This window comes from Chlorocebus sabaeus, chromosome 2 (assembly GCF_047675955.1).
Source record: "Chlorocebus sabaeus isolate Y175 chromosome 2, mChlSab1.0.hap1, whole genome shotgun sequence".
Classification (NCBI taxonomy): Eukaryota; Metazoa; Chordata; class Mammalia; order Primates; family Cercopithecidae; genus Chlorocebus; species Chlorocebus sabaeus.
Genome location: NC_132905.1, coordinates 92,214,480 through 92,756,319, shown reverse-complemented (window position 1 = coordinate 92,756,319; position 541,840 = coordinate 92,214,480). Strand labels below are relative to the sequence as shown.

General features: G+C 42.0%; 2 protein-coding genes, 3 long non-coding RNA genes, 1 other non-coding gene and 1 pseudogene across 17 annotated transcripts; 5 read left to right on the top strand and 2 right to left on the bottom strand.

Moving 5' to 3' along the window:
- The first annotated feature begins 62,948 nt into the window (after positions 1-62,948).
- On the top strand, positions 62,949-348,610 carry ERG (ETS transcription factor ERG). 6 transcript variants are annotated; one of them, XM_007968079.3, is made up of 12 exons: positions 62,949-63,443; positions 139,138-139,239; positions 147,946-148,031; positions 281,748-281,965; positions 304,564-304,715; positions 324,950-325,153; positions 326,030-326,110; positions 328,043-328,114; positions 336,214-336,282; positions 336,949-337,005; positions 337,625-337,672; positions 344,710-348,610. In XM_007968079.3, exons 3-12 carry the CDS (start codon positions 147,993-147,995, stop codon positions 345,228-345,230), a joined length of 1,461 nt encoding a protein of 486 aa, XP_007966270.1. In that variant the 5' UTR covers positions 62,949-63,443; positions 139,138-139,239; positions 147,946-147,992; the 3' UTR covers positions 345,231-348,610. The 6 variants fall into 6 exon arrangements, with proteins under 6 accessions (XP_007966270.1, XP_007966296.1, XP_007966289.1 ...); XM_007968105.3 differs by lacking the exon at positions 328,043-328,114 and having other exon boundaries at positions 62,951-63,443; XM_007968098.3 differs by lacking the exons at positions 62,949-63,443; positions 139,138-139,239; positions 147,946-148,031 and adding an exon at positions 225,830-226,011.
- LOC119619305 (small nuclear ribonucleoprotein G pseudogene) lies at positions 221,378-221,701 on the bottom strand (annotated as a pseudogene).
- Positions 348,611-373,825: 25,215 nt separating the features above from the next.
- LOC140710489 (uncharacterized) lies at positions 373,826-392,873 on the top strand. Its single transcript, XR_012091545.1, has 6 exons — positions 373,826-374,089; positions 386,188-386,244; positions 386,528-386,598; positions 387,102-387,153; positions 387,790-387,857; positions 392,688-392,873. It is a non-coding gene; the product is annotated as an uncharacterized lncRNA (long non-coding RNA).
- Positions 392,874-412,515: 19,642 nt separating this feature from the next.
- Positions 412,516-422,717, bottom strand: KCNJ15 (potassium inwardly rectifying channel subfamily J member 15). 2 transcript variants are annotated; one of them, XM_007968034.3, is made up of 2 exons: positions 422,623-422,717; positions 412,516-420,436 (listed from the first exon to the last, which is right to left on the bottom strand). In XM_007968034.3, the coding sequence occupies exon 2, from the start codon at positions 420,416-420,418 to the stop codon at positions 419,291-419,293; it is 1,128 nt and encodes a 375-aa protein (XP_007966225.1). In that variant the 5' UTR covers positions 420,419-420,436; positions 422,623-422,717; the 3' UTR covers positions 412,516-419,290. The 2 variants fall into 2 exon arrangements, with proteins under 2 accessions (XP_007966225.1, XP_072866699.1); XM_073010598.1 differs by lacking the exon at positions 422,623-422,717 and having other exon boundaries at positions 412,516-420,643.
- A 70,057-nt stretch (positions 422,718-492,774) lies between these two features.
- Positions 492,775-517,897, top strand: LOC103218782 (uncharacterized). Of its 6 annotated transcripts, none has more exons than XR_012090823.1 (7): positions 492,775-492,951; positions 493,089-504,592; positions 510,096-510,365; positions 510,846-511,038; positions 514,508-514,689; positions 515,758-515,984; positions 516,699-517,722. It is a non-coding gene; the product is annotated as an uncharacterized lncRNA (long non-coding RNA). The 6 variants fall into 6 exon arrangements; XR_012090825.1 differs by having other exon boundaries at positions 492,775-493,344; positions 496,759-504,592; XR_012090824.1 differs by having other exon boundaries at positions 492,775-493,344; positions 496,728-504,592.
- A 69-nt stretch (positions 517,898-517,966) lies between these two features.
- Positions 517,967-520,876, top strand: LOC140709964 (uncharacterized). Its single transcript, XR_012090826.1, has 2 exons — positions 517,967-518,054; positions 519,495-520,876. It is a non-coding gene; the product is annotated as an uncharacterized lncRNA (long non-coding RNA).
- Positions 520,877-529,076: 8,200 nt separating this feature from the next.
- Positions 529,077-529,179, top strand: LOC119619528 (small nucleolar RNA U13). Its single transcript, XR_005235993.1, has one exon. It is a non-coding gene; the product is annotated as a small nucleolar RNA U13 (small nucleolar RNA).
- Positions 529,180-541,840: the final 12,661 nt, after the last annotated feature.

The following is a 541,840-nucleotide window of genomic DNA, read 5'->3' as shown; positions in this document are numbered from 1 at the left end:
CTCAAATACAGGGGCCCAGGGATCCTTTTATATTTGGAACAGTTTCTGGCTCTCTTAGAAAAATTTGTGTGTTTTATATATATTTGGTTTCAGTCTAGTCTTTGTACCAAAAACTATACTCATAATTCACTTAAAAATATTCCTTTCTCATTGTGCTCACTGGTATTATAGGTGGTATATCCGACTGCTCTCATACCCCACCTTTAAGTTTCCTAAAAATCTTTTTGAACAATTGAAAGGATTACTAGACTCCACCTTAATTCTTATGAAGTTCTTAACAATGTATCTTACAACTGTGTGTTTGATTTGGTCTTTACTCTGAGGTCAGGTCTTGCTGGAAGCACCCTGGGGTTGATTATTGCTCCCAGGCTGTATCCTAATTTGAAAATATTTTGCTGACTGGAAAGGCTGGAAATGAGAAACAGTTTTATTTTCTAACTCAGCACGTTCCAAATTCTTCATAGTCCCTCCAAATTCTGCTTACAAACTGGCCAGTTCTTTTCTAAGCTCATCTCTTTTTTGAAGTCAGAAGCAACCAACCCACACTTTCAGTATTCTGCCTGGAGATGTCCATGCCTAGATTCATAAGTTAATTAGGTACATTTTCTATTTCAGACTCCATAACATGAATCGTTACTGTCCAGCATCCTCAAGTTATTTTTTTCTCATCATCTTCTCAGCCTCCTTAGGTTTCTCTACTTCCTTCCACTGGTCCCCAAACCATTTCAACATATCTTGGGTTTTTGTTAGAGTAGCACTCCACTTCTGGTACTGATTTCTGTTCTGGTTTCTTATGGCCATAGTAAGGCTGTGTAAGACACAACCACACAAACTCTGTGGCATACGACAGTAGGCATTTATATAATTCATGTATCTGGGAGTCAGCAAGGGGTCAGCTAATCTAGGTTGGGTTGATTAGTCAGGGTCTGCTGATTTTAGTAGGTTTGCTCACACATCTGGGGGTCAGCCAGCACTTGGCTGATGTATAGTGGGTTCAGCTGGAGTGGTTCAGCTCTGCCTATGTCTCTCATCCTCCTCTTAGGAGCAAGAGTCCAGCCTGGCAGTCTAGTCTCATGTCCATGGCAGAGCAAAATAATTTGAGTGGAAACCCATGGAGCCTCTTAATCCTAGGCTTAGAATTGGCACATCCTCAATCGCCTCATTCCACTGGCCGAAGCAAGGCACATGGACAAACTTCAAGTCAAGGAATAGGAAAATACACTCTATTCTTCATGAGAGGATGGGAGGGTGAAGAAAGACTATTTCCAATCAATAATCTAACCTATCCATTCCCAGACTATTCTAATGAGGCCGTGTTTCCATAACAAACTTCTTCAGAATCTACAGGTGAATGGTCCCCGTATGGTTTTGAGTTAAAGCTAACCCAAAGAGAAATTTGAGGGAGATTTTAAAAGCAGACGTGAAGCCGTGGCCATTGCTGTCTGGAGGACTTACAATCAGCCAGATGTGGTGGTGGGGAGATGTAGCGGTTGCTTGGGGTTTTCAGGTGGGGTTCTCTGTCCTCTGTTCTGCTGAGCCCATGATCCTGACTGCTGGCCTTCCCAGGCTGCAGACCCTAAGAGGTGACACAGTGTCAGCAGCAACTCCCTTCTTGAACTCTACCTTTGTGGCCTCATTTGGCAGCAAGGTGTGTTTGGCTGGTGTCACCACCAAGGATCCTCTCCTCGCACGCCCTGCCCCTGAGACTTTGGCTTATTCAGCTCCCTCCACAACTATATAAGGTCTAATTTCTACAATAAAACTTTTTTCTCATAACACTCACAGCGACTCTGCTCCCCTGCTCAAGCGCCACCTGGTTGACACAGGCCCTGAGGCTGCCACAGTCCCATGCTCCCACCACCTCCAGGGCTCAGCCAGGAGCCCTGTGTCTGCAGCTGCCTCCTGAGTTCAGCAGCTCAATGCCAAACTCTTGAATGCTTCTGGTGTTTCTACAGCCAACTCATGCATCAAAGCTTGTCTACCCAAGCCCCTTTCCCCAGGCTACTGCTCTCTGCTTCCCACAGTTTATCTAATCAAGATGATAAAAGATGGTGGACTAATTTTGTATTTTTAGTAGACGCGGTTTCTCCATATTGGTCAGGCTGGTCTTGAACTCAAGACCTCAGGTGATCCACCCGCTTCGGCCTCCCAAAGTGCGGGGTTCACAGGCGTGAGGCAAAATTAGCCAGGTGTGGTGGTGCATGCCTGTAATCCTAGCCACTCAGAAGGCTGAGGCAGGAGAATCACTTGAACCTGGGAGGCAGAGATTGTGGTGAGCCGAGATCACACCATTGCACTCCAGCCTGGGCAACAAGAGCGAAACTCTGTCTAAACAAAACAAAACAAAACAAAACAAACACCAGATGGTGGACTCCATCGTGTGATGGGTCATTCCCTGATCTCATGACATGTCCATATATTGGGGCAGGGCCTCTGATAACACCAAACCTAAGCGGTGGGTCTAATGGTGTGTGATTCGGCTCTGTGACAGTTAGTAGGAAGCCATTCGGGGATCAGTTAGGACCTTGTAGAATCCTCTGTGGTCTAAGTGGCTTTGGTTCCTCTGAAGCTGGGCTGGAACAGAACTTCATTCATTTTCACACTTCTTTGCTTGAATGAATTTTGTGTTTCCTATGAAACACACAGAGGTTTTGTCATAAATAGGTGGAATTATAAAATCAAGGTACTTTAAAAATAAATGAATGTATCAGAACTTAAATTTCTAAATAAAAATTGGCCTCTTCTGAGTAGCTGGCTTGAGAGCTTACACTCTTGCTCCTATGATAGCTTAAAGCATGTGGCAAACACCTTTTTTCAGGCCTTGTTTAGCACATTAAAGAGTGGTGACAATGCATTCCATCTAAGGGAGAGCTCAGCGTTTTGTAACAACGAGGAGTCAGTTTGTGATTAATCTGACGAATAAAGTGAGTTGTCAATGTCAGTGAAATTATCCTAGGACTAAAAAAGTGGGTCTGAAAAGCTGTGTCAGGGAGGTTCTTGAGAGATGTTTTGATGTTAATCCTGGAAAAAGGTCACAGCGTTTCCAACAGACAACTTGAAAGAAGGATGCATTAACTTAGATGTTAGATCGTGGTTTTAAAATAAAATAATGGTAGTTTAGGGTCCCACAAGCCTAAGACCTCCACTGCATTTTTATTAGTAGGTATTATGGAGACAGCCGAGTTAAAAGGGCTCCCTGGAGAATCTGCAACCGGCCTGCTCACTGAGGGATGGGGCGGGGCCTTGGGAAGTGCCAGTTGTTTGCAGTTGGGGAGATCCTGGCCTCTCCTGTTCCTAGGGGGTAACCTGGGATTTAGTCTGTGAGATGCAGGCCTGTTAACAGGACCCCCTCTCACTTTGCTGCTTTTTGTTTTTTTCCTTTTCAAACAATAAAATTCCATTTTTTTCACCCTTCTATGTGTCCGCGAGCCTTATCTTTCCTGGTCATGTGACAAGAACCTGGTTTTAGTTGAACTAAGGAGAAAATCCTACAACATTATGGATTTAAAACCATTAATGCAAATTATTATAAATCAGACCAATATTTCCTTCACTTCTTAAATACCATGCTGCTCCTGACAATGTCTGCTTCGTTTCCTAGCAGTTTTAACAAGGCCGATTTGTCCTGGAGGGGATTAAAGAGTATGATCAATAAATTAGCCCATGCTGAACTAAAAATGGGTGGTTTTTCCTTCTTACTGGGGAGTGACTTTCAGCTTTGCTAGCCAATGTTTCTAGCAAGGCCAATCTTTACAGCTAAGCTCAATTCTTTATCAATTGAAGTCCAACCAGCAAAACAAAAACTACTTAAAATTATATGAAATTGCCTTTTCAGGTTAAAAAAAGGTCAAATATTGGTGATTGAATATGACTAACCTAATATTTCAACCAGTTCCCTGCCGGTGCCTCCCACTAGCCAAACTCAGCCAGAAGGCAGCTGACAAGAGAGCTCAGGCACCCGGCTTATAGCACTGAACTGGGAAGGGAAGAAAAGGCTCTCGGGACCCAGGGAACGAGGCTCCACTCAGAGGCAGGGAACTTAGAAGAAATGCCCAGGGTATCACAGCTGGACGAAGACTGGCTGAGCACTGACAAAGAGCTTCTCTTTTTGGAAATAGGGTCATTACAGACGTAATTACATCATGATGAGGTTGTACTGGGTTAGAGTAGGCCCTAAATCCAATGACCAGTGTTCTTATGAGAAGACAGAAATTTAGACATGGCAAGACGTGCACACACAAGGAGAAGACCTTGTGGCAACACAGGCAGAGACTGGCGCAATATGGCTACACAGCAAGGGATGTTCAAGGGTTGCTGGCAGCCATCAGAAGCTAAGGGTGAGGGAAAGATCTTATCAGAGGCTTCAGGGAGAGCAGGGTCCTGACAATACCTTGATTTCAGACTTCAGGATTCCAGAACTGGGAGACAATACATTTTGTGGTTACTGTTGTTGTTTTTTGTGTGAGATGGAGTCTCGCTCTGTCAACCAGGCTGGAGTGCAGTGGCGCAATCTTAGCTCCTGGGTTCAAGCAATTCGCCTGCCTCAGCCTCCCAAGTAGCTGGGACTACAGGCACACACCACCACACCTAGCTAATTTTTGTATTTTTAGTAGAGGTGAGATTTCACCATGCTGACCAGGCTGGTCTTGAATTCCTGACCTCAAGTGATCCGCCTGCCTCAGCCTCCCTAAGTGCTAGGATTACAGGCATGAGCCACCACACCCAGCCACATTTTTTTTTCTTTTTTTCTTTTTTTCCTTTTTCTGAGATGGAGTCTCATTCTGTTGCCCAGGGTGGAGTGCAGTGGCGCGATCTTGGCTCACTGCAACCTCTGCCTCCCGGGTTCAAGCGATTCTCCTGCCTCAGCCTCCTGAGTAGCTGGGATTACAGGCATGCACCACTATGCTCAGCTAATTTTTGTATTTTTAGTAGAAACTGGGTTTCACCATGTTGGCCAGGCTGGTCTCGAACTCCTGACCTCGTGATGTGTCCACCTCGGCCTCCCAAAGTGCTTGGATTACAGGCATAACCCACTGCGCCCAGCCACATTTTAGTGTTTTAAGCCACCCAGCTTGTGGTCATTTGTCATGGCAGCCCCAGGAGGCTAACATAGGAAATATCTTAAGAAATTCGCTAAGGTGGGCGCCTGAGAGAAGTGATGTATGGATCACCCTGGGCCTGTCCCATCAGCTTCCCAGATTCTACCCTCTGCATCTCTCTTTCAGGGTCCCCTGCTTCGGAAACGCGTGTTGATAATACGGCTTCTTCCACCCCAGAGTTCAAGCAGAAGGCTGATTAAAGGTTACAGGTGCTGAAAAATTCCACGGAGTATTTTAAAGCAAGAAAATAAAATATTTTCTTCCCCTCATCCTTTCCATTTAAAAACTTCAATGTCTTTCTTCCTCACATGTCCTTCATTTGCTGACATGGGCATTAGCAGGACAGGCTTTAGGCAGCAAGTTGCTTGGCTCTTGTTTCGATCTTTGAACATTTACTGGCTTATGGTGTATGTGCCTTTGGGGAGTAGAAAAGCACGTTGCAATCCCCTTTTCCTTCCTTTTGGAACGTGTCTCTGTTACTTCATGACAGAATGTTCTGACTGGGCTGAGCTGATTTTACGTTGCTTTCAACACTGTGCAAGATGTGTGAAGAATGGATGGGAATCTAGTCCAAGCTGTTGTGGATTTTGTGAAGAATGGACGGGAATCTAGTCCAAGCTGCTGTGGATTGTTGGCTTTTTCTTTTCTTCTGAAAGCAATTGTTGGACATTTTTACAGAAAGGAATACCTAGATCTCCATATATCTCTGTCTCTCTGTCATCTACAAGTAGCACTTGAAGTTCTTTGGGCTAAGTGAAGAGGAATTCATTCCAAACCAGCTCACGGAGGAAGGAAATACATTGGTTAGTCTGATGCAATGGCCTAGGAGGAGAGCGGCTTGGTCTCGGCCAGTGTTTCTTAAGGAGGTGCTTCTGGTATGTGGGGTGAGATAAGTCTTGGTACAGAATTATCCCAAACATTGTGGGTTGTTCAACATACCCAGCTCCAGCCGATAAATACTAGTAGAAGCCCCTAATTATCATGATAATTAAAATCCATGTCCCACACTCCACCACCCCTGGCCCAGCTATTTATCTAAGAGGTGCTTGTGGCAGGTGCTGTTGTCCTTGGACTTTCCTTCTACACACCAAAGGCTTCTGTTGTTTTGAGACGGAGACTTGCTCTGTTGCCCAGGCTGGAGTGCAGTGGCGAGATCTCAGCTCACTGCAAGCTCCACCTCCCAGGTTCACACCATTCTCCTGCCTCAGCCTCCCGAGTAGCTGGGACTACAGGCGCCCACCACCACACCTAGCTAATTTTTTTTTTTTTTTTTGTATTTTTAGTAGAGACGGGGTTTCACTAGGTTAGCCAGAATGGTCTCGATCTCCTGACCTTGTGATCCAAACTGCTGGGATTACAGGCCTGAGCCACCGCGTCTGGCCACCAAAGGCTGCTTATTGCAAACACCTGAGACTTTCTGCCTGTGGGCTTGCTGTCTGTCTACGAATCCCACTCTGACAATATGGAAGTGCTAGATAGTGTGCCTGGACATAGCCCTCAACCACAGATGACTGTGGGCTGGGAGACGAATGCCCCAGCTTTCTCACCTGGGATTGAAGCCACTTTGAAGCATGCCCTGCACTGTCTCTCAGAGCTTCTCAGTGGGATGGAGCTCCAGCTGCCCACACAGTCACTGACCTGATAACACACCCATGTTATTTTCCTTTGGCTGCTGTGAAAGATTACCACAACCTAAGTGGATTAAAATATTATTACCTTATGGTTATGAAGGTCAGAGGTCAGAAATGGGCTAAGATCAAGGTTTCAGCGAGGTGCATTCCTTTCTGGAGGCTCCAGGGAAGAATTTGTTTCCTTGTCTTTTCCATCTTTTGCTGGCCGCCTGCATTCCTTGGCTTGTGACTCCGTCTTCCATCCTCAAAGCCAGCATTACAGCATCTTCAAGTCTCTCTCTGACTCTGACCTCCCTCTTCCACCTTTAAGGACCTTGTGATTGCATTAGGCCCACCTCGATATGCCAGGAAATTCTCCCTATCAGAAGGTCAGATGATTAGCAAACTGAATTCCATCTGCAACATTAATTCACCTTTGACTTGTAACCTAACAAGTCACAGATTCCAGGGGTTGGGATGGAGACATCTTTAGGGGCCAAAATTCTGCCTACCACATCATCCCTTATTGGCTTCATTCCCTTCTCTGTCTCACTACCCCACTTCCCTGCGAGTTTTCTTGGGTTCATCTCCCAAATCAATTACTTGCACTAGAAATCTTGTCTCATTATCCGCTTGTGCAGAAGCCCAAACCGAAACACTGCCTGAGAGAGAATTCCTGCTTAGGATCATTGGTGTCAGGATGCCAGTGAGTCATCAGGATTTAGTTTCTCTCTGTCTCTTGGCTCTTCTTTCACTGGCTTTACCACTGGTGGCAAAATGACTATGGCAACTCCAACTAAGCCAACAACCTTCCAGATTCAATCTCACTGGGAAAGAGGAGCTCCTGCCGATGTCCTGAGATTTATTTTAATGGGACTCCTTTAGGTCATGCATCCATCCCTGACCTAATCATCAAGGTGGAGGATGGCAGGGCTTTCATTGGCCAAGGCTGAGTTACATTCTCCACTCCTAGAACTGAGTTGAGACTCAGCCAGGGTCATGGACTAAGAGTAGAAGAGGAAGAGGGGCGGCTTTACAATAAAAACAAATCAGGCTTTATGACTCAAAGAGGCAGCAATGAATTCCGAGCAGGCAAATAACAAACAGCTACATTATCTTTTCTTTCTTTTTCTCCCTCCCTCTCCAAGCCCCTGCCTTGTGTTGGCGTCTGTGCCTGTGCATGTATAACATAGGATGCCTGAGTGGATCTTAAGGAACATCTAGTGAGTACATTGCTATCATTTCACATATGGCAAAAGTGAGGCCAAAACAAATGCAGGAAATTGCTGTTGGTCACACACTGCCATTGCCAAAATCTGCCTAGCAATACCCTTCTTCTGATTCTAGGCTCTGAGACCTGCCTACCACAGTCTCATATCTTCCAGACTGGGTAGACTTTGTATCTCAGATCTACGTTGTATTAACTGGTACATCTAAGATGGTGGTGGGAGCAATGTCTTCACTATTAGTAATTTTTCTTTTGCCTTATTCTTGCCAAATGCACTTTTGTTTCAGAGCCCACAGGAAGACATGGTGCAGAAACAAATGGAAATGTGCATTTATCAAACCACATTGAGGCTCAAGTGCCTTGTGTTGTGGATACGATGACCCATTTTGTATGGCATAAAACACTGTTTCTGATGAGAGACATGTAAACCTTTTCTGGAATGAACAGAGTGATAAATGATGAGTATTTCAGATTTCATTGATCTTGGGAGAAACTTTTATCTTTATACAGGGATAGAACACAGGAATTTGAAAGCGGACAGATTTGTGTTTGAGCTTTGCCATTTACTACTTCTGTGGATTCTTGGACTATTACTTAGCTGTTCTAAACCCAATTTCCTTATCTAGTTTTTGTGTTTGTCAGAAGTAGACTAGACCAAACAAGGGCATAAGTGAAGTTCACATGAAACCTCAATTCCGTTTTTCCCCTAGGCCTGTTTTGTCTTTTTGTGTAATGGAACTCAAATTTTCTGCCTCTGTAATGTTGTTTTTAACTACGACATTAGTTACTATTGCTCATGAGTTACAGGGTAGTGGTTACCTATTGATGCATTTTAAAATCTCAAATTCCAACAGTAAACATTTACTGTATGAAAGTTTTTGTGGGTCAGGAATTCAGAAGTGGCTTAGCTGAGTAGTTCTGGCTCAGGGCATCTTCTGGGATTTCAGTCACAATGGCCAGGGCTGCAGTCTTCTGAAAGTTTGACTGAGGTTGGAAGATTAGCTTCTAAGATGACTCATTCATATTGCCCTCAAGTCTGGTGGCAGGAGACCACTAGTCCTGTCTTTGTGAACCTCTCTAAAGGGCTGTCGTTGCTTGAGTGTCCTGACAACATGGTGGCTTCCTTTCCCCAGAGTTAGTAATCCAGGGGAGAACAAAATGGAACCTGCAACATATTTTGTGAGCTAGACTTGGAAGTCATACACAGTTATTTCTACAGTATCCTCTTGGCAATACCAGTCAGCCCTATTCATTTTGCATGTGAATACCAGGAGATAGAGATCACTAGGGTAGCTACTAAACACAGATAAATCATCTCTTCAATTGACCTGTGGTGTATAAAGTACGATGTCAATTACTATAGCTACTGTAACTTACAAGTTAGGATCCGTGATGAAATCAATAACTCTGGTGTGTGACTGGTGCCATCAGTGTATTCCTGAGTTCATCTTGAATGAGCTTGCTTATTTCTAGGTTGTGCAAATGCCAAACCACGTGATATACACTGACAGGAGGGCCTGGGGAATGACTGTTCTTGTACTCAATGAATCTACAGTGGCCAGTTCAACAGATATTGAAGAAAATATGTCCCCAAACACACCCTAAGAGGCAAAAATCCTACACAATTTAGGCTCTTGTTTAATGAAGGTAGAGCATTTGTAGCAGCTGAGTGATCTGCTTAGGAGCTCAGCCAGGAGATTGTTTGCAGCATCAAGCCCAACAATCCTGACTCAGAGAGACTTCGCTCCAGTAAGATCTAACTTGCCTTTAAGTAGAGCAGGCAATCAAGAAATGCTACTTTTATTATGACAGTGATGATGATGAATAAGAAATGGCTTTAACAAGATAAATGCCTTCCAACCTCAGAAACGCCAGTAACTTAGATATTAATATACAGATAAAGAATCTCCTTTGCAACCCGTAGATTATCACATTCTTTTCCAAGAGTTAACACCAGGAAATATGGATCCTGTCTCTCATTGCATCATTTATAATATGCATTGCAAACTCATGAGGTATAGTCATGGGAGGAAAGTCATTCCTCCCTCTGAAATATATTAGTTAGATCAGCTGTAAATCAACTCACTATTTCTTTGGCTTAATTTCTGTGTAGACTTTCCACCCCCTTTGAGATTAAGGTTATGCTTGGTTATTCAGCATTTTCTCATTTCCCTATGACTTGATTGGCCCCTTTAGGTCACCTATTGTGTTTTTCAATCTTAATTTTCGGTGACAAGTTTAGCCAATTGCTTCCAAGAACTGCCTTCTTTAAAATAAAGAATAAAAATAGAAACAAAAACAAAAACCAGAAACAGCTTTCTGTTCTAGTCTCTTCTACATAACCCTGAGGATGCCGGGGAGGGGAGTGGGAGAGTGTGAACTTGTCGGAACATATGCTTTTGGTTGACTGTGTGCATGTGCATGGAACATTTACAAGTGATGACTGGAAGTCAAAGTTTCTATAAACTTTTCCCCACTGCCCCTGCCTGCATATGGCAAACACCACCATGGGTGGAAAGAATTTTGCATTGACAGCTGGCAGACAGAGATCTTGGGTACTGGGTTATACCTCAGGCAGCAGTGGGAGGGGAGTGCAGTTGGCAAAGGGGGAGGATATTTTAGTTCAATCTTATTTTCTTTCTGTTTTATTATCTTTATGTTAGTAGAATATAGAACACGTGAATGCACCACAGTATTGTTTTGTATTCAGTCATTTCAAGGCCAATTCTAGCCCAGTGCAGGAAGGCAGAGCACAACCAAATTACATTGTTGAATGTAACACACCAATTAAAACTGGGGGAAGAGGCTTGGGGATCTCAGCCTCTTTGGATTCGGGGATTTTAGTCTAAAATTAGAAGGTTGCTCAGAGAATCACAAGGGTCATTTTCAACTTTAGCCCGTTAGAATTCTGGAATGGGTCCCTGTCTGTATGATTCTCGGTATCTTCGGCCTTGGGTGACGGCAGTGAGCAAATCAGTGAGCGCATGCCTAACAAATCCTCTCCAGGTGGCTCCTGGAGAGACAATGGAAACAGAACAACACAGTGTATAACTAGCACAGTGACAGAGGGTGGACATTCCCACCTGTCTTCAATTGTTGCACATCAATCTGCATCTTTTTTATCTTGCAAGTTTGGTCACCACTGAGAAATACATCACTGGTGGGTTTGAAATATAAATACTTTATCCTGATAAATCCTCTTCCACATCTATAATTCATAAATATTGAAGAAGTGGGTGAAGGAATAAAGAATTTGGAAAGTGTAATGCTTTTATGAAGCAGACTTTGTTGAGTTTATTGGAAGATTATGCATATTTTGTTGGGTTTTTGTGCTGTTAAACTGTTCAGGGAGGAAAGAAAGTTTGAACTGTTAATTAAGAAATACCGGCCGGGCGCGGTGGCTCAAGCCTGTAATCCCAGCACTTTGGGAGACCGAACGGGTGGATCACGAGGTCAGGAGATCGAGACCGTCCTGGTTAACATGGTGAAACCCCGTCTCTACTAAAAAATACAAAAAACTAGCTGGGCGAGGTGGCGGGTGCCTGTAGTCCCAGCTACACGGGAGGCTGAGGGAGGAGAATGGCGTAAACCTGGGAGGCGGAGCTTGCAGTGAGCTGAGACCCGGCCACTGCACTCCAGCCCTGGCAACAGAGCAAGACTCTGTCTCAAAAAAAAAAAAAAAAAAAAAAAAAAAAAAGAAATACCTGGCAGAATTCTATGGTACAATGGAAGAGCCATTCAGAAATCAAGAGTGGTTCTTCTAGACGAGTTAAAATTGCAGAGACAAGAGAGTTGGCCATGTGTCTGGATTTTGGAACTTCTTTAAGGAGCCATGAGATATGCATGCACCACCCGCCCCCCCAACACACCCCAAATAACTCAGAGTGTGGATACCAAAGACATAGGGCAGTCTCCGCTGATACAAATTGTTTCTCCTTGTAGGAGATGGGGGAAAGTAAACTGACCCAGTAAAATTAGGGGCTTCTATAGCAAGAAGAGGGTATTTCACATCCCTGAACAGATGTGCTGCTGAGGGTGGGTGGGTGAGCCCTCCCAGCCCTAGAGGCTTTGTCTCTGCCTTTAGCACTTTTGTGTGGGAGAGATATGAAGGGAGTCCAAAGGACCCTAGAAAGGACAGCCTCATATTAGAAACGGGGCTGACAACTAGGCAGGGCAGAGGACAAGCTTAGTCAGTACCTAGGGGTTACATTCATTTCACTGCTTGCAGTAAAACAGTTTGAAAGCAGACGACACATTCAATGTGTCAATACATAGGCTTCTTGGTGGTGATGCTGTATATGTTTGCAGCAGACACCATCAGCTGCCCATCCAATGGACATGTCGTCCCCTTTCTATCTAACAAAACCCTCCTACGGTTTGTGGCCTCAACATGCCCAGTTAAAGAAAAATAACTCAGCCAGGCAACACTGCTGTTTCCAAAAACTATACGACATAACTTGGGGCATTCAAAAGAAGCTGTAAATCGCAGGAAAGGGAGGCCCTCCAGAATAAAAGGAATTGCTTTTCTGCCTTTGTTCTAGTTATCTTTTTCTTTCTCTTTCCTGCTGGATGGTGAGCACGAGGCCTGTGGTACAGCAGCCACCTTGTGACCTTAAGGCAAAAGCAAAGAGAAGCACATCTTGCTAAGGATGAAAAGTTGGAAACAGCCAGATGGCACCAGAGAGTCTGTCCTGCCTGAGCTGAGTTCACCCTGTGTCTACAAGCCACTGTTGGCTTTCCTGTTCCTTGCAGCCAGAGGCAGTCCAAATTGATTCAATGTGCTTCTGTAAAGAAAGCTTAAGGTTGAAGTTTTAAAAGCAGTATTATTGAAAGAAACATATCTAGCTTCTCTAAGACACACTTTGCAAACTCAAATGTTTTTAATGTCATGACATGTAACGCCAGGGTTTAGTAAACCTTTTCTGCAAAGGGCCAGATAATAAATGTTTTTGGCTTTGTGGGCCACACACAGTCTGTAGCAACTGCACAACTCTGGTGTTGTCGTGTGAAATGGCCACTGGCAATACATAAATTAACATATTCTTCTTTGTGCCTTGGGACATATGCCACACCTTTTCTCACTCTCCAAAGTATTGCAGTTCTGTTGGATACTAGCTGAAAGCTGAAACACTTTTGAAATTTTATTTGAGAAAAAATAGAAATATTTCTTCTTTTGATCCTTACTTTTAAAGTCCCTTCAATTATTTTCTAAGAATATTATTTTTAAAATGTGGTCCCATCTTTCTTATTAGAGTAACATACAGGCATTGCAGGAAAAAAGTGGAAAAATCTATTTATTCTACTATAGAGAAAATCACTTACTAACAGACAAGACACACACATTAAAACAACAGAAGCTCAAACCCGTTGAAATGAATCTCTCACTAGACTCCACCAGCTTTGGGGCTGGTTTGTTGGTTGTTATAGGAGTGTTGCAGGAGCAGCTGATATAAAAGCAGACAGAGATACAGGGGTACTGGAGGACACTTTTGTGATGCCCTCCTTCACCTGCCTGTGAGATTGGACTGCTTATCAGAGCTGTTCTCTGGAGGAAATACTCAGAATACAATGCAGGTTGATTACTTCTGCCACAGTGCAATGGCTAGTAGGCATAGCAAAGTCAACCCATTTTCTTACCAAAGAAGGGCTCTCTTCATATAATTATTACTAAATCTTTTAATTTACTTTTATTCTGTGATCTTTTCAAAGAAATGCATGCTCATTATACAGAATTTAGAAACATACAAATACCAAGTAGTAAAAAAATAATAATGATATTTTCTCTCTATTCCTGAGTCAACTCATTATATATCAGCATATTTCCTTCCATTTTTATTTCTGGGCATTTCCCCCCCTATACATTGTTGATATATTATATGTACAATTTTGATTTTTTTTTTCTGAAAAATAGTATTTCAAACATTTTCCTGCCATTTAGATCTCTCAATAATCATGTTTGAAGAAGGATATAGAACTCCATCAGAGTGACCCTTTCCTCATGTTAGACATTTAGACCTTTGATGTTTTATTTCTATAAATAACTCAGCTGGGCAGGCACGGTGTCTCATGCCTGTAATCCCAGCACTTTAGGAGGCTAAGGCGGGTGGATCACCTGAGGTCAGTTCAAGACCAGCCTGGCCAACATGGTGAAACCCCGTCTCTACTAGAAATACAAAAATTAGCTGGGCATGGTGGCAGGTGCCTGTAATCCCAGCTACTTGGGAGGCTGAAGCAGGAGACTCACCTGAACCCAGGAGGCAGATGTTCTAGTGAGCCGAGATCACGCCATTGCACTCCAGCCTGGGCGACAAGAGTGAAACTCCGTCTCAAATGAAACAAACAAAACAAAACTAAACTCAGCTTTGCCCACAGATTATTTTCTCAGGACAGCTTACTAGAATGAAATTACCAAGTCAGAATATACGAAAAGTGGTAAAGTCAATTTTTTTCCCATGAAAGTTGCTTATTTAAAAAGTTATGGTACTACATCCCCACACAGGATATCTTGCTGCACTTTCCTCTACACTAAATCCCACGGTTGTCACTGTGGCTCTGTTGTTTTCTGACTCCAGGTGTAATTAAATTTTTTTTTTTTTTTTAACATCTCTTGATTTCTTTTTCTCCTTCTATTTTTCCTCCTCTCCTTTTCTCTTCTTCCTCTGCCTTCTCCTTTCTTTTTCTTTAAAAATACTTAGACGTTCTGCTGTGGTCTGAATGTTTCTGTCTCTCCCCAAAATGTATATGTAGAAATCGTAAACTCCAAGTGGTGTGCGTGGAAGTGGGGCCTTGGGAGGGTGATTAGGTCATGAGGGTGGAGCCCTCATGGATGAGATTAATGCCCCTACGGAAGAGGCCCCAGAGAGCTTCCTCACCTTCCTCTATGTGAGGATGTTACTGAAACACCAGGGGTGTGGCCTAGGCCCTGCTGCTTCAGGCACAGAAGGCCAATCACTGAGACAATGAGTTTTGCCAAGGAAGAAGCCTTTAATTGGGTTCTGCAGCCAAGGAGATGGGAGCTTAGTCTCAAATCCATCTCCCTGACCCGCTAAAACTAGGGGTTTCTGTAGCAGGGAAGCAATGTAACAATATGTAAGAAAATAGGAACTAGGGAGGGGCAAGGAAAACAATCATGATAAATGAGGGGTCCAGCATTTCATAGCCAGGATGTGGTGATATGGTGAGCTTCAGATCTATGATACTTTTTTTTGAGAGGCCTGAAGGTCATTCCCTGAGGAAGGAACTCAGATAAAACAAATGCAAGTTTCAAGATTTAAGATTAGAAGGGTGAATTTCTATGTTTATCCAAAAAAAAAAAAACAAAACAAAACCCCCAAAAAACCTGTCTATGGGACAATTGGGTCAGTTTCAAGGACAGACACAGAAGACATCTGTCTATAACCAGGAAGCGGGTCCTCATCAGACACTGAATCTATAGGCACCTTAATCTTGGACTTCCCAGCCTCCACAACTATGAGAAATAAATTTCTGCTATTTATAAGCCATCTTATCCATAGTATTTTGTCATAGCAGACTGAGCAGACAAAGACACCTTCCTTATTTCTCAAAAAATGTTAAAGTGCTTTTTCTCTTGAAAATGGTTTAATTAGCATTACTTTAAATCATATCCACTCTAAATTTAGACCAGTCATTACTCATGCCCTGGGCTGATTCAGGCTGTGTGGATAATATTGCGTTTTAGTTAGCAAGAAAGAGGAAGTAATGCTTTACGTTTCGCAACTAACAGTATTTGCCCTGAAACTGAATCCCATTTTCTTATGGAAAACTTAGAATAAACTTAGAAAATAAGTAAATTAGTAACTTTTCTATATATACAAAATTACATGTATATAGTACATTTTATGTTACAAATAGGATCATACTATATAATTTTGTATCTGTTGCTTACTATATTCAGATATAAATTGTGAACATCTGACCACAGTTTCCACAATGCCATTTTTAATCAGTGCATTATTTTCTATTATGTGACTGTATTGATGATTCCCACACTGTCAGGTATTTCTTCATATCACTAAATATTCTTCTAAAGCATCAGTTTCCCCTCTGTATAAATATCATATTTTATTTACTTCATTGCAATCCTATATTGTTGAACATTAGAATGGTTTTAATATTTAATGATTATAAATAAAGCAAAGAGTAATCACTATGCATACCCATAGTTTTTTCCTTTAACTTTAAACTTTTTCCTTAAATGTCCTATTATAGCTGGGAAAATTGTATGCAAATTCTTGTGGTCATTGACACACATGACCAATTTGCCCTCTGAAAAGGTGATAGCAGTTTATATTCTTGTAAGGAACGTCTACATGAGAATGTCTCATTCTCTACTTTTTCGTCAGCACTAGGAGTTATGTGTTTATTGTCTTTGCCAAATTGATAAATCAAAACAACTTCCATTATTTTCATTGTTTGCATTTCTTTGATTATAAGTGAGTGAAGCGGAACATTTTTTTTTGGTATGTCAATTGTCAATTTGTATTTCTTTTCCTGTGAAAAAATTTTACACAGTTCTGTTCATATTCACATTGAATTGCTTGTCTTTTGATTTAACAAAATTTAATAAGAATTATTTAAAAAGGATATTAAGTGTGCGTTATCTTTGTTAGAATACATTTTAATCAGGTTAGCTACCTGTTTTTTTTTTTTTTTTTTTTGAAACAGAGTCTCACTCTGTTATGCAGGCTGGAGTGCAATGGCATAATCTCTGCTCACTGCAACCTCCACCTCCTGGATTCAAGTCTTCTGCCTCAGCCTCCCAAGTAACTGGGATTACAGGCATGTGCTGCCACACCTGGCAAATTTTGTAATTTTAGGAGAGATGGGGTTTCACCATGTTGGTCAGGCTGGTCTTGAACTCCTGACCTCAGGTGAGCCACCCGTCTTGGCCTTCCAAAGTGCTGGAATTGCAAGTGTGAGCCACTGCACCCAGCCAGGTTACTTAACTTTTGCTAACAATTTTGTGTATGGTATTTCTTTTCTTTTTTTTGAGACAGAGTCTCACTCTGTCACCCAGGCTGGAGTGCAGTGACCGGATCTCAGCTCACTGCAAGCTCCGCCTCCCGGGTTCACACCATTCTCCTGCCTCAGCCTCCCAAGTAGCTGGGATTACAGGTGCCCGCCACCTTGCCCGGCTAGTTTTTTTTTGTATTTTTTAGTAGAGACGGGGTTTCACCGTGTTAGCCAGGATGGTCTCGATCTCCTGACCTCGTGATCCACCCGTCTCGGCCTCCCAAAGTGCTGGGATTACAGGCTTGAGCCACCGCGCCCGGCGTGTATGGTATTTCTTGATAAGAAAAAGCTTAAATGACCATCAAGCCAAATCTGTTAATCATTTCTTTTATGGTTTCTGCCCTTGACGTCATTAGTGTTTTTTCATCAGTTTCCAAGAAAATTTTCTAAGTTTTTTTCTTATTGTTACAGATATTTCCCTACATTGTCATTTGCTTTCACACCTGCTTGTAGCCAAAAGGCCAAGAAGCAATGTTATTTGCTTCTAAGACATACATACATATATATTTCAACAATGCCAATGACAGTTTTTCTGCCAATCTCATAGCCTCTCACGCATGTGGGCAAAATGGCCCACATATATACATATATAAAACAAATATATATATTTGTTATTTAGTCCAATCTGTTGACATATTTCTCTGTTATTCTTTTCCATGTTGTTTATGCTTAGAGACTGTTTGTATACACAGAGATTAGTGAAGGGATCGCCTAGCAGAGCCCTTCAGAGTCTGGCTGCTAGGACTGAGTCATGGCTCTGCCGTGACTGTGTGATGAGCTTCTCTTACCTCAGTCTCCTTGACTGTACAATGGGCATAATCTCACATGGGTAATGGGTGGACTATTAGTTCTGTGCCTAGTGCATACTAAGCTCTCAATACTTTCCCTCCTAGATGAAAAACAAATAATTCACTTATTTTTTTTTTTTTTTTTTTTTTTTTTTGAGACGGAGTCTGGCTCTGTCGCCCAGGCTGGAGTGCAGTGGCGCAATCTCGGCTCACTGCAAGCTCCGCCTCCCGGGTTCACGCCATTCTCCTACCTCAGCCTCCCGAGTAGCTGGGACTACAGGCGCCCGCCACTGCGCCCGGCTAATTTTTTTCTATTTTTTAGTAGAGACGGGGTTTCACCATGGTCTCGATCTCCTGACCTTGTGATCCGCCCGCCTCGGCCTCCCAAAGTGCTGGGATTACAGGCGTGAGCCACCGCGCCCGGCCATAATTCACTTATTATGTTTGACTTCCCAATTTCTCTGGATTGTTTTTTGTTATAATTTGAAGGAACAATCCAAATTGATTTGGTTCTACAAATTTTTAACCAGTCTTCGACATACTATGAATGATTCCACCAGCAACTAAAATGACAGGTTACTGCTGTAACATTCTGTAGTATCAGGTAAGATGTGTTCAAATAGATCCCAGTGTAGGCCGGTTCCGGGGGCTCATGCCTGTAATCCCAGCACTTTGGGAGGCCAAGGCGGGCGGATCATGAGGTCAGGAGATCGAGACCATCCTGCCTAACACGGTGAAACCCCGTCTCTACTAAAAATATAAAAATATTAGCTGGGCATGGCGGCGAGTGCCTGTAGTCCCAGCTACTCGGGAGGCTGAGGCAGGAGAATGGCGTAAACTCAGGAGGCGGAGCTTGCAGTGAGCCAAGATCATGCTACTGCACTCCAGCCTAGACAACAGAGCCAGACTCTGTTTCAAAAAAAAAAAAAAAAAAAACAGATCCTAGTGTATATAAAACAGAACTATACACAAGAAAGAAAATGCCATAAACCGATGGGGAAGGAATGAATTACTCAACAAGTAGTGATAAAAAATTAACTGTATTTGGAAAAAAGATTTAATTAGATTCTACAATATGTGTTGAAATAAATCCAGAAGAATTAATGAGCTACATAAAAATATTAATGTATGTCATCCACATATTACACACATATTACATACATATCACACACATAGCAATAATCTAATAATGCTAATAAAAAGTCATCATTAAGTATTGATCAGGTACCAGGCACTGAGCCAAGGCTTTATGCAAGTTATCTTATTTAATCTTCTCATAAATTATATGTTTTTGGTATTATTAATATTACTATATTTAACAAATGAGGATACTAAGACATAACTGAGGTTGTATAACTGCCGTGGTTCCCCCATGGGAAACAGCAAATCCAGGATTGCAACCCAGATAGTAGTTCTTCCCCAAAGGCTGTGCTGCCTCACCATGAAAATGATGGACTTTACCTTAATTTTTTTAAAAATAAAAAGATGCCTGTATTTCAAAGAATAGCCTTAATAAAATTAAGTAATATATAATCACGAAAATATGAAAGTATTTCTATCCATTTATACACTTGAAATTGAGTTTCGGCCGGGCGCGGTGGCTCACGCCTGTAATCCCAGCACTTTGGGAGGCCGAGGCGGGCGGATCACAAGGTCAGGAGATCGAGACCATCCGGGCTAACACGGTGAAACCCCGTCTCTACTAAAAATAGAAAAAATTAGCCGGGCGCAGTGGCGGGCGCCTGTAGTCCCAGCTACTCGGGAGGCTGAGGCAGGAGAATGGCATGAACCCGGGAGGCGGAGCTTGCAGTGAGCCGAGATTGCGCCACTGCACTCCAGCCTGGGCGACAGAGCCAGACTCCGTCTCAAAAAAAAAGAAAAAAAAAAAAAAAAAAAAAGAAATTGAGTTTCCACTTCTTCAACAGTTGTACCATCACGTGTAATTGTGGACGAATTCTGATAAAATTTGGGGAGTGAGCTTGGGAGGGTCTGATATATAGGCTGTGTGGTATGTATGGAGTTCACTCTTCAGGGCCCCAGAGGACAGAGTGCACCTGAAATAAGTATATGATTTTCCCCCAGAGTATGACATGCAGAAATATCAAAATTTTTTCATGATGGCTTTAGTGAAGAAACATGCCAAATGCATTTAGGTGTCATGAACTGGAAAAGAAACTGATTTCCAATCAGCATATGAGTCCCATGGAGACCGCTGCTTTGAAAACACAGACATAGGCAAGTGATCCAGCTGCCTCTCACTTGGTCAACCAATGCAGTATGGACTAAGATTATCACCAGCAGTTTTATTTATTCAATAATAGCTAATGCTTCTTCCAGGGACTGCCAGGGAGGCTGGGATTTTAAATATCATTACAAAAAAAGCTTATGGCGAAGATGTGCAAATGACAAGACGATGACTGCTGAGTAACCCGACATCCATTTTCAAGCCCCCTTCACTCTTGCCCGTCTCCATTATAGAGGCTGGAAAAACGAATAATGTTTTCCAGGCTCTTTTGTGGCTAGGGTGGCCACGTTGCATAATTCTAGCCAATGGAACATAAGCAAAAATCTTCATTAGACGTATTTGGGGACAGACATGGCTGCCTTGTTCTTCTTCCCTTCTTTCTGACTTGAACAAGGATGTGTTGCTGGGTCTTCAGCAGCCCTTTTGCCCACATGCATGAGAGGCTACGAGATTGGCAGAAAAACTGTCATTGGCATTGTCGAGCTGCTGGACCAACCCTTAAAGCCAAATTCTTCAGACTTCTTAAAACATTCTTTGTTTCTATCATTGGAAGTCATATTTTCTCCTATTTGCGGCTCAAAGTTTTCGTGACAAATGCAATGTGCAAAATAAGAAACACAAATGGCTAATCAGATATTTAAAACATAATTCTGCATCAATAATCATCAAATAAATGAAATTTGGCAAAGATTTTGAAAAGATAATGACATTTAGTGCTTGGGAGGCTGCTGCAGGATAAGTATTCTCATTCCCTACTTACGGCATTTTAAATTGGTACAGATTTTCTGAAAAGATGCAGACGAATTTATGAAGAGCCTTCAAAGAGTTACTACTCTTTGATGGAGTAATTTCACTTTTGGGAACCATCCAAAGGAAATAGTTAATAACGGGAACAAAGATTCACATGTGTTGTGATCCAAATTTTATAAGAAAGAAAAGCATGTATCTTCATAGATGTAGACTGGTAGAAAGCAAAATAAAAATGTTACGAATTGTTACCTCTTGTTTTGAGTGATATTTTTCTTTTCCTTTTTCAATTTTGTTTTTAGGAAGAACATGTATTTATTTGTAAATTAGAAAAAAACAACAAATGTAATTTAAAAGAGTAATAATACTGAAGGCTCAAGTCTCTCTTCTTGGAATCTACTGCTTTTCTGGAAGTAACAGTGAGGCACCTGTACAGGTCTTTGATTATAAGCCCTTCTTTTTATTTATTTTTAAGTATGTTACTGTGAGACCGAACTTACTGAACAGAGTCATCATGTAAAAGCCTGGGAAGATTGCATGCACACATACGTTCACCTGAACTTCACAATGGTCCTGGGAGTTATGTGAGGTTATTATTATGCCCATTTGTACTTCTAGGAAAGAGAAAGAAAGGAAAATTTAGGAAAAGAAAGGAACATTATCTTCCTGAAGGTCACTCACCAGTGTCAGGCAGAGTGAGAGCTGGACCCAGGTCAGCGAATTCTAAGCCCTGAATTCTTGTTTCAACCCTGGGATTTCTACCACGCATGGGTGAAACACACATTCAATTAGAGCCCCAGTTAAAGTTCCCTGTAATTGCAAAGGAGACCAAAGAGAGAAGCTTGTGTTATGTCCGGACCGGAAAAGGGTGAGGAACAACTGCAAGCTGTAGAAATTATACACATTCCAAATGCTTATTTATACAAATCCCTCCACCCACATCTGTAACGTAAGCAATGTGCAAAAAAGAAAATCTATTTTTGAGCTAAGCGCCAAAGCAATTATTGTTAATAAAGAATAAACTACTAGTACAAAGTTGCATAGATCTTCATCAGGGGAATGAGAAGAGGGTGGGGGATGAAATTGTGTGTGATACAGAAGAGACACAGAATTGCACTTGTGTAAACTGATAGAACTGATTCAAGCTTCTGTGTTCCCCTGAATTTCCATCTTTCCTTTTACATATGATGCCCCGGCCCCACTTTTAATTCTAGAAATTAACTTTTCTTCTTGAGACGGGTGTGAGGAATATTGTGAGTTAGAATATTCTTAAATAACAGCATGTATATGAAAGAGATGGTTCAGCTAAATGGGCAACACGTTTTCTAATTTTTTTTTTTTTTTTTTTTTTTCTGAGACAGAGTCTCAGTCTGTAACCCAGACTGGAGAGCAGTGGTGCTGTCTCAGCTTACTGCAGCCTCCACTTCCTGGGTTCAAGCAATTCTCCTGCCTCAGCCTCCCAAGTAGCTGGCACCATGCCCAGCTAATTTTTGTATTTTTAGTAGAGACGGGGTTTCACCGTGTTGGCTATGCTGGTCTCAAACTCCTGACTTCAACTGATCCACCTACCTCAGCCTCCCAAAGTGCTTGGATTACAGATGTGAGCCACCACACCCAGCTTCTAATTTTTAATAGAGATGAAAACAAATGCCAAGATGTAAAGCTGCAAAGATACAGTCAATGCTAATTATGACCAATCATTAAGAGAGAAGGTTCTTTAAAAATGAAATATACATGCCAGAAAATCGACAAACCCTTTTAAAAAGTGACAGAACCAGTAAAAGAATCTTCTGTGTGTACAGTTTTCAATGTCCCCAGGCCACTCCCCGAAAAGTTCAGCCTGGCCGAGTCAGACATGGTGGAGGAGATTGGCTTCAGTATCTTGCTCCTCTCCTGCTGGCTGCAGGACCGTCTCCTCCCTGAAAGTCCATGTAAAACAAACTCAGACCCATTACAAGCAAGAGGGCAAAGATATTCCATTTCTTTATGGACTACTGCCTGATTTTCATTAAGCTTATTCAGATTTATTTTATACCCTGGACACTTGAGTTAGTGCTTACTTTTAAGTTGTCAAGGGATCATTTCAGAAACGAAAATATATGGCTTCTCTATTTATATAGACCTTTCAGTTCTCTGCTCACTTTCTCTATTTAAGTTCCATTCCCCCTGTTTTTAATTTATTACTTTTTAAGTATCTTTTAAGTAGCAGATGTTTAAACACTTTTTAATCGGGGAAACTGCAAAGTGTAACTGCTGGGTTTGGCAGGCGGCAGGTCCCGGAGCCCCTGGCCAGCTGATAAACGTGTTCTGCTCACGATGTCCTTGTGCTGCAAAAGCACAGAGGTGAGGTGACCATAATATCACAGCTGCCAGACATCTTTCTGTGAGGATCAAGAAGAGTTCTTCAATTAATCAGTCAAATTGGCTAAAGTGGAAGGGCTGCCTAAGGAAAATGTCAGTCCTCACTGTCAGACAGGTAAAATGTCTGGGGGCTGAGGCATGCTCCTCAAATTAAAATAAGGTCAATTTGCAATCTGGGTGGAAGGAATTAAAGTGAAAAAGCATGTTTATCTTTTGGCTTGATTGCAAAAGCAAAGTTGGAAACAGTTAAGCTGCGCCCAGTGATGCCTCTTGGCTGTGACGCGCCCTGGACGTATGTGAGCCTGCTCAGACAGTGAAGGGAGAGTGTAGAGAATATAAATAAATACCAACTCTCTCCTCTTCTGCCATTTGTCTATTCCCTCCAGAGTCTTAGTGAAGAGTGAATATTTCAAAACCAACACAGAAACCTATAGGCTTTCTTCTTTCAAAACAATTATCCAAGGGGCAAAATGTCATGAGCCTGCAACACAGGATGCTCACTCATTTCTGATGTTTTCTCTTACCCGCCTGTGTCCCAGATGGATACACAGCGACATGCCTGAATGTGGTCCTGCCAGAAAGCACTCACTCATTTATTCATTCATTTATACTATTGCCAGGTTACAGGTGACTGTGATATGGTTCCCACCAGGAAGAGGAGTGTGAGAGGGAGAAAAGGCTTGGGCCAGGGCAGGAGGACCTCTCTGTGCAGCTCTATGGCTGTGGAGCCTGGGATAAAATATTTAAGCCAGCGGAGTCCCCTTTCCTTGTCCATACAATGGGAATAATGATGCTTCCCCTGGAATGATGCTTTCCACCTAAGAGTCTCCTAAGGGTGTTTTGCTAAAAGTGCAAAGTCTAAAGCCAACCCTGACCTGCTGGATCAGGTGCTCCAAGCATCTGCATTTTAAGTTCTCTCAGTAAGTGAATGTGGTGGGAACCTCAGATGTCACATTGGGATCCCTTCTGTATTTAGGGCCTCCAGTTCTCGGCATGATTTATCTACGAGATTAGGGTGGAATTAGATGAAGCCATCTCTCACCTTTTGTGCTGGCCTTGCTCTACTGATTTCAGTCTGCGACGCTGCTATGGTTTGAATGTTTGCGTCCCCTCCAAAATTCTTGCTGAAACTTAATCCCCAGTGCAATAAGAAGAAGAGGTTCAGCCTTTAGGAGGTGATCGGGCCTTGAGAGCTTCACTCTCATGAATGAATTCGTACCTTATGAAAGGGCTAGAGGGGGTGATTTGTCCTTCCCACCACATGAGGACACAATGTTTGTCCCCTCTGGAGGGTGCAGCAACAGGAGTCATCTTGGAAGCAGAGAGCAGCCCTCACCAGACACCGAGCCTGCCAGCACCTTGATCTTGGACTTGTAGCCTCCAGAGTTGTGAGGAATACATTTCTATGATTTATAAATTACCTGGTATCAGGTATTTTGTTATAGCAGCAGGAATGGCCTGAGATGCAGGCTGAAATTCTGATACTAGTTGGTGAAATCCTCTGGCTCCTTACAACCTGAAGTTCATCGACCCATCCTGCTGGTGGCACAGAGGCTGGGGAGTGTGTGGCGTGAGGTTGGATTCAGAGAGAGGGGTTCAGGGGTGTCAGGGATGCCTTATGGAAGAGAAAGCACCTCACTGAGGCCTGTCTTATTTATTGTCTGATGAGCAGGGGAGTTTGGAGTGGAGTGGCTGAAGTTGTCCCTGGCACCCACCAGCCTGCTTTTTGCCTCTTGCCTTCTTGGGAGTCAGAACACAGAGGCCCATTCAAGTAGCACATGCCTCTGTTTCTTTATCTATAAACGGGATAAGAAGGCCTGGCCGTTTTGCCCAACGGGGTGATTTGAGGCTCCAGGGAAACACGACAGGCACATGAAAGGCTTTTGACAACCAACAGGTTTATCAGAAGCTCTTTCTCCACTTCCTAACCTGAATTCTCTTTGCCCTCAACTCATTCCTCTTGACCCTACTTAGTGATGGATGATGAGTTTTTTTTAATAATGGATTATTGGTTTGGAAATGATGGATGAGAATGTAAATGCTTTTTCCAATCAACCTTCATTTCCAGGAAGAATTTTGGGGCCAGTGGCTTTCTGGGGGATCTACAGAAACCACCTCAGGCACCCCCAGCATGGAGCTCTCTTTGCCTATTCCTGCAAGCAACTTAGCCAATGGCATCACTATTTTTCTTTCTAGTTTTGTATGGGGACGATTTAGGCTATCAGTTTTAGCTCTCCCAATCTGACTGCCTCCCCTGCAGACTTCAAGCACAAGCATTAGACACAAAGAAAACCTTCATGGAGACTCTCTAACCAGCTCCCACAGTGGCATAAAGTTAAGTCCCTATAATAAATCTCTCATACGGTCTATCACTTCCTAGTGCTTCTGTTTCTCTGAACTAACCCCAGCTGGTACAAGCAGGATTCTATTTGCAACACTGGACTGGGACTGGCTGAGCCTTTTAAAAAATGGGGAGCCTCAGGTCCCACGCTTCAGTTACCCCTTGGGTTTAATAGTTTGTACCATTACCTGACTACTCCATCTGATTTGTGTAGCCCGAAGGCATCCTATTAACGTTGCAGCAAGTTTCCTTCTCTCAATGATTTTCTGCCTGATGGAACTCTGGGTTCTTTCCTTACTTTCCTGTCTTTAGAGAGATCTAAGTGTCACTGGAGTGGTGGCTACTGTGTGTCTCAGGCATTGCCCTTGGCTTACAGCTGTGCTGCCCCATGTGTGACCAAGCCCTCAGAAGAGCAGCACTCAGTCAAGTGACAGCCATGGCCTTGTGTTTGCAGCTGAGACCCCCATGGGATCGCTGTAGATCCTGCTGCATTGGCTCACGGGCCCTTCCCGAGGTGGGGATACAGGATTCCCTGCTGCTGCTCAGCTCCAGCCCATGGTTGTGCAAAATCTACTCTCCCAGACTTTCCTGCTGGTGGTCCCAGCACCTTTCCAGGAGGTCCCCTGAGCAGGCTTTAAGATCCACTGTCTCTCCTACCTGCCCACACCTGGTCCCTGCATAGCACCACCTCTTGGTGGAAGTGGACATCACACCCACCGTGTCTAGTGCTCCTCTCTTTGCTCTGCTGCTGCAAGCCCACAGCCCACAGCTCCTCACCAGTGGGTTCTTTGCTCAGGTGGCAAACATAGTCTACCAGGCCTCCCAAAATCCAGGGCACATGGAGCAAGGTCACAATCAACCCTATAGACGCCAGTCTCTCGGCTTGAGATGAAGGAGGCCACACGCTTCCACCCACCCACCTCCCTCACCCACCCCCATGAAAGTGTCTCATAGTTTCCTCTAAAGAAATCCTTTTCACTAACCCTCTGCTTCTCAAGCCTGACCTCTTTATGCCCTTGATGTGGCGAATTATTTAACCAGTTCTTGATCACCTATTGTAAATGTCTGCATTATAGGCTATTTTACAATTCACTTGTAGTCTAAAATCTATCACATTCTTGATGCCCCAGGGAAAGCTTCTTTTGTAATATCTTGTTCCATAGGATGGCAAAACTTTGACAATGCACCCCAAGGAGACGGCGTCACGTGCAGAGTCGGGCACAGGAAAGTGTCAGGGATATCATGGTCCTAGGTTGACGACCACAGCCATAAGATTCCCTCAACTTACTCCAGTCGCTCTGGTTTCAAGATGGCTAACCTGCCTTTTCATGATCATTTGTCTTCCTGTGTATTTGTGCCTTCAGAGAGGGGGCAGTGGTAATCACCTACCACATGATTCTATTTCTTGTGAGTTAATTCATCAATATCATGCTAGGTTTGTAGGCTGACAAACCACTGGAAAGAGCCGGAAATGGAAGTGCCATGCCTTCAGAGGGGCTGCATCCCAGTAGGAGCCTCCCTTCCTCCCCTCCTGCAGCCTTCCAGCCTCTAGTTTTGCAACCTTGCCTCATCCTCTTCTGCTCAGTTCTTGGGGTGTATTTCCTTCTCCTTTTCCTCAAAGCAGTCCTTGTTCACTAACAGTTTTCTCATGTCTATGACTAAATTATAAGTGACTCAGTGACATACTGGGAGTTTTGTCAGACTCCATGAAGTTCTAGAACTGCCCAGAGCTTGTACTGTGACTTTATCAACACCTGGTGAAAGAATCAAATTGAATGTTTCCTACAGCTCTGAGGACAGGGATTGCAGTGCTCCAAGATATTCTTGGATGATCAGGAAAACTAGAATGCAGTAGAGAACTTGGTTTTAACAGATCTTTACAGCTGATATCTTCTCAACATCCTCTTTACCACAGAGGATCCACCATCTTGGAGCCTATCTGAAGACTAGTCAGTGAGGTGCCAAAGAGTGGGGTGTCTTCACAGTGAGGCTCTGAAGTAGTTGGAGGTGCAGAGTGGAGCGCTGAAGAGAAAACAACCACTGCAAACATGTATTGAGCACCTGTATTGCATCTGGCATGGTATAAGTACCAGCCATGAACTCTCTCACTCAAATGCTCATAAAGAACCTACCACAGATGGTGGGCTGGCGACCATCTTTCCCTGAGTCACACAGCTCTTAGTGGTGGGGCTGAATAGGAACCAGGCGGTCCTATTCCTGAATGCACATTCAGAATCACTCTGTGGATCCCCAGGGGTTTTTCAGCCTGGGAGGTAGCACCAGTTGTCCTGGTCCTGCTACCTGCTGTTTCTGGGGGTTTGGGGCAAGTTCCTTGATACAGCTGAATCTCAGTGATATGGTTTGGCTGTGTCCCCACCCAAATCTCATCTCGAACTGTAGCTCCCATAATCCTCATGTGTTGTGGGAGGGACACAGTGGGAGATAATTGAATCGTGGGGGTGGGGCTTTCCCGTGCTATTCTCCTGATAGTGAATAAGTCTCACAAGATCTGATGGTTTTATAAAGGGGAATTTCCCTGCACAATCTCTGTTCTCTTGTCTGCTGCCATGTGAGATGTACCTTTTACCTTCTACCATGATGGTGAGGCCTCCCCAGCCATGTGAAACTGTGAGTCCATTAAACCTCTTTCTTTTGTAAATTGCCCAGTCTTGGGTATGTCTTTATCAACAGCATAAAAATGGACTAATACATTCAGTTTCTAAACTGAAATGAGCATCTTAACACTTAATGGGCTGTGAAGGTGAAGAGAGAGGATAGGATGTGGAGGACTGGCTTGTGCAGGGTGCCACTCTCCTTCCTCTCTGGAACACCTCCTCTCCCCTCTGCCCCACCACAGGCACAGATACTGTCTGGTATATTTTGGTAAAAGATGAAAGCCATACATGAACGAAAGTGGTGGTGGTAGGGTATGTTTCCAGGAGGTGAGCATGATGTGGGGCTGAACCTTCCAGAAAAGGAGCAGCCATCTGAAGAAGCCCTTTGTTGTGATGCCGGGGAAGGCTGGAGTGGGAGCTGTGTGTCCTTGGCTGGAGGGCCCAGGCCTTGCTGCAGGGCTCACTGCACTCCCCCCTGCGCCCTTCACACCTACTGCATCACGTTCATCTTTCATTTGCTTTCTCCCTTTTCACTGATGACTACTTGTTTTCCCCTTAAAAATAGCTTTCTAGCCAGGCACAGTGGCTCAGGCCTGTAATCCCAGCACTTTGGGAAGCCGAGGCAGGCAGATCATGAGGTCAGGACATTGAGACCATCCTGGCTAACATGGTGAAACCCCGTCTCTACTAGAAATACAAAAAATTAGCCGGGCATGGTGGCAGGTGCCTGTAGTCCCAGCTGCCCAGGAGGCTGAGGCAGGAGAATGGCGTCAACCCGGGAGGCAGAGCTTGCAGTGAGCCAAGATTGCTCCACTGCACTTCAGCCTGGGCAACAGAGCGAGACTCCATCTCAAAAACAAAACAACAACAAAAAGAATAGCTTTCTATTGATTGTTCTTTTCTAAAAAATAATTTATGTTCTTTGGGGAAATTTTAGAAAGCGTAGGCAAGCAAAAGCAAAAAGCTTAGAAGTCACCTACACATTAACCTTTTGTTTACTCTTTATTTCTCATTCCTCAGATTGGAAGATGATTTTTTGTTCTTTTATTGGTTACTATTTTGCTAAACATAGATCTAATTTCCTAGCCCCTTTCATGCTGGCAATGCAGGTGATTCATACTGGTCTTCACCCAGATCCTCCCAGCAAGGGCACAGCTGGATGCCCAGATACCTTCAACTGCACCTTGGGTGAAATGAAATCGATTGCTTTGTTTATCCCTGAAGCCATCCCCTGGCGTCCCCATGTAGCTCTATGACAATCAGACTGGGGAGACCGCTGCTCTGGACTCTTTACACTTCTGTAATGATCAGTGCATAGTCCCATCGATGCCACCTCCCGTGCATCTCTTCCCTCCTTCTCAGCTCTGCCATGTCCTAAGCAGGCACCGTCATATCTATCAGGATGGTGGCAGAAGTTCCCCCAACTGCTCCCCTTGCTTCCCTCTCTTTCTATCTCTACACTTGCGCCTCTGATCCTTCCAGAATGCAAATCTGATCAGGTCATACCTCATGTCAAAAAAAAAAAAAAAAAAAGAAAAAAAAAAAGCCATCCACAGTGCCCCTTTATCAACACCCCAGGAAGAAGCCTATTAAGTCAGAGCTTTGCCAAGAGGTTCTGAGCATTGACTGACAGCAGCTCCAGCTTCAGAGGTGGACGGAGCTTTCCAACTGACACTTTCCATGTGATCGAGACAGGTGGGCTAGACTGACAGTGGTGGCAGAGGTAGCCCAGGGGAGGGTAAACAGCTGTGCTCTCATTAGGGTGATGGCATTGGGGAATACAGCACTCTCTACCTGTGGTTACCAGTGAACAAAAATCTCTCCTGTCATACTCAATTCTCATAACCAAGTGGCTTGCCAGAGGCGCACTGTAGTTAAACCAAAAGCCATTCTTTATAAAGATGCTACCTGGCATTTTGCAAGGCACCAGGGTTCTCTGATGCTCATCTGTGATCCTCCGTGGGGTACTCCAGGCTATTTTAATTGCATTTGCCAAGAGGTCCAGCGTCTATGATGGTCTACCTTGTAAACCACATGCACAAGTGCACGCACACACACGCACACACACACACACACGAAAGGAGAACAATGTTGTAAATGCATTTCTGTGAAATTTTTACAAAACTACAGTGTTGGTGTTTTGTCTAATTTGGATTGTTCACTGTACTTCCTGGTTTGAAATTATGGGGAGTACATGGAAACGCAGTCTGTCTGTTTTTCCCAAAACTTGACTTTCCAAATGTTTAACGCTTAACTTTGCCAAATCCCTTGCACACCCAGAATTTATTTCCAGAACTGTGGAAGGATTTCTCTATTTTTCCCCTATTTGTCTGGGCATGGAAACCTAGCAAGTGGACCAGTGGATCTTGTTCATCCCAAGGAGAAAACTTTCTGTGTGAGCCACCACTGAGTGCCTGTCCAGAGAAGCATTTGAATAGATCAGGCCACTAACTTGTTGTTCATTTTCATTGACTCCCAAAAAACACCCATGATGGACATTGTGTGCTCCAAACAGAAGCAGGCAATAGCATGTTTCATCAAGAGATGTCAAAACTTTTTTTTTTTAGATGCTCTGTACCAGCAGAATATTGAATTAGATACATATTTTTTAAATTTTTGCTGAGCACAGAAAGAGGCATCTTTCCATGCCCATTTGTGATGGATTAGTTTGAGCAAATTCTGAGCTACCTGTGATTCTAGAAACTTCCCTTTTCTCCAAAGAAGTTTGTGAAATGCCTGAAGTTGTGCAGTCCACTCCACAGTGCCCATTCTAGATCATTAACACTTTCATTCACTTAACATTTATTTGACACAATCTGTACATAGGGCCTGGGCTTGTTGCTAAGGAAAAGAAGATGAACAGGGCAAAATCAAATAGAAACCCAGAGGAAATAGGATGGGTGCTTTTGAAGGCTGGAAGGTTTCATAAAGAAGGTGACTTTTAAGCTGGATATTGAAGGAGAAATAGAGGGACAGCAGTGCCTGGAGTAGGGGCAGCTTTGTTTGTTGCAGAGATATTTCACCCAGTTCTTTAAAGAGAAGAACCATAATGGAGAACATTTCTCTAGTGGATAAAAGACAATGACACAAGAGAAACACTTTGTACACTTCCCATACCTTTTTTTAGAGAGTCAGTAAATACTGAAAACACATATTGAGTTTAACACTATTGTGAGTCTTCACTTCTTAATTCACATCCATTGTCCATTGTTACTGTTTTTCTTTAAAGATAACGTATATTGCATTTGTTAATTAGTATTATTTAGACAGGATATGTTCTATTTTATTTTTATTTTTCTCTCCAAACATTTTTTAACTATGAATTTTTAAAGGAATGGATATTTAACAGTGATGAATGAAAAAGCAAAAATGTGTCTTTATAGCACCCATGAAACCCATATGTATAGTTAGTTGTACTTTAGGTAGGGATTGCAAAACATTCTGGGGATGTCATTTGCCCCCGTGTTGGAGTAGCCCTAAGACAGTTGGAGCAAGCTGCTGAGACTTGGGGAATGCTTGTTACGTGCCATGTCTTAGCTTTACCTGATTAATACAATGAGGTGGAAGACTTAGCTGAGGAAATCACAAGAGGCCAAGTGATTCTATTCTAGGCATTATAGGTAGCCACTATGGGATTCTGAACAGAGGAGGCACTTGTTTCTACTTACATTTTGAGAGGCTCACTCTGGCAGCCCTGTGGAGAACTGATTACAGAGGAACAAGAACAGGGAATCAGACACCAGTAAGAAGGCCCTTTCAGTGGTCCAGGTGGGAGGTGAGGTGCTGAACAGAAGTCAGATTCAGGGTGTGACAGGCAAAGGTAGCAGGATTTGCTGACAGATTGCATCTGCAGCATGAGAGAAAGATAAGAACCAAGGGCAATTCCTAGGTTTTGGCACTGAGCAGCAGAGCAAGTGGTGTCATTTATGGAGATGAAGAGGACGGATGGATCATAGGCCAGTTTAGGGGATGAGTCCATCAAGAGCACTGTTTTGACTGTTAAGTGAGAAATGCCTCTCTTACATTGGGTTTCCTAGAAGCAGAGCCTGATATGGGGATTCTTGTGCAAGTAATTTATTGAGGGCGTCTCTGAGAAGTGATGAGAGATGTGAAATATGGCTGAGAATAAGCAGGGCAAAGACATGGTTCCAACTTAGGTCTCGCTTCAGCCTACTCACACGTGGACACTCAGGGGCACCATGGAGTTGTCCCTCCTTAGTGGGTGGAAGCTGGCCTTTTGTGTTCCTGTATCAGTCAGTCATTTAGGTAGGACACCTGCTCACCCCTTTGAGGGAGTAATCTCCTAAACATTTCTGGCGAGTGGTCTTTTATCAGTAAAGGCATCTCATCAGCCAAGGCAATGCTCCAGAGAAGGGCACAGCTGTGAGCTATCGGCAGTCATCATCATTGCTCCTGGGGGAAGTGTGCACTATTTCAGTGAAGGTCCATTATAACACCTACGAGACAGCTAAGTACAAATGTGGAGTGGGCAGGTAGAGTTCAGAAAAGAAGTCAGGGTTGGGGATATACATTTAGGAAATCAGTGGTCTATATTGTGCTATTTAAAGCCATGAAAATGAGATCAAATCCAGATGTAATATGGATAAAGAAGGGAAGAGCTTCAAGAACTGAGGCTGTGGGCACCTTGACATGTAGGGGTTTGGAAGAGGAAGAAGAACCAACAAAGGGAGCCAATGAGGAGAGGCCAGAGAGGTAGGAGGAAAACCTGGATAATAAGGTGCTCCAGGACACTGTGGAGAATGTGTTTCTGGAGGAGGGTGACCCCAGTAAGATGAGGACTGAAAATGGAAGGAACACCTGATTGGGCAAAAGAGGTCACTGGTGACCTTGATGAAAAAAATTAGAGTGGAGCAATGGGAACCAAAGCCAGATTACAGTGGGTTCTACAGACAAGGCATTCTGCAATAGTAAAGCAGATTGAATAAACTAAAGTGATGTGGTTTGGCTCTGTGTCCCCACACAAATCTCATGTCGAATTGTAATCCCCATGTGTTGTGGGAGGGGCCAGGTGGGAGGTGACTGGATCATGGGGGCAGATTTCCTCCATACTGTTCTCATGACAGTGAATGCATTCTCATGAGATCTGATGGCTTAAAAGCGTGTGCCATTTCCCTCCTTGCTCTCTCTCTGTCTCTCTCCTGCCAAGTAATGATGTGCCTGCTTCCCCTTCGCCTTCTGCCACGATTGTACATTTCCTGAGGCCTCCCAGCCATGCTTCCTGTACAGCCTGAAGAACTGTGAGTCAATTAAACCTTTTTTCTTCATAAATTACCCAATCTCAGATGGTTCTTTATAGCAGTGTGAGAATGAACTAATACATAGGGATAGTTAGATATTGCTGGAAAAACCATGCAAGAGGGAAGAGGTGAAAGGCAGTTAGTTGTGGGATAGAGTCAGAGAGAGAGGGAAAGGCTAGCTCGTAAACGGCTTTGAATGCAGTGCCAAAAAGCTGGGATTTTAGGCAGTGGGACCAAATAACTGAAGAGTTTTAAGGAGAAAATAAATGTGGTAAGATCTGTATCTCTTTCTGGAAATATTTTATACCCTTGTACGTAGGTTTGTGTGCCTATACTGTATGCTTTTTTTTTTTTTTTTTTTTTTTTAAATAAAGACAGAGTTTCACCATGTTGACCAGGCTGGTCTTGAACTCCTGACCTCAGGTGATCCACCCACCTTGGCCTCCCAAAGTGCTGGGATTACAGGCATGAGCCATTGCACCTGGTCTGCTCTTTTTGAATCTGTGGGAAATCATTACAAGGATGTGTCTTCATCACTGCAGTTCCATTGCATTTTCCTGCAGCTTAGAAAACATTTCACCTTTCCAAGTCTCCAGCCCGTTTGGGTGTTCACTTTCAATTTCTTTCAACATTTCTGAAGTTAATGATGCTAGAAAATAATGCAGAAAATTATTAAATTATTAAATTAAAAAATTATTAAAAATGTATCCCCTGAGTTTAAAAAATCTTACCAGCATTTTCTTCCTGATGTATGTCAGGAAATTTTTCTTTGCAAAGTGGGATAAGCATTGTTGTCAGGTAGCCCTGTGAGTTTAACATGTACAATTTTACCCAGCTTTTGGCCAGCTGAGTTCAAAACAAGGACCATAATTTCCTGGAAACATCTGGTTCTCTAACCACCCTCTGGCATGATCTTGGTAATTCTTAACCATTATTGTGTGCCATTTCATCAGCCTTTATTTAGTTTACATTATTCATTCATCTTGGAAAGGAGTCCTTAATGCTTATCAGAACCCACTTCTTCCTAGCCTCCTTCCTTTTAAAAACAGTGTAGCTAACTCTTATTTTTTTCCTAAGAAAGCAACAAAAATGTTTAGTACTTAAGCTCTCAGGCCATGCTGACTTGGCATAGAAGGGGTTTCTTCAATATATGTTTATTGTCTGAGGAAGCATTAAGGTTTCAATCATATTGGTTTTCTGATTGAAAATAAAAAATTATTTTATTTTATTTTTACCTTTACTTTAGATTCAGTGGGTACATGTACTTGCTTCCCCATTTTGAACTTCTCAGTGTCTATTATCCCCATCTTTACATCTGTGTATACTCATTGTTTAGCTCCCATTATAAGTGAGAAGTCATGTTTCATTTTTTGATCTGGGCAGTGGTTCCTCAGGTGCATCAACTCTGTAAAAATTTTTCAAGTTATACAGTTTTGATTTGTTTATTTTTCTATGTATATGTTATACTTCAATTTAAAGGTTAAAAAACCCAGAAAGCATAAAAGAAATAAAACATCAGAAATAATTCTAAACATATCAATAAAAGTAAATGAGATAAATTTATCCATAAAAGGAAAACACTCTTTAGAAAAACACAACGGGTAATCATGTCTGTAGTCAGATAAAGCTGTACTTTCCTAGTGTCTTCATATCAGCCCAAAGGGTAGGAGATTTCATGGCCCCAATTAAATTTATCTCACTAATTTAAGGAAGGGAGAGAGAAGGATAAACAGAGAGAATGAGAGAGAGAGAAAGAGACAGAGAGAGAGAGAGAAAGAGAGAGAGAAAGAAAGAAAGAAAGAGAAAGAAAAAGAAAGAGAGAGAGAAGGAAAGAAAGAAAAAGGAAGGAAGGGAGAGAATGGGAGGGAGTTACGAAGGAAGGAAAAAAGAAAGAAAGAAAGAAAGAGGGAGACAAATAATTATTTCTTGAAGGACTTGAATTTCAGAGTTTGCTATAGTTTGGTTTAGGAACAGAGCATAAACCATCTCATTCCCTTTTCCTCTTTGAGGTTGCTTTTTAAAAGCATAACAGAGAAATGGTTCCATAACCTTTGAACATTGATCAGCTTTTGTCTCTTACATGATGTCTTACAGACCTTCCCAGTTGCCGTCAGTTGCCATCCTTTCCTTGACTCGCAGCATGCTGGGTTCACTCCTTACACCTGGCAGTTAACCAAGAATGTCCCCTCATATCCTTGCTTTGTGCCTGTACATCCCATTTGGCATCAGGAACTTCTGTCAGCTCAGCTCCCACGCAAGAGGCAAAATCCCGGAGGCCAGAGTTACAACTTCTTCATCTGTGTATCTCTGGACCCCAGAGCTAAGTTCTTGATGAATGCATGATAAACGGCTATTGTGGATTGTCCTGGTTTATTTTTGAATGATATTCCCTGGGCATCTTCTGTGTTGTGGATAATACTCTGTTGAATAGATCTCACCTCTTGGAAGCGTCTTTCTAAAACAGAATCTGTGCAGCTCGAATGCACAACACTTAAGAGTTCCATATACTGCACAAACATGGCAGTCACAGTTTTGGAGTTGGTTTTCTATTTGCATTTTCCAGATTTGTTCATTTTATTAACTTGAGACCTTCACACCAGGGAGAACTGTAATTGTTGCTTAGACACTCTCAGCCCTCCTTATGCAAGATAGCTTTTTCTCAATCCCAGTTAGAGGCGTTGGATTCGATAAGGATTTATGTCCTTGATGGCCTTCCTTGCAGGGGAGGAGAAGAGTATCAGGTCCGTTTTTTTTTAACCATCAAACTCTCAATTACTCATGGGAAGAATGACATGTTCTCAACTTCCACCCAAATTAGACCACCTCACTTTTTCTCGTTTCTTGTTTTGGGCTTCATTTTCCTCCTAGAATCTAGTTTTTTCTGAATAACAGTACTTATAAGCCTGCAGTGTGATAATACAATTTGGTATTTTAATGTCATGGTTATTTAGTTCTCTGAAAGCAGAATAAAATGGAATTATTTTCTGATTTAGAAAAGTTTTTTCTTTTTTTATCCGTAGTGATGCCTGATTTGACAGGCTTCCTTGTGACTGTCAGAGGGTGCAGAGTTCACATTTGGCATGAGCATGCTTCATCCAGAAGAAAGAATTTTCCAGATGGTTTGGAAGGCTGAGGGGCAATATTTGGGAGACCAGGAAAAATTCTCAGCATATAATTGATTGGAAATGCCTGTTCAGACCTTTTTACAAAATCCTCTTTTCCTTCCACCTTTGTCCTCTCCTGTGTTATATGAAGCTTCTCTTCATGGGGCCTAGACCCCTACATCTTTTGGAGGTGACTTTAAGCAGTCTTTTGTGCTGGGGCACAGTATTCCTAAGACAGTTCATTAGATAGAATCATAAAGCTGCCATGTTTGTAGGTAAAAAATGGTTAAATAGCAGCCATTTCATATGGCTCAACCTAAACATTGGTTCCTGTAATTGTATTCATCCATTCATCAAGTATTTGTTCAACACTTATCATATGCTCAATACTGTTCGGGGCTGTGAGGACACAACAGGGAACACAACATAGCTGTCGCCCTCCAGGAGTCTAACAGGGAGCAGCTGTACAAACGCAATTACAGTGGAGTGTGCAAAAATAGTGCTGCGATATAGCATGACAGCTCATGGTGGGGCCACTTAAGCCAACACTGGGGGAATGGTTAGGGAAAACCCTGGCGGAGTGAGTGGGAGCTAGCCAACTGAAATGGGGGACAAGAGTTGTAAGAATAACACTCCAGCCTGGAATGTTCCAAGGCCTGGGATGGTAGAAAGAAACAGAACCTACTTGGCTATGGTAGAAATAGAGAGCAAAATGGGGGCATTGGGGAATCTAGAACCGGGAAGATGTGCGGGGCTTACACACATGCTATGTTTTTGGAAATTACTCTCGGGGAAACAGGGAGGAGGGTTTTAAACCTAAGAGTGGTTAATACCACTCCATGTATAGTTTGAGGGATGAAAAAAGGGGCCAGAGGGAGGACCACCATGATGAAGCCTTGGGTTTACTCTTCCTTTGTTCTACAGGTAGTTTGTTTGTCCTCCAGGAGGCAGGTTGCTGATATGGTATGGCTGTGTCCCCACCCAAATCTCATCTTGAATTGTAGCTCCCCATAATCCTCATGTGTTGTGGGAGGGACCCAGTGGCAGATAATTGAATCATGGAGGCAGGTTTTCCCGTGCTGTTCTCATGATAGTGAAGAAGTCTCATGAGATCTGATGGTTTTATAAAGAGCAGTTCCCCAGCACACACTCTTTTGCCTGCTGCCATGTAAGATGTGACTTTGCTCCTCCTTCACCTTCCACCATGATTGTGAGGCCTCCCTAGCCATGTGAAATTGTGAGTCCATTAAACCTCTTTGCTTTATAAATTACCCAGTCCTGGATATGTCGTTATAGTAGTGTGAGAACGGACTAACACAGTTGCTTTCTTCATTTTTGGTGTAAAAACAGAAACAAAGTTGGAGAAAAATCTGATTATGTTCACCAGACAATTCAAGAAGAGAGTCGTTTTAGGGTAGTTGCAGGTGAAAAAGGCAGAAGGAAGGAATGGCCCCAGCACTTCAAGTGTCCTAGCCCATTGCCTGTGCAGAGGCTGAAACTCTAAACCAGCCAGGGTGGCAAGAGGAAGGACCTCAGATGAGCAGTGCTGCCTCTCAGAGAAGCCATTGTCTTGGGCTTGGAAGGCACACAAAAATACTGAGACACAGGCCAGCACCCACAGGGCAGAGTCCTTCTTAACTTCTTAAAGGAGCCATAGGAGCACATACTTTTGTGAGAAATGCAAATGGGAAACAACTATATATAGATGCAGCAGCACACCTTATTTTGGAAAATTATTCCAATCTTTTGGAGGCGAAAGAGACCAGAACATAGGCAGAGAGCCCTGTTTAAACACTTAGCCTCAGCATTGCTTTCGTTTATAATTTAATATTTAAATCCAAATCTCTAAAGCACATAAATTTATCTAATCCTGCACAGTGTTTTGGCTACGACCCCAGCCCCCGGTTATTTTTCCAAGCTGGTCTAAATTTTCCAGGTTGTTGGAAATGCTGGTAATTCTGTGGCCTTCAAGAACATCTTACATGAAAGCCAGTCACACTGAGTTATGTTTTTTCCATCAACTAAACCTTTTACCAAATTGCCCATGGCTGAAACTATTTTCTGATAGATAAATATTTTCAAAGTTCCACTGTCAAGCCCAGTTTAGAAATGTCAAATTTGTCATGACTGTACCCACCAGTGTCTTTTCCTCTACTTATGCCACTTTTTATTTTCAGAGCAAGAAATCTGGGGAGGAAAAGTGGAGATCCACCAATTAAAATGATATTAGAGAAGAAAGAAACAATGACCTCTTTGATAATTTACAATTATCCAAAAAACAAATACTTTTGTTTTTTTCCAAGGGACAGAGTCTCTCCCCCTGTTGCCCAGGCTGGACTGCAGTGGTGCAATCATAGCTCACTGCAGCCTCAAACTCCTGGGCTCAAATGATTCTCCTGCCTCAGCTTCTCAAGTAGTTAGGACTACAGACACACACCACCATGCCTGGCTAATTTTAAAATATTCTGTAGAGATGAGGTCTTGCTATGTTGGTTTCAAACTTCTAGCCTCAAGCAATCCTCCTGCCTCAGTCTCCCAAAGTTCTGGGATTACAGGTGTGAGCCACAACACTTGGCCTCAGAGAATAAATATCTTGATACTTTTTCATATTAAAATCATCCTCACTTTTCTGTTCAAATCCAGCTCAGGTACTTGTGGCTGTTATGACATGCCATGAACAACACACAGAAGCAAGAGGTATTGTTTAAATTCTGCAGATAAGGGAGGAGTAGTTTGAAGAGTTTGAGGATATTACCTTGCTGAAAATGGGAAGATATTCATCTGTTTGGAAAAACTTAAAGAAGGAATAGGAAAAGGCAGCTGCTACAGGGTAGATTATGTCAAAACCAATGTAGCTGAAGACAGTGGCAAATGTGTGTAATCCCAGCTACTTGGGAGGCTGAGGTGGGAAGATCACTTGAAGCCAGGTATTTGAGACCAGCCTGGGCAATATAGTGAGACCCCATCTCTAAAAAGAATGTGAAGTTGTGCACAAATGAAAACCAACGTGTTCTTATGGTGGGATGTACCACATTCTATTTCCTTCTATCTTTCCATTTTATTTGTCTGACTCCTCCCTGAGCATGGCACTTCCTTGCTCACAGCTGTTATCCCTGCCACTGGGAGCATACCTGGCCTTCAGTCACTGCAGTGAGTAGGTATTAAGTAAATGAACAATCACATGAATGAATAAATAGTGAAAGTGATCCAGGAGGGTGCTTTTTTCACATATCTGTTATGTACTTGGGGAGCCGCACCCCAAGTTCTCATCCTGGGCAGTTTAGTACTCCGGTAGCAATAATGTTGAATACTATTAATTTTTTTGGTCAGTCTAAGAAAGTCAGGAGTGAGCATGGGGGCTGCATTCAACAGTCAAAGTTCATGGCTCTCCAAAATTATTATGCTGAAGCCCTAACCCTCAGCGTGGTGGTACATGGAGACAGGGCCTCTAAAGAAGTCATTCAGATTATTTCTTTATTTATTTATTTTGAGATGGAGTCTCACTCTGTCCCCCAGGCTGGAGTGCAGTGGCGCAATCTCAGGCTCGTTGCAACTTCCACCTCTTGGGTTCAAGCGATTCTCGTTCCTTAACATCCTGAGTCGCTGAGATTAGAGGCACGCACCTCCATGCCCAGCTAATTTTTCTATTTTTAGTAGAGATGGGGTTTCAGCATGTTGGCTAGGCTGGTCTCAAACTCCTGACCTCAAGTGATTCTCCCGCCTCACCCTCCCAAAGTGCTGGGATTACAAGCATGAGCCACTGTGCCCAGCCAAAAGTCATTAAGGTTAGATGAGGTGATAAGGGTAGAGTTCTGATCCGATACAGGATATGTGGCCTTTAAAAAAGAGATACTAGGGCTTACTGTACCCCCTCCCCTCCACCTTTCTGCCAAGTGAGAGCACAGCAAGAAGGCGCCGTCTGCAAGCCAGCCAGAGAGCCCTGGCTAGGAACCCAACCCTGCCGGAAACTTGATCTTGGGCTTCCAGCCTCCAGAACTGTGAGAAGATAAATGTCTGTTGTTTAAGCTGCCCAGAGCGTGGTGCTTTCAATGGCCACCCATGTGGACTAAGACATACCTTGGTGTTCAGCTGTAACGTGGGATCCAGAGTCCATTACTGTGGCCCCCGTCAACTGCCTGGGAAGCCATGGTGAGAACTCTTCAGTTCATCTTATCCCGAAACCGTGAGAAACTCCTCTTCACGGCAGCACTGCTGTTCTAGATGGGAGGGTGGTGCTGCCAGGGACGTAGCTCCAACCTCTACCCCTAATGAGGTCAAATTGAGGACCAGGGCACTCAGGATGGTCTCTTGGCAAAACAACAACAACAACAGCAAAAACAAAAAAAAACCCTATGATATAATTCATGAAAACCAATATTCCCTTCTCATCCTTTGAATTAGAGCAATACCATTCTACACAGCCCTTTTGGGGTGGCCACACCCCAAGTTCACATCCTGGTAGCAACAACAAGGAACATTACTTAATCTTTTAAAATTCGTCTGCAGAAGTCAGGGATGAGGGTGTGGGCTTTATTCCAGAGCCAAGGTGACTGGAACAATGACTACAGTCTTGGGATAAGAAGACTTACCCCATGGCCAGCTTTGATTTATTTTGCCAGTCCATATGTTCCCTTTATACAAAAGTTCCCTTTATACAAAAGTCTCATTCTCTTTCTTTGGTAGAGAGGCTCTGTGACCCATGGTGACCTGTCTCATTCTCATTTGAGGAGTGATGCTGGCTGAGATGCCCCACACCTCCTGGAAGACTGGGGCATTGTTGGATTCCCACATGTCAATCAGCTTCCTGCCATCCCTTGGTTTTGCTCCTGTCTCTGCAGCCTGGATTTTTGTAGTCCAGGCTTTTTGTGGTCCTTGCATCATGGAGGTCAGGGCTTTAAAGCCAGCTGTGCTTCAGCTCAGCTCCCAGCTTGGTTAAGGGGCAGAAGAGAGGACAGGCAGGCCCCAGGAGTAGCTTAATGCTGTGCAGACAGGGAGAGGGAGGACAAAGCAGCATCTTATGATCATATCTGAAGGGTCTGGGCTGCTCTTGAATCTGTGACCTAGTGAAGAAAGTTACTATCCAATTACAGCATCATCTAGAGGAGCTGACTTGAGCATACAGCTAAGCTGCGAGGCTGCCCACAAGCAATGCCAAGGTTTGCTGAGGACTCTGCTGTGCGGGGTCCCTCTTCAGCTGGAAGGGCTTGCTCCCTTCGAAGCATACATGCCCAGGAGAGTCACCAAACTTCTTTCAGGTGCAAGGACAGCTGCCACCCTGCCTCACTACACACCTCCATCCGCAATCTGCACCAAGGGCTGCAGATCCTGGTACCACGGAGCAAGTTATTCAGCCAACACCCTGGTCCTGAAAGATTTTGCAATCCAAGGTGGAGATGAAGCAATGGTCTTGTGACTGCCATGTCTAAACTCAATCAGGCAGGTGCATCTTTGGTTGACCTTGGTACTTGATCCTTGGGGAAAACATCCCATGTAGACATCTTCATTTTCAAATATGGGTAGCATAGGAGAATGATGCAAACAGTAATTAGTACCTTGATTTGCAGTGATTGGGACAATGCCAATTTCGGCATCCACATTACATTTTTTAATGCTATTAAAATTACAATTCTCTGAAAAATGAGTTTCACAAAACTTCATACCTCCTCTGAAAGGCGATCACCCTCTGATATACACTCACTCAAGGTGCATATACCCCATTGTATTAGTCTGTGTCACACTGCTATAAAGAAATACCACAGACTGGATAATTTATGAAAGAAAGAGGTTTAATTGACTCAGAGTTCTGCATGGCTGGGGAGGTCTCAGAAAAGTTACAATCATGGCGGAAGGCAAAGGGGAAGCAGGCACTTTCTTCATAAGCTGGCAGGGAAGAGAAGTGCAAGCACAGGAAAAACTGCTGCTTTTAAAACTATCAGAGCTCAGGAGACCCTCTCAGTCTCATGAGAACAGCATGGGGGAAATCAGCCCCATAGTCCCATCACCTCCCACTGGGTCCCTCCCTTGACACATGGGGATTACGATTCGAGATGAGATTTGGGTGGGGACACAGAGCCGAACCATATCACCACTTGTTGATTAATTAATTACTTGGATGAAAAATACGTCACCCGTCACAGAGTTCCTGGCATCCAAACCTGTACCATGATTTCATACCTAAAATATTTTCGTAATTGTTTTCCTTCCTTTGGAGGATTGGATTTACCTGAAGAACATAGTAGAGGGGAGCCTCATGTTCAAGAAATGTTTTTGCAGTAGAGAAATCCCATCATCACAGGGGTTTTCAGCACTCGGCCAATGTTTAGTGAGAATTTACTGAGTACTGCCCAGTGCTCTACTAAGCTGGCAAATAAGCAAGGTGATATTGAGCATGAAATGGCCAAAGAGGAAGGCGAGGGTTGCTGCTCAAGGGAGGGAGGAGGAGGGAGAGAGGGGATGGAGAATGTTTAGTAGGAAGCATCATGGTGTTGATGTTTTTGCTCAATAGGAAAGCTGTTCTCAGCTCCTCTCAACACAAAAAATTACCCTCACCACCACCAGAGGTTTTGGTTCTCACCACCACCCCTCTGGCTAGAGGAAGCAAAGTCATCTTGATCCTAAAAGGGGCACCAATAAAGGGAAGCAAAGACTTAGAAAGTTCCTGTTGGAAAGATGGTGGTGGTGCCTCCCTATCTGGCATACAGTTATTATCTGGTACCATGGATTAAGATCAGGGCCTCTTGTGGAAATCAGTGGAGAAAGATTCAAGGCTGTGTTGGGAGAGCTGAGTAGTATGGATGGAGAGGGATAAATTAGGGCCTTCAAGGAGGAAACAGGCGTAGTGTGTAGACAATGGCTCACCAGGAACAAAAAGGGACAAAGCTCAGCAAACCTAAGGCATTAACCAAATCCAACCACCATGTTTTTCAGTGGACTGTGAACTAAGAATGGTTTTACACATTTAAATGGTTGGAAAAGAATCATGTAAGGAATATTTCAGTTTTACACTTTTAAACGGTTGGAAAATAATCAGATGCAAAATATTTTGTGACATATGAAAAATATATAGAAGTAAAATTTCAGGGTCCATAAATAAAGTTTACTGGAACACAGCTACGCTCATTAATGCACATGTTGCCTATGGCTTCTTTCATGCTACAACAGCAGAGTTCAGAAGTTTCGAAGAAGCTGAATGTACTGCAAACCCTCAAATATCTACTCTCTGGCCCTTTATGAGAGGTGTATTAGTCTGTTCTGGCACTGCTATAAAGAAATACCTGAGACATGAGAATTTATAAAGAAAAGAGGTTTAATTGGCTCATGGTTCTGTAGGCTGTAAAGGAAGCATGGTTCCAGAATCTGCTTGGCTTCTGGGGAGGCCTCAGGAAACTTACAATCCTGACAGAAGGTGAAGGGGAAACAGGCTTGCCTTACACGGCAGGAGCAGGACTGAGAGAGAGCGGGGAGGTGCTACACACTTTTAAGTACCAGATCCTATGAGAACTCGATCATGAGGATAGCACCAAAGGTGAAAATCTGCCCCCATGATCCAATGACCTCTCACCAGTTCTCACCGCCAACATTGAGAATTGCAATTCAATGAGATTTCGACAGAGACACAGATTCAAACCATATCAAGAGGTTTGCAGACTCCTGCTTTAGACCATTGATAAAGAGAGCTGCAGACATCTCAACATATTATAAAATGGTGGAACAATTCATTTTATCATATGTTGTGTATATGAAATTATAAATAGCCCTCTGAGTGTTGTCTGTGATCTATCTGAAGTCTAGTGTTAGAAGCACCTGAGAAGTTGTTAGGAAGAGCACCTAGACCAGAAATTCTCTGAAAAATGGTGCCTCCAGTGGGCAGGTCCAGGGAGCAGCACCCTGTTCAGAATTTATATTGGGTTTTCTCTCTCTGGGTGGGCTACATCTACAAGGGGGATATGAGTGGAAGGCAGACTAGAGGTGTTAGGTAGATATTTAATACTATGAAAGTCTGATATGTGATAAAGTCATGATGCAATGAAATAAACTCTTTTGTTGTTATGGGCCAATTGTGTCTCCCCCGACATGCCCCACTTCAAATTCGTATGTTGAAGTTCTAATTTCCATTGCCTCAGAATGCGACCCAATTTGGAGATAGCGTCTTTACAGAGGCAACTGAGCTAAAATGAGGTCATCAGAGTGGACACTAGTCCAGTATGACAAGTGTCCTTATAGGAAGAGAAAATTTGGACTCAGAGACAGTCATAGGAGGAAGATGTCATGTGGAGACACAGGGAGGAAATGAACATCTACAGCCAAGGAGAGAAGTCTGGAGCAGACTCTATCTTCACAATTCTTAGAAGAAATCAAACCTGCCCACACCTTGATCTTGAACTTTCAGCCTCTGGAACGGTGACAACATAAATTTCTATTGTTTTAAGTTGCCCAGTCTGTGGTCCTTTGAAATGGATGCCCAAGCTATTACTCTCCCTCATTCAATGCTGGAGTGAGATTGTGCTTAATATCCAAGCATTTCTTACTAAATCATTTCACATTCCTTATATAATTATTCACAGATTTTGTATAAATGATACCACCACATTTGAACGGAAAGAAATAGCACTGATAAAAAAGAGAAAGATTTTTCAAAAGTCACCCTGGCTGGTTGCTGGAATATTTTGAGTAATTTCCTACAGACACTGTGAAAGTTGGGCAGCTCTTTTGCTTTACACGTTAGTTTCTTCCATAGGGAATGGGAAATTACCATAGGAGTGACCCTAAAAAAAATTATTCTTGTTCTTTGTGACAAGTTTTCCAAAAGAAGCTACAGAGATTATCATTATCTGGGGGAATTTATTTAACGTCTTCCTCCTCACTGGCTCAATTCTTCCCATTTTTGTCTCCACCTCCACCTAATTTATTGGACGCTTGTTAAGTAAAACACACACCCAGGGCTGGATTTATGATTTTTATATGGACTGTTAAAAATAGCTCAACTGTGGGCAGAACAATGACCACAGGAAGTGATTCACTTCCTCTGGTTAGCTTCTCTTACACCTAGTGACCGCCGAGAAATAGCAATAATAGACAAAGTTATACTTAGGAGTCCTGGTAGGTCATCACTAGACCAGACCTTGTCAATCAGGTCATCTAACAACCATACTGGGCAAGCAAAGACTTTGCAAAGTCACGGCTCAAGGTCATCCACTGAGGGTCTGACCCATCTCTTCGTTCCTATTTCTGCCAGTGTTTAACCCAAATTAAGATGTGTCTCTGCTGGTCACAAAGGGTATGCATTTTTGAATTCTGGGATCATACCTAAGGGTCATTTTATAAGCACAATTCTTTACTCTGACATTATATGGCACAGTTGATAAAAATGGACTCTAACTACAAGAGAGACACTTCTTCAATTCTTCTTTTGGGGGGATATTAGGGGTTGTTGTTGGTGGCATAGATTCCCACTGGTGGTTCTTTGTATGCTCAGTCCAATTTCAGTAGCCCCTTCACAGTTGTTTAACTGTTTTACCTGGTCTTGGTCATAGACTATACTTCCTTCTGTTAGATGATAGTACACCCAGATGAGAACAACTGTGATGATCTTGAGCTTTGCCTCATGTTTTCTCCAATGTGATCTCATTAATGTGTACCAGCTCTGGAAGGTCTTTGATGCCCTTCACTCAATATGATATCTGGGAGACGGAACAGGGTTCAAAGTCCCACAGGCTGGCTGTGACCCTTCCCTGGGTACATCCACACCCTATCCTGGGAAATGGGGAAATACAATTTCACCCAGAATTTTAAAAGTAGAAATTCCTGCATGGTTGATGTGGGCCCTTGGAGGCCCTCCAGTTCTCCCTTCCCTTCCCTTCCCTTCCCTTCCCTTCCCTTCCCTTCCCTTCCCTTCCCTTCCCTTCCCTTCCCTTTGTAACGATTCTAGTGAATCTTCAAACCTTGAGTAAGAACCTGCTCGTGAGAAAGGCTTGGAATGTCAACCCAAGGACTGGTTGACATAATTGGGTGTCAAATTTTCCCCATTGTCACAAAGGCTACTCCACGCCAGGCATTTTTTCCTGCTATCACCTCTGATCTTCAGAAACCCTATGAGGAAGATATTGCTAGCTCCATTTTACAGATGAGGAGAGAAAAGTCCAGAGAGCTTAGGGAATTTGTGTAAAGTTGCACAGCTTCATGGTGGAAGCAAGGTTTTCTTTGGGGTCTTCCTGTGCCTGACTGGGGGGGCAATGGACCTCTGAAATGACACTGTATAGTCCTAAGACGGTCACCTCCCCAGAACAGAACCTGTCAGGTTACTTCAAAAGAGGGCTCTGGGCTGAGATACGGGACTGGGATACGAGGCTGGGAGAACTTGAGCACTCCCAGAGACTTCAAGTCAACAAGCTCTGATAATCACTGTGGGCTGTAACCTCAATGTCACTGCCACAGACCCACCTCCCCACACCACCAGACCTCCAGCCTGGTAATAAAAGCAGTTCCTCATTGGTGACGTAAACACCTGGGATCTATGTTGGGACAGAAGCCAGGGTTTTAGTAACTCATGTGTAACTCCCAGATATCAAAATCTTCTCATAACCTGACCCGTCTATTGCAAGGTTTTCCTGCAAACGTCTTTTTTTGTCAACAATTTCAAACTTTCTTTGCAGGTCAATAGTGTCCACAAATTTTAAGAGAGATGTAAGAAAATTGGATAGAATTCAGAAAAGAGCAAAAGTAATGATTATGAGGATGGAAAACAGGGCTCTGGAAAGGGTAATTAAAGTAATTATTTGTTTCCTGGAGGGAAACTGGGGGGTGGTGTGGTCACTAGAATCTTCCCCGGATTCCTACCACAGACAAGCTATTCCTTATCACTGTGGAAAAATAGGAAGCATTGTGGTCAGATGTGGATCCTTGCACCCTTTTTTTTTTTTTTTTTTTTTTTTAAGATAGAGTCTCCCTCTGTTGCCCATGCTGGAGTGCAGTTGTGCAACCTCAGCTCACTGCAAGCTCCGCTTCCCAGGTTCAAGCGATTCTTCTGCCTCAGCCTCCCAAGTAGCTGGGATACAGGCGCCTGCCACCAGGCCTGGCTAATTTTTTGTATTTTTTTTAGTAGAGATGGGGTTTCACTGTGTTAGCCAGGATGGTCTCGATCTCCTGACCTTGTGATCTGCCTGCCTCGGCCTCCCAGAGTGCTGGGATTACGGCCGTAAGCCACCGTGCCTGGCCGATCCTTGCACTTGTCAGAGCCCTTTGGTGCCTGCCTCTGCTTGGTTCTTAGAGTTGCCCTGTGAGGGAAGGAGGCTGCAAATAATCTCAGGCTCCCACTGATGAGACATTTTGGCCAAAGCTCGTGAACTTTCTGTGACTTCATTTCTTCCCCACCGAAATGGAGATAATAATAGTATCTATCTGATAGCATTGCTGGAACTGTTAACTGAATTAATCTATGCAAAATGCTTAGAAGAATTCTGGTCACATTGGCAGCATGAGGAAAATATTAGCTATTGCTATTGTGGTTTCAATCAGAAGTACAGCCCCAGGGACATTCAGAGGCACGTACAAGGCTTATCCTAGCCTTACATTGGTTAAATAATTAATTTGCTATTTATTATTAAAGCATGTTCTTATAGAATAAAGTGGCCAGAAATTAAGTGTATGCACAATTTGATGTATTTTGACTGAGGTATACACCTGCTGCAGTTACCACCCCAAGATATCATTTTTAGTGGCTGCTTAGTGGTCTTTGGTGTGGTTCTTTGGTGGTCTTTGGTGTGGATTGCTCTGCTATGCTTAATAATCCTCACTGAAGGGCACATAGATGTTTCATGTTAGAAGGAGGCCCTTGTCTTTGATGTTTGCTGAACCCTGGGACACTGGCAGGATGACAGATTTAGCCTTCAATCAGCCTTAGGGAAGTGTTTCTAGATTCTTCCTCTTTTGGTCCAAACCATCACCATCTCTTGCTAGCAGAACAACAGTTTCTCCCTAAGTCTCCCCTTAGAGCCCCCACAGTCTCTGCTCTCCTGGCCAGGGAGCCTCCCCCACGTTGAACCACTCCGTGTCACCCACTCTGCCCACAGCTCCGGACTCTTCTCCCAGTGTTTACCCAGAGCCCATAGGAGCTGGTCCCATTGACTTCACCACTCATGGCATCCAGCCTTCCTGGTATCCTGATGTTCCCAAATCTTCCATAGATGACTCCTTCTCGGGGCCCCAAATAGCTCGCTGGCATCCTCTTTTACTTGCTTTGAGCTTCTGTTGGACAGTTTCTCTATCCCAGGCTTTCCCTGACCTCTACCCACATCTCCAAGTCTGTCTGTCAGTCTCTCTCTCACCCACACAGCTAGCTCTGCTCTCTAACATTCGTTAAGGTTGGGTTCTAAATTTCTCTCCTACCATTTCTCCTTCAGGAGAATCTCTCCAGCATCAAAGCCTGCGCACACACCTCCTCTGCAGTCAGCTCCTGGCTACGGCCTCATCCCCCCTTAGATCCCAGGAATGTTATGTGACCGAATGCTAATATCTGTGAAAAATGCTTTGAACTCCTGGAAAAAGACACTATATTAAAGGATTCTTAAAAAATCATTATCCTGCATAAAATGTAGACCTATGTTTGGCACGAAGTCTGTGATTGCATGAGCAGGCCACTCTAATGATTTAGAAGTTGCCCTTGTGGCTGCAAATCACCTCAAGCCATCAATGAGATCCTAAAGTAGGTTTGAGGACTCCACAGTCTTCATCTTACTCTTAGGCGAGCTCTCTACTATAGAAATGTGTCTAACTTGATCTCATACAGAGCCTACTTTAGTATCTAAATATTCTTCACAGAATGTGACCATTTGCCACATTGAGAATACATTTAAAACATCTTGGGGGGAGGATGAATGGAATACCTATGTCCCTGAAAAAAGAAATCACTTTGCAAAATGCGTGGAGTAAGAGATCCCACATCCAGAATACACAAGTGGTTCAGTTGCCACCGTCCAAAAGCGCCATCCTACCATCTATTTTTCCAAGCAGTTGAGACGCGGTGTGTACATTTTTCATGTGTAATTAGGCAGCGTAAGGCGATCCCTGCTGCCGACGGGCTGCCGCTGCCCTTGCCGGGGTGAATGGCTTCCAGATTTCACCCCCATCTTTTCTGTCTAGACTCTACGTTGCTATTTTTTTCCTCCTTGCTTAAAACAGACTCCAACATAAAATGCCAAAAACAGAAGTTTTGTCCCTCTTTCTCATAAAGATGTGGGACAGAGCTTGCTCTGCCAGACGAGCAGGGCCCCAGACTTTCATAAGACACGTGTCGTCTGAAGCTGACATTAAAGATTGTCCAGGCGTTTCAGCGGGTCATGCAAACCTTTTTTTTTTTTTTTTTTTTAAATATGGTTTTCATTAAGAAAGCGAGTATTTCTAGAGAGGTGCGGTTCAGTTCAGAGGAGGGGGAGGGCTGGGTAGGAAAAAGGCGGAGAAAGAGTAAAGCTGCCTCCTGAGTTTTCAAACAAGGCTGTTATTTATGCTGATGTTGAAATGTGCATTGTCTTATAAAATGGCTTTTGAGGAGTGAAAACACACAAAAAATGTCATTCTACTACTGAGGGCATATCTTGTTGACCTGTTAAGATATTCAAGTTAAAATAGTCACCTTTACAATAGAAAATGGAGAAATTCTTACAGCACAAATGGCCTTTATCAATTTTAAGAATTACATATATGATCCCATTATTAGGGGGTAAAGTGTCCATTGCTTCTCTAATTTAGAGTTAATAAAACATCATTTACAACTGAATTTATTTAACTTTCATCATAAGATGAGAGTCTAGAAAGACGAGACAGCTGAAGGCTCATGTGATTTGACCAACAACGGCTGGGGTGGATTCATGTTTTGGTCTTTTGAAGCTGTCTTGTTTAATCTTATCCAAAACGTCTGTAGTTTCTACAGAGCTGATGCTTGTTTTCTTCTGTTTAAAAGCTGATTCCATATGTGATTAACAAATACACATTGTAATATAGGAAAGTAATTTTTAAAGAAAAGGATGAATAAGAAATCTGCTTATTGAATATCAAAAATAGTATTTTGTCAGAGAAGATGGATTTTAGTTTCCATCAAAACAAAGCAAACAAAAGTAGTTAACATGAAATACAAAAATAAGTTTTAAGTAAGTACATGATGATAGAATTCAAATAATTCTTCTGTACATTCCCCCCGACCCCATTCTATTTTAAAATATGTCCTGCAAAGTAGTGCCCATGAGCCTGTTAACCAGAGATTTAAAACCTGAGAACCTAGTTGTCGTTTGCATTATAAGCTCTTTAGGGGCAATTACAAGCTTTTAACTAAAAATATACATAATCATTCTTATACAACTCAGGGACAATTCTCAGTTCTTCAGAATCAGTTAATTCACCCACACCTTTTCCTGAGTATCTACTTTGTACACTGGTACTATATAAACTGTAGAAAAATTGATGGTGTCTTAATTGTTTCAAAGGTGGCTTAGCAACAGTGGAGCTGAAACAATTGATTCAACAGCCATTTTTAAATTCCTGTATTTAATAGAGTTCCAGAAAATTTGAGGAACAAAAAGAGAAGAGGGAGAACTGATTCATGATTTTGAAAAGTCCTCAGTCTAAGCAAAAAGCAAGGCTGGGTGTAGTGGCTCACGCCTGTAACCAGCACTTTGGGAGGCCGAGGTAGGAGGATCACAAGGTCAGGAGATTGAGACCATACTGAGTAAGTGAAACCCCATCTCTACTAAAAATACAAAAAATTAGCCAGGTATGGTGACACGTGCCTGTAGTCCCAGTTACTCAGGAGGCTGAGGCAGGAGAATCACTTGAACCCAGGAGGCGGAGGTTCCAGTGAGCCGAGATCATGCCACTGCACTCCAGCCTGGGCTACAGAGAGAGACTCTGTCTCAGAAAAAAAAAAAAAAAAAAAGGGCAAGAGATTCTTTACAGGCGAGAAATGATTCATGCAAAGAGAGAAAGAACTGTTGGCGTATGGGGCAGGGTAGGTAACATGAGAAGGAGATTTCTGATGCCTTGAAACAATCTCAAGGAAATAAGAGACTTCTATGGGCTAAGATGGTCTGGGAGGGACCCACACACAATTTCTTTCAAATTTATACCCAATTTTCTTAATAGTGTTAGTCAACCCCTAGCACTTTATTCCTAAAACCATTATGAACGCTTTGGGAGGTATTGCTGGCCTTTTACTAAAGATATGTGGAGTCAGTTTTATCTTTTAAAACGTGGGTTGAAATCTTAGTTCTTGAATTGATATACACAACAACAAAAATCCAAATCTGTGCTACATGAAGTGAGTCAAATACATTTTATTCTTTTGTTCCAATTTAAATTTGTATGTTTTGATTTTGTCTGATAAGAATCATAGTATTTCTAGACGGTAGGGTTCAACTTTAATCTGGGAGAGTCAATCCTGTACATTCCCACAGAGACCTTGTTTATGTTTGAATCCATGGGCGTCATCTGCTTCATTCAGTTTTTGCTTGGACAGATATATACTGCCTAACTTCCTAGACAGATGCAGTTTGGGCCTACTTAAAATTCAGTGGCTCTGCAGAAAGTCCTAAATCTTACCTCCATCTGTATTGCATCCAGGTATGAAGGAGTGAGTCTTGTGAATGGACAGTTTGTCTCTCTCATTGCACTTCTCACAGTGCTCTTAAAGGATACATTTGCATACCTGTCTCCCCCAGCTGATCATGAGTATCTGGAGGGCAGAAGTCCTCATCATCTTCTCTTCCTCAGTTCCTGGCATGATGCATACACTGGGTGCACCATACGTGTGTGCTGAATGCATAAATGAACATGTGCTTCTCTCGGTGGTGCCTGATTCACTTATGGTAGAATGATGAGAACACAATGACAATAAATCCAAGTTTGAACCACTTAGAAGAAACTCACCTCGGTGCCCAATGTCAGAAAAAATTGTACTTGCAGCTAAACTCGTTAATAGTAATTCCCTCTATTTCTATCCCTACTTTCCCTTAGATTACAAAATCTTTTTGTAGCTTCTTGTATGCTTATAAGAATAGAAGACAAATAGAAGCTCCTGGAAATCACAGTTTATCCCAGGCACAGCACATCATACATCATGGGTGCTTAGTAAAGATCTCTGGACTCTCTCCTTTCTGTCTGTCTAGAGTGTCCCAAATGGACAGGAAAGCAGGCTGTCTATTTATGTGATTCTCTATACAGTGCTGTTGGTCATGGCCCCAGAAGAAAGGAGATTTCTCTGCAGTGGCTTCATTAAGCTTTATTTTTCTTTAGGAACTCTCTAAATGCTTTACTCTTTCTTTTCATGTCAAACAACATTAACGGATTCTTCTGAAAGTGAGGGAACATTTTGGTCAAACAGGAGGCTGGCTGCTTGCTAGCCTAAGCTCCTCCCTTCATCTCTAATGTATCTGTTTAAAATGAAGAGAAATAAAATCCCAGGAAAATATGATGATAGATTCAACTATAAAGTAACTTAGAGATCAATCCACAAGCAAAACTCAACACCCCATAGGAACGTGTCGGCCAAAACAGTAACAGCAGTCTATGGTGCAAAACATGCCATCTGCATAGGCTCAAATTCTGCACATTGGTGCATAATTTTTTTTTTCCTGTTCACATCAGAGAACACAGGGTTGGGGTTGTTTTCAAAAGACTTAGTAGCTCTCATTTAAATTATTCAAAAGTTGTATTTGGCTGACTGTTGAGAGTTTCGTTCTTTTTAAAGCTGGGATCATTTCCAAGGATTGTTTAAAAAAAAAAAAAAGGCCCAGTAACTTTGGTAGTGAAAGAATGTAACTTACTTTGGTGATAGACTCACATAGAAACAGACAGCTAGCTCAACAGACGTGGTCTGGTCTGGGACGATGTGGCCTGTGGTGGGATTTGGGGGTTGATGGGGACCTGCTGGAACTCATGAAAAGGGGCTCGGTCCCAGGAATAGCCACAGAGCGGGTGAGAAATGAAGGGGATATTTCAGGGGGAAAGGTGTGGCTGCCATGGCTTATTCTGGGGGCTGGGGAGGATATCATAAAAAGTATGTAACTTTAATCTTAATTGCCAAGGGAAAATGGACAACGTGGTCTACCTATTCATTAGCAATTTGGCACTCAATTGTGGGCCTAGAAGTAACACGCAAGGAAAACCACTCCTTACAATTTAACACTTTGGAGAAAAAGTTCACATTTTCTTTTCTTTGGAACTGGGCTGCAAGGCCCTGAGTTCTGGGGTCATCTTTCTATGATGATGATTTGGAATCCTTTATTGAATATAGTCATAAATGAACAGAACACTGGACCTGACTGATTCATGGAATGAACACACATTGGTTTGCCTCAACTCAGACCAATTTAGAAGAAAGTGTGTATGTGTGTACATATAAATTTATATTTTTTAAAACTAAATATAAATACATATACATATAGAGAGAGACAGAACAACTCAATCAAACTGCACTACGCTTTGTTTTTATCTCCAGTGTATTTTCATCCAAGCCAAAGCAGACCCAATTTAATTTATTGCAACCTAATTTGAAAAACATTTATTCAATATCTCCCATGTGCCAGGCTCTGAGAGTACTAAGATAAATAAGACAAACCCGCCGTCAAGAAACACACAGGCTGGCAGGAGACAGAGACCAACATCATCAGGATCGTGTGCTGAGTTCCATAATGGAAGAGCGTGTGAAATAGCACAGGAACAGAGTGCACCCTGCCTATGCGAGAGGCTGCATGAGAAATACTAAACACTCCTAATTGCAATGCTTTCTTTCCCTTTCTCTGCGACCTTCACAGACTGATGGATGTGCACCTGCAGGCCCAGTACTCGGTGGGGCCATGTGCTTTGGAGTTGTGCTCAGTCCTGGGTGGGGACTTGCTTTCTCCAACACCTTCAGTCTTCTAGCAGTTATAGTCACCCATGGGGAGGCAGAGCTATATCATCTGTATTGTATCCTGACCTTTCTGTATTTCTTTGTACCATCTTTTCCTCTGCCTCCTTGGTTAAAGTGATTACTAAGGAGCTACAAAGCAGCGAAAAAAATCAAGTGGTATGTAAGGGGTTAGGGTTGTCTTCTGTTTGTGCTGGTAGTGACAGCTGGAAAGATGAAGGCCTCTTGGATCACAGGGAGCTTTGGGTATTTTTAGGCAAAAGTGACAGAGTTGCCATCTTCTTTGACACTAGCTGCTTCATCAGTTAGGTTGCAAGAGGATGAGGCCTTTGAATCACTCAAAGCTCAATTCTCCACAGAGATGTGCTTGTAGCTCTTCTTGGCTGTATCACTTGGCCCTTGGTCCCATCCTGGATCAGGTCCATGGGCACCTTCCACCTGGAAGCCAGGTTGGTTCTGCACCAGTGCTGGAAGAATAAGGGTCTGGGCAAATATAGATAACAAAGAGCCCATTGGGATGGTGCCTTTATTTGGTTTCCATTTAAAGAAGACTTGAAACAAGACCTTGGGTTCGGGTAGTTTAGCTAGAAAGTGATCCCAGGAAGCAAAAGTGAGGGAGTGGAGAAGAGGAACAAGGGAGGCTGGCCAATTAAGAAAACGTCTGGAAGCTCATTACTGCCTCAGTGGACAGTCGAGGCCTGATTGCATGGGAAGCCTCCAAGGAACCCTGTGGAATGAACTTCAGAGTTGTGCCTCTGGGGAGTGAGGAGCTGGGGCACTGATCCACCAACTGCTCTCCCTTATGGGTCGAGAATTGGGTAGCCCATCCTCAGCCCTTCTGGGCTGCTTTGCACAAAGGCTGAACAAGCTTCAGTGGCCCCAGAGAAAGCCTGTTTCAGAGAAACCAGAGATGCTCATGCCAAGAACCTGTCAGTATGTGAGCGAATGGTCCACTGCAACTGTGGGTGAACTCAGAGAGGTGGACCAGTGGGATCTAGGGTGAGAGTCAATTATGTTGGTCATAGGCAGGCACTAGGAGGTGAGTTGGGTTACAAACACTGTGCCCGAGGCTTAGAATGTGATACCAAAGGCCAAGAAATCAATAGAGATTTGTTAAGATGGAGTTTCTTTCTGATGCTGTGCCAAATGGGGCAAACATAAGAATGGTAGGTTGTGCACCATCAGAAAGGATTTGGGAGAGAATCCTGGGCCTATGGAGATTCATGTAAGAAAGTGATGGGCGTTTAATTAGAAAGAAAACCTGGACCCAGATTGTGGGAGACCCAGATACCCACATATAGGAGTTACAAATCTTAATTCACACCACAACTTATGTGTGCAGAGAAAGGGTCATTGTTTCAGTCAATCTGAGCTTCCTCCTGTGCCCCACCTGCTGGTTAGCAGGAAAAATGTTAGCTTTATCACCAGACCTGGTCAGTGCTTTAAGTCTGATCCAATAAACGGTCTCTAGGCAGGGCCAGGTCTCGCTTGGATAAAATGAGCTGTAACTCTTTGCTTGAGTCTCAAGATGGTGTTGGGGCCTGTGGGCTTGCTGTGGTTTACCGCAGTGCTTCTCAAATGTTCCACGATAAAAAACCAATTTGTTTGTTCGTTTTAAAATGTTCAATATGGTGCTAATGGACATTTTGTAAAGTATGAGAAAAATAAGTTACTAGAAAAAAGGAAATGAAAAAGACATACAAAATCCAAGCTCAAGTTTTATTAGGTTGAACAGACATGAACATACTTGGTCAAATAGCTGTACACGTTTGTACACTCTTAGCCTCAGTTTCTGGACTTATCTTGTTGAGACTGGTAACACATATCATAGACCATTCCTGATCCACACTTGGAGTAGCACAGATCTTCTGGAAGAACGGAAGTCCTCAGACACAATGTCTTTGGGTTTCTGGGGAAAGTCTGTTCTCCTCTGGGTTCCTCTTGCTGGGCTGGCCTACATGGCTGAAACCTGTGGCTGGGGGAGCTCATTGTCCAGGGCCTGCCTTGGCACCTCTTGGCCACTTGGCCTTCCCTCAGGGCCTGCCGGCTGTTTAACACCAGGCTCAGCCACACCCTTTACCCAGCCCGCAAGACCAGAGGTTGATTTCCAAGGTTCACTGTGACCTTACCTCACAGAAGCAGATGCCTCGAATCTCCACTCAGAATCTGTACCACAGAGGAACACCCAGGCCGCCGTCCACCACCATAGGTTCTGAAGAGCAAGAGCTTCCACGGTCCTCATTAGGGACTGGGTGCAAAAACTCCCTCTGCCCTGAGCATTGACCTCACCTGGCCCCTGGCTCTGGGCAGAAGCCAGAGAAGACAGTAGGGACCTAGACATTTTTATAACTCCTTCCTTGATCTCTCCCCACAATTCATGGACTTCAGAAAGAGCAGGCTTTCCCCTATATTATTCTCTCCCCTTCCTGAATTCAAACTCTCCAGCTACATCTTAATGGCACATAGGATTCTTTTTGTCTACACTGTCAGCACACTCCCTGAGTGCATGTGCTCCAGGCCGGTGCAGTGCTGAGTGCACAGCCTCAAAGGAATGCAGCTCCTGTTCTGCTCCATAATCCTACTTTGCACCTTACACTTCTTCTGTAACAAATCCTAATCTCCCCTTCTCCTCCAGACAGCTAGGCGGACATCAAACGTTGTCCCTGGTGAAGAGCTTGCCCTCTGCAAGGCAAAAGCAAAGAAGTATGCTCACAGTTTTCTAATGCTCATTCTGTGACACCTAGCAAATACATCTGCAATCTATTCAGCAGGCAGGAGGCGTTCCTGAAGGTTTCTAAGACTGCATGATGGTGCTTGCTGTAGTACAGGGCGACTTGGTGCAGGCAGACACCAGTGACTGGGTGGGCAGTGAGGAGACAGCCTCAGTGGCTAGATGTGAGGTTATAAAACCTTGAACGAGGCAAATTGGTCCTGGAAATAGACAAAGGGGGTGTTCATGGGAGCTGTGGGGAGTCAACATGGCCTATGGTGACTATTTAGCAATGGGGCAAGTGAGGGGCAGGGTTCAAAGATCTGATTCTTTTTGAGTCACTGTTGTAAACAAAGTCAAGGGCAACTAAAGTTGCCTCAAGGAGCTGATGTGTAAAAGGGAAGCAAAAGATGCAGACAGTTCCAATTCGTGGATGATGAAGTTAGGGGAAGTAAGTGCTGTCCTAGAGGTGGGAAGGGGTGCCAGAGGGCAGGAATTAAATTAGGCATAGGGCTGGCAGGGAGGTACCCAGAAAGAGACCTTGAATAAGGGAGGGTGGTGAGCTGGCCATGCAGGGAAAGCCCCAAGGCCTGGGTTTGAGTCTTGACTTACTTTCTAGTTGTGCAAACTTGGAGATTCCACCTTGTCACCCCTGCGCAAGGTGACTGATGGGCGTTTACAAAGCACTTACATGCATGTTTATCCCCAGGGCAAATATGCATGTAAGTGCTTTGTAAATGGTAGATCCAAATGAACATCTGCTACGGTAAGAATGGGAAGGACATTCCAGGACAAGGGGACAAAATGAGGAAGGGATTCCAAGTATCCAGGACCTTGTAACTGTGTGAAGAATGACACTAGCAATGGAAGGAGTGGACTCCAGCTGTTTTGGGAGTAGGAAGTTTTTTTTTTAAAAACGAGACAGGGTCTTGCTGTATTGCCTAGGCTGAGTGTAATAGCACGATCACAGTTGCTCACTACATCCTTGAGCTCATGGGCTCAAGCTACCCTCCTGCCTCAGCCTTCCAAGTAGCCAGTGCCACAGCTGTGCATCACCATGCCTAGTTAATTTTTAAATTTTTTTGTATAGATGGGGTTTTACCATGTTTCTCAGGTTGCTCTCAAACCCCTTCCACCTTGGCCTCCCAAAGTACTGGGATTACATGTTTGAGCCACTGAGCCTGGCCAGAGGTTCATTTTAAAAATGTGCTTTCCCAGAGATATCTAATAAGATGAAGCTTTCGGAATTCCTTCATCATTGATTTAATGGCTATAATGTCAAACGCTGTGACCCACTATCCTGGAAGTCCATTTCAACTACCTGGAGAGTTTCAAATGTATCTGTCAGTGCCACGATGGTCTCTCTGTCCCATGAGATTCTGATTCACTGGGTCTGAGATGGTGCCCAGATGATGGCAATAGTTTTGAAGCTCCATCATCAAAGTGGTTTTGATGTGGAGGCAGGGTCCAGACTGCTGCTCTGTGGACTGTAGTTCTCCACCCATACCAGGTGGATATAGCATGCAAAGGTAACAGAACATATCCCAGAAAGGCACACTTCTTGCTGCAGTGCTGCTGAAGAGAAGCAAGAAGTGTGTGCATAAGGGTTTAATCAAAGAGAAGTAAATTACCAAGAGGTTTCCCCTTAATCAATCAATTAGTCACTACCCCAAAGAGTAGAGAGGAAGATGAATAACCCAAGTTCTTCCCTGGAAGGTCCTGTGTTTAGTATATTTGAGGTCATCCACCTCAACAACCTCAGTTATTAAATAAGAAAACTGAGGCTTTAATCAAGTGGTTATGACTTGCCCAAGGTCATGTGGCTGCTAAGTGCTGGATCCCTGGTCACATGCATTCCTAATAATTGCTGGTGCATGATACCTGCAATGGACGTTTTACCCATTTAAATTGTATCAGATCATCCATAATCCTAACATAATGATTTACTATTTTAGGATACAAAAGAGAACTTAAGATATTGCTTTTGGCTGGGCACGGTGGCTCAAGCCTGTAATCCTAGCACTTTGGGAGGCTGAGGCAGGTGGATCACGAGGTCTGGAGATCGAGACCATCCTGGCTAACAAGGTGAAACCCTGTCTCTACTAAAAATACAAAAAAATTAGCCGGGTGTGGTGGCGGGTGCCTGTAGTCCCAGCTAGCCAGGAGGCTGAGGCAGGAAAATGGTGTGAACCTGGGAGGTGGAGCTTGCAGTGAGCTGAGATCACGCCACTGCACTCGAGCCTGGGTGACAGAGCGAGACTCTGCCGTCTCAAAAAAAAAAAAAAAAAAAAGATACTGCTTTTGTTTGCATTGACGTACTGTTATGCTAGTGTATTAGTCTGTTTTCATGCTGCTAATAAAGGCATACCCGAGACTGGGAAGAAAAAGAGGTTGGATTGGACTTACAGTTCCGCATGGCTGGAGAGGCCTCAGAATCATGGCGAGAGGCAAAAGGTACTTCTTACACGGCAGCACCAAGAGAAAAAAGAGGAAAAAGCAAAAGCGGAAACCCCTGATAAACCCATCAGATCTTGTGAGACTTATTCACTATCATGAGAATAGCAGGGGAAAGACCAGCTCCCATGATTCAATTACCTGCCCTTCGGCCCCTCCCACAACATGTGGGAATTCTGGGAGATTTGGGTGCGGACACAGCCAAACCATATCAGCTAGTGACTTTATCAATACAAAAAAATCGCTGAGAAGAAATTGTCTCAATTTTCTAAAATTGCAACTAGTTTTACACTCATGAGTAATCATGCTATGAAAATGTACAGGACAAAATTGTTCGTGATAGATTTAGTGTCATAGTATACGAAGTTCAAAACTGAACCGCCTAAGTATAATTGTCAGAAAAGCTGGAGTAAATCTCCTGTTGTACTCTATGTAATTCCACTTTCAAAATACAAATAGAGTCTCCTGATTTGTTTTGTATAATCTTTGTCACCAAAGCTCATTGACAGATGGACAATGTGTTTCATATCAACTTATTGTGTGTGTTATGCAAGTTGATAGGAATTATACATTATGCAATTTTACGGAGCAGTTTGTGGTCACCACGTGTTATTGAGAACTGCTGTGTGTACTAAAGACTTAAACTGCATCTGACGTAGATTTAAAAAGCGCTTCAGAGGGTGAGAGTGTTGCATGAAATTAGTTTGTCTGGAAGGATAAAGAACACCTAAAACTGACTTCTTAACAGCAAGCAATAAAAGATAATAGTGATGCTTGTGTACTAGGTTAGAGACTCCCTAAGAGAAGTTACACATCTGTCCTCCTGTTCACTAACAGTCAGTGACGGAAATCAGGGAATGAGTGAGGGTGGTGGGGGAGAGAGGGACCCAGGGATGCTCCACTTGGAACCCCCAACTGTCGTGTTCTGACACATATTCCCATTGCTTCCATGTCTTGGTTGCTTGAGTGAGTGTGTTCTAATCATTTGCCATGAGGGGAAGTGGAACTAGGAATGGGACAGGACAGGGGCCTCTAATGACTCCTAAGCTTCCGTGCTGCCCGACCTATTTGCATGATGAAAAGAAGGTCCCAGGTGATTGGGTGGAGATTGGGGGCGTAAGGCTCAGACGCCTGGCAGTGGCTGAAGCGTGACAGCTATCTCCTTTCTCAAACCATGGCCATCCTCAGAATGGCTTCAAGCCAGATTTGAGCTCACCAAAGATGTGAGTGGGTCAGTGTGAGGAATCGCACTCCAGTACCTCATTTAAAACAGAATCTGAGACTTCCTCCCTTGTGAGCATTTACTGTAGAGGGATATGCTACCCTTTCCATATTTAACACATGCACACACAGAACTGCTAAGCCATAAAGTAAGCTCAAAGACGCTCCGTGCAAGGACAACAAAAACCAGACCTTCCAAAATGATAACCAGGATTTTATAACTCATAACACCATGCATGTTATATTAAAAGTGGAAGACTTTTTGAACTGCAACCTTTACATCCCAATCCAATAGTTCTTTCAGCTTTGAAATATCCACAATCTGAATTTTATAGGGATTATTTTTATTATAGGTAAAGCAATTAAATCTCCATATTGAGGGATGAAAACCTTTTAAAGCCCTTCTCAGAATATCAAAAGAAAAGGAGGCTTATATTTAACAGGTGTGACAACCCAACACAGGACATTTCATTGAAAAGGAGCTTGACATTATCCAGCAACAAATACTTAAATTAATCCAAAACATCTTTTGGATAAAAGGGATTTTAAAATGAATTAGGTCAACCACAAAACTTTATATAAAAAGACCATCTCATGTATGAAATACTTTTAAAATACTAATTCTTATGGAATGTGTCAAGTGGTGTTTTTACAAAAACTTTCCTTTTAAATGACATTTTAATTAGAATTATGATGTTTGTCCTGCAATACATTAAGTGACATTGTCTCTTAGTTTTCTTTTGACCTCTCAAGTTAACTTAATTGATTTAATTCACTGAAACTGATTTCCTCCTATTTGACCTAAATCATGGGCCAGACTGAAGGGAATGCTGTGGCCGTAGGTAGGGATTAGACTGGACAGCAGAAGGAACTTCCTAACTATAACTACAAGATGCAATCAGTTGGAGGAGATGATGTCATATGCAAAATTCTCAGATTCTGGATACTGAGATTCTTCAAAGTTAATGACCCACAATTTATGAATGGGCTCGGTATCGTCTTTCATCTTTTAAGAAATCATCTTTCTCTTTTCTCTCTTCTCTCTCTCTCACTCTGCAGTGTCTTGGGGGAACTGGAGATGGTAGTGAGGGAGAGTCACAAACAACATTATTTCAAATATCGGGGTTTTTCTGAGCTCATTTTGAAATCACGTTCCTTCTACTACTAAAATGCAGTTCATTATTCTTAAAATGTTAAACGTTATTTTGCTCATCAGCACACATATTGTTTTTAGCACTGTTCTGTATTGTGATAATATTCAGTGCTAATGATGATGATTGAGAAACGCTGGCAGTGTATTAAAAAGCTTTTAAAGTATTAAAAAAGAGTCACTGGCCTGTGGCCTACTGATCTCATTGAATAGGTTCAGAACCTGTTTACTTTAAAGCATTTCCCTAAATGTTAAGGGTTCACTATGGTGAAATTTGAAAATTAGTGGCTAATTGGAAGATTTAAAAATCCAGTAAAATATCTTGGATCTGGAATATCTGGAGAATAATTAGAGAGAAAAGCAACCAAAATATGCATTTGGTAGTTAAGAAGAGTCAGATCAAATATTTTTTAAGACCATGTGAACTGGAGTATGGGGACTTCTGTGTGACTAGTGAGCATGTTCAATACTAACGGAAATGCAATCGACTTTGCAAATGACGATTCGAGCAGAGTGTATAAACTGACAAGACCCTATTACTAAATACCCACTTTTAAATATACATTGTGCTCTTTGTACCTCAGGGGGAAGAAAAGGATGCATGCTTGTCAGAAATTTAATCTGTTTTCAATATCTATTTTTATTGGTATCTTCTCTTGGCCACCTATGGAGAAGTGGGCTTGTATCCCAACTACCATGGTGTGCCTGTTTGTTCAAGAAATTTCCTAGGAATGCATTTGTAGTTTCACGAAGGCTGTCCATCTTAAGGGAAAACCTTCCTTGACTGGAGTCTCACATTTTAATGAGCCCATTTTGGCATCTCTAGGGTTAAAGATCCTCTCAGAACCTATAGGTACTGGAAAAGGCGGTTTCTAAACTCAGCTGCTCAAGTCCATTTTATTTTTTTCCCCCAGCAAACAGGAAATGGAGCCCTGAAACTTTTTTTTTTCCCTAACTGGAAAGTGCGCGGGGAGGGGGCACACTCACCCTGCCCACATCCAACCCTGAGCCTGACCCAGACTTGGGGGTCTCCGTGTGTTTTTTCTTGCCTCTCTTTTTTTTCTATTATTTTGGCAGACTTTTTGGAATGTCTGGGAGCTAAGGGCTTTGCTTCATGGAGCAGAATTCTGAAGCAAGAAAAAGAGAAAGTTATAGACTAAACCACAGAAATGTAAACACGTCTGCAGCTAAAATAACTCCACTTTCATTGAAAACACTCCTCCCTCACAATCAGACTTCTGTGTGCTATGGTCAATAAAACTGCATGTTAATAGCGACCAATTAATAGATTATGTTGCTCGGCCTTAAAAGTTGAGGGAGTTTTAATTATTATTTTTCAAATTAAAGGAGTGCTTATTCCCTCCCTTCCCTTGGGGTGGGGGGCGGGGGGAGACTTAGCTTTCTTTCTGGCTGTTTGCTGAAATTCTTGGCTGTTAAAGTTTGGAGAGGGAGGGACATGGGTAGTTTTCACTTGGTCGGAATGGGGAGAGTGTGCAAGAGATCGCTCCAGGACAGGTTCCTAGAGATCGCTCCGGGACGGTCGTGACGGCCCCCGAGGGACATGAGAGAAGAAGAGCAGCGCTCAGGTAAGCTCGATTTTGACGTCGGAATTCGCGTAGAAACGAAAACATCTGGAAGGGGCTTAGCCCCGTGCCTCGGGCGCAGACGAGCCGAGCCTCCCGGCTGCACCCTTTGGAGGCTGCTTCTTGCAGACGCCGTCGTCTCCCAAGGGCGGCTGTCACCGCGTGCGTCGGTCAGACCAGGCCGCGGTCCCCTCGGCATCCCCGCGTCCCGGCGGCTGCATCCGGCTCCTCCCCACGACCGAGGTCCCGGCCACAGCGCCTCTCCCTCCGGACGCTCCGCGCGACGTCTTCCTAATTCTCATCAGCATCGAGGGCAGTCCGCGGTCATTTTATAAACGTCTAGTGTCGCAACCATTTTCACTTTTACCATTTTCAATGTTTGTAACGGTTTTCACTGAGGCTGGAAAAACATCACTTCTCGCTAAAAGCGACCCCGAGTTAGGAGCAGCGCGCACCCCCGCGGCTCACCCTCCCACACTTTCCCTCCTCTGACCCCCTCTCCTCCCCTCTGGTCCTTCCCTTGCTCCTCGCCCCTCCAGTAGTCGCGTCCTGGGTTCCTTTCCTGCTGGGGCCGGACTCTCTCCTCCAGCCGTCCCAGTCTCGGGTCCTCCGCCTCCTCCTCTTCCTCCTCCTCTTCCTCCCGGAGCCGCCTGCCGCGTCCTAAACCGGAGCAGGGCGCGTAGTGTCCAAACCTGCCCGCGCCGCACGCGCTCCCGGCCCCGAGGGCGCGCGCACGGACACGCGAGCCCACCCACACCCACGCGCACACGGACACGCGCGCTCTCGAACACTCCCGCGCGCTCGCACCCACGCGCACCTGGCCACGCGCGTGCACTCCCGCCCACGCGTCCCCGCCCCGCCCCCAGCGCGCACTCCGGCTTCGCAAGTCGAGCGTCGGGGCGGCCGCCCTGCTCGGCGATTGGCGGGAGCCAGAGCCTCCCTGAGCCCGGCGCCCAAACCATGGGCTGAGCCCGTCGGCGCCGAGGGAGTTAGTGCGACCCGGCTCGGCGCCCACGGCCAAGGCACGCGCGGGCACACACGGGCGCGGACACACACGTGCGGGACACGCCCTCCTCCGACGGCGGCGCTAACCTCTCAGTAAGTCCCGCGCCCCACGCGACCTGCCTGGCTCCCGCGCTGGCGACGGCGGCTGCGGGGACGGGGACGAAGGCAGCCGGGTGGCCTTAGGGGCGCACTCTGCAGGGCCCTTCCGACGGCGCCGGGACAGGTGGGGCGTGCAGCGCCGGGAGGGACGGTTCGTCAGTGCGGGGTCCCCGGTAGACGCGTGCAGTCAGGTGCGGATGGAGACGAGGGGGCACCCCGAAATTAACAAGGGCCAGGAGAGCACACCGCAGGGACTTCATCTGGGGCCCCGACCAAGAGGTTGTTTGTCCTTGTCTGGAATGGAAATCAGGGTTGAACTAAAGCTCACGCTTGGCCTGAAGTAGGGACCAGGTGTGAGGCTGGGCTGTCACTGTCCGCTGGGTCCTGATGGTGGAGACTCCCGACGGCGCCCTCCCGCACACGCCGCAACACCGGCTCTGGCACCAGCTCTCAGCGCCAGGAGCCGTGCCTCTCCTCTCCCACTCTCAGTCTCCGTCTTTTCACCTTCCTATTCCTCAGCCTGCAGCTGTTACGTTGATTTGCCTCCAATTTACCACTCTAATTGCAAAACTTGGCACGTTAAAAAAATAGGGTCTTTATTTTATCAGCTAGCCTTACCTGGTTTCTGTCTGAAATATATCATCCGTTTATTGCTATGGTATATTGCATAGATGCATAGAGGCATTAATTATCTTTTAAGTACAAGACACATGCTGTTATTAATTAGCAGACTACACTGCCCAATAAAATGGATAAACAATTTCAGTGAGAATGTGGATTTAATACAACTCTTCGTTGATCTGAAGATAATTTCCTTTATCCTTCAAAATAACATATTCCTCTGTGCTACAGGTTTCACACTCACATACCTCTATAGCTTTTGTAGTTCAGAAAACTTTCAATGTGAATACAAATACATTTTATTTTTCCCTGGGTGACATACATAGGACACAGAGTTTATTTACCTTTGGGACTATTTTTGACTGTTTTCCATTCTCTCCGAGTAGTTTAGAGCCCCTGAAGGGAGAACTGTCACAGTCCCGAAGTTAACCCTTGCTCCGCCGGCATTGGCTGGTGCCCTCTCCCGGGGCAGACCAGAGCTCAAAGCCTTCATCCATAGGAGGATCAGGCAACAGACGTTGTGAAAAACCCAATCATGTAAATTAATTCACCATGTGTCAAGTTATTAATAAGCAAATTACACCTTCGAAATTATAATTCTAGCAGAAAAAGGGTGACCTCTGCAAACTTGTGGCTAACATGTCAAGTTTAACAATTCTCAAGAAAGGCTTTAGAAGAGCTACACACATCACAAATGCTATTTGCCATTTGGTAATCCTAGCTTCGGTTTGGGTCAATGGCTTTTGGAAAGTACACTAAATTGGTAAATGGGTAATCTATCTCGAGATATTTGTTAAGGAATATATAATTCCAGTGGCACTTATAATTTCAGTTTCTTCTCTTTTGTAACATTTTATAATTACTTCATTCTATTTAAAAAAATTAGAGTAGAATTGTGTATTATTTCACATTTATCTGTTATTTCATGAGGAATTATTGGTAATTTAATCTGATGCGAATTCTTTAGCTAAAATTTAGAAAATTAGCATTTACCATTGAAGGGATTGTGTGACGGGGCTGCATGCACACCTGTATATGAACTTCCCCCTCCACGTTCCGCAGTTTGCTTTGTTATTAAAGAAAAACCTTGTTGAATTTTTAATCTTATAAAATCAGATATTTTATTTGTTGTAAGACCTAAGATCCCAATGGAATCCCAGATACACAAGTAAGAAGGAAAGCATCTCTGAAAGACGTCAAAAGGAATTTGTAACTTACATAGTATTCAACAATGTTATATGTTATGTATATTTTAAACGTATATTGTAAGTAGGGTAATAGGAAACTTTCAACACTTTTTTTTCTAAAAGTAATATTGGCTTTGATTTTTTTTCTTGCTATCTTTAAATAAAAGATAAATAAAAGGGGGGTTTTATTTTTCTTCTCAAAACAGAAGAGCTAATGTTTCTGGAATTGTTTCCTATTCCCAGGCAAAAACCGATAGCAAGTCAGCCCCAGTCATAGGATCTGGAGTGGTGGGAAGACATTGTCATAGTGAATAAACGTCTGTGTTGCCTGTTATTTCATATAACTCCATTGAGAAAGTGTTGACACAGAGCCACCTACATTTCAAATGCGACTTAGGGAGTCTAGGAAGCGGTTTGGTCAAGGTGGCAAAATCCCAGCTCTGTGATGCATCAAGTCACTTCTCAGTTTAAATTGACAGCTGATCTCTCTGAATGCAGGTCTCTTTTTGTCACCTCTTTACTTCTTTACCCTTTGCGTCCGAGGCAGTTTTCCAGAGAGGAGGAGGATGGTAAAGGAGTTCTTTTTTCCTTCCCCAGTGTGTAAGGATACTCGGGCTTTCCCAGGGAGCATGGTCCTTCACAATACAGCTATTGTTTAATGTTCTACACCTTGAATTTGAACCTTAGGAGCAACATTTGTAAGAAAAATAGGCTGATGTGACAGAGACGTTCAGATCTTTGGGGCACAGTTTCAGATGATTATGATACTTGGTGGCAGTGGTGCGAGTAGGGACTTTTGGAAAACTCTGAAAATCACTGCGGTATTTGAGGATGCTCATGCTTGGCAGTGACCAGCCACCCCTCCATATGGTTGCTGTTCCTTGCATGATAGCATTCTCCCTGGTGTTTCCCTCACCCTTATTAGGGGTCAGTTAATTAGTTGTCCATTATGCATTGTCAGCGTAGGGACCTCTCACAATGATTGATTGAAAACAGTTATTTTGTAAACAAACAACAGCGGGAGTTTTCCAATGGCTGGGCTGTCACCTGAACCAGTTCAACATAGCTGAAAAAGTTAAAAGTTAAAAGAGAGATCTTCCCCTTTTAACCTAATCTTTTATTTAAAACATTTTCATATTAAAAAGGGAGAGGCTTGAATGCTTCGTGTTTGTAACGTTGCAAAGTGTAGTGAAGGTAGTGAAGGAGGGTGAGCTAAAATTACTTTGCTAAATTTAAGTGCAAGTAAAATGTAGACAACACCAAGAAATTAAAGGGTACGTCTAAAAATGGAGCGCCGGGTCTAAGTTTTAGATTTAAACTAACTTTTAAGTTCTCCTATTTTTAGGGTCGCATGTCATAATCTGGGAGACCCTGATTGTGTATGAGAAACAGTAATTTTACAATGAAAGTAAGGGGTTTGGTTATGTTGACTCAGTGCGTGTTCAGAAGAATGTGCAAAGGAAGTCTCATTATGTGACTCTGTCCTATTCTGAATGACTATATGAGACAATGGAAATATCCTTCAAGTGTGTAAAATAGGCCATTTGAATTAATTTATCACTTTTTTTTGTTACGATCCCAGAGAAATAGACATCAGATGTGATCTGGGACAAATCTTTAGTGTGTCTAAAGGTTTTTCAAACCTAGATTTGTAGCTGCCTCCTTTTAAAGCCTAACCTATGATTTTTGAATTGTTTTAGTGGGAATGAGATTTTTATACCTGCTTTTGTCTTACATGTGATCCCTTTTAAGGATAACATTATTGCAGTAATTATTCCCTCTGCAAAACATACTCCAGGGGGAAAAGCCATCTCTCTAAGAAATAGGAAAGAAAACAGGTACATATAGAATGACTTTTAAAAATTAGGAAACTTATTTTCACTAGATGTAAGCATTCAGCAAAAGTTCCCAAATGTTCATCTGAAAGTGTAGAAATGCATTCGCACCTCAGTTTTGAGAGCAGGGGAGCAAAGGAGTGAAGCCTTATTTAGTGAAGTACTATCGTCCTGTTTCCATTAAGTGATTCTCTGTTACTGGCAGAAAGATTAATTTTCTTTATAACTGTGTGGAAAGAGTGGGCTATGCATTCTTGGGGCTCACTAGAGTACTTAGAGTTGTAAAGTAAAAGAAAGACTTAATTGGAGCATGCACGCTTTTCTGCACGCCTGGCAGGGAGGTTTGTGTGACTATCTTGAGGAAATATTAGCTTGTGCAAAGTCAGAAGCTGCATCCTGGAATCAGATTAGCTGGAGTTGTGAATCTTTCTATCTGAACTAAGATGGACAGTAAGAGAATCCCAAGATCTTAGTAAATCTGTTAGTTACCTATTGCCTTAATTCAATAAATTGATTGAAATTGGTCATGGAAACCTGCTGTTCCTTCTTGGTTTGCAGATGTGAGTTCCTGAAATCCATTGATGTCTCAATGGCCCAATGACATGGGACATGCTCTGCTGTGTCCCTTCATGGGTCCTGTCACTGGAGCTTTCCATCTGTAGGGGCTGCTGCCAGCTTTGGAGCCTGAACCTCTCTGCCCTCCCTGGAACCCCTCTCCAGCCAGAAACCCCTTTGTAATATTCCTGTCTTTCATCCACAGACCCTTGCCTGCTGCTGGGGCCTCTGCAGGGGCAGTGGTTTCTCATCACGTGTGGGCTGGCGGGGGGCGCAGTGAAGAGTAGGGGAGGGAGAGAGCCCTGGCCTCTGGGGACCTTAAAGCAATATTTCATGGAAAGCCTGTTCTCCAAGGCAGGTAGATTCTGCAGTACTACCTGCAGTTCCTCCAATTTGCCCTGTTCACCAAATAATTTGAGTGGGCAGAGCTGGGTACCAGCCTTAGAGCTGTGTTTCTGTTGAAAAGTGGGGCCCAAGTGTGTATTAACTAATTTAAGAATTGGGTGCTGAAATAGAGTCTGTTGGTCATGTTGATGTCCCCCAAAAATTCACTTCTTAAAACCATGACTGTTTCATGGTTACAGTGACAGCGCTGCTTACATTCTGAAAATCCACAGTCAAGCCTCAATAAGCCTGAAGGGAATTTGGCCTGATTAAATGGTTCTTTTTAGTTGTTCATAGTCAGATGTCACCCCTCACACACAATTAATTTGTACGGAGTCAAGTGCGTTCCACACACGTTGCTAAAGGGTGAGAAGAGGGGATAGCAAGGTGAATTTCCTGGCAATCAAGCTGATTATCCATTTACCATGTATGGTGGGAGATGCTGAATGCTAGCGCAATGCTGTGTTCTTCAAATGAGGACTCTTGGGAGAATTGGGAAGGTTAGGCACAGGCAAAGCAGGAATTTCAGAAACACGAGAGACCTCCCTGGACCCACCTTTGTGTGCAAAGGAGGCTTGGAATTCTGCTTGACGTGAGAGTGAACAGAGGTCTCAGGGTTCAGAGGAAGGAGTGAAAGAGGCTATTATGAGGGCCCTGTGGGAGGAAGAGGGGATGACTGTGGCACAACTTAGGAGGGGAAAACTTTAGACCTCAGCGCTGAAGGAGGTGCATTTCAGGATTTTTGCATGGGAAATGCAGAGATCTAAGCAGAGTATAAATAATACGTGAAGCATGTGCTAGTAAAGTGAAATGTTTTGAAACAGAAACCACTCACATTTACAATCTCAACATAAAACTTTTTAATTAAATGTATCAGAAAGCTGAGATTTCTTTTATTAGGAAATGAGGTAAAAACATTTTGAAAAGAAACCAAGGGCTAATTGAGAAACGTTCTAAGAAGATTTCATATGTTGAATGGATTCTCATTAAAATTATCCCCAACCTCACAAAGCTGATGTGAGCCTGCTGCCAGATTTACAAATCTGGGTCTATAATTGCACAAAGTTTAAACTTGCCTTGTGCAAGGCTTGCTTTTTCTGCAGTTCAAGATACAGCAGCAAGAGGACAGAATAAGCAAAAGCGGAGGAAAATTTTCTTCTTCAGTATTGAAAAGTACTTTCTGGTCTGTTTGACAGTGGCAGTAAAACTTACTTCATGACAGTGTTTTAAAATAGAAATAATTACAGTAAAAATCAAATCTAGGGAGTCTTCTGGAGAAGAGATGTTAGATCAGCATATTGTTAGTATTTATCCCCAATTCTGGAAACCTTACCTAAAGGCCCTGCCATTAGAATGGAGAGGAATAGTATTGATTACTACTTGAGGTATCAAAGTAAAAGTATTTTATTTATTTATTTATTTTGAGATAGAGCCTTGCTCTGTTGCTCTGTTGTCCAGGCTGGAGCAATGGCACATTCTTGGCTCACTGCAGCCTCTGCCTCCTGGGTGCAAATGATTCTCCTGCCTCAGCCTCCCAAATAGCTGGGATTACAGGCACCTGCCAACAGACCTGGGTAATTTTTGTAGTAGAGACAGGGTTTTGCCCTGTTGGCCAGGCTGGTCTCCAACTCCTTACCTCAGGTGATCTGCCTTTCTCGTCCTCCCAAAGTGCTGGGATTACAGGTGTGAGCCACTGCACCTGGCCAATAAAAGGATTTTATAGATGAAATAGTATCAGTTCTGAAGATCGAATATCTCTTAATGAAACTGAATATATTTTTGCAGTTTTCTAAGACTTGTAAATAAAAGTGATTAAACACAATGTCCCACAAGGGCAGTTCCTTCTAAGTACCCCATAGCCAAATTGTAAAACGAAAGGTAAGTCAATAAAATCATTTCGTAAGTATGTGTAACCCACAGTAAGGGCTGTATTTGCTTGTACGTTGAGAACACATTTGTAAATGCATTTAGCATCAATATAAACTTTTTCTTTGCAAAAGTAAGCATTAAATTGTATTAATTTTTCTTTATTGATCTTAAACAACCTGGAAATGCATTTCCGAATTAAAATATGTTGAGCATCTATTAAATGAGAGCACTGTCCCAAAAAAGAAATGGGAGCATAAGTCATACACGGACTGTTAAGACATGGGACACATCTAGAGATTAGACAAACAACTGCAAATTTAGTGGGAGAAGCCAGAACATTCTCTGCTGTCTGACTGCAGCAATTAGTGGCATGCTTGAATTTCTCTCTTTTCCACAAGTTGTGTTGACAGGTGAACAAAACTACCACCCCTTTTACTTCAGATAGCTAAGTTTAATTGAAGAGAGGAGAATCCCCCCTTGCAAGGATGTTCTAAATGCAGTGTCCTTAGGATAAATACCTACAGGTGGAAATTAATGCAGGACAAGTGGAATCCCTCAGAATTCAGGAAATGCTGAGTAGGCAGAGATCAGTGGGCAGTCAGATTTGACTCAAGGTGTGAAGGTATAGGACTCCAGCGGCAGAGGGGGTGCTCTGGATCATAGGAAAGGCATATGCAAAGGAAGAGAGGCTAGAAGCTACAAACTGTGTGGTGGAATGGCAAACTGTCTATTTAGTCCATTTTTTTGCCTTATGTTCTATGCAAGACTTCATGCAAGACACTGCGGAAGCCTTGGGTAATGCCTTCAGGGAGGCAAAATCCAGAAAGAGGATGAATTTGTATGCTATGGAATCTAGAGAGGGAGGTGAGCAAGAATGCCATGGAATTGGGGCAGACATTGACACCACAGTGTCTAGAAAGGAGGGGAACATTCACGTTGTGGAATCTAGAAAGTGGGCGAATGTGCATGCCATGGAATCTAGAATCTAGTTGGTGGATGCAAATGCCATGTAATCTGGAAAGGAGTTGAACATACTTGCCATAGAATCTAGAAAAGGGATGAATGCTTGTGTCATGAAATCTAGAAAGGGGGTGAACGTGCATGTCATGAAATCTCGAAGGAGATGAGTTCACACACCAACAAGAGTGGCATCCTCAGTGGGACAACCTGGTTGAACTGGGCCAGCGTGGCAGTGAACAGGGCTCTAGACTGTGTGGCAATGGAGGAGATGTTCCTGAGCAGGGAGATAGCCTCATGCAGTGCACTGGGTTTGCTGTAGGGCCATTCATGGGCATTCAGGTCTTTCTTTCTTATGAAATCATTGAAGGATTTCATTTTTAGCCTTAGCATCAGGAGTCATTGTCTGAGCATTTGGTTGTATTTCATTATTTGGAGACATGTGAATGACCCAACTCCAGCAGATATATAAGACCCTGAGGCCTGCCTGGCAGGCCATTGCATTCCTAGCTCAAGTTTATGTTCTTACCTTTGTTTCCCTTTAGCTTCATCTTTATTTTTTATTTTGCTTCTGAATTTTAAACAACCTTGTCATATTGCATATACCCTTGTAGACCACTTTGAGTCCCTTTTTGGGAACAAGGTAGAGTATACATAACATAAAATAGAATCATGCAATCAAAAAGCAATCGACGCCATTCCATAGGAAGATCAGAGGATCACAGCATGCTACCCGGAGGCTGAGACCCTTGAGCTGTGCCATGGCATGTTGGATCTGGATTGGCAGGGATGGTAGAGATAGCAGTGGGCAGGAGGGTGGGGGAGTCAGGCCCGCTGGTGTGTTTGGAGGGTGGAAGTGTTATGTTACCTGGGAGTGGGTCACACAGTGTGGAAACTGACCAAACCCTCTGGGGTGTTGGAGGGATCGGACCAGACACCTACTTCAATATCTCAGGTGTCAAGTTAAGAGGTAAGGAAGAAAGTAATCTTACAGAAGGGAAGGGAGAAGTGTGATGTTGTGGAAAGTGGCAGGTGACATTCACTCATCAGATGGTATAGCCACAGGAGTCATGTTGCCAGGACCATCTTCACCGTGGCTCTTTGTAGGAGGTGCTCTAATTGTCTTCATTTTCCAGAATAGCAAAGTGAGGCTCAGGAGTGCTGAGCACCTTGCCTGGAGTCACACAATAGTGGGAGCCAGTGCAGCATCAGAACCAGGCAGGCTGACACTGAGATCCACCCATGCGACTCTGCTGTATGTGGTTATCTTGGTCAGAGCAGTGGGTCTGTTACGGAAGTGACCAGAAGGGAGCGAGGGACGTGGAGGCAGAGTCCGTGTAAGGTCCTAGCAGTGTTGGGCAAAGGAAATAGAACGTGAACCTCAGGGGTAGTTTTAAATCTTCCAGTAGCCAAATTAAAAAAGACAGGGACAGGTGAAATTAATTTTAATAATGTAATTTATGTAACACATGCTGAAAATATTATCATTTCAAATGTAATCAGTGTAAAATATTGATGAGATATTTGAGTTTATTTTTTTCTATATGAAATCTTCAAAATCCATTGTGTAGTTTATACTTACAGCACCTCTCCCTCTGGACTGATCACATTTCAAGGGCTCCATAGCCACATGTGGCTAGTAGCCCCCATGCTGAACAGTGCAGGTCTGTTTAGCTCAGGAATTCAAATTTAATATAATGAGCGACCACAACGTCTATTATGTAACTTGGCCACAGTAGTAGACGTTTTGTGATCTTATGTCACTAAGGAACCAGATATGATAGCAATAGAAAATTGAATGCCAACGTGACGTGTTCGGTACTAAATCTGCAGTTTTTACACTGGAGGGAAAAATGTATGTATGATTTCCTGTTGAGTCACTTCATACTTTTAAAGGGCAAAATAAAATATCGATTTTCAGGCCAAAACTTTGTATGCCTGGTAACAAATAGTACAGCTTTTGTTGGAATCATGCTGCAACAACTCCATGCATAAAAATGCTATTTGAATATCTTCTATTTAAAGATAATTCCAGCCTGATGACAAATTTCTTATTTTGCATGTTTCTTGAGAATAATACAATTGATTATTTTGAAGAACGGCATTCTTAAAGTGCCAGCATCCCAGAGGAAGAAAGCATATCAACTAAATGTATTGCTACAGAATTAACCTTTACAAGGACATATTCACACTATTTGATCATGACAAGTTGTGCATAACGCAGGCCTTTCCCTTCATTTGTGATACTGAAGCTTATGGCAAAGTCTTCTGAAGTCAGTCCATAGTGCTCACATGCCATTTGTTATTATCAATGTGCTATATGTGATGCATCAGTGAGTAACCATTAGCCTTTTAACTATGCTACTCTTTTTTTTTTTTTTTTTTTTTTTTTTAAATTTTTATTTCTTGAGACAGAGTCTCGCTCTGTTGCCCAGGCTGGAGGGCAGTGGTGCGATCTTGGCTCACTGCAACCTCCGCCTCTTGGGTTCAAGTGATTCTCATGCTTCAGCCTCATGAGTAGCAGGGACTACAGGTGCATGCCAACATGCCCGCCTAGTTTTTTGTATTGTTAGTAGAGACAGGGTTTTGCCATGTTGCCCAGGCTGGTCTGGAACTCCTGAGTTCAGGCAATCCTCCTGCCTCAGCCTCCCAAAGTGTTGGGATTATAGGCTTGAGCCACCGTGCCCAGCCTGTGCTACTCTTAAAGTTAAGATTTCATTTAATTTTTTGTGCAAAGTAAGAAACTTCACTAGCAGATTCTTACTCATTCACATTTTCCTGATAAGAGATTTGTTTTTAGTTCCAGTAGCTGGTCTCTAGCAAATTTCTCATCTGTGGTTCCTTGTAGATAAGTTTGCTTTCATTATCGCTAGTGCCTATTAAGAGAATTTCACTCTTATTGTTTTGGTTTATTTTTCCCGGTGGGCAGTGCTTACTGTAAAAATAAAATAAAACAAAAACTGCTAAATAAAATAAATGTGGCTTCTCTAGACTCTAATCACTATATTGAATTTTATGCCTAATGCAGCACTATTATTGGTAACCAAACAGTAAAGGAGAAGGAAAACTGTGGTTTATTGAAACACCCCACCAAACCCGAAAGCTCAAACCAAGGAGCATGGCTGTGTGCTCTTGCGTCTAGCATTATATGTCTCTGGTGTGTTGCGATGCTTCATTGTAGGATCATCTAAGGACAAATGGAACAGCAAGACTTTATCTTGTGTACTGCAGACTCCCCAGCTTTCAAATGCAGGCAGTGAGTTGGATTTTGTAGTAGACTCTTGTTTCGTCCTATAAGGAATGTGGGCCAACAGGTGTGAGCTGTTTAGAGGTAACTGAAATTCTATTCCAAGACCTCCTGCACGACCATTTGATGCCGTAAGCTGCATTCAAGCATTGTAGTTTCCTATCAGAGTACAAATTTAATCTAAAGTCTAAATTATATTCGAGGAGTCTGAAGCCCATGAAGACTTCTTAAACAATTCACTTGAGGTTACGTTCAGTGAACATGTGTAAATATGAGAATGTGCGAGGCAAGTGGTCTAAACACAGAATGAATACGAGACCACATTGATGTAAGCCACATGTGCTTAAAGTCTTGTCAGAAAAAGCATCTCATCCCTGGTAACCAGAACGTTCGACTGGCCGTGTGGCTTGCAGGCAAGGGTGTCCAGGTGCCTCTGTGCTTGTGCCTTGCAGCTTTGCCACATCATCAAGGAAGACCTTTGAGACCAACGCTACGTCATCAGCTCATGGGTGTGGCTCTCAGCTGCAGAGCAACAGGGGAGACAGAAACCCCCAGGGTGCTGCCTGCCTCAGCCCTCAGTGGTGCCAAAACATCCGTTCCCCATCAGCGTCTCAGGTTGGGTGTCCGCGGGTGTGAAATGGCTGAAATGTACTCTTGGAAACTGTTGTGTTTGGTTAAACTTGGATTAATGACAACCGTCGAGTTTATTTTTTCCTTTGGGCTGAACAGTTTTCATATGTTATAGGGATGTGTGGGTGGATTCAGAGAAATGGCAAGTGACTCCCAGTACAGTGAGCTCATAAAGGCATCTAAGCATCTCTGAGCAGGGCCCTGTCCTCACTGTTTCTGAGCTTCTAGACCTTCCTCCTGGGCACGTCCTTCCTTACGTGTTCGGACTCACAGTTCTGAAGTGTCATCTTTAGTGAGGTTTCTCCTGCAGTCAACACAGCCAGGGACTAAAAGAAACAAGCCAGCGAGTCTAATGAAATCAGGCTGCAGATCTGAAGTGCTTTTGGAATATCCTGCCCCGGCTTTCTGTCTTCTGTCTGGTTTTCATGGAAATTTGTGTCTGGGAATGAGGAGGAATCGGAGTGGATTTGCTGGAGGCAGGTGCCTGTGTTCTTTGGCCCTTGCCATTAGGAGTCAGGACCAAGGAACTTCGGAAGAGGTGGAGGAGTCAGAGGCCGTGGGAGATGCGATGAGCACGGTGCAATCTCTATAAGATAGCGGGGATTTCCACAGACTTCCTGATTTTTGAAAATTATTCATAAGCCTGCCCTCGTCTGGGATTTTCAGGATAGAAAACATACCCCATTTACTGTCCACACTCCATAAATTACCCTTTCAGATTGTTGCAAAGTTATTTTTTGCGTTCTGTGATGCTTACATACATAAGCTCTGTGATTGTGAGTAAAATGCCTCCATTTCTTTCTCCAGCAAGCACCCGGACAGTGCTGGTCAGGACAACGTGCAGTAGTGTCACGGCCCTGTTTGAAATACAGGCTACTTCTCCAAAAGGTTGCGAATAAATGCTGGCCCAACCCTGATTTAAAAAGATTAAGGAAGAATTGGAAATGAGGATCAGAATTAGTTACGTTTGCACTGGCAAAGGAAGCAAGATTAAATACTTGCTTTCAGTCTTTGCTCCAAGCAAGTTTAAAAAAAAAAAAAAAGAATTGCCTATTACATATTTGAGAAAGTTAAATGCACGCTTCCTTTCTGGAATGCATGAGCCTATTTGTAATGGACTTTGCAAGGCAAAGATTGCTGCATTGGATGCTTAACATGAAGTAAGAAATTATGAACTGAGAAATCTTTAGTTCATAAACTTTAAAAAATAAGTCGCTGTTTTAAATAAATATAATCATCTGCTTCATCTGTGTCAGAGTACAGAGTCTTTATTTCTTTCCTTTTTATTTTTCGTTTTTTCAGTGGTTTGATTTCTTGTGCTTTACACCCATTGGCTTCTAAAATAGGAGGTGACATGTATGTGACTTGTTGAAGAGTGAATGAGTGCAACATAACCCTTTCAATTCCCAACTTAGATCAATCATTTTGGGGATACCTTAAGCATATCAGAATAAAAGAAAACTTAGTATTTCTGTGTCACCTGAGGCACTGGTGCCAAAACCAGCAAGAAGTAGTGACATTTTGTAATGCAATTACATTTAGTCTTAAATTAGTGTTTTTCAACCATGTTTTTCATGATCAACCTCCTAAAAAGCCTTTTCTTATTTTTTTTTCCTAATTGTCCCTCCTCACATGGAAATTTAGTACCACAGATATACTGTTTTAGTACTTTGCATTATACATATACGTATGTCTACATTTAGGTATGTCTGTGCTTTATACAGAAAAAGAATAAGACTCTTTTCATCCTTCAAGAACTAATTTTAGCCTCCTTGAGGATGCATGGCTTAAATACGCAATGCTGATACTTAACTTTGCAAAATAGTCTGTTTAGGAAAAAAGACGGTGGATGCCCATACGTGATCTTAGAAAGGACTGAAGGTGGTGAGGAGATTCGAAGTAAGCAAGGATTAGGATGCCAGGGAATGACGTTCTGACGGTTGTCGTCCTTGTTTAGAACGTGGCCTGAAAACTGATAATGAGAAAACAAAAGGTGAATGACAGCTCTCCTTCTTGTCGTTCAGGCACCATTGAACATGCAGAATCGCTGACCATACGTTTTCCACATGTGAGAAGGTGACACAGTACTTATCAAAGTTATGAGTGGACAAAAGCAGAAGGTTGCAAAAACTAGTAGCCTAGAGAGAGCAAGGTGGCATGGAGGCTGGCATCCACCGGCCGGCGAGCTGATGGGAGAGGCTGCCCTTAGACACTTCCTGGACCTGAGCACGCACCCTTTTAACTGCACGCCTTGGATGTAACAGTGCAGGTTGTGTGGCGGGGCTGACGTGCAGCAGCTGGATCACATTGACTCTGATATTTCCCCTCCAGTAAGAGTGGAAATAGAATAAAACAAACAAACAACAACAAAGACATGCTGAGCTTAACCCAAAGCTCAATCAGAAGAGAAAAACACCTGGGCCATTGTCAAGAGAAACAAAACTGGGCCGGCCCATGTTTTTATGAACACGATCAGCGAATAGTATTCCCATTAAAAGGCAACTGACTCAGAGATGGAGGGTGAGTGTTCTGTGAGGCAGAGCTGAATAACCCACCCACGCCCTGTAGCTGACAGGATCGCTTAAGCAGAGTTACTAGAAATGACCCAATGATACTGAAAACAGGAAAAAGTACATGAGGGGAAAAGCAGATTCTTAGGAAGGGAAAGAAATGTGTGAAACCAGTGCAGACTGTTCAGAATCTAACATTCTGTTTGCGTCTCTCCTCATCACCTGCAGTCCTAACAAATCCTCCACTTCTCATCTTCAAGTGAGTAATTGTACGTCAATGCCCTGTCTTCTAGGGGAAATTAAATGGTAAAGAATGTCACCATGAGTGCAGAAGGCACAAAGACTGTTTTTTTTGTTTGTTTGTTTTTGCTTTTTTTTTTTTTTTTTGGACAGACTCACTCTGTCATCTAGGCTGGAGTGCAGTGGTGCCATTTCTGCTCACTGCAGCCTCCACCTTCCGGGTTCAAGCAATTCTTGTGCCGCAGTCTCCCAAGTAGGTGGGATTACAGGTGCATTCCACCACGCCCAGCTGATTTTTCATATTTTTAGTAGAGACAGCGTTTCATCATGTTGGCCAAGCTGGTCTCGAACTCCTGACCTCAAGTGATCCGCCCTCCTTGGCTTCCCAAAGTGCTGGGATTACAGGCGTGAGCCACCACACCCAGTCAAGAGTAGGTTTCTAAGAGAATGGTTGCATCCAGCTCAGAATACAGGAAGCGCGGTGATATTTTCTGCTGGTAGACGTCTTCCTGGGGCATCACTAGGGCATTTGCTTCTATCTGAGGGGTGAGATCAGAGCGGTACCGCATTAAACATCAACAAGTCGGCTGTACAGAGCCCAGCTGTGCCTTTTGCTTAGTGCTTTCTGGGCCTGTATTTGGAATGTAAAAGGGACATATGTTTCCATTGATGCTTTTTGTCTTTCTTGTCTATGTTTTAAGAGATGTTTAAATTCAAGCAAATACTGTTTAATTGTAAAAGCTCACTCTTCCTCAAGTCTTTCCTCCCTTCTGTTTTTCCAAATTGTCTCTTTTGAATCATCTTACAGATAGAGTTAGTTTGAGTCAGTGGTGATCCACAGATTGAATTTGGAGGCCAAGCAGCAGAACTGACCAGGTGCTTGTCATGGTCACGTGGAACCCAGATCTGAAGTCTGTGAATGCTTGCCCTTAAAAACCACTAAAAATACCTCTTTGAAATATGACTCGTTTCACGGCGGATTCCATAGTAGCAAAATCACATTGTGGTTTATTTAGTAGCAGGGTCAGATGAGATGATATATTCCAATGTATGCCTACACACTTGTTTATATGACACCTCTTTATCTTACAAGCCATATATTTGTTCCTCTACAGCCATAGTTCACCCTTACGTTGTTTTTGCCTTTTCTAGGGAATTCCCTTTGAGCTTAGTAACTAGGGCCGTTAACTGTACAACAGTGTAGGAATTTATTATTTATTTATTTATTTTTAAAACTTTTAAATTTTTAAAATCATTTTTTTTTTTTTCTGAGACAGAGTTTCACTCTGTCCCTGAGGCTGGAGTGTAGTGTTGTGACCACAGCTCACTGCAGCCTCCATCTCCCATCTCAAATAGTCCTCCCACATCAGCCTCCCAAACAGCTGGGAGTGCAGGTGCACGCCGCCATGCCCGGCTAAGTTTTAAAATATTTTTGCAGAGACGAGGTCTCGCTGTGTTGCCCAGGCTGCTCTCTAACTCCTGGGCTCAAGCGATGCTCCCGCCTTCGCCCCTCAAAATACTGGGATTACAGGCACGAGCCGCCCAGTGTAGGAATTTAGAAACATTGGTGATCCTCACCACCTGGGATCAATGATGACATGAAGATCACATCTGTATTCAGAAAAAGTGAATATCAAATACATGTTAGTTTTCTAGGCCATTTTGGCGTTGTTTCACTGCTTGGCTCAATTTTAATATGGTTTTTGTATGGCAGTGTTTTTTTCTCCCAAATTTTTAATTGATATAATCATGATGAATAATCTTGTAAATGTTGTAATAGCCTTGTCTTAAAGCTTCGAATTCAGCCTAAGTTAGTTCTTCCTTGGACTGCATTGGAAGACCCCTGTCATACCACATTTCGCCGTATGCTAATTCTCTAGGTAGAAAAAGACTGTGTTATACGTTGATCATCTTGTAAGGGGTTTCTACAGACCAAGATGTCTGCAGGCAATGTTTGGGAAGATTCCTGTTTGCTAAGAAATCACACCCACATGGAAACCTTCAGAAAACAAGTGGAAGCCAGGAAAGTGCTTCCATCACTGGAAAGTTGAAATCTCCTTTACAAAAATCAGTTCATTGAAGGAAAAATGTCTTCCCATCTTGTTACAGTATGTTACAATATATTGAAAGTTCTTCTAAAAGGGATACTTCAACTTAGTAACAATATCATCAGGGTGGTTTGCAGACAGAATGTCATGCTACTGAATGGTGCCGCCTCTTCCAGTGGATTTCAGGAGCCAGTGGCTGCCCTGCTCTGCACTTCTTCCTCTTCCTGGCTTGACCTCAATTCAGGCCTGCGTGTCCTTCTGCACAGTGGGTCCCAGGCTACCACCTGGAGAGGGGAAAAAGTGGCTATGAAGGCCTCTAGGAAAAAAGCCAGCTCCACTAACATTTGTTGAGAGGGCGAGAGAGAAAGGAGGGGAGAGGGTGAGCAGAGGGGACTGTCCCTTGGGACCCCAGCTTCCCAAGTTCTGGCAGTGGATGGTGTCTGTGGGCACTTGGTTTTCAGTTACTCACTGCCTGGAGAGAATGTTCTTTCTGCCCCACGTGGCCAGCCAACATAAGGCTCAAGCCCATGGTTCTTATTTTCCCGTATTTACTTGAAATCTCTGGCCAGCCCACATATGGCTCAAGCCCACCGTTCTTATTTTCCCATATTTACTTGAAATCTCTCTGAACACGTGGGGTTTACAGAAATATGCACTTCAATTATTCTTTACATTGACCCAAAATGGTACTGAGGAAACTTTCCAGTGGCCCTGCTAACCCTGAAAATGGCAACAGACAGGTGCAGACTGATGCATTCCCAGTGGGGTGGAATCCTCTTTGCAGCTTGTGAATGTTGCCACTGTGGTTTGGAAATATCGGGGGAGGACTGAATTGAGTGATTTCTCTTGTTTTGCAGAACAGCTGAGTTTGTGCTTGTAGCTTGAAGACCTACCATAAGAAACAAATTTGCCTCTTAAATAAAAGGAACAGGGCATAGTTATGTTCTTGGCTTTGGTGTGCATCAAGGTTGGGAGAAGGAGGAGTCGTGGTCTTACTCTGTCCCCTGCAGCCTTGGGCCTGTGTGCCCTGTGAGCCAGTGTCATGGGGTGCACGTGGGCTCAGTGGCTGTGTCCAGAAAGATGTTTTTGTCCCCTACTTCAGGTTTTAGTCCTGAGACTACCAATTAAACCATCCCATAAATCTTCCATTATAGGTAGTAAAACCTAATTTTGGATTTCCTGCGTGCTCTGGTATCCTGCCTGATTGCTACCAGGCTGAATCTGTGAAGCAGACAGTACGTGTATTGTGCCACGTGGGAAAGCCTTTTTCTTTTATATTCAGGATTTAGTCTTAATTCCCTGACTGCTTTCATCTTAAGTTTCAAAACTCCTGAGGATAGCTATCTGGAACTCTGCAGTTGACTTGATTCTTTTCAGTGGATAACTTGGATGCAATGAGTAAGGGAAGGGGGCGCTAAGAAAGGGGTAGCATAAAAGTGAGTGAAGTAAAACACCAAAGCCGTTGTAACTCTGCCATCCTTGCTTCGAAGGCACAGGGCGTGCACTCTCTCAGTGTTTCATACTCCATCATCTGTAACTCAGCACTTTCCTCAAGCTGGGGAGTGACAGCTGCTTGGGAAAACACATACATATTTTGGAAGTATTTGAATCAGTGCCTTGTTTCTACCCCTCTCCTCTTTCAGCGACCCAGTACCTTTGACCAGTGTTGCTGAATGGTTTGCCTGGGCTGGAATCTGGGGGAACAGGAGTTGTCCTGATGACTTGGCCCTTGTCCCCCTCGTCCCTTGCACATTTGTGAAGGTGAACTTGGGAGATCAGTGGGTGTAACGGTGTTGCAAGGGTGTTCTGAGTTTGAGGCAGCCAGACTTTGTTACCTGTTCGTACAAAGGAAAGACAAAACCTATGCAAAAGTTGTTCTTCGCGCTGGAGACTTGGCAGGATGTAGTGTGCTGTGAAAATCTGCGGGTGAAAGTTTGAGTGGGTCTGTGTATATGGATTTATTAGCAGGGGCAGAGTGGGGTGTGAGGTGAAATCTGTATGAACAGTACTAAAACGTTTAAAACTTACAAGGGACATATATCAGCATTTTTGAACTTTAGAAGGTGGTGTCAATAATACTTTGTTTACCGTGAGCATACAGATGAATAAAAGTATTTAAATTAAATCTTTCTGCACTCTGACATAATAGCTATTGAAAAGTAATGCATTTAATTCCAGATAGTGGAATTTCTCTCTTATACATATGTTTTTCCCCAAAGGGGATCATATTATATATACACTTTTATATATATGTGCTGGCACCTGTTTTGTTCACTTACCAGCACATTAGAAGTCTCTGCCCTTGTTCATAGGTATGCTTAATGATATTTTTTTAATGCCACATTACTTTTGAACTGTCTGGTATTCCATCGTATGTCTCTGTCATTATAAATTTATCTACCTAGTCCTCTTCTGTTGAGTATTCAGGCTGTTTCTAGCTTTCTATATTATAAAACAGGAATTCCCAATCTTGAGTGCAGAATACAGATGCCCAGGTCCTATCCCAGGCCAATTGAGTCAGGCTGTCTTGGGGCAGGGCCCAGGAATCAGTATTCTCACGTGCCTCCAAGATGAAAATTACTGTTTCAAACCACGCTGCAGTTTATCCGACTGAGATGTGCTCTTGAAAGTGGAATTGTGTGATGAAAGATATGTATCTTTAATCTTTCGATACAGACTGACAAATTACCATTCAGAAATTTGGTTTTTTTCCACACTAATTTTCACTTTAAGCTTTAAGTCTTTTAAAAGGTAAAGAATGAAAAAATTTGCATGTGCATTTGGAAGAGGTTTATGTCATACTAAATAATTTTGTTGATCTGCTTGACATTGCTTAGTTTATTTTGTGTTGTAGCATGACCATGTTACTAACATAACAAAGGGGGATGTATTTGGTGCCACTTTCTGGTTGCTTTAGTGAGACTGTGGTGGGAAGGGGCAGATGCAGCAGCTCTGATGATGAGTGTCTTGGTTCATTCAGGCTGCTGTAACAAAATACTGTACACTAGATGGTTATAAGCAAGACTTTATTTCACGTAGTTCTGGAGGCTGGGAAGTTCAATGTCAAGGCACTGGCAGGTTTGTTGTCTGTTGAAGGCCCATTTTCTGGTTCATAGATGGCATCTTCTTGCTGTGTCCTCACATGGTAGAAGGGGTGAAGGGAGCTTTCTCTGGTCCCTTTTATAAGGAAATTAATTCCATTCATGAAGGCTCCATCCTCAAGACCTAATCACCTCCCAAAGGCCCCCAGCTCCTAATGCCATCACCTTGAGGGTTAGGATTTCAACATGTGAATTTTGAGAGAAAACAAACTTGTGGTACACGCAATGAGCATGGGATGACTGCAGAACTGGGCTTTATGCCTTTTCTGGGTTCACAACTGACTCTCAGGAAATGGTTGCCTATCTATGTATGCGTTAGTTTATTCACTGTGAAATTTTCTACATGTTTTATCACTGTTCTATTGTAGTTGTTATATTTCTCATGCTAATACATAGTTGTAAAAGTCAAATAGTATTTCTGGGCTTATAATGAAAAATAGCAGTTCTCTGCCCTCCAGAGAGCCCCGTTTCCTAGAGGTAACTGCTGTCCTCTTAGCTGTTTCTTCTGTCATTTACCTTCTTGTTGATGCATTACTGCGTTTTCATAAGCTTTTCATTTGGACTTTGTATTAGTCCATTTTCACGCTGCTGATAAAGACATACTTGAGATTGGGTAGTTTATAAAGAAAAAGAGGCCTAATGGACTCACAGTTCCACGTGGCTGGGGAGGCCCCACAATCATGGCAGAAGGGGAAAGGCACATCTTACATGGCAGCAGGCAAGACAGATCAGAGCCAAGTGAAAGGGGTTTCCCCTTTTGAAACCATCAGATCTTGTGAGACTTATTCACTGCCACAAGAACAGTGTGGGAGAGACCCCCCCATGATTCAGTCATCTCCCACCGGCCCCTCCCACAACACTGGAATTACAGGAGCTACAATTCAAGATGAGATTTGGGTGGAGACACAGGCAAACCATATCAGACATTATCAATTTTCTCCTAAGGCAGGTGAGAATTTAGTTCATGTTCCCTTCTCCCATCTCCTGTTTCTCCATCCTTCCAATGTAGGTAAACCATAATGTTGGTTAAGTTGGTCTGCATTTGTGACATTATTATAACTATGTAAATGTTACTTAGAACTGAGTCATACAGTGTGCTGTGATGTTTGATTTTTTTCAAAACTTAATAACTTTCCATTGATTTTCAATGGTTTTCAATTGATTTTTCATTGATTTTCAATGATTTTTCATTGATTTTCAATGGATTTTTCATTGATTTTCAATGATTTTTTTATTGCCTTGATTTTTCTAAGTACTTACGATAAGACTCCCTTAAACTCCTTGCCAGAACCAGTTCCTGTTTTCAGTGTGGTAGAATGAATTTGGTCATCTCTCAGGGATTTTATTGTTTGGTTGTGGGGGAGGCTGCTTTAAGGAGCCCTGTGCTCACGAATGGAACTGGCTGCTTCCGGGTGTGGCTGTCCTGGCATCTCTGCCCTCTGGCACCCTAGGATTCTCTTGTTTTCATGCTGGACTCCCTGTCTCCAGGTTATCCTATCAGCCTCATGGTTGCTGTAGTTCCTCACATGGATGGCTTGGCTGGGCATTTGATTGTCTTTAAGAAACATTTCCCTCACGATTTGGAAAGTGATGCATCATAGACTACCAGCTCTTATTGTTGTTATCAAGAAGCTTGGGATGCCATCCTCGTTCCCATTTCTCTTCTCTGAATGTTTTAGGTTTTTCTCTTGCGTCTCAGTGTCCTGAATGTCACAGAGATGTGCCTTGGTAAAAGCGTCGTCTTCCTTTTGTTGTGTGGGGTACTCAGCGGGCCCCTTCGGTTGGGGGGAGTTTTTGATTTCTTTGAGAACTTTCTCTTCCAATTTTAAATGTTTTCTCTTCTTGGAACTCTTGTTATTTAGATGTTGAACCTCTTCTCTGATCCCTTTTTTTTTTTTTTTCGAGGCATCTGTAACATTTTTTTAAATGGCTGTATTATTTGTTCTTACCTTTAGGATCTTCATGTTTTTTTGTTTTTTTTAAGTTAAAACATCTCTTTTTGCTTCACATTTTTTCTTCGTGATTGTTGGATTTTGGTCATCATTTCTCAGGCTTGGAAGTTTTTCGCAAGTGTCTGGTGGACGTTGGATACTCTTCATGTTAAGAATAATTCACTAGGAAGCTGTGTGCCCAGGTGGGGCTTGTTGGCTTGGGGTGTGTGCCGTGATGGGCATCAGCGCCTGACTGTGTCATTGGGGGCACATAAGTGACTGTCTCAGTAGCTGTTTCTCTGGCGTTGGTCAGCATCTCCTGGAGAAAATCCTGCCGTTGTCAGCTGTGGAAAGGGTGGTGGAATGAGGGTGGGGTTGTTGGAGCCTGGACTCAGGGTTCTGAGGGTGAAGTAGAGGGAAGATCCTGGGGGAGGTACCTTGCCATTCACTTGGTTCCCCTTTTCAGTATGTTGCCTCATTCCCTCACTCTGCAGAGCCTGGAGTCCCTGATTTCTCTCTGGAGAGGAACCCTAAATTACTTGCTAGGCACAGGATGGTTACCTAGCTGCAGGGGATCAGAAAGGGGATGTGAGAAGAGAAGAGAGCACTTGAATTTCCCCTTTCTCCAACACTCATACACTCTCATGTTTTCAGCTCCATTCCTTGCCCTACTCCCACCCTCTGAGGTGCTGGGTCCTCAAATTTCCGAACCTCTCAGGATCCCATGGTGCAAACTGCCTTTCCCTTTACTGACTCCCCCCATCCTCTGGCAGGAATGTCCCCTCACTCATCAGCTGCCGTTCTCTTATTTGCTTTCCATCTTTCAAATTTTGCAAACATCTTCCACAGGCTGTTGTCTCTTCTTTCTTCCCTTTGTCCATTTGAATTTCTGCTTTTAGTGATATTATTCTAGAGGTGAGCCCACAAGTTCAATCTGCCCTTTTTTACCTGGACCTGTTACATTTTAGAGATGAAGTGAGTTGCAAGTCTTCTTGGATAAGTGTGGCATTCTGCCACAGGGTGCAGTAGCTGTAAATGAGGAGGGCCAGATGCACGCAAAGTGATAAGATGATCACGATGAAGCTCAGGCTTATAGAATGCTGACTGTGCTGGGCTTTACCTGGATTAACTCCGCATATCCTCACAGCAACCCACTGGGAGGGAATCTGTTATTCCCGACTCACAGAGCAGAGCAGGAACCTGAAGCATGGAATCATGGAGTGACTTGCTCAGGGTCCCATGGGGAGAAGTGGCTGAGCTGGATATTGCACCCGGACTGGTGCACCCAGATCTGAAGAGTTTCACAATCCAGGCCCCCCTACCAGATCCTCCCCTGGGCATTTCCAGAGTTGCAGGTGCTGTGTTTCACCCCTTACCTTAGATCTTCGTTTTCTCTGATATGCCCAAACCATTGTGCTCATGGGTTTGGCTGTGATGAGAACTCTTTTGCTCTTCAATCCACTCAGCTAACACTTTTGTAGTCCTGGATTTCCTGCTTTTATTATCTAGACCCCAGAATAAACTTCTAATGGGCAAGTGGGAACCCTTGTTGGAACACACACATTTGCGTACATACACGTGTGTACACACACACACACAGAAAGAACTTGTGAAGAGACACAGCAGAAAACTGACAGATAAGAAATAGATGTGGGTCACAAGACTGAGGACAAAGCAAGTGAACAGGCTACCACAGACTGTTGATTTACAGTAAGTTAAAAACAAAGAAATTATTTTAAAGTCTTTTATTATTAATAGTATTGATGATTAAAATTATAATTAATAACATCAACATAATTTTAGTTGCTCTTCCTTGGGATCCTGGAGACAGTAGCACAGCTGTCAGGACAATCTTGCATGACGGACATTTTTATCCTCATTTTATGTTGAGGAAACGGAAGTTCAGACATGTTCGGCAACTTTCCAAGGACACACAATTAGTAGTACAGTATCTAATTCCAACGTGCTCACTCATTTTACCACAGTAGCTTTCAAAAATATTGAGCCCAAATAAGTAGAAAGGCTATTTTGAACACCCAGGTTAGTAAGAAATCCACTAGATTGTTTCTTAAGCTCTGAATCAAGGATTTTTTATTCAGTTAGGTTCTGTTTGCCAATTTGCAGGTGGGTCATTTTCTCTGGCAAGTTTCAACAGAAAGGCTGGCAGAAGCACACAATGACACACCTACAGACTGCACACACAGACACACATTTCAGGAGACTGAAGTCTGGGAAAGCAATGATTTTGAGATGCTTTTTACACTGACTAGAAAGCAAAGAGAGGCTAGTGGCTGAGCAGAAGGATGCTGTCCAGATCTTCATCTAGACTAGATTATGACCAACCAGCCCAGCGTGGGGTTCCAAACCTGCCTCCCACTGGGCAGAATTTCCACAACATCTTTTCCCTCCTTGGGGCTTTATTCTCATCCGCAGTTAAAGTCTCTCATACGTTAAGAATCCATGGTTCATATTTGTAATCAATAACAGTGTTTGCCTCTTCCTTTTTGACAGTTTGTCATATTACCTAATAAATATTTTTGAATAAACATTTGCTTCCTTCTAAGCAGGGGGACAGACAGGCAGTGTCCAGCCCTCTCTCAGAGTACAGGGCCCTGGAATCCAGGTTGAGAGAGTTCTTTTTCCCATCAGGATGTGGGCCTCAGGGATGGGAAGGGAGCTCTTTGGGTGACATCCTGCAGAGCTGCTGCAGCCAGCCCAGGTGGGAGAGGAGAGGTTGGATGGGTTTCCAGGAGCCAGAGTACATTCTTCCTGATAATCTCCTTAGAAATGAGAAAAAGCCTCCCTCCGGTTTTTATAGTTCCAGCTTTCATCTGCTCTTCACCCACAGGTGCTTCATTCCTTGGCTTGAGTAAATACCTTCAGGGAAAAAGAACCAGATGCCACTATTTTTAAAGCTGAGGAATTCTTTGTTCAAATAAAATTTTGCATAAAAGCCCAATAAGTAGCCCTTCCCCCAGAGGGTGAACTCTTTTGGTGGGAGCCGGACCTTCCTTGCCCTCCTGCTCCTCCCAGCTTCTCTTCTCCTGGAGACGGGTGTGAAAACTGCTAGCTGACCTCTTCTGTGCATTTATTGTGTATTAGTTCATTCTCATGCTCCTATAAGTACATAACTGAGAATGGGTAATTTATGAAGGAAAGAAGTTTAATTGACTCACAGTTCCAGCATGGCTGGAGAGGCCTCAGGAAACTTTCAATCATGGCAGAAGGGGAAGCAAACATGACCTTCTTCACATGGCGGCAGGAACGAGAAATGCTGATCAATGAGGGAAAGCCCCTGATAAAATCATTAGATCTCATGAGAACTCACTCACTATCTTGAGAACAGCATGAAGATACCACTCCCATGATGCAATTACTTGCCCTGGTCCTTCCCACGACACATGGAGATTATGGGAACTACAATTCAATATGAGATTTGGGTGGGGACATAGCCAAACCGTGTCATTTTCTATGGGAAAACAGAGACCCAGAAGAGTCAGCTCCCCCAAATTGTGGAACCTAGTGATTGCCAGAGCTGGGACCCTAGCCCAAGGCCTCATTTCCCGAATATTATTCAACCTGAGTCATGCTAGGGTCAACTATGTTTGACATAGGTGGTAATAGTGGTGGATTGCTGCCACCATGACCTAAAATGTTGATGGCCCAGCTTTCAACTCTGCAGTCAACCTTACCTAAACACAGAAAAGGTTATTGCAAAGTTGTATGCCTTCCAGATTATATTTTATGCTCAATAATCGTGCTTTAAAAATATAACGTTGAATCCTTTTGTAATAGTTTTTGGGTTTTAGAAATGAGAAGGTTATTACTATTATTCTTATTTATTTGTTTCCTTAAAGGAATCATGCCTGTGAAGTTTCCGCTTGATTACTTTTTCATTTATTGAATTACTCACTATTTCTTTGTTTATGCATGTATCTAGTTTTTCTGGTATCTCAGTGTAGTTTTATTGTTTTTGGTTTTTCGTGTGTTATATTTGTTACAATTGATACATCTAGGTTGTCAAAGCATTATCACCTAAAGTCTATAGTTTCCATTAGGGCCTGCTCTTGGTGTTGTATGTTTTATGGATTTTGACAAATGTGAGCCTACTATTACAGTAGGCTATACTATTACAGTAGGCTATACTATTATAGTAGGCTCACATTTTTCAGAAAGGATTCAGTATGGGTTTGTGTTAAAAACATTTAGTGAGCCTACTATGATAGTATCATATGGAAAAGTTTCACTGCCCTAAAAATGCCCGGGGCTCTCCCTATTCATCCCTCTGTTCCTCCCCAGTAACCCCTACAAACCCACTGATCTTTTTACTGTCTCCTTTTCTAGAATATCATGTAGTTGGAGTCACATAGTAGGTAGGCTTTTCATATTTACTTTTCCTTAGCAATATGCACTCAAGATTCCTCCATGTTTTCTCGTGGTTTGGCGGCTCATTTCCTTTCATTGCTAAATAATATTCCATTGTCTTGATGTGCCACACTTTGTTTATCCATTCACCTATATAAGGAACCTTGGTTGCTTCCAAGGTTTAGCAGTTATCTTCATGTTCTTTTCAAAGCTTCAGTGAAACCCTGTAGGCAAGGATTCTACAGGATACCTTCCAGTTGACATGCTGTGCAATTGTAATCATTACTGAGATTCTAAAAATGGATCATTAATCTGCATCCATGCAAAGGGAGCTGACTATTTTTAATAGAATAAGTTGTACAGATTCATTATGGGTCTATGTTAAAAACAATGGAATATTGGGTCTTTGTTCAGGCGACATGGAAGTCAGTAATGAAGATTTTCTTAGCATTCTGTCCTGAAGTCACCCTAATACAGATGTTCTCTCCACTTGATGTGCCTTAAAACTGGACTCGAAGAGTTTTTAATGGGGGAGAGGTTGGTTGTTATCTACACCAGATATTTGGGGTCTAGTTAGAAGTTTCTTCTCGGCATTCTTAATGCTCACATTTTCTCCTCCTGCATATTCCCAGGGACAGGGAACTTACTCCCTTGTAAAATAGCCATTCCCATTATGCACAGCTGTTTGTGAGCATGAACTTTATCATATCAACCTCAAATATGTCTCCATCATCGTATCTACTTTTCGCTCCTCGAACAACACAGTGAAGTGGCTACTTTTGCTCATAATGGGGACTAGGAACACCTAGAATGGTACCTAGAAATCTTACAGTGAATAGTGGCTGAATAATTTCAAAACTGAATAAATGAATGAATATTTGATTATCTTCGTTTATTTCAAGGCAGTATTTCCTTAAACTTCTCTTTTGCAGATAAAATACAACTACTTATTTTAACCTGATTTTCTACAATATGTATTTTAGAGCTATCATATATTGGTTTTATTTTGCTGGACATATTATTTTTTATCAATGTTCTTCTTAGAGAATTATATACAGAACAGGCCCTAGGAAATCTGAGACCATTATATTTTGTGATCTGGACTTTATGGTTCTTTTGAGGCGGCAGCTTTAGGGCAGCCCATCACGCTGCCTTTGGAATCTGATCTTTTTTTTTTTTTTTCCATATCAGCTGCTGCCAATCTACATCCCTCTCATTCAGTAAAAAGAAGGACCTTTAAAACCCAAAACAAAATAATTCGAAACTTCACATTGTATCTTATGAAATTGAAGGAGATGGAGATAATGGTTTTCTCAGACATTTATTTTCTACTTTTTATTTTTATCCTGATAAGGAATAATTAAAAAATAGATGTGTAAAGCTTCTAAAACAGGCCTCAGAAAACACAGAAAATTGACACAGAAAATTGAGAAGGCAAAAACAAATAAGAAAACAAAACTCCATACAAATAAAAAGGCACCCAAACAAACATAAAATAATTCATGCGTGCTGATATAGCATGGAGCAACGTATGTGAATTCGTTGATAATGATGACATTTGAGAAATGCTCACTCGTGCCATCCAGTGTTGTATGCTTTACACACATGAACTGATATAATCCATACAAAAACTCTATGATAAAGAGTCACTTTTTAAATGATTTTTTTCTATTGTGGTAAAAAGAAACACATAACACGAAAGTTACTGTCTTAATCATATTTAAATATAGAGTTCAGTAGTGTTAAGTATTTTCACATTGTTCTGAAACAAAACTCCAGAACTTTTCCGTCTTGCAAATCTGAAACTCTATACTTAGTAAACAGTAACTCCCCTCTCTCTACTTTCTCCAGCTTGTGGTAACCCGTTCTATTTTCTGTTTCCATGAATTTCACTCCCTTAGATACATTGTATAACTAGATCATACCACATTTGTCTTTTTTTGTGGCTGGCTTATTTCTTAGCTTAATGTCCTCAAGGTTCATTCATGTCGTAACATGGGATAGGATTGCCTTACTTTTTAAGGCTGAATAATATTCCATGGTATGTATATTCTAAATTTCATTTATTCATCCATCCATGGACATTTGGGTTGCTTCTACTTTTTGGCTATTGTGATTAGTGCTTCCAAGAATGTGGGTATGCAAATATCTATCTCTGTTAGTTTAGATATATGGACACAGAAGTGGGATTTCTGGACCACATAGCATTTCTGGTTTTAATTTTTGAGGACCCTCCATACTGTTTTCCAGAGTGGCTGCACCATTTTATAATCCCACTGTATTAGTCTGTTTTTGTGCTACCAATGAAGACATACTCAAGACTGGGTAATTTATAAAGGAAAGAGGTTTAGTTGACTCATGGTTCCACATGGCTGGGGAGGTCTCACAATCATGGTAGAAGGCAAAGGAGGAGGAAAGTCATGTCTTACATGGTGGCAGGCAAGAGAGAGAGCATACACAGGGGAACTCCCCTTTATAAAACTATCAAATCTCGTGAGACTTATTCACTATCACGAGAACACCACAGGAAAGACCTGCCCTCATGATTCAATTACCTCCCACCGGGTCCCTCCACAACACGTGGGGATTATTACAATTCGAGGTGAGACTTGGCTGGGGACACAGAGTCAAACCATATCACCCACTAACAGTGCATAAGGGTTCTACCTCCTCTACATCTTAACCAACACTTGTTTTTAATTTTTAAAAAAATTATAGTATTCATCCTAATGGGTGTGAGGTAGTATCTCTTTGTGTTTTTGATCTGCATTTTTCTGATGATTAGTGATATTGAGCATCTTTTTGTATGCTGGTAGACCATTTTTTTATGAGGATGCACTTTTACTGTTCCCATTTTATAGATAAGGATGTGGAGACAAAGAAAGGTTAGTCAGCTTATCCAAAGTTATATTCAGGCCAAGTGATGGAATCAGAATTTGCATCTGGATGGTTGGCTGCAGAGTCCTGCTTTGCAATCACTGTGTTATACCCTTCCTAGGGGAGCCATGTTACAAGGTGGGAGGATGTCCTTGGATGCTGTTCCTTCAAGATGGACAATAAATACTAAATATAAGGGAAGGTTTCAAGTGCTTTAGACCTTGAGCAATGACTTTCTGTAATGGTGATGCTAATGGAGTGATGATTCAAGCAGAAGGCAGCTAAACTGGGTTTCCAAAGTCAAGCGCACCCTCTAGAACTGTCTGTGGGATTTGGTTTGCAGGTCTCAGGGCTGACGTGCTTCCTGACTTGAGCCACGAACCTGGCAGGAGAGAGGAGATGCCAGGAGGGTTGAGCTGGGGTGAGGGTCACAGCTACCAAGAGGTCAGGATAGGGGTGTGGGAACTTTTTGCCTTTATGCATAGATTGCTGCCAAAATGAGGGGTGGAAACGGCATGGAAATCAGGTGTGCACACAGTAACGCAGAGACGTTCTAGTGTTACAGAGGATTACATGGATTTTATCCAAAGGAAAGGAAAGTAGTAAAAGGGAGGTCAAAATTGGGACCATGCCATCCCTTAAAGGACGGGAAGGCTATAAAAATCTTCCCAGGCTGTTAGTTATTTCATCTCTGCTGAAAATGACATATATAGCAGCAACAGAATGTTCAGTTTCCACTAAAAGCAAAATTTCCCCCAATGTGCTTTAAAGAGACGAGACATGTGGGCGTTTAGTGTTACTGATTCTTCCTGATTCCTTTTTTTTTTTGCAACCAAATTTTCTGTGACTCACAGAACTCCTATTCTGTTTCTCAACCACGTGAATATGTGAAACCATGTACTTGGTCCATAACATTTTTAACCAAGACAACCTTAATGGGAAATGAAGTGTGGGGAATGGTGTGTTCTGAAGGTGCCAAATCTTTTTTCTCAAGGGCAAGATGCACTCCGAGTTGAAGAAAGTGGAAGAAGGTGTGTAGTCAACTCCCAGGAGAAGGAAAATGTTTGTTACCCACCTGACACATTAGGAATGAGCCAGTGGGCACACCCTGGTTTCTGCCAAGACTGAATGTAGCCCAGATTGTCAGAACTTTATGCATTCCATTCCAGAGGTTTCAAATTCTACAAAATGCATAGGATGAGGCATTAAGAAAGTGACCCTTTGTCTTCATTTTTGTTCTTCTTCATTTATTTTTTCTTTGTAGTGCTTCTCAGTTTAGCTCCACTTCTTCCTGAGGGTATATGGTGAATAACTATGTAGCTCACATCCCTATGAGGTCTGAATTCCTCTTATGTTGCAAAGTGAGCTTGTCAAAGAAGAAAGTCCTCAGAACCATTTCTTAAAGTTCCTTCTTTTTTACTGTGATCCTAGGAAAACATAAAGGTGTGCAGTCCTGTGCTAAAAAACATTTGCACTCAAGGTGATTTTCATCTTATGCAGGATGGGTGGTTGTTTTCAGTACTTTTTTGTCTCTTCTTCCTCAATGTTAGCTGAAAACATGGGTCCTCAGAACAAAGTCAACATTGCCGAGCTTCCCTTGAAGCCACGTGGAACTATGTGACCAAGTTCTGACCAAAAGAATGGAAGGGCTGTGTGCAACTTCCAGAAAGTATCCCTCAAGGGAAGGTTGAACTTCCAGGTAGAGGAATGCCCTTGTCTTTCCTCCTCCCACCTCCCTGTTGCATGACTGAGATGATGACTGGAGTTGGGGCAGCCATGTTTGATCCTAAAGAGGAAACCCTGTGTTGAGGTGGCAGAATGGATGGGGTCTGGGTCCCTGATAATCATACCAGGCCTATCTGTTTGTTTTCCTATGGTTTAAGCCACCATTATTAACAAAATTCTGTTGTGGCAAAACATACATAATATAAATTTTATCGTTTATCTATTTTTAAGAATATAATTCAGGGGTATCGAGCACATTTGTAATATTGTACAAGCATCACCATATCATTTCCAGAACTTTAAAAATCATCACCCCCCCCCCCAAAAAACTGTACCTGTTGAACACTAATTCCCCCTTCCCCCTTTCCACAGCCCCTGGTAACTTGGATTCTCCTGTCTGTCTCTGTGAACTTACCTATTCTCGGTAGCTCATGTAAGTGGAGTCATACAATATTTGTTCTTTTGTGACTGACTGACTTCACTTTGCATCACGTTTTCAAGGATAATCCATTTTGTAGCATGGATTATAATTTCATTTCTTTTTTAAGGCTGATTAATATGCCATTGTATGTACAGACCACATTTTGTTTACCTGTTCATCTGTTGATCATGAATGGGTGGTTTCCATGTTTTGTTTATTGTGATTAATGCTGTTATGAACATTGATATACAAGTATCTGTGTGAGTTCCTGCTTTTGATTCTTTTGTGTATATACCCAGAAGTATAATTGCTGGATCACATAATACTTCTATATTTAATCTGTTAAGAACTGTCATACTGTTTTCCACAGCAGCTGTACCATTTCGTGCTCCCACTAGCAGTGAACAAGGGTTCCAGTTTTTCCATATCCTCAACAGCACTTGCTATTTTTGTTTCTACTGGCCATCCTTATGAGTGTGAAGTGGTATCTCATTGATGTTGAGTATTTTTCTGTGTGCTCATTGGCCATTTATATATTGTCTTTGGAGAAATGTCTGTTCATGTCCTTTGCCCATTTTTGAGTTGGGTTGTTTGTTTTTAAGCCACCATTATTTTAAAAAAATCAGTGTTATCTTCCGTCACTTGCAACTGAAATGGATTTTAGCTAATACACTGCCCTGCTGCTTTGGTTGTGATGAGAATCCATTGAGTGTGAAAAGGTTTGCACTTTTCATAGAGACCTAGTGTATCAATGCTGGAAGCCACTTAAAATTGCCTCTGGTTTAGGAGCATAGAGAATGGGTGATCTGCCTCAGTTTACTTCCCTGGAGGCAGAACCAGGGATGGAGGAGGTTAGGTCTCCTGGCCTCTCATCCAGGTGTTTCCATCTTACTGCCTCCCACAGGGGGATTCTGCAAACAGGCAGCTAGGAGCCTTGTGTTCCCTTGTCCAGGGGTGGCAGGACTCTGTGAATAGCGCCATCAGTGCAGGAAACTCTACTGCTGAATTGTGAATGTTATTGCCTAAAACAGGTCATCTCTTGGCATTAATAGTACTAATGATAGTGATAAGAGCACTAATGATAATGATAATTTGTTTAGAAGGGTTTGGAGGAAACGGTTACTGGGGATGGCCCTAGTCCTCTAAAGCTGTGCACTGCTGCTTTCTTTATGTCTTGATAAAAGAGAAAAAGGTTTTAATGCAGATCTCATGAACAGGGATTGTTTAATGAGAAATGGTGTGAACGTTTAGTCTGTTTGTTGCTCACCACAAACTCAGCCTGGTTGACTCTGGAGCATGAAAGGTGTGATTCGGAGAGCTTGTAGCTCGTGGAGGGAAGGGGAAGGGAAGCTCCATGAGAGGTGGGGGCAAGAGAGTGCAGGTGTGGTGTGCTCACTGTGGGGAGGGAGCCACCAGGTTCCAGACGGCAGGTCTCTGCTGTGCTTCACAGTTTCCCCCAGGAGGGGAACTGCAGCCAGCTCTCTCTTTTCTCCACACAGTAGCTGTGGGTGTGCAGGTGGCTATTGAGCAGGGACATTTTGTGTGTGAGATTGACCCCTCCCTCGGTCCTTAGATCATCATGTTTTTCATTGATGTGTGAGTCATTCTGGGTAGTGCATGGAGCCCATCAGTCATTGATGCTCGTGTGGTGCCTTAGATGGGCAAAGCTCTTGACAATGTTTTTTTTGTTGTTTTGTTTTGTTTTTTGTTTTTGGTTTTTTTTTTTTATTATACTTTAAGTTCTAGGGTACATGTGCACAACGTGCAGGTTTGTTACATATGTATACATGTGCCATGATGGTGTGCTGCTCCCATTAACTCATCATTTACATTAGGTATATCTCCTAATGCTATTCCTCCCCTCTCCCCCCTCCCCACAATAGGCCCCGGTGTGTGATGCTTCCCTTCCTGTGTCCAAGTGATCTCGTTGTTCAGTTCCCACCTATGAGTGAGAACATGCGGTATTTGGTTTTCTGTTCTTGCAATAGTTTGCTGAGAATGATGGTTTCCAGCTGCATCCATGTCCCTACAAAGGACACAAACTCATCCTTTTTTATGGCTGCATAGTATTCCATGGTGTATATGTGCCACATTTTCTTAATCCAGTCCGACAATGTTTTTTAAAGGATTGAACATGTGTGACCCTTTTATGACTCTGTGGTCTTTGTTTCTTATGACATAGGCAGCATCCAGGGTGGAAAAACAACTAAAAATACAGAGAAGCAAAAGAAGGAAAAAGCGAGCTGTGTGTGGTGGTTCATACCTCTGATTCTAGCACTCTAAGAGGCTGAGGCGGGTGTATTCCATAAGCTCAGGAATTAGAGACTAGCCTAGGCAACATCGCGAAACCCTGTCTCTACAAAAATATACAAAAATTAGCCAGCTGTGGTGACATCACCTGTAGCCCCAGCTACTCAGGAGGCTGAGGTGGGAGGAGTGCATGAGCCTAGGAGATTGGGGCTGCAGAGAGCCAAGATCACACCACTGCACTCCAGACTCCAGCCTGGATGACAGAGTGAGACTCTGTCTCAAAAAAAAAAAAAAAAAAAAAAAAAAAGAGAGAGAGCTTCAAGTGTTATTTTTATTATAATGGGCTTTTTAAAGTTGCTTCAATGAGTTTTATCTCAGATTATTCTAAATAATCACCATATCACCAATCATGTTAATTAGTAAGTATCTAAGTAATTGAGAATGCTTTGCCTTCAATAAAAAAGCTGGTGTTTTATCCTGCAACCTGTTCAAAAATAAAGTGTTGACGTGAATATGAACATAGGTTGAGATCCTGAGATCAGCTGTCAGAGGTCAGGCTGACTTGGGACTTTTTGGAAGCAGCACCAGGCTCTGTGTTCAAGTTTGAGGAGCATTCTGCCTTCTGCTGTTGACTTCCTGCAATTTAAGGCTCGCTGCTTCACTCTCCTGATCTAGCACCTTGACAGAAAATGTTCCCTAAGAGATGCTTCAGCCTCTTTCCTGGAAAACAAGGCTATGAATAAAAGAGGAGGCCTAGTGGGTAGCATTTTAAAAATTAAGGATTCTTAAAAACTAATGGTACAATGAATACCTATTTAACAAACCTGCATGTTCTGCACAGGTATCCCAGAATTTAACATAAAATTAAAACAAACAAACTGTTCTTCAAAAAACAGACAAACTGTTCTTCGAACCTTTACCTCTAAGAGGTGAATTTATATATTTTTAAAATTTTGTATTCTTCCATCACAAGCTTGTAATGCTGAAGATGAGTATTCTGTGTATACTGATGACATGAGTATTCTGATGAAATGAGTCAGCGCTTTTTTGGAGAGTGCCTTTATCTTTAAAAACTACGGCTTTATGCCATATGGTTTGGATAGAGTCTATTTCTGCTCTAAAAAAAATTCTCAAAGATGAAGGTGGGTTGATGTGTGAAATAATGTACTTCTTCCTCAAGCAGTGATGACAGCACATTGTCTTTTGGGACAGGGTAACAGGAATTTAATATTAACATATATTTTTAATTTCATACATTTATTCATTCATTCATTCAACATTCTGAAAAAATATTTTCTATATGCCAGGTTATTTGCTAAATACTGGGGATATTAAAATAATAAAGCATATTCTTTTTAAAATGCTTCTAGTCTAGTGCGGGAGATAGCCACATAAACAGAAAACTTTAATACATTGTGATAAGGGCTATGATGTTCCAAGTGTTATTCTAGGTGCTTTACATTTATTAAAATATCTATTCCCTACCACATTTTCATCAAGTGAGTACTTACATTATCCCAGTTTTACAGACGAGAACATTGAGACACAGGAAAGTTAAGTGTCCAAGGTCATATATAGCCAGTGAGCGGTGCTGAGATTCAGACCCAGGTGGTCCCACCACAGAGCCTTGTTCCCAGCCCCACACAGTGAACGGAGGTGGACAGGAGCTCTATGGAGGTCACAGAAGGGGTGTCTCACAGCAGAGCTGGTGCGTGGACTGTGTCTAAGGACCAGGTAGGAGTTCACCGGGATGAGTAGGGAGGAGAGCTTTTTTATTTTTTATTTTACTTTAAGTTCTGGGATACATGCGCAGAACGTGCAGGTTTGTTACCTAGGTATACATGTGCCGTGGTGGTTTGCTGCACCCATCAACCCGTCATCTAGGTTTTAAGCCCTGCATGCATTAGGTATTTGTCCTAATGCTCTCCCTCCCCTTGCCCCCCACCCACCCTGACAGGCCCCAGTATGTGATGTTCCCAGGGAGGAGAGTTTCAGCGGTGTATGCCAGCGCATGCAGCCAGGTGCTTGGTGCATTGTGGAGACGGCCAGGGCTTAGCTGAGGCTGGACCATGGGATGTGTGGCGGGGCATGGCCGGGGATGCTCTAGAAAGTAGGAGTGGGGGCTGCCAAGTCACGTGGTTGAGCTCACGAGGAGCTTCGCTTGAAGACTTCACATATAGCCTGAAGGGTGAAGGCCAAGATGCTTTCATAAATAATTTCACTATTTCAAATGAAAAACATCTCAAGAATGTTCTTATTTGATATGTGATTACTGTGACTCTGGGATCTTTACAAAAATTATTGTAAAACATTGGCTTGGGAGGAAATTATGAACTTCGATTTTGTTTCATCAAAGTAATTGCAGAGATGGCCTTGAGGAAATCTAATGGCTGACTGTTAGGCATTGCCTTGTTTATTTATGGAATGATGCTCCCCCTGGGTCAAAGGCAAGGGGTCCACAGGCACAGATTCATTTCGAGTTCAACCCCTGCTGCGTTGGTGGAAACCTTTGCTTTACTTACGTGTTTGCCGTTAGTGCTGAGCAACTTAGGTGCTTCCTTTCTGGAGGGAGGAACTCACTGTGAGTCTGGGATCTCAGGCTCTGCCACCAGGACGCCTGCAACAAACTAACACACACATGAGCTCTGTTGTACGGTGTGACTGCAAACTGTGCTCTGTTATTCCAGTGGCAAAACCCCCAGCACTGCCGGATGGGGCAGAAAGTGAAATTGTGTTTTGAATCTGATGAAGATTTCAGAGGTAAATTACACAAATCTTAAATTTGGCCAGTCTGCTCCATGTTTCAATCCAATATGCAGGGCAAGAGAAATCAATCTTGGCGTTCATTTCCTTTATGTTTATTTCATGCAAATTTTATGTGTATGTGTATGGTGTGTGTGGTGTGTGGTTGTGTGTGTGTGTGTAGTGCGTATGTGGAGTGTGATGTGTGGGTAGAGTGTTGAGTATGTGATATGTGTGTGGGGTATGTGTGTGCTCTGTGGTGTGTATGTGTGTGATCTGTGTGTGGTATTTATGAGCATATGGTGTGTATTTTTTGTGTGTGTGACCTGTGTGTGTGGCATGTATATGTGGTGTGTGTGATGTGTGTGCATGATGTGCGTGTGAGTGTATGGTGTGTATGTGATGTGTGTGGTGTGTATGTGAGGTTTATGTCTGATATATGTGTGTGTGGTCTTGTGTGTATGTGGTGTGTGTAGTGTGTGTGGTATGTGCATGCTTTGTGTGTGTATGTGGTGTGTGTGTGTGTGGTGTGTATGTGATGTGTGTGTGTGGTGTGTATGTGATGTGTGTGTGTGGTGTGTGTGTGATGTGTGTGGTGTGTGTGTGTGGTGTGTGTGTTGTGTGTGTGTTGTGTGTGTGGTGTGTGTGTGTGTGATGTGTGTGTGGTGTGTGTGTGTGGTGTGTGTGTGTGGTGTGTGTGTGGTGTGTGTGTGATGTGTGTGTGTGGTGTGTGTGTGTGGTGTGTGTGTGATGTGTGTGTGTGATGTGTGTGTGTGGTGTGTGTGTGTGTGTGTGGTGTGTATGTGATGTGTGTGTGTGGTGTGGTATGGCTGAGCATGTGGTGTGTGTATGGTGTGTGGTATGTATGATCATGTGGTATGTGTGGTGTGTGTGTGTGTGGTGTGTATGTGATGTGTGTGTGGTGTGTATGTGACGTGTGTGTGTGGTGTGTATGTGGTGTGTGTGTGGTGTGTGTGTGATGTGTGTGTGTGGTGTGTATGTGACGTGTGTGTGTGGTGTGTATGTGGTGTGTGTGTGGTATGTGTGTGATGTGTGTGTGTGGTGTGTATGTGATGTGTGTGTGTGATGTGTTTGTGATGTGTGTGTGTGTGTGGTGTGTATGTGATGTGTGTGTGTGGTGTGGTATGGCTGAGCATGTGGTGTGTGTATGGTGTGTGGTATGTATGATCATGTGGTATGTGTGGTGTGGGTGTGTGGGCTGTATGAACATGTGGTGTGTATGTGTGGTGTATTTGTGATTGTGTGTGTAGTATGGTGTGTATGTGATGTGTGTGTGTGGTGTGTGTGGTATTTATGAACATGTGGTGTGTGTGGTGTGTATGTGTGTGGTATGGTGTGTATGTGATGTGTGTATGTGACGTGTGGTGTGTATGTGTGTGATATGGTGTGTATGTGATGTGTGGTGTGTGTGATTGTGTGTGGTGTGTGGTACAGACGAGCGTGTGGTGTGTATGTGTGTGGTATGGTGTGTATGTGATGTATGGTATGTGTGTATGGTGTATGTATGAGCATGTGGTATGTGTGGTGTGTGTTGTGTGTGTGGTATGTATGAGCATGTGGTGTGTATGTGTATGGTGTGGTGTGTATGTGATGTGGGGGGGGGTGTGTGTGCGTGTGGTGTGGTATGCATGATCATGTGGTGTGTGTGGTGTGTGCTGTGAGTGTATTTGTTACCTACTGATGTTGAAAGAGACCTGGGACCCATTCCCTTGGCGTGGCAGAGCCCTGCTTTCCTAGCTGTGAGCCAGCCTTCAGTCCCCTCCACTGACTTGGCCCAGAAAGCAAGAGGGGCTTTGTTTGATGAGTTGTGTTTACACGTGGAGCATCAGAAGGCCCACATTTGGCTAACAGGAGGGCAATCCAGTCCCCTATGAATGAAAGCCTGTGACAGGTGTGTGGTTGTGCACTGCACAGTGGTGCCTGAGCTGGTATCTGACGGCATGTGGTCACCTTTCCTCCGATGTCTTGGGAGAGCTGGGGCTGCACCTGGCCGTCTGGGTATGACCCAGGCTCCCAAAGGCTCCTGGATCAGGCTGCCTTCCTGAGCAGCTGTGTGTGTTTACCTGGAGATCCGAGAGAGCCTCTGTCTCCTGTAAGTTCCCAGCCTTGCGTACTCAGAGTTGCCTTGATGTCAGCCATTTTTTCTTCGGAGCAGGGTTTCATTTCTGGAAAGGCACGAGTGGGGACTCCGGGGATCATCTAAGTGGAGTCTGGAAATTTCAGTGGTAAACTCAGAGCATGTTCGTGTATTGCCTTGGGCCGAACTTGCACAGCCCTCTGGAGCTCTCTTAGGCTTGGTGGCGTGATGTCTATGAGGGAGACTAACCCTCCTTTCTGGAGGGTTCTGCCAGAAGAGATGCGTTTTATTTTTGTATTAGTCAGCTTTTGCTACAGTAGCAAATGGCCTCCAAAACTCTCAGTGGCTTATAACAGCAACCACTTGTTTCTCACTCAGAGGACTTCAGGTCCCTGGAGCTCTGTCAGGCTCAGCTGGGCCTAATGGAGGTCCATGTGTCTTTCATTTGGGGTCCCAGGTTGAAGGGACAGCAGCTCTCTGAGGCATGCTCTTCTCATGGCAGTGGGGAGATGGCAAGGGGCAAGCAGAAGTGCATGGTTCCTCTTCAAGTTGCCACCTGGAATGAACATATTTTCACTTTTGCTCACACTTACCAGTCAAAGCAAGACACGTGGCCAAGCCCAGGGTTCCTGGAGAGGAAGATGTGCTCTCTACTGCCAGACAAGCACAAGTCACAAGATGACGTGTGGAGCTGCGTGAAAGGAGGAAGGACGCAAGAGTTGGGGACAATAATCCACACTAATCTGCTGGAATTTATTTATCACAGAAGGGGGTTAGTCTGTTGCTTCCTAAGTGATCTCATCCCATCCCATGACTTCCAATCCCACCCATACCGATGACTCCCAAATAGCTTCATTCCTAGGCTCCCCTTCACACTCAAATTCCTGTACCCAAAATTTTACTTGACATCTTACTTGGATACCCAGTAAGCATCTTTGAAATCCTCCAGTAGTTTGAGTTCTCTCAATAAATGCTGAAAACTGATGGCATCATCCTTAACTTATTTTTCTGGGAAGCCATAGGTAAAGTATGTCTAAGGTCCTTCTTACTGAGCAAGGCAGTGGTTAAGAGAATGTCTAGAAGGAGCTTCCAAACAGATTCTGCTTTCCAAGGTTTTTAGACCTGTCTTGTTTTAGGACTAAATTTACCAGCCTGCTGCTGCAGAACCACTCCGCTCCCCGCCACACCCGTGTACTGGGAAACTTGACTTAGCCTGGTGGAGAGAAAGCCTGTCCTTGGGTAATAGTGAATGATAGAGTCCACATTTAGGCCTACATCTTTCTCTCTCCAAAATCCATGCTTTTCCCACTACACAAATGTCATTGATAATACCAGCTACTCATGGCATCCTTAAAATCTTGGTGATGGGGATATTTTATTGGTTAGGAATCTCTATTTTTAAATGTATTAAAAAATACCATTCCTTACCTGTGAGACAATGTAACCTGTAAAAGCGAATAAGATGAGCGTTCTTTTTTATTGGTCATGTTCAAATCACACTCTTGCTCCTTCCTGAGCAGACGAGCTGGCTGCGGGCCTGCAGAGTGCGTTGGGGATTTTGTAGTTAGAAGCCAGGAGTCAGGTTTGGCCGTCATACGTGAGTAGGAGGGTTGAACTGGCATTGTTTTTAGCCCTTGGAGTTGTGAGCAAGAGCAAAAGAGTAAGTCATCGCTTTTCTGTTGCATAACCTCTTTATCCCCCAAACCGAACCAAACCAAACCCACACCAGCCATATCAAACCAGATCAGAACAAACAGCCAAATAGCAGAAAACACTTGCTGAAGGCACTAGCTTATGCTGAAGAAAGGCGATACTGATTTATGGACTGTCTGTATCTAACACTTTAAATGCTGATTTACAGAGGAGACGGAGCCCAGATATTCTGACCAAGTACAGCACTTTAGCTTGGCTGGTGTTCTGTGGAGTTTCAACGGGATTTTCACTGCATACTTTCCCATTCAAGTGTGCAAAGCATTTCAAGTCTGAATAACACTAAGCACATTCAAGATTCATTCAAAGACTGCAGATTTCGTCCAGTATCTTCTTTTCTTCTGGGATTGATTCAGGCAATTAAACCATAACCTACATGTTTTCTTCCTCTGTTGTTTATGTTGGTATTCTCATAATAACCATGATGAATTATCTTCCAGGGTAAAATGAATGCTCCAGGAACTGGAAAGTGATGACATGATGCTACATTAAGCCATAACGCCATAAATTCACAGATATGACAATACACTGAGGTGTGGCAATAGCTGACTAGTTAATTTATGAAACCATAAGGCTGGTAATAAATTCTGGCCCTATAAACAGTGTCAGGCAAGGTAGGCTGAACTATAATAGATTCACCAATACGTTGTGCAGGGCTTCCTGCGCTATCTCTGTTAGACAGAATCTCAGAAAAGTGATGCTCTTATGATTGCTACATCTCCTGTGCCTTTTTTTGGGGGGAGGGTCTTTAAATAAACAACTAAGGGCCACAGTTTTAATTAGCTGCAAGGCCAGAGAGTGAAGTAGCCTAGGATCACAGTGAGATTAAGAAGGGGAGCAGGAGGGAAGAATCAGGGGAGGGAGCAAGGGGAATAGAGAGGAGGAGGATGAGGAAATGTCTCAGAGAAACACATCCCATGTCTTGGAGAAATATATGCCCAAGGCTCTTTTCTGGCTCTCTGGATACCAAGTGTGTGGGCTATAATTCTAGACTCCATCGACTTACGAAGCTGAAGCTCTGAAGTACATTCGGCTTAGTATCTGGACTGGCTGGAGCATGGGGAAGGAACTCAGTCTACAGGTAGAGTGTGTCATTGACACCATCTTGGAGAAGTCAGGGAAGAGGATGGTGGTAGGCCGCAGTGACTGAATTGGGCTTAATGTGAGGTGGCTGACAGACCCAGTGGTCTTCCCATTGAATCTGGCTTTGCATGACCCTGGTCGAATTGCATCTACTTAATGTTTTGGGTCCTTCTCCAGGGACTAACTTTGATTTATTGAGCACTTGCTAAATTTTCAGAACTGGATTCTGCCCTTTAATACTTAGTTTTCCCAGCAACCCTGGGGGGTAAGTATAATTTTATTCTCATTTGATAGTTGATGAAACAGAGGCACAAAGTTGTGACTTGAGCAATGTCACGCTGCTAGTAAGTGGTAGAAGGGAACTGTAACCCACCTGGATGTGACTAACCTCTGCTCACTCTGTCTCCTACCCCACAGAGGGTGATCTGAGAGGTCCTGAATATCACCACGTTGTCAAGGAGGCAGTGCTGTTGCTGATGCTATCGACAGAATGGCTACATTACCTACAAACCATTGCCTTTCTCTAGAAGAATCCTATTCTCTAGGAGTTAGTATTAGCCATTTTGTTAAGTTCTGTTTTAAAAGTTGTTCCCCACCCCCCCAAATGAGAGAGCTTGCCTGCTTTTGTCCACTTAGGGACCTTATAGTTATGGTGTCTTAAAATGTCACCAACCAAACCTCTTGCTTTTGGGGCCAGAAAAGGTCTGTTGGAGTCAATCCGCTCTGTGACTTTGTGATTCTCACTCTGTGCCACTTTATCCTTGTCAGTTGTTATTTTAGGGGCATGCATTGTTTTACCAATTAATAATTCCTGATCTTCCTGTTTTCATTTTTATCTTTCCTGAATGCACCTGTTCGTTCTGAGATGATCATCTGCCCTCTTTCATTGCAAGGCTGTTTTCACCACTCAGGGACTCTTAACAAGATGGTCTTGCTCCTTGTTTGGCTGTCAACTTCTCACTGGGGCTGAGTTCTTCCAGATTATTCTGGTGTAGTCTTGCTTTTCTGGACTCTTCTACTTTCTGATCCTACTGCTGATGGTTTGGAAGGCTCTACTCTCCCCACTTCCATTGAGAAGTGGGCAAAGTTGTAAATGGTACCCCATGACACATGTGGGCTTGGACCTATCCCTCGTTCATTCTTTTAAGCCTCGTCCTGCCAGGTGCTGCTCCAGGCTGGCCTTGTCCTGCCTGAGGTCTCTTCCCTCTGTCCTCTGTTGTCTGGGTTGGTGCCACTGTGGGGTAAAACAAGGGCCTTCCCTACCTTTCTGCCTGGAGACAGATTCCATTTAGTTCTTTTTCAGCAGTGGACTCTAAACAAACCCTCTGGTAAACAAAGACAACAGATCTGAACATGACATATCGAATATCAACAATCGGATGGGGATGGTACAGAAACAGCTGAACATCTCTGTACCATCTAAATGAAATAGAAACTTTTCCAGGGACTCGAGTTAGTATTTGGCATAGAAATGAGTTCAGGACATGTTCTGTCTCATGTTCAATGAATGTTATGTGAAGAGATGAAGGGGTGAGGAAGAAAGGTTAAGCAAGCAGAATGCCTACTGTATTTGTTTATACTTTAGACATATCCATTAAGACCCTTGACAATGAAAGCGTGGATAGAATTTTAAAGGACATTTCGAATTTATTAAACAAAATGTTCTCCCAAATGTCAGTCATGGACTTCAGTGGGTGGAGAATTCCCAACCTTGGGCAGGTCATCCGCCTGCCCTTTCTGTGTGGTTAAGGGAGAGGCTGAACACATGGGCTCGTTTCAGGATCCTCCTGAAAGTCCATTTTGGATCTGTTATGGTTGGAGGAAGGGCTGGAAAAGAAAATGTGCCTCATGCCTGAGGTGTGTTTCCCCATGAGCGGCTCTTTCCAGAAAGATTTTTTCATTAAATTGTTAAAAATTGAAGTCATATTTATGGTGCCATCAAATCTTAGAATTGGAAGAAACTTGATGTCATCTCTGTCAAAATTCATGAGGGAATAAATGACATTTACCAAGACACAGCCGCATTATTATGTTATCCCTTCATGGAGGTCGTTCAGAGGTTGGGTTTGGAGATGCAGCATATGATGTAACTCCCTAGGTCTCTCTGCTAGAAATTCAGGCAAGTAATTTTAGAAGATGCCGTATCCCTCAATATCTTTTCTTGCATAGATTAATTGTAGGTAAGAGTTACATCGCATTATTTACTTTGGGAATCTCCAGGGAATTTTTTGACGTTCTGAGTAGTAGCGTTGTTGGAATCCCTTGGCTCCAAGAAAATTTTAGCAATCAAAACTGAACTGTGTTTAAAATAAAGAGCAAGCGCCATGGACGAATGGGCATCTTAGATGGTTTCCACCATGGAACTTGGAAGGCATTTCCTCCAGGCAATGCTTAGGATAAAAATGAGGTGGGGGAGGGTAGACTTCCCTGCCTCTTACAGGTTGAGTGTTTTCTGAGCAGACTTATGGTCAGTTTCTTTCTGCACCCTTGTCCAATCCAGTCCAGTCCAGTCCAATCCAACCCAACCCAACCCAACCCAACCCAACCCAATTGAATCCAGTCCAAACCAATCCAATCCAACCCAGAAGTCATTTACAGACCATATACCGTATACCTGGAATAGTACTAGGTGTTGGGAAGGTACTATCTCGGTGTTCACGGTCAAGTATAGGCAACAGTCCACGCTCTAATGTCCCCCTTATCTATGCTAATATTCATGAAAACATTTTTTTTTGTGAGTCTCAGTTCAAAGGTATGCAAAACTATTGAGACGAAAATAGCTTTATGTGTAAATACTAACCCATCATTAATACATCATTCATTCACTAGGTGCTTTGCCATACACACAGGAATCCCAATGAGCAAGATGGGTAGATTAGTACATTCTCATGCTCCTATAAAGAAATACCCAAGACTACATAATTTATAAAGGAAAGAGATTTAATTGACTCACAGTTCTGCATTACTGGGGAGGCCTCAGGAAACTTACAATCATGGTGGAAGGGGAAGTAGGCACCTTCTTCACAAGGCAGCAGGAGAGAGGAGAGTGTGTGAAGGAGGAACTGTCAAACACATAAAATCATCTGATCTCATGAGAACTCACTCACTATCACGAGAACAGCATGGGGGAACTGCCCGCATGATCTAATCACCTCCCTTTCTTGACACGTGGGGTTTACAGGTCCCTCCCTCAACACGTGGGGATTACAATTTGAGATGAGATTTGGGTGGGGACATAAAACCAAACCATGTCAATAGGTGTGACTGCAGTGCCTGAACCAGAGAGGAGCTGTTGCTGACTCTTGGCAGCTCCTGAGAGCTGACTGTATGCATCTCTTCTCAACTCTGCATTCAGTGACATCCCATTGGCAGCTTGAAGTTGGCCATAATGGGAGTATTCATACCATGGAAATTGGCAGTCAGTACAAACCAGGGCTTCCTCCACAAACAAATGATTTTTCAAAAACCCTTTTGTCAGCACAGCACTGCTAGACACTCTAAATAATAATCACTCGAATAATCGTCAGCTATCATTTATGCTATGCTTCTACATACTAGATGCTTTACAGACTTCATCTCAAAATCTTTGTAGCTACCTCTGAGATGGTATCTACTGATTAGAAAAAGGTCACAAAACTAGTACATGTCAGAGCCAGAACCAGAACCAACTCTGAACTGAAAGCTCATGATTCTACCCTTTGTGCTTTACTGCTTCATTTTCTCGAAGACTTTTTCAAAGCCCCACACTTGCATTTTTTTGTGATGCCTTCCTGCCTTCACCTAAGGGAATGGGACTAAGAAATTTTAGGCTCCATGACAAGTCAGTTCACATAACATTTTGTTCAGATAGCCATTTTATTCAGTGAGGTAATTCAGCATCTCTCAGTTTATTTTATATCATCTCATCTGACATTTTATCCATTGGTGAGGCAGCAGTGAGTTTTGAGGGCAGCACTGGTATTGCCAGTTTAATTCTAAAGGCAGTTTGTTTGCTTTAATGAGGTGAGGAATTCTCCATGGTTTTATGACTTTCTGATTCTTGTTGTACTGAACAGTAGTGTCTCTAATAATCCAGTTTGCACTGGCCTTTTAATAAAAAGAGGGTTGTTAGGAAACTGCTTGGGATGAGAATTGGGTATCTCTGGCAGTGATGTAATCTTTGCCTTAATAATAATGAAATACATAAGACTGCTGATACTTCACCTCTGATACACGCTTATGCATTCATGCTGAATAGAGCCTGACAATTTTGGGCCTCCCCCAGAGGGAGAGCCTGTCCCAGGATTCTCATCCAATGGCAGACCAGAATAATACCTTGGCCTTGGGACAGGATATTTCCCCAAAGGAGGGACCCCCTGCTGAGGCCACACTGACCATGCTCTGTGCTTTCTTCCCAACTCACCAATCAGGTAAATCGGCCTTCCTCCCCATGCATGTGTTTGTCTTGCCTAAGGAGAGGTCTGGACCTGAGCAGTCATGGACCAGTCCAGTGCTCAAGGAAGCCGTTCATCCCCAACCCAGTCCCCTTCTAGCCACTGCCTGCCACCTTTGCAGGTGGTTTCGTCTGCATGGTCCCAAGGATGGTAGACATAGGAAGGTGTCCCTAAGAGGAAGGGCAGGGCAGGGGCAGGATTTCCCAGAAAACCAGCGTAGATGTCTGCATACATCTCCTAGCCCAGAACTGCCACATCTTATAAGGAAGCCTGGGAATGTAATTTGTACCTGAAGGTATTGTGGCCCTGAGCAACATTGGGGTTCATTGTAAGAACAAGGAGAGAATGTGTATTGACTAGACATTAATGCTATCCAATGTTCTTCCATACTTTGACATCACATTGCTTCTATGTGTTTTTCCTACATATAAGTTATGGAGAGGGAGGAAGGTGCTAGAAAGGTCCCTGGCCTTTGGCCCTGAGCCAAAGCACTTAGCTTTTAGCTGGTGCCCTTCCATTGCTTACAAAGCCTGAGGGAAGAATCCCCTCTGTTTGCTGAGCCTTGGCTTCCCCAGCTGTTCAACAAGTGGAGTAGGATGATCTCTAGGGTTCCAGGCAGCTCTAGAAGCTCATGGTGCTGTGTTTCTGAAAGACCATAACTCAGAGGGTGGGATGCGAGGGATGAGGCCACTGATGTCCTGAACTGACCTTGTGTCCTGAAGAGGCTTGGTCAGCAGGACTTGGGCAGGGGCCGGCTGAGGAGGGGGGCCCCAGCCTGTGGTTGGTGTGGTTGGAGTCCCCTTCTAGGTGGGAGATTTCCTTGTCTTTTGGAAGCTAACTGCACATGGACATGAAGTCCCTTCTTTACCCTTCGTGATGAGGACGAATGGAGCAACTTCAGGCCCTCCGTCCCCCTCACTCTCACCCGGACAGCAGTCTGTCCACTGTCATTGGTGTTGGTTGGAATGAATCGGAGGAGAAAGGGGGTAAACAACTGAGGCAGAAGCCTGCTTGCCTTCACAGCGAATGGTGAGCACCAGTCTGCAGATGTTACCTGCTGTCGTTTGCTGATGTCTGCGTTTTGGGGTCTGAGCTATTTGGGAGAGGGCCCTTATGTTCTCATGAATACGATGAACAACCTACTGCAAACAGGGAAGGAAAAGAACGTCATGATTTCTATAAGGACTGCTTTTCACACTAGTTACAATGTGGTCGGGGGTGTGCTTTAGTGACTAGCTCTGGATTAACTCTCTAATGAGAGTGTTAGAGGTTTCATAGTCCAGTCACTTAGAAGACACATGTCAACTGTAGACTGGAAAGGGGCTGCTTGTGCTGACTTTCATTCAGAAAACTATGTCTGACTAAGGATCAGTGATTTCTTTTTTAAACTCACGGCTGTGAAACTGCTTGGTGTATCTGTGACTTTACTAAACAGTCTTGACTAAGTTTATGATGTCCGTTCACTGCTTCCTCAGATGAACACATTCCTCCTATACTGATCCAAGTGTGTGCTTAAAACATAGTTTAAGAGTGAACATTTTATTTAAACTGATAAGAAACAGCAAACAAATGGAGAAGAGTTAGGATTTCAATGGACCCTGCCTGTTAGATATATACATCTACAAACTGTTAACATGGCTTGCAAATATCTGCTGCTTAGAAATGTCAAAGAAAGGGCTGGGCGTGGTGGCTCATGCCTATAATCCAGCACTTTGGGAGGCCAAAGTGGGTGGATCATGAGGTCAGGAGATCGAGACCATTCTGGCTAACACAGTGAAACCCCGTCTTTACTAAAAATACAAAATTAGCCGGGCGTGGTGGCAGGCGCCTGTAGTCCCGGCTACTCAGGAGGCTGGGGCAGGAGAATCACTTGAACCCAGGAGGTGGAGGTTGCAGTGAGCTGAGATTGCACCACTGCACTCCACCCTGGGTGACACAGCAAGACTCTGTCTCAAAAAAAAAAAAAAAAAAGAAAGGAAATGTCAAAGAAAATAATTCTAATGGTTCCTAGTTAGTTACTGTGTTTCATTTTTTCCTCTGTTTTTCATGAAGACTTATAATACTTCAGATAAAATGCAAGATAGAGAAAGGTGAGGGGGTATTTTTCAAGACGTATTTAGGATTTAATATGTACAAATGCTCTTGATATAAAAGAAGTTTGTTCGTCACACATCATTTTAGCCTTTCAAAAAATAAATATGGCATACAGGTCCCAGTATAATGATGGAAACTGGAACGTGTTTTAAAATCAAATAAAATGTCAAAATTTTATTAATATGCTTTAATCAAAAAGCTAATCCTGTTACTTTATTTCTAAAATAAGAAAGAAAAAGGGGAAAGAAAGAAGAAAGGGAAAATTAATGTAAACCAGTAACAATTTTAGAAAGCTATTTTTGAGGAAAATGTTAAGGTCCATTTAAATGGAATGGTAAAGGTTTGTAAACATTTTGGGACCCCTCTTTGGTGAACTGGAACATGTCTCATTCAGGATGTTGCTGGATCTTCAGGACATTCTATGTGTTTTTCACTTGGCCGACATTTGCTGCAGTCTTGGGAATGTCACCCACATTCTTCCTCCTATTTATGAGCTAGAGCACATATAACTGACTTGAGAAAAATGATTTAAAAGGTCTCCAACTAAATTTAGTCTATTTTAGATCACCATGTTGACTCAGGAAAGGAGCGTCACATGAACCCCCCGCTTTTTTCTCTCCTGCCCAGCACCAAGTTTATAAACCGGAAAACAAAGATCTGCCTTCACCTCCCTTCTCTTTTGTTGTTCACTTTTAGAATTCCATTAACAGACACCTATTGCCTGCCCACTCTGTGCCCACCCCGTCCTGGGTGCTGAGGATGCAGCGGGAGCCAAACAGATGAATGTCCCCATCCTCGGACAGGAGACAGACTGAAAATAAGACAAATGGGCAAAGGCCGGCTGTGATGGAAATAAATGCTAAGGAGAGAAAAATCAGGCAGAGGCAGCAAATGGAGAATGTTGGGGGTTAGGATTTTATAGAGTGACAGTCATGGAAAGACTGACATTGGAGTGAGGGCCTGTGGGAGGTGAAGGGGGAGCCAGGAGCTATCTGGGGAAGAACATTCCAGACACATGGAATAGCCAGTGCCTTGCCAGTGCCTTCTGAGCTTGAGGAACGGCAGGGAGGCCAGGGCGGCCGGATGGAGAGAGGGGAGGAGTGGAGATGAGGTCAGAGAAAGAGGGGCCACGTGATGAAGGGGTGCTGCCAGGTCCCCTAAGGGCTGTGGGTCTGTGTGATGGGAAGCCCAGCATTGGCGGGTTCTGAGCAGCGGGAGTGATGTGATCTGATGGATGTTTTCACGCGATCTTGCTGGTTCCCTTGAAACAGTAGTTTCAAGGATTGGAGCAGGGAACATGGGAAGATAATATAATAATTCAGGTGAGGGGTGATGGTGGCCTGGACGAGGGATGTTGCAGTGGAGGTGGGGAGGTGGGTGGTGATGGGGGCATGCATGTTTTTCTGCATAGGGTTTGGATGTGTGGCGCAAGGAGATGAAATGAGTCAAGGGCGAAGTCCTTGTGTTGGGTCTGAGCCCCTGGAAGGGATTTCACCTCTGTGTTCCACCTTCTGCCGGTCCTGCTGGTTTGTGGGTAGCAGGGATTGCTTCCCTCCAAGGCAGTTATGGTGGGAGCACATGGGAAGTGATGAGGGCTCCTTTAATCTAAAACTTCTCTTCTCCTATGTGTGAAACACTTTCTTCCTCTTTTTCAATCTCCCCTCAAGCCTATTCTTGTTGTCCTTGGCGGGTGCGGTGAAGCAGTTCCTTGCATTGTGTGTAGGACCTCGCCAAGGACAGGGAGAGACACAGCGTGGGTTGGTGTTGCATTGCATTAGAGGTGGCCAAGATGCACAGTCCAGCCCGTGTGGTCACAGGAAGGAGGGGTATTATTCCTTAGGTTTCCTTTCTCACACCACAGCCCAGAATGATTGCTCAGATCAAACATTCGTTGTGCTTAAGCACTGGTACAATTGCAATTCAATCCCCCCTGCTTCAGTCTACCCTGAGTTTTCATTGAGACTTCGAGGAATCCAAGCCCCTCTTGCTAAACACACACACACACACACACACACACACGGACTACTAGTATCAGGTTTACTAATGAAAGAGCTGCATGCAGAGAAGTGGATGGATGTGGGCCCCGTTGGTCTGTGGAAGAGGGAGACCGAGGCTGGGCTCTGTACTTTCCTGGGTGGTGAATCTTGCCATTTGCATAGAAGCCCGCATGGCAGTGAACTAACGGTAACCTTGAAGATGTGTTTCATCCACTGCCCTTGAACCCCTTATGGCTGGAGCCTGGCTATTGCTTTTAGGAATCTAACATCGTTTCAGGAAAACATTTTAGTTCTTATTACTTTCTGGGAAGCTTTACTTTGCATGAGGGCAGTGGGAGAAACCCAAGTGCATATTAAGTGCCATCCATTACTTGCTATATGTTTGAATAGTGATCGCAAAGTTGCTATGTTAAATTGCAAAGAACCTGTGACCCTGAATCTCCCTCCATCCTTCCCTCGTGGCCTCTCATCTCTCGCCACTCTAAAGGCACCAGCCGGAGCTGGTGCTCAGAGGAGCAGAAGCCGTGTTAGAAATGGCTTGGAGCATTTGAGTAACTTTTCTCCTTTAATTCTATTTATTTGAAATATACAAAAGTCCAGTCATAATAAAACGAAAAAAGCCTTTGACCAAATTCAACATATACTAATGCTTGGTTGTAATGTCTTCTGAGTCTTTTTAAAGAAACACAACTTACAAACAGAGTGCATGATTCATTTGCATCCTTTCCTCGCCCAGTCGCTTCCTCTTCCATTCGGTATCCAGAAGTGGGTGTGTTTTCTTCCTGTTGACGTGACTCTGCTTTCTCTTTGCCTGTATACATCACAAATTTCACACATATGCCTGTGCACCTGCACACTTGTATTCTATAAATGTGTTTATAATTTTGCACATATGGTGTTATTCTATACATATCCTTCTGCAAGTGGCTTTTTCATTTAAGGTTATGTTGTTCAGATTTATCCATATGAATACAAGTAGATTGAGTTCACATACTGATTTTTGGGGTGGTTTGGTTCCAATTATTTCATAATTTTCTTTGGTTGTCTCATAATTATTTTTATTTTTTTGAGTTTAAGTCTTTTTTTTTTTTTTGAGACACCTTTGTTTTTTCCAATGTCGTTTTACTGTGGTGAGGGATTGTGTTGTGTGGATCTTCATTCTTTGAGATTTGTGGATACTTTCTTTGGGATTTACTATGTCGTTTTTAGAAATCTTCCACATGAGCATGAAAAAAGTATATATTTTCAGGTTGGTTCAGGTTCTCTTAATGCCTGCTAGATCTAGCTGGATCATTGTGTTTTCAGATCTTTGCATAAGTGGTGCATTCAACAAATTTTCCTCCCCTTTGCCGTCATCCACGTTTGGACAAGTCTCTCTTTTACATCCCTTGTTACTATCTGGAGTAGATTCAAGAGCTTTCCAATCTTCTTTACTCACTTAAAAGTCTGATCTGGTCTAATAAAATCTCTGAGGTGGATTGTAGGTTCTTTTGCTATCCCCTGTCCCCAGAAAGGACACTGACAATGTGAGATGACGGGTATGTTAATCTTTTTGACTGTAGTATCAGTGTGTAGTAATCATTGTGCTGTGTCTAGGTATATCAAAAAAATCCTGTTGTATACAAATATATACAGTTTAAAAACCCATGAAAGATCTCACATGATTCTATCCTTCTTCCTCCCTAAGCTGCCTCCCAAGGTATGGGGGATGGTCCATGGGAATCTGGAGGGTGAGGTCTGTTCCATTATTTGTACCCACTCCTTTGCTCCCACCCCACTGGTTCTGGCACCCCTGTATGTGGAGTGCATAGAAGGTGAAAGAAATTGTCTGATTGCTTCTATGGTAGAAGCTTGGCTGATTCTGCTTGTGTCTGACACTGTCCCTCCAAGGCCCATTGGGTGGTGGTTCATATGTGGGTGGATCGGGGGTCCTGTGGGTTTCCCTGGAGTGGGAGACTCATTTGGCCTGATTACCTCTGGACCCTTCAGCTTGCCCTGGGGGCCCCCGCTTGGCTGGAAGCCTTTGCTGATTCCCAAGCCCATCTCATATCAGAAAGACACTTGGTTCAAGCCTCATTGCTTCTCACATCCTATCTATAGGAAACACACACTTGACTGTCCCTGCTGTTTGAATGTATGTGTCCTTCCGAAATTCATATGCTGCAACTTAACCCTGAAGGTGACGCCATTAGGAAGGTGGGGGTCTTTGGGAGGCGATTAGGCCATGAGGGCTCCACCTTCATAAATATGATTAATGCCCTTAATAAAGAGATTAAGGGAGCAAATTCAAGTTTGGCTTTTTTTTTTTTTTCCCTTCTGCCCTGTGAGGAGACCCAGAATGGTCCATCTATAAGGAATGGGTCCTCACCAGACACTCAATCTGCTGGGCCCTCACCAGACGCTCAATCTGCTGGCACCTTGATATTGGACTTGCTAGCCTCTGAAACTGTGGGAAATAATTTTTTGTTGTTTATAAATTATCGAGTCTAAGATATTTGTTACAGCAGCAGGAATGGACTAAGACAGTCCTTGGCCTTTTATAAAAACTGGCTAGGGCCACTTCAGCCACCTCTTTATAAGCCTGAGTCCCCTAGTGATTCATACATATCTGTCTTCAGAATGTGGCGTCCCAGACTCCTCCAAACCCTCAGCTTTAGGTCCTGGCCACTAAATGTCAGGCAACAGGTGAAGTCTCACAAAGCATCCTCTGAGAATCATTGTACTAATTGCTTGTCTACTTAATCCAGCTGTTTTGGCGAGAGCGGCAGTCTCTCTCTATAATGAAGGATTTTCTATTTCTGTTTATAGTTCTGTTGATTTTTGCATATGTATTTTGAGGCTCTGTTGTTTGGTGCACGCAGCTTCTGGAGTTTTATATATTCTTGATGAATGATTGCTCCTTATTACTAAGCATTACTCATCTTTATTCCTAATAAATAATTTTGTTCTAAACTCTACCTTGTCCTGATAGTAAAGTTGCTATTCCAGCTTTCTTTTTGTTGATAGCTGAACTTCTTTTTTGGTATGTTATGTCAGGTATATCTTTTTCAGTAAATATATGTTAAACTTTTCTGTTTGTTTATGGTTTAGATACATCTCTCATAAACGGAGTATAATTGTATTTTTAAAAATCAGCCAGGCTGAGAATATTTATGTTTTGACAAATGAGATTAATTTATATATTGTGTAAATTACAATATATACAAAATAGATTTGTAGTTGTTACTCTCAACTTATTTTGTGACTTTCATTTTTCCTGACTTTATCAAATGTATTCATGCCACCTATCCCCATCTACTGTTTTGGGAATGTTACACACTCTAATTTTAGTCTGGTTAGACTCTTCTCACGATTGTCTAATTATCCCTGTCCTAACAAAGTCTGACATCAAGCATTGTTTCTACCCACTTTCTGAGGGATCCAAGGCCCTCTGACTCTGCTCCCCTCCTTCCAGCTCTCAGGTTACCGTTACCTAGTTCTTTAGTTCTGCTTTGTTTTAAAATCATTCTAAAGTTAATCATTACTATTATCTCTTTAATTGTATTAATACTTATCTTGATTTATCAACTTATAATTTTCTTTTTAAAATTGAATTTAAGATGCGCATATATCAACTCATCATTGTCTTTATTTACCTTTGTATTTTGAATTTCTTTTTTTTTCTTTCTGGGTTTAATTTTCTTATTGAAGATGTACTCTGATAGCTCTTTAATTAAATGTCTGTAAGTAGTAAAATCTTTCAGTCTTTCCCTCGACATTTCATCAATTTACACTCACTCTTGAATGTTAATTTTGCCTGGCATAGAATTTTAGGTTGCCAGTTATTTTCCAGCAGTGCTTTGAAGGCATTATTTTATTCCCTTCTGGCATCTATTGTTGCTGATGAGAAATCTTGTATCCATCAGGTTGTTTCCTTTGTAGATAATCTTTATTCTATTCTCTGGTCACTTTTAATACTTTTTCTTTGTCTTTGATGTTTTATCATGATATGACTAGATGTGGATTTAATTATGTTTATTTTGCTCAGGACTCTTTTTTTAAAAAAAATATTCTGACATTTCTTTCTCTGAAATCTGGTTATTGTTTATCTCCAAATATATCTTCTGAATTTTCACTGTTCACTTGGACATCTCATGCTAGCCTCCACACTCCTTAACATCTCTTTCTCTTTTTCCCTCTTTCTAGGTAGTTCAGTAATATCTCTTACCAGTTTTGAATAACTAATTTTAAGATAGTCTATTAAATTTTTATTTCTGGAATTTGTCTTATTTCAGCTCTGCCTGTTATTGATTTATACTCTGCTGCTTTTTATTATGGTTTAAATTTCTGTTTTTAAAAAGACATTTTAAATTAACTTTATAGATGCTTTTGATTTGATCTTTTGTCTGTGCTGTTTGGGGTGCTAATCCTCAATCTTTTTGTACTAAAAAATCTAATTATTTTGTTTTTTTCTTCATGTACTTTATAATATTTTCTTGTGAGCTTATCTTCAGTGGGGATTATTTTTTCTTTGTGAATTCTCTATAATGTAAGGTATGAAAGTGTCTCTACAGAGTAGTTTTATTTTTGCTTCTGCCAGAACCCTGGGGGTGTTGATGGTCATGAATCAGTTTATCTATCTATCTATCTATCTATCTATCTATCTATCTATCTATCTATCTATCTATCATCTATCTATCTGTTATCTATCAACCATCTGTCTATATATCTAATAATCTATCAGTCATCTATCTACCTATCTACCTATCTTCTATCAATTATCTATCTACCTATCTTCTATGTATCATCCATCTATCTTCTATCTGTCAGTCATCTATCTACTTACCTACCTACTTTCCTGTCTTCTATCAATCATTTATCTATCTGTCTACCTATCTTCTATCAATCATCTGTCTTCCTAGCTATCATCTATCTCTCTATCATTTATCAATCATCTATCATTTATCATCTATCAATCATCTATCTAACGACCTACCTATCAATCATTTTAATCATCTGTGTATCTAGTACCTACCTACCTACCTACTTCTATCAATCTACCTGTCTGTCTGTCTGTCTATCTATCTATCTATCTATCTATCTATCTATCTATCTATCATCGTCATCCATCTATTTATCTGGGCTGCGACACACTATACAAGTAATGGAAATGTGGCTTTTATTTCTCACAGATGACTGTTTTTGCTGCACATAGCCTTAGGCACACAGCGACTTTTGCTAGGAAAGGTTCCAATCTTTGCTCTCCTGCTTCTCTTGGGTCATAAGCTGTGTCCTTTGTCCCTGCTTGGGCCTTGGAACCCCACCCACAGTCCTTAGGACTTACACTTGTGACCCAAATCCCTATGGGTTCCTGTGAATTCATCTAACACTTGCTAACTGTGTTTCTTTCTTTGACTCTGGACCTTGGGGATTTCTGTTTTCTTTCTTTTGCTCTTGGCTGTGTATATAATGTATGTAAATTCTTTTTGAGGGGAGTAGGGTGGATGTTGGTGGTGGTTAGATTTTCTGTAGCATTTCAATGTACTTCTAATTGGAATAAGGCCTGATTGTCTCAGGCAAGTCTACCATGTGGTGATTTCAGGCTGTTCTTTATGAAGATTATTTATTGTACTTCTCGTGAAGTCCAGGGACAGCAGGGGCATTCAGTGAGGGAAATCATTTTTTAAAAACAGTGGTTTTTGTGACCCCCATGACAGTGGTTACTGTGCCACTCCAAGATCACATTTTGAATATAATTTTGTATTATTGGTGTTGAAAGCATTTGGGATAGTATAGATAGCTTTATGATGGTTTAAAAAGTGGACAGAAGTAGGGAAGGAGAAAACAAAACTAGCTGGTATTTTGGTAGGAAAAACTGAAAATTCAGCAAGAGAGTAAGCCTACAACTGTGTGGGAGCTGGAACGGAGGACAGATGGAGAAAAACATTTCGTCTAGGAAACACTGAAGGTTGTTTTAAGGGGAACCAGAGCAGAATCTTCAGTTAGAAAGAAGCAAATAAGAAAAGAAATAATACGGCCTATAATAATTACACTTTCTGGTTAATATTTCACACTCCCATCGAGAGCAAATGGCTTGTAGATCTTGCAGCGGTATGAGGCTAATAGAAATTGCTTGGAGATTTTTAAGTTGCTTCTATTCAAGCTGACATTATCAGAGAAGGGTCCTTGAGTAAGGCAGAGACCATTCTTCAGGACCTAATGTGGATATGCCAATTGCATTCGTACTTAGGACACAATCAGTAATACTAACAATGTACACATTATACTAGTAATAAAAGAGCTAACATTTATTTGAATATTTTTGGAAAGGCATACTCTATTAGTCTGTAGAGATAGATGTTTATGCTTTGGTAGGTAATTTAAAAAATCTATTATAGCATTTACATGAAATTTCTTTTAATTAAAAAATAATGCTTTAAGAACATTAAACAATTATTTAAAAACTCAAAATTGCCCCAATTATACCACTCTTGTGTAACTATCTTCATTTTACATTTGTGTATTTTTTTTCTTACTGTAATCATACTGTATATATTTTACATTTTCTCCTATTTATTCCATAATAAATATTTTCATGTATATAATAAAATTCTGAATTTTGTAGACGTTTTAGAATGGAGACTTGCTATGAAGACATAAAACTAGTAGTTTTTTAAAAGGAGGAAATCAAGATGCCAATACATGAAGGCATTAACAAAGGAGGAAAATCCCTATTCTCTCATTTCATCAGCATTTCAGCAAATAAAGGACACTTTAATCTCCACCCCCAAAAATCTGGACTCAGATTTCAAGACATGGTTTCAAAAGAATGTGACTTCAGTTATGTTAATTTAGCATAAGAGTACTGTTCTCCCACTTTCCTCTTATTTTTCTAAGGATGATTGAAAACCCTATCGGGGCCTTTCTCCATCCAAGAACAAAGTTGGGAATTCCCTGGCCTGGGCGATATCTTGAGAGACTTACTTGAGGGGAATGCTGTTCATGATTCTTCTTGCAAAATAGCTGATTAATTCAGTGAGAAGGCTGACATTTCCAGTGATGAGCCCCAAATTCACCACTTCTTTTCACAGGTGGAAGTCCTTCATGCAGCCCCAGAGCAAGGAGCTGCAAAGAATGACTACAGACGCCCGCCACCACGCCCAGCTAATTTTTGTATTTTTAGTAGAGACAAGTTTTCACCATGTTGGCCAGGATGGTCTCGATCTCTTGACTTTGTGATCCAACCACCTCGGCCTCCCAAAGTGCTGGGATTATAGGCGTGAGCCACTGTGCCTGTCCCCAATCTATTTGTTTTAATAGGATTTTATCTGAAAGTCCTAAAACATGTTCAAATATGTCCACTGCTAGAGACCTTGATGTCTTTGCCATTCACATTTTCATTGACAAAGGACTTGCTCTGGATGTGAGCTGTGTTTCAGGTCTCTTCACATGGCAGAGGTGTCTTTAGGGGTTCTAAAGACAAGCTCTTTAGGAGACCCTACTATGAGTTACAAGTTTAGCAATTTGGAACTGGCTTCATTTGATGTCATTGAGTATTCATAGTACCTGGGGGCTGGACAGGATTTTGAACATTACCTTGGCTATGCTCCTGCTTGAAATCTGTCTGAGCTCACCCTGCCTTTCTGGCAGATTTTGTTCTTGCCTGGACCCTGGTTAGGTTAACTTTCTGAGTTGAGGCAGGAAGCTCAACTTTTTCGATGTGGTTTGCCCTTCACTTCTCAGGAGGAAATTCATACCCACTGGAATAGTCATCTTTTTTTTTTTTTTTTTTTTTTTTTTTTTTTTTTTTTTTTTTTGAGGACTCCACCAGCTCTTGGAGTTCTAGGAGTGAAAGGCTCGTGTGTTTTCTTCAGGAAACTTCTAGCTACTTAAAGGAGTTTAATGTGAAGCATCAAGCCACCGAGAGGTGTTCAAAGATTTTCTTCCAAATGGCTTGAGAGGGAAAAAAATCACAAAGTCCGCAAATGAATGTATTATTAACCATGACTTCTGCAGTGTGGTTGCTCTGTGCTGCTATTTACAAAATGGAGCAGTGTTTTTAATGATGAGGGGGGATTAATTGCTGTAAATACATCAGTTGCTGCATTTCCCTTCCTTATCCCCTGCCCCGTTAAAGTCCACATTTATCAAGCCATTTGGTATTTGAATATCTAGTGTTTGTACAACTGTTTTGGTTTATTTATTTGTGTATTTATTTATTTTTGAGACGGAGTCCTGCTCTGTCACCCATGCTGGAGTGCAGTGGCGCAATCTTGGCTCACTGCAACTTCCGCCTCCCAGGTTCAAGTGATTCTCCTGCCTCAGCCTCCTGAGTAGCTGGGACTACAGGTGCAGGCCACCACGCCTAGCTAATTTTTTGTATTTTTAGTAGAGACCGGGTTTCACCATGTTAGCCAGGATGATCTTTATCTCCTGACCTCGTAATCCACCCACCTCAGCCTCCCAAAGTGCTGGGATTATAGGCATGAGCCACCGCGCCCGGCCATGGTTTCTTTATTTTAAAAATTCCTATGTTTGCAGTGAAAGAGCCAAAAGTTAAAAACTGAGATGCATTAGAGAAGTAGGAGTTTATGCCACATGCAAAGAGCAGGTAAAAAGCACTCAGGAAGACAACAGAAGTGACTCAGAAGTATTCTTTATGAAATATGCTTCTTTAAGAATTGCTTGAATCTGGGAGGCGGAGGTTACAGTGAGCTGAGATCACACCACTGCACTCCAGCCTGGGCAACAGAGGGAGACACCATCTCAAAATAAAAATAAAAATAACTTAAAGTAAAATATGCTCCTTTAAAAAAGTGCTGGTTAAGCTTTGACTACACCTCATTTAAATTTTTTTAATGTCAATAAATTTATTTTAAGTTGCTTCTAGAAGAAAACTGTTACTATTTTAAAGTTACTATCTAGGAGGAAACTGTTATCTTCTCTCCTTAAATCAAGGTAGTGACTGGAAATGCTGGCATATGGAAATAGGAGAGTGAGTGCTTAGAGTGCTCATAGGTGCCTGTCAAAGGAATGAGAAACTCAGGGAGTCAAGTAATCTAAGAATTCAAAAGAGGAAAATTCTCCTTATACAGGAACAATATTTAGTTGTGATTCCAATCTTCACCTTGTATTTCCCCTGATTTCTCTGGCTGGCCTCTGGCAGTGAAACCTCAAAATAAATTTTATTCATTTATCTCTCTATTTTTCTATTGCTCTGTGTGATTTTTTTTTTCTTAGTGAGCATGTCTGTGACAATAATATGGTATTGGATTGCTTCAAAAGTAACTCACCACATTGCCTTTGCCACCAGAGATCTGCCTTTTCTTTAGGTTTTGCAAAACTTTGTAGGTATTTTGTGCCCACAGTGTTCAATTGCGCCTTCAGTTGGGATTCAGTGGGGATTCCCGTCACTGGTGTGATTGAAACATTAGCTTGGATTCCTGCCTGATCTGGCTGCTGTGTTGTGGGCTCTGTCATCTGAGTTGCTGGGGGAAGGCGTCCTACTGACCATTTCATCCTGTCAATCCTGGAATCCAGCGATCCCTTTGACATCTGTCAGTCCCAGCAATAAAAGCTGGTGAACTCTGTGTCCACTGGTAGAGGTGATAACCCTGGTTGGTGTTTCTTCCTTGTAAACCTGACTGTAACACCCAGAGAGAAAGGAAATCTAATAGTGGCAACCATCACCATTAGACTCTTGGAACCAGAGATTTCCAGGTGGGGTTAGATGCATGGATAGGCTGGAATCCCAGGCCTGCCTTTTTCAAGGAGCGATAGCAGAGTTTTGAAATCATCTGAAGTGTCAAGTGATGTCTCTGTGGCTCTTAGAGAAGATGCTATGAACATGTGTTTATTGGTTGTCCAAAAAAAATTAAATCATAAAGAATATAAACAAAAACCTCTTGGCATATTTAAGTCAGAAATGTGCCTTAATTATTTAATTCTACATTCATCTGTTTCTGTGATTCCATGCTTATTAAGATTTCTTACTTTTGCAGCTATTGGTCAAATACAATGGAGCCCCTTGTCCCTGCCCCTTATCCATCTTAAAAGCAAGGAGGCGTGGTCAGTGTTATCGATGAGGTCCATGTGGTGTTGGATTCTACAGTTCTGCCATGAGGGGAGTCGCCATGTGGTTCCCTTCACCGTCTCCTCTGGGCTCCTTCATTGCACTCTGGAGGGTCTTTCTCCTGTGGAGCCAACAGGGATCCTGAGACACTAGGCTGGAGCTGGAGCTGTCCTGAGTCTTGTCCTTCAGGGGATATTTTCTGTCTTACCCATCCCACCTTGAAGGAAAATGGGACCCCAGCTATGGAAATCTACGGAGAGCTGGACATTTCTCCCAGCCACTGGCTGGCAGGCAAATACTTCTGATTCTGACGTTGTCAAGACTGCCTTGATGCCCAGCCATTCTCAAACCTGGGTGCTTTCACTTATTATCTTCACCAGCCCCAGGGGAGCCAAAGCCGGGGTGGACTTGGGTGGGGGTTGTGGGTAGGTTTGGACCTCCTTGTATCTGTAGACTCTTCTGCCTCTTGGTGTTTGTCTATCTGATGTGCTCACTCTTGTAAACTCCTTGTCCCTGTCACCGACCCCGGGTCCCATAGCTCACTTCTTTTGCCTCCTCTTGTTTCCCCAACTCTTTCAGAGACCCAGCGGGCTGTTGCTCACTCTTGGCCTGATTGGTTTTGACACTGTCCTATTTCTGTGTGGCTTTGCTACAGTAGGTTTACCTGGCAGGGCCATCCAACAGACATATGAGAAACTGGGCTTCTTTGTTTTCTGAATGAGCTGTTCTCAGTAGGGTATGATGTAGGTACAACTTTACTTCCTCCAAATTCATGGCTCAAGTCTGATAGCTCCTTCCCATCCCTGTTCCGAGTCTTCTCAGGCACCAGACTTTCCCCGTCACTTCGAGATACAATGAACGGTCTAATTTCCAAGCATTGAGAGGTCCAGAGAGGTTGAGTTTTTAAAAGTCCATTTTTCGTCCTGTTTCAAGATTCTTTGCATCTGGAGCCAGTGTCGGCATCAGAAACGCCTCTGGGGCCCTGGCTGGCTCCCAGCCTCAGAGGCTTGCACACCCACTCCTCTCTTTACCACTGACCTCTGCCTCTGGTTCTCCAGGGTTGGAGCAGGAAGACGGAGGACAACAAGGGCTATTAATAGGGTTACTTGACCATGCATCATGATTTGGCGTCAGATTCCCCTCTGTGAAGCTGAGGTCTAAAAGCTGCCCCTTGTTCGTGGAATGCATGGGAGGGTGCCAAAGGCTCCTGCATTGACATTGCCCCACAGCTCTCCATGGCAGGGTTACATTCCTGTGTGTGTCTAATTATGGAACCCTTCCCCTAGCTTCACCCTCAGTACACCTCCAGCCTCTTTCTGTCAGGGCTGGCTCACCTCTGCAAGTCCAGTCACCTGCCGTGGGTCCCTGGGTACAAGGATATACCCGGGCCCTCTCACCTCACCTTGGATGGAAGCTCAGTGTACTCCCCCACGGCCTCTCCTTCTTACCTGTCCCCAGGCAGCCTCTCTGCAAACTTCTCTGCCTGGAAGGCAGTCACTAGCCCCTGTGCCCTGGGAGCTGAGAACGCTAGGGAACCCCTTGGAGGCAGCCTAAATGGTTTTGTTGAAGCTTTCCTCAATGGCCTTGAGGTTGGTGCATCTGCACGTGGATGTGAAATTTCCCTGCCTACATTCCTCTTTCCTTTCTTTCCCTGGGGTGGAGAGAGGTGCTGCACAGCCTCTCAAACTTTCTCTGAAGGAATGCCAGGTCTCTGGTCTCTTCTATCAGTGTCGGTGCATAAGAGCTAATTGTGCAGATGTCTTCCAACTCCTTCGGTTGATTGAAATTGTGGGAGGATTTATACTGTGCAGAAACCAGCAAACTCTACACATCCACCCTGCTCCCCTGTGCGACAGTGGGAGCTGGATACTCAGCACTGACGAGTTTGTGACATGTGTACACTTGAGGCTGGGAAGGCAGAGGGGCAGCGGCTTGCTGTTGTTGCTGAGGTCACCCCTTAGAGAGTTGTGTGCGGGCTTCCTGTTTTAGAGAGTGCACCCCTGCCGTGCTCTGTGCACTATTCTGAGCCTCAGCCGATGGCAGGAAACGTACCATTTTGCACTCGGTTGCTTATGTGGCATTTGTGATATATTACTGCTGTGTCTGGTGTTTCTTTCATGATGTTATTCCGTGTTTTCCAGGTTAGGAAACTAAACCTCTGGGAAGGTGGACTTGTTCAGGGCCAGGTGGATGATCACTGCTAGCCTCTGTGCCTGCACTGTGCTGCCTGCACTTCCTTGCCTGTGACCCTGTCTGTGGGGTTCACTGAGCCAGTCTTATAGTCCGGCTGCTGACTCCAGGAGTGGGGCATGGGGCCCAGGAATTCCTCAGCGATTCCGATGCAGGTGGCTCATGGATCATATGGTTGGAAATCACCTCTGCAGTCTGACAGGGACTGGAGTCTTGGGGTTCTAGGAGAAATGGGTGGTTTTCAGAGGGAGGCCCTCCTCCTTCTGGTGCTAGAGCAAAGTCAGGCTTACAGTCCTTGCTATGTGTAAAGCACGTGACTGGTCCAAGATCAGGGCTGTCCTTCACTCCATCTGGGGAGCCCAGTGACTCTGGTCTGCTGAGATCGACCTCCACACAACCTGAGCACCTAATGTTGTCAATTTCTGCTGGATTGTTTTGTGCTTATTAACAGTCTCTCGGTTATTTCCCGCATAATCGACTTTGAGTCAACAGACTGTAAATGTTAATTATATCACATAATTTCTAAATTATATGACTTTATAATTCTGAGTTTTATTGGCAGTTTCGGTAATTTACTCTGTGCACATTCAATTTGCCCAGTTGGCGTGGGCTCTATGATGTGCTGTCTGGGTTCCCGTCAGGAAGGAAGGACTTATTCCTTCAGATGCTGGGAGTATGATTGGAAGACGCCTCGGCTGTCAGCCCTCTTTGGGAAGTGCCTGCTGATGAGGACAGCCCTGTCCAAGCTCATGCCTCCTTCCCAGGACATTCTACAACCAATGACTCATCAATGCAGGAGTGTCAGCCAGGGTGCTCCAGAAAGATCCAATAGGATGGATGTAGACAGATCTTTCTCCCTCTCTCTCTCCGTGTGTGTGTGCGTGTGTGTGTGTGTGTGTGTGTGTGTAGATATAGAGAGAGATATCTCTTTATATTTCCAGTTCCTTAAAATAAATATTACTACACCCATCTCAGTGTCCATACATAAATGTACACACATGTGTGTTTATATGTCTATAGATTCAGAGATAAAATGAGATATCTATGTATGGATGTATACATATGTAAATATAGACAGATAAACCAGTTTCTTAAAAATACATCTCATTACATTGATCCATATTTATAACTATGTACATATGTGTATATACGTATATGCATATAGATTCAGATGGATGATAGATATGAGATGTATTTTAAGGAATTCGTTTACACAATTGTAGACTGGAAAGTCTGAAATTGGGAAGGCAGGCCAGCAATGATCTTTCCTTCTGAGGAAAGTTTTCCAGAGTGGGCCACAGCCCGGTGCTGCGGGAAGAAGGAGATATTACCATTAACAAGAGCAGCTAAGCTCTCCTTGATAAAAGGAAGCCCTGGGAAGCTGGTGTCTGCTCAGATTCCCTACCCAAGGGTCTCAGTGCTTTTGGGGGAGGCTGCCTTTTGTTTTCAGAAAATGTAGATGGATGCGACTGGGTTGAAGGTGGGTGGTATGATAGCTGAGTCTTCCTGGGGTTGGGCCACCGCATGCCTTAAACACCAGTGTGGGGAACCTATACACATATATATGTATATACACATAGGTACATAGTTGTAAATATGGACCAATATAATGATATGTATTTTTAAGAAATTGGTTTATCTGTCTATACATATTTCTATACATAAACATCCATACATAGATATCTCATTTTATCTTATATAAACACGTGTGTACATTTATGTATGGACATAGAGATGGGTATAATAAGATTTATTGGCCGGGCACGGTTGCTCATGCCTGTAATTCCAGCACTTTGGGAGGCCGAGGCGGGCAGATCACGAGTTCAGGAGATCGAGACCATCCTGGCTAACATGGTGAAACCCTGTCTCTACTAAATATACAAAAAATTGGCCGGATGAGGTGACAGGTGCCTGTGGTCCCAGCTACTGGGGAGGCTGAGGCAGGAGAATGGCGTGAACCCGGGAGGCGGAGCTTGCAGTGAGCCGAGATGGCGCCACTGCACTCCAGCCTGGGCAACAGAGCGAGACTCTGTCTCAAAAATAAATAAATAAATAAACAAACAAATAAATAAAAATAAAAGATTTATTATACCTCTGGTTACCGAAACTTAGCATTTCAGAGATGTCCAGGAAGCTAAGAAATTTTCCAGAGAAACTGGGAGGCATTACAACAGATATTAGCTTGCATGTATCTATGTAGGTGAATTTTTGTCATCAGGACAGAAGGATTAGTTCTGTCAAGTAATCAAGTGTCACACCGTTTGGCTCACAAAGGTCAATCTTTCCACGCTTCCTGGGTTTTGACTGTGAATGAGTATTGCTGGATCATGACAGAGAGGGCCCTGTGGTGGAGATGACGCACAGAAAGTGCGTCCTGTTGGCTTTCTCTGCTGTTGAACCCGCATGTGTCTTTCTCTATACTTAGCAGACAGTATGGTCCTCAGGAATACATAGAGGCTGGCTTTGAATTCTGAGTTTGAATTTGTGTTCGTTTGCTTACCCTACCTATTATCTTCACATGCCTCAGTTTTCTGAGAAATGAGAACAGCTCTCTCAATAAACGGACCTAGTGATTAATACTATGAAAGGCTCTGCCTGCACCTTGCACTGCTGAACAAAGCTGTTACCACCACACGGAAGAGCAGTAGCCTTGCTGGGTTAACTGGGTTCGTGATGAGCTTATTTTTTTTACAAAATATTTAGATGTTCTAGCTATTATAAAAAGAGATCCCCCCCCCGCCCCCGCCACCAGTCCTCCACCAATTTTTATGTAGAGAGGATCTGGTCCTGGGATTGCAGATTCCAGAAGGCTAGGCCAGCAAAGAAAATTCTGGTACTTAATTGTGCCTTTCTCAGCAAAAGAAAAAAAATTGAAAACTCAATGACATTTCAAGCAAGAAAAGAAACCCCTAGTGGTGTGTTGGTTCATCAGGCAGGTGTGTGGAAAACCAGACGGCCAGCGACGTTCTGCCCTCCAGGAAGGCTCTGTCCTCCAGGTGCAGACCCTCTCCCCATGTCACTGAGAAGCTCTTTCATCTCTCTCCATTCGTTATCACAGTCTCCATCTTAAACCCTACACACTGCCTCTGGAAAGTCTTGTTGTTCTTTAAGGCAGAACACTCCAGAACCAGCCCCCACCTCCCCCGCCCTGCTTCTGCTCTGAGGTGGCCCCAGCAGGAGTACTAATCCTAGACCCTGACTAAGCAGAGCTCTCGGGCTTCCATTGGCCAACCTCACAGGCCCAGGGTCCAAGGATGCACATGCTCATTCTTGGGGCTGAAACAGAACTCCCCATCTTCACTGAGACCCACCTTTCCTGCCTTTCCATCCTGCTCTCCTTTCTTCCCTGCACCTTCTGTGCTTCATTGGCCACCAGGCTCTGACACGTCTTCTCATCTCCACCCTGTCTCCTGCATTCCGAGGCTTCCCCATCTTCATTACCTTGGGCTGGACCGTGGCAGCCATCCTGGAACTGACCTGTCTGCCTCTGGCCTTCCCTCCCTGTAGTCTCCTGCCTCATGAATCATCCCAGCAGCCTCTTTGGGAAACTGCTCAGCAGGTACTCCAAAAACCTCAGCTATTTTCACAACAAGATTTGGACTTCCTAGCCTGAAAGTCTGGACTCTCCCCACGGCCTGGCCCTTTGAGATCCACCAATGTACCCGCCATCTCCCTCTTGCCTCGCGCTGTCCTGCTTCTTCATTTTTCTGGAACTTCTGCCTGAGAGACTTGTCTGGTTTCTCTCCGCCCTCTCTGTTCCAGGCCATTGTGAAAAACCCCTCAGCTCTTTTTTTTTCTTTCTTTTTCTTTTTCTTTTTTTTTTTTTTGCTTTGCAAATCCCTTCTCAACCATCTCAGGAGATGACCAAGATGGCAAAATCGTTTTTACAGTTCCGACAGGGGGTTCTATTAAAAGGTCTCATTGACTCCTCACGTGAAGTAGCTGTGTTGGCTCCCTGTACAGAGTCTTCTGCAAGCTGCACTTGATTTCTGTTTTGCCTAAGTTATTGTTTTTGTCTGGATTGCCTTCCTCTCTGATGTCCATAGAAGTTCTTCCTATTTTTCATGATCTGGGTTCTGCTATTCAAGGCTGAAACGCCCTCTTTTCCTCTCTTTCAAATGATTCCAGTTCTTCTTACTGAAGCAGCTATGTGTCCTCCTCGTCTGCATCACAAAACCTGGGTCCCCAGGCTTCCTCTCCTGCAAGGCATGTAGGCTCTTTGGGAGTGAGAGACACACCTTGGGACTTTTCTGTCCCGTATGGCCCTGTCCACAGCTCTGTGCATGGGGTGAGTGCTTAGTTCACACTTGTTAAAGGACGCATTGATGATGGAGTCCATGGGAAATTCTATACGGATGCAGTGCATACCTGTGAGGCTTCACAGGTTAACGGGGAGGCGTGTTGTCAACCTCATGTCCTGAGTGTAGGGGAAGCATGCTTGTGGCAGGGCTCATGATTTCTGTTTTAAATATCAAGGATGATTTTTAAATTTTTATTTCCCAATTGTGTCCAGTACAAATGAGGTGATCCTTGTGCAATCCTCATAAACCAGCCAAAACTCAGTGGAAATGGAAAACCTGATTTCAGTGCTCCTGGTGGCTCAGTGCCCATCACTGAAATCCCAAAGTGTTTTTAGCAAAGCCGATGGGTATAGAACTATTTTCATGAGTTCACGGTTCTTTGAAATTCCCCACCCTTAAGGAGTACAAGGAAACCTTTTCCTGTTGGTATTCTCTAAGTATTTGGCAAGTTTTTTTTTTTTTTTTCCAACAATGTAATATACAGAATTGAGAATCTGAAATATTTTTCTTTTTTCTTTCTGCTTTTAATGCTGCTTGATTTTTCCTAGGAAAGGTTCTCACCTCTATTTGCCTCTCTATACTATATCTACCTCCTACAAGTATCAAAGGGATGCTGAAAGAATAAATTTTATCTAAAAAATGATAACTTGTGATAAAGTCTCTTACATGTAATCTCTCTATTAATATAACTTGTCATTTTCATTCTATTATAGATTATTTTATACTTAGGAATTTTGCTTTATCTAAAATATTGAGATGCTAATATGATATTGATTAATTGCCAATTGGGTATTTTATATACAACCTCAGAAGTAATTATGTATTTTTTTTCTGTCCAGTATTGTTCATTTGAAAATATAAAACAGATCTCATTGCAAAGATGGTTATCTATACATTTGCTTCTTTGAGATTTGACCTTGTAATTATATCAAGACAAAATTCATTTTGAAGGTCAAATTTGCCTCTAAAACAGACTTCAAGATTGTATTCTCAAAGATATATTGTGTTTGATGAACTTTCTTAGAAATACATAATGCTTGTTTAATCTGTGGCTTGCTTTTCAGTTGTCTACTCTTGTAAAATGACTAAATATTTGTTTTTCCAGTTGAGCTTAAGGAAAAAATCCCCGGTAAATGTGTTTTCTTGAATAGAAGGCTCAGTGTAAAGCAGAAGAGAAGTCATATTTGCAGTTATTTTTACTTTCTTGATGTCATCTGCCTTTCAAATGCAGTCTGTTTTCCTTCAAATCTCTCATTTTTATGGGGGGCCCCAGGTAGACCCTGGTTCCCACACTGAAGGACATTGTGCTGTTTTGCTGCTGTGTGTTTTGTTCTGGTAGAAGCTGGCAGCCACATTCTCAACTCTGAGATCAGCTCGAATGCCTTCACGTGCAGAATGGCATGGCTGAGAAAGAACTGAAAGTTTACTTGGGTCCAAGAACATCTTGGGCTTTACAGACTGGTACCCACAGACACATTAATACCTGTGTTTATTTTGCTATCTCCTGACAAAAAAAAATATGGGGACATGCATTGGGGAGAAAGGTTGATTGAACGTCATGAATGGAAGAAAGGCTGACCCTCCAAAGCAAAATGAAATGAAACCAAACCACAATAACAACCAAATGGAACAAGACTGACAAGAAGTGTATGGTCATGGCCAATACATGGCTCAGGCATGATTCATGGAGACCCTTGAGATTTTCTTCCAGCAAAACTGCACTTTAATGGTTTAAATGTTCAACATTTCTCTATGACTTAGAGTAAGTAAAAGGGGACCCTTTAGGGATTGTGTAAGGTTCTAAGGATTGCCTCACTGAGTTCTAAAGTATAGCAGAGTTAGTGGTGCAGCAATTTACATAGGAAAAGCACACACACACACACACACACACACACAGAGTGAAGGGAGATAACAATAAGTAGCCCACATTTTGGGCTATTAAGTGGGTTTAGGAAGCAAAATTGCTCAAGTGGAAGTAACTGAAGAGCACCCAAGCCTGCCACTTTTCCAGATTTGGAACTCCACCTCCCTGGTTTCTCCTCTCATCACAGGGTCTCGGCGTCTAGGAGAGCAGCTGGTTATGCTGGTTTCACAGCTTTCCTCTGAACACCCTTTTCTTATCAACAGTTCCAGGCTCCTTGGTTTCTCTTTGGCTTCTGGAGCCCATGTGTGCTAGAGCTGGCTCCTCCCAACTCACTAGAGCCAGCAGTGACGCGTTAGAGCCCATCTTTTCCCAACTCTGCATTCAGGGACTCCCCTGGGTTCCTTGCTATTGCCCATGATGGAAATATTGACTCCATAGAAATGACCGAGTGCTTCAAATCAGGAGTTTTCCTGTGAGAGCTGGTTGTTAGCCATCTGGCAGCACACCCCTTCTGAGACAGTGGGGTCCCACCTTCCTGCCAGAACTGACCCCACCATTGTGCTGTGAACCATGGTGTTTCCTCTACCTCTTCCCCGGACAGTAACATCTTTAGGTCCCCTGGCTGTAGAATCTCTATCTCCTCTACTCCACTGGCTCCCTTTATCCTGTCTATAAACATACCTCCTTTTCTCATCCTTCAAACCGACTGAGCAAGTAAGATAAACCTTCTTTCCATTGGTTTGTAAATGCCTTGAGGGCAATACTGAGTCTTGTGCACTGGTGCGTCCCTAGCTACTAGTAATTTCTGAAGTACAGTAAATGCCCAGCAAATGTTGGGTGGGTGAAGCCAATTAGTGCTTTTCGTTTTTGTTTTCGTTGTTTTTTGGTTTTGTTTGTTTGTTGGTTGGTTGGTTTTCAGGAGTCTCACTCTGTCTCCCAGGCTGGAGTGCAGTGGTGTGATCTTAGCTCACTGCAACCTCGGCCTCCTGGGCTCAAGTAATTCTCCTGCCTCAGCCTCCTGAGTAGCTGGGATTACAGGTGCCCACAATCATGCCCGGCTAATTTTTGTATTTTTAGTTAGAGATGAGGTTTCACCATGTTGGCCAGGCTGGTCTTGAACTCCTGACTTAAAGTGCTGGGATTACAGCCATGAGCCACTGAGCCCTGTGGCATTAGTGCTTTTCTTTGAACTGCCACTCCCTCCCTAATTTTGTTGCTCAACTCCTTCCATGAGTAGCCTACATTGCCCTTTGCCTATCCTCCCTGTCTTTAACTACTGAGCTTACTGCTGAGCTACTCAGCTTGCTGCTGTCAGGCTCTTACAACATTTTTAGAGGACCGCAAGAGGTTTTAAGTTGCCAAATCCAGGACCTGTTCTCAATGCATATGGTTGGTTGAATGACTTTCTCCTGGACATTAATCTCTCTGCAGATGTGGCACTGAACTTTCCATCTTACCAAATGTCCTTCCTTGGCTTCCATGACAGCTCTTTCCTGGTTTCCTCCTTATGCTCTGACTGCTTGCTCCTCTTGTGTTCTTGGCTGTTTTCCTTTTCCTTCTCAGTCTGAAAATATTTCAGACACTGCCTTTAATCCTCTGCTGCCTCCCTAACTCCCACTTAGACTCTTTTGCCCCCTTCACCCCTGGACCTTCCAATAAACAAAAAAGAGGAAGGATTGTAGAGTTTCTGTTTTTAAAAAGCTCTCCAGCTGATTGTGATGCTCAACCAAGCTACACTCTGGCATCGGGGATCAAGCAAGGCAATACGGGAGTTGGCATTTGTGATTTTTTCTTTACAACTCTGTCTGTCTCACTAGACTCTGAACTCATTGGCAAAACCCATCCCTAATTAGTGTTTAACTCAGCACTTGGCACATGAAGGGAACTCAGTGTGGGATGGATGGATGGATGGATAGATGGATGGATGAATACATGGATGGATGGATGGAAGACTACATGGGTGGATGGATGGATGTATGAACAATTGTATGAATGAATGGATTTGAAGGGCAGGTTGAATTTAGATCATGGAAGAAGACAATATTATCAGTGAAATCATCCCTTAATTATAGAGACAAATCATTCAACATTTCTGAGCTCAAACTCTGTGCCTTGTGGGAACATAAAGGTGAAAGACTCTTTCCCTGCAGTGTGCTTCTTTGGAGAACACTTCTCTTCTTCCCTCTCCTCATCTATTTCCTCCACCTTTCGTGCTCTCCTCCCTATTCCCACTTATTGAAATGCTAAGTGCCCATCAACTGCTCTGTTGCTGCATCTTCGGTACCTCTCTTGTGGCCCTCACCACAGTCTGCCTCCACTCAGTAATTTAATTAAAAGCATAGCCTCCACATCATACCCTTTGTTTATTGAGGGGAGGTTCCATGCCTTCTCCAGTACCTGGACACTCAACATGTGCATAGACTGAGATAGGCCACTCATCATTGGTAATAGTTATTTATTTCCTAATTCTTAGATACAGTGTTGTAAGTATGGAGATCTATGAGCTGAGCTAATTTCCAGCAGATCATTTTATTTTAAAATTAGAACTGAAGAGCATATTCAGCATGTCTGTGTGAGTATGGATACAGATGGTAAAAGAGCTGAAAGTGACTTTTTTGAACGTGGATGCTAGAGTGTATGGGATACTTTTGCTGCCAGTAATAACAATAACAACAAAAATAAGCCCAATTCAAAATGGTTTAGTTAACAAGGAAAATGCCTTTGATGTGCCTAGATGCCCTGTCATGAGATGCCTTCAGAGTTGGTTAATGCTCTTCCCTACTGTAAATAGAAACACAGGGACTTCCCTCCTTTCCCCTAGACATCCACAGCGTATCGGTTTTATCCTCAGGTGACCTCTTCTCATGGTCCTGGGATGGCTCTCACAGTTCCAAGTGCCACACAGACAGGACGACTACTCTATGGCCTTTCTTCATCAGCCAGTACTTTTCCTAGAAGTCCTCTAGCTCGCTTCCCTGAGTGTTAGATTGACCAGAATTATATCATGTGCCCTTCCCTAAACCAATCAGTGGTGAGAAGAGATGGTGCCCCGTGATAGGATTTATACTGGTGTTGGGGCTGGTCATCCTCCGTGGGTCATGTGGGGGCAGACAGAACACCCAAGCAAAAGTACATTTCCTTCTATAAGGGAGGAAGGGCAGCCAGTTGTGTCTGCTGCCATTGCCACCTGTGTGTGGCTATAAATGGAGAAAGCAGGCTGCTCCATGGCTGTGTTCACCATAACTATGGGGATGGATGACTGCTGCCGCTGTGTCCTTGGCATTGCTGGTGGCAGTGGAGCCTTCTCCCCAGGCTGCTGTCACCCACGTGAGGTCCAGGCTACTTCCTGGAGTGAGGGCACCTTTTCTGGAGTTTTCTTTCTTCACAGTAGCCAGTTCCACCTATGGAATATTCACTGCTGCTTACACGTGGTGGCCAGGGAGATCTGTGCATAGAGAGTGGTTCTCTTGCCTAGTGTTTTTGGGGAACAAGGCGGTCATTCGTTCCTGAATTTAACAATGCCTTTGCTGGGCATGGTGGCTCACCTCTAATCCAAGCACTTTGGGAGGCTGAGGGAGGAGGATTGTTTGAGGCTAGGAGTTTGAGATCAGCCTGGACAATATAGTGAGTTCTCACGTCTCCAAAAAATTTTTTTAAAAATTAGCCAGGCACAGTGGTACATGGTTCTTTTTCCTGTAGTCTGAGCTACTCGGGTGGCTGAGGCGGGAGGATCACTTGAGCCAGGGAGGTCCAGGCTGCAGTGAGCTGTTGGCACCCCTGCATACCAGCCTGGATGACAGAGAGAATTCTGTATCAAAACAAAAACAAAAACAGAAAACGATGCTTTGCCTCTGTCCATCTGGACCTTCAGCAACCCCGTCTCATTGGACTTGCACCACCTCTCTGGAGTCAGAGCCTCTTCCTCCCAGTTTTCAGATGAGCAAACTGAGGCTGAGGGAGGTTTCGTTGGCTGCTAGTGGGTCCGCACAAATGTGGGGCTCCAAGCTCAAGGTTCTTTCTGCCTCACCACGGCTGCATTGACACATTAAGCTTACCCTTCAGGTACTCAGATGTGCTTAGCTTTGGCCATTTCCAGTCCATATTTCCTGATGATCCGGTGCCTTCTTCTCCCTCCCCACACGGAACACAGAGCCTGATTGAATACTGAATCCCAGGGGTGATGTGGGTTGTCCCACAGGCCAGGGGCAGGGCTGGGGGTTGGGGGGGAGGGGTCTCTTGTAGGTCATGTGACTCCTTGACCTTGACTTTCTGCCGTTGCCGGACCAGGGGCGATTGAGCTGGGTTGAGCAGTTTTTACTCTTACCAAAGTTCTCAAATGGCTGTATTTCTTGAGTTCTTGAGTCTGGTTTACATAATTTTCTGACTTTGTTGCTTTGATGAGGCCAGCTGTTACCTCACGCGGCTGGTAGTGTGCCTTTCTCTGGCAGAGCTTCTCTTCCTGGACTTTGTGACATCTTTTTGGATCCTTTGTGGCTTCTCAACTGTGTTACGGATAATTTACGTTGTCAGGTAAATGCTCTCAGGATAAATGAAATATTAATAATGCCATAGTGCTAATTTAAAAATACCCATTGCACATATTTAAGAGAATCCTCTCTGGGCTTGACTCTGGGCTTTAAATCAGGCCCGACAATGTCTCAACCATAAATCAAATTATTCTTTCAGCCTAGTAGAGGTTTTGGCACGAAAACCTACTATAGAATAGCATAGTATATGAAATCTTAGTTCATGCCTTTAAAACTCTTATTCCCTTTGCAGAAATTGGAAACCAAATACTCCTTTAGCCACTTATCCATGCAAAACAGTTAACCAAGCAATAGTCAATATTGGCTTTTGGATTTTGGGAACAGGTTTATTAACTCAAGATTTGCACAGCTTTGCAAAGCATGATCTACTTCACCGTCCCCCCTCCTGTCCCCCTCCTCCCATCCCCTTGAACATCAGGCCACCGAGCAGGGAAGGCCAGCTCCTTGGGCCCATGTACGGCTGGATGGGAAAAGAACACATTACAGTGAAATGAATGCTTTAAAACATGTTTAGGATTATAAAATTATTATTCCTTAGTTTTCTCCCCTGATTATAAAGATGAATATTTTTGGTTTAGAAAATTTGGAAAATACACAAAACTATAAAGAAAGAAATAGGAGTTCAACTTTTCAGATGCTATGTGTAAGTGAGAGGGTGCACTCTGTGTCTTTCTGTGCCTGGCTTATTTCGCTTAGCATAAAGTTCTCCAGGTTCGTTCGTGTTGTCACAAATGACAGGATTTCTCCTCTAAACGCTGAATAGCATTCCATTGTATATGTGTACTGCTTTTCTTTATGGGTATTTATGTTGATGGACACTTAGGTTGATGCCATACCTTGTCTGCTGTGAATAATGCCGTAGTGAATGTGGGAGTGCTGGTACCTCTTTGACTTACTGATTTCATTTTCCATTTTTTTTGGATCTATCCCCAGAGTGGGATTGTCAGCAGTCATGTAGTATTTTGATTTGTAATACATACAAAATTGATTTGTAATACATTTGTAAAACATATAGTATTTTGATTTGTAATTGATCTTTGTGTTTTTGAGGAACCTTCATACGGTTTTCCATAATGACTGTACTGATCTACATTCCCACCAATGGTGGGCAAGAGTTCCCTTTTTCCACATCCCCACCAACACTTGTCTTTTTGATAATGGCCATTCTCACAAGTGTGAGAAGACACTCATCATGCTTTGATTTGCATTTCCTTGATGATTAGTGATGTCGAGTGTAGGGGAACTGGGGAGATACTGGTCAAAGGACACAAAATTACAGTTAGACAGGAGGAGTAATTTCAAAAGATCTATGACTTGAACTTGAATAGACCTATGATCTATTGACTGTAGTTAATAATGATGCATTACATTCTTGAAAATCAGTAAGAGTAGATTTCAAGTGTTCTCACCACAAAAAATAAATATGTGAGGTAATGCAGATGTTAATTAGCTTACTTTAGCCATTCCAACAGGTGTATATATTTCAAAATGTAATGTTGTACACAGTAAATATGTATGTGTATATATATAATTTCTATTAGTTGGTTTAAAAAATAAATAATTTTAGAAAGATTTTAAAAAGAAGAAAATAAGAACTCCTATTTCATACTGGAAAGCCAAAGACCATGGCTATTAACCATTTTGATAACTTCTCTCAGGTCATCCTCTTTCCTTTCCTGCCTTCCCTCCTTTCTTTCATCCATTTATTTTTTCTTTGTGCATTATTTTTTCTTTGTGCAATATTGGGATGATATTATGTACGTGGTTTTGTATACTGATTTTTCCCCCCAATAATGTTATGTTGTATTTTCTGTATCACAAGAAATGCTTTTCTGTGACATTTGGGTAATTTGTCTCTATGCATAGGTTTGGAAGACTTTAGGGGGAGTAGGCTGGCGGCTTCCTAAGTAGAGCGGGAGTGTCAACTGGCCTGTGAAACCATTTAGAAATAATTCTGCCCATTACAAATATTGATTTGATGCAGTACTTAAGATGTTTTCTAATTTAAAAATATTTTCAACGGAAACAGATGCCATTTACAATTTCTCGTGTTGTGGGGATTCTACTAAATATAGTATTTTGGGATTGAATATTTTACTTGGAAAGTTGTTTAAGAAATTCCCGTATCTAAAAAAAAAAAAAAAAGAGAGAGAGACTGGATTTTGGAGCTGTGCTAGCAGGCATATTGTAAGAAAGATTTTTTCTTTCTATCTTTTTAGCTTGTTAGTGTTCTAAGATTTAAAAAAAATACGGATCGTCCTAGCATTTACAAAGTAAAAGGGTTGTTTCTTTTCTGGGACTAAGACAATTGCTTAATTACAGTTCTCAGGATGTTTTCTAAACTCTAAATCCCACTACCCTGTTCTGAGCAGCAGAAAGTGCTCACAGAATGATCTGGGGAAGCCATTATTACCAAAGCTGGGGGCTGTAAGGAAAAGAAAACATTTTCAAAATATTTTCTGTGTAAAAGTGTATGTGTGCTTCAGCATGCCAGTTAGCTTGGCCTTGATTTCACTCCCAAGTTTTGCTTCATAATGCTGGGCTTCCCTCAGAGGAGAGGAATGTTACCCCCTCTTTTTTTTTTAAAGGGAAGGATTTAAGTTCTTTCCCCTTTTAGGATATTTTAAAATAATGTTTAAGAAATAGGTTTTGTCGGTACATGTACAGTTGATCCCTGGCATTAATATTTGAAAACAAAATAAGGTTTAATATTCTTGAACTTATATTCAGGTTATTCCAGGATCTTTGGAGACCCGAGGAAAGCCGTGCTGACCAAAAGCAAGACAAATGACTCACAGAGAAAAAAGATGGCAGAACCAAGGGCAATTAAAGGTAAAACGAACAGAACCCGAATAATCCTATGCTGCCTAGTCAGGATCTTTTTTAAAAAATGTGGATATGTAAATATTTTGTATCTCTACTATTTGATGTTTATGGTTCCAAACCTCCACAGACCATTTCTGGATTCTTTGCTGTACTTGGATGAATTATGTTGGTTCTACATGACACCCTTGACTTCCCCCCAGATAAGATGCCCCATTGCCTAGCAATGTTCCTGTTCCTGGCCCTACAGTGTGGAGGTTTTAGAATTACTGCCTTCTTAGTTCTGTAGTCTTCACTAGCCCCTCTTTTCTCCATCACTGTCTACTCTCTTCTCCCTTTTCCAGAGGAACCAGAGGCATGGTGTCTACGGACTGGTGCTTTTACGATCTTTCTATTTTCTATCATACTACTACATTTGGCTTATAGTAATTTTGTGGTTATTTCACCTGAATGCAATTGAAACCTCCTTTCAAGGGGCACACCCGGGCAGTGAATCTTTGTATTCACAAAGCATGCCACAAAATAAAAATAAAATCCAGTTGGAGAAGCACTGGGTCAGCACCCTGTCTCTAAGGCGCGCCCCTGAGGCCGGCAGGAATGCTAGGACTCCCTTGGAGAAGCCCTGCAGGGATCAAGGTTATGGGGGTGCTCACATGATACTCATGCAACCCACAGAATGTAAGAGTCCCTCCCTTGCCAGAATGAAGCCAGGGTCGTTTAGTAGAAGGAATAGCAGTCCATGCAGCCTGAGACATGCCTTGACCAGGGTCAGCGTTGAGTGAGAAATGGTGCGACTAAAATGGATGTGGTTCCCGAGGCCATGTCCCCACCGTGAGGCCTCTAGTCTGCATCAGTTAAGTGACTTTAGTAAGTCCCTCAATAGAGGTGTTTTCCTTTCCCAGCGCTGTTGTAACAAAGTGCCACGAACTGGGTAGCTTAAAACAACAGAAATTCACCGTCTCGCCGTTCTGGAGGCTGGATGTCCAAGATCAAGGTGTCAGCCCAAGTGGTTCCCTCTGAGGGCTTTGAGGGAAATCTGTTCCAGGCCTCTTTTGTCTTTTCCCTGTGTCTTCACACCATCATCCTTCTATACAGGTCTGTGTTTAAATCTTGTCGTTTTTTTTTTGTAAGTGGATCAGTCATGTGGATTAGGTCACTAATGACCTCTGGAAAGGCCCTACCTCTCTATCATCACATCCCGAGGGACCAGGGATTAGTACTCCAATGCATGACTTGGGGGAGAGAATTGATATAATTCAACCCATAGCTGTAAGTATTTTTATTCATTTGGAAAGATGAGCCATTTCCTACTGAAGAAGTCCAGTTTCTTATTTTTAGATAAATGTAGAGGTGCATTCAGATTCTCATGCTGTCTTCTGCCTCCGGCTGGTATTCCCTGCTTAGCTTTGAAGTGCAGGAGCCAGGACTGGACTGGGTTAAGGTGACTGGGGCACAGGATTTTGGGCGGTGCTCCCCTTTAGGTACTGATCCTGCACTTGCATGAGCCTGAGGGGGAGAGCCTCCTTAAATCATGGGCCCTGCATTTCTCCCTGCCTCCTGCTTCCTGCTCCATAAGGGAGGCCTCTGGCCCATTCAGGGGCCTGGTGTGCCTGGCAGGAATCAGGCCTGTGCAGTTCTTATGGCAGGGTTTGCTGGTGAAAGACTGATTTGCCTAAGTCTGCTCATCCAGGACAAGTGCACCCAGCGACCAATGCTTTCAAGGAATGGATTCATTTCTATGAATACTAAATTGCTTAGAGCCATTTCCCTAAAGTGTTTTCACTTAATGACTAGTTATCTTAAAACTAAAAAATACATTTCTAAATTAAGGGTGTTTTTAGTCAGTTGACAAAGGGCTCTTATGAAAATTAGCAATTTATTTATTGAGAATTATTTTTCTTAAAAAGTTGCAACATTTTAATTAGCCGGACATGGTAGCACATGCCTGTAATCCCAGCTACTCGGGAGGCTGAGGCAGGAGAATCACTGGAACCCGGGAGGTGGAGGTTGCAGTGAGCCAAGATTGTGCCACTGTACACCAGCCTGGGTGACAGAGCAAGACTTTGTCTCAAAAAAAAAAAAAAAAAGTTGCAACATTTTATACAGTATCGAAATCATCCATTTGAAATACTTTTACTTTCTTTCTTTTTTTTGAAATGGAGTCTCGCTCTGTCGCCCAGGCTGAAGTGCAGTGGCACAATCTCGTCTCACTGCAAGCTCCACCTCCCGGCTTCACACCATTCGCCTGCCTCAGCCTCCCGAGTAACTGGGACTACAGGCGCCCAACACCATGCCTGGCTAATTTTTTGTATTTTTTAGTAGAGATGGGGTTTCACCGTGTTAGCCAGGATGGTCTTGATCTCCTGACCTTGTGATCCACCCCCCCTCGGCCTCCCAAAGTGCTGGGATTTCAGGCGTGAGCCACCGTGCCCGGCCTTTACTTTCTTAATAATAATGATTACCACTTGTTTAGTGTTGATTATGTGCCTAGCATTGAGAGAGCTTGCTTTCTTAAGCATAATTCAATTTAATCCTCACTCGATTCAATTCAATCCTACGCCTGATGGTGTAGACAGAGGAGATAATCAAACAATGGTTTAACTTGCATACTAACCAGTTAGAATAGATACAGGCCAACTCTTGCACTGACACCTTTGTGAACTGCTGAGCATCATTTGGAGGTTTTAAAAATTTTTTATTTGTGTTTCCCAACACCAAATACATGGTGTTTTTGCCAGTACCAACCAGTTATTCAACACTGATACCAACTAGGTGTCCAACAGTTCAGTTCAATTCTGATGCTGACTGCCTGAAGTTTGCGCACAGGTTTAAGGGCTGAGTCCCCAACACTGTCCTCACTTCAGATGCTGGTTGCAAGTATTGGGTCCTCAGGTTACCTACACTCTGTCCGACATCGCTACAACACTGGGGATTCCCACAACCCCCCTTTTAGGTTCAATAACTTGCTAGAACTCAGGAAAATGCTGTGCTCTTATCATTACAGTTTATTGTTAAGCATGTGAATGAACAGCCAGATGAAGAGGTGCACAGGGCAAGGTCTGGGAGGATTCCAAGTACAGGAGCCTTCATCTCTTTTTGTTTGTTTGTTTGTTTTTTGAGACGGAGTCTCATGCTGTCACCCAGTCTGGAGTGCAGTGGCACCATCTCAGCTCACTGCAAGCTCTGCCTTCCGGATTCACACCACTCTTCTGCCTCAGCCTCCCAAGTAGTTGGGACTATAGGCACCTGCCACCATACTGGGTTAATTTCTTTTTGTATTTTTAGTAGAGACAGGGTTTCACCTTGTTAGCCAGGATGGTCTCAATCTCCTAACCTCGTGATCTACCCGCCTCAGCCTCCCAAAGTGCTGGGATTACAGACATGAGCCACCGCGCCTGGCTGCCTCTGTCCCTTTAGCATTGGGGTGCACCACACTCCTCATGCCAATATGCCCACCAGCCCAGAAACTGTCCTAACCCTGTTAGGGTATTTTATGGAGGATTTGTTACATAGGCAGGATTGATTAAGTAACTGGCCATTGGGGTCAACTCAATTTCTAGCTCCTCTCCTCTCCTGAGAGGTTGGGAAACGGGGCTGAAAGTTCTGAGTGTCTAATCAAGGCTCATTCTTTCTTGCAATTAGCCCCCATCCTGAAGCTATCTAGGAACTCACCAACCCGTTGCCTTCTTAGAACAAGGGATGCTTCCATCACTTGGGTAATTCCAAGAGTTTTAGGAGCTCCATGCCAGAAATGAGAGACAAGGGCAAATGGATTTCTTACTATACTACAGTAATATTATCCCCATTTTGCAAATGTGTAACTAAGGCTCTTGGAGGATAAAGTGATCATTTCTAGGTTTCCAAGGAGTAAGTGGCAGATCTGATTTCCATCCCTCACCTGGCTCTGCACCTGTGCTCATATTGAGCACTGCCCCCAGCCTGGGGCCCTGCCTGTGCCTTCTAGGCCCCACTCCTGCCCTCCCCAGCTGCACCCATTCCCATTCCAGACCACACCCCAGGTGTCGGGGCACCCAGAGCTCCTTTCCAAACTGGACTGAGCATCTTTTGGGCTGCGCCAGCCTCTTTCCTGGAGTTCATCTTCTTGGGAAGATCTTATATGTGTTTCCCTGGGTCTAAAGGATGAACAGGGAGCACTGCTGAATGAAGTGTGGCCATGTGGATCGGGATGTCCATGTGACTATATGTGTCCCCTAGCCTACAGGACAGAATTGGGTTTGAGAAGAGAGGAGGGGTCGGGGCAAGGGGTCTCAAACTTCCTTCTATTTTCTTGCATCAGCCCTGCAAATATTTAGCCGCCTTCTCTTAACCATTTTGCAATACCGCCTCCATAATTACAAAATGCTTACTTTGCCTTCTACCTTGGGTACCAGTCTGTCTTTTATGTGGTTAGAGCTTAGGTAATCCAAATCAAGTTTGTTTCTATTTAGTAACACATTGGCATTTTAAAAACAAAGAAGTGACACAAGTAGAATTCTGTTAATGTTAAGGCCTTTTTTATTTCTTTAGGATACCCAATAATAAAATATAGCTGGATCATGAAACACAAAATCATATACAAGTATGTTCCTTAGGCAAATTAGTTTATTGCAAGAAACAAGTATTAAAGAAATGATTTTCAATCAACATAGAGTAAAGTTCTGCCAGAGTTCAAAGGCAGGTAACATAGAAAATAAAAGGACTCCTACAGTGACATGAAACTGTCACCAACTACTAAAAATTTTTAGTATGGTTTTAGTTTGTTTTGCTACCAACTACTACATATTTGAGAAATGACCATTAGGAACACAAAAGTAAATAAGAGGTGCTCTTTAAAAAATCCATAAAATACTTCTGAAATGGTAAAAAAGAACAGGCACCCAAATGGCTGCAAAAAGAATCAGAGATCCGTGCGGGTTGAGGAAGCAGGGGAGGGTGGTTGAGGAGGCAGGGGAGGGTGGTTGAGCTTTTATTCTCCTGGTCTTTAGGTCCGTTGGGTTTTCGCTGACCTGGTGTGGAGGATGGCAGTGCCATCGTGCTGCATGTTGAGCGAATCCCTTTGGTGTGTGATCACTCTCGTGGTGGTGGTCTGAGGAGCTCATACGTCATCGGTCTCTTAATGTGGGGCAGCTGGGAGAAACTTAGGTTCCCTGCTTCGTGCCTTTCACCCTCTTTCCTCCAGTCCTCATGCTTCTTGTTCATCAAGGCTCCTTGGTGGCACCCTCTTGTCTGCATGAATCAGCTCTCTCTTTCCTCTAGGTATATCCACACGCCTCACTGGGCACCTCCACTAACTGCCTGCTCTCAGGACTGACCGGTTCATATCTGTGTGAAACAGATCTGTTTCCCATCTCAATCCCTCGAGGATTGGGACTGTGTTGCCTCTGGAATCTCTATCTATTCCCTTCCCTGTCATTTTATCCTTAATGCATCCTGAGTACTCAAAACATCCCCATAGGAAACAAGAGACTCAAACAGTTGCTCGTTAACTTTCTGTCTTGGTTGGTTACAGACCGAGTGTCTGCTGTAACTTCTATGGTGTTGGCTGCGGTCTTGGATATCCAAGGGTGTTGACTCGATTTTTGGAATCCCGGGGAGGCTGCCAGGGCATGATATGAAGTGAGAATTCAGTTGCTCCTGGGAAGGGCTCTGGGAATCCCATGGAGGCGTCTGGTGGAGGTTTCTTGGTTATCCTTCAGTTTCCAAACCCATTTTGAGGGTAGGATTCGGGTTTGAGATCATGTCTCATAGGTGAATGGAAATAAGACGTCTCTGTGTTGGGATGAAGTTGGCTTCCTTTGAAATGCCCTGTTTGAGTCTCCTTTTGTCACTGGCTAGAAAAGTTTTAACGACGATCTCAGTAATCCGATTATACAGGGCAAAGTGTATGTCAGTAATCTATTGTCACAAAAATGCTGTGTAACAAACTCCCCAAATTTCAGTGACTTCAAGCAGTAAGCACTTATTCAGCCGTGAGCCTGTGGGTTGGCCATTCTGGTTGGCCCTGGCTAGCGGCTGGTCTGGTTGCTTCCCTCGCATGTCTGGAGTTTTGGTTGTCTTTATGGGATGATCAAAGGTAGTCTTGGCGGGGTGATTGGGGTGGGTGACTCTGCCCCAGGTACCTCTCATCCTCCCACATGCATCTGGCCATGCTCCCATGCTGGTGGAAAGTTACAGAAAAGCAAAGGGGAACACGTCCTGCCTCCTGAGCATTCAGCTAGGACCTGACATGCTTGTCTTTCTGCTACATCCTGTTGACTGAAGCAGATCATATGGGCAGCCCAAAAATAAGGGTTGGGAAGTAATTCTACCTCTTTAGTGGGAAGAATCACAAAGTTATGTGGCAAAAAGCATGGATACAGGAAGAGTTGAGTGTCGGAACCATCTTGGTACTCATCCATAGTGACAGTGAAACGAGCTATTTACCCTCTGTCTTCTCCGTGCCTCTAGAACACTTACAGGGTGTTTCGATGACCTGTATGTGTAATAAACCACCCCAAATCCTAGCAGCTTAGTACAACAACCCATTTATTATTGGTCACAATTCTGTGGACTGACTGGACTCAGCTGGAAACTGCCTCCCTGATGTTGGCAGGGGCCGTAGTCATCTGAGAGATGGTTCTCTGGACCGTCCAGGACAGCCCCCTCCCAGGCCTGGCATTGGTGCTGGCTGCCCCGCTGGGCACCCGGTCCTCTGCCATGTGCTGTGCTGCTGAGGGTATGGGGACTTGGTTTCAGGAGGCAGGAAGGGGAAGCTCCCACTTCCATAAAGGCCTGGGCCTGGGACTCCTGAAGCCTTTCCTCTGCTGTGTTCTCCAGGTCAGAGGTAGTCACAGGTCAGCCTGGGTTTGAGGGGAGGGAGACGAGCTTCAGCCCCTGCTGTGAGCGGCAGCATGTGCGTGCACGCAGGGAGGAACTGTGCGGAGTGAACTCACCCAGAGAGCATGCCCAGACATACGGAAATAGCCATGTGCTCCCGAGAGCAGGGTTATGCAGTGGGTGGCCCTCCCTTTCTCAGGACAGCTTGCAGATGCTCCCCTTCCTGACTGCATGACCCCAGGAGCAGAGTGGTGTTTTCCTGGGGCACCTGCTGCTCTTAGGATAAGGGGAGTTGAGGATTTCTGTGCTCCCAGAAACCTTCAACCAGACCCCATCCTCTCCCAGCCTCTTCTCCCACGAGAGCACCAGGAGCCTGGGTCACCTTCATCTGCTTCCTGGTTCAATTTCAGGACTACACGTCACTCCCTCCGCACTTTCAGTAACTCTCATCCCCCAGAGGGACTTTACTTTAGGCCTGGGGGGGAAAGTACCTATTTTCCAAGACCTAGAAGTTTGGTTATAGTTGTCTCTAGTTCTGTAATCATAGTATTTTTATTTTGCATTTGTTATGGCAAAGAGCCATTGTAAAGAAGAAAACAAACAAAAAATACAGGTGATAAAAAGCAAGTGATGGCTTCTACAAATGTAAACTAAAAAAGGCCTTTTTAGTATCAAAAAGACAACTGATGGCTTGGCTGAGGTCTGCAGAGCACCAGAGACTGGCTGGGGACCAGTTACTGGAGGCTGGAGCCTGGAAGGAGGGGCCCCATGATGGAAGAGGTCTCCCTAGAATCCAGCCGCAGTCAGAACCGTAACCAAGCACCCAGGGAGGCTGGGCAGCAGGTGTTGGTGGTGAGAAGGTGAGGGGAAGAGATACCCCCTCTCCTGTCACCCCTGCTCTCCAGATGGGGCCATGTCAACCAACCCTGACAGGTGGCCAGGAGGCAAGGCGCCTGCTGAGCCCATCTGTAGAGGTCAGCCCTAGGGCCTGGGACAGCAAAGGAGGCTGGAGACTGGCTTGGTGGAAGCGGAGGGGCACAGACAGTGGTCAGAACAAGCTGCTTTATAATTCGAATGAGGGAATATATTGGATTAAGTATTTATTTCTGGAAAATTCCTGGATTATAGGCATCTTTAAATTTAATTTATTTAAGGCATGTTTTAAAATGTCCCTTCAAAATATGGGTTGATACCTGCTAATTAAGTCAAACCAAAATGGTTTTGGGCTCTGAAGTCAGATAGGCTAATCTGATAGGCTTGGTTCTGTCGCTTATTAACCAGGTGATCCTGGACAAATCAGTAACCTTTATGAGTCTTGACGTCCGCAGCTGGACAGTGGGAATGACAACTCTCAGAGTCGTGGTCAGAATGAAATGAGAAAATGTGTGTGGAGCCCTTAGCACTCAAGGAACTGGCACTGAAGTACCCAATGAACGGGAGCTGTGCTGTTGACTAAGAACTTAATAACAAAGCTGAAAAGGATGTGCAGATCGCCTGAGTTTTGGTGGGATTTCAAAGTCCTGTTTTCTCGGTATGATAGAGAAGTATGTCCTGTTTTAATCCCATGTCTTCCTTTAATGGATCCCTCATTAGGTCCTGCCCATGTGGAAGGATGTGTGAATATTGCATGTGATGTGGGTCAGGTTGGGCTAGATTCTTCTGACCTGTCGGACTAGGGTTCTTTTGGGCTCATTTTAAGTGATTTTCCCAAGGGAAGGGAGGTGCGTTATCTAGTTACCTCATGGACCACACATACCTAGAGGATGCCTTTAGGCAAACATGCTTAACGCAAAGCTATGATTCTTCTGCCATTGGTGAATTGTGTCCAGTCCTGCTAGAACATAAAACACAGAAATGCAGTTGTTTATTATTGTTTATGTTGTTCCTTTTGTCTTCTAGCCATCAGGTTCTGAACAGCTGGTAGATGGGCTGGCTTATTGAAGGACATGATTCAGACTGTCCCAGACCCAGCAGCTCATATCAAGGTAAGTCCTGTCTTGGCCGGGAAGCCAGCTCTGCCTTCCTCTGCGCCTAGATTTTCATGGATAGCAGCCCACATATCAGTTAATTAGGGGTCAGCCAACACAGCCCAGGAGCTAAGAAAATGGTTTTTACTTTTTTAAATGGTTGAAAAATCAAAAGAAGCATATTTCATAACATGTGTAAATTACATGAAATTTACATTTCAGTGTCCATAAAGAAAGCTTTATTGGAACACAGCCCCATGCATTCATTTCCATATCATCTGTGGCTGCCTTCACTCCATAATGGCACAGTTGAGTAGATTCGACAGAGACCATATGGCCTGCCAGCTGAAAATATTTACTGTCTGGACCTTTTCAGAAAAAAATTTGCTGAGTTAATATATGAAATCACATCCAAATTCTTCTAACTCCTGTGTTAATTCCGTCTCCTTTATACTTGCCTGGGGTTAGTGAGGAGGAGACAAGAGGGTGAATGGTTGGATTTCCGATACTGGAACGTTGTTTTATCTGGGCTCGCTGACACTTCAGCACTCCATCACCTCACAGCTGCCCTGGCTGCTTTCTGACCTGCACTTCCTGAGGCTCTGGAGGTGAGAAGGTGAGGAAGTGAGACTTGTGCCAAGGGAGGTCCCTGAGAGGACTCTGACCATTTATTTTGACACTACACATACCTGTGGGTAATAGCTACAGGGAGGAAATGAGATGGTAGTTTTCATATACTTGACACAAATAAAGACTGCAGAAAAAATTAGGGCTTAAGCTACCTTATCCAAACAGGCTGTCTACACCTGTGCTGGTTAGTTCAACTCTATCTATGCTGGCCAAAGTAATTGACTGCACGGCCAGTTCTTCACTTTCCCCGTGCTAATTCATTTTCCCTAAGCGGTGTGGTTGGTTTTACTACTTTATATTCCTTGCCTAAAACGTTAATTGAAAATGGGAAGGGCTTATAATTGAAAGGAAAGTTTGTGGTATTGAAAAATGTATCTTTTTGAATAAAATATAAAAAGCCTTTCAAAATCCCACACATACAATTACACGTGGACATACACACATTTTAAAACAATACATTTGACGAGGCATTCTGGACCATGTGCAGCTCACATGCATACACATTTACTTTCTTTGAGAATGGAATTGGAAGTAATACGAGTTTCCGTGCATTCCTTGAGCTTTGTGGGTGCTCCTGCAGTTTCAGAGATTGCGGTAACTCTCGGGATGTCGAGGATTCTAAATTTTGCCCAAGGCCATAGAGGAGCAGATGCTCATGGGGACAGTATAATTTGATTTCTGTGTGATGTTTTGTTGGGCTATGACGGTTGTGTTTATCAAAAAAAAAATGCAGGTGGCAAATCTCTCGTGGATGTGATAAGGTTTCTTCAGAAGTGCTGGGAACATATTTGATCAGTGTGTCTATGCTACACACGTAAAGTGGGAGAAAGACTTTCTCGAATTTTTAGGGTCTGCTGACCATGAAGCTGCATAATGCAAAGAAAAGCTCACGGGGAAGTTGAGACAATAAATATCTTCTATAGTTCAGAATGTGAGGGACGGCGACTAAAATTCATTTCATTGGCATTCCACACCACCCCTCCAGGCAACCAGAAGGAAATGATGAAGTCAGCAAGAAAGTATTGCAGATTTTAAAAAGCTAATTCATAAAGCTGAAACAATCCCATACAAACCTGAAAACACCATCTTTGAAAATGTCTGTTGGTAGAAACGTTCTATATTTGATTTCAGGAATGAACTGTGATTTCAGCTCTGCTTTATCTTATTATCATCATATTGGTTGATCATATTGGTTGATGTCAGTGTATAATATCATCATATTGGTTGATGTCAATATATAAAATATAATTTTGAGAAACCATAAGTCTGAGAGTTTTTAAAAAATAAATTTCAGGCCAGGCGTGGTGGCTCACACCTGTAATCCCAGCACTTTAGGGGGCCGAGGCAGGCGGATCACTAGGTCAGGAGATCGAGACCATCCTGGCTAATACGGTGAAACCCCGTCTCTACTGAAAATATTAAAAATTAGCAGGGTGCGGTGGCGGGCGCCTGTAGTCCCAGCTACTCGGGAGGCTGAGGCAGGAGAATGGCGTGAACCCGGGAGGCAGAGCTTGCAGTGAGCCGAGATTGTGCCACTGCGGTCCGGCCTCGGCGAAAGAGCTAGACTTCCATCTCAAAAAAAATAAATAAATAAATTTCAACTCACATGGCTTCTGTGTGTTTGGAGAGATGAACTGGCAATAAGAAGTGTGGTTACTAATAGCTGATACTGGCTGCGAGGTAGAATTATGTTAAAGATGTTTATTTCCTTTATATACCTATCAAAATTTCACTTATTAGAATTTGAATAATTATTTTTGTAATTCTTTTTTTGCATATGAATTTGGGATTCTTGACCACAAAGTTGGTAGGATGATTTTCTTCCACCGATTCATTAAAATGCCTAATGTGGGAGTTTTTGAAGTAAAATTTCATATGCGAGAAGTTTCTGGCTTTGGGCTGAGAAATGCTGCTGTGATTTCTGGGAAGGAAGTTCTTATAAATGGCACATGAATGGTTCCTCTTGATGTATTAACGTATATAGTGGAAGATTTTGTTTTTGGTTCATTGCTACTAAAATGTTTTTGTTATCTGAGAAGGACTTGAGTTTTCCACAGAAGTGGCTTAACACTGCAGATGCGGTTCTTGTACAGGCTCTGAGTGTCATCACAGTCCTGTCCGTAGGCTGTCCTGGAGGAGAGGGACATTCCTTTCATCTTAGAGAAATTCACTCTGCACAATTTATGACGACTCTTTTCTGCCAGAACAAATAGCTTTTACCCTTTTATATGTTTAAGGAGCTGGAAACAATAAAAAAGGAAAGATGGTTGAAAACTATGGAATATTAAATATTCTTGATTTAAATAGTGCAAGAATTGTGGCAATTCGTTTACAAACAAAATGAGCAGAATGTTTATTTTAGCGGCTTCTCTGTCGGTGATAATAGTAATTGTCACTAAACATAATTTGATTTCCCTTTCTTTGCAGGCTGTTCCAGGTACCTTTATTTTTTAATTTTTATTTATTTTTTTAAGACATGGTCTCGCTCTGTTGCCTAGGCTGGAGTGCAGTGGTACGATTATGGCTCACTGCAGCCTCTGCCTCCCAGGCTCAAGCGATCTTCCTGCCTCAGTCTCCTGAGTAGCTGGGACTACAGGTGTGCGCTGCTACACCCAGCTAATTTGTAATTTTTTTGTAGAGACAAGGTCTCACTATCTTGCCCAGGCTGGTCTCAAACTCCTTGCCTCAAGCAGTGCTCCCACCTCAGCCTCCCAAAATGCTGGGATTACAGGCATGACCAAGTACTTTTTTTAATTACAGAAATTACACTAACTAGTGTATCATGCAGATCTACTCTTAGCATGTTAGGTGTGTGTGAAGATACAACTCTGTGAAGGGGTAGAGTTGTTACAACCAAAGATCCACTGGGTGATTATCCTCAGATCCTCAGCAGACAAAAAAAAAAAAAAAAAAAAAAAAAAAGCAAATCCATTTTCTTAGGATCTATAAATATTTTTGTCATTAATTCTATTTCTGATAAAGCTTTTTTAAATTCACATGATTGCATTTCCTAAAAAGGGTTCTGTCTCTGTAATATTTTCATTTACAAACATTTGCTGAAGAGGACTAACTAATTCCCTTTGTTGTTCACCAGCTACTCATGTAAAATAATACACATTCTGGAGCTGATGGAATGAGGACTGGACTGAGAGGGGAACCATCTGTATGTTAGTTCTGCTCCGTGGGGCACCAGCTGTGAATCCTAGAGATGCTGGTCACGAAAATTCTCTGAGCTTTGCGTTCTTATCCAGTTGCATGTCATGGATAAGAACACATTCTGGCTCAATTCAAATTCTGCTCTGATGTTTACTAACTTGGTGATTTTGTACAAGTTCCTTAGTTTCTTTGTGCCTTGGTCTTGTTTTACATGAAACAGAAGCATCTGTTTTGCAGGGTTAGTGCGAGATTAAATGAGTTAGTACATTTAGACCCCACCGAGTACTAAACAATTGTGAACTATCACTTTGATCTATAAAATGAAGGTGGCATATCCATCTTAAAGATAAAATATCATCTGGTCTCTAATACCTATGGAGCAACATGGGTATGTTTTATAAAACACTGAGTGGAGTGAAAAATACAGAAAACAGAACACTCTCTATAGCACGTGCTACTTACATACATAAAAAAGTTACACACTCCTCAAGCAACATCATAGGCTTTTTCCAGGGTACATACATACCTAACACATGTAGATCACGTTGGAGTGGGCGCTTGCCTATGTGGCACATGCTGGCTTGTTGCTTTGAGAAGTGGTTAGGGGATAAGGGAAAAAATAATCATATGCAAATAAAACAAGTTAATAACAGTGATGTTTTTATGTGGCACAGTGGGTCCTCCATGCTGGTAGGAGCATAAGTTTGTACAAGCACTTTTGTGTTGGCTTGGTATTACCTAGTAAAGCTGAAGATGTGCCCAGCCTGTGATCCAGCAGTCTTACCCTGGATCTGTATTCTGTTGTATCTGAGCACTAGGAGGTGTATATGAGCAAAAAAACAGAACAACCCAAATGTCCATCTACAGAAAAGTGGATAATAAACCTATTGTACTCCACCAATGGAGTATTATACAGCAGTGAAAAATAAACTCCAAAGGTCTCTCTGTAGCCATGTATCAATGTGGATGGTTCTCATATATGAGTAGAAAAAGTTGCAGATTATATACAATATGATTCCACAAATTAAGACTAAAAAGAGGGAAAATTAAAAAGCATATTATTCAGAGAAAAGTAATATGTGTTGAAAAGAAAAACAAGGACAAAATAAACACATAACTCAGCATTGGAATTACCTTGTCGGGGAGGGGAGAGGTTTAGGGGGAGGTCATAAGGGGCATCTGAGGTCCCGGTGCTGACTGTCAGGGACTAGAGAGTGCTTGCAAAGGTGTTGCTTCTTATTCTTTAAATTGCACAAATAGATTACATATCTTGTTTTGTGTGTGCTATTTGCAATAAAAATACTAAAAGAAGAGAGGAAAAATTAGATGGTTCATAGTGAAGTCATTCTTGAGAGGAAGGTACTTTCTAATTGTAAAACTTGTTGTGCTTTAGCAAATCATCACATTAGAGATCACTTGAACTGATGCTGTTCTAGCTGCAAGGAAAGGTGGGAGCTACTGCTGGTCAAGTGACTTCCTTGAAGCTCAGGCTGTGGCTGTACCAAAGCTGGGCACGGGCCATTTCCAAGTTGAGTGTGCCCTCCTGCCTTGGCTTTGTGAGTTTTTCCACCACACCCTTTGGCAATGAGGAATGATTTGGAGACTGTTTCTGACTTGGGCTTGTTTATTCGTTCAACAAACATTTAGCAAACCCTCCACGTACCCACACCAGGGGAGAGAAGGAATCAAAAAGACACACCATCTGCCACCCCAGGCATGGGTCACCTGTTCTCAAGCACTTCGGGCACTGTGAAGCTGCTAGCGAGGCCCAGGGGAGCTGCTGCTGGATTCTGGGCAGGATCTCATGGGGGCTTCCTGTAGTCTGCACCTTCACCTGCTCCGCTGACTCACCCATCACCCCGTGTCCCGCTGACAGCACCTGTGTTCAGCAGCCACTGCTTCTGCCTGTAGATTTCCTGGCAGAGGATCTTCCTGGGGTCATACCTTACTGTCTCTTCCGGGTGAAGCAGGCAGGTGACCTTTGAGGGTACTTGGTGAGGCTGGGGATTCATAGGTCCACTCACCTGTGGCAGGCGAGTACAGATGCCTGAAGCTAGACCCTCCATTGACACATCCTCTGTCCTCCAGCTCATGAAGGGTGTCCAGGCTCAATTCAGCTGAGCTAATCGCTAGATACTGCTCCCTAAGGGTTTTATGTGAGGATCAGGCACCAACAATGGATCACAGGGTAAACAAAGTCACTGTTCAGGTTTCTAGTTGCTGTTCACATGTGGGAAAGGACTAAAAAACCAGCTTACCCAGGATTTGTTTCTAATTAGGATTTTCACCCCTTGGGTTCCTTTTCCCTTTAGCTTTTATACTTTTGCTCATTTTTATAAGTGTGCTGGGGCCAGAGGATCTCAGTTTGAAGCTCGGTTCCACCTGTTACTAGCTGCCTCAGTTTCCTCAGCTGTAAAATGGGAATGAAATAGTGCATCTACCCCATGGAATCGTGAGGAATAAATTAGCTAATGCATTTAGAGCATTCAGAGTGGTGCTTATTATCACATCACATTACATATTGTCAATATAATGTGTACACCACATTAATTATATAACATATTAATATTTTTAAACAATATAGCATATTGTTAACCTATAATGTTGTATACTAGCATACTGTTACATATAGCAGTGGAAGGAGAAAAGTAAGAAGGGGAAATCTTACAGAAAAAATTAAATTGACCCAGGTTCAGTACTTCCCAAGAAGTGAACTGAAGCACTTCTTTCCCACATTGTTCCACGGCTGCCGCTCTGGAAGTAACGCTAAGTATTTCTGACCATAAAAGATGCTAAACTTAAACTCTGTCTGTTTTATTGACGGAAGAGTCTGAAACAGTTTCAGAAGTAGCAGCGTACTGTGCGAGGTCACTGCGAAGCCTGAGAGCCCAGCAGATGAGCCGAGCTCTTTTCGATAACACGAAGCAGATGCAGAAAGCGCCCAAATCTGCCTTGTGAGGAAGGGATTAGGCGATGTCTCAGGGCTGGTGGTGATTTATCCCATCGCTATGACGAAGGGTGGATTTCACTACAGAGCCCCCACCTGGCTGACAAAAGACTCATTGAGTTGTAAGCATTTCTCACAGTGTGCAAATCTGATTTATAGTCACTGTGCTTCACAGGAAGGTGGAAAGTTTATCCTTTTGAGAATATACTCAAAAGAGACAGAGTTTCCCCCCCCACCCCAAAGTCTGTCTTCTATGAAGCTGATGTAAGTCTTTCATATGCTGCCTATTTTTTCTCAATAAATCAGCTTTGATCAGTTTCCAACCAGGTTAGCACATCCCGATGAGCCCTGTGACTTTGTGGCCGTGTATAGCTGCTTTTTCTTTTCTTGTACTTTCATTTTTCTACAGGATGATGGCATATTAAAATTTCTATAATGAGTATGACTTTTATAATCAGAAAAATAATATTGCTTTAAAATATCAAGGTATTTAATATGGCATAATGATAGAGACCCTGCCTACAGATTTCTTCACGTGAGTGGTCTTGAGCTGGATTGTACCTTCTGTTTCTCCTTCTTGCTGGGTTCTTGCACCCCTTAGGGTCGCCATGCTGGGCACCCTCCAGGGCCAGATTCCGATGCAAGCTCAGTCCCTGTAGCCTTTGGAGCGGTGTTCAGCGTGTGTGCAGCGGGGTTTAGTGAAGTGTTCCCCAGACATGCTTCACCATCCCCCCAATCTGGCGATTCCTCGTTAAGATTCAGTGAGGCTGACATTCAATGGGAGACACCAGCTTAATCAGGAAGTGTAGGTGGGGGTCGGAGGAGTTTCACAATCACTTCCCGGGAGAATGGGTAGAAGTTGTGCATGGTTAGTCGAGACCCCCTGTGGGGCAGTTTCCCTGAGGAGTTTGTTAAAATGCAGATTCCTGGTATCTAACCTAAAGCTTCTTCTCCAGTAAGTTTGGGTTGGAGCCCAGGGTGCTGCAGTTTAAACACCTGAAGTGTTTCTGCATACCTCGCTCAGATAATTGATAATTATCAACAATTAACCTAGCCTTAGGTAATCGATAAATATTTATAAAAGGAACCATTTTGTTTGTTGTTTGTTTCTTCCTTGAAGGCTGCCGTCTTTTGCATGGCTGCTGTGAATATCCTAGTCACACCTCTAAGGTTTAGAGAACATTATTTGGACTTGGGTTTCAAAACATCAGCAAATCTGTTTGGCTCCACTACTTGGTGTCATAGAGCCCAGAAGAGAGGTGACACTTGTCACTTCTTCCACCTTATAGGAAATTAACTTAGGAATCTGAGTCAATAATTTTTCTTAGGGTTAGCCCCCAGCAGTTGAGTATTTTAGAGACGTCAGCAAAGTTGACATCACTGTCTCTGACTTAGCCCTGTCTCTGCAATTGGGGTTGAGGATCATTATCCTCATTGTAGGACTCAATGTGGGGCCACTGTTGTGGGGGAAGCAGGAAGTGGAGGGTAAGTGGTTCAGGACACTAAATGGGCATTTTCCCATGGGGACACCCAACTTTCTCTTACTAATGAATAGGAACAAGTCCTACTTACGGTTTTTTGCTGGTTTAATCTTCACCTTCTTTTCCTTCTGTGTCTTTACCTTCTGATCGCAAAATTCCATGGTGTATTGGTATGAAAGAGTGATCATTGTTACCAGATCACCCAATTGTGCCCATCTGTCCTTCTCCAGGAAGCATCTGAGAGCACTGTTTTATCACATTCTGTTGTGGTTTTTAATCTTTGCTGATTTGATGGGTGACAATGGAGTTTTATAGATGTTAGCATTTGGAAACTTGTGAGTTTGATCGTCTCTTAATACTCTTCGTACACATATCAACAAGTTATATTACCTCATTTGTGATATTTTTGGACCCAATTTCAATCTAATCATTCAAAATTGCTAGGGCTACAGCATGAACTGAACAGATGATGTCCCTGCCTGCATGGAGCTTCCATTCCTGTGGCTGAGATAGAATATGCTCAAGGGAATAGCTGCAAATCAGGTGGTGCTGGTTAGTATTCTCCAGAACAAAGCAGGGGAAGCAAGAGACTGAGGAAGGAAGAGGTGGAATTTTACATGAAAGTTTAGGGAAGGTCATCGGGAGGAGGTGACATTCAAGCTGAGACTTGAAGGAAGTGGGAGCATGAGCCATGTGATCACACGGGAAAGAGTATTGCAGAGAGAGGGAATAGCGTGTGCAAAGGCCCTTCGGCAGGAACTTGCCTGGCACGTTCAAGTAACAGCAAGGAGAGGGGGCTGGTGTGGAGTGAGGTTAAAGCTGCAGGCTGTGAGTTGGAGGCCTGCTGCCGAGGCTGTGTTGTAGAGTTCTGTTAAGCGAGGATAAGGGCATTTTGATTTTATTTTGCACACAGCGGGAGGAGAACCACTGGAAGGTTTATAGCAGATGAGATCTGATTGAATATTTTTTAAAGCTTTCTTGAAGTATAATTTACGTTGGTTGAAGTTTTAAAAGAACCGTGTTGGCTGTCATGCGGGGAACAGACTAGAGGGGGGCCAAGAGTTGAAACAGGGAAGGCTGATTAGGAGGCCACTGCCAGGCACCAGACGGTGAAAGAGGGGATGTAGTGAGAAATGATCAGATTGGGGATCTGCTTTGAAGGTAGGAAAGACAGCATTTGCTGGTGGATTAGATATGCAGTGTAGGACAGTCAAGGATGACCTCAAAGATTTTGTTTGTAACTGGGTATATGATGGTGCCGCCTACTCCAAGAGGGACGTCTGCAGGAAGGGACAGTTGCAATGAGCTGGAAATCAAAAGTGGGGTTTGGCTGTGTTGAGTTGGAGATGCCTGTTGGATATCCAAGTTGTGATGTAGAGAGGTTGATGTGAGTCGAGAGGTCATGTGAGAGATACATTTGTGATTCCTGAGCCTAAGGCTGTATCTGAGGCTGGGTGACTAGATGAGATCACCTAGGGACCAAGATGCAGAAGAGCCTTAGGGTGGAGCTTTGGGCCCCTCCAATGCGTACGGGTTGGAAAGAGGAGGGGGAACTTACAGAGAAGCTGAGAAGAGGTCGGAGTGGAGGTAGGATAAGGGCTAAGAAACTGCTGTCTCGGTGAGATGAGGACTGAGGATTAGCCACAGGCTTTGGCCACCTGGACATCATTGTGACCTTCATATGAGTGATTTGCACGCAGTGGACAAAAACCAACTTGCAGTGAATTCAAACAAAAAAAAAAAAAAGAGAGAGAGAGAGAAGAAGTGCAGACAGCTTATATGCAAACAACTCTTTTGACATGATTTAGAAGGTTTAGTGAGTTTCTCAGCAATTTGTATACATTATGTTTTAATGATAATGCCCCCCAAGTATGTCATATTTATTGTGCAGATTGTTTTTGATGATGATTCTAGCTATTCGTTTTTACGATGTTCTTTTTCAACACACCAGGAGATACATTTTTCTTTGATCACACTGATTGATAATTCTGTTTACCTTTCACTTAACTTTTAACTTAGAAAATTTTATCTATTTTATTCTTCTTTTTACTTTAGTGTATTTACCAGTATTCTGTGTAACTTGTTTAATAGATATCAAATAAAATACATGTTATCCTAAAAACCACCAACAAAATCATTCAGCATTCACAGAAGATAAGGCTTGTAGCATCCAATTCAGGTTCCTTCATCAGGATTTCTGGGTTCTGTGCAAAATGAACACAGCGTCACTTTGCAGCAGTTTTTTTTTTTTTTCTCTTAGTCCCCTCTGCAGGGTTGATAATAAAAATATTTGAAAATTAGCATGGACACACTAATTGGAATGGGGCATAAACCACTCAGAAAAGACTACAGTTGGGAGCAGCAGGTGTCCCTGTCACATTGTACACCACTCTCTCCCGATACCTTACACACGGGTGAACTGGATTTCTGGCTCCATGCCTTTCTGGCCTCTAACTTTTGCCTCTGTCCTCTGATCCTTGCTATTTGTCTCCTTGCCATTTGGGGAAAAAAAGGAGGTATTTACTATATAAGGATTATCCGTGTGCCTGTTTTTATGTTCGCTAGATTATAAATTACTTAAAGTGATCACACAATCATTTTTGTATCCTGCGTTATACATTGTGTATGTAGCACATGCTTCACATATATGGGTTGAGTTGACTCAATTGAATAAGCAATAGCAACAGTGAAACAAGAGTAATCCCTTTGTTGTTTTCTGGGGCAGAATTGAACATGTCAGTATTCACTTACTCTTTATTTTCTCTGCTTTCTAGGTATGATGGTAACCATACATCCAGTTTATAGCGGAGAGGACATGCTCTCAAGGACCATGTGTCTTCGCTTTTATAGATACCTATAGACTTCATTTGTTAGAGCAGTTTTAGGTTCACAACGGAATTGAGCATATGCCACAAGTGCTCTCATAGAATTCCTGTCCCTACACATACATAGCTTCTCCCACTATCAACATTTTACCATGTGGGTGGCTCGTGTGTAACAAGCACTGAACCTACATCAACACATCATTATCACCCGAAGTCCGGAGTTTTCATTAGGGTCATACTCTAATATAACACCGTATACTCTTGGTGTTATATGTTCTGTGGGTTTGGACAAACATGTGATGACATGGATCCACCATTATGATATCGTACAGATTAGTTTCATGGCCCCCTAAATTCGCTGAGCTCTGTCTGTTCATCCCTCCCTCCTTCCTAGGCCCTGACAACCACTGATCTTTTTACATCTCCATAGTTTTGCCCTTTCCGGAATGTCATATGGTTAGAATCATACACTATGTGGCCTTTTCAGATTTTCTTATCTCATTTAGTAACGTGCATTTAAGCTTCCTCCTTGTCTTTTCATGGCTTAATAGCTCATCTTAACTTTTTAAACCATAAAACTCTTTTAAAATTAGTGAATACTATATATTTTCTCCCAGGAATAAGAACAAACACACACACTTTTATATGCTCATGAATCTATTGCAGTCAATTCAGTACCTCCCCTCCACCACCAACCCGACTCTTCGTCCCGCAGGAGCTGGGATACCAGGTTAGCCAGTCCCTGAAACTCACTGAAGCAGTTGATGAAATTGAAAGTAAATTTGTCTTTGCACCTATCTTGCTAGAAACTGTGTTGCTCCTTGAGCTCAGTAGAAGGATAGAAGTTCTTTGAACAAAGACAGTTTAAGAGGTGCATTATCAACTTAAATGTAGTTCAGATCACAGATACTCATTCTGTAGTTTTGCATGCAGGAGCACGGCTTCTCAAACTTTAATATATCCGTAAGTCACCTGGGGACCTTGCTAAAAGCAGATCCCGATTCAGTAGGTCTAGGGCAGGCCTTGCGATTATGCGCCACAAACTAGGCCCCAGGTGCTGCTGGTTCTGCTGGCCTGAGGACCAGCCTCTTTAAAGCCAGGCTCCAAAGCCCTGTTTTCCAAACGACAGGTCATGACCCATTTGTCTAAGTGAGTCAAGGCCAGGATTAACAAAAGGAAATGGGATGGAGTAAAGTGGAAACTATCCGGGCACATCACATATAGAAATACAAAGTATTGTTTTTGAAAACTTTTGTTTTAGTTATATAAGTGAGTGTATGTGTGTGTATATATATATAAAATATATACACACACTGAGTTTTATAATAATCTACATTAGTTTGTACTCTGGATACATTCTGTGTAGCAAGAAACAAGGGTAGAAGCACTACACTGGTTTCATTCTAAATAATAGTGAGTTTGCAGGCATAAAATTGCACATGTGTCTCTGTGGATTTTGCTGCTCAGATTCTGGTATCCAGATGTTGGGATTTTAACCAAGGCAGGACTGTAAATAGCAGAGAAAGTTTTTTTTAATTTTTTTTTATTTTAAAGATCAAATCCCAAAATTCTGGTTGTGTTTTGCTTAACTGAGAGTATATGTTACTTCTGAGAATGTACTTTAAAAAGTAAACACATTTAACTGAAACATGGCTATTAATTTGTTAGTGATTCTTTGTCGATCTTCTGGAAAGTCCTGTTTGTTTGTATTAAACGTTAACTCTGCTGTACACTATTAATACACTGCTCTGATCAATATCCAGAAATGAACAGTAATACCAATTCATATGGATCTTCAAATTAGTCTCGTAAAATTTTACGATGATGGTATTATTGAGCCAACTGAGTTTGAGACTGACAAAAATATCTAACTTTAACCAGGCGATTCTTGTATCCTTTGTTTTAAAACCTCAAGTTTAAAATATCTTTATATTTACATTAATTGTCATTAATCAAAAATGTATACCTAAAGTAACTAAAAACAAGGCAAATTTTTATGACTTGTGTTGTTTGAAAAAGCCTCCAATTCAAATATTTACTTTATGTTATTGTTTGAAAAAGAAAAGGATTGCGTGGAATTTACCCATTTCCTTGCATATTACAAAAGTGACCTAGAGCCTGCAGGTGTGACAAAGGGTGCTGGATCATCCCCTTACCTGTCCTACTTCACCTTCAGGGCACGACGTCCTGCAAGAATTATACATAAAATAGACAATGTTGGCAATGAGCAAAGACATCAGGAAAGAAAACAGACCAAGAGGGAGAAGATATTTTTACCTATGAATAATTTAAACAATAAGCTCCTGTTCCTGTTCCTCAGTCTTTTATGATAATGGAAAATTAACATATATCCAATAAAAGGATTTTAAAAGAACTGTTACTTGTTTCCTCAAACCTGAAATTAAAAACAAACAACAAAACCCTTAGGTTATGTAAAACATACCATGTGAAGAAATGTGGCTCTGAATAAGAAGAAAAAGACATTTAAAAAACCCTACGTTTTATAGTATTAAAAAGTATGTGTTAGAAAACGTTTTGCTTGATATTAATGCATGACATACATCAACTGAAGGACTTACTATTCTTGCATCAATTAAAAGCATTTAGACTTACCTGAAAATCTGAAAGTAGCGTGTTACATACAACCCTAATTATTATGTGCCCTCATGTAAACAGCAACATTTGATGATCAGTTCACTCCACGAGGATTACAATTTGCGAAGCTTTCTCATTTCCTTTGAAATGGCTAAATAGCACCATGGGTAATTTGAATTATATTAAATTTTATTTTCCAGAAAATGAGTCTTCATGTAGGGGCTTGGAAAGTCACTTTTTGCTGGTATTGCTTTTAGGAGTATTGTATTAGCTGGGTTCCCTGGGAAGCAGATGTCGAGACGGAATTAGGAATGTTAGTGTTTTATTGGAGGGGGAAGGGGGCTGTGCCTGTGAAGGATAAAACGAGGAGGAAGCAAGACTGGGTAGGGAGAGCCTCAGACCAGGTACAGATTTGATAGTTTGACCAACCCAACGGGGAGCTCTGGAGCAGAGCTTGCCTTTGGAGGGCCCCGGGTTGGGCAGAAAGGACCAGGCTCTAGTACCCTGCTGTGCCAGTGATTGACTCAGGGCTGTCTGGGGTGAGGCAGGGCCTGAGGTGTGAACAGCTGGAGACTGTTCAGATGCATGCTAGATTCTTTCTTGAAGGGAGATCCTAGAGGCACACCTCTGGGGCTGCCATAGCATCTGTAGAAGCAGGAAAAGGATGTCGCTGGTTCCTTCTGAAAGTCCAGCAGGGTTATCATTTGCTTGACATTGTCACCTTCCTTGTCTTTTGTTGTTGTTGTTGCAAATTTACCTTTTGCAAGACTACTTTCTGCTCAGAATTAAATGCCCTTTGTTCACAAAATCTATATAATTTTCATGACCTAAAATGGCTTCTGTCCTGAGTGCTTAGAGGGGGTCATTTGCTGTTGGACAATCCCACCACTGTCAAGTGCCACCATGATGGGAAATTGTAATATTAAAGAAAAGATGAGGATGGGTGTGGTGGCTCATGCCTGTAATCCCAGCACTTTGGGAGGCCAAGGTGGGTGGATCACCTGAGGTCAGGAGTTCAAGGCCAGGTTGACCAACATGGCGAAACACCATCTCTACTAAAAATACAAAAAAATCAGCCGGGCGTGGTGGCGCATGCCTATAATCCCAGCTACTTGGGAGACTGAGGCAGGAAATCACTTGAACCCGGGAGGCGGAGGTTGCAGTGAGCCCAGACCACGCCATTGCACTCCAGCCTGGGCAACAAGAATGAAACTCTGTCTCAAAAAAAAAAAAAAAAAAAAAAAATGATTATTAAAAAATTCCTTTTAGATTAATTTTATTGTTTGCATGTTTCTTGGGCTTAGACCTTCAGATAAGTGATTTTGACTCTATTTGTTATATTACTTGCCTCTACTGTTATTTAAGGTTAACATTAAATTTCTTTCAGTGATTTTGGTAAAGCCTGTCATGAGTTAGTTAGACCTGAAATCTAAATGACAAAATCGTGCTGGTCATTATATCTTTGTCCTCTAAAAATTTGGGTCCCAGAGTTGGTCTTTTTTTTTAAGATGGAGTCTTGCACCATCGCCCAGGCTGGAGTAGAGTGGTGTGATCTCTGCTCACTGCAACCTCCACCTCCTGGGTTCACGCCATTGTCCTGCCTCAGCCTCCCAAGTAGCTGGGACTACAGGTGCCTGCCACCACGCCTAGCTAATTTTTTGTATTTTTTAATAGAGACGGAATTTCACCATGTTAGCCAGGATGGTCTCGATCTCCTGACCTCGTGATCCGCCCGACTCGGTCTCCCAAAGTGCTAGGATTACAAACGTGAGCCACTGTGCCCGGCCCAGAGTTGGTCTTTAATCCTGCCTGGGGCTCCATCTCAAAAAAAAAAAAAAAAAAAAAAAAAAAGGAAAATGGGATCCATGGAGAAGGATCTATTATTATTATTATTTTTTTAGCAAGTCCATTGCTGACAAGTAGAAACGTCGCCTTCAGAGTGGGTCCCCAGCACTCAGGTGTGTTCCAGACTCTGCAGTTCTCCCACTCCAACCTCCTGTGTCTAACAGGTTTAAGGATTTTTGGATCAGGAAAAAAAGTACTTTGGGAGGATCCTCCTATGGGTTTCCTTGTTCTGCTCCTGATGTCTCTGTGCCAGGCCATCAGCTAGGATTCATGGAGCAAGGTCTGTGGCTTCAGTGCTGGGTGATCTTTTGCCTCCATTGTGAGGCACTCATAGGCACCCTCCAGCCTGAGGCACCAGTCTGCCCTGTGCACACAAAAGAGACTCCATCTCCATATCACTATCCCCTCCCCTCTCCTTTCTTGCTATTATTTTCTTTACATTCGAATTATGTCGTTGGTACTTTTAATGTTATTTTACATTTCCTTGCACCTTGATGAAAGACATTGTGTATTTCTCTCGTTTTTCTGTGCTGATTTTTTAATCTGTTCACAAATATTGCCCTTATGACTCCATTTCTCTTAAAGGTGGCTTTTAAGTATTTCTGGTTTATTCACTGAAATCATTTACTTCTTCCTTCATTTCGCCTTGTAACTGTCACCTCCGTGTGTTAAGTAAATCTGGGAGGTTTATCGTTTCTTACATTTGGCTCATTTAAATCTGCTTTCCTTACTGATATATGATAGGAAAGAAAGTAATTGCCAAGGAAGACTATCCCAGTCTTGTAGGAATGTCGTGGCAACATTAAGCCTCACTCCATCTTGCATTTCCACACTTTTGCCATTTACTATTCAAGGATTTGGAGACTGAGGGAAAAGTATTTCTTGTTTGAGGTGCACACACTAATGTTTCACTTTGGACAAGAACTTCTCAATGTCCTTGGAAAAATAGAATGCTGACAAGGACCTTGAGAGAAGGGATGGTGATTCACCCTGTCTTAAAGAATGAAACTTAAAACTATTACCAATATAATTTTTACAAATAATAGTACTCATCTTCTTATTACCTAAATCTCCTGTTCAGTTTAAAGTTTCTTGCTTCCCCCAGTGTTGACCTGTTTCAGGCTGGGAAAGCTTGATTTGGACAGAGGGTGTGGTTTGTCCTCTTTCTCCATGGTACATGTCCACTTCTCCTGCTGTCACCTCCTTGCCGCCTCTGTGCCCTTGAAATCAGTGATGTGTTGAGTGAGGTTCACCAGACCAGGTTTGGGGCCGCCCTCAGCAGGTTCTGCCTTAATAGACTGGTACCTCTTTTTTAGAATGAGATCTCTGCCAAAACTGTGGGACCCCCCCCCCAAAACTTAGCATCCTGATTTAGATCAAAGAAAAAAAGAAAAAGATGATAAAATTAAATATAAAATGCCAGTTGCCATAGGATATATAAAATGATAAAATAGTTCAAAATTAGAAGTAATTTTTATTTTATTTTATTTTATTTTTATTTTTTTGAGACAGAGTCTCGTTCTGTCGCCCAGGCTGGAGTGCAGTGGCGCGATCTTGGCTTACTGCAAGCTCCACCTCCCAGGTTCATCCCATTCTCCTGCCTCAGCCTCCCGAGTAGCTGGGACTACAGGCGCCCACCATCACCCTTGGGTAATTTTTTGTATTTTTAGTGGAGACAGGGTTTCACCGTGTTAGCCAAGATGGTCTCGATCTCCTGACCTTGTGATCCGCCTGCCTCGGCCTCCCAAAGTGCTGGGATTACAGGCATGAGCCACCGCACCCAGCCAATCATAAGTAATTTTTTTAAAGTTTTGTTCTTTGGTTGAAATGCAGGGAGAACACTTTGTCCATCTTCCTAATCTCAGCTAATTCTGCATCTTTAGGAGCAAGAAGAACGGTTAATATGCAGTTAATATGATGCTGGGGTGCCCATCCTTATAGAACAGATGCCCCCAAAGTCATACCCAGAACATTCTAAGAGTCTTCTGAGAAATCCAGGGAAATCGTCCACAAAACACATGGTTTTCCCCATGTGGCTAGGATTTTATTTGCACCCTTAAGACATTTTACATCTAAATTGTCATTCTTACTCTCACTGGTTAACATTCTCAGAGTATAATGCCAAGACTTTTAAATTGTTAAAACTTCAACCTTTAAAACAATACACATATATTAGTTTTTTCAAGCTAATATACGTTTGGTCATTGATCCTCAGAGATTCCTACACACCCTGGTTTGGCCCCAGAAGTCCGGGGGATGTCTTCTAATGACAGGTGACACAAAGACTTATCTCTTGCAGCCTAGAGAAGCCCAGGGGCCGACTGTGCAGCTTCTCAGCTGCTTTATGTCCTGGATCTTTTCGTTTTATTCTAAAATAGTATATTGCAATATTGAAATTCATTATGGAAATATTTCCTTGTGGCTTTAAATAAACTTTTCAGGAATGCGTATTAGCAACTAAAAATAGAGAAAGTCTCAAATTTCTCCACTTTTCCAAAGCTATTCTGGAGATTTAACACTTTTCTTAGCACTCTGAAGCATAGAATCCATGATATCGGTGGCACAAGGTCACAGAAACACTTAGAACTTTCTCTTCCTGAGTACACATAGCTTTGGAGTAGCTGAATCCATGTGCTTTGTGAGTGTTCAGTGGAGAGTCCCACAAAACACGGTGGAGGCGGCAGAACCTGGAAGACCCAGTAACTCTATGTGGCGGCTACTCTAGTGGAAGGCTGAGCTCTCTATTGGGTGACCTTGGATGATTGGGTTAGGCTCTGCTGAGCGTGCTGGGCAGATGTGAGGGGCTACCCCAGCGTTAATCAGGGTAGGCTAATAGCTCTAACCCTCAAATTTCAGTGGTCCAAACAAAGTTTATTTCTCACTCCTGTCACAGTCCAGTATGGTCCAGTATGGGGGTTTTGGGGTGTGGTGGGTCTCCTGGGTAGCTCTCTTGTGAGGGGAACAGGAGAACCCAGACTTATTCCCACCCAGCCTCTGCCTAGCCTTCCCCCGTCTCTGTGTCTTCAGAAGCCTTTCTTTCTAGCCAGTGGGTGGGAGAAGAATGGAAGATTGCATGTGGACGTGTGTCTCCTCGTCTGGGCTTCCGTCTGCCTTTCACTGGCCAGAAATGAGTCACGTGACCACACGTGGCTGCAAAGGAGGCAGGTCAATATCGTCTGTCTGGGTGCCAAGGAGGAAAAGGAATATTGGCAAAGGCTTGGCCAGCCTCTTTTGTATCCACAAAAGGCCGCAGAAATGTGGTTGGCTCATATGCCCAATCTCCTCCTATCTCCAGAGATGTGACTTCTTCTCTTCTTGGGTGACTACAAAATAATAATCTTCTTCATTCTTTCTCTCATGACAAATCTTGATGTCACTGTGAACAAACTAAAAAAGTAAAGAATTACATATAATAATTATATATAATCTCATCAACCCAGATACAATTAACATTTTAATGATTATATTTTCAGTCTATTTTTCCATGAACAATGTTACATATAATTATTTTTGCCAAAAGAGGTCATAGTAACTGCTCTTTTTTCAATTTTTTGAAACTACTCTTTAGTCATTCCAAATATTCCAAATATTGCATTTCTGCAATATTGCATTTTTCTTTTTCTATGTCCATAGAAACTGTTTAGTGACCTATACAATTTCATCCTATGTATATTCCATACATTTTAAGCTAAATATTTATTGATTAATTTTTTTGTTGGCTTCAGATTTTTGGCTGTTATATACAGGGTTGTGTTGAATATCCTGTAACTATCTCTGATTATGATAATTTCCTTAGGTTCTAATCATATAAGTAGAATTTCTAGAACAAAGAATATGCAACTGTCCAAAATTTTTACATGTATTTCCAATTTCCTTTCTGAAGACTTTTACCAGTTTAAACACATACAGTATATGCCATTACTTGTTTCCCTGATATCTGCCAATATTTGGTATTATGTTTTTATAATTTGACAGTACAAATAGCAAGATCTTGATAGGCCACATTTATTTGTATTTCTTTGATTATTAACTTGTGTACTGATGACTTAGACTTCTTCATGTCCTTAGTCCATTTTTCCATGTGGACTTGAATTTTTCTTCTTCATTTCCTCAAATGTGTTGAGTCAGACATAGTGCATAATATAATATACTCAATAAAAACTTAATTGAACAAAGAAAATTATGTTAAGGATGTAACATATATGTTATGTTATGTTACATATATGTTACATCCTTAATATATATGTTACATCCTTATGTTATAAGTTACATCCTTTATGTTAGGGATGTTAAAACTCTGTCAAATGTGTTTCATATATTTTCTCCAGAAATTGTTGAAAATTGTCTATTAAATAATAATATTGAAAATAGAAAATTTTTGACACTGAATGTGTTCTTTTTTTATGGAGAAAAAACCAAAACTATTTTTTATAGTCTTTCAATATATAGTTTCTTAATTTTTGTGTTTTTTTTGAGACAGTCTCACTCTGTCAGCCAGGCTGGAGTGCAGTGGCACGATCTCAGCTCACTGCAACCTCCGTCTCCCGGGCTCAAGCAATTCTCCTGCCTCAGCCTCCTGAGTAGCTGGGATTACAGGCATGTGCCACCATGCCCAGATAATTTTTGTGTTTTTAATAGAGTTGAGGTTTCACCTTATTGGCCAGGCTGGTCTCGAACTCCTGACTTCAGGTAATCCGCCTGCCTTGGCATCCCAAAGTGCTGGGATTATAAGCGTGAGCCACTGTGCCAGGTGAAATTTTTAACCTGTCATTTAATTTGTTAACATTTTTCTTTATGAATTCTTTAGTTCATCCTGACAGAGGCTGTTCTCATCCTAAATTATGTAACTATTCATCTGTATTTTCTTTCTGTGTTTTGTGGTTTAATTTTTAATTAAATCTCTAATCTATTTGGATTTTTTAGATGTATAATATGAGATATGGATTTAGTTGGTTTTTTTTCTTTCTAACTTTTAGGTTCAGGGGTACACGTGTACATTTGTTACATGGATAAATTGCATGCTATGAGAGTTTGGTGTGTAGATTATATCATAAACCATGTAATAAGCATAGTGCCCAATTGGTAGTTTTTCAATCTTCCCCCTTTTTCTACCCTCTACCATCAAGCAGTCCTTGGTGTCTATCATTCCATTCTTTGTGTCCGTGTGTACTCAGTGTTTAGCTCCCCCTTATAAGTGAAAACATGTGGTATTTGGTTTTCCGTTCCTGTGTTAATTCCCTTAGGATAATGGCCTCCAACTCCATTCATGTTACTGCAAAGGACATGATTTCATTCTCTTGTGGCTGTGTAGTAGTGTATAATGTTTATGTACCACATTTTCTTTATCCAGTCCACCATTGATGGACTTCTAGATTAGTTCTATGTCTTTGCTATTGTGAATAATGCTGTGATGAACATATGCCTGCAGGTGTCTTTATGGTAAAACAATTTATATTCCTTTATATACCCAGTAATGGGATTATTGGGTTGAATGGTAGTTCTATTTTAAGTTCTTTGGGAAATCTCCAAACCGTTTTCCACAGTGGCTGAACTAATTTACACTCACGCAGCATATACATGTTCCTTTTTCTCTGCAACCTCACCAACATGTGTTATTTTTTGACTTTTAAAACTGCTGTTCTGACTGGTGTGTCATAATATCTCATTGTGGTTTTGGTTTGCTTTTCTCTAGTGATTAGGGATGTTGGGCATTTTTTCATATGCTTGTTGGCCACACATGTCTTCTTTAGAGAAGTGTCTTTTAATGTTTTTTGCCCATTTTTAAATGGAGTTGTTTTTGGCTTGCTAATTTGCTTAAGTTTCTTAAATAGATTCTATATACTAGATGTTTGCTGGATGCTTAATTTGCAAATATTTTCTCCTATTCTGTATGTTGTCTATATACTCTGTGGATAGTTTCTTTTGTTGTGCAGAAGCTCTTTAGTTTAATTAGGTCCCATATGTCAATTTTTGTTTTTGTTGCAATTGCTTTTGGAGTCTGTCATGAAATCTTTGCCAGGACCTATGTCCAGAATGGCATTTTCTAGGTTTTCTCCTAGGTTTTTGTAGTTGTATGTTTTACATTTAAGTCTGTAATCCATTTTGAGTTGATTTTTGTATATGGTAAAAGGAAGGAGTCTAGTTTCAATCTTCTGCAGATGGCTAGCTAGTTATCCAAGCACTATTTATTGAATAGGGAATCCTTTCCACATTGCTTGTTTTGTCTGCTTTGTTGAAGATTAGATAGCTATAGATGTGTGACATTATTTCTGGGTTCTCTAACTTAGTCCATTGGTTTATGTGTGTGTTTTTGTACTAGTTCCATGCTGTTTTGGTTACTGTAGCCTTACGGTATAGTTTGAAGCTATGTAGTGTGATACTTCCAGCTTTGTTTTTTGTTTTTTTTTTCTCATAATTGCTTTGGCTATTTAGGCTCTTTTGTGGTTCCACATGAATTTCCAAATAGTTTTTTCTAATTCTGTGAAAATATCATTAGTAGTATGATAGAGCATTGAATCTATAAATTGCTTTGGGAAGTATGGCCATTTTAACAATATTGATTCTTCCTGTCCATGAGCATGGAATGTTTTTCCATTTCTTTGTGTCATCTTTGATTTCTTTCATCTTTGTTTTGTAATATTTGTCATAGAGATTTTTCACCTCCACAGTTAGCTGTATCCTTCAGTATTGTATTTTTCTTGTTGCTATTTTGAATGGAATTGCATTCTTGATGTGGCTCTCAGCTTGGACATTGTTGGTGTTTAGAAATGCTACTGATTTTTGTACATTGATTTTGTATCCTAAAACATTGGTGAAATTATTTCTCAGACCTAGAAGCTTTTAGACAGCTACAATGAGGTTTTCCAGGTATAAATCACATCCTCTGTGAAGAGAGATAGTTTGACTTCCTCTCTTCCCATTTGGATGTATTTTCTTTCTTTTTTTTCTCTTGCCTGATTGCTCTGGCTAGGACTTCTAGTACTATATTGACTAAGAGTGGTGAGAATGGGCATCCTTAGCTTGTTTCAGTTCTCACAGCGAATGCTTCCAGCTTTTCCTGTTCAGTACAATGTTGGCTGTGGGTTTGTCATAGATGGCTCTTAGTATTTTGAGGTATGTTCTTTCAATGCCTAGTTTGTTAGTGTTTGAAACATGAAGGGATGTTGAATTTCATTGGAAGTCTTTTCTGCAGCTATTGAGATGATCATGTGGTTTTTGTGTTCAGTTCTGTTTATGGGATGAATCACATTTATTGATCTGCATATGTTGAACCAACCTTGCATCCCAGGAATAATCATATGTAGCTAATCATGGTGGATTTGCTTTTTGATGTGGGTACTGGATTTGGTTTACTCATATTTTGTTGAGGATTTCCAAATCCCTGTTCATCATGAATATTGGCCTGAAGTTTCTTTTTTTATTGTGTTTCTGCCAGGTTTCTGTATCAAAATGATACTGACTTCATAAAATGAAGTTAGAGAGGAGCCTTTCCTCCTAAATCTTTTGTAATAGTTTCAGCAGGATTGGTAGTAGCTATTTGTTATACATTTGGTAGAATTTGGTTGTGAATCTGTCTGGTCTAGGTTTTTTTCTGGTTGGTGGTCTTTTTATTACTGATTTAATTTTGGAACTCATTACTGGTCTGTTCAGGGTTTCAGTTTCAGACTTTAAACCAACAATGATCAAAAAAGGCAAAGAAGGGCATTATATAATGATAAAGGGTCCAATTCAACAAGAAGACCTAACTGTTCTAGATATGTATGCACCCAATGCTGGAGCACTCAGATTCATAAATCAAGTTTTAGAGACCTAGTAAGAGACTTTGATAACCATGCAATAATAGTGGGAGATTTCAACATCTCACTGACGGTATTAGATAGATCATCGAGGCAGAAAACTTACTTAACATATTCGAGACCTAAACTTGACACAACCAAATGGACCTAACAGACATCTCCAGAACACTGCACCCAACAACACAATATGCATTATTTTAATCTGCACATGCCACATACTTCAAAATTGACCGTGCACTTGGCTGTAAAACAATTTGCAACAAATTAAAAAAAAAAACTGAAATCATGCTAGCCATACTTTCAGATCACAGCACGGTAAAAATAAAATCAATGCTGAGAATATCTCTCAAAATCATGGAAATTGAACAACCTACTCCTAAATGACTTTTGGGTAAACAATGAAAGTAAGACAGAAACCAAGAAATTATTTGAAATGAATGAAAACATAGATACACCATACAAGAATCTCTGGGATACAGTTAAAGCAATGTTAACAGGAAAGTTTATAGTGCTAAACACCCATATCAAAAAGTTGGAAAGACCTTGAATTAACAGCCTAATGTCACACCTGGAGGAACTAGAAAAAACAAGAGCAAACCAAACTTATAGCTAGCAGAAGAAAAGAGATAACCACAATCGGGACTGAACTGAATGAAATTGAGATACAAAAAAACATACAAAAGACCAACAAAAATAAAAGTTGGTTTTTTGAAAGAATAAATAAGATTGATAGACAACTAGCTAGATTAAAAGAAAAAAGAGAGGAGAGAAGATCTAAATAAGCATAATCAGAAATGACAAAGAGGACGTTAGCACTGAACCCACAGAAATTAAAAAAAAAAAAACTCAGAGACTATTAAAAAACATTTCTATGCACAAAAACTAGAAAACCCAGAAAAAAATGGATAAATTTATGGAAACATACACACCCAAGATTGAACCAGTGAGAAATAGGTTTTTTTCCTCAATAAATGATTGTTCTGTTGCTGTTGAATAACTTACTTTCCAACTGATATGAAAATGTTACTTTTATCATCTCCTGAATTCTTTTGTGTATAAAAGTTTGCTTTTAAATTTTCTGTTCTGTTTCCTCAGTCTGTTAATTGTCTGTCAATTCCTGACTGCTACCCTTGCTGATTTATCTGCCTTATGTTTTTCTTTTGTGTGTCACAAACCTTGTGTGAACCTGAGTCCCATTTGCAATGATCCCATCTCTGGCTGGTTGTAGTTACAGTCTCTGTTTTCTCAATTATCTCAAAGCCACCTGCTCATACCTAATAGGCTGTCTTAGCTTGGGCTGCTATAACAAAGTGCTGTAGATTGAGTGGCATATAAACAACAGAAATGTATTTCTCACAGTTCTAAAGGGTGGAAGTCTGAGATCAGAGTGTAGCAGGGTTGGGTTCTGGTGAGGGCTCTCTTCCTGATTCATAGATGTCCATCTTCTTGCTGGGTCTTCACACTGTGGCAAAAGGGTGAGGGAATCTCCCTGGGGTCCCTTTTATAAAGGTACTAATGCAATTCATGAGGGCTCCACCCTTATGACCTAGTCACCTTCCAAAGGCCCCTCCTCCTCATACTGCTGCCTTGGGGGTAAGGATTTAAACCCATGAATTTTGGGGACACAGACACATTGCAGTTGACAAACATACTATGTGTCTGAACACATCTCATAGGCCTCCATCTGTTACTCCAGGACCCTCAGCCCCTGCTCGGTCTCAGTGGCCACTCCAGCAGATTGACTCCTTCTCCGTGTGAGGGTTTCCGCAGCTCAGGGCCAGCCTGTTACCTGTCCCAGGAGGGCTGGCCCTTCTTTCCTGTGGCTCAGAAACCAGGTCAAAAGGTTTCTGGATGCTCTTGGCATTTCTGTACTTGGATGAAGCACCCCATCACCGGGCATAGAACCTGACTTTGGGAGTGGTCACCTTGGGACCAGGTGACAACCCAGACATGCAGGGTGACTCTGACCAGTGACGAAGGGGATGCAGGAAGAATGTAAGCAACCAAGTTCCTATTTTTCTTCCACCCCATGGGCTGCTGTGAGGTAGAATTTTTCTGTGTAACCTGCCGGAGGCATCTGCATGGCCAAGGGAAGGCATCGGCTCAGGGACTGGCTGTCTCCATGTCTCCAGAAGCCGGTGTAGTGACAATCTCATTCCATTCCCCTCACTCTCACTGCCCTGGTTTGCACCTCCCCAGTAGAGCAACAGTATTTAATTTTTGTGTCAGTCTGTGTTCAAAGAAATCTAGGTTAAAAAAACACTGTGTTCTAGACAAGGAATATAGAAATGAATGCTTTTTGTTTTGCTATTTACTTTGTAGAAAGGATTTGCTTTTCATAGGCAAAATAACTAGGCATTTATAACCACATATAGGTATGAAAGAAAGAGAAAATGATGCCTTTAGCCCAGTCAGATATACTCTTAACCATCGGCCCTGAATCTAACAGGCCAACAATATTCCAACACCAGAACCTTTGCTACCATAGCCAGAATTTGTAAGACTGCACACCACTGCTAAGTAGAGTGGTGTAGCATTCATTTCTATATTACTGCTGTTTTTTCTTTTCTTTGTACTTTCTCTTTTTTTCATAGAAAATTAATATTTGCACCCAAACAAGCCTCTGTTTCAAAAGACTCAGCTCCCATGACATTGGCATGTTACATACCTAAGAAGTGGTAAATACAAAACAAATAATCCCCAACAATCAGGACGTTGTGCATTACTGTATGTGTGTGTTTTACTTTGCCAAATTGCAGAAAAGTAGATTGAACATCTAGATTAAGGAAGCCAAAGCTATAACAGATGGATAGACATCTTTAGTTGTAGATTTTGGTGAAGTAAGTTAACTAGCTGCTTAGATCTGTCCCTGTCCAGGGTGCACAGCTACAGCTAGTTAGTGTCAGGGTGTGCAATAGGTTGGGGTCCTTATTCTGAACTTCTCTACACTCTAGGGAGCCTTCAGATGATGCCTTTAGTATGCTGATTTATCACCCTGGATGCAGAAAACATCTAGGAAGCATCAAAAAACACTTATACCTGTGCCTGAACCCCAGAGATTTCACTGGTCAGGAGTGGGCTTGGGCATGGCTATTTTTTTTTAAAATAGAATTGGAATTAGATTAAGCATATTAAATTACAGTTGTCTCTGGGGTTTGTATGCACCATTATCCTAAATAATAATTTTTAAAAAAACGACTCCAAAGTCATGCTTTACAGAGTTTCTACAAATAACTGTTCAGTTTTTCTTTAAAAACCATATGATTGGCCAGGCACGGTGGTTCATGCCTGTAATCTCAGCACTTTGGGAGGCTGAGGTGGGCGGATCATGACATCAGGAGGTCGAGACCATCCTGGGTAACACAGTGAAGCCCCATCTCTACTAAAAATGCAAAAATTAAAAAAAAAAAATTAGCCGGGCGTGCTGGTGGGTGCTTGAAGTCCCAGTTACTCGGGAGACTGAGGCAGGAACACCCGGGAGGCAGAGCTTGCAGTGAGTGGAAATCGCACCACTGCACTCCAGCCTGGGCGACAGAGCGAGACTCCATCTCAAAATAAATAAATAAATAAATAAATAAATAAATAAATAAATAATATGATAATGGTCTCTGTTTGAGAGAGGAAAACTATAAGGATCTTAGAATCAGTGGCTACATTGACTTGAAAGCTTTATTTTTAGAACATAATTTTTAATTTTGAATTAATTTTGAACTATTAACTTATATATGATGGCACAATAAAATAAAAACTTTTTTGATTTCTTGGTGGTACTTGGTGGAGAGCCAGTTCACTGGGGATATATACTGTTCTCACCCTCAAGTGATCACAGATTACTCAGGGGACACAAGAGGGAGGGTTGGGGAGCTGCAATTTTTGCTGTTGTTGAACTGCACAGGGTACAATTTGCATCTTTTTAGGTATTCCTCTTTGCTAGCTCTGAAGGGCTAGAAGAAAGCGAAGAGAATGAAATGGTAGAGAATTTTTTTTTTGGAGAAAAATATCATCACACATATTACCAATATAGAACAATTATGATTATACAGTTTTAAGGATCTCAGATGTTTTCCTGCTTAGAGTCTATGTGTTTTCATTTAATTATTAAAAAGTACAGGATTTTGTAACTTTTTTGCATTTTATGCCTTCCGGTTAGACCCTAAGTGTTAAAAATTGCCTCTACTTAACAGGGGTGCAGTCTTACAAATTCTGGCTATGGTAGCAAAGGTTCTAGTTTTGGCATATTGTTGGCCTGTTAGATTCAGGGAACTATTTCGATGGTTAAGAGTATATCTGACTGGGCTAAAGGCATCATTTTCTCTTTCTTTCATACCTATGTGTGGTTATAAATGCCTAGTTATTTTATCTATGAAAAGCAAATCAGTTTCTACAAAGTAAACAGCAAAACAAAAAGCATCCATCAGTGCAAACTTTGAAGTGGAATTTTAGCACTAATGAAAGCCCTTTCCCATGAACCAGTCGCCCTGTTTAATGATTTGCAGGTCACTGTTCATCTTTTCCTTTCCTTTCTTTACCATTAAATGAATCTCTCCCAGGTGTCCCAGAGAGTCTCCTTGGAGGCAGTGTTCCTTCTTGTCTTGTGAGAATAAGTCTAAGACACTCTTTATTTGGGTGAATTGATGGTGGGGTTTGTAAATATCCATATGGCCAAACACGCATTGATTGAGGCCATGCAGATCTTGTTGAGCAACACAGAATGCATCTTCATACCTTCTTCCCTCTCCAATCCAATCCCCAATATTTTGGCAAGAACAAATCCGTAGCTGCAAACCTGGGAAGCTGGATATTCATGCCTAATAAGGACATTTGAGATCAACAAGTTGACCAAAAAAAAAAAAAAAAAAAAAGGTCTGTGACTTTTCATGTAGCACTTTAGGGTGACCTGGCTCAGAAGTTATCTAGGGCAGACCAGGCCAATGGCCATGGGACATTCCCTGAGGCGTTCTTTGGACTCTTCCTTCTTCCAACAGCCCGGCTCATAGTCCCACTTAAAGGAAATGACAGGAAGTGACTCTACAGACAGGCCGACTGTCTACAGAGAGGAAAAATCTCCTTTGAGGACCACCTCATACACCCACCCACAAACATGAAATAAGTCATAACTGATTCATCCTGCCAGCCACCAGGGATACTTGGATTAATTGAACACTGTTCTTAAGAAATGTTCATCTGAGGTAGGTCAACGAGGAGATCAACAACCAGGTACAACGGGAAGCTCTGCTTTGGTATTCTGCACTGCACACTCCACGTTTACCTAGAAGATGTATAATTGTTTCTGAGAAGCTGAGGCCAGGAGCAGATACCTCTAACAAGCTTGTTCTGAGTGTTCTCTGTGAGACCTGGGAGCTGGACCAGGTTGTTTCTTAGCGCTACCTCCAGCTCTCCCTCATTGTTCTTCTTTTGATATAGACGTCGTGATTTGGAGGAGGAATGCCTTGGCAGCCAGAGTGGAGCCGTCGAAAACTGTATATCGTAAAAATGAAAATGCGTTCTCTTAGGTTTGTGGACACTTGTGTCAAGGCCTGAAGAATGAGCTCATATCACAATATTGTGATTGTGGAAAACGTATTGCATAGTAAGTGTTGCCTGTGATAGTATCACATGAGCATACACCCGCACAAGAAGGGTGTGCTGGAGTGGGCGTGCTAGAGTGGCACTGAAGGAAGCACAGCACTGCCTTTTCACATGGCATGTATGGCTTTGTGTTTGACAGTAAAGGGAATAAAATAAGGTCCTTGTAACTGGAGTATTTCTGTGTGAGTAGAGGAAGATAAAAATAATTTTAAAAAGAAGATAAAAAGAAAAAAGTAAAAACTTCAGTGGCATTTTAGGGGGAGTCTGCACTCATATCCAGAGTATAGGAAAGGCTTTGCAGACAATGGGACAAGATGTGGGCTCTGGGAGATGGACCAGGGCAATGACAGTAGGTGCTGCATACAAGGAGACACCTAAACAGCTGACTGGGTCTTGGGAGTCTGAGTATGGAAAGAGTTAAAGATGACTCTAGGCTCGAGCCTGGAAGCCTAAAAGGTGCGGACACCATTTCTAGGAATAAGAAGTTCATGGAGAAGGATGGAGTTGGACCCAAAGGAGAGGAGAGGAGAAGTCTGTAGATTTGGTTCCCAATCTTTGAAGAACTGAGAAGAGATGTTTAGTAGGAAATGAGTTGGAGTTAATGAGACACTGTGGAGTCAGAGGGTTTTGAAGACCACTGGGCAAGGGGACAGTTTCACCTTTGGGATTGGATGCGGTCAGGCCATGAAAGCTTTTTCAGTGAAGCTCAGTAGAAGCCAACTTGCAAGTAATTGAAGAGAAAGCAGGCAAAATGCCAAGGCATGTTGATGGCTCCATTGGGAAATACGGTGGTGAAAGCCAGGTCTCTATCATGTTTATCGTTGTGTCTGAGAATTGTAGCACTGCACTGACTCAATTAACTTTTGTTAATACAAGGGAAAGTGAGATATTGAACGTTAGCTTAAGTGGAGTCAAGAGATGTTTTGGATTATTTATTTTAGGGTAGAAGAAATTTCTCTTGCACAGGGAAAATATCCATCACAGAGAGAAAGGGAGGAGATGCAGGAGGGAGAAGACGGCAAGCTGGGAAATCATGGCAGTGTCTGTCTCAGGGGTGCAGATGCAGGGGTTAAATCTGGAAAGGAGCAATGATCAACCCTGCATTGCTAAAGGATTTTGGAGCAAGGGAGCTTTTACCTCTGAGTCAAGAGTGAAGGGGGAGAATACAGGTGAAGCTATTGAGAAAACCCAAGAGTGGGAGGTCCAGGTTGAAAGAACTTACGTTTTATGGCTTCATTACTCTAAAAAAAAGTAAATAGAAAACAAGGTCAGCCTTTGTGAGTAAAGTGAGAGTAGTTTTGGGGTAAGAGGCAGCAGAAAGGAAGGTTTTCAGCAGCTGTGTAGAGAATTACGTAGGAAGTGAATTAGGGATGACTGAAAAGAAGTTAAGGAGTGAATGTAAATTCCAAATGGGTTTTAAAAATTATGAGATTTGTGGTAGAGACAGCCAGTCTTAGCTGCATGCTTTTTCTCCATCAATGCTTAGTTCTCTGGCACTAGGGTGGAGACAGAAGACCAAGAGCCAATAGAAGCTTCCTGGTTAGTAAGAGGATGAGCAATTTCAGGGAACTAGTCAGAGCACAGTGAGCTGACTGTGGGGAGGGGAGCAGAGCCCTGAGTTGATAAAGGTCCTGCAAAAATAGGATGAGTCAAAGAAGGAGGGAGCTTCATGGGCATCCAGGAAGCCTTCAGAAAGAGCAAGGGCGAGACAGAGATGGAAGGAGAGAAGGCTGTGGTTAGAGAGAGGAATTTTCGCTAGAGATTTTTTTTGCCCTCATCAGTTCAAATCCAGCCTGGGCTGTGTACCTTATATAATCATTTTCATCATGTTGGTTGGCTTGTTTTTAGGGTTTCTGTGTTTGTTAGAATAAGATACCCTGGGAAAGGAAATATAAAATCGTCTCTCTTCTGCCACAGTAGGATCATGTTTGAAGAGTCATGTTTAGTTCCAGACATTTCCTTTAACTATGTATTCTCTGCAGATCCCACTGGTACAATCTGAGAAATACTGAAAAGAGTCACTCCCCAGCTCCACTGCTGTCTCTGTTCCAAGTCACCGTGATCCTGTGCGTGGATCATGACTCTGCTTTCCTAATTGTCCTCGCTTCTCTCTAAGCTTCTGTGGGTCTGTTCTTCACAGGGAGTCAGGATGACTGCTGAACATTGTCAGTCCGTGTGGCTCCAGTGCTGCCGGCCTTCCTCCAGGGCCGAGGACCCTAACCACCTGATCTCGGTTACTTCTTCGGCCTCATCTCCTAATGCTTTACCCTTGGTTCTTTCTGCTCTGCCCACACAAGCGTTCTTGGTATTCCTCACCCCAGGGCCTTTGCACTTGCTGGTCCTGCAATCTGGAATGTTCTACCCATCATTTATGACTTAGGAACTCACTTTCTTTGGGTCTTCATCACTTTCACAGTAACGCCTTCCCTGACCACACTATTCAATAGTGTTCCCCAGGCCAGGCTTGGCAGTTCATTCCTGTAGTCCCAGCACTTTGGGAGGTCGAGGTGGGCAGATCACTTGAGGCCAGAAGTTTGAGACCAGCCTAGCCAACGTGGTGAAATCCTGTCTCTACTAAAAATATAAAAATTAGCCAGGCATGGTGGTGTGTGCCTGCAGTCCCAGCTACTTGGGAGGCTGAGGCAGGAGAATCGCTTGAAACCAGGACGTGGAGGTTGCAGTGAGCCGAGGTCGAGCCACTACCCTCCAGCCTGGGCAACAGAGTGACACTTCATCTGAAAAAAAAAAAAAAAAAAAAAAATGGTGTTCCTCACACAACATCCTGTCTTCCTTCCCAGTTTTTTATCCCCTTCTCACAGGCTATTAACTTTACTGTTCTATTTTTTTTCTTTACTGTACGTCTCCTCCAATGAGAAGGTAACTCCACAACGGCAGGGTTTTTATTTTGCTTGTTTGTGGCTCCATCCTCACTTCCCAGCACATAGTGTATGCTAGATGATGTGCATTGAATGAATGAATATTGAATTACCTGGCTATAAAAGTCATATATGCCCATTATAGATAGCTGGGAAAGCACAGAAAATTTATATATAATATAAAGATATGTATATATGCATATATACATAGTTCTATGTGGAAATAACCTCTGCTAAAATTAAAGTGGAATTGCTTTTTTTTTAAAAAAAAAAAACAAAACACATATACATATATGGTTGATGCATCAGTCGGGATACTGGTAAATAGAATGAGATTGTGGGTATATGACCAAGGGGATAAAGATTTAAAATCACATTATCTGATGGGCTGTTTCTGAGAGATAATTTACCTGGAGATGACCAGGCTTTGGAGAGCATAATATACATTTTAGATATTTGAAGAATTATGGTATGTAAGACAAAGTGTACTTATTCTGCATAATTCTGAACTAGAGCAGAACCCACACTACTGGGGAAAGATCCAGAAAGGGCAATGTTGGCTGCATAGTGAGATTGATTCTCGCCGGTGGGCTACCCATCCGTAGGGCTAAATTTTGAAGAACAGAGCTTGACATCCATAGAAGTTCAAATAGAAACGCAATGGCCTCCTGCTGGGTATTTGCTGCTTGATGGTTTTCCTCCAAAGAATCTAAGGTAGAAAAGACACATTTAAAACACCTGTAAGGCAGTTTTAAGCAGGTAACAGTAAATTTGATAACAACAATAGGACATTTCTTATATGCCTGTGGGTATTTTCCTTTTTCTATAAAATATCTTTTTCTATTTATTACAGAGTAGTATCTTACATGGAGTATCTATTTACTGTTTATTTTCTCTCTTATCATCCCACTGGTCCTCACAGTTTAAGTGTCATATTATCATGGAAGACTGTGAAAATGCATTTCATTAGCCACGCATAAGACAGATTAGACCAATAGTTCATTTTCTTTTAACCAATCTATTTGTCTATTTTTAGAAATACATTACTCCAGAAACATCAGGAACACATTAAGCTACATAATAACTGAGATTTTAAAGCCATGTTTTGAAGACCCTCTAAACCCAACTGATATAAACACATTTAAGCTTGTCATGGTCATGATGTCATTTGTCCTGTAAACATCTTTTAGCCTTTGGAGAAATTGCAGCAGACATATCAGCAGGATTCATAAACAAGCCAGTGGAAAATACACACAGAGAAGTTCATAATTTGAGTAATTTGTGTTGAAAAATCACAGGACATCTTGATGGATTTATAACTGTCGTGATAAAATTAACAGTGCATAGGCCGGGCGCTGTGACTCACGCCTATAATTCCAGCACTTTGGGAGGCCGAGGCGGGCGGATCACGAGGTCAGGAGTTCGAGACCAGCCTGGCCAACACAGTGAAACCCCATCATCTCTACTAAAAATGCAAAGAAATTAGCTGGGCATGGTGGCGTGGCCGAGTCAGGAGAATCGCTTGAACTCGGAAGGCGGAGGTTGTGGTAAGCCGAGAACGTGCCACTGCACTCCAGCCTGGGCAAAAGAGCAAGACTCCATCTCAAAAAAGAAAAAAAAAAATAAAAATTAAAAACAAACAAAAAAACAGTGCATAGAGTATTTTTACTTTGAAACTATTGATATTTTCCAAATATCTGCTTTTTAAAAATTTAATTTAATTTTACATTCCAGGATACATGTGCAGGATGTGCAGGTTTGTTACACAGGTAAATGTGTGCCATGGTGGTTTGCTGCACCTATCAACCCATCACCTAGATATTTGGCCACACGTGCATTAGCTATTTATCCTAATGGATATTTTCAGAAGAATAACACGCATTCATTTGAATCGCTGAAGTTTTGTTAAATTCACTACAAATTATTTATCCTACATATATTTTAAGTCAGTTTTAAGTAAGGCTGTTTTTGAAATAAATTTGAGGTATTTTAGTATAAATTATTCACACAATAATTTTTAAATTCTGTAAGATTCTATTTGTTTGACCTTATTGCCTTAAGATTCCTGTTACGATTGCTTTTTAACATAAATTTAGCAGCATGTCAGTCATTTAAGGTTTATTTTACACTTGAGCAAGTGGCAATATATGGCATAAAACAAGTCCTCCCTATTGTTATAAATGAAGAGTAGTCAAGTAGATTATAATAATGCAGGGTGAAGTGGGAGGCGAAACAGTTTTTAGCCAGTGCTATCCAGGCAGCCCACCTTTGTACTCCAAATTAATTTGGATTACCAAGATAATTGAGGGGATTTTTGCTCAGGTAATTGTGGTTGGGTAATCTGGACTTTTCTTCAAATTTGATTTGAATGAAGCTTCTTAAGCAGAAACATATGGGCATGGAAGAGTGAGCATCAGAACTCTTAAAGGGCAATAACAAGCGTCCTAAGGATTTATAATTGGATGGCTTCTTTCATCCAGATGGATTCCACATCATTTTAAGGCCTTGTAAAGAAAAGCCAGATAGATGCACAACAGTGCCCTTTCCACTCAAAGTTGTGGTCAAGTGCAGTGAAATTTGCAGTGTATGAATTCCTGCTTCTCTCCCTTCCACCCCAGTGCCTCCCCAGCCACCCAAGTGCTCAAAGGCAGAGCTAAAGCAAGGAGCTTCACCCAGAGCCAAAGTTTTCCTGATGAATTCTGCTGCATTGCTGGGTTGTGCTGGTCCTCTTCTGGTACCTTCTTAATCTTCGCTAAAGATATATGTCCACCATTGTCACCCCCAAAATGTCCATGTACTTTGAGCTCGGGGTTGACCAGTCAGCTGACAGCTGGCACATACTTTATGGAGGCAGATGGAAAAATTTTACATTCAGCAGAAGAGCCTGATTCCTAGCAAGGATTGGACTGAGATAACAAGGAGCATTAGAAAGCTCCAGAAGGCAGGGTCTCAGGCCTGCACGTCTGTCAATGTAGGACGAATGATTGGGCCTAACTAATGGTTGGGAGGCCTGATGCCTGAGTGTAACCCTCCTTGAGGAGGGGGTTTCATCCACTGGAGCAAGAGACGGGGGCAGATGTTCTTATCATCTCATGGCCTTACAGGGGAATCATTTGATGTCAGGATTTTAAGAGATATTAAGTAATTCACTTGCCAGGGGTTTGTAGTTTACTAACAATTTGATTTAACTTTTAGGTTATAACTATCAGGGTGAGTCAGTTGTGTGCGAAGCACAGGACTAGGAAGAGGGGTGATGTGGAGGGATTGCCTAATGAGCACAGGGTTTCCTTTTGGGGTGACAAAAATGTTTAGAACTAGAAAGAGGTGTTGGTTGCACAACAGTGTTAACTAAACGCTACTGAATTGTTCACTCTAAAACTGTTAGTTTCATGTTGTGTGAACTTCACCTCAATAAGAAACCAAGTATGTTTGAATTTTTTTTTTCTTTTAAATCATGTGTCTGGCACAGTGGCTCAGCCTGTAATCCCAGCACTTTGGGAGGCCAAGATGGGTGGATCACTTGAGGTCGGGAGTTTGAGACCAGCCTGGCCAACATTGTGAAACCCCGTATCTACTAAAAAATTAGCCAGGCGCGGTGGCGTGTCTGTAATTTCAGCTACTTGGGAGGCTGAGGCAGGAGAATTGCTTGAACCTGGGAGTTGGAGGTTACAGTGCACCAAGATCGCGCCACTGCACTCCAGTCTGGGCGACCAGAGCAAGACTCTGTCTCAAAAAAAAAAAAAAAAAAAATCGTGTGATGGAGACGCTGTTTTATACATCTGTGGTGAGTCACAGAAGGACTGGAAAAATGCTTCTCCCTCCAAGACGCCAACCAGCGTGAGAACATGGGTATACAGGCTGTGCTGAGTATGCTTACGGTTGGTCCCTGAGAGCCACTCCTCGTCTGTGCACATATAGGAATATGACCCATTAGCAAAACAAGGTGGGCAGAGGAGCCAGGCAGGCAGGGGCTTCAATGGTGAGGAATATGCTCAAAATGACTTCTTCAAAAATACAGCAGTGATTTGTAAGTATCTTTAATCTTTAGCTTTTTCACTTTATTCATTGATTTCTTTCTATCTTCTCATGCTTAAAAGTAACCCAAAAGTCACATTTATATGTCTAGAACAGTAAAGATAGGATGTGAATCATGTAATTTTACATTTTCTAGTAGCTACCTACACTAATTTCCATCATGTATTTTCTTTTAATACAGTCTCCCAGGGTGTATCTGAAGAGTCCAGCATAGCCAAAATGGAATCTTTTCAATATGTAATCAATATAAAAATGACTAATGAGATACCTTTTTCATAAAAAGTCTTCAAAATCCAGCAGATATTTTGCCCCCACAGCACATCTTAATTTGGACTACTCACTTTTCATGTGATCAGTTGTCACACGGGCTAGTGGTTGCCATTTAGACCTTGCAGTTCTAGGAGTTATGATTTTTGTTGAGTCCTCTGTGGTCTCAGGAGATGGTCAGTAACTCAAACGTAGGTGAAGAATGATAAACATCACATTATGCATTAGTTTACGGCCTCAGCATCATTAACGTGCCTTTAGTTCACAATACTGTGAATGACATAAAAGAAGTAGTATTCTTTTCCATTTTATGGGTGAGAAAACTGAGATTCTGAGAGCTGACATATGCTCATTTATTCCTGCCTAGGAACGACTTAACTGCTGCTCTGGTTTCCTAGTTGTCTTGGACAGGCCCTGGGCAGTCTCTGTTCCTGGAGGAAAAGATTTATGCACTGTGAAAGGAACTCAGTCTTTTTTTTACAGAAGAGAAAATGAGTCTTGGAGAAGTACAGTAGCTCTCTTGGTGGTCATGTTCTAGTCAACCATGGAGCTTGAACAAGAACCACGCCAAGAGCTCCTTTCAATTCCAGGTAACAAGTACAAGCCCACATGTTTTCTGTGTGCTAGGCTCCTGGCTGGTCATGCCTGGCCATATAGTTGAAAGCAAAGGGTATGTAATGGAATTGCATGACTCCATTTAACAGACTAGTTCACTGTCTTAGCCACTTTGCCCTGGGACAAATTCTGGCTAGATACCAATTCTAGAAACCTGGAATTTCCCCTGACGATGCCTCTCCCAGTGCAGCTCAGTCATAAAGCAGGGAGTGGCTGGATAGAAGCCCATTACTCCTTAGGTCACTTGGTCACTTTGGACACAATTCTATCTCCTTGATCCAAGATCAAAGAAGGAAGGAGAACGAACTAGACCCAGGAACTTTCTCTGTTTTTAATGAGAAGAACCATGTTTGATTTTTATGACTTTTTGTTATAGTAAAATATACATAAAATTTATCATCTTAACCATTTTTTAGTGTACGGTTGAGTGATATTAAATACATTCACCTTGTGGTGCAAAAATCACCATCATCCATCTCCAGGATTTTTTCATTTTCTCACATTGACACTCCAACCCATTAAACAATAGCTTTCCATTCTATCCTTCTCTCAGCCCTTGGAAACCATCATTTTACTTTCTGTTTCTGTGAATTTGACTGCTCTAGGTAACTCACATAAGTGGAATCATACAGCGTTTGTCCTTTTGTGGATGGCTTATTTCTCTTGGCATAAGATAAATAAGATAATCTCTTATGTTCTGAAGGTCCATCTGTGTTATAGTATGTGTCAGAATTTCCCTCCTTTTCTAAGGCTGAAGAATATCCCATGATACGTGTATATCACAATTTGTTTATCCACTCGTCTGTGGATGGACACTTGGGTTGCCTCCACAACCCAAGTGGAGTTGTGGTTATTGAACTTTTGGTTATTGAAAATAATGCTGCCATGAACATGGATGTGCAAATGTCAGTTCAATTTCCTGCTATCTTCAAGTGGAATTGGTGAATCATATGGTATTTCTATTTTTAATTTTTGAATCACTATACTGTTTTTTATAGTAACTTTCCCATTTTACTCTCCCACCAACTGTGCATAAGATTTGCAATTTTTCCGTATCTACACCAGCACTTGTAATTTTCTGATTTTTTGGTAATAGTCATACTAGTGGCTATGAAGTATTTCATTGTGGTTTTGAGTTGCATTTTCCCAATGATTAGTGATGTTGAGCATAATTTCATGTACTTATTGGCCATTAGTGTTATCTTGGGAAAAAATTCTGTTCAAGTCCTTTGCCCATTTTTAAATTGGGTTGTTTATGTTGTTGTTGTTGTTGAGTTGTAGGTGATATATATATATATATTTTTCTAGATATTAATCTCTTATTAGATAAATTATTTTCAAATATGTGTGTGTGTGTGTGTGTGTGTGTATACATATATATATATATTTTTTTTTTTTTTTTTTTGAGAGGGAGTCTCACTCTGTATCGAGTTCAGTGGCGCAATCTCGGCTCACTGCAAGCTCTGCCTCCCGGGTTCATGCCATTCTCCAGCCTCAGCCTCCCAAGTAGCTGGGACTACAGGCATCCGCCACCACGCCCGGTTAATTTTTTTGTATTTTTAGTAGAGATGGGGTTTCACCGTGTTAGCCAGGATGGTCTCGATCTCCTGACCTCATGATCTGCCCGTCTCGGCCTCTCAAAGTGCTGGGATTACAGGCCTGAGCCACTGCGCCCGGCCCAAATATTTTCTTTTATTTTATAGGTTGTCTTTTGACTTTGTTGATAGCTTGTTTGATTCACAAAACTGTTTAGTTTTAATGCAGGCAAAGTTGTCTATTTTATTTATGTTGCCTGTGCTTTTGGTGTCATATTCAAGACGGGCTTGTGAAATCCAGTGCCGTGAAGTTATTCCCTAGGCATTTTAGAGTTTTCTCATAAGAATTTTAGAGTTTTAGCTTTTATTTTTTGGTCTTTGTTCTATTTTGAGTTCATTTTTGTATATAGTATAAGGTAAAAGCCCAACTTTTTTCTTTTGCATATATATACCCAGTTTTCCCAACACCATTTGTTGAAAAGACTGCTCTTTTTCTGATTAAATGATCTTTGAACCACTTTCAAAAATCATCAGACCATATATGCAATAGTTTATTTCTGAAGTCTTTATTCTATTCCATTGACCTATGTATCTGAGACCCCGGAACTTTCAGGGACACATTTAATTTTACTTTCCTCTCACACACTAAATCTTGCAGCCATAAATTTATCTATTTAGTTCATTGATATGTTCTTTTCTGTTTTGGTTATGCAAAGACTTAACTTGCAAAAAGAAATTTCAGTGTTGAAATTTTTTAGCCAAATCAATTTAGCATTTTGAAGTACAGCTTGATTAGAGATTTGCACAATTTTCACTTAGCATTTTGAAATGTAAATACTGATGACAGACTTCCATTGTCTTGTTTGCTCATGCATTCATTCTTCCCTCCAACATGCACTGAAAACCCACTAAGTCTCAGGCTTTGTGTTGGGTTCTACACATTCAAAACCATGGTCTATTGCCTCTAAATTTGGTGGTGGATACAGCTGTGCAAGCAGGTGCTTTAACAGAGGAGGCATAAAATGCTAGGGGATGCAGAGGAGAGGCTGACATCCCAGAGGAAGGCTTCATTTAGAAGATGAGGCTGGATCTGCTATGGAAGGATGGATAGGAATCCTCAAGGTAGATAAAGAGGAGAAGAGTATTTTAAACCTGGAATAGAATGACTGTTCTTGAAACGACAGTCCTTTTCATGTGGGCTGCTTTCCCAAATGGCTTGTCCTTTGTGTTAATGACCAGCTTTCCAGTGTAGAGTCTAGGTGGAGATATGGCTTTATGGCTCTGGTGGGCTCCCAAAGCCCCTAAGTATAAGTTAGGTTTGGTTGGAGATTACCTCAGTGTCTACCTGGAGAGTCCATTTGTCAATTTTTAGGGGTAACTTACCAACAAGATATGTAATCTCAGTTTGATGGAAGCCATCCCATGTACTCCATCCCTAGGAGCAGAGAGGGAGCTAATGGCTCATGGCCCATGGCCCACATAACACTTGCCATCAGGTGCAATAACCCAAGACTGGGTCCAGAAATGGTTGCTGAGGCAGGGTAAGGAAGCAAAGAGGATGAGATGTGAAAAAAAGCACCAAGGAGATAGTGTTGATTTTAAAAAAATTGTGTTTTCTTATTGATTGAAAATGTGCATTTAATAAAAAGTTCTTTCTCCCCCCAAAATCCCATAGCATTTTGTCTGTATTCCTCTTATGAAAGAAGCAGCTGTATGATAATCAAGCACATTAACTTTTAAACACAAGTGAATTTGTGGGATCAACATGACAGAATATTAGAAACTGCAATTGAATTGAAGAATCTAGGAAGTAGAGCAGTTTTCATCAGTGAACACATTTTACTTTATATTATTGTCCTCGCAAGGTCTTTAAATATAGGGCACTCCCCTAATTCGTCTTTGGGTCTTCCAGGTTGCCCAGCACATAGCCTAACACATTGTGGGTTATACATGAAGGAATGAATGAATAAGGGAAAACATAAAGGTGTTTTGAAAACATAAAATATTCATGAGTGTAAGATATACAGTAGGTTTGGTATGTTATAGGTGCTATAAAATCTTTTATTTTTAATTTAATTTTTATTTTTGGTTGTGGTAAATACGTGAAACATAAAATTTATAGTCACAACCACTTTACAGTTCAGTAGTGTTAAGTATATTCACGTTGTTGGTGCAGCCAATCTCTGGAACTTATTTACCTTGCAAAACTGAAACTTGATGTCAATCAACACTCCCCATATTCCCCATGCCCCCACCTTTTGGCAACTGTTATTACTACTTTCTGAATTTGGGCTACTCTTGGTACCTCAAATAAGTAGAATCATACACTGTTTGTCTTTTTGTGACTGGTTTATTTCACTCAGCATAATACCCTTAAGATTCATATATGTTGGGGGATGGTGGGGGTGGGAGAGCATTAGGGAAAATAGCTAATGCATACTGGGCTTAATACCTAGGTGATGGGTTGACAGGTGCAGCAAACCACCATGGCACACGTTTACCTATGTAACACACCTGCACATCCCTGCACATGTCCCTCGGAATTTCCAAATAAAGCAATTTTTATAAACCAATTTAATTTTAAAAAAAGATTCATCTATATTGTAGAAGGTGTCCAAATTTTCTTCTTTTTAAAGACTGAATGATATTTTATTGTTTACCGCATTTTGTTCATTCATTCAGCTGTTGATGGATAATTGGGTTACTTTGACCTTTTGGCTATTGTGAGTAATGCTGCTATGAACATGGGTGTACAAATATCTCTTTGAGATCCTGCTTTAAATTTTGTGAATATATACCCAGAAGTGGAATTGCTGGATCATATGGTAATTCTATTCTTAGCTTTTTGAGGAACCACCATACTGTTTTCCATAGAGGCTGTACCATTTTATATTCCCACCAGCAGTGCACAAGAGTTCCGATTTCTTCGCATTTTTGCCACCATTGTTATTTTCAATTTTTTTATATTTCATAGTAGCCATCCTAATAGGTGTGAGGTGTAAAAATTATTTTTTAAGACTAAAGAGTGAAGCTTTTGAGTGTCACTTGCTTATCTTCAAGCAGTCAATGCCTTTTAAAAATAATTCTTCAAAGCAGACTATATGTTGAAGTCAGAAGCTTCTTATGTGTGACTTTCAGGGACTCTTTGAATCAGGTGTTCATTTGGCAACAGAAATTGATGAAACATTCAAAACAACTTTCCCAAACCTTACAAAGAAAAATTGTGACATTAAAAAAAAAAATCACAAATTGTTTTTTTCTTGTCAGTGATGACTTACTGGTTCATGCAGAGGTGAATACTGGTAAGTAAATAATCCCAGGACTGTGTGCTGAGAATGAAGCTCAGAGCAGACCCTTATCAGAGTGTCTGTCTTCACAAATACTTGAGTCAAGGAGCTGTCCAGCAGGAGAGAGGCGAGTTATAAAGGCTTTATTTGCACATATTTGCAACTCTTTGTTGCAGTGTAAGTATAAGTGAAGTGTTTAGTGTGTGCTTCTGTGTATGGAGAGGGGGAGAAGGGAGGAGAGTGAGGAGCAGTTGTTCCTTGTATAACAAAAAAATGACTCTGTTTGCACCATAACTCCCCATGCTTAGTGCATGAAGAAAACTATATATTTTCTGAAGGCAGGCAATTTTAAGAGCATGAAAACTGTGACATCATCCAGGAGAGCTAAATATCAGTTGAGCAGCTAGTATAAGAGCTGCTTGCAATGAGTTATGAGGCTCTGAAACTTTCCACGTTAGTTTACTCCCTTTGCGGCATGATATGAAGACTTTTGTGTAGCCTAAGCGTTGGTTTTAATGAGGTATTGCAATGTACACTCAAATGAAAAACACATGATATACCCCAGGCAAGAGAGAAGCAATAACTGTACATATTTTTGAAGAAGACTAGTCATACCACAGGCTACCATTATAACAGAAAAAACAACAAGAATTTTAATACAGTTGTCTGGCCAAATATATTAATTTAAACTGAATGCCTTTTAAAAAATATTATAGCTGTAAGGCACAACGTTCCATTGGCAAGCGTCTTCAAAACCTTCATTTTAGAGAAAAAAGTGCAAGCAGACCTTCCCGGCATGTGCGTTTGGAAGATCCACCAAAAAGTCTTTGATCATTTTATGTGAGGCTTCTTTGAGTTTGACACAAAGAAGCTAAAATAAAAATAAATGAATTTTTAAACCAGTTGACGTCTTTGTATTTACGTAAGAGAATGACTAGATGCCTTCTGGAATTCTATGGCAAGAACATTGGGTTGTGTATCTGAGGTCACCTGGTGCTTTGCTCTGGCTGTGTGTTGACCTGAGTTCAAATAACTGAGACAGATTTTCATTTACCTGTGACCTCACTTGGGTGTTAGCCCTGGGTTCTAATAATTCTTGTCTGAATAAAGTACCATATATTGTGTGTTCCTTAATTTAGAAATCCAAAATCTCAAAATGCTTTACTTCATTTTAATTCAATAGTGATTTTATTGACTTTCTGCTTCAAGGAACACAGAAGTGAAAAAGAGCTAGTGCCCTCAGATGGCTTTATTACAAGTAGATCATTTTTGACCAAATGTCTCTAAAATCGGTTGAGGACTGATATAGCACTGGGAAGCTTGTTCTGTCAATGGACATAATTTTTATTAAGGGATTTCTTTGTATTTCTTTTGAGTCCACTTCACCTATAAATCACCAATGAGAACATCAGGGTGGCAGTTACTTCTACTATCCATAGAGATCATTGAATTGTAAGTATGTGGAGTTGGAAGGCAACTAAAAGTCCATATCAGACTTTGATCAATGTCACCAAAGCCCTATTCTCTTGAAAATACTGCAGATGATAGGGATGATCTCTTCTTACCTTGAACACAGCCACACCTGTGATTACAATCAGAAATCTGAGCTTTTGGTTGTTCTCATTCCAGTTCCTTAAAGCTCCTTCTGACACACCAGCCTTTCACAAACGGCACCTTCTTTAGAATCCCTGCCAAGAATCAAGTGTTTCCAAGCTAGAATTGCTTTAGATGATGGGATAACACAAGGTGTCGAGGCTTCTTTTAGTTTTGTGAAGTAACTTTTGTGGTGACTTCCGAAATGATTTTCCATCATTTGAGATGGAAGCCTACCATCACATTTACCCCTAACCACACTCTTCCAGCTGTTAACTATTGTGTCTTGTTATGTGGGTGGGTGGGGGTGGGGAGTCGGTGTATATTTTTCTTGCAACTCAAAAGAATCCAGAAATTAGCACCCTGGACTCACATAACAGTTTATCTTGTCAAAACCCCCATGTGCTCAATTATTATTGGTTGTCTCCTGTGAGTAATGGAATGAGGGTCTTACCCTTTGTTACCTTAGATCGTCCGGCTGAGAACTGAACTTTCTCTCTTGTTCTTACTCTCTTAGTGATCTACTATTATTCTGGAAGCAACCAAGGAAATACTAAATCTTGATTTATACACCAACACAATTTGACTTTGTTTTGGGAGGCAAAAGAGAGACATCATATAATAATATTTTTCTGTCTTACGTCAGTTTTATTTGTTTCTTGAAATGAACCAAATTGTCTACGCAATTGCCTCAGTTGAAAGAAAGACTTTGTGAAGCTTTTCCTGGCCTGGGTTCTGTGTAACGCACTGCACGTTGGTTCTGTCTGAATTTGACTCCTGGAGCTCACCGAGCCCTGGTGTGTAATTGGAAACATGCACACTCGCAGCAGTGCTTGACTCTGCAGAAGGCTGCGGACATTTTTCCCATCTTTGTTCATTCTTATTTTGTCCCTGTGCCATGATTTTTTAAATTGAATTCAAATTTGCAGCTTTTAAAAGAAAACCACAAGAACATGATTTTTAATCTCTTGAGATTTGTTTGCCGCTGTTCTACATATAAAATAGCAATTTCCTTAATATATCTAAGCCAGATTTATGAAACAATTAAAAATAGCATCTTATTATTTTTTTAAAAATCTTTTACCAGTTAAGGAAGAGCGTGTACTACCAAAGCAAAACAGATTTTGCCTCTGGCGAGTCTGAGAAGTAGGAATGGCTGTTTACACAGACCCTTCTTCAAAGTGTCAAAGAGGGCTCAAATGTTGGAAATGGCAATTTTAGTCTTCAGCGAGATTCCAAACTTGGAAGGGAAAAAAAAAGTCCTCACAAAACCATGTCGCCTCATATGAAGTGATGTCATCATGTTGGGGGGAGGTTACCTAGAGAAGATGAAGCGTCTTACAGATTACTTTATTTGTGAGCGGTTTCTGATTATTCCCATGGAGGGAAGGTCACTTTGAATAATGACGCCTTGACATCCATTCCGTGAGGAATCTACACTACTAGTCACCAGATGTGCTGGATCAGGCACTTCAGGCTTCCTGACCATAAGCTCCATGTGTTCAGGTCCCCTTGGCGTGTGTGCCCTTGCGGGAGGATGGCCAACCTGAAGCTTGCTCTCCCTGCTTACCACCCCAGTTAAGGAAAGCTGTGGTTTGTGATGATTTATGATCAATATCTGTGTCTACAGGCCCAGTCATTTCTCCGGGCATGAAGGTTTGGCCTGATTGTAGTTCAGCAGCTTCCCGCTTAGAACTTGAATGGCCCTTTTGAGCTAACTATTAAACACTATTGAGCCTTTTCTGAAATGGGAATTTTCCTGTTTAGACATCATTACAAAACCCTGTGACTCGATAGGACTTTGAAGATCAGTTGCTCTTGAAGATCTTTACATTTTCAACTTTTTTTTTTTTTTTTTGAGACGGAATCTGGCTCTGTCGCCCAGGCTGGAGTGCAGTGGCACAATCTCGGCTCACTGCAAGCTCCGCCTCCCGGGTTCATGCCATTCTCCTGCCTCAGCCTCCTGAGTAGCTGGGACCACAGGTGCCCACCACCATGCCCGGCTAATTTTTTGCATTTTTAGTACAGACGGGGTTTCACAGTGTTAGCCAGGATGGTCTTGATCTCCTGACCTCGTGATCCGCCCCCCTCGGCCTCCCAAAGTGCTGGGATTACAGGCGTGAGCCACCGCGCCCGGCTACATTTTCAACTTTTTAAAGACTCTTAAAAGTTATAAAATGAGTCCTATAGAAGTCAGATTCACTGGGTAGCACAAACTTGCTCGTCCTGAGAGTATGTAAGCCTTCAGGTGTTGGAATCTTCAGGAAATGAAGATGTCGCCTAACGGTGTAGACGGTAGATTGAGAGGGATTTACGGTTATTATACTTGCCAGTTCTGCACCTAATTGAGGACTCTCCTGTGCAGAATTCTGCCAGACAGTTTTGAGACCTTTTCTTGACTCTTTCTTCCCCTGGAGAAGGCTTTCTGGCCTCTCTGTAAAGTTCACCCGATGGTCTTAGATCCACCCTCTGCAACTACTAGAACCACAGGAATAAGTAAATCCCTTTTCCAAATGGAACCTTTCAACTGTTTGAAGAGAACACAATCATGCCTCCCTTCAGACCTCATTCTTGCCGGGCGCAGTGGCTCACTTCTGCAATCCCAGCACTTTGGGAGGCCGAGGCAGGGGGATCACTTGAGGTCAGGAGTTTGAGGCCAGCCTGGCCAACATGGTGAAACCCTTACTCTACTAAAAATACAAAAAATAGCTGGGCGTGGTGGTGTGTGCCTATAGTCTCAGCTACTCAGGAGGCAGAGGTGGGAGAATCGCTTGAACCCAGGAGACGGAGGTTGCAGTGAGCTGAGTTCGCACCATTGTACTCCAGCTCAGGTGACAGAGCAAGATTCTGACTCAAAAACAAAAACTAAAGTAAAAATCCAAAAATCCTCATTATTTTCTGTTCCAGGACAAGTCCCCCAGTTTCCTCAGTTGTTCTTTCCCATGGTTTTTATTTATTTTTATTTTTGAGACGGAGTTTCGCTCTTGTCACCCAGGCTGGAGTGCAATGGCATGATCTTGGTTCACTGCAACCTCTGCCTCTCGGGTTCAAGTGATACTCCTGCCTCAGCCTCCTGAGTAGCTGGAATTACAGGTGCCCACCATAACGCCTGGATAATATTTTGTATTTTTAATACAGACAGGGTAACACCATGTTGGCCAGGCTAGTCTTGAACTCCTGACCTCGGGTGATCGGCCTGTCTCAGCCTCCCAAAGTGCTGGGATTACAGGTGTGAGCCACCACGCTCGGCCAGCCATGTGTGTCTTAATGGAAAAAATAAAGACACAAATCAGGACATTAGATATTTGATTCTAATGTGATACTCTGTTGAGCCTCCTATAGGTAACACGGCTTCTGTCTAAGAAAATAACTGATCACTGCCCCCCAAGGCTACTCCTTCCCTAGCATTACCCGTCTTAGTATTAATAATAGGATAACCATTTACCCAGGGATTTGTTTAGGCCCAAATCCCTAGCATCATTGTTCAATCCTCGTTCCCTCATAGCCCATCCACTAACCAGTTCTGTAGGCTCCCTCTTCAAAATAGATCTCAGTGTCCAGTTCTCCACCTACCTCCTCCACCACCAGCACCTTAATTCACGTCACTAGCTCATTCTCCTGGAGACTGAAGTCACCCCTCCCTCACCCCCCTGCCTCTCCTCTTGGGTTCCTATAGATTGTTCTCCACACAGAAGTCAGAGTTTTTTCCTCAAAGTACAGAGCAGATGAGATTTATCCCCTGCTAAACACCACCTCATACTTCCCTTGGCAATGTGGATAAAATCCAAGCTCCTGTTCATGTTCCTAAGGCCCTTCAAGATCTCACCTGCCTCCAGCACCACGGGTTCACTCTGCTGTGGCCACACTGGCTTCTTGCACGTTCTAGAATATTCCATATTCGTTTCTCCCTTAGGGCCCATGTGCTCCCTGCTCCTGTAATATAATTGAAAAGGTTGACAATGACATTCTCATTTAATCTACCTGAATCATCGCTGTGAATTTTATTGGAAATGCAGACATAGTCTCTTTTAAAAAAATTAATAGACTGTTCATTCTATTATTAAGGCTAATATCGTGGTACTCTCAACGAAGCTTAAAAAACTGGCTAAATCTTGCCAGAAAGGATATTTAAGATTAATTATACCAAATTTTAACCAACAGTTATTTTTGCAACGGTTTGCTAGGGCTTCCTAATGTATAATACTAAACAACCTAATATGGGTTGAATTGTGTCAGTAATTGTGAAGTTCTAATCCGGATTCAAGTGATTCTCCTGAGTAGCTGGAACTACAGGTACCCACCACCATGCCCGGCTAATATTTTGTATTTAGCCGGTCCCTCAGAATGTGACCTTATTTGGAAATAGGGTTATTGCAGATGTAGTAGGGTCGACCCCTAATCCAATGATTGGTGTCCTTATGAGAAGAGGAAATTTGGAGACAGACAGGTATACAAGGAGAAGGCCATGTGAATGCAAAAGCAGAGATTGGGATGATGCTTCTCTAAACCAAGGAACACCAGAGATTTTAGCAGACCCCAGAAGCTGGGAGAGAGAGAACGTAGAACAGATCCTCCCTCACAGCTTCAAAAGGAAGCAGCCGTGCTGACACCTTGATCTTGGACTTTCGGCCTCAGAACTGTGAGAAAATACATTTCGGTTGCGGTAGCCGCCCAGGGTGTGGCACTTTGTTATGGCACCCCTGGGAAATGCGTACAGTCTTATCAGACCAAACTCACGGAACAATCTGAGATCCACGTTGTGCCTCAATCATTGCCGTTTTGAAGACAGTCACATCCAATCACACGTTATCATTGTCATGTTAGGGTTTTACCAGGGTAGTTGTTCAGTAACCTCTGGCCTCAAAGCTTCTCAGGGCAAGGCCGCTCATACAATTTTGGGTTGCCCTTTGCTCTTTAATAGGTCCTGCTCTCCTGGAGAATTCCAGCTTTTTCTTTGGCCTCAATGTAAGAGAGTTGGGGGTGGGGCTCCATCCGTGAGGACCAAAGGCAGAAAACTGCAACCAACGCTTCCTCTTCAGACCCTTCCTGGTGGTCACAGCCCTGTTCATTATCAGCTGCGGTCAAAACTCTGGCTGCGAAATTGATCCGCTCAGGAATCATTCAGGGATTATTTAACCTGTCATTCTTCAGCGTTCACTAAGCATTGTCTCTGCCCTCAGCCAGCAGGAAGTTACCAACCACAGGGTTTTAAAACCACAGATTCCTGGTCCACCTCAGAGATTCTGATTCCACAGGTCCCGGAGGTAGCACATACATTTCCACTTCCAAGCCCCCAGCTGCAGCTGAGGCTGCTGGTCTGAGACCACACTTGGGATAGCGCTGGCCTTCAAGGACTAGAACACATTCTTGCCGCACTCCATGTCGAATCTTCTTCTCACTGTTTCAGTCTGATATTATGCCCTTGGATTTCACCAGGGGCCAGTGTGGGATAGGCCATGTTTGCAGTGCCTGTGATTGTTTTAGAGAGGTCGTAGAGGTCATCTCAGAGACATCACTCACTATGGTGCTCAGTATTCATCATGGAAAATTACTCTCAGATCTGAGGATGCAGACATATTCAGTCCCTTCTTAGAAATTGGTGGACATCTTAGTAGATGGTGAAAGTTCTGGAAATCATCATCTTTCTCCCATTACTTCCAGAACTGGGATTTTTCTTAATTGCTATGGTTTTTCTCAGACAGCATTCTCAACATACTTTTTTCAATTCTTAATATATATTTCCTCCTTTTGCTGCTTGATTTTGTACTTTCATGTGTTCTAATAATACCTTCATACCTGTGTATTTTATTCATTTTATTTTAAACAGTAACGTTTGTATTATAAAGTTTATCCAGGTAGACATTTTAGTAAATAGAATTAGTAAAAAGAAAATGAAAACCCTCCTGACCCTCCTTACTCAGAAATAACATCTATTGACATTTTGGGGGATTAGCCTTCTGGTTAATAGATACATGTATTTTAATTAAATTATGTGCATTTATATATAAATCTATAAATTTACTTGAAAATTGGAATGAAGATAATTTGGCTAAAATTGAAGATGTCTTACTCACAGTCATATTCATTGCCATTTGTGTTTATCAGTTAAATCACGAGTGTCATTCTCTATCATGATGCAGTCTGCTGTGACATAGTGTCGACTACATTATAGTCTTACAGTCCCACTCTGACTCTTTTAGGTAGTTTCCAGTTGTTACTATTACAGACAAAAATATGATTAATGTTATAGCAGATACATTTAATTGATTTAGTATACAATTATAGAAATGGACTTAATAGGAGAGAGAGGGAGAGGTGCAAAGTGGAGTTTACATTTTTATGTGAATCCCCACTGGATTTGAGTTCCTGTTTCTAAAGAATTTGGTCCACTCATGGATTATTTACTCCTTGATGGTCAATCCTTGTCCTTCAACCATACCTCAGAAGGACAGAGCGTCCCTCATCCTCCAGTGGCCATCAGTGCTTCCCTCACACACAGCACCTGCACATGTAGCAGACCACGTCGTCACATTTCTTAGTCCCTCTGTTCTTCAAGGCCCCCTTTACAATTTCGTGTCTTTGAATTCACACTGCCCATATTGGAGTTATTCTTCCCCTACAATAGTCAGAAAGACTATTATTATTATAAGTGGATTCTTAATGGACCACTGTCAACCTTACTGCCTTAAAGAAAAACAAAGTAATCTCAGCACTTTGGGAGGCCGAGGCAGGCAGATCACAAGGTCAGGAGATCGAGACCATCCTGGCTAACACAGTGAAACCCCATCTCTACTAAAAATACAAAAAATTAGCTGGGTGTGGTGAGGGGCACCTGTAGTCCCAGCTACTTGGGAGGCTGAGGCAGGAGAATGGTGTGAACCCAGGAGGCAGAGCTTGCAGTGAGCCGGGATGACACTGCACTCCAGCCTGGGCGACAGAACAAGACTCTGTCTAAAAAAAAAAAAAAAAAGGACTTAATGTTTTGTTCAGATCCCTGATTGGCCCATTTGGCTTTCGGTCCATCTGTGCTCCATAGACCTACATCTCCACTGAAGGTGTGCTTGGTGGAAGGACTGGCAAAGACTTAGCGACTTGGGCTTGCTTTCTTCCTCTTTTCTGCCCATCGCAGTAACTTGGCAGAAGATGTCTAGAGGTCGGTGTGCCCACTGATGTGCAGGTGCCTGTCCTCCCCCATAAAAAGCAGACGTGGTTGAAGTCACGTAACAGCATTTAGGAGGTAATGTGAGCAGGATCTCGCGGGAAGGTTGGGTGGTGGGGATGAGGTAGAGAAATGACTCCCAAGCGGCTCTGTGTCTTAGCTCGGATAACTGAGAGGGTGGAAGGAATGTTGGAGGGAAAGCACTGAGGCTCGGCAGAGCTTTGCATGTGCTTCTGGTCCTGTGCCCTTGAGAGCATCCGGAAGAGATGTCTGGCAGGCTTTTGGATGCACAAGTCCGAATCCAGAAGCGGGTTAAAGCTTGAGTCACTGTGGAAGGTATCAGTCTGTTAGAGGCAGGAAAGACCATGGGCATTAATGTGGCCTTTCATGGAGAACATGGGCAGGGATACGGAACCTGAGAGAGGGTGAAGGCCAAAAAGAGGTGGCAGGAGGGGCCCGGGAAAGATGTGTGGGGTGTCAGCTGCACCGCCCGTGATCTTCACACCACACCAGCAGGGACAGGGCTTGAGAATCCTGTTAAGTTGTCTCTACTCATTTCCTTGGATTATCTGAAATAAATTTCTCTCTTAGTTATAAAAATTAATGTTCTGGTCTCTTTCTGTAATCACAAGTGATCTTAATTCTGCATCTACCCCTACTCTTTCCAATAGTTGCTTGATGTGGAAGCAGCACCCCTTTCTAAGATGGACTCTTAATTTGTGAATGTTGGTCTTCGTTTGGAATTAACATGCGCTCTTGTGTTTTGCCCACTTTTGTGTTTGCTTTAGGAAGCATTTCAAACAGAGGAGGCTGGAGAATTCTCTTTCAGGAGCGTTTCAGAAGTTATTTGCTCACCAATGCTCAGGATGAACTGGGTGATTTCTGCTTACAGGCTTTTAAACATTTCCAGAATAAAGGACACTTACTGTTTCTGGCTCTGAAAATCCTTGCTTTTTTTTCTTTCTTTCCTTTTTTAAACAGCTAAGTGCTTTCTGTCTTTTTCACCCCAGCAAAGAAAATCTCATGTCTTATCACTGCTCCTGTCTTTTGGAGTTTTAAATTACAGAATGTTTAATTACCAAAGGTCCTTTTGCTTATTATATTTTAAACGTGCAGTGATGTTTCCAAAAATACTCTAAATTGAAGCAGGGAAAGTCAGCGACAGCTTTATTCAGGCTTTATTGGTGAACAGCTACTGGTTTGGATGTCTGAGGCTGAGTAATTTGAGTGCAGATTATTTAGCTTTATGATGATTCTGTTGACTAATAGTCCAAAAAGATCAGCAAAGAGTCACATACAGGAAGATGTTGACTTTTTCTGCAGTAAGCCACGGTTGCATAACGATTCCTAGTCCAGTGGTCAACGAGTTGCTGCCACTTTGTGACATATTTGAATTTATTCTTTGTTTATAGAAATTCAAGCCAGAAAGGCTCATAGTGTTGGCAGCTGATTAAAGCAATTTAAGTTCGATTTTTGACACTGTAATTAAATGTGAGCTCCAGTCAAATAGTGCATTCCATACCCCTTCCAGGTGGGCAGGGCTCTGGAGCTGGCAGTGTGTCACTGTCTAGGTTGAGTTTGGTCTCAGGGATTCCAAAGAAAGCTTTGATTTGTAAATGGGTGGGTTGAAGGGTGCCTTCCAAAATATATCTTTTAGAGGTATGAACTAACAAAATAAATGCAAGAAAATTGGATTAATTTTAATAATTCTGCTGCTTTGATTCCAAATCCTTGAACACCTACAAAAACAAAGTGTCTCTTAAATCGCAGCCTTGCCTTTGGATCCCGGAACTCTCTGTTTCTGTTTACGAGCAGGAAGAGCCAGACATGTATTTTGAGATGGATGGAGGCATACAGAGGAGAGTGGAGGTACCTGAGAAGCCCTTTCAGGGTGCCGATGGGCCATCACTGGGCTTTTGCAGCCTTCAGAATGAATTCCTTTCAAATTATGTTTTCGAAACCAGATCCAGGTTCTTTCTGTTAGTGATTGTTTTCATATGAAATAACATTGAAATCCAGTAGCAAATTGGGCTAGATGTAGATGAGAATTCCATGTGGGTAACTAGAGTTTTACGGAGAATTACAATAATGAGTGAGGTGAGACTCAGATATTGAACATTCATCAGGGCTGGAAGCTTAAAGTAGATCAGGACCATCGCCGGCTTCCTGGCCAAAGAGGTTTTTGTCCAACCCTGGCCCCACCTCTTACTCACTGACTTTGGATAAAGGATTTAGTCTTTTTTTCTAAATATTTTTCGGGGAGATGCTGGTGATGAATACTTACTGGAATGCTCATTTAAAAAATGGACTTGGTGTTATATAAGATATGTCAACAAGAATGTTGCTTTCTGGATTCTATGAAAAGGTACAGGAATAACAAAATAGCTGGCTTATTTGTGATAGACAACCAACTATTTGATGGTTCATTTAAAAAGGTCGAAAGCTCAGGCAGGGCTACTTACAAAACATGGGTAGGATAGAAACATTAACCCACATTATTTTTAGTGTGCCCTTTTTGCTACCTTAGTGTGTTTTTTAAGAATCATAGGGCATATTTCAGGGAGCAAACCTGGAAGCATTCAATCCAATGGCATTTAATAAAATGATTTTGAGTGGAAAACTAGCCTCACCCAGACACAGTGCCTCCTTTGAGAAGCCATTTTTCTGAGTCTAAGTTGCTCCCACTTTGAGAAATAACTACCCTAGTCCATATGAAACAATGCATTTCTTCCCCAAACATATTTTATGTCCAAGAGAAATAATTTTCATAGAGCTTATACCTTCTTTATTTTTGTTATTCTGTCTCCATCATATAGTATTTAAAAAGGTTGTCAGAGCAACGTTGTTCAACTATCTACTGTAACAACTCTGTCTTTGGAACTGGCTTGAAACATTCTGAAGAAGACAAGAATTTGCTTTTTCCTTTTGTGTAATCTGAAATTGATTTGTGACACACGACCTCTATTGAACTGTGTTAAATACCTTGGAAATATTTTGGACCAAACTTTCATACTGTAATAGGAAACAACAAAAATATATTTGCTTGATTAAAATAAAATATTTAGATATGCTTAATCTACTACACTGTAAGTTGGTGATTAAAAATAGTTAAAGTGTTTTAACCTTGCTAAGAAAGCAGTTATGGCAATATCCACATCATGACTTTCAAATAGCTTTTATTGATTATAACTTTACACAATCATTTGTCATATTGCAAATAAAAGCATATGGTTAATATATGGATTTTTAATTTATGGTATCCTCTTCTTGCAATACCAATATAATCAATCTTTTCAAATGTTAGTAAATCACGATGAGAACCTTTTATTAGTAAATTTATAGGTATGATAAGAAAAAGGAACAAAAATGCATATTTTATAAAGACCATTATTTCAGAAGTAAATCTTTTTTTTCTTACATTTGAGAAAAAGTACAAATCTCATTTTATATCTTGTAATTTAATTAGCCAAATCTTGTCAAAACTTATATATGAAATAGCTTACTTATAACATTTCTTAAAAGCAATTTACTTTTCATGGGGGCTTATTCATAGGAAGGGAACCACTTATGAAAAATTATTGATGCTACTTTAGGTTTAGATTAAAACAATTCTTTCTATAATAGAAAACTCTCAATTTTTGTGTGATACAGCTTGTAGTTATTGTACATAACATCAGTTATAACCCTTCATACTGAAAACTTTAGCTGATGGGAGGAATAATTATAAAATTTACCAAGAGATATCCGAATTTCATTCATATCATGTTTTTAATATGCAAGCCATAAGTTGCAAATTTTTGGTGAAGAATTTCATAACTAAGAGTGTCTGAATCTGCAAATGTACCCAAGACACCCTTTAATACATATCTGATCAAACTTATGGTGATCTTAATTGGCAAGTTAAGTCCATTCAGTTAGCGTTACAAGTAGTATAGTTCCTGTTTCCTCAGGGGAGCTTTGTCACCATTGTGTGTAGGTTGGCCTGAAAATTTCTTAAGCTGATTACTATTTTAGCTTCTAAACTTCCACACTCGAATTGGTTTTTTTGCAAACAAATTCAGTGAGCTTCACTTGTGCCAGGTTCCTCTCTCATTTTATTCATTCACATAGTGATGAACTGTATTATATTTGTATGGAGGCTAACTTTCCCAATGGCCCGGAATATTGTTCTAAATTTAAGCTCTGTGCTTGTCTCTTTGTTTGTTTCTTTTCATGAGCTTCTTTGTCCTAGAGTAACCCCCACATTTTTTGGAGGTTGCGTCACATAGTGTTTTAGATGTGAAATAAGGAGTTAGAAAGACTTTGGTCTAAGGTCTTTCTGTTTGCTTGCTGTGACTGTGGGCAAGAGACTTAACTTCTCTGTGCCTCTCACCTTTAGCTATAAAATGTAGTTAATAATAGACATACCTAGTAAGATTTTGTGACAACTGGACCAGGGCTTGGCTCCATATGTAGTAGCTGCACTTTGAGCTGCTGAATGTTGCTTGAGAAAATGAAGGGAACTGTGTGGCTGGTCTCACTTTAAATTGTGTCCATGAATCTCCTGTGCACACTCACCAAAGCCTGGAAATCCTCCTCGTCGACCTGTGCTGTCGTCTGGCTCTTCTGTCCCTGCTGGGCTTCTAAGTGACGGGCGGGCTGAAGGCTCAGCTTTAATCTTGCCTTTTATTTGTTGTCTCACTTCTCCCCACTAAGAAATGAGATCCAATCACATGGCTTAAAAACCATCTATAAACTGGTGATTCCCAATCTCGAATCCTGATATATCCAGCTCCCAACTGATATCTCAACATGTATATCTATGAGCACCTCTGACACAAAGTCCAAATCCCGATCTGCCCTCCCCAATTTTGTATTCTTCAAGTCTTCTTCTCTGTAAAGTAGAAACACTGTTTTCGCAGTTGTTAATCCCTAACATTACACAACAACCACAAACCACAAGTCATCTCTGATTCTTCTTTTTTTATCCTCTCTACCTCCAGTCAATCACTAGTCCTAACAGCTCTTCCTGCAGAAACTCCTGGTCCATCACCCCTCCCCTAGAATGATGCAGTAGCATCTTAGCTTGGCTATCCTAGCTTTCCTTTGTGCATGCTGACAAACCTTTTCTGTACACAAAACCTTCAGAACGTGTCAAGGAGATCAGACAATCCCTAATTCATCTTTGGACCCAGTGGCTTCCTGCCATATTGGGGATTAAGTTCAAACTCCTCAATTGGACCTGGCTCTTGCCCACCTCATGGACACAGATGAGATCGTTCAGCCCTGGCTTGTGTCTGTTCCTCAGATGCCCCTGACCTTGTGAGTGGCTCAAGGATATTTGAGGAGCCAGTCCTTCAGTCTAGAGGGCTGCTTCTCTGGATCTTTAAGTAGCTGGTTCCTATTTGTTGTGCAGGTTCTAATTTGATGCCACTTCTCAGTGAGGGCCACCCCCTCCAGCTCCTGGCTCTTCCCAAGGGACAATAAGAGTCTTGGGAAGAACTCCTGATACTTCATATCCAAACTCTCTGTTCCTTCCTTGCAGTGAATTGATAAATGACTGCAAGGCGAGGTTATCCCATCTCCCCCGTTTCATCTGCCTCCTTGCAAAAGTATTTCACACATGAAAAGTTTTGACCTGCTAACTGAGGAGAAAAGTAACCCTGGAAGTTTTTGTTTTTGTTGTGTGTGTTTGTGTGTGTTTGTGTATGTGTCTGTATGTGTGTGTGTGGTGGGGTGGGGGGGTATCATGCAAAGAGTATTTTATACGAAATGCTTTCAATGTCCAAGCTGAGTTTCTCTTATTTGGAAGCTAATCAGATGACAAAGGCTTTCTCCCCGCTTCTCCATGTGCGGTTAGGGTCTCAGTCCTAATTTGGTTGTGTAGCCAGATACAGCATTTAACTGAGAGAACAATACTGCAGTGGACATTCTTGTAGGTGACTTCTGGTGCACATATACACACATCTCTATTGTACATGTATTAAATAGTGGAATTACACAGTCTTTGATGACAGTAGATGTGCCGACTTCCTTTGTTTACTTCTCTAATTCATTCTCCATCCTTCTCTGCTCTTCTTGTCCTGGAAGTTTGACTTCTGTCGACTCCATCAAATGGGCTCCTTTGTCCGCTGCCTTCTGTTGGGTTCAGCAAATGAGAGTCACCACAAGGAAGCCTGAGAGTAGGAGGAGAGAACTTGGGCAGTTTTTTCTCCAGCTTTCTCTCTTTGGTCATGGGTTGGCAGTGACTTTTTCTCTCCCCGGAAGGCCACAGCTCCTACAGTTTATCCTCGCCTGTGTTCACAGTTACTGCTGCTGTGTGACTGCTACCTCCCTTGCCTTTGTAGGCCTGAAAGTAGTAATGGCTTCCTGTTCTTGCTAGCCCGGGGGACTTCCCCACCCTTTGGTTTTTACTAAATTCTACCTTTACCGTTGTAAATTCTTTCATTAAATTTTGTTCACTTACCTATTTGAATATGCTGTATGCCTCTTATTACAGCCCTGATGGATAAATAAGGGTGTTTTCTAAACTCTAGCTGTGTGTGAGAGTTCTTATTGCTCCACATCTTCACCAAATCTGTTAGTCTTTGTTTTAGACATTCTAATGTATCTGTGGTGTTATTTCAATCAGGGTTTAATTTGTGCTTCCTGCTTTACTAATGAAGTAGAAGACCTTTTAATATATTTAACGAGCAGTTGGAGATCCTCTTTTATGACTGCCTGTGCAGTTTCTTCCCTGTTTTTCCATTGACTTGTGTGTCTTATTTATTTAAGGTTGTTCTTTACATATTCTGGATATGAATAGTAGATTAGATGTGTTAAAGATATCATCTTCCACTCCATGCACTGCCTTTTGATTCTCTTAGTAGTGTCTTTTAATGAAAATAAGTTTCTAATATTTTTCTTATTTTAATGCAGTTCAGTTTATTAGTCTTTCCTTTACACTTAGTGTTTCTGTGCCTTGTTTATAGAATCTTTCCTTTCCGAAGTCAGCAATAGTCTTCTATATTATGTTCCAGAAACTTCATAGTTTTTGCCTGTCATATTTAGATTTATAGTTTGTCTGACATCAACTTTTGTGATGTTATGAGTTACTTTTCAAGTTTCTGTTTCTCATGTGGATTTCTCATTTTCCAGCATCATTTACCAACAGTTTATCCCTTTCTTAACTGCTCTGCACATTTGTAAAAGATCAACTGCCACCCTTGTCAAAAATCAAGTGTGTCCATATATGTATGAATCTGTTTCTGGACTTTCCTTTCTTTTCCATGGTCTGATTTGTTTCTACCTGCATGAACACCATTCTGACCTAATTGCTGTGCCTTGATAAAAATGTTTAGTAGAGCAGGTTGCCCTACCTCACTCTTTTTTTTTTTTTAAGATTTGCCTTTTAAAAATTGATTCAATTAAAAATTGAAAAACTGTGTGTCTGTGTGTGTGTGTATATATATATATACACACACATGCACATATATACACACACACACAGAGTTATGGGGTACACATGATAGTTTGTTACATGCATAGAATGTGTAATGATCAAGTCAGGGTTTTGGGGTGCCTGTCACCTTGGGTATTTCCCATTTCTGTGTGTTGGGAACATTGCAAGTCCTCTTTACTAGGTGATTTGAACTATACAATACATTATTGTTAAGTATAGTCAGCCTACTCTGCTATACAATATCGGAACTTATTCCTTCTATCTAACTGTATGTTTGTACCCATTGTCCAAACTCTCTTGATCCCCACTCCCTCTCTCTGCTCAGCCTCTGGTAAACATCATTCCACTTTCTATCTCCATGAGATTAACTCTTTTAGCTCCCACGTAGGTGTGAGAACATGTGTTATTTGTCTCTTTGTGCTTGGCTTATTTTACTTAACATAATGACCTCTGGTTCCATCCATGTTGCTGCAAGTGACATGATTTCCTCATTTGTACGGCCAAATAGTATTCCATTGTGTATATGCACCACATTTTGTTGACCTTTTCATCCGTTGATGGACATTTAGGTTGATTTCATGTCTTTGCTATTGTGGATAGTGCTGCAATAAACATGGGGATGCAAGTAACTAATGAAAAAGAAAAGATTTCTTTTTCATTAGTTAAATACTCAGTAGTGAGATCTCTGGATTATATTGAAGTCCTATTTTTAGTTTTTTGAGAAATCTCTCTACTGTTTTCTATAGTGGCTGTACTAATTTACATTCCCACCCACAGCGTAGAAGAGTTCCCTTTCCTCTGCATTCTGGCCAGCTTCTGTTATTTTTTGTCTTTTTAATAATTGCCTTTCTAACTAGGGTATGATGATATCTCATTGTAGCTTTGATTTTGCATTTCCCTGATGATTAGTGATGTTGAGTGTTGTTTTTTTTTTCATATGCTTGAGGGCCGTTTCCATGTCTTCTTTTGAGAAACGTCTATTGATGTTCTTTACCCACCTTATAAAAGTTTTTTGTTTTTTTAATTGTTGAGTTGTTTGAGTTTTGTGTATATTCTGGATTTTCTCTTACTAGATGAACAATTTGCAAATATTTTATCCCATTCAACAGCTCGTCTCTTCACTCTGCTGATTGTTTTGTTTCCTTTGCTGTGCAGAAGTGTTTTAGTTTAATATAGTCTCATTTGTCTGTTTTTTGTTGCATGTGCTTTTGAGGTCTTAGCCATTAAATCTTTGCTTAGATCACTGTCCTGAAATGTTTTCTCTGTTTTCTTTTAATAGTTTTATAATTTTGGGTCTTAGGTTTAAGTCTTTCATCTACCTTGAGTTGATTTTTTATATATGGCAAGAGATAGAGGTCCAGTTTTATTCTTTTGCCTATGGATATCCAATTAATCCAGCACCATTCATTGGGAAGAGGGTGTCCTTTTTCCAATGTATGTTGTTGATACCTTTGTTGAAAATCAGTTGGCTGTGAATATGTGGATTTATTTCTGGGTTATCAATTCTGTTACATTGGTCTATGTGTCTGTTTTTTATACCAGTATCATGCTCTTTTAGTTACTAGAGCCTTGTAATATATTTTGAAGCCAGGTTATGTGATGCTGCCAGTTTTGTTGTTTTTGTTCAGGGTTCCTTTAGCTATTCAGCCTCCTTTTTGCTTTCATACAAATTGTAAGGTTTTTTTTCTATTCCTATGAAAAATGACTTTAATATTTTAACAGGGATTGCATTGAATCTCTAGATTTATTTGGGTGGTATGGTCATTTTAATGATATTAATTCTTCTGATTCATGACCATGCAATGTCTTTTCATTTGTTTGTGTCCTTTTCTATTCCTTTCATTAATGTTTTGTAGTTTTTTTGTAGAGATTTTTCGCTTCCTTGGTTAATTTTTTTCCTAGATTTTTTTTTCCTTACAGCTATTATAAATGGGATTTTCTTCTTGATTTTTTTCTTAGCCAGTGCATTATTGGGTATATAAATGCTACTGTTTTTTTTTTAATGTTGATTTTGTATCCTACAACTTTACTGAATTTGTTTAGTAAACCTAAGAGTTTTTTGGTGGAGTCTGTAGGTTTTTCTAGATGTAAGATCATGTCATCTACAACGAGGGACAGTTTGACTTCTTTTCCAGTTTGGATGACTTTTATTTCTTTCTGTTGCCTGATTGCTCTGGCTAAGACTTCCAGTCCTATATTGAATAGAAATGATAAAAATAAGGATCCTTGTCTTGTTCCAGTTCTTAGAGGAAAGACTCTCAGCCTTTTCCCATTCAGTATAATGCTAGCTGTGGGTTCATCATGTATGCACTTTATTATATTGAGGTATGTTTCTTCTGTGCCTAGTTTGTTGAGAGTTTTTATTATGAAGCAATGTTAAATTTTATCAAATGGTTTTTCTGCATTTATTGATATGATCATATGGTTTTTGTTTTTTTCTATTATTATTTCTATTATTATTTTATTATTATTTTTCTATTATTATTTTCTATAATTATTGATTTTTGTATGTTAAGCCATCCTTGCATCCCTGGGATACATCCCACTTGACCATGGTGCATTATCTTTTTGATGTGCTGTTGGTTTCAACCTGCTAATATTTTGTTAATAACTTTTGCTGAACAAAATACTAGAAAACTGATATTCACCAGAAATATTGGCTCATATCCCTGCTGAACTGAAGTGATGTTCATCAGGAATACTGGCCCATAGTTTTCTTTTGGGTTGTGTCCTTGTCTTATTTTGGTATGAGGGTAATGTTGGCCTCATAGAATGAATTAGGAAGAATTCCCTCCTCTTTAACTTTTTGGAATAGCTTGGTGAGGATTGGTATTAGTTCTTCTTTCTAAGTTTGGTAGAATTCAGCAGTGAAACCATCTGGTCCTTGACTTTTCTTTGTTGGGAGATTTTTTTTCCTATACAATCTTACTATTTGTTATTGGTCTGTTTAGATTTTCATTTTCTTTCTGATTCAATCTTCACAGGTTGTATGAGTTCTGAAATGTATCCATTTCCTCTAGGTTTTCTAGTTTGTAATAGTCTCTGATAATACTTTATATGTCTCACTCTTCTTTAAGAGCATGTTGTCTGTTTTTGAGTCTGCATTTCCATACATATTTTAGAATCACTCAAGTTTCACAAAAATTTTGTTGAAATGTTGATTGCATCTACATTGAATCTATTGATCAATTTGAAGAAAATTATATCTTTAATTATTAAGTTTTTCAATCCATAAATATATCTGTCCATTTATTTAGGTCTTCTTTTAACAATATTTTGTAGTTTTTGGTGTAAAGGTTCTGCACATATTATGTTAGATTTATTTCCATATTGTAAGGTATTTTTAATGCTAATGAAAATAGTATCACTTAGAGATTTTTATTTCTATTGATGTTTATGCTGATATATAGAACCAAAATTCTATATTGACCTTGTATCTAGCAAAGTTTTCAAACTCAGTTATTAATTCTAATGATTTATTTCCAAATTATCTTAGAAATTCTCTGTAAAAAAAATGGTGTCATCTGTAAATAAAGTTTTATTTACTTTTTCCCAATCCTTTAACATTTCATTTCATTTCCTTACCTTATTTACTAACCAGGACCTCCAATTCAATTTCAGACAAATGTGGTAACATGTGAGGTTTCTTTGTCTTTTCCCCCAACTTCAAAGGATTAAATTTTTAAGTTTTGACGTGAATATGCATGGTTTACTGTAGATTTTGGTAGATTCCCTTTATCAATTCATAGGATTTATAAGCTTCCTCTTTATTTCTAATTTACTAATAATTTTTAATATGAATAGATATTGAATTTTATTAAATGCTTTTCTTCTGTTTAAAATTATATAAATTTTCTTTACAATGTAAATTTGATTATTTATATTGATTGAAACAAGTTTTCATTCTTAAAATAAATCCAGTTTGTTCACAATATATATGTTATTGTTTTATATACTTTTGGGTTTATTTTCTAGAATTTTATTTAGGATTTTGCATCTATGTTTATGTATGAAATTGGTCTATAATTTTCCCTTTTAAATTACTTTCTAGTTACAGTTTGGTATTAAGCTTTCTTTTGTTTTATCTGAAAAGCTTATGTAAGACTGGCATCATTTTTTTTAATGCATATTAGAATTTGCTGATAAAGCAGTCTGGCCTGGAACTTTCTTTCTTTTTCTTTTTTATTTTTGTAGTTGTCCTTTAAGAGGTCTGAGATTTTTTAGTCAATGTCTTTAATAATTATAGGAGTTCAGGTTTTGTGTTTTTTCTTTTGACAGTTTTGGTAAATTATATTTCCCAAGGATATTATCTATTTTAACTAATTTTTCACATTTATTGATAGGAAATTGATCATAATATTCTATTATTCTTCAAATATCTATAGCATCTGTACTAATAGTCCCCTTTTTATTGTTGACTTTGGTTATTTTAACCTTCCCTCAATTCTCTCTATAATAACCAGTGACTTATACATAGCTAATCTTTTCAGAGAACCAGATTTGGCTTTGTTTATCTTCTCTACCATATGCTTATTTACAATTTTCTTAATTTTGTTCTCATCTTTGTTGTTTTTCTTCTTCTTTCTTTGGGTTTTTCTAACTTTTTTGCAATTGATGCCTTTGCCTCTTTCCTATGGAAGCTCACCAACAGAAACAGTAACATTATTATTTGCTCCACTTCATATTTACTCTTCTGTTTTATTTGCAGAACCAAGCCTTGTTCAAGTTAGTGTTAAAATATAAATGACTCCTATAGCCATCTCTTTATGCAGTGCCATAAAATGTGCTCTAATCAGAAGGATTTTATATTGTGTGTTTTTAATTATTCTTGTGAATCCTCAGTGCCCAAATGAATTAGCAACGAATATTTGTCTGTAGATGTCAGGATATTTCCTCATACTGATATATTTCTCAGCATAACCTCCCCTTTAATTTATTTGCTCCTTTCATGATAAAACAAATCCTTTACCCAATTTCGCCTATGATCTGAATATTCCCTATTTTTTGGGGACTCAACTCAAATTTCTTTTTTCCTAATTTTTTTAACAAGTTTCACTTGTTATCTTACTAACAGTGTATTTAATAAAGTCGATGCTCAATAAATACTCTTGTCTCAATGAATAAGTTTCAGCCTCTTTGTAGCCATATTAATATATTTATGTATCCTATAAAGTCTAATTGGCAACCTATCATAAGTTTTTTTTTTTAGGTTTTTTGTTTGTTTAGTTTTTTTTTTTTTTTTTTTTTGAGACAGAGTCTTACTCTGTCGCCAGGCTCGAGTGCAGTGGCGTGATCTTGGCTCACTGCACCCTCCGACTCCCTGGTTCAAGCGATTCTCCTTCCTCAGCCTCCCAAGTAGCTGGGATTACAGGCACACGCCACCATGCCCAACCACTTTTTATATTTTTAGTAGAGATGGGGTTTCACCATAGTCTCTATCTCCTAACCTTGTGATCTGCCTGCCTCGGCCTCCCAAAGTGCTGGGATTACAGGTGTGAGGCACTGCACCCGGCCCGTAAGTTTTAATTAATATATTTAAATTTTCTTGGCATTTCAGTATTTCTATGTTGAAATATGAATTAGTTTAAAATACTTCATCTGATTACAAAGGTAGCACACACTTGTTTTATCCCAAATTTTCTCAACTGTTTGACTTGAAAAGGGGACAGTTACTCCATGATCCTAACCTCAAAACTGAAATTTGTATTTTAAGATGTTTTCTCTGTTTATACTAATATACATATGTGATAATTTTCTAAAACTTATTATACTTTGAATATTTTCTATGCAGTACATTAATATCTATCTCATTCTTCTTACTACTGTGTAGTATAATTATCCAATATCTGATTGAAAGACATAGTTTATTTTCATATTTTACTGTTACTGAGTGTGTAATAGCGGACATTCTTTGTACTTATAACTGTCTATTGTAAGTATTTCTTAAAAAATGGATTTCTAGAATATCAATCACGGAGTCAAAGGATAAATTATTTTATTCCCATTGTACATGAATGTCAATGCTCTTTCCTTCACATTCTTGCCAATGCTGCAAAATATTACATTTTTTCATTGTTGTTATCTGGCTAGGCCCAAATATCGTGTGGTGGTTTATTTATTTTTATTTTCTTTAATCTGTTTTCACTTTTCTTGGATGGTTTACACTTATGGATAGTAAACTCCTGTGATGGTGACTCGTGGTCATCCAGGATCTTTTGCATTGGGTGGGTTAGGATGGGCAGGACACACTCTTGTATATGTACCAGTTGTTGGTTTATGTGATGTTTTTCAGGTCAATATATTCCATGTGACAATATACCTTCCATTTGGCTGACAGCGTGTCATGCACACACTGCCCACACACAATTATATTACAAGGCTGGTAAAACTGAATTGCTCTATTCCAGTGGTTCTCAACTGGGACAGTGTTTGGTTGCACCTTCAGGGACAGTTGGTCGTGTCTAAAGACAATTTTGGTTGTCATAATTGGAGTCAGTGAGCTGTTACTGGCATCTAGTGGGTAGAGGCCAGGAATGCTAGCAAACATCCTGCCATGCACAGGACAGCCCCCACAACAGATAATTAACCCGAAATGTCGATGCTGCCAAGGTTGAGAAACCTTGTGGTCTATTGCAGTGACATTTTAGTGCTTTTATGATTTGTTGCATCACAAGTGTACCAATTTGTGTTAATTTTAACATGTTTATTCTTGCTCAAACATTGGGATGTGTCTTACAATTGATTGATTAGAAAGTATTATGGTGAATTTTGATTGGCAGAATTGTTTTTTCTTTCCTAGTGATACTTTAAATCATGATGTGCTTTACATCTTACCATCCAAAGTATTAGATTTCAGGGAATATGATATGATTGTGTCTTATCTTTTATCTCTACATATGTATAGTCTAATTTCAGTGTAGGAAGTCTCATGTGTAGCATGACAGTGTAACTGCTGTATTTGTAGGTATTAAAAATCAATCAATACCTAGCTTTGGACCCATAGCATTCCACTTTGAGCCTGCTGTAAGGTAAAGCACAATATCTAGTGTTGGAAATAATTTCATATTTAGTTTTATGTTAAAGTAGTTCCTCTTAGATTTAGTAAATAGACAAAATATTGATTGAATGTTCAAATTTAGGGTAGAATGATTGATTTATTCATTTGGAAGGTTATGAATCATTCCTGTATCTATTGATTTTTTTCTTCATTTATATTCATTACCTTTAAATTCAGGAAAATTATTGAAAATTCAGGGGGTTTCAATGTTAGGGGAACATTTGTTCGGTTTCTAACTTCTTCACAGTAAACCTTCTGTGTTTTCTTACATTTATAAGCAATCTAATGATCCAATGAATCCCTTACATACTGAATGTTGGGGAAAGGTCATGACAGGAATATCTAGTTTTCAAATCTTGGTTTGTTAAAGATCAGAAACCTTCCTTCCAGATCTTGGTTTGTTCAAGGTGATGATCACCTAAAGTAAAGCGTATTCAGATGACGGCTGCTTGATTTAGTGGAGTGAGCTTTTATTCCTGGCTCTTATTGGAGAAAATCTGTAAGTGGTCAGGGGAAAATGGATTTCAATGTGTACTGTCAATTCCTTTCTTTGCATTTGTAAGTGAGAAAAAAATTAGGTGGTTAAAAGGTGGCAGTTTTGAGTTATTAAGAATGATCTGGATTAGCCTCAGCTTCCATGGGTCACTATGAGGTAGCCGCTGATACTTCACATCTGGTTTTGGTTTGCAGTAACTGACAAAGAAGCACAGTGTATGTATAGCCCTATTGTTAGTGTCGTTCCACTCTTTTAAAGACAAAAAGCTCCCCACTCCAAAAGTACAGAAATATTTTCAACTCCAATTTACAGATTAGGCAAAACCTCTTGAGTTAAGGGTCACTGAAGGCAGCTGAAAAATGTCTTTGCGAACTTCTCAGTGTTCTGGCCGTTAAAGAAAAATAGTAAAATAAAAAGAGCTCCCCAGTGTAAGAATTCCATAAAACAGAGAGTGACGTGCGAGATGCATTAATGCTTTCCATTCCTGATGAAAAGCTTGAACAGCTTTAAGTAATGTGGAATCCAGTATCTCAAATCCTAGCTCCATCTGGGAGGTGAGCTTTGGGTGCCCTAACTCCCTGGGATTGGAACAGCAACGCGTTGTCTGCAGGCATTCCATATGTGAGTTTAATTATGATAACTTGACTTCTTTAAAGAAGCTTTATAGATGTTTGTGGAGAATCCCACTCAGGACTGTGGGTTTTCTTTCTCCTGCTTTCCTTGGGAAAGGAGCACACACGACCATGGTTCTCAGAAAGGGAGACACATTCTGTGAACCTGTGCACGTCCCTGTGCCCACAGCGAAGGCCCTGTCCAGTGGTCAGCGAGACCCACCATTGCAGCCTTCCAGATGGCTCTTATTAGAGTCAAAATTGACTGAGGGAAGCCCCCGGGGCGTCCTGGAAGCCTTAGAGACCATGCTAGGGACAGAGCCCCTGATTTCTAGGAGCTAATGTTTCAGAGAAAATAATAACAGCGCCTTCTAAACACTAGGGCTTTTCTTTTTAGTAACTCAAGGTAATGAATCCCCACCCTCTCCCTCTGCTTCTCATTTACCACCCCCATTTCTCTGCAAGCCGCAGGGGGGAAAATTGAAGTTTTCCCACATCTCCTTGGGAAAGTAATCTGAGGTTGATAGGCAGAGATGTTTCCAGAGAATGGGAGTGGGGTGCCAGCAGCATGGAGGAGCTTGGGGAGCTGCTGGCATTGGGTGTAGAGTGAAGATCAAAGTTAGGATTGGGGGAGGAGGGTACCTACTCTCATGGGATAAAGTGACCCTGAGGCACCTCTACATTTAATGGGTCCAGAAAGAAAAAGGGTGGAAAAGAATAGGAAGGAACTGTTGATGTTCCCTTCTTAGGTCCTTTCCATTGGGTCAAAATACTGTTGTATTTTGGCATATTTTTCTCTCTATCCAATATGCAAGTTGTTTGTTTGGCTGAATACTGCTTTGCTTCTTTTCTGCACCTCCAGTGACCGACAATGCTTAGCACATAGCCAATGTCAATCAAGATTTGATGAATGGATGAATGATCGTACAGAAGGAATATTTTCCACTGTAGCAATGTTGTAAAAGTTTCTTCTTAAGCAAGGAATCTTCCAATGGTATGCCAATGCCCGGTCATTGTATAACAAATCACTCCAGGACTCAGTGGCTTAAAATCACAATGATCACTTTATTATTTAGAATCTCTCATGGTTCCAGAGCTTGACTGGGCTGAGATAGATATTATTTGCTTGGAGTCTCTTATAGGTTTGCAGTCAAGTGCCAGCTGGGGCTGGATTGATCTTGGTTTCTTCGTTTATACCTCTGGGAGTTGATGCTGGCTGTGGGCTGGGACTGATACCCGGAACAACTACAAATGGCCTCGTCACATGGCTTGAGCTTTCTCCCCATGTGGTGGCTGAGGTTTAAGAGTGGCTGTTCCCAAGAAAATGAAGCAGAAGCTCTATTCAGGTGGAAGTTCTTATCACCTTTCCGAGGTAGCCTTGGAAGCCACATAGCTGAACTTCTGCTGTAGTCACAGCCCCACTCAGATTCCAAGAGTGAGAACATGGACCTCACTTTCTGATGGAAGCAAAGCCAGTGTCATTTTATAGAAGGTTATGCATGAGGGGAAATCCTACTGGGCCATCTTGGGAAATACAGTTGCCATGGTGACATGGCAAATGTCTAGAAATGCAATCAATATACCATTCTAATGCTTTCTAATAAGTACGTGTGAAACCAACCCAGTTGCCTAAATAGTTTGGCTGGAAATAATTTTAATCAGAGTTACTTTGGAAAATTACAAGGACTAAGCTGTATACAAATGCGAGCTATTCTTTTATATTGAAATCCAGATAAATCTGCTGCAAACTTATCACGATGCCAGCAAAATAGAGGATGTATACTCATCCACTCATCCACTCATTCATTCATTCGTTCTTACAGCTGGTATTTTTTTTTTATTGACTATCCACTTGCTTACAGGTAATATTAGCTCAATTATTGAGACAAAAATCTCATAAGATACAGATTTGGGAGGTCTCTTAGAGAAAATTTACCTTCCTCACTTCCCAATGACCCAATCTGAGAAGACAGCCCAAAAAAGCCACTTCCACAGCTCAAAGGGCCTGCAGCGAGACTTGGGAGAGAGGTGGTGACAGTGGGGAGAAGAGGGGTGGGGAGCAGATGACCTCCTGCTCTGTCTCTCTTTCTCATATATTCATAGATATCAATACCATCCACTGTGTGTCTGTGTGTGTGTATATGTGTGTATTTGCCTGTGTGTCTGTATGTATATACGTGTGTGCGTGTGTGTGTGTGTTTATATGTGTCTGTCTGTGTGTGTATGTGTGTGTCTGCATGTGTGTGTGTCTGTGTTTGTGTGCTTCTGTGTGTCTGTGTGCATATGTCTGTGTGTATGTGTGTCTGTGTGTGCATGTGTGTGTCAGTTTAGATGTGTGTCTGTGTATATGTATGTGTGTTTATGTCTGTCTGTCTTTGTGCCTGTATGTGTGTCTTTGTGTATGTGTTTTCACATGTGTGTGTCTGTGTCTGTGTGTGTCTGTGTGTATGTGTATGTGGGTCTGTGTGCATGCATGTGTCTGTATATTTGTGTGTGTGCTTCTGTGTATATGTCTGTGTGTGTATGTGTATATGTGCATGTCTCTGTGTGTGTATGTGTACATGCATGTGTGTGTGTGTCTGTGTGTGTGTGCATGTGCATGTGCATATGTGTGTGTGAGAGAGTGATGGGGGAGCCATTGGTTCCTCACAACTTAAGTCCCAGCTATCATCAACTTTGTGGATGGTCAGCAGGCAGTTTAAAAGCAAATGAAGGCACTCATGCTGGGTACATTCTCTTCAGAACTGAGGGACTGGCTGGTGCTTTGGCCATAGCTGGGCCTGGCCACATCCCTTCAGGGGAGCCACAGCTGGCTGGACTGAAACTGGCTGGGCCCGTCCCAGTGCCCTCCTGTCAACTGCTGTTGAGAGAACCTTACCTATCCCAGGGGAGTCCCAAGTTCAAGTCAAACTCTGGGTTCTTGAAGGGCTCTCCTGGACTAGCCACTGACACAGCCAGTATTGCTCTTCCCTGATACTCCTGACTCTGTGACCGGCTTCATTCGTTCATTCATTCATTCACCCATTCAGCAAGTGCTTGTTGAGGGCCATCACTGACACAGTCATGAGGGAATCCCTGGGGCTCCCCTCCCAGTGTCAGCACTGGGGCTCCAGGAAGATGGGTGCCTTCCATCTCCAGTGCATTTTAGTTTCTTCTTTGAACAAACCTGCAAAGTTACTGGTTGATTGAAAAAGGAAAATTGGCACAAATGAATTAAATGACGCATTGGGGTCACCGAGCAGTTGGGGATGAAGCCAAGGTCCCTGTTATCAGGATGCTGCACGGACTCTTCCATTCGGAGACATATCACGAAGGCTCCCCACCTCCAGTGCGTGCCAGTGAACCCCTCCTGTGAACTAGAGGTTAGCCCTGCACTCACAGTCCTCAGTTCCTACCTAAGCCAGCTCATCATTAGCAATTCGTATTGTGCTTGCTGGCGGTACAGAGCCCAGGGTCGCTTTTTCTCAAGCCAGCGTCTTTTATCTGCAGTTGCACCCCAGCAAAGCTGGAACTGGAATGTACGACTGTTACAGGGTCCAGGCCTGCTCCCATCTAGTTTGTGATGCCTCTCACATGAAAAGGTTATGTTTGTTTCCCTTTAAAAATAGCAGATGAGCAGATGAAACACTGCCTTAATTATCCTTCTGTAGAACACATTGAAAACGAGCCTCCCTGTTCTACTGGCAGAGCGAGAGGAAAATGTATCCTAAACTGCAGTGGGTGAAGCCTCTTCAGATGTCAGTCAGAACCTTACCCACACCCAGCCCTACGCGACAGCCCTGAACACAAACAAACAACTGTCACCCATTGACCTCACGATTCCTTGGTATATGAACCAAAGTGGGAGGGGAGAGAAAAGGAAATACTGCAGATATTTTCAAGTACAAGCAAAGACAGAAAGAGGAAAGTTGCAAAATTGATTATATTTCTTTTTGCTTAAGTGTATAATGTTTTGATGACCAAAGAGTCAGTGTAAATGTATAATAAGTGTAAAAATATAATATTTTCAAGAAAATCTGCATATGAAGTTTTAAGGCTTATTTTACTTCATATATACATAAAGTACCATTTTTAGAAGCGATATACTCCATGCATATTCCAAAATACTACGCGGTCTTTTTGAGAAAGGAAGGGACCATGAGGGATTTTTCACATCTGCTGTATTATAGTATAATCCATATTCCTCCAATAACACTTATTTCTGGAAAGGATCTACTCGTTTCTGAGTTTAGGCGGGCACTAGCCCTGACATCAGTATTGTGTACAGAGAAAACAAACAGCCTGTAATTTTACCGAATTTGATGCAACTCACATTTGGCAACATATCGAACAATCTAAAATTATTGTAAAGTGGAAAATTGTTCAGGCTTTAAAATCATTAACAGTGGCATAAAGCAATTATACAATTTGCATGGTCAAGTCTCACCCCCCAGATTTATGCCTTGAATCTTATATTCAGATCTGTGTCATTCATCTTTACTCCTAAAACATGTATATTTCTTTATGTTCTATAATAATGAAGAATTCAGATTTTTCCAAAAGAAAACCCATTTCTGCATTATAAATGTTAGATCTTAATTTTAACAAGTAAAAAATGAGACCACTTGGTGAAATAACGTCAATTCAAAGAATTTAAATCAAGAATGAGGCATACTAGTATGCGCTCTAAAGGCCTTTTTGAGGGACGTTTAGCACCCTCTAGTGACAACAATCCAAGCCATTCAAAGGGAACTTCCGTGCACAGCTCACGTCTGGTTTCTAGCTGGCAAGTCAACAATGCAGTGTAGTTCTTTGGGCAGGAGGTGGTTGCTTCCTAAAATCCTTGAGGCAGGATTATTTTTATAGCTGTAAATAAAAGCTGGAATAATCTCCACCAGGCAACTGCGCAGTGGGAACACCATGATTTATCCCTAATCGGCTATAATATTTTTTGACTTATCACGGCCAGTCCACTCAGAAAGAGCATTTCTAGTACCCCTTGAACACTGCAGCCTTTCCCAAAACATGTGCTGAGATCTGTGTGGGCATCAGATGACAACAACCAATTTACTGACATCATCGTTTCAGTTCAAGTCGGTGCATTTAACAGGATTTAACAGATTTTCATATGAGTGAGTTGGAAAAGAACTGGCCTGCCTTCACGTCAGCTGCACCTCTGTGTCCTCTGCGTTGCTTGCAGTAGGAGATGATACAGTGTGGAGAGGGTGAGGTGTGGAGAGGGGGTGAGGGATGAGGAGGGCTCTGGCGGAGAGGATACCGTGTGGAGCGTTCCGTGTAGCAGTTACTGCGCTGAGACAGCCTCCCAGTGTCCTGTGCTCCTGACTTCAAGCACAGGTACAGGGCTTCATTGCATCCGCAGGTAGCCTGGTGATACTCATGCAAATATAAATGAATTTGTGGCAAAGATTTTTTGCCTTTGCTTCATTTCTGATTCCATTTGTGATAGAAATAAATTAGCAAATAAATCATCAGATGAGGTAATGTTGAATTAAAGTCCACCTCAACCGAAAACTAAAAGCCGATTTTAGGAAGCAGCAGGAAAAATTATTAATGCAGGCTTCTCCATGAATTTCTCTAGTTGAATACTATTGTAGTGCCACTTATGATCTGTCTTTAAGAAGTAATCTGTATTTTCTTTGAAAATAATTCATAAAATAGTGATAGATTAAGACAAAAACAAGTGATGCTGTTTAGTATCTTATAGGTGAGATTGACACAGTTCTTAAAAAATCATTTAAAATTCTGGCTAGAAATCAAACAAAATTAATTTCAACAACCTGGGATAAATTGTCAGTTCGGCCAAGGATGGTGACAGGGGACAGTACCTGGGAAAGCATACTTTGGATCTGAGTCGGGGGTAGAGGGGGATGCTAGTCAGATACTTTCGTGAATCTTAATGATATGCCCTGTGGGTATACCAAGCCTTATGGGCACCAGTGGCACCGTGATGTCTGTAACATCTATGCTCAGCTATACCCAGTTACATGGATAAAGAAGTTGAAACTCATTTAATGGTTTCCAAATTATATAGAGAAGCCTAATAATTGGAACAATACATTTAAATTTTCTTTTAAACTAAATAATGGTGACAAAATAATTACTCTCCTCTTAGATTTCTTTCTTAAAACCACAGATCGTACATTGGCATATTTGGAGTCCTTGATAATGGTTTTAATATTCCTGCATTTTTAAAGTCATATGGAGTTGAGTAAGAGCAAAATTGGCATAAACTTGAGAATGTGTGGGATGCTTATGAAATTGTGTTTATTGAAATCATTGCTCCATGTGAGCTGATAGAACTGAACTGACGTGTGCTTCAATATTAAGGAAATTGCAACTTGCTGTTGAGAAGTTGAGGATTTGGTATGTGATAACAGCTTCCTTGGTTTCTGTTAGTTCAGATCAACCAAGAGACTGAAGAATACATTCACCACTTAGAGAAAGTGTTGAAACAATGGTTATTTAAATTGTAATTGGATTATTTCTTAATGTGCTGCTGGGGGATATGGCACTTCCCCCAAACCCCCCCTCCCCACACACACATGCTCATACACACACTCACACACTCATACACACGTACTCACGTAGTTGTATCCAATGGAGTGAAGCTATAATCACGAAGTATGATGTGAACCAAAAAGCCGTCCTTAAACAGCACTGACTGGGTGCCCTCGAGGGCTGAGAGTGTCTTAATGCCGCGTATGTTCTCAAGCAAATCCACCAACTGCTGCAGATGGAAAAGTTCCACAGAGTGCTGGAGTTTTCCATTGTGCGGCAGCCCCAGATGCTTGATTCTTATCTACAATCTCAGGCATGTTCCTGGCAAAAATCCTTGGGACGTCGTTCTTGCAGGGCTCTCATGAATAATCCAAACACTATGCATTTTAAATTCATGTGTCATCTTAAGGACAATGTACAGCACTTTTATCCTATTGTTTTGTCATTAAAAACCTGCATTTCATGGGTTGCTCCCAGGCTCGAAGTTTTACGTGTGCAGAATTTGAGGAGACTGAGATAGGCTTCCCGAATGCCAAGACACGTGGTAACTGGATAGAGCCCTGTAATCCTGGCTTCCTGAGTGCCTACCGGAGTTCCTGGCAGGAAAAGGCATGCCATTAATATCACCTGAATGGATTAATGCTGCATAGATGGCCTCCACAAAACTCATGAGCGTTTCTGGGTTTTCTTAATAAAATGAGAAAATAATAATAATAAGAGCTCAATGCTTGCTGTAGACATTTAAAAAAGAACATGTATTTGGGTATGCATGCATAAAAGATTTGACTCCTACAAGTATTGTGGGCTGCACTTTTTCCAGAACATGCCTGTATTTTTCAGACATTTACAAAAATGTACAATATTGCATGTTATGTATTTTTATATGAGGATATAATTTATGTTTATTACAAATTTATGTTTTGAAAATATAAGTGAAGCAAAGAAGAGGGGGAAAAAAACAAGAAGCTTCTCTGCCAGTAGTATTGTAATATATATAGCTGTCAATATTTTTACTTTGCCTTTTTATTTATTTTTTATTTTTTGACTGTTACAAAAGGTTATTTAACAAAAAGTCTAATACAAAAACATACATGACCTAATTTTTACATATAGTAAAACAGGCCCTTTGGAGAGGGGACGTGGGTTTCTCTGTTGAACAGCCATTATTTATACTCATTCCAAAGTTTTTAACATGATAATACTATTTCCTTATATTACCACCATTCCAATATTGTTCTGCGGCCAACTAGTTGACATCTCCACACATTCATCTATCACAAGATTCGGAAAGGGATCAAGTCCCCATAATATTCCTTGGACATGTCTGCCACCATTGAATTTCATTTTTCAACTCAGGAAGGTGAGCTTCGCTCATGGTGTCTGTTCCTCAGGTTCACAGATGCCTTGGAACGGAATGCATGGCCACCCCCATCTGCCTTTTTAACAAAATGGGTCTATGATATAATTCTCCTATATACTGTGATTTTTAACTAGCCAGGTAGGATATCAGAGCAGTTTTCCGTATTGCTAAGTGCTCATCTACTACATCATTTTCCTGCAATGTTTTTGAGGAGGGTGGGCGTTCCACTGTATGGATGTATAAGGGAGGGATAAAGACATGAATGAGTCATGAGTGAATCTTCTGTTGTGTCCTCGCAGATATGGAGGTTCAGATGAGTCTCCTGTCTTTGCTCTGCACGTGTATCACATTGAGAACCATGTGGCTGTCATTCAGAGTGTTCTCAGCTCCTGACCTTCCTCTCCATATTCCATACAGAGAAGTTAGTAAGGGAAAAAGAATGAGAACTTGTTCAATCTTTAGAAAATGGGAAGAAAAGGTTTTAGGATAAATAAAAATAGTGCTTCTTTTATTGTGACAGTGAATTTATGGTATATTTATTTTATATTATTTTGTTTCTTTCTTTGGAGTAAAACGTGAGCAGACTAGTGAAAGGTCTTGGCAGATTCACAGGAGATGGGTTTGTGCAGGAGAAGCACACAATGGAAATGTACACTTTATTCATAGGTTCTCTGCCTACAGTCACTGGGTGGGCTGTGCTGGTCTAGTGTGGTATTTGCCGTATCTCAGGGAGAGTGGAAAAGGACCCTGTCCTGACAGGCTGGGCCTGGATGGGCCTCAGATAGGGGCCGGGTGCCGTACTGCCCCCTAACTTGGTCTATGTGGTGACCTGGAGGATATCTTTCCCTAGGGAGAGGAGGTATCAGGTGGGAAAGGCATCCTGGTTCTTAGGCTGCTGGGTGGTGTAGGGATGAGGACATTTAATAGCATAGACTTGGGGTATGGGTGAGGAAAGCTAAAGTGGTATCTGCATCTTAAGATAATTTCCCCGTAGGATAATGTTTGGGAAACGGTTTCTGCACTACTATATTCTAGTTAATAGGTGTGCCTTGGCCAGAGGCGGTGGCTCATGCCTGTAATCCCAGCACTTTGGGAGGCCAAGGCGAGTGGACCACGAAGTCAGGAGATCATGGACCATCCTGGCTAACACGGTGAAACCCTGTCTCTACTAAAAATACAAAGAAATTAGCTGGGCGTGGTGGCGGGCACCTGTAGTCCCAGCTACTCGGGAGGCTGAGGGAGGAGAATGGTGTGAACCCGGGAGGCGGAGCTTGCAGTGAGCCGAGATTGCACCACTACTGCACTCCAGCCTGGGCAACAGACCGAGATTCCGTCTCAAAAAAAAAAAAAAAAAAAATTGTGCCTTGTGCTATCAAGAGTCAAAGTGGTTTTTTTTTGTTCTTTTTTTAAAACACTTTACATTAAATACTCAGAGATTACCAGGCTTGGATGCTATGATGCCATTTGAAACATCAAGAATTATTCTCTTTGAAGACGACAGGAATCAATCAATCATTTTGTCATTAGAAATGAGGAAGAGTGGCCGGGCGTGGTGGCTCACGCCTGTAATCCCAGCACTTTGGGAGGCCGAGACGGGCAGATCACGAGGTCAGGAGATCGATACCATTCTGGCTAACACGGTGAAACCCCGTCTCTACTAAAAAAATACAAAAACCTAGCCGGGCGAGGTGGCGGGCGCCTGTAGTCCCAGCTGCTCGGGAGGCTGAGGCAGGAGAATGGCGTAAACCCGGGAAGCAGAGCTTGCAGTGAGCTGAGATCCGGCCTACTGCACTCCAGCCTGGGGGACAGAGTGAGACTCTGTCTCAAAAAAAAAAAAAAAAAAAAAAAAAGAAAAAAAAGAAATGAGGAAGAGTTTCCTTTGTAAAATTTTGGAACAGAATTTACCACTCAGTATCCCCAAATTAACTTTTTATTAGATCACTTTCGAATATTGATCAAATAATAGCACCTGTTTTTCTCTTTTTTAGTATCCAATAAATAAATTTGTCTCTTAGAAAATAATATTTTTATTAATTAGAAAATGAAGGATATATGCCTGCATGTGTGTTATACGTAAATAAATATGGGAGGGAGAGACAGAGATTGAGAGAGAGCGAGCGTGTGTGAGAGAAAGTGGAGCAAATGATGTACAGTGGCACCAGCAGACAGAGTTAACCAGGAGAAGGGTATTAGGAGTTTTGTGTATTATCTTGTGGCTTTTCTGTAAGTTGGAAATTATTTCAAAATAGAGGGGTAAGAAATCCCACTCTTCACAGTTTGATTTGCATTAGGCAAGAACCAGGGAGTTCGGGTCAAATCATCACTGAAGTATTAGGTCCTGGTAGAAATGCTAATCTTTCCTGCTGCAGGAAACAACTGAGGGCTGGATTAGCAACCAGGAGGCGTGGGTGAGGCGGGACCACGCAGGGTTTTCTCCCGTGGCTATTTTGTTAGCAAAGCGTTCATCTTATTTAAAACTGGTGTTTGGTAAATGCATAATGGGGCGTCACATGATGCGGGGGCCACAGTTAACATTTCACATTGATGCTTCTTAGGAGAGAACAAAAAGCAAGGACTCTCGGGGAAGCTGAGAGAGCTTTTCTCCTCAGCACTCCAGAATTCTAGTGGAAGCTGCCCAGATAAAACAGCTCAGGACTTTGAAATTTTCGGGGAAACAAAATTTTAATCAGCCTGCCATCTTATTCATTGTTCAGAGATGAAAAGAGCGGAAATCAACACCCCCTCATAATGTAGGTGCTGAGAACTTAAGTTCTGATTTTCACAGAATGATTTTCTTACAATATACTCTCTTTCTTTCCTTTTCATTCTTTCTTTCCCTCCCTCCCTCCTTCTTCCCATCCTTCTTTCTCTCTTCCTTCCTTCCTTTCCCCTTCCTTTTTTTCTCGCCCTCTTCCCTGTCTCCTCCTCCTCTCCTTCCTCCCCCTTTCCCTCCTTATGTTTCTCCTTCTCCTCCTTCTTCTCTCCTAACATGAGGTGATAAATCAGAGGTATATGATAAAAGCCAGAACGGCTTGGGCTGGTGGGCAGAACTCTGAAACATGCTGGCCTAAAGTCTGAGTGAAATCCATTTACTGAATGTCTAACTCTGCGACCAGGAATTGCCAGATGACTCAGATGACTCAGGATTTGGTCTATTGTGTTCTTCGGGTCCCTATTGAGACCACACCTCTTTATGGGTCCTGCGTTCCTGTAGCTAGATTCAAAGCAAAATGTTTCTTCCAAGCAATTTCCTGAAAATGAGTAATTAGAGTCCTGAAACCCTCTAAGGAATGTTCAGGCCTGCATTTGCTGTACTTCCTTCGAGGAGAAAACAGACCTGTGACCCTGAACTTATAGCTTGGTTTTTAAACATGTCATGGGGCCCTCACATGGCATCTCTGGGTAGCCAAAAGTTCTATGAGGTTCTGTTGTCTGCAACATGGATGTCTGTCAGAGTGAGACCAGCTCACTGACATTCCAGGACATTTGTAGTCCTTTCAGTTATTTGGATTTTAAGTAAATACTTGAAAACAAGACTTGGGTAGGTTTATTTTTCCTCTTTATTTTTCTTGTTTACTATAAGCCTAGAGTCCTTGCGTTTTCAACAGCTTTGTTGTAGAGCAAATAAAAAGTGCAAGGATTTGGAAGGAGAAAATGAAACTGTTCTGGAACACTCATATGAAATGTTGAATAAATATAGGTTGTTAAAAATCAGCCAAGCAATGGCTGTTACTGAACATGGCCATCTATTAACATGAAATAAACACCACCTGCAAAGTTTCCTTTTAGGAGAAAGGAGCTCAAGTCCTCTGTCCTAGTAATTCTGCGAAGAATTGGCCTGTGAAAGACTGGCACCCGGGGCAGTGGGGTGCCCTCAAGGCCTTGGCTCCAAGGTGCTCGCAGCCCATGTGAAGCCATGCGGAGTCCCATCACATCTGCATCCTGCCTTGTTCTCAGTGCAGTGTGTCACACGGCGGCACACCGGTCACACCTGCTGTGGCAGTCCCCATCCCAATTGATGCCTTTTCTTTTTTTAATTAAAAAAAAAAAAATCTCCTGGCTGCATATCATCAAGAAAAACAACATTGTTTTCAGGGTCTCTTATCTCTCCACTCCCAAATATCCTGTTTCTTTGGGCTGGACAGCCAGGACCAATAGAAACCTCTTCCTGCCATTGGCTGACTTCATTTCCCAGACTTAGCACAATCTCATCCGCTCTAAACAACCTCATCAAAACTACTTTCTGGTCAGAGAGAAGCAATAATTATTATTAACATTTATTAACGATCAATAAACTTGATTGCATTATGGCCAGCACTATTAAGGTAAGGAAAGGGTTCCTTTTAATTTGACAAAATCTTGTTCTTGTTACTCTTTTCTTTGGTTTCCTTTATCAAGGCAGATAAGTTAGGGTTGGGCAACACCCCCACTGCCACAATAGAGGACAACAAGATTTCCTTTGCACTGCCTAGTAAATTTCCTTTTTCCTACTCCAACCATCCGCAAGGCTTAAAAACTTCAAACTCAGAAAAAAATTGGGGTTTCTAAATTCACTGTTGAGTGCTGTGGATTACTTTTGGAAAGGCTTTTCGGAGCGCTTCTGAATCTTCTAATTCTCTAACTATCCCTAACGGTGCCTGGATGTGTGTCTGAGAAAAGGCAGCAGACTCGGAGAGGTTGAAGGGTCAGGTCAAAGCAAAAGATGGGTTTGTGAATGTCGGACATTTGGAGGTTCTTCGGTGGCTCCTTAGCATCAGGGATGCCAGGCAGTCCCCATGGAAGCGAAGAGATACTCGGCAAGTGGCTGCTGGTAATGGGACGCAAATGTTGACTTGATTTGGGGGACATCCATGCTGAGAACTGAGTGTTCTCGTAACTCAAATGGGGGTAATTTGGTTTGTTCTATGTTTATCTTCAATAAAATACCTGCTCTCTGTGCACCGTGAGTAAGATTTCTTCCTAGCGATGGTTAGGTTTGCGGGGATTGGAAAGCAATGGCCGGTCAGTTCTCTGTGCTCTGGGGTGTTTGGTCTGATGCGTTTCCTTGCCTAAGTTTTTAGTAGATAGCATATAGAGATTAATGTGGAGGTCTATCTGCACAGGTACAATCCTAAATATGGCCTGATTCCTGGAAATGAGGCCAATTTAATGGTGACTGCAAGTCTAGGAGCATGCAGTCTTGAGTGGGGGTTTGTTCTGTTGTTTTAAAGGCCACCATATCTTCATGACATTTGTAGAAATGTAAAAAATCAGCAGCAAAAGCAGATACTGAGTGGAGGAAAAAGAAAATTGTGTTTGTTGCATGTCTTTAGTTTTGCTGCATGAAGGTGAAAAGCATTTGGTGGTGTTTTCATGAGGCTTCATGAGGCTTTCAGTTCGTTAGAAAGTGCATAAGAAAATGGAAGTTTGCCCAGAATTGGGCCAAGGCATTTTCAAAAATATTCTTTGGTTTGGTATTTTCATAATTTGAAATGTTTGTATTAGATTTGACTCATATGTACCATAGAAACTGTGTTTCAGAAGTTCAGCTTTTATTTCTCAAGGTGTGTTCAATAATATATTAAAAACCTGTGTACCAAGAACTTTCACCTTATAGAGACTTTTCTTTCTTTGGTTTCAAGGATTAGAATCTGCTGAAATATGGCTCCTGTAGAAAGGAATTATAAAATTGAGGGTTAATGTGCCCTACTTTTAGCTGCATGAATAGAAATTACTTGATTTTGTGACAAAAATTGCTATCTTTTTTTGTTCTTGTTTTCATCCTTATTTATATTCGTGTTTGTTAAATCAAATATTCTGTGTCAATCTTGAATAGCTTGGGTACAATCTTATATGTTTTTTCCCCCAAAAATCAGTGCATTAAAAAGGACATTGAAATAACAGACCATCCTTTAGAAGGTAGGTACATTTTGCAAAACATCCAAATATGTTATACTGTTTAATTTAAAATATATATTTATGAATACATGAAGCTATTTTGAAAGTTGAATATTTTTTGATTTTCTGAATGATTTTTTGGAAATAATAGTTTACACTTGTCTAAGATACTATGCTTGATTTAACATTTTATTCCATTGCATTATGTGTTTATTGTACGTACCCAAGTGAACCTTTAGAATGCCGCAGGTGAATTTTTTTTTAATCTTCTGTTAAAATAGTCCCGCTTTATAGGTGACTTCCTTTAAGACATGTTTCTGTTAGATTTCCTGGGTAAAGTAATGAGATGATTTTACAGCCTTGTTTATAGAGTGGAAAAAGGAGGTCCTGAGTCTGTTGACTACAGTTTTAATTACATTAGCGCAAAGCCCAAATTAGCGTAGGGAAAATTATGGCTGTCCACTGGAATTAGGAAACAGTCCCCCATGGAGGCAATTTCCAGTCTCCAATGCACTCTGTTTTTTTGTTGTTGTTTCAGTAAATAAATCAGTTAGTCGATTAGGTATCACATGCTCTGAATTTGTTGTTGGTTTTCTGTATTTGAGTGGAGTTTTAATTTTTTTGCATTAACATTTGTAAGACCCTATGAGACACTATGAAAAGCTAAATATTCTTATCCAGTCTTTGTGATTCTTACCATCATTTTTCCTTGGCAACTTGAAATTGGGAACAAAATATTTCAACTGGAAGAAGTAAAGGAATTTTGGGAACTTATGTGATAGTGCTCATTTACATCTAAGTGTCTGTGAATTTTAAGATCAGCTGAAGAGTTCTAGTAAAGACTTGGAAGCAACAAAGCTGATGGTTTGCAGACAATTCACGGATCGGTTTTGGTGCTTCCCTTGGGCGTTGGTGACATCTGACAATATTGACAGGTGCTGAACCTCACCGGCTCCACTGTCCGCACAAACAGCTCAGTGTTTGCTACAGACTCCAGGAATCCTGCTGTTGCCCTGAAAACCTGACTGTGCTTCAGTTAGGAGTTTTAGCCTAATTTCCCAAAGACTTTCCTGATTCCTTTTTTTTTTTTTTTTTTTTTTTTTTTAATGCCATCTGCAATTTGGGAAGTCTAATGAAGCCTACAGTCCTTTCTCAGAGTAATACTTTCAGGTGCACAAAAAGAAATACATAGAATTACAACAGAAATACAGTTCTCTCCCCAGACCTTTTAAGGAGAACATGAACCCCAGGTTGCAAGTTCTGATCCTAGAAAGATCCTTACTGTGTCAAAAGGGAATGTGGGGGATTTTCCGTCATCACAGAGACCTGACATTGAAGGATGTGGAGAGAGCCAGCAGCCGGCAGCAGCGTTAGGGGAAAGCATCTTAAAAATCAGGACGTGGAAAGTTACTAACAAGGCTTGGTGGAGATCTGAGGGCACCCTAGTACTACTTCCATGACTTGCCTGAAGAAGTTACTTTCTTTGAATTAACAGAGGTTGGAAGGTTTGATGGTAATTGAAATACGACCTGATAGGACTCGATTTTATTCATTTAAAGACATAAAGTTTGCATTATATACGCCATGTTTGCACATTTGCACTCCTTGAACATTTGCTATCACATGTGAAGGAAACTTAAGACTAAGAGTTATATGAAGAAAGTTAACTCCTCATAGAATTTTGATGGATGTGATTAATGAGTTTAATAGCTACAGATATATGATTTTTCATCAACCCATTGGCTAAGTGAAATATGAATTGCGTCAGTCCTTGTTACTTTGGGGGGATTCCAGGAGTATGGAAGGAAGGCCAGGGGCAAAATGCCGCTGGCTTGCTATGCATAAGTCATTTCAGAGTATGCTCTGAGTATCTGTCCTTGCTGAAAAGTGGCTTTATAGGCCACTACTTTAAAACAACTTGCTGCTCCTGGTCGTGGGCAGCTCTGTGATCCAGGCTGCCCTCTGTGCACACCGCACGCTTCTCCCTAGCCTTCCACCTGTGTGTGCATGCACCCACGCACGCCAGGCACCCTGACTCAGTGACCCCGGAAAGCAGGAGTGACAATGGCTCAATCTGTGGCCTTTTTTTTCCACATGAAATACAGTGCAGGACTGCAATGCTCTCAGACAATGTACTGAGCCTGAACCATTTCTTAATTATCTACTTTTATAAGTGATTATCTCATAACATTTCTGTTTTGCAAAACAGATCTTTATTTAAACACAAACACAGGTTAACAACTCTTGAAGAAAAGCATACATAAAAATAAGGAAATGAAGCAACCATTTCTGTTGTCTTCAGGAAAATATGACTGATACAGTTAGAACTTTAGAATAAGATTCCCTCCGTGGGGGTGGAGACCCAAAGCTGTTATTGGCATCCCAACCACTTGGCGGACTGTTTGGTTTAACAGCTGATACATAAGAGAATCACAGAGTAAAGGCCACGGGGAAGCCAGATGGATGAGAGTTTCTCTGAAATGCGAAACCTCAGAGAAGAGACAGGGACAGTCTCCAGGCTGTTCCAGTGTTTGGTAGCACACTGTGCTCTGGCGGGGTCTTTTCTTTGGAGCTACCTCAAATGCTCCAGGAGAGCCTCCTTGTCCCCTCCTTCAATCCCACAGGATAGAGGACCGCTGCGCCCTGGCCTGGGGATTCTGTCAGACCACCCCTGACCGCACTTCTCTCACCTTACGTGGCCACAGACACACTTGCATTTGCTTCCTTCCTGTTGTGACCCTGGGCAAGGGAGCTAGCCTGTTTGACCTCAGTTTCCTCACCTGTAAAATGGGATCATAATGGCTACCCTGTCTTGCACCAATCCTCAATGAATGACAGATGCCATCAGACGCCCCCCAGTGGAGGTAACCTTTTCTACCGTATTGTCTTTCAGGCTCTGCACTCAATCCTCTTAACATTTCCCACCGCCCCGCTTCAGCTGTGAAGCCCACAGCCATAGACTGCTCTGATGTGTGGCCTCCCACACCCAGACAGGGTACATCTGGGCCTGGGTGGCCACAGGACAGGGAAGGAAGGAGGAGGGAGCTTGCAGGGGTGCTTGTTAAAGGTGTAGCAGGGAAGTTACCACACAAAGGGGCAGGTGGAGCATCCAGGGGTCGCCCGAGGTGGTGCTAAGTCAGAGAGGGTTGGCTTCGTCCTGCTTTGAGCCGAGGCTGCTGAAGGAGGGCAGAGGCCTACGGCTGCATCGCGTTCCTGGTTAGGACAGGAACAGCACCCTGGAATACCCCACTGGCCGCTTTATTCCCGAATTGCAAAAAATACTTCTTGTTCTTTAGCATAAATTATAAACAAAAAATTCTCATGGTAGACAAAATGTTTAAAAGTCATGACAAAACAGATCCTAACCAACCACAGCAAATTCCTAACAGTTGGGATGTGTCTCTCCACCGTGTGCATCTGTTTGGCCTTATAGCTACCTAGCTGTCCTGCTCTTCTCAGTTAGCATTGTTTTACAAGCATTTCCCCATGTGACTAAAATGTTTTGATAAGCAGAATTTTTATGCCTCATTATATTCTATCTAAAATATGTATTATAATTTTTGTAACCAATATCCTCGTGTATAAAGTGGTGCTGCTTGCGATGTTTCACTAATTATATTGCAGTACACCATCTATTTAATTTTTTGAATACTTTTTATTAGTATCGGTGCCTAGAAAGGAATTATTGAGCCAATGGGTATACATAGTTTTTAAGTCTTTGCCAAATTTAAATATTTGCCAATTTAACAAATAATTACCAGATTATTCTCTGGAAGGATTATACTAGTTCCCCCTTTTTCTAGCCACATGTGAGACCATTTCCACACGACACCTATAACAACTCCGAATATTTTACTCTTTGAATCTTTGCCATTCTGACAGGTAAGAACAGAATCTCATTTTTATTTGTACTTCTTTAATTTTAGTATTTCATTACATTTTTTTTGTTTGTTTGCTGTGAACCCATTTTGGCTAGTGGCCCAGTGTGACCTCTGGATTTTTTTTCTTATTTATACTTTTATTCCCTGTTTGGTCTAGCTTACTTTCCACATATTTCCCCTATTGAGCTTGGCCAAGACATGTTTTATAAAGTTTAACATCGATTCCCGTCTGTCCGCTCTCCCACTCTTCATTTTCTTTCTTGTCAGCACATTCTCCCAGCTTCGCTGGTGTTTGTTTTTGAGTGTGAATAATTTATGTGTACCCACTGACATCGCAGAAGCTGTTTTTAGTGATATCTTATCCATTTCTTCTGTGTCCTCAACAGTGACTGGCAAAGGGTAGAGGTTCAATAAGCACTTGTTGAAAACATAAATTTTAATTTTAATTATTTGAAATTAAGATATCAGAGTAATGTAATCATCATTGTAGACTTCAAATGGGATTCTTATGTTTTTAGCGGCATTTCTCCTAGTAAAATAACATTAATTAAAATGGACTTAAATTGATGTTTAAGAAAGTATAAAAAGTAGCTTGAATTCACAATCCAAACTAACATCATCCTAATAACTGCTTGCTGTGTGCCAAGCCCTGTGCTGAACTCTCACAGTGTCTCATGTGATCCTCACAGCAGCCTGGGTACTGCTGCTTTCTCACAGATAAGGAAAAGGATTAGAGAGGCCAAGTGACTTACACAAGTCACACAAATCTGTCTCCCTTCTCTTTATCACCACCTGATCTCTTTTTTCCTGCTGTTCACCGTAGCTGTAAATAGCGAATTACTGTGCAGAGAAACATGATGTATTAAGTCTTATGGAGACACATTAAATAATTGGGGAATGAAAATTATTATTGCTGGGTACTTTATGTTATCTCCTCTTCTGTGAAAAATCCCGTAGGCAGCAGTTCTTATACTCTAGGTGGCTAATCAAAACAAAGTTCTAGAAAATTCAAGAGGTAAAAACCCTAGCACTGAATTCTATATTTGCTCAGTGACAAGAATTCTTTCCATATTTGGTGAGATCCAAGAGGCAGTGCTTCCAGATTCCAGATCAGCTGCTGATTTAAATTTCCTCATCCCAAGTATCAACTTCCTTACACTCGTCTTGGGCGTCAATAATGAACACGCAGGTCAGAGTTTTCCATAAGGCCTTAACAAGTCTTTCAGCAGGGTGTTCATGGAATTAAACTCTGGGAAGAATGGCAATCTGCTGTTGTAAACAGATAAGTACGGAGACATTTTGAAAAGAAATGCCAAGGCCAAGCAAAATGATTTATTTTTAAAGTGCCACATCAGAATCCAATCATAACATTAACATCAGGGCTGTTACTTTAAACACATTTGTTAAAAACAATGCTTGTTGAATTTTTGAAAATATAATAACATTATGCAAAGATCCCGCACTCTTGCATGTAACACATTCCACTTTTAAATCCTTCTGCCTTGATGATTTAAAATCTCCCTTGCTGTCATGAAATTACAGTATAGCAAATCATGTGTTGATTTCTTTTTTTTTTTTTTATATAAATTTACCAAGTATTGACAGTGAAGACAGGACCCTTCTCCTCCCTCCACAGTCACGTTGCCCCCAAGGCCATTCATTCAAATCACCAGCCAGCAGTGAGTTTCTCATGTCCATGCTCTTTGGGTTTCTTTGGGTTTTATTGCATCTTTTTTATTTTTTTAATTTTGACAGTGAGCACATGATGCTCACCTTTGAGGAAGAAGAAACTGTTGAAACAACCCTTCAGAATCTGTCAACACAATTAGTTTGTGTCACAATTTGAGGTAGATGTCCCAAGACATTGCTCCAAGTTAAAAAAAAAAAAAAAAAAAAAAAAGTATGTGGTTTTGCATTGCATAGTCCTCTTTGGATCCATACGACATGTGTGCCTTCCCTGACCTTCCAGAGAGCGTCGAAAACATGAAGGCTGAATACGGAGAGCACAGCCCACTTTTATCTTTGGCCCAAGGAGGCACTTGGTACTCTGTATTTCTTCGTGGCATCCTTAAAATAGCCTCTGTGGAAAAGGGATTGGCCTTATCTTCTGTGATACAGCCGCTGGTAAGGGGAAGTGGAAAGAGGCCTGTCTGGGAGAGGGTGGCCTGGAGCTTTAGTTTGATGCTGCAGGACTTCCCCAGGTGAATGCACCTCTTCTGGTCCTAGCTCCCTTATAGGAAAATGGAGGTGGTCCGCTCTGCCTTCTCCACGGTGACCATCTGATGACTGTGCTGCCGTCAGGACGTGGGGAGCTAACAGCAGTGCCCCTATCGGATCCTGAAACTGGGGAGGGTCCCTTGCCATGGGCAGGGGAAATGGACTCCCACCTGGCTTTGGGGGTTCACACCCTGGCTGTTCTACTTCCCAGCCGTTTCACCTCTGACAAGCCACAGCCTCACAGGAGGTAGGCTTTTCCATCTGTGCAATGAGTAGAGTGATAGTTCCTACTTCACAGGGTTATGGTGAGATTCACCAAGTTGAAAGAATCCAGAACTGTACATGGCACACATAAACTCCTCAATCAAAGTTAGTTAACTTTCCTGTTCATTCAAGCCAAATACATTTTTCTTCTAAGACTAAAATCAGGGAATCTATGAAAAGCATTTCCCCCCACCTTTTTATTTTTCAATTTCTGCAACAGTTTGTGAATTGAATTTTGTTTTCAAGTAGCCAGTTTGTCCATTTTCCTGTGATGAACATGTTTTTATCTCTTCATTATAAAGTGAGATCTCTGACAGAAACAATGCGCTCCCAGTTATTCACAAGCACCTGATCTGCATTGGAGATTGCTTAAAACAGGGCTGGGAAATGCTTTCTGGTGAGTTCACCCGACACTATGCACAGCAGGTCCTGGAAGGAGACAATCAGGGCGTTGTTACCTTCTGCATCTCCCTATACTTCTTATTCTCCTTCCATACTCTTTCTCTCTCATTGCAATCGCTATCCACCTGGAAGGAGGCTTGAAAAACACAAAGGACAACAATGATGATTAGGGGGACCCCTCCTGGACCTCCTAAATGCTGAGGGATCCTTCCTAGACCTCTTTTCATTCATTCCAAACTGCCTCTCATAGACAATCACTTCTCTTACCCCAGGAAATCTGGGACAGTGCAGATTTGCAAGCTTGATCTGGAATAAAGAAAACAAAGGAGCGCTTTGAGAGGCCAAGGCGGGCAGATCACGAGGTCAGGAGATCGAGACCATCCTGGCTAACACAGTGAAACCCCGTCTCTACTAAAAATATGAAAAAATAGCCAGGCATGGTGGTGGGTGCCTGTAGTCCCAGCTACTCGGGAAGCTGAGGCAGGAGAATGGTGTGAACGCAGGAGGCAGAGCTTGCAGTGAGCCGAGATCGCGCCACTGCACTCCAGCCTGGGCAACAGAGCGAGACTCTGTCTCAAAAAAAAAAAAAAAAAAAAAAAAAAAAAAAAATGGAAAAGAAAACAAAGGAAAAGATGGACCAGGAGGCTTGGCCTGTGCCAGGCAAAAGTCAGCAAAAGCAGTCACTACACATCTCCTTTTGAGTTCTAACTTTTCACTTCATCTTGTGTGAACTCCTAAACTGGAAGCATATTTATATTCACATAAAAGTAAGATATTGTCCAAGGTCAAATGTAAGTGACTTTTATGAGTTACTGGACTTTCTGAATTACTCATTCTACCAACTTGAATTAACATAGTTTTGTTGACTTTTATTCTTTGTAAGCCAAACAGTATGAACTCGGTTGAGCTGGTCTTAGGAGAAAAGATGTAAAATATGTGTTGCTAGGGTAGCATTCTAGTGAAGGAATCCCCTTCCTTTGTTTCTTGTGCATCCCTGTGGGGGTACCTCTGTCCATCCCAAGAGTTGTTTTCATTGACTCACTGTTGAAAGCCCATGCCTATTGTAACCAATTTTGATAAGAAGCTAGTTACAAAATAAGCACATGTATACATTTTTTAAAGCCTTGTTCTTCTGGAGATGGAAAACATCTTTTTTTAGATCACATGTTTATTGCTTTGGTAAACAGTAAAATGCTGCTACAGCAATTACCTTGAGGATAAAGGGTTTGTAGACAGATACTTCCTGCGTTCACTTCCTACACAGATAGCCAGCCCAACCAGAGACGCACTGATGCAGGAAGGGCCCCCAGTGGAAACTTCCTCTCTGCGAATGCGCCGTCCATTATTCGTTATCTCCTCTCCAAGGGGAATAAGCTTGTTGCTCCAGCTTTTCTAGGAGAATTCTGTCTGGAAACAGGTAAAAATATAAAGTTTCTAAAGTAATGGTTTCAGTCCCTTGTTCTCATCCTTGGTGTCATCTACTTGCTGATTTTTAAGGGGACGTGATTAGACTAGAATAGACTTGTCTATGAATAACGTATCCTGTAGGCACCTCTGTCTCCTTTGAATCATGGAAAATGATGCATGATTAGAATGTTTTATATTTGGTAGAAAAGTAAGTATCTTTGAGATTCAATGCAAGGCCTTTTCTGTGGTTAGTTGAAAGGTCATTTTAGATTTTGCTTTCTTTAGTCAAGCAGAGATTACCAGATTTGGGTACAAAAAAAAATCAGCTCACAGATTGTTCTCTGGGCTGATTTTACAGCAGCTACTAAGTTCCAACGAATGCATTGTTTAGGTCCTTTGAACCGAAGCAAATAAAACCACAGTGCACACACACTGAACAATAGGGCATCATCAATTAGCCGTCTACAGGATGTGTCCTTGCCGACTGGTCCCTTTGTAGGAGAAAAAAAATAGATCAAATCAACAAACAATAACACTGAACAATAAACTAAACAAAATAAATAGCACCTGGAAGCTCCTCAAGCACTGGCGAAGCACCAAAGGGTGATGTGATGTTTACACACTCTACACATGGAAACCCACGGCTCCACCCAGATCTCCTGCAGGTCCCTAAAATACTCAGAGAACTCAGCAGCCATTCGTTGCTGGGTCACCTCATGGTAAAGTACCCTCTTTGGTGATCAGAAAATGCTGAGCCTCTTAAATGCTGAGGGATCCTTCCTGGACCTGTTTTTCATTCACTCCAAGGTGCCTCTCATAGACAATCACTTCTCTCACCCCAGGAAATCTGGGACAGTGCATTGCAAAGGGAAGGAGGCAGTATCAGAGCATTCTGCCTGGCCTATTCCATAAGTGCCGATGACTGCCCGGTGCGGGCCAGAGATTGCATTTGACCCCGAGAGACTGCCAGACATGGTGAGATGCTGTTATGTCTCATGTAGATGTTAATGCACGAATATATTCTTTTTTTAAAATACTTTATGTTCTAGGGTACATGTGCACAACGTGCAGGGTTGTTACATATGTATATATGTGCCATGTTGGTGTGCTGCACCCATTAACTCGTCATTTACATTAGGTATATCTCCTAATGCTATCCCTCCCCCTTTTCCCCACCCCACAACAGGCCCTGGTGTGTGATGTTCCCCTTCCTGTGTCCAGGTGATCTCATTGTTCATTTCCCACCTATCAGTGAGAACATGCAGTGTTTGGTTTTCTGTTCTTGCGATAGTTTGCTGAGAATGATGGTTTCCAGCCACATCCATGTCCCTACAAAGGACACGAACTCATCCTTTTTTATGGCTGCATAGTATTCCATGGTGTATATGTGCCACATTTTCTTAATCCAGTCTGTCATTGATGGATATTTGGGTTGGTTCCAAGTCTTTGCTATTGTGAATAGTGCCACAATAAACCTACGTAATGCATGAATATATTCTAATGATTTTATCCACATATTCAATATATGTATTTTGTATTTAACATGAAATTAAATTGAAATGAAATTGCCCAAAGAGATATTTTCCTTTAGGGACTCGTTTCTTCACATACTTTTGCTTGTCTTGTCGGAAGACACACTGTCAATCTCAGTACCCTGTTTGAATGAAGACTGCGTTCCTCCTATGCATCTGTTGCCCCTAGACAGTCATTGTGCAGCTTGTCACCTTTCTGTGAAACTCCACGAGACAGCTCCAGCATTCATCCTTACAGGTGCTACCTCCTGACCCTTCTGCTTCTTTGCAAAATGACTTCCCTGATCTCCTGAGTCTGTATTGTTTGCAGTGCTGCCTGAACCACATTTGGGTGGTGCTACAGGACCAGACAGCAGACAGATTTGTCATGGATGCCTCATGGGATAGGACCCTGTTGGCATCCTCTCTGAAAATCACCCTTGCCTGGCTGGGGATTGTTTTATTTTATTTTCTTTAACCTGTAGCAAATACAGGTTCAGTATCTCCATTGAATAATGTATTGTAGAAAGAAAGGCAGTAATAAAAACTTTGTTCATTTTCCCCATTTGAAAAACAATTATAGGAGTTTAGAAAATAAAACTTTAAAAACAAAATTAAAATAATTGATGTTATACCATCAAGGGTCTTTTAATACTCGATTCTTTTTTGATTTTTTGTCTTTATTCCTATACCAATGTATTCTTTATAAAGAATAATAAAATTTGAGAAATTAAACTCATTTTTATTAGTACCTTTCTATTCACTTTTTTTTCCCAGAATAGTGGGGGAAAAAAAAAAGAGAGAGAAGTGAGGGCTGAACTTGTTACGATTTAGAAATTGGGGCCCATGTTTCTTCTTAAGGATCCAGTTTCTCTATATGAAGCAGATCCAGACTGCCTGGGGGCAGGCCTCTGTCCCACCACACTTTTCACTTCCCTGTGCCTCGTTTCCTCATCTGTAGAAGAGAGTCAGTCATGATAACAACTCGTACTTTTTGGTAGTGTTGCAAGGATTAAACAGCTGAATACGTGTATGTGCTTTGAACAGTAACGTGCTGTAGTGTACAAAAGATGTCAGTTGCAGGCCAGGCATGCTGGCAGCTGCCTGTAGTTTAACTTCAGTTACTCGGGAAACCAAAGCAAAGGATCTCTTGAGCCTCGGTATCTGAGGTCAGCCTGGGCAACCTGGCAAAAGACCTCATCTCATAATAACAACAACAACGATAATAATCATGTTAGCTGTTCTGGGCTCTTACTGGTTATTTGTCCTAGTCACGGTCTTCTTATTTAATTTACTCTCATGTCTTCTTTGTTTGTTCTGAAGTAATCAATTATCTTCCTTGATTGTGTTTGTTTCCAGTATTTGTCTTTGGAAAGGAATCCTGCATTGATACCTGGTTATTTATAGCTTCTTCTAAAGGGATAAAAGGATTTCCCTACACAGTCATATGCATCACCACGCCGGGTCGGTTCCGAGAAACGAGTTGTTAGATGATTTCATCGTGCAAACATCACAAAGAGCACTGACAGAAACGTAGATGGCATAGCCTGCTCCACACGTAGGCTATAGGCTCTCTGGTGTAGCCTGTGCTCCTAGGCACAAACCTGTGCAGCATGTGACCAGGCTGCATACTGTAGGCAATTGTGACACTTAACACAATGGTTTTTATGTATCAGAATGTAGAAAAGGTATAGTAATAATGCAGTATAGGCCAGGTGCGGTGGCTCAACGCCTGTAATCCCAGCACTTTGGGAGGCTGAGGTGGGCAGATCACGAAGTCAGGAGATCCAGACCATCCTGGATAACACGGTGAAATCTCATCTCTACTAAAAATACAAAAAATTAGCTGGGCATGGTGGCACGTGCCTGTAGTCCCAGCTACTCAGGAGGCTGAGGCAGAATTGCTGGGACCTGGGAGGCGGAGGTTGCCGTGAGCCGAGATCATGCCACTGCACTCCAGCCTGGGCGGCAGAGCAAGACTCCATCTCAAAATAATAATAATGATTATTACTAATAAATATTATTACTAATCATTATTATTAAGAAGGAAAAAATGGTACGCCTATACACCTGTATAAGGCACTTACCATGAATGGAACTTGCAGGACAAAAAGTGGCTGTGGGTCTGGGTGAATCAGTGAGTGGTGAGTGAATGTGAAAGCCCTAGGACATCACTATCTACTACTGTAGACTTATAAACACTGTATATTTAGACTACACTAAATTTATTAAAATATTTCTTGCTTCAATAGTAAATTAATCTTAGCTTACTATAACTTTTTTTACTTATTAAACTTAATTTTTTTAACCTTTTGACTCTTTTGTACTCACTTAGCTTGAAACACAAATACATGGTTCAGTTGTTCAGAAATATTTTCATTCTTTATATCCTTACTCAATAAGTTTTTTCCTATTTTTTTAACTTTCTAAACTTTTTATTAAAACCTAAGACACAAACACACACATTAGCATAGGTCTACACAGCATCAGGATCATCAATATCACTGTTTTTCATCTCTACATCTTGTCCCTGTGCCACTGGAACGTCTTCAGGGACAGTAACCTGCATGGAGCTGTCATCTCCTATGATAACAATGCCTTATTCTGAAATCCCTCCTGAAGGACCTGCCTGAGGCTGTTTTACATTTAAATTTTTTTTTTTTTGAAATGGAAAAAGTACACTCTAAAACAATAATAAAAAGTATGGCATAGTAAATATGTAAACCAATACCATAGTCAACTATTATCATTATCAACTATTATGTACTGTACATAATTATATGTGCTATACTTTTATACAGCTGGCAACACAGTAGGTTTGTACACCAGCACCACCAAAAACGTGAGAAATGCATTGTTCTACAGTGTTACTACAGCTATATGTCACTAGGCCATAGGGATTTTTTCAGCTCCATTATAATCTTATGGTACCGTCTTCCTATATGCAGTCTGTCATTGTCCAGAACATCATTATGCAACTCCTGAATGTATGCTAATTGCTTTGTTCTCATGCTATTGCTTTGAGGACAGTAGAGAAAACATAAGAGAGTAACAACTGTTATTCCATTTGGTGGCTCAACTGACATGTTAACCAGACTTTCAACAGCCGAACTCAGCTGCATTTTGGTGAGCCCAGAAAATCAATAGTTTTGGTAATTCAAAGTTGGAGAAATGAAAGACATTCATTGTTTCCTCTCATTCTTTTTTTTTTTTTTTTTTTGAGATGGAGTCTCGCTCTGTCGCCCAGGCTGGAGTGCAGTGGCCGAATCTCAGCTCACTGCAAGCTCCGCTTCCGGGGTTTAGGCCATTCTCCTGCCTCAGCCTCCCAAGTAGCTGGGACCACAGGTGCCCGCCACCTCGCCTGGCCATTTTTTTGTATTTTTTAGTAGAGACAGAGTTTCACCAGGTTAGCCAGGATGGTCTCGATCTCCTGACCTCGTGATCCGCCCATCTCAGCCTCCCAAAGTGCTGGGATTATAGGCTTGAGCCACCGCGCCCGGCCCTACTCCCATTCTTATGCTTTGGTTGATGCCATTAAATAAACGAATGTGTTTGTGCAATGGGGAGAGACAGTTGTTCTCTGGAGCGGATCTAGAGGTTAAAGAAGTCAAGCTATTTTGAACCAGCTACTTAGAGTGGCGCATTCTTTAGGGGAGGTGAGCAGGCATCTACTGAATTATCATATTGCTGGTTAATCATGATTAAGGTTCTATAGAACCTCGGCCTGGCGTGGTGACTCACGCATGGAATCCCAGCACTTTGGGAGGCTGAGGCGGGCGGATTGTCTGAGCTCAGGAGTTCACCACCAGCCTGGGCAACACAGTGAAACCCCATCTCTGCTAAAATACAAAAAATTAGCCGGGCATCAAGACCAGAAGCTCAAAACATGCGTTGTTAAAGTTCTATGCCTTAAGTTCTGTGGCTGTCGTCATGTAATCTTTCATTCATGCTCATGGTGCCTATTAAGAAGCAGGCTATCAGTACATGTCCATTTCATAAATGAATGAATAATTTCCTGGATGACAAATGCATGAATGAGTGCATGAATCGGTGATGTGGCTGGCACCCTATATTAAATCACAGAAAATTGCTTATTTATTTTTATTTTTATTTTTTTGAGACAGAGTCTTGCTCTGTTGCCCAGGCTGAAATGCAGTGGCACGATCTTGGCTCACTACAACATCCACCCCCTCCCGGGGTTCAAGAGATTCCCCTGCTTCAGCCTCCCGAGTAGCTGGGACTACAGACGTGTGCCACCATGCCTGGCTAATTTTTTTTTTTCTATATTTTTAGTAGAGACGGGGTTTCACCGTGTTAGCCAGGATGGTCTCAATCTCCTGACCTTGTGATCCACCCGCCTCAGCCTCCCAAAGTGCTGGGATTATAGGCGTGAGCCACCACGCCTGGCCGAGAATTGCTTTTTATATAATGAAAGATGGAGTCCATTTTCCCCAGATGCATACACTATTGTAATATACCACTTATATTAACAAATCCATACTTTTCCAAAAGAGTGGTTTGAACTATGACTTTGTGATTTATTTTTTAAAAGTTTTATTTTATATATTTAAGGTGTACAACATAATGTTTCGATATACATGAAGATGGTGATAAGGTTCCTATAGTGAAGCAAATTAACATATCCATCATCTTTTTTTTTTTTTTTTTTTTTATTTTTTTATTTTTTGAGACGGAGTCTCGCTCTGTCGCCCAGGCTGGAGTGCAGTGGCCGGATCTCTGCTCACTGCAAGCTCCGCCTCCTGGGTTCACGCCATTCTCCTGCATCAGCCTCCCGAGTAGCTGGGACTACAGGCGCCCACCACCTCGCCCGGCTAGTTTTTTGTATTTTTTTAGTAGAGACGGGGTTTCACCGGGTTAGCCAGGATGGTCTCGATCTCCTGACCTAGTGATCCGCCCGTCTCGGCCTCCCAAAGTGCTGGGATTACAGGCTTGAGCCACCACGCCCGGCCTCCATCATCTTTTATAATTATACATTCTTTTTTTGTGGGGCAAGAGCACCTAAAATCTACTCTTCAAGCAAAAATCCCAAGTACAGCACAGCACAGTATTATTAAGCACATCCCTTATGGTATACGTTAGATTTCTAGATTTGTTCACCCTGCATATTCGCTACTTTATATTCTTTGACCTACATCTCCCCATTTCCCCATTCAGCCTTTGTTTGTTTGTTTGTTTGTTATAGATTTTACATATAAGTGAGATCATGCAGTATTTGTCTTTCTGTGTCTGGCTTATTTCACTTAGCATAATGTCCTCCAGATTCATCCATAATGTAGCAATTGGCAGAATCTCTTTTTGAAAGCTAAATGGGCCAGGCATGGTGGCTCACGCCTGTAATCCCAACACTTTGCGTGGCCGAGGTAGGTGGATCACTTGAGGTCAGGAGTTCGAGACCAGCCTGGCCAACATGGTGAAACCCCGTCTTTACTAAAAATATAATAATTAGTGGGGTGTGGTGGTGGGTGCCTGTAATCCCAGCTATGTGGGAGGCTGAGGCAGGAGAATCACTTGAACCTAGGAGACAGAGGTTGCAGTGAGCCAAGATTGTGCCACTGCATTCCAGCCTGGGCAGCAGAGTGAGATTCCATCTCAAAAAAAAGGGGGGGGCTAAATGATATTCCATTATATATATCTACCACTATTTTATGTATTCATCCACTGATGGACAGACACTTTGGTTGTTTTCATATCTTGGCTATTGCAAGTAATGCTGCAATGAACATAGCATTGCAGGTGTCTTTATGAGATAGTGATTGCATTTCTCTGAGAAAATACCCAGAAAAGGGATTGCTGGGTCATGTGGTAGTTCTATTTTTAATTTCTTTAGGAACCTCCGTACTTTTTTCCACAGTATCTGTAACATTCCATGTTCCCACCAACCGTGTGCGAGGATTCCCTTTTCTCACATTCTCACCAACACTTACTATTTCTTGTCTTTTTGACTGTAGCCATCGGAACAGGTGTGAGGTGATACCTCCTTGCGGCTTTGATTTGCATTTTCCTGATGATCAGTGATATTGGGCACCTTGTCGTGTACCCATTGGTCATTTTTATGTCTTTTTGGGAAAATGTCTATCCACATCCTTTCCCTATGTTTGGGAAGGTCAGATGACAAGGGAACTGCCCAAAATCTAATGAGTGCTGCTGAGTACATGATGGTCCCTTCCAGGCTATGGATGGAAATGTTTCACTTGCAAATTAAAAGCAGAAATACAGTTTCCAGGCAACTCATAGCCTGCATTTTGCTACATGACACTTGCCTTGATAAGCAAATCCAAATACCACTTTCATTTTCATTGAGCAGCAACATCTACCAGCATTTATACAGGATTTGCATTGGATCATCGAAATGTTCGACTTTGGCAATCTATTATATAATAAGTCTTTCTGGGCATGAACTGGTGACAAATTGTATTAATGTTGCTATGATAGGGACTATTCATCTTTCTTCTTTTTTTCCTGCAGCCACCCCTTTGAAATTTCAGTGAAACTGTAGCAATCTTTTAAATATGTCTGCTGGTATCTAGTGTATTGATTCACACTGAAGGTTTCTTTATTCATTGGAATCAGGCAGATTACAACACAGTACAACACATACAATCTGTATGTTGTACAGATGACAAGATAGTACTTATAAATAACATCTGTAATGGCTATGAGGTAGCATAACATTTTCAATAATAGCCACGTTTGTTTTTGTTTCAATTTCAAGATGATCTGCTTTATAATAAAGATTAATTTTAGCAAGTAACTACCAGCTTATCTAAGCCAAATAGTAAAACTGAATACCCTTCTGTAAATTTAAAATTATCTACCATATTACATAACTTAGTGAGCTTTACTGTTTAAAACTTTATATATAGGCCAATGAAAATGTGATCTTTCGTAAAATCTAAAGTAGTCTATTATCTTGATAAGATTTTTAATGGACTGTTTCTTTAATTATTTAAGAATTCATATCACCATTGTTTTCACAGTATCGGCATGTAAAGTGTTACTCTGTGTTTCCAGAATGAATGAATGAATGAGTGAATGCACGAATAAATTATGCATATTGAAATCTTTCCCTGAGTGAAGCATGCATTTGGCAATGTATGTGATTAAAATAAATCTGACTTGGTTCCTCTCCTAGAAGAACTATAATCTAGTTTTTAACGAGTCAAATAAAAGGAAATGACCTTTATTTGAGAATTAAAATGTTGGAAAAAAACTTGATTGGTCATTTAGGAGTTCATTGTTTCTCAACCTAATTATATTTTGGATCAGTATACTCTTAACTGTTTTTAGGATAATTAAAAGGAACTCCTAAGAGAGCTAGGATTCTGTTGGAGGAGTAAGTATGCATGAAACAATCATAATTTAACTAATTTGCCCACAAATGTTAGCAACAAAATATACTAAAAATTAGATTTTATTTTCCATTATTTTTCTTAATTTCTAACATAATTTTTAAACAAAACTGAGAGATGTTTGTCAAAACACCTCCCAAGTGATGATTTCCATTAGAATATGAACTAGACACTTTTCCTCCAGTGGGATAAGAGCCAGATTTTCCTAATCAGAAAAATTAGGGCATGGTCAGGCAAAGGAGTTTACATGAAAAGTTTTGCAAAATTAGTATTACTTTGAAAATTTCAGGCTATTTGGCCACTGCAACCAGGGAGTCACTTAATTCTTGGCATAAGTTCCAGCACTTTTGGAAATTGACCTAACTCTATAAGGCAAAAAAAAAAAAAAAAGGCCATATAGTGCCCTAAAGTGGCAAAAATTTTGTTAAAAACAGCATCCACAAGTACTATACTAGTTTTTCAGGACAGCTGTGACAAATTATTACAACCTAGTGACTTAAAGCAACAGAAATTTATTCTGTTACAGCTTAGGAGTCCAGAAATTCAAAATCAAGGTGTTGACTGGGTTGGTCCCATCTGGAGGCTGTGAGGAAGGATGCATCTGGTGCCTCCTCCAGCTCCTGGGGTTACCTGCAAGCCCTGTGTTCCTTGGCTTGGACAGTAGTCCTCTCTTATCCGCGATTCCACTTTCCATGGTTTCTGGCAGTTTCATCTGCTGTCTGAAAATATTAGATGGCCATTTCTAGAAATAAATGAATCATACGTTTTAAATTGCTCACCATGCTAAGTAGCATGATGAAATCTTGTGCCATCCTGCCCTGCTCCACCCAAGACGTGAATTCCCCGTTTGTCCACTGTATCCATGCTACAGATGGTACCTGCCTGTTAGTCGCCACCAAGTAGCCCTCTCGGTTATCACATCGACTGTCGTGGTACCACAGTGCTTGTGTGTAGGTATCCCTTCTTTTATTCAGTAATAGCCCCAAGGCACAAGAGAACTGATCCTGGCAATTCCAGGCACATTAAAGAGAAACCGTGAAGTGCTTTCTTTCAGTGAAAAGGTGAAAGTTCTCTACTTACAAGGAAAAAGATGATAAGCTGTGGTTGCTAAGATGTACAGTAAGAATGAATCTTCCATCTTTGAAGTTTGAAGAAAGAAAAAGAAATCTGTGCTTGTTTTGCCGTTGCACCTCAAACCGCAAAACTGATGACCACAGTGGATAGTAAGTGCTTAGTTAAGATGTAAAAGGCATTACATTTGTGGGTGGAACAGAAAGTGTTCCAGTGAATGGCAGTTGGGTTCAGTACTATCTGAGGTTTCAGACATCCCCTGGGGGTCTTATAGTGTGTCCTCCGTGGATAAGGGGAGACTGTGGTAGATGCATCACTTCAGTCTCTGCTTTTGTCATCCCACAACGTTCTTCTGTATGTTTCTGTGTGTCCTGCTCACCCTCTTATGAGGATGCTGTCACTGGATTTAGAACCTACCCTAATCTGTGATCTCATTTTAATCATTAATTCCATCTGCAAAGATCCTACTTCTAAATAAGGCAATATTCTGAGGTTCCAGGTGGAATGAATTGTGGGGAGACACTACTTAGCCAACTACAGGTGGGAGGGAGACCAGGCAGGTCTCAAGGGTGGTAGTTTCGCCAACGCATGTCGGTTGCTCATTGGAAGAGCTGGGCTCCATTCACCAATATCTCCTGACAGACGAAGTCCTGATGGCAAGATTGTTATGCTCAGACTTATGTATAAATCATGTATATGCAAACAACATTTTGAAAGTACCAATGCAATTAGGTTTGTTGAAGAAAAAACAAGACTTCATAGCGTGGGTGTCAACCATTATATGGTTAAATCCAGCATAATAGTCCAAATAAAATCACTGTAAGGCAAAGTGTTTACTCTGCAACCGTTTCAGTTTCACAAGATACTGAGTATGATGTTGTGGTTTTCCTTATCTCATCATTTTACTTGGTAAGTGTCGAGACGTGCAAAAGCTTAGGGCAGCCCACACAGTTTGTCAGAAGCACACGTGAGGAGTTTGCCACTTAGGCAGCCAATCACCCCCATTCTATGTGCCAAGCCTGGACTAATGGATGACAGTGCTGATTACATCCTATGAAAAATGATTCATGTGGCCGTCTTCAGGAAAGTCTTCATGTTGCACCTACACAGTCCTAAGACTGGACTCATAAAACGGCATCATATACTAATATTATTGTCAAGCACTGTGATTTCTTTTCTGTCTTCTGTTCTTCTGTCTTTGATATCTGCACCTAAATATTCAGGTGTTACTCATTCTTAGGAAATGGGTCAGATTCCAAATGAAAATTGAAGTTCCTCTTATCACTGACCATGAGGGCTCCGCAAGATTGTCTTGGGAAAGAAGATTTACCTTAGGGGCTAGGTCAGGGGTTCTTGTCATGTCTGTGTGTGCCCTTGTCTACGTCCAATGCACACAGGATGAAAAATTGCTCATCTCAGGTGCCCATAACCCATCTTCACCTCACCTCAAGCTAAGACACCAAGAAGCTCCCAGTGTTCATGGGAGAGCCAGACCCATGCACACGGGATGAAAAAGGGCTCAGCTCACGTGCCCATAGCCCATCTTCACCTCACCTCAAGCTAAGACACCAAGAAGCTCCCAGTGTTCCTGGGAGAGCCAGACCAATGGAATCCTGGGCTTGCATCTAATTTGGCTGCGAAAATGGAGATGGTGCATATTCCTGCAATGTGAGAGTCAGTCCCACTTGCTCTATTTTCACTGTAATTCCTTCTCTACAGTAAGGATTTTCTTAGTCTTACAAAGGCAGGAAAAGGAACAGTTAAGCTTGTAAATGCAAACCATGAAAACAAAACCTGTTGCCAGGATATCTTGTCCCAGGGTACAGTAGTACTTCCCATGTAACACACATCCTCTACCATGTCACTCTCCAAAACTGTTACTGGGGTCGGTCTGGAGTCCAGCATGAGTGAGATATGTCATCCTTATAAGTGAGATAGACTCAGCCTCGTTGTGTGCAGACACATCTCTGAGGCCTTGAATATTATGATTTACCTACTGGAAAAAGAGAAACTGAGTTCAAGGGAGAGAGAAGATCGAATGTTAGGATGGACTATTTTGAGAGCTATCTCAGGTCATCAAGAAGATTACACTAAAACCTTGGGGAGATAAATTTGTTTAGGACATGCTAAATATATGTTTTCCTTTTTTCTTTCTATTTTAAAAAAATCCGAGTTGCAGTCACATTATCAGGTCAGTAACATTAGAGGTTTGGTTCCCTCATATGACTTTCTGCATGTACTTAACATTTTTTTCTTGTTTAAATGCTAGGCATAGTATGCACCCCCACATTGGTTTGTAGCCACCTCTAAGTAATAGGGAACTTACCCTTTACCTATTTATTGTTAGTGTCATGTCCATAAACAAGCCAATGGCTCAGCATAAACTGATGCTAAAGAAAGCCCATGCCTGAGTGATAAATGACCTCAGCTATTTCTCTTCAGTGTTGTGAAAGTTATTTTTAACAGTAGGTTTCGTAGTAGATTCTCTAACCACTCAGTATTTCACATGGTCCAATTTGGTTAACTCGACTGGTTACGGCATATGCTGATAAAGACAACATCACAGGTTTGCTCCTCATGAAGACCAATAACTTCTCAGAGATTTAAAAAAAAATCTCCCTTCTGTGACCACAAGCAGCATCACTCATGCAAATGTCAGAAGAGAGGAATTGGGAGTGAGTGAGAGTCTAGCCCAGTGCAAATATTTCTGTTGAAAAAAGAAGTTGAGGTGCAGTGGCTCACACCTGCCATCCCAACACTTTGGGAGGCCAGGGTGGGTGGATTGCTTGAGCGAGACAAACCTGGGCAACATGGTGAAACCTTGTCTCTACAAAAAGTAGAAAAATTAGTGGGGCATGGTGGCCTGCACCTATGGTCCCAGCTACTTGGGAGGCGGAGGTAGGAGGATCACCTGAGCCTGGGGAGGTTAAGGTTGCAGTGAGCCATGATTGTACCACTGCAATCCAGTCTAGGTGACAGAGTGAGTCTGTCTCAAAAGAAAAAAAAAAGAAAGAAAAAGAAAAGAAAAAAGAATAACTCAAGTATCAAGTTGCGATCCTATAGGAGACATGGGTTTCTGCATAAAAGCAACTATGTCCACTCCCCTAAACCTGGTGATTTTATTGGAAATACCTCAAGTTAATTTTTACGCTAATAACCTCAGCCCACTCACACCAAGGCCAAAAGTTACCAGAGTTATGAACAGAGCCATTGCCCACCTTTTCCCCCTAAATGTTTTTGTTGGTGCACATCTGCAGAAAGAGGCCGTTTACGTGGAATTCAAATCTGGTTGTTTAGTCTACAAGGAGGCGGGGAAGGATTCTGTCTCTTTAATGTTTATAACGGTTGGACAGAGCTTGTCGGGTGAAGGTTAATTGCTCTCCAGTTTAAGCAGTTCTGTGCCCAGATGGGTTATCAGGGCTGAACACTCGTTACAAGATTAATCTCATTTCCGACAAGACTTCCCTTTCCTTCAACTGATTTTTGCATGGCCATTGGAGCCGTCATCAGCCGTTAAAAGGAGGGTGGATTACTCTGGGATATTAATGCTGGTATGTGGTGAAACAATGCACAGTGGTGTCATATCTCAGGGAACATATTTAGGAGAACATGTTTCGTTGCTGTTACGAAGAGCAAAGAGCGAGGCTCCTAAATATAAATGTGGAGACAATAGGACCTCTGAAGCAAGGGACTTGGTGAAAGGTGTAGGAGCGATTGCAGCCCGCCTCTCTCTGAGGAGGACCCTGCCCTGATAATACACAACGACACTTAGGGCTTTGCTTGCTTTTGAAGATTTTTTTTAATGTACTAGGTTCAGATTTTCATTCCTAAGGACTACACCTAAGCAGCGAGGAGTTCTGTTTGCTGCTGCCACACTGAGCTCTGTGGCAGTGAGCACCTGTGGTGCAGCAATTTCATTTAATTCCTGTGAAACATCAGGCTTCTCTTTCATTTCAGAGATTTCATAGATGCCATCATGACATATTTGCCTGAAAATGGTGGGCAGATTTTTAAAAATTGAATAACAAGTAGCTTCCTTTCTTTACTTTGTCTCAAAAAATTCTTCCAAGAAATGGCAGAAAGGCGATGTCCTTTTATCCCTTTGGGACTTGGTGCGTTGAAATTGACTCATTCATTTACTCACCAAGGATTTATTGGGTACCCACTAGGGTCATGGGTGCTGAGGGGCATGAGCAGCAGGACAGCTGGGCTCACTCAGTGCTGTCAATCAGGGGGATGCAGATGGTGGAGACTGACAAATAGATCACAGCTCAACCAAGACAGCATGGCAGGAAGTCAAGAGCCTTAGGAGGGAACATAGGGAACGTGATAGAGCCAGGTGGCCCGGGGGACGGGACCTCTAGTTTAGACAAAGTGATCAGACAAGACCTGTCAGGCAGAGACCTAAAGAAGAGGTGAGAACAAAGTTTGCAAATGCCACGGAGGAGTGATGCAGGCCAGGGGAATGGCAAAGGCAAGGACCCCAAGGCAGGGACAGGCAGGGGGTGTCTGAGCACAGCACATCCTCTTGTAATCTATTTTCACAGAGGAGGCTGTCAGAAGAACAGCCCTACCCTAAGGAAGGGTCCATCTGCTTTGGTTGTAATCGGGTACAGTCCTGGACACCGGGTCCCTTTCTGTCAGATGCGAAAAGCTTGGGGAATGCATCTTGGCCATCAGTTACTGCTAAAATGAGCATGTCGTTTTCAGGAGACAGGAGTTAAAGGCACAGAGAAAACCTTAAATTATTTAGCTTCCCTTCCCTTCTCCCTTCTTCCCATCTCCTATCCCTTGCCACTGATTATGGTGGAGGTGGCTTTAGATATTCTCTAGTTTCCTATATTTTGAGTTGTTTTTGCAGTCATTTCAGTCCTAGGTCATTTGGTGCAATATGTTCAGATTTTACGGGCATGTGCTTTGCAACCAGGCAGCTGGCTTAGAATTCTGGTGCATTAACTGGCAAGATGCTGTAGGCAACTTATTTAATTTTTGGATTCTTAGTTTTCCTCATCTTTAAAATGGGCATAATGGTAGCTCCCACTTCAAAAGGCTAGTGTGCAGGTTAGATGCATTAATTCACATATGCATATCTTTTATAGCCTGCCACGCTGTGATCATGTCATTAAATGTCAGATGTCATCAGGAAGGTCCTAGATTGTCTACAGGGCTTCACTGTCTTCGATTCATCTGTTTCACTGAGAAAAGTGAGAGAAATTATCATTAATCTAGAGACATTTTTGTAGGCTAGAGGCTTCTTATCACAATGTTTTCTCCAAAAAACAACAAGCAGACAAAAAAAAATGGAGCCAAGCCTTTCACTGTGTGTGTTTGTTTATACAAGGGCTATATAGTCACCACCTTCCATACAGGTAGGAATCTCATTACTTTTTGGTAACCCTTTCAGAGCAAGGGTTATTTCTGCCCCATAGGCATCATGTGGCTTAGTGAGATTTTTATCATCCCCTCAAAGCACTTGGTTTCCAGGGCAAAGAGCTGAGGAGAAGAGAGGCAGGGTGGAAGTCTGAGCCTTTGGTGCAGCACCCCGCTGGCTTCTGAGACTCTGTGTTACCCAGGGGTGGGAGGACAAGTCTCTCCTGGGTGCCCATCAGAACCCTGCTGCCTGTGGTCACAAGACAAGGAGATCCTGTGTCACAAAGACACTCAACGTGCAGAGGTGGTGTCGCCTGTCACCTGGAGGGGCTGCACGCAATGAACTTCCAGTCTCCACGTGACCTCCACTTCTTGGCCTTCCTACTGAGGAATCTGCCATTTCCTGTCGAGAAGTCCAGGGTATACAGGAGCAGTAAATACCGTGGAGAGGGTGGGGGCGGGAGAACCACAGGAAGTCCTCAGATATGACCATTTGGGTTGGTGGAGTCGGGACCAACAATGGGTCTTGCCTCTCACAGTTAAACTCCATTGATGACGCACAGTTGGCAAGAATTGCCCCTCCAAGATCTCATTGCTGTTTCTGGGAAGTAAACACTCCTTAAAAGATAGATATACTTATGAGTAAACTTTTAACCACTCTTCTTTAGCTGTCAAAGGAAAAAAAATCAGTTGGCTCATGTTTTCCAACTTCCTCTCTGTTATACACACACATACATATATACACACACATGCACACACACACATACAACATACACATGCTCACACATACACAGACACGTACATACATACATATGCAGACACGTACACACACAGACACACACATATATATATTTATGCCTGTTTAGATCCAAAATCACATACTTTATATAGGTAGAACTTAAGTGAACTTTAATATCTGTACCATACATTTAAGTATAACTTCATTTCACAAAATAATAATATCCCCAAACCATGTCTTTCAAAAAAAATCTTCCCTCTCTCAATTATTTTCTCTGGGATTACAAAGGGTATCTTCTCCTAGGATTTGTAAATGCATCTTAATTTTTGATGCTCCCAGATTTGAGTCAATTTCCCCTACGTGAAGTGAGGATTAAGTTTGAATCATTATTGTTTCACCACTCTCTGGTATCTAAAATAATTATTTTTTTCTTATTTAAAGTTGTCTTTAAAAAAACAGTTGCATATGTGTGTGTGTGTGTGTATGTGTGTGTGTGTGTGTGTGTGTGTATATATATATATATAATTGCATGCAAGGTCATATTAAGATTTAAAACCATGGGCTCAGTTACCCAAATAGCCATGAAAAGTTGAACAAGATAAAGGAAAGAGTTCACTAAAGACAGAGGATCCCAGGGAAGCTTCGCCTGCCTAGGCAGAGTGTGGGTAATGTCCAGATGAGGCTGAAGTGATACGAGTCAAATTTGGGAATTTATTTGACGTGGCTTCACTCCTGTGTCCTTTTGACATGTCTCTAAGCCTTTTTTTTTTTTTTTTAAGCGCATCTTCCATTTCATTTTGAAGTATGTATTTGTAGACAGTTTTATGCTCCGAAAATGAAAACTTGCTCCACTTCAGAACCACGTCTCAGAAGGCAGCGGACTGGTCTGCAGGTCCGGGAAGGAAGTTCTGCCCCGCAGTGCCTGCTGCCTGCCTTACGCCGGGTCTGCAGGCGGGGAGCTGGGGTCAGCCGAGGAGCCAAGTTCAAGGGCCGGGATGGGCTGCAAAACTCATTTCCTCCAGGCCCTGCTCGGGCTCCTCGAAATGGAAAACCAAAAAAGTCAGGGCCAGCATCCACCAAGACAGGGCAGGCAAACTGCAAGACTCTGCAGGTCTGAGCTCCGAGCGCACGAATTGCCCACGTGCAGCCATTTTCTGCTTTGAGGGTCATGGAAAAGAGAAACTTAGTAGCTGAGACACGTTTCTTCCCCTCCTCCTGTGATTTGAGAATGCCCTTTTCAAAACGTTCATTTTCTTTTTTCTGCCTGCTGACTCAGGGATTCATCTTTCTTATCGTCGAGTGTGAGCGGCTCTGGGAAGGCCTGCGCAATGTAATGAGCTCAGCGGGGGTAACCAATATTGACACCTCACGTGGGAGCCTCTCCGCTCTTAGGATGTGTTTTCAGGGGAGAGTTAGAGTTTTAGAAGTTACAAATACCAGACTCGCAAGCAAACTTTGGGGACACAGCCTCTGTCTTTATCTCTAAACTGGTGATCCTAAAATATGTCATGTATACTATGTGGAGCGGCATGGAGCAGCAAATGAGACCGTGATTGAAGGGTGTTTATTAAATTTTAAAGTGCCCAGCGTATACTTCCATCAATGACTTTACATAATGGCTAGTGTAACACCTGTTGCATACAGTGCTAGCATGCAGTATTTTCTATGAGTAACTTAGGGTGGCATGCAACAGTGCATCATTTCATTCCTTCCTTCCTTTCTTCATTCTTTCTTTCATTCTACGATTTTACATCTGGTATGTGCCAGGAGTTGTTCTAGGTTCTGGGAGAACAGTCTCTGCCCTCATGGGTTTTACATTCTGGTGTATCTGTTGTTTCAGGTAATACTCAAAACAACCAATGCCCACATTCAGGCTCATGGTACATGCTATACGATCCAATGAAGCAGCATATGGAATAGAAGTCAACAGGGGAGTGGAGAGCTTTTGGAGGGAGGATCCAGTGATCTCATAAAGACTTCGTCTGAGCCTGTTAGTTCTGAGGTGCATTTTGGACATTGAAAAATCTGGAAGTAATTCACCTTCCCAACCTAAAGCCTATTTTCCACAAATAGGTTTGTTGGATACTAGTATTTTCACGTGTACTTAGAAAAGGAATTACTTTCGGTTATTAACAAATAGATGTGACTTTGAATCATGCTCACCTTTTTTGGCCACAAATTCTCAGACTTTTGATCTTAATGGTCAAGTGCAGGTGAGAGGAGATTAAACAAAATTAAGCAATGATTTGAATACATTTTCTCCCTTGTAGAAAACTAATTAGAGTTTGATCATTGAGTAATTTTCTCAGCGGCTTAGGATCTTTCATTGGGTTTAATACTCACTATGAATGTGTGGCAGGGTTTCTTGGGAAAGTAGAGATGGAACAAACATAAGTGATTCATGTAACTGGATATGTCCCAGAATGAATGAGACTTTGGTCTCAAGAACTATTCCAGTGATTTGTCGTTCTTTGATGAACTCCGTAAGTGTTGCCCTTCTCAACAGGAGGTACTATGGGAGTTTTAGGTAAATAGCCTTTTCTGATTATGTGGATCTAGACCACATTTTGAAGGTACCCCTCCCTCTCCCTCTGATTGAACCCCTGCGTTATCACAGCAACCCAAGTCACCCCACATACTCCCAAACACCCGTCTACTTGGGACAGAAGAGGCATTGCCTCTAGTTGAGAACCAAGAAGTGGTCATTTCCTTGAAAACTTTGTCTTTTCTTATTTTAATATTTAAATCAAATAACAGAACTATTTATCCATTTTTATCACCAAACTCCATAGTCTAACTTTCATCTTCATACAAATTAACATATTTTTACAAAATCTCTAATCTTATGCACTGCTCACTGGCAACCTCTCTGGTGAACTAAACCATAATTAATAAGAAGCCAGAGAGCCAATGCAGCCTGGGTTACCTAGAGGACAGAGAAACCCAGTGTCAATTTCTGCAGCTTTGCCAACAGCCCGGAGTCACCTCGACCCTCCCCTGGCTCCTGATCCAGTCTGATGAAACAGTTTACAAGATGTCTTCCAGGTTAGCTTTTCTTGTTAGTATCTGCTTTCAACTCAAAATGCACACACTCAATTAAATCTTCTACTTCTGTATGGCAACGTCAACAGAATCTTGGAAAAAACAAATGAAAGAATTTAATGGTGCCAAAGTTGATTATACTTTTAGTTTTCCATAATCGGAAAGCTGGGTCACTTTTATTTGGTTCCTGGCCCAGGACTTTGCATATGAAGCAGTTTGACAAATGTATTTATAAAATGTAAATATGGAAGAAAAGAGATACCACTGCACAGTGAGTTAGACTTTACTCATTTCTGTGGCCCGTCTGCTATCCACTGTGTAGATGGTCAATATGCATTTGGTAAGGTAAATGCAATTATGACAGAAAAGGAAGCACACGGAATCTTTACAAGTAAGTAATTTTTACTAGCTTAACAGAAGTAATTTTGAAAAGAGAAAAATCTTACAACTTAGCTTGGCAGATTAGACAAAGCTAGGATCAGCATATAAGATCCCTGATACTCCATTCTTTCTGCCAATTATTCATCACCTTCCCCCAAATGAGTTAGCTCATCTTTGTGAACTTCAATTAACTCTAGATAATTATAACAACAATCATAAAGAAACACTTATAGAGTGCTTATTATATGCTAGACATTGTATTAAGTGTTTTGCTTAATACAATTGGGACAGAGAAGACAGGTTCCTGCAATCATTATAGCCATTTCACAGATGAAGAAACTGAAGGACACGGAGGTTAAGTAACTAGATGTGTATCCACATCTGTGTAGTGGGTTCCAGAGATACAGAAATGAATCAGATACATCCCTGCCTTCCAGGAGCTTACAGTTTAATGGCCTGAGATAGATGCATAAACCATAGGAGTACATAGCCTCATATACAAACTGCAGACATCTGTGTGCAATATAGATGATACAATTAAGGAGACAAATTGCTGGGGAAATCGTTGTAATAAATATGGCAAGTGTTAATACCCATAATTTATGCAGATCATGTTACAACGGAATGAGATCACATGTATAAACATATTCTGTGAGCTGTAAGCAGGAGGGAATGTAGAAGGTTATAATGATTACTCCAACACAGCTTTATTAACATAGACAATAAACCTGTGGACTTGTTACTTTTCCAGGTAACAGTAAGACTTGTTTAAGAGCTGCCTAGAAGTTCTGGGTTTTTTGTTTTTTTACTTCTCCATTTATTTGATAGTAAAAAATGAAAGATAATTTATTATACCATAAAATGTGTTTGTTACAAATTAATATTGCCTGAAAGGAAAGAAGGAGAATAACCCAAAGCAGTTAATACAGTGATTCTGCAGGAAGCACGGTGCAACTAATGATATTCATATGTACTCATTGATTTTTCTAAGAAAGTAGTATATTCCAAAGCACTAGAGCCCAGCCCATGTGATGGTGTTCATGAGCATTTGTGGCAGAGTTTCTGTGACGTTTGCATCCAAAGAAATGGGGGGCCGGGCGCGGTGGCTCAAGTCTGTAATCCCAGCACTTTGGGAGGCCGAGGCAGGCGGATCACAAGGTCAGGAGATCAAGACCATCCTGCCTAACACGGTGAAACCCCGTCTCTACTAAAAAACATAAAAAAAAACTAGCCGGGCGAGGTGGCGGGTGCCTGTAGTCCCAGGTCCTTGGGAGGCTGAGGCAGGAGAATGGCGTAAACCCAGGAGGTGGAGCTTGCAGTGAGCTGAGATCCGGCCACTGCACTCCAGCCTGGGCGACAGAGCGAGACTCCGTCTCAAAAAAAAAAAAAAAAAAAAAAAAAAAAAAAGAAATGGGAATTCTTCAGAAAATGGCATACAAGTAACAGGTAGCTAGACTGCTCAGGTCTTGTAAGAGGCATTTAAATTGTATCAGAGGGAGAGATACAATAGTCAGTCACTTGGTGTTTGCTACGTGCATTAATGAGTCGCAGATGGATAGACATGGCACTAAAAACAAGCATGCCCAGAGTTCTGAGGATAGGGCTGGACTTCAGCACAAGTTGCTTGGATTCTCAGACTGAAACCATTCTTCTTAGAAGCGCTTCTATAATGTAAACAGACCAGGGGAGCCCCAGTGGCATATCAAGGCCTTCAGTGGTCTTGGGGGCTATGGTTTCTTTGGACAGAGGGCTAGAGGCCTGGTCTTGAAGCCACATTTTCATAGTGAGCACACTTCTTTCACTGACATGGCAGGTTTGTTGGGATGGTTTGATGAGGTACATGTTGAAGGCTCCTCTGGCGTTCCAGTTGCCAGAGGGAACTTTAGAATGTTCAATTCTTGCCTCTGATGTGACATGGGTTTTAGCATCATCACCTGGGATGAGTGGAGCATCCAGAGCTTCCAATTTATCCCATGATTCTTGTCAAGGAAAAATATCTTTAGGATTTGAGGCCGGCACTATGGGAAATTTGAAAAACTTTGCTCTTTTCAAGTTTAATTTTTGCTTTCAGAAAACAAGAAAGTTCACGGTGTCCATTCCATGTGAACCCCAATTTCCCTCTCCATATTCAGAGAAGTACACATCTATTTTCTATTGCACAGAGCTACGGAATAGTTTACCAGGCCTGGTAGCAGCCCAACAGGAGAGAGAAAGGAGTGAGCCAGGCTGTGGCAGCTGGGAGATAAGTGCAATTGATGAGCTGACCTGCTGGGTGAGGAGGAAGGTGCCGACCTATAGGAACCACAGTCTCATTCCACCCAAGGTCTCTCTCTGGCTCTCCACCGCAGCCGTTTCAACTGAAGCACTAACAAGTCACCTTGTGGACTAAGAGGAATTTTGCCTTCTCCCCTTTTCTGCACCCAGCTTCAGTCATTGGTTGACAATCAGTGACATGGTTTAAGAAGGCCGGAAGCTGGAGGGAGAAAGACAAAGGCTTACATATCTCCCAGAGTGGGTAACAGGCTACAGCATGTGTGGCCATGAGTTGAATGTGCACATGACCTGTGTACATGGATGACACCCTCATGCGCACATGCCGTAAGTGTGCATGTACATTTTGTTAGTTAGGTAATTTCTACATCATATTCCAGAAAGTCACATAATCAGTTTTCTTTTTTGGTATTCAGACTTCACTTGGAATTCACCGATTTATTATGTGACTTGAATATGTATAGCCCTTCTGCTGAGTGGATCCTGAAATACAAATACTTTACTGTTACTGGAAGCCCCAAAGTCAAGATGCAAATTAATAGATTTCTGTCTGGCCTCAGATCTGAGTCCTCTGAAACTGGCGATTTAACAAGAGCACATGTACAGTTACAGAACCTCCGCGGGTGTGTCTTTCGGGGTTCCTGTTTCTTATTTTCATGTCTCTGTACCCAACACACTTCCTCCTGACCCTTCTTTCTCTCCTCCTCCTCCACACCCACAGAAGCACCTAGCCCCACCACACATAACTTGCTAGTATAATGCATTTGTTCTTGGAAAATGTGTGTTTTGCACACTTTACTTTCCACCTGCTTTTTTTGGAAGATGTACTGTATGATACGTAAAAGATCTGGAGCTAGCTAGGAGGAGAGAGGTTTGTTTGAGGCAACAGTGCAAGAATATCAGGCCATTCTTTCAATTGCACACTTCAGAGTATGGATACTTCCCTTGAAACATTTGTAGCACAAGAATTTTGCATTGACAAGCATCTTGCTTTTGAACTGGAGCTGTCAAATGTTGTTCTGCTTTCGTTTGTTGGATCTTTCTGCTTGAACTACAAGGTGGGACCTCATCTAGATAAAAAACCAAGTCTTTAACCCATGACTTGAGGGCCAAGATTGGATTCTAATTCTCAGCACATCCAAACATTTCTTGAATTTGTAGCCATTCGTGGCCAAATTAACCTGCCTCTGTGACTTTAAGAGTAGCTAATAAAAGTATCAAGCTGCAGTCCCTCTTTGCAGGATGTAAGGGTTTCTAGGGACCAGAACGTGTTGGACTTCTTAGGCCAGGTAAAAGATGTTGGATTTCATTTTGGGGGAAAGTGTAACATGGTAGGATTATCATTCCAGTAGAGAAAGCCTGTTTTTCAGTTTGCACATGACCTCACATGACTTCACAGTTTGGGGCTCCCACCCTGTTGTAAGTTGTCCACATTTGGAAGAAACTGTAGTTCCAACCAATTAAATCAATTATCTGTAAAGTTGGTTCATGCAAATCAGTGCATGCATGAGACTGCGCCTGTTTGGTTTGTCATCACCATTTTACCATATGGAGAACTGACCATCCATAAGAGTAATTTCCCAGACCTGTCATTCTTTAAATTCCTTTTATTTTTGCTTCCAACATAGACCCCCCTCACTTTGGGAGTACGTCTTCCAGGATCATGAGCACACGAGAGGCCATCTTAGTACACTGTGTAGGAATTAAACCACTCCTTCAAATGTAAAACAAACTGTACTTTTCAATTAATTAAAATCATATTCCAGTGTGCCTACCTAAATAAGGGTGATATTGTTTTGAGTAAGATGAGATGATTTATATATATAAATCATATATATATATATATCATACATATATATCATACATATCTATATATATCACACACACCAGACCATCAGACAGCCTAAACTATTTTAATGTATGGACCATTATTGTAGTGATGGATTTTCTTCAGGGTTCTAGTTTCACTCGTACAAGAATGTTAATATATGGACACCAACAAGACAAGAATGTAACTATTTACATCCTGTTATGTATTATTTCAAGATAGCATTAAAGTCTCTAGTATTGGGGACAAATTTAAACGTAGCTTTAAAATTATATAAATAATAATGAGCATGTATCACTAGTCCCTAGACATACAAAGTCTAGCACTCACCTCTCCAACACCATTCTAGTTGCAGACGGTTTCATATCCAGTGTCAGAACCCCACAGGAGTCCTCAGCTTTTTCCCATTCCAGCCCAGGCACCTCCTCTGAAAGACACAAGGCCGTCAGGGAGGGCCATCTCATCTCCTTATTTCACTCTCTAGTTTTGATGGGGATAGGATCAAGGAGGATGAGATATTCACAGTGACATATTCAGTATTGGACAACCAAAGTAAAGTGGTTAGGACTGTCATTGCATGTGTGGTAAAACTTATAAATTCATTGGATTACTTCATTTTTTAAAAAATAGACTTTCTCAGAGCAATTTTAGTACACAGCAAACCCGAGAGGAAGATACAGTGATTTCCGTATACCTGCTGCCCCTACAGTTGCATAGCCTTGCCCACATTATCAGCATCCCCCATCAGAGAGCATTTGCTACTGTTGATGAACCTACATTGACAGGTCATTATCACCCAGTGCCTGTAGTTTACATTAGAGTTCATTTGTGGTGCTGGACATTCTGTGGGTTTGGACAAATGTTTATTTACTTGTATCCAACATTATAGGATCAAACGGAATAGTTTCACTGCCCTAAAAACCCTCAGTGCTCCACCTGTTTACCCCTCCCTCCCTCTAATCTTTGGCAAACACGGATCTTTCAGTATCTCTGTAGTCTTGCCTCTTCCAGAATGTCATATAATTGGAATCATATAATATGTAGTCTTTTCAGATCAGCTTTTCTCTTGGGATGCTTAATTTTTCAAAAAATCTCTGTGCCCATCTCTTTTCATGGGGAACTTGACAAGTACATTTAAAGTACAATTCAACTAACAAAAACCTGCGTACATAGAACACTTCAGAAACACACTTGCAGACAGCAGGGTACACTTGTAACATCCCACAAGCAAAAACAGAACAAATTATTTGGAGTCTAGCCTCTTATAGCTGAAGATTCCACGTTGCACTGGGGCTTGCATTCCTTGGAGGTGGAGAAGATCATTCTTAGGACTAGGGAGCAAATTGAGGTTTTAAAACATGAACCCAGAACCAACCCAAATGCTCATCAACAATAGACTGGATAAAGAAAATGTGGCACATATACACCATAGAATACTATGCAGCCATAAAAAAGGATGAGTTCATGTCCTTTGCAAGGACATGGATGATGCTGGAAACTATCATTCTCAGCAAACCAACACAAGAACAGAAAACCAAACACCACATGTTCTCACTCATAAGTGGGAGGTGATCAGTGAGAACACATGGACACAGGGAGGGGAACATCACACACCAGGGCCTGTCAGCAGGTGGGGGACTAGGGGAGGGATAGCATTAGGAGAAATACCTAATGTAGATGATGGGTTGATGGGTGCAGCAAACTACCATGGCATGTGTATAACTATGTAACAAACCTGCATGTTCTGCACATGTGTCCCAGAACTTAAAGTATATTAAAAAAAAAAAAGTATTATCAAAAAATGAACATATCCTGTGGAATAAAGGCAACTTCAAAGAGTTTGTCGATATGATAGATTAGCATTTGGAATTTAGACAGTAAAATAAATGCAGACAATTATGAATTGTATTAATGAAATGAAATTGCTTTCCACAGTGTCTCTGATGTTTTAGGACTTCTTGTCCACAAATAGTTTGAAGCACTGCTATTGCTCTCTGGGTACTAGGCAGAAAAGCCTTTGGGACTATGGATAGATGTGTGAGGCTATTATTTCTGGGCTTTGGCAGTAAGAAATACGATCTATTCCACAGGAAAAAAACACGGAAACCAGAAGACATGGTAATTCAGGGTTCAACCACAAGAAAACAAAAAGTTCAGTTACACATAATTGCACTTTTCTAAGAATCAATAGTAGCATATTAACAAATAGTTGTTTAATTAATATTTAATTTGGTTTGCCAAGGGAATTCTTAATAAATTCTGAATTATTTCATAGAAAAAAACATGAACCCACCCCCAGTTCTCATCCTAGTGTTCCGAGTTTTTACCATTTCTGAATCACTACCTTGGCATCAGTGAAGAAAATCCTGATTTGATGCACTCTTGCTGCTTGGGGGACAGGACTTATTAACCCATGACCCCAGTAGCATCATAGATAAAAAGAGTGTGTGAAAAAGAAGTGAGAGGATATGGGAAATGGGAATACGAAGCCTGGATTATGTGCAGAATGAAAGTCAAACTCTGGACAGGGCATCCCAGGCCTGCGAAAACCAAAACCAGGCTATGGATCCAATCTGAATTTCCTCAGCTTCATCTTCCCCGCAACCAGCACACACACCCTGGGCCCTCCCCAGCTCACAAGGGGTGGCTCCACTTCTGTGCTTTTCCTCACAGGTTCTCCATCTGGAAATGCTGCCCACCGTTTTGATTTACCCAGTAGACCCCATTCTTCAAGGCTCAGGCCATTGCACACCAATTCCTTCAATCCCTCCTTCCTTCTTCTGTCATCCAGTCAACACCCTTAGCATGACCCTTGGCACCTCCGTACTGGGAACTCACACAACAAATACACACTGCATGTGCGTGATACGTGGACACTTACAGGCTCTGAGAAAGAAAAAAGGAAAGAAGTCGCTGCCCTCATGGAGCCCGTATTCCCCCAGCCCTGACGAATCTCCTGTTCCTTTCTCCCAGTGTATTTCTTCCCTTCTGTTAGAGTTATTCCTAGAGTCATCCACATGGAGAATGAGCCTGCACCACCACCAGGGTCCTGATCTGCACGTGGTGGATGCCCAGCCACTTGCTCTTTGTATTAAATGCCTTTGAGAATCTGTTTTATAATAAAATGAGATACCCCAGCACAGCCCCCAGCAAGCAAGTAAACAGGGAGGAACTATCAGTGTCCAAGTATAGGATACACATTTAAAAATTAAAATAATCTGGTTATGTTTAAAACGAGTGGCCCTTAACTTTAACTGGGGAGTGTCACTTGTCAATCCGGAGATGTACCAGGTGTACCAAGACGGACACACTGGGAGATAGGCAGGGAGTCTGTGCCCAGGCTCTGTAGCCCCTCAGCCCCAGGCAGCAGTGTCTCCAGCTGCCTGTGGTCCAGAAAAGCACAGTTAGCTTGGCAACAGGTTGGTGGTTTGTGGTTGCTGCTCATTCCCTGGTCCCCTTTACAGGCCTGCTGCCCCCCGATTTGCCATAAGACAGGCTACTTGCAAGAAGGTTCATCTAGAAGCAGATGTGTGCTGTACAGCTGATGGGTGGGGGTGAGGATGGGCAACCCGCTTCTTTAGTAGACTGCGTGCAGTGTTAGAGAGCGCTGGGGCAGCACTCATCAGTTAGGATGCATAAAAATGCCAACCCCCAACTCTCAGTTTTTAAAGTTGCATAAATTCCAAATGTAACGTATCACCATGTGCAGTCTTGGAAGGCTCAATATTGGCTTTAAAAAATTATTTTACTAAGGACTCTGTGTTGTCAACTTGAGGGAATGGCTAACAAGCTTTCTTTTCTATGACAGCTACTAAAAATATGTTCTTCATAAAGTGTCTTATTACTATCAGACCGTGGGTTACTTCAGTAAGTACAGACTGTGTCCTAGCCACGCTTAAATCCTCAGCAGCAGTGATTCTCAATCTTTTTGTTTCAGGACCCTTTTACACTCTTAAAATTGATTGAGGATTCTAAAAAAAAAAAAAAAAAGTTTATATGCATTATATCTATTGGTAGAAATAAAAACAGAAATTTTCAAACATTTACTTATAAATTCATTTAAAAATAACAATAATAAGGCCAGGTGCGGTGGCTCATGCCTGTAATCCCAGCACTTTGGGAGGCCAAAGTAGGCAGATCACCTGAGGTCAGGAGTTTGAGACCAGCCTGGCCAATATGGTGAAACCCTGTCTCTACTAAAAATACAAAAAATTAGCCAGGTATAGTGGTGGGCACCTGTAGTCCCAGCTACTTGGGAGGTTGAGGCAGAAGAATAGTGTGAACCCAGGAGGCAGAGCTTGCAGTGAGCTGAGATCATGCCGCTGTACTCCAGCCTGGGTGACAGAGCAAGACTCCGTCTCCAAAAAAAAAAAAAAAAAAAAAAAAGAAAGAAAAAAGAAAAAATTAGCCAGGCATCAGGCATGGTTAATAATTAGCTGTAATCCCAGCTATCCAGGAGGCTGAGGCAGGAGAATCATTTGAACCCAGGAGGCGGAGGTTGCAGTGAGCCGAGATAACGCCATTGCATTCCAGCCTGGGCGACAAGAGTGAAACTTCATCTCAAAAAATAAAAATAAATAAATAAACTCATTGCATGTTAACACAAATGAGATATTTTTATGAAAAGTAACTCTATTTTCCAAAAAAAATGTTAATGAGAAGTGGCATTGTTTTGCATTTTTTGCGGTCTCTTTAATGTCCGGGCTAACCAGAGGCAGCTGGATTCTCAGATCTGCTTGTGCCTGCCCCTGGAGGGGTCTGGGAACCCCAGGGCGTTCCTGGACCACACTTTGGGAATGACTGACCTGCAAAGCTTAGGAGAATCACTGACCTACAGAGCATAGTGTGGTACCTGGCACTGTGCTAGGCAGGGAGATATAGCAGTGAAGAAAAAGGACACATTCTCTGCCTTCCTGAGGGATGGTATGGGCTGAATAATGCTCCCCTAGTTATGTTGAAGTCCTAACCCCCAGCACCTCAGAATGGGACCTTATTTGGAGGTAGGGCCTTTACAGAGGTAATCCAATTCAAATGAGGTCCTTAGGGTGGTCCTTAATTCAGTGGGACTGATGTCCTTATAAGAAGAGGTAATTTGGACTCAGAAACAGGCATGCGTAGAGAAAGGATGATATGAAGAGAGAGGGGGAAGATGACCATCCACAAGCTAAGGAGGGAGTCCTCAGGAGGAGTCAACCCTGCTACTACCTTGCTGTCTGACTTCCAGCCTCCAGAACCACGAGAGGATAAATGTGTGTTGCTTAAGCCCGTCAGTCTGTGGTACATTGTCTTGGCAACCCTAGCAAATGAACACACAGACTATGTATTGCATATTGAAATTGGGTTTTAAGGCAGTAATAAGGCTCACGCTGCTGCCTTGAGGAAAATTCAGCTGCAAAAGAGGATCCTCTGTTTATTAATACGGAGACATGTTCTACCAGATAGAGCTCTGGAAATCCAGGTTCTCCATAGACAAACACAGCAGTGAACAGTTTTTCCAAATGCCTCCTTCCTAAGCAGAAAGGAAGTGACACCACTGTCTTCCATTTGCCATCCAGAGCTCATTAAAATCTACAACCATCACCGGTCCACAGGTAAACAGAGATTTCAGGGCAGGGGAATACTTTGGTGCCGTTACTCCTTTCAGTTGCCACAAGTCAGTTTCCCTAAAGGCTGCCCTATTAGAGGATGGATGGGTGGGAGCCTCAGTGAGGTACTTCCTGTGTGAGTGAAAGCCTTTTACAATGGCCATGACCCCTTACAGACTCTCTGAATGAAAAGCACCGATTCTCAGTTCCCAGAGTTTCTGCATGTGATGGTGAATGGAAGTTCCCGTTGCATGTGGGACAAAGGATGGCTGTAACATTTTATTAGGTGTGGCTTTTGGTGTACACATGGCATGTGCAATATATGCATTCTGATCGCATTTAGTTTTAAAAATAATAAAACTTTAAAGATAGAAAGAATTTTCTTTGCAGAACCCTTATGAGATGGAAAATATTAGTGCAACACAGAAGAAGACAATTCCCGGGCTGCTAGCCAAGACGGCTAGAGAGACTCCACTTCTCTCTGAGTCAACACCCAGGTTCCTGCAATGGCCTGCAAGGCTCTACCACCCCCAGCCTTTCCTGGTTCACCTCCTGGTTCTTTCTCTCTCTCCTTTCCAGTAACCCCTCCTCCCTGGCTGTTCTTGTTCCCATCGTTCCACGTGCAGCCCCCACCAGTCCACTTTGGCCTTGTTCTAGCTGTTGCCAAGGCTGGAAGGCCTATTCTTCATGGATGCATGGGGGCTCACACCCTCCTCTCCTTCACGTTTTCTCAGGACCACCCTGACCACTCTAAATTAAAAGCAGCAGCTTTTTTCCTGAGTCTCTAGTTCTGCCTTCCATTTCTTCACACTTTTATCACTTGCCACCTTCTAATCCTGATATCAGGCTTGAAAAACAAGGTTATAAATTTACCCTATCAATTATTGGTTGATTAAGTGATTTTCAGAAATTTTCTATGGCTTGTAGTGCTAGAATATAAGCCTTGTGCAGATAGGTGTCTTTGTGGTTTTGGGTCATGGATGTAACCTAGAAGCAGCTAGACAAGTTTCTAGGGTAGAAAAGGTGTTCAGTACATATTTGTTGAACTTATGAGTAAGAGAATATTCTTAGTCCTGGAAGATATGTGTGATCCTAGTGGAGACTAGAAATGGCCTTTCTCTGAGGCAAACTGCTAAATCCTCTGAATAAAGGTATCTCTAGCCCATCTGACTCAGTCCCACACCCCTGGACTATGGAATAACCAGTTCAGGGGGTGATTAAAATGACTACATAGGCACAGAAATTTTAACTTCAGGTTGTCAGTGTAGCAGAAGCAAAGATGTTTGCCGTGTTGTCTGTGAAGACGTGCTATAAAATCATCCCCCAAAGTAAACTATAATGGCAGCCATGCCCTCAGATTGTTCTGGAGGATATAGGCAGGGAATCAGGCACTGCCTTCAAAACTCTTGCATAATAAATCTTATGTTGGAAAACTGTCTTAGACCTGTTTAGAAATCTTGCATTTTCTGTCTTAGAACCTTCCCTCTTGAGCTGATTATTATCATCCAGTAATTACACTTATGTGGCCTTGGGAAATAAATTGGATAAAACCTAACAAGTTATTAAACATGCACCTGCCATCCCTCCAACAGAGTTTCACCCTTGAAATTAAATGTGCTGTGCTTCCTGGCAGCGCTGAGGCCACTGGAGTGGCTCCTAAGTGATGTCTTGGAAGAAGTGAAACGCTGGTAGAGAAGTGGCCCGGGAGAGTGCACAGAGGAAAACTGACATTTAGAGAACGAGGAGAGAAAAAGGAGGGCATAAAGATATGGGGGATGGAATTGTCAACCAAATAGGAGGAACAGCAGCAATATGGAAGCCAAAGAAAAGAGGGTTAGAAAAGGGGAGAGTGGCCAACACTATGAACTGCTCTTGAGTAGGTGACAAAGAGACCACCTGGGAGTGTACGTTTGAGGGAACCCCCAAAAGCTCACTCCTAATCATGGCAGGACAGTGTCAGAACCAGACGACAAGGCTGGAGAAGAGAGCAGGAGATGAGAATCTGTTAAAGAGCTGTAAAATACTTAAGTAAGTAAGTATGGCCAATTTTTGGTTCCCTACATCACCAGCTTCCACCCCCACCTTCGGACTCCCAGACCAACACTACTCTTGCCTGAAAGCAAAGTATGAAGGTTAGAGACACTGACGTGAGTGAAACTAAACTGAATGTTTGAGAGATCCTGGATAAATAAATATTGGATATTTTTGTTGGATAAATATTGCTTGAATAAATATTGTGAAAGTGCATTGTGATTGCAGAAATACTGAATAAGCATCAGATTCATTAATAAAAATTCTGCCTCACATCTCACATGTCAGGGCCCATGGGAACCTGTCTGGCCACTACTTGGTGCATTTTCTTTTTTTTTGTTTTGAACCAGAGTCTCACTCTGTCACCCAGGGTGGAGGGCAGTGGCTCAGTCTCAGCTCACTGCAACTTCCACCTCCTGGATTCAAGCAATTCTCCAGCCTCAGCCTCCCGAGTAGCTGGGATTACAGGCATGCGCCACCACACCTGGCTAATGTTTGTGTTTTTAGTAGAGACAGAGTTTCACCATGTTGGCCAGGCTGGTCTCGAACTCCTGACCTCATGATCCGCCCATCTCGGCCTCCAAAAGTGCTGGGATTACAGGCATGAGCCGCCACACTTGGCCGGTGTGTTCTTCTACAGGGCCCAGGGAGCTCAGTGCTCCAGTCGGCTGGTTTTCCAGTTCAGGAGCTTAAGGCTTCAGATTCAGCAGTGGCAGAAGTGGTTTCTTGACTTTCAGCTGCCCTGTTCTTTGCACCTTTTTTTATTTGTTAAGTCAATCTAAAATGCATCAGTGTTCACAAATAAATAGCGACAAGTGCAAGTCTGCTGGAGTGGAAGAGAGCAAGTGCAAATTCTCTTTCCCTTTAGCTAAGTTGCTCTTTGAAGTAGGCATAGCCCCATGACACTCCCGTACAGCTTACTGTGCAGGTTGGATGAGCGGGCAACTTGGAAGGCCCCACCTGCTCTGCAAGGAGGTAGTCCTGCACAGCACCGGGTGGTCAGATGTCCACTACTCACCTACCTGCCCCCCCACAGGTGACTCTGTGCTGCTTGGAACCTGCACAATGGTGCATAGCATTTCCCAGATCTTGAAGCTTCCTTTTATTCCCGGGAAAGATAGATGTGGACACCCATGACCTCACTTCTTCCACAACGAAGAATCTGAATAAGTAAAGAGGTCCAGTAAGGAGGCAATGCAAAGACCGAGGTTTAGACTCTGTGTACACACCAAGATTTCAAGTCACCAGGCTGTTCTGCAGGCCTTGATGATTTGGGTATGAATCTACAGACTTTTTTAAAGAGTATTTGTGACTTTCTTTTTTTTTGTTTTTGAAACAGAGTCTCGTTCTGTCGCCCAGGCTGGAGTGCAGTGGCATGATCTTGACTCACTGCAACCTCTGCCTCCCAGGTTCAAGCGATACTCCTGCCTCAGCCTCCTGAGTAGCTGGGACTACAGGCACGTGCCACCACACCCAGCTAATTTTTTATATTTTTAGTAGAGATGGGGTTTCACCATGTTAGCCAGGATGGTCTCTATCTCCTGACCTCGTTGTCCGCTTGCCTCGGCCTCCCAAAGTGCTGGGATTACAGGTGTGAGCCACCTTGCTCAGCCTTGTGACTTTCAGAGTAGACATATTTATAGAGGGGCTCAAGCCAGATGGCAAAAGAGCCCTAGTGGGTGTGATGTATGTATGTGTAGTTTGAAATTGTTAGAGGGATTGCTCTCCTGGTTCAAAAGTGTTAGGTTTTGAGGTCAGCACTCCCAGAGCCATAAAAATCAAGTCTCACTGGCAACTAACTTGTTGGTGCATGAAAAGTGTTACCAGGACGGGGTCTACCCAGTGCCCATCTATGTCACAGGAAAAGCATGAGCTCAGCATATAGCATTAGCAAAGGGCTCTGATGCCCTGGCTACTTAGTCCCCTTTCCATGTAGCAACCACTATATATTTATGTACTGGAAAATCTTCTGCAAAGCACAGGCTTAGCCTCCCAGCCCCAGGGAGTCAGACATCATCACTTATCAAGCTGAAGAAAGACCTTGGCAGGGATTGGACCCTCACAGCGGGTAAAGACTAACTCTTCCTACATAAGTCAGTGTCTAAGAAAAAGAAAACGTCTGTGTTCATGTCTGCCTTATACAGTGTGTGGCCCATGCCAACAATTATCTGGGGACGGGGATAGAAAGCAAAGGAAGGAGGCCCCTGGACCATCACGTGAATAGTGGAGACTTATTCACGTGCTCCTGTCTCTGCCAGAGCCCCAGTTTCTGCAAGAGTTTTGGTTGGTATTACCATGTTGCCATGTTTATCATTATTATTATTGAAGTGCTTTATGTGTAGAACAGATACCATATTCTCGTGCAAGAGAATAGATCCTTTCCATACTTAAAAACATGACACTAGCTCTCAGGGTGCCGACTAGCTTCTTATTACCATTAGCACAGGAGGAGATACCCACAAGATCGAGGAAAATTAAAGTCTAGGGGCAGCAGGGAAAGACCCTGCAGTTAGCATCTAACTGGGATGCATAGACACTTTTTAGCAACTCTATACGTGGTAGATTTCTACCTTATCTGCGTGTCTGCTCAGAGATGGAGGAGGTAGAGACTGCAGGCTGGCTATGGCTGAAAGAGGATGTTACTAGTTAAACAAAATCGATTTCACTTTGGTGCACAATGGAGCCTTAGAAAACGTCAGTAGACCAGACCCTCGTTTTAGATGAGGAGCTTGGAGACTTGGGACACGAGGGGAACTGAGTGGTGGAGCTCCAGGGGTAGCTGGATCTTGAGCCAGTGGCCCTGTGCTCTTGCGGCTCCTTCTTAAAGTGCCCATGCTGCATCCTGGCACTTGCATGTTGAACCTGGTATGGCACACCTGTCTGGGGACGGGGGGACCGCACCAATTATTTAAAAACTTAAGGTTGTCTTGACACCCCCACCCCCCACCCCCGTCTCACAGGAAATTTTGGATTGAGTGTTTGAAGGCATGAGAGAGACACCTGATGAAAATTAGCTGAAAGCACAGACAGAGTTGTGGGCGGAGGCCAGGACATCTGCTGCCCCTATCTGTGCTTGCCAGGGTTTTCCATTGTGCCAGAATTTTCTCATGAATAAAATTCCTGGAATTTTATGGAAAACAATGAATCCATGTGTCAGAGATTCACAGATGAGACACATTCCAGAGGCGTAGCACACTGTATTTTTAGCCTTTGTGTGTTTTGAAAGGGCCAAGCATAAAACTGCCGAGTGTTCACGGAGCTCCTTCTGAAGAGGAGTGAGATGAGGCACCGTCCCTCCCCTGCTGTTCGGAGAAGGACCGCAACAATAGCAAAAAAAAGTACAAGCAACTTTGCTACTCCTTAGCTTGGCCTTCGTGTTTCTCAAGCCCTGAATCACCTGAGTTTCAACCTGGACTTGTACGTTTCAAAAATCAGGAGGGCAGAATGATGGTGTGAACTTCTTAGCCCGACTGCCATAAAAGCACTTCCTCATAGAAGTTTATGAAAACTTCAACAAGTTTTAGGGAAAGTTACCATAACGAGCATTATGAATTCCACATCCCAGAAGAAAACCCTTTTCTTCAGAAGTTTGAGGGCTATCAACTATGTGCCTTGTGCTATTCTAGGTTAAAAAAAAAAAAAAAAGGACATTATGTTACAAGACCCTGGTATATTCATTCATTTATTGTCCTGTTATGTAGAGAATACCAGCAGCACGCTGGGGAGCATACCAAAATTCATTCCTTCCTGCACAAAGCTTTGGGTTAATTGATATTAAACAAACTAATGTAGAATTTGAATGGAAACCCCACAAAAAAATTGGACCAGGGACCAAAAAGACTAAATGAAAGTGGCAGTTGTGCTCTTGAAATAAAAGACGCTAGATCTCCCTTCATCTCTGTTAGGTAGATACATGGTTTGAACATCCAGTACTTACAAAAAATAAGTGATAATTTGCACACAAGAGGCTGTGATTTTCCTTGCATCTGGCTTGTTAGAATAGTATGACTAGAGATGGGTGATTCTGATGGTTCACATGTGGAGGTCTGGAGTCAGTCACATCACCTTTCTATCATGTGATGATAATTTAAATACAGTATTAAGATTTATGAAACCCGTTACACACACAAGCTTATTTGGCCCATTTAACTGTCCTGGGAGAGAGCTGCTTGGCAGCTGGTTGCCATCAGTACCACCTTTATAGTTGCAGAAATTGAGAGTCCAAAAAGGATATTGCAGCAGTTGAAGTGAACAGGCACCCAGCTCACCTGGGGAAGTTGTTTCAAAGCAGATTCTGATTCAGCAGAGCTGGAGACTCGGAATCTGCGTTTCTGGCAAGCTCTCAGCTCACACTTGGGGCAGGAAAGGGTTAAAGGATTTACCCAGGTGATTCCCAGAGCAAGGGCAGAGCCCAGCTTGAAACTCACATCTTCCATCTTCAGATACCCATCCCTGGCTCCCGTGCTCTACCAGACGGTCTCCTACCCATTGGTATAGCTTCATGTTCATCCTCCACTGAGTGATTAAAAAAAAGGAAAGAAGAAGTTTTTATCTCAAATGAATTATTTAAAACTAGATTAAAAAGAAGGAAAAGGGTTTTGATGAATATTCGTGAGTAATATATGATGACAGTGATTAGAGAAATAAAAACAAGTTTTGAGTGTCAAGAATAGAACCAGCCCTAACGAATAGTGAGTGCATTTTTTGCACCCATGTAAAACATACAAACAGGAGGTTTCCACAGATGTTTTTATACTTTTTGCTCATCTCCAAAGAAGGAAAGGAGCCTCCTGGGAAGAAAAAGTGATTCTTCTTCTTTTTTTTTTTTTTTTTTTGAGATGGAGTTTTGTTGCCCAGGCTGGAGTGCCATGGCGCGATGTCAGCTCACTGCAACCTCCCTGTCCCGGGTTCAAGCAATTCTCTTGCCTCAGCCTCCTGAGTAGCTGAGATTGCAGGTGTGCACCACTACACCCAGCTAGCTTTTTGTATTTTTAGTAGAGACAGGGTTTCATTATGTTAGCCAGGCTGCTCTCAACTTCTGACCTCAGGTGATCCACCTGTCTTGGCCTGCCAAAATGCTGGGATTACTGGAGTGAGTGAGCCACTGCGCCCAGCCAAAAAAGCGATTCTTTAAAGAAGAAAATAAGAAGCTATTAACATCACAGGCACATTGTTTGTTGAACAGTTAAATGACATTTGCCAGGGCAAAGAGTCCTAGTTCATTGTCCTTTCAAATGCATTCAGGGTTTATTCTGCATGGCACTGAGAAAACAAAGAGTTGTTTTAAAATTACGTTGGTTGAAATTCTTAATCTCCCAAGGCTCATTTAAATCTAGTTTTCATTATGTGGGCATAACTATTCTTTCTTTAACATTTTTCTACAATACTCCAATCTTTCACAATATTTCTAGAGTTTCTGATTTCCAGATTGAATGCTCCCTCCTTCTTTTGCCAATGTTCATTTTCCAGTAAGTCTTATTCTGTTCATAGGTTGCTTAGCTCTAAGAAGTCTCTATTTAAGCCTATGCGGATTTAAGGTGAAACTCTGCAATAATGTCCTCTTTGGTAGTATGACTGCAGACATATTGCCAATGGCAATTATTTTCCAAATTCCCTGGAACTCCTGGCCATTGGCTACACAACCCATTCATCTCACAAAAACATGTCTCTTCATTTGGATGTAATAGAATTTTGTGGACCCCATTTATAACATTATGATGGAACTCTAAGATATCAGTAATATCACCTGATAACTTAGTCCTAGGGCTATTATGAACACCAACAAACATCTGAGGTTAAGAAATTATCTTATTTCTTTTTTTTTTTTTTTAATTTATTTATTATTATTAAACTTCAAGTTGTAGGGTACATGTGCACAACGTGCAGGTTTGCTACATATGTATACTTGTGCCATGTTGGTGTGCTGCACCCATCAACTCGTCATTTACGTCAGGTATAACTCCCAATGCAATCCCTCCCCCCTCCCCCCCTCCCCATGATAGGCCCCGGTGTGTGATGTTCCCCTTCCCGAGTCCAAGTGATCTCATTGTTCAGTTCCCACCTACGAGTGAGAACATGCGGTGTTTGGTTTTCTGTTCTTGTGATAGTTTGCTAAGATGATGGTTTCCAGCTGCATCCATGTCCCTACAAAGGACACAAACTCATCCTTTTTTATGGCTGCATAGTATTCCATGGTGTATACGTGCCACATTTTCTTAATCCAATCTGTCACTGATGGACATTTGGGTTGATTCCAAGTCTTTGCTATTGTGAATAGTGCTGCAATAAACATACGTGTGCATGTGTCCTTATAGCAGCATAATTTATAATCCTTTGGGTATATACCCAGTAATGGGATGGCTGGGTCATATGGTACATCTAGTTCTAGATCCTTGAGGAATCGCCATACTGTTTTCCATAATGGTTGAACTAGTTTACACTCCCACCAACAGTGTAAAAGTGTTCCTATTTCTCCACATCCTCTCCAGCACCTGTTGTTTCCTGACTTTTTAATGATCGCCATTCTAACTGGTGTGAGATGGTATCTCATTGTGGTTTTGATTTGCATTTCTCTGATGGCCAGTGATGATGAGCATTTTTTCATGTGTCTGTTGGCTGTATGAATGTCTTCTTTTGAGAAATGTCTGTTCATATCCTTTGCCCACTTTTGGATGGGGTTGTTTGTTTTTTTCTTGTAAATTTGTTGGAGTTCTTTGTAGGTTCTGGATATTAGCCCTTTGTCAGATGAGTATATTGCAAAAATTTTCTCCCATTCTGTAGGTTGCCTGCTCACTCTGATGGTAGTTTCTTTTACTGTGCAGAAGCTCTTTAGTTTGATGAGATCCCATTTGTCAATTTTGGCTTTTGCTGCCGTTGCTTTTGGTGTTTTAGACATGAAGTCTTTGCCCATGCCTATGTCCTGAATGGTACTACCTAGGTTTTCCTCTAGGATTTTTATGGTATTAGGTCTAACATTTAAGTCTCTAATCCATCTTGAATTAATTTTCGTATAAGGAGTAAGGAAAGGATCCAGTTTCAGCTTTCTACTTATGGCTAGCCAGTTTTCCCAGCACCATTTATTAAATAGGGAATCCTTTCCCCATTTCTTGTTTCTCTCAGGTTTGTCAAAGATCAGATGGCTGTAGATGTGTGGTATTATTTCTGAGGACTCTGTTCTGTTCCATTGGTCTATATCTCTATTATCTTATTTCTAGGAGCAGCATACAGAGGAGCCAGCCTTGAAAATGCTTATATTTTAATAAAGGCAAGGCGAGGGGAGAAGTCTGTGGGCAAAAAGAATTGCTGGTACCAGCCAGGCCTTCTCAGAGCCCTGAAAAACCCAGTGAGTCCAGAGCAGGGAAAATCGGCTGAAGGGCATGGAGGGGATGGATCCCTAGCTAAGTCTGTTCTGAAGGGATGTGCTGAGCGTAGCATAGGGGAAGGCACCGTGTAGGATAAGAGAGGAAGGAGCAGAGGTGAAACGGGAAGAAGCCAGATTCTCTGTATCTTTTAGGCAACATTTGCCCTAGTGGATATGATTAAAGATAAAAAATGTCTGAAAGTCCTCTTAAAGCATTCTATTAGTAAAGATAATAAGGATAAAGATTTTCATCTCTCCTTATTATCTTAATATGTATTTAGTAATATGTATACATATGTATGATGTATTTGTATATACATATGTATTGTATATATGCATGTATTTGTATAGGCATCTATTAGCATATACGCATACACTTATATATGCATTTGTATATATGCATATACGTATCTGTATATGTGTGTGTATGTATATATGTATTTGTGTATGTATGTATTTGCATGCACGCACACATGTATATGTGTACATATGTATGCATGTGTGTGTGTTTGTATATATGTATGTGCAAATGTATCTGGACACTAGTTCTGGGTCTCATTTTCTTAGCACTGAACTAGTGTTGTGAGTGTTGAAATTGTTTGACACTGAAGTGATACCATATTGGAGAAATACTCTCTTTAGAAGGACTTCATTTGCCTACATACATTTTTCCTTTGAGGTTAATCCAAGAATTTTTTATATTTTTGAAGGACTAAAATAGCAATGTGTTAAATTAGAAAAACGTGAACACAAAGCTAGATACTGCATTTAATATAAGATGTTAATGCTTCCTTCTCTGAAGAATTAAGAAAAAAAGAAAATCATATCAAGAAGGGGCAAAACTGTTCACCCCCAGTTTGGCAAAGCTTCTTTCGCTTCCTACGTTTGGCTTTTTTCTGTGTTGTAAATAAAAGACACACTGGTCAGATGAAGATTCTTTCTTAATGAGATACTGGTGGCATCAGAATGGCAAAAGTGCACACATTTAGAATAAAGCCTCCTGAAGCACTGGCGTATCTTCGTCAGGCTTATGGTGGGAGAGCAGAGCTTTTTCTAAGCGCATTGCCTATTTTGTTTGTGGTGCTTTTTCCTCCTGCAAATACAATTAGATACTAGACCTTTTAGAAGCATCTACTGTATGTGTGCTGCCTTAAAGAGAAACTGTAAACAATAGAGCCTGCGACAGCCTAATAAATAGTTTTCCAATATCCTTAGGTCTACAGACATCCATTAAAGGCCACCCAAACTGGCACAGGCTCCAGCATATTTTTAAATGGTTCTCCTACCTGTCCTAGTTTTCCTGCATAGTACTCATTAAGAGAAGGCAGGCATCCACCTGCAATGAACACATCCCAACACCTGGTCATGTCTTTGTGTCTGAATAATCTGATTCATCAAAGAAAAGAACAGGGTTGTTAATTTAAGCCATTGCAAAAGAAATGATTAACTGTATGCGGGGTCCATTGCTACACATCTCTAGGCTCGCAGAAGAGAGCGGTATACCTAGAGAAGTCCTTACTGATTTCCAACACTCTCCATTTACTGTCCAGATCCTTTGTTCCATCCTAGATCCAGGGATTCTGGACATTTATCCCTTCATCTTTCTTCTGTCTCTTCCCTCTACCAGCCTTTCTCTCTCTGTCTCTATCTAGATGTTTCCATCTCTCATGGCAAGAGCAGGCACCAAAACACTCCACCACGTGACTTTTCTTAATCCAACTTCTTCCTTCCAGTAACACCCAGGTAGTGGCCAGTGTACAGCCTTGGGGAATGATTCCATTCAGAGACACAAACCCTGTTTCTACCTCGTCCTCCCTGTTGATGTTACTTCTCTAATCCCACTTTCTGATGGGTGGGCAAGAATCACAACTGACCTTATAGGACAGTTGTAAGGATTAAATGATCATTTTTCATAAAATGTAAGACATCATTGGTTATAAAATGTCCCATTATTTTATCTGCCATCAGAGAAGAAGAAATGCTGCCTAATACCTAGGGTAGGCCTTTCATTTTCGTATTTCAGAGTTGATAAAATGTGAAAAGTGGTGTATCTTATAATCAACAAAATTGAATTTAAGAGGATATTGCATGCAAAGTGCTTAACGAGGTAACCTGGTTTATTTGGTGGGTAAGCTATTTTTGAAAGTGGTTAAAAGATATCTTATACATGGCAGTATAGGGAGTTAAGTGATATACCAAATTCTGCTTGTTTATATGCAAGAGAAATTTAAGGAAGGGTTTTGTATTGGATTGAAATGAGATTAAAACTGACAGAAAAAGCAGGCTATTGATTTCAGATGATATTGGCTTCCTAAATGAATGATCTCCACACTGTATTGTGATAGCAGCAAGGACTTCTTTCAGATTGTTTTATTTTTTATTTTATTTATTTATTTATTTTTGAGACGGAGTCTCACCCTGTCACCCTGCCTGGAGTGCAGTGGCGTGATCCCGGCTCACTGCAGCCTCCACTTCTACGGTTCAAGCAATTCTCCTGCCTCACCCTCCCGAGTAGCTGGGACTACAGGCACCCGCCACCACGCCCAGCTAATTTTTTTTTTTTTTTTTTTTTTTTTTTGTATTTTTAGTAGAGACAGGGTTTCACCATGTTAGCCAGGATGGTCTCAGTCTCCTCACCTCGTGATCCACCCACCTTGGCCTCTCAAAGTGCTTGGATTATAGCAGTGAGCCACCATGCCCCACCCAAGATTTTTTTTTTTTAAGCATGATCATGATCATAAAATTCTTATTCCACTTAGTTGTTGCATTTGTTTTTCAAGCTGAGTCCCAGCTACTCAGGTCTAATTCTGGCCATCTTCCTAATTTTTGAAAACCATGAAAGGACCATTTCCCTGAATGCCTTTGTTTACTCCAGATGTGAACTTCAGTTGACCATTCTTTTTTTTTTTTTTTTTTTTGAGACGGAGTCTGGCTCTGTCGCCCAGGCTGGGGTGCAGTGGCCGGATCTCAGCTCACTGCAAGCTCCGCCTCCTGGGTTTACGCCATTCTCCTGCCTCAGCCTCCGGAGTAGCTGGGACTACAGGCGCCCGCCACCTCGCCCGGCTAGTTTTTTGTATTTTTTAGTAGAGACGGGGTTTCACCGTGTTAGCCAGGATGGTCTCGATCTCCTGACCTAGTGATCCGCCCGTCTCGGCCTCCCAAAGTGCTGGGATTACAGGCTTGAGCTACCGCGCCCAGCCCAGTTGACCATTCTTTAAGATTTTCTCAGTTTCAACACTTTCCCACTTCCAGATTTTCAAGAGTTTAAGTATGATGGATTCTGTGTATTAACAATGTAATATTTTTATGAGCTATTGGGATCACAAATTAGAATCAATTTGGACCCTTATTTTCTAATACTTTGGTTGAGAAATATACATCTTGCAAAATATTCATCTGTTATAGAAAGGCCTCAGGATTCCTGAAATATTTTGCTGAAAATGTCAGTGTGCTTTCAACTTTGTTAGCTTTCTTTTTTAGTGTTTTAATCTAAGTATTTTGAATCCTTTATTGTACTCTAGTTACTTGAAAATAAATGCATATTTTAGAGTTATAATATGAAATGCAACCTGGTGGGACCTCCCCTCATTTCTGGAACTTATCCCATGACCAAAATCCAAAGGAATGGTCCTCATATGTTATTGGTATATTCTGTATTGAAATGAAATAATAAACACTGTAGTACTAACACAGCAGTACCTTTTGTTTGGGGGTAATTTGCTTAGAGTTATGTGTTTCTCATAAGTTCTTTAAAAATGGCCTTGGTAGCCTGCCATTTGCCTGATGGGAATATCCCAGCTTTCCTGGAGCTACAGAAAAAAAAACACCCCACACATTGGCAAACACCAATCTAAAGTTCAGGTCTTTTTATGGTAACATAGAAGTAGGCATATGAAATTATTATTATGCCATATATCTGCCAGATTTTGATGTTTAAAATATTCTCTGTTACAAAGCCACCAAAGCAGATCCCAAGCGCTGTGGCTGGCCAGTTTCTGCAATAACAATCTATACATGCTAACTAAGGCAGCGGCTTACCCCCGCCGGCAGGTAGGCAGGCAGGTAAGTAGGTAGGTGAGATCTCCTAGCTATAAAGAGGAGGAGCCAGGCTGCAGGGAAGGAGGGACATGTCAGTCAAGGCCAGGAAGTCTCTCCTAGAGCTGGAGTTAAAGAACTCATGTGGTCCTGGTTAGCAGCCTGTGTTCAGCACTCTTTTTCTGGTTTTAATCCTACTGGGCTAGATCCTGTCTCCCCTTTGAAGTCACAGGGCTGCCAGGCAGGGAGGGTCCTATGCAGCAGCCTGTGTCCATTCAAGCTTTAACCAAAGGGATGATGAAACCTGCCAACAGCCAAGTCAAATGGGAGGACAAAGATGTGGCGGGGCTGTGGCTTGGTTTGCTTTCGAAGAACAGCACTTAACGTTTGTGACCTCTCTTGTGGAAGGGGGTCTGTGAAAACTCCCCTCAGCTGCTTTTTACTCCCCGAATGTGGGTGTGAGAGAGGTTTTCTTTGTTCATTTGATCCCTTTTCCTGAGCTGTACTTCATTCTAGGTGTTCAGTAGCCTTTGTTGAGTGAGAGTCATTTGGGGGCATAGTTTGGGTTGCTGTGTCTTTTCAAAATGTGGACAGTATTTCACCCCTTTTGAAATGTTTATCCTGAAGCTTCCTTATTTTCAAAGTTTTTCCCTTCTAATGAGCAAAAGCAACTGAGGGTTTGCTTGCAATATTCTGAATTATATCCCCTTTCTCATTTCTGTGCAATATTAACTGTGAGAAGAATTTTAAGATGCAAAGAAAGAAGGCGTGCCTCCCATATCTCTAGCATTTCTAAGGGTTTTTTCCTTCCTAAATCGATCTCAATTAACTTTGATTTCTTTCTTTAGAAAACCATGTGCTGAAATAATGCTTTGCCAGATGTGAGAATGGATTCCTTCCCCTACAAACACACACTTAAACTTCATTTGAGTTCTAATATTTTGGTTTTTTTTTTTTTTTCTTATTCTATCTTATGCTACATTATGTGGCTGTTGACTTTATTTGCAAGAGTATCTTACTTTATCTTGGAGAGATACTAATACTTTAAAGTTATTGCTTGTTTGTTGTTGTTGCAGCTGTTTTCTTTTTAGTTTGTAATTTTAAATGTAGCCTGTTTCTTATATATATAACCTGTTTTTGCCAATTTCTGATATAAATCACACATTCGTTCATGTTTCTCATCATGGGTGAGCCAAAGCTAACATTACATAGTGTGTTATTCCCCTGCGAGCCTTGGTTGAGGCTCAGGCCCAGGAAGGAGAGAGGCAGCAGCCATCAGCTCTGTTTCCTGTTCTGAGCCTGTAAAACACACTACCCAGTGCCACCATGGGAAGGGAGTATCTGTTTTGCAAAAATTTTTTAAGAAGGTCTAATTTTTGTCTGAATTAGCATGACTACGCTAAGTCTATGGTGCTGATTTTACTTTGAAACCCACATCTGTGTGTTTAGACTCCTTGAGTTGGCCACTCAATTGTGACTGGAAGAGAAAGCCATGCATTTCAGGCTCCCTAACATCTAGGATGCCGTTTCTGTGCTGTCAACCTCTGTGTCACTGTCTCGTATTATTTTTGATTGTTGCTAAGTTTGATTTTGCTGTCTATTCAAGATGATTTTTTTTCCCCTCGTGCCTGATTCTGGTCCTCTGTCTGGCATAGCTGACTTTTTGGTACATTTTGTGTTACTCTTTGAACACCAGGCTTCGTCTTTCCCAGGGTGTCACAGGGCTGTAATTCTACAGGTTCTAATGGAGTCCAGGACAGGCACTTTTGCATATGCACAGACAGCTGACCACCACTTTCAGAGACAGAGGGTCAAGTTTCTTCTGATTCTTTCTCCTTGCTGATTCTCAGTGCAGTGTGTCTGGCAAAGAAGTGTGTGCACTTGGGAAGCTAAGGAAAAAACTTGGTCCTGGGGCAGGTGGAGGATCGAGCGACAGAGTAGATGTGGGGTTGGGGTGATTGTTTCCTAAACATGCTGATCTTTCTGGATGGGGAGGGAGCTCTCCATCTCAGAAGGGCTGCTTCTAGGATGAGATCACTGATGGGAAGCACCTTATTTATTTAAAGGCCAATTCAAAGAAGGGGAGGAGGGTGCTAATTTAAACACATGTCCCAAATGAAAAAAAAAATGTCACAAAGGGCATCATAGGGCTGTGGGGGCAAGGAGAAGGCAGGTGGTAATTCACACGTCATTTCCGTCACTAACCCCCTAGTTGATCATGGCCAGCTCATTCAAGATTAGCTCTGGACCTTTCTAGGTCTCAGAGTTCTCATTTGGAGATGAGAAGTTTGGACTGGAAGGGTCTGCAAAGCCCACACTCCCCTGCTTCCCCTGCTCTGGCCCCAAAGTTATTTTTTTCTTTTTTTTTTAAATAAAAATGTATGGCCCAACTAGCCTTTGCTTCTCACTAGTTGATGTCAACACTGAGGATGCCAAAGGACTGATATAAAAATGAGCATTCATATGGGTTTTTTTGGCCTAAGAACCAAAATGGGATTGTATCACAACAGCGCTGTGTGGTTGCAGCAGAAGGCGCATTTAAGTGGTTGAAATTTCCCAAACTTGCCATTGCTCATTGGCTGTAGAATATAAACATAGCCATTGGCTAACCACTTGTTTGACTTAAAACCATGAAAAATGGTTGATCCAGCAATGACAAATGGCTATTTATTCTCACCAAATCATGCAAAAGAGCAAAGATATTAATCGAAAGTAAGGGGAAAAAAGAGCTTGTGAGTGATCCAGATATTTTAAACATCGTGGTGTTTGGAAGCATCTGGATACTTCACAGCTTTTTTTTTTTTTTTTCTTTTTTTGTTCATTTATCATCCAGATGTTCACCATCATGGAATCACCACTTGAAACTCTACTTCGGCTAATAACTTAGAGTGGAAACGTTTGTATCTTTGGTTGGTTGCCCTTTGGTGCTCCATTGATCCCTCTGTCTTCCTCTAAGTCCCTCTTCCTCAGAATCCCCGGGAATGTGGCAATTTTGCCAGATGCTTAGGTGTTGGCCTTCACATTTCTTTTTTTAATCTTCATGACCGCTCTGTACCCTGTCTGCTTGAATTATAGATTGCATTTGTCAAATAATGACACATGCAATTGGGTGTCTTCTAAGACCTTTGAAATTCAACTTCCTTAAGTTGAGATTAAAGTGGATATTCTGCTGCCCCGCCGCAGTCAAGCCTGGGATGCTTGGAGACCTGCATAAAAGTTTTTCTAGGCTGGCATTTCTAACTCTTACTGTCTGGAGGAAAGAAAAACAGGCTACTTTTTTCTTCTGAAAGGTAGAAATGGAGACGGTAAAAACTATCTAAAATGTGGTCCCAGTTAGAAAGGACTCTGAAATCAACAACTTTTTGAAACATGACTGTCTGTTGGAGTGTCTTGAATTATGTGTTTCTTTGGGCATTCAGGAAGCCTTATCAGTTGTGAGTGAGGACCAGTCGTTGTTTGAGTGTGCCTACGGAACGCCACACCTGGCTAAGACGGAGATGACCGCGTCCTCCTCCAGCGACTATGGACAGACTTCCAAGATGAGCCCACGCGTCCCTCAGCAGGACTGGCTGTCTCAACCCCCAGCCAGGGTCACCATCAAAATGGAATGTAACCCTAGCCAGGTGAATGGCTCAAGGTAAGGAGACTTCCGCCCCTTTCTCTCCCCGACTTCCCATTTTCCTATCCTTTAGAAAGACAAAGTGGAAGTGAGTCATGCTTCTCCAAAGATTGACTTAGAAAACAAGGCCACTGTGTCTGTAGTCTCAGCTACTCGGGAGCCTGAGGCAGGAGGATCGCTTGAATCCAAGAGGCAGAGGTTGCAGTGAGCCGGGATCATGCCACTGCATTCCAGCCTGGGCGACAGAGCAAGACTCTGGCTAACAAAAAAAAAAAAAAAAAAGAAAAAGAAAAAAAAGAAGGAAGAAAGAAAGGCCATCGAACGGTGACGTTGGGCAGCGCTGGGAAAATGTGTTCTCCAGTGGTTTGTGTAGAGGATGGAGTTTGTAAAATCAGTAGTATATTTACCAAGAACTCCCTTTGAAGATGTGTTCAATTCTATTTCCCAGGCATGAGGGCTTGTGGGAGGGGAGCCTTGCCCACATATGGTGGAATTCATCTGAGGTTTGATTGCCTGTAAAATAATGCTGTCTTATGTTTTCACAAAGGGAGAGTGTCAGCTAGTGGCCAGGCGGTGCAGCGTACGTCCAAGCCGTTTGAATTTGCTAGTGGATCTCCATTATCTGCCCTCCACCCTCACCCCACCCTCCGATCCCTGCGGTCCTCTTCTCTTAATGCCTGCTGTTTTATTTTCTCCTCTTAGCTTACACGTAAAGCCCGCTCCGGTGTCTCCCGTAGTTTATTAGCTTCCCGAGTTTGTCATGAACATGCGACTGTCATGTAAAATGTATTGCCAAATGCAGAACTGTCCCTGGCCCTCAAAAAGCATTGAATTATGTGTAGTTTTGAAAAATAAAATTAATTTTAATTATTATCTAATACCCCATATGTATTCAGGAAAAAGAATATCAAATCTTAGGATAAAGAACAGATTATTTCTTTTAAATGTTGCATAATCTACCATCCGGTCATAAGAACAGCTCACATTTTCAGACACTTTACTGTGTACAAAGCTCTTTTATATCCAATAGCCCCTCAGTCCTCCCAGCAGCCCCTGATGAAGCATACTTGACCCTATCTGATGGATGAAGAAACCTGTGACCAGGCATTTCCAATCTGACCCCAAATCACCACTTAAATGGAATCAGAATTTGGATTTAAACCAGGAGCGTTTGACTCCACACCCTGAGCATTTTCCACTCAGTTGAAGCTGTAATGGGGCCTTTTTGTTACATACATGTTTGAACGCTAAAAAGGTTTATTATAAATGTCATAGTTTATAAGTCTGGAAACGGTTGCGTCAATTCCTAGTGTGGTGTTAATGAAGGTGCCAAGTCACAGTGTCCTAGAGGGAATGTCAACAGCAAGGCTGGGCGTGCCAGATGGGGAGATGGGAGATGCCAGAACGTTCCTCCACTCCGAGAAGTCAGTTCGCGTCTGTGCATCTAGCTTCCTGAAAGGGCACTGGCTCTGATGCTAAATATTGCCACCACACTGGTCCTTTAAGTGAAGCTCAAGGCGGGCTCATCTTGGATCTCATCAAGAGATTCCTTCCAGGAGTTATGGAAGGACATGGGTAGAAAATGCAGTGATGGGTCCAGGGCACCAAAGCTGTGAGAAGTTAATGATTACATCTAAATATTTGTTACCCATAAGTCCTGTACATTTGATACAGTGTTTCTGCTGGTCATTAACTGTATATATTTCTGAAACACAGAAGAATGCAGGGCAATTGTGTTCTAAAGAATGCAGCAGTGTTCATGCAGGAGATCAGTTGGTGGAACGTAACCTGGGAGCACTGAATGAATTCTGTTTCGGGTGGAGTCATATGATCCCATATACGCCAGCGTGATCACGGCAGACACGCTAAGACTGGGACATATTTCTAAAGCTTTCCTTATGCAGAGGCTAATTTCTACCTATGGGCAATTCACCTGCAGGGAGGTGGGGGATGTTGGAAAGGGGAGAGAGAGGAAGGAAACACCTCAGACAAAGGGGCACTGAGATGATTTCCGATGGACAACAGGCAGAGTGAGCCATGTCCTGGCCCTTGTTTGAGAGTCTGGCCTGGGGCCAGTCTGGATTCAGCAAGTCTCCAAAGGGAGACTGAGTGAGGAGGCGAGAACAGTGCTCCAGAAATGAAAGTTTCTGCTGTTCTCACTGTGTTATTCCCGAATTTAAAATAAAATAAGCATTCTGTTTGTGGGAGAAGTGCAAACACTGTTTTCCTTAGCGTGGGCCTGTGATTCCGCTTGGTAGCTGCTGTCTCCTCTCCCTCCTGGCCAGGCATGGGGCTGCTTTTCCAGCCTATGTTGTGACCCCAGGGTGCAGGCTGGGAGTTTGGGGCAACCCTGAGCCACAGGCAAGGGGCTTCAATCCATAAGAAAGACACCAGGGGCTTCAGTCCGTAAGAAAGAAAGACACCAGGGGCTTCAGTCAATAAGAAAGACACCAGGGGCTTCAGCCCATAAGAAAGAAAGAAACACCAGGGGCTTCAGCCCTTATGAAAGAAAGACACCAGGGGCTTCAGTCCGTAAGAAAGAAAGACACCAGGGGCTTCAGTCCGTAAGAAAGAAAGACACCAGGGGCTTCAGCCCGTAAGAAAGAAAGACACCAGGGGCTTCAGTCCGTAAGAAAGAAAGACACCAGGGGCTTCAGTCCGTAAGAAAGAAAGACACCAGGGGCTTCAGCCCGTAAGAAAGAAAGACACCAGGGGCTTCAGCCCATAAGACAGACACCAGGGGCTTCAGCCCATAAGAAAGAAAGACACCAGGGGCTTCAGCCCATAAAAAAGAAAGACACCAGGGGCTTCAGTCCGTAAGAAAGAAAGACACCAGGGTCTTCAGTCCATAAGAAAGAAAGACACCAGGGGCTTCAGCCCATAAGAAAGACACCAGGGGCTTCAGTCCGTAAGAAAGAGAGACACCAGGGGCTTCAGCCCATAAGAAAGAAAGACACCAGGGCATTTCCCCCAGGGCCCTCAGCGCAGCAGACTGGGGAAAGCTCCTGGGTGTTTTATTCTGTCAGGCAAGTGAAAGGCTGGTGCTGCACTGAGGGTCTCTTTCTGGGAAATCTTTTTCAGGGGAACTGGACATTTTCTTTTTCTTTTTTCTTTTAGATGGAGTTTTGCTCTTTTTTAGCCAGGTTGGAGGGAAGTGGCACGATCTCGGCTCACTGCAACCTCCACCCGCCGGGTTCAAGCGACTCCCCTGCCTCAGCTTCCTGAGTAGCTGGGATTACAGGCATGCACCACCATGCCGGGCTGAATTTTGTATTTTTAGTACAGACGGGGTTTCACCATGTTGGCCAGGCTGGTCTCGAACTCGATCCACCCACCTCGGCCTCTCAGATTGCTGGGATTACAGGTGTGAGCCACTGCGCCCGGCCTGGACATTTTCTTTCAAGGAAACAATGGGAACTTTAAGAGCTTCCTATCTCAGGGCTCACAGAATTCTCATTGCTCCCGTCATAAACTTTCAATGCTGTTCCAGCTCTTGAAGCATCGGTGATGTGTTTTGGTGGGTGAATACTGAGTGAAGACCATCATGTCATCCTCTTCATCCTCCGGGTCCTCTGGTGGATTTGCAGCGATGTGGGTTTGGCGGGTGCTGTTCATGAAGAGAACAAGGTGGACCCCATCTGCCTTCAGTCCAGGCCTACGTGCCTCCTTTGAGGAAAAGGGCAGCTGGGTTGAAATAGGCAGGGGAGGAACACTGACTGCAGAGGCCGCCTCAGCTTTGAGGCATCTAGCAGTGTACAGATGTCAACCAGTCACCAAGTGTCATCGTCTCCCACCCCCAAGGATGTTCCAGGGGGAGGGAGAGGAGTGGCTGACACTAATCCCCTTTGTAGAAGAGAAAGATACAGAGCTCATGCCCGTCTGCCCCAGAGCTCAGTGTGTCTCCTGGCATTGTGTCTGGGTGCTGGCCTGGTGTATCAGTTGGGATTCTCTAGAGAAAGAGAACCTATAGGATATTTTAATATTTTAAGGTATTTATTGGAAGGCATTGACTAATGCAGTTGTGGGAGTGGGCAGGTCTGAGATCTGCAGGGGAGGCTGGCAGGCTGGAAACTAGGCAGGATTTCTGTGTTACGGTCTTGAGGCAGAATTTCTTCTTCTCTGGAAACCACAGGCTTTGTTCTTAAGACCTTCAACTGATAGATGAGGCCCACTGACATCATCCAACATAATCTCCTTTAGTCAAGTTCAGCTGACTGAGTTACCTGCGCAAAATGCTTTCCCAGTACCACCTCAGTTAGCGTTTGATGAAGTCACTGGGTGCTACAGCCTGGCCAAGTTGACCCAGGAAACCAACCCCCACACCTGGCTTCCAGGGATGCTGCACTGATCAGGGACTGGTGGCCCGTTGTACTTTTTAGATCTCCAAACCAGTGTGCTCTGGGGGGTCAGTTCACTGCTACTGCTGGAACTCAGCCTGACTAGTGGCGTGTCAGGTTAGAGGTTCTCTAGGGGACTGCTCAAGCTCAGTGACCTGAAAGAGCTGAAACGTAAGTGGTGAGTCAGTGTCCTGCTATTAAGAATCCAACGGGCTTCCTGAAGGGGACTGGGGGAAAAGAAAGCTGAAAAGTTATCAGTGGAGCTAAGACTCATCTCAGCCAGAGGTTGGAGGCAGCCTTGGGGCAGACAAGGGCTGCCTGGGATCCAATCCGCAGGCTTTGCTGACTCACTGTGGTTTTGTTTTTTGTTTGTTTGTTTTTGGTTTTTTTTTTTTGAGACAGAGTTTTGCTCTTGTCACCCAGGCTGGAATGCAATGGCACGATCTCGGCTCACTGCAACCTCTGCCTCCCAAGTTCAAGTGATTCTCCTGCCTCAGCCTCCTGAGTGGCTAGTTTTCATATTTTAGCAGAGATAGGGTGACCATGTTGTCCAGCCTGGTCTCGAACTCCTTACCTCAGGTGATCCATCCGCCTCAGCCTCCCAAAATGCTGGGATTACAAGCGTGAGCCGCCATGCCTGGCCTCACTATGGGCTCTTTACGAATGTCAGGTGCAGCTCCATAAAAAGGAACATGGGCGTGATTCACTCTGCTTTATTTTGGACACTGTGAACCAGCACTGGGCTGTGTTAGCCCAGCTTGAGGGGCGGGGGCAGAGGTCAGGTTCATGGAGACGCAGATTCTGCCGTGGAGGGGCTCACAGCAGAGATGCTGCAGATCTGTGTGTGGCTCCCTGACTCCGGAGGAGCCCCGCTGGGAATGCAGCTCCTGAACGCTCCACTGCCTGCACCTGCATCCTTCCAGATGCCAAAGCCCCAGGCCAGCTGTGCCAGGGAGTTAGCCCATCTCCTGGCCCCTGGCCCAGTAGCTTCTTCTAATTGTCCCTCCTCTTAGCTTATGCATAATGGGCTTTCCTGTAGTGCACGTGCCTCTTGAAGTCAAGTCCAAGGGGAAGTTACGTAAGTCAGATATTACTCTTTGGCTAGAACTTGTGGGCTGTTACCTTTGTGGCCCCTGACTATCTTGCAAACACCTCCATGGGAGAAGTGCTCTCTCTGCAGCGTAGGTCTTGCAAGAACATGGCCCACCTCCTTCTGCATAGAATGTCCAGCTTGGGAATGGTGCCCTCTGTCCATCCCTATCCATCCAGTACCCATGGAGAAAAAGGCCATGTGCTTTGAGAGGAAGGAAGGACTTAGTTCCCAACCGATTAGTGGAATTCTACAAAACCTCAGCCCTAACGTGCTTACAAGCTCCTGAAATGAAATACAAGTGGTGAAATGAGATCTGTTGCCGTTATAATAGAGCTTCTGTAAAACATAATAAAAGAAAAACAGGAGAGAAGGGAACCACTGCTTTGCGAGCCAACTGGGACGTCCTTGTGGGTTTGGCTCGGCCACTGCCAGATCAAACGGCGGAATTCTCACAGACACTAATCTCATTGCGCGTTGTGTAGACACAGGACATCATTTCTCAGCTTCGGTGGTCCACAGCCACCCTCTCCCTTTCTTCACTCTAGCCTCACGCACCAGAAAGCCACAATGGAGAACTGTCAGTGTGCGGCCAAACTAAAACCAGCTGTTTTCCTGTGCCATCCACACCAAGGGCCCGGCTGGGAGTGTCGCTGCCTGCTCAGCCTCTCGTGAGCTCCCTGCCAATGCCCTGAATTCGCTGTGAGATCCCTAAAGCTCAAGTCATGATAGACTGGCAGGGTAAGCCAAGAGGTAACACCTGCTCACTCATGGTCCACAAGCAAACTGTCTTCCCGAGAGCAGGCTGGCAAGTCTGTGCAAGCAGGCTGCTTTTCCTCTATCTCAGCATCCCCAGCTCAGGCCAGCCAGATCACAGGCAGCTTACGCTAAGCGGCACCTTCCCCTTTCCACGGGCGATGGCGATTTTGTGAAGCCCACCTGGAGGCTCACTGCAGGTGGAACTCAGTGAACTTATGTGCCATGCCGTGAGTCCTTCCTCAGCCCGGTCTGCAGGCCACCTGGAGCCATTGCCATGTTCGCTTCTGTTGAGTGAAGGTTCCTCTGGTGTGGTGGTTCTCAACGTGGGCTACGGGACCAGCAGCATCACCTCCCCCTGGGAGCTTGTTTGAGACGCAGCTTCTCAGGTCCTGCTCTAGAATCCAAGAGCCTTGGGTGGCAGTCCAGCACTCTGTGTTTGAAGGAGCCCTCTGCGGGATTCAGATGCCTGGTAGTCTGAGGACTACGGCTCTGTCGCACGATTCAAGGAGATGAAAAATGAGAACGCCTAGCATCTGGGTGAAGGTGGCCCACCCAGCGAATGATCTGGGAGAATCCACACGGAGGCGGGGTTGTTCCCCCGAAGTCCTTGCCTGAGTTGAGAAATACCTCCTTCCCTCCCACTACATTGGTGCTTTGCCCAGCTGGGCCTGTGCAGTGAGAGACGATGCTATCTGGGCCTTGCCTCTCTCTGGGACGGAGATTCACTGTGTGCCATGAATAATTCCAGCCTCGGGTCAGATAGCAAGATGCTTTATAGATGTTATTTAAAAAACATGCCACTTGTAGTGTGATGGAGATGAGAAAAAGTAGGGATTACCTGCTGGGTCTGTCTGGGCCTTAGACATACTGTTTATGCATGCAGTCATTCATTCATTCATTCAATGAATATTTATTGAGCACCTACTATGTGCAGTCACTTTTCTAGGCACTTGGGATAGAGTAATAAAATATACAAAAACGTTTTGCCTCACTAAGTTCACTTTCTGGCAGTGAAGCTGGTCATGACATCAGATCACTTATGAAAACACATAGCAGGTTAGATCGTGGTCAATGCTAAGGAGAAAAATGAAGCCATGAGGCGATGGCAGTAATAATGAAGGTGGCTGGGGAAGATCACAAAAAAGCGATGTTTGAGTAAAGCCGCAAAGGCAGTGAGGGAGAAGGTCCGTGATTAAACAGCAGAAAAGATTCCAAGAGGAGGGAATACTAAATGCAGAGGCCCTGAGGTCAGCTTGAGGTGTTCAAGGACAACAAGGAGGCCATCGTGGCTGCTGTTTAGTGTCCAAGAAGAAGAGTAATAGATGATGAGTTTGGAGAGGCTGTGGGGCCATTGCCGGACTTTGACTTTCACTTTCAGGTGAGCTCAGAAACCATTAGGGGACTTTAGGCAAAGGAGGGATATAGTGTTACTTAGATTTTGCAGGGCCTCTCTGATTCCTGTGTTGAAGCCTTCCTGTGAAAATCTGGGTGTAGGATGGGAGAAGTCTGCATGAGAGTGGGAGAGGCAGTCGCATCCTGGGTATAGTTGGAAGGTGGAATTAACATGCTTTGCTGATGGGTTGGACATATGGCATGAGGAAAAGAGGAAGCGAGGATGAGCCAAGGCTTGGAGAATGTACCCCAAATGAGGTATGGACAAACCATAACTAGGAATACTCATGAGCATAGAGACCCCTTTAAGGGCCCCTTTTAAGCATCACCCCAGACACTGGGGACAGGAACTTCCCTGTAATAAACACCAGGTAAAACAAGAGGCTCTTGCCTCCTTGCCTGAGCTCAGCGGATCTTAATTCATTAGCCCAGTGGTTCTCAACCAGCGTGATGTTGCCCCCAGAGGCATTTGCCAATGCTCATATTTTTGCTGGTCACAGCTGGGAGGTGTAACTGGTATCTGGTGGGTAGGGGCCGGGGACATCCTGCAGTACTCAGGGCAGCACCCCTGCCAGCCCCTACCCCAACCTGTCCAAAGAGTGATCTGGCTCCAAGTGGCAATAGTGTTGAAGTTGACAAATACTGCACGAAACCAACATTTATTTGGTGTTTAATCTGCATCATGTACTGTGTTAGCTTCAATGGGGATAGATTAAGAGTTAAGTGAAGCTGGCTGGGTGCAGGTGGCTCACACTTGTAATCCCAGCACTTTGGGAGGCTGAGGTGGGCAGAACACTTGAGGTCAGGAGTTCGAGACCAGCCTGGCCAAGATGGTGAAACCCCATCTCTACAAAAAATACAAAAATTAGCTGGGCATAGTGGCAGGCGCCTGTAGTCCCAGCTACTCAGGAGGCTGAGACAGGAGGATCACTTGAACTTGGGAGGCAGAGGTTGCAATGAGCTGAGATCATGGCACTGCACTCTAGCCTGGGTGACAGAGCAAGACTCTGTTTAAAAAAAAAGAAAAGAGAGAGAGAGAGAGAAAGAAAAAAAGGAACTAAGAGAAGCTCATGGTCTACCAAAGGTGAAAAAGATTCTGTGAGATCATGAGACATACTCAGTACAGAGCAATGTTCAGGGCCCAGCAATAACAGGGATGAGGGTGCAATCAACTCTACCTGGGCAGGAGAGAAAGAGCCTGAAAGGGATAATATTAACCCATATTTTTACAACACACATGATTTATTAATAGATTTTGGTATACAACATGTTGTCCAGTTTTCTCAAACATCTAGGAGATGACATTACTATGATTATTCCCATTTACAGATGACCATTGAGTTTCCAAAAGTTTTCGTCACTTGGTCAAGTGAAAGTTGAAAGTGAAAGTAAAAGTTGGCCATTTGGCCACAGGCCTGGACTCTTCTTCACTCCCTCAGGACTTCGTAGAAGAAGCTGAACTTCTTTCCTGCATTGACAGGGATAGCAAGCTTCACTCCACATGTCAGACGAGCAGTGACAAGATGCATCAAATCCAAGGGCCAACTGCATTTTGATTTTTTGTATATATTACACATTTTAAAAATATTTACTACCATCTTATTTTATCATATCAGGTCAGTTCACCTGCACTCACCTTTACATTAACCTCACCAGGTGTCTCCAAACAAAATCACATTTTAAAAATAGTAGGTGGGTCAAGAATTCGAGACCAGCCTGGCCAACATGGTGAAACCCCATCTCTACTAAAAATATATATATTAAAAATATTAGCCAGATGCTTATAGTCCCAGCTACCTGTGAGGCTGAGGCACGAGGATCACTTGAACCCAGTGGGGGCGGAGGTTGCAGTGAGCTGAGATCATGCCATTGCACTCCAGCCTGGGCAACAAGAGCGAAACTCCATCTCAAAAAAAAAAAAAAAAACCATCCTGGCTAACACAGTAAAACCCCATCTCTACTAAATATACAAAAAAACTAGCCGGGTGTAGTGGCGGGCACCTGTAGTCCCAGCTACTTGGGAGGCTGAGGCAGGAGAATGGTGTGAACCCAGGAGGCGGAGCTTGCAGTGAGCCGAGATCGCGCCACCACACTCCAGCCTGGGCGACTGAGCAAGACTCCGTCTCAAAAAAGAAAAAAAAGAAAAATTGTTTTGGTTAACCAGGATTCACCTGGCCTGTTATAAAACTAAACCTGAAGCACCATACTGGCTATTGGGCTCAATCCTTTCTTCTCTGAGAAAGGAGTCTTTCAGACAAATTAAAAGACATGCACAAGATAGAAAAGACGTCACATCTGATCTTTGTCGTGTAACTACTTGTAGAGATCTTATGCTTCAGAACATTTTATGTTCAAATGATGAATCCCAAAATGGTGCATTCCCCTCCAGTTTTCAAGATCTAAAAGCAACACGGTCTTGCTGACATTCGTTTTTGGCTGTAAAGAGAAATATAAACTTAAATAATGAAACTGTCTCAGGGAAACATCGAGCCCCTTTAAGGGGACAAAGAACTAACTGTTGGTGAGCTGGTGGTGACTTTTTAATTAATTTTGTCTTCAGCTGCTTCAGAGAAGAGGGAAGGCACAGGACTGTTGGGAAGAGGCTGAAATTCCAGGTGTAAGGGAGAATATTTAGTAAGGGTAAAAATAACACACAGCTGTGAAGACAAACATCTACGGTTTCAGTTTGAGCCCGGAGTTCTACATGAATCACTGCTGAGCTCCACCCGCTGCTCCAGCCATGGGGTCTGAAACAGCTTTTCCACTGCCTCTGATTCAGAAATAAAACAGACCCACAAATTACCCTGCAGCGCTCCAGACAATCCCCTCCTTGTCTGGGGTCCTAAAAATACCTTTTGTGGTGACTGACCTCGATTCACACTATGAAACTTGATTAGGAGCTTGTTCAGTCGATTAGGACTAAGTATGTGCTTTTAGGATCCTTATGAAGAAAACCACCTGAGGAGGGATTTATTTGTGTTCAGACTTGAGACAGGCCTGGAATGCTTGTCCCGGGCCAGCCTTTTTGTGGGGGTTCTCTCGCAGAACTGACCTCTTTGCCCTCTTAGGGTAGAGCTGCCAAAGAAAGCCTTTCCAGTTCTTCCATGTGGCTTCCTCACCAAGTTCTTCTTAATGTGAACTAACCTAATAAACCAAAAGGAACATTCAGAAACACAGTGACATTCCAGAAAACAGTTGCATGCTGAACACTGCACAATAGTAAACCTTAGCTTGCTGACCTACATAAGAGTTTACCGAGGTACAATTATGAACAGATGCCAAGAACAAAAAGCCTCACATTTACACCCACATACACACACGCACAGGCGTGCGCATGCTGTGTTAATTTGTATAGTGCTTCACAGCTTGCAGACTTTCTTCATAGGCATCCTCTCAGGGATGTCCTCACAGCAACCTCAAGAAAGCGTTCATTCATTTTTATGAATGAAGGAGTTGAGCCTCGAAAGGTTAGGTGACTCATCTCAGGTCAACCAAGGTCAACATTGGTTTTCTGGTTCCACCATGAGGGGTTTTCTCTTGCACTGCAGGTATAAGATAAGGAACTCAATATTTAAATGGAAGATTCATTCATAAATGTACTCACTCATCCTGCAGACACTTACTGAGAAAATACAGAGAACGGTGGAAGTGGAAAGGAGACATTCCTCTCTGGAGGCCCAGGAAAGGCTTGTAGAGACCCCTGAAGTGAGCATGGACAGGTGAATAGAGCAGGTACCCGGTGGTGAACAGGTGAATAGGGCAGGTATCAGGTAGTCACAGGCAGGGCCTTGAAGGCAGAGGGAGTAGCAAAAGTGAAGGCCCAAAGGGAAGAGACTAGGGGTGATGTGGAATATGGTCTTCGAGCACAGAGCACATGGAGTTGAGGAGAGGGGCTTTGGCCACTCAAATGCCAGGCGCATTATAATAGAGACACTGATATAACCCCAGCACCTGGAACAGTGCTTGGCCTAGAAAGATGCTCCACAAATATTTGCTAAACAAATGACTGACTTGAGGGGCCCCAGAGCCAGATCACTGAGGAGAATCTAGGGAGGGGCTCTGGACCGTGACGGGGGTTAAGTTGGACATGGACAGCTTGCATTTCTGTTTGGGGGAGAGCACTCTGGTAACAGGAGGGAGAAAGCTTTCAAAGTGAAGTTCAGGGACACTTCACCAGCATGTGACGGAGAACAAGGGGCTGAAAAGTCGTGTCCAGGTGCAAGAGGAATTCAGAGGATTAGGAAGGAGGATGGCTCTAGCAGAACAGGTAGATTTTCGACAGGATTAGCGGGTTTGCCTCCGCCGACTCAAAGAAGACATATTGATTTCCGCAGTTACATTCTGACTTGCCTTGGACTTTCTCCAAGGAGTGGGCCCCTGCTAAGTGCTCTGAAGTGAGGGTGAATCAGATTTAATGTGGCCAGCAAGCTTGGGGCTGTCCCCCTGGGATGTATTCAGTGCCGTTCTTGGATAAATGAGGTCCATTCACACCCACAAGGGCTGAGGCTCCATGCTTGTCAAGCTAATGGCCACGGCTGTGCCATTTCATTGCGGGTTCTTTCCATGACGGAAACTGCCTCGCTGTAAGTAGACTCTGATGTGAGAAAACCAAAGTCAGATGCCAAGTTTATTTTGTTTTTCAAAGACTAAAGACCAAATTTTACATTTCTCAGTATGCTTTTTCAGGAATATTAGTCCCCACCCCCAACCCTGCTTTTTTTTTTTTTTTTTTTTTTTTAAAGGGGTGTTATGTATGGCGATAGCTCAAGGAGGCTTTCATCTTGGACTTATTTTATTTAATCTTAAAAAATTAGATTGACTACTTCCACAGTGGTCCAGCTCCTGTCCTGGTCCTCACCTCCATCTTTTTGGGCCCGCAGTCAGAGTCAGATGCGCTCCCACTCGGCTCTCTCATCATGGGGACTTTTTGTCTGGTTTCCTTTTGCACTTACGAATGTTTGCCCATCATCTGTGTAAAACATGCACCCTGCTGGGCACATCAATGAAGTTTTGGGGAGAAGCATAGAATGCTTAGCTGCAAATTGAGGTGACTATTTCTTTTAGACCAAACTTATCAAAACCTATTTATATCTCCACATAAACATTGCCACCTTCCAAGCCTCCCATGGGGCCCCGCCTTGCTCCTTCGTGGCTGCCCTGCTCAGCTCACATCTGTAACCCTCGCCCATGACTGTCTTCAGGGCCACTCAGAAGATGTTCTTTTAGAATACTTAAGAGTGATGAAATTAAGTTTTCTGAGGTTCCATTCAATGGTGCTTTAGGTCTGTGAAAGATTTCTCACATGGAGTTGAGACCTTGACTATCTAGGGTCAAATCCCAATTCTTCCCCTACTGGCTGTGTGATCTTGGGCAAGCTATCCAACTTCTCTGTGCTTCATCTGTAATAAGGCTCCTGCTTTCAAGTATTTCTGTCATGGAGATGTGCAGATGAAATGAACTGACAGCAACAGCTGACACCTGGCGTGGTCACGTGCCAGGCACCATGTTAAATGCTTTATCCATACGTTTATTAAAACATAAACACATGAAGAGTCTGGAGCCATGCTCATCATCATCAACAGTGAAATACTGGTTGGAAGATTAACCAACCGAGGCCTGGAAAGAGATTTTTACCCACAGTGCCTTTGGTGCTCTTGGAGACATAAGCATGAGCCTATTTAATGTTGGTAAATTTGAATTTAAAATCTAGAAAGTAGGGGTTTCAGTGCAGCAGCTCATGCCTGCAATCCCAGTGCTTGGGGAGGCTGAGGTGGGAGGATTGCTTGAGGACAGGAGTTAGAGGCCAGCCTGGGCAACATAGTGAGACCCCATCTATACAATTAAAAAACAGCCGGGTATGGCAGCATGTGTGCCTAGTCCCGGCTGCTTGGTAGGCTGAGACAAGAGGATCGCTTGAGCCCAGGAGTTTGAGACCGCAGTGAGCTACAGTCATACCACTGTACTCCAGCCTGGGTGACAGAGCAAGACCGTGTCTCTTAAGAAACAGTAAAATAAGTAAAATCTAGAAATTTGGGAGTTATGAAACTAGAGACATATATAACACTGCATCTCTCAAGGTTTTTTCATTTTTTAATTACTGATTTTTTTCATGTTTTTGCACTGACTTCTCTGACAGGTCTGATCTTTCCAATAGCAGCCAGTATGGAGGATAGGCTGGGGACATGCCGTCTCCAGACCTCTGTGGATGGCAGCATGGGACCACTGTGTACAGGGAGTGTCCTGCTCTGCCACCAGCTCCTCCTGGCACTGTGCGGGATGGTCTTAGATGTATTATGAGATGTTGGGAACGATATTGTTTACTGCACAGCCCAGTTTTCTGCATGAGAAGCCCTGAGGAAAACTCTCAAAGCTTAGCCCAGGGAGAGCTTTATTTCTGCTGAATAACTGGTTTGTAGGTAGTTTACTAATACCTCAAACCTTGTCATCAGAGGCACTTCCATCTTTGCTTTGGCGAGTAGAAGGTTCAGAGCTGAATTGGTATCCTACCTCAGCAGGATAAATAGTAAGCTTACTCAGTGGGCTGCTTTTATCTCTTAATTCCTTTTTGGCCCTTGTTTTCCACTCATTTTTATTCTGTTAATTATTTATGTTATCATTTTGTCTTATATGCATTTTTATAACCCACCTCAAACTTCACATAGCTTACACACAGGTAGAGAATAACGTATACTTAAAACCACTCTACATATTTATAAATAGAACTCTGGAGTTGCAGAGGAAAATTATGAAGCGCCTCCCTAAAAAACTGTTAACGAAACTATACTCTTGTTAATCCAAGTGGTTTCCAGACAGTCATACCCAGGGGCTTGGAAACGGGGCTTCTTCCAGCCCTCTGATTCAGTAACCCTATGAGAACCCAACTGGGCTTAGCAACGTGTCTGCCTTCTCTCCTTAATTCAAATTTAACAAAATTTCCAATGTATTTGATATTCTTTGCGATGTCCTTTTATCATTAATTCAGAATGCTAGTATGTTTTAAGAAGTCAGTGCTCATGATTTTAAATGATTAGAACTTAATTCTCCAACTGCTATTTAAGAGAGATTATCATTTGAAGCTCAACAGGCCAGTTTCATTGGGCACATCTCCAGTATTTTTATTTCCATCACGAAGGTTCGGTGTCTTCCTACACTATTTCTGTGTTCCTGTGAGTGACCACAGTTATGACCAAATGCCATGGAAAAGTGTGAGATTGCTGCAAAGGAGTGTGGCCTGTAGTCCCAGCTATTTATAGGGAGGCTGAACCAGGAGAATTGCTTGAGCTCAGGAGTTTGAGACTGTGTGGCCCCAAGGGTGTTTCCAGGGAGTTGTGAAGTGTTATGACTCACTTTTTAATACCCCAGCCATTGGGCCATTGTCCAATTCTTTCTCAGAATCCTGAACCAGCCCTCCCATCTTGGGGAGCCCTGGCTAACATGGAATTTCTCCTGCTGTGAGCAGAGGGAAGTATCTGTCTTCCCAGCTCCTGTTTACTCTTGTTGATGCCACATATTGCATAGGACCGTCAAGACTAATGTTTTGTGGGTGACAAATAGAACCCAGAACTGAAAATGTGAATTTGAGAGTAACAGTTCATGACCAATAATCCAAAAGCAAATGCAACAAAAACAAAGATAAATAGATGGGACTTAGTTAAACCAAAGTTTCTTCACAGCAAAAGAAATAATCAGCAAACATACAACGCACAGAGTGGGAGAAAATATTTGCAAACTATGCGTTTGACAAAGGACTAATATCCAGAATCGTCAAGGAACTCAAACAAATCAGCAAGAAAAAAAATAAATAATTCCATCAAAAAATGGGTTAAGGATGTGAATAGACAGTTCTCAAAAGAAGATATACAAATGGCCAGCAAACGTGAAAAAAACACTCAACATCACTTGTTATCAGGGTAATGCAAATCAAGACCACAGTGTGATACCATTTTACTCCTGCAAGAATGGCCATAATTAAAAATTTAAAAAAACAGATATTGGCATGGATATAGTGAAAAGGGAACACTTTTACACTGCCAATGGGAATGTAAACTAGTACAACCACTATGGAAAACAGTATGGAAACTAGTACAACCACTATGGAAAATAGTATGGAAAACTAGAAGTAAAACTACCATTTGATCCAGCAGTCCCACCACTGGTTATCTACCCAGAGAAAGTGAAAAAGGCACTTGCACATGCATGTTTATAGCAGCACAATTCACAATTGCAAAAACGTGGAACCAGCCTAAATGCCCATCAACCAATGAGTGGATAAAGAATATGTGGTGTGTGTGTGTATGTGTGTGTATATATAAGCATATATGTGTTTGTATATATGTGTATGTGTGTGTATATAGATATATATACACATATATACACACTACGGAATACTATGCACCCATGAAAAGGAACAAAATAATGGTGTTTGCAGCAACTTGGATGGAGTTGGAGACCATTGCTCTAACTGAAGTAACTCAGGAATGGAAAACCAAATATCGTATGTTCTCACTTACAAGTAGGAGCTAAGCTATGAGGACACAAAGGCATAAGAATGATACAATGGCCTTTGGGGACTCTGGCGGAAGGGTGGGAGTGGGTGAGGGAGAAAAGACTATACATTGGGTACAGTGTTTACTGCTTGGGTGATGGGTGCACAAAAATCTCAGAAATCACCACTAAAGAACTTATTCGTGTAACCAGACACCAGCTGTTCCCCCCCAAACTATTGAAATTTTTTAAAAAGACAAAATGGTTTTCATTTGTCCTCAAAGGAGTCTCTGAGAGCAATATCTTGAACAATGCTTATTTGCAATAAAGAAATTTCTACCCCAAACAGTAAGACAGATACATTTAATATTTACTAAATGATTATCTGTTTGACAGGCACCTGCTGAATAGCCTGAGAATATTCTCAGGAACTGCTGCAACACACATATGCAAGTATATGTATGTTTAAAAGGTTTGTATGTGTATGTTTGAAAGTATGGATATGTTTAAAAAGTAACTAGATCTTCATTTCAGGAAGGCATCAGGGACTCCCTGACCTGTACACTCCTCTGGTTTAAAGTGTACGTTGCAGCACTCATCCCCCACACTGTCCTACTTCAGGACTCTTCATTCCCCGCACAGCATGCTCTTTGCCATGTGCAATAAAACAATGCACTGAACCTCCAAATCTGAGAATGGAGAACACATGGTCCTCTATGCTGGGCAGCACTTGGTGCAGGTGACATACCAAGCGGTTTGTGGGAACTTTTTCCCTGGTGATGTGTGAGCCTCGGAATGCCCGGTGAAGGTGGGGCTGCAGTGGAGTAATCAAGACACACATTTGTGCAGTGTGGGTCTTTTCTTATCACACCTGGGCACAGAGCCAAAACTGTATTTATAGTGAGACTTTCAAATGAACACTTTGCAGTTCTCTGAAATGTGGTAAAATTTCCTTTTCTTTTGTTCTCTTTTTTTTTTTTTTTTTTTCGAGACAGGGTCTTGCTCTGTTGTCCAGGCTGCAGTGCGGTAGCGTGATCTCGGCTCACTGTAGTCTTAACCTCCACAGGCTCAGGTGATCCTCCCACCTCAGCCTCCTGAGTAACTGGGACTATAGGTGCGCCTCCATGCCCAGCTAATTGTTGTATTTTTTGTAAATACAGATTTCATGTTGCCCAGGCTGGTCTTGAACTCCTAAGCTAAAACAATTCACCTGTCTTGACCTTCCAAAATGCTGGAATTACAGGTGTGAGTCTCTGTGCCTGGCGTCCTTTTCTTAAGTAAAGCAAATATCTTTGAAAATTCTTTTCTTCTCCAGGAATCACCCCTCTTATTTGCATCTCATATATGTGCCCTGCTTGTGTCATATGCATGCTCTTCAGGGAATGAACAGTCCCAGGGTAGGACCGTGCGTCAGGATGAGTGCTTCCGTGTCCACCTTAAACCAGAGTAGTGTATGAGTCAGGGAGTCCCTGATGCCTTCCTGAAATGAAGATCTAGTTACCTTTTAGAGGACATTGTCTTGCCTTTACTTTGTGGAGTCACTCTGTTCAGGGTCAAGAAGCAGGGATGGAGAGTTGGGGCCACCCGCACTGAAGTCTCATTCTCCCTCCTCCTGGCTGTGAGTCCTGGAGCCAGCCCCTTGTGTTTTGAGTACTCAGTTCACACCTCTGGAAAGTGGAGATGATGCCAGCAACGCAGTTTGCTGTGGTGAAGATTGATAACTACTGAGCTCCCAGAACAGATCCCAAACATGTTAAGGCTACTCTTTTGCTGTTAAACTTTGCAAGAGAAGGCTGGACTCAGTGGCTCATGCCTGTAATCCCAGCACTTTGAGAAGCTGAGGCAGGAGGATCACCGTAGGTCAGGAGTTCGAGACCAACCTGGCCAACATGATGAAACCCCATCTTTACTAAAAATACAAAACTTCACCAGGCGTTATGGCAGGCACCTGTAATCCCAGCTACTCGGGAGGCTGAGGCAGGAGAATCGCTTGAACTCAGGAGGCGGAGGTTGTGGTGAGCCGAGATTGCGCCCCTGCACTCGAGCCCGGGCGACAGAGCAAGACCCCGTCTCAAAAAATAATAATAAGAAGAAGATAAAAATGAAAAAAAGTTGTAAGAGAACTAACAAGGGAAAAAGACTAAAAAGTGAGAGTACAACAACTGGGGCCAGCTTCACCGATATTTGTTGAATACCCAATTGGAGTCTAGCACTTCAGTGACCCTGTGGTGTTACCATTTCCTCTCTTTGGGGTTGGAGGTCCCTCAGAGTTATTACAAAAAAAAACACTTGAAATAATAAAAAAAAAATGTGACTCGACTCCATCTTTCTCTAAGCTAAAACAAAATGCAGTGGAAAAAGAGTTTAAAAACATTACCCTAAAGGTGCAAGTTTTGAAAATGGGGTCTGATGGCCTCGTTCTGCCATTTTCCACAATGAAAGCCGGGATGGGAAAATCTAATGAGATGAATTGGATGTTGTTGTTGCAAAATGAAAACAGAGTAGCTTTACTGACCATTGACCCCATTTTAAATATTTACTCATATTTTTAGAAAGCTCTCACAAAATGCATTTTAATAGTTCATCATATCCAGATTTGATGAAGGATTTTTTTTTTTTTTTTTGGACAGAATCTTGCTCTGTTGCCCAGGCTGGAGTGCAGTGGCACAATCTTGGCTCACTGCAACCTCCACCTCCTGAGCTCAGGTGATCCTCCCACCTCAGCCTCCTGAGTAGGTGGGGTTGCAGGCATGCGCCACCATGCCTGGTGACATTTTTGTATTTTTAGTAGAGACAGGGTTTCACCATGTTGGCCAGGCTGGTCTCAAACACCTAGCTTCAAGTGATCTGCCTGCCTCAGCCTCCCAAAGTGCTGAGATTACAGGCATGAGCTGCCGCAACTGGCCTGAAGGATCTACTTTACTGTCATAGGGAAACTCTTGTGATCTATGCCTAGAGTTTTTGTCCTCAGATATGAAAATTAAACTATAAAGAACTAAAAGAAAAAAAGGGGTTGGTCTGAAGGGTTCAAAATCCACAATGTCCCCTGTTTCTATAATTATTATTGTTGTTATTATTATTATTATTTTTTACATGGAGTCTTGCTCTTGTTGCCCAGGCTGGAGTGCAATGGCACGGTCTCGGCTCACAGCAACCTCCACCTCCCTGGTTCAAGTGATTCTCCTGCCTCAGCCTCCCGAGTAGCTGGGATTACAGGCATGCACCACCAAGCCCCAAGCTAATTTTTTTTTTTAAAGTAGAGACAGGGTTTCTCCGTGTTGGTCAGGCTGGTCTCAAACTCCCAACCTCAGGTGATCCGCCCACCTCAGCCCCCCAAAATGCTGGGATTACAGGCGTGAGCCACTGCACCTGGCCTGTTTCTATAATTTTATTCATCACTTTGATCTTTTACTTTTCAAATGGTTAACTGCATTGTTGGAAAAGAAAGAATTAATGGGGCCTGGTATACAGCAGGCACTTAATAACAGTTGTCTAAATGGATGAGTGAATGATTGAATCTGAACAAAGGTTGTCTAGATTTTATAGTTGTTACTTGAGTTACTCACATCATCTGGGTAAAGTCTTTATCCTAAAGAACCTAATGCCTCTAACTTCTCTTCCCTAGTAACTTCTCTTCTTGAGACAAATACACCAAAACATATACCGTCTACTCAACTGATGGAATTTTCCAGAGGAATAGGAAACTCAGTGTCAAGTGAAGACACTGTGTTTTGATATTAGGATGGGTCTTTTAGAGATAAATGTGTGAAGCCAGGAAAAATAGCATCAAGAGGAAATAATGCATGTGTAGGCAGCGGTGGAAATATTCAGGATCTACTTCATGGGAACTCAGACCATTATTATTTTAAAATTTCCTTCATGTTAGCACAGCTGTGAGGATGCCATCAGGCAGGGCTGTGCATTCCAGGCCTGTGGTAGGGCCTGAGTCCTGCATGACCCTGACTCTAACCTCCATCCGCAGATGGCAGTCTCGGCTCACCCTCTTCACTGCCAACACCTAAGAACCCTCCATAGGCTTCAGACACATTTGTAAGTGATGCTGAGAACAAACCTATATTTTCAAGTTCCCAGATGCTGAACAGACACTGTCCCTTCCTGTCCACATTCCAGCTGTGACTTTCAGGTGTGGAATGACCCGCTCCATCTCACCCCACTCAGAAAGTGCTCCCCTGCCTCAGGTGGTTTTGACCTCCTGAGACTTGAAGTTCACATCCATGCCAAGCCCATAGATTTTTGATTCTCCAAGTTCCCTGCAGAACTCCAACTAACAAGATGTGGAGGAGATAAATGAGGGTTCGTTGGAGGGGATCCCACAACCGGAAACACTGGGATATAAATCTGAAATCCAGAGAGAGTGAAGGTTCCCAGATTCCAAGGAATTTGAAAAAAAAAATACGTGCATTGGACAGAGCCTGAGAGGCATTTCTGGAAATCCACCTTAGACAACAGACCCTAAATATTAATACTCCTCAGCTACAGTGACCCTGGGTTAGCCATCTATGTGTTAGCCATCTAAGAAGGCACTGACATGTACATTCTGTTTCTACTTAAGCTGGATTTTCTTTCCTTCTTTCCTTCCTTCCTTCCTTCCTTCCTTCCTTCCTTCCTTCCTTCCTTCCTTCCTTCCTTCCTTCCTTCCTCTCTCCCCCCTTTTCTTTCTCTCTCTCTCTCCCCCCTTTCTTTCCTTTCTTTTCTTTCTCTCTCTCTCTGTCTTTCTTTCTTTTGAGTTTCACTCCTGTTGCACAGGCTGAAATGCAATGGCGTGATCTCAGCTCACCATGACCTCCACCTCCCACGTTCAAGGAATTCTCCTGCCTCAGCCTCCCGAGTAGCTGGAACTGAAGGCATGCGCCACCACGTCTGGCTAATTTTGTATTTTTAGTGGAGACGAGGTTTCTCCATGTTGATCAGGCTGGTCTTGAACTCCTGACCTCAGGTGATCCACCTGCCTCGGCCTCCCAAAATGCTGGGATTACAGGCGTGGGCCACCGCTCCCGGCCCTAAACTGGATTTTCTTTTTGGCATTTCCCTATCAGATGCGATTTCACCCATGTCCTGTAGCTTGCACATCTCACTGTTTAAAATGGTTTCCTTTTCTTTTTCCAGAAAGGTAGGTTTGACTTTATCCAAATGACAGTGACTGCCTTACTAACAGCAGCCCTGTGACCTGTTGCCCAAGGTCAGTAGTCAGTAGCTGACCCCTCTCTGGATCCACACAGTTCCTTCCAAATCCCTTTCCCAGGGGTCCTCTAGGACTGCTGGAGTCCACTCCCATGAGGCCTCCCCTAGCGTCGTCCCCACCCTTCTCTGCCCTTCCTGTCTGCACCTAAGCCTGGAACACTGTGAGTCTTCAAAGCTCTGTATGTAAAGATTGGCTGCAGGGATTTGACATTCAGCAGCAGGATTTCATTCTGAGGTTTTGAAAAGGAACATCGTTCCAGGATAAACCTCGCTGAGCAGCGAGTGTCCCTGGTGCCGCCTCTCAGCATCTGTCTACTCTGCCTGTTTACTGTCACACCGCGAGAACAAAGAGCAGTTCACTGTTCCCTGCAAGTGTTCCCAGTCAGTCGTCACAGATGGAGTTCTGACATGACAGTTTCTGAAGGAGCTGCTTAAGAAACAGAAGCCAGGTGGTCGTTCCGCCTCCCTTGTGCATGTTCTCTGAGTCTAGCCAGTATGGGTACTGTCCTAGCCTGTGCAGGCTGCCTTCACAGAGCCCCACAGATGGGCTGGCTGAAGCAACGGGACTTGAGCTTGCATGCCTCTGGAGGTTGGAAGTCTAAAATCAGGCACCAGCAGGGCCAGTCTCTGGTGAGGTCTCTGTCCTTGGGTTGCAGATGGCTTGGCCACCTTCTTGGTCTGCCCTCACATGGCAGAGAGAGAGAGAGAGATAGAGAGAGAGAGAGAGAGAGAGCTCTGGTCTCTTCCTCTTCTAAGGGCACTAACCCCATCATGGGACTCTACCCTCATGACCTCACCAAACTGAATTACCTCCCAAAGACTCTCTCTCCTAATACCATCAAATTGGGAGTTAAGTCTTCAAAATATGCATTTTGGGAGGACAGAAGGCAAGGCACTGTATTTGGCTTTTCTTTTGTTCTTTTTTTTTGAGATGGAATCTTGCTCTGTCGCCAGTCTGGAGTGCAGTGGCGCGATCTCAGCTCACTGCAACCTCCACCTTCCGGTTTCAAGAGATTATCCTGCCTCAGCCTCCCAAGTAGCTGGGACTACAGGCACGCCACCACGCCCAGCTAATTTTTGTATTTTTAGTAGAGACGGAGTTTTGCCATGTTGGCCAGGATGGTCTCAATCTCTTGACCTCGTGATCCGCCCGCCTCGGCATCCCAAAGTGTTGGGATGACAGGCGTGAGTCACGGCACCCCACCTGTGTTTGGTTTTTCACACTTGTCCTTTCTCCCCCAGTCTCTTCCATCTCGCCCTTCTTTGGTTCTCTCTGTGTATTGTGAGAAGTCGCTGGAGACGTGCTCTTTGGTTGCTGTTGTAATGGAAGGACATTTCTTCTTCTCCTCCAGGAACTCTCCTGATGAATGCAGTGTGGCCAAAGGCGGGAAGATGGTGGGCAGCCCAGACACCGTCGGGATGAACTATGGCAGCTACATGGAGGAGAAGCACATGCCACCCCCAAACATGACCACGAACGAACGCAGAGTTATCGTGCCAGCAGGTCAGGTGCCCACAGCTTCACTGCCCTCGGCAGATCACAACTTCCCCGAGGCTAGGCTGAGCCTCGGGGAGCTCTTCTCCCCCACCTGTGGCATTGATCACATCTCCTTTGTCCAGAGCAGGGCTTGTAAATGGGAGCTGGCAGAGGTCTGTGTATGGGGACATGTTCACGGATCGACAGCAAAGCAGGAAAAATACATTTGTTTATGTACTTCAGAATTTAAAAACATGTGAGACAGTAATATGTAGCCCCAGCTCTTTATTTTTCCACGTAGAGAAAAATACACACACACACTACATGTGGAGAAAAACAGAAAAAGAGGATGTCTAGGCAAGCATGCAGGCTTGCTTGTGCACACACACATATGCACACGTGTGTATATCTATGAAAGGTGACCTTTCTAGGGAGAAATTGCCGCTTCTTGGAGATTATTGTGCCAAATATCCTGTCCTTCATGAGGTGCTATTTATGATAGATGATAGACTTGTTTGTTTTTAAAATTCTCTTATCTGGCAAAATAAACATTTGGGAGTCATATATTGCTGTCTTACATGTTCTTAAACATCTAAAATTCCAGCTACCACTGGCCTGTTATACAGATTCTAATAACCAGAGTAACTCTTTATCACAAACAGTTCAAAACCAACCCGAAGGAATAGTTCTCAAACTTGAAAGACATGCCAAGAACTTATTTATTTAGCAAACTAAAGGTAATAGAAAGAATGACTTAAAGCTCCTCAGAGGATGCATGCTACATAAAACCAGAAACATAAGAACAACAGCAACAGTCAGCAGTCAGTGAATCTTACCCTACAGGAGGCATTTGGATAAACGCTTTAGAAAATGGGCATCTTTCTCGTGATTTCCCTGATGAGGAAGATGAAGTTCAGAGAGGTCCACCAACTTTTCTAAGGGCATTTGGCTAATAAGAGGCCAAATTAGGACTCAGGCAGATCTGCCTTACTCCTTTAGTCTCTACCTGTTGGCATTGGATTAAATCTCAGCTGCTTACAGCAATTTCTGTGGGTTCCCTCCAGTTACTAGTTTCAGACATCCGGTCACCCTGCAGTCCTGCCTCAGGGATTTGAATGTGGCGTTAGTTCAGGCTGAAACCCTTGATTCCAGGTAGTTCCATATCATTTTCCTTCACCAGGTATCCAGGCCAATGTCATGGCCTCAGGGAGGCGGGTCCTGAGCACTTCCATCTAGGATTGCTCTCCACTTGTGACTGCCAGTCTCCTGTTGGCCTGAATTTTCTTGATTTCATTCATTCCCATCTGCCAATATATTACATGTTTATGTAAAAGTTTTCTTATTGTCCAGCCATGATGGCTCACACCTGTAATCCCAGCACTTTGGGAGGCCGAGGTGGGCGGATCATGAGGTCAGGAGTTCAAGACCAGCCTGGCCAACATGGCGAAACCCCATCTCTACTAAAACTACAAAAATATTAGCCAGATGTGGTGGCGGGCGCCTGTAATCCCAGCTACTTGGGAGGCTGAGGCAGGAGAATCGCATGAACCAGGGAGGCAGAGATTGCAGTGAGCCAAGATTGTGCCATTGCACTCCAGTCTGGGCAACAAGAGCAAGACTCCATCTCAAAAAAAAAAAAAAAAAAATTCTTATTATCCTCCTCCCTGAATAGAACATAAGCCCCACAAAGGCCCTGTCTCCAGGGCCAGTTGCAATGCCCAGTATGTAAGAGGTGCTCAGTGAATCTTAAGGGAGTGGAGAATGGATGAACGGATGCCTCACCACTGAGCTGCACTGCACAAGTTACTCCTCGTTGACAAAGTAGCCAAGGGCATGCGTGGGTGAAATCTGCACAAACTCAATTCTCCCTTGCTCCTGGGGTCACCTAAATTCTTACCTGTGAAGTGTGATGGCAAACAGGTTAGATTCCCTCCATGGTGTGATTTTCCCTTTACCTGAGTCCGATCATGCCCAGTGAGCTTCTGTCATCTTCTAGACAGAAGAGTTGAGGAGTGCAGGGTATTTCACAAAACATCTGGCCTGGATTTATATCCTGGGTTTCACCTTCGATTTGTCACCATGTGGCTTTCAGCAAACACGTGAAGCTGGTTCGATGCAGTGGGGTGTGAAAGGGACCATCCTTTGGGGTTGTGCCTGATTTCAAAGCATTTTTTAAGACTTATAGGAGACACTGATGGTAGATTCCGTGTGTGCTTTAAGAAAGGGAGAAAACTGTCCTTAGTATTTACTGAAAGGCAGTTGACAGGTACAGAGGCCATGCATTTGGTTTGATCTTCACAATGCAGCTGTATGCCTGAGGACTGCCTCACTTGCTGCTGTGCCTCGGAACAGGGGGCTGTTCCTGTTGGATGGGAAAAATAGAAACACAAATGTCCCAGGTGCTCATTCCAGATGTGTGGCACGTAAGAAAAGCTCGAGGGCTGGGATGTGCCTGGAGGAGAGGCGGGAGGGCAGGGGCGTGTTGTCCAGACACTGGCTGGGCATGAACAAAGTGAAGTAGACACCCAAAGGAAGCCCCCTAACCCATCTTACCCTTTGCCCTCCCCTTTAAGAATATAATTTCTTCAAAGGAGACAAAACTAAGTGTTTAAATGTCAAAGATGAGAGAATCCATCTGAGGGGGCCTGCACTGAAGATTCTTTGCTCGATTGCTCATTGAATCACAGACGTAACAGGTAATGCATGGTACCATATTTTAACTGGTGAGGTTGTATTTCCGTGAGGCCATCAATATGATTTGATATCATAAATATTCTTTTCAGTAGGGCCAGACTTGAGTCTTTCTACACTAAGGAAAGTATTTAGAAAATAAGAGAGATGTTTGTGTGGGGAAGAGAACAGAGAATCAACTGAAGTCAGAGCACTCAGGACTTTTTTATACATAGTAGGTGCTCATCAAATGTTAGCTGGATGGATGCAAGGATAGCTCTGCAAATTAGCTTATATTAAGCTTTGATGTAAAGGCTGTTTCCCTTCTTCTGAGCGAAGTACTCTTCTCTTCAGCTCTTTCTTCCTTCAGTTGCTTCATGCCAGTGTAGGCAGTTATTCTGTTAATAGTGTTTGTAAGAGAGCTAGTTGTGGCTGATTTTGCAAGTTGTGAGTCTTTCAGTTATTGGTCAAGCTTCATGTATGTGTGCTCATACACAGAGATGAACACACACGCGCACACACACACACATACACAGAGCTTCATTGCACAATCTGGACAATTTTCCAATGTGGCCATGAGGTTGCAGGACCTCAGGCAGCTGTATCAGCTGCTGCATCCATCTCCATGGTATCCAGGCACCTCACTAAGGCAGAGCTGGGGCACAGAGTGCCCCATGTACACAAAAATAATTATCCAGACCTGGTTCTGAGTGGTTCGCATAGTCCTTACTACTTAGAGACATTGCTTGGCACTAATGCAAACCATGTGGATAGCTGAATGAAAAAACAAATTAAACCATTAGTTATTCCTAAACATTTGTACCATCGTCAATACATGCCAGTGTTTACACACTAGAAATAACAGTGGTCCTAATAAACACTGATGAGAAAATTTGTACCGTGTGGAGACTGAGAGATAAAGTCACAGAGGAGCTGGGAGGCTTTGTCTGTGTTCAGATTGGGTTCTGGTACCTGGAATCCAGTTTTGAGAAGTGATTCCCTCATCCCTGCTTTTGAGACTCATGATCTTGAGTTATTAAAGAAGCCCATAAAAAAGTGTCAAAAAAAGCCCATAAGAAAGTGTCAACTAGAAAATGTCCCTAATGAATAAATGTAGATTGTCATTCGATATATTTACACTGCCTCCTATTTCAGAACAGATTTAAGAAAGCTTACATAGATACATATGAAAGAGGACGGTAGAATCCACTTTTTAAAAATAAAGGAATGTGGAATATGAACTAAAATAAGAGTTTAACAGAGAGAATAAAACCAGGAGTGAGGTTTACGTGCATGCATGTGTGTGTGTGTGTGTGTGTGTGTGTGTATTTTTAATTGCAATTTTTAAATATTGCAGAATTGCAAAAGGTAGGTGTTGTTTGGCTTCGAGGGATCATCAGGCAGTGTGAAAGGGGTAATTCAGTGTCCACAGGATAAAAAGAAAGCAAATGTGAAAAGATGGTCCAGCTCTTAATTCCGGGTCTGGAGGAAGATGTGTTCCTCTGTTTGTCCTAAGGAAGATAGGGGGAGTCATGAGCAAAGCGATCAACCAGTAGCGCCACCAGGCGTTCTGGGCAACCCTGGTTTGTGCCTGTTGTTCTGGCAAGACTGTTGATTGTGCCTTCCCAAAGGGTACTGGTTAGGCCGTGATTCACATCTCTGGTTTTTATCTATGTATTTGGTGCACGTATCTATAAATCTAGGTGGATCTCTCATAGGGCCGGGCAGTTTCTTGTGTTGTTGTAGATTCAAGTGTCATTCAGTGAAACCAGTTGTGATAAGAGTGGCCTGCCAAGTGTGACACCCCCCATGCTGGTTACTTGGCTCTTTTATGGCCCAGCGTAATTTGGAGGTTGACTAGAAAGTGTTTTTCTTTTTCTTTTCTTTTCTTTTTTTTTTTTTGAGACAAAGTCTCACTCTTGTCCCCCAGACTAGAGTGCAATGGCACAATCTCAGCTCACTGCAACCTCTGCCTCCCAGGTTCAAGTGATTCTCCTGCCTCAGCCTCCTGAGTAGCTGGGATTACAGGCGCCCGCCACCACGCCAGGCTAATTTTTGTATTTTTAGTAGAGATGGGGTTTTACCATGTTTGCCAGGCTGGTCTCAAACTCCTGACCTCAGGTGATCTGCCCACCTTGGCCTCCCAAAGTGCTGGGATTACAGACGTGAGCCACCGCGCCCAGCCTAGAAAGTGTTTTTCAAAGTATGGTCAGAACCACGTGCATCAAGATTACCTGGAAAATTTATGATTAAAAATGCACATTTCCTGCCAGTCATAGTGGCTTACACCTGTAATCCCAGCACTTTGGGAGACCAAGGAGTTCAAGACCAGCCTGGACAACATAGTTAGACCCCATCTCTACAAAAAATTTCAACATTAGCCAGGTGTAGTGGCGGGTTCCTGTAGTCCCAGCTACTTGGGAGGCTGCGGCAGGAGGATTCTTTGAGCCCAGAAGTTTGAGGCTACAGTGAACCATGATTACACCACTTCGCTCCCACCAGGAAGCCAGAGTGAGACCCTTTCCCAGACACACACACGTGCGCACACACATGCACGAACACACACGCACGCGCACATGCACACATGCACACACACATGCACACACATGCACACGCACGCACACACTTCCAAATGTTCCAAACCTGGGTGTGGGGTTGGAAATTTTACATTATTGACATGCTTATTGTATCTGCAATTTTCATGTATAATAAGGTTGAAATGTTCTAATCTAGATAAGACAGAAGATATAAATTTTACTTTAATAGGCTTGAATTATCTTTAACAAAGATATAGTTTATCACTTTTAGAAGAGGCTAGTAGGCAAAAAGGAAGGATAGAAATGACTAATAGTATCACATTAACATTCCAAAAAAATTTAAATGAAGAGTCACTCCTTGTGGTAGTTACTGTTACTCTTTAAGTGTTGGCCGTGAACATGGAGATGTGCTAACCAAGTGGCTAACAAAGAGGAAGGCACAGTCTCCATTAACCTTTCTTAAAAGTTGCAAAATGCTGACCAAAATGCAATAGGCCTCTGGCTTTAGCAGCTTATAGCATTTTGAAAGATTTCTCTTTTTCTGTTATTTATTTATTTATTTATTTATTTATTTATTTATTTATTTAGAGATGGAGTCTCGCTCTGTTGCCCAGGCTAGAGTGCAGCAGCGTGGTCTCGGCTCACTGCAACCTCTGCCTCGTGGGTTCAAGCGATTCTCCTGCCTCAGACTCCCGAGTAGCTGGGACCTCAGGTCAGCTAATTTTTGTAGTTTTAGTAGAGACAAGGTTTCACCATGTTGGGAAGGCTGGTCTCAAACTCCTGACCTCAGGTGATCCACCCGCCTCAGTCTCCCAAAGTGCTGGGATTATAGGCGTGAGCCACCATACCCGGCCTCTTTTTCTGTTTTAATTCCCTAAAATAGGTGCTAAAGTGTTGAGCTTTTCAAATGCCCCTGCTTCTATTTTTTTAAATAACTCACTTTCAGCATAGATCCTTGCAATAATCAGCAATCTTAGAGATAAGGAGTAGCCACATTCATCTCTTCACTGTATCTCTTCACTTTCTTCATTATTTATTAATTCATTAAACTCTTACTGTGTTCCATTCACTATGAATAAAAGCTCTAATGAGATTTAAAATCACCTTTTCTTGCCTACCAAACACGTGTGGCTGGAGCTACATGATTTGTGTCTGACTCAGACCCCCATGCTAGGACCCTTCTATTCCATTAGAAAGCATTCATTGAGTTCCCATTACTCTTCATCACCAAGATGACCGAAGGCTGTCAGAAGTAGCTAAGACCCACCCATGTGGGGTAAGTAGTTTTTGATAGATAGAAGAGTGTGTGATTGAGAGCCCAAATGAGTGACTCAGACCAGTGTTTCAGAACGTGTGAGGAATGAAGATTGGTATAACAGGACGAATCAAGAAAATCTTCATTTATACCCATGATGATGTGATTCTGAAAGCCCTTTGCAGCCTCTGCCGTTTTCCTCTGCCACATCCCCAACTCACACGCTGCATTTTCACCACCTGGTGTTCCTGTCCCGGTGGTTCCCTCTCTGGAATGCTCTTCCTCTTTCTTCCAGACAGCTTCAAAATCTGCCCTGTCAAGGGAGCCGTGCTTGATCCTCTGGCAAATTAATCACTCCTCTTATGACATCTTACCAATTCTTTTGTTACCACACTTCATTTTGTTTCATGTTGTATTCTCAAATGCACATATATACTTACTTAAATATGGATATTCTGCAAAGGATTTGAGATGCCTTGTGAGCTAAACTACTGATGGACTTGTGCCCAAACAACGTATCGAATAGAAAGTAGGAATCAGTGCTGAGGCAGTTAAAAATACAAATGAGAAACCAAGAGCATGTGAGGGAAAAATGCAGCCATTTTGACCACAAGCTTGCCTAAGATGCTATACTGAAGTTTCCAGTATGGCTTTGAGCTTCCTGGCAGCCAAAATAAAAAGAGTTATTTGTGGAAATAATTTTTCCTTTCAAAAAAGAAGTTTCACAGGGAAGGCAATGTTTATCTCAGTATAGAATCCTGAAAGAAGGACCCCTTGGGGCTACTGTGGCCATAGACACCCGACCATCGGCCATCTTCCTGCCACAGTTGCAGCACTGCATTTCAACAGCCTATTTCTTGTGACATCTTCTCTGAGCGCTGAGTTACATTAGAGAATAGCTCAGCAGAGGTAGAGGACAGCCGCCCAGCATGAGTCTTCGGCAGTCTGGTTTCATGTAAAGAAGGGATCTTGAGTTCTCAGAGTGGTAGAGGGCTGCATAGTTTTCACATGATCCTCTTTAAATATTGACATTCCCAAGCTGGGCTTTGAAAGCCAGTGACTAACAAGTAATAGCACATACCCTCCGACCAAGCCCTGATGGCTGATATATTATGTTTTCAATCCTCTTTGCGTGAATCATTAATAAGCCTGTCTGTTCTATTAGATTGTAAGTTCAGCGAGGTGGTGATCATGCCCTTCGTGTTCTCAGTCACCAGACAACACGGCCAGCACTTGGATTCTGTGTGGAGGAGAGTAAATGTGATTTATTGAGTTAACGGTAATCTAGATCTAAGTAGCGGGAATCGCAGACTCGCAGGGTTGCAGGATTCTTGGTGGTCTAAGTTCAGTCTTCCTTTAAACATGAGAAAATCAAGACTGAGAGAGGTGACATGGCTGTCCCAGGGACACTTGCACAACTGGGTGAGACCAGAGCCTAATCTCAGGCCTAGTAAGAACCTGTTGGTGAAATGACTTCTGTCTTCATCTTTCTTTGTTACATCCCTGAACACACCCGAGGATCTCTTCCACTCTGTCGATATGATGGGACATGCTTCTTTAATCTTCTGTTTAAATTCCTGCTATGCTCGAACAACTAAATAACAAAACCCACTAAAATAGAAATGCTAACATCAAAGTTTATTATATGTATTTTAAAGTTATCAGCTGAATCGTGGTTGAGGAAACCACCATTGGGTTAAATGTGAGGCTGAAATCAAATCATTTTTTAAAAAAGCAATGGCAGCTACTATCTATTGCTATGCACTCTTGTCAGGCACTTGGACATGCACTTTGTAGAAAAGGTATTATCTCATTTAAATCATGCAACCACCCTATGATGTAGGTACTCATTATCATTCTCACTTTACAGTAAAGAAATTAGAACTCGGAACGCTAAGAGAGTTGCCAAAGATGTCACAACCAATCATTTGAAGAGCCAGGATTCGAACCCAGTTCTTTCTAGTTCCAGAGTCTGGGTTCTTCTTCCTAATAAGCTGTGCTGACAAAAATACCCAAGGGAGAACACAGGAATGGGATGAGAGAATATGTTTGTTAAATTGTTGTAGACATTCTGCAACAGCCTTTTCAAATAAGACTTAAGTAAATAAAGGAGGTGGAGAGGGAATTTTGCAAAATAATCTACTGTGTTGCCCAGGGCTGATTTTTACATTTCTACAGTGCTAATGGTGTTATCTGTTTTTCTTGAAAGTCAAAGAGAAGAATGGAATTGAAGACAGCTTAGATTTAGCATGAGCAGCTGGGTAGGTGTTAATGAATATACAAAAAACATGTTTAAAATAGGTGATTTCAGTTTGGTTCATCCTGTGTTTAAGATGCTTCTGGGACACCTGCCAGGCAGTGTGGTGGGCCTAGAGCTCAGGATGGAAAGTCCTTTATCGGGAGTCACAGCATTTGAATTCTAAACTCTGCCGTGTACTAACTGTGGGATCTAGGAAGTTACTTAATCTTGCTATTTCTCAGGTTTTTCATTAACAAAATATGGATGATAATAATTCCTACTTCATGTGGTGCTGTATGGATTAAATATAACGATATGTGTGACATGCTTAAATAGTACCTGGGATAAAAAGTGCAGCTCTTCTGTTTATATTTGGGTCTGGCATCTGTGAGAGCGCCCTGGGGACTCAAGATACAGACTGGCAGACACAGCTGCCTGTTACAGATTAAATTGTGCCTGCCTCACAAGATATACTGAAGTCCTAACCCCCAGTTCCTTAGAATGTGACCTTATTTAGAAATAGAGGTTTTGCAGATTTAATCAAGTTAAGATGAGGTCATTAGCGTGAGCCTAATAAAATGACTGGTGTCCTTACACAAAGGAGAAATTTGGATATAGACACACAAAGAGGGAAGATGATGTGGAAACACAGAGGGAGAACTCCATGTGAAGACAGGCAGAGGTTGAACTGATACCATTGCAAGCAATGGAACATTTAATTGCTGGACAGCACCAGAAGCTAGAAGAGGCAAGGACAGATTTTATCCACAGTCTCGGACAGAACAGGGCCTTGCTGATACCTTGATTTCAGACTTTGATCTTCTAGAACTATGACACAATGAATTTCTGTTGTTTCTAAGCCACCCATTTTGTGGTACTTGATTATAGCAGCCCTAGGAAAATAATACAGCATGCATGTTGTAGTTCAAACATGAGAGCAAATAAGAATGTCCAAAGATATCTGTGGAGAGAGGTGAGGGGTAGACCAAGGATGAAACTCTGGGGATAGCAACATTTAAAGAGAAGACAAAGAAAGAAAACCCAGGCAGGGAGAAACCTTTAAGTGGATCAAGCCATTCCATTTCTAAAACATGATGAGTATACGCAATGTTGTAATGGAATAACTAACGGGAGGCAACAACAATAAAAAGAAAACAAAGAACAATAAAGATCATTATCCAAAAACAAGATGATTAGTTGAGAATGGTTTCATCCAGAGGAATAATTCAGTGTGTCAGAATGACAAAGCTATGTTTAGAGCCTCACAAAAATAATTTAGTCGTGTATTTTAAAATAAGATACACAGAATTGTAGATTCTCAAACAAGTTGAGGACAGGCACTCTTACCATTTTTGAATCTTTCATAGAGGATTATACAATCTGTATCAGTAATTTTTGACAACTGATTAATGAATAAATGAATGAAGTAAAGCATAACATGAGTTAGGATGATGGCTGCATTAAAACTGAAAACTATTCAAAGTAAATAGGTAAAAAGTATGCAGAGAGGGCTCTTGGTTCTAGTAAAATAGAGAGGTTACTATAAAAGGACCTGAAAAACATTCCTTTTGCAAAACACCTGGAATTGCTGCATAGAGTTTAATATCCTTTTAAATGCACAGCTGAGCTGGGAAGAAAGTCAGTGAACTCCTTAGGGACTAAAATAAGGAAAAAAGTGAGAATAGAGCAGAGCAGCACATTCTTATGTTGACACCTGGTTGTCCTATGTTGTTAGAATGCAGAGATTTGGGTTTTAAAGGTCAACTAAGGGCAAGGAATGAAATCTTGGGCTTGCACAAAGCAGGGAATCAGAACTGAGCCTGTCATTACCCGAGTCCCCACCCCATACACACACCAGTGTGTGCCAGGAACTCTCAGGCTGAGAAATTAATACAGAAAAATGGTCATGGGCTAGTGATCATCTGGGAAACCTGGCAGAAATAAATACGAAATCTTCGTGGAGAGACACATCTTCAACCTATGCTGTACAGATTCCTGCAGATAGAGACCTGCTAAAGATGACTCTGCCACCCGCAAGTTACAAAAAAAACAGCTGAAGAAAGAATCTCTCCCGACCAAGATTTAACAGAAACAACGAACATGATTAAACCCTCAAGAAGGTTAAATAATTAAAGTGTTGGATAAAGAGTATAAAATAAATAGATTTTTTAAATATTAAGGAAGAACATAAAAGAAGGAGAGTTTGTTGCTAATTTAACGTCACTTCAGAAAATAACAAAAGATTTAATTTTAAGGATGGATCCTAGAAGAAGGGAGTGAGATACAGGAAGGAAATCAGAGCAATGAAATTGATTAAGGTGAGGGTAGATCTAGAAAGAAATGGCTGTAAAATGACAACCACAGCCTCCTAAGTAGGGAGTAGAAAATTCAGTGGGGTAAAAATATGAGCGAACATTGTCATGTAAAATCAGAGATGGATGATTTAGGTATAAGCTTTCTAAATTACTTGCATTATTTAGGAAAAGTATAAATTCGATGATTAAACTTAGATTTTGTTTAAAGATTAACAAGAGAACTAGAATGTCAAAGAGCCAAACCAATACAAACAAAGAAAACTGGTGAATGAAGCGAAGTAGATCAATCTGATTAGACATTTGCAAAGGAGAAATAAAGAATGGACAAAGAAAGTTTAACCTAAAACACAAAGTAAGATGGTAAAAATCAGGTAGATCAGCAATAATAAGTGTAGATATACCAAATACCAAATTTGCCATTGAAGACAGAGAGTGCTAGACCAGACTAAAAAATATTCCACAATCAGTTATGGGTTGTTTGCAAGAACATCTTACACAAACAAAGATTGAGAGCTGACAGAATAAGATATGCTAGTCAAAATCAAATTTTAAAAAAGCTGACAAAAATAGAAATAGAAAGACAAAATATACTTTCAGGCAGAAAGCATGACTGGATATAATTGAGGGTCATTACATAATGAAAAAAGGTTAAATTCATGAAAAATATATAATAATGATAAACTTATATGTACCTAATAACATAGCCTTGAAATATGTAATGAACTGCAAAAAGGAATAGTAAAATCCACTTAGTGAGAGATTTTAATTTGCATTTCTCAGTAATTGATAGATCAGTGACATTAAAATTAAATATACATTACCAAGGGTTTTTTTCTAGAACTCTGTACTGCCAAATTAGAGAATATGCATTTCTTAAGCAATCCAGGAACATTTATAAAAATTGACCATGCCCTAGGCTGCCAAAAGAGTAACAAACCGGAACTTTTTAAAGTTATTTTCAGCTGGGCACAGCGGCTCACGCCTGTAATCCCAGCACTTTGGGAGGCCGAGATGGGTGGATCACCTGAGGTCAGGAGTTTGAGACCAGCCTGGACAACATGGTGAAACCCTATCTCTATTAAAAATACAAAAATTAGCCGGGGATGGTGGTGGGTGCCTGTAATTCCAGCTACTCGGGAGGCTGAGGCAGGAGAATCACTTGAACCTGGGAGGCAGAGGTTGCAGTGAGCCCAGATCATGCCACTATACTCTAGCCTGGGTGACAGAGCGAGACTCCATCTCAAAAAAATAAAATAAAATAAAAAGTTAATTTCATATAGACTCTATTCAGTGGCCAATGTGCAATAAAATTAGAAATCAACACCAAAACAATAAATGAACTCTATATGTAAGTTAGAAATTTAAATTTAAAAGGCTCAGAAACAGCCTTGAGGCAGGCTCTTTATTTGAGATCAAATTTCCATTTGTGATGGAATGAATCATTGCTCAAATTTAAGCCAGTTCTCTCTATTGGGCCTGCTTTGTAAATGTAACTTCTGTCCTCCTGAGGATGCAAGATGTTAAATCTTATTTTTGCAGGCTTATGAGTGTCTTGGACAGCAGATTGGCTGACTTGCCCAGGGCCTGGATTTAAAAACAAACACCTCACTAGGCTTGTGATATGGCTTAGAGGTACATTTTAGTTTTTATGTTTTGATGTTTTTTCATAACCAAGAATATTTTTTTTCTTTTGGGAAACCAATATTTTTCATTGATATTATTTAAGAAAAATAACATTCATGACTTTCATTATCGCCGGTTTGGCTCTTATTTAATCTTACTTTTATTCATTTCTCTAGAGGGGCCTCTGAAATAGGATGTTTGCCTGTGTGAGGCATTTTGTTTCACAAAGGCACAGTATGTCTTTGGCAATGCAGTACCCCTTTGCCAGATTTAAATATCTACTCAATATTTTCCTGGCAACAGTGGAACTCTACTAGGTCAGAGTCCTGTTTCATGGAAATATTTTTTAAAAATGTCAGCCTTCCTCCCTCCCTCCCACTGCTTATACCCCCACTCCCATTCCACATACAGAGCACATTAACAGTACAACTCTGAAACTCTGTGTGTAATGGTTTACTTTTATTTATGTTTTAAATTCCAATTTACTGAAGTAGATTTCATAATAACCATGTAACTTAAGATACAAATAAGAGGCTTCAGAGAGTGATGGCTTCTCCTGTTTAGCCTGTGCCATGATAGTTTACCATTTTGGTGTCCATGAAATGTAGAATGAAGACACAGATGTTTTCAAAACAATTGGAATGGAAGGCTGAAAATGAGCAGCTTATCTTCAATGGCTTATGATTCATCTGACAGAAGCGCCTCCAAAAGTTTCTTAAAATAAAATGATAAATTGGATTTTTGTGTCTTAAGGAAGAGGCTGCCTCTGTGATAATAGATTTTGTTCTTATTCCATTTTAGCAGAGTTTGCAATGCAAAATCAAGTGTGTGGATGCATTCTTTTTTTGCAATATGTTATTGTTGGCAAAGTGCTTTCACATCCATTATCTCATTTACTTTTCTATTCCCTTAACATTTCATTTAATTACCCACAGAAAAATATAAAACAAATTCCTGAGAGGTTGACGTTTACATCTAGTAAGTGGTTGAATAAGAATCCAAATGTGGGTATTTGGATTCCCAATAATGTCTTTTATTTTCGTCACCAAGTTTTCTGTGATTGATGTTAAGATTTTTAAAAATTTCTCAGAAATTTTCAATTACTCTGAAATCTCTAGAAATGAAAATCCAAACTTGTTAGCAAGATACTCAAGGGCCTTATTGATCTGAGCCCAGCTTTCAACCCCATCCTCATATGCTGCTGTGCTGTCTCCACGGCATCCTCCACGGCAGCCACAAGAAAAATTTCTCCCTTTTTCTTATACATGTCAGATATTTCATGCCCATGTAGGATAAGGCTGGGCTAAGTGGTTCCCCTAAACAAAAGAGCTTCTCTCTACTTCTGTCAAAATCCTCGTTGTTAATCCAAGCTCACTCTCCTGGTAAGCCTTTCTCGTTTTTCCTGGTTGGTGCCACCTCTCTGCACTTCCACTTCCTGCTTGGATCATGGATTCTTTTTGTTGTTGTTGTTGCGGGGCGGACAGGGTTTTGCTTTTCTTGCCCAGGCTGCTGGAGTGCAATGGCGCAATCTCGGCTCATTGCAACCTCTGCCTCCTGGATTCAAGCCGTTCTCCAGCCTCAGCCTCCTGAGTAGTTGGGATTACAGGCATGCGCCACCACGCCTGGCTAATTTTGTATTTTTAATAGAGATGGGATTTCTCCATGTTGGTCAGGCTGTTCTCAAACTCCTGATCTCAGGTGATCCACCCACCTGGGCCTCCCAAAGTGCTGGGATTACAGGTGTGAGCCACCACACCCGGCCTGATCATGGAGTCTTAGTTCTGCTTTGTGGTTGTGGTCATAGCTGCCTCTTTCAGTGGATCCTTAGTGTCTCTCTTGGTCTTGGACACTTTGGAATCTCCATAGTACTGGTGCATAGGGCTATAGGCACAATACTTAATAACTTTTACTTGAATTAAATCTATCTTAGTTCTTATCCTATTTGAGTTATTTCTCAGCTCCTGAAATTTTTCACATTGTTTTATAGAAGAGAAAAATGAGGTCCAGTTGTAAAATTAAATGACAGGTTCCAAACACGCTGCTACCTGGAGGCAAGAGGTGTTCCTACCCAGGGCAGAAGGTCGCACCTAAACGTAGGCAAAGGTGATGCCTTGACTGGGGCTTATGCTGTAGTCCCCTCCCCTTCCTCCTACACATGTATGGTTGGGGTCAAGAAAGAAGGAAGACAGGCCTGCTGAATCTCATAGGAACTCGTGAGCCCCTTTCTTTGATTCCTGGCATGACAGAAGCCATAAAGCTTTGCTGAGATACCATGGACTATGGAGGAGACTAGAGAGACTACTGGGGCTCTCCATGGAATTAAAAGGTTAGGGCCAAAACATGACAGCCTGGACCCAGTGCACTGACCTGAACTCTAAAAACCATCGTCTATAGCTGCAGCATCATTGCCTGGGCAAAGTAGTGGAGGTGGAGTTCAGTGTGGGCAGAGACTAGGTCTTCAGTCTTGTAATCACTTCGCTGCCCAGAGGTTTGTTAAGTGTTTCCTCTGTGACAGCATCTAGGACATATGCCCAAAGGAGATGATAAGTGTAGGTGAGGGCATAAGAAGGTGCTAGTCCTTCACGCTGTGGATGGCATGTGACACAGGCATGGAGGCATTGGCTCAGGAAATGTAGGGTGGCAGGGGAATGGTTGGGAATGACACCCATGAAGACATTGGGACCCATGGAACAAAGGACTGTGTGCTTCATGCTGGGGAATCTGGGCTTTTCTCCTGCAAACTGTCCTCTATTGCAACACCTCCAGAGTGGGTCCAGGACAGTGGTGCGAGTGCACAGGAGAAAAGGAATGCCCTCGTTCCTTCTACCAAGTGGCCATGTTTTGTTTTTACCATTGTTTGCTTAGAAATTTATAGGGCAGAGGTGTGGAGATCAAATGCTAAAAGGATATGGGAGTGTTCTGACTTCATGTAATTTGCTCTTTGGATGAAGCAATGCATATTAACAAAATACAAAAGAAACAAACTATACTCTTGAAAGAAATTTTATGAAAATACTTTCACATATATAATATATAGGTAGTATATATGTAAGTATATATTTTATATATATTATATATTTTATGATTTTATAAAAATGTTTTTATAAAGTATTTTATTAGTTTTATTTTTATACTTTTTATAAAATGCTTTGTATAGTTTCATTTTTATTTTTATTTTTATTTTATTTTATTTTTTTTTTGAGACGGAGTCTTGCTCTGTAGCCCGGGCTGGACTGCAGTGGCCGGATCTCAGCTCACTGCAAGCTCCGCCTCTCGGGTTTACGCCATTCTCCTGCCTCAGCCTCCGGAGTAGCTGGGACTACAGGCGCCCGCCACCTCGCCCGGCTAGTTTTTTGTATTTTTAGTAGAGACGGGGTTTCACCGTGTTAGCCAGGATGGTCTCGATCTCCTGACCTCGTGATCCGCCCGTCTCGGCCTCCCAAAGTGCTGGGATTACAGGCTTGAGCCACCGCGCCCGGCCTCATTTTTATTTTTTTAACTTTTGCTTTTTTACTTTTTTACTTTTATTTTTATACTTTTTTTATAAAGTATTTAAAGTATTTTATAAAAAGTACTTTCACATATATATAGGTGGTATATATAGTATATATATAATATACATTAAGTATATATAATATACACTCTATATATATGTAAGCCCTTTGTAAAACCATGTTTTGGTTTTGAAAAATAGAGAATACTTTTTTTAATAAATAATTTTTAACCCAAATATTCCATATTTATTATAAGAAAATGAGAAAACATAGTTTAGTGAAAATGAAAAGTCTAAAATTCCCCATCTCCGTTCCCTCAGAGACAACAGTTCACATTTTGCTGTATCTCCCTTTGAATTTCTTTCTCCTCAGATATTTATTTATCTTTGCAAAATACAATGGTATCGTAATAATATTTTGAAACTTTAAAATGTAATCTACTTTGAACATTTTATCATATCAATAAATATATTTCAACAGTGTAATTTTTAGTCTCTAAATATCACGGAAACATTCCTAAATGCATTACAAAACTAATTCTCTTTCGCTGGACATTTAGGGTGTTTCCAAGGTTTTGCTATTATAAACAACACTACAAAGAACGTCCTTGACAATAAATAATTGCGCACATCCTCTATTATTTCCTTAGGATAAATTTCTAGAAATGGAATGTTTAAGTCAGGGAATCTGCACATATTTAAAGATGTTCGATTGTATTATTGTGTTGTATTGTTGTATCATATTGTTGTGTTGTTCATCAGAAAGGTTGTAGTGATTTATACTCATACTGGCAGAACTCCAGAACTCCAGAGCAACCTTTTACCAACTCAAAGTGAGACCTGTAGAGATAAGAACAATACAGGTTGAGGACTTGGTCTCTGGCGTCTTGCACCTGATTCCCTTAAAGGAAAACTGAGTGGGCCATGGTAACCCTTGGCTTGATGAATGAAACCAATTAAGGGGCACACCAAGGGATAATAGAGAGATTAAACTTCTCCTTTCACCAGTTTAACATGAACCTAGTGGCTTTCAGACAATATGTGTATGTATCATTTTGAGAATATCCGGTTCCACCATTAAGAGAAGAAAATCTATTCCCAGAATGAACTTATTTCTAGGAAATACAGTTGTTACATTAAAAAAAAAAATAGTCCTCCCATTTTGTTAAAAGCAAAGCAAAAAAAACAAAACAAACAAACAAAACAAAAAGGTGGGTTTGACTAGGATCAGAGGATGGAACTTATAGGGAATGACATGGATAGGATGGCGGGGGGGTCTTCTCTCTGTGAGGGCTGAGCAAACCATCCTCTGCACAGAACCAAAGATAAAGAGAACTTGCCCTAAGACCTCAGTATGATCCACTTTTGTAGAAAGAGGAATTCTGACATGTCATGAAAAAAGAAACATTTTATCTCTGAAAGCCAAATTCTCACCCCATGAGGAAGAGTCATCTGAACTTCAATGAACTGGATGACATTAACCCTCCATATCTACATCCAGTTTTCACAGACTAACAACATGTTTCCAAGTGTTTGAATGACAAAGAAATATGTACACTTTTCTGTCATCGCTGCTGTTGGAGTTTTTGTTGATATTCTCTCTGTAGCAAAACAGAGTTCCTTTAGTCTTCAGGTTCTGCGCACTGAGGATTTGTTGTTGTTGTTGTTGTTGTTGTTGTTGTTGTTATTGTTTTGAGACAGAATCTTGCTCTGTCGCCTAGGCTGGAGTGCAGTGGCCTGATCTCAGCTCACTGCAAGCTCCGCCTCCCAGGTTCTCCCCATTCTCCTGCCTCAGCCTCCCGAGTAGCTGGGACTACAGGTGCCTGCCATCACACCCGGCTAATTTTTTTGTATTTTTAGTAGAGACAGGGTTTCACCGTGTTAGCCAGGATGGTCTCAATCTCCTGACCTAGTGATCCAACTGCCTCGACCTCCCAAAGTGCTGGGATTACAGGCGTGAGCCACCGTGCCCAGCCTGCGCACTGATTTTTAAGTGAAAATGTGGGTGTTTAAATATTGGTAGACATCCAATGCTAGCTGGTCAAGTTGAAGATGCATGTACCCTATAACTCAGAATCCCGTATCTAGGTACTCAGCCGAGGCCAGCGTGTCCCCAAGTTTCATGTGAAAACATAGATTCTGATTCAGCAGGTCTGGGCGGGGCCTGAGCGTTAGCATTTCTAATTACCTCCCAGGTGATGCTAATGCTGCCCAGTTGGAGGACCACACTTGGAGTAGTGAGGTCCAGGGAAGATGATCTGAACCTTGGCTGCTCACTGGAGTCACCTGGGGGAGCTCTTATCAACTGTGACACCCAACTGCCCTCCAGCCTAATGGAAACAGAGTCTCCCTGGGGAGACCAGGTGTCACTAGTTTTTCAGTCTCCCCAGGTGATTCTAACAAGGACCCCAGGCCATGGGCCAATGCAGACTTATTCACACGTATGCAGGGAGATGGACAGGGGACATTCACTAAATAAATTGGGACTATTCACATAGGGGAGGCCTAAGAGCTGCTTAATGATCAAGTATATCTTTGTGTATTAACTTGGCTACATCTTGAAATTATAACATTGAGTGCCAATAGCAAATCAGATATCGTTTATGTTAACTTTAAAAACACAAAACAATATATGTAGTTTAAATGGTAAAAATATTAAAATATGTATAGGAGTGATACATGTACTAACTTCAGGATAGTGGTTACTTCTAACCACTAGCTACTAACTTCAGGATAGGTGTTTGCAGCAGGAGAATGGAATGGGAAGGGTAGATTCTACTGGACCTGCAATAATTTCTTTCATCTTTGTAGCTGAAGGAAAGAAAGGGAGGGAGAAGGGAGGGAAGGAAGAGGAAAGGAGGGAGAGGAAGAGAACTCTGGGTGTATGACTGGCTGGCTGTTTCTCACTATTACTATAGCTTACCTCTGTAAACCTAAAAATGTATTTCAGCAGCATACTACATGCTCCATTCTTGAGTAGCCTAAAATATTAGTGGGACCAGACCAACAAGGATCTGAAAGTATTAGCTCAAATGTGACTCCCACACCTGACTTTCATTCAAGAGGATTGGAACATCCTGGCATGCCTGACCCCCAAGGACTTGTCCAGGGAACTGAGATCAGTGCCCTTCGTTTTCAGGTGGGACAGACACAGAAAGGAAAAATAGCTGCCCACAGCAAGGTCCAGAAAGTGGAGAAATGGTGGGATTAGAACTCAGGGCTCCAGCTCTCTGCACAGGTGTCTTTCAAGGCTTGGGGCCCAAGGGAGCAGCCGCCCCATTTACCACACTCTGAAGATCCTACCACTGAGGGTATTTACCACGGGACATCCTGGCTGGCATTTCTGTTGGAGATCACCTGCTCCTTCTCCCTGGGGCCCTGCCCTCCCTGTCCCATAGGTGGCAGTGGAGCGTGACGACGTGGCCTGCATCCTGTGGGGTATTTGTACTTGCTGTGGCCAGCTGTGGAATGCAAAAACCACACCAACCCCACTCCTGCAGGTGCTGGTTAATTGCAAAACCAAACACCCTGCAGGAAAAGTCTGGAACAGACAGCTCTCTGAGACGAATGCTGGCTCATAGGAGGGGCTAAAGTCTTGGTGTATCTATATTTCATTTCCAATTCTGTGGTCAGTGTTTTTCAGTGTTTTGCATAAATGCTGTTATTATTATTTTTGTTGTTGTTATGATCTGTAATTAGCACCTTCCTGATGTGTGTTGCTTACTCTTATTTCCATATAAATATACCAGTAGTTTTCTAAGGAAAGGAAGTTTCCTCTTATTCTTAACTCATTTTCAAATGAATAAATAACATTGGACATAAATGAGAAAAAAAGAATTTTTAAAATCTCATGCCTACAGGAAACTTTAGATTGTCTGAGCAAAAAAGAGGGCATGTGATGTGAATAATCCCAAGATTCCAGAACAATTCACTTTAAAAACAATGATCTATGGATGTGAGGCAGCTTTTGTCTCTCCCCCAAGATGTTCTCCTGAGTAGCCAGAGAGGTTGGTTGGAGGCTGTGCTTGTGGAAGGCAGCTGGTCAGAAATCCCATGTGGATGGGGATCTGCCCCAAGACACAGATACCTGGCGTCAGGAATTGACTGAATTTGTTCCCACCCCTTTCAGATCCTACACTATGGAGTACAGACCATGTGCGGCAGTGGCTGGAGTGGGCGGTGAAAGAATATGGCCTTCCAGACGTCAACATCTTGTTATTCCAGAACATCGACGGGAAGGAACTGTGCAAGATGACCAAGGACGACTTCCAGAGGCTCACCCCCAGCTACAACGCCGACATCCTTCTCTCACATCTCCACTACCTCAGAGAGAGTAAGCTGCCCCCTTCCTCCAAGGATAGATGGCTGTGGCTATGGTTCTTATGACCTGAGCTTCAGAGGGTTCAAACAGGTGTGTCGACAGCATCCTCCTGCCCTCGTCCAGTTCCCGTTGGGGATCTGAGGGAACCACACGCTTGGTATGCGATGACTTAGGGGAACAACACCCTGGCCACATTGCCTGGTGAAAAGTAGTCAGCACTCTCAGGAGAAGCCAAAATTCACTTCCACACTCAGCTGCCTCCTCCAGGGTCCTGCGACCAAGAAGATGGAATGTCAAAGGGAAAGGAAGCATTAACTGGTCACACATTAGTTAGTCTCCATGATACCCCAGATTGAAATAGAACCATTAAGGAAAGGCTCGTCTTCAGTAGGAATTAGGGGGATTATTCTCCCTAAAGCTACACGAAGCCCCACTTTATATTCTAACTTGAACACAGAACAAGGGAAGTTTTCACTTTGTATCATGTGATTGGGCTTAACCTGACAGAAAGGGATGGCATGTTGGCATGAATCCAGAATGTTTGCTGCATGCTTTAATTTCTACAGCGTCCAGCATGATGAGAAGGAAATAGTGTGACAGTGAGGTGGAGTAAATTCTCCTCCATTGCTTTGCCTGGCATCCCAACCACTTCTTCCCTGAATTAAAGACGGGCCCCCATGTAGGTTTTAACATGCTAACAAGTAGCAGATTGATGGAAATAGTTATAAGCTGCCCATGATGTTAGGGTGGGAGTGGGGGAATGGTTTTCTTTCTTTCTTTCTTTCTTTTTCTTTTTTCTTTTCTTTTTTTTTTTTTTTTTTTTGTAAGAAAGGTAATTCTCTCTTTTTTTTTTTTCATTTTGATGTCACTTTTTGTTTTGTTTTGTAGCTCCTCTTCCACATTTGACTTCAGATGATGTTGATAAAGCCTTACAAAACTCTCCACGGTTAATGCATGCTAGAAACACAGGTAATACTGGCCCCGCCCCTGCCTCCCAGCAAGAGCATAGGGTCTTACGTACAGGTTGCATGCTTCCATGGGAAACCGGTCAGCGCGTGTCAGGAAGGCAGAATGCTGGTAGATGATTCAGGATGCTTTCCAACACTTAGGAGGTACCGCAGCCTAAAGGAAGGTGAAGCCCTTTGGTTTTCTGAGCGCTTCCCATGCACCCCAGTTTGATTATCAAAGAGTTCCTTTTTTTAACCAGGAGATGTGCAGAATTTGCCTTTAGCCATAACTTTAGCTCACATTTGCCAGATTACAGTCTTCTTCTGTTAGTCCCAATATATTCGCTGGGCTGACTCTGTAGACACTAAAAGCATGTTCGATATAAAAGGGCCCTTAGCAGCCTCCTTTAATTTTTTCCGTTTTTATTCTTAAAGAAATATTTGCTAGGATAAGTTGGAATTTTCTTTTTCCTTTCCGATAAACTTTTAGGCTATTTCATTTGTTTTCCTACAGACTGTGTGTTTGCAAAAGGCAGGAGGGAATTTCTGTAACATTGTGAGAGTTTTGTTCAGAGGGAACCTCTGCTATGATTTTGGAGAATATGAAAATTAGTCACTAACCAAATGCCTGTTTTCTATCTCTAACCATTGACTGTACATTTGACTTATTTGTGTATTTATTTTGCCTGAGCCTAAGTAGGGTTTAACACCATGCCTCATCCTGGCTAACCTTCCTCCCTCGCCTCCCAATCACAGCAGAGGCTGGGTTTTCTGTGGATGAATGTGTTCCTGGTTCACATCCATCTGCTCCTTCCTGATGGAGACAGTTCCAGAAGCATGGCCACCGGCTGCTCACCCCACTCTGTTAGCTGCAGGGACCCTCTACGATCACCCAGGCTAGGGATGGAGACAGGAAGTGCCAGGACGCCTTGCAAGTCAGCCAGTTAACTCAGGGTCAGCCCTCACATAGAAATCCAGCCATTTTCCCAATATTTGCCATTTTATTTCAAAATATCAAATGTGAGTGAGTCCCAGTTTGAGTATTACAGTGAAATTGCTCATTTATCATGGTAAATGAGCAATTTTATATTCAAAACATTGTCTTTTTAATCTGAAGTTTTAAAAAACCAGCTTCGAGTTGGTACCACACTTTTTCAATAATTTTGGTTGCACACATCAGCCTATTCATGACCTTGTGGCCAGAAATAACAGATAACTTAGAGGAAGTTACTTCCCCTTCTTAGGAAACACCTTTGAGCTATGCACATTTTCTGATATTTTCACGTTTATTTAGGAATTCTTTAACCATAGAGTGAAAGTTTCAAAGAAAAGCTCCAAATTTATTAATTTTGCTATTGTTAAACACAGAAGCAACCAATGAACAGGACAACAAATTCCAAATGGACTGAACTCTGAAAAGGGAATTTTCTCAGCTAACCACATGAGTTTTGGTCAAAAGAGAGAAAGGGAAAACGCATTTGACTAGAGATGTGGATTAATTATTAATAAAATCCATATACTCTTTGGCTAAATACTTATAGTTGCTTGGTACTACTTTCCAAGAGCTATGTAAAATATATTATGGGTTTTTATATAATATATACAAATATATTATGGGTTTTTATAGAAAAATAAAACATGCACCATATAGTTTTTTAATAAAATGAGATTGCCCAGTGGGAAGTGGGATTGAGGGGGACACAGATAGGGCTTCATCAAGAAGCTGTAAAATCAAAACACACAACGCTTTATAGCAAATGGGGCACAGGAGTGCACCACGGCTCCTTGAGAATCTGACATGTGCACCTGTCCATTTCTCCGGAGCTCTGTTAAGGCAGGTGTGAGGAGGTCTCTTCCCTTTGTTGTGACAGGGAAAAGTAGATTTGGCGCTGATGTTGAGATCGACAACCACAACAAAAGACCTTCACATGTTTGTCTTTCCTTTTGTCTGCAGGGGGTGCAGCTTTTATTTTCCCAAATACTTCAGTATATCCTGAAGCTACGCAAAGAATTACAACTAGGCCAGGTACGAAAACACCCCTGTGTGATCTCTTCATTGAGAGACATCCCAGATGTCCTGCTGAGATCCATGCCCTAAGTCACGCGATACAAAGAGAGCTGATCCCGGAGCTGAAGCCAGTCCCAGACAGTCTTATTCTGCCTCTGTTTATTTGGAGACTAAACCCACTCAAACCATTTCATTCGAAGACCACACTAAAGGAATTAAGAGCAGATTAGCCCTTTAACTAGCTCTTCAGAAAGACAGATGGGCAAAGAAGGCATCCTGGATGCCTGGCAGTTAGGAATAGGCCCACTTTTGAACTAACGGAAGGATCCATCCCTCCTAGGGGGAAGAGCACAAAACAAGGACACTCCCCAGATTCACAATGACTGATTCTCAGTATGTCACAAGAAGCCAGTCTTGCAGAGCAGAAGCATGCAATCAGTAGTATTTACATCTGAATCTTACTGCCTGTCTTCCAGATGATTTAATTAGGTAATTAATTTACATGCCATTCATGCAAAAATAAACATCTATCAAGTGCCCATTAGTGCCAAGCATGATGTTAGACTCTGGGAATGTAAAGATGAACCAGGCTTCAGTAAGCTTCCTGTCTTCAGAACGTTCACTTCTTCATTCAGCTTGGCTTGTTCATTTGCTGAGTGCCTCCTCTGGGCCAGCCATGGATGGTACGGTGAACAAGCCGAAGTGTTTTGCCTCCAGTTCTAGATGTTTCTGTAGAGTGACCTAGAGCCAGAGAGACAGATATGTACACATAAATGTTTCCCCTAATGTGATAGGTTCTATGGTAGAGGCACCACTTCTAGCAATACAGGCTGTAGGAGCAGGATCGGTGAGGAACTCAGTCCCCCACGAAAGGCATAAAGATGCTTTCCAGAAGAATGGCCACATGGCAAAGAGGAATTAGATGTTTACCAGGCGAATAATGAGCAGGGGGAGAGGGCATTTCACAGAAGGGTATAGCTTGCCCTAAGCATTTGCCCCCTCCCTGGGACTTAGAGCAGCCCCATAAGCTAGATATCATTGTACCAGCCTCACGGTTGATAACATCGTGTCCGGGGTGGTGGGATGGTTTATCCGTCTTCCTACATGCTTCCAGAATTCATATGAAACTCAGGCAATTCCTCTTTCACCTCTATCACATAACCGAAATACACAAGTCTCAGTCTGAACTGGTTCAAGATCTAGGCTTGGCAACTACTCTTTCTTTCTAATGAGAAAGACTGGGGGCCCAGGGAGCTAAAGAGAATGAATGAGGAAGGTTCTCAGGCTGTTCAAATCCTGACACTGCCCTGGTTACTGCCTAGTGACTTCAGGCTGGCAATTCTCTCTTCTCTAATGTCAGAGAAAAACTTTGCTGTCTCGCTCCTGGGAAGCATGATAGAAAGGTTTAGCTAAGAGGTACTAAGAGGTAGTAAGTCACCTCTGTCATGTAAGAGATTTCACAGGCCATCGAAACATGGGCAGGATCCAGTGCCTAGAGTCTACCAGACTGGTCCTAAAGAAATCCACCCCGTGTATTGCAAATGGAAAATAGAAATTCATGTTTGACTCAAGCTCTACAGATTTTGTAATTCTGTGAGCGTTTAAAAAATATTTCCATATATACGTAAAAAAATAAAAACTATTTCCAAAACATTTGGCTGGGGTTTTAAAATTTTTTTTTACTTTTTAATTTGGTTTTTGTTTGTTTATGTTAAGACATCTCATAGGTGCCTCTGACTGAGTTGCAAAGCCAGGCAGGGGTTGTGAGCTAGTGTTACAAACTGTGTTAAAAGATCACAACACTGGCCAAATCCATGGGCACAACCTGTCCATCAGACAAGCCAGCTGACTGATGCTACCTGGGTAAGACAGTGGGTCCTGGAGCTGCTTTGTTTTCACATTTTAGGACATGGTGGATTTGGAAGGTATGACCCATCCAGGTGGATGGAGAAGAGGGTGGCTGTGAGGATGTTGGCTGGGACTCCCTCTCTGCCCAGCCCAGGGAAGGCAAGGGTGGCAAACTTAGACACCTCACATGCCGCTTTGATGGTGCTCTTCCATGGGCCCATGATTTGAGCGTGATCTGGGAGACAGCACACTTCCACAGCTCCACTACTAGTCAAGTATGTTTTCGAAACTCAGTTTGTACCTGAAATAACCTGTTTTGACCACTGCCTACTGTGATTATGAGAACTAATACAAATATTGGTATCTGACCTGTAAAGAATTTAAAGCAGACTGAACAAGCCAGAGGACTGTTTACTGTAGGCTCTATTCAGGGGCTTGACCTTGGATATAAGAACTAGTTATACACCTTGGGTCATCCATTGTTAAGCGATCAACCTTAAAGGACTGGTCCTGTGGAGATAAAAGCTGTGAACCCGCAACTGGAGAATGAATGTTGTGATGGCTGAGGGGGAAGAGCTTTTGCCTCACTAACTTTCAGAGCTGCGCGAGTCCCAGAGGGAGGTCACTGGGAATCTGACGATATCCCTGTGGTCAGTGGATACCTGACTACTTTCAGAAAGATGATTGTTGACTGTTTCTTTCAAGGTCCTTAGGGATACAGACCCCAAATCCCTGTCTCCTCCACTCTTTGTTTGCTGTGCTGTGATCTTCATTTCCACACCCTTTGTCTAATCCCACATCCGAGGGAACCGAATGCTGGTCAGCGTTATTGTGCTGACCATGAAGCAAGCCAGGCTCCTAGGTAGCAACTCTACTTAGACCAGAATCTGTCTCTTCTCTGCATGGTGGCCATTTCATTATAGAGTCCCTGATAGAGGAGACAGTGGTGTTCAGGGTTTACTGGTTAAATTAGACGGCATTCCACACCTTTTCTGCAGAGACTCCTTCTCCACATGTGTGTTGTCCTGCTGCACCCTCCTTCCCAGCTCTTCCTCACCACCCTTCCCTCCTTCCCTTCCCGCTGTGAGTCGCCCATCCCTGGGTTACTGCCCCAGTCTCCCTTCCCTTCCCTTCTTCTTTTTTTCTTTTCTTTTCTTTTTTTTTTTTTGACGGAGTCTCACTCTGTCACCAGGCTGTAGTGCAGTGGCACAATCTCGGCTCACCGCAGCCTCTGCCTCCTGGGTTCAAGCAATTCTTCTGCCTCATCCTCCCAAGTAGCTGAGACTACAGGCACATGCCACCAGACCCAGCTAATTTTTTGTATTTTTAGTAGAGACAGGGTTTCACTGTGTTGGCCAGGATGGTCTTGATCTCTTGACCTCGTGATCCAACCGCTTCTGCCTCCCAAAGTATTGGGATTACAGACGTGAGCCACCATGCCCAACCCCAAATCTACCTTTTATTCTGTTCATGGCCCACCTTCCCAAATGAATCATTTATTCCAAAGCCCCCTGACTGCTTCCCTGTCAGGTCAGTCTCACTGCTGCTGTGTCAGTTCAGTCTCCCTGCACAATTGGCCGAGGCTGTTACCTGACCTCACAGGGGACCACATGTGGACATGCCCTGCCACCACCACCACCCGCCATTTGTCCAAACCTCATCCCTTTTCCTTGCATGCCCGTACCTAGTGTTTTCCCACATTTTCCTGATTCAAGATTTACTGTCTTTCACGACCCCGTTGTTGAATTAGCATTGAGACAATCTTCTGTACTCTCGTAAGTATCAACCCATAGGCATATCATGTTACACTCTGTTGTTTTATGATTGTTATTTTATGATGTTTCACGTGTTTCTTACATTGTTGCAGTTACTGTGACCAGAATCCCTTTCTGTACCTCCTCTGCAAACACCCTTCTATTTTGCTGAATCCACTTCTTTTGGAGCCATAGCCCTTTGAGGTCTCAGGGGAAAAAAGTGACCAAAACAGATCCACAGAATCTTGCAGGCCCCTGTTAACTACACAGTGCGCCACCCTGCCTGTCCTCTCAGGAGCAGGTCATGCAAAAGCTCAGTTCTACCCCAAGGATGATGTTCTGCAACCCCATCCTTTCCTCTTCCATCCCCATGACAACCCATATATTATGATATGCCTCTGGGGTGTTATCAAATGGGATCAGAGAGTTAAGCCTGCAAATGCAGCCTTCGCTTCCACTTTGAAGCTGCTGCTCTTCAGGACTTTCTTGGAATCTTCAATCATTCCTGCATTGGAGCTCACAGCCCGGTGCTTTTCAGCACAGCTAGACATAGTGAGACAATGCAACCACTGCATAGCACCTCTCAGTTAGGTGTTATGTAAAGCCTATATCTTAGCAAATGGCTAACACTGCATTCTTTGCTTCCCCTTAGTTCTTATATAACCACAGGGATCTGCAAACCTAGGCAAGAAGGGAATGCAAAATGTTTCCAAATCTCCCTGCCTTTGATATAGAATTTTAAGAAGATCTGGAGGAAAATAGAGGGCGACTTAATTATGTTAAGGTTGACTCAAACTTTTTTTTTTTTTTTTTTTCTCATTTCACAGACATTTATAGATTGGTTCTCAGCAGCAGCTCTTGGTCTTCCTAATTTGTGTTCCCCATTAGCATCTAATTTCAAGAGCAGACAAAGCTCATCGTTTCCCATCCAGCCCAGCCAGGGAGCCTCCAGAGTTGCTTTGCAGATATGGTGTGGATCCTGCAGAATGAGAATGAGCTCTTCCATGATCCACATTCTTGCCCTTTAAAAAATAAAGCGGGTAGGCAGGGGGCGGCAAGAGCTAGAGGTGCCTCCTCAGTGAGTTTGATGAAGGGAGAATGTAAAACTTGGCTGAACTTAGCCCTCCAGAACGTTGTATTAATTGATTGATGTCTTCAAAAGGGTGTGGTGGAGGAGGAGTCTCATTCAGAATGAGAAACTGATCCCAGCTTCCAGGAAATCAACACAGTTGCTTGTGTATAGGGGTCAGCACTAGCCGAACTCCCTATTTGTAGCTTCATGCCGTTTTTTATACTGTTGTAATGTAATGTGCATCTGTGTTTACCCAAGCTGCCTATGCAATGACTTTTATAAAGCTCAGTTTTCAAACACAGTCTCTTACAGATAAAACAGCAGAACCAGTGCCAGAAAGCAACCTTCCCTCACATGGGCACTTCTGCCAAGCGTATGAGTTCATGACCTTGAAGATCAAAGTTAAAGAGAAATGGAGAGGGTGTTGAAATGATCAGCAAAAATTAAATGTAAAATGCATTCTTATTGGAAGTCCAATGCTCTATTATCAATAAAGGACACTTAGCAGAGATACATGGAGGAGTGATTTTTCAAGCAGTCAGGAGCAGAACTACTAAGGTTTTGAGACGGTGTAGCTGCCACAGCAGTCGCCCCTGGCTGTCCCTTATCTCAGGGAGCCTGAGTTGATTGTTTCCCAATGTCATATCCCACAGGGGATACTCGGTGCCCACAGCATGTGATCGGTAGCTGATAAGGAAGCATTGAACCAGAATGTCATGGGAGAAAACAAAAGCCCGCATATCTTCCATGGCAATATGTTTATGAACATGTTAATCATTGTTCATATAAGTGTCTCAAATACTTGGCTGAAAAGTAAACTCTGTTTGGTGTTAAGTTTTGACTTATTTTCAAGGGAGGATGGGATATGGTTATACACCCTAAGAAGGATTTTGTGAATAAAGAGTTTCAAAATATTTTGGGAGTAGTAGTTAGGCATTAATTTATTTTTCCCAGTCACATTTCATAAGCATTAATTTTCTGTTTAAGGTAGTATCTGACTAACCTACTGATGCCTTCTATCAGTTCCATTAGCATACTTATTCCATGGGTAAAAGCAATCCATCTAGAACTCTTTCAACCATTTTTTAGTTTGTCTTTGCACACTGTAGATAGCATTACTGAAACCATCTGCAGGAAAACAGAGTTCCTGAAAAGAGCAATGGTCTAGAGCAGGCTTTCTCAGACTTCAGTGTGCACCAGAGTCACCCAGAAATGCTGATTCTGAGGCCAGGTGCGGTGGCTCACGCCTCTAATCCCAGCACTTTAGGAGGCCGAGGCGGGTGGATAACGAGGTCGGGAGATCGAGACCATCCTGGCTAACATGGTGAGACCCTGTCTCTACTAAAAATACAAAAAGAAATTAGCCGGGCGTTGTGGCGGGTGTCTGTAGTCCCAGCTACTCAGGAGGCTGAGGCAGGAGAATGGCGTGAGCCCAGGAGGCGGAGGCTGCAGTGAGCTGAGATTGCGCCACTGCACTCTGGCCTGGGCGACAGAATGAGACTCCGTCTCAAATAAAATAAAATAAAATAAAAAATGCTGATTGTGATGCAGTAGGTCTGGGGTAAGATTCTGCATTTCTAACAAGTTCCCAGGTATTAGTGATGTTGCTGGTCCACAGACCACCCTTTGAGAAACAGAGATCTAGAACGTATTTCTGTATTATCTTGCTTTTTTTCATTTGGTAAATAGAAGGCCTTAGTTAATGTGCCTTTCTGCTCCTAAATTAGGCTAGATGTGTCTAGGACTGCCTCACGAGTAGATTTTTCTTTCTGAGACAATTCGCAAATTGAAACTCTGGCTATCCTTTTTTTTTTTTTTTTTTTTTTTTTTTTTGGACAAAAGGCAACTGACTGAGAACCCATGTGCAGAGTGTTCTCAGAGACTTAAGTTGAAATTCAGTTGTAAATTGTTAGGGGCTGCAGATTTAATTCCTATGTGTAACCCCAACACCAGAAATGTGAAAATCTGAGGAGCTGGGTGGGGAAAGATTTAGGTCCAAAAATGCAAAAACGCCAGCTGAGAGAGAGGAGTGAGTAATAGCAGTTTAAAAAAGAAAAATTATCTAATTCTTCAAAGCTCTGAAGGGTAGGATTTCATAGACCACACTAGTAGCAAAGATGCTTGCAGCCAAACAGACCAAATGCATTAAGGAGATTCCGTGTTGAATTTCACGCTGCCTATCATTTCTATTCTCATTGGGATATGAAAATAGGAAGAGACACATCTTCTGTAACACAGTCAAGCTCTTTGAAGACTGACCCATCAAATTGCTGGTTTTAAACAAAATTAAAATATTTGTTTAAAGAGAAGCTTAAAAACAATTGCATTGTCCTATCCTCCAAGTGAAATTTTGTACACCATCTCCTGGTGTCTGGCAGCAAAGAACCTGCCGAGATATTTGGCCATGGCCTTCACTTGACCCAGAATGACACATGACATTGAACTGAGACCCAGCAATCCAAGAAGACATAATTTTGAAACAGTTACGTAATAAGATTGCATGTAGAAATAGCCTGAGATATGCCCTCTTAGCAAAAGTATGTATAATAAGGTTTCTGGAATATATTTGTGAAACAAACCTGAAATGACGTAGAGCTTTGATAATCATTAATAGGACTCACACTGAGGATGCAGAAGTATAGTTACTAAATTTGCATATGAAAAGTAAATGAAGGTTTATGGGACAAGTGATACTGCTTTATAAATACAAAGAAATGTTTGGCATGTACTTAACCTCAGAAGGTCATCATCAATGTGCTGTGGGAGCAATACTATTTCAGTCCTGTAATTCATTTCATGCAGTTCATTTTAGAGAAATTCTAAATTTATTTAGAACATTAGAAATGGGAGACATTTGCCTACGAAAATCACTAGATCAGATAAGACTGATTTAATATAAATTGATGAGGTTATAAAGGGAAAATGAGAGTTGGCTAAGAGAGGCAACTGGCAAATAAAAAGATAAGGCATTTCCTAGGAGATGCAAGAAGAAAAAGAAGCTGAATGTCATTTGATTGTTTTAGGGGCAGACCTCAAACAAAAATGGGCTGGTTCATCCAAATTGTAGACTGTATTTTGAATGAGTCATGAAGATAATAAAGAGACAGATGTAGATCAGTCCCAGTGGAAGCAGGGTGAACTAGATTGTAAGAAACTTTTATTAGGGTCTTGACTTATGATTGTAGGAAATTAGAAGAGTCACCAAGCTCTGGGAGAATCTGTCAATGAGAGTTTTCAGATAAACGGGTGAGAATTTTAGACCGCTATAATATATGAAATTTTGATTTGGAAATTAAACTCAAATCTAGTGGGATATTCTTTGGATTACCAGATTTTTTTAGCACACAATTTATTCTAATAAATCCAAAATCAAATAAGAAACCAAAACATCTCTTATAAAAATTACACGATTGATCTTTTAGTCAATTTATTTGTCTTTACAGATTTACCGTATGAGCCTCCCAGGAGATCAGCCTGGACCGGTCATGGCCACCCCACGCCCCAGTCGAAAGGTACAGTGTTGGCTCCCATGGCCCTGAGTTTCATGTCACAGGCAGTTGATGACTGTTGATGGAGTATATAGTAATTTCTGTGGTTAATCTGTGATTTTGCAACACGTGGTGGGTTTGTTCCATTGACAACAGAGTACAATTGATCTTTAACTGCAGTGATTCTTTCTCTATTTGGGTCATCACAAATTTCATAACAAAAATAAAGCAATGATGTAGTGTATTTCAGCCTTCAGAAATGCATGTTTCATGGGATGTTTGAGTACACATTAAATAATTGGTGATTTCCTGAATCTTGGCCATGCTTAAAAGTATCCCTGGCTTTACTTTATTTGACTGATGGTTTCCCTTTATGTGTTTATCTTAAAGACTATGATTTATTGTAATCTATTTGGTAAGCCATCCCAAATTCTCTTTTTTTTTTTTAACTTTTGGAAAAACTGGGAGGTATCTATTTTTTAAATAATTGGAAATGTCCTCTTTTTTTTGTTACCATGTTTTACATTTGGTTTCATTAGAAAGGAAAATTTTTCCTTACCATAAGATGCTTCTGATTTAGACTATTATGTTAATAACTAAATTAACTGATAGAATGATTTTACAACAACATCAAAGACTCATGACCAAATCTGTTATAGCTAATTGCCTTTTGTATTTCTGGATTTTCAGCTGCTCAACCATCTCCTTCCACAGTGCCCAAAACTGAAGACCAGCGTCCTCAGTTAGGTATGTTTCAGGGGCCATCTGAATAAGCATTAGAGAAGATTCAGGCTCAGCAACACGTTTCTAAAATGTATCACTTTTTAATGGAAGTTAACATGATTTTTTGCCTCTTTTTGACTGCTCCATACATAAAATAGGGCCCAAGTCATCAGCCTACTCACGCGAGGTGACTTGAGATGGTGCTAAAACACATCCCCAACTATGCAATAAATATAGAAAAAAACATTCTACTTGCACACAGGCTGCTTCTTTGTGATCCATTATTTTTTTTTAATTTTACTTTCCATGCCCGAACAACACAGCCTGCACAGCCCTGGATTGATGGGGCTTGGCACATGTTTGCCCTCTTTATGTCATTGGTTGGTGTGAGCCCTGAGCTACGTGTCGGGATCCTGGGATGGAATCCAAGCCCTGCCACCAACTAGGAGTCCCCTAGCAAGACATCTGAGATGCTGTGTGACATCTTCTCTCATAGAAGAGGTGGAGGCAATTGATTTGGAGTTGGGAGACATTTTCAGCTCTGAAATCTGAAAACACAATTGAGTCAGGCATTACATCTGAAGTCACATCAGACTATGTCACAACTATGTCTAGGATTTGACTTTGTTTCTTTTTGTTGTAGATCCTTATCAGATTCTTGGACCAACAAGTAGCCGCCTTGCAAATCCAGGTGAGAAACTGCTGATGATTTTCTTCTTACAAAGTTACCTTTTTGGCGGTGGCTATTTTGAAAAGTAAATTGGTATTGGTGAGAAATTCCTTCGACTGAACAAATTTTAGTTTTAGGTCTCACTGAATTATTTGCCTTAATGGAAAAATGGGTCGGGTTATAAATTAGGATTTCAGCTTCAGCAAAGAACATTATAACCTAATCCCAGCTGTAATAGTTTTTTAGGGCTGCTGTAACAAAGCACCATGGATTAGGTGGCTTAAACAACAACAATTTATTGTCTCACAGTTCTGGAGGCTGGAAGTCTGAAATCAGAGTGTCCCAATAGCAGGTTTCATTCCTTCTGAGGGCTGTGAGGGAAGGATCTGTCCTGGGGACTCTCCCTGTCTTACAGATAGCCATCATCTCCTCGTGTCTCTTATCATCATCATCTCTCTGTATGTGTCAGTTGCTGTGTCCAAATGTCTCTTTTGCATAAGGACGTCAGTCAGATTGGAATACCCACCCTGTAACCTTACTGTAACTTGATTACCTTATTTAGGAGCTTATCTCCGTAAAAAGGTTACATTCTCAGATACTGCAGGTTAAGATTTCAACATAGGGAATTGAGGGGACACAATTCAACCCATTATACAAGCAGATAAAATAACTAGTATTTTTTAAAAGAGAGCCTTAATACACCCACAAGGCTTCAAATTCAGGCTCATCTTCGATGGTCTGTTTCTGAACTTCAATGCTAGAAGAAAGAGCAGATTCTTAATTAGCCCATTTGTAACCAGTGCATTGCCAAGGTTTGTCACCTGTCCTAGTGTTTCAGTGCCAACTACAGTTTTATTTGTTTGTATTCGGATCAGAACCAGCTGTGCTGGCACCAACTTCAGAAATTCGTAGCCTATGCTGCATATTCCCAACTGCAAATTCAAATGCCAAGATGTTACAGGTATATTGCAAGCAAAGATGGAATTATATTTCCTAAATGTTGAGGCCAAAATAAGGTTGGAAATGGAATAATTCAGATTTAATCAGTATACATCCCCACAAGAGAAGCTACACATTGAAAACATGAAACGTTATCATTTTTGAGCATCTGTATTTTTGATATTAAATTTTGGTTAATGTTAGTGAATTCAATGAAATTTTTTTACAGCTGAAAATCTAAAGAAAACTAGTTAGCGTGGGGCGAAGACTAGGTGCTCGATAATTATTTGTTGCATACATGAAAGGCAAGGATAACGAGATATGGTCCTTTAGCTCAGGGAGCTTTCGGTTGCTGGAGAGATGGACACAGGGAGTTACAACATTGTCCCAAACACAGAGCCACAGGCCCTTTTTGCTCATGCTGGCTTTCATCTAGTAGCCCAGGCTCCTGAGGCTGTGGTCTCTTCTCAGCCTTCTACTCAGCTTTTCATTTGCAACTCTGCCATATAACCATTCAAATACAAATAATCACTATGTTTTGAGATGATTATTATCAGTCATGCTTCAGGAAGACTGATCTGGCAGCAATGTTAGGATAGATTAGTAAAAAGAAAATGACGGAAGCTGAAACACTCTGGGAATGTTAATACAATCATGTGAAATAACAATCAAACAGCTCCCACCCCGCAGAATGCCCCCGATAGAATGTCTGTGGTCCCTTCTGTGCCTCATGGCAGCCCTGGGAGGTTACTATCTCCATCCTACAGAAGAGGAATTAGAAGTCCAGAGAAGTTAAGTAACTTTTCCTGTGTCACACAGCCAATGATAAGGGAGGTCAGATTTGTAACCTAACTCTGTCTACAAAGTCTGCTTTTGTTTTCTTGCCCTACTCTGCCGCTGACTAAGTATGAAGGGAAGAGGAGGTCTTACAAAATGCAGACTGAGAATAGAAAGCAAGGATTTCCTTTCAGGGTAATAACTGCTTAGGTGCAGGCGATGAATCTGAGGTCGGGAAGGAAGAGGAGGAGAGTCAAGCTGCACCAAAGAAGACTAAACTGGCCTTTGCACTAACACATTGGCCAAATGAAATATATATGTCCATGACCACATTGTCACAGCCCAAAAGTACTGCTTGGCTTGTTTGTAGAACAGGGCCAGAGTCACTTGCTCCTAAGCAGAGTGCCAGTTCTCACAAGGGAACACCGCACCTGCCCTGGGCCCAGCAGCCTGGGGATGCCCTTTGTAGATAGAGGGACCTGAGCTCAAGCAAGGAGACTGGAAACTCATCACAGGCCTGGAGAAACAGGACTGCACTTCATACCATTAAGACTCTTTTTAATGGGCCTGGAGAAAATGGCAACATCCTACCTTTGATTTGCAGGCAAGTGACTTTAAGATAAAGGTTTATTTCATTTAGTTTATGATGAATTCGACTTTCTCTCCATCTATCCTTAGGTTTGTGTCTGTTGTGCTCGTGTGAATTGTTCCCCTGAAACCAGAATATCGTTTATCTTTGTATTAATTAGAATGCTTCTTCCTGTTTGATTCTATTTTTCTATTCTCTGATAAATAAATCCTTCATCACTTACAAATCGCTGTCTTTGCTTTTCATACAATACAAATTCCTTTTCCTCATTTTAAGTGGAAAGATTGCATCATATAGTATGAATGCACAAGATGATGTCATCATCCCATCTCTATCCCAAATATTCATTTGATGTGCACTTTGGACATCACTTCTCCTGCTGAGAACAGTGTGTCCCTGCATTCTGATACCATGGATCAGTTATAAGCAACACAGCTCCTGTACGTGCCATCAGAGCAGCTGAGAATCTAACGTAGTTCCTCTAATGAAAGAGCTTTGTTGGGTTATGTTCAGAGGCTCCCTTGATGCTAACTGCACACTCTTCAGTGGTGCACATGAAAATGCATCCTGCCTCTTGCAGAACGACAGACCAGGTTAGGGATGTTTTGGCATTTGTTAGGAGGTGGGAGTGTGCAGTCTTCCAGTGGGAGCCCCCCAAGGGAGGCGACAACATGGAAAGGACCTGGGGAGGCTGCAGAGGTGTGCATAAACCAGGCCTGAAAGCAAGTTTGTGCAGTGATTAAGCATGGCAGCCTAGGGTCTGGATTTCAACCCTTGCCGGCGCTGAGAAAAATACGTCAGTCTACCTCTCTAAGCTCTCATCTCCTCGCTTCCCCAGTGGGCTAATCACATGACTCCTGTGGGGATTAAATAAATCAACACATGTAAAGCGTTTAGAATGGTGCATGGCACACAGTAAGCCTTCAGAGGATATCAGTCAGCCCAAGAATAGCACCTTTTCAAGCTTCTTCATGGTTCAAAAGGCCAATTGAACAGTATTTCTCTTTCTTTAGGCATCTCCTGGCTATAGGAGAGGAGTGTTATCTTTCCTTAAACTCTGATTTTCAGCCCAGAGAAATGATGACAAGACTATTCATGTACTGAGTTCATCCTTACCATGATCTTGCAAGATAGTACTGTTACCATCATGCCCACTTTACAGATGAGGATACTGAGGCAGAGAGAGCTGGGAGAGTTGCCAAAGGTCCCACCAAGGGCAGAGGCAGGATTCAGCTGAGGCAGTGGCAACTCCAAAGTTGGTGCTCCCTACCACCATGCTTTTCTGCCCCCTCCAGGAAGTGATGCCTGAGCCTCACTGAGCCTCGGGGCAGAGACTTCCATTCAGGACACACCTGCTGCCTTGCAGAGGGTCCAGGCCATGCAAGCGGGATCTTCTGCACCACCCCTGGCTTCTAGAGAAAGTGGCCTCAAACCACTGCCACCATGGAACTGGCGGGACCCCTCACGACTGTATTTACTGCCCTTGTTCATCAGCTGACGGCTGCTGGGCTTTGCAGCAGGCTGCTGTTTCCACCAGACTCACAGCTGCTGAGTCACTCTGCAGCTCTCTGCTTTGCTCTGTGGTTTGTAAACCGTTTCGGGTTTCTTTTTTTTTTTTTTTTTGGCCCATTTTTGCTCAGTCTGTACGCCTTTGCTACCCTGCTTCACTCCCTTTCTTTTAACAGTATTAGGAGATTTCTTTCCTCTGTAAAGTTAAAGGAGTGCCTTCTGTCTTCTTAAAAGCCACAGCCGCTCCCTTTCATCCACAGGGTTCTCCGTAGGTAGGTAATGCTGCTTGCCACTGTTTTATACCCCCAAATCTGTTTCATTTTGGTAATTACCCTAAGAAAAAACTAGTTGCTCCTTACTGACATTGCAAGGATGTTGTTAAGTTAGAGTAAAACAAAAATAGATCTGAAGGGTTTACCTTTCTTGGGTGATGCTACTCAGTGAAAGCTCCTGTCTTTCAAGAGCTTCTCTTTGTCAATCCTGGTTTGGCCCATGAGTGACCCAAGCCACTTTTAGGCTTTCCTTAACCCTAAGCATTCTTGTTTTGAAATCTCTATATTCTAAAATGCACCTCATCACACATTAAATGTTATTGTTTTGGAAGTAAAATAAGAATTTAAAAATTGTTCTTAAAATTTTATGACTGAGAATAACTCCTTTACCATTGACAATTTTTTAACAACCATTGTTCATTTTTGAGAATTCCTGCGGTGAGAACATTGGTTCTACACACTGCAAAATGCAGTGAATTTCGTTACAAATATTAAATTTAACAGTTAATGAGTTTGACATAATGTTACGCTTTCTACCATTTACTTAAACATTTATTGATTTTGCATTTCCAGGTTTCTTTCAAGGTTTGAAAGCTGATGAATTTTGCTTACAGATCTCTTCTTTCTATAGACCCTCCCTTGAAATGCTCACAGTCTTGAGCCCTGTGTCTTTATGGCTAATGGGTAAAATAGTCAAGTGAGAAATTAGCTCATCCATCCTTTGGGCATTAAGTTTGCTGCCACGAATTTAGGTCCCCTGCTTTCTAACTCTTCAGAAATAGGAGAGACGTGAGATCACTTTTGTCCACTGGTTCTGTCCTACACGCGTTTATAAAAGAAGTGGGTGAGGGAAAAATTGCTAAGAGGCAGTGCCAAGGTTTGAGTCGATTCCAAGTGTGATTTCGGCAGGTCTGTGGAGTTGCTTTCTCTGTGGGAGAAAGTTGACGCTGAATATTTATTTTCAAACAACCGTATGTGTTTATATTGAAGCATCTGTGAAGACTGTTAAATCAAAAATCCATGCCTCTTCCTATTCCCAGGTCATCTATGGAATTTTTTTCAAGTTGTAATTTTTTGGTTACAATATATATACTAAGACCATATGGTTTTCTCATACCATTCTTTGTGTTTTCTAAACGCATATTAATGAAATGTTGCAGGCAACGAAACTTGATTGGGAACAGTGTGTATATGTGGTTCTGAAAAAGCAAAGGCTTCCACTGCAATGAGCTACAAGCTGTTAATACATTTCAAATGTGCTGCTAGACTGAAAATGAGCACTTTCCAGAACAGATTCAGAAAAAGCTGACCTTTCTCACAGTGCTATTGTATGGATAAATTCACAAAAATATCCATTTCCATGTAGCCAACATGCAAAGAAGGGTTTATGAGTTGGGTGATATATATAGGAGGCTAGCAAGGATTTAGAAGAAAATGATCTTAAAATTGATTTTTACATTATATTAATTCCCTGAGTAGATGTCAGTTAAAGTTACTTTAATCATTTTATCACATTGAATGATATTACTTACGATATAATAAAAGCTAATCTTTTGGTAATAAGTCTAAGGCAGTGCTATAACTGGAATTCGGGAGGAAGGACCCCCCTCCCATCCATTCTTACGCTTCTGAAATATGCTCAGCACAGCTTAGCCTCTCTCGGTACTGATACTATTGTCAATATTTACATGCTGCTGTCTTCTAGGGAGCCATAAATTATCTTCAAGTATTGTGACATAGCAGCTAGCTGTGCCTAGATTTTTCTTTGAATTTCATAAAACAAAGCCATATCTATATGCTCTCAGTGAAATCAAGAAAATTCTGACTTTGTCCACCCAGCTAAATGTGATCTCTTTGACAAAGGAAGAGTCTCATTCAGCTTCCCAAGGGGACTTGCAATCACTCATTGTTGGGTTTTTTCTTCTGGAAATGCTGCTTGACACAATTGGCATTGCAGGGCACAGGCAACGCATTGGTTTCCGTTACGATGCCCTTGCCCAAATACTGGAACTGGGTGATCTGGTTTGAAAAAGAGCCAGCTTTTTTTTTTTTTTTTCTAAACTTCCTCATTTTGAGTGGGTTAATTCTGTTCTAGGAAAAGTTTTGACAGAATTGCTTTCTGAGCGCCAGCAAAATGTTATGTTAGAAATAATGATGTTTACTTCCATTCTCAATTTTTTTCCATAAACTTTTAGAAGTTCATTTCCTAAATCTAACTTTTATTATCTTACCTGACCTAGCCAATATAAATGGCATTAAGTCATTATTGCCATCCACATAACAGTACTTTTCTGCTTCACAACATAGGGGAAAAAAAATACAGCTGTTTCATCCTCTAAACACCAGGTTGATCTGGCTGTTCTTTTAAGGAAGTCAGAAATGGATGGAACCAGCCTGAACTCTGCCCCGTATGAATTCCCTACATTCTGTCTAGGTCTTGAATCTGTTAGACCATCATCCTGGCTCAGGTTCCCTAGAGGCAGAGCTTGGGGTGAGGATGCTTGTGCAGGTGAATGATGAACGGCATGTTCTCAGGAGAGAGAGAATGGGAAGAAGCACAGGGCAGGTGCAGCGCTAAGGAAGTTTCTGGCCTCCTCCAAACCTCCTTGCAGCTGGATGCTGTTTCAGCCCAATCCCATGGGAGCGCTGGAGCCTGAATAGCATCATGGAGTTGGTCTTCCCTTGAGGCAAGGGGGCCGGCCTATGTTTTACCCTGTTCAGTCCACCAGCTGTGGGATACCTGGGGGTGAGTGAGGCGGCGGCTCTGTTAAGACAAGGGCAGTTCTCTGGAGAAATGGGTGGCCATGGAATGAGAGCAGTCCTCACCCCTGCAGCTGAGGGATGGACGGACAGGCCTGGTGAAGGGAATGTGGGCAACACACCAATAGCACCTCCTTCCCTCATCACAAAGGGCCTCTTTCTCCCGGAACCTGTGCTCACTGGAGTTTTCCTTCCTCTCCTGATCTCATTAGGCAGTGGCCAGATCCAGCTTTGGCAGTTCCTCCTGGAGCTCCTGTCGGACAGCTCCAACTCCAGCTGCATCACCTGGGAAGGCACCAACGGGGAGTTCAAGATGACGGATCCCGACGAGGTGGCCCGGCGCTGGGGAGAGCGGAAAAGCAAACCCAATATGAACTACGATAAGCTCAGCCGCGCCCTCCGTTACTACTATGACAAGAACATCATGACCAAGGTCCACGGGAAGCGCTACGCCTACAAGTTCGACTTCCACGGGATCGCCCAGGCCCTCCAGCCCCACCCCCCGGAGTCATCTCTGTACAAGTACCCCTCAGACCTCCCGTACATGGGCTCCTATCACGCCCACCCGCAGAAGATGAACTTTGTGGCACCCCACCCTCCAGCCCTCCCCGTGACATCTTCCAGTTTTTTTGCTGCCCCAAACCCATACTGGAATTCACCAACTGGGGGTATATACCCTAACACTAGGCTCCCCACCAGCCATATGCCTTCTCATCTGGGCACTTACTACTAAACACCTGATGGAGAGGCCTTTCCCATCAGCGTGCATTCACCAGCCCATCGCCACAAACTCTATCGGAGAACATGAATCCAAAGTGCCTCAAGAGGAATGAAAAAAGCTTTACTGGGGCTGGGGAAGGAAGCCGGGGAAGAGATCCAAAGACTCTTGGGAGGGAGTTACTGAAGTCTTACTACAGAAATGAGGAGGATGCTAAAAATGTCACAAATATGGACATATCATCTGTGGACTGACCTTGTAAAAGACAGTGTATGTAGAAGCATGAAGTCTTAAGGACAAAGTGCCAAAGAAAGTGGTCTTAAGAAATGTATAAACTTTAGAGTAGAGTTTGGAATCCCGCTCATGCAAACTGGGATGAAACTAAAGCAATAGAAACAACACAGTTTTGACCTAACATACCGTTTATAATGCCATTTTAAGGAAAACTACCTGTATTTAAAAATAGAAACATATCAAAAACAAGAGAAAAGACACGAGAGAGACTGTGGCCCATCAACAGACATTGATACGCAACTGCACGGCATGTGCTGTTTTGGTTGAAATCAAATACATTCCGTTTGATGGACAGCTGTCAGCTTTCTCAAACTGTGAAGATGACCCAAAGTTTCCAACTCCTTTACAGTATTACCAGGACTGTGAACTAAAAGGTGGGACTGAGGATGTGTATAGAGTGAGCGTGTGATCGTAGACAGAGGGGTGGAGGAGGAGGAGGAGGAGGAGGAGGTAGAGAAGGAGGAGACCAGGGCTGGGAAAGAAACTTCTCAAGCAATGAAGACTGGACTCAGGACATTTGGGGACTGTGTACAATGAGTACGGAGACTTGAGGGTTCATGCAGTCAGTGTTATACCAAACCCAGTGTTAGGAGAAAGGACACAGCGTAATGGAGAAAGGGGAAGTAGTAGAATTCAGAAACAAAAATGTGCATCTCTTTCTTTGTTTGTCAAATGAAAATTTTAACTGGAATTGTCTGATATTTAAGAGAAACATTCAGGACCTCATCATTGTGTGGGGGCTTTGTGCTCCACAGGGTCAGGTAAGAGATGGCCTTCTTCCTGCCACAATCAGAAATCACGCAGGCATTTCGGGTAGGCGGCCTCCAGTTTTCCTTTGAGTCGCGAACGCTGTGCGTTTGTCAGAATGAAGTATACAAGTCAATGTTTTTCCCCCCCTTTTTATATAATAATTATATAACTTATGCATTTATACACTACGAGTTGATCTCGGCCAGCCAAAGACACACAACAAAAGAGACAATCAATGATAGAATGTGGCCTTGAATTTTAACTCTGTATGCTTAATGTTTACAATATGAAGTTATTAGTTCTTAGAATGCAGAATGTATGTAATAAAATAAGCTTGGCCTAGCATGGCAAATCAGATTTATACAGGAGTCTGCATTTGCACTTTTTTTAGTGACTAAAGTTGCTTAATGAAAACATGTGCTGAATGTTGTGGATTTTGTGTTATAATTTTACTTTGTCCAGGAACTTGTGCAAGGGAGAGTCAAGCAAATAGGATGTTTGGCACCCAGACGGCGTCAGCCTCTGCAGGTCCTTCTTTCACCCTCATCTCTCTTACTTCTAGCCCCTTTTGGAACAGAAGGACCCCAGGTTCCACATTGGAGCCCCCATATTTATGCCTGGAATGGAAAGAGGCCTAGAAAGCTGGGGTTGTCATTGAGAAATTCTAGTTCAGCACCTGGTCACATATCACCCTTAATTCCTGCTGTGATTAAAAAACATTTGTTGAATGGTGAACAAGCTACCGCTCATAATGCAAACTGTATTATTACTGGTAAATAAAGTGTCATGGATAGCTGCAATTTCTCACTTTACCAAAACAAGGGACAACTTCTAGAATTGCCATGCGGTTTCTCTTTCAGGAGATCTCACTTAGGTAGACAGCTTTAATCTTGCTACATCAGTTACCTGGGCACTGTGGCTTGGGATTCATGAGTCCTGAGCCTGATATCGCTGGCTATCCCTTGAAGACAATGTTTATTTCTATAATCTAGAGCCAGTTTCCCTGGGCATCTTTTCTTTGCCTCACAAATGCTGCCAACCTTAGTCCAGGTGAAGGCAACTCAAGAGGTGAAAATACAAGGTGACCGTGCGAAGGCGCTAGCCTCAACATCTTAGCTGAATTGGTTTCTGAATTGGCCCTTTTCATAGCTATTTCAGGGCCTGTTTTTTCACGTTGTAATCCTTTTGCTATGATTATGTGAAGTTGCCAAACCTCTGTGCTGTGGATGTTTTGGCAGTGGGCTTTGAAGTCGGCAGGATACGATTACCAACGCTCCCGACACACCGTGTCATTTGGATTAGACAGAGCCCAACCATCCATCATTTTGCAGCAGCCTGGGAAGGCCCACAGAGTGCCTGTATCTCCTTAGGGAAAATAAATAAATACAATCATGAAAGCTGGCAGTTAGGCTGACCCAAACTGTGCTAATGGAAAAGATCAGTCATTTTTATTTTGGAATGCAAAGTCAAGACACACCTACATTCTGCATAGAAATACACATTTACTTGGATAATCACTCAGTTCTCTCTTTCAAGACTGTCTCATGAGCAAGAGCATAAAAACAAGACATGATTATCATATTCAATTTTAACAGATGTTTTCCGTTAGATCCCTCAACCCTCCACCCACAATCCAGGTTATTAGCAAGTCTTATGAGCAACTGGGATAATGTTGGATAACATGATAATACTGAGTTCCTTCAAATACATAATTCTTAAATTGTTTCAAAATGGCATTAATTCTCTGTTCCTGTTGTAATCTAATTCCAAAACACCCTCCAGGTCATCTTCATAATTGCATGAACCTTTTCTCTCTGTTTCTCCCTGTCTCTCGGCTTGCCCTGATGTATACTCAGACTCCTGTACAATCATACCCCTGCTGGCAAGAGATTTCTCTTCTTTTCTTGTCTTAATTGTCTTTCGGGCCTTGTATGTGGTAAAATCGCCATATCACAGTCGAGACTTTATTTTTGTTCCTAGTTTGATGCCCTTATGTCCCGGAGGGGTTCACAAAGTGCTTTGTCAGGACTGCTGCAGTTCGAAGGCTCACTGCTCGTCCTAAGCCCTCTGCACAGAGGTAGCACCTGCAGCCCAGGAGCAGGAGCCCGAGGAGCTGCCCTCTGACGGCAGGTGCAGCCGAGATGGCTACAGCTCGGGAGCTGGGAAGGGGATGGGGCACAGGGAAGGCACAGGTGTTCTGCAGCGCCACAAAGTGACCCACTGCCTGGAGAAAGAGAAGAAAATATACTTTTTAAAAGCTGGTTTAATTAGCCTCTCATGACTTCATTCAAATAAAGTCATGAGGAGACTAATTAGAGAATAAAAATTACTTTGGGCTATTCAAAAATACATCAAATTCTGTGCCTTCTCTTTATCTTAACCTTGATTTAAAGAAATCTGGACTCACACCTGTAATCCCAACACTTTGAAGGGCGGAGGCGGGCGGATCGCGTGAGCCCGGGAGCTCAGGACCAGCCTGGGCAACATGACAGTACCTAGTCTCTACAAAAAAAAAAAAAAAAATACAAAAATTAGCCAGGCATGGTGGTGCACAACTGCAGTCCCAGGAGTTCAAGGCTGCAGTGAGCTGTGACCACACCACTAGCCTGGGTGACAGAGTGAAACCCTGATTCAAAAATAAAATAAATTTTTAACAAAGCAGCCCAGATTAATGCTATACAGAAACAACTAGATAAACTTTTCTAACTTGTAATTTTAAACTCATTTTACTGAGTAAAACATAATTATTTTCTCACAAAAAAATGTTAAACTATTATTCTGTTGGAGAAAGTCATAATGTTACCTGATTATAATTTGCGCGAGAAGATGTGAATTACAAACTTCTGCAGGAAGCATGTTACATGTAGAAACTTTGTGGAAAAAAGAAATGGTTTTTTCATGTTCTATAGCCACACAGCATGTTTCCTAAAGAAGATAATACAGAAATAGTAGGTAGCCAGAATTTCATCCTGACGGGACTTCATAAAACAGTCTGGAGATATTACAAGGTTGTGACTGATTGAATAAGCACAGCCAAAGAGTACTAATTAAAAAATGGATGCTCATCTAGAAGGGAGGTCGCAGGATTAAACCCCAGGCTGCCGCCCTTGAACTTACTTGGTCATACTTTACTCAGATGAGGATACAGAAGATACCCTGATCACAGCTCCAAATGCCATGGGGCTGAGATGACAATAGGTTATGTGACACCTCCAGGATGCCAAAGAACAGGCTAAGGTGATGGGTTAGATCTTGAAGGTGTTAAGACCTCCATCCAGTCTCCCCAAAACACCTGGGGGTTTGATGGAGCAGCAGCACATGTGAAAAGGACTTCAGCGTTTTGGAGATGACAGCAATGAGATGTAGAATAGCAGCTTTTAATGAGCCATGACTAGGTCAGGTGCTGTGTACACACTGCCTCATTTCTCCTTCCAACTGCCCCCATGGTACACTTAAAAAAAAAAATGTCTTGACAGATTGAACAATTTGCCCAGCTCTCCAAAGTAAGAGGTGGAACAAATGCTTGTTCCAGGGCTAGCTAATTCCAAAAGTTTTTTTTAAATCTTAAGCTATTTTGCCTCATATGAACAGCAAATTAAACAGGAAGGTGACGTGACTGCCCAATCTTAGGCTGCATTTTCTGAAACAGGTCACAAACGAGAACTTATTTGTTACTCATTAAACAGACTGCAATATCAATTCTGGGCCTACACTTAAAGAGTGACATAGGACAGTTGGTGCAAGTTCAGTGGGGAGAGACAAGGGGAATGAGAGAACCCAGGACCATGTCAAGGAGGGGCTGTCAGTGTCTCTGCTGGGAGTGGGATGACCCTTATCACCCATTGATTCAGGACCCAGCACGGTGCCTAGCAATATCAAGCTGTCAGAAAACGTTTGCAGCTATATATGCGTGAACGAACATCCAGAAAGGTAACATCTGGACTAAAGGTGGGCTCAGCAGGGATGTCCATTGGCCAAATTCAAGAGAGAGCTTTTTAACAGTTGGAGGAGCTCCAGATGGAATGGTCAGTCTTTGTCCAGGAGTTCCTGGATATGGGGTGTGCTTATTTAACAACAATGTAACTATTTGCCAGGTGTTGGGCAGCACATGGACTACATGGCTATTTAGGTCTTCTTCGGTCCTGTGCAACTTGGGTTCTGTGAAATATTAAGTGTTGTCTATAAACACATACATAGAAAGTCAGGGGTGAGAGTCTGAAATCAATGATGGCTTAGTAGCCTCACTCTTGATCAGTGCCAGTTTGTCCTAAGAGTCAGCAGCACGTTAGGGCTTTAGACGTCACAGAGGCAGTGGAATCACCCCAAATTGAATTATATTGTGGCTCTGTGGCTCTAAATTGACTGGAGCACAGTCTGCTTGGAGATGAAAATACATCCTATTTTCTCGGCATTGCAGGGCCCAGGTGAATGGTGAGAAGCAGCCAACTGATGGGATAAATGAACTTTGCTTCCATGTTTTCTCACTTATGAGGAAGACCACCCCGTACAGCACACTTGCATAAACATGTCCTCAGTGTGGTTGGTCACAGCCTGCTCAGTATTAGATATGCATCAGCTGAGTGTCAGTCTGCCTCAGGGGCCCTCAATCCCACTCCAGACTAACAATTTCCACCTCCAAGTAGTCATGGGAGGCCAGGAGCCAGGGCCGATTTCCATTTGCACTCATGAGGTTGAGGCTAAGGAAAGGGTGAGGTGTAAACAAAATGTACAAGAAAGAATTTGGTGTAGAAATCATGAACCATTCTGTAAAGTCTCTTAACTGGATAAGCCAGGATGTATCAAGATGTTAACAACTTTTTATTTTAAGTAAGTTCTCTTATTAATTTTTGGTTTTTTTACTTGGCAAGAATATAACTGAAACTTGTGTGAAAGGTCTGGAGGTGGGTGGATGTATAACTTGCCCAACCTTTTTAAATTAAGAGTGAAGAGAAAGGAAAAGGCCTCATCTTTTCTATGGCATCAGGGCAATGGTTTCTAAGCTGTCTCATCAGAATTGGCAGCAGGCTGCTGGCAGGAGGGGGAGGCTGGCATTCCAGTTCTACGTAATTCCAGATATTCAGCTTTCGGGTCCAGAGAGGAGCCTCCCAGTGGATATCATTTTCTCCTTTAAACAATAATACTAATTGCTACTACTTTTGATAATAATAATAGCTTAGTGCCAAACAATGTGCATACACTATCTTTTTCATTTAACTTGCACAATAACACTTTGAGATAGTTTTATCCATATTCTACAGATGTGAAATGGAGGCTTTGAGAGGTTAAACCATGTAATAAATCACTCTAAGTCACAGGAAAATCTTACAACTTTCAGGATTTGAAATTGGAATGGCCTTCCTAAGCCATCGCTTGGACAGCCTTCAGGGCATGTCAAATGGAGTGCCCTCTCCTTATCTAGCTATGCTGGGCAGCAGCCCGGTGGTTGGTAGTTATCAGACAGGAAGCAAACCGCACCCCTCCCATTTCCCTGCTGCACCCTTTGGTTTTAGGGCGGGAGTGCTGCTGGCTGGGGACGCAGGCGGACTCCAGGCCGCTTTGATGGAGAACACAGGATACGTGCTGCAGGTGCTCTTCTGGACCAAGTCCCAACTGCTAGGCCATAACCTGGGGGAGGCGAGTGGGACTAGGCCCCATGGCTGTGAAGAGACCCACCATACAGCGGATTTAGGGTTGGGTTTTCTACTTTCATCTGCTCTGATGCTTGGGGTCAGAGGGAAGGCCCTCTCAGCTCAGGCAGGTCCTGCCTGCAGGAGAATAAATGGCTGTTCTTTTCTTCCGTCTTTGCAGCCAACTCAGGAGTCAGGTGGATGAAAATGGAAATATCCCTTGCCTAGTACGAAGAACATGGGTTAAGCCTGCAGCAGTGGGCAGGCCAGCACTTCCAACCTTCTGATGTGGTTGGGAAGGTGCAGGACAGGAAGTGACTCCCATTTGACAGAGACCTGAACGGTTTCTGTCAGAGTAGGGCCCGCCTCTTCCTGTGAAACAGAGCGGAAGTGGTGGAAGAGAGCGAGAGTAACAAGTAAGTGTCCGTCCCATGGGAACATGCATAGTGAGAAATGAACAATAGGCCCAGATTCACATCTGACAATTCCACAGTTCTCTTTAGACGAAACCCCTCCCTTCATCATATTTTCTAACCTGAGACCCTGGGCCTGTCTGTGCCTCTGTCCATTCACACTCATGTGGCACAGGGCATTTTAAAGTGGAACTATGCAATGGTCACCAGATTTTAAACCAACACTGTCAGGTCCATGCTCACTAAGCCATCCTACTCCAGTTAAAAAGAAAATACTAACAGAGGATCTATAGCTTTCATTCAAGGAAGGCTGAGTATTTGTTAGGATCATTTTTTTTTTCTAAGTTCACTCAGCTGTTAAGCAGCAAGGACAGGATTTGGATCAGGTTCTGTTTGATTCCAAACCCACCATGAGGAGCCACTGTGCTATTTTACCTCTGAGAAAGACCTGACTTCAAACCCAACCTCTATCTTATGAGAGTCATGATAGGATGAGCAAACAAACAAATAATTATTCATATGATGCTGGGAAGTTAAATAAGGCAGGAAGAGACTAGATAGAATGGGGAAGACAGTTGGAAGGAAGCTGAATTGTAAGTTAGTGTGTGATGTCCAATTGTGTTGGGGGTGCAGGAGGATGATCAGCAAGAGAGTGGCACTATGACTACCTGGGGCCCACAACAGACCCACAGTAGAGACGCCTATAAAGGACACTGTGCCTCCTATGGAGTGTTACACACACCGAGTAAACAAGTGATGCACGATCAAGCCAAATGAATCCAGGCTGTAGAATGTTCAGCTTCAGAGTGAATGCTATGTTTTGAAGTCTATTTACAGGTTGTGATTTCACCAAAGTGTTTCCTAATCTCTGTCCAGTTCTTCAACCCAATTCTCAATTTTTGTTCCACCGTGTGTTGGGCTGTGTGGGAATGGTTTTTGGAAATAAGGTTACTCTATTATTAGAATCCAAGATAAAATCAGTGGGGAGCAAGAATGTCTGCTCTCATTTATTTAACAAGTATTTGCTAAGAATCTTTGATGTCACAATGATGTAAGAGGTACAGAAAGGTGTTAGGGAGTTCTCGCCCTTGGAGAGATTATAATCTAGAAAGGGAAAATGTACATAAAAATCTCTAGTGCAAGACAAGATGTGCATGCACCTATCATGGTTGCCCATCCTATGAGCCTGACTCTCTTAACATAGAGGTCGGGTTTGAAGTCAGGTCTTTCTCAGAGGTAAAACAGCACAGTGGCTCCTCGTGGTGGGTTTGGAATCAAACAGCACCTGATCTGAATCCTTTCCTTGCTGCTTAACAGTTAAATGATCTTAACAAGTACTCAGCCTTCCTTGAATGAAAGCTGTAGATGCTCTGTTAGCATTTTCTTCTTAATTGGAGCAGGGTGGCTTAATGAGCATGTGTGAGCTGCTTCTGAGTATGAGGATACTCATACATAGTGGGCTGAGCAGGAAAGGCTTATTGAAGGAGGTGATATTTCAGAAAGGGAAGGGTTTTGATGAATAGAATGCATTCCAGGCAGGGCTTTTTTTTTTTTTTTTTTTTTTTTTTTTTTCTCTTGAGCAAAGGCATGGGGTCAGAAAACAATCTTCAGGAGCAAAACATACTAGTGATGGAAACAAAACAAAACAAAAATCCCAAGCAGTCTGTGGTTTAAAAAACAATATAAGGCCAAGTAGAATGTTCATTTTTTTGTATTTAATGAGCCAAAAAATACTGAGGAGTGGGGTTTGGGATATCCTGCTACACATGTGGACCATGTCTGAAAAGTCATGGCACTTCTGGGTCTGGCCTACTATAGTCTGTTGTAGGGGTTCCATCAGGCTGGTGGGAAAAACATTAAAGATGGTTGTAGTAATAGCCACAAACTCTCTTGGAAGGCCTGAGAGTTTGCATAACTTCAGTAATAGATCTGGCTGAAGGTAGCCTGGTCCCTTTACCTTTAGTTAATTATATTAAAGTAGTAACAAAGGAATGTGGGGAGTTTTTCTAGCTAGCTTGTTTACTCATGTGGTCTTAAGACTAACCTTTGCTTTACCACAGGTGCTTAATTGCTTTCTACTCGGGAAGTCCACAATGTCAATTACCCTCTAGTGGTGTTGACTCAAGCCTTTGTCAATTAATCTTTACCAAATAAATGTGAGTCTCACTAGCTGGTCGACAACTGTTTACTCTCCAGGGAGACTGTAAGTGGCTGAGACACTTAGCTGGACTGGCAAAGCAGAACATCTGTGTGTGTCAGTGTATGTTATTCATGTCATTGGGTCAGGGTCTGTGGGGCAGACCCCCACAGTCTGTGGTATGAAGAAGGGTTGGAGCACAAGAGAGCAAAAAATTGGCTGCACACATTTTAAAATATAAGTCATTCAAATAATAAGCAGTTTTGGGAGATATCCCTAAGACTTTTTTCAAGTGGCTTCTGTCTCTTCCTTCAGTAGAGATTATATGAAACAATTGCTGAAAAATACGTAAATATTGGGGGCTGATCTAAACATTTGAGGATGAGGGATGTAAAAGCATGTTTGAGGATATCTCACATTGCTGTGAAATATAATAGAAAGGTGATAATAATATACATTTGTCATGTGCTTAATAGTTTACAAAGAGCTTACTCGTGCTGTCTCAGTTCATGCAAAAAAATCTTAAAGATATAAATTTATTTACTCTTTCATTCAGAACAAAGATTTGATCTACAATAGCAGATGTGAAATTAGGCACAAGGAATACAAAAGAAATGGAACACAGGCCCTGACTTTGTAGACCTCAGAGTCTTGTAGAATTCCTGTCCCCATTTGAAGATGAGAAGTAGAGACTCCAAGAGGGTAATATACATCTTAAAACATGTAGCTAGTGAAAAGCAGAGCTTGAACTTGGACCCAATACTTGGATGCTAGCCAGGTACATTTTCAGCCACCCAGTGCTACTTTCTCAATGGTACTACAAGAACTTGATACAGAAAAAACAGGAAGCCAGGCAGTTGGTTTGTATATTTACAGAGGTACTGACCTTTCTGTGGAGGGAAATATGCTTATTGTAGGCATTATTGCCAGATCTTAAGTCTCAGCATCTCATTCCTCCACCCCCCAAGTCCAAGATACAGTAGTTTAAATTGAGCTTCTAAAGGTTCTTTGTGAAATTTTTGAAAACAAAATGTAAAAGGAAACAATAAGAAGAGTAGCAAAGCAAGAGAGAGGTTGAGAGAAGTTATCCCATTAATGGGAAAAGATTAGAGTCTATAGGATTCACAAGCAATGGTGACCTAGACCATCATGAATGTATAAGTCCTGGGTACTTACAGGAATTTAGAGTGTGGCTCTGCTAGGGAGCTGAAGCCTTGGTTATGCAGATTCTAGCCCCATCAGGGATCCCTGTACCTGTACTTGACACTGAAGCCATAACCTATAGGGTTTGGAGCAAAGAGTATGCACTGAGGACCAGAAGACTCTTGCTTCCAGGATCTATGGATGGAGCGGAACTCACAATGATGACGACATTAAAAGACTCAAAATTCTCACAAATTCTTGGTGGAGTCAATTTCATTTTTATTTTATAACAAGAAGAATGTAATTTCTTGCACTACATTCATACCTACTTTTTAATATAGTTATGTGAGTTATTGATAAAACAAGTGAAAAAAAAAACAAGAAATGGAAGATTAACAAACTTGACCTAATGGGGTTAGAGCACTGCTCCCAACAACTAAAAAATACAAATTCTTACACATGGATCATTTATACAAATTTACCGTAAATAGGTTTATAAAGAAAATCACAACACATTTAAATGACTAAAATAATATAATACCTACTCAGACCTAAAGCAGTTATGCTAGATGTCAATAAAAAGTTAAGTAGAAAAATTTACTTAGGAAATACACTAACATTTCAAAAAAGAAATTACAATGTAAGTTAGACAATATGGTTTAATATAACAAAAATACATATAAAATTTGTGGTGTATAGCTAAAACAGCAAATAGAAATTTATAGTCTGAAATATTTATATTGAAATAGAAAAGAGGATGATAATTAGTGAACCAATCATCCATTTTAAAAAGTTGGCAAAAGAGCAGCAAAATGAACAAACAAAAAACAATTAGGAAATGGGATATTATAAACATAAGAACAGAAATTAACAAATTGAAAAACTTGAAATACAGAGAATCAACAAAGATAAAAATTAGAGTTTTTAACAAGATTAATAAAATGGACAAGTCTTGTCTTTTGTGAGATTACTTTAAAAAAGAAAAGACAGATAATATTAAGAATAAAAATGGGAATACGTTTATGGTTGCTAAGGACTTTCAAATGATTAGAGGATGTTGTGAACTATTTTATGCCTATTTATCTGAAAAGTATATTAAATGAATAAATTTGTGTAGAAAACAAACCTGGCCAAACTGACACAAGAAGAAATAGAAAACCTGAATGATCTTACAGCCATTAAAGAAACTGAATTCATAGTCATAGTTTTTCCCTCAAAGAAAGCTAAAGTCAGATGGCTTCATCAGTTAGGTCAATCAAATATTTAAGGTCCAAAATTTCCCAAAATTTCCCAAATTATCATGGAGAATATAAAAAAGAAGTAACACTCCCCAATAAAATTTATAAAATTTGTAGACTAGCATAACTTTGATACCAAAAACAACAACAGTACAAAGATGGCCAATTATTCTTATGAATGCAAGATGCAAAAATATTAAACCAAATATTAGTAAGGAGAATTCAGCCATGTATAAAAAAGAAATTATATCATGATCAAGGTGGGTTGATCAAAATTGTGCAAAGTTGGGTTAATATTGGGAAATCAATTAATGTCTCCCCCACATGAAAACATTATAGGAGAAAAATATGATTATCTGAATACATATAGAAAGTGTAATTGAGCATCTATATATTATTAACTACTAGCAAACTAAGAAAAGAATATGACTTCTTTAACCTGATAATAGTATCTGTAGAAAACATATAACAAATATTTCACAAGAAGCTATATAATTGAAAGCATTTTCCTTGCTGTCAAGAACAAGACAAAAATGCTTACTATTCGACATAGATTTGGAGGCTTACCAGAATACTATGGCAAGGAAAAAAGAAATAAAAACGGTAAGTATTGGAATGAAACAAATCTATTAGTATTCATATAAAATATGGCTGTGCATGTATAAAATTCTAATTAATCATTAGGTTAATTTTTGAATTTGTAAGAGTTTTAGCAAAATTATTGGAATCAAAATTCAGTTGCATTTCTACATATAACATATACATTGAGAAGGTTAAATTAAAAATATATCATTTTCAATAGCATAAAAATGTAATATCTAAGAATAATTCTATAAAGATATGAAAGAGCTTTATGGGAAAACAAAACTTCATTTAAAAACATTAAAGACAATCTAAGCAAATGAAATCATGGATCATGTTCATGGATTTAATAATTCTGTATTATAAAGATGTCTATTGTTTGCAAGATGATCTAGAAATCCACTGCAGTTCCTCTAAAAAAAAAAAATCTGGCAGTACTATTTTTTTTTTATAAGCTGTTTTTAAAATTATACAGAGGGCCAGATTGCATAGGCCCAGCTATGCTTGAAAGCACAGCCTATGTGTTGTGTTTTTTGTTCACCTAGGAACTAAATCTTATTATAAAGTTGTAGTATTTAAGAATAACAGTATGGATGGCTCAAAAGAAACACAACAATGGAATAGGAGAGTCCATAAACTAACAGATGTGGATACTTGATATAATCAGAAATAGTACTAAACATCAATTCAGAAAGAGTGGATTTTTCAATAAATGAAGTCAAAAAACTAGAAAACTTTATGATAGGGAAAACTTATTGAACCCATATATAATGCCACATGTAAAAGTCAATCATACAGATATGATTAAGGATTTAAATGTAGAATTTAAACTTATAAAGCATTTTAGAAGGTATTACAGGAGAATATGACCTTGAGGTCCAAAGGGTTTTATAAAACAAGACATAAAAACTACAACCTGTAAAAGAAATATTGAAAGATATTACTATATTAAAATTAAGGGTGTTTAAATTAAAATATATCATTAAAGAGAGTGAAAAGATAAACTACCTGCTGGGAGAAAGTTCTGTAACTCATATCCCCTGCAAAACACTAGTAACCAGAATGTATAACTATTGTAAATCAACAAGTAAAAACAGTGGGAAATATGCAAAAGAGTTGAATAGCTCACTTTTCAAGAGGGTAAACATGATGAACAATTAATTATAAACAATTCTCAAACTCATGGTAACTGAGGGTATATAAATTAAAATCAAAATAATATCTGTTTTGCACCCACCATTTTGGCAAACATTAAAAAGTCTGATTTGAAAAAGCCCAAATAGCCAAGACAATCCTAAGCAAAAAGAACAAAGCTGAAGGCATCACACTACCCAACTTTAAACTATAATACAGGGCTATGGGAACCAAAGCAGCATGGTACTGATACAAAAACAGACACACAGACCAAGGGAACAGAATAGAGAACCCAAAAATAAGACTGCACACCTACAACCATCTGATCTTGGACAAAAATGATAAAAACAAGAAATGGGGAAAGGATTCCCTGTTCAATAAATGGTGCTAGGATAAGTGGTTAGCCATATGCAGAATACTGAAACTAGACCACCTCCTTATACCATATACAAAAATTAACTCAAGATGGCTTAAAGAATTAAATGTAAAACCCAAAACTATAAAAATTCTGGAAGACAACCTAGGCAATATCATTCAGGACGTAGGCACAAGCAAAGGTTTCATGATGAAGATGCCAAAAGCAATTGAACGAAAGCAAAAATTGACAAATGGGATCTAATCAAACTAATGAGCTTCTGCACAACGAAAGAAACTATCAACAGAATAAACACACAATCTACAGAATGGGAGAAAAATTTTTGCAAACTATACATCTGACAAAGGCCTAATATCCAGCATCTATAAGGAACTTAAACAAATTTATTAATTTCTTTACAAAGAAAAAAGCAACCCTAGTAACAAGTGAGCAAAAGTCATGAACAGACACTTTCCAAAAGAAAACATACATTCAGCCAACGATTATTCGAAAAAACAGGTCAACATCACTGATCATTGGAGAAATGCAAATCAAAACCACAATAAGATACCATCTAACATCAGTCAGAATGGCTATGATTAAAAGTCAAAACATAACAGATGCTGGCAAGGTTGTGGATAAAAAAGAATGTTTATACACTGTTGGTGGGAGTGTGAATTAGTTCAGCCATTGTGGAAGACAGTGTGGCGATTCCTCAAAGACCTAAAGACAGAAATACCATTCGACTTAGCAATCCCATTACTGGGTATATACCCAAAGAAATATAAAACGTTCTATTATAAAGACATGTTCATCCCAATGTTCTCTGCAGCACTATTCACAATAGCAAAGGCATGAAATCAGCCTAAATGCCCATCAATGATAGACTGGATAAAGAAAATATGGCACATATTTTGCGTACTATGAAATAGTACTACGTACATATGAAATATTATGCAACCATAAAAAGTATGAGATCATGTCCTTTGCAGGGACATGGATGGAGCTGGAGGTCATTATCCTTCACAAACTAATACAAGAACAGAAAACTAAATACCATATGTTCTCACTTATAAGTGTGAGCTAAATGATGAGAATACATGGACACATAGAGGGGAACAACACACAGTGGGGCCTTTCAGAAGGGGGAGGGTGGGAGGAGGGAGAAGATCAGGAAAAATAACTTATGGGTACTAGGCTTAATACCTGGGTGACGAAATAATCTGGACCAAAAACACCCATGACACAAGTTTATCTATGTAATAAACCTGCTCTTGTACCCCTGAACTCAAAGTTAAAAAAAAAAGTCTGATACAGGTTGGATCTATGGCCCCGCCCAAATCTCCCTCATAAAAATTCACACACACAAACATTTTTTCTATGCAATTTAGAGGGTACCCAGCCCTAGCTAAGAATCTCTGCTCTATTGATTAAAATTCTAAAATAACTAAAATTGTATGTATGTATGTATGTATGTATTTTGAGACGGAATCTCACTTTCTTGCACAGGCTGGAGTGCAATGGCAAGATCTTGACTCACTGCAGCCTCTGCCTCTCAGGTTCAAACAATTCTCATGGCTCAGCCTGCCATGTAGCTGGGATTACAAGCGTGTGCCAATACACCCAGCTAAGTGTTGTATATTTAGTAGAGACAGGATTTCACCATGTTGGCCAGGCTGGTCTTGAACTCCTGGCCTCAAGTGATCCACCCACCTCAGCCTCCCAAAGTGCTGGGATTACAGGTGTGAGCCACCACACCCGGCCCCAATATGCATTTTCTTAGTGCCTGAAGGCTACCATGACATGGGCTTCAAATGGGCCCAGTGCAGACTACATGTGTGAGAAGAGACTTCCTTCAGGCCAGCAGGACACTTCTTCCCTGTGGTCGCAAGTCCCTTTTTCCTCTTTGTGTAACAACTCCACCCTAACCATCTGCAGTTTGCATATGGTTGAACCAAACCCTAACTCCAAAAACTTAGGTCTGGTCAGTTGGAACCTTCCATTTATTTGGCTACGGTGATGGGTTTGGGGATGGACATATGACCAAAGTCAGGGAATGAGACTCAGTTCCAGGACTCTCTTGAGACTACTGGGAAAAACAAATGCTATTTCTATTGGAGTGGTTGAGAGGCCATGATGTAAGCCAGGGATTCTCAACCAGTGGTGATTTCACCTCCCATGGGACATTTGGGAACAGCTGGAGACATGTTTAGTTGTCTCTTGTAGGGATGTGCTGCTGACATGTATTGGGTAGAAACCAGGGATGCAGTTGAAGCTCCTACAAATGCATGGGACAACCATCCCCAACAAAGAATTATTCTGCCCCAAATGCCAATAATGCAGAGGTTGAGAAACCCTTCTGTAAGCTTGGAGTTTGAGCAACTATTTTGGTGTTGCATAAAATGAGCCTGCCCAAGACTGAGGCCAACTGAAAGGAGATAAAGCTGAGAAATGGAGGAAGAGCAAGTCATGAAGATGTCCTTTGAGATCTGGGATGCATCTCCATCTGAAGTTGAGCCCTGGACTTTACAAAACTGTATCATTTACAAGTAATTGCTTCCTGATTCAGCCTTCTGTTCATTCAACAACACATGTTCGTTAGGTGGCTGCCAGGTACCAGGACTCTTACTTTCATTCAGTTACACCAACAGCGATGATAATGAGAAACAAATAACACAAATAAATAAAGAAAATAGAACTGGGAATGGCAGATTGCATACAGAGGCTAATTTAGATGAGGAGGAAACTGGAAATCAACAACAGAACATCCTCTGTGTGCATGCATTGTGGTCCATGGTGTATGAAAATGTAAAGTACATGATATTTGGTGCTCCTGAAAGAGTGTGGCTGCAGTCACAGTCATCAAATCCTTGCAGTGTCTTCACAAAATCTCAAGTTCAGAACCCCTCTAGGATTGCTATGTAGGTAACAGTATAGGAGAGAGCATTTCCGATCTTAAAGAGAAAACATGCAGGATTCTGCCTTCAGATGGCATTTTATTTCCTGGCTGGGGCACGAGACAGACATTTGGTATGAAGGACTTTGACTCCGAGATGCTGGCAAGGCAGTGGAGAAATAAGAATGCTTTTACACTGTTGCTGGGAATGTAAGTTAGTTCAACCACTGTGGAAGGCAGGGTGGCAATTTCTCAAGGATCTAGAGCCAGAAATACCATTTAACCCAGCAATCCCGTTACTGGGTATATACCCAAAAGATTATAAAACATTCTATTATAAAAACGCATGCACATGTTTGTTTATTGCCCTACTATTTACAATAGCAAAGACTTGGAACAACCCAAATACCCATCAATGATAGACTGGATTAAGAAAATGCAGCACATATACACAATGGAATACTATGCAGCCATAAAAAGGAATGAGTTCATGTCCTTTGCAGGGACATGGATGAAGATGGAAGCCATCATTCTCAGCAAACTAACACAGGAACAGAAAACCAAACAGTGCATGTTCTCACTCATAAGTGGCAGTTGAACAATGAGAACACACGGACACGTGGAGGGGAACATCACACACCAGGGTTTGTCTGGGGTGGGGGGCAATGGGAGGGAGAGCATTAGGACAAATACCTAATGCATGCAGGGCTTAAAACCTAGATGACAGGTTGATGGGTGCAGCAAACCACCATGGCACATGTATACCTGTGTAACAAACCTGCACGTTCTGCACATGTATCCCAGAACTTAAAGTAAAATTTTAAAAAATTTAAAAAATAAATAAAAATAAAAATAAAAGGACTTTGACACCATGAAATTGCTGAGTCCTGAAAGAGAACAAATGGTTCTGTGCAGACTGGACACTGCAGAGAGGTGCACAGCTGAGGGGCAAGTGAAGGCTCACATGGAGCCCAAGCTCCCATCACCCAGTCTTGCACCTGCCTTGGGTCTGCCTCTGCTGTGAGGCACTTTCCAAAGATAAGTGGGCAAAGAGTTTCTTTCTTAGTAAATTTAGCCGTGATGTGGTGGGGCTCTTTCTCCCCATCTCCCTTCAAGTGGCGATTAATCAAGGCCTGCATGACTTAGTGTAAGCGGTGTGGACCCACTCTGAGGTCTTTCGGGTGTATAACTCTGTGGGACAGGCCTAAAGGGGCACCCACATTTAGTTTCTCAGGTAAAAACATGTTGTTGACTCATGGGATCTCCACTACAGGTGTGTGAGGCCTGTGCTGTTAGAAGCTTTATCTTGTAGATGGAGATGCCAGGGTACAGAGAGGTCAAGTAGCCTGCCTAGGGTCACACAGCTCAGCAGTGCAAGATTGACACGCAGGCCTAAAAGGTGAGGTTTCCTGCCAGCCGACGTCCTTCCCTGTGACTATCAGGACTTGCAGACGTAGGGCACTTTGTAAGTGGTGTTTGTCTGTTGCCTTCATCTTTCTAAATCCTTTTCTATCCCTGGCCCCCTGGAACTTCCTTCACATCAGCCTTCCCGAGGGTAAACCATGTCTAGGGTGAAATGTTTTCATGGTGTTCTTTTCTTTCTCTGGGAAAGGTGCAGTGAGTACTTCAGGATGCACCGTCAACGTCCCCCTGCCACCGCCGCCATTCCACCAACCCCCACCAGGCAGGCCTTCAGAGGCCTGGGGGGCGGCAGCCCCAGCTAGGAAAACAGGAGGGTGCGACCCGACCCAGTGCCTCCCAGATAAGGGCCTGGCAGGCAGGGACTGGGCAAGTAACCATCCTACCTGGCATAGATGCATCCTGGGAGCTTCCATTGTTCACTCTCCCGGGAACGCCCAGGGCTGCAGCCTTATCTGCTGCTGGCACAAGAGGCATCTTTTCTTACTGAATCGTGAACAGGATCTTGATAAGGCAGCCTTGGCCGTCGGGGATCATCAGATTTCACGTTCCTCTCCCACTCTGGAATAGAACAAGATTTGTGGAGGCTGTGTGCTGTGAGCAGGCAGGGAAGCTCAGCTTCCCCAATCCCCCCAGAAGCCTGGAGAGAGGTCTCAAGACTGAGCCTATGGGGGCACCCTTCCCTTGCTGAATATCACTGTGTGTGTGTGTTTGTGGCCAGGTGTCTGCCTACCCGTGTGTGTGTGTGTCTGTGTGCGTGTGTCTTTCTGGTGTGTGTCCCGGTGTGTATGTTTCTGTGTGCATCTCTGTGTGTGTGTTTGTGACCATGTGTCCGCCTGCCCGTGTGTGCGTGTGTGTGTGTGTATGTGTATCTCTGGTGTGTGTCCCTGTGTGTATATGTTTCTGTGTGCATCTCTGTGTATATGCTCTTGTGTGTTTTGTGGGTTGCAGTCTCAGAGCTCTAATTCCTTTGAAACAGCCTCTCAATCCCTGTAGGTGGGGAAAAGTTTGGAGTTGTTCACCCCTTTTTACTGCAGAAGGTCCGCTAAAGAAGAACCAATGTCAGAAGCTTTTCTAAAAAGACACCCTGAGCCCAAGGAGTTCCCGGCTCCAGAGGAACTCCTGGCCAGGGAGGCGATGGGCACGAATCCCACGGCCCACGAGGTGGCGCTAGAGCCTCACGCACCTGCCCCTGCGGAGGGAGCACGGAGTCCGCACACGTTACCTCTCTGGTATTTTACTGCCAAGCTGCAGGTATCACTCTAGAGTAACTCAGAGGCCAATTGTGGCACCACACGGAACTCCCCAAGGGCCATAGCCTCGTTGTATGGACTCTGAGACTCACATCCTGCTAGGGTCAGGGCAAAGGGGGCTCATTATTTTTGGATATTGGAGCCCCTCAGGTAAAAGGGGTTCCGATTACCAAAAATAAGCAGAACCGTGATCACCTTGATGACAATATATTCTAGAGTTTCTTAAAAAGCATTTTTAATATTGTTTTGCTTTGCACAGGTTGGGTGCAGTACAATTGAAGATGGGGATTCTGAGGCCTTTCATCTGTCAGAGTCAGTGTAGGGCTGGCTGTGGAGCTGGAAGTGGGGGACCAGTCACAGAACCCCCTGAAAGCTGTTGGGACTTGGGAAGAAGATTGGGACCAATGAGTTTCGTGGCCTCCTGCTGTTGGCTGGAGCCTGTGTCCCCAGGTCCAGGCCTAAGAAGAAGAGGACTTCAGAATTGACCATCTTCAAGTCTCCTGCTGGCGGTAGCTTTCATGTCTCTCTCAGGGGTCCAGTGTCCCCACAGGCTGGCCTGGCATGGGCCTCATGGCTGTGGGCTGCTGCTGGCACCCACTCCTGCCTGCCTCTCTCCTGCTCTTCACCTGTCCCCATGCCCATGAAAGGGTCAGCATCCACAGCTCCAGCCCCCAGGCCCAAACCCTGGGACAGACATGTCTTGGTTTTGGCCTCTGGGGCTGAACAGCCTAGGTGTTGTCACTCAGACTATTCAAGGACCTCTTGAACAGTCTTGTACTGGACCATTTCAGGGTCTAGTACAACAGACACTTTCACCTTCTAAGCCTCTCATTCATAACCAGCTTCAGCCAAAATGACCCCTCTCCACCGCAGCCTCCTCTTTAGCATTTTCCAACTTGCCTGGCATCTCCAGGACCCGGGAACCTTAGCACATCTCTACCTGCCTGCCTACAATGTCCCCAAGGTGCGGGACAGTGGCCCCTTGCCACCCCTTAAATTCTCTCTTGCCCCCAAGGCACGTGGGACAAACTTTGTGCTTAGGAATAGAACAAATACTCATAAAACAATTTAATGTCCAAGCTCTTTCTTTCCCTACAGAGTCCTTGCTTCTCTGCCTCTTTCCCTTCTTCTCTCTCTCTCTTTCTGTCTCTCTCTGTTTCTCTCACCCTCCATCCTTATCTAAAAGGAGACTTTATTTAAACCCAGGGGCAAGAACTTGATGAGGCAGCTTTAACCATCAAGGATCTTTACTTTTAATATTTCTCTCACACTCCACAGTAGATCTGAGCCAAAAGATGGAGAAACGGCTCCCCTGCTCTGAAATATGGCAAGATTTGGGGAAGCCCGTATGCAGAGGACAGGCTTCCACCACGAACCTGGACAGGGCCTGGAAAGAGATCTTGGGACTAAACGTGTGGGTACACACTTCTCTTTTCAAATGCTTCTGGATGAGTGTGGTGTGTGTGTGTGCGCGTGCGTGTATTTTGTTTGCTGCAATATCATATTGCAGTTCATATTGATGGGAGAAGTTTGCACTTGGTCCCCCTCTTAACTGGAGAATAACCCCCAAAGAAGAGCCACTGTGAGAAACTTTGGAGCAGCAGATCTACAGATGGCCCTTGGGGTGTGGGGTCATCACAGTCACTGAAACACAAGCCTCCTGCAGACTGCACCGGCTGTGCCCTCCAGGGCCCAGGCTTGGTCCCTCTTCCCACAGTGCATGGAAATCTCTCCACACAGGGGCTGTGCTGCTCTACTGAGTCAGCGTAGAGGTGTTTGATGGCACGAGGAGAGCAGGGCCGGCCAACATCGTTGGATGAAGGCTTCAGTCATATTTCCACAAAAAAACAGACGTGTTCTCCTTTGTTCATCCTCAGTAAGGGCACACCGATGTGATTGCTGTTATTAATATATGCTCTTTAGTTTGTCACAAAAGGTGCTGTGTCCCAGCGCTATTACCATCTGTGAAGGCTTGTTTTGCTTTCTGTCTCTTAATCAGATATCCTCAAGTTCAAAGAAGCAGTTTGTTATACATGTTTGGTCGTTGATGCAACCACCAAAGACATCATTGCTTTCTAATGAAGGGAAACATCATTCCTTTCTAGTGAAAAATCATTAAATTTGGAGTCAGAGTTCCCACCACTCTCACTAAGAACCTGTTTCCATGTGTTTGTGTCTGAGACACTCGTTGATTATTTCATCTCCTTCTCAGAGTTCAGAAAAGCACCTCAGATTTAATAAGGAAAATGTAGGCACATTAACTCCTAATGGAGTAAAGAGAAGATAAGAGACCATTGTGCTTCTCAGGTGCCCAGAAACTCCTGTTGTTTTAGTGTAATATTGTCAGCCTCCCATTTGTTCACTCCAAGATCATGTATTAAAGAAGACGGAGAAGGAAAGCGACATGAGCTGAGCACTTTCGCAGGGCCGGGTGCTTGCTGCACGCAGGCTGGGGTCTGAGATGGATGGAGCTAGTCCCAGCCCCCTAGGAGCTCAAAACTGAGTGCAGCAGCTCTAAAAATGAGGCCTCCAGACCACCTGCCTCTGAATCACGGGGTTTGTGTGTTAACAATGTGCATTTCTGAGTGTGACCCAGATCTATGCCGTCTTTACTGCCCATGCTACAGAAACACCGCCTGGTGGATAACTAGACAAGTCAAGTGAAATCCTAGCCCAACGTTGTACGTGTTGTGTAAGGGAACAGCCACTGAAAACCAAGATGATGGCAAACACTTAGCTCATGATCTGTCACAGGCCTGCACCGAGTGCTGCAGGTGTAAACTCCTGTAATGCTGCAACAACCTTTCTAGGTGGTGTCTGCTGTCGCCTCATTTTGTGGGTGGGGAAACTGAGGCAGAGAGCGGTCAAGTAACTTTCCAAGGTCGCACAGCTGGAAGGCTGAGTGGAGGTGGGATGCTAACCCCAGTGGTCTGGCTTCAGAGTCCAGGATCTTGAGTGCTAGGCTACCCCGCCTCTGCTAGGATGTTAGAATGAAGACCCTCTGTGTTAAAAGGATAACTAACCACTTAGAAAATTCAGTCTTTGAAGGTTTGGGCTGAGTTGTAGATTTACAAACTGGGACTGAAATTTGGAAATACTGGACCCAATGAAATTAGAGAAAAAGAATGGTTGGATTGGAAGAGAGATGAACAAAGGTATGCAGGATCTTTATAAAGAAATAATTAAGACTGTTTCCCTGGGAAGAAGCCCTGGGAAGAACCCTGCCAGGGACTAGAGAGAAATGAGGCGAGACCTGTCTGTTTCATCGAGTCTCCATTCCCCAGGAAACCCTCCCCCACATCACTCATGACTGTGCTCCCCAAGGATTCATAAACAAAGACATTTTCCTTACCAAGACCTGCAGTATCTAGGAGTCCGTCTTTCCTTCAAACTGTCAGACCTCTCCTACCCTCAAGGTGAGAAGTCTCCAGTGTCCTGGGAAGCAACAAAATGTGTGACTCAGTTGCCTGCCTTGTAGCTATCCCACGAGGGGCCACAACCCATGGGACCTGCCCTTCTGAGGCAGGTTGACTTTCTGGAGGCCTCAGCAAAGAAAACAAGATGGAGTCAAGCCACAGCTGCCACCTCTTTTGCCAGAGGAGACTCCAAGAATCACAGTAGGCCAGGTGATAGCCTTTCCCCCTTAGAACAAGCTTTAAGGAAAGATAAGGGCTTATTGCCCATCTGAAACTACACCTGAAGGGAGGAGAGGACCAGCTGAACCAACCTGGGGCCCAATGGAGGCTTCTTCAGCCCGTGGAGCCAATTTCATGCTCCGCCAAGAGATGGCGCTGGCGTTTCTGAAACCGGAATGGGTGCCTCTCATTCCAAAGCTGCCCAGAAGTCTTTGGGCTCCTATTTTGTTTGTATGTTTGCTTCAAACCTGGAAAACCTTTACGTCTGTTCCTCCACGGTAGGGAAAATACACTCCTCTGCTGGTGTGGGGTAGATGAGGCAACTGGCCATAATCAAAGTTTTTTAAGCTAAGTGTCTGTAGATCTGTAGGCGGGAACTGAGAAAGAGAACTCATTCCTGTTGAGTATCCACCAGGTGAGCCGTTGCACAAACCCCTAATCTTCTCGACAATGATTCTGTTGAATAGGTTATTATTTTTTTAATCCTGAAATCAAGGCTCTGAGTGGTGAGATTGCTTGCCAAGCGACACGGCGCGTGCATGCTAGAGCTGGGATGGAAACCTGGGCAGGTCTGATGCCTCTGCCAGCTCCATTTCCACACCACTCTGCCTCAGAGGACTGTGAAGATGTCTCTGCCTATGGGATGAGCCATCAGTCATCAGTGTGCTCTGAATATAACCCGCCCCCACACCAAAAAAGGGAAGCTGTTAAATTCCAGGTGCTCATTTGTTTTCTTAGTATTTGCTTTTCTCCTGAAGGTGGAAGCCATCTGATTAATCAAGGGCTTCAATTAGTTGCGTGCAGGCTAGCTCTAGGGTTTCATGTGCTTCCTGCTCCAAATTGCTGTGTGACAATCGCCTATAATCCACACAGCTTAATATCCCTTACAGGAACAGTCAGTGAGGACTTCCTTTTTAGGAAATGAAAAGCAAACAGAAAGGTCTTTTATTTCAAGGTTCCTGAATTTCCCACCCTCTGGTCCTACTTTACATCTTCAAAGCTTAAGTGTGAAACAAAGGAAAAGAAGAAAAGATGTGTCACAGGAGGACTGGAGTTAAGAGTCCCATAGCTGGTCCCATAGCTGCCAACAGTGGGGCCAGGACAGAGTCCAGATGGGTGGCCTGCCCCCACTGCACAGCCACCTCCTTCTCCTCTTGCCCTGGGCAATGCCCCACTCAGCAACCTACTGCTTCCCTCTCAGACATTTGCTCAAGTCTGTATCTCTTACCTCCTATCCCAGTATTTCCAACCCACCTGTGTAATGCATTCCTCACCTGACAGGACACTGAACTTTCTGATCAGATCCCTGACTGCCTCTGCCTCCATGCACACATTTTCTTTGGTTCCCAGCTCCTACAGAGAAGAGCCCCCACTCGTTGCTTCTGAAGAAACTCCGTGATTTGTCGGTGGCTCATTTGCCACCACTCCGCTCCACATTTCCCACTCTGCAGCCACGGTGGCCACCCCATTTTCCTCATTGCCAGTTTCCTCAGTTTGCTTATACTTGGAAACTCATCTTTCTAGAGCTCCTTAGCCCTCTGTTTCTCCCTGCCAAAATTTTTCCCATCCTTGTAGGCCCTGCATAAATACTCTTTTTCTCTAGTGACTTCTGCAAAGTAACCACTCCCTCCTCGGACTGCCTGTGACATTACGAATGTCACTGTGTAGCTGGAAAGCTCTTTGCATCATTCAGAAGTGGGGTCTTATTCATTTTGAAATGTCCAGAGCCTAGCCCAGTGCCGGGCACTTTGCAGATGTGTAATACCTGTTGACTGGCTGAGAGAGTGAATGAATTATTGAATGAATGACTGTGCACACGGCCCATCCTAACCATTTGAGCTCCATGATCTCCAGGATTTCAGGATGTTCTACTGATTGGTGAAGGCAGTTAAGCACAAGTTTTGTGTCTTTAACGCAAAAGGTAAAAACAAATATGGTTTGCCCTCTGTTTCTTTCCCTGAACAGATAGATGGTAGCAGACACGTGACATCATAAAGGGTAACCACAAAGATACACCAGAGAAAAATGGATTCTGCTGGTCGAACAACTAAAATTGCCTGTGTCTTAGCATTTGTGAATACTATTTATTGGGTTTATTCAAAGATAATGGTAACTGTTCATGCTCTTATACAATGAACTGTAATTCTCTAAAACCATTTTCAAAGTCAAGTCAAGTAGTTTAGATTTTGGTTGACTGACCTTATTAAAAGAGCATGAAAATAAATCTTTTGAGATTCACCAGGATAGACGTCAGAGAGACCTGAGATGCGTTAGTCTCTAGGGGGTGTGGGCAACAAATTAGATGATGTAGCTTCTCTTATTTCATCTTGGAGTCTAGCCAGGCTCCAGAAATAAGATTGTCCCCACCTTCCACTTAAGTAACTAAACACATGCTCCGGCCATAGAATTGCCCTGATCACTGACGCGGTGATGTTTTCTTGGCTCCAGCCTTTTAGATCAGTTGTCCACTCTGCCCGCGTTCCCCAGATAATTTGCAAACACTGTTCCACTTTGTTTCCTGTAACTATAGCCAGAGACATGTGGAACAGTGAAGAGAGTCATTATTTCCATCACCGTTCATAAGCAATTTTCTTACTTAAACCGCATCGCTCCAACCCTCCCCTCAGAAAACAACCCAAACCGAGAATATGTTTTCTTAAGAAACCTCAGTCAAATATCTCGGCTGGTTTTCCATTTTCTTTTAGCAGATTCCAGGAAACAGGGGTGTAGGGGTGCCTTAGGAAGCCCCAGCTTCTGAGATTCCAGACAGGACCCTCCCATCCCCATCCCGAGAAAGGTTAGCTAGGGGTCAGGTGTGTGTGTTTTGTTGTGTTTTCTCTTTCTCCTAGTACATGCAAAGGGTAAGTTCAGGTTTTTCCGCTTTATTCTCTCAAGAAATGATTGCTTAAGAAAAGAAAAAAAAACTGATCACACATGAGGTTTTCCTTTCTCTTAGGTACAGAGGATGACAGTTGCTGGGATACTTAGCTACTTGTTTCTATGCAGTGCTGGAACCCCGGTGAATCTTAGCAAAGACCCTGCACTCTTTCCTGTGGGCAGCTGCTGCCAGGGACTAGAGAGAAATGAGGCGAGACCTGTCTGTTTCATCGAGTCTCCATTCCCCAGGAAACTCTCCCCCACATCACTCATGACTGTGCTCCCCAAGGATTCATAAACAAAGACATTTTCCTTACCAAGACCTGCAGTATCTAGGAATCCGTCTTTCCTTCAAACTGTCAGACCTCTCCTACCCTCAAGGTGAGAAGTCTCCAGTGTCCTGGGAAGCAACAAAATGTGTGACTCAGTTGCCTGCCTTGTAGCTATCCCACGAGGGGCCACAACCCATGGGACCTGCCCCTTCTGAGGCAGGTTGACTTTCTGGAGGCCTCAGCAAAGAAAACGAGATGGAGTCAAGCCACAGCTGCCACCTCTTTTGCCAGAGGAGACTCCAAGAATCACAGTAGGCCAGGTGATAGCCTTTCCCCCTTAGAACAAGCTTTAAGGAAAGATAAGGGCTTATTGCAAAGAAGTCGCTTCATCCATCATCTGTGTAAAACAATTACCTTTCACTTTCTGGGACTCTTCAAATAAACTTCTTTCCTTATCCTCTGAACTGCTGCTCTCACTAAGCAAATGCCAGAGATGGGACTTCCTTTACAAGCAAGGGAGCAAATGACAAGCATTCTTGTGGCTGAACAGTGGCAAAACATCTTCCAGATCATGAGCTGAGCCATCCTGTTTAGGAAGATGTGTAGAAACTGCCCTCATGGCTCATGACCGCTGTTCTGGCAAGAGAGGCTCCCGGCATCCGAAAAGCGAGAACAGGAGGTAACTGGAAGGGATTCCTCCAGTTCCAGAGACTCGAGCTGTGAAACAAACAACAGTCCGAGAGTGCTCATGCACTGGGATGTCCACTAGGGATAATAACTGCTACCTTCGCTTGGCTACTGCCTGTCAGGCTCTGGGCTTTATCTTAGGTATATCATCTCATTGCAGCCTCTGAAGAACCATATTTTATAGATAGAAAAACCGAGGTTTAGACAGATTAATAAATTGGGCAAAGACATAATCTCACAACTCATAAATGGTAGGGCTTGGAGTCAGACTCAGAAATCTCTGCTCTTAACCAGCCCTCATGCTCAACTCTCCTCTCCTTGCATAGCAGGGACTGTCCTGCTTCCCACGATGATTTTGCGTGATGATGTGCTGGGCTGAGGAAGGGCGAGGATGCTCTTGCTTCTGGAAGGGGACTTTAAGGGAGACAGTGGCTCCTTTCCCTGTGTGCACAGGAGCCAGATTATATTAAACAGATAACTATTCCAGATGGATCGTCGTCAACCAGAAAGAGCCAGAATCTTGTAGGAGAATAAAACCAGGTCTCCTTAAAAGAATGACACTACTAAATATGTCACCAGGACATCTCAGATCTCTGCAGGTCCCACTGGACTCATGCTGTCCCCGACCTCCTGCCCCTGTCCTGATACTGTAACCCTGGTTTTCTTCTGGACCCCTATATCTCAGTGAGTGTCTCCCACTGCCACCCCGTCACTCTCCCAGAGACCATCTCCCCACATCCCTGTGGCCAAAGTGTAACTGAGTTCTGTCTTTCCTTTTGATCTCCTACACGCTTGGAAATCCATCCACTTCTTTCCAATTCCATTGCTGTCACTCAAATTTGGATCACTGAAATAGCCGTCCATCTGGTCTACCCACCGTGTAGTATTGTGTAGTTACGTGTGTGGCTTTGCAGCCAGACAGCTTGTTTGGCATCTTGTTTGTTTATTCTCTGTGTATTTTCATGTCTTCATCTTTAAAATGGGAATAATAATAGTACCTTTTATTTTTTGAGACGGAGTCGTGCTCTGCAGCCAGGCTGGAGTGCAATGGCACGATCTTGACTCACTGCAACCTCTGCCTCCTGGGTTCAAGTGATTCTCCTGCCTATGCCTCCTGAGTAGCTGGGATTACAGGCACCCGCCACCATGCCTGGCTAATTTTTGTATTTTTAGTAGAGACAGGGTTTCACCATATTGGCCAGGCTGGTCTCGAACTCCTGACCTCAGGCAATCCACCCACCTTGGCCTCCCAAAGTACTGGGATTACATGCGTGATCCACTGCACCTGGCCAATAGTACCTATTTTATTGGGTGCCTGTGCTTCATTTAAACATTTAGAACTCTGCCAAGCACGTAGTAAATCAACCAAAGATCATAGTTATTAATGCTACCCACTCTGACCTCCCTGCCATCCATCCTTCCCTCTGCAGCCAGTATAACCATCTGCCTGCTGCTTAAGACCCTTCCACAGCTCCCCACTGTATTCAGGATAAAGCGAATAGTCTTTGACCTGCCAGGACTTGCTCAGCGTGGCCCTTATCCTCTCCCCAGCCCCTTTTCACCTCTTGCCTCCCAACTTCTCCTGGCTTCACCCTCGTGTTCCAGGCCTTCTGTTCTCTGCTTCCCTCACCACGAGGACTTCTTGGGACTCATATTTGTCTCAGATTGCAATCACCTTCTCTCCCTTCTTTGTCGACATACGTCCTTCTTGTCATTCAGTTCTCAGTTCAAGTGTGACTTCCTCAGGGAGGCCTTCTGTAACTCCTGTTACTTGGCTCATGCCCCTGCGGGAGGTTTTTATTTGTTTGCAGGACTTGTTAGTTAATTTCCATCTCCCTGTGTGTGTGGACTGGCCTGGAGTTTAACACATAGGTGGTAGGTGCTCAATATGATCTATGGCATGAGAGTTTAATGAAATGGTACCCTCCCCTCTCCCATGACTTCTAGCAGCTAACTCCTCCCTGCAAGGACTTCCTCAGCCTAGGGATTGAAGGTCAGGGTGGAAGCGGCTGCCTTTCTGGCTGCCATTTTCAAGGTCCTGCTGTCTTTCCAAGCTTTGGCTGGAGAAGACGGAAATGTCACTAGCAGATGGGATGTTACCATCTCCCATGCACATTTGCATCCACAGTCATAAGAAATCCTCATGATGACTCACATGTCAGGTAGAGTCATTACTCTCCTTGTTTGTTAACTTGCAAAAAGAGGGCAGTGATGCAGAGGAGACAGCCTCAGCAGACGCCAAGGAAGCTCAGGAGGTAAAAAGGCTTAGCGGCATTGTTCAGCATTGGGTTAAAATGACCCAGTGCTACCTTTATACACCTGCCTGGATCTGTCCGTTGTGGGATGGCCTAGTCAGGCATCTCTGTGCAACTGCAGCCATCTGCTGAAGGGGATAATACACCTTCTGGCAGCTGCGGCCATCTGTCCTTCATCGTGAGGGGATCTGGGCAGGTGCCATTGTACCTGCCATGCTAATTTTTGGCTTCCTGAATTCTCTTCTCATTTACTGATTCTGCCCTTTCCCCTATTCCTTCCCCCACTTATTCGATCACCAATTAATCAGTCTGGAAAGAGTTTTATCTGAATGAGTCTCTAGTATTATGTGGCCTGATGGTGCAGGGGTGGTGATGTGCCTGGGTATATAGGATTCTTGGCCTGGGATACCTGACACTAAGGGGATTATGTGGCTTAAGTAGTTAACAATAAAGAATGAAGATAAAAGGAATTTAGCCTTTTCCATTGGAGTTTTTGTTTTCTAACCCCTCCAGTTCCTATTCTTGTGAGCAAAGTTCCTACCAAACTGAGTGACTATGTAATATTTATCTTTGCAAAATGTCCAGCAGCAGTAGGACCCATGTCCCACAGACCTTGCTTCTTTTCAGCAACTTTTTCTTTGTCAAGGCTTTCAGTGCATGCTTGATTTCTCCTATCGAGCGTGGCACAACGGATAGCACCTCCCTCCTCAAACTGAAAGGACATGGAGAGGCTGGTCCCATCCATGCCTGAGACCTTGGTACCCACTCACAGTGGAGCAGGAGGAAACAGGGATCGTTCAACACTCAAGTCTGTTCACTGTTCAGGCTTTTAGGGAGAAGGAGGCCAGGCAGAGGGATAATACCCTTCTGTGTGGTGGTTTAATTTTTGTGCAAATATCTGGAGTCCTCTTATTGTCCAAGTAGATTATTCATGCTGTAAAACTTGAGATAATTGGCTATCCTTTTGGAGTCAGAGGGTTTCCTTTTAGAGTCAGAATGTTTGTTGGAACCTCCAGGGAGGCAGAAAGTGTAGGCACCAGCAGAAGAAGTCAGCAGAAAGCTCCAAGAAGGTTTATTTAACGTATCATCATCATCATAATCATCATCACAATTACTATTTTTCATTTTTTGCCTCTCTGGAAAGACGGGGCTCCAGTTTCCACTGGGTGAAGTTTTAAGCTGGCTCGTATCTTAACCCACTTACTCTCTGCTCTCCTGCACTCCAATCTGCTGAGACGTCTGTAAATCCGTGCCACCAACTATGGTTTTCAAACAGTCTGAAGATTATTTCAACCGGACCAGAGACTGATTTCAGTTTTCCGCAAGTAGAAACAAGCTCAAGTCAGCTCAGCAACCTGGAAACTTACATGACTTGGAGCCACTCTTTTTGTTTCTTCCTCTTCTTTCCCGTTAGCAAACTCCTAATCTCTCTTGGCATCAGGACCTGGTCTCTTGCTGTAGGACCCGCACCAATGAATACCACTCAACCAAAGTGACCCTGGGACAGACCCAGTATAAACACGGTCCCTCGTGAGTCAAGCATGTGGGATAAGTGAGCAAACACTGGGCTGAAAACCTGGGACTGGGTGTTGTTTAAGAGCTATCACCTGCTCCTTGGTTCTCATTGTAGCCCAAGGCTGGCTGGGTCGGAGGGTGCATGTCTCGTCCAGAACCACACAGAGGCCAACATTTTATCAACACTCACCAACCAAGTCAACACTTGACTGGCTTACTTTTTCCTGGCTTTGCTCAACTTGATAACAGAGAAGGTGTTCGGGAGAGAGACGGGATGGCAGTGTTAGCAGAAATAACTGCTCTAATCTCAGCAGTGGGAGGATTTGCTGCTGGGCCTTCCTCATGGGTGGGGAAGAACATTTCTCACCCAAGTCAAGAGTGGTCTTTTTCCCCCAGTGAAGCTGCTGTGTTTGACTTTGTTGAGGATGTGGGAGGAACTATTTAATTACTATAAAGTGGGAAAGACTGAACAAAAAGATTGTTTAACAGCCCAAACGATTGAGACGGTCCAATTAAAGAGCTGACCCTTCAGTCTTCTCATGCGTGATTCCTGCCATTCCTGGAAGATCTACTTTCCTTGTTTGCGGGACATTTATGAGGCCAACACCTCCTGAGGAAATGCAGGAGTTTAGTTTATAACTAAACTCCTTAGTTATAAATGGGATTATAAGTATATTGGTAACAAGGGATCCAGAGAGTAGACAGACTGGATGCTCAATCAAAAATTGTGCTTCTATTTCATGAGAGTCTTTAGGAAGTGGGAATGTTGAGATGGGAAAGATACAAAACAATTAGAGAAGATGTTTGTGGAGGAGATTTTCCCTCCCAGCCAGGTCATAAACTCCTGGGTCAAATCTCTCCATAGATTCCTATTTGCGTTAGGAATTCAACTGGGGATGTAACATGTCAGAAGGAATCCAACCCATATTTCACAAGCAGGTGAGAGAGAGTGAAGTGGCTAATGACCAACATCTTTAGGCACAACTTGAGTAACACGGAGCTGACATTTTTTTCCTGGGCAAAAGACCTGCCAACAGTTGCTCTTGGAGATATGCCAAGGCTGGCCCATCAGAGAGTGAAGAGCGAGTCAGGGAAAGAAACTGAGGGTAATAAATATACCTTGGTCTTTTCAGGATCCTTATAGAAACAGGTTCACCTGCCAAAACATGACACTTTCCAATCCTATTGTACTTGTCTATGATTAGAAGAAGGTAACCACTTTGACGCATTGGAGAACACAAGAGTATACAATCAAAAGGAGAACAGGTGAGTGGGGTGAGAGCAGCCTTCCTTTCTTACTCAGGTGGCAATGATGCCCTGCAAGGAAATCTTTGCAAGCTCTGAGAAATTAGAGCGGAAGAAATAAAAATCAAGGGCTTACTGTGTTTGATGGAGTAAAAAGTTCAATAAATGCCCTTTCAAGTCAGAATGATCATTCATGCCATCAACATTTATTTAATACTTCTTAGGTGCCAGCAGCAACCTAAGCATTAGGGATAAAATAAGAAGAGAGGGTGTCTTTGCAGTCACTGAGCTAAAATGTTGCTCTATGGATAGGGGCTAATTGAAGACATGACTACCACAATGATGTGCATTTTTTCGAGAGTTTTACCAGGCTTCAAACCTTTTGGTGGAGAACATACAAGGTTTAAGAGTAAGACATCTAATGCTCAACTACTTGCATAACTTCAAGTGCAAAGACCCCAACTTCGGAAATGTCCCTTTAAGCCTCCTGACCTCTTCAAGGCTAAGGTTCTTACTTTTGCTATATACAGAGGAATGGGACTACTGGGTCACTCATGGGGCAATGCAGGCCCTCCCAGGTGGGTGCCTGGAGCAGCAGTGACTACCGATGACTTCCCATCTCTGCCCTCACTTGGGGCCTGTTGCCTTTGGCCCTTGGTCTAAGCCCTGCCTGTATATGTCCTCTGGCTCAAGCTCTGATGATCACATGAGGCACTTTTCCTTAGACCCAAAAACAGGATTTTTGGTCAGCTAGCAGAGTGGGCTGGTGGCTCCCTGGCAAGGATGCTGGCTGTGACTCAAAGGCACCAGGATTGGGCAGGGGAAAACCCCTTTAGGGAAAACCAATGAAGGTCCTTGGGGGAAAAGAACGGAGACTTGTGGTGGGGAATTGGCGACTCTGGGCAAAAATAGACCTGGAAGAAAAGCAAAGGCGTCACTGCCAGGAACCAGGTCTGCTGGGAAGTGTTGGGGGAAGGCCAACCAGGAGCACCTGGTCAGGAAGCCAAGGGCACCGCAGCCTCTGTGCTCTGAAGCCATTGTAGGCTGGGTAAGAAAGTGTGTGATTACTGGGACTCTGTGTTCCATACCCTTTCCCCAAGCAGACAAGGTATCTGACAGTCCTACGTGATCTTCTGAGGACGGCAGATCAGAGTATTGGAATTTGAGATCTACCCAGCTAATCTGGAAGGTGTGGGTACCCTGTTGGAGGGGAGGTGGTGCTTCTCCCCCACCCCATGTGAAGGGATGTCATTATGTATTTTTGTTGTCTCTTTGCTTCCTTTTTTCTCTTATTTATTAATTGCTTGAAAACATGGGCAGGCAGGAAGGTATTAGTTTTTCCATTGATCTTAGTACTTTATTTTCCACATACACCTTAAGAGAATAAGGAAATAATCTATCGCTGTGTATTTTTGTAAGCTAACATCTAAATGTTTTCATAAGTTTTAGAAAGTTTATTTCTTGGTAAAAAATAAGACACATATACAATATTCTATATGATGAAATAAAAGAATGACTGGTGACAAATAAATGTTATGTGATTTGATAAAACAGGTTTATTGAATGAAACATACCAACTCTAAAAGAAATCTCTTAAGATTATCTGCACATTTTATATAATGTGTCTTAAAGAATTTGGTAGTCCCACAAAGCATTCTATTCACATTTATGAGAACAAATGACACTAATCTAAATGGCTTTGGCTGTTCTACATTCAGAATGGCACAAAACAGGTCTAAACATTATTTTTAACACCAAGCTTCACCATTAGCAGAAGTATCTCTCAGTAAGGGAAAGGTTGGAGGTCCCATGGCTCAATGGGCCTTGATTAATCATGAAGATAGTCTTTTGAGACAATATTTCGATTCCTTTTGTAGAACACCAGGTGTGTATTTCAACTAGGTTAATGAGTCACAGAAATATTTGAAGTAGGTGAGGGGCACCATTGTTCTATAGTGGGGAAAGGACTATTCTGAAAGCAGGCCCACTCTCAGATCAGTTTTAGAAAGGTTACTGTCTTATCATAGGTGCTTTGAAAGCAGACTCTGAGAGCTGGGTGCCAAGGTTTACTGGGGAGTATTCTTGGGAGATACACATGTAAGGAAGTGAGGCTGGCAGAAGTGGGCAGAGAGAGAAGCTGACCTGTGATGGTGCTATGACTGAGACCTCAGTTGCTTCCACAGGAGCTGCATAACTGGAATGATCCATCAGAGTTATCCCAAAATGAAGAAAAGGGGCTGAACCTAAATACCCATGCAGAAGCCAGTCACTGGTGACACTCGTCCCCTGGGAGGGGGTACACACTTGGGCTAGGCAGGTCTCTGTGTCACTGTTGGTCTCTGGTGCTGATGGGTTGGACGTGCAGCAGCAGCCATAGCTAGATCAGCCTTGATGAGAGGGAGCCCCTGCTGTTGGGTCCACGCACAACCTCAACCTCCTTCTGTGTCACCTTGGCTACTCTGTGAGCTCCTCGTGCCAGAATTGAGGTGGCTGATCATAACTGGCTGAGTCTTTCTATCTGTGACATGGTGCCTCTTATGGACTGAATTTTGTCCCTCCCCTTTCAAATTCATGGGTTGAAGCCTTAACCTCCAATATGATTGTACTTGAAGATAGGGCCTTTAAAGAGGTAATTAAGATTAAATGAGGTTATAAGAGTAGCACACTAATCCAGTATGACTGATGTCGTTATAAGAAGGGGGCAATGCACCAGGGATCTGTGCACACGAAGGAAAGACCAAGTGAGGAAACAATGAAAATGTGGTTGTCTGCAAGCCAAGGAAAGAGGCCTCAGGAGAAATCTATATCAGTCCCACATGAAGGGGAACTACTTCTGGTCTTTTTTGCTGACACAGAGGGCAACGTACACATTTCCAGGTCAAGGGCAGCACTCCTGTGCACACCATATTCTAAAGGCTGTGTTAATCTCTCTTTGCCATGTACGGCACTGTTGCTACAATGGAGGCTACTACTTGCTTGAGTTTGTGATAGTCCATTGTCATCTCCATGACCCTCTGATTTCTGTAGTGGCCATACTGATGGATTTGTTGCTGGAAAATGGGGGTCCCAATCCAGATCCCCAAAGAGGACTCTTGTATGTCATGCAGGAAGGAATTCAAGACAAGTCACAGAGCACAGTGAAAGAAGAAAGTTTATTAGAAACTACTCCATTACAGAGTAGGGTATTCTCAGGAAGCAAGCAGAGGAATGTATCATCTTTATTTTAAGTTTAATTTTTTATATAGGGGTTTTGTCTATGTAGAGACTAAACTAAGTTGTGCCCACATACGGGTGGGCTGACAGCATGACAAAATTATTCTATCGATTTAAAGAAAAGTATCCTTGACATTTTAGTGTGTAAGTACATCAAAGCGTAACTATAATTATCTTGAAAACATATATGAGTATTGGGACATCTGGACTTTTCGTTGTTGTAGGAGTGTGTCCTTGTAGCATCACTAAGCTGCTTCCTTAGCTGTAAACATCTCAGGACCACGGGTCGTGACTGGCAAGGAATGTGCCTTGCCAGTTTTAAGATAGAATTGATTTTAAAATGGTGTCGCATTGGCTCACCTGGGCTCCTGCCTCCCTAACAGATTAAATTGAGATATAGCAGTGATACCACCCCTGCCTTCTTCAAATTTCTGGTGGTACCACTAAGCTCCATTGTTCTCCTGGGAATGCATTTTGCTTTTTAAAAAATTATTTTGGCCAAGGACAGGGATTGGGTTTCTATTTGGCTTTCCCCAGTATTAAAACTCCTATGCTACAAGTCAAGGTTCCAATGTGAGACTTCTGACAACCACCAAGCATTTTCATTCCGATTCTCTGTTGAGTAATTAGGAAAACAACCACTCAGTGGTCTATGAGTCAAACAAATCCACTGTATGCTAGACATGGGCCAGGACTCCATGTATTACCTGGCTTCCATATGTCCCCAGCTAACAATGTCAATTCAGACTCTGTGGACAACAATCTTACAAGATCTGGGGATTCTCCTTATTCCAGTGCATGCTTACTTGAGCTCATGGCCCTAGGCTTCAGAGTCCCCAGTGAGACTCAGCCCCATGTGCCTACAGCAGTAGCCCACTCATTAGGTGTCCTCTACTGATCCCTTCCCCTTCCCAGCCCCTCTTCCCCTCTTCCTCACCGTGCTCCTTGGATCCCTGCCCAAGAAACTGCTTGCATAGAAAATCTTTGTCTCAAGGTCCACTTTTGTGGGGTCCCAAACTAGGATATACAGAGTCTTCTGCAAAGTTGGGACAATAGTATCCATTCAATTGCAGCGATGCCAGACTTAGCTCTTACATCGGAGTTAAAGCATCTACCACAAAGTCCTATTCCTCACTCCCCTTATTCCTTGCCACCACAGGACACTTATTTCCCTTGAGGGGAGGAAGTTCCCACTCTTCTTTGTAAAAAATTGACCCATCCATAGTATATTTCTCAGCAGATCTAGGGACGGAGAAAGAACCTGGATGAGAGTAAAGAGCGCGGGCATGTGAGTGCACAAGGAGGTCTGGAGCACCAAGCATGGGAATGCCTTTGGGCTCTCTTTGCTTTGACCGAGCGCCTTGCTGTACATAACAGGTAAGGGCAGGCCACATACTTTAGTTTTCTTCCAGGTGCCTTGCACAATGCTTCGCCTATAGAAGGCACCTAGTGACTATTTGTCTTATAACTGAGCAAGAGATTTGGGATTTGCCCTGTGCCCACTTGGCACAGCAGTGGGCCTCTGTGGGAGGGACTGAGAATCACCTGGAGATTTTCTTTAAAAACACACACACACACACAACTGTGCCCCACCCAGGATCTGTACCTTCCTGCCTGGGGAAAAGGCACCTGTGGGGGCCAGTAGACATGAATCAGTCCACATCCCAAGGTGTATACAAAAGAGAAATCTGTGTTTTTTATTGACTTAAATTTTATTTCAAGAGAACCATTTCTTCACCAAGCTGGATCATTTTCTGAAAGTTCCTTTTTGTAAAGGGCTGAACTGTGACCTCCTAAAATTCTTCTGTTGAAGTTCTAACTTGCAGTACCTCAGAGTGTGATGGTATTTGGAGACAGGACCACTAAAGAGGCAATTCAGTTACCATGAGATCATTAGAGTGGGCCCTAAATCCATATGATAAGTGTTGTAATGAGGATACGAGGACACAGACAGGCACAGAGGGAAGACCGTGTGAAGACACAGGCAGAAGACAGCCATCCACAAGCCAAGGAGAGAGGCCTCAGAAATAGCCCAGTGCCACCTTGATCTTGGATTTCTGACCTCTAGAACTGCTACCAAAAAAGTCTGTTGTTGAAGCCACCTGTGAACAATCTGTGGATTGTTGGGGCAGCCCTAGCAAACAGAGGCACTCTCCTTACTCTATGACCAGATCATGGTCTCAGGGACATATGTAGGTTGTGGAACTGCTGAGTGAGGTGGGGCAGGAGTGGATCCTCTGGTCCTCGTTGGGCCTCATCATCAGTCCATATACATTACAGTCCATTGACTGGCCCTCGGGGCAATCAAGCCTGAGGTTCAAAGCTCCATTTGGGGTGAAGATACCTTTCTCAAGTACTTAAGAGGACCAGGCAGCTGCCCCTTTCCTGGGATCTTGCTGACCTATCCCAGTCTCCTCCCCACACCCCAACAGAATATCCCCCTGACCTGGGGAAAATTGCCTGATCTGGGGAAATGTTCCGTCTGTTTATGGGTCCAGTATTTTTTGTTTCTACTCTGATCTGGTTTGGCTCTGTGTCCCCATCCAAATCTCACATTGAATTGTAATCCCCAATATTGAGAGAGGGGCCTGGTGGGAGGTGATTGGATCATGGGGGGCGGACTTCCCCTTTTGTTGTTCTTGTGATAGTGAGTTCTCATGAAATCTGATCATTTAAAAGTGTGTGGCACTTTCCCCTTGTCTCTGTCTCCTGCTCCACTGTGGTTTCACCTTCTGCCATGATTGTAAGTTTCTTGAGGCCTCCCAGTCATGCTTCCTGTGAAGTCTGCAGAACTGTGAGGCAATTAAACCTCTTTGCTTCATCAATTACCCAGTTTCAGATAGTTCTTTATAGCAGTGTGATAACAGGCTAATACATACCCCTAAGCCCTTTTATTTTTTCAGCTCAGTAGATTCTCTGAAATCTCCCAGGGGCTTAGACTTTCAGAAGACCAAAGCCAGGCAATTTCTGCCTTTATTTCTACTGCATCCCACTGGGGGACAGTGAACACAGAGCCTACTCACTTTATAAATAAGGGACAGGAATACGACGATGAAAACATCTGGCATCCACACCTAACTGACTTTTCCTAGGTGATTGGAGGATGCCTCTCTGTCTCTCCATCTAGAGCTCTAGGGAGAGGGATACCCCAGTATGGGAACTTCACACAGGAAGTGCTCAGTGGGTGTAGGATGGCTCACCCCATGCTGGTTGGCAGAGCATGAGACAGGAACGCACTGGCTTGGATCTGGGGCATGGGCAGGTGGACTCGGATGAGACCAGAACTCTCATGAGGGTGCAGTTGTGCAAATTAAGCACGTCCCCAGGCCTCAGCAGACTTAGGGTGCAAATAGGTCACAGCATGTTTAAAAAAATCAGGCTCAGCCCCTACTCACTCTTCCAGGATCTCTTTAATGTGCCTCCATCCCTCCCAGAGATCTCTTGGTGACCTCCGGTTGGGCTGTCGTGCTCATTACCAAGGGCATCCGAGTCAAGTTGCGATGTGGTTCTGTATTCTCCTCCCCAGTCAGGTCTTGCTCATGGAGGGCACTTTTTACCATAAACACTGGCAAAGCCACCTCCATGACTGACCCTTGTTATTAGGGGCTGCTGTTGCCTATGACATATGCCAATGGCTGAGAAGAAGTTGGGTAGTGGCTTGAATGGTGACCGCCAAAAGATACGTCCAAGTCCTAATCCCCAGTACCTGTGAATGTGACTTCATTTGGCAAAAAACATCTTTTCAGACATAATTAAGGGAAGGATCTCCAGATGAGATCATCCTGGATTGATTAGGTGGGCCTCAAATCCAATGACAGGAGTCTTCAGAAGAGAAAACACAGACATAAAGAAGGAATTGGAGTGACACAGCCACAAGCCAATGGATGCCTGGAGAGACCAGAAGCTGGAGGAGGCAAATGACAGATTCTCCTCTTGAGTCTCCAGAGGGTGCCATGGCCCTGTGGACACTTTGACTTCAGATTGCTGGCCTCCAGAACTGTGAGAGAATACATTTCTGTTGTTTTAAGTCAGCCTATTTGTGTTAATTTGTTGCTGCAGCCACCACCGTCCCAAGAGAGGGTGCCGATGTTGTACGGGAAGCTGTTTCTGCCCCATGGCTGCGGCAGGCTCTGACCCTCCACTCACCCTCATGCTCCATTCCAAGTGGAGTGGGGAGAATCCTCCCCGTATAGGGGATTGAACTCCTTCACTGCAACCAATGCTGCCAGTACTGGATGTATCTGCAGATTTTTCCACTTCTTTGACCCAGCTTCTCTCCAACCACAGCCCAGCAGCAGGTCTGGGTGGAAGGTCAGCTGGAGCAGGTGATGACCAGCATGGACTCCAGATGGCTCTTGTCCACTGTCAGGGCCTGATGTCCCCGACGATGGCCTAATGGCATGACAAGAGTCACCAGTTAAGGTGCCACAAGGGCTGGCGGGTTCTGTGAAGGAGGAATGGTGGTGGTGTGGCAGGGAGGACGGGGAATCCCAGCTGCAGGGGCAGCGGCTGCTCCTCCCCTCCATGGAGCCATGAGATCGTGCAGGTCCAAAGCTGTCAAGTCTCCAGGATCCAGACATCAGTGTGAACTTTCTCAACGTTTAGACACTGGCTCAAAACATTTAAAGAAAACGTATGCCCTCTACAAAGGGCCTTTGCACAAAGGATCTCAGTGGGAATCTTTATATTCTTAGGGGTCCACGGATGGCCTCAGGTCTCTGGAAATCTCTAAAGAACACACAGACCTAAGAAATGTTTTGTTTTGTTTTGTTTTGTTTTGTTTTCTGGGGAGGATCTCTGCACATTACATCAGTGTTGAGAGAATCCAAAATATTAGGAGTCCCTGCCTTATGGTGAGGTATTTTGCTTGTTCATTTTCTAAAAGGCTTCTTGAGTCTGTGCGCAAATATCTCCTGGAAATTCTTCCCTTTGTTGGGTCTGAACTTGTGTGCATGTTACTTAGGTTCAAGCCTCTGGCTGCCTGTGGTTTTTCTAAGTGTGGGCAAGAGAAGGTTCTAGAATAATCAGTAAGATTAACGCCGTACATCTGTGCTTTCGAACCGGGGCATATGTCCCCTTGGGGTGGCTATGGGAGAACTGTGGGTGCAGCTTTCTGGGGCACCGTTTTTTCAGGTTTCAGGCAATTATTAATGCTACATTTAATATAAAATAGACATGGGTATAGCATGGAAAGAAATGTAAAATTCTCATGAATTATTAAGATAAATACAAGACTTCAAAAACATTCCATGCAAGTTATGGGGCTGCTTCGGGCTATCCCTCCAGACCCCCGGTGCTCATTTGCCCTCCTCTGCAGCTAGAGGGACCCAGCAGAACATTCTGAGAAGCTCTTCCCTACATAGCACCAAGGACTTGGCAAAACTTTGTCTACTCTTAATGGTCCATGGTTTACCCATGTTCCTTTACAAAAGGAGCTGAGGAGGCGACAGGCATTTGGGGTTCTGTAAAAATGTAGTTTAAAGTATGGTGCAAAGATTCACAGCGTCAAGGACTCCTGGAGTCACCTGGAGGTCTCTTGGCAGGACCTTCATCTCCAGGATCATTTATGTTATGTGGGAGAGCAGATCAAGTACACCCTGGCATGGACTTCCCCTGAGGCTGTGCTGGAGCCTGGCCTCTGTGTCTGTCCTGGCATCTGCCCAGCAGCCTTCAACACAGTAAGGGCCTAAATTGGGCCTTCACACTTGACACTGGCCAATGTGCCTGCCTTGTTTTTATCCTAGCTGAGTCCTGAGATGAAGCATGTTCTATGCTAACCACATCACCTAAAATACATTCTCAGTTTCAGACAGAAAATGCAGCCCCAGAAGAATATACTGCATTAAGATCTGCATTCACAGATACCTCTAAGTATTGGAAACCGTATAACTTGGTGTTGCTTGCCAAATGTATTTAAGCTCCCAGGACGGTAGAAGATTGGCATTGACTCAGGGATCTTGCAATAACAACTCATAGTTTGGTGGGAGGAAACAAAACTCAGTGATTTAACTAATCTACTCTCTTTTAGACAGGACCCTCCACTTTTCCACCAGCTTTCCACCAGTGGAAAGAAGCCAGTCAAGAATCAGGTTTGTGCCTATATTTCCTTGAGCCGTTTTGCTAGAAGTTAACAGAGGCTGGGCTCCTGGCTCCACTGCTTCTCTTCCTGGCTGTGCAACCTCAGGCAATATTCCCATTACCTACCCTCAGCTTCCATTTCCACATCTGTAAAGTGGAGATGATAGAAATCCAATAGTGATAATAGTTGTAAGAATTCATTAAATGGGCATACATAAATTTCTTATCAGGGTGTCCAGCACAGTAGAAGTGATTAATAATTCTGAGATTTTATGTTCTTACTTGATCATACAGCAGCTTCTGGCTACCTTGATCAGAAGGTTGATGAAGGCAATGAAACAAAGATGGAAAAACACATCACACAGGTAAGTGCCTGTGCTCTTCGACCTCCAGAGTGACACAGGTGCCTGGAAGGCATATTAGGTTGGGGTAGGGCCAGGGGAAGGGTCCAGCCAGAAAGAGGATCCAGGATGAAAGGCTGTTGCTGCCTTCAGAAAGCTCAGTGACTAGGGAGACAAACATGTTTCAAACAAGGGGCCGTAGTGGCATTTGGCATATTGTAAATTAGAGGCTTATAGAAGATGTTAAGAGAGGATTGGAGAGTGCTGTGGTTTGAATGTCCCCTCCAAAATTCATGTTAAAATTTAATTGCCAGTGTGACAGTATTTAGAGGTGATGAGGCCACGAGGGCACCACCCTCAAGAATTGAAAAATTCTTATTTTTAATTGAAAAATTGTTATTGCAGGAGTGGATTAGTTATCATGAGAGTAGGCTGCTTATACTAGTGAATTTGGCCCCCTCTTGCTCTCTTGCTCTCTCGTGCTGTCTTGCCTTCCACCTTCTGCCATGGGATGACACACCACAAAGGCCCTTACCAGATGCCAGCATCTTGATATTGGACTTCCCAGCCTTCAGAACAGTGAGCATACATTTCTTGTCTTTATAAATTACCCAACCTGTGTTTATAGAAACACAAAATGGATAGAAAGTTGGTACTGAGAATTGAGGCTGTTATTGTAACAAATACCTGAAAATGTGAAAGTAGCTTTGGAACTGGGTAATCGATAAAGGTTGAAAAACTTTGGAAGAGTAGGCTAGAAAAAGCCTAGATTTCTATAAACAGAGTAGGAAGACAATTCTGGAGAGGGCTCAGAAGAAGAGGAGAGCTGTAGGGAGAGTATGAAACTTCTTACAGATTACCTGAGTGGCCATGATCAGAATGTTGATAGAAATGCTGACAGTAAAGGTCATTCTGATGAGGTCTCAGGTGGAAAAAGAGGATATCTTTTTGCACACTGGAGTAAAGAGCATCCTTGTTATGAAATGGCAAGGAACTTGGTCAAATTGTGTCCATGCCCGAGGGATTTATAGAAGGTGGAATTTAAGAGTGTCTGACTAGAATATCTAGCAGAAGAAACTTCTAAGCAAAATATTGGAGGATTTGTGCAGCTACTTTTAACTGCATATAGTAAGATCCAAGAGGGAAAAAGTGACTTAAAGATGAAATTTATAATTTAAAACAAAAGCAGAACAGAAAAATTTTTAAAATATTCAGCCTGACCATTTAAAGAATGAAAATGTGTTCACATGAGGAAACCAAGGGTGTGGCCAACAAACCGTTGGGTAAGGAGACCCGTACAGATGGAAGGGGTCATCAAGACAGTGGAAGAATGACCCCAAAGGCATTTCAGAGATCTTCAAAGCTGCCCTCAGTCACAGATCCAGAGCTCTCAGAGGACAGAATGATTTGGGGGGATGGGCCTGGATGCCCTGTACGGGCTCGCTGTCCAGGACCACCTTGGATCTCTGTTTTTACATCCTGGTGCAGCGATTCTCTGCTCCAAATCAATCTGCTGCTCAATCAACTGCTCCAAAAGGTACAAGCTGTAGGCATTGGCAGCATCTACATGGTGCTAATTCTGCAGGCATGTAGAATGCAAGGGCTGTGGGGCACAGTGACCTCCACCTAGATTTGAAAGGCTGTCACAGTCAACCTGGTGGCCCAGGCAAAGACTTGTCATGGAGGCAGAGCCATCACAGAGAGCTCTATTTGGGCAATGCTGAGTCGAAATGTGGAGTTGGATCTGCTGCAGGGGCTGTGCAGTGCCTAGTGGAGCCAGGGTCACTTCTGAGACCCCAGAACTGTAGAGCTGCCAGCTTGAAATATTAACCTGGGAGAGCTGCTGGTGCCACACTCTAACCCATGAGACCTGCTAGGTAGACTGAACTCAGCAAAACCATAGAAGCAAGGATGCCTTAGTTCTTGGGAGCCCAACTCCTTCCCCAGAGTGCCCAGGACATGGAGTCAAAGCATATTATTCTGGAGCTTCATGTTGTTCTCTCTGTTGGGTTTTAGATTTATTAATACCTGGGACCAGTTATCTCTTTCTTCTTGCCTATTCTGCCCTTTTGGAATGGGAATGTCTACTTTATGTCTGTCCCACCATTTTATTTTGGAAGCATGTAACTTGTTAATTTCCCATGTTATAGCTGGAGAGGAATTTGCCTCATGATAAATCATGCCTTGAGTTCCCCCGATTTCTAATTCAGATGGGACTCTGGGCTGTGGACTTTTGAGTTGATGCTGAAATGAGTTAAGACTTTTGGGGCATCAAGATAGAATGAATGCATTTTGTATGGCAGAAAAACATTAGTTTGGGGGGCCATGGTTGGAATGCTGTGGTTTGAATGTCCCCTCCTGCCTTACTCTGTTTTCTGTTGCTAAAATTGAATAACTGAGACTGGATAATTTATAAAGAAAATAAATTCATTTCTTACAGCTCTGAGGAAGTCCAAGGTCAAGTGGCCACATCTGGTGAGGGCCTTCTTGCTGGTGGGGACTCTCTGGAGAATCTCAATATGGCTCAAGACATCACATGGCAAGGGTGTGAAAATGAGAGCCACGCTGGCTTTTAAACAGACTCATTCCTGTGATAGCCCATTAATCCATGTATGGATTAACATTCTTATGAAGGCAGAGCCCTTATGACTCACTCACCTCTTAAAGGCCCCACCTCTTAATACGGCTACATTTGAGACTTTTCAACAGACTTTTTGAAGGGGAAAATTAATCAAAACACAGCACTTCCAAAACTTGTGTTGAAATTTAATGGCCATTGTGATGGTATTAAGAGGTGGGACCATTAAGAGGTGGTTAAGCCATGAAGGTTTCACCATCATGAATAGAATAGTGTCATTATTGCAGGAGTAGGTTAGTTATCATGAGAGTGGGCTTGTTATAAAAGCAAGTTTGGCCATCTCCCGCTCTCTTTTGCTCTCTTGTCCTCTGCCTGGGGATGACGCAGCATGAAGGCCCTCACCAGAGGCCAGCACCTTGACACTGGACTTCCCAGACTTCAGAGCTGTAAGAATAAATTTTATAAATATATTTTCTTTATGAATTACCTAGTCTATGGTAGTCATGCAACACAAAATGGACTAAGAGAGGAATTGAGGGCACAATCTGGAAGGAACGAAGGTGAACTTCAGCAGGATGGAGAGCAAAGCACAGGACTGGGGAGCAGGAGTGTGGGAAGAGCCAGTGGAGAGAGTACAGGGAGAAGAAGGGGAAGCAGTATGTGAAGGCAAGACTGGCCTTGGGAGGAAGTAGAGCTCTCAGGTTTTGAGCTTCTTCACAGGTGGAAGGAGGGGGATGAGACACCTGGCACAGGCAGCTGACAGAAGTGCAGGCAGGCAGATGAGATGAACTGGGTCAGGACAAACTTTAAGCCTGTCCCAGGGTTGGAGCACAGTGCTGGATCAAGGGAATTCATGGATTCTAGTTCTGGGGGTTATCATAACATATATCATCCTGAGACCAAGGTCCCCAAGTGGCTCTAGTTTTGAAGTATATGAACCTTCGCATCCTGCTTTGAACGAAATCCTCAAAAAGCCCCAGATTTCTTCCATATACCTGTCTTACTGTACCAGCTCCCTGTGACTAGGCTAGACCATGGGCCATTGAGGGTGACATTGTGATTGACAATGACAACCCTTAGACCTGGAGAAGCAGGGTCTGAGTTACTGGCTCAGCCCAGGAATTGGAATTTGATGAAGATGCTGCTGGATGCAAGGACAGTCTGACTATAGGAACGAGCTACCGTGAGTATAGTGAGAAGGCTGGGGCATGCTATTAGTGCAGATCCACCATCTAGAAGGCTGAACTAGCAGGAAACAGACCCAGAGGGTTCCCACAGTCTTGCTTCTCAAAGTGTGATCTGAGCACCAGCAGCACAGACATACCCTAAAAGATTTCATAAATGCAGTCTTAGGCCCAAGGCAGACTTTTTGAATCAGAAATTGAATTTAAACAGGATTGCCGGGTAATTCATCTGTATTGTCAAAAGTTTTGAGGAGCTCTGTGTTGGAGAGCCTCTGTGAAGGTAGGTTGAGAGAATAATGAAATAATCCTAGCTAACAGTCAATTGTGAGCTAGAAAATATTATACACTCTTTATAAAGATTTTAAGCTTTACAGCAAGGGTCCCCAACTACTCCCCCATGCCAGGTCACAGATGAGTACCAGTCCTGGACTCTTAGTAACTGGGCCACACAGGAGGAGCTGAGTGATAGGTGAACAAGGGAAGCTTTATCTCTATTTATAATCACCCCCCACCCCCTTGCTCACATTACTGCCTGAGTTCCACCTCCCGTCAAATCAGTGGCAGCATTAGATTCTCATAGCAAACTCTATTTAGAACTGTACATGTAAGGGATCTAGGTTACATGCTGCTAATGAGAATCTTATGCCTTATGATCTGTCAGTGTCTCCTATCACCCCTAGATGTGACTGACTAGTTGCAGGAAAACAAGCTCAGGGCTCCCACTGATTCTACATTTTGGTGAGTTGTATAATTATTTCATTATATATTACAATGTAATAATAGAAATAAAGTGCACAATAAAAGTGATGCACTTGAGTCATCCTGAAACCATCCCCCACCCCCACAGCCCTGGTCGGTGGGAAAATTGTCTTCCACGAAACCAGTCCCTGGTTCCAAAAAGGTTGGGGAGCACTACTTTATAGCACCTCTGTAAAAATATATGCCCATTTCCAAAAAATGAAACTGAGACAGAGAAAAGTTCCTTGCCCTGGGTCTCATCACTAGTGGGTGACACTGCTGGGTCTTCACCTACTGCCTGACTCTAGTGACTGCTGCTCAGAGGAGGGTGTTTGGCGGCAAAGAAGAGAAAACATGACTAACAGTGGTTTAAACTTGGATTAATTGTTACTGAAATGAGGAGTCAGGAAGGGCAGTTTGGGGACTGATTTAGCACACACCTGAGGCTGAGTTGCTATCTCTGCATCTCTGAACTTTCCCTCACGGCTAAAAGACACCTCTGGTTTCAAGCCTCAGGTCCTCCACTGGCTCTTATAGAAGGTAGAGTTTGGAGAGGATGGTGAGAGAGCTCTTTCTCCATGCTTTCTTTCTATCAGGGAAGAAACACCACTCCCAGACTCCCCCTGGCAGATTCCCTCTTGGCACAAAGCCTGCAACAGGTCACATGGTCAGCCTAACTGCAAAGGGTGCTGAGGAAGAGAGTTTCTCCCTTCTTCTACTTGAGAGTGGGAGGTGTGCACGGGAGGAGGGAGTTGGGAAAGAGTTTAGGGAAGGGATGCAAGCAGGTTCTGCCCTAACCAACTTTATGACCTTGGGGAGGCCACTTTACTTTCTTTAACTGTATAATGAGGGATTTGGACTGAAAGAGATCTAAAGCCTCTTTTCAGTGTAGAAGAATTTATTCTAGAACATCAAGTCCCTTTGATATACCCAACATCCACATGCAAAAGGATGACTGATTGGTGCCATCCCTGGCCTTGGGAATTTGAAGCACCTGAAAGCTGGTTGATCTGCTTGGACTGTTTCTTGTCCCCCAGGCTGTAAAATCAAAAGTGTGTCCCGAGCAGTTGGGCTTTTAAACACTGATTAAAGTGTGAGGCAGAGCTGCTGCTGTTAGTGGTCACTGAGATGGCTTTATGAACCCAGTTGCCTTGCAGAAGGTAGCATGGGACTCAGAAGGTCAAATGGTGGACAGAACAAAGGACTGCGTGTATTTAAGTTGAGCTCTCTGGTTATCTGGGGTAGGGTGTTCCCCCCTTGTCCTTCTTTTTTCTTGATTCATGTCTAAGATGGGTTGTTATATCTACCTGTTCACAGTTGCTTATGGTGTCAGACTCTGAGATTAACAAACCTGGCTTTGAATACCAGCTCAGCCACTTGCCAGCTAGGAAACACTGGGCAATTTGCTTAGCCTCATTTAAGCCTCAATTTCATGATCTGTAAAAAGGCGTAATGATATTTCATAGGAGTGTTGCAATGATGAAACAATATGTGTGTGTCATGTAAAGGCTGAAATTAAGGCTTGGTATAGTGTGCTGCCTTCAAATCTGGTCAAATCAGCAGGGCCTCTGCTGACCTACTCACAAGAGCCTCTCTCCATTCTACTCTTGCAGATAAGGTTCCTGTCAAGCAACCCACCTTATCAAGTGGACCAGGCACAGCTCCTACTTATCCCTGAGTAGTGGGTGTCAGTTTCCTGCTAGGCTTGGAATTGTTCAAAGCCCATCAGATTCTCCTGCAGGAACCGGGGGCACCTCACCCTCTTGTTGCTACAAAGCTTGCCACCCACAGCCCCTGCCTGTTCACCCTGCTCCTGAGGGCAACCCCTGTGTGGCCGGCATCCCATGCTGTGTTCACCTCTCTGAAGCTGAGAGTGTATGTGAATAATAACTGCTGTCAGTCGCATCTGCTAAGCGTCGAGTGTAATGTGTTTGGTCATCCTCATGATTCTAGCGTGGAATGTCTCCCTCACCAATGGGGTGAACAGGGGCAACGAAAACAATGTGTAAAATATTTAGACACTGCAAGATACATATTTAGAACCCGGCAAATGTTAGTTAAGGCCATTATTGCTATTATTTTGCAAAAGGATAATAATTTGGTTTTCTTTTAATGAAATTTGTTTGGACAGAATGCTTAGCTCATAGTGTTATTCTTAGATTCCTCCAAGAGCTTTTCTGGAATTTTCTTTCCCTCATTAGCAATTATAAAGATATGCTAATGCTTTGCACCAAATGGCAGCTACATGCTTGAGACCAGCACTGAAAATTAGTCATGGAATCACTGCATATCTGAACAAGGGCCACAAGAGGAGGCACAGATGAGTCAATGGACTTGACCAGAGCCACCAAGCAAATTCAGTTTGCAGTATGGAAACTAGATGTCCTGATCCAACCATCTTTCCCTGCACCCTCCCATCTAGGCTAATGAGGAGAAATGTAATCACGGTGGTAATTGCAGACAAAGATGAACATCACTTGGTAAAGCAATATGTGTACTTGAGTTTGGCCATATGGAAAATCCAGCGCAGGATATGGGGGTGAATAGTCAGTTGCTGTGTGTCATTGGTGGGGTGGAATCTATGGCCTTCTTGGCTATTCTTTACATGAAACATGTCCTGGGGGTGATGGTCCAGTTAAAAGTCCCCTTAAAGTTAAAATAAAATTAACTAAAACCAGTATGTCATACTTCACCAGTCTGGTGTCTCAACCAGGGAAGCTCATGCCAGGATGAGAAAGAAGTCTGCCCTTCCCATGGCTGAGCTGTGGTTCCTCCTTATCAGTTCCTAGTAGGAGAAGCTATGTTCCCCTTAGCCTAGAGGACTTCACATTCTGGACACTGGCAGCTCAGTGGAGCTCTGTTGTACCACCACTGTGGCCCCAGAGCCTGTTGTTGCTGTCCAAATCCAGGGAGTCTAAGGAAATGTCCCATTCTCACTGCCGCTAATAGTGATTGGCAGGCTACTGCAACATGGCCAGCTTTACCACACTCTGCCACAGTCCCCAGTGGCTACTTTTTATGGCTATGCAAGTAAATGCCATCAGCCTGAGAAGGAGTGGCATAAACTGAGCCTTTATCTCTGGTCCTTGCCTTGCCCCATGGTGCAGATTCCACTTTGGGCTCAGCCAAGAGTGGGTCATATCATAATTGGATTAGACCCCAATGTTATTGTTTTATAGGAACTCACACAACCATTTCCCCAGGGTGCAAGGCTGCCATCCGCATGGCTGGGCTGGTGAATTTTCAGGTATCAGAGACCTACGAGACTCAGAACTCCTGTCACCCTCTTATCACCACACCTTCTGCCATGGTAAATGCTAGCACATTCAATTAGTTTAAAAAATACCAGCAAGGTGCTTTTTATTTAGTGCACACTTATATAGCAGTATGAATATAGGAGGAAAGATGGAAAATTCCAGCCTTCACAGAGCCAATATTTCCAGTGTTACTGCCATTCCCTGCCATGGGCTAAGATCAAGATCAGCTTCATTTGCACATGTTTTATGCAAAGGGAAGAACTTCTCTTTCTGTAGGATATATCTTATCCTACTCTGCAAATTCCCAGGGTTTGTATCAGCAATTAACACACTATGTAGCACCGGGCAAGCTGGGAGGTTGGCAGGAGGGGGCCACGTCAGAGGACAATGCCGGAACTCCACCTCCCTATAAAGCCAGGGCCAGGCTGGATCCAGCACAATGTCCTGTTTTATGAGAATTCATTTCCGCTGCATCATGTCTATGCACAGAGGTAAGTAAACAGGAATTTCTCTGTGCTCCCTGTAGAAAATCCCCATCTCAGATTACCTTGGCATCTCCATATGCAGATGCTTGTCAGGGGCCCAGTGGAGGTTGCTTGAATAGAATTGGCTGGGCTCCCTTCGTCTGCTGATGAGATTAAGGAATAATGTAAGATAGGAGCAGTCACACCATTACACTCTATTAGCCTGATTTATGTTGGATCACAGAACCCCCCAACTTAGGTGCCACCCCCCATTCTACCCCGTTAGCTACCCACAAACCCACTCTGGGGGAATGGGGTGTATAGAGTTTAAAATCTGTTCACAAATTCTTTGAAACCCTCTTGAAAAGGTGGAACCTATTCTCCTCTTCTTGAGTGTGGCTGGCCTTAGTGACTTACTGTTAATGAATGGGTGGGGGGAGGAAGCAACATGAGACACTGGGCAATAAAAGATTCTGTGGTTTCCTGTTTGCTTTCTCTCTTGGATTACTCTCTCTGAATGATGCTAGCTTCCTTTGCCTGAGAATCTCTACAAAGAGGAGAATCTGATGAGGAAATGAGAACTCCAGCCAGAAACCAGCAATAAATTGAGGGCTCCTATGAACAATGCATTCTCCAGCCCCAGTCAAGCCTTTGGATGACTGCAGCTCCTGCCAACATTTTGATGACACTTCATGACAGACTTTGAGTCAGAGCCACCGACCTAAGCCACTCCAAAACTCCTGAGCATCAAAAACTTTGAGATAATCAACGTTTGTTGTTTTAAACTACTACCTCTTAAGATCGTTTTTGATATACCAGTAGATTACTAATACAAGGCACTATTATATTCTCAAAAACTTCTAAGAATCTTACCCCAAACCACCAGCTTTATTACTCTCAGGGTATCATAACGACAGGTTGTAAGTTTACAACTTGTATTAGTCTAGTTAACAGCTGTGTTAATCAGGTGGGTTAACACCAGCTACTGTAACAAACAAGACCCTCCCCACTCCCCCACCAAATCACAGTGGTTTAACAGAATAAAGGTTCAGTTCTCCTTTGTGAGAAGTCCAGTGTAGCTAAAACATCTGGGCAGATTATAGACCAAGATCACTGAGGGAGGAGGGGGAGGAATGGAAGAATTGACCATCTTTGTCAGAAAAGGACACACATCATTCATGCTCACGCCCTGTTGGCCCAAATCAATTACTGCCACCAACCTAACTACCTGGAAGGCTGCTGGGAAATGTAGGGGAGTCCTAGGAATATTTGACAACTCCTATTGTCACTGCCACACAACCCTATTTGAATTTTATAATTTAAAAGCCAGAAAATACATGGCTTTAAAGAGATATGTAATCCATGTTTGCGCTTCCTACACCAGCCTGGGGATTAAAACGAGAAGTATATGAATCATAATAAACATTATTCTCTATATTTCATCAATAATTATTATGGCTGCCTGTAGAAAATCCCCATCTCAAATTGCTTTTCCGGGAACCCCCAGGGAATGTCTCCTGGGCATTTGAGACAAATGTAATCAGATACTACAAGGGGCTGCCTTTTCCTTCTTCTCTCCTTTTGGGCAGTGTCCATTGCTGCACTGTCTGCCACTATCAGCAGAAGTCCGCCTGTCAGTGATGAGCAAGCACTGTACTTCCAGCGCAATACAAACAGACTGAGCTCCCTGAGAGGTGGGATGACTGCATCTCTCCCCCTTGTGTCTTGCTTGGTCCCCTGGAACTGAAAGCTAAGCTTTAAGTAGAAATAGCTCTTCAGAGCTCACACATAAGTCTGTGGTCTGAGTCACTCTCTAAAACAAAGATGGAACTGGGCACTTGCTCCACCACCTGCTCCCACCCACCCTCTGTGGTGCATTTCTTCCACCCTCTCCTCTGGCCATCCCTCCACTCATAAGCATCCTATAAGCACCTTTATCACATGTCTTATAAAGAGAAAAGACACCTGAAGAATGGTGGAGTTCATGCTGGTGGATGATACAAGGATGCTATAGTTCTGCATCATTGGTTTTATGGCTACTAGGAATACACTGCCTGACTATTAGAGATCAGAAGCTATTTTAAATTGTGTTGTATTTTTCAGCCTTTCCTTGAACTTGTCCTTATTGAACTTTCCCACCCTTCCCCTCACTTTTCAAGAGATTTTCAAATATATTCATTGAGCATATTGTGACTGCACACCTAACATGTGTATAATTCTGGGACATAGAACTCCCTAAAAGTGTAAACTTCCACCTGAACCCACCTTTTCTTTCATAGGATTTTCCAACCTTCCCCACTGTTTCCTTTCCTAAATAAAAGAGTTTGGAAAAAAAGTTATAAAATATTTCTCAGACTTCCTGGAAATTTTATTTAGCATTTTGATAAGTGAAGTGTAAAGAAGTTGAAATATGCAGATCAACTTCCCCTTAAATACATGAGCCCTCATACGAATGAGGGGAAACGTGCTTTGTGAAACCATGGTTTTGGTTTTGCTGAACCAAAAGCACTTGAAAAAAATAGTTTGAGACATTCGGCAATTCCACATGGTGGCTGGGCTCACCCATCCCTAATTTCAAGGGAAATTAAATCCATCTGTTTCTCATTCATTGATCCCCAGCTCACCAAAATGCTATTCGGCAAGAGTGATAGGACGACCAGGAAGCTGTGCAGGCTGTTTTTAAGCCATATTGTTCTCATCTGGGAAGTGGACTTGGCCAACATTCCCTTGGATCAGTTCCTTTATCTTCTACATGGTACTCACAAAGTCCTATCAGATTTGAAACTCTCTGGGGCTAACTTATATACATAAGGGTTCTGGCAGGTCAATGGGTCCAATCCCCTGCCTCAGGGTGGATTTATATCTGAGTCCTTGTGATTCGAGTTTGGTTTTGTCTTCATTGCTCATCTGCTCTTGTGATCTACAACCTTCCCGCTCAGGAAACTAACTACTCCTTTTTTTTTGTTTTTTTTTTTTTGTTTTTTTTTTTTTTGTTTTTTTTTTTTTTGAGAAGGAGTCTCGCGCTGTCGCCCAGGCTGGAGTGCAGTGGCCGGATCTCAGCTCACTGCAAGCTCCGCCTCCCGGGTTTGCGCCATTCTCCCGCCTCAGCCTCCCGAGTAGCTGGGACTACAGGCGCCGCCACCTCGCCCGGCTAGTTTTTTGTATTTTTTTTAGTAGAGACGGGGTTTCACTGTGTTAGCCAGGATGGTCTCGATCTCCTGACCTCGTGATCCGCCCGTCTCGGCCTCCCAAAGTGCTGGGATTACAGGCTTGAGCCACCGCGCCCGGCTCTAACTCCTCCTTATATCTCTCCTGAAAGCCTCCTGTACTGTAGTGGACACTGTTAATGCATCGTGCAGCTCTCCCAGTAGAGCCTTCACTGCGTCTCTGTCCCCATCACTCAACTTCTGCAAGACTTGCTGCAACAAGCTAGCACATGGGGCCCACAATTCTGAAGCCCTGGGTTGTGTTATCCTTATTCCAGGAGAGGGGTCAGGAGTCTGTCACTCCCACTTGGTCAAGGAGATGGAAATGTTGACAGGTGATATGGTTTGGCTTTGTGTCCTTGCCCAAATCTCATGTGGAATTGTAATCCCCAGTATTGGAGGAGAGGCCTACTGGGATTAACTGGATCTTCGGGGCAGGTTTCCTCCTTGCTGTTCTCGTGCTAGCGAGTGAGTTCTCACTAGACCTGGTTGTTTAAAAGTGTGTAGCACTTCTCTTTTTGCTCTCTTCCTCCTGCTCCAGCCATGTAGGATGTGCCTGCTTCCCCTTCACCTTCTGCCATGATTGAAATTTTCCTGAGGCCTCCCAGTCATGCTACCTGTCCAGCCTGCAGAACTGTGGGCCAATTAAACCTCTTTTCTTTATAAATTACCCAGTCTCCAGTAGTTCTTTCTAGCAGGATGAGAATGGACTAATACGTCAGGCCTGCAGGAAGGAACTCCAGAGTCAGCTACATTCCACTGACAGCCATCATGCTTTAGTTTAAATGAATTTCCTCGAGTTGCAGGGATATCTGAACAATGCTCCATATTTCTGATAGTCAGAGATCAAAAAAGCAGAACAAATCCCTAGATGCTCATAGCCGGGTTCTCTCATAGCTCTGGCTCTGACACTAGAGAAATGTATGAGGCTGCTTCTGCTTACCTGTGACTCCCCCAATGGGAGAATGGAGGGAGGTGGCAAAGTAACAACAGTCAGCATTCTCGGCAAACAATGTACAGAGTGGGCACCACCAATGCTGGATTAGTAGGCAAAGGATTATGTGTTTTCAGGGAAGTATGCACAGAGCTGACCACCAACTCCTTGGTAAGCCCTGACACATGGTAAGTGTGCAATCAATATTTGATGTTGAACCAGTAAAGCCCTCCATAAAGTGTGGCAAAGCAGGAAGATTTCCTCACTCAGAGGATTATAATTCCTCTAAGGAGAAGCCACAGAGAATGGTGCTTAAGAGTTTGGGACTCTTAGGTTTGAATCCGCCTTGTCTGCTCATCAGCTGGGTGACCTTGGACAAGTCCCATAAACTTTCTAGGCTTTTGTTTTGACATTTGTCAATATGAGATAGTAATAGTACCTGCTTTTGCATTAAGGATTAAATGTGTCAATTCATGTACAGCTGTAAGAATGGTACCCAACACTTAGTGTGTGCTTTGTAAATACCAGATATGATTGCTATTAGCAACCTCACAGAGTATTAATGTCGTGTCAGGGGAAGTTCTGGGATGTGACACAGCTCTAAAAGAATAAGAGAGGTAATGTTAATCACACCTGACAAGAGGATTCATAAAACGCTCCTCCGCTTCATCATTTGGGGATTGAATAATTGTAGTCTCAAGCTTCTCTTAAGTGTAGAACTCAGACCATCAGCATGGGTATCACTTGGCAGATTGTAACAAATGTGGAATCTTAGGAACCATCCCAAATCTGATGGATCAGAATTCCAATTCAACTAGCTGCTGCCCAGTGCTTAGCATGCACATTAATTGTAAAATCCAATTTATTGTGGTAAAAGTAAGATAAAGATCTATTTAAATTGTCCTGGTTGTTGTGCTTTGAGTGATGTATAAACCTTTGAATCACCATTGCAACCAAGATTCAGAACATATTCATCGCTCCCAGAGTTTGCTCGTGGTCCTTTCAGTCCATTTCTCCCTCCACCCCTGACCCCAGGCAACTTCTGATTAACTTTCTGTGCCTATAGGTTATTTTCAATGTTTAAGAATTTGTATACATGAACTCATACAGTATGTACTTCTGGCTCATTTTGCTCAGCAGAATGGCTTTGATGTTCATCATATTGTTTTTCTATCAGTAGATCATTGATTTTTCTTGTATTCCATTGTACGGGCAGACTACATTTTTTTATCCATTTACCGATTGATATGTATATATAAGATATATATCATGTGGTTTTAATATATATGTGGTTTTAATATATATATCATATATATCTTATATATATATATCTCAATCGGTAAATGGATAAAAAATATCTTATATATAAGATATATACCGATGATATATATATATCTCATATATCATATATATATATATATATTTGGAGACGGAGTCTCGCTCTGTTGCCCAGGTTGGAGTGTAGTGCCATGATCTTGGCTCACTGCAACCTCTGCTTCCCGGGTTCAAGTATTTTTCCTGCTTCAGCCTTCCCAGTAGCTGGGATTACAGGCGCCCGCCACCAGGCCCAGCTGTTTTTTTTTGTTTGTTTGTTTTTTTGTTTTTTTGTATTTTTAGTAGAGATGGGGTTTCACCATGTTGGTCAGGCTGGTCTTGAACTCCTGCCCGCGTGATCTGCCTACTTTGCCCTCCCAAAGTTCTGGGAGTACAGGCATGAGCCACCGTGCCCGGCCACCAATTGATAAATATTTAGGTGGTCTACAGGTATTCTGGCTATTGTGAAGAAAGCTTCCGTGAACAATATTGTATAGTTGGCCTTCTGTGTCTCTGTGGGTTCAACTAACCATGGATCAAAAATATAAATAGCAAAACAATAAAAACTAGAATACAACAATAAAAATAATAGGTTTCAAAATCAAATATAGTAAACAACTATTTACATAGCATTTACATTGTATTATGTATTATAAATAATCTAGAGATGGATACGAGAGAATAAGTGTAGGTTATATGCAAATATTATACAATTTGATATAAGGAATTTGAGCATCCTTGGATTTTGGTATCTGAGGGAGATCCTGGAACCAACCCCTTCAGATGCCAGGGGATGACTGTCCAAGTCCTTGAGTGGACAGATCTTTTCTTTTCACTCGGATAATGCTTAAGGATGGAACGTCTGAGTCTTATAATATATATGTTTAACTTTTTAAGAAACTGTCAATCTTCCACAGTGGTTGTGCTATTTTGTATTCTGTTCAGCAGTATGTGAGAGTTCTGTTTGCTCCATGTACCCATGAACAACTGGGCTAGTCTTTTTATTTTCTATTCATTCTAATGGGTGTATTGTGACATCTCATTGTGGTTTTAATTCGCGTTTCTACAATGAATAATGTAGAATAATGTATTCATATGTTTACTGGCCATTCATATATCTTCTTTTTGTGAAGAATCTGTTCAAATCTTCTGCCCACAATTTAATTGACTTTTTTGTCTTCTTATTGAGTTGCAAGGCTTCTTTATATATTCTGAATGTAAGTGCTTTGTCATATATATACATATATAGTTTTGCTCAATGTTGAGGTTTGTCTTTACTTTCTTGTTTCCCTTAGGAAATTTTTACAAATTTTGATAAAATCCAATGATCATTTTTCTCCTTGTTTATACTACTTATGTCCTATCTAATAAATGTTTGCCTACCCCAAAGTCACAAAAATTTGTTTGTATGTTTTCCCGAGAAGTTTTGTACTTCTAGCTTATGCATAATAACAAAACATAATAGAAGTTTTATGCTTCTAGCTTATACATTTAGGTCTGCATTCTGTTTTAATATTTGTGTGTGGTGTGAGGTTCTGTGTAGTGTTTTTTTTATTCCATATGAAGATTTGGTTATTCTAGCATCATTGCTGAAAAGGCTCTCCTTTCCCCATTGAATTTTTTCTGGCATGCTCACCAAACTTAAGTTGGCATTGTATGTATAGATCTACTTCTGGACTCTATTCTAATCCATTTATAAATGTCTACCCTTTTGTAATTACATACCATCTTGATTACTATACCTTCACAATAAGTGTTGACATAATTAGTATAAATCCTCTAAACTGATTCTTTTAAGAAAATCTTAGGGTATTCTGAGTCTTTTGTATTGTGATATCAATTTCAGAATCTGTTTGATAATTTCTCCAAAACAGCTGGCTGAAACTTTGGTTGGGATTGTAATAAATCTACTAATCAATCTGAGGAAATTGACATTTTAACCACATTGAGTCTTCCAATCTATGAGCATGGTTTATCTCTCCATGTATTTAGGTGCTCTTTAGTTTCTCTCTGTAATGTTTTATAGTTTTTAGTTGTAGGTTGTACATCTATCTTGTCAAATATATTCCTAAGTATTTTATTTTTGAAGCTATTGTAAATATATTTTTAGCTTTTATTTTTCCAAATTTGTGCTACTGGTATTTAAAACTACAATTGATTTTATATAATAATCTTTTACCATGTGACATTATTAAACTAATTTATCAGTTCTAGTGGTTTCCTCTAAAGATCTCAGGCTCATTCTTAACTTTTCAGTCTAGTTCGAGTTAAACTATATCATTTTATATGAATATAAGAATCTTACAAGTGTGTATATCCATTCATTACCCCACCGTCTTTATGCTATTATTTGTGTATAAATACATATATATGTATAATCCACATACATATAGATGTATAATCCACAAGATACTTTTAGAATTGTAAATATATCCATATGTGTTTTAAATAAATTAAAAGAAAACAGTTATTTTCCCTAGATATTTACCATTTCTGATGCTCTCTCTTCCTGCTTGAAGATGAAAGTTACCATCTGACATTTTATTTCCCTTTAGCCTGAAAATCTTCCTTTAATAGTTTTTGTGCTGTGGGTCTGTAGAGGCAATTTTTCTTAGTTTTCCGTTATTTGGAAAATGTTTTTATTTTGTCTTCATTCTTGAAATATATATATATTTCAAGATATATATATCTGGAAACAAACTTATATATATCTGGAAATAGAATCTAAATTGACAAGTTTTCTTTTCCCCTCTTAGCACTTTAAAATATTGTTCTACTATCTTCTGCACCCTATGGTTTCTTATCAGATTCTGTGATCATTAGAATCATTGTTCTCCTGTATGTAATGTAGAATTCTTTTCTTGCTCTCCTCAAAGGTTTCTCTTTATTTTTGGTTTATAGCAGTTTTATTTGAATATTTTAAACATGGTTTTCTGCATATATAATCTATATATATTGATATAATATAATATCTCCTGTTTGGGGTCCTCTGAGTTTCTGGAATCTGTACATCTTTGTCTTTCACCAGATGAGGGTCACTTTCTGTCATTATTTTGCAAATTTTTTTTTTTTTTTGCCCCATTCTCTTTCTGGGATTTTTTTGCCAGTACCTTTGACATTATACCGCAGGTTCCTGGTGTTTGATAAACTTTTTTTAGTCTTTTTTTCTTTCTTGACTTTAGTTTGGATAAGTCTACTGATTCATATTAAAACTTACCTATCCTTTCCTGTTTCACCTCCATTATGTCGTTCAACTCATCCAGTAAAAGTTTTATTTCAGGTATTTTATTTTTCAGTTCTAAAATTTTAGTTTGGTTCTTTTCATATATTCTAGGTATTTAGTGAGATTTCTTAAGTTTTCATTTATTGCCTATTTTCTTTACATCACTGAGCATAGTTTTAACAGCTATTTTACAACCTTTATGTAATAATTCCAACATCAGGGTCACCCCAGGGTTAGGCTCTCTTGACTACCTTTTCTCTTGAGAGTAAGCCACATTTTCCTGGTTCTTCGTATGTCTTTTAATTTTGAATTGTTTCCTGACCATTGTTAAAGACATGTTGTAGAGATTCTGAATTTTGTTCTCTTTTTACAAAGTATGTGGATGTTCATTTAGCGGGCTAGTTAGAGTTAAACTTGGTTAGAGTTAAACTTCAAACTTGGTCTTGCCAGTGGTTACATAGTAGTTACAATCTTAGTTTGGACTGGTGCAGTCTGCCCTCTCTCTGCATGGTTCAGTGGTCACCCACTGACTTGTCCAGAGTTTATGCACAGAGTTAGGGATTCCCATTTCATGTGCTCTTCTTTCTTGGATTTCTTTCACCTCTCGTAGCCCTGGTTGCCCTTGGGAACTTCTCTTTTTTTCATGAGCCAGAAAAATCATGAGCTATTCACAGGAGCTTTAGTTGACCTATGACACAACCCAACTGCAGCTATCCTTAGGGTAAAGCTGAAAAAAATGAGAATTTCCCCCATGCTGACTGCTTTCTGTGAACTTCAACTCTCCTGTGAAGTGTGCTTGCTTTGGTTCACTCTCTAGGTCCTTGGTTAGTTGGTTTTATGTATTTTTCCAGCACTTATAGTTGTTATCTGTGGGAGGCTAATTTTTTTTTTGCCAGAAACAGAACTCTTGTTGGTGTATTTCCTATTTCCTTGATTTCTTCCTTCTATTTTGGGTTCCATTTATTCTTCTTTTTCTGACTCCTTAAGGCTGGAGAAGAAACCTTTTTTTCCTTCTCAAACACCCGAAACTATAAATATTCCTTTAAGCACTCTTACTGATCCATTAAAATAGAATCTTGATTACTGAGTTTTTCAGCAACCCTCAAATATTGTCCCTGAGACAAGAGTCTCCCTATCTCACACACTACACCCCAGTCTTATCAGAAGAACCAGTGGGGAGCCACTTACCAGAACGCGCAAGGGACTGGGAGCAGCCCAGTCGGAAGGCTTGGCTCCAGAAATGGAATGCTACCCAGAGGCATGGCAGGCTAGGTCATGATGTCAGGATAGCCTTCTGAGAGGTGAATGTGAAACGGAGAAGTTCCATTATCCCCCTTGCAGGGCATGTGACAGGGGTGTGGCTCACTTCTTTGGGGCCCCACTGTGCAGCCCCTTAGGGGGAGCACGCAGACAAGTAGGTGCAGAGGTTGTGGGGAGCATGTTTGGGTTCCAATCAACCCCACGGCAGTGTCTAGGGGTTTGTGTTTACAACTCCCCATCACAAGTACAGAGGGCTTTCTGTATCCCGGGTTCTTGCCCTACTGTACTGGAAGAATCAGATCACACGTGGACTTGGAGGATGAGTGCAAGGTTTTATTGAGTGGTGGAGGTAGCTCTCAGCGAGATGGATGGGGAGTCGAAGGGGGATGGAGTGGGAAGGCGATCTTCCCCTGGAGACGGGCTGTCCAGCAGCTGGACTCTCCTCTGACCACCCCTTACTGAATTCTCTTCAGTGTCTATGTCGTTCCACTGTCACTGGCCTGCCGGTGTCTGCTGGTGTTTGCCAGTGTGTTCTTCTGCTCCTCTCAACGTCTAACAACTCGTATCTGTGCCTGCTATGGTCCTAGATTTTTATGGGCACAGGATTGGGGGGAGGGGTGTGGCAGGCCAAAAGGCAACTTTTTGAACTCAAAACCAGAAACGCCAATCCTCATTTAGGTCTGTGGGCACAGGCCCGAGGGCAAAGCCCTCACCAGGGTCTCTGCTCTTCTCTGCCCAGCACTTCCCTGCTCCCCCATCCCATATCAGGTCCTGTGCACCATGGGGATGTCAGCAGAGTGGCAGGATCCCTTCCTCTAGAATCACATAGGCACCATCAAGAAAGCTGTTCAGACAGCCAGCAGATCAAGCAGGAGTTGGCCAGGGTTGGGGTGGTAGCATCCCAGACAGAAGGAGAAGCATAACCAATGTCCCAGAGGCTGCAAGAGGAGGAAAAACCTTCAGAACTGGGGGACTGCAAAGAGTTCAGGATGTTTGAAGGTAGAGTGCAAGGGAAAGAGATGACAAGGGATGAGGCTACCAGGAGCCAGATCAAGGAGAGGCATGAGTCCCATGTCTGGACACTTGCCCTTTATCTGGAGGGTGGGTTTTGAGTGAAAGAGTAATGTGATCGGACTTCTATTTTAGAATGACCACACTGGGTACAATGTGGAGAATAGATTGGGAAGGGGAAAGACTAGAAACAGGGTAGCCAGTGTGAAATGTGCCTTTTTAAAAACATATATGATGATGATGATGATGATGATGATGATGATGGCCAGAACTAAGCACCGGGAGATTAGAATGGAAGAGAAGAAACTGACTTGAGAGCAATGCCAGAGGTAGTGTGGATGAGGATTTGTGATGAATTAGATACGGGTGGTGAGGGAGTGGGAGAAGGCAAGGGTAGCTCTCACTTTTTCAGCACTGAATGAGGAGACGTTTGGGGAGAAACATAGCACTTAAGAGCATTATTCTCAAAACAATGGGGTGTGACTGTTGACTCAGCAAAACAAAGCAAGTGTGGGGACTTCAGCTTGTGGTCCAGTGATGGATAGAGAATCACCTTGAGGCAATATACCTGAGTTGCTGGCTCGCCAAGCAAGGGTTTTCCCTAACCTTTTTAGTAGGAGACACAAAATGACGACAATGGCAGAGCCAGAATTATGAAAGGCATCTAGAAATCATTTATTTTCAAGTATCTCAGTGCTATTGAGAAATCAGCAAGCTTTGTGAGAGCAGTTGAGAGAGGAAGCCCAGTATATGATTAACTTGGAGAGGGCACAATTAGCCTCTGGCTATTTGAAAACCAGGTTTGAAAAGTCCTCTCCTGTTTACAAAATAGTGGAGGCAATTTCCAAGGAAGAATGTTCTTTGTTCTCCGCACTGAGAACCAGAAACTGTCTCCAAAGGAGTGTCCACTAGTATAACTTCCCATGTAGCTATGGTCAAACCATAATGGAATGTCTGCTAGAAGTCAGCTTTTTCTGTCTATTTTGCAGAAATAGGAAACTCAGGACAGTTACAGTAACCCAGAGAAAGCTTCTGTCTCTTCCAAAGCAAAGAATCTTATTCAGGTTTATTTATATGAATATGATTCTGATTAGAAGGAAGGCTGAAGGTAGATCAATTGGTGATGAAATGGATGGGAAAGAATAATGTTATGGGCTGATTTCTATCCTCCCAAAAAGATATGTTGAAACGCTAACCCCCCAGTACCTCGGAATGTGACCTTATTTGGAAAAAGGATCTTTAGAAAGGTAGTCAAATTAACATGAGGTCACTAGGTTGGTCCCTAATCCAATATGACTGGTGTCTTTACAGAAAGGGGGCAATTTGGACACATTGACAAGCACAAAGGGAAGCTGATGCGAGAACACCATGTGCACATGAAGACAGAGATTAGAATTATGCTCCTACAAACCAAGGAGCTCTTGAGCCTACTAGGAGCTGGGAGAGACCAGGCAAAATACCTCCCTTATAGGTGTCAGAGGGAGCATGGTCCTCCTTCAGACTTTTCACCTCTAGAAATGTGATTCAATGAATTGTTCTAAACCACCCAGTTTGCAGTTATTTGTTATGGCTGTCCTAGAAAAATACAAATAACATAGCTCTTTTAGGAATCTGCTTTTATTTTCCAGTACAATGTCCATTGCCAAATAAATATTAACATGGAGACCACAACACTCCATTGACCTGTCTTGGAGATCAGGTGATTGTTAAAGTGACTGGGTAAATACTAAATGATGCGAGAAACCGCTACATCTGATGATGAAATATGCACTTAAGGCTGTGATGATGTGCTTGCCTCCTGGCTGCCAATTCCTGCCCTGGGAAGCACTGAAATAGAAATTGTGGTTTCCAGCTCTGATTCCTACTGAGGAGAGATGAAGATGTTACGAGCCATTGACTCCTTAGCAAGTGTACCTTGTCCAGGTCCAGCTCGCCACAAATCCTTCATTCCAGTGAGGAAGCCCCAGTATTTTATCCAGTTCCATTCCTGTTTTGGACAGCCTCTTTGCACTTGAGTTCCAGCCTTCATTTTTCTGTCCCGGCAATAGGATTTTTGTCTTGCTTCCCTTCTTCCCGACTCCTATTAAGGGCAGAGTCCTGCCCTTGATTTGAAGGCCCTGCGTCTGGGTCTCTGCTCCTGAAGCTCTACTTCCTTGATCTTCATCATGTGTTGTGGGTTCATACTCCACTTCTCTCCTATTTGCACCTCTGTATTTATCTGCTTGTGAAATTGAGAGATTTGTAGGCAGGTCTTCCCTAGTGCCAAGAGCAATCTGTCAGAACATCTTTCTAGAGTCAGATTCTAAGGGCCCCCTTGTTCTCTTGCCCTGCATTTCTAGCTTTTCTTGGTGTCTAGGTCTTGAGCCTTCCTGCCCCGGGCCTGGTGATTGTAATCGCAGTGACTCCTTGTGCTGGGGCCACTCACCTGCTCCCTTTAGGCTCTGTAAGCTCAGTGTCGGATTCCAGCTAGTTCCACTGATTCTGCAGTGTTTGCTTGTCTCTACAAAGCTCTCTTTGTCTCTTGACTCAATCAGCCAAGACCTTAAAATGATTACCTACCTTAAAGTTTCTCTGAGAAGCCCAGTATAAATCCTTACAAATCAGGTTTTTAGAACTCAGCAAAACATTCAGTTGAAAGCTCACTGCTCTATTCACAACAGGCAGCACACTGGCGAAATCCCTTATTATTTGCATCACTGCTCTTCAGCATGAATTCAACGCCCACCAGTCGTCTGTGGTGACACCGCAATTCAACCATGCCTTTGTTTTCACTTGATGGAAACACTTGAGCACCAAGTAAATGCTGCTTTGGCTCCAAGAGTATCAACCACCAAATCACCTATGCTTTTTTGGATGCACCCTATAATGGTCCACCTGGGAGGCAGGACAAAACACGGAGACAAAGCCAGGCTTTTATATTGGCCACTCCTGGCTTTACGCCTCGGTAGATGGGTAACTGGACAAATTACTCAACTTTTCTGAGCCTCATATGATGCAATCATAATGAATGTGAGGACTTTAGAACTGAATGCTTGTTCATCTCAACTTTTCTGTAGGATTTCTTAATCTTAGTCACCCCATGTCTAGTCTTTGCTCAACCGTTTGTGTCTGCTTACATGAAGAGCAGGATGTGGATTCTGTTTTCATCTTGATGAGTGGAATTCTTACTCCTCTCCCCTTTCCTTTTTGGTTGATCACTTCATATCTTCTCTACCTTCAACCATGTTCCCAGTCTCTAAATAACAGACCGTTTGAAGCATGTTAGGCCTTTAGGCAATATATCCAGCCTCCCAGCCTCATGCTTTCACCTGGGTTATCTATTCTGCTATCTCTTTTTCCCTGATTTTGATCCATTTCACATGGAAATCTGCTCCAACATGAGATTTCCATGTTGTAAATTTAGGAGATAAAACACTAGGCCAGAAGGAAAAGATCCAGACTGAGCATAGTGGCTCACATCTGTAATCCCAACACTTTGGGAGGCCAAGGTATGAAGATCACTTGAGCTCAGGAGTTCGACACCAGCCTGAGCAACAAGCTGAGACCTCATCTCTACAAAAAAATTTAAAAATTATCCGGGTATGGTGGCATGCATCTGTAGTCCCAGTTACTCAGGAGGATGAGGCGGGAGGATTGCTTGAGCCCAGGAAGTTGTTACAGTGACCTGTGATCACACCACTGCACTCCAGCCCAGGTGACAGGGTAAGATCCTGTCTCAAAAAAAAAAAAAAAAAAAAAAAGAAAGAAAGAAAGAAAGAAAAAGAAAAGAAAAAAGAAGGAAAAGACTCAGACTGCCACCAGTGGCTCACTGGGTCACTCTGGAAGTGACGTCAGTGGGCTGCAGGGTCTTCTGCAAAGTGTAGATAACTGCGTATGTCCTTCTTCTACCCTTTCATTGGGTATAATATGGACTATTGAATATTTGAAGTTGTTTTAGTAATCAGAGTCCTACAAATATGAATATTGTTTGCTCTCTGGATATCTAAGATGTGATCAGATGTCATGAGACTTGTGTGTGTGTGTGTGTGTGTGTGTGTGTGTGTGGCTTGTGTGAGCAGAAGAGGCACGCTGGCAACAAAGTATGCCACAACACATTTGAACATGTAGCAGGTCAGCCAGACTTACTATGGGGGCAGGGGTAAGGAGAAGCACACTGTTCTGGGCTGCTGTGAAGCTGTGAGTCTGTTGGTCGTAGTGGACCTCTTTATTGTAGATCTTTAAATCACATGCTGAGTGGGCACGTTAAACAGAGTTTACAGAGAGGTACACTGTCAAGGGCAAGTACAACTGCTAATAGAGTAGATTTTAGATGCTCTCACTACAAAAAAGAAAATATGTGAGGTGATGGATATGTCATTAGCTTGATATAAATATTCCAAAATGTATACATATATTAAAACATCGCATTGTAATCCCTAACTATATATAGTTATTATTTGTTAATTAAAAATATATGTGGGCTGGGCGTGGTGGCTCACACCTGTAATCCCAGCACTTTGGGAGGCTGAGGTGGGTGTATCACCTGAGGTCAGGAGTTCGAGACCAGCCTGGCCAACATGGCGAAACCCTGTCTCTACTAAAAATACAAAAATTAGCTGGGTGTGGTGGCAGGTGCCTCTGATCCCAGCTACTTGGGAGGTTGTGACTGGAGAATTACTTGAACCCAAGAGGCGGAGTTGGGTTGAGTGAGCTGAGATCGCGCCACTGCACTCCAGTTTGGGCAACAAGAGGGAAATTCCATCTCAAAAAATAAAAAATAAAATAAAAATGTGAACAAAATCTTAAAAAGAGTAAGAGTTTCTGGCAGACTCAATAGAGGCAAACTAAGAAAGATGCAGAAAGCAGCCCTTAGGATGGGTGAAAACACATTTGGGTCACACAAATACCTTATCAGCTAACATTATCATGCAAGTGTTAAATTCCAATAAAGGAATAGACTAATTTAGAAAATAATCACTTGAACAATGTAAGAGTTTCTGGGGGAGAATATGGACTTTTTCATGAAAAATTAAACCATGAAAGTTGTTTGTCTAACATTTCTGAAGACAGGATTTCTGAGAAGGGAAATGATGCCTGCCGGGATGTTGTATATCCAGACCAGAACCAAAGCTTCCCACGTTGCTATGACAAATTCCCTTATTCTCTGCCTCAAGGACATGGTGTGGTGAAAGCAATGCTGCCTTATGGCTTGGATGTGGTTAGCTCAGTTCTCAGCCAAGGCCACTCTGGAAGGACAAACAATGCTTGAGATAATGGGGTAGAAAATAATATGTGTCTGAAAACTTCCATGCAAATTAAAATCAATAAAATGAAATGTGTCCCACTGGCTAGCTTCATGACTGTGTTTCAGATGACTGTGCACTTTCTAGAAAACATTTTGCCTTTTTGTTCAAACGGTATCCCCAAAGTTGACCTCCTACTATCTGCACCAGCCTTGTTTATTTCCAGCTGTCACATGCTCCCTCCAAGAACAAAGCCTGGCCACCCCTGAGAATGTTACAAATGAGCCAAGACTCCAAAGGAGAGGGCTCTAAGAGAGACACTCTGGAATGTTCAGAGCTGTGGCAACTATCTTGTTGCATGTGTGTGTAGTTTTCTCAGGAAACTGCTTGGATAACTACTGCCATTTGGATGCATACCTCGGCTACCTGGGTTTTAATTAGGTGTGCCGCTTTAGAGTCACACCCATACTAATGCCTGTAGGACTTATATAATTAAGTGTTTTCTTTCTTTTCATCCATCCAAGTAAAGGAGCAATAGCACAAAAGGCACTTTGGTAAGGGTTGCAGTGCTGAAAGGATGTTTGTTATTAAATGGTTGCTTGATTTTTAATCATTGACTAAAATGAGATAATCATTCTGGAGCAGGAGAGCATTAGGCAAAAAAAGAGAGATGAGGTTGCGCTCACTGGCTCACGCCTGTAATCACAGCTACTCAGGAGGCTAAGGTGGGCGGATCACTTGAGGTTAGGAGTTTGAGACCCACTTGGCCAACATGGTGAAACCCTATCTCTACTAAAAATAAAAAAATTAGCCAGGCGTGGTGGCACACACCTGTAATCCCAGCTACTTGGGAGGCTGAGGCAGGAGAATCACTTGAATCCTGGAAGAGGAGATTGCAGTGAGCCACTGCTCTCCAACCTGAGTGATGGAGTAAGACTCTGTCTCAAAAAAAAAAAAAAAAAAAAAAAAAGGAGCAATGAGGCAGGGATTTCTTTTTCTATTCAGTGATTGGAAAGAAGCAAAATACATTTCTTTAGGTACTGATATATAGTAACACCTTGATAAGTTTTTAGGACCTATTCATCCCACATTATTGTGATTGCCATCACTGGAAAAGGTATTTCAAGTAAGTCCACCTCTGACCTTCCTGTTTTTTTTTTTTTTTTTTTTTTTTTTTTTTTTTTTTTTTTGAGACAGAGTCTTGCTCTGTAGCCCGGACTGGAGTGCAGTGGCCGGATCTCAGCTCACTGCAAGCTCCGCCTCCCGGGTTTACGCCATTCTCCTGCCTCAGCCTCCGGAGTAGCTGGGACTACAGGCGCCCGCCACCTCGCCCAGCTAGTTTTTTGTATTTTTAGTAGAGACGGGGTTTCACCATGTTAGCCAGGATGGTCTCGATCTCCTGACCTCGTGATCCGCCCGTCTCAGCCTCCCAAAGTGCTGGGATTACAGGCTTGACACCTCTGAACTTTCTAAGGACATATTAGATTTTTGTCTGTCAGAGCACCACTATAACACCATTACCATTCCAGTGAAACAAAAAGAAACCCAAGACTGTAAAATTAGCTTTATAGTGTTTGCCATTGTTTCACAAGTTACAGTAATTCCATCTATTGGAAGAGAAAAAAAAGGTGACAGAGCCACATATGGAAATAAAGGATTTGACAAATAAAGGGATGAATTCATAGCATACAAAAGTAGGTATTTAAAGCTGTCTGGTCATTGTATGATTGGGTTCAGTGATGACAGAGTATCCACAGTTAGTGTGAGATTTCCGACATGCACCAAATAGTAGCTCAGCCTTGAGAAACACGAACCACCATTCTGCTGGAGCAAATCCAAGCTTAAGATTCGCTTAAGAACCATGGGAAAGCAAGGATATAAATATTGCAACACTGTATAAGGATCAGATGTGGTTCTATATATAGGAAGAGACCGAAGTGTGATCAAGATTTTGGTAAGTAGACACTACCAGGAGTTCCTAGTAGTGGGTTTGTTTGCATATAAAATCTGCAGTCATTTGGGATTTCCATTACCATAACGTTTCCGTGAATTTCATTAAGTAGTATTTTGGAGTCCATCTTTCTGGAATGGAGATTCTATTTACAAAAGCCTCCTTTCTGTAACTTACTATTCCATGACACCTTACAGAAATCATTCCTCAAAAATGGATCCAAGTCGGCTGCTATCCTTCCTCTCCTGGCTGCTATGTAACACTTCGCGTCAGCACACAAACACGGCTTCCTTTTGTGATCTAGAGGTTTGTTTGTGTAAAAAGCTGCTGATAGAGTCATACTTCCTGTAATGATTTGATTTAATACGACATCCTTAATCCTGAGATTTGATTGCAGATGAAAGAATACAGCTAAAACTACAGCGAATGAAAAAAATCTTTCCTTTGAACTTCCCTCCAATCGCCTTCTTGGAAGCTCTTTACTTTTCTATAATATTAAGTAAATTTGCATAAAGTAACAGTCAGCTGAGAGATCACGCATTTGCTAGCTCAGAGTCAACAACTTCTGATTTTTTGTTTTAAGGAAATACTCTATAATCAACGATAGTAATTCCCTTGGAGTCTAATTTTGAGTAGATCTAACTTTTATTTACTTAAATATTTTTGAGGGTGAAATTAGAAATTTTAAGTAGGTAGGAGGGCATGGACACTAGGTAAGATTTGGCCTTGAATAAAGATAAAATTATAGCTAAGTACTACATCATGTGGCAAGGGTTGCTAACCAAACAAAACTTGGTGATGGACTTTTAGGAGGACTCTTTTGTAAAACCATCAGCCTAATTCTGCAACTGGGGCTTGAGAATCTGGGCTCCTGTACACCCACGTGGAGGGCGACTTTGAGCCCATCCTTCTAGGGTGAAGCCCCAGGGAAGACCATTCCTCACTATGGAGGCTCAGACAGTGCACGCTGCTCCACACTGCACACAGGAGTGTCAAAGACTGGGTTGACTGGGTTCCCTGTGTTCAGCTGAAATTTTCCCTTGATAATTGGGCAAGCCAGGGAAATACGTTTCTGGAATACTCCCTGACTCTACTACTAGTTGTATGAATATCATAAACTCCAAATAAAGAAGCATGTATTTCTCTTCTGGAAGTGGGCATAGTTTGGGATTACGTGAACACTCTTTGTAAGTTTGTCAGATTTGGCAAATAACTATTCAGGACAGGAGTTTTAGTTAAGTTTGAATATTTGTCTAATTTCCAAGGCAATTTTGTAATATACAGGAGAAAAAAGGTTGCGTATAAGACATTTAAGGTAATCTTCAAAAGTCCACACAAATCAAAAATTACTCCATATAGGATATATTCTGCACATACAGAGTGCCTGGCAGTCCTAGCTCGCAGGCATTATATTCAGATTACAAAGCCTTGACCTACATACATGACATCCTTGGCTTTTATACTCATGTATCAGTTCTGTCCTTTGACTTCCATCATCCATTCTTGTAATTTTTACTAGCTATTAACTATCAACTCCAATCAACTGCCTTCTCTTGGTCTTCTATTTTTACACACTGTCAACATACCAATTGAAAAGTAAAAGTTCCTGCCCTCAATATGTGGCTATCTGAATGTCCACAAATTCCTCTTCTTGCTCTGAAGACAAAGGCTTTGTCCTTTCCAAAACAAAACAAAACAAAACAAAACCAATTAAAATAGTTTACTGACAAATACTAGTAGCTTAAGAAGGCAAATAACTCCTTATTCTTTAAAATCCCAATTAATTTCTAATCATGTAATTTTATTGCAAATTCCAACTCTGGAGACTCTACTACTACTCAGAAGTCACACTGGTTTTGAGAGTAGAAAACCACTCATTGCTGCCCGCAGGTCCAGGGATTGACTGGAAGTCACTTTGATTAAAGATAAATTGAAGTTCGGCCGGACGCGGTGGCTCACGCCTGTAATCCCAACACGTTGGGAGGCCGAGGCGGGCAGGTTACGAGGTGAGGAAATCGAGACATCCTCGTTAACACGGTGAAACCCCGTTTCTACTAAAAATACAAAAACAAACTTAGCCGGGCATGGTGGCGGGTGCCTGTAGTCCCAGCTACTCGGGAGGCAGAGGCGAAGAATGGCGTGAACCCGGGAGGCGGAGCTTGCAGTGAGTCAAGATTGCGCCACCGCACTCCAGCCTAGGCAACACAGCGAGACCCCGTCTCAAAAAACAAAAAAAGAAAGAAAAAAAGAAAAACAAAAAAGATAAATTGAAATTCACAAAGGGTAAATAAAGTGTATGAAGTTAATCATTTAGAAGTGAATGTTAAGCTTTTGAGCTTCAAGTGTAAGTAAGTCTTCCCCAGAGGAAGAAAATTAAGATCATCTTGTACCTAGCCAGAGTTTAACAGTCAGAGACTAGACTTCGAGTGCACACCACAGAACCTGGAAATCACCACTGGAAATGCCAGTACCTTTCACTTAAAAAAAATTGCATCATGGAAAGCAATGATAAAACTAGTTATTTCAGAAATTTAATAGGCGAAGAAAAGTCTAGCAAGAACGAAAGCCAAAACTGAGAGCCTAAGAGTCTTCACTGTGCCGTGTGGTCAAATGTCTGACCTTTTGAACATCCTGACAGCATACAGAAACAAACCTCGTCAAAGGCCCTAGTGCTTTCATTTTTCTCTTCTCTTCTTCTCCCTCCAGCTGGGGTATATATATTGAAGACTCAAATAAAGGAGACAGAATAATACTAGAGTGTGAGTGACACTATTTTTTCATGCTGGAGTAGAAATGCCACCTTAAAAATATATCTTCATTTACATTTTGATAATATTGAAATCACAGTCTATTAAAAATTGGGAAATTTAATGCAAGTAAAAATCCAACAAAACAGTTGTTTTGATTTATTAAATATCTGGTTCATTAATTCATGGCATTTTTTTCACCTTAAACCAGCTCTTTAGATTTCTAGACACTCTGCTTTGTGTTGTAATTTCCCCAGGATGAAAAAGGGAGCCAATGCATGACTCCCCACCCCATCCCAAAGGAGTAGGGTTGGGTGACTCAGTGTTTTGCTGTCCAGAGCCACTGTCTGCCAGGCACCATGTGAACACCGTCTATTTTATTGCTGAATAAGACACGTCTTGTGGGGCACACTGATTTACTGCTGTTGACTCTGTGGTTTCTCAAATGGAACACAACGTTTTTTAATGGACTCATTGAGAAAACCTAACACGTTAGAAATGTTTCAAAATTCAAGTGCCTTTTTGGGTCAGGAATACTCCACTACTTTGGCTCCTCCTTAGCTGGGTGTTGAGTGTGAATCTGTTTTAAGCAGAAGACTGACCAGATATAATAAATTAAGTTTGCTACCTAAATCCTTTGTTAGCATAGTAACATGAAAGTATTATGTACAAAGTAATAATAGTTAAGGTTCGAGGAAAATGGTAAGTTTCAAACCAGACACAACTTCAGCGCTATTTATTGAATATTATATGATTTGTTGACTTATACATATATTGGTTTTTAAGACACTCTTAAAAACCAGACACCCTTTTTGTTTTTTTGAGATGGAGTCTGGCTCTGTCGCCCAGGCTGGAGTGCAGTGGCGCGATCTCAGCTCACTGCAAGCTCCGCCTCCCGGGTTCCCGCCATTCTCCTGCCTCAGCCTCCCGAGTAGCTGGGACTACAGGCGCCGCCACCACGCCCGGCTAGTTTTTTGTATTTTTAGTAGAGACCGGGTTTCACCGTATTAGCCAGGATGGTCTCGATCTCCTGACCTCGTGATCCGCCTGTCTCGGCCTCCCAAAGTGCTGGGATTACAGGCATGAGCCACCGTGCCCGGCCATAAACTAGACACTCTTAAGGCACTTTTAAGACCAGATGTTTAGATAAATTGAAACAACTATTTTGTTTGATTTTTATTTGAATTAAATTTCCAATTTTAATAGAATGTGATTTCAATATTATCTAAGTGTAAATTAAGATATATTTTAAGGTGATATTTCTACTCCAATATTTGTTTTGAGTGTGTAGAGCAAAAGGTAAGATGATCAAGTCTTCCAAATTTGGCTGAAATTGATACGCTAAATGACAATACAAAAATTTTTCTGAATCTTATGCTATGTCCTTGTACCAGATACAATATAAATGAGCAAGATTTTTAATCAGCATCACATTTAAATTAGCATTGATATAAATACTGTGAAAAGAATTTAATAGTGCAACAGAAAAGGTGTAAACATGCCCATGGGATTATTTTTTGTTGATTATACCACAGTATACAGAAAAATAGCAAGTATAATAACTAAAAGAGATAATATCTAACTATACTGCCACGTAATATTTTTTAAGGAATAGAGATCTAAAGCAACCTTCCATAAATTTATCAACAGACAAGGAAAAAAAAACCTTCTAAATAATTGTTCATGGATTGAGATTGTTCTTTAAACTTTCACAAACTTTACTCCCATTATCCTTACACACACCTTAAACTAGTTCAGTTCCAGGCCAGGGGTTTTAGCCACATTTTCTGTTTAATGGGAGGACATTTGCAAATGCAGTAACATCAATATATAGCAGATCTACTGTAATCTATGCCATCATTTCACTGATTATCTGAATCCACTTTATTTTCCCCATTTTCTCTGAGTCCCAATGTTCATATTTTTATAGAACCAAATAGACATGAACATATTTGTCAAGGACTTGCTGTGTTAATCGCAAATGTCTTTCACTGATGACTACCATGATTATGCTTGAAGAGCCAGGGCGTGTGTGTGTGTGTGTGTACGTGTGTGTGAGTGTATGTGTGTGTGGTGGCGGGAATCGTGTACATCTTTGTACGTATTCAGGGACTGAATATTCATGGCCACATTCTGCTTGAGTGAATGTGCAAATCTGTCTTTGTTTGAATGAAATGATAATTCACCTTTTGGACATTTAACCAGTCATAGACCAGTTATTTTTTGCCTCAAAGGAATGCAGGGCACTCGACCCCTGAATTTTGCCCGGGGCAAAATGTTACCTCTTGGTATGAGCTTTATTTAAATAGCGGGGGTATTTTTTACAGGTTTGAGATTTTCAAATCTTGTTCATGCGTCAAAGAGTCATCTTGTTTATGAGTTCCTTACCTTCAGCTCCTCTTCGTCCTCATGGCCCCACCGGACCTTACAAACTTCAGCATCTGAGAACATTTCCTGTATTGTCAGGCAGCTGAATTTTTCTTTTGTGCTAACTGTAATCAGCAAGCATGACTGAGACGGCAATTACTCTCAAGAGCTTTATTTTGCTCTTGGAATGTCAGGGGATAATTCTATGCAGTTCCTTTATGGGCAAGGCATTTTAATAGACAAGAAATGAAATGGCTGAAAGAAATATTGGCCAACAATAATGAAATGAAGAGGGGCCAGGTCTGGATGCCACGGGGATACGGGACCCACAGAGTCAGTTTTCCACATGGCTTCGGAAAGTTGCCTTGAAAACATTGTCCAGAGCACAGCTTTCAAACTTTTATCTGTATACAAATCACCTGGGGTTCTTGTTAAGATACAGACACCCCAATTCTGTAAGTCTGGCTGGGGCCTGAGAATCTACATGTTACGAATAAGCGCTCAGATGGTGCTGACGCGGTGGGTCTGTGAACCACATTTTGAATGGAAACATTTTGAATGGAAAGAGGATAGTAAATTCCAAAACATAAAAATAAAATAAAAAAATAGAGGAAACAATGGCATCAGCCCCATTTGTGTAGGTTTCCACAGTTGTGAATGACAGATCTGATCGATTTCCTTCCATACAATTCAGTCCACTGAAGAAACGTAAAAATGAAATTACTATATTTTGTGAATAGAGAGTCGCTCTACCTCTTTTTAGGTATTACCAAATAGACATCATTAGATATAATATTTTTCCTGCTTGAACAAAAACAGCATGTTTTAAAGCAGTGAGATCAATGAATACTGAACCACAATTCAACTCTCGGCCATAAGGTTATTGGTTAAATAAATATCTTATATTAGAGCTAATAATCTTGTATAGAAATACATTTTAATGTCAGCATTGCTAAATGTCTGTTTATCTAACAGGACACTATTCCAATTGCCCTACGCCAAGCTCTTAGAAATGTAGCTTTATTTTATACAATTTGAATTATGAGAGTTCACTTTCGTTCGAAGCACTTAAAAGGAAATCTCTCAAACACAGAAATGCTGGTTTAGCCACAAGATCAAAGGGAAAGATTGATTTTGTATGTCCGTGCAGTTTTTGAGAGTGCATCTACACATTTTCGTTTTCACAGCAATCTTTGTGTTTGATGGGAGTTCTGATGTGGAAACAGCTTGCAGGGTTAAACCTGGATGGCACTCCTATGATCAGACATTGCTCTGTTGTAATAAAAGTGTCCTCAGTTCTCTTTCCCTCTGATCCTCCTGCCTGTACTTCTCCTCAAGTTTCTGTTTCTCAGAATCTGCACAGTAAAAGGTGCAATCTGGGCTCTTCCGAATCTGTTCAAACTGACTGAAATCAGCCACATATTTTCCATTTTTGGAGAGAGATACCACAGGCACAAACTCAAAACCCCAGTAGATTTCCTCTGGGATATAAGATGTTCGGCTCTGGCAGACAGCGCTGGTGGATTCCACAGTGGCATTGAGGAGGACCACAAGCTCAAACTCCTTCTCTTTTAGGTTTTGGGGTGTGAGGTCTCTCAGGGGGCTCGTCTCATCCAGCACATGGTAGAAGGTCATGGGCAGAATCAGGAAGGGGCTCTCAGAGGAGGAGTCCACGTGGAATTTGACAGTGGCTTGGTTGAGCAGAATCCGCTCCCCCTCCTTGGTGACGTGGGTCTGCAGGAGCTTGCCAGAGAGCTGGCACTGAATCAAGAGGCTCTTCCTCATGTTGGCTACCTGAATCACCAAGCACAGCTTCCCATTCTGCTTGGTGATGACTGCACAGTGACTGAACTTGATGGTCTCAGCCCGCTTTTTGGGTCTTGCAATTTTGGCCAGGAAGGTTCCGGTGATGAAGATCTCAATCAAGGTCGTGATGACCAACTGAGCAACCAACAGGAAGATGGCATGAGGACATTCCTCTGTGATGGAACGGACACCATAGCCAATGGTTGTCTGGGATTCCAGGGAAAAGAGAAATGCCCCAGTGAGAGAGTCCACTTTCATGATGCAGGGGGTATGATTTGAAATAGGCTCACCAGGTTCTAAGTCCCCGTGAATAAACGCGATGGCGTAGTAGATGACTCCAAAAAGGAACCAGGTCATCACAAAAGTGGCGGCGAACAGGGTGAGTTTGTATCTCCACTTCATGTCGATAACTGTGGTCCACAGGTCTTGCAGGTAGAGTAGGTATATGCCATCCACTTTGTCAATTCTCACGTTGCTGTGCCCACTCTTGGACATGACGCGGGGTCTGTTGGCCTTGAGCCCAGCCCCAGCAGTGTGCTTCACCAGGGGGGTGCTGGACATGCCGATGTGAATGGCATCCATGGCCAGGCTCTGGAAATACTTAGAGAAATGACAAGGACGTTTCATTATCGCCATATATGGTGGAACTTCCAGAAAATAGGATCATCATGTGAAGTAAGTATGAATGTACATGGAAGTACACAAGAAAGGAGAATTCTGAAGGCAAGATTAACTGATCTGTACTTAGGTGGTCAGTAGGGTAGAGTGAGGAGCAGAGACCTTGCAGAAAGGCAAACCGGAGTTAAATGCTGATATTTAACCTCTCTGGACCTCCACTCTCCAATGTTTTAAATGGCAATACAACCTATTCCTCAGGGATTTTGTTACCATTAAATAAGGTAAAGTGTTAAAACAGAGCCTTGTATTTCAAAATAATAATGTTATGCTGTTTTTCGTGATAACAAACTCTTATGCATATGTCTCACAGAGTAATATGTTTACTTATATTCAGCTACCATGTATTCTCAATCATAGAAAATTTAAAATTATTGACTGTTAGTCCAGTACTGCTATAACTAAAATCTACCACCCATGAAACAGTTCTTGATATGGAGAATATTAGTATACGTTTTTAAAACTCAGTTAGTAGTAATGCATTTTTTAAAACCTATTTTTTGCATGATATTCTTTGTAATAGCAATTCGTTTGCCCCCAATCTAATGAATAATTAAGAATCTACAACCTCTCCTAGTTTTGTTATGACTTTGGAAAAAACTCAGTTATGAAACAACCTAAAACATTCTTATAGCAAATAATTAGGCTTTATTAATGACTTGATCAATATGCTGGTTATTCTTGGAAAAGTGCTTCCAATATCATTTTAGACATGATATTTAGATATGGCACCAAAATTCTACCTTACTCCGTAGAACTAAGCAGAACCAGCAGAAGAAATCTATTTTAAAGAGCAAATGAAAAAGTCAGTAAGTGTAGGCATCTAACATTGTAGTAGGAAAGACATACCTATAAGAAGTGCTGGGCTTCCATGCTCAGCCCCAGGGAACGCTCTGCTCCATGTTAACAGCCGGAAACAAGCTGTCTGGGAGGCTTCTAGCGTCTTATAGTACCTGCCTGGTGACTGACATACATTTCCCCCACATTCCTTGAAAAAGATAATGCGGGTGATGACAGAGTAACTTTACCTGGGCGGCATGTTTTTCTTCACCTCATTGGTATTTTAAGAATTAAAAAAACTTCCCTTTTATTAAGGAACTGATATACAGATTCATGCAATGCTCTTTCTGTTAGAGCAGTATTATCTCAATAGAAGTTTTGAAAGTAATCCTCTGGGCAAATCCCTTCAAGGAAATGGAAACTGTATCCATTAGCAGCAAACACCTGTTCAGGATGCGAAAGGTCTGCTGGGCATTTTAATTTTCCTGTTACATTATTAAGACTGCGTTATTTACTAAATGCCCCCTTGAAATTGATTTTTCCTTAGAAAGTTGCATTTTCATTTTTGTTGCAAAGAAGGGCCATAAATTATTCAAAACTTGTTTACCTTGAAGCAAATTCCACTGTTCTTGGGATCAAGTTAGAAGAAAAGTACAGGATATAATTGATAAACTAGGGCCTTACTATACCCTCAACAACACTTCTCAGTACAACGAAGAGGAAAGTGACCACAGTAAAGGTTGGAAATGAAACACCATGCTGGCATGCCCAAATGCACAGACAAGCTTGTAACGTGAGCACCAGCAGAGACAAATGCAGCCTGTCTGCAAGTGACTGCATGCATTTTTTTTTTTTTAAACTGCTGAGGAAACTGCATGCCATTCAATCCACTGAAATAAAAACAGAAGCTTAAGTTTTCCAGTGTGAGTGATACACAAGTGTCCTGCGGGCACTCAGCCCTCTGCCAGATTCTGGAAAGCTTGGCTCTGTTTTTATGAAGGCAGCACCATGAAGCTTCTGTTTTAAACTCTCTTTCAAAGGGGCAGCAAGCCAGGCTTGGGATGAACTGGACCTGTTTCCTCTTTCTGCTGAGAGCACTTTTGCTGCAGTCCTTTGTGTCTAGTGCTGGACTTAATGGCATCTATCATACCTCCTCTCAAGGCTTGGTGGACAGAAATCACAGGACAAGACCTAGAGCCTCTGGCTGTGTTGGGGACAGCATTTCTCAGTGGGAAAGACAGCAGCTGGCAGTCAGCAGTCAAAGGGTGCCATAGCCCTCTCTGTCCTCCTCCCTCCCTCAAGTGTGTGATGCCTTCAGAGCCCTCTACTACCTGGTCACTCACTCCGCAGGTCAGGTGTCTTCTTCAAGGCAGGTAGAACGTCCTCGCTCCCCTTCACCCACCTGGCTACCATGGGATTCTGCTACTGCCTGAAAGAAAGAGGGACACATGGGTTCATAGGTGGTTACCAAGTGCACCCCAGTAAGACTGAGCCCCGATGATTTTCTAAGAGTTACGCCGTGGCATTTACCTTCCAATCCCTGGATATCTGGCGCAGTGCACAGAATAGGGTAAAGGCTCAAGGAACGATTTAAGAAGGAAGCTGAACCCCAACCACAGCCCTCACCACACAGTTCCCAGCCCCTGGAGGGAGCTCCGTAGCAAAACACCCTGGAAAGAGAGGGTTAACCCACCCTCATTGAGGCCCGCTAGGAACTGACCAGCACACGGGGAGGCAGGAAGGGGAAATGCAGAGGAAGTAAACAGTGAGCGCTGGAAGGGAAGAGTCTAGAATATTTTTACCGCCTGTGGAAATGCATTGCTACTGTTGAGTCATAGGACATTAGAGTGGAAAAGATTGTCAGAACCATCCCACTTGACACAGCTGGGTCCTGGCAGAAAGAACGAGGTCCAAAGTCTTTGGAAGCTAGCCCAGGGTTCCTGTCAGTCCGCCACAAAATCCCCTTAAACATTCACAGTTTCATGTAATCTACTCTAAATTCAAGAGGTTCTTTTGCATCTACTTTTTGAAAATAATTCTTCTTTTTTTTTTTTTTTTTTTTTTGAGACGGAGTCTCGCTCTGTCGCCCAGGCTGGAGTGCAGTAGCCGGATCTCAGCTCACTGCAAGCTCCGCCTCCCGGGTTCACGCCATTCTCCTGCCTCAGCCTCCGAATAGCTGGGACTACAGGCGCCCACCACCTCGCCCGGCTAGTTTTTTGTATTTTTTAGTAGAGACGGGGTTTCACCGGGTTAGCCAGGATGGTCTCGATCTCCTGACCTTGTGATCCACCCGTCTCGGCCTCCCAAAGTGCTGGGATTACAGGCTTGAGCCACCGCGCCCGGCCTGAAAATAATTCTTCCTAAGCTATCTGCCTTTATGTATCTTCTATCAATCTATCAATTATCTATCTAATCTATCATCTATTATCTATCACCTATCAATCTATTACCTATTTATTATTGGTCTAAATATCTACCTACCTATTATCTATCATCTATCAATTATTGATCTATTACCTATCAATTATCTATCATCTCTATCTATCTATCTGTCATCCATCTGTCTCCACCCATATGTTTTTATGCCTCACACACACATAGGCACACTTACACTTCCTACGTTTCTTCTGATCCACCAATTACTTACAGTCATTACTCTCTTATAGCTGAAATATTCCAAATTAACCTGTGCAGCTTCTTACAGGCTGGATCCTGCCAGTGTGGCCACAGCATGTTTGGCAGTCGACCTCTTTGTCAGTGCTCTATGAAGACCCAGAATCTTCTTTGTGCCAATCAAATTTTACCCATAGGCTTTAGGAATTGCACTTCCTCATAGGCTCTTAATTTACAGAATTGTATTCCTCAGCAGACTTCTTTCATGAAGTTTAAATCATTGTTGATATATACTCTTATTTCATATAATTTTATGTTACTGCCTTAGATTATTTTTCCTTAGTGATTTTTCAATAGATCTGACTTAACTTCTAACATGGTAAGCAACAATAACAGCTTCCCAAACGATAAAAACACAATAAAAACACAAAGAATGAGAGAAGAATATTCTCTTCTAATTTCCCCTATCTTAATCTTTTTCCCATTTAAAAAAAAAAAAAAAAGTGCAACTTGCCACCGGTGCTCATTTAACTTTACATAAACATGCTTTTCCAGGCTGAAGCAAATCTGATTGATTTTCAATGTGAAAATAAAACATAAAAATCGTTCTTGGAGTTATTTCTAAACAGAACTAACATCAGAATCATCTGAATCATCGGAATCTACTATTTCAGAAAAATCGGATTCATCAAATGAATCTTTGGCCAACAACTGTTGGAGACCGATGTTAACATCATGTATAGGAATACTGTGTTTTCCAGGATTTGACATTTTCAGCAATCGAGAATTACTATATTTGGTGAATAAAAATACCACTACTAAAAACAGAATGTTATAAAGAAAATGATGTCTTTTGTTTCCAAAGTTGATATACTAGACTGACATGAAAATAATAATAAAAGAGATATACTGTGTAGCAAAATCATCTCCAGGTAAATGCTGCAGCCTCAAGCGATGCCAGTGAGCATTCTCAAGGCAAATGGGAAAAGGGTTAATCCTCCCAGCTAAGCAATATTTCACATAAACCATTATCTGTTTAATTTCTGGAAGTAATGTTTATTTCTGCAGTTTTTGTTATATCATTTCAGTTTGTGGGTTGGGGTTGCAATTCTTTGAATGGTGATATCTACCTAAGTGAAGTTCTTACAACTATTGAATGGAGAGGTCAGTATCACTTTCTCTTACTTCAAACCAGTAAAAGATTTACCATCTGAGGTCACTGAGTGCTTATGCTGTGAGCATTTGTTTTCTGAAGTTAAAGGAAAGAAAATAAACACACTCTGAAACAGAATGAAACAGAAGGTACTTAGCTATATGGAGAACTACACTTCCAGTGTTGGGGACACAGCAAGGAGAATGGGAAATGGAAGGGTAGTACCCATTGCCATCTTGAGGGAGGAAAAAAATTCCATCAAAGACAGAGGCTCTTAAAAGGATGAACAATCCAAAAACCCACCACAGCAAGCTGGAACACACTGTTCCATCAGAGAAATAAACCTGGAAATGACCGGAAAGCTACTGACCGGTTGAAAGAAATACATGAGCAAATAATAGACAAGAATGGAGCCAGAGTGGCCCACAGTGGGAAAGATGCAGATAAATAGTAACTATAGCAATAATAAGACAATGTGATAAATATTCAGAGAAGTTATGATAGCAATAAAAGTTCAAATCGATAATGACAATCATCATCATCATAAATAGATAACACTTAAACCACCACATGCCTGCCACTGTTCTAAGTGCTTTCCACATGGAAACTTATTTAACCCTCACGTAAACCCTGAGAGGTAGGCACCATCATTATCCCCATGATTAGGAAATTGAGGCACAGAGAGGGTAAGCGACTCGCCCAAGTTCCCAACAGCAGACACAGGGCAGTGGTACATTCCACAGCAAGGCACTTGTGCCCATGCCTGCAACCGCCCTGACGCAGGGGCTCAAGCTTAGCCGTATCAGAATCACCTGGAAGGCTTGGAGTTGCTGATTCAGCGGGTTTGGGGTGAAGCCTGAGAATGTGCACGTCTAACGAGTCCTCAGGTGATGGTGTCTCTGGTGCTCTAGGAACACACACTGGGAACCACACGTGATATACGGTTTCCCCTTGACAAAGAGTCTTATGGCTCAGCTTTCCCTTAGCATCCTAAAATAACATCATTTCACAGAGGCACTGAGAACAGCTGTGTATCCACTCCAGGAATGTACAACCTCTGCCATCCTCATAGTTGAATGCCAACTACCCAGGGACTCAAGGCCATGGATGTTTTAAAGCAGGAATATATGGAGAATCTGATCAAAACTGTAACATATTACTAACAAGTATTATTATAAATGTTATATAAATAGTATATGTTGTAGAATATATAAGCATGTATTGTAACATTTATAGCTTTAGGAAATATATATAAATAATTCTAGTAAAAACATTAGCTAAAATTAAGTTCAGATAAATCTTTAATTCCCATAAGAGGTTTTCAGCCCTTATTTATGCTAGTCAACCCTTGTGTACATGCTATCACTTTTCTCTAAGTCTCAAAAATGAGCTCCTCCAGATTGGAGAAAGGGGAACCCTCCTACACTGCTGGTGGGAATGTAAATTAGTGCAGTCACTATGGAGAACAGTATGGAGGTTCCTCAACAAACTAAAATTAGAATTTCCATAAGCTCCAGCAATCCCACTACTAGATATAGATCCAGAGGAAATGAAATCAGTGTCTTGAAGACATGCCCTCCCATGTTCATTGTAGCACTATTTCCAACAGCCAAGATGTGGAATCCACCCAGTGTCTAATAATGGATGAATGGATAAAGAATATGTGGTATATACACAATGGAATATTATTTAGCCATAAGAAAGAATGAAATCCTGCCATTTGCAGCAACATGGATGGAATAGGAGGCCATTATGTTAAGTGAAATAAGCCAGGCACAGAAAGACTCATATTACATGTTCTCATGCATGTGTGGGAGCTAAAAAAGTGGATCTCGGCTGGGCATGGTAGCTCACGCCTGTAATCCCAACACTTTGGGAGGCCGAGGTGGGCAGATAATGAGGTCAGGAGTTTGAGACCAGTTTGACCAACATGGTCAGTTTAACCAACATGGTCTCTACTAAAAATACAAAAATTAGCTGGGCGTAGTGGCAGGTGCCTGTAATCTCATCTACTCAGGAGGCTGAGGCAGGAGAATCACTTGAACCCAGGAGGCAGAGGTTGCAGTGAGCCGAGATAGTGCCACTGCACGCAAGCCTGGGCGACAGAGTGAGACTCTGAGACTCCATCTCAGGGGAAAAAAAAAAAAAAAAAAAAAAGTGGATCTCATGAAAATAGAGAGGAGTTTCATAGTTACTAGAGACTTTGAAGCGGGGTGAAAGGGAAAAAAAGAACTGAAACGTGCTTATTATCACTGAACTGTATACTTGAAATGCTAAAGATAGTAAATTATATATGTATATTGTACCTCAATAAAAAGATTTTTTTCCAAAAGTATGCATAAAATGGGGATGGTCCAGCTGTCACCTGGATGCTTTGTTAGGGAAAATAAATTCAGTTTAAGAATGATTTTTTTTTTTTTATTCCTAGTAAGTACAACATTGATGTCTTTAAAACTTAGAGCTCTGTTAAGCCAGATTTTGGAGGTTTTCAATTTGCCCATCTCGAGGAAACTTCATTCTGTTTCAGAGTGAACTAACAAAGCAAAGGCCCCACAGAAAAAACATTTCTCACTTACAGAAAAATGGGGAGACAGTGGCTCCCCAAAACCAGGGTTCCTCAACCAGGCCTTCAGTGACATTCCATGCCCATTAACCAGGGTGATGAGGTACAAAGAGTGAAATCTAAATCAAATCATAACTTTGGATTTCCAGACTAAAATTAACATGTGATGGATCTCACTTTTAAGCTCTGAAAAGACATAACTTCCTGTTTGTAAGAAAAGTTGCTTAAAAAGCTTTTTTTCTTTTTTGCATGTCAAATGTTTCTGTTAAATTAATTTTTCAATGATCTCTTTGTCTAGAAATAAAAAATGCCTGGATTAAATTTGACTTTAAGTATCACAGTTTTAAATACTAAGTAGAAAAAAAAAGCTTGACAAGAATCTACTTGGGGTTCAGTGAGCTCAGGAGGTTTAAAACAATTGAGAATAAAGGCTTCGCTCTCCTCCTTGGGCTCCCTCGATTGTGGTCACAGGAGCATATGCACCACGACCTTTGGCCTTGGCCTTGGGCCATTTTCCTCCCTACACTACAGAGCAGTGAAGGATCCACTTTAAAAGCTGGTCTGATTGTTCTAAGTCCAGCTTTTAACTCATCCATGCCAACCAAGGGCACAGATGGCTTTGCCAAGTGGCCTCAGAAACAGACATGTTCATTGAAAAAGAGCAAAGTAGACAAAGTGGATTCTCAGCAGATTCCAGAAGGCAATCCTTTGGTTTGTATCTCCTGGGGAAATTCTACTTTGCTTCTGCAAAAGCACTTTTTCCTTAGACTACTGAGGACTGAGGATGGCCCAGAAAGAATGACAGCTCCTTGGAGGCTCCAGAATCACTCATTCTCCTCCAGGGGAATTATCAGGATTTCAGGGGAAGCACCAGTTGAGATGACAGCACACTTGTAAGCTAGTTTCCTGTCAGTGGCGTGTGTTTGGAAGATATGTTTGAACTTGGAAACTATTGGTAGAGCTGTGACAATTTGGGAGGTTGTGGTTGATGTATGTTGCTCACAACTATTTGCTGTGCCTCTCAGCTGAGTCCATCCACAAAGGATCCTTCCCTGGGCCTGTCCCTGCTGGGGTGAAGTGGGAATGCGGTGTGTGTTTCCTGCTCCATTGTGTTAGGTGTGGCCCTGTCACCTGCTTTGGCCAATGGAGTGTGAGCAGCAGTGACCCACACCATGCCTGAAGAGAGGTGTCGGGCGCATCACACGGCTTGCCTTGCATGTGGGTGGGTCATGGATTGGGCTGTTCCTTCCTTCTGGTAAGTGGGAAGAAGGAAACTTGGAACTGAGCCATAATTCGACTACAGCTGACTTGAAACACAGGTGAGAAAAATTCTTGTTGCTGTAAGCCACACAGTTCTTAAGAGTCGTTAGCAAGGCAAAACCTAGTGAAACCTAACCACAGAGACACTCACAATTAACACATATTTTTTAATCTTAGGATTATACGCCTGACCTAAAAGGTACTGCATTTAAAGGAAAGATGTAAAGTTCTGAAATATCCTTTTTTTTTTTTTTTTTTTTTTTCCTTTTTTGAGACAGCATCTCACTCTGTCACCCAGACTGGAGTGCAGTGGCACAATCTTGGCTCACTGCAACCTCTGCCTCCTGGGTTCAAGCGACTCTCCTGCCTCAGCCTTCCAAGTAGCTGGGATTACAGGCACCCGCCATTACGCCTGGCTAATTTTTGTATTTTTAGTAGAGATGGGGTTTCACCATGTTGGCCAGCTTGTTCTGGAACACCTGACCTCAGGTGATCCGCTCACCTCAGCCTCCCAAAGAGCTGGGATTATAGTTGAGAGCCACTGCACCCAACCAAGTTCTGAAATAGTCTTAATGTAAACTCTGAATGTTGGTCTATGACTAAACACTGAATACAAAAGGAACCCAAATTTAACAAGATTGTAATGGAAAGAATGGCTTGCCTTAACCCTAAGAACAACATAGAAAAGGTGACTAATTATCTTTTGATTACTTCTGAGTGAATATTTACATGTATCATGACAAGATAACTTTTTAGGGAAAGTTGTAAGGGCATTATATCCTATCATTCTAATATTTTGTGGAGCAAGAAGCCCCAGTTTAAGGACCTAGTGGCCTCAGGATCTGTAATCACATAGACACACTGGGCTGCCCAGGTACCACTATCATTAGGTCATTGATAGCTTTCATTTGGGAAGGGATAACTTAAAAGGGTCCAGGCACTTTTCAAAGCAGTTATAGATATTATCTTATTGAATCCCTCTCTTTACCTTGGGAAGAAATTATTTTCTCTATTTTCTAGGTGAGGAAACTAAGCTTAGAGAAATTAAATAATTTACATGCATTCACAAAGTTAACAAATGGAGCACCTGGTGAGCAAACCAGCTCTGTCTGTTCCCATGGCTGCACTCCCATCTAACCACCATCATCGGCATTAGCTTGCAAAGGAGTCTCATGGTGCAGTGTGACAAAGCTAAGTTCCTGCTCACTACGCGTCAGCATCCATTATAGATTAAGCAGCTATAATTAATTGACTCATTGCTCACCCTGTGCCAGGCCTGATATTAGGCATTATATATTAATTTAATTCTCACATAGACTCTGAAGTAGGTACTACTATTATTCCCATATTCCAGACAAAAGAACTGTGATATAGCACAAGGTATATTGGAATCCATAGTCCATGCTTCTGATCTCAACACTGGATCTCTAACTTCAGTGCCCTTTAGAATCACCTGGAGGGGTTGATAAAAATGCATATGACTGGGCCCCACCTCAGAATTTCCGATTCAGCAGGTTTGGGGTGCAGCCAGAGGGTCTGTAGTTCTGACAGTTTCCCAGATATCCCCGATGCTGTTAGACCTCAGACTACACTTGGAAAACCACTATACTTTTCAACACTTAAAAGTTATCTGGAATATGGAGGACATGAATAAGCCAAGAAATTCGATTGTCTAAAATTTATTCTCATTACTTTCAAACAAAGGAATGGAGAGTCACTGGGGTTAAATCTATAAGCACTGCAGTTGCCAGGTGGAGTTTTTAGTTAGAAAATATTTCCTTGGGGATAGAAGTTCGGGTGTAATGTCTTGGCGAAAAGTTGAGAATTGCTGGAAAAAAGCAAACAATCAGTAGAAAATTGCTCTCAGGTTTCTTCCTTGGATAATGAGTATCATTAAGGGAAGCGTTTAGCATTGGCCTGGCTGGGAACATTGGAGGACTGTGGAGAGAACCTAGATTCTAGGCTGGGAAAGTTAAGGCTGGAGGACATTAGGCGTTCTCTTGCTGAAGTGTGTGATTCAGGTGTTCCACACACATAAAGGGATTTGTGGTTAAATAATTTTGGAAGGATTTGCCTACTGGAGCTGGAGCTGAGCCCCCAAACACCCCATTCTTTTCACTCTTTGGAGAGCCACATTGCACATGTGTTTACTACAGTTTCTGAGATGTCCTACAGTTATAAAACTTGCTTGACTGTAGCTATATATACGTGTGTGTGTGTGTGTGTGTGTGTGTATGTGTTTAGCCTTTTTGTGACATTTGAGAACACTTTGAGGAGTGCTGATCTGGTCTAAACTCTATACTTTATATCTGGTGAGATAAAAGGATCAAAAAGCTTGAGTAACTTGTTCAAGGTTACTGAGCCAGTAACAAGGTTAGGACTGGAAACAAGCTTTTGTGAATCTTTGTCCATGTTATGGGTAGGTATCTCTCTTCGTGGTCATGCTATATGTTGAGATGAGTTACCCATCTCACCGGCTACTGAAGACAGGGTGGCATAGAATAGTGTGACCCCTCTCCCCTCATCCAGCCGCAGCACCCCTATCATCAGAAATTCAGGTTCTCAGGCTCCACACTTGAGCTACTGAGCCAGAATTTCTGGGGGTGCAGTTCCCAAGAACCTGTCTTCCAAAGAACTCCATTTCCCCAAGCCGTTCGGTAGCTGGAGTTTGCCAGTGATGCCTTGGCAAATTGGAGAGGTGCCCCTCTCACCCTACGATGCATTAGGAAAGCAACAAGTGTTCCTTTACAGACCAATCCACATTTGCACTGCATGTGAGCGTGTAATAATGCAATTTGCCTCTGCGGTCAGATATGTAGCTTTTTCCCTATGTTTCTATTCCATTATTGTTGTTTGAAATTCCATAAGTACTAAAAAAAAAAAACAATTGTTTTCCATCTCTAAATGTGGTTTGCGTAGTTGTTCCCTTTACTCCTCGATGCAAATTCTTTAAAAACTTTTTAAAAATCTCATAGAACATCAACCCTTCTCTACTCGACAAAGACAAGTTTAAACAGATACTGGGCTCAACAGGGGACTCATTTTCCATTTTCCATGGCAAAGAATCTGAACACTGGAATAAGCCAGAGGTATCATTTGCTGAATATTTTCATAAAGACAGTTTAATTTCAGGCCCTTTATTTGTAAGAGAGCTGGCTAACCCAAATAAAACATTACACATCTGTCTGTTGTTACGAGTGACCAACCTCAGCTGAACATTATTACTTAATAACAACTAACTTCCCTGTAGAGTGAGAGTGCCACAGCGGAGGGCAAATGGAAATTTCCTGTGGTTTACCACCCTCGGCCTCTCCCTGCTCCAACATGTGAAGAACTTGGGTAATAAGCATATTCTCCCTCTAATCACAGCGTGGCTTGGACATGCATTGTTGTGAGATGACTGGCAAAACAGGAACACCGATGTCTGGAAGTAAGTGGGGAGGGGGTGAGGAGGCGAATTGTACTGTGTCAGCCTCCGTAATGCACTGCTCAATTTTCTTTTTTTCTTTTTCTTTTCTTTTTCTTTTTTTTTTTTTTTTTTTTGAGATAGAGTCTGTCTCTGTCACCCAGGCTGGAGTGGAGTGGCACGATCCGGCTCCCTGCAACTTCCACCTCCCAGATTCAAGCGATTCTCCTTCCTTAGCTTCCCAAGTAGCTGGAATTACAGGTGTGCACCACCACACCCAGCTAATTTTTGTATTTTTAGTAGAGATGGGGTTTTACCATGTTGGCCAGGCTGGTCTTGACCTCAAGTGATCCTGACCTCAAGTGATCCACCTGCCTCGACCTCCCAAAGTGCTGGGATTATAGGTGTGAGCCACCACGCCTAGCCCCAATTTTCTCTTTAGGAAAGAGATTTCTTCAATAGACTCGTGGAATTTCACTATTTTTGTCTGGATTAGTCCAAACCTAAAACAGAGGAGAAGATGGCTCAAAACAGTACCATTTGGTTAAGGAGAAGGAAATCCACAGCATTTGGGTTTGTCTGACTGTGGCATAAGTCAGAGTGGAAGGCTTCTGTTTTTGCAGACAATACTGGTTGAGAAGCAAGTATTTTATTTTATTTATTTATTTTTGACAGTCTTGCTCTGTTGCCCAGGCTGGAGAGTGCAATGTTGCGATCTGGGCGCACTGCAGCCTCCACTTCCTGGGCTCAAATGATTCTTGCGCCTCAACCTCCCAAGTAGCTGTGATTAGAGGCATGCACCACCATACCTGGCTAATTTCTGTATTTGTAGTAGAGATGGGGTTTAACCATGTTGGCCACGCTGGTCTCAAATTCCTGACCTCAAGTGATCTGCCCGCCTCGGCCTCCCAAAGTGCTGAGATTACAAGCATGAGCCACCGTGCCTGGCTTAATGTGTTGTTTTATTTAATGACACTTCAAAGTGGACGTGGTTGGAACATTCACAAGAGATGACACGTGGGAAGTAAGTAGTGATGCTGGTTTTCTTAAATCCTGTTTCTGTAAAACATGAGAAGCTGCTTGAGACTGGATCATGCCTTTTTAGGCCACATCATCATATAATTTGCAATACTTCCAAATTGATTTTCCCTTAAATAAACCTCAATCTCTCACTAAGATATTGAGTCTGCCACTTTTTACCACTCACATTTATCTTTCTTTGCTTCACATTTATAATATTTTGCACTGTGATGAAGGCATGGAAACATAGAAAGCACGTTATAAATATGGGTACCAATTTCAGGCTGGCTTGTTTTCTGGCCTCATGCTGACTACTACATTTTCTTTTATTTGAAATAAATGTGGAGTTGTCAGTCTCTGTAAATTGATGACTAATGGGCTTTGATGTAATTTACCTGCATGCAAAGGTAAACTTCTTATCTTTATTGGCATTCATATTAGTTATTAGCATGAATCTCATCCCAGGCAATGGAAATTACGACTTGTGCTTGATTTAAAACCAAGTTATTTAACAATGGGATGAATGTCAAAAAGTTTTGAAATTCAGTCTCACTATCAGTCTACATTTTGACCACATTTCTCTGATACAGAAATTGTATCTCAGTGAAACACAGTTTATACCAAAATCTGCTTTAAAGACTGGTAGTATTTCTCAGTTGTTTGCTTGTCGCAAAGTTGAAAACAGATTCTGTGATCATTGAGTGATAATAAGAAATGTAGAACTTAAAAATATCTTCACATTCAATAAAAAATTAAGACATTTGGCAGTTAACTAATTTCCATCCCTGTACAGTGTAAGAAAACACATTCTAACCATCTGTAGTTAATTAGCCGGAGGACTATTGGCCCAAATTTGGTGTTTTTAGAGTTGCCAGATAAAATACAAGATGCCCAATTAAATTTGAATTTCAGATGGACAGCAAATAACTTAGTGTAAGTCTGTCACATGCATTATTTGCTATATGCTTATACTAAAATTATTGTTTATTTGAAATTCAGAGATATATATGTACTATTTACATACACATATCTATAGATATACATAGTACAGAGTGGCCGTACATTTGTATTTGCTAAATCTGCTAAATCTGGCATCCCTAGGGAAATGCAAACTTGTGCTCAAGAGTCATTCCTAAGGCCAAGAAACTTAAAGACAGGGTTTAATGTAAAGACATTCTTCTTGGAGGAAAAAAAGCAATCCAGATTTTCCCAGTACTAAAAACTCTGAAAACAAATCTAGCCATTGCGGGATGGGGGCATAGCCTTTTCATGCATGGCTTAGCAGAGGTGTCAGAAAAGCTAAGAAGTTTGTCTCGTTTTTAAGATATTAGCTCAGGGGCTCTTAACATTTTATGTTATGGTTTTTTTTTGGTGGACTAGTGAGACACATGCCTGCCTTCTCAGAATGAACTGTTCAAACAGATAAAAGCAAAGTCACAAAGATTACAGAAGACACCAATGATATTAAAATGCACCTATTATGGTACTGAAAAAACAAAATTATACGTTTCCAAGCATTAAATCAGAGCTTATGTTCTGAAGGTGTGGTGAGCAGCAATGTTATTTCAAGGTCTCTGAAATGGCTGGAATGTGATATTGAAATGTCTGTGATTTCCACTATGACAAAGTCACAGTTGTAGCTAGTACATCTGTGGTTTGTTGCACACACTCAACACAAATTTTAGTTAGAGGCCATTTAAAATAAACTGCTGTTCTTTTCCCCTCATGTGAGATCGTGGATTCTCCTGAGTTCTACCCATATATTCTCCAGGCTTCATAGCCCTGGGATTAAATGTGACTGTGGATGAAGTTTCTAAATGCTGTAGATATTACCAGTAATTCTGGTAATACCACAGAATCAGACCAACCTATAGAATTTTCCTTGATTTATTCCACTTGTACACAATCTCTTGACATGTTTAACAGCCATCTCAGATACTGCGTCTTTTATAAACTTTGGCTGCACGCTTAACAAAATCACAGCTAATCCCCTTTCCAGTAGGATATCCTTGCAGGCACTAATGTTAGTAATGAACATCACATTGGTGCCCATGTGACTGGAACAGTAAGACCAATGAGGAGACATTCCAACATCTTCTACTCTAGAAGTAATGGTACAGTTTCTTCTGACATTAAAAACAGAGGGGGAAATAACAGAAAACAGCTCAGATACATACGTAATGCTTGGTCTTCATAGCCTTACTGTAGCACTTCTCAGAAGTAGGAAGGAGGATTTTTACAGCTAATATATCACTCAGTCACATGTAACTTTATATTGCCATGGTTTCATCATAACTCTTACCAGGAAAGAGAAAGCGTACCCACCTAGAGTATTAATGGAGACAATACTCCCTTTCATAAATCCTCCGGTATCTCCCACTGCTGACAAGACAAATCCTGAACACCTTGGAAAACCAAAAAGACTCTTAAGCCCTGGCTCTCACTCCCTCTCCGGCTTTATTCACCTCAGAACAGAGCCTGGGTGTATACTTGCCCCTTCCTGAGCAGCTGGGTGCCCTCTCAGCCCACATCTGGCACATGCAATTCCTTCCTGAAGTTTCTTCATTTTCTCCCTTTCTTGGTTAACTCCCCCCTGTCCTTCAAAATCAGGTTATATTTTGAACATTATCTCTTCTGTACTTAAAAAAAAATAATTCTTCAGAGGCAGTATAGTGTAAAGATTAAGAGCACGGGACCCTGATTCTGTTAACACCAGCTGTGTGACTTTGGACAACTTTCTTAACCCCTTTGAGACTCGGTTTCCTCATATGCAGAGTGACGACAGATGATAATTTCTATGCTTCATGGGGTCGTGTGAAGTAAAAACATATAAAGCGCCATAAAACTCTGCCTGCTCATATGGTTAGTATAATGATTAGTATTAATCATTATACAAGTGTTAACTGTTATCATCATATGCATACCACGAATAAAACATAAAATACGACTTATCAAAAGAAATCACATTTACCACAGATGAACAGCAGAGGGTTCATATAAAATTTTCACAAATCAGCAAGAGCTGATCATCCTCCTAAGTGGGCAACGTGTGTAGAAACACAATTCAAAAAATGTTCAAAAGGTGAAAAGACATTTCAACACTTTAACATTTATTTATTGGTTTGTGTGGCAAGAATTTATTGAGCACCAACTATGTGCTAAGCATGGCACAGGGTGCTGCTGATGAAGAAGTGAGAGTGACTTGGTCCTTGCTCTTGGGTAGTTTGCAAGAAAACGGGGAAGAGAGGCATTAAATAGATCATTAGATGAGTGATTTAAAGACATTTGTGGGAAGAACTGGGGAGAAAGTCAAGGATGGATGAGAGACTAGCACATGGGGTATGTCACATGTCCCAGTCTGGAGTTGGAGCATGGAGCTTGGCACCTTCCAGGAAACAAGGAGGATGTTGAGTAGGGGAGAGGGGAGCAGGGTCAGGTAGGAGTGAGGGCAGAGCCACACCATGCAGGGTTTTGGGGGCTCCTTGAGGACCGTCACTCCCACCCTAGGAGCACAAGGAGTATCTTAGGGTTTTATTCAAGGAAGAGAAAGGATCAAACTTGCTTTTAAAAGTGATCATGTTAAACGCAGCATGGAGAATGGATTGGAAAGAGTCAAACATAGATGCTGAGAGTCTGTTTAATTGACACTTTCAGTAATCTGAGTTGAAATTACTGACACATAGACAAGGGTGGTGTTAGTAGCTTGAGAGCTACTAGCCAGGAGCTCTGGGTGACAGGTCCCAGATGGAGTCAGCAGGCATCTCCAACAGGTGGATGTTAAGTAGACAAGGCAGGGAGAAGACAAGGTCTCACCAATGACCCCAGGCTTCCTGGCACGGAAATGAGGTATGGTGGGGTGGGCGGAGGCTATCTTACTGATTCAGAGGACACTGGATCTTCCTCTGTAATTTTAACATTATGCACATGTTATGGGACACCCAGATTGAATGTTTTGGTATTATACCAGCATGGAGCTCATGCTTGTGCAGAATCCTGATTCAGGAGGAGGATCTCATGCCTGGGGTACAGGTTTGAAGGTGTGCACTGCAGGCTGCTTGGAGACACCTAAAGAGAAGTAAGCACTAGGATCTGTGCAGATGGGCCTGGCCTTCAACAGAGAGACGTGGACAGGAGGGATGCCTTTAGCACATAAGCCAACAAGTGGAATTTGAACCATGAAAGTGCAGGAGCTTCTGCCTTAGACAGTAGTGTGGAAGGAGCAACCCAGACTGAGCCTGAGTCTGGGCAGGCTTAAGACCAGGCAGAGTCAGAGATAAGGGCAAAGGAGACTGAGGAGGGACCATCAGTCCAGGAAACACAAAGGCACCAGGGACTCACTTTTCACTTATCAAATTATTGAAAATTTTAAAAGACATTGCAACATTCCACATTGACAAGTTTGCAGAAATGAGCTTCCTTCACAGAAAGAAGTTCTGTGTCTGATAGTCATCTGGCATAACTTTTTTGAGGGAGGCAGTAATTTGACAACGTATACTCAAAGTTTTAAACTATTTATGTTAGACTGCTTGACTCAGTAAGTCTACTTCTAAGACTTAATAGGAAATGTATGATCAGATAATGTACAAGAGTGTTCTCTATATTAGTTATGATATTAAAACATTAGAAGAAACCTGAGTCACCAACAATATAGAAATGGTTTTAAATTTATAAAACATTTACAGGCTGAAATATTATGCAGTGTTTAAAAGTCATGACGAAATGCTAAATATGTTTTTTAAAAGGCAATTGATACAGCTAAATATGCAGTGTAGTCTCTCTGTTTCTCTCTCTAGGTAAGATCAAAATAAAACACCTCTAAGATGTTAACAGCAGTTATCTCTCTAAAGGAAAACAAAATTAGAAAGGTTTTTCAACCAGATTTTCCATTTTTATGCAGTTAATCTGAAAATTCAATTTCTCTAGCACAGACCATTTCCAAGCATTCCAGATTTTACTGTAAATGAGAAGTACTTACTGTGTTGTATTACACAAAGAAACTTTCCACACACTGTTGTGGCCAAACCTTATGAAATCACTTACTCTCAGAGATATTTCCAAATATCTATTGCAAAATCCAATAACCTAGTTTTCACTAAGAGTTTAGAACTATTATTTCATGTCATCTTAAGGTTTCATTTCATCGACTGAATTAGAAGAGTTTGCACTTTACTCAGAGATACTGCTGATAAAGCAGATTTCCTGCCCTATACCTTTGCTCAGGCTGACCCCTTTATTCCATATTTCTTCTTTGCCCTATGCCTGGTAAACTCCTACACACCCCTTGAGGCCCCGCTCAAATGTCATCTCCTCCAGCATGCAGGTAGAGTTCATCTTGCTCCTCTCTTCTGCCTTGTCATTGTCCACACCTCATGATAATACTGTGCTGCTGTAATGATCAGTCTTGGAGCTTACCATTCCCCGTAGACTGGGCTCAGTAGTTCATCCTGAGTGGCAAACACAAGGCCTGGCATGCGGTAGGAACTTAATGTTTGAGGGAGGCACGGGGTGGGCAGAGATGCCATGCAAGGGGACTCAGAGTTCGATTTCGTAAGCAACGTCACTCGCCTGAGGATATGGTGCTCAATGTTCTAGGTCAGAGAAGAAACCCAGAGAGGAATCCAGTCCACAGCTAGGCACATTGTTGAGGTGAAGGATACTTCACTGATTTGAACAATTCAATTAGAAATAAGGATTTCATCTTCCTATTCTGATTCGTAGGACAAAGAATATGCCACAGTGTTCTGTCTTGAAGAGAAAATTAGTTGTCCATTTCTCAAAATGACAAAACCGATAAAAACTGTGGACAAACATAAGTATATTCAATTTCATCCAACAAATTACTTCCTCTGTATACTTCATGTTCCCCAGTATGCCGACCATCATAGACAAAGAGTTCCAAGATTCCTTTTGGCTCTGTTTGCTTCTTTACAGATGTCTCCAATGTGGGGTACACTGGTAACCCAAGCAGGGACAGTGACAAAATGACAGAAGTATTCAAATGTAGCTTCCACTTCATCCTTTTAAATGTTTATATCTTATACATATTTTAAAATGAATCCATGGGGAACTTGAATAAATCGACAAGCAAAAAACACATCGCTCCATTTAAAAAAAAATGGGCAAAGGACATGAACAGACACTTCTCAAAAGAAAACATACAATCTATCAACAAACATGAAAAAATGCTCAGCATCACTAATCATTAGAGAAATGCATATTAAAACCACAAAGAGATATCATCTCACACCAGTCAGAATGGCTATTACTTAAAAGTCAAAAAGTAGATGCTGGCCAAGGCTGCAAAGAAATGGAAAGTTTCTACACTGTTGATGGAAATGTAAATTAGTCCAGCCACTGTGGAAAGCAGTCTGGAGATTTCCAAAAGAACTTAAAACAGAGCTGTCATTTGACCCAGCAATCCCATTACTGGGTATATTCCCAAAGGAAACTATGTCATTCTACCAAAAGACATATGCATTTGTATGTTCACCTCTGCACTATTCACCATAGCAAAGACAAGGCAGGTGCCCATAAATGTAGAATGGATAAAGAAAATGTGGTACAAATACACCACAGAATACTATGCAGCCATAAGAAAGAATTAAATCATGCTCTTTGCAGCATCATGGATGGAGCTGGAGACCATTATCCTAAGCAAATTAATGCAGGAACAGAAAACAAAATACCACATGTTCTCACTCATAATAGCAGGAGCTAAACATTGAGCACACATGGAGATAAATGTTGGAACAGCAGACACTGCAGACTACTAGAGGGCTGTGGGGTGGTTTTAAAAACTACCTGTTAGGTACTGTGCTCACTACCTGCATGACAGGATTTATACACCAAACCTCAGCATCATGCAATATTCTCGTTTAATAAACCTGCACATGTACCCCTGTACCTATAATAAAGTCAAGAAAATAAATAAAATATATGTAATACGTTAGAACAGGATGAAAAAATGTATATATTGTGCATGTATGTCCCTAAGTATCCTTGTGTGTGCTGTGAAAGGCTATAATTTTTGAATCCATTGCTTTACACCAATACTGATTAAACTTGCATACGAATTCCCCTGAGAGCTCATTTAAACGCAAATTATTATTCAGAAGGTCTTGGGTAGGTCTGAGAATTTGCATTTCTAACCAGCTCACAGGCAAGGCTGAGGCTGGAGGTGAAAGCTCACACTCTGCATAGCAAACAGCCTTTTGCAGCCACTGTTCCTCATCTGGACGACACAGTACCGAGCCCAGAAAATGGTCTGAGTGACTGTTTTCTCATTTCTCCCATGGACAGTCATAGCAAGCATCACTCTAGACACATAAAATAGAAGGTAATTCATTCCATCAGTGAATGCCATGGGGCTTAATTCAGGCTGGCTCCTCTCACATGACTGTTGAGAAAGGAACCTCTGAGGAGCTTGCTGTACTTATAACTTCACCTATGGGGAGAAAGTTCAAAGTCACTAGATGACTTCATTCTTTAAAAAAACACAGCTTATAAATCACCCATACGGTATTACAAAATGATCCTGTAGTCAGCAATTTTTTTAAGCATTTGGCTTATATCTGGAAACTTCATTTATGGGAAACATAGCTGGAAACCAAGATTTTGACCACACCTAGTCATCAAAGATTCTGTAGTGCTAACAGTAACAGAGTACTAAGTCAGGCGTCGCTTATATTCTGACTAATAATAGCTACCTCTATATACCCTCACCCTGACGTGCCCCTAGTATTGGGAGTGAGTGGCTTACGAACGCTGTTTTCCCAAAGAAAGAGAAGAAACCACACACACACACACACACACACACACAATTGAATGAATACAATGAATCTCTTAATTTACAAGGTCTACTCAACAATTCATGCATGTATGCCCTATTATGACTTCCAAAAGACTACTTTGGTCCCATTTGAGCCATATATATATATATGCCTTAATTTCTGAGTCAGCTTGCACTATGCAACAGTGGTTGCAAATAAATTTTCAAATATTTTTGTCTTCTATACTGTGTAACTGGTGTTCATCCTAAGGGATCCCTGGTTAAGTTAGACAGGTGCTTCCTCTGAAACTAGTCCGCAGTCCACAGAAACACAATGTGGCCCACCAGGACTCAGTCTTCCAACCACTTTGACATGTTCAAGAGGAATTAAAGTCAATGAGGCAGGATGAAGATCCTTAAATTTGCCACTTGAAGGGAGTTGTTCCCCAGTTTAAACCTAGTTGGCCAATTCCCAGTGGTCTTCCTTGGATCTATCTTCAGCCCTATTTTCGGCCAAGACATTGAACTTTCAGGAAGTAAAATTGGGAGTCGGACCGTGGTTGAAAGACCTTGGCAATGCCCTTCTGTCTGCTCTGTGTGCCGTCTCCTATTTCATTCATTGGTGATAAAATCCACGCGGTGAAAAAGGTCAAAATGCTTGTCTTGGGTTTGAGAGGAGAGACAATGAGTTTGTCTAAAGAGAATGGCTTTCACTAAAAGCCAAGCTTTGGGGAGCAGAGTCAATGGATATGGAGAAGAGCTTTAAAGAGGACAGAAGTGATACTTTGCTTCCACTTCCTTGAGGGCTGGGTGATTACTCTTCAACCAAGGGAGTAACCTCTCAACTCACCACTCCACTTGGTCAGAGCCACTTACAACTCAGCTGGCGAATACATTTCATTCCTCATCTTCCTTGACATTTCCATAACATTTCAGTCTGCTGTTACTGTCTTCTCTCAATTTGCCCTCTACTTTTCTGATGCCTTCTCAGTTCCATCTGTAGGTTCTTCCTCTTCTGCCAATCTTTGAAGTGGCATTCTCTCCAAGGCTCCATGCTCAAACTATTTTATTTTCACTAAAGACACATTCCTGCATCCACTCCCATGGTTTCAGATGTTACCTTTGCAGTTCAAGAGGTCTAGACTTTGTGTGTTCCAGATTGCTCTTGTCACTGCCAGAACAACAGTCAACTATGTGTGGTTCCTCCCTTTGATTGCCCACAAACACTCCAAATTACACCCAGCCTAGCTTCATTATCCATTACTCAGGGCAACTCCCTTCCTCCTGTAAACCCTCAGGCACTGAAAAATAGCACCCCAAGTCTACCCCAACATCCCTTGAAGCTGCCCATTTTCTCCCTTCTGACTGTCACTGCATTGGTTTAGATCCACACACTTTCTTTCTTGGGTGACACTGCCTTGGTTTAGATACACATACTTTATTTCTTGCATGACAGCACAGGCTCATAATTGAGGTCCCCATTTCATGTTGTCCTCTCTCTATAGCATCTTTCATAGTGCAACCTCAGTGGTGTCCCTAAAGCACTCTGCCACCCAGCTTAATGGCCCCACTGTCTACAAACCAAAGCCTCAGCTCCTGAAACTGACCCCTCAGAAACTGGCGCCACCTGCTTTGGTGCCAGTCACTCCTCAGGTTGTTACCTGGTCAAGTCATGCAGAATGACTTTGCAGTTGCCCAGATGGATTAGTCCTCTATTGATTGACTTGATGCCATGCCATCTGCCCGAAAGCCCACCTCTTGTCTTGGCCAGCATTCTTATGCCTATCCTTTGGGGTGTTACCCTTTCTATGTAGGTGCTTTCTCCACCTGTTCCCATGGGTTCGGGTTTTCTCTACATGATCACCTGTGCTTCTGTCTCCCAGAATATTTATCTCAGTGTATTGGAGATATCTGTTTTGCTTGTGTATATCTAATTATAATAATGATCCAACCAACAACTGCCACTAGTTGAGAATGAATACGTAACTAGTGCTGTGTCAGCAGCTCATGCATGTATAACTCCAAACTTCAGAGTAATGCTGGTAAAAATAAGTAAATGGAGGTTAGATAAGTTAAAGCATTTGCCTAGGGTCACACAACTAGTTAGTAGTGGTGACAGTGCTTAAGATTGTGGTCTGACTCAAAAGTCAGCTCTTCATCCATCACACCCGACCACCTCCCACTGGAATGCAAGCTGCCATATCTCATCTCGTACATGCCAATGCCTAGATTCTAGCAGGGCCTTAATGTCTGCTGAATGCATAAATGGAAGCAAAGGAAACTTGGAATCTTCTAGTTATAGAAAAGCACCACTGGGTCTCAAAAAGCAAGCTCCTACACATTGGCTGTGGTGATGAGGTGAACAGAGAGAACATCATTGTGTCTCAATCCCCTACAGTACACACAGCTGTTTACTAATGCGTGCTGCAGACAGAATCACACCTGCAAAGTCAAGTGTTCCCTAGAAGTTCTTTGAGGGCAGGGGTTGGGCCATGTCCACCTTTGTACCCTCAGTAGCGCAGTTGCTGGCATGTGGTAGATGCTCCAGAAAAGTTTTAATGACTCATGACGATAAACGAGTGGATTAATCCATGACTTAGTCAGTGGATTAACAATCTATAAAGAATGAATGAATGTCAAAAACACAATCCAAAACATGTGAGTGTTCTCCATGCATTTATCATTACCTGTGTAGTTTTCTAAATTGCTTTTTGGGCGTGATTTATAGTACACATTGTTCTATCTCTGTGGGAAATGAGTTTCCCCAGTGTTGAAATCCTCTGAGTTAAGAAGCACTTCCTTTTATCTTTTCTGACTCAGACCCTCTTGGAAGCTGCACTCACTCTTGCAGATCACTTGGTAGATGACTCTTACGCTGTGAATCACCCATATCCTCCAAGAGCAGGTGGAAGTTCAGATACGGCTTTTCTCCCTGAGAGTGGTTTGCTTCTTAGTTATGATTAATTATTTCTGCAGTTACTTGTAGGATCAGGATTTCTACTAGAGGAGAGTAATTACTTTCACATGAACATCAGCTCGTCGTTCATTTAATTTGCCTCGCCCCTAAACACACGTGCACAAAATTAGCCTGGAAATTACTGAGGGTCCTACTTGTTCATATTCATCTGGTGACCATTTTAGCAGCTTTATCAACAACATCTGTAAGAGGCCCAAGGATTTAACTTGCGAATCATGGCAAAGTCAGGTGTCTCCCCTATTCCTCCTCAATTCTTCCCATCAGCCATCAAATGCTCACATTGAATCTCTAGGTTATGCTTACAAAAATCAAAGATGCCGAGTCTTAATTTGGAAAGACCATTGTCAACTTCTTTGTCATGAGAAATAGGACCTAGTTTCTTTCTTTTTTGGTGCTACTATTGATGTATTGATTTTCCTGTGATAACTTTACACACACACACATACACACAAACACACACACACAATTTTTTAATCTAAACACTCTCAGACCATAGTACTTGTCAATTACCAGAAGGTGGGAGTCTCTTTTTACTAAAATTAAGTAGTCATTTTTAGATATTATATTGAAGTCTATCAAAATCTTTTTAAAATATGTATGCAAAGTTGATAAATCTAGAATGCATATTGAAATGATTGTTTTCGTTTTCTAGGATGTAAATGCCTTGATCAAACTTTTAAAAAATATTTTTAAAATATGAATTCAGATGTTTTCTTTAATTGAGAAATAATGTCCTACTTTTTGAATATATTCTAAAATCTAATTTCTTAAACTTTTATTTTAGGTTCGGGGGTACCGAAAAAGGGGTATGAAGGTTTGTTACATTGATAAACTTGTGTCATCGGGGTTGGTTGTACAGGTTATTTCATCACCCAGGTATTAAGCCCAGTGCCCAATAATTCTCTTTTCTGCTTCTCCTTCCTCTCACCCTCCACCCTCAAGTAGACCCCAATGTCTGTTGTTCCCTTCTTTTTGTTAATGAGTACAGGACCTAGTTTCTAACATGCTATTTCTATTATGATTTTAAATAAACCATAGAACGGGTGGTTGAGAGAAATTGTAAAACACATGTAATTTAGTACTGAAATTATGACATGGTTCTGTGAACTCCACGGGGACACACCCAGCCCTATCCCAAGAATGGAACTATGGTACCATTTCCTAAGAGCTGCCATTATTCCCCAGTGACTCCTAATTACCAAAACATCATTCATTCACTCATTTATTCAGTCATTTTACACTACTGTGGTCTTTGAAATACGTAAAGGTGAGACATGCATGATCTTAGCCCTCAAAAGTATACCATTTGATAGGAGAGATGACATATACATAAATTGTTATTATGCCAAGCAGAATAGACTCCTTCATGCCTAAACAGTATCCCATGGACATTTCTATCATAAAAGTTGATACTCACTGGTTCATGTGTAACCAGTGAGCTGGCAAGACTGTAAGCTGCTTAAAGACAAGAACCTTGTCTTATTTATCTCCATTTTGTCCATATCTAACACAGCGTCTGCCTAGATCACATGAATGAATATGATATATTAAAAAGTATTAAGGATTTCCAGGAGGAGGACTGATTCCTTCTAACTGGAAACATCAAAGAAGTTATCATGTGTTTTCTGTAGGAAAAAAAAAAAATAGGAGAAAGAAGATCGCATGTAAGGGGAATTGCCCAGGCAAAACTATGGGGTGGCAAAGTATGTTTCAAGTACTCCCAGTTGATTAGACCATAAGGTTTATCAAATATCAGCGATTTTCAACCATGGCTGCCTATGAGATTCACCTGGGAGGATTTTAAAATGAACGAATGCCTTGGCTCTGATGCAGGACAGTCAAATCAGAATATTTTGGTGGGGCACAGGGATATGAGTAAGAACCTGAGTTCTGCTCTTTTAAAAAAGGAGCCTCTGCTCTGTTAAAAAAAAAAGTTTCCCATTTGCTTTTTTTTGACGGAGTTTTGGTCTGTTGCCCAGGCTGGAGTGCAGTGGCATGATCTTGGCTCACTGCAACCTCTGCCTCCCAAGTTCAAGCAATTCTCATGCCTCAGCCTCCCCAGTAGCTGGGACTACTTTCTTCAGATACACTGGGGTATCTGTCGTTCGTATGAGGCCATATTGGGAACTACACTGGCAATGAATTTTAAAAGGTGATGGAGGTTAAACTGAAAAGTTTGATCTTTCGGCAGGAAAAAAGAAGCCAGGCTCATCTAGCAAGACTGATGGAGAGGGAGGAGAGCAGCTATAAGAAGATCATTTAGGAGGCTGTTGAATTTTTCTAAGTAATACATGAATTCAAGTGAATCACCGCGTTGGTTTGCCACCAGGTAAAATTCATGCACCTATCACATGTGAAGTAGAGAGGGTTAAACATTAGTGGAAAGGACTTTGGAGTTTGCTGCCTGGATGGAAAGGAAGATTTGGATGAAAAGCAGATGGTATTGGGGTGGGGTTGGTTCCAAGTACGTCCATATCTAGGAATTAAATTTGGGGTGGAGGTGCAAATTGAAGAATCATTGTACCTAGAAGTAAAAGTTGACCAGATAAGAATCAATGAGAACTGCACCAAAAAAAAAAAAAAAAAAAAAGAAAAAGAAAAGCACCAAGGGAAGAAAGCAACTGAAGGGGCAATCTTAGAGATTGCCTGTAGAAGAGAAGAGGAGAGCATTTTCCAGCAAAAGAACTGGAGAAAGGCCAGCCGGATGGCTGAACACCTATGTGAATTCAAAAAAGCAGACAATTAAGAAGGCAAGATTGCAAGAAAGAGGACATGATTCAGAGGTCAAATATTGGAGGGGGGACAAAGCAGCACTGATATTATTAGGGAGGTAAGACAGAAAAGAAAGGGACATTGGTTTCCCTAAGATAGGAAGGAAAGATGAAAGGATATATTTATTGCACACCATCACCTACTGTTTTTGACTATACTAGACACAGGGGATATAACAGTCCAGACAAGGCATTTGCTCTCATGAGGCTTATATTCTAGAAGACAAGTTACAGAAAACGTGTGCATGAGCTCCACGTGCATTTCTACAGACAGCATCTTCCTGTTTATTGAGGAGTAGAGGAGGATAGAAATTGGAGAAGTGTGATCTTAGTAAAGGAGATGATGGTATGGTACTTTGGTGTAAGAGGAACAAGCTGAAGGATGTGGAACAAACTTGGCTAGCTTTTGAGTCACATGTAGGAGAGGCAACAAGAAATGAAGAAAGGATTCAGCCAGCAGGCAAGTCCCTGTGAGGTTTTCAAGCATGAACACTAAGTTCACGTCTTTGCTTACACCTAACATGACTTTGCCCAGGCGGAACAGCCTCGAAGCACTGCTGCATATGGAAGAGGTGGGCTGCCCAGAGTTGGGATTGGCAAAGCCTCAGTGGTAAAGGTTACTGGGGTCCAGGTTTATAAATACCACATTAGAAACATAAACATTTGAAAACCACAGAATGTAAATGCTCAAGGTCACAGCACGCTCATCAGCTCGTGGAATCCATACAGTAATTGAGCACATTAAGAAGCCTACTGACTCCGCTGTCTAGTTTTAGAAGAGCTATAATTTAGTATCGCTAGCTATCAATTAGTCCTGTTTTCCTCATCTGTAAAATGAGAGGGTTGGACAAAATGACCTCAAAGTCTTCTTCCAGCATGGTCAGTGGTGAATGCTACAGCACACGTGAAATTCTGAAAGTTAATTTGCTTCTTTAACATTTACGTTGATTGTTTAACTATTGATGTTCAAAAATGCAGCTGCAGAGCTACTACAAATCTTTTAGGTCTGTGCACACAAAGCTGTTAGTTTTATGGACCATTCTGATTTTAAAATAAATTGTCCTGTGAAAATATGCAACCTGAATTCTGGTGGGAGAAATCTCAAGGGACATGGGTAATTGAATAGGGTAGTTGATAGGTCATTGAACAGGACATGGAAATAGACCAAGTAGAAAAGTATTAGACATGAATAGGTTTTAATATTTGCAAGTTTGGAAAATGACTTTGTGAACACTGGGAGAAAAGGAGCTTTTCAAATACTAGGATAGTAGCTAGGGATACAAAATAAAGTTATTCAGATATAACTTGTCTTTCTGCACTAAGATTAATTTAGAGTAATATACATAGGACCTCTTTCATTCCTTTCAAACATTGCCAGTAAGAGTTAACCAGGCCCTTGGTTAGATCCTGAAAAATTAAGGTATGTGACCAACTAGACAATCTGTAAAAGTAACTAGAGTATTAGCTAGCTACTATTGTTTCGTATTGCAAAAATCTTGTCACTTTTCAAATACAATAAGACTTTTGAATAATACTATATATAATCTTGAAAAAAACAAACCTTAGTATGTATGCTTTTTCTAACAGCTGCATTTGTTACACATATTGTCACTGAAATCAAGGTCTTTGAGGCTTAAAACTTAGTACTAACTCTGAAAGTTACTTATTTGTATGTTTAATCTATATGAATAGCTTATAGCTATTTTCAAAAGCATATTTGGTACATTACTATTGAAAGCAGTCTTTGACATAACTGACTACATTTTAGTTTTATACCCAAAGCCTCTGTTTATGCAGATAAATTGAGGTTCCAGTCTTTACAGTGTAGGGTATAACTATTAATGAGTTGATTTCCTTCCAAGGTTAATTTATTTTTATTTGCAATCTCATAGAGTAGGGCTCAATCATTGTTAAGCGCTGGTAGTTTCAGAAGCAGAAGTCTTCTTCAGATCAGTAAGATTTATACTACTTGAAATTAAAAAGAGTGGATAATGGGAAAAATCATGCCTGAGGTTAAGGTGAATCACTTTGATTGGATCTTTCAGAAATCTCCTTTGAGTTCTGGGTGGCTTTTTCCCCTCTTCCTTTGCACTACCCTGACTGCTCAGCCAGAAGCACCCTAAGGGGCCTTACCTTGAGTCCAGGTGCTGGGGCCCAATCTCAGCTGAAGATCCCAGAGATCTGGGGAACTGACTCCGCAGGGGAAAGCCTGTGTGCAACCCAAACCTGCAGGATACGTGCTCCTGTGCTGGCCGAGCCAGTAGGCGGGAGCACACTCTCCACCCTAGCCTGCAGAAGCTGAGCATTCAGGCAGAGCCTCGGTCCCACCGTCCAGCTGCCCTCATCCGTGTCCAAGGACAGAGCCCTTGAGCCACGAGGGCTTCTGGCACATGGCTTCAGTTTTTATGGGTGAAAGACAGTCCTTTGGCATCATAAGGTATTTATATCTGAGATAGCTCCAGATTTTTAAAAAACTATTTAACAACAAAAACTGCCAAGCAGAATTAACTACCACAGAGGCCGGGAAAGCAGCCCACGTGAGTTTTTTAATTCTTCAGAGGTGGTAGAAGTCACCAGAAAGTCTCTTGAATTCTCTCTAAAGGGCTCTGGATCCTTGGAAAAATGATCTGGTCAAGCCTCATACTTTAGTAATTCTGAAAACGGTCACAGTCCCATGCTTTCTGTCTCAATGTGGCGCTGGGTCACAGGTTTTGGCAGTTTGTTTTTAAAGCAGCCTCTTTTGGTGGAGAAATTATTGTAAACACATGGGAGCATGCTAGCAGCTGCCCATGACTGGATGGATCTCACCTGCCTTCGGTTTAGACAAGCACCATGTGAATTTTTATGGGCGTGTTCTTCCCTGTGCCATGTGTTCCTACAGTGACCTTCTGCACAGGATGGGTATGATCTGCACGGAACAATGATGGCCACGTCTGGCAGCCCAGGCTTGGGGGATCGTGTGGCCTAAGCAGTGTAGCACACAGGCTCATTGCTTTCCATTGAGAAGAATACTCAAATACCACCCAGCTCAGTCTCCAGGAATTCCCCTTATAGGACAATAGCAATGAGAGCGCTCCAGGAAGGATCTATAAAGACATTTCAACTGCTTAGGAAAAGCAGGAATCGCATGCCTCTTTCAAACTGCGAGTGTTTAACCGATTTTCAGTTTCTTTCCACTCACTCCTCTGATCTCTGTTGCCAAACGATAAACCAGTTTAATTATGTTGCTTCCCTCTGAGTTTGGCTTCATCTTTTCCTCTTTAGTTTCCACCTGCGATAGGAGGAGGCCTGGTGAGGAGTTCTAGGCCACATTAGGAGAACGAGCTCTTCTATGTGCTGCAAAACCTCAGGCAAGTGACCCAGCCCCTCTGGGCTTCAGTTTTCTCAATGACACTGGGAGATGGGGTCAGACTAGCTTCTCTGAAATCTCTTTAAGTTTTAGCTTTCTATGAAGGGAAATTTAAAGAAAAACACAGAGAGACTAACTAGATTCTATTTGGGGCTTATTTAAGCAGCTACAACAACTTTACAAGAGCATCTTTTCTTGAAGATGCCCAACCTGGTTTTGTCCCAGAGAGGATTTGGAAAGGTCCACTTAGCAGAAACCCTGCTGACCTGGGGCTCCCCAGTGTCCAGATGGACATGGCTTCACCAGATCAGAGTGGTGTTGCCACTCAGAAATGCCTTCGGCTGTTGCAGAAATCCGGCTGTATGCCTATCTGCTGCATATGAAATTCCTGATGATGCATGCAACGTATAGGGAATTACACGTTGACCCAGGTAGAACAGTTACACACTCCCTTAAATAGGAATACACCTGTGAACCTTTTCAGTCTGTTATGATAAAGCAGAGAATGAGGAATCAAGTTTTGCCTTGGTCTTGCCATAAATACACTGCTCTGGTCAAATTTGCTGATTTTTTTTTATGTTCTCTTAGTTTTGACAAAATGGGATGATCACAAGTTCATTTGATATGATTCCATGTTCAACTTCGTGTTGGGCAGTTTGGTGACAGGGACACAATATGCTACAGTGGGAAAGGTACAGGGTAGGAGCCAGACAGACTTGGGTTCAAATCTCAGATCTTCAAGTGATGACCTTGTGGGAGGAGTTAAAGTCTGAAAGCCTGCCCCCTGGGGTCATCCTGAAGATGGAGTGAGATGCCTTCTGAAAGGCACCTGGGCTGGTAGCTTTGGAGGAGTGACGCTATCTCCCTGATCTTCAGTTTCCTCATTTGTAAAAAGAGAGAGAATAAATTTCACGTTGCATTAGGCTAGGATTACAAATGCAGACCTGCATGCACTCAGCTCAGGGTGCAAAAGGGAGCTGATTCTAGCTCAGCCAAGTCTAACGTGCTCTCAGCCCTCCAGGGGCTGGTAATCTGATGGGAGATGCGGGGGGCACCAACACCAAATGAATCAGGACACAGCATCTGATTAGTCCTTAGCAGCACAGAGACATACTAGGTTTTGTTCAGCCTGGAGAAGATAACATTTAGAAAGTGTAGAAGAGGTAAGGCCCCATGGGGAAGGGAAAGCTGAGTCTTGACAGTCCTTGAAGGGCTTCAAACTTCATAATGAGATTCTAACAGAACAGGGAAAGAATGCTTTCCAGGAAATGGAACAGCACAGGCAATGGCAGTGAAGTGGGGAAGCATACAGGAACAATTGAATAGGGGGGCCTTGTTGGGGAGTGGTGGGAAGAAGTGTGGGTGAAGCAGAGTCAGGCCATAGGGTTCCTGGATGATACAAGTAGGGGCATCCCACAGAGAACCCCAGGGTGCAACAGTGGGGTTTTACAGTGGTAATTTTCAATAGATCCAGTTAAGCCTGCCAAAAATTACTAGCAGCTCCGTCTCCCAGGGACAGTTTGTGCTCTCTTCACGCAAAACTTACTCTCTGTCCCCTCCTTTGGTTTCAGAGAGCATTGTGGTTTCTCTCCACACCAGCTTAAGCACTGTGTAGTCAATTTATAGTTTACAGGGATTTCCCACACACCCATATATGTTTTCCACTGAGGTCTGTACTTTTTCCTAGACCCACCCGAATTCCAGAGCCAGGCCCACTTGCATGCCAAGTTCATTTTCTTCTTCTTTATCACCTTCTCCTCCTTATAAAACATAGAAGATAGTTACTTTTTAAAATGTGTCTGTGTATTTTTAAACAGAAATGAAAGAAGAAACTCCAGAAGAAAACAATGACAAGGGTAATTTCTGATTCAATTTGTATTAACAATACTCGTTGATACAGGCAAACCCAGCATGTGAGTTTTTTCACTGTTGACCACTGTTTTTTCACATTGCAACTCTTGCTTATGAAAGTATGAGTGGCTTCTAGGGTATGATGCCTTTTATAAGTTTTCTTTTTTAAAAAGCTTGAAAGTTTTTAAAAGATAGACTCTGGCTCTGGAATTCAGGCTTTCTTTATAAAGTAAGTTTTGTTTTGTTTTTAGAACAAAAAGAACGTATAAAAAGGGAATCAGGTCCTTAGGAAGGAAATTAGGAATCATTCTGGTCATTTTGAGAATGCTCATTCCCTACTGATTCATGAGATAGAAGACAGAAGTGCTTTCCACAACACTTTCACAAAAAATCATGCCATTTAACTTCCTTGTTGTCCTGTGGTAGGAATTACCCTGCCTTTTGCAAATGAGAAACTAAGAGGTTGAATCACTTGTGGAGGATCCCTCAGCCCACAGGTGGGGACTCCAGTCCAGCGCTTCTGCCTCCAAGATGAACCTTTCCTTCACCAGCTGCCTTAGGGATAAGCCTTGAGCTCAGCTCGTGCTGGGGAAGAAGGAGGGTGGAGAATCAGTGGGATTTAGTTTCCACCTGGGATAGGAGGAGGCCTGGTGAGGAGTTCTAGACCACATTAGGAGAACGAGCTCCTCCATGTGCTGCAAAACCTCAGGCAAGGGACCCAGCCCCTCCGAGCTTCAGTTTTCTAATGATACTGGGAGATGGGGTCAGACTAGCTTCTCTGAAACCTGGCGTGGAGAGAGAAGTAACCCACCTCTGTCTATTTCCCATATGCCTCATAATGTGCTAAGAAATTGAAGCTCAGAACATTAGTGCACCTTTCCCAAAAGCACTGCGGCCAGGAGTCTGCACACCTGGATTCACATCCAGGAAGGTCAGATTCCAAAGGCCAAAGTCTCTTTCCATGAGACCAGGCTGCCTCTCTCATTAGAATGACCTTCCATTTGTCACGTTTCTACCATTACCTGTCAGGGGCTTTTTCTCACTCTCCTCCCACCTTTTTTTTTTTTTCCTTCAGATTTTAAGTACTCTTATCAGATATTTATTTTCTCCTATCCAAATGTTTCCAAACTGTGTTGTTACTCATTTGACTTTTGCTAAGAAAATTTAGGCTGTAATTAAAAAAAAAAAAAATCCACCTACATAACTTTCAATACTAGTATAACGCAGCACTTCCTTTTTTGCTGAAGTTTGGCTGAATCACAGTACAGCACTGAAAAAACAGAAGATAGTCCCAGCCAAAGAAACTTTAAACTGCAGGTAGGTTCGAAGTCGGTGGCAACTGATTGTTCTGAAGAAAACTGGCATTGCTTCCTTGCTCTCCCGCTTTCGTTATTACTATTTTTGTCAGATCCTGTTTGTGTTCAAAAGGTTGCCGGTCTTTTGAAAGGATAAACTTGAAAAATCTTGTTTTAATCATTGCAGCAATTAGCAAATAACTGCATTATCTTTCCTTTTTTATTATAAACATATTCAAGAACAGACTTGTAGTTTAGTTGTAGTTACTCAGAGCTTCTCAGAAAACTAAAGCTGGTTGCTCGTAAAAACCAGGTATTCAACCTGTTCAGAAGGGGCCTGAGTTGCTGGAATCTTCCTTCATGTCTCCAGTAATTATGTGACTACAGGAACAGATGTAACCCCCTCTCCAAGCTAAGCATATACTTCTTAAGTCATGATGGATTTAACTGAGTGAATAACTCAGTTGACTTTGAGGAGGAAGGGGAATGGGTTTGTCAAATTTAGCAAAAAAGAGCATGAGAAACATTCACCATTAATAGGCTTGAAGGCAGCCAGCTTCCAGGACCCTGAGAACTCTGCTCTGCCAGCCAAATGATAATCTCTCAGTTCCTCTCACACTTTTCATCTGAACTGAGTTGGCAGGGTGATACCAAGCCTTCCTTTTCACTGGTTCTTCCCCTCAACACCCTCCATCTCCCCTTCTCTGATGTATGAATCAAGCATGGTGCCATTAACTGTGTCTCCCTCAGAAAATTCCTCCTGTTGGTTACTAGTGGGTGGACAGATTCATTGGTCATCTATCTGCCTCTCTGAGAGTTCATTCTCCTGCAGTGTGGTGGGTTTTTCTTCTTCCCCATCCTTTGTAATTATGTTCCCCAAGGTCTTGTGCTCATCCTCTTTTATTATATCTTTCTATTCTCTCTTGGCATCCTCTGAGTTACCCTACTGTCCATTCAGAGTCCCATGATGTTAATCAATGCTCACCAACAGCATCTCCTCAGGGATCCAGTCTCTGTTTCCAACATCCCCTGGAATGAGAACAGTCCAGAACTGACTCATCCAAAACTGAAGGTATATTATTCTCCCTAAATCCAGCTACATATCCTGATTTTTGTTTCCTAACAATGGTGTCCTCATTCTCACCTCTCCCTCTTTAAGCAACTTTACTCCTGTATCCAATCAGTGCAAGCCCCAGATTCCACCTGCTGAATCCCCCTTGCACAGGTGTCTCTCCTGCCCCTTCCCACAGCCACCACATTGGTCCAGGTTTTCATTCCTTTCACAGAGTCTCTCAAAATGCCCTCTGAATTAGTCACTTGGTCATCACTACCAGACTATTTTTTCTAAAGTGCAGCTCAGGACTCAGAAAACCAAAATCTTCAGTGACTCCTCATTGCCTATGCTTAACTTCCATCTCCTGCAGCAGAGGCTTAAGGGTGTGGCTTCTAGAGATGGACGACCTAGCTTCAAAGGCCAGTTTCACCCCTCTCTGAAGCCTGTGGCCCCAGCATGTTCTTAACCTCTGCACCCTGCTTTCCTCATCTCTAAAGAGATTAGTAAGAAAGCCTGCCTGTGTGAGGATTAAGAAATACTTAGAGCCGTGGAAGACAGTGTGGCGATTCCTCAAGGATCTAGAACCAGAAATACTATTTGACCCAGCAATCCCATTACTAGGTATATACCCAAAGGATTATAAATCATTTTACTATAAAGACACATGCACGCATATTTATTGCAGCACTGTTCACAATAGCAATTACTTGGAACCAACCCTAATGTGCATCAATGATAGACTGGATAAAGAAAATGTGGCACATATACACCATGGAATACTATGCAGTCATAAAAAAGAATAAGTTCACGTCCTTTGCAGGGACATGAATGAAGCTGGAAACCATCATTCTCAGCAAACTAACACAAGAACAGAAAACCAAATACTGCATACCCTCATTTATAAGTGGGAGTTGAACAATGAGAACACATGGGCACAGGGAGGAGAACATCACACACTGGGGACTGTCAGGGGGGTCGGGGGCTGGGGGAGGGACAGCATTAGGAGAAACATCTAATGTAGATGATGGGTTGATGGGTGCAGCAAACCACCATGGTGCATGTATACCTATGTAACAAACTTGTACATTCTGCACATGTATCCCAGAACTTAAAGTATAATAAACAAACAAACAAAAAGAAATACTTAGAGCCCTGCCTGGCCTTTCAGGAGTACTCAGCACTGTTGGCTGTTGGCTGCCAGCTTTGCCCTGACTGTGGCCCTCACTCTCCCATTCCTTCCTTGCAGTAAGCTCAGCCCCTGTGCATACTGCTGGCCTCCCACACCTTCCTGCTGGTGCACGTTAACTCCCGTCACCCTCCTGCTCTGACGGCTTCTCCCCGTCCTGACCCTGGAAGTCCTCTTGTTCTGCAAGGCACGTCTCAAATGTCCCAGTGCCTCTTACAATCATCCCAAAGGGATCTGGTCTTTCCCTCTCTGACTTTCCCTGCAACTTTGTCAGGCTCTCTCATGTCAATGTCATCACATTCTGCTGGGCACTGCAGCCTTTCTTGTGCTTTGGGTGTTTTTCTTTACAGTTTCTCTACTTCCATGTCTTCCTATCCACACCTCCGTCCAGCAGCAGCCTGGAGGCTCCTTGAGATCAAGGACTAAGTCTTCTCCACTTATATCTTCTAAATCGACATAAGACGGACCACCCAGCCTCCTGCAGAGTAAGCCCTTGGCAAGAATGTGCTTGGTGAAGATCACTGAGGGTTAAAGCCTGACTATCCAAAATCTGAGTGAGAGTTGATTTAAAAACTCATCAAATATACATTTCTACCAACCACAGGGCTAGCAAGTCAGACCATTTCTTCAGATACTGAAAACTAAACAAAGTGCTGTGCAGAAAGTATCGTTTAGGGAACATTCCCAGGATATTGGACTAGACAGGTTAATATTCATAATTATAAAATTCATGTTTAAATGTACATATCCTCATGCAGCCCTAGACTCTGAATGTCATATACTGGCATAAGCTGCTCCCAGCTGCAACGAAATGCACTTGACCGTAATCACAGAAAAGTGGCCCTTACAAGTTTTAGTCCTATAATATTTCATCTTTAAAATGGGCAAATGTTAGAAAATTCTCTCAATTTAAAATTTAAAACACATTCAGAGCCAAATACCTTTATTGCCACAGGTATGCTAACACAAGCCAGATCTAGACATAGTGTTTGAAGGAGACTGAATTGATGCTAATTTTGTTGTTTTCTGCATTTGCTGCTCCATAGATCAAATTACCCCTTTCTAGCCTGGGATTGCAGTATATCCTTCCTTTTATTTTTTCGCCTTGTTTTCTTCCTTGGAATCAAACTTCCAGCCCACACTCCCACGCTGAACCCTGCTGGCTCTGTATTTACTTTTCTGTTTTATTTCAAGTTTCTTCATTTTCTTCTTTCCAAAATAACCTGCATGTTTTCTATTTTTCCTCTGTTGGGTTTACACAACTATTATATCTTAAACACATGGTTCCCTATTTCTTTTCACTCCTTAATAAGATGTCTCCCTCCTTAATAACCTCACTTACACAATTCTAGCAGCCAATCTGTCACTTTGTAATGTTCACCAAGGGAGAGAACACACCAGTTAGCCGTTTTCACACGCACATATTTTCAAAAGACTTCAGACAAAAAGGTCTCTGCTGTGCATTTGCAGGACGAGGTAGATGTAAGTTCATGGTGAAAGTGAAGATGTAATTATAGCAAAAATTATGCCTTTCATGTCAGTGCATGTGGATTCAATACATATTGCTTGAGGAATACCTTGGGCCATGCACTGAAAGCACAAAGAAATAATTATGTAAAATTTCCATTGTCGAAGAGTTTGCAGCCCTGTAGGGAAAAGGGACAAGTAAGCAGGCCGTTGTAAAGTGGGGCCAAGCAGGGCGAACCAGCTATCTCCAGGAATGGGGAAGGAATCCCACAGAGGGTTCCCAGCCCAGGCCTGATGGACCAGAGATTATTCCCTTAGGCTAGTGCCAGACCTGAGTCTAAGCCAGTGAAGAAAGTTTACAATCTCAGTATAAACAAATTATACATAAAGGGGTGTAAAAGGTGAAATAAAATTTAAAAGATCCACAGAAGAAAACGGACATTGTCTTTCAAAAGAATTGTAAAATATAGTGGACGTAAAATGACATTCAGTGAGTGCCCAGTTGATTCCTAGGTTCAAGTAGGAAGCTAAGTTAAGTTCAAACGTAGTTAAGATCTTTATTTAATGTTGAGCTCAAAAGTAAGATTCTGCCACTGTGGATCTGTGTGCATTTAATTGTGATTTTTTAAAATAGATCGGATTTGTAAGTAAATGATTTAATCAAATGGCCTTTTTGAGATTTACTCTTTTTTTTCTTTTCTTTTATTTCATGATGTGTGTGTGTGTATCTTTGTAAATTCACTTAAATTCTTTTAGGAATAAGGTGGATATGAAGAAATGAAGAGAAAGAAAGTGAAAAAAAAAATTCTTTGGGGCTGACTGTAAGCAGCCACTTTGCAAACCTGAAGGCTGGCCAGTCGCATGCAGGGGTAGTCAGGCCCCGGTGGTACAACTTACACCTAAACGGAGCGTGGACATCACACATGTTCTTTCTTGGATCGCATGATGCCTTGCCACCCCACACCCATCACACTTAGCCAAAGCATCCCCAGCGGGGTTGTGTGAAACGTTAGTCAGAGCAGGGAATCATCGTTGTGGTCAGGGAGGAAGTGGTGGACAGTTCTGTGGTCCAAAATGGATGTACAACTCAGATTCAAAGTTAAAGAATGTCTTTGCTGTAGAACTTCTTGGGGTTTTTTAAATGTTAATGATTGCTTTGAAGGTTCAAGAGGGGCCTAAACTAGGAAGGGTTCTCTGAACGTATTTGAGTGCAGACCTTCTTATTTCTTGCAGGGATGGAGTTACCAGGACCCTCACAGGACTCCGCTCCCCACAGAACTTCCCAGGATAGAAAGACAGTGCTCTGCTGTCAAATTCAACTGTGTTTCAGGACACTCCCTCCTGCCTTCTCACCAGCAGAATCACCCCTGTCCCCCGACTCCTGAGACAGAAAGTATAGGGTCAGCCTCTGAGAGTCCTCCCCCACTTCCCAGGCAGCTGCATCCTGGTGGCAATGGAGTGGAGACTTCACCTCCCCTTTCCCTCCTCAAAGCAGCTTTGGCCTGCCTGGGAGAAGCTAGCCTTCTTCTGTTCATAGGCCCCAGGAACCAAGACACTGAGTGTTTCTTAATCGGATTATCACAGCATTCCTGTTGATGAGAATCAAGTCATGTGACATTACATCCAACTCTTTTTAAGGAGTGACGTTAAGATGTCAATGTCGGCCAGGCACAGTAGCTCATGCCTGTAATCCCAGCACTTTGGGAGGTTCAGGTGGGTGGATCACCTGAGGTCAGGAGTTCAAGATCCTCCTGGCCAACATGGTGAAACTCCATCTCTACTGAAAATACAAAAATTAGGCAGGCGTGGTGGCAGGTGCCTGTAATTCCAGCTATTTGGGAGACTAAGGCAGGAGAATCGCTTGAATCTGGGAGGTGGAGGTTGCAGTGAGCCAAGGTCATGTCACTGCACTTCAGCCTGGGTGACAGACCAAGACTCCATCTCAAAAAAAAAAAAAAAAAAAAAAGTCAGATATCAATGTCACTACAACATCACTTTTTAAAAACACCGTTTAGAGGACAATTGTTTTGTGTGCACGTAATTTTGTGGTTTTTTTTGATGGAGTCTTGCTCTGTTGCCCAGGCTAGAGTGCAGTGGTGTGATCTCAGCTCACTGCAACCTCCTCCTCCCAGGTTCAAGCTGTTCTCCTGCCTTAGCCTCCTGAGTAACTGGGACTACAGGCACCCGCCACCATGCCCGGCTAATTTTTTGGATTTTTAGTAGAGACGGGGTTTCACCATGTTAGCCAGGATGGTTTCGATCTCCTGACCTAGTGATCCGCCCGCCTCGACCTCCCAAAGTGCTGGGATTACAGGCATGAGCCACCGCGCCCGGCCTGCACTTAATCTTTAATATGGACTATAAGTCAAAATTATAGACTTGAAATATGTTAAACAAGATGTTCAAAATACAGCACCATTGTATTCTGATGTTGTTGACATTGGGATAGCCTCTCTATACCTACACAGTCAGTTTTGTTATTAATGTCCTAGCTAAATACACACCCACACTGCCTTTGTCACTTGTATGTGTATGTCCGTATGTAATACAGCTCACTGTCCATATATAAATTCTTTCCACAAACTTCTGACAACATAAAAAAGACAGGGCAGGGTTCCCATTTCTTAGTATTCAGAGCATACTGGTTGCAGCAGCCAGGTGCTCCAGGGTTCATTACATTTTCTTTACCTCCTAGCAGACATGTGGGAATGGCATTGGTAAGAGGAGTACAAATGATGCCAAATTTCGTGAACTGTGAAAGCAAAGGATAAACTTTTCAAATGTGTCCTTTAAAGGTTGGAATAGATATGAAGGATAACTTAGGAAATAAGAAAGCAAGATTCAGGGAGCTGACCTTGCATTTTTTGGCAAAGAGGTCTAAGATGAAGCGAGATATCAATCGGCAAATATTTGAAAATGTAAACATTACTGAGTAAGAACATTATTTGTCCTGGTAGGCATGGGTTTAGCCAGCATTTCCACCAAGAAATGACACAATTAACTGCTATCAAAAACTGGAAACAGCGTTAATAGAAACTAAGGAATAAAGAGGAAGGCTTCTCACCAGAGACACAGATATTCCACTGGGGCAAGCCCTCAAGTCTGCTCGGGAAGATGCTTATTATTCATGCATTCAATACCATTCTAGGGTCTAGTGGCACAACTAGCATAATATTCTTTAAGTTTTAAGTTGGGGGCTCCTCAAGTGGAAAAAGTGCACAGTTAATTTCAGTACTCACATACTCTACCATAGGAAATGCGGCTTTGATAGCATCTTACCCTTGGGCTGGGATATGACCTCAAGATTCAAGTACAAGGATCTACCTTTCATGGTAAGGTACCAATGAAGCGAGAAACATTCTAGACATCATTGAGATCAGTTTTCCGTATATCACTGATCACTAGATATGGATAAGCATGATTGGTATTTTTTGCTTGTCATTTTTCAGTTATTGAGAGGGCAGCCAGCAGCTAAAATTTACATAAATTAATTCAACCATTCATTCAAGAGACAAGTATCAGGCCTTTACTATGTATGACACAGAGCGAATTTATCAAGAAGTTAATGAAACTTCAGCTTCAGGGTTCCTCACTTGCTCAGGTCGTATCCAAATCCTTGTACCTAATAGTACAGTCCTAATTTTGCATTTGTTTCCTCTAAAGAAAGCCCCCAAATTGTGCAGTGTTAAGGGTCCGTAAAATCTTCACCAGCCTCCAGTACAGACACTAGAGAAAATGCACACGAGTTCCATAGCCATCCGCCTGACACCAGGGCAGCTCCGACTGAAGCAGGATGTGAGTGAAACCAAAACCCAGGCATCCTAAGAATTGCACTCCCCGCTGCAGTGTTCCTCTCTGCGTCACCCTCGTTTTTGTTTGATGGCCCAGCGGTGACTCTGAGGATCCGGGTTATCTGTAATCCCAGGGACGTGGACAGGTTCAGGATGTCTGAACTCTGAATGAGGGAATCAGTGGCCAACACAGCTGCTGTGACTTCTGGCCAGGCTACTACGAGAGGGCCTGCTTGGCTGGTTCAATGTGGATCCCTACACACTGACTGCTCTGAATTCGAGCTGTGGGGTGGTAGAGATGGAATCAAACAAAACCTGGGTTATTCTGCTGCTAATTATTTCCGGTGTTCTCTCTGTAGGTCCTCAGTCCTAAGGTAGTACAGACATGCCCTTCCACTCAACTGCTCCCTACTGTAAACGATCGGGTGGCTGGCACATGCGTGTTTTGTTTCTCCTGCATCTTCTGACGTGAGCATGATCATGTGACCCTGATTCATCTTTGTATAGTGGCTAAAATATCTGGAATTGTGTGCTTTAGAATTTTACTTCTAGAAGCACGAACTGTATTCTGGAATTAGGTCAAGTGTGAACTTCTGGATTCAAACTGGATGGTGGTGGCATTGGTTTATTGATCTCTTCTCTAGTTAAGGCACAATGCCCATCAAGACAAATGCAGATACACAAACTCCTCATGGAGCTCTGACCTTTCCCTTGTGAGAATAGCACAGGTGTTTCTGACTGAAATTCTCCCTGGGAATGTGACAGAATTCACTATGTGTATTCCAGCTGCATTACGATGAGTGGAGATCCCCCTACTATCATCTGAATTAATCCAGAGATGTGTTCCAGAGGCTACACTTGTCAAGTTCAACTTTCTTGCCTGCCTTTTTATCAGAAATATCTGTTCTCTCATTTTTCTTCTTTCATTTCAACAGAGTAATATTTAGCAAATAAAACTTCTTAGCAAATAAAATAAAATGGAGAATCGAGGACATAGAGGGAGAGAAACTAAGTTATAACTTATAAATAAAGGTTCCAAGAAAGAATTTGCATTTCCTAAATGTTTATAAACCCTTATTTATAAATTATAACTTAGTTTCTCTCCCTCTCTGCCCTTAGTTCTCCTTTTAAAGGTGGGAGCAGACTCCCTGTGTTCCTTTGGGGAAGATTTAGCACTTCTTAGATTGCTTGTCTCTGGAGCTACTACTGGGTCACACTGCTCCTTCACCTGTCTGCAAAACTGGCACCAGGAAGTTACCTGAGCCAGGTGTGTTGGGTCAGACCTGTCTCCCTCCAGGGCACTGCATCCTTGAGGCGCACAGAGTAAGGCCCACCCTTGGTTCACTTTGTTCTAGATCCAGACCTGCCCGGCCTTATCGCACCATCAACTGCACCAAAAGTCCCACTCCTGAGGTGGCTTTTATGAGATAAAGGTAAAGGACAGAAAAGAGAGAAGATAGACAATAACCTCTGACTGACTTGCCTCTTGTATTTGCCCATGAATAAGCAACAAACTCATCTTTGCAGACGTAAAAGTTAATATTAACTCATGTAATAGCTTTCTGACAATTTTCAGTGTGAGATTGAAAGAATTAAAGAATTAAAACAACACATTTAGAGATACACGATTTAATCTGGGGTGCAATGGTTGAATTGTTGCAGGGAAAAAAATAACGATAACTGTATGACTTACATATTAAAGACTGAAGAAAATTATTAGGGAGGTGTATATGCCCTCAACACGCATTCCCAAGGACCAGTCATTTACAGCTTTCTCATGCTTACAGCTCAGTCTCTGGACTGTTAGGTTGGCTCTAAGACTCTGACGCATCCACCATGCAACTACATTTCATAAGCAACCCTGAACTCTGAGGCAAAGTATGCAAAAAAGTTCGTGGGTTGCTTCGAGTCTCTAAACAGATGAGAGGAGATTGGACAGGAAAGGATATTTCAAGGATTTGGCATGTACTGATTAAATCCGAATAACTTTGCCTCTCTATTCCATGTCTAAAGTCACATATTGGTGGGTTTTCTTGTACCGAGCATGTCATTGTTATTCAGGTATATAATTGTGCACACCACACACACACACACACACACACACGCCCCAAGAAAGCACAGCCCTTTCGAGATTTCCTCGATGCAGAAGCAGAGTGAGGTTGTGCTGAGCCTTGTGGGAAAGAGCCCGGAGACCTGCTTTTGTTGGCTTCTCAGGTTTGCTGGCATATGCAGCCTGGGGTCTTGCTCTCTTTCCCCCCAAAACACTGGCTGTCTGCACTGGTGAGAAGTGTGAGGAGAGGAAATTGGGGAAATAAGACTTTCTGTAAAATGACCACAACTGTTAGTGGGAGGAAGGAGTGGAAAGATGGAGAGGGGACGTTTTAGAAAAATGTGTTTTCCTTAAGCAACCAGAATCACAAAGTTCAACTAAGGCAATTTCTCTAAAATCCCCAGACTATTTATACGTTTATTTAATTCAGTGAAGAAAAGTCTGTTCCGTTATTTGATGAGCGTTTCTGACATGCTGCTACCGACAATTTGGTTAAACTCTTCTACTCTTCAGTATTTTGGGAAGACTTGCCTTGTTACCTCTGGGTGGATGGTCATTTATTATATTAACAGTTAGAGAAAGAGAAAAACTGCTAAAAAGTAAAACCCTAGAAGGTATGGAAAGAAAGAACAGCGCCCGGGGAAGCTGTGTGTGAGGTAAGTGCTTACTTACTTATTACTCGGCTGGAAGTGTCTCTGATACTGTATTTAGTTTTCACAAAATGATGGTATTTAAAAATGTATTATACCTTTATGGGACACTTTTCTTTTGATTTTTAGGACAATTTTAAATAGGACAGAATTTGTCACCTAAGGCTATTACTACTGATTGTTTCATATTTGTTTAAACATTCATGAGAGGACAAAATAAGATAGGATTGGGGATAACAGTTGATCATGCATGAGTGTGAGTGTGTGCATGTGATCCTGAGGTTGCAAAAAAAAATGGATATTAAGAATCACTTGGATTTTTTTTTCAAAATCCCTCTTACAGGTTAAAGGGAAAAAGATTAAGATATGTTCAGATAAAAATAAATCTAAACATTTAAATTAATGGTACACATTTTTGGTCTTTAGTTTTCCACAGTTAAATACTACATTCGTTGTAAGTTTTCTAACCTGTGGGTTAAAGAAATTATGAGGTCAATAAACGTCTATTGAACAATAAATTCTTATTTCCTTCAAGCGACTAAATGCGGAAGTACAGAGGAGACAAACGTTGGCGTTACAGGAGCAATGTGGAAATTTCACCCAGTATAACATTTATTAGCTGAGAATAGTCTAAACTCTCACGAAATTACACACAGATTAAAAAACAGATTAATCATGGGTCGTGAACACAGTTCATAATGTTTCCAAAGTCAGGATTGTTTACATTCCATCCACCTACCACAGAAAACTTACATAACTTTTCTTATAAGGATAGGTAACAGATTTTAAAAGATTCCAGCGAGGTTTCGCCTTACGGCAATCCAAACTGATTTCCCCACTGACAAAGGAAAGTAACTGCTTCAGAATTAGCCAAAGAACTATGCAATCGCTGAAAATCAATAACAAACTTGCTCTGACAGACCCTTGCAAAGGGAAGTCAGAGTAATTCTCCCGCGAGCTAGACCCCCGTAGACCCACAGCAAACAAGACAACATCTGGATATTGTTTCACGAGCAAGAATAAAACACTTTTTTTGTCCCATCATTAAGTAAAATCCCATTTTCCACATGCAAACAGCACATGTAAATTCCCCCAGATAAGCACGGGCATCTTGAATGATTTAAATAAGTTTTAAAAGAATCAAATGTTTTCATTACCTTTAGAAGTAAAGTTTTTCAAAAATACCTCCAGCATGCCACATGCCCCAGAGTTGACATAAGCACCGTGTACCTCTTACCTGCAAAGACGGAAGAGTGCAGACTCCTGGCTGGATGGGGAGTTATGTCAAGTCAGAGAAATGCTCAGTCCAGACAGGTTGCCTTGGGAAAGATAGGTGTTTAGGGTTCCTCAAAATGAAGAAAACTCTCTCACTGTTCACTGTCAGTCAAAAACAAGTTGGTACAAGTTTAAGTAAGAATTACCTGGAGGAACTAAAGAGAGAAAGAAAGAGATTGGGAGACATTGGGCAGAGGAGGGAGGGACAGGGAAGGAGGGAGGGAGGGAGGAAAGGAGAGAAAGTGAGAGACAGAGAGAGAGAGAGTAGGGGAGAAAGAGAGAGAGAAGGAATCTGAGAAAGGAGACCATGATGTCAGCATGTCTTAAGGTCTTCAGGAAATCTACAGACCAGCACAGGATTCTAGTGGGCATCCAGTCCAGGCTCTCCAAACACCTGTGCGAAAGAAAACTGATGCCTTTTTAAAGAATGCCAGTTAATCTTTGAAGAAACTTGGGCCATTCTTATCAAAGCTTTTTAAAGGTCCCTTTGGCTAAGTAAACTATAAATAAATAACCAGATTACCTTTTCTAACAGTCTCTCCTTTATCCCATGTTTTCTTTTTCTCTTTCCTCTCTCCTCCCCAAATGAATATTAACAAAACCTCTTGCCTCCTGGGGGAATCAGAACGAACGCATATAGACTATACCTATATTAAGTGTCACAGAGGGAAACTCATGTTTTTAGCTCAACCCCCTTATTGAGCTGATTTTTCTTCCATCACCCCTATTTTCCCTGATAAATATATTTTATATATGTGTGTGTGTGTGTGTGTGTATATATATATATACACACACACAAAGAAGTTGAATAGACACGGGCAAAATTGGGTTCTTCTGGATCATGGAAATTGGGCTTGGGGATATGTGTTGGAATCTGGGTTCCAGCATTCTTGCATAGTCTGGCATCTTTATGAGAAATGGTCAGAATTCCATCCTTGAAGCAGGCTTCTAATGGAAGATCTCTGGAAGCAGAAGCAGGAAGCTTCTTTCGGGAATGGGGTTATATGTCCATCCTATGCAAAGTGACTCTTGCAGCCACCACATCAAGGGAGGCCAGCCCAAGGCTCATGTGCTCTCCTGGCCTTCTCATGGCCAGAGTGCATGGGGACCGTGTTCAATCCTAAGAGATGGAATGGATTTTTCATAAGTACTTCCCCTAGAGAGAGCCCTCTACACTGGTCCAAAGGCAATGCCAAGAGACACAAAGGGTTTCTTTCCCATGGGAGGCAATGATACACCCACACGTCCCCTGCCCAGGCACCTCGGTGGGGCCAGGCCACTGCATCTGGTTTGACATAGAGCAGACAGGGTGAGGAACGCCTTGCTTCTGTTGGAAATGAATGATACTTCCTCTCACCAGAGTACTGGGCTCCGCAATTCACCCCAAGTGCAGCTGCTGCTCTGGGTGCTTGAACTAAATGGGAGCTGGAAGGGATGGGGTGTCATTCTGCCTTTAGGAAGGAAGGGCTGAGACCTCATTTTTTCCCCCTAATCATTCCATTTCTGTTTTCCCAGTGGAGATGGTATGCCTCAGTCTCCTTCTCTTTTGCCTTTTCCCTTGAAGCAAGAGACTCCTTTTCAGCCTGGGAGCTTAAATGGTGGCCCTGGAAAGCAGACACTGGGCTCCCAGGGGTTTAGGGCAGGAGGATGAAGAAGTCACACAAGATTTGGACTTCTTAAAGCTGGTGCAGCTTTACTCCAGCAGTCTAGAATCAGATAGTTCTCCCGCGAGGATATGCTAAAAGTCTCATAGAAAATGGGTAAGCACAGAGGTGAAGAACGATGAAAGAGGGAAAACTGAGAAGTAAAGGATCTGAGTATATACCAGCTGCTCAGGTGGCATGATTTGCAGGGGCTGTTTCCTCAGCCTGGAATGGTCCCCTCTGGCCTTCATTCACCGAGCTGACTCATTGTTCAGGTCCTAGCCCGAATGGCACCTCCTGTGGGAGGTCCTTACCTGATCTGGTCCTGATCCAACTGCGTGCCCCAAGACTCCCTTTTGTTGTGTATCTCACTTACCACTGCCTGAAGCGGCCCTAAAGCTTTTCCGTTTACCGTCTGTGTTCCAATCTAGAGCTCAATGGTACCTGTCTCGTTCACTAAACATCTTTCCAGCAATATCTGGCACATCATAGTCCCTCAAAAAATACGTATATTTGTCAAGTGGGTTGATAAAAGATTACATATGGAAGATATGATTTGTTACCATGGAACTTTAGCTATCTCCTTATATTTAATCTGTATTTCCAGCCTCAGCTTTACTTAATAAACTAACATTTGAACACCTTTTTTCAATTTGTAAAACACTGCCAGAAATGTTGTTAATTCCATGCTCAGACCAAAATGTAGGCTTGATTAGTTGTATTTTAAGGGCAAGGAGATGGAAGCCAAAGAATGTAAGTGATTTGTGCAAAGTCACACAGCTACAGAGCTGTTTTGAGCTCTTTTCACTTTCAGTCCATGCATTTTTCATCATCGTACATTTTTCTTAAATTCTTATATTTTGAGCATACATATGCATGCGTAGCTTCTTCTCAGCATTGAGTTACACACTGCATGAATTATAACCATAGTTTAATACTCCTGGAAGTTTTAGTTCTTGCAGGACCATAAGCAGTAGAGCAGATACTCATGTATAACAATCTTAAAGATGATGGAAGGAGAAGATGAGTCCAGAGTAGTATAAATACATTTTAAAGTTTAAATGCTAAGACAATGTTCTTGATTTTGGTGATGTTTACCTGTTTTTGTTACTTTTCATTTGGTGATATGTCAACAATTAGATTTTGAGTCTGCAGATCTGACAGTTTACCAAAGGAGATGAGACATTATAAACGTATGACTGCAGGGTTGAGCGGTGAGTGGGGAAATTCTAAAATGTGCGTCTATGTAACTTCTGTCATAAAGGCCGGGCTTTGTTTAGCATGCTTTAACAACTGAATGATCTAAGTATTTCTGGAAATTTCTGAAGCTGACTAAGGGAAATATGACAAACTGTTAATCCTGACAAAATAATATTTTCTACCATCCAATCTCTCTCTCATCCAATGAGTAAAATCTGTTTCACAATCTGGTTCTAAGGAGTAGAGCGGGAAATCTACTGTATAAGATTACATGAAATAACATAGCTAATCATTTCACAATCGAACATGGTTAATTTTACTGACCTTTTAGCCGAAAATAAAAACAAATATAAATGACTGTTCAGCAAATTGTGTTTCTTTCTTTCTGCTCCCCCACCCCCATCTCCACAGTTAACTGAAAGAAATACTCTTACATGTGTCAAATTTGCATAGAAAATACATAGAAGTCTGAATCTTTCTACAAAGATCTGAAAAGACATCTGAATACCGGGCAGAAGAGTTCATAAGAACCAACTTTTTCAAGAGAACTGTTTCCCAAGAATAATTTCCAAAAGAGAAAAAAAAATTGCTATAATGTTTCCAATCCTCATCTTGGCTTGAATCAAGACATAAAAAACCTTAAAGTGTGATGAGAGGGAAAAAAATATTTTTACCTTGGAATAAATTCTATTTAAGTTGGGTTAGATATGGAGCTATTTATGGAAGCTTACAATAGTTCTTAAGACTTCATCAGACTCTCCCGTGAATCTAGCAGCTTAACGAGCCCTCCACAGGTGCAGCATGATATGGCCAGCTGTCTCCAGTTTGTTCTCACCATCCTTATCCTAGAGGTATTGAAAATGATCCCCTGAAGTATAGGTGAGTCTTGAAGAATAACGTGTACCCATTGCCAGACCTCACAGGCCAGAGGTGAGGACCTACTTGCCTTTGGGTCTTTCTAGCAAGAAGCTTGCCCTAGGAAGCCACAAAATTAAAATCTTGTCTGGGGTTAGATTATATGGAAGTAGACATTGAAACAAAAATGCACACGCAATTTGTTAAAGTAGTACTCCCAGGAGGAACCCAAAGTGGTGTGGGGAAAGCAAGTCAGCAAGGGAAGAAGCCAGGGTACAATTTTAGGACAAGGACAAGACCCAGTCCCTGCCTAATCCTGGGGAGGGAGTTCTGGAGTGAAAATAGCATCCTTGGTAAGAGAGCTGGGCTTCCGTGATGCTGCCCATCAGTCTTTGACTGAGAGTAGAAAGGAAACATGCAATTTCCCAAGGGCTCTGGCTTCCTGCATCCGCAACGGAAGTGGAAGCGGCTCCCATAGCCCAAGGGCAATCTTATGAAGATGGTGGTAGGGGCAGTAGGCTGTTAAAATTAATACACACACAGAAGCACCGGAATGGGCTCTCAGAAGCAATGCAGAACATTCACAGGGCTTGGGCCAGACTCCCAGCAGCACTGGCTACGATGGCTAATCCTGTGAGTGCTGGAATGTTTTCCAATCCATGGTGCGGGTGCTGTCACTACCCCTAACCATCACTCCCCACTCCCTCAATATTCCCATCCTCCTCCACTCTGTCAGTTTCCCAATTGTGATTGGGAAATCATGAATTTCAGCACTAAAATGTGGAATTCCATTTAAGATGCACAAGATTTTATTATGCATATGGTCTTTTCCTCAAAATGCCAGGAGAATTCTAGCAGGTCTTTCTTGTTACTAATAGAAACTTTTGTTACTGGTATCATGTCAATGTAGTTTGATTAGTAACTAAATCAGATGCCTTCTCTTTGCTGAGTTCCAAAGACCCTCCAGTTCCTAAACTGGAGTAAATTGTATAGTTCAGCAGAAAGATGGACAAATAGCTAACCATGATATAGTGTGATAAGTGTTATAGGACCATAATATTCTAGAAGCCCACAGGAAGGGGAATTGACTCTACCTGGGAGTCTGAAGGTAGCCTTCCAGAGGTGGGAACAATTGAGTGCAGGCCACAAGATTTCCATAGGTGGAGACAAAGTAGGGTTGTTGACATTCCAGGAAAAATGAAGAGCAAATAATTAAAGATTATTTAAGTAAAGATTAAAAGAGCCAAGTGATCTGACCTCTGGGACAGCTTAACAATGTAACTCTAGCCTTAGCCTCATGGAGTTTAGACAGCAAGAAATCACAAGAAAAATGGCTTTGGTTATAGAATCGCCTGTCTCCCCTTGTCCCTTAGCTTTCCCTTGGGAGAAGCAAATGGGGCTGAAAGCAACCTCCAGCCTCCCACTGGAGGCTTCCCCATCTTCCCACCACCCACTATCCTCAACACAAAGCGTTCCTCCTCAGGAAGACATGGAAGCTATTTTATCGAAGTTCTCCTTAAATGAGATGGTTCAAAAATTATCCAAAAGTGCAAAACTTACTTAATAAAAATGTTACCTTCAAGTCATCCCTGTGTAAGGTGACCAACGATCCTGGTTTTCCACTGACTGCCCTGGTTTTAACACTTAAAGTCCCGCATCCTAAGAAATCCCCTACTCACTGGCAAATTGCGATGCTGGGTCACCCTATTCCTCTGTGTGTCCTCAGCTCTTTTGAAGTTGGCTGTTAAATGTAATAAAAAATAATTGGAAAATGAAAGCATTAATACAGGCCTGATATCCTAATTTGTTAGCACTGAGTGCACATTTGCCACGGCATCTGTAAAATCTAACTTTGTCAGGTGGAAATGTATATACTTAAAAGTTGGGTGCAGGAAGTGCTCGCCTCGCTCTATAGGGGCTCCGTATGGAAGTGTCCTTTAAACTTCTACTGGAGTTAGTTGGTGATTCTAGGTCCCTATCAGCAGCCTGGCTTCAGAGTTGAGAAACTGTGAAGCAACCGCTGAGATGAACGCAAGGGTGATCTGGTTTCCTCTTGCCTTATTCAAATTGAACTTTATTCCTTTACTGTTGTTGGTGCAACCTTACACCACATGTTAAATATACACCATTTGTGCTTGGTTCACCTCAGACAGGCTTTTACCAAGTGAACTATTATGTGGCAATTCCCGTCAAAGAAGGGATATGATAATGACCGTTTGCCACCGTTGACAGTGTGGGCTGGCAAACAGAAAAGCAGTATCTGCTAAGTATAGTTACCTTCTCCAGCCGACTGCAACCAGAGAAATCCCGCCTTGCTTTGAAAGCCTCACCGGATCATTCATCAGGCAATGCGTGGCGTGCTGGCCTGTATTATCCCCACCTCTTCTGTTGTTGTCTTATTGTGGTTTAACTCTGAATCAAGCGTACAGGGAGCCTCCTAGGCCAGACGGTGAGGCATGTGTGCCGTGGACCCTGTCTCTACCAGATGACCAGACACATTGTCTTACAGACAACAGATTGACTTTGAATCCAACACTCCAAGACCCACTTTACAATATTTGAAATAGAATATTACAGAAAATGCGATGATCACCCTGAATAATTTCAAAGATCAATTGGGGAAAACAAAAGTAGTGATTCATTCTACATTTCCTTCCATTTTCATATTTTAGCAATTGGTGCTTGATTGATGATCAATCACACATTTCAGCTTTAAAAACAAATCACCAAGCCAATGGAATATCTGCCTTTCAAGTTGACAATATCAACGGACAGGCCAGGTGTTTGATTCTACCTGCTGGATTCAGGCACGTCCTTCATCACCAAGTTCCATCAAACTGTCTGAAGAATGTGAGCCTCCAGATCTCTCCTGTCCTGATATTTCTTGCTATGACATTTCAATTCCTGAGCATAGATCAGGCCTCTTTCACCCTTTTCCAAGTTTAGTTCTTGGCCTCTGGAAGAGCTAGCTGGGTGCACACTGCGTGTTTTATGGCCCTTTATTTGTTCCAGCATGTAGTGATATTATTAGGCTACAATGTCCTCATTTGTAGCATCCTGAACCACTTCCCTATCAATCCATATAGTTTATCCCTCTAATATCCACACAGAAGAATGTCATTCAAACCCTAATTATGCACCAATACCCCTCTTTCTACCTGGCATCAATGCAAGAGGGCCTAGGAGAAGTCCCAGGTCTCATCTTTGGTATTTATTAGTAGCAGGAGAACTGGGTAAACAACTAGGTTTTTCACTTTGGGAGGTTTCCCACTGCAAAATTGTACCCTTTTGCCAAATATTCTAGTTATTGTGGAAAAACTGAGCAATGCAAATTGGCTAAGTTATGTAAAGTGAAAGATCTCAGCCGAGTTGTCATAAAAATCTAAGAGACTTCACACTGAAGGATTAGCAGGAGTATAGAAAGAGGGTGTTGTGAAGTCAAACTCTCGACTACTAAATCTCACCTATTCCTTATCAGCCCTAGCAAGGCACAGGGGCTAATTCAACAAACATTTCCTAGAGAAGCCACAGCAAATATATTAAGCTAAAAATGAATTCGAAGAGAAAGTTGTCCAAGATCATCTTATTCTATCATTGCGCTTCAGCTTATCAAATGCGCACGTAGAGATGATGGAGACTCCAGCTGAAAAAGAGATGATAAAGAGTGCCTAATAATAGGGTACTGGTTTTTCCTATTTTTCTTCTCCTTGACTGTCTGACCTGAAGAATAAAAGCTAGAGAATTATGACTGAGCCAAGGTCAGGCTTCTGAAATTGAACTCATACATACAGCCTTCAGTTTCCTTGGTGTTTGATCACACCTATATGGACTAGACATGCAGCGACTGTATTTTCTTTCCTTCTTCATTAAGAAAAATTCCTGGAGTTGTTTCACCCCCATGGATTTATTCCTGATCACATGCTGGAGAATATTTCCTGTCTGTCATTCATTCTGTTCCACTGGCTTTGGTTTGCCCTTGTGGTTACCCTAACTCAGAGTGAAAGTTATGACTGAAAACTCACCTCTGCTCACTTCCCTTCTGAAATCTGTGTGTACTTAGTAGGCAGCAGTAAATCTAAAGGTGCAGCCTTACCATGTATCAATCAGTAAATAACATGTATCACCTAGTACACACATCAGAAAGAGTACTTGGGTTATCAATTTAAACAATCATTGCAATCTCTTGGGAAAACGTCATTATGTTTTGTTTTTCAAATTGCTCAGTTTTTCAAATTGGTATGTCTTATCTTGCCAGTCAAATCTCATTTTACAGTGTGGACACCAACAGCAAAATGGAACTGAAGTTGTAATTCTTGCCTTGGGACACTGAATTGTTACATTATTTCTTCCTGGTAAGGAGTAAAGTCCATCGGGGCTGTGAGGGAGAAAAGTAGGTTTGGTCTTAGCTGTGGATTCAAATTCTAGAGCTGCTACTTACTAATTCAATGACCTGAGGCAAGCGGATTGACTTATTTGAGATGGTTTTGCACCAGTGAACTGAGAAAAACAGTTTACCTCCCAGGGTCCTTACACAGTTTGGAGAAGAGAGGAACACACATGCACCACGTGTGTTCTGTCAGAAGACATTGGGGAATGAAGTTCCATGGTGAGGGGCCAAGGTGGCCCACATCAAGGTCCTCTTCCTGATGGTTGCACTCCGACAGGGAGCTCCCTCTGTTTTACCTGAAAACTCACCTCTAGGAAGGATCATGTGCAAAGTCATCTTATAATATGGGAGTTCTCATCTCCTCTCATGTTTGAATTGTGGGACACAGAAGCCATGCACTTCAGTTCCTTCAAGATCTGCTGTTTTCACTAGAACGTATGCAGAGATCCTGAGCTGCCTTAAAATATCTTAAACAATTTGCATGCCATCGAAGTGCTGCTGCACCTCCCAGGGAGAGCAATGTAGGCACTAGGCTTTTCTGAATCTTATTCTAGTTATTTTATTGTCCAACCACTTGAGTAGTCAAATAGTTTAGATTACTTGAATAAATATAATTTAATTAGTTTGTTCCTAGGAAACCAAGTTTTATCAGGCCAGTTTTCCTGAAGTGCCTTGCATCGTACTGATAAGCTATAATGTCTGTGCCACTTAGTTAACTTTCTTGGCTTTTATAGGATGTATGTATTCCCAGCAATCAAGTGTGAGAATCTATCTCCTATCTTGGTTACAGAACTTAACGAAATATTTGTCGCTGCTCAGTTACCCCTTCTGTTATTCATTTGTTGATGAAGTGCTTACACCACCTGACACTGAATCGAGTACCAGATATAATTTCTGTGCTGCTGTGTGAAGGTGCAAAGATATGTCTGCTATTTGCTGTTCCTTGTGCTGTGGTGTGCTCTTACTAGCAATAAGTTTATTGCTGGTAGAAATGCACCTGGACGGGGTGAACATAGCTCAAGTTTGGAAACAATAACACTTGTCAGTTCACTGAGTCCTAGAGATGGAATTTTAGTTAACAGGGAAGCCCACACCAGCAAGGTATTTTCTAGTATTTGTTTGGTGTTGGATTTCTTCCTCAGACTGCAGTGAGTGGGGTGAGGTTGGGAGGCACAGGTGATGGGAAGCTTCTTTCATAGTTGCACACTGGACCATGTGAATGTTTATGGGGAACATGTGAGAACACAGAACCTAGGCACAAGCTGAAATAAAAATAACAATACTAATGCCAATCTTCCATCATAAGGCTAACCTTACATGTGGCCATGAAGAACATATGGGCATACAGAGTAACAGAGAATTCTATTAACTTCAGCATTTTATTTAATCAGTCAATCCATCTACCTATATATCCATTCATCTATCTACCTATGCATGCATGCATGCATCCATCCATCCATCCATCTATCCATCCCTCCATCTACCTATGCATCTACCATCCATCCATTTATCCATCCATCCATTTATCCATCCATCCATTTATTCATCTATCCATTTATCCATACATCCATTTATCCATCCATCCATCATTCCATCCATCCATCCATCCACCCACCTATGCATCTATCCATCCATCCGTTTATCCATACATCCATTTATCCATCCATCCATCTACCTATGGATCCATCCATCTACCTATGCATCCATCCATCCATCCGTTTATTCATATATCCATTTATTCATCCATCCATCCATTTATCCATCCATCCATCCATCCATCCATCCATCCATCCATCCATCCATGTATCCATCCATCCATCCATCCATCCATCCATCCATCCATCCATCCATCCATTTATTCATCCATCCATCCATCCATCCATCCACCTATACATCCATCCATCCATTCATCCATCCATCCATCCACCTATGCATCCATCCATCCATTCATCCATCCATCCATCCATATACCTATGCATCCATGCATCTATCCATCCATCCATCCATCCATCCATTCATCCATCCATCCATCCACTTATACATCCATCCATCCTTCACTTTTTACTTTTATTAAATGACTTTGCCTCTCTCTTAAAATTCAAACTCAGCGTAACTTCTAACTTTGAAAGTTTCCTGTCATAACAGCTAAGTTCAAGTGTGGTTCTCAATATGCATTTATTCTATTATGAACAGTAAATCCCTGAAATTAAATTTGCAGAGTAGGATTGGTATTACCAATCTGATAGATAAGCAGGTAAATAACAGGTCCCTTTAACCCACACACACACACCCCACATACCAGCCAGGTGCAAGTATTGTGGTAATAATGCAGACTAAGGTAAAACATAATTTACCATCTAAAGATCATGTTGAAATTCTGCTTGCTTTATAATATGTTTCCTCTTCTTTTTAATTAAAATCAAGCATTGGAGAGATTCAGACTTTGTCTATGTTCTTAACACTAATCTTAACCAGCATTCTAAAAATGTTACCTCCAGGTCACTATGACTCATCTCTTGAAGACCCCTAGCAGATAGCAGGGAATATGGAAATATTTGCATCCTTCACATGAGCTGCAATGAACTCAAAGCAGATCAAAAGCAGTCTCAGAATTTTTTTTTTTTTTTTGGCCTGAATTCCACAGAAAGATTCCTCAAAGTTAATCTTCAACATATAGGCCAACAGTAACCAATACTCCTGGACCTGATTGAAATTGGCAACACACAAAAAACCCTAGTGAGCTTACAGCTTTAAGGAAAATCAAGACTTCTTCAGTGGGCTTTATTCTCATTCTTGAGCCGTTATCCAAAACAGCAAAGAAACCAGACCCTAGCCTAGATACATGATTCGTTTTAGCTCTAATGACAACAGCTGCTATATGTTGAAGGTTTGCTATAGATCAGGAATTTGATTTAAATGCCTTATGTCTACCATGTCATTTAATTATGAATTCATTTTTATAGCACATTGACTATCATACCAATAAATCAGAGTATGTGAGATAGGTATTATTCTTCTTACTTTATAAATGATAAAACTAAGTCTTAAGTCACTTGCCCAAGGTCAAATAGTTGGTGATCTGAGAAGCAGAAATTCAAATCTTGATCTCACTTCACAGTCCTCACCTTGAATCGCTGTACTGGACGCCAACTGTGAATTCAGTCTTTGTGGGTGATCTCAGGGTTAACTGGGCTGAAGTAATGGTTCACACCACAAAAGAAAAGGCTAAAATGGCCAAAAATGAACATGTGTCAGGCAAAGTTCTGTTTGATTTCCAGCTGTAAACACCTTTCATCCTTTCTTTTTCCTTCCTTTCTTCCTTCTCCCTTCTCTTTCTCTCTTCCTTCCTCTCTCTCTTTCTTCTTTCTTTTTCTTTTTCTTTCTTTCTTTCCTTTCTCTCCCTCTTTTCCTTCCCTTCCCTTCCTATCCCTTGCCTTCCTATCCCTTCCCTTCCCTTCCTTCCCCTTCCCTCCCTCCCTCCCTTCTCCTTCCTTCCTTCCTTCTTTCCTTCTTTTCTTTCTTTCTTTCTTTCTTTCTTTCTTTCTTTCTTTCTTTCTTTCTTTCTTTCTTTTTCTTTCTTTCTTTCTTTCTTTCTTTCTTTCTTTCTTTCTTTCTTTCTTTCTTTCTTTCTTTCTTTCTCTCTCTCTCTTTCTCCCTTCCTTCCTTCCTTCCTTCCTTCCTTCCTTCCTTCCTTCCTTCCTTCCTTCCTTCCTTCCTTCCTTTCTCTCTCTCTCTCTCTCTCTCTCTCTCTTTCTTTCTTTCTTTCTTTCTTTCTTTCTTTCTTTCTTTCTTTCTTTCTTTCTTTCTTTCTTTCTTTCTTTCTTTTAAATGGATTTACTTATAAGGATCTCATATCCTGGTTTCACATACAGTCTTATGAAGAGATTCCCACCTGAAGACATTGGAAGGCAGATGGTAGCCTTCCTTCTTTCTTTCCAGTACTATTTTTAGTATCATGATGTCATGAAGTAAAGCAGTGGCCCCAACCCTGACTACACATTAGAATCACCAAGAAAGAATCACTCATTTTTTAAATGTCCAAGAGATTCTGATTTCATTCGTCTGTGGTAGGGCCTGGACATCAATGTTGTTTGTAAGATCCTCAGATGACTGGAATGAAGCCAGGTTGAGAATCAGGGATATGGCCACACAGAGGACTTTGGGAATAGAACCAGGATGAGGTAAACTCCGATGCAGAATCCAGGTCTCCAGCCCTGCCTTGCCTTCCCCTGAGTCTCTCTCTCCGACTTCCTTCTGTTTGTAGACCCTGTGATGATGGCGCCCGTAGAAACCTTCTGTGATCATGGAGGTGTCTGTGCTGTTTCCTGCACATCATGAATGAGTCACCAGCCCCTAAAGAGCATCTTAGACCAACAACACCAACGTGTTAACTAACTCAGGATGTGTCCAATTCCTTTAGCTGATCCTTTGGTCAGTTCCCAGACCACAGTCTGTTTCGTTGATTACATCTTATTAGAAAGAAAAGAGATTCAGAGTACCTGCTGGTAGTCATTCGTTCTGCAGATAATACCATAAAAATTACAAGACTAACCATCACTGTCTCATTAGCAGCAGTCCTCTCCTCCCAGGGCTTGGGAGGAGACAAGGTTTCCCAGGGGAGAAAAGATGTTCCCCTCCCCCACTTACTTGAGTTGTTGAATCCTAGGGTGTGCAGGGACTAAGATGGAACCAGAGATAATGATGGTTTTGGCATGGTTAGGGCTTGCTCAGTTCTGCCGGAAGGGGCAGTTGGAGACTGGAGGTATTCTCAGTGTCCTCTCCTGTTAGGCACATCAATAGCTCTCCCAGAGATAAACCCACTCCAGATCAGATAAGGGCACTGCCTGGATGAAACAGAAAGCACTCCCAGGAGATGCGGAAGTTAGTTTGGTAATAGTCAGGTGAGGAAAGACAATAGGTCTATATTCTGATCTTAAGGTCCAGTTCAGGTCAGGTTTCTGCACCAAGCCTGGGATGTCCCATGGTTCCTGCTCCCCTGGTATTTTTTTTAGCTTGAACTAAGAAACCAAAGTCCACCTCTTGGTCCTAAGTTGTATACAGACCTGGGGAGAGAGAAGGAGATACAATCTGGCTTATGTTACACAAAACACATCAAACTGGTACAATTCTTTCTTTCCCTCTTCTAGACTTTGGTGGGTAAGAAACCAGTTTAACCACAAAAAGCAGTCACTAGAGGCTTTGTCTCAGGTTCAGTTTGTGTAAACAAGATAGTCACAAAGACAAAAAAAACCACAACTTTTTTAATAGGAGAAAAAAAAAAAGATGGTTACATTTCTTAAGTGGGTCAAGCCTTACATAATCTAAAAATGAAATAAAGACCCAAGCTTGAGGGTCACTCAGAAAATCTTTATTCAAATAACAAATTCCCAACAATAGAAGTGAAACTTAAATGATCTCATGTAACTTACTCGGAAACATAGTGGAACCAAAGAGTTCGTTTTTAGAAAATGGTTATTTTATGACAATAACTCTCTAGTGCCAGGCGAGCAAACTATAGCTCACAGGTCAAACGCAGCCTGCCATTTGTTTTTTGCAAATACAGTTTCAATTCAAGACAGCCATGCCCATTCGTTCACAAATTGTTATGGCTGTTTTCAGGCTAAAATGGCAGAGTTGCAGAGTTGTGATAAAGAAATATAGGCCGGGCGTGGTGGCTCATGCCTGTAATCCCAGCACTTTGGAAGTCTGAGGCGGGTAGATCACCTGAGGTCAGGAGCTCGAGACTAGCCTGGCCAACATGACAAAACTCTGTCTCTACTAAAAATACAAAAATTAGCAGGGCATGGTGGCAGGTAATCCCAGCTACTTGGGAGGCTGAAGCAGTAGAAACGCTTGAACCTGGGAGGTGGAGGTTGCAGTGAGCTGAGATCATGAGATCACGCCACTGCACTCCAGTCTGGGCAACAGAGTGAGATTCCGCCTCAAAAAAAAAAAAAAGAAGTATGGCGGCAAAGCTCAAAATATTTACTAGCTGGACTTCTTTCAGAAAATGTTTGCCAACCCTCAATCTAGCAGATCAAATACTATAAAATACACATTTTGAAACAGCCTTTCTTGGGGGGAAAAAAAGGTTATTTCCAACAAGTGATTATTGAGCACCTTCATGTAAGTGTTATCCTGCGAATTTCAGGAAATAAAACGATGCATCTTTTATAATCCTGCCCTTAAGAAAATTACAGCCCAGCAGGGAAAAAAAAAAAATTCAGAAAAGAAGATAAACAATTTTAAAGTGTTAAAGCTTGAAAAGCCACCTAAAGTCTTAACTTTCTAAAAACGTGGCCCAAATCTCAATAATTATAATGATAAGAAGATTAAAAGCAAGAGAAGTTCAATAACTGGACTGAAGTCACATAGCCAGGTAGAGAGGCAGGGACTTGAATCCCTATCTTTGTTTCTTCCTTGCATACTACACCATTTGATTTAATCATTTTATTTGTTCAACATTTACCAGGTTTTAATTTAGCATCTACAGTGGGCCTGGCACTCTTCCGTAGGATATGGAGACTGCAATAAACAAAACAGACTTCCTACCCTGACAAGCTTACTGTCTCTTTCCCTTAAGCTTATAAGTGAGCATACAAATAAATAGTTTGTGTAATGAAGATGTGGGCTGGGGGAACACAGAGCAGGTGAGGGTGATGGCAGGAGGGGAAGGTGTCCCTGATGAGGCTGCTGTTAGATAGAGCCTGGTGGGGATGGACGAGTCAGCCAAGAAGTTGCACAGAAAGCTTTAGCGGGGAAGGCCTCCAGAAGAGAGATGCTGGGTGTGTCAGGGGAGGTGCGAGGGCAAGGGCTTAGGGAAAGATGTCCTATAGAGCTTCATAGGCCATCTGAAGAACTTGAAATGGAGCTACTTCGGGCATTTAAAATAGTTCTAATGTTGGATAAAGCCCCGTCTCTTTAAACTCTTTGCCCCTGAGTGCTGTTTTGGTTGGGTCTCAAAGAGTATGTGTGTTAGTGTGTGGCAGGCACCATGGGGTCGGAGTTTCCACATATAGCCCCCATGTGCAATCCTGGTTCACAGTAATGCCAGCTCACTATCACTGGGGCAGAACCTGCATCAGAGAAGCAGTAGTGGAAACAGCATTTACGATCAACTTCAAGTTGATTTGGGAAGCGCATAACTACCATATTGCTGGTTCCCTGGTTACATTTTATGTTTGGGTAAACAATCAAGAGATGGCATGAAAACTGCACATCCAAGTCTTGCCTGCACAAAACAAAATGACCAATTAACACGACGTGGACTAGAGGTGACTAGAGCCCAGAAGGGTGGCCGTGGGTGGGCTCCAGGATCATCAGCCTATTAAAAATAATCCTCTCCGGACAGTGGAAAGCAGTTTTTCAAACACTGACTCTAGGGCCATATGTACAGAGGGCAAAAAGGGAGCAAGGGAGCAAGTCATTTACTTTTTGGAGATGGAGTCTCACTCTGTCGCCCAGGCTGGAGGGCAGTGGTGCAATCTCGGCTCACTGCAACTTCCACCTCCCTAGTTCAAGCAATTCTCCTGCCTCAGTCTCCCGAGTAGCTGGGATTACAGGCACCCGCCACAACGCCTAGCTAATTTTTTTGTATTTTAGTGGAGACTGGATTTCACTGTGTTGCCCAGGCTGGTCTTGAACTCCTAAGCTCAGGCAATCTGCCTGCCTAGGCCTCCCAAAGTGCTAGGATTACAGGCATGAGCCTCTGCGCCCAGCCGTGAGTCAGTCATTCTTAAACAATTTAGACTAAAATGTGAGATAATTCATGAAGGGTGGAAATCCCTGATTTATTTGATAGTATATTTTGCCCAGATTTATTTAGGTAGTTGCCTCAACACTTCACACTGTAACAAATTCGCTGTTGGTAGCAGAGGACCTGGATTTAAGACGCCAAGCTCATTTGTACAAGATGAAAATTCCACCATGCTGTCCCAGGCCTCTGCCATTCGCCAGCAGACTGGGAGTGTCCAGCAGGCCCCGTCACAGAGACTGTGGGCTCACCCTACCCACTAGTGTTTTCAACTCTAATATCCCACCCTTTGCTGAGAAATCTAGAACAAAATCAATACTCCACTGCAGAGGGAGGTGGCTTGGATGTTTTGCATTTGGAGAAACTGCAGACCTGAAAATTATCAGGAAGAAAAAGAAAAATCTTACCAAAGCGCAAACCAGACACTTGGCACCCACCCTCTGTGACGCAGGGCTCCCCGGCTGGCAGGAAAACCACAGTAAAGAACTGATTATGCTGTTAGAACGCATTCCATGGGCTGTCCAGGGCTATTTTTATTTTACAATAAGGTACAATATGTTCCATGATGTTCTCTATCCTGGGCATTTTTCCTTGTATTTGCATACTCATTAATCCCAGTAAATCACAGAGAATCTGTCAATAACTTGAACAAATTAACCAGATTTGGGCGTGTTTATTAACTTCAAGAGCAATGTTAATACACATGTATAATTTTTATCATAAGCAGAACACCAGTGGCTGGTTCCACCTGTTGACTATGAAAGCCCTGAATGAGAGACATGCATTTCAAGAACTGAGCTCCAGGAAGACAGACTAAACGCCAAGGTTTTACAGACTAAATGCCAAAGTATGACGCTCATCAGCAAAAGGAATCGTATTTTTAAATCTTTTTTTTTTTTTTTAGAGAAGTCAATTTTGAAAATAATGTTTGGTCAAGTGTTATTTGGTCAAAAAATGTACTAAATCCACGTAATAGAGCATTCCAGGAACTTTACCCATAAGAAAATAAATGTTCCTGTTTTAACTTAGACTCCATAAAAATTAAAACTGTTTTGGAAGAAGGAATGGCTTCCCTGTAACATAATGGAGATTCAACAACTCAGATGCATTTTGAGAACAACTTTCCATCCAACTCTAAAAGGAAAACAGACAACTGGTGTAAAATTACTCCTAAAGCCCAGACCATGTATTAATACTTGAGCTCAAGAAAAACTTCCTTGCTAATGCTTAACTTGTTATCTTAACCACTTTTGCTCTTTCAGAACTTCCTAGCTACTTTTTAACCATTTCCAATCAGGAAAACTGGCCAGAGTGGCTTCAAATATAGTCATTAGGCTTCTAAGGAAGGTCTAGACTTGATGAACTTTGCAAATTCCTCCTTGTTTTTATTCTTCGCAGACTTAGAAAAGTCTGGAGGTCAAGATGGGGTTAGCCACCTGCAATGCTATGGTGGGAGTCTATATTTCTTGATGGCTATTTAAAAAAAAAACAGGAAAGCAGCAATCACTGTAATAAAATGTGCTGGTACTTAGAGAAATAAAGGTAGAAAGAGGTAGAAAGAACCCATAAATTTAAGTACAACTATCAAACTATTCATGGAGAAAAAATAGGGCATACACTCCAAAACTAGAGGCTCTCTAAGAAGCTGCAATAAAAACAATGCTCCTATATGCAAATTTGTGCCTTGTAAGAAAACGTAAATAAACCATAATTCTTGTTCTAATGTTTTAACGTCAACTTTGCTGACAAGATCAGGAAACTTGAGCCAAACATCTGCATCAAATGATAAATGCATGGCAAAAATGTCCTGTTTCCACTGCAGGGCAGTCACGGCAAAGCAGACATAAAAGAAATGTTTTCTACTTTACTTAAAGTTGGGATATGGGCCCAAGCTGATTTCTTCACACTAGGAGTGGTGGCACTTGTATTTTGTTTGTAGCTCAATTTTTCACTTTCAGATAAGGTTGGCAGACCCACTATTTATCGTGTCTTTGGTTTACTCACTGGCCTGCAAAGATCTTGTGCATCTATGCCATACCTTGTTCTCTGTGTATTCTTTCTAATTAGTTTTCCTAGGGTAACAAAAACGTGGTTGAAGTTAAGTGCCTTTTCTGCCTTTCCAGCTGCAATGGAATTTTTTTTTTTTTTTTTGAAGCTCATCAAGAGAATAAAGGGGAAAAAGGGGAAAAACAAAAATAAATCAGGACCCCAGAAGAGGCTTCTCAGAACGCATGTGCTCAGATTCTCTGCCAAGGGAGTCCTCTAGACTGCTAGTTTTTGGGGAGATGGGGTCCCTGAGCCCAGAGCCATAACTGGCTATTGAATTGAACATATTTTCTGACTTCGTGGCTTTGTGACCTTGGGGTGGTCAAACAGCAACCTGTGGGAACTGAGCAGCGGTCACAACCATGAAAGTTGTAAAATAAATGTCAAATCAAAGAGATTTCTGGTTGAATCCTTAGAGGTAAGTGTCAACATGCCTTCAGGGATACCTGCCTCACTGAAATATTAAACACAAAAACAGCTAGTTCTGAATGCTTCTCCATCAGCTCCATAAACACAGATCTTTCTTCCTCCTCTAATAGAAAGCCAATAACCACCTTCTCAATGGAAAATGGTGTTTCTGCAAATCGCCCTTCATCATTGCCCAGATATTTATTGTCATATTTGAAAAGTATTGATAGGGCTTTAACTTCCAGATCTTCCCAAGTGACTTGCTTTTCAACTGCGGAATTATTTTCAACAAGGGAGCAACATCTGAGTACAAAAATGTGAGAGAGAGAGAGAAAGGTAAAAGAGAACTGAAAGGGAGAATCGTTTTTTACTATACTTTTGTTTTTCTACACCATACTCTGAACAATAACATATTAGAAAGCACTTTTATCTAATCATTCTGACTCTTCTCCCCTCTTTTCCTTCCAGTGGGGAAAAAGACTTCCTCTTCTGAAAGAGGAAGTCTTCCTCTTCCTCCTAGAGTTTAAAACATTACAGTCTTCAGAGATCAGCACCAGGTCTGGATCAGCCCACAACCTGCCCTGGCTGCACGGCTTCATGGGTCACAAGGACTGCATGGACAAGTGCGTGTGCCTATTGACCGCCTTCTCCCAGCACATGCACCATGTCCCAGTGGCATTGCTGGAGATGGTCCGTGCCCTCTCAGTCCAGCAGCAGACCCTCAGGCAGATCGCGATCTATGGAGACCACCAGGCCAAGGACACCAAAGTTCTGGTGCAGTGTGTCCACCCTGTCTACATTCCTAACAAGGTGCTGATTCTGGCTGATGGGGACCCCTCGAGCTTCCTATCCCACTGGCTGCCTTTCCTGAGTACCCTCCGATGGCTGGAAGACCAGGCCACTGCGTGTGTGTGTGAGAATCAAGCCTGCTCAGTGCTCATCATTGATCCCTGAGAATTATGAAAATTGTTACATCCATGACTGCCCCAACCCCCTTGGGCTGGGGTAGAAGGTGGAGCTTCCCAACTGACTAGAGACTCAGGCCCTGCAGGGCCCTGTAGAACCTGTGGCCGTCCCTGAGCACCCTGCCACCAGGTGATCTCAGCCACACTCACCCTAGAATAAACTTAATAGTGTCCCACGGGGGTCGGTGGAAATTACAGTCTCCAGTCTAGAGGACAGAATTAGGCTGTTTTGCTTTCTATTGTTATTGTTATTGTTGTTGTTTTTAACTTGTGTGTTCCCTTTTTCTTTGCAATTATCAGAAGGACATACCATTGTGATGGATCTTTAGGATGCCCGTATTTATAGCTGAACACACTCACTGGGCTCTGCTCTGTCCCAAAGGGTAGCTCTTTTCTTCCTTCTCGTGGTTTTCCTCTTGCTCCTCCATGCTTTGGAAAAGGCCATATTACTGTAATTCACTGGATTTGGTTATGTAACAAAAGTGAACCAAGTGCCTCAACACCATTGATCCTGGTGGGCAGCCAAGGTCACTTTTCATCTCTGAATGGAGGTCAGCAGGAAAGATGAGATGGTTGGGCTGGCAAAGCCTGCTGCCTTCCCTCCGCTCACCTCCATCCTGCACTCCTTCTGTGCTAACAGCCCTCCATTGTGGCCACTAAAACACCGCATTTCTCAGCCTGCTGTAAGATACCAGGAGAAGGGTATCGAGACAGTGCAATAAAGAGTCTGACTACATTTCCGATGTCTGGCACATTCAAATCCCATTACTCCCTCTTCTCCTTTTGTTCCACATCCAGGAAGCTGATAAGAAAGCCCAAGTGCTCCCTCCTTTGGAATTGGTGGGAAATTTAAACCCCACAAGCCTCCACCCATGTGCAAGAGCCTTCACCCCAGCCTCACCTCTACCCACAATAAATGCCAAGTCAGTCTCTCTTCTCTAAAGCTATTTTTGGATCATTACGTGAGTAATAAACCTTCCCATACTTTCTTAGCGGATGCATGTGTGGTATCATCAGTCTCAACATCTGAACCAAATTGTGGGTGAGAAGTTCATCCTGCCTCTGGGAAATCTCTTTAGAAGAGTTTGCTAATGGATATGTTATCTTTGCCCATTGCCCCTTTCCCTTCCTCCTGCTGCTGGTGGACCAAACAGCCCTCTTGTAACGCAGAGCAACACATTTGTGCCAAGGATGACTGAGTAGAAATGAAAAGGAACTGGGTCCCTGATGACATTGTGAGTTACCCTCCCACCCACAGACTGTCTGCTTCTGGACCTCCTCAGTCAGGAAGAACAAGCTGAATGTGTGCAGCCGCTTATAGTTGAAGATAGTCCCAAACATAGGGCTTATGATTGAATAATCTTTTATGACTTCAGGAGCAGAAATCAGTATTTTTCCTGGGATATGAACAGGCAACAAGCATAATACTTGTACCCTACCTAGGAGTAAGTCATTCTCAGTGGAGGGCCCCTGTAGCTAAGGGGCACTGGAATTTCCAGGGTTAACCTCATTTTGGGTGAAACATTAGGGGAAACAAGCCTGTATAAACTCACAGGGAGAGCGTGTTTCCATCACTGGAAAATGGTCTGAAAATCAATCTACAGTAGATTTTAGAGATAGTTTCAGAACCAAGCATCTGACTTGGGAATCCACCCATATGTGTCTATCTCATGCTGTTAATGGGCTTAAGAATACGAAAGTATCAGGAAGAAAGGACCTGTTTACAGAGCACCAAATCGGCCACTAGCAAAGTACTAGATATGCAGAGAGAGTAGAATATAGGCTTCCTCCCCTACCCCCTGGTGGAGGGTATCAGTGCAGTAATACTCTAAAAAGTCATTAAGAGAATGACATCAGGTGCCTTCTAGTAGAATTAGAATTTGATTTCATTTGTTCAAAGCTTTTGTTATATTTATATTTTTCTACATGGATACAAGTATCAGCCAGAGCAAGTGATGGTGAAGAAAATCATGTCAGCCAGGTACAGGAAACTGAAAGCTAGACTCACCATCCCTGCCTCAATAAACCCAATGGCATTTCTCATCCTGACCTGGCAGGTAAGACAGAAAGCAGAGGGGTCGGGATGCAGAGCCTCCTGAGCCTCCATATAAGCACTGGGATGAAACAATATAATATTTATTTTTTGAAGAAATGAATGAATAAAAAGTCTATGGGCAAAAGGAAATACTACAATTGTGGAACAGAAATATTAACACAATCTAAACCATTTATCATTGGAAAAATGACATATTCTGGAAAAAACCATCTCTAATTGAAGCTCATCAAAGATCCAAATGTTTTATGTTTATATTTCACGTAGTTGTCAGTAAAAATTGTAAACAACTTCTAGAGTGCTTTACAGACCAACAATTGTTGATATCTTTAAGCAGTATTTTATAAGTAACTTTAAGTACTCAGTATCTTAGTAATTTTTCTAGTCCACATTTCAAAGACAAAATTTGAAACATTCATATTATTGATAGAGTGAATGTGCAATCAAAACAAACAAACAAAAACCCAGGAGGACAAATTATACTCACTGAGCTCTTGCTGTGAGCTCTTGCACTCCCTATGGTAGCAATTGAGGGTATCTACACTTTATTTTCAAGGAATAATAAATAAGCTCAAATTCCAACTTAACTTTTTTTGTTTGTTTGTTTGTTTGAGATGAAATCTCGCTCTATTGCCCAGACTGGAGTGCAGTGGCACGACCTTGGCTCACTGCAACCTCCACCTCCCGGGTTCAAGCCATTCTCCTGCCTCAGCCTCCTAAGTAGCTGGGATTACAGGCACATGCCACAATGCCTGGCTAATTTTTGTATTTTTAGTAGAGATGGGGATTCACCATGTTGGCCAGGCTGGTCTGAAACTCCTGACCTCATTTGATCCACCCACCGCGGCCTCCCAAAGTGCTGGGATTACAGGAGTGAGCCACCATGCCCGGCCCCAGCTCAACTTTTTAAACAAAATAAGAAAATTTAGTTAAATCTCAAAGCGCTTTGTGAAATGATTTTCTGACAAAGAAAAAAAGAAATGGAAAGAAACGTCTGCTTCAAGAAAGGACCCCCCAAAAAAGAGTGCAACATTTCTGTGCCCAAAGACTGATTATAGCTACTCTTCTTTGAGCACACTGATTTCTTTTTTCTTGAAAGTTAAGGTCTCAGTGGAACTCCCAGTATTTCTTGATTTTAGCATGAAATACCTTATGTGGGTGTCTAGACATCACATCTGTGTTTGAGCTTGGAGAAAGTGATCTAGCAACACACCTAACCTGCCTGACAGGTATTGTCTGTACCTGAATGGCTTACTCATGAGTCACAAAACATCTCTGTTGCCAGATTTGCATTTGATTTCATTCTTAGACTTGTCTGACTCAGGATGCTGAACAAATTTTAAAAGTCAAAAATATAAAACATTGTAAAAAAGCATTCGCTCATTATTCAGCTTCTGAAAAAAGATGTCTTTATGCATAAACTCATATTTGTTGAAGTATTTATATAAGAAAAAGGAGCTCTCTAGTAATTCTAATGGCAATATTCATGCTGGTTCTCTATAACCATAGGAATAACAGACATTAAAGCAGTTCTGATAGTTTCAGTGCATTGCTGTCCTGTTCACAAAAGGCTCCAGAGTTGTAAAACTCTCTTTAATAACTTGGAGAGTTCCTTTAGGCTTAGCTTTGGGCAGTCTTTTGAACAGATCACAAAGTTATGAAGTCTCTTAATTACCATTGCTAAATCTTGCTAGAAGGAAGTTGTTTCTATTGGGTGTTTCTCTTTAGTCTGCCAGGAACCCGGGGCTGCAGTAACTAATCAATCATTTTTCTATATTGTGTAGAATAATCGGACACAAGGCTGTCCACCCTTTTGGCTTCCCTGGGCCACACTGGAAGAAGAAGAATTGTCTTGGACCACATAAAATACACTAACACTAACAATAGCTCATGAGAAAAAAAAAAAAAAAACCCTCAATGTTTTAAGAAAGTTTATGAATTTGTGTTGGGCCACATTCAAAGCCATCCTGGGCTGCATGTGGTCCCCAGGCCACAGGTTGGACAAGCTTGGTACAGACCTTTCATTCAAAATATAATCTAGGGCTTATAACAAATATAAATCTAACATATTTATAAAAAATAGCCCAAAGGAGGTGAAAGGGAGTAGAGCTGTGCTGGAGGAAGTTGACACCTGTTGGTAACCTGAATGCACAGCAAAAAAATGAAAAGACTCAGAAAGGATAAATAAGATTAATGTAAGAATTTCTATAAATATGTATTTCTCTCTTCTCTCAGCTTCTTTAAAAGACATACAACTATATAAAGTGACAATTATAACAAGGTTTGTTACATATATAGGTAATATGTATAATAATATTAAAAAAGAAGAAGACAGAACAGAGCTATGTAAGAGTCAAGTGTCTCTATTTTACTCACATTAAGGTAGTACACATCATTCTGATAAATTAATATATACATTGTTAATACTATTCCCTTATGATACTTTTTATTTCTGTAAAATTAGTAATGATATTCCCTCTTTCATTCTTGATTTTCATAATTTGAGTCATCTCACTTTTTTCTTAGTCAACCCTGGGGCAACCACTAAGAAAACAGCTAAAAAGTATAGTAAAAATCACTAAAAATTAAAATATTATATTATAAACATTAATTTAATACAAAAAAAGTAATAAAGGTAGCACAGAGGAACAAAATGTGATATAAGACATACAGAAAGCAAAGAGTAAAATTGTAGACATATATCCAATCATAGTAATAATTATGCAATGTGAACGGATTAAATAGTCAAATCAAAACTTGTAAGTTGTTAAATTAGATAAAAAGAAACAAGATTCAGCTATATATTGTCCACAGATGATAGGTTGAAAGTAAAAGAATGAGGCCGGGCGCGGTGGCTCACGCCTGTAATCCCAGCACTTTGGGAGGCCGAGGCGGGCGGATCACAAGGTCAGGAGATCGAGATCATGGTGAAACCCCGTCTCTACTAAAAATAGAAAAAATTAGCCGGGCGCAGTGGCGGGCGCCTGTAGTCCCAGCTACTGGGGAGGCTGAGGTAGGAGAATGGCGTGAACCCGGGAGGCGGAGCTTGCAGTGAGCCGAGATTGCGCCACTGCACTCCAGCCTGGTCGACAGAGCGAGACTCCGTCTCAAAAAAAAAAAAAAAAAAAGAATGAAAAAAGATATGTCATGCCACTAGTAACTATAGAGAGCCAGAGTGGTTATGCTAATATCAAGCAAAATCAACTTTAAGACCAGAAAATATTAGTGGATATATGGAAGACACATAATAATGATAAAAGGGCCAATCTATGAGAAAAATGTAATAATTATAATCATATAAATACCTAACAACAATGTCCCAAAGTACATAAAGCAAAAACTTATGGAATTGAAGGAAGAAACAGAAACAGACAATTCAACAATAACAGTTAGGGACTTCAAAACCTCACTTTCTACAATGTATAGCATGGGAAGAAGATTATAAAGGATATATAATTATAAACAAACAACACTATAAACAAACTACTAACAAACATCTATAGACCATCCACCCACAAACAGTAGAATATACATCTTCTTTACAAGTGCACATGGAGCTTTCTTCAGGACAGGCCATATGCTAGGCCATAAAACAAACCTCAGTAAAGTTAAAAGTTTTGAATAATGCAAAGTGTATTCTCCAATGACATTGGAATCAAATCAGAAATTAATAAAAGATGAAAATTTTTAAAATGTATAAATATTTGGAAATTAAATAATACATTCATAAATAACCAGTGATTAAATAAGAAGTCATATAGGAAATTCAGAAATCCTTTGAGATAAATTAAAACAAAAACACACCAAACTAAAGTGAATTGGATGCACTTAAAGCAATGTTTAGAGGAAAATGTATAGCCATAAATATTTACATTATAAAAGAAGAAAGATCTCAATTTCCCAAACTTCGACCTTAAAACACTGGAAAAATGAGAGAATGAAATCTAAAGTAAGCCAAAGAAAGTAATACATAAAAAATAGAGCACTAATTGATACAATAAAGATTAGAAAAGTTATATCAAAACTTAATAACCAAAAGTTGACTCCTTGACCAAACCAACACAGTTGACCAAATTCCAGCTAGATTGACTAAGAAAAAAAGAGAAGACTCAAATTATTAAAATCAAGAATTAAAGAGGAAATATTATTACTAACCTTACAGAAATAAAAAATATTATAAGGGAATAGTATGAAAGATTGTATGCCATGGACATAAATGAAATGGACAAATTTCTAAAAATACATAAACTACTACAACTGACTCGAAAGGAAATAGAAAATCTTAAAGAAAAACCTCTAATGAATGAGTAATTTTAAAACTTCCCAGAAGAAAAGCCCAGACCCATTCTACCAATTACTTAAAGAATCATTATTTATTCAAATGATTATTATAATTATTCAAAAATTCTTTGAAAAAATAGAAAACAATTCCTAGCTCATTTTATGAGGTCAGTTTTATATAGACACAAAAACAAAAGATATCACAAGAAAACCAGACCTACATCTATTATGAATATAAAACACAAAAGTCGTCAACAAAATACAAGTAAATTAAATATTGATACATACAAAAAGGATTATACACTCACTATGACAAAGTGGGATATATCTCAGAAATATAATGCTGGTTTAGCATCCAAAAAAATCGATCAATGTAATGCCCCATATCAATAGAAAGAAGAACAAAAAAACATGTGGTCATTTCCATAGAGCAGAAAAAGCATGCAACAAAATCCAAAATCCATTTATGATTTAAAAAAAAAAAGACTCAATAAACCAGGAATAGAGGAAAACTTCTTCAACTTGATGAAGGGTATCTACAAAAACAAAACAAACAATACAAAATCTCAGCTCATATCATACTTAATGGCGAAAGACCGAATGCTTTTCCCCAAAGATCAGGTACAGCATAAGTATGTCCACTCTCACTACTTCTATTTAACAATATTCTGGAGGTTCTAGCTTGGGAAATTGGGTAAACAAGATAAATCTTAAAAATTAAGTTTGCAAAAACAAAAGGAAAAGTTCTTATATTTACATATGACATGATTTGGTATGTAGAAAATTTAAGTAATCTACTACTAATAATTAGAATAAATTAATTTAGAAAGGTTGCATTATACAAGATCACTATACACAAATTAATTGCATTGTTATATGCTAGCAATGAAGAATCTGAAAAGAAATTAAGAAAACAATCTTATTTATAACATCCTAAAAGAATAAGATACTTGGGAATAAATTTAATGAAAAATTATAAGACTTGTACAGTGAACAACTATGATGTGGTAATGTAACACTTTGTACACTACAAAACGTTGTTGAAAGAAATTTTAAAAGACTAAAATAAAGGGAGAGACATCCCATGTTCATGGATTGGAAGAACTGGTATTGTCAAAATGGCAACACTCATCAAATTGATCTATACATTCAATGCAATACCTATCAAAATTCCAAATGGCTATTTTGTAGAAACTGACATGGTGATTCTATAATTTATATGGGAATTCAAAGGAACCAGAGTAGCCAAAAGAATATTGAAAAAGAACTAAATTGAAGGTCTCACACTGATTTCAAAACTTATTTCAAAGCTACAATAAACAAGACAGTATGGTATTGACATAAAGATAAACATATAGATCAATAGAATAAAATTGAAAGTCCAAAAGTAAACTTGTTCATTTCAATCAGTAGTGCCAAGATAATTCACTAAGGACATTACATTAACTTGAGATAGGTCATAAACCTAAATAGAAGAGCTAAATCTATGAAACTCTTAAGAGGAAACATGAAAGCAAACTTTGTGAACTGCTGTTACAGATGACAGTAAAAATAAATAAAGAAACAAACAAAAAATGGACAAGAGAGAAAAAAAGATAATTTGGACATTAGTATAATTAAACATTTTTGTGCTGCAAATAATACAATCAGGAAAGTGAAAAGAAGAAAATCCACAGAATGGGAGAAAATATTTGCAAATCACATATCTGATAATGGGCTTATATCCAGACTGCATGAAAAATTTTTAACAACTCAACAATAAAAATATAAATAGCTGAGTTTAAAAAAGGATAGTGGATCTAAAAAGACATTTACCCAAAGAAGAGAAACAACTTGTCAATAAAAACATGAAAAGATGTTCAACATCTTTAGCCACTAGGGAAATGCAAATCAAAACCACAATGAGATACCACTTCAAAACCACGAGGATAGTTACAATGAAAAGACAGATAATAACATGTGTTGGCAAGGATGCAAAGAAATTGGAATGTTCATCCATTATGGGTGGTAACATAAAAAAAAAGAAAAATTTTGGCAATTTCTCAAAATGTTAAACACAGAGTTATTATATGATCATTCTATTCTTAGATATATACCCAAGAGAAATAAAAATATACCTCCACATAAAAATTTGTGCATGAATATTCATAGTAGTACTATTCAGAATAGTCAAAAAGTGGATGCAACCCAAATGCCCATCAGCTGCTGAATGTATAAACAAAATGTTATATTGAAGCAAAAGTTAAAAAAAGGAAAAACAAATTTTTCTCCTTTAGGCAGCTCAAGACCCACCCCACCCCTCCCCCAACCCCATATGCTATGGTACCCTGGGAAGTTTTGTAAGTTTGCAAATTCCTGTTTTCTGTGGCTGCTTTCTGTAAGTTCCTGCTTTCTATCTGGGTGGCACAGTGAAGGACACAAGATAAGCTTGAGCAAGCCTAGATTACAGCCACTTGGGCCACATAGCAGGAGTCACATGACATACTTAAACAAGCCTGAGTTACAGGCCTGTCACTGTTTGATAAGCTGTCTTTGTTACCTGCTTTCATGCCACTGCATTTCACTCCACTGTAAGCTTGTTTCAAACTAGCCAACCCCCTTTCAGAAGTGTGTATAAGTCAAGCCCTGCCTTTGTTTGGGGCTCAGCCTTTGGTTGTTAATCTGCTGGGCTTGAGTGCACTCACTAAAATCCTCCTGTTCCACTCAGTGGTCTCTCCAGTCTCCTGATTCCTGCAACATTTTGGTGAGCCAGCCAGGAGTGGAGATGAAAGGATTGCTGTCTCCTTTGCCTGTGGGTCTGGGGCTCTGAGCTGGGGGAGAACCATGACCTCAGGCATGCCATTGGGGAACTTAAAGCCAGAGAAGGGATCAGCTCTCCTGTGATCCAGTGCCCCTCCCTGACAGCACAACAGAACCTAAGGGATTACAGGACGATTCCACGGATAGTGCGCTACAGGACCACGGTAAGGTTTGGGGCCCAAGGCAGGACCCATCCCACAAAGACAGAAGGGGAGCCTGATCAACTTCCAGGGGTGCACCAAGTAGTCTGACCCAGGACGTGAGAGTGGCTCACAAAGTCGGATGAAACCTGCACCCAGGGTGTACTGAGTAGTCCAACCCAGGATGCGAGAGTGGCTCACAAAGTTGGATGAAACCTGCACCCAGGGTGTACTGAGTAGTCCAACCCAGGATGTGAGAGTGGCTCACAAAGTCAGACGAAACCTACACCCCACCCAGAGAAAAGGAACTGGGAGCGGGGAAGTGTGTGAATGCATGTGAAAGAGGCAGTTCTAAATTCTAAAAGGAGACAATGTGGGGAGTAAAGTGTGTAGGGCCACAGGTCTATTAGCATAGACTGTATGCCCCTAGCAAAGTATGGGACCAACCAGGACTAGTGGTGAACTTCCTCCAGGGCTGCTGCATAAGGTTTAGGGAGGCACCCCACAATTTAGCAATTGTGTTGATCCAGGTTCGGGACTCATATGAACCCTCCATTAAAGCTAAGTGGCATCTGAAAACTCCCATGAGGGAGACGGTCTAATCGGTCTGAAGCGAAAGTAAAAGAGTGAATAAGTTCTGTCATAACTGGGAGGAAATGGGAGGGAAGCTGTTGAAAGCCACCCCATTACAATGCATGTTAAAGAACTTCAAGAAAGGTTATGCAGAGGGTTATGTGATCAAGTTGACCCCCCAGAGGTTGAGAACTCTGTGAAATAGAATGGCCCTCTTTTGGTGTCACATGGCTGGTAGAAGGAACTATAGATCGGGAAACAATTGGCTGTGTATTTAAGGTAGTGACTGGGGTGGGCGGACAGCCAGGGCATCCAGACCAATTTCTTATATATAGTCCAAAACTGACCTCTATAGTTGCAGCCCTGCCTCATAGCTGTGGCTTGAGCTGAACTTAAAGTGAAAGAAAAATCAGCTTCCCTATCAGCTACAGAAACAAAGGGAAAACCACAGGAAAAACAAGTTCTGCAGGAATCACCAGAGGAGATAGGAATTCCTCCTTCCTACACTCCAATCTATCCCCCTTTACCGAGGCTGGCCCCTGAGGAGTCAAATTCAAATGGTAATGAACCCTGGCCTGGGCTCAAAAAGAAAAATAAAAACTACTGCCACAGGAGGTCAAGAAGGAAAGTCAGGATGATCAAGCCAGCCACCTCCAGCCTGGCCATGCCTGGGTTTTGCAGATGCCTCCCTGGGAAACTGAGGGACCCCTCTATTACAATGAACATGGCCAGATTCAAGGGGAGAGAAAAGGAACCCCTCCTCTGGCTGACCAGGAGAAAGCATTTAAACAAATCAAAGAAGCCTTAACACAGGCCCCAGCCTTAGGACTGCCTGACAGAACTGAGCCTTTCTTTCTATATTTCCATGAACAAAAGGGAATGGCTATAGGAATCCTGACTCAATACACAGGATTGTGGCATCGCCTGGTGCCATACTTATCCAAGCAACTAGACTCAGTGGCACTAAGGTAGCCTCCTTGCTTTAAGGCACTAGCTGCCACCGCCCTACTGGCACAAGAAGCTAACAAACTGACTCTAGGGCAGCAGCTGACCATCCAGTTAATGCATTCGGTTATAACTCTAATGAACCAGAGAGGGCATCACTGGTTATCAAATCCGGGAATGACTCAGTACCAGGGACTCCCATGCGAAAATCCCTGCATAACTTTAGAAACAGTAAACACCCTTAACCCGGCCACCTTGCTCCCGATTAAACCGGGAACCCCCCTCCATGACTGTGTGAAAATGGTAGATGAAGTATTCTCGAGCAGGGGAGATCTTACAAACCAACCCCTCAGGGACCCAGTTGTTACTTTGCAGATGGGAGCAGTTTCACAATGGAAGGGGTCTGTTGGGCAGGTTATGCGGTGGTAACATTGGACTAAGTGGTAGAGGCTCAGCCTCTGCCCACTGGAACATCAGCCCAGAAGGCAGAGCTAATAGCCCTAACAAGGGCTCTTTTGCTGGTGAGAGACAAAATGGTCAATATTTACACTGATTCCAAATGTGTCTTTGCCACATTGCATGTTCATGGAGCTATATACAAGGAGAGAGGACCCTTAATTGCTGGGGAAAAAAGAAATAAGGTACAAAGAGGAGATTTTATAGCTCTTAGACACTGTATAGGCCCCAAAGAAGGTAGCTGTTACGCACTGCAGAGGGCACCAAAAGGCAAGAACACTAGAGACCAAAGGAAACAGAAAGGCAGACAGGGAGACAAAACGGGCAGCAATGACTACTCCACGCTTTGAAAAGGAATCCCTAGCCATGCCTCTCCTCCCAGAGCCTCCCCTCCCCAAGATCCCAAGTTACTCCCCGAATGAGAAGGCCTGGTTTGCCTGAGAAACTGGAAAATGCACTGAAGGAGGATGGTGGAAATTCTCTGATGGGAAGCTAGCCATCCCTGAAATGGTGGCCCCTAAGTGTGTAAAACAATTCCACCAAGATACTCACATAGGGAAAACGGCACTACAAACACTACTGGAATGCCACTTCTACGTGCCACGGCTCACCGCCCTCACCCAAGCCATTGGCAAACAATGTCTAACGTGCCCAGAATAACCCATAATAACCTACTCGGCCCCTGGGAATTCAGGAAATGGGAGCCACACCCTGTGAAAACCTGCTTATGGACTTCACAAAGCTGCCCTGAGCAGGGGGCTATTAGTACATGCTAGTACTTGTCTGCACCTTGTCAGGATGAGTCAAAGCTTTCCCTACCCAAAGAGAAAAAGCATGGGAGGTAACTAAAGCAATGCTAAGAGACATTATCCCCAGAGTTGGGCTGCCCCTGACTCTTGGGTCAGACAATGGACCAACATTTGTAGCTGAAATAGTTCAAGAACTGGTATGACTATTAAAAATAAATGGAAATTACACACAGTCTACCAGTTGCAGAGCTCAAAAAAGGTAGAGCGCATGAACTGGACACTCAAACAACTACTAAAATAAAATATTGCCAAGAGACCCACCTAAGATGATATCAGGTCTTGCCCATGGTCCTCCTCCGAGTAAGGTGCACCCCCACCAAACAAACCAGGTATTCACCCTATGAAATCTTGTTCGGCCGGCAACCCCAATCATAGGTCAAGTTAAGGGTGATCTCCGTGAATGAGGGGAACTAACTTTAAGAAGGCAAATACAGGCTTTAGGGATAGCCATGTAGGGTGTCCATGGCAAGGTACGGGAAAGAATGCCCATAAGCCTGACAGACCCGGCACACCCCTTCAAACCCAGGGATGCTATTTGGGTCAAAAAATGGAATCCAACCACTTTGGGACCCATATGGGATGGGCCACATACTGTAATCTTGTCCACTCACACTGCCATTAAAGTTGCAGTAATTATGCCATGGGTCCACCACAGTCAGCTGAAGCCAGCTGCCTTAGACAAATGGACCAGTCAACAGGATCCAGACCATCTGTGCTGGCCAATCCTACAACAGGACCAAATTGCCATTGAAGACATCGACAGCCCTGCTCTGGTCACTCTGGAAGCTGACTAGTCAACACATGACCGAAGCTTGAGGAGGCAACAGCTCTGCTCTAGTCACCTTGGAAGCTGACTAGTCTATGCATGGCTGAAGCTTAAGACATCATCAGGGAAGTCAATATGGTTAGAAATCTTAAGTCCAGTAGCTTTCCTTATAATATTAGTTGTTTTACTGCTGTTTTGCCACTTTGCTCAGCCCCCTTCCCTGGGTAAAGACCTCTTTTGTCCTTGCTTACTAGGTATAAATATGCTACTCTTGGTACCAACTTGAAGCTCCAAATGCCTGGCAGGCACCCTCAGGCCTCCACTGAATCTGTGGACTGTGGGCATATCGGCAACTGCCAACTAAATGGTCAAGGGCCTGCGTACTAGGAACAATTAGACTGTCCTTCTTTCTAATCCCTTTAAAACAAGGAGAAGCCTTAGGGTACCCTATCTATGATGAAACTAAAAGGAGAAATAAAAGGGACATAACCATAGGGAAGTGGAAGGATGATGAATGGCCTCCCAAAAGAATAATCCAATATTATGGCCCAGCCACCTGGGCAGAAGGTGGAATGCAGGGATACCACACTGCTATTTACATGCTCAACCGTATCATAAGGTTACAAGCAGTACTTAAAATTATTGCAAGTGATACAGCAAAGGCCTTAAATCTGCTAGCCCAGCAAGCCACAAAAATAAGGAATGCTATTTATCAAAATAGATTAGCCCTAAACTACCTCCTAGCCCAGGAAGAAGGGATGTGTGGGAAGTTCAATTTAATTAACTGCTGCCTAGAGATTGATGACAATGGAAAGGTCATTGAGAATATAACTGTAAAAATCCAAAAATTAGCCCATGTTCCAGTACAGGCTTGGAAAGGATGGTCTTCAGATTCCCTCTTTGGGGGCTGATTTTTATCCCTTGGAGGATTTAAAACCTTAGTAGTAATAGTTTTAGCCATACTGGGAGTCTGCCTCATACTCGCTTGTCTCCTGCCTCTCCTTGTTAAGAATATCCAAACAGCTACAGAGGCTCTTGTAGATAAACAAACTACCACTTGACTAATGGCTGTAAGTAAATATCAACCCTTGCCAAATAAAGAGCTACTACCTTCACATGAAGAATTAAATAATACTGATGCTTTCCATTAAACCTCATTTATAAAAAGCATCAAAGGGGGGAATGAAGCAGAAGTTAAAAAGAGGAAAAACTAATTATTTTTTAGGCAGTTCGAGCCCCCATCCCCCTCCCCACCCCATGTGCTATTGTACCCTGGCATGTTTCATAAGTTTGCAAATTCCTATTTTCTGTGGCTGGTTTCTGTAAGTTCCTGCTTTCCATCCAGGCAGCACAGCGAAAGACACAAGATAGGCTTGAGCAAACCTATATTACAGCGATTACAGCCACCTAGGTCACATAGCAGGAGTCATATGATGTGCTTAAACAAGCCTGAGTTACAAGCCTGTCACTGTTTGATAAACTGCCTTTGTTACCTGCTTTTGTGCCACTGAATTTTGCGCCACTGTAAGCTTGTTTCAAACTAGTCAGCCCCCTTTCAGAAGTGTGTGTAAAAGTTAAGCCCTGCCTTTGTTCAGGGCTCAGCCTTTGGATGTTAATCCACTGGGCTGGAGTGCACTCAATAAAATCCTCCTATTCCACCCAGTGGTCTCTCCATTCTCCTGATTCTCACAGCAGTATAGTTATAAATCCCATTATTCAGCAATAAAATGGAATGAAATACTGATACAGATGACAACATGGATGAACTTTGAAAACATTATGCAAGGTGAAAGAAACCAGATGCAAAAGACCACACACTCTATAATTTCATCAATGTGAAATGTACAGAATAGGCAGAACTACAGATATAGAAAGTAGATGAATGGTTGCTAAGGCTTAGGGTGGGGAGCAGAGGGAGGATGGAGAGATGATGACTAAAATGTACTGGTTGTATTTTTGGGATGATTAAAATATAAAACGTAATGTAGCAATTGCATAACTCTAAACAAACTAAAACCATTGTATACTTCAAATGTTGAATTGTTTGGTATGTGAATTATATGTTAACAAAGCTGTTAAAAAACTTCTAATCCCCACAAATTAGTCATGTGATATAAGTTTTAATCTCTTAGTACTTTTAGAAAAATGATTCAATGTAGCAGCATTTATCAGTGTTGTCACTGTTGATATTTTGGGCCAAATCATTATTTGTTGGGTGGGATGGGAGGCTGTTCTGTGTATTTCAGAATGCTGCACCCTTGGCCTTTACCAACTAGATTTCACAGCATCCCTTCCCTCAGCTGTGATCATCAAACTGTTTCTAGACTTTGACAAATGTCCTTTGGGGGTCAAAATCACCCCTAGTTGGGAACCATTGTATGCAATGTTTAACAGCAGTAATTGGGTTAAATCTGAAGCCTTCAGCTTCTATTAAGACTTTGCAAAAGGAAGATATCTTGTGCCCCTTCAAGTTGGGAACTGCTCAGGGCAAATCTGCATCTCATTCTATTTCAAAGTCATCCTTCTGCTCACTGAGATAGATGCATATTCTGATTGTCTCCATTTGGAAAGGCTTATCAGAAACTCAAAAGAATGCAACCTTTTGCCTCTCACCTACCTGTGACCTGGAAGTTCCCTCCCTGCTTTGAGTTGTCCTCACCTTTCTGGAAGGAACCAGTGTACTTCTTACATTTATTGATTAATGTCTCATGTCTCCCTAAAATGTATTAAACCAAGCTGTGCCCCAATCACCTTGGGCACATGTCATCAGGACTTCCTGAGGCTGTGTCACAGGCGCATATCCTTAACTTTGGTGAATAAACCTCCTAAAATGATCGAGACTTGTCTCACCATGTTCCTCAGTTGACATCTGGTAACCACAAAGGGATCCTAAGTGAAGGTGACCTGGCCTGCAGCAGTTTGCCTATTGGTGTCTGGTGCTGTCTTGGGCACCTTGTAGCCTAAACCAACAGGATGATTGCTGAAGTCCAGGACCTCTTTCCTCCAGGAATCCCTGATCTTCCAGCATTTTTCAGTAGGAGGTTGAGGTTTACTTGTTCTTTAAAAAACTCCTTCGATCAAAAAAGGTGGGCCTGTCTGCTTCTGCATCAGCAGGGAGCGGTTTTCAGTTGGGGCCCTATCACTAGGTAAGAAAGCTGGTTTGGGATTCTGTCTTGCAAAGTATTCTTAAATGACCAAAGTTAGCATTAACAACCTTGACAACTTTATATTTCTAGAAGCTTAAACATTTGCCCTTATTTTTCACATTAAATCTAAAGAGTAGATTACTACTGTTACTTTAAGCTTATATCCTGGAGCTAAAGGAGAACCCAGTTAGGAAAATGGTCTAAGTACTATTATAACTGTCCACAGATGGGGCCTCCTCTGGGTCTCCATTTAAGTATCATACTCAGCACTGTAACTTTAGTGAGTGTTCAATAGAATATTAAAATTACTCACTGCACATTTGGAAGAAGGTTTTCCTAAATAAAAGTATTCAGAGAAATAAAAGTACATTTATCTTTTATCAGTGTTAGATTGGAAATAGAATAAGTATTATTAATACCTATACAAAAGAAAAAGAAACCCAAACAAGATTTAATGGAACTAAAACAAAAATGTTTTACCTGAATTTAGTTGATTTTGGTAACTTAGCCATTACATTTCTCAATCTGTATTCAAAGACCTAAACAAAAATTCTATTGATTGGAAGATGCAAAAGTTAATTTTCTTTTCTTTTTTTTTTTTTTTTTGAGACAGAGTCTCGCTCTGTCACCCAGGCTGGAGTGCAGTGGCCGGATCTCAGCTCACTGCAAGCTCCGCCTCCCGGGTTTATGCCATTCTCCTGCCTCAGACTCCCGAGTAGCTGGGACTACAGGCGCCCGCCACCTCGCCCGGCTAGTTTTTTGTATTATTTAGTAGAGATGGGGTTTCACCGTGTTAGCCAGGATGGTCTTGATCTCCTGACCTTGTGATCCGCCTGTCTCGGCCTCCCAAAGTGCTGGGATTACAGGCTTGAGCCACTGCGCCTGGCCAAAAGTTAATTTTCAAGCAAAGCAAGTGGGTGTGTGATTTATTCTACCACTATTTAAAACAAAGGTTAATAAGGAACAAATGAAAAAAATTAACCATGTTGAAACCCCAGGAGAAAACTGAATTAGAACTGTGAGTCCAGCAATGAGAAAAATGTGACAAATTGGACAAGAGGGTGTTGAATCAGTAACTCATAAAGGGAAATGCATCACTTTCACAAAGAGTTGCAGCAATAAGAGGGAGTAAGGAAAACCACCTTCAACATAATGATAAAAAAAACCTCAGTTTTACACATGCATATTCATAAACACATATTACTCATCATTGAATAGTAATACTCATTGTCATATGCTCCTTTCATATTATGAAAACTGGATATCTCATAGCAATGAACTTTTCCTCTGCAACAAAATAGATGAATCATTTCTATAACTGAGCCTACATGCGAATGAAGTATTCCCTGTGTCCTCAGAAACATCTCCAGGGATCAATATACAGTCGTTTACTTTGTATTGTGCCTTTCCACATTCCCCCAGATTAGCCTGCACTTGCCCCACCCTATGCTAATTTTTCTTTTTCAACCTGCCCAATTCAAAGAAATGGTCATCATCAAAGTCATCACACCCATATCTGAACACTTTTTTTCTTTTTTTTTCTCTCTTCTGGTACTAAATTCTACACTGGACTTTTTCACCTTGACATCCTGCCCTGTGTGTCATGTAGCACCCCTTGTCCCAAAAGCCAGATGACCTGGGCCATAAGTTAAGGAGACCAGGATGTTCCTAGACACAGAGCTATCTGTTGTGCACATCCATTCTGAACCCTCTGTGCTTTAACATTGACCACTCAGACTGGCTTCTGTTTTGTTCCTCTGGGAAATCCCAGGACACTGGTGCTGAGGGAAGGAGAGGCTGAAGCAATCCTCCATGTAGTGTGTGTGGGCACCTGAGTGCATGGGTGCTCCTGTGCCTGGGTGCCTCTCTGTTGCTATGTGGAGCACGTGAGGTAGGATGAGAGCCTTGATAATTGAGGCAGCCAAACCATAAAGTTTTTTAAACTTTTATTTTAGGTTTGGGGGTACATGTGAAGGTTTGTTACTTAGGTGAATGCATGTCATGGGGATTTCTTGTACAAATTATTTCATCACTCAGGTTGTTGTGGGAATTAAGGGACAGGAGAGACCAATGGGTGGAACAGGAGGATTTTATTTAGGTGGCCACTGGCCCAGCAGATTAACATCCAAAGGCTGAGCCCTGAACAAAGACAGGGCTTGACTTTTATACATGCAGCTGAAGGGGGTTGGCCAGCTAGTGGCATGAAACCTGCAGAGTGGGCAAGCAAGCATCACAGAAGCAGAACAAAGGCAGAGTATCAAACAGCGACATGTTTTACAACTCAGGCTTATCTTGTGACCTTTGCCATACTGCACAGCTGGAAAACAGCAACTTACAAAATCCTTACAAACTTGCAGAAATAGTTACAAAAGTAGTTGTGAGAACAGCTCAAAGGATAATGGTATAGGGAAAGAATTTCAAAGGGGGAAACTGATAAGAAGAAACTGTTTTTCTTATCCTTGCTTGGGGGAGGGGGTGTTGGGAGAGTCTCTGGAGCTCATTCCTTTGGGCTCTGGCTTTTCAGATAGTGTTATCAAGGTCCTGCTAGGGCCCTGCCTATTGCAAGCCTTGGAGTGAGTCAGTCAAGTATAGGAAAACTTGTTTTTCTCTTTAACTTCTGCTTCAAGGTATTAAAAGCCCAATACTCAATTGTTATCTTTTCTGCTTGTCTCCCTCCTCCTTCCCTGTACCCTCAAGTAGACCCCAATGTCTGTTCTTTGCTTCTTTGTGTTCATGAATTCTCAACATTTAGCTCACACTTACAACTGAAAACGTGGTATTTGGATGTCTGTTCCTGGTCAGTTTGCTAAGGTAATGGTCTCCAGCTTCTACCTGCAAAGGATATGATCTCATTAGTTTGTCAAGGCTGCGTAGTATTCCGTGGTATATATGGACCACATTTTATTTATCCAATCTGTCCTTGATGGGTATTTAGGTTGACTCCATGTCTTTGCTATTGTGAATAGGGCTGCAATGAACATTCACTTGCACGTGTCTTTGCAGTAGAATTATTTATCAAACCACTCTTCTCCACAGACATTCTTGTCTCACAAGGAATTCTACAAGTCCTTGGAATCGACAGGATTTAGACAAGCCTGTCTTACCACACCCCAGAACAATGGGGAAAGTAGGGATGCACTCTTACCTGCTTAGAGTTGCAGTTGAAGGTTCAGAAGGGGCTGGAGTTCCTTTCACAATGAGGAAAGTCCATGGTAACTCCATGCAAAGGCAAAGTTGGCTGGGCATGGTGAATGTTGTGTTTATTTTGTTTTCTTTGGGGAGGGTAATTTTTATTCAGAGTGACAAGCAAATGAAAGGTGCTTCGCCTTCAAAGAAAGACCCGCCTGCTTAAAATGTTGTATTACTATAACTTGCAGACTTCTGTCCCTGCCTTTGGATATTTTCCTTGTTTTTCCTCCTGTCCCACTGTTGATACAATCAGTTCTTTTTTTCTTTTGAGGAAATTAAAAAATTAAACAGAGTTGGGTTGGCAGAAGATATTTTCATGTGTCACTTGGAACAGATTAACACATATCAGCTTCCCTGAATATCTCAAATTTCACATAGCTCAAGCCCATCCTCAAAACTCTCCTTTAAATGACAAACGACTCCCTCCTTTCTTATTCCTGATCTCAGGAGCGCTGGGCCCTTCACGAGGAACTGGTTATACTTACGCCATCTGCTGGTTGTTAGTGGGACTGCACTTGCTGCTGTAAGCCCCAGTACCATGGTTCTGTGCCCAAGTCCTCCTAGAAAACGGAGGCCTTGGTATTGGTGGACTAATTGAAGAAATACAGATATGCCATTCATCATTTAGGACACCAAGAGGGCCACCTGAGATGTTAGCTTTACTTTTAGGGGTATTTCTTAGAAGATGATACGTTTCACATTTTGGCTCTCCAATTCTTTATGCTGAATCTAAGGAAATATTGTTGAGTTCAGCTTCAAAAACAGCCCAAGTGAGGTTATAAATGCTGATGCGGAAATGTCAGAGTACGTGGTCAGCGTGACAACAATCTGGATAACCTGAAAATGTTCATGCTGCAAATGTTTAGAAAGGCTGTATAGCATTAAAAAAAAAAAAATGCTTTCAATCAAGGTGTGGGAAACATGTGACCAAATGCTTGCAGGTGGGAATGGAGTGGATTTGGGTTTCGGAAACATGTGAGACTAATTTTTCTTTCTTCTTTTATAGAGACAGGGTCTTACCCTGTTTCCCAGGCTGAATCATAGCTCATTGCAGCCTCAAACTCCTGAGCTCAATAAATACTCCTGCCTCAGCCTCCAGAGTAGCTGAGACTACAGGCATATGCCCCTGTGCTCAGCTAATTTCTTTAAATTTTTTGTAGAGATGGGGTCTTGCTTTGTTGCCCAGCTGGTCTCAAACTGTTGGCTGCAAACAATCCTCCCTCTTTATCCTCTGAAAGTAGTGGGATTACCTCCCAAAGCATGGAGCCACCATGCCAGCCAGAAACCTAAATTTTCAATGTCCATTCATGGACAGAAGTTGAGGTCTTGGAACCATACAAAGCAAGAGTGAGAAGTGAGATTTCCTTCATTAGGACAGAACACTGAAGGTAAGACCAGAAAATTACTTGCATATTAGCACAGGATTGTAACAGGTAAGCCTATCCCCTTCTGCCTGGTTTAGCTGTGAAGGCAGGAATCTCCTTAAGAATGCATTAGTGCAGCCCTTTTCCAGACACAAAGTTAGGGCTCAGATTTTCACTTCCTTCTTTGTTCAGGAATTCCCTAGCTAAGAAATTAACTTGCAAATTTTCCCAGACAAATAAGCCTCTTTGGAATCTTAGCAGAAGCAAATATAAAACCTGGTATGTAAAAATATACCTGGACACAATATATTCCACTTAAGAGTCAGCAGGAACAAAATAAATAGAATTAGAACCTCAGTAACCTGGGTTAATAAGAAGCCAATCTGAAAGAGAATATAAAATAAATGTTTAACATGATGAAAGACATAGGCAAAAAACAGATATGATATGGTTTGTCTCTCTGTCCCTACCCAAATCTCACCTTGAATCGTAATTATCCCCACATGTCAAGGGTGGGACCAGGTAGAGATAACTGGAATCATGGGGGTGGTTTCCCCCATTCTGTTCTCCTGATAGTGAGTGAGTTCTCACAGGACCTGATGGTTTTATAAGGGGCTTTCCTCTTTGCTTGACACTCATTCTCTCTCCTGCTACCCTGTGAAGACATGCCTTTTGCCATGATTGTAAGTTTCCTGAGACCTCTCCGGCCATGCAGAACTGTGAGTCTGTTAAGCCTCTTTTCTTTATAAATTACCCAGTCTTGGGTATGTCTTCATAGCAGCATGAGAAAGTAGTAATATAAGATACTGGTAAAAACCAATATTTTTGAAAAATGAAATACAGTCATTGAAATTAAAAACTCAGTTGGCAGTTTAAATAACAAAAGAGATATGACTAAAGAAAAAATTAGTGAATTGAAAGACGAATATGAGGAAATTACTAATAATGCAGTGTATAGAGACAGAACTGGAAAATATGAGAGGATAACTTTCATATGTGTTTCATAAATATCCCATAAAAACATTAAAATAAATAAGGAAGAGACAAATTTTAAGGAAATAATTGCTGAGTTTTTCAGAAGTCTTTAAAGACAGATCCCTCAGATTCAAGGAGTATACTGAGTCATGAGCAGGAAGATATGAATTTAAATCCATACCTGAACACATTACAGTGAATCACAGAATATTAAAGATAAAATATTAAAAACTACCAGAGAGCAAAGCAGATCAACTCCAAAAGAAAAATCAGTGCACAGAAAAGTTCTTAAAAACAGTTATAGAGATCAGAAGATAATGAATTAATGAAGTTAAATTGCTGAGGGAAAAATACCAATATAAAAGTATATATATAACGAAGCTGTTATTCAAGAATAAGGATGAAATAATAACATCTTAATTCATAGAAAACCTGAATAAGAACCATAAACTTAAAAAGTATGCATTTTAGCAAAAAATAAACCTACAGAGGAAAATATATATCACAAGAAATAGTAGTAAATAATTATTAAACACGTGTAAATCTAACAAGATTTGATTATGTAAAATAACTACAATTGACTTAGAGACCATTAAAAAGTTCCAAGTAAGTAAAAAATATTAAAATGAGGTTTAACTAAACTATTAGATAGCTACATCACAGAAGGTGGGAGAGAATGATTGGACTTACAGCAAGTCTACTTGTTTGCATAGTTCATGAGAATAGTTAAAATATTCATTGAGATTAGAATGAAGATATGCATGCACCTAAATATTAACATGTTATTAGTGAAAGACAAGAAGTACAGTATATAATCTACAAATGCTTAGAGAGGAAAGGGGGGGCATTAAAAAACTTAATTCCTAAAAGAGAAAAAACAAGGAGAGGCAAAGAAAAGAAGCAAAACCAAGCAAAACAGGACGAAAAACAATGAATGGTAGGGTATAAAACTCAAAATTACACAATAGGAATTGAGTTTTTAAATGACTAATTACAACAAGCTAATTTAATTTGTTAATTAAAAGACCAGGATTTTAAAATTGAATTTCTAAAAATTCAATTATATGTTGTTTAAACTAAAAAAAGGTAAAGATATAAAAGAAACTAACCAGAAGAAAACTGGTATAGCCATTATTACTGTCAGATAAAATAGATTTTAAGGTTAAAAATAATTATTAGAGATAAAGAGGGTCACTACATCATGGAAGAAGAATGATTTAAGAAAGATATATGAAATTCTAAAATTATGTATATTAAACTATGTAACCTAAAAATAAATACAGCAAAAAATGAGAGAATTATCAGGTGAAACAGAAAAATCTACAATGAGAATTAACGTTTTAATGCATTTATCTCAGAAATTAACAAATCAAATAGAAAAATTATTATATGTATATAATTTTTAAATGAGAAAATCCACACGATTGATTATATACTAGTTAGAATCTATGAAATCCTTATTTCATAATCAGAGAACATACATTGTTTTTACACATCCATGGGAAATTTATAAACATTGACCTCAATATGCAATGAAGCAAATTTTTAAAGTATCAAATAGCATACATAGTGAGATTATGTTCTTTTAACACAATATTTTTAATATTGAAAGTAACAATTTTAAGTTAATTCTAAATATATATGTTTTAAAACATTTGGAACATTAAAGACACACTTTTAAGTATAAACAGAAATCATAGAACAGGGCAAAATTGAAGACTGTTAGAAATGAATGAAAATAAAAATACTATACCACAAAATGTTGCACTTACTAAGTCAGTACTTAAAAACACACATTAAAATCATCTTCAAGAAATTATGAAATAATTCAGAAAACTCTCTTTGGGAAATTATAAAATAAACAAACAAATAAAATATTTACAAAAATCACACAATTTATGTTAACAAAAAATTGGACATAGTTAAACTATGGTATATTCAGGTGATGAAATATGATGTAGCTATTAAAAATGATGTTTTAGGGTCATATAGAAAATTCTTGATACAGTTTCAAAGAGAAAAAAGCAATATACAAAATGATATACACATGTCATGGTGCCAGGTTTATAAAATATTTAATAAATGTAAATATTAAATATTCATTGTAAGGAAATAAATCTTAACATAAATGGTGATTTTCACCAGGTGGATGATTGGGTGATTTTTAAAATACAATTTTAGTTTTACAAACAGCAAAATGAGCAAGTATTAATTTCTAGTAAAAAGCGAAAATTGTCCATATGCAAGCATGAAATGTGAAATTATCAGGACATTAAGGAGTCAAGCAAAAGTTCGAGACATATGCAGGTGCACAGTGCCACCTCTTTGGCTTTTCAATGGTAAGTCCTTTTAGGTCACCTCAAAGTTCAATAAATAAAAGCTAAACTTGCTTGAGGAAAAATGAATTACACGTTTAATATGTGCAAAGGACTTAGACATGCTTGTATTTGTGAACCATTCACTTTCTGTGGTGGTGTGGGGATTTTATTATCCCAGATTAGGAAAAAGATAACTTAGTAAGTTATGTGATTCATTCGAGATTACACAGACTGCAAGCCACTGAGCTGGGACCAGCCTCAGAGTTGAGCCTTTTCTAAGACACCATAGAACCTGTAAATAACAGGGATCAGACCCACCTGGGCCCTTAATCCTATGGGAGTGGTTTCCATTCATAACTGACAGTGGCCAAGGGCACAGCTCAAACCAACCAGACATGAGGCCTATTCGTGCATGTGCAGGGCCCTTCTCACTTTGCAACCACGCTGGCTGCGTGCCCCATCATAATGGGGCTTCTGATGTTGTTTAATGCAAATCTTCCACTTTGGACCCCAAACTTTGGTGCCTGGATTTGTAGAACAGCTTTTGCTTTTTGTTGGAGTCTAAGGATGTCTTAGGGTACTGCCAGCACACACAGTGACTCTCCACACCCTGCTCCCTTTTGGCCACCTGCCCCACTAAGGTCCCCTTTGTCCCAGCTATGATATGAGAGGATTCAAGGCTCAGTGATTTTCTAATCATCACCAAGGTTTTGATTGCTTCCAAGAGTTGGAAGGTCTGGAGGAACAATGGCTAAATATTCTTTCCAGTTAAATTTAGGGTGTACCCAGGTCCGCCTCCCCTCATCAACATCTGTACATGCGCAAAAGCTGGCACACACATACACAAACACACACACACACACAGAGAGAGAGAGAGAGAGAGAGCGAGAGAGAGAGACTGAATAAGAAGCTTCACACTACTTGGCAGCCAGAATAAATGAGCGTGACTTCCCCAGAATGAGTCCTTCCAGTACACCTAAGAGAGTACACTTCAAGTAAAGAGAGCTCGCTTAAAGTGAGGGCATCACATTCCAATTTGTCCCCTTGAACACAAATCTAACTCACTGATCTGGGGTTGTGTTTCCTAATATTTGGACAATAGTAAGCACACAGTTGCATATTAGATTCCTAAGCCTAATCTCTGTCGTTTAATGTCTTGCTGACCAAACCTGTTTTAGCAATGCCCTGAGGCAGTGAGAACACCCCCACTCTTCTCCCCACAATCAGGAGATTGAGCTGTTGTCCTGTGGCATCAAAGGCAGTCCACTGTGGCATCATTACAGGTGTGATGCTGGAAAGAGCCGGTGGCTTTATCAACTGGTTCCTTCTGGAAAAGACTTTGAATGAGAGTATGCAACATTCTCGGACACAAAAAGTAAACATCATGGGAAATAGATTAGATACCTTACGACAGGTGATACATTTTAGCTTCCACTGAGGGCTAATAGTCATGTTCCTTTTGAGTCTCCTCTCAGGTGACAAGTAAATAATTCTTCACTTGTAAAAACAAATAATTTTTATAAATTATGGAACCCCATGGATATTTGCTGTTATCACTATTATCATTCACATAGATGAAGATATTTCTATAGGAAGTGAGCCCTTGGATCATTCAATACTTGAATTTAAACCTTTTATTGGTCATGACCTAGAGACAAAGTCTAAAAATATTTCCAGAGAATGAGTATAATTTATTTCTAAGCTCAGACATAACAAGGCAAATTATTAAGAAGTATTTAATAAAAGCCACATCACAGAGAAATTTGGTGACATTCGACTCTGCAAGACCATTTGGGGCCTGCCTGTCAATTTCCTAGCTTGTTGCTTTGCATCCCAGCTCAGCATCTGGGGTAACTTCTTTATGGCCCTGCTGTGATTTGGTCCCTCTACCAGATCCCTCTGGGTCACTGAGTAGGTGCCGGGCCTCTTGAGGGGCTGTGAGAAGACTGATGAGAGGCATTAGCTCAGCCTCTCAGAGCAAAGTGGAGCTACAGGCATGGCCATCGGCAAGCATGCTGTCCCCAGCCACCAAGGGACACAGCAGCAAGCCTCAGACAGACCTGAGGAGAAGAGAGGGCATGACAGGCTGAATGGTGCCCCCCAAAAGATGGTGAAGTCCTAATCTCCAGTACCTGTGAATAAGATCTGGTTTGGAAATAGTCTTTGCAAATGATCAATTTAAAATAAGGTCATTAGGGTGGGAAGTAATCTAATATTACTACTATCCTTATAAGAGGAGGAAATTTGGACACAGAGCTGGACACATGGAGGGAAGATGATTTCAAGGCATAGGAAGAAGGTGACCACCTTCAAGCCAAGGAATACCCAAGGCTGCCAGAAGCCAGAAAAGAGGCCAGGAACAGATTCTTCTTCATCACTGTCAGAAGGAACCAACCCTGCTAGCACCTTGATCTCGGACTTCAAGCCTCAGAACTGAGTGACAATGAGTGTCCATTATCTGAGACAGTCAGTGTCCTTTGTCACAGCAACCCCAGGGAACTCAGGTAGGAGGCAGGTGCTTCCCCCACCATAGCTCTATGGTCTGCTAGGTGGGACCCGCTGTGTTGCTCTCAGGGGCTACTTAAAAACAGCTGGTCCTGGGCCATTCTGCTGGGGCTCCGGCCTGAATGAAGGACAGAACGCCAGGGTGAGTGGATGGATTTAATTTGTGCCATGTAAATTTCTGTGTAGGTGATCAGAAGGGGACACAAATATCTAGATATTTGTTTTTCTCTTTCTACAGTATATTTATACAAAGTACACAATTACTATACCCTCTCCAACAAAGCACTTAATAGATGACCACTCCAGAAAAGGCGAAGTTTGTCCTTGGCCCTGTCCAGACTCCTCTTTCAGTCTGTTAGCGATGGTCACTGAATTCCCCCTAGAGATTAGTGAGGAACTCCCCTGCTCTCAAGGAAGGATTCATAAGTTCATTCGCTTCAGAGTGTAAATTGTTGGTTCTCAAATTCTAATGTCGACAGGAATTTCCTGGAATGTTTGCTAAAATGAAGACTCCCAGAGCCTCCACAGATCTACAGAATCAGAATCTTTCATGATGGGACTCAGAATTCTTCAATCAATCATCCACCCTCCTCCTCCCTACCCCAGAATACTGATGCAGACAGCCTGGCCACCCTTTTTGGAGAAACACTATTGCAGATGACCGATTAAAGTGTATGGCTTTACTTCTCTTACGTATGCATTTTGGGAAGCAATACAATTTCTGCAGGTTAAAGCCAAAGGAAAGATGATCTAGCTGTGAAATATTAGACTTTGTTGAGCTGGATGGTGGAGACTCCTCCTCAATTAGCTCTTCAGCCTAGGCTGGGCTCTTTCCTTCAGTAAATGGCAAGTTGCTGGGTCAGGGATGCTTCTCCGTCCTTTAACCCATGGGCCTTTCTCATGCCCAAGTATATGGTACGGTCCCCTACAGTGGTGACTGCCAGTCTGGATCAGGTGGCAAAATGGGGAGCCATGACACTCTGTGAAGTATGATATAAAATATTGATATATTTAACTCCACTTAGAAAGCCATGCTGGGGGAAAATATGACTTTATTATTATATGTATGCAATGTAAAATGACAACCAAGAGAATATATGGAAAACAAGCTGTCATGTCAAACATGAGTGACTATTTCTGAACAGATCTATGGCTCATCTTTTGCACATGGTGACTCATTTTCTCACAGGCCAGCAAGGAACAACAGGTGCCCAAACTGTGCATGAAATTTAAGGAAGGAAATTTTAAAGTGAAAAATTGAGATCCATTGATTTTATTTTTCTGTACATTGATAAATTTATATCTAGTGAAAGGACATCTCATACCCATTACAGACTTGGAAAGGGGATTAGTTTTGCTTTAGTAAACCTACTTCTTCAAGACTTGAGATTTTGTCCAAGGAGTCCCTAAATGGATGTTGTTCTTCTGTGTGTGGGTGTGTGTGCATGTGGGGTTGTATATAAAAAATTGCCGTCAAGTTTTTTCCAGTGACATAGAGTATTTTAAGGTTGCTATTTCAAGTTGGGCAAAGAAATTCTTAGGCATGTGGTAAGCAGGCATGTTTAAATGATATAAAATTAAAATTTTAAAGAGGACATAGCATCTTTCATTTATATGTACAGCTTCATACATTTCATTAATATTATTTTGATATGCTTTCTATATTATAATTTTGTAGTTTTTATTTTATGTATATATGTATATTATATTTATCTACAATGCAGTTTACATTTTATATTTATATGCTACACATTTGATAGTGAAACAAATGTGGATATGTTTTGGAGTGGATTGCAAGATTCAAATAAATGTTTCAGATAAAACTCTAGATTTTAAAGAAATATAATGTTTGCAATGAGTGTCCTAGGGAGATAGCCATTCACATACTACAATAAAAATATATGATTAAATTAAGTCAAAAAGCAACAGGACAAATATGAATAGGCCATAAATACAATTTTTAAGAAAACATATATACATCAGAAAATGATTATTTTGTGGTATAATCGTATAATTTTTTCTTCTTCATGCCATATTTTTATTGTCCACATTTTCCACAAAGAATATGTATATTACTTATATAATCAGAGAAAAATATGATTCTCTGCCAAATTTTCCATGTAGTTTCGTATTACTGTGTTTAATTACATTTGTACATTCATTTTCTACATGATGTTAGAAGCTCCTGGTAAAACCATAAACAGAGCTTTTCAGGTTTCAACAACTCCTCTTGCTAAGGGAAAGCCGTATTTTTTAATCTTCAAGACTGTTATTATGTTCCTACTTAAAATCTGGCTCTTAAATTTTGTTCCCATTATTACCACCAAAAACTCCTCTAGCTAAAAGAACATCGTATATGCATGACTCTTTCATTATATAGTAAGTGCTTGATGTTAATTCCAAGGAACTTTTCAAGACAGTCTTGGAAATATTTGCTCTAGTGTTTTGAAATAACAAAATGATCCTTCTTAAGCCTTTTGCATGGTGAGACAGGACAGCAGAGTTCAAGGAGATGTGTCTCTTGGCAAGGTTTGAAATGCAAGCTCACCAAAAGTATAAAGAGTAGTTAGTAAATTAAAATCCCCCGAAATCCTGATGCCTGCTTGTCTTGCAGGTGCCAGGTCCCAATTCTCTGCACCCAGGGAACTTGCTAGAAGCTGTGGCAGTGGCCACATTTGACTGAACTGTTATAAGGAAGGTGCAAACAAGAATAGCCCCCTATTTTAGGAAAGATTGTTAAAAGAAACTGGAAAAACAAATTCTTTTTTACCTCCTCTTGGGACTTTCATTAAAAGTGTTTATTCTTGGATGAAGGGGATTACGGGAAAAGGTATTTCAGATGTTGGTTCACGGTTGGATCCTGAGATGCCGGCTCTCAACGCGTGATGAAATACTTGTATAATGTGCACTTTTGTAAGAGCTGTTTAATCTCCCCTAGTTAGAGATTTTGCTAACTAAAAACAGGCTTCTTTATTGGTATTCTTGAGTATTGTTTTGACAGTCTTTGCTTAACATTTTTTCCCTCTAAATTATTTTAGCATGATTGTTCTCAGCAGTGCTTTACAGGATGAGATGACATGAGTTTCTCTTGTTCAGATAGCATGAATTCAAGCACAAATGGGGGGTGAGTTTCCAGGAGGTGAAGAGCTGGAGACCAAGCATTGTCCTGCTTTGCAGGAGAGGACAGACCACCCCTTTATCTCTGGGCACTGATTCATACAGTACCCCTGCATGCACTCTCCATTGCAATGTGGCTAGATAGTATGCTGGCACACTGGCCTGAAGTTTACAGCAACATCAGCACTGCCACTGTGATCTAGGACTGATCCTTTGACAAAATTAGAATCTCCCAGGAAGGTGATGAGAAGGAGCCAACTACCACTGAATAACATAAGAGGCTTCATGCAGGGTACATAATCTACATCATTTCTTCAATCCTCTCAACTTGACTTTGAGGTTCACACTACAGGTTGTATTAGTGCATTCTTATACTGATATAAAAATACTACCCAAGACTGGGTAATTTATAAAGGAAAGAAGTTTAATTGACTCACAGTTCCACATGGCTGGGGAGGCCTCAGGAAACTTACAATCATGGCAGAAAACAAAGGGGAAGCAAGGCACATCTCACAAGGCAGCAGGAGAGAAAGATAATGAGAGAGCAAGGAAATGCCGCACTTTTAAAACCATCAGGTCTCATGAGAACATACTCACTATCATGAGAACAGCAAAGGGGAAATCTGCCTCCATGATCCAATTACGTCCCACCAGGTCCCTCCCTGGACACGTGGGGATTATAATTTGAGATGAGATTTGGGTGGGGACACAGAGCCAAACAATATCACAGGCGAATAAACCGAGGCTCAGAGAGGTTAAGGAAATTACCCAAGTTCATCAGGTTACTAGGTGGCAGACATGGAATTCAACCCAGAATGTCTTGCTGTAAAGCCTGAGCTATTTTCCATATAGTATGCCATCTTATTGTTGTTGTTGTTTTTTTAACTTGCCTTTTAAATAGAAATAGAAGGAAACTGGAAAAAAAAGTAAACAGATGAGAAAGTAGCTCATTGGGCAAAATGGTTAGTTGGTTTTGTTTCATGTAAAGATCTACTTCTGATGTGTTCTCTTTGTGCTTTTACAGATAAGAGTCTTACAATGGTATGAACAAATTGATCATGCTTGTGCCCAGACTATGAGCCAGTCCAAGAACAAAAGCAGTATGATTGTCTCCTTTTCTGTCTGTAATAATGGCAGGATGATCTGCCCAATCCATACCTCATAGAGTATTGAAAAGCTCTGCTGAGACTTAGCATGAAACCAGAGGTTTGTCGATTACCAAGTTCCAGATTATTGCTATCATCACTATTTTTTCATAAAGTCTGACCTTTGTAAAGGTGCAATGAGAAAGGCAGCCAGAATTTCTTCACAATTTGAAAGTGAAGGATATCATTAAATTGATTCCTTTAGGCAAGTGGTCCTAATTGATCAGGACTCAAAATATACAGTCGGGATTTTTTCAGTTGATCAAATATGCAAGTAATTAATTTTTATTTATCTTAAAGCCAAAATAACTGAATGAGGTTGAACAGAAAAAAATTCAGTGATTCTGAGTTACATGACAAACCACAGTCCTCCATGAGAATTGGAGTCTGTGAGCAGCCTCTTGACTTACCCTTTAGGATGGTACCTTAGTCCCAGCAAATCTTTCCTCTGTAGGATCTTGGATAGAATCCACATGAGGGACACATCATATGTTTAACAGGTGTGGGTCCTGGGAGCCAAGTAAGGGTATGGAAGGATCCTGCCTGTCTCTGTGAGACACAGAATAAAGAAAAAGGAATTTGAACAAGAGACAGAATTCTAAGATGTGGGTGGAGAGAAGGAGCTCTGTTCAAAGAGAAAATTTTGAATCCAGGAGAAATAAAACTAAAATAGGGGTTTTCAAATAATCCAGAGATACTCCATGGAAATTGATTGAGGCAGTGAAGACTGGTGTAGTCGGTTGGGTAATGGCCCCTAAAAGTTCATGTTCATCTGGAATCTCAGAATGTAACCTTATTTGGAAATAGATCTTTGCAGATGCAATTAGTTAAGGATGGAGATTAGAGGGTACTGGATTGCGATTGGCCCTAAATTCATGACTGGTGTCTGTAGAGTAGAGAATACAGAGAAGCACACAGAGAAGGCAGCCATGGGAAGATGGGGGCAGAGAATGGAGGGGTGCAGCCACAAGCCAAGGAATGACAGGACTGCTTACAGCAACCAGAAGCTGGAAGGAGCAAAGAAACACCTTTTCCTAGAGACTTCAGATGGAGTATGGCCCGGCTAGCACCTTGATCTGGGACTTTAGGTCTAGAGGACTATAAAAGAATAAATTTCTGTTGTCTTAAGCTACCAGGTTTATGAACATTTAAAGAGAGAGCTTTTCATGGAAGCCAGCAGAGAACATAGGAGCCAGAAGCTCTTTACACTCAAGAGTCTGTTCAGACATCATACTGGCCAGAAAGAAGACTGCAGGAGGATCAGAAGGGTTGAAGGACTTCATTGGAGAAGGACATCCACCAGTAATATGTTCTCCATACTCCCTGAAATGTCCTAGAGGAGCCTCTCAGACATAGGTAGGCTCAAGGAAGGTTTAGAACTCGAAGGTGTTTTATGATGGTTTTACCTGTTTTCACATTAAGTACCCAACCAGAAAATGAGAAGATACCTACCATGAGCCATACATAGCTTGACCACGATGTCAGGAAGGGATCATGGTTGAAGACTTTTAGCAACTCTTTATTTTGAAATAAGTTGAAGTTATTAAACCCATTGACACTAAATTTTGGCATTTTCTGACCAGAATACAATGATAAAAATTGCAATTTAACAGTGACACAATCCTTACCTAATATATTGTACATATTTAAATTGTGTGAGTCTTCCAAATAATTTCATCTGTAACTAGTTTTCTGCTGGAACAGAGTAGAATCCAGCATCATGTACTACATTTGGCTCTCCCATCCCCTGGGTCTCCTTAATTCCAAAATGATTCTTCAGCCTTTTCCACGTTTTATTGACCTTTATCGTTTTGAAGAATATGGGCCGTTATCTTGTAGTATGCCCTTCAACTTGGGGTTCTCAGCTATTTCTTCATAGATTCAGGTTATGCACTATTGGCAGAAAATCATAGAAATAATGTTGTGTTCTTTTCAGTGTATCATATCAGGAGGTACATGTTGTTGGCTTATCCTAATATTTTTATGTTAACTTTTACCATTTTATCATTTGATTAAAAGGGTGTTCACTCTGTATCTCCCTATTAAATTACTATGTTTCTCTATGCTTAGAAATCTAGAAGGAATTTCCCACCATGTGCAGAAATATGAACTACACACAGCAGATTTGCAACCTCTACAAGAAGATGGTAGAAGACATGAACAATGAATTGGAGAGAACCACTTCCTTTTATCAAAGAATATTTTCTTCTATGAGGAAGAGCTCAAGAAAGCTGGGCAGCAGTTCTGCTGACTGAGATAAAGCTCCATGAGCTAAGACAAGAAAATGATGGCAACAGGTAAATCATGGCTGACGTGGAGTTCAAGTTCCAGCCTTTCCCAAGCATCCCTTTTGCTCCTGCTGCTCCAGGAGCAGCCCACAGAGGCCTGGAAGTACTAGAGGTCCTCTGGGTCATCAGGTTCCCAGCAAGGAGGAGGCAGGTGCTGTGAGGCTCAGGGATCCAGGGGTGCCTGCAGGTTCCACTCAGAGTTTTGATTTGTTTGTTTTTGTCCTTAAAAGTAATTTTCATTTATCTTCTAGTTAAGCTACTGTTATTTAATTGATGTGCAATTTCTCTTTCTAAAGTTTTATAACATTATAATTTCTAAAATTGTATTTTTAAATATACATTTATTTAAAATAGCTCTTATGAATACATTATTTCCAAATCATTGGACCCTCTAAAATTATATGCATGCATATTATATTTTGATTTAAATAAAAGGTTCACTATTATTTAAACTATCATAAAAACTGGACATGAATAGAAACATGGAAAACAATAAAGTTCATTTCTCTAAGCTATTATTATAAATCTGTACAAGTAATGTAATATTTAGCTGGATAAATTTTGACTGGTTTTTAAAAAACAATGCCAAAAATTACTAGACAACAACAACACACCATTGAAACATCATACTATTTTTATTAGATTAGTTCTAAGTTCATAGACAAATTTAGGGGAGTTGAAATTTTACAACAATTTGTTTCTTGTCTTGTTTTCTGAACCTTTGACGTTTTCTAAAAGATACTGTTTGTTCTTTAAATGTTTCTGAATTTTAGCAGCCAAAATAAAAGTTTTCCTTTGATGGCAAACTCACACACACATATTCTCACACAGACACACACATGGGACTAGCTTGAAGGTGACACACAGTGGCATGGCTCTGCACGTGCATGGCTCTGCACGGAAAGGGATCCCATAACCAGACTCAGCAGAGAAGACTCTGACAGGAAGTAGAGGGTATGCTGACTGTGAAGAGCTGAGGCGGAGGCTGGTGCAGGGGTATGATGTTTCTGTCTGGAGCCCAGGAAGCAGGGAGGAGGAGCTCCACATCAGTGCACACTGGTGTGCATCTGCGGGGGACCCCTGCACAATCTGCATGATCAACCCCAACCTGGGTCCATGTGAGCTGTCTGCTAAAAAGGTATGAATTGCATACACAGTACTTGTATTAACAAAATCAAAAATATTTAAAGTATATATAAGAAAAGACAACATGGAAGAAGAGAGAGCAGAGTACAGGAGAGAGGGAAAGGAGGGGGAGAGGAGGGGAGGAGAGAAGAGAGAAGGGGAGAGAGGAGTGGAGGAGGAGAGACGAGGGGAGGGCAGAGGGGAGGGGAGAGGAGAGGGGAGGACAGGAGGGTAGGAGGGGAGAGGGGAGAGGAGGGGAGGAGCAAAAAGGAGAGAGGGGAGAGGGGAGGGGAGGAAGGGAGAGAAGGGGAGAGAAGGGGAAGGAGGGGAAAGGAAGGAGAGGAGGGGAGAAGGGGAGGGGGGAGAGGAGGAGGGAAGGGGAGGGGGAAGAGGAGGGAAGAAGGGGAGAGGAAGATAGGAGTGGGGAGGGGAGGAGAAGAGGAGGAGGGGAGAAAAGAAGAGGAGGGGAGAAAAGAAGAGGAGGGGAGAAAAGAAGAGGAGGGGAGAGGAGAAGAGGAGGGAACGGGAGGAGGGAAGGGGGAGAGGAGGGGAGAAGAGACAGGAGGGGAGGGGTGGAGGGGGAAAGGAGGGGACGAGGGGAAAGAAGAGGAGAAGGGGAGAGGAGGGGAGGAGAGGAGGAGAGAAAGGGAAGAGGGGAGGAGGGGAGAAGAGAGGGGAAAGGAGGAGGGAGGGGAGGAGGTGAGAGAGGAAGAGGAGTGGAGGAAGGGAGAGGCAGGGAGGAGGGGAGCGGAGAGAGGACAGAGGATGGGGGAGGAGGGGAGGAAGGAAGGGCAGGAGGGAAGGGGAGAGGAGAAGGGAGGGGAGGAGGGAAGAGGAGAGGTGAGGGGAGGACGGAAGAGGAGAGAGGAAGGGAGGCAAGAAGGGAAGGGAGGAGATGAGAAGGGAGAGAAGGGAAGAAGAGAGGAGAGAGGAGAAAAGAGGAGAGAAGTGGAGAGGAGAAGCCAGGAGAGGGGAGTAGAGGGGAGAGGAAGGGAGAGGAGAAGAGAGAAGAGAAGAGAAGGGAGAGGGGAGAAGCTGAGGGGAGCAGGGAGCAGCTCCTCTCTGCTTCTTCAAATTCTGCCTTCTAAGGAGGGAGACAGTACCTGTCCTTTGAGATTTTTGTGAAACCCTCTCTGTGTGCTTTTGCGTCTTCCTATTTCACTCGGTGAAACACCCTGGATCTTCTTGGGGTCCCTGGTTGTAACTCTGTTTTACTCATTTTCGTGCCAGGTTGGTATTCTAGGCATTATTGTTGTTTCTTCAGCCCATTTGGATCCTTTTAAAAGACCAACCAGTTGTCCTTGCAGAGTTGGGGTTCTGCTGCCCTGCAGGGGATCTGACTTCTGGGAGGGCCACTTCCACTGCCCCTCTATGTCCTGCGAGGGTCTGGAGCCCTGACACCCTTAGGACCCCAGACTGGCCCCAGCTGACAGTTCTCTTGCTTCTCTCTCAGATTGAGTTTCTGAGATTAATTGCTCTTGGCAGAGTCCAGGGCTGCACGAGGAGGCTCTGAGCCTGAGTCTGCCAGGGAAGAGGTTGAGTGGAATCCAAGCTGAGAAGGACCTGCCCCTCTGCAGATGCAGACTTCTGAAGATGACTCAGTGGATTGGAGACTGTCCCAAGGGCCACCTTGGGAAGCATGTACTGAAGACAGCAGGGCCACAGAAGGGAAAGAGCCAGGGTCAACCTGACAGCCCCAAAGCAGAGTCACGCTCACCCAGGACGCTTGGATGGAACAGGAACAGACCTGCTTTACAGAATATCCGTGAAACTGTAGACCCCATCAGTTCCACTTATTTCTTCTGGGTTCTTACACTGAAAATCCAGGTTTCTCAGCTTGTACCTTTAGGGAGACCTTTCAGTCCTCTCCCCATCTGCTGACATTGACTAAACACAAAGGAGAGAGGGGGCCTCAGAGGACGGTCCCTGGGACCTTGGTGGGCAGGACCCAGCTTCCCTGTGCAGAAGGAAACTTGAAATCAGGAGACTGAGCCTCACCCAGGGACAGGCCCCACTACTGTGCCCTGACAGGCCCTTGTGGATAGAAAGGTAAAGGGCATGGGCCCACTTGGACCCTGCGGTTTGCTGTGAGTCCAGCTGGGCCTGGTGTGGCCGAGCTCCAGGGTGCTATCAGCCATTTCTGGGTCCCTCATGACCTGGGTGGAGACTATCACCTCTAACTGCACAGTTAGCAGAGCAAAGTCAGGGACACTGTTTCTAGAACCTGGCTGGCTCCCCTCCCCCAGCACAACTGACTGTCTCTCCTGGTTGTCAGGCACTTATGAGCATTAGAGACAGAACACTCCTCAGGGTTCCAAGTGGTCAGTTGTGGCCCACAGGCCACTGGCAAGCAAAGGCAGAGCCACAGAGGGGCTGCTACTCCCCAGAATGTCTCTCCAGTCACTCTGGAGCTGCTGGGGCTCTAGTGCTGGTGAGGGCTGAGATCATGAGATAAAATTGAAACAAACAAACAAAAAATACAAAAAATAAATGAAACAAAAAGCTTTTTTTTTTTTTTTTTTTAAGATAAATAAAATTGATAGACCATTAGCAAGATCAACCAAGAAGAGAGAAAATCCAATGAAATGGGAGATATTACAACTGACACCACAGAAATACAAAAGATCATTCAAGGCTACTATGAACACCTTTATGCACACAAACTAGAAAACTTAAGAGGAGATGGATAAATTCCTGGAAAGATACAACCTTCCTAGTTTAAATCAGGAATAATTAGATAACTTAAATAGAACAATAACACACAGTGAAATTGAAATGGTAATTTAAAAATTACCAAAAAAAAAAAAAAAAAAATTCCAGGACCAGATGGATTCACAGCAGAATTCTACCAGACATTCAAAGAATCGGTACCAATCTTATTGACACTATTCCACAAGATAGAGAAAGAGGGAACCTTTCCTAAATTATTCTATGAAGCCAGTATCACCCTATTACCAAAACCAGGAAAGGACATAACCAAAAAAGAAAACTACAGACCAATATTCCTGATGAACATAGATGCTAAAATCCTTAGCAAAATACTAGTGAACCAAATCTAACAACATATCAAAAAAAAAAAAAAAAAAAATCCACCATGATCAAGTGGGTTTTATACCAGGCATGTAGGGATGGTTTAACATATGCAAGTCAATAAATGTGAACATCACATAAACAGAATCAAAAACAAAAATCACATGATTATCTTAATAGATGCAGAAAAATCATTAGACAAAATCCAACATCATTTTATGACTAACACTCTCAGAAAAATTGGCATACAAGGCACATACCTCAATGTAATAAAAGCCATCTATGACAAACCCACAACTAACATAGTACTGAGTGGGGAAAAGTTGAAAGCATTCCCTCTGAGAACTGGAACAAGACAAGGATGCTCACTCTCACTCCTCTTCAACATAGTACTGGAAATCCTAGACAGAGCAATTAGACAAGAGAAAGAAATAAAGGGTATCCAAATGGGTAAAGAGGAAGTCAAACTGTTGCCGTTTGCTTATGGTATGATTGTTTACCTAGAAAACTCTAAACACTCCTCCAGAAAGCTCCTAGAACTGATAAAAGAATTCACCAAAGTTTCCAGATACAAAATTAGTGTACAGAAATCAGTAGCTCTTCTATACACCAACAGTAACCAAAGTGAGAATCAAATCAAGAACTCAACCCCTTTTACAATAGCTGCAAAAAACAAAACAAAAACAAAAACAAAAACAAAAAAAACTTAGGAATATACCTAACCAAGGAGGTGAAAGACTGCTACAAGGAAAATTATAAAATACTGCTGGAAAAAATCATATATGACACAAACAAATGGAAACACATCTCATGCTCATGAATGAGTAGAATATTGGAAAAAAGACCATACTGTCAAAAGCAATCTACAAATTTAACACAATTCCCATCAAAATACCACCATCATTCTTCACAGAATTAGAAAAAACAACCCTAAAATTCATATGGAACCAAAAAAGAGCCTGCATAGCCAAAGCAAGAATAAGTAAAAAGAACAAATCTGGAGGCATCACATTACCTGATTTCAAAATATAGCATAAGGTCATAGCCACCAAAAAAGCATGATACTAGTATAAAAATAGGCACATAGACCAATGGAACAGAATAGAGAAACCAGAAATAAACCCAAATACTTACAGCCAACTAATCTTCAACAAAAGAAACAAAAACATAAAGCAGGGAAAGGACACCCTATTCAACAAATGGTGCTGGGATAATTGGCTAGCTGCAAGTAGAATAATGAAACTGGATCATCTCTCACCTTATACAAAAATCAGCTCAAGATGGATCAAGGACTTAAATCTAAGACCTGAAACCATAAAAATTATAGAAGATAATATTGGAAAACCCTGTCTAGACATTGGCTTAGGCAAGGATTTCATGATCGAGAACCCAAAAGCAAATGCAACAAAAACAAAGATAAACAGCTGGGACTTAACTAAACTAAAGAGCTTTTGTACACAAAAGGATAGACAGTAAACAGACAACCCACAGAGTGGGAGAAAATCTTCACCATCTATATAGATGACAAAGGGCTAATATCTAAAATGCACCAGGAACTCAAACAAATTATCAAGAAAAAAACACAATCTCATCCAAAAGTGGGCTAAGGACATGAATAGACAATTCTCAAAAGAAGATGTACAAATGGCCAACAAACATATGGAAAAATTCTCAACATTAAAATGACCAGGGAAATGCAAATCAAAACCACAATGTTATACCACTTTACTCCTGCAAGAATGACCATAATCAAAACATCAAAAAATAATAGATGTTGATGTGGGTGTGGTGAATAGGGAACACTTCTACACTGCTGGTGGGAATGTAAACTAGTACAACCACTGTGGAAAACAGTGTGGAGATTTCTTTAAATAACTAAAAGTAGAACTATCATTCAATCCAGCAATCCCACTACTGGGTATATACCTGCAGGAAAATAAGTTATTATATGAAAAAGATATTTGCACACACGTTTATAGCAGCACAACTCATAATTGCAAAAATGTGGAACCAACCCAAATGCTCATAAATCAACAAGTGGATAAAGAAACTGTGATATATGTATATGTGTGTCTGTGTGTGTGTGTGTGTGTGTGTGTGTGTGTATGAAGTAATACTACTCATCCATAGAAAGGAATTAATTAATGGTATTCACAATGACCTGGATGAGACTGGAGACTATTATTCTAAGTGAAGTAACTCAGGAATGGAAAACCAAACATCGCATGTTTTCACTCATAAGTGGGAGCTAAGCTGTGAGGATGCGAAGGCATAAGAATGACACAGTGAACTTTGGGGAGTTGTGGGGAAAAGGGCGGGAAGGGGTGAGGGATAAAAGACCACAAATTGGGTGCAGTGTATAATGCTCGGGTGACAGGCACACCAAAATCTCACAAATCACCACTAAAGAACATACTCATGTAACCAAATACCACCTGTCCCCCAATAACCTATGGAAATAAAAAAACCCGATGGAAATAACCTATGGAAATAAAAATATATAAATAAATAGATATAAATACATAAATATATAAATAAAATATATATAGATTTATAAATATATAAATAAAAAATATATAAATTATAAATACATACATAAAAATAAAAATTAGATTCAATTTAAATTAAAAATTAAAATTAAAAAATTAAAAAAATAAAAATAAACCTTTGTTGTTATGTTTAAGATAGTGTTTGTTGTTTAAATTTAGGTAAATTTTATTCAAATAAGTTTTCCCCTGATGGCAAACACATACAGAAATCACAATGCAGATACAAGCAACTTTCAGTTGTTATTTCAGCACCTGAGGAAAATGTAAAATTAAGAGGCACAGATTGTTTTAACATTGTTTAAATAAATAAAAGGGAAAAAAGAAAAATATGTACACACACATTTTATACTTACACAAAAGATTCCTAAATTATATACACACAAGAGGAGAGTTGCTTATGTGTGGGATAAGATTCCACTAAGAAACAGTTCATCCCAAATTGTGCAGAGGAAGAGGCTTTAATGACAGAACTTTCCTGAGCTGTGGGCAGGGATAAGGGTCCAGACAAGGGAAGGGGAGGCTCCCAGAGGACAGCAATAGTAGGGGGAGGTCGTTCCCACCCCAGGTTTCAAGGAAGGAGAGATGAAATGGTATCATTTGGGCCCAGTGAGGCTCTGTTAAGGGAAAAGGGAAAACTGTCCCCACTTTCTGCTCTCGTCCTCCCATTGGCTGCTGGTGTATGGGCAGTCTTCTGCAAGGGGGCCTGGGCAGTGCAGGCCAGAGTCAGTCTCCTGGGCACAGAGCAGGCGAAGAACGAATCTGGAGAATGACCAGCACTCAGGTTTATTTGACTGAAAGTGCGTGTTTCATTGTATTCATTCACATTCATTTGTATACCTCATAGTGTTGTGAAGATTCACTGAGTAAAACATGTAAAAGTAGAGAATAGTGTCTGGCATTTAAGAAGTGCTTAAAGATGCCATCTCTTACAGCTGTTTGTGTGTGTCCATAATAAAATATCCCTGATAATTTGAACATCCTGAAATGAACAATTCAAAGCCCTAATGGGCATCTGCTTATCCAATAGAGTCCGAAGCCTCACACCAAAGAGGGAAATAAGGAACTGCTCAGGGAACAGAAGGAATGTGCAGTGACAGCTGGTGCCCACTCCTAAAACTGTGCTGCACTGAAGGCTCCAGGTTATTTCCCAAATCAGGGCTTCGGGGTCTTGCTGCCTACCATTCTCCTATTGGTACCCATCAAACATAGGATGACTGAGGCTGTGGGAAGCCTGTTGTCAGGGGACATGTGACCTGGGAGGGAAGAAAGAGCACAGGGAGGAGCCTACGCATGAAAGACAGGACACAGATGGAAGGTGGCCTTTCCCTGTTGACTCTTTGCTGGGTTATGTCCCAACACAACAAAGGACAAAGTGAAAGACTATGAAGAGCTTAATTGTGTCCCCTCCAATATTCATATTGAAAAGGGGCTGAATCCAAGTTGAGAGCCAAATCAGGAATGCAATCCCTTTCATAATTGCCACAAAAATAAAAAAATATATAGGAATACAGCTAACTAGGGAGGTGAAGGATCTCTATGAGAATTACAAAACACTACTCAAAAAATTAAAGATAACACAAACAAATGGAAAAATATTCCATGCTCATGGATAGGAAGACTCAATATCATTAAAATGGCCATACTGCCCAAAGCAATTTATAGATTCAAGGCTATTCCTATCAAACTACAAATGACATTCTTCACAGAATTAGAAAAAAGAAAACTATTTTAAAATTCATATAAACCCCAAAAAAGAGCCCAAATAGCCAAGGCAACCCTGAGAATAAAGAATAAAGCTGGAGATATCTCATTACCCAATTTCAAACTATACTACTGGGCTATAGTAACCAAAACAGCATGGTAGTGGTACAGGAACAGACACAGTGAACAATGAAACAGAACAGAGAGCCCAGAAATAAAGCCACATACCTAAAACCACCTGATCTTTGACAAATCTGCCAAGAACAAACAATGGGGGAAGGACTCTCTCTCAACAAATGGTGCTGGAATAACTTGCTAGCCATGTGCAGGAGATTGAACCTGGAGCCCTTCTTCATACCATATACAAAAATTAACTCAAGATGGATTAAATACTTAAACATAAAACCTAGAACTATTAAAAAACTCTGGAAGATAACCTAAGAAATACCACTCTAGACATAGGACCAGGCAAAGATTTCAACAACAACAACAAAAAAAAAAAAAGCAATTACATCAAAACCAAAAATTGATAAATGGGTTCTAATTAAACTAAAGAGCTTCTTAGCAAAACAAGCTATCAACAGAATAAAAAAGATGACCCATAGAATGGGAGAAAATATTTGCAAACTGTGCATCTGTATTAGTCTGTTCTTGCATTGCTATAAAGAAATACCTGAGACTTGATAATTTACAGAGAAAAGAGGTTTAATTAGCTTGTGGTTATGCAGGCTGTCCAGGAAGCATGAAGCTGACATCTGCTTGGCTTTTGGGGAGTCCTCAGGAAACTTACAATCATGGTGGAAGCTGAAGGGGGACCAAGTATATCATATGGCAAAAGCAGGAGCAAGAGTAGGAGGTGCCACATACCTTTAAATGACCAGTCTCAAGAGAACTCACTCACTATTGTGAGGATAGTACCAACGGGATGATACTAAACCATTCATGAGAAATCCATTCCGATGATCTGATTACCTCCCACCACGTCCCACTTCCAACACTGGGGATTAGATTTCAATATGAAATTTGGGCAGGGACACACATCCAAACTATATCAGCATCCAACAAAGGTCTAATATCCAGAAGCTTTAAGAAACTTAAACAAATTTATGAGGAAAAAAAAATCATTAAAAAGTGGACAAAGGACATGAACAGATATTTTCAAAAGAAGACACATATGTGGCCAACAAGCATATGACAAAAAGTTCAATATCACTAATCATTAGAGAATTCAAATCAAAATTAGATGCCATCTCACACCAGTCAGAATGGCTATTATGAAAATGTCAAAAAATAGCAGATTCTAGCAAGGTTGCCAAAAAAAAAGGAACCACTTATACACTGCTGGTGGGAGTGTAAATTAGTTCAGCCACTGTGGAAAGCAGTGCAGCGATTCCTGAAAGAACTTAAAACAGAATTACCATTCAGCCCACCAATCTCATTGCTGGGTATATACCCAAAGGAATATAAATTGCTCTACCATAAAGACACATGCACGTGTATGTTCATTGCAGCACTATTTGCAAGAGCATATGCATATCAGTGATAGACTGGATACAGAAAATGTGGTACACATACACCATGGAATACTACGCAGCCATAACTAAGAAGGAGATCATGTCCTTTGCAGCAACATGGATGAAGCTGGAGGCCATAATTCTAAGTGAACTAATGCAGAAATAGAAAACCAAATGCTGCCTAGTCTTACTTATAAGGCGGAACTAAACAAGGAGAACATATGAATACTGGGAGAGGAGCAACACACACTAGGACCGACTTGAGGGTGGAGGGTGGGAGGAGGGAGAGGATCAGGAAAGATAACCTATTGGGTACTACGCTTATTACCTGGGTGACAACATTATGTGTACACCAAACCCCTGTGACACACAGTTTACCTATATAACATACCTGCACATGTACCCCTGAACCTAAAATGAGGGTTAAAAAAAAAAAGGCTGGGTGTGGTGCCTTACACATGTAATCCCAGCACTTTGGGAGGCCGAGCCGGGCAGATCTCCTGAGGTCAGGAGTTTGAGACCAGCCTGGCCAACATGGTGAAACCCTGTCTTTACTAAAAATCCAAAAAAAAAAAAAAAAAATTAGCCAGATATGGTGACACATATCTGTAGTCCCATCTACTCAGGAGGCTGAGGCTGGAGAATCATTTGAACCTTGGAGGCGGAGGTTGCAGTGAGCAGAGATTGTACCACTGCACTCCAGCCTGGGTGACATAGCAAGACTCCATCTCAAATAAATAAATAAATAAATAATAAAATTTAAAACAAGAAAGAAAAAGGGTTAAGTCCTAAGCCCCAGTACCTTAGAATGTTACTATGTTTGCAGACAAAGCCTTGAAAGAAGAAATTAAGGTAATTGAGTTTACATGGGTAGGCCCTAATCCAGCATGACTGCTGTCCTTATAGGAAGAGTAGATTATCTGTGCTCCTTGGGCGGAGCAAGATGGCCGAATAGGAACAGCTCCAGTCTCCAACTCCCAGCGCGAGCGACACAGAAGACCGGTGATTTCTGCATTTTCAACTGCGGTACTGGGTTCATCTCACTAGGGAGTGCTGGACAATTGGTGCTGGTCAGCTGCTGCAGCCCGACCAGCGAGAGCTGAAGCAGGGCGAGGCATCGCCTCACCTGGGAAGCGCAAGGGGGAAGGGAATCCCTTGTCCTAGCCAGGGGAACTGAGACACACAACACCTGGAAAATCGGGTAACTCCCATCCCAATACTGCGCTTAAAGCAAACGGGCACACCAGAAGATTATATCCCACACCTGGCCGGGAGGGTCCCACGCCCACGGAGCCTCCCTTATTGCTAGCACAGCAGTCTGCGATCTAACCGCAAGGCAGCAGCGAGGCTGGGGGAGGGGCGCCCGCCATTGCTGAGGCTTAAGTAGGTAAACAAAGCCGCTGGGAAGCTCGAACTGGGTGGAGCTCACAGCAGCTCAAGGAAACCTGCCTGTCTCTGTAGACTCCACCTCTGGAGACAGGGCACAGCTAAACAACAACAAAAGCAGCAGAAACCTCTGCAGATGCAAATGACTCTGTCTGATGCAAACCTTTCTTCCTACGTAAGCACCCCAGGGGAGCAAAAGCCATGTGCTATGGCATACCAGGAGCTGGGGTGATCGCTTTGCTTGCTCACTTAAGCAAACATCATCTCATTTTGCAGCAAGGAAATTGAGGCTAAGTATAGTTAAATAAGATGATCAAGATCAGAGATGAAATAATTGGACAAACCAAAAGTGCTGTAGTCCAAAATCCACCATGTTCCCCATGAGGCCATACTGAGGTTTCTCCTTCATAGGAAGATGGGGCTGGAAGGGCTGTTGTTGGAAAAATGGTTAAGGCCCCTCACTTGATGGATGAACCTCCAGGCCTAGAGGGAGTTTAAGGACTCATTACTCAGGGTTCCCTCAGCAAGCTAGCAGCAAAGCTTGGATGAGAACCTCGATTTCTACATCCAAAGCCTTCATTACCCCTTTTCTTTATTTAAATAATTTTGACTTTACTATATCAGCCATTATGTAAGCTAAATAGAAACAACATTTTTTAGTCTTTTTTTTTTTTTTACCAGTATACCTAGTGTCTATCTATAATAGCAATGAACAATTGAGATGTTTCATTTGTTGAATAAATGAACCATAAGAAAATAAGTAACAAGTAGTTCAATTATGTCCTGCAAAGAAGTTTTGATGCTCTTCCTGCCTATCCCTCCCTCTCAAGTCTCTACTTAAGACAGAGAGGGTAGATCCTTTTGTAGTTCCTAAGCATGATGCTTGAGTGTTCATGTGCATGTGTGAGATGTGCCTCCCTCAAACTTATTACAATGTGGGCACATTATCCATCCAACGTGGAAAAAAAAAGACAGAGAGGGTCCTTGGATACCCAACACCAGCCAGGACCCAAGTCCAAAAGGAAGTTCACATTATTAGACCTTTGTACCTTGTTCATTAAAAAGAATTGGTAACTATACAATAATTTGTTTCCTTTACAGATACTCTAATTAAAAAGAGACATACTAAAATATGGAAAATTCTGCTTGTTTCATCCTACTTGGCTTTAGAATGTCAATTATCCCTACTTTCAATTTCATCCATTTCCAAATATACAGCTTCTTAGAAATGTAGGGAAGCTCTTCTCTGCCTGTAAACATGAGATTTGTCAATCCTTCTATTGTTTATTATTGTATAATTGCAACATCACTTCTGAAGAAAGGACTTTCAGGACCGATAAATTTGGTCATGTCATTTTTTTTCTAGCAGCATTCTGCTTCCTTATGCATTTTCTTATTTCATACCAAGCTTGGTTTATGGGGAGTTTGGGTTAACAGAGCTCTTAAGGGTAATTAGTGTCCAATTAGTGTCCACTTAGGCCAAAGTTTCATGTCTGTGTGAGTTTTTTAACCTCTGGGAAGAATTAAGTAAGTCGGGACTCTGTTTACAAAGCAATGCTGTCTGCCCTGAGCAGTTTATGAGTAATATTCCTAGTTGCTAGATGACCAGACAAAGCAACTCAAAATTTTTTGTTGACCCTTGTGGCTGGTAAAAAGATCAAGACTGACTGCCCAGTAATCTAGATCCTTTCTTTCTGTGCTTGTTCTGTGGGAGTTTCCATAGCCTACAAGTGTCACCAAGAAACTTCATCCAGACACAAAAGGAAGGTTACAAAACTGCTTTTCGGGTGAAACGGTCATGACATTGTCCTTTCCATCATCAGCCCTACTTCAAATGACTAACCCGGAATGAAAGCCTCTATCTACTAACATGCATCCATACCTGATTTGTTTCTCCCAATTTTGCATTATAAAAATTTTCAAAAATACAGAAAAGGTAAAATATAAAAGAATAACATAATAAACATTTTTATATTCACTACTTAGTTTCAACAACTGTTGACATTTTGCTGAGCTATTTGAAAATGAGTTGCACTTTATCTAGTATTTCTGCATGGGTCTCTTGAGAATAAACACATTCCAATACAAGCAAGGTAACATTATGACAGAGGATTCATCCATTTCATTTAGGTTGTTGAAGTTATTGGAACTAAGCAGCTCATAATATTTCCTATGATCCTTTTAAAGTCTATAGGATCTGTAGTGATGCTCCTCTTTTATTCCTAATGTGGTCATTTGTGTCTTCTTTCTTTTTTTCTGGATAAGTCTAGTGAGAGTTTTATCAATTTTATTGATTTTTTTTTTAAAACAACCAGCTGCAGGATTCATTCATGTTACTATCATTATCATTATCATCATCATCATTATTATATTTTAGTTTTTATTTCATTTATTTTTACTTTTATGTTTATTGTGTCTTCTTTCTATTGAGGGTTTAATTTTCTTTCTTGTATTTTCTACATCTTAAGATGAAAATTTAGATTTTTAAAATCTGTATCCCGCACATTTTGATATGTTGTGCTGTAATTTTTAATTAATTCAAACAATGAATTTCATACTTCAAACAATGAGAATATCATGAATAAACTTGCATTAAATGAGCAATTCTTTCTGTGAAATTCAAGTAAATCTCTTATAGCCTTTTTGAGATATAACTAACACACCATGAAATTCACCTTTTTAAAGTGTACGAGTCAGTGATTTTGAGTATATTCACAAAGTTGTACAATTACCAACATTATCTAATTTTATAACATTTTCATCACCCCAAAAAGAAACACCATACCTATTAGTGGCCACTTCCCATTGCCCCCTCCTCCACAATCCCCTGTCAAGCACAAATCTGATTTCTATCTCTATAGATTTACCTATTCTGGACACTTAATATAAATTGAATCATGTAATACGTGGTCTTTTGTGACTGGCTCTTTTCACTTAGCATCATGTTTCCAAGATTCACTCATGCTCAACATGAACCAGTACTTCATTTATTTTTATTGCTAAATAATATTTCAGTTAATAAATATACCACATTTTATTTATCCATTTATTAGTTGATGGATATTTGGGCTGTTTCCACTTATTTGCTATTATGAATAATGCTACTATGAACAATAATGTGTGAATTTTTGTGTGGATGCATGTTTTTAGTATTCTTGGAGAAGAATTGCTGAATTATATGGTAACTCTATGTTTAACTTTTGGAAGAACTCCTAAACTGTTTTCCAAATTGACTGCACTCTTTTATTCCCATCAGCAGTGAATGAGAGTTCCAATTTCACCATATCCTTGACAACATTTATTATTGTCTGCCTTTTCTTTTTGAGCTATTCTAGTGGGTGTAAAGTGATATCTCGTGGTTTCCATTTTCTGACAGGCTAATGATGTTGAACATCTTTCATGTGCTTATTGATCATTAGTATTTCTTCTTTGTAGTAATGTCTGTTCAAATGATTTGTCTGCTTTTAATTGGGTTGTCTTTTTATTGCTGCATTGCAAGTGGTATCATTTATATATTCTGGATACAAATCCCTTATCCGATATGTGATTTTTTAAATATGTTGTCCCATTTAGTTTTGGTGAAGTTCCATTCACTGATTTTGTTTTGTTTTGTCCCTTGTGTTTTTGGTGTTATATCTTTAAAAGCTATTGCCTAACTCAAAATCACAAATATTTACTCTTGTATTTTCTTCTAAAAGTTTTATAGTTTTAATTTTTACCTCTAGGTCTTGGGTATATTTTCAGGGATGTTTTCAATGTATGGAGTGAAGAAGTAGTCCTCCATCATTCTTTTGAACATAGACATCCAGTTGTTCTAGCACCATTTGTTGAAGTCATGCATCATTTTTGTCTAGAAAAAAAATTTCCAGCATGTAAATGAGTGACTTCCAGATTTTATAAAATCATAGGACATTACCTCTAGAATTCTGCTTATAGGTAACTTATTCCAAATATCCTTAAACAGGTCAGTTAATTTACCCAAAACTATCCCTGCATCAATTCTGTTCCCAACTCATGTACCCAGAATCTGTGCCAGCTTAGAAACCATGTGGCTCATCTTCTACTGCGTTGGTGGTCAGAATCCACTTCTCCTTTTTTCCCCCACACACTTGTATTTTCACTCAAGACTAAAATTCTCAAAAATCTAGTGGGTATGGTGAGTTGTGGTGTGTTCATTTAAGAAAATAAAGTTTTGTGGAGGAAGATGCAGAAAGGAGGAGCCCTAGAGTTGGTATAAGAAGGGACTGCAATTTTAAAAAAAACTTTCTTTAGGATAGACTCCCAGAAAATCAGTGACATGATGAGAGACCCACTCATTTACAGTGAAGCCACCATGGATAAAGGCCTTCTGGACCTTGGATTTGAGATGTGGGTATTCCATCCAGCACTGAGATTGTTTAGTGCAGCAGATTTTTCACTGGCTCATTCTGCTGCCATTCTCACTTCCTTCTACTGAACCTTCTAGTATAACAGATGCCAGGAGACTAAAAACCCTACTTAGCAGAGCCAAGATTTTACATGTGGCTTAGATTCTGCCAAGGAGATGTCCACATGAGACCAGGAGGGTGTGAGCAATGGGAGCCAGTGGCTATGGTTCGTGATAGATACGTTGATTCTCTCGGTGCAGTTCTGGAAGTTTCTGAAGTCTGATTCCCAGAAACTTAGGTACTGAGCAGTAGGCAGCAGCAACAGAAACAGTTCCATAGGTGGTTGGGCATTTCCTTTGATTGCTGTATTTTTGATTATGTGATAATTAAACCTTAGGCCCTGAGCCTCACTGAGATTCTGTAAGGTTCATCATTCCATCTGATACATCACTTTCTTCTCAGATCAAATAGAGTGCATTCTGCTTTCTTCCACTATGAGCCTTGACCAATATAACCAGTGATCTCATCAACTATGGAAGGGCAATTAACACATTTTTCTCTAGTGTCAAGTCTAGATAAATATTCCTTTTGTGAAGAATTAATCTGAAAGAAAAAAATCAATATAGTCCTGATTTGAATAAAAGATTCAAAAAGTTGAAAGAATCAGTATCCCTGAAGACTAAGCACAGAGACTTTTCAAAATTATTTATAGAAAAACCAGAAATAAATTATTTTGAAAAATTTTCCATTCTCAACAGAATACAAGAAGGCAATGCTTCCACGCAATAAGATCAGTGAATCAAGCTGTGATCAAAGAGAAGCAGTTATGAGATTCAAAAACATGACGATGAGCCAAGACCATAAGGAGATAAAAAGGTTCTGTAATTTTATGCTATAACACAAACTTTGCAAGCTTATGGCACCCAGATATTTGGTCAAACACTAGTCTGGATGTTGCTGTGAAGATAGCTTTTGGGTAAGATTAACAATGAAATCAGGGGATGTTAAGTAAAGCTGTTTATCTTCTATAACATGGGTGAGCATCCTCTTATCAGTTGAAGGCCTTAAGAGAAAAAGATGGAGGTTCCCCAACCAAGGAAGAAGGAATTCTACCTGCCATCTGCTTTTGAACCAGAGCTGCAACATTAACTCTTCCTGGGTCTTCAGCCTGCTGGCCTACTATGCAGATTTTAGACTTGGCAGTTTCCAAGGTAACATGAGCCAATGTCTTTAAATAAGTCTCTTTCTCTCTTTCTCTCTTTCCATCTCTCTCTCCTCTACACCCACACCCACACACCCTATTGGCTCTGTTTTTCTAGAGAACCATCACTAATAAAAACAGCATATAGTTTAGTCTTATATTTTTGTACAGTCTGATCATTTCTACCTTTTAGTTTAAATGTTTACTCCATCTACATTTATGTAATTAATTATCTGATGAGGTTTATGCCTATCAAGTTCTTATTTGCTTTCTATTTGTCTCATCTGTTTATTATTCTGCTTTCTCCAATCTGCTCTTAAGGAAAATAATTGAATTTTTCACCTCAGACATTTTGATTTTTAGTTCTATAATTATTTCTTTATGTATATAAATTTATTTTCTCCTGCCAGGATTCCCAGTTGACCCTCATCATGACCCCTTGTTCCTTTATATGTTTGCACATATTTGTCACAGGTGCTGTGCCCTCCTTCTCTCATAACTCCAAACTTTTGGTCTCCTTAGAAGTGGTTGCTAATGACGGCTTTTCTTTTTATGAGTCCTATTTTTCTATTTCTTCACATGTCTAGCAATATTTTCTTTTATTACAGGCATTGTAAATGCTTTGTTTTAGAGACTCGGTCAGAGTGCTGAGTTCTGCCTTAGAGTGAGAAGTTGGCTGCCTGTCTGGCGGGGACTACAGTCAATACCTCCTCTCAATTCCCTCTGTCCCCCATCTGCCGCCTCCTCCTAGGACCCTTGACATTTTCCATACGCATGCGCAGTTTATGCGTGTGTAGTCAGCCAGGAACTGGGCAAAGTTTGCACACAGATTTGGGGGATTCCCCCTCCTTGACATCCTCCTTTTTGGCATTCCTACCCACCTCACGCTCCAGTTTTTCCAGTTATGAACTCCATACTCTGACTTCTCAAACAAGGAAGACTGCGTATTTCTGCAGGAGCTCAGCCACTTCATCTCGTGCAGACAGGGCTGTGTTCTCAGGTGAAACGTCCTGCTAAATCTTTTACGTACAGTGCAGTTTTCTTTGTTGAAGGCTGACTCTATTCCACATTCAGCCTGCATTTCTTCCTTCTTCAGTGCCTTCAAAGAATGTTTTAAACTTGGCTATAGTTTACAATTGTCACCTGTGAGAGGATTTGTATGATACAAGCTTCTTTTTCATTTCCAGAAGTAGAATGCTGCAGGTTTTAATTACACCTAGTTTGAACTGTTGCTTAAAATTAGACCTAAGTTCCCACTTAGGTTTCCAGCATCTGTGGGTAGGGTGGAGTACCTATGATTCTCAGGAATTCTAAAAGCTCATTTCATTCCTATGCCCTTCACTATGAAAGGGGAGGGAAAAATGATTTATTGCTAGACCCTATGTGTGTACTATCACCCTTTCCCATCAACCTTTTTTCTTTTTTCTTTTTTTTGAAGGAAGTGAGAATAAAAAGCTTGACCTTGTTTCATCTTTTAGTGATCATGGGAATTTTCAGCTGCATTCACAAACCATGAAGGAACATGAGGCAAACTATTGTGTTCAACCTGACCATAGAGAATGTAGTATAGTGGTTAGGAGAGTGAGCTCCGAAGCTGGATGCCTGAATTTCCATGCTGTTTCCACCTCTACCTTGTCAATTGGAAGAGTTATTTAATTCTCCTGGGCCCATTTCCTCATCTGTAAAATTATTTCACTCAACAATCTGGACATCATGACAATACCTATTTCTGTAGGTTTTTGGGTGGATTACATGAGTTAGAGCAACGTCTGGTGCATATGAAGCACTCAGTAAATATTAGTTGCTGCTGTTTTCGTTGTCATTGTTATCACTGTCACCAAATGCTACCTAACTGAAGCAATGTGGTTTCCCTCTTCTGCAAGTCCCAGTTTACTTCATTCTGAATTGTGGAGGCTAGTGTCCACTGTTGAGGTCTCCTCACTCTTTTCTCTGTCCAGAAGAGAAACACATGGACCCCTCTGATATTGTACATAGTGGATAGAATAAAACCTAGGAATCAGACAGGCCAGCATTAGAATACTGTTTTGAATACTTACCAACTATGTGAAAAAATGGCCTTGCTTCTCCTGAAGCTTGTTCCCTGTGAAATGAGTAGTAAGTACGTCTACTTGGGGGTTGGGGAATAATAAATAAAATGAAATAAGTTGAGTCCTGGACAAACTGATGTGTTTAGTCAAGGGAGTATAATTCTGGCATGACCCAGGGTTAGAGACATTGCCCCTGGGCTGGATGGCAGGCCATCGCTCATTACTCAAGCTCAGGGGGACTCTTCCTCGAAGCATGCCCCTTGAAAGCCTCTAAAATTGGCAGAATCCCAGTTTTGGCTAATTAGGACCAAAAGCTCCATTAGCCATCCTCCCTGCTTCCTAAAGACATTGGCAAATAGCCTTAAGACATGTAGTTTTAACCCTTTCTCTCTTCTTCCTGCAAGGGCAGTCCCATTCAGTCCTACCAGGATTGTTTATTTTGTGCAAGTTCTCTTGTACCCCTCGATTTAGGCCGTCATCTGGCCCTGCTACCTGCCACTCTCCTCTTGGTATCCCCTCACCATTCCTACTTGCTATAGTTTAGTCCAGGCCCACACCATCATCCCTTTGGACTATTGCAGTAGCCTCATCAGGTAACCCTCCTAATTTCTGACCTTCTGTTACACTGCCTCCCAGGGTAGCCTTCCAAAAGCACTACAGTATAATCCTGATAGCTTCTGTTATTCAAAGACAACACTCCATTTCTATCATAGGGATTATAAATGAAGCTATCAATCTGAGAGAGAAACTTGAGTCTATCAGGGACTCTTTTTTTCCTGTCAGTCCAAAATCTGAGCTTCCTGCTATGTCTCTCAGTGCCCTTTATGACTCAGTCTCTGCTGATACTGCAGCTTGGTCTCTTGCCACTCTCCGCATAGGATTCTAGGTTCTTCTCATATTAAGCGAGATGGGGGCTCTGGCTTCACCCAGGTATTTTCTGCCTCTGAGTCTTCCCTTGTCAACTTCCCTGTACCTAGATTGTCCTTGCTTCTTGCCTTCAGCCACAGAACACTTAGACACCCAGCTGTTTCAGTTCAGGGCCTCTTGCTTTCAGAAGGCTTTCCTGAGGCCTCACAGACCTCAGTGTCCCTCCTGTGTTCACACACAGACACCAGGACCCTTCCATGCAGGGTCCTCACTAGAGTCCATTTTGGTTGTCCCTTGAATTGTCTAACTCTCTTATCTGACAACAGACTTCCTGTGTGTCACTGTTCCCTGTAACCTTAGACTTAGTGCACCACTGTTGATGAGTGAGATTATTCTTGTGTCTGTGTGGGTAGGTGTGTGGCCCTCAGTCTGGGCATTCGCTGGTGGAATGTAGACATATTCAGGCATGTCTGAAGAACCACTGGGATGGCCCCAAGACAATGGCAGGAAAGATCAAAGAGTCTCTCAGGAGAAAGTGCAAACTGTGGGTGAGGCTCCAGCTGTGAGAGTCTTGTTTTATGCTTGTTTGTTGAACTGATGGTGTTCTTTCCAAAAAACTTAGATAAGAGCCTGGTGTGGAGTGTGGGGTGGTAGTAGAGGTTGTGGGGAACTGTACTGGGAGGAAAGATGGAGGATGGGAAGTGCTATGTGGCTTTATGTGGTTCCTGGGATCTCCCATGACTTCTCAGGGTAAAGTTCTCCCACTGGGACAAGTTGCCACTGCTACATCACACACACGCCCATACCCTTACTTCCCTCACCCTCCCAGGTAAGCCTCACAACCTCTTGAAGCCCCATTTTCTTCATTTGGAATAACAAGCTATGGAGCCTGGAATATAGCTCCCACCAGTGTTCTTCTTCTTTCTTCCTCCTCCTCCCCCTTCCTTCTCCTTCTTCTTCTCACTTTGAAGAACTAGAAGCATCTTCACTCTCATGATGAGATTCATTGTGTAACATGCAACAGCGATAGCAGGTGGCTACTGTATATGTCCAGATAGACCTGGTCACTCGGTGCAGCTGTGGAGAAAGGAGCTCCAAGACCCCTCCAAGGAAAGATCCTTTGCAGGCATCTGCAGCAGCAAGAGCAAGGTCTATTCCCTCCTCTCCCAGCAGGCTGTTGCTGTGATGAAGTGTCCTTTTATCCAGGTCAGTGCAAAATCCAATCCCCACTGATTTCTTCATGACAGGTTTGTGGGTAGGCAGTGGCTGCTGCTTCTGCTATCAGAGGACACAACATTCCATCTCTATCATTTGGAATTATACATGGAGCTATCAATCTGCGAGTGAACACTTGGCAAATCTCTCCACAGTTACACACTAAGTACTGAGAATAAGAAATGGTGTGACGGAAATGACAAATGGTATTCCATTTCCCTTAGCTTCTCTTGTCTTTGTATTGGCCAATTAAAAGACAGTTTCCGGCTGAAAGCACAAAGCTTGTATCACTTTGTAAGTTTTAATTTATTTTGCAGGAAATCTTCATTAAGGTACCTAAGGAATTTCATTATAAGAAATAAAAAAATTAATCCATGGGATTAGTATGGGAAAAAATAACCCTCTATACCAATTAGGCGATGAAAAGAAAGTCATTACTCACGTTTTCATTTTCTGGTGGCACTTTACTTTATTGTTTTATTCTTGTTTGGGGTCAGAAAAACTGTTCTTAATTAAAATTTAAGGTGGCTTCTGTATCTATTCAGAAGTATAAGGATGTATTGAAAACAAGTATAATTTTCTAGTGGTTTTCTTATGGTTTATTTGATTCAGCCATCAAACAAGCAAAGGGATTATAATTTTTAGTTAAGGGCTCATACATTCCTTGTATTAGTTTAACTTTGGTCACATTAACTTAATAAGTACTGTTAAGTATTTCCTTGATTATTAATTATATCACAAACGGCCAGGCCTAGTGTCTCATGCCTGTAATTTCAACACTTTGGGAGGCTGAGGCAGGAGGATCACTTGAGACCAAGAGTTCAAGTTTCAGATATCTCAAATGGTTACTTTTATAAAAGGAAATACAACACCACTTGAACAAATTCATACCCGTAAGTTATAAATTCTAATTGAACTTAGAAGTTTGTGTCCAATGATATCATTTGGGGGAAGTAACAAAAATATTAATATGTAGTATTTAATGAGCATATAATTCTGCACAGTGCAATATACTCTGCATTTATTTCTGTTTTCCATTTATTCCTTAGAACAATCCTATTGGATGGTACTGCATGTACCATTATTACAGACAAGATAAGCGAGGCCTAAAGAGTTTAAGAAACTTACCAAAAATCACAGGTTGTAAAATAGAAAACTGAAGTGTATTAAGTGCCTATATAATGTGTTAGTCATCGTGTTGGACATTTAAACTTCCTGCCTCCCTACTAATTCCTTCATCCCTTTCACACTCCTTCATCCTTCCCTCCCTTTCTCCCTCCCACCAAACCTCTCTTCTTCTTTTTATCCCTCTCTTCCTTCCTTCCTTTCCTTCCTTCCTTTCCTTCCTTTCCTTCCTTCCCTCCCTCCCTCCCTTCCTTCCTTCCTTCCTTCAAATATTGATCAAGTAACTACTATGTGTCAGGCATGTTTCCAGGCACTGGATGCTAGAATAGTGAACAAGATAAACAAGAAACAAGAGTCTCTCAGGAGAAAGCGTAAACTGTGGGAGAAGCTCCAGCTGTGAGAGTCCCTTCTTCCCTCCCTCACTCCCTCCCTCCCTCCCTCCCTCCTTTCCTTCCTTCCTCCCTCCCTCCCTTCAAATATTGATCAAGTGACTACTACGTTGTCAGGCATGTTTTCAGGCACTGGATGCTAGAATAGTGAATAAGATAAACAAGGTCCTGTTCTCATGCCATTTGTTCTCTTACAGAGGGAGTCAGATATATATTTAATTAAATGAATATGATCAAAACAGACATAAACAAGTGCTATGAATCAAGGGATGTAACAGTCATTAGGTGGCTATGTTAGCTCATTAGTCAGGGTTATCCATTCTAAAATAGTGAGCAACATCCGAAGGACAAGAAGAAATCAGTGTGGATGGTCAGGAGAAAAAGGATTTCAGGCAGGTGGAGCCATATTTAACCCTCTTAGTAACTTGGTGAGATAGGAATTATTCTTACTGTTGTAAAAATAAATGAATGCCCAAATATGTTAAAATATCCAAAGTTACAATGATGAAGTAAGTATGCTGTAGTGTGGGTGTCAGTCACAGGTATGTGAAATTCTAAAGTGATATAGCTGCCATAATACAAAGCTACTGCCCATTTAATTGATAAGAGTATCACACGCAAATACATGCATGCACACACACAGGTACATACATACATACCCCTATATGTATGAGGTGTGCACAGAAAAGGGAGAGGCATACCGATATGTATGATCGTGGTTGTGTGTGCGTACATAAGTGTGTGTTTATTTGTAACTATAGCAGTTACCAATGTATTTGCAGATGCTCAGGTCTGTGATATCATTATTTGTAAATTAAAAAAAAAATCCTTGCAAAAATTATATCCAAATGCTTGACTGGCCTCTAAAATCTTCCTCTTAGAGAAAATATCATGTATAGATAAAACTAAAAATGTCAATATGGCTAGAGCTATTAATACAAGATGATAAGATGTGTAAAGGAACAGCACATTATCAATAAAATAATTTGTTTATAAATATCTAGTTTGATTTTCTTTGTAAGTAATAGGCCTTTTACATCAGAAGCAAAAAATAGTATCGTGCTAAACTATTTGCTTAAATATTATTTGTTTCCTGAGAGGAAAATGCTCTGATCATTAGTAAGAGAAGGAGTTCACTTCTCTTTGAGTAAAACAAAGCAAAAGCCCTTTTGTAAGCTCCTCAGATGTTCAGGAAAGTATAGGAGGCTGGTCTTAAAGCATAGGGCATAAAATTAGGCAATCTCTGGCTGACCCTTCTAGTATAAATCATCACAAAAGTATTGACAAACATAACATATGATGCACCATTTATTTTTGTTACATTTGTGAATTTTTCCATTAGAGGATACTGGCTGCCTGCACCAATCAGGCATTTTACATGGAACTCTGCCTATTGTTCTGTTTTGTCTGGCAAAATCTTTCCCATACTTTTATTTTCCTTTCAGCTTACACTAAAAATCTGTAAGAAGGGACAAAAGCCAAGATGTGCTTGTTATCCCTTTGAAGTATTTTTTTTAATACTAAAACAATCTTTTTATTTAAAATATTCACAATGGAACCTGATTAAGGTCAAGATTTAATAATCTTCATTTAGTATTTTTTGACACTTCTGAAGTTTGGGAGGATTGGAGTAGAACACATAGAGAAGAAATGTGTAAGGAAAACTACCCTAACAGTTTGTTTTAAATAGGTTTTATTATTCCAGTATGGTGAGGCCAACAAATCAGAAGATGACTGTCATTGACAAGATAGTTTGTTACACACAGGTCCCAAGAGGAGGGGTTAAAAATAGAAGGACCAGAGTTTATAAGGAAGCAGAGTGGGGAAATGGGGAAAGCAGAGGCAGACATCTTTATTGTGGTTTTCATGGGAAGGAACAGGTGAGGCAGGGTAAACAGACTAGGTAGGTGTACGATCTGCTGGATTAAATAATTTCGGTAGGCTCCAGGGAATAGGGGCTGTCTCTAGCTGTCTGGTACCTCGTCCTGAGATGATCAGAGCAGAGGAACATTGCCTCCTGGAGTGTAAGAGCCAGAGAGAGAAGGTGGTTCAAGGTAAGGCCTCTGGATTGTTAGTTTTGATATGAAAGGCATGCTCCAGGGCAAGTCCTTTATAATCTTTGGGATAGTAAAGTCTTGGGAAGGGCAGTTTCCTCCTGTCAATAAGGTGTAGATGCCAGAGCATCAAGAACAAAGCAAATAAGAAAATACAGTGAATACCCAATTTAGCAACAAAATAAAATGAAGGTGTATTGATTTTCTATTGCCAGATAACAAGTTACGTATAGACCTAGTGACTTAATACAACATAAGTTATTGAGCCAGGGCTGGAAGGTCATTTGAGGCTTGGGGTCCTCTTCCAGCTTGCTGGTTGCTGGCAGAATTCAGTTCCTTGTGATTGTAGCACT

What these genes read in the sequence shown, in the direction of transcription:
- ERG (XM_073010602.1), top strand. Translation starts at nt 226,401, where the DNA reads ATGTCGGACATTTGGAGGTTCTTCGGTGGCTCCTTAGCATCAGGGATG. An exon ending in TACTCGGCAAGTGGCTGCTG is followed by an intron (nt 226,497 to 281,747) that starts GTAATGGGACGC and finishes TTGGGCATTCAG; the next exon opens with GAAGCCTTATCAGTTGTGAG. An exon ending in CCCCACGCCCCAGTCGAAAG is followed by an intron (nt 336,283 to 336,948) that starts GTACAGTGTTGG and finishes CTGGATTTTCAG; the next exon opens with CTGCTCAACCATCTCCTTCC.
- KCNJ15 (XM_073010598.1), bottom strand. Translation starts at nt 420,472, where the DNA reads ATGGCGATAATGAAACGTCCTTGTCATTTCTCTAAGTATTTCCAGAGC.